Source organism: Acipenser ruthenus, chromosome 28 (genome assembly GCF_902713425.1).
Source record: "Acipenser ruthenus chromosome 28, fAciRut3.2 maternal haplotype, whole genome shotgun sequence".
Taxonomy (NCBI): Eukaryota; Metazoa; Chordata; class Actinopteri; order Acipenseriformes; family Acipenseridae; genus Acipenser; species Acipenser ruthenus.
This window is the reverse complement of record NC_081216.1, coordinates 23671457-24248172: the sequence shown is the minus strand read 5'-3', so window position 1 is coordinate 24248172 and position 576716 is coordinate 23671457. Positions and strand designations below refer to the sequence as shown.

Here is a 576716-nt window from a genome sequence, read left to right as displayed (position 1 = left end):
CTTACATTTGTAATGTTGGTACATCAGCACCTATTTTAACAAGAGAACATGGCTTTTGGCTATATTAGACAATGGTTGTGTTGCAATAGATGTTTTTGCACTATATATACACAATTGTATCTGAAAAGGGTTAGGGTTAAGGTTAGATTGTGCACTAAAATTAAAAGTACATTTTATACTACCAGACTGCAATTACTTCATGGTCTTCCTGTACTGGATAATTCTTTAAGTATCTAGATATTGTCATAATATATTAACTATATATATATATATATATATATATATATATATATATATATATATATATATATATATATTCAGTGCTATAAGTTCAGTACTATTTATTTAATAAACATTATTAATAATTAATCACATTTTCGGTGGGGCTGCATTCATTATTATTATGTTGCAATTTTACTGCCTAGAATTTTTTCATGAAGTCAATTACTGCATGACGATCTCACCATGTAATACACTAATATAGTCCAAGGTTACACACATCAAAGTTAAACAACAACCATGTCAGAGTTCTGGAAAAATTGAAATCAGACACTATGTTAAATCCAGGGTACGAACCTTAAACTCAGATATTTCATGTTTAAGACCTAAACTGCACCTCTCTTTGTAAGCATGTATGAAAATGTGTGCCTCTCAGTTCTAAAGCAGGCAAATAATATCACTGGTTTAAAGGGTAACCTTTGGGGTATTCGTTCTTCCTGGTCAGACAGAGTTAAAACCCTTCGGACATTGTCTAGCCTTTCAATGTATTCTCCTAATAGGGACATTTTAAACACATATGAGAGGTATCACCTGCCACGACCACCACCCCCACACTCTTACTTATATTCTCCCTCTCGCTCGGTCTCTATCTGTCTCTCACTATTCTTAAATTCCTTTTCACACAATTCCATCTTTTTGGAGCACTACTCCTGTGCAGGGAGCTATGCTGTGAAGTTGCCACAGTCTCCTGAATGGCTAATCCCCTAACACTGGGAGCGCATTGTGCCGGGCAGCTGATGTAGGGAAGAGCTAAGGAATGCCGGAGCCTGGGGAATGAGGGACTTAGAGAATAAGAGGGGGTAGCAGAAAAGGAAGGGAAAAAGGAACTGAGAAGAAAAAGAAGTCAAACCCACAAATAGGGGCGGATGAAAAAGGGGATTAGGCGACAATATCCGACTGCACTGAGGGGTCAGGAGAATTAAGACTCAGAGCAGCTTGCTTGGTGTGCGGAGGGATAAAAGGGGCCCAACTCTGAATGGGCGCAGTTCAAGTGCAGATGCTTTGGGGAGGCTGCTCCCAAATGCTTTAGAGAGCCAAGCATCACTTTCATGTCGGGATGCACATTGTTGGAGAGCTTCATAGAAACGTGCATTGGTAATAGGCCACAGGCAGAATACTCTTGTTCCATTGAGATTATTGTTGGGAGGTGGGGGGAGGGGGGTCTCAGCTCTCTCCTATTAATCCCACGAGCTGTCCACTAAAAAGGCTCCAGTATCATAAGGTCGCTGGCATGCTGCAGCTGCAAATGTTTCAGACAAAAAAGCTTTAGTAAATTAGCTCTTCGTTGTTTTTATGCCTCTAACGAGGGAATGAGGAATCTCCGGATGTCCAATGGCTTGTGCTGCTACTTGTTCCGTGCTCAGTTCTAAATAAGAATTACGAAAGTTATTTTTTTACTTAATTATTCTTTGATTATTTCTTGTTCTTCTAGCTGGGTTGAAAGGGTGTAAAGTAGTTCCCTTTTCTATGTGAAAGCAACAACTACTTTGTAATTCTTTGGCAGCTCAGAGAAAAGCAGACCCCACACCACTGAAAAATACAAGTTGTTTAGAGTTGCCTGTAACAGCAGAGAGCTGTAAGAAGCTATCAACCAGTAACTGAGGGTTTGTACAAAAGTGTCAAAAAGCATTACCATTACCTGTTGATCTCAGGAGTGTTTGATAAGAAGGAAAGGTAAAGTTAATTTGAAAGTGAGTTAGCTAGCGTTTGAAACATGAGAATGAACTCCAAACCTTCTTGTTTTATCAGTACGAAAATCTATTTACTTAATCAAAACAGGCTTGGCCAAGGAACATTTTAAATGTCAAAAGTTTTGAATTGAATTGAATGTAGTTTTTTTTTTTACAGGTGTCTATATAAACACATTTTGCCGTATCAAGTTTATTTTGTGTTATAAATTAGTTTGTTATTATTACTTTTTTATTTTTTAATTCCATAGACAGAAACTTACAAGTTTTTACTGCCCACATGTCACTTACAAAGCATGGTTTGAAACTTCTTAATTAAGTTAATATACACAGTAAAATAAGATAAAGAAAAAACTATTAGAGTCCATTCTTCCTTTACCTGTGTGCTGTGGATACTCTGGATGCAGCATCTGTGATGCAAATGAATTCTCAAAAAGTACCTGAATTGCACATTAACACTAGTTTTGTGTGTGTGTGTGTGTGCTAAGTGTGGCACAGTAGCGTATTTACATTATCACAAAGCACTGCCATTGTGTGGAAATTTGTAACTTAACATAGGTATTGGTCAGGAGCTATAAAGCAAAATACTTTGTGTATGTGTGTGCGTGTGTGTGTGTGTGTGAGTGTGTGTGTGAGTTGACTGTTGGTCTGTTGTCACAGGGCCTGGCCCCTAGGTGCACACTGTATTGAACAGCCTTTCCAGCTCAAAAAAATCATTTGTTGGACAGAGCAGTCTTCCTTCCTCATAGGCTGCAGAGTTCAGAGACAAAGAAATAACTAAATATAGCCTTTCCCGTGAATCCATCGCCCATCCTTAAACACCCCTCCACAAAAGGAAGATACGGCTCGCTGTTTTTATAGCACACTGCATTTGAGTAAATATTCTTAACACAGAAGTGTTTGTACCCAAGGTCAACTTTGCAGAAGTTGATAAGAGGATACCAGGACGTGACTGGATTGTACCGACTAAAGACGATGGCCAAAACCTTTTCCGAGCCAAGACTGTCTGACTCCAGGACACTAAATTACACGTCAATTGTAAAGGATCAAAGATCTGGGAGCACTTCTTTGTTTTAACGCCCCTGTTTCAGTTTCACTGTTGCAAAATATTGCAATATAGATTTCAGGTCACACTTTACATTAAGGGTCTCTAGTTACTTAGTAAATACATGTGTATCTACACATAATTACAATGTTATTATGCAAAGTTACAATGTACTTATGTGTAAATCTTTTTGCACGATATAATCCTAATCCTAACCATAACCCGATTTCTAACCCTAAACCTAACCCTAACACATTACTATGCATAATAAAATTTAATTATGTGTAAGTACACCTGTATTGACTAAGTAACTACTATGCAAATACACAGTAATTAGAGATGATGACTGTACAGTGTTACCAGATTTAAACTAATTATTTACAGTATTAATCTAGCTTGTCATTCAAGCCAAACACTGAAACAACAAAACAGTGTAGGCTTCCAGAAACATCTTCACCTGCAAACACAACAAAGAACCTCCTGTTCCTCTTTATAGCGATGGAAACAAAACCCTGGTGTATTACAACACATGACACATTTCATGTCTTTTGCTTTCTCTCTTCGTAAGCTTACAATACAATGTTTTGTCTTGCAATGGTTTGTTCCTTGTTTTCCTTTTCAGAATGCAATTTCATAACATGTGGTAGAAACAGGAGATGAGGGTCAAAGGTCAGACTTCCTTTTCTCGGTTACGCAATTTTTAATAAAACTAAGTTTGATCCAAGGCTCTGAGCGTCATTCACAAAGCAGTATAATAACATGGATTGGACATATGGTGTTTACATACATGTGTATTCTTCATAAGACAATAAGACATACAGTATATTGCATGTTACAGCTTTAACAATTTAGAAACTCCATTCCACCCCATCCGTTAAAAAAGTATGCAAACAGTTTGGTTGAATGCGGTTCCACAGTTTCCAAATGAGTCCCAGCAAACAACAGCTTCATTAACAGCATCTCGCCACACATTGTAGCCTTGTGGCCAAACAGATGGGGGGAAAAAACACATCCTCCCAGAGCAAAGGAAGACGGTCTCTGTGGTAGTCTTCTGTGTCAATCACTCAAACTGTGGGTGGGAATGCCATCTCTGATCAGCCCCTCAATCTTCATCAACATGTTCAGTTTCTGAGGATATTGCGGCATCTAGTCCCTCAGCCACATCCCCTCTCCAGTGCACTGCAGAGTCACGCATCAGCACCAAAGTCAACCGGCTTGTTAGGGTAAAATGCTAGGGTTTTATTCAGAGTATATCCACCTTGCCCAGTTCAGTTTACATAGGTTTGCTTCAAACATATTCTCTACATTCATTCATACAGTCTTAGTAATGAAAAGGTATTAGAAAATGTTTTATCATGCAATTTTGATGAGATTATAATAGGAGTAAAGTACCCTGAAGGAGCAAAAACACTGTCATGGTACTGTGCTACTGTAAGGGATTTTCAGTGTATTGGTTCATAAAATACCAACCAAATGTCTCAACCGAATGGGACAATGGTAGCACAACACCCATGTGCTACCATTAAAATTCTTATTGTGGCAATATATTTACTGGTGATGTATTAAAAAAGCCACAACTGTCTAAACCCACACCAATATGACTGTGTCCTGTGAACTGCAGATTGGACGTTTCCTTTTACATTGCCAGTATCAAATCAGACTCAATTCAAGTCTGAAAAGGATCTAGGAAGCCAAAGCTAAAACACCTTGCTTCCTGGGGGCTTCATTCAAATAGCTGCGCTGCTACTTTTTGGATGATCATTTATTATCCAAATAAAATAAAATAAATGATGCTTTTCAAATGTGCCTTGCCAGACCATACCTCATTGTTTCCAGATTATTCAGAAGAAGGCAGACAGGAAACCTCCAGATGTAAAGCGACCAAATGACTCAAATTGGCCGAACCTTTATTAGGGCACAAGTTAGGCTGTCGTTTGGTTGCTGCATGATTGTAATTTCTAAGGAAAACTATTACTTGGGGGGGGGGGGGGGGGGTAGTTCGAAAACTATGAGGACTTTGTTGCACAATGCAGTTACAGTTCAGCTCTTGGCATGATTTATTCACTAGAACTAGGACTCGCACAATGTTATCTTTAGATATTATAGCTTCATTTGTTTTCATCTGTTTGATAAATGTTACATTCTGTAGTTGACACACACTGCTGCTTAGGTATAAACTTATGTGATTAGTTACTTGATTGAATGCCTTTTTGATTACAACTACTTCCCTGATGCTATTCATTATGAATCCTGCTGCAAGGCTTGTAAAGACAGGTAATGGAAAATTTGCGATTCCATAGAACAAGGATAAAAGAAAAAGGTTAGTCTGTACGAGTTTTAAAAAATGTATCTTAAACATTTTACCCTTACCCGAAATGACTGGAAAAAATGTGCTGAAGATCCTAGGACTGTGTTTTTCCTTGTTGCAAATGTTTGACAGTTTTGGAATGGTTGTAATTTAATACCTGAGGGGAACTTTCCTAGTCCTTCTCCTCAATTAAGATAATAAAACCACCAGAGGTTGATTTAATATGGCACAGATTTTTTTTAAATTTATGTTTTTAGAAAAAGAGTACAAAATACAAACTATTTAGTAGGCTACTACTGCAGCTAGTGGATGATCATATAAAGACAGTGCTAAATTCCAGGCAATTCAGGAACAGGCAGCTGCTGGTAATATTCTTTGCCAGTCAGGTAGCCGGAAGCAGTTTCATTCAGAAAACCCTAAAATCACGTCCCTCAGAAGATGTTTTTAATTTGTTTTCCTGTATTGATCAACTTCTGTTTTGCACGTGCTTAGAGGTCAGTATGATAACACAAGTCTATATCTAGCTCACATCCTAATCATTACCAGAAAGCACACTCAAACAAACAGGATGAACCAGGCATTATCCCCTGGCCTAGAGGAGCCACCCCCCACTGTGTGCAAGACACTGTCAGCCTGCACGCTTGTCTTACCCAGGGTCTCTTGTGCAAGGTAACTTCTACTAATCATCAATGACTGTTCTCGTGTATCTTATATGCCTTTCACCATTTACTGTGCCATTGCAACACAGGTCTTCTTGGACACATAGCCAAATAGACCTACCTCCAAGATATCCCACTCCTTATGGCATAGCTAAAACACTGGCTTTGAATGGTGCGCATGCTGAACGATGCTGAAAGACATTAGTCTCAGCACCATACAAATGGAAACATCTGCCTGGGAGTCAGCATTCTCTTGAGCAGGGTATGTTTTGTACTGTTTCATTAGCTTAGTCATCAGTGACGAAGATTTTGAAGGCCCTCAATTATTAATTTGCTGCAGTAAAACTAAAATGCATTTGTGGAAGCTACTATTGCAAAACTGATAAATCGCAGTTCTAATTTGGTATGCATAATCTCACCTGAGGCAAGTGTGAATCAGACCAGCCCAGCATTATTGTGGGCTCATTAGCCTTGGCTCAGGGATTCCAAAACTTGCACAGCCAAAAAGCAGGTACTCATTTAAGACATACTGCACCTCATAAAAACATACCACATCACAGCAATTCTGTTTTTACTTTTTGACATTATTTTTATATGTTTAAACTGGTTTCTGTGCTTTTTTACTTTTATCATAGTAATGCACAGTCTTTATAAAGACCTTGGCATTGGCTAGTGTATTATTTAAAAAAAAAAAAAAAAAAAAAAAAAAGTAGAGAATATTAAAATTGAAAAGACGTTGGAGAGTGAAACTGGAAGGGAAAAATACCCAGAACGAGGGGGATTAAAGCCAAGTTTGTTATGCTAATTACCTTATTAAGTGATTTAGTCCTTGAGTTCTCTTCCACTTGTTTTAGGCATCCCAAACATTTTAAGGCACAGACTGGCTCTTTCCCGACCAGCTGCACACACTTGGAATCCTCCACATCTCCGAATCAGCTCTCATCAATGCAGCCTTTGGCTTAACTAACAGTGAAACACTCACCAGTGTTCAGGCCAGTTAACACACACAAGGCTCCATTCTCATGTCTTAACTGCACACACAACTGCATTGTTAAAGATGTTAATGGAGTTGAATTATAAGGCTTTCAGGATGTGTTCTGTTATGCTTTGTGTGACACATTTTACATTCAGGTTACCCAAACCCTATTCTTAAAAGACATTTACTCCAAATCGCCATTATTTTTGTCTGAAAAACCAAATACAATTGTAAAATGTATAAGAAACAGCTTTAAACTTTTCCCAAGCCCCAAAATTAAATGTCTGAATTGTTGGGGTTTTTTTCTCATTTGGTAGCTGCTAATGCCATTTTGAAGAAAATACCTTTGATAATCTAGCCCTCTGTGTATGCTATGAGTACAGCTTTCATCCACATACTGTACTGAATACCAATCACCAAGGGAGATCGCAGGATCATGCTATTAGTGCAAATATAGAACAATATTTGTTTGGATTAGATTAGCACAGACAAAAAAACACATGTTAAACAATAAAGCTGAAGTTGAGTGCTTAAGTAAAGGCTCCTTCATTGAATACACTGGAAGGCGACACAGCTCAAGAGATTGGAATCCAAGCGGGTCTATGTGTGCCATTAGGATCGAGCTCCCGCATGCTACAGAGCACTCTTAGTTAACTAAACAGCAGGGTATGCCTTTTGTTTCGTTTTTTTTTTTAATAAAATGGAATCTATAAATCATGCTTTCTCATGCAGGAATAGTCTTCAGAAGGTGCTGAGGATCCAGGAGTCTTAGGGCACATTGACCCATGAAATGAGACAAAACAGTAGTTTTTGCTTGAAGATGGAATTTCCCTTTCCCATATGAAAAATAAAAGGAACGTGACTCTTGGAAGAACTAGAGTACCTCCCCCCTTCCCTCCACTGTAAATTAGACCTTCAAAGTATTCGCTATTTTATTTTATGCACAATTGCGCATGTATGTGCCTGCATGATCAGCCCTGCTGATACCATGAGTAATGTTGCTGCTGACCCATCTTTTCTGCCAAATGCTTTCACTTTGTGAGACTGATTGAGCTTGCACTGTATTATTCCCACATTGTTCCGTTTTGCAATACCACAGCAAAAAGTTACGAACAGCAGTGGCTTTTTCCAATCAAGCCATGGCACCTATTTGAACTTAAAAACCTGTAAGAAGCAAGAAATCCACCCATTTACTAAATTAGAGTTTTGTTTGGAATTTTGTGGAACATACTAGCATGCACATGACACACACCCACAAACTAAAATTAGAATGATGTTGTAAAATAGTAATAATACTCTTTTACATGTACACTGTACAGTATATCTTAATATATTGTACATCTTGCTTGTTTCAACCAAATGAGCAAGATGGGCCGAATGGCCTCCTCTCATTTGTAAACTTTCTTATGTTCTTATGTTCTTATATAAAGAAGAAAGTTTGTCTGTCTGTCTGTTCCTTTATGCATTCGGACCCCGCAGGAGTCAGTGCAAGCAAACTTTGCATGGCCTCCTCTTTCATTTAGGAGAAGGCTATGTTTGGATCAAAGGGCTATGTTTGGATCCAATATTTTGACCCCTGGGGTACTTTATCTAGTAACCCCATTGCTGTATCTCTACAGTAGCCATGTTTCTCAAATGAAAGAAACTTACAAAACCAAAAAATAATAATAATAAAAAGAACAAAAATTGAAAAAAATTGAAAATGGCAAAAAACAAACAAAAAAAAAAGTTAAAAAAAAGGGAAAGGGGTCCGCATTGTGTGACACCCAAGATCGGTAACTTATAGGAAACCATACGGCTACCATTCCCCAATTTGTCATGCATGAAATATTGAAATATTGAATTTCCCCGGGCAACGTCGGGTACTTCAGCTAGTAGTATATTAAAGAGCTTTGCAAAGTTCCTGACAGAACAATGCACAGACTGCAGTAGTCAAGTGCAGCTGCTTTTATGTAATCTGTAGGCCTACATGCATATTGTATGGACAATACAGGACCTTAATTTTGGTAAACACTTTACATAAAGTGACACTAATTACACTGTAATTACACAGCAGTAATACAATAATTACACGTGTGTTGCATAGTTACAATGCAACAAAAATGTTTCCCTGTTTATGTACTATGCAACCACTGATACAATTGCTCTGCAGTCAATGGCACTTAATGTAAAGTGTTTCCTTGATTTTATTCATGCCGATTTGAATTTTAGTGTCAGGTGTGATGCTGTTTTGGGAATTTTTACCTAATGGCTACTGCAAGCCAGACTAAGACCACCAGGTGTCCAAGGCAGTCTCACTGTGCCACCAATCATTTGAGTGGAGTTCTCCTCTCCCTTTCTCGCCAGCCCATGCTGATCATCAATAAAGCACCCGTGCCAAGCACATGAATATTGATGGACCTTCAAACAGGGTTTTTTTATAACAACTGATTACATAGCATTGTCGATGACAAACTGCTCATGGGACACCTGCAGTGATCCTGAAGTGCAAAAAGACTTTTTTTTTGCAGATTCCCAACCTTTTTAGAAATGCTCCTCTCTACCACAATACATCAACTGGTTAAAGACATTGCTTGGCTGTCACTGAAAGATTTACTTTAGATTTATAGGCCCTGTGAACTTCAATGCAGCTTGTTTGTTTCAAAGAAGGATACAAACTCTACAGGAACTAGATAGGACTTGTGTGGGTGTAGTCTGGTATGAAAATGAATGGCTCCCTAGCACACCTACCCTGCATTCACAGGCAGGTAACCTTCACTCTGTGTGGGTGCGTCTCTTCAACCATTAACATTTATTGTTACAAATAGGGATTTTGACAAAGGTTAACCCACAGTGGGTTAGCAAACCAAAGAACATAGACGAAAAGCAGCATGATACCTCTATTACCTCCAGTTTAACATTCAGCTGTAAAGGCTACACGGCTTTGCAAACCATTTCTTCATTTTTCACCACTCATTTGCAGCACTTGTTTAGAACAAGAATTGTTACTTGAAGTGTTTTGTTTTTCCCCATATTTCCCCAACAAATGTACGGGCAAACATTTAATTAGAGCAAAGCATTATTTAATTTAGCCCCATTCATGCACTTACAAGAAACTTAACATCAATGGAAGCAGTCACACATGCATGTTTAATTTTTGTTTTTATTACTGTTTAACAAAACATGTTATATTAACATAACAGTTATTATAGTGACACATCAAGTAGTTATACATGTTGGATCTGTATTATGGTTTACTACTGTATATGTATAAAGAAGTTTCTCATACAATACAACAATTGTAGCAATTAAGCATTAAACTTAGTGACACAGTATAACATGCTCAACTAATTATCAACCCAATTCAGTCAAAACAAATGCAGTATTTAGAAGTTAATGAATAATGTTTCTTTTTATGAATGGACATGTCAGATGTAGCTGCTGGGAACGATTAGTCAACTTTACAAGGAAATTATACAATATTCTTATCACATCCGATTCCCCCTTAAAAAGCTTTATATAACTATTATAGGATTTACTGTAAAGGGTGTGGAAAAAAGTGCAGGTATTCATATCCAGAGCCGGGTGGAGCAGCTGTGGTTTAGTCTTTTTTTTTTTATCCTACACGTAAACATAAAAAATATTGAGACAATCTGAGTTACAATAAATACATACTTTTAAAACGTATACATATCGATACACGATACATTTTTTAATACAAAATAAGCCTTAAAAAATAACGGATACAATATAACCAATTAGAAGCTGAAAATCCTGACAGCTTTGTACCCTCTGCAGGTATCACGACGTCATGTACTGTAATACTTTTATTATTATTATTTATTTCTTAGCTGACGCCCTTATCCAGGGCGACTTACAATTGTTACAAGATATTACATTATTTTTACATACAATTACCCATTAATACAGTTGGGTTTTTACTGGAGCAATCTAGGTAAAGTACCTTGCTCAAGGGTACAGCAGCAGTGTCCCCACCAAGGATTGAACCCACGACCCTCCGGTCAAGAGTCCAGAGCCCTAACCACTACTCCACACTGCTGCCCTAATACACTATAACACAAGTTAAACCTTAAGTATTAAGAAGTATTACACTATGCAGTAACTACTGTAGAGAGGGAGCTTTTAAGATATACAAAAAAAAGGGATGATGTTATAAACAAATTGTATAAAAAAAAAACAGTGCTATGAAGAAATGATACAAAAAGATCTAAGTCAAACAATGCACAATAGGGGCTAAAATACCACTCTAATATTTAATGTATCAGGCACTACTCTTTAAAACATCATGTTCTTGACTTGTCCATTTTTATCTCCATAGTTTTCTCTGAAATCATCCCCATACTTTCTATACCCTGGGTACTCACCTACAACAGGACCTGCCCATGCTACATTAATAGCCTTGGATTAGAACATATATCCCTGTTTTTCATGTACTGTATGTATGGTTTTAGTTATTACTTCTAATAAAAATCTGGAGACAAAAATCAGGTGTTTGCTAGATTTAGTTTTATTACTATTGCTCTGACAACAGGTCAAACTTAATAGGTTAATCAATCATATGCATTGATAGAAATGAATACAATACTTAAGCTAAAGTACATTCCTAGCTATTTAAGTTAAAATAAAAACTACTTTCACTTCCCTGTTCCAATCACTGTCTGCCCAATTCCCAGCTAAATCTGACAAAAGTATAACGATTTGTTTTGCTATTATATCATAAAATGATATGCAAAACTGTAATACCCAGGAATAATAGGCTGTACTTTGCCCCACTGAATTAACTATAAACAGTAGTTAAAGTTATACATTTTTTCCAATGTATTTCAGAACAGTATACAAGTAGACATCACATTTTTTTTAACCCCTGCCATTGTAGTTTCGGCACAATAAATAAAATGGCAAAAGCGTTACTATGGTTTACGTTGGCCTTTTTGTAGATGTGCACGTAAGTGAAAACTCAAATTTAACATAAATAATCACTTCAAAAAATAAATGTAGAAAAGGGGATATTGTACCAAAAAAAAAAATCACCATTTTGGTTTTCATTTATTACTGTCCTGAAAATACGATTGCAGTAAAACAAAACGTCGTCACTATACGTAACATTTACCTTGCAAGCTGGGCCTGTTTGGAAAGTGTGAAGCATTTGTACCTGCATCTGTATCTTCTGATTCTGATTTGTCAAATCGAAAGCAACACTTTACTTTGTAGATCCTGCTTTTTATGTGAATCCCGGTGATAATTATTTCTAATATTTATCAATTATGAAAATAATATTACCCCATGCTGCTGTTTTCACGTCACACTGCTGAAGTCTTCTCCAGTTGATCAACCAATGAGCACTGACACAAAGCAAAATGGGCGGAAATGCATGACGCATGCTAAAATTCAATCTGCTCAGAATGAAACCTCAGTCAATCAACATGCAGTTATTATACTGGGAGTGATGCTGTCCAATAGCAGCTAACAGAAACAGAAGCAGTATGAGGAATCAAAATGCAAGCAGCATGGACTGTGCTGAATGAAATCTGGATAGCAGTGCCGATTGAGATAAGGTTGAAGAGAGCAGTTGAAAAGCAGATTAAATAAGTCCCGGTACTGAGTATCGGTGAGTACCAGCAGAATTGCTCGCCTGGTGTGGATCTTATCTTAAATGATCTTCAAAACAAAAGCTTTAACCCTATCAGAGTCATATACTCCCTGCTAATAAAGCTCTCAAATATGAGTTTCAGCAATAATAAATGTTGTTACTGCTTTTAAGCTGGCCTGGAGCACATCCTGAAAAGAAAAGTCAAATCCATATTTTTCCATGTCTAGGCATAGGTGTTCCCAGTCCTGGAGGATCCTCCACTCCAGGTTAAATAGGTCTGATTAAAGGATTAGGAACTTTGAGATCTGATGAATAATTGGTTCAATTTAAGAAGTAAAGGCATGGTTTGGATCAAAGTTTTGAATAGGAAGGGCCTAGGTTGCCTACAACACATATAGACGTCACCAAAAAAATAAAATAATAAAATAAATACTGAAGGTTATGTTTCCACACATCCTTTTATAACATTTACTGGTGTCTTTCAGTAACGACTGGCCATTCTCTCCGAAACCTTCTTGTTCTTTGTACCCCCCATTCATAATTTCACTTCCTCTCTTACAGACATAACTACACTAGAGGGCAAGACCCCTGGAAAAGAGCCTTTTCACGGGGTGGACCACCTGTTCCTTATTTGAAAATATCATCACTCCCATATTTTAGCTGACTTCTTTCATGTTTTACCCACCCAAAACTCACAGCAGCCCATTCTGACAAGTTCGTGTTTTCCCAGCAGCTTTGTCACAATACCGACATTATGCTGACCCTGACCTTGCTGGTTGACCTGGGCACTGAGGTACATCTGTTCCTAATTGGCGTTCCTGTCAGGTGGCCACCATGCTTTCAAACCAAACTGAGTTTGGAATGTATGGTTTTAAAATGATGGCAGCCAGACAAGTTCAAAGGCAAGCAAATGGCAAAGCTCTTAGTGTAACAGAAACCTGTCAGCCTGCTTCTGTCACTTCCATCTCCGTTCCCTGGGTAATCCAAAATCACCAACATTTAAACTGAATTTAATGAAAGTTTTTTGTTTTTGTTTTTTAACAAAGCATGGATACCCTAATGGTAAGGTTAGGTATTTTACGCTCATGTTTAGAAAAATCTGCAGCCCCTAAACAATCATCAGGAATCCTCATTAGTATCTGTGATGTCTCTTGCTATTAAACCTCTGTCACCAGAGATCCATTGAATAAGGGAGCATGTGAATGGATGATTTTAAGTGACAAAGAAAAACATGTTGTGTAGGTATCTGGAATCCTGGGTGTATGCTGCAAAACCATGTTCAGATTAACAGTTTCAAAGACTCATTAATGCAGAACTTGCTGGGGGCAGTTGGGTGGACAAAGCAATCAGATAATTGGCTTTTTCTATTTAACCGAGGTTTCAACCCTGAATCAACTGCCTGTGTAATGGCATATAATGACACCCACGTGAGTTTCAGCAGGATGCTGTTTATAAACTGTAGTTGTTTTCTTATGGGAGTCACTCTTATTATCTTTTTAATGCTTGCTCATGCCACTAAATACACTAAGTTGTTATAATTTAATAAGACAATTAGTAGCAACACAATGCTACAATTTATTTTAAAAATGAAACAATTAATTTTTTGTTAACACTTTATATTAATGTGCTGCTTATTAATATTGTATAAATATATAATAGATACCTAATAACAATGTTATGGAGTGTTAATACAGCATTATAGATAGATTATAACCATGCAATAGCTATAGATGGAATTACGTTTAAACATCCCAAAGTAGAATAGGTGATAAGAAACTGTCCCCTTTATAAAACTGTAATTCTGTCAATGGCTATTGCATGGTTATAAACCATCTACAATGTTTTATTAACACTCTATAACATAGTTATTAAGTATATATTATATATTTATAACATGTTTATAAAACATTAAGAAACACCTTAATATAAAGTGTTACCATTTTTTAATTACCCTGTATTTACACATGTAGTTTGTATTTGCAATGTAATTACTATGTTATCACACGTGTAATTACAATGTAGTTAGAAACACATAATGAGGGGCTCCCGAGTGGCGCATCTGGTAAAAGCACTCTGCTTGGAGTGCAGGGTGGTAGCGATGAGTTGAGCCTAATAATAATTGGCCATTCCAAATTGGGAGAAAATAATAAAAATAATTGGCAACTAACTTTAAAATTTTAAAAAAGAAACACATAATGGAAGATACTACTTAACAGTACATAAAGCCTCTCTCCATATGCAGCATATTCTATCTCTTACAGTCTCTTTAACCCATCCCATTTTTACTCATGAAAACCAAAAATATATCTTTGGTTTGCCTCTGCTTAATTGCACCACTACATTTACTGCTGGAGTACAAGGGTGATTGTATGTCCCCCAAAATATTTCACTGATAGTCATTGTTGTCTAGACCTATAAAGCGACATGTGAAAGACCCCTGCTTCAAAGAATAGACACATTTTTCCAGAAACACCAGGTGTGACAGCACATTCATGTTTTTTGGTATTTTACATTTTGGTGGATTTGCTGTGGAAAATAGCTTGGATATTTTATCCCCACCAATGTAACCCTTTTGGCACAGGCAAATGGAGTTTAGTGTTTAAGTCTGTAGCCGTCTCTGCAAAGCAGTGTGCTGTTTGTTTCTGCACATTGTTAAGGCTTGAATACATTACGTAAGTGCCCCACACTCATGGCATTTGAGCTATGAATTGCTGCAGCAGATGGCAAGAGCTCATTCAGCAGAACGCGATGCCAACATTCCAGGTCAGATGCCCCCAGATTTAAACAAAGGGACCAGGAAGTGAAATGAATGTCCTTCCAGCACAGATCTGTGTTGCATGCTGAGGCTTTACTTCACAACCAAAGCTATCAATCACAGACACTTGATGGTGTCCAAATCACTTTGCAGTTGCCTCTATTTGCAGTTTCCATGTGCCCAGCTCATAACAATCCACATGATTTTTTTTAAACATTTACTTTAGTTTTAAGATTTTTCAGCTGTTAGTGTTATATATATTACAATTTAATTGTGACACATATATATTTTTGAACAATGATGTAAGACTCTGTAAACAATATATTTCTAACAAATGTCAACTTTTGAATGCATATAATTGGCATGCGCCTTTTGATTACAGAGGCTGACAAAATTATGATACAGAGATCAGGGGCAATGAGTATGTAAAATATTGCACTAAAGGTGAGCTGCAGCCTTAGTTTCCCGCATTGTAAGAATGGGTAACTAACCAACGCTCTTGTCAATTGAGGTCAATGCCAATTGGAAAACTAAGTGTGAAATCTTCTGTTTATGTTTCAAGTGCAACAAAGCTTTACACTCTAAAAGACAGATCGATCTTATATTCCCAGTCTGTTTTTATCGTGCAGGGTGAAAGCTTGCCTGTGCCTGTGTGATAAACTATGACTTATCAGAACAGCTCTCAAAATATTAGAAGTATTTAGAGGGGAGTTCTAACAGAATGCAGGGCTGTTTAGTATGTCACTTTTCTTATAATTTAATATATATATTTTTTTTGGTTACCCTCAAGACTTAAATTTTGCTGGAAAACTATTTAAAGCCTTTGAATGTCAATAAGTATGTTACAGTGCTATGCAGGTGGCAACCTGCTGATGTTTTATGAATACACATTAATAATACCTAAGAATATGGAATATGGCAAAAATGTGACAGCCTACATTATGTCTTAAAAGAAAAACTATCTAAACTAAAAAAAAGGGCACAGGTGTTGACATAAATTCCAAACCTACAAAAGGATGTTACAGTCCGTTCCCCCACACCTTGAAAGTAATTACTCTTAGTTGAAGCAACACCAGTCAAAAATCAGGCAACAGAGACAGAAGATTGCAGTTTTAGAAGCTTTGGGCTACTGGGGGTCAACATTATTTGTAATTCTCTTCCATATCTATGGCAAAGAGTGAATCCACTTATGAGTTACACTCCACAATTAATAGCCCAGTTGCCATTCTGTCATTTTTTCTGTCATCGTTGTCTGTGTTGCGTGTTTTTATTCCAGGTTTGCTAAGTGCTTGTCCGTGTTTGTTTACATTCCAATTGTTTATGTTCTGTGAGTAATTCTGCAAATTATGATTCTTATTTTTAGTTTTAGTTTTGGGGGGGGGGGGGGGGGGGGGATTATGCTCAGATAAAAAAAGAAAATGGTGTCAAATCCTTGCAGGTGTGACATTATATAAAGGCTAAGAATGCATTGCTGTACTAACTTCTACTTGCACTGTCCTGAAGTTGAGGGGCTTTACGTATCGGAGTAATTTGGATTTTACCTGAGCAGGATGGCATTTAGTCTGAAAGTGATCCTACTCTGCACTCTTCTGCAGGAGCTGCCGTGGATCCATCCCCACAAGCCAGAGCTGCAATCCCAATGCCTCCCTTAACAGCCTATTCATCAGTCACACAACGCTGGACACACTGCCTGCCTTTCATCTTGCAAGTTTCTTCCAGTTATTAATACCAAGAGGAAATCCCATGACTGTGCCTCATGGGCCACGACTGACCTGACAAATCCTTCTGATACACACACGGCCAATTTGTCCCAGTACAGCTGTCTGCCTGCACAAAGCGGTGCCTGTTAGATAAGGAAGTGCCAGCTGGAGCGAGTGCCCCCCACCCCCCCTCATTACTGCATGCCACTCTTCTTGCCAAGTGGGCAGCTGCCGGCATGGGTGGCAGCAAGAGAGAGCCATTTTGGCCACTCTACAACCTAACCGACAAATACAGGTTTGCTGCTCTTTGTTATACAGGGTTTTACTTCATTTTGTGGGCAGATTATGGGGGGTTAGGGCAGGACATTATTGTGCAGCATATCGGAATGAACATCTCAGTATGACTATCGCATTCAATAATTGCAACTTTCATGATCACGTACAGTATGCCACACAGTGCTTTCCTCCTGAGATATGGTATCTACTCTTGAAAGCAATGGTTATTATAGATTTAATTGCAATTGACTATTTCAACCCACCCAACCAAATCCAGTGTGGGTAGTTTATGTAACTCTTAAGAATTCATGCACTTTGATAGAAACACCCCCATAATGTCAGTCTCCCATGAAAGATTTGGTTATCTTCATAAATTTTTAATCCACCAAACCAGTAAAGACCTTTGTTTTTAAAGTTCAGTAACCATGATAACCCAACAATGCTTGAATGCTGATGGTATCTGAAATAGGGAGGACAGAATTTCTCTGAAGCAGGCCCTAAACCTTGAATGAATGAGGACTGACCAGAACTGTATACCTTAAGCATGTTTGTGAACAGCTAAACTTTGTGTTTCGCATATTCATATTCTTCATAGTATTATAGTATATCATTTATATTACCATCTATTCTAGCCTGTATTCACAATGTAATCCACACAAAGAAATTTCAATTAGTATGGATGAAATGCATTACTTTAACCAACAGGCAGTAAATGAGGCACTGTGTATAAAATATTTGTAAACCGGTACCTTCTGGTATTCCAGACTGCTGCTGTTGAAATATTGGCAAATTGTACAATCTGAGGGCAAACATTTAACCAGCTGTTCCCTGGAGCCTCCTGGCATCGGTCTAGTGGGGAAGCTGGCATCCCTTCTTCACCCACTCCCTCAGCTGAGGTTGCTTCTTGGGTGGCAAATGTGAGATGCAAAGGCGGGAGTAAGAAAATTTGTAAACACAGATGCAAATTAGAAAGGCCCAAACCACTATGCGCCAGAGAAAACTAATCCATCTAAGAATGTTTGAAATAAAGGCTAAGCCCCCTACCCCACCCCCCTCTAATGTAAACACAAATATTTTGTATGGTTAAACAGTGCCAAAATAGAAAGGAACCGGGAATGCACCCTCACAACACTAAAACAGTGGGTAACTAAGTTATTGGCACTTGTAAAATCTGTGGACGCTGTGTGCCATTCGATGACAAATTTACAACCAGTTTACAAACAGCGAGTAGTGTCTCTGCTCTAGTCCTCGAGGGCCATTCTAGTCTAGGTCTTTGTTCCTTCAACAGGTTTGAATAAATACAACTGGAATAAAGACTAGGATAGAAATAGACCTCAGGCTGTTGAGATGGATGTATTTTCTTAAATGTGCCACATATATGTAGTTTTTCTGGACTGAAGAAGATTGTGTATCAAAGTGCAAGTAGAAGCATAGCATTAGTGGCTCTCTATTGGTTGTGCCTTTTTTTAATAACCCCCCATGTACCCTCATATTGAATTCCAGTGATACGAAGGGTTCTGACACACACATCAGACAGAAGGCAACAAGCAGCAGAGAGCAAGGTCTTACACTGCAGGTCCAATCATTGCTCATTAACGTAAAATGGTAACATGGGCCCTTTGCAGGGCTTAAGCTTTTATTCACAATTCTTTGTAACGTAATAATTACGACAACGCAAAGAAAGAATTATAATTTCAACCACTCTGCTTTATTCGTGGCTTACTGTAAAACCTAATTGCTCTGCAAAGGCTATAATTAAAGAGGAACCATCCTCTTCAAATCCTAACACATCCTGTAAACAAGTGTTAATAACATTTAAAAAATAAAGATGAAAAAGACATTGTGCATTTTAGCAGCTCTCCTCCTAATAAACTGTAGTCATACATCTCAAAAACAGAGTAAGCAATTATAATATTCTTCACGAAAGTACCTGAAGCCTACTGTATTTTCTAAAAAAACGTATCATCTGTCAAGCTTTTATTTTAGTGCTTTGAATTTCACATTTCACATTTCAATAGTAAAGGAAAGTAAAGCTCATAATTGAAGGTTTGCTTCTGTAAATTACAGTGGTCCCGTGCAGTAAAAAGTGGAATTTAAACTATTTACAGTGAATATCTACATCAATCATGTGGTATTATATACATCCAAAACCAACATGAAGCACAGGTATCCCATGGTCCCCTTAAATAATGACTTGTGTGTACCGCCTGCTAGAAATTACCAGGTATACACACTTCTCTGAAACGCCTTAGTTTGTTTCAGTCTGCTTTAAAATGAAGCCTCATACAATATGTTTGCCATGGATCATGGGAAAGTTGTTAGACACTTTACAACCTGGGCTGGGGATTTAAATAACATACAATTACATAACACTATGACAAATTCCAATAATACCAATCAAAGTATGATGAATTGACATACTGTACATTGTTAAATGCTAGTCCAGCTACGATGTACTGGATGTTAAGTAAGTAAATTAGCTGTACTGTCTTTCAATTTCAAACCAGTTTGGTTAGTAAGGCATAAACCTGACCAGGGAATCAGCTGTTTATCTCATTTGGTTTGGCTGTTAAAGAACAGAAAAAATAAACACTAAGCATGGCCAAGATTTTAACAAAGAAGGAAGTCCTTTCAAAAGCCTTATTAATAGTAATAACAATAGCAAAATATATTTAAAAGCCTTATGGAAAGTAACTGATATTACTGTTATCGTTTGATGGCTATAATTCATTATTGAAATATATACAATTATATATATATATATTATATTTACCAGTACTACTTCTGACAGGCTTTGTAACATAATACCTTAACTGATCAGGTTTCAGGATCTGTGGATGTTTAACTTTTGAGGAATGCATTACTAAGAACATGACAAACCTTGTGAAAATGTTTACTTTAGGCCTTCTATCCTGACCGTACATTTGCATAAGTTTGCATATATTTGTTTGAGATTTGCATAATACCCTCCAGCGTGCTTTATAGACACTTAACTATCTTAACAAGTGGAGCTTAGTGCCACAGAACTTCCCTTTAATCAGAGGTCTTCTTCGGTTTGTTTTTATATCAACCATCTGGTGAGGAAGTTAGCTAGATTCAATTCATTGTTTGTCATCAAGGTTTGCAATCATTCCTTTTGTGTTCCACTCTTGAAAAGCTGGACGGATTTTGTTTTTTTCACCACACAAGATGCACCAGTATTGTATTCCTTTCAGGTCTCCATGGGGTTATTGTAAAGATATAATGCTAACAAAAGCAAAAGTAATCACACACTTGGTTATTTTACCTGCCCCTTTGGAAATGTTTTAAGAATTAAAAAGATTTAACATCTATACACATGGCAAGCCATGAGATGCCCAAATTGGATAGTAATTTGAGAGATTCTTAACTGTACTGTAAACTATTGGCCATAAATATGGTCCCATGTATACGGGTGTACCATAATGGTGTATCATTCTCTATTGTTACATGCCAAATATCGAATTGTGTTCTTTTGCCAGAGTACAATGATTTTCAATGATTTTCAACATAAAGAAACAGCCTTAATGTTAGCAAACTTTTTTTGGTTTTCCTTTTTATTGTTATTGTTATTTTAATGTTTAGTTATATGCTGTAGTACTAATATGGGTTCCATGTTTGATGGCACCGTTTGAGGTCAAAGCAAAGTTTTACTTACTGCAATGTTTAAAAAGATTTAAACACCAATTTGTTACAGCGCCAAACTGTGTCATTATGTACAGTGAGGCTATCATACAACTATATCATGGGAAACATTCTGAAATGTTACTGTAGCATTTCAATTTCACTTCATCCTAATTTACCAAGGATATATGAACCTGAGGAATTCCTTTCTTAATAAATTACATTTGATGAAATTAAAGCTAACAGCTACTTTGACCCATTTAACAACTTTAAACTATTCAGGGAATGTCTAATTTCTACAGCTTTTACAACAGCCACTCAAATGGACCATTTAATCTTCCTATTATAATCTGAAAACAGTGACTATCCCTGAAGTCCGATAATCCTTCTCCCTGGTCACATTCGTTACGGCGTGTTAGAGGTTTAAGTCTCTAAAAGAGCAACTTGGTATGGATATGAAATATCAGAGTTCTCTTTACAAATAGATTCATCTAGCTGTTTAGTTTCCCTTTCTATTCTTTTTTTCTGTTTCAGACACCTGCCTATGGTGACTATTAAACACAGAAGTTTAAAGCACCCCTGTGACCTCAATATAGCTCTTAGAATCATGTCTAACATCTAAGTACGTCTGGTACACCAAAGTGTAACCAAAAAGCTGACCCCCTGCAACACTCTGCCCCTTGTGGATGTAATACCACTAATAGAATACACTATTTAGGGGTCAATAGTGGTTAGTTATTTAATACATATAGGCTAACGTTAGGGTTGGGGCAAGTGTCCAGGTTATAAAAAAATACTTTTTAGTAAATGCTGGAAGTTGATGTGTGATACACAACAATTCTAAAACTAATACAAAACTGCATACAAGCACCTAGAAAAATGTGTGAGTTGCTTATTTCTGGTTTGGTAACTTTGCTTGTGTTGTTTGGTTACACATCTAAGGATTGTATGACGGTTATATAATATAATGATAACATACTATTTAGTTAAAATATGCTTAAGCGAGAACTAGAAATTGATTGAAGGCATCAAAATAATATTTCTTCAGTGTCTTTGTAGAAACAAAGCCTGAGTCTTTTCTGTGGGTTGGTTAAGACAACACATCATAAATCATCCCCAGTATCTATACAGGTCCTTTGTGGATTCATGTTAAACCCCCAAATGTTCTCTAAGACAAGATCACACTCCTCTGTCTCATCCAAAGGATGACAGGCTTGTCAAAACCACTAGGGTATTGGTAGATTTAGCAAACCAAGGTGTGGAAATATGACCTGCAAGTGGCAAATCCCACAACTGTATGCCCTGTTCTTACTTGAAAACCATAGCAGAGACAATGAGGCAGAAGGTGGCAATGACAATGTTATCAGTTACTGCTTACCTGCTTTATACCAGCAGTTTTACAACACAACCCTCCTCACACTTTCAGTCAATTTTTTTTGATCAATTACTCTTATCTACTGTTAGTTGCTTTCAGTTTCTTTTTCAGTCAAGAGATAATGAATGAGTACATGTGGCTTTGACCTTGGCCAGCACTTTAGAAATGACTGGCGGCTACATGAAAGAAAAACAGCAACTTGGCTTCCTTCCCACATTGAGCAAGCATACTGACATTAATATTGAAAAACAATGAAGTTAAACTTTAATTCATTCTTTTCTAAAACTGTTTGTTGGCTGAATCAAAGGTTACAGAATGTGTTGATGCATTTTTCTTTATGTTAACTGAGAAAGTGTTGTCTGGTTAGGAGACCCAAGTAAAAATCATCCATACCCCAGCCAAAATGCCACGAAGACATAATTAAAACAGAAGCTTAATAAAAAAAAGATACATTATTTCATACATAATGTCTATGTTTTGCATGTCTTACTTTTTTGACAGTATAAAAAGAATGGGATTCATAAGAAAACCAACAAAGGATGCAGGGGTAAGATAAGCGATCATTTCTGTAACTTTTTACATTTCCTTTTATAATTGTTATTGACTGAAAGCACTCAATTATCAAAGTAAGAAGTGTCATAGTGTAAACAACCTGCTTCAAAATAAATCTATTGCTCTCTGCTCAACTTTGATTGCACTTTATTAAGTTTGATTGGTTGTTAGCTTTATTTGTTGCCATGTTGCAACGACAAGGACAATGTCTATACACCTTATCTCAAGAGTTCTTATCCAGGATAAATAAAGATTGATTGATACATTTCTAGAAATCAGTAACTTCAAGCTTAGGGTGGTCATCGACTAATTAGTCAGGGGAAGACTACAGGATCTGCAGTCAGAGGTCCCAACTGTTTTCTTTTTTTATGAACCCTCAAAGCTATGTGGGAAAATGATAAGGGAAGTGTTTGGTTAAAAAAAAAACTGAATTAGAACAGTCTGCTTTCGGCAGTTTTCAATTTCGATAAAGGTTCCCCATTTTAGTCAGTTTTGTCAATGTCTCTCTGGTTTGTTCCTGTTCAGAAGTTCATGTGGTTTCCTGACTGAGCATTACGGTAAGACAGCATTTATATCCCAGCCCCTTTTTCTGAATGGACAAGAAGAGGCTTGCTGTTGTCAACCAGACACCAACCGCATCTAAACTGTCAACCTTTGATAACCTTTCTCTTATAAAAAAGAACATTCACTTGTAATCAAATGTCTTTGTCATTGCATGAATTCAGTCGAATAACAGAAGCACAGAGACATCAGTGCAGCACCAGGGCATCAGGGCAGCAGTGTGGAGTAGTGGTTAGGGCTCTGGACTCTTGACCAGAGGGTTGTGGGTTCAATCCCAGGTGGGGGACACTGCTTCTGTACCCTTGAGCAAGGTACTTTACCTAGATTGCTCCAGTAAAAACCCAACTGTATAAATGAGTAATTGAATGTAAAAATTAATGTGTAAAAAAATAATCTAATTGTATGTAAAAATAATGTGATATCTTGTAACAATTGTAAGTCGCCCTAGATAAGGGCGTCTGCTAAGCAATAAAATAATAATAATGAACTGATTGTCTACTTATGAACCAATAGAACACGTTGATAAAGTCTTGTGGCTGAACCAGCTTACCTCCTCTTAGATCTGCAGTGTCATTCAATATTTTTTTTTTTAAATATTAAGACAGCAGCTGTTTTTTTGTATTGGAAAAATACATTTAGTATTTGGAAATGTCAATTATTTAGTGAAAATAACTTACCAAATGATCTACAATAATAATGTGGTGTCACTAAACTGAACTGTTTGGCAGTGGAAGCACAATGGCAGTGGCAATAAGCCCCTGGTAGAATGGTACTACAATACAATAAAATATACTTTTTGTTACATACATTGCAATATATTTCTACCTTGACAATGACATAGTAGCATTTGGTACAGGGTCATATATATTCAAAATCCATTGGTTTGCCGTTGCTGGTAATGATGGCTTCTGTTTTTTGTGTGGGGAGATGGGGGTAAACTGAAGTTTTTTCAAAATACATTATCTGGTAACATCTGCTTTTTTGCAAAGAATGTTTAAAGTGATGGTATCCTTGAATGAACTAAGAACTTCACCCAGGGCCTGATATTTACACTTGATATTTACACAAATCACCCAGAATCTGAAATTCAGATCTGGACCCTCAATATTGACCAGTCAAGATGGTGGCTTAGCTTTAAGTTACGTTTGACCAGCATTGGTGCAGCGGTTGTGTAAGTAAGTTGGTACACTTTGAGTAATATTTACTAAGCTTTGTGTAGACACAGACAAGTTAAAAAAATGTATACAGTCTTTATACAAGAAGAAAATTGTTCCTTTTAATTCACGTGTTTGAAATGAAAAATGTACAAATGCATTCAGAATTTCTTTGTTCACTAATTTCCAATTATACTTTTAACATAATGTGTGCATCTTTCATTTTGGAAAACCTATGAAGTGATGTTAATAAATAATAGGTAAGATTTACTAAAATTATGTTGTTAGTTCTATTTACAGTAAATGCTACCAATGGGGCTTTTCAATGGTTGTGAGACAATTGGCCTTTTACTGCTTTATACAATAACATGCTGACAATGTGGATGAGAATATGCATGATTTGCAATCTTAGATCAAAATGAACCAAGCCTCAATTTTGCATGTTTTAATTTGAATCCTAGGACAATTGCTGCTGGCCCAATTTAAACTCATTGCCATGATTGGTCTTGTTGGTATACTGAGGCAAGTTTCACACACCCCAACAGACTCTAAACCTTTTGGCTAGGCTTCAAGTGATAGGAATAATAAACTACTACTGCGTAGTTATGAGGGTGCATTAGATATGCTTTTATTGAATAAGTCTAGTGAGCAAATACAGAAATCACAAAAAAAGATGTTAATGAAAAATAGCATAACAGTGCAATGAAACCTTTTGGAGGGTAGTGTTCAAACCACATTGGTTGTGTTAAAAGTCAGCTGAAAGCAAAATTTCTGGCGTTCTTCTGAATCTTACTTTATTTTCGAAAGTAAGATTCAGTATATCGCCCACACATGTGTTCTTGAAATGCCCATCATTGAGAAACTGCAAATACAGAAAGCAGGATTCAACACCAAAGTGCGTTAATCTCCTTAATAAAAACTTAATGGCTTACATGTCTGTCTGGCTACATTTGTTCATAGAACAAATGACTCATAATGTGCTGGAGATATCCTGGTGATACTAAAGGCTTACTACTTGCCTTAAAAACAAAAGTCCCACATCTTTGAGATTTTGCAGAGCACATACTGTAATCCTACATTTAACAAGTGTCATTGGATATACCAATACCTGTAAGTATTAAGTCAGTATGGCTGAGTTTATATCTTTAGTAACAGTATACTGCAGTATAGAGACCTATACATTTGTCAACAAGCATTATAACACATTTCAGTTTTTAAGTCTCAAAGATGTGTTTCTGACCAGTAAATCCACCCTCTGCAGGAGCAGAAACCATGATGGAGAAAGATGAATCTATAGGCTACAGTTTTACATTTTTTAAAGCGCTGGCTTCACATCTGTACTCACCATCGTTTGTACTACCTACCTTATTCAGTGGACATTAGCCTGGCTTCACAGCAACAGACGATAGCATAATGGGTGTCAGTTAACCCTAGACTATGCCGATGGGTGTAGCTGTGGAGTCAGGTCCAACTAAGAGCCATTCATTTAAATATTAGTGTCCATGTGGAATAAATAAGACACCGTTCTGTCAGTGTGATTGACAATTTTAACGGGTACTTACATTACAATCAGAAACAAACACAACCTCATATGTTTTCTAGCTGGTGTGAAACCTGGAATATGGCATGTTGCTGGAGGCAATTCTCATTGATTCTGCCAGGTTGGAATCTTTTGTCAGCCTGGGAACTAGTAAGAAAGTTTTTTTTTTTTTTTACATATGTTTGTTATACTAAATAAACTCTATATACTTCATTTCTTTCAGGTTATGCTTAGAATTTCAAACAGTTCTAAAGGACATTCAGAGTTGGATGATGAAATGAAATCTACACTGAACAAAAATATAAATGCAACATGCAACAATTTCAAAGATTTTACTGAGTTACAGTTCATATAGGAAATCAGTCAATTGAAATAAATTCATTCGGCCCTAATCTATGGATTTGACATGACTGGGAATACAGATATGCATCTGCTGGTCACAGATACCTTAAAAAAAAAAAGTAGGGGCGTGGATCAGAAAACCAGTCAGTATCTGGTGTGACCACCATTTGCCTCATGCAGCGCGACACATCTCCTTCACATAGAGTTGATCAGGCTGTTGATTGTGGCCTGTGGAATGTTGTCCCACTCCTCTTCAATGGCTGTGCGAAGTTGCTGGATATTGGCGAGAACTGGAACACGCTGTCATACACGTCAATCCAGAGCATCCCAAACATGTTCAATGGGTGACATGTCTGGTGAGTATGCAGGCCATGGAAGAACTGGGACATTTTCAGCTTCCAGCAATTGTTTACAGATCCTTGCGACATGGGGCCGTGCATTATCATGCTGAAACATGAGGTGATGGCGGCGGATGAATGGCACAACAATGGGCCTCAGGATCTCGTCACAGTATCTGTGTGCATTCACACTGCCATCGATAAAATGCAATTGTGTTCGTTGTCCGTAGCTTATGCCTGCCCATACCATTGTACTTTACTTGAACAAAAGTTATTGTATTTCTTGCTCTTATTGTATTACTTGTATTGTAACGCTTGAAATGTTTTTGCTTACGATTGTAAGTCGCCCTGGATAAGGGCGTCTGCTAAGAAATAAATAATAAATAATAATAATAATAATAATAATAGTAACCATAACCGCACCGCCACCATGGGGCACTCTGTTCACAACGTTGACATCAGCAAACCGCTCGCCCACATGACGCCATACACGCTGTCTGCCATCTGCCCGGTACAGTTGAAACCGGGATTCATACGTGAAGAGCACACTTCTCCAGCGTGCCAGTGGCCATCAAAGGTGAGCATTTGTCCACTGAAGTCGGTTACGACGCCGAACTGCAGTCAGGTCAAGACCCTGGTGAGGACGACGAGCACGCAGATGAGCTTCCCTGAGACGATTTCTGACAGTTTGTGCAGAAATTCTTCGGTTGTGCAAACCCACAGTTTCATCAGCTGTCCGAGTGGCTGTCTCAGACGATCCCGCAGGTGAAGAAGCCGGATGTGGAGGTCCTGGGCTGGCGTGGTTACACATGGTCTGCGGTTGTGAGGCCGGTTTGACGTACTGCCAAATTCTCTAAAACGATGTTGGAGGCGGCTTATGGTAGAGAAATGAACATTCAATTCTCTGGCAACAGCTCTGGTGGACATTCCTGCAGTCAGCATGCCAATTGCACACTCCCTCAAAACTTGAGACATCTGTGGCATTGTGTTGTATGACAAAACTGCACATTTTTTAGTGGCCTTTTATTGTCCCCAGCACAAGGTGCACCTGTGTAATGATCATGCTGTTTAATCAGCTTCCTGATATGCCACACCTGTCAGGTGGATGGATTATCTTGGCAAAGGAGAAATGCTCACTAACAGGGATGTAAACAAATTTGTGCACAAAATTTGAGAGAAATAAGCTTTTTGTGCGGATGGAAAATTTCTGGGATCTTTTATTTCAGCTCATGAAACATGGGACCAACACTTTACATTTATATTTATATTTTTGTTCAGTGTAAATTAAAATACAGCCTTGGGTGGGATTGACACAATAAAAATGGTTTGAACCTTCAGGAAACGTCCAATTGTTTTTATTTGCAGAGTCAAAGTACATCTGGATGAGTTTACAAAATTTTCTGTGACTGGTTATGACTTTATGATATCCTTATGCCACTTGTTTTCTTTTTTCTTTTTTTTGTCTTTGTTAGTAATGGTTACAACTGTTATTTTAACAGTGAATGGTCCCTTATTTATCTTAGTCAAAATAAATCTGCTTTTGCATGTTGGTATAGGGTTTGGTGCAGTATTAGGGGTGTTGGTCCAAAGGAATAGTCAGGATATGGTATTTCTAGTTTAGTGGTTCATTTGTGAATTTATATATGAACCATTTAAAACAAGTGGGAATTGTCAGTGCTTTTGTGTTTTTTCTTTCGGAGGTGAAAGTGTTGCAATGTTACAAAGACGCCTTCATGATAAAACAACTTTAAATTTCAAGAGAAGAAGTTCTGCAATTTTCTCTGCATTTCTCTGAACGCTGCGTGACATTGCAACATGCTGTAATCGTGCAAGAATATGACAGATTGCAAGATTGCAGTCACACTGACATCTGCACTGCAGTGCATTCCAGGAAGCAAAGACAATATTAATGTTAACCCAAAATCATTTCTCCTGCTTCATTTTCTGTAGGACACACACATGTACAGGATATTGCACTGAAGCCTGGAAGACCAAGAATAAAAAATATTCAGGGTTCTCCTTTTCTGCAGGTAGGGATATGATAACATCTATCTCACTGGTCCACACCATAGGGGTCAGATCTTTTTTTTCTCCTTATCTGTCTTAAGTATGTTGGTATATGGAGCTCTAGACATCTATTGAAAGGGTAAGAATGGGAAGTGCACTTATATAGTTTATTATCAACGAAGAGCGGCACAGTACATTTCAGTCATTAGGTGGCGCTGTGCATGCTAATATATAGGGCTGAGAGCTGTGGATGACAGAAAACAAGAAGCTTAACAGAAGTAAACAATTATTATTTTTTAAATCCTACATGCAACTGTACTGCACTCTTCCCGTCCCCATTGACTAAATTGTAGACTCCCTGTTTACTTTTTGATTTGTAAGACCACAAACATCCGCAAACACCACCACACTCACAGCAGCTACGATGACTGATGCATATCTAATACCATACAAGTTACTCACAAATCACTATATGAACAGCACACTGGAATCCACGTTACTAATGAAATAAATATATAATTGAATTGGGCACTGTGTGTTGCCTTTCCATTTCCTTGGACTTTTTAAGCACCCTCCCTTCATGAATCAGACCCTTTAACAAAGCAGACCATTCAAAGACATATGTTCTACCATTGCCCTTTAAGACTGTTTCCTTATTTACACAAGCACCTTGTCAAAATCCAGTAAAGTCTTGTTGTACTACATTGCTCCTTTCTTGAAATGGTCCCAAAGTATGCTAGCACCCTGGAAAATATGTTTCCCTTTTTTTGTTTTTTTTTAATGTCTGTATTTTAGGGCCAACACTTTTCTATATTTTTTTGAAAGCGTTACGGAAATGTGGTTTATCAGACACACACACACACACATACAGTTGATTAGATTATATAGGGTTTGACAGCTGGCAAGATCTAATGTAATAGAACATATTTGTTTAATCAGATCATAAACATTTGAATACATTTTTGTAAATTTAATATCTTTATATGGTGCCTTTCATAGTGGACTACCATCCATCACAAAGTGCTTTACAGAGGTAGGCTGTGAACTGTGCATTATATGCAGAGTCACTTACAATAGGATATTGATTTAATTGGTTTTTTAGTAATGCCTACAGAATTTATGTTTTGTAATATGGCATTCTGGTATTTAACTGGTTCAGTCAGTATTGTTAAACTCGAGTTTGAAAGAAAACAGTAAAAAAAAAAAAGGACAGAGGGACAGATGACGCAGTTAGCTTGTAGCTACAGCAAATGCAGTACACCTGGTTGTAGGCACACCTGAATAATGTAGCTATATTATAGACCATACAGATATGCTTTAAAATCATACAGAGTCAGAAATACAGACATACATAAGAAATAGGAGAGTTGTAACTGCATAAAAATTTAAGAAGATATAAGTCGTAGTTAAACTGAAGACTGTTTGTATGAAGCTGTATGGCGTTGTTGTTGTTGAACATATTGCTGAACAATGGAAGAATTATCCACCCGTTTGACTGCCATGGATGTAAGTAAATAAAACATATTGTTTCTGAAGTTTGAAAAGTCTATATGCCTGGAATTATTCTATATGAAATAAGAAGTTGAACTAATATGCGAAGCACAGTAACTGGATGATGCTTCGTAATGTATAAGCAACCTAGACTACAAACTCTGAAGCGGTACATTTGTTTATTAAGAAGCCACCGCACATTCCATATTTTATTCCTTTGTCCTGGTGATGAATTTCAAGCTTGTAACACATCTTCATGTGTTACAAGTACTGCTTGTACCAAAATCTCCACTTCCATATTGGCAAATTTCAGTGTTTGCTTCCGAGCATCCTCAAACCATGACTAGTACCAGGCTGAGGTCTCTGTGTGCCATTCATTTTCTTTTGGAATGTGTGGCCTACACATGCAGGGTTGACCCAAATCCGCTATTTATTGTGAGAGGTGTGTAATTCTTGTGAGAGGTGGGTATTTAAATTGTTTGATTGCGGAATCGCCTGTTTCACCTAATTATTATAAAATAGGTCATTATTTTGACGCTGAGTGCGGCTGTACTGAACACGCACATTACATGGCTTTTTGCGGTCGGTTTTTCCCCTTTATAAATTTGGGCCTCAGTGTTATGGTTTTAAATGAGGTACTCTTTGTAGTAGTTTGTCACTGAGTGATGATGACATTGTCAGTATGTGAAGGAGAAATTGTGTGATGTCACAGGCTTCAAAAGCTACTCGGGTACTCATTAAAGTTGGCCTCTTGCTTTCACAAGTTCTCTTTCAAAAGCCTATAACAAATAGTTAAAGGTTCAGGGAATGATTATGTTACATATTCCACAACTGTGTTTCATTTTGTCATTATTGCTGTATGAAAGATGTGATTGCTGTGCCCTCAGTAAGAATTATTTTTCCAGGAAGGGGACCACACATGTATGGTAGCTGTCTCCATTAAAAATTCCTGTACTATAATGTATTATTGAATGTAAGTGTCCATACAATAAGATATAAGCAGCAAAAAGAGCAGCCTGTCGTCACGCTTGTTTTGATTCCATATGTTCGGGTTTATAAAGAAATCAGAACTACTAGGGACTGAATGTCACAACCTTTTATATAACCCCCCTAGACTTGGGTAACTATATACTGTAACACTATATTATTTCTCTGTCATGATCATAAACAGTAAGCCATTATCCTTCCTTTCTCAGTTGCTGCATTTCCTTCTACTTCATTACGTACTGTATACTGGAGGTAAAAAAAATAAAGTAAAAAAACATCTACGGGATTGAGAATGACAGAGAACACAAGTAATGGGATAATAAACAGGAAAGAAATTAAACAAGAAAATATAGAGGATAGTATGAAGCATTTTGAAAAATGAGACCAAATGATTGCACCTTTTTCTTTATTTAGTGTTTTATTTGATCTATTTATTTCTTGTTAAACCTACACATGCGGTTGAGTATTTCATATAGGCAGGGAGGCTATAAATAACAATACCAACCCCTTTGGGATTTTATGTGTGAATGGGCAATCGTCACTGCAGTACTTAGTGAACAGTATCCTCTATTTATTTGTGGTTTCATTTGTATATAACCAAAAAAGCCAAGCCTGGCTACTAAGAACAAACATTCGGTAGCTCAGTTAACAGGCCTTTCCAACTGTTAGGAATGTGGTTTCTTGCCTCTGGCAATGGAACTCATTCTGTCCACCCCATGTCACGCCCCATCTTAAAAAAAATAAAAAAGCTTGACAAGGCTGCTTAGTTTCAATAGACTATTCCAACCACAAGCCATGCACACATTGGCTGAGAGACCACCTAAGATCAACTGGTGCCCTTTGATGCACATTTAGAATAACTTCCGGATACTTTAGTTTGGGCAAAATCTGACTTCAGGCTCCAGAGGTCAAAGGTCGCAGCACAAAGGCCAGCCCTTGATTAGCATTCACCTTTCTAATCTAGGTTCATCATGTCACAGTCTTGGGGCCCGTGGAAGGAGCTAAGGGAAAAAGAAGAAGAAGAAAAAAAAAACTAAAAATAAACAATATGGAACACAAATGCAGCCAAGTCTTAAAAGCAACCACAGGAGTTTTTATTTATTTATTTATTTTTTTGCCTGGAGCTGCAAATGTCATGAAACAATTACTGAGGCGGGAGACTTCAAAGGTTAACTGAGAGCAGCAGATTTATTTTTCGATCAAGCACAGGGATTTTTTTCTCAATGAAATTGCTGTCAAGCTTCCTGATTTACTCATTGTATTCCCTGAAAGCCCCTTCACCCCTCTGTACTCTGTAAACCTGACCAATCCCTAACCTTAAGCTGCAAATATTTTTGTCATGAATCGGGTTGTGAGTCATACTGATGACAGTCCTGCAGTTACTTTCACTTACAGATGTACAGTATCATTCCTTTTCACAGATACTTTTATAACATACTGCACCTCACCACTGAATATGAAAACAAATAGGTTTTGTTAGCCCTGAGGGATTTTCTGTGAGAAACTACTGCTGGCCGTTTTCTATGAGACACCTGATAAATAGTTTAGCTAATGAATTATACTTATAATAACCACGTTAAAGGCACAGGCAACTCATATAAAATGAATAGTGTAAAGTATAGCAGTGGCCAAAACAGTAGCTTATTATAGTATTTGTCAATGACAATGCTAGTTACTATAGACTTAGTCAATTTAAAATGTAATGCCTTATAGAACAATGCAGCCTACCAATTAGGTCCAAGCCCAGGTTTCGAACCCCACCTCTACCACTAATTCACATTGTATGAAATAAATGATCCTTGAAGATATAATATCTTAAATCCATGGATGTTTTGTCGACACATATAAGGGTTGTGGAACCTGAGATTTAAAGTAAATCAGCAAATTTGCCAGCTTAAGACTCATGGCCTAAAATCATTCTAGGCCATTTTGTCTAAAGACAATAAGAGCTGATATCTCTGCTTGGCTTCATTCTCCAAGTCTAATTGAATGGAATCTTGTCAATGGATTAAATGTTGTTGCATCTACTTGCTTTGCAACAGGATGCAGTTTTTGGTAGTGTATAGTTTATCCCAAATAAATTAAATAAATACTGTAAACGCCGACATTACTTAGCTTGTTGACACACATTTTTTTTCTAGTTGTGTGGAACAATGCAAACGTTATGGGTTTGGTTAAAGTTTTAGGGAAACAAAAAGAGATGATTTTGTATTTCTACCAACACTTACAAACACCCTGATATGCGACAGGCTCAATGGCTATTTTGAAGAGAAAATTGTTCCACTGCCAGACATGATAGGCATAGCTATTGGGAAGTCAGCGGTGGCGTAAGAATAAAACCGAGTCATGTCGAATCAGTGGTCACTGGAATGGTATCTCAGCCAACTGCTGTGGTAAAGGAGGAAACAGCCCAACCGCAACTGCCTTTGTGCTTGTTTGAGCTGTTTGAGTTTTCAGAAACCACAAAAACCTCCTCTACAAACTCCACAGCTCATTGGAGTTTGTGGAAGGAGGGATAGCCTCACTGTATATACAGCAGCCCGAACAAAGGGCATCCTTGCTAACTGTGCTTCAGAGACAGTGCGCAGCAATGTGCTCAGAATGCCACCGCACAGCACGGAGTCTGGTGAACAGAACTTGTGTCTAACAGATGTAACCAGTCCTGGTGTTAGGGGACAGCTCCTTAGAGTGGTGACCCAAAACCGTGATATTATTAACATTATTTTTTAATCCAGAAGAACTACTCATGCACACAAAAAACATACACTTTAATACAACCACACTTGGGATAACATCTGTTTTATAGAGGATAGCATTGAGCGGTAATTTCGCAATTTGATAGTAAGGTTAGGAAGAAGTTAAAGGTTTGGGGTAAAATTGTGATGTAAGGGTAGTATAAGGTTTACGTGTACTGTAGATGCTCCTGGAATCACGGATGTTCCTGCACTATTTGCCTCTGTACATATCTACAACAATATCTGTTTTACACATAAGTGTACATTATATATCTGAAAGTCACAGTTGCTCTGACTAAAGACTTCTATTCAAGGAGCCATTCTTGAGGTTGTATCACAGTGTCACTTAGTAGTTTAATGATTGGTGTATGCAATACCTAATTGCAAGGCAAATAACCAACTTGATCCATAGTAACAAAATATGTAGACTAGAATAAACTGGCATGTATTTTTTGGCATATATACTAATCTAATGCCAAGCCTGTATAACAAATTCATCTTTAATACAATAAAAACACTGATGCCAAATATACTATGTATAATACCGTTAAACAATGTGAAGTCTCAATGTACTATTATTACTGATTCGCTTTCCTATATATTTAATTGGTTAGCTCTTAGATCCTAATATCCATTGTCATATTGGGTGTAGATCCTGAAGGATTTTAATTAGGATTAGCAGTGGTCAGTACCTGAATGGGTCTGGAAGACCTATAATGAATACCAGGTGTTTGGCTAGAGCTTGATGGAGGATGCTCCCAGCAAGCATGGTATTAGCTTGCACAGTGCTGCTGAAGGTGCTTCCAGTAAGACATAAACCAAACTCCTGTTTACTGTCTGGACATCTTGAAATACTAACTTGAAGAATATCATGGGTGTTAACCTTAGCGCCCTTACTAATTACAATGCAGTTCACAAATATAGGACAGCCGAAAATTCCCCTAGCCTGACTATTTTCATATTTTATTTTAAACCCACCACTACAGCCAGGTATTGTTTTTCAGTATATATGATTTGCTGAAATATGTTTTATGACAATATCCAGAAAAAAGGGACACAAAACTGGTTCCTCATCCCTGGTTAGTTAATAAAGATCTCATCTCCAGATACTGTGTAAAATATCTGAATGCACTAGAAGCAAAGGAAATGAAATGTAAATACAGAAGTGAGAAGTAAAACTTTTTTTTTTGGGGGGGGGGGGGGGGGGGCTGATTAACCCGTGGGAATCAGCCTCTGATCTAACCCATTGGTTTATAGTACATCTTATCTGGAGATGTGGTTGCTGGTGGGCGGATTATGTTCAAGTCATTTAAGAGTCTTCTTCATGGTTTGTTGGCATGCAGGTCACCATAACCTTTCATTCTTTGATCGTTGAACTTGCAAACTTGGGAACTGATGAATAACTAATGTCAGGATGTTTTAACCATTGTAGCATTTTAAAGCAGCAAAATTCTTCTTCTTCTTCTTCCTCTGCTTCTTCTTCTTCTTCCTCTGCTTCTTCTTCTGCTTCTTCTTCTTCTTCTTCTTCTTCTTCTTCTTCTTCTTCTTCTTAGCCCTTAATCTATATAGCAATTTATTATAGCTGTTACATTGTTTTTTTTAAAAAATTTTCACCACAAACTCTAATGGGATTTTTATATTGCATGCAGTGCCTCCCCTTGGCCGAGTGTTGTAAATTAAAAGAAAATTAAAATGGAGCTCGAATCTGAATTATTTTGTCTCAATACTGTCCCAATACTGGACTGTAATGTATATGAAATGAAATACTAGATATATTTTTGTTGACTACTTGTATGTAATGTGTAAAAAGCTACAACAACCCAATTGATTCATGGGTTCAGGCAATGTAAAGCTGGTTTCACATAACCTGATTAGCACTAGTCTTGGACGTCCTTACCTAAAGTAACATTCGGTAGTCCAAGAAACTAGTCACTAGACAACTGAAGTGAGTGGAGGCTGACAAAAATGACCCAGCAGTCGAACAAACTTGTATCAAGTGAATGATTACAAGCGCATACCCCTTCTGTCTGTCAGGAAAGCAGCACAAAGAGAATTATCAGCCATCCAACATTTGAATCCACACTCATCCTGACTTAGTAAGAGATTCTGAAATGTTAGGCTTAGGGTTTAAGATAGGCACACAACATTACGCTGATAAAAATGTAACTGTTCCATGGGGTGTATCTTAGCTATGCAGTATGCAGTGGTAATCATTACATGCACACCCCTGACTCGTCAAATAATAAGCATCGTATTTTATAGCATACTCCCGCCTTCCATCTCTTGAAATCTGTATGCACCAATGTGCCTTCGTTCAGGCTGCTGAATGCCTAGAGCCTGAATACTGAAGCAGACAGATAGCACATGGGTTTCCAGGAAGTTTATGTATGAGCATTAAACAGCATAGTGTGTGGGCTCTGGAGTCTTTGTTACAAATTCCTGCCTCATGAGAACCCAGTGCAGCAACAAACCAAAAAAAGAAATCTAAAAATTCAACAAATACCTGCTATAGCTTTACGCTTGCCCTGCATTCATCAGAGTAAAGTTCTCATTACAACAGATTCAAGTATTCAATATATACATGTATTATTATTATTATTATTATTATTATTATTATTATTATTATTATTATTATTATTATTATTATTATTATTATTATTGTGATATAGCAGATCCCAATATAAATACATTATATCTGATTAATTATTATTTCAGTAGTATTATCCTTTTTTCTGAAACACTGTTCAGTGCTAAAGAGTACAGACTTTTAAATAAATAAATTAAATAATCCCTATTTCAAAGGAAAGGGAGTTTCCATTCACGTACACAATATTATTAGACTTCATACCCTAGTAGCTAGTTTCAAGAAAGCTGAGAACTATTATTACATCACTTCACACTGACATGGTGTTTAAACATTTTTGTCCTTTGAAAGAAAGCTGCTCCTTAAAGCTATTTCTATATTACTGCATTAATCAAAGGTGGATTACTGTAGGTTTGTTTTGAATGGGAGAAAGTCAAAAAAAACAACTGAGTTCAAACTCGCAATTTCTATTTGTGATTGAGAACTAATCAAGAGATCTTTGTCACTCGCAACTCGACCTAGTTTGCCAAATGTTCCCTTATTAGTTCCTCTTTCTTTTCAACACATATGTCATGCAGTATGGAAGGACAGGCCCTTTGGATATTTACAATAGCTACAATGGATCAATCATTTTAATCTTGAGGTATCTCTTCTCCTCTTACATCCTTTTCCACTTTGCCGCTGTGGCAGATCTGTACCAAATGCGCCACCTAGAGGAATACTCTGTTTGTGCGACACATATTGAGAGAGAATCGGAATTGGTCTGCTTTGGTAAATATCTGGTCACTTTCAAAACAAAATTCAGTAGAGTCTGTTACCCATAGGAGGTTACCAATGTACAATACACCTTTTTAAATTGATAAAAAAAAAAACAGATTAGTATGTGCGTATTTATCTACTTTTTACTTGGAAACAGGACTTACCCAAGTACATTTACTATTGTTGAATAAAAATAATGAATAAATAAATAAATAAATAAATAAATAAGATGATGGTTGATCTATTCAAGATCACTACTGAGGTACTACTGAACTTGCCTCATTTTTCAGTCTTGTGATCAAGCATATAAAATAAAGACACACAAAAGGTCTGAGAGATGTTTGCACAGGTCATAGGACTTCCCAGGATCACAGCAACTTTTCTTGTGAAGGTACTGTTGTGTATAATCTATATGGTGTCTATTAAAATATATTGCATGAGCCGAGAGCCAAGGAAGAAATCCATTCACCTATTAATATGCCGCAAGTACAAAGTGTCTACCGGCTAATAAAAAAAAAAAAATCTTTGCATCTTTATGACTTGAACATTTCAACCCATTTAAGTGAAATAGACCTGTCAGAAAAGGTCATGTTTATTGCACCTATCATTCACAAAGATTATAAAAAAGGTATTACTCTGAGCCTATGATAGTTTAACAATTGAAAAGTTAAATCTCAATTAGGAATCCAAAACCACAATAATTTAGCAATCCTGCTGGACAGTTTCATTATTACAATAAAGTCAAAAATCTGAATGACGCCCACTGAACTACTGATTCATTTACATAGCAGTCTCATTTGTGACACTGAATGAGCATAATATGGCAACAATCCTGTCTTCTGCTTGTGACTGTTGTTAAATAATCCATGAAATGAATAACTGCAACAGCTAACACGTCCAAACACAGACATGCATTGCATGCATATTAGGGTTGAGGACATTTCTGTTCTCCGTGCAACAGCTGTATAATCAGCAGTGATCCTCTGATGTAATTCTTAGCCTATCATAAGAGTTTCTCTTTTCAGATGTGTAGGGCAGTGCTGACAATGTTACTGTTCACCACAACCCTGGACACAATTTTTAACCCTTTCATATAAGCAGGAATGTTGGAAAATCCATGATCTCGGTGCTCCTTTAGGCAATTTCTGCAGGAAAGCATTGTGAAAAAAAGTCTATAGATTTGCTGTGCATCCCATTGAAAATTAACTTTTTTAATAAATTATTTAAGGATCCTTCAAAACTATTTAAAGAAATATAGTCACAAGTCATGCATGTTCTCCATAGTTCTATAAATACAAGTACAATCCTAATTTAAACAGCTGTCCTCTAAATAAACTAGGATTAATCTCAATATCAGCAGCCTAACCCAGATAATTGAATGAAAGCTTGGTGGCTACACTTTATGACTTCCTTGAAGCTCCGTTTCCAGTGGTTAAATTGCTAAGTTGTTTTATAGGAGTCATAGATCTTTTCTTAAGGGTTGCGTTAACAATCTGCCTCTCAGTGATTGTGAAAGCGAGTATTTCAAGCCCATTTCCTAATATCCTGCCCTTCATTGATAACACCCATCTGAAAAACATGTTTGCCAGACCATCAGTATTCAGTACTTTAGTTTTCCAGATATGTAAAAAGACACTGCTAGCAATAAAGAATGAAACCAGCATAGGTATTTTACATTTATAAATATGTGTTGTAATAATAATAAATTGCTAGTCATATTTTAGGAACTTGAGGTAGGGGTACTAAGTGCTTTAGGATAGGAAAAACGATTTCATCTTTTTTGTCTTCGATTAAAAGTTTTTTTATGCATAACAAAATGTGATTTTTACACGCCTCCTTGCTCATAAACACCATTTGTCATTTTGACACTGGAGATTAGAGTCTATGGATGCACATTGCTAACCTAGCTGAAAAAGCCCTGGCATGCTGAGAAAGTGATATTTAAATGTGACCACTAGAGGTGAGTTTTGGTCAAGTAGCACTTAAAATGGCAATGGGTCTAACTCTGGAGACTTTTTAAATACTGAAGGAAGAAGACATTTCACCCCTGGCTAGGTGGACTGCAGGAATGTGGTTTGCTTTTTTTTTTTTTTTTACACCCAAACAGTAGTCCTAGTAAGAATCAGAAAGAAATGTTTGCAGTTTTCTCATCCTTTAACTTGCTTAATAGAATTGCTGTTTAAAAGAATCAGACAGTTGTTGGAATCGATTATTGCATTTCCTTTGCTTTTGATCCAATACAAAACCTGTATTACTTCATTGATCCACTTTATAAAAAAGAAAAGTTAACTGACAATGGTAACAGCGCAGTTTAGGAGCTGTAGACACTTATTGAGGATGATTTGTGTATTGCACAATGCTTAATACAGGGCCAGCAAAAGCTTCAATGTGCTAGAATACCAAGGCTACTGTATTTTAATTAAAAAAAAGAACTAAATAAGAAACAACTGTGAGCACCTACTTCTTAACATATATATATATATATATATATATATATATATATATATATATATATATATATATATAGAGCCAACCTCAGGTTTTGTCCTGTATTTATTTCTCAAGCATTAGCAAGCAAATAAAAAAAGGACATATATTTTTTCAATGTCACACAAATGTGTTGAATACATTGAGAAGCCATTAAAGGAAGTGATTTTTTCCCCCTGAAAACCAATATATTTTATAACAAGTGGAAACTCTTACAAGTTGGTTTATGGGTTTCCATAGATCCCCACAGACAAGCAGTTTCCACACGTAACATGTTTAAGCAGAGACACAAGTCTAGTTAATTTACTATTTATTGCTGCCTGCCATAATGTAACACAGTCTTTCCTGATAGAGATTAAGCACTCGGAAAGGGGGAGGCTGAGATGCGCTGCAATTGGCCCTTCACGTGATTATGGGATATTTGTACTTCCGGATTTGCTTGCTGTTCAGTCTGTCACTCAGCAGGAGGTCATGGCCATGGAAGGCTATCAAACTTTTTCACATTGTTATGAAGAAGATAAATTAACCAGCAGGGCCCCCACTGGTGTGTGAGTTTCTGCACGGTTCCTGCCATCCACCCACAATAAAGCAAATGCTCTGTGGTCTCAACACACAAAAGGGAGGTGAAATTTATACTCTTCATGGGGCTATGAAAGAAGCACGAAGAACGCCAGTGCCTTGCAATCTCGCAAGAATCTTATAATCTGCATTTTGTATTTGTATCCTTGTATCAATCACTATTCACTGTTGCTGCTTTTAAAAAAAATTGTCAAGGTTGTGATTTAGAGGAACTGATAGGATTTTCTTTCAGTTTCAGACTAAGATTTCCTTTCAACAGAATGCCACTTCTTTCCCGTGTTCTGGCAATATTTTTCCTACGCATGCCACTCTTAAAACCTTTAAATAAGTGGGATATACTGAATAAAACATATAGGAATATAAGAACTGGGTGCCCTGTGGTCACAGCTTATAGCTCTCACAGTGACAGGCATCCAACTTTCTTCCATTGTCAATAAGTGTTAGTGAAACCATCAAATGAAACGTAAAGAATTCACTGAAACAAGAATATGTTCTACAAGGCCTGTCGCGAGCTAAGGAATTGCACTGCATACAGTTTGAACATTGCTACCCTTTAAATGCTTACAGCAATATAAGAAAGAAATAAAACCAGGGAAGTCATAAATTGGTAACTGATACAGATTGAACCTTAACCTGGCAACCCCCAATGTAAAGGATTTCAGACAACCCTACATCCCCCCCTACACACACACACACACACACTCAAAGGCCAAATCCTTTCGACGCCAGTGTTCTGAGGTATATTTTTCAATGAAACAAAAAAAAAGGTTATTTTTATCTGGTTATCAGAAGGCAACAATGAAACATGCACTTTGGACTCATATTGATATTAGTCTATGTATAAAAATCTGTCTTTTGCACTTCTTGGTGTCCCACATTGTTTGAACAGTGGCTCCAGCTGTATTTGAGTTCAGGCGGCGCTGGCAATAAATATTTGTGAATGGATGCTCTAGATTTTGCTATCGCCTAATGCGGCAACACAACCAGCCATTCATGCATTCCATTTTCTTGACACAAAACATGAGGGTGTGTGACTTGCTTCTGAGTGCTAGTTGCTGCTGGAACCTTAAGTGCTGGCCTCCTGAACAGTTATGTTATTGGGTCTGGCAGATGCCTAGCACTGTTTAATACAACATGATTAATTCCTGCACCTGGCGACAATCAGTAAAACTATAGCTGATTAACTCTTGCCAATGTTAATTGGCATGCAATAATCTGGCACATGACTACCAACATAAATATTATATTACTTATAGAAAAACAGCATACTACGAATGCCAATCAGTGCTTACTAGGAACATTTTAAAGGTTAGCAGAACAACTTAACAACAGCTGCTATCAACTTTGACTCCAAAGTTTGATCAAATCACCCTGTAACAGTTAACAAGTATTTCCTGAAATTCAAAGGAAATCTTGGTGCTTTACTTTGGATTTTCAGGATAAGACTTTTTCTCCCTGCTGTAAAGCCTGGATGATTTGGGGGGGGGGGGGGGGGTTAAAGAAGGCTGTTGTAAAACCTGTAAACATTTACTTTACAGGTTCTGTTGAAGTGTAAACATAAGGATATTTAAAATGGCATTACTAAGCAGTTAAACTGCAGAGCCGGTAGTTCTTTTTTTGGTTTCCCAGACATCCTGAAGCATTAATCTTCCGAGTGGTCTCCTGTCAAAGAGTTCAATGTGGCAGTTCCGAAAAATTGAATTGCATTATTGTCCCCTCAGCCAAGCTCATAGCAAGCCTCTGTGACCACTCCACATTTAACCTTTGACCCGGAAGGACAATATTAACTCTCTTCTAATTGTCTGAGTCCCCTGACTTCCCCAGCAGATTCCGTGAGAACATTCCAAGTGGTTGCCATGTTATACTGAGTTTTATTGCGGACCTCATACACTTCCTACGTGTCTTGATCTATTGCCTTAAGAGCTCACAGTTACTCCTGTGTTTCCAGTATGTGGCCCACCCAGTTTTGTCACTTCCTAATGTCTCCATGTCTGCTTCATTGCACTGCAACTACCTTCAGGCATGCATGGCTACTAGTATGAATCCAAATGTGTCCTTGCTTCAGGCGAGCTCATCCATGTAGCTGGATAGCTGGTACTGTATTTGCATCTTGACGGCCTAACGGTCATTTTTTTTTCTAAAAGGTAAAATAAAACGTGCACAAAAGTGCACTCAAATTGTTTACAGTATTCCTTACTTTAAAATATTCTGAGTTTGCTATTCTTCATAGACAACTGTGCACATTCTGTCCTTGTTTATCTAACCACAGTATTTTTTTTCTTTTCTCTTTTTGACAGGTGGAGTTACTAGAACTCTGTAAAGGTTATTGCACTCATTATCACAAAGGTAAGTAACAGTTTGCAATATGTGTTTGCACTCTATGTATTGTGGCAACCGCAACGTACAAAGGTAAATTTAAGCAGTATTGTGTGGGTGGCTCACTATCAGGCTTTTTTTTTGCCAACCTCCTCCTGTGTAAAAGTGTAAAAGTGTAAAACTGCTTCTAAAATATCTGGATTATTTTTTAATAATGGAGCATGCAACCCTGGACTTCTGTCAGTTTTGGTTATTCTGACCAACTCTGTGTGTCTCATAAGACGGGCATCATATGCATGATTGTTAATACTGTCTGTGTCTCTATTTCTGTGTCAACTGTCTTTAGACAATGAGGGACAAATTCAGATCGTTTTGATGTGTGGTGCAGATAGTCAATAGGGTGTGGCCGTCCGATTTAACAGAGAACCCCCCAATAATCAGTATAATATGTGATATCGCCTATGATGGCTGACTTATAGGACACCCTGCAGAGAACTACTATTGGAATGACCTTACAATCAGCTCTTTGTTACTGTATTTGCATTGGTCAAAAGAGCTCCCTTATCTCTGAAGGGTCAACATGTAGCATGAAGACCCTGCCCTGCCACTTAAGGAAACAGGTGTGTTCCACAGGATTATTGTGCTTCATTAACCTTTCAGCAGGGGCAACATCAAGCCAAATGGAGCACACAGGAACAATGGAACACACCTACTATTGACATGATTACTACAATTTAAACTGCAGGACCATTAACCAAAGTATGGGTCAACTGTGCACTTTTTCACATACACGCACACACGCACGCACGCACGCACACACACACACTATGCTTCTGATGTTTGTAGGTAATAAAAGCTGTGCCAAAGGGCTTGACAATAGGATTGTGTGAGAAACAAGATTGTCAGAATCGAGCTTCTCTTACAGCATGAGGAGGGGGAGTACAAAATATATTTGCATGTAGTAGATCTCTGAATTTATTTCATGTGATACTGTACAGGCAGGTCATTCATGGAAAAGGGACCTCCATCCTATTAAACTGAAACCTAGTTAAATAAATTAATACATACATACATATTCGATAAGGCATACATCTATTCCACCAGAAATCATTTCAAATGAACCTCCAACCAATCAGTAGCCTTACCCCGACTGCAGGAAAACATTCATATTCTATTGCTTGTCCATATTGCTTAGATCAGTACACTGCATGGTATGTACTCTACAGTACATATATGACTAATTCACAGACCCAGGTTTGCACTAATCTTGCCTAAGGTAACATTTGGAAGTCCATGATCCGTGCTAATCAGGGTCTGTAACAATCAGCCAGTAGCATTGTATTATTATTATTATTATTATTTATTTCTTAGGAGACGCCCTTATCCAGGGCGACTTACAATTGTTACAAGATATCACATTGTACATTATTTCACATTATACAGATATCACATTATTTTACATACAATTACCCATTTATACAGTTGGGTGTTTACTGGAGCAATCTAGGTAAAGTACCTTGCTCAAGGGTACAACAGCAGTGTCCCCTACTGGGGATTGAACCCACAACCCTCCGGTCAAGAGTCCAGAGCCCTAACCACTACTCCACACTGCTGCCCTAATAGGGTTACATGGTGTTATTACATGGTGTTCATTAAAGAGTAATACAGACTGTTGACAATATTATATTTAATACAGATAAATGATACTGTACTGAATGTTTGTTTTCGCCACTAATAGCATAGTAATGATTTACATCTTTACAATATATTTTTTAACCCAAACTGACTAGGACAATACTTTGCTTTGTTTATTATTTGTCTAATGTAACCTTTGATCATCTACCAATCATCCACCCAATCAACCCCCACCATTTTTTCGTATGTGTGCCAGTTCAGACAATGTACAGTCCAACCCTGACAAACAAGACTAATTTTCTTGTGTTGTTCTGCTCACTCTAGTAAATGAATGACATTTTACAACCAAGTGGCACATGTGTGGTTAATTATTGTATCAAAGTGACCTCTGAAAGCATTTTTTTTTAAATCTTCAAAGGCATCAATGTAGATAACCTAATCTTAACATTGGACATATATCTGAGACAGACAGATATTTCTGCTTGCGAAAGTCATCAGGCGTGCCGAATGGCGGGTAAAGACCCGGCACTTATAGAACAACAAATCATAAACAACATGGCCCCATACAGCCAATCAGGTTCTGTATGATTTAAGAATGGAATTGTAATATTTCGTCACCTTTCAGTCACATATTTCTAGCTGTCTTTTTATGTTTTAAATAAACTACAAAAGTCTTCAAATATTCAACTTACATGTGGAATACTGTATACGCACACAATTGCAATGGCAGTATTATGGTGTATACCCACCAGTGTGGGCAGCAGTGTGGAGTAGTGGGGCAGCAGTGTGGAGTAGTGGTTAGGGCTCTGGACTCTTGACCGGAGGGTCGTGGGTTCAATCCCCGGTGGGGACACTGCTGCTGTACCCTTGAGCAAGGTACTTTACCTAGATTGCTCCAGTAAAAACCCAACTGTATAAATGGGTAATTGTATGTAAAAAAAAATAATGTGATATCTTGTAATCATTGTAAGTCGCCCTGGATAAGGGCGTCTGCTAAGAAATAAATAATAATAATAATACCCACCCCTACTCTGTATCTATTCACTGTTTATTAACATAAAACTGAATTTCAATAAATGGGTAATTGCATATCAATTATATGCTTTTGTTTTACACCAGTCATTATTTGTTTGTTTATTTAGCAGACCCCTTTATCCAAGGTGACTTACAGAGACTAGGGTGTGTGAACATCTCACCCGAAAGATGGAGCACAAGGAGGTTAAGTGACTTGCTCAGGGTCACACAATGAGTCAGTGGCTGAGGTGGGATTTGAACCGGAGACCTTCTGGTTACAAGCCCTTTTCTTTAACCACTGGACCACACATGTGGCCTCACACACCATATCCCTTTTCACTGTGACAAAAACAAAAGGGAACTTACATTCAAACTAGCCAAAAGCAGTATCTCTCATACAAGCAAAACAAACTGGGAAAAGGAACATTTTGAACTGCATATAACTGCCCTTGTAAAGAGGCTAAAAAAGTGCATGAGTAAATTCCTGACCTTGGATGATTGTTTAGAATGTATGATTCATTTATTTTTTATATTAAAAACACATTAACACTTTCCTTTATGACTCATACAGGAATTCAAACAATGAAACACAAAATTGTTTATGAATAGATGATTGGTCATTTCTGCTTTATACACAAATAAGACCTCTTTAAAAAGCTGCTGTTTGTTCGCTTGTTCTCCAAACCCATTTCCACACTGGTTTATGCAGAAAACACAAATAAAAACGCAGTTTAAAAAAAGCAGTAAAAAAAAAGCAGTAAAAAAAAAAAAACAACATGACAGTGACTGCATGCACTATTCATTTTGTTATTGCGATATAAAATGTGGTAGAAAAGCTCCATTAGCTTCCCGTTCGAACACCACGCTTCTATACACTGTTATACATACTAGTTATCAAAGCTTATTACTTTATACTTTATTTGTTTATTTAGCAGATGCCTTTATCCAAGGCGACTTACAGAGACTAAGCACCTTTAAGGAGCTGTAAGAGTTTATTAAAAGCTGAATTTAAACTCTTGTTTTTCTGACTGATCAAAGAGGAACTGTTGTGCAATCACAATGAAGCGCCCTGGTTGCAATACTGACTCAGTGGGTTTTGGAGAGCTGATGAATCAGCGGTTTTTAGACTGTATCTGCTTGTGCTGTCACCGCTGGTGTGAACTGTTTTTTCAGAGAGTCATGCTGTAGATCAGTGATCAAGAATGCCTTATAAGCTAACAATTTCACAGCTAAGGGCAATCTCCATAAGGTTTTAAAATATGTTTTTTCTACCTGTCTTTAGTTTTATTACTTGCTTCATATTACTTTGTTTGTACTGTATGTGTTTGTGATTACTGTGTAATTGTGCCGATGCCTTGACTGGGTCTCTTTTGGAATAGAGATATTACTTAATGGGAAATTTTCTGGTTTAATAAAGGTTAAATAAATAAAAAAAAATAGATACATACTAAGTAGTTACTAAGTAGTTACTAATAATGGAACTTATTTTGGTTTTTAAACTATTAAGAGGATAGTTGGGTGGAAGAGATTACATTATCTTCAGCAATAATCTATGACTTACCTGGGCTCTAAAGAAGTAGTTACTAGTTTTATTCCAAATTAATAATTAATAATGCTCATGGTCGAAGCTGGCGCCCCTCTGGAAACATACAACATATAAAGCACTGTGACTACAAGTATCATCCAAAACTTCTGTCTGATTATTTTTCCCACAGAACATGCATCAAGAGAGTAATCTAAAGGTTAAATACTTGGCACCACTCTGTGCCCCTACAGTTAATACTATGCCAAAACACAGAAAAGTACCTATCTCTCCTCTGGCCCAGCTAATTGTGAAACCTGCTTTGCCCTTGTTTGCTCAGCAAAGAATTCACAGAGCAGGTGAGAAAGAAGCAGCTTGGTGATGTGGAAAAGCTGTAAATAAAATAAAATTAAGAAACAAGCAGTGAGAAATTCCTGTGGTCAATGATTGAAAGTCCATTGGCGACTGTGGTTTACTCCTAACAATGCAAAGTCTGTCAACAGCAAATTGTGTGGAGATTTAAGTAAAAGAGGCCATGAAATCTTGATTCTTTTTATAAGACATGACATACTCTGCAGTAAGACTTTTATATAGGTATATCCTTCTGCTGCTTCTTGACATAGTTTAATGTAAGATATCCAAGAGCAATCCCCACTAAAACAAGGTTTGTAAATTAACTTTTAATTGTAATACCCCTGGCCACAGCTTACCAATGGGCAAATCCATTAGGAACAATACAATTCCAACAGGAAATATTTTTTACCAAGCCAGTGTAACAGAGCAGAGACTGGGCGCGGACCGCAACCGAGCATCTTAACAACAATGCAAAAGAGCCGGGCTTATCTCACCGACAGGGAATAGCATCACACAAAACTGCCTGTTACACCAGGTATATTTAACCCTATGACCCTTTGTAGTTTGTGTCATGCTTTGAGTTTACATCCTCCTCCCCAACCCACATCTCATGTACAGGCCGCTTAGGGGGGTTGGCAGTCCAACGGCTTACAAGTGCTGGCAGATAGATGTCAATCAAATGCATTAAATGTAAGATCATCAGTGGCAGATGCATCAACAACACACCACAATGGTATTGTTTCCACACACTAGGTATTTTCCGGTGTTTTTCTTTTTTCTTTTTTTTTTTTAAATGACTTATGATTTTTGATTGTTTTGTATTAGTATGATTTTTGCACCTAATTGATTTTCTTTTTTTTACATTGTGACTGTTCACATTTATTATTTTGTGTTGTGTGATACTTGTTTGGATTGCGTTTGGACATGGGATTAGTGGGATAAGTGGTATACAGCTGAAGGCGTTGGGGGTGCTAATTGTCAGCTTTCCCCTTGGGTGTAGTAACTGAGCGCACCTGAAGGAGATCAATTGTATGAGACCTAAATATATATATATAGACCTAAACTCAAAAAGAAAAAGGACGGAGGAAGGAGCAGGAAAGTATTGGCCGTTGTGAATCAGGAATCAGGAATCTGGAATCTGGGACCCAGCGGAAGCAGGTGATTCCTTGGATGTGCAGTGCGCCAGTTGAAAAAAAAAGAACTAAAGAAAGCTGGGTGAAGTACAGTGCTGAGAGCGAAAAGAAAACATATTGCTGATTGCATGGCCCTTTGGATGGCTAAGTACACTACAGGGACCCGCCCAGAAGATTTGGGGCAGATGACGGAGAGAGGACGCGTTGCCGAGGAGACAGGAGCCGGCTGCACTAGCGATTATCCCCAAGGCTGACCCTGCTCTGGACTGAGATAGGTATTGCTGTTTCTGCCAGTCTAGCTGGGCGGGAGCACATTAAGGCTGTGCGATAAAATTCAAAGTGCTCAGGGTTCAGAATTACTGTCCAGAGTTTGGGTGAATGGGGAATTTGGAAAGGATGTGCTTGTGCAGGGATAGTTTGGGCTGTGTGTTTTCTGTTTCTCTCTCTCTCTCTCTCTCTCTCTCTCTCTCTGGAGGGTGCAGTAGCACAAAGATCGAGGCAGGGCTACGGTTCAGGGTGCAGTGACTGAGAGGAGGGGCGTGTCTAAATACTGAGTGCAGTTCCTGCGCTCGTTTCTACCCTATCAGAGTGGCGTTTTGAACCTGGACTGATTGAGTGGGACTGTTTTATAGGGTTTAGTGAACTGCATCCATTTTTTTTTTGTATTCTGTTTCTCTACTGTCCCAGACCTTATATTTTATTGTTGTTTGATTGTCTGATTATGGTGATAATGATTTACAACTGAAGTTGTGAGGCAGGAGTGATTTTAGTGCGTACTATTAAATTGATAAAAAATAAACTTCTGTATTTTTTGTACTTACCTGGTCTGGATGCTTTTGTCCCTCGGATTGTGGTCCTTGGTGGTATCCTGGAATATAAAATTACTTGTGCATATGTGAAGGGAAAATCAAGTATACTCACTGACAGGAGCAGAAGAGCCAAAGAATCCAGATCCTGGAGAAGCAAACCCACTGTGGAGGAGAAACCTCTGGGGTTCTGCTGTGAGGTTTATAAAAAAGAATCCAATATAGATTCAGTTTCATGTGCCAAACTGATAATGAGCATTATGTTGAGAACTGAAGATTAAACCTAAATGCCTAAATCGTTTTGTGATATCGCTTAAACCCAACTTGACTGCATATTGAAATTAACTGATTTAGATCAAATGCAGATTAGTTCTAGCAAACCTGCATGGTCATTGTAAATACAGAGTACATTCTGTTCTGAATAGTATTGATAGATATCTTGAACACCAACAGATTTTATCATCAATGTAATATAAAACATAACATATGGGCTACAGTGCATTCCGAGAAAATATTTCATCTCGGGGTTCTGCACCGTTTCATAAACCACTCGAGCTTCGCTCTTGTGGTTAATGATGTCACATAACCCCTACATTAAATATTTTCTCGTAGATCAAATACACTGTCATCCGGCTTGCTTGCTACTTTCTACAGGAAGACATAGATGACCTCGAAAGAAGTCATTCACTTCCAGTGCAGCTGAATATAAAAATTGGAATTTAGAGAGTCCTCTGAAATTATTATTATTATTATTATTATTATTATTATTATTATTATTATTATTATTATTATTATTATTATTATTTATTTCTTAGCAGACGCCCTTATCCAGGGTGACTTACAATCGTAAGCAAATACATTTCAAGTGTTACAATAAGAGCAAGAAAATGAACTCAAAGACAGATAAAAGAACTTGGACCTCAAAGGAAGCTAGACCAGACAGGACAAATGCTCCCCTGTTAGTAAATGATCTTCTATATGCTATGAAGATAGGAATTGAACCAGTGTTCTTAATCTATCAAACACACTACGGAAACAGCCCTATTAACCCAGATACCCCTAACCATCTGACATGACCACTCACAGAAATTCTTCGACACCCTTTATTTAGACATTACTTGTTAGTTTTTTTACCATTAAGTTTTTTTAAAAAAATGGCCTTTGACAAATTACATTCCTTGCTAAATTCAATATGGCCCTTTACTTTTCCTCTTAACCAGAAAAGATAAAGTACTTGACCATGGGATTTTAAACAAAGGTTATTATTCATTTTTTGTTGTCAAAAGCCATTTTAATTTTCCTGCACAAATATAATAGGTTTCCATGGGAGGATCTAAAGAAACATCCTGTCAATTCTTAAGAAGGGCTGCAACGTTGTTTTTGAGATACATTGTTTAAATTATGTTCTTGTGGCTTCACTCAATGAACTCACCATAGTCCAATGTTCCTTTGTTTCTACTTGTGAGAGCCACTCTGCCTGGTAGAAATCCCAGAAATTAACAGACTCAATGACCCACTATAGTAATAATTAAAACAGTATCCCTGATCGTAATCAAGCAGAATATCAAACACAATAGCAAATCAACCATCAACATCATATTAACTAATATATTAATATCACCATACTGTCCCAATCAAGTTTCTACCAACCATTCTCACTAAAGCTGCATTTTCATGTTAAAAAATTGCTTATTTCACAGCATTTCACGGTCTAAAAAAATGAATTTCAAGATATTTCACGATTAAACAATATTTATTACAGCAGAAAAAAATAGCGTTGTCACATTTTTCTCTAGTTATTATACAACAAATGTTCCTAAATATTTAAAATCTTGCCTGAAAAATAGTAAATACTAAATTGTAAAATATTTCGCTTTTTTTATGTTTACCCTTTAAAGACATTCTATTTTCACCATCAGTGAATTATCAAACAAAATGAAAAAACATAAATAAATATAAAAATAACATTAGACACGTGAAATGTCCCCTTCTTGTACTGAACAGAGCGATCTTTAGCAGAAATATTTCCGATCTTTGATGCAGCTGGTGTCTTTTTCGTTGAAGCTCTATGCAGTGCAGTGTAACAGGTAGTGCAGAAATGGGAATTTTCACCAGGAACTACATATTACACGGCAATGGGTAATTCTCACGGTAATCTGTGATAACTGTAAAAAAAAATAATGAATTGTTACTCACAACACAATGTTCTAGAATAATAGCTTTCAATATTTGCTTATTTGCACTCATATAAGCAAATATTTACAATCAGTTTTAACTGCTCTTAGTCAAACTCACTCTTACTCATAATTTACTGATATTTTATAATGTGATAACTTGAAATGTGATATTTTATAATGTGATACTTTGCACTGTGATATTTTGTAACAATTGTAAGTCGCCCTGGATAAGGACATCTGCTAAGAAATAAATAATAATAATAACACTGTACAACAACACTATAGAGAATAATAGGTGACAGGCAGTGTGCAATGATGGAGAATTACAGAAACAAGACCTGGGCAGTTTGTTTTGGTGAAACCATTCCACCTTCTTGCCATGGAACCTGTTGCGCTTGTTCAACAGATCCAAAAACCTGTTCCTTTTCATACCAAACAAGTGGAACGCCAACACGTTCAGAAAGCATACTGGCAAAGAACTGTCGTGTCAGTGGAGGAATAAACCAATCTCTCTCTGTTACTGATTGGTGGAGCCATCCGACAGGTTTAATAGGGTTAAGAAATATGCTCTGGTGGCAGTGACAAGGTGGCTTTGTTTCCATAATGTTGGTCAAAGGCAGTGATGTAAATTAATACTAAATTTTGAATGCTGTAATGGTGCTACGAAAACCATAATACCAGTTCCTAAGGGGGGGTTCTATATCTGATGTATTATATCATTGAGGTTCATGTACAGTTAGTGAACTGAAGCACCACATCCTTCAGCAAAGTACATGTTTTTTTTTTTAAAGTGCTCAGAAACAATGTCTTGTAAGAGTTTCACTGAAGGCAGGTGTTTGCAATTCCAGTATCTGGAGGAAATGCCAAAGATAAAGCACTTGTTGAGAAGTGATCATTGTGACTAAATGGAGAATAAATCCCTTCTTTTATCATCTACCAGCCAAGCCCTTTCTATTTAAGTCCCTCGGTCCAATATTGACTGTAGGATTAGTTTTAACAATACAACCACTCCTGTTCCAGTGAGGAGGGATTGTAGTAATACTGTATTCCCTCTTATAACTGTATTTTGCCTGCTTTGTCTTACCCTAGGATTACATTTTAATTATGACGTTTTTAGCAATTTTATTGAATTTGTGTTTTTTTTTCCTACCCCTTCCTTTACTCTTTCAACATTTATATTTAGAATCAACCATGACAGTTGGTCTATTATTCCCAGAGGCCGCTATCATGAGGAGAATAATGTTTATTTTGGAATAAACTCCACAAATACATTGCTGATTAATGCTATTCTTTTACTACACAAAGGCAACTCAAAAGTGTCATAGAAAAATGTCACATATTATTCTCAGCAACAGAAGAAATAACAAAAGAGTGCTTTTGAGCAAGTTGACCTTGTTGTACATGTTAATGCAGCATGTGTTGCTTAGTGCAGTAAGACACCTGAATATCATTTGAATCAAAATACAGGCTGGCTAAACTAGGACTAAACAAAATTAGTAGGATTCTGGAGGGCAATGTCACTCCACACTAAATTTGAGCAAATAAACCTAAAATATTTATGAAGAACATGTTTTTCTTTCTGAACAATACAATCTGGCTTTCCGGTCCTATATATAGAGGATTAGTGGTGCTTCTAATATAGATACCCTTTTTAAAATGCTTAATCCCTTTCAAACCACAATGTTATGGGGACTACAATAACCAAGCCAATCCATATTTGATTTGTCATTAACCCTTAATTAAAACCCTATCCCATGCTATGCATAGCCGTAGTATGGAAGCTATGTGCCCTAATGCGCCACGTTTGGCCTCCAAGGTGCAACATTTGGAAGGTGAAATGGAATGTTCTGCTTTGGTTATTCTAGAACATGGCAACCTATACACTATCACAGTTTAATTAAAATGATACACCTAGCAGTTAAACATCCAGAGGATTTTTTTCCTAGGAATGTTAAACAATATTTTTTGTTCAGGTATATATCATAGCACATTCTGCATTTCAGAATTCCCCTTCACACACAAATGCACACAGATTGTTAAACATAAAAGTTTTTTAATTGAGCTAGGAGATAATTATTTCCTCCATTTCAAACAACAAGGTTAGCATTCCTGAGTTAGTACCATAAACACATTAATATTTTTTGCCGTTCAGGTTTAAGGGGACCTTCGCCAAATACCAGCAATACTTATGTAGTATGGTGTGTGCAGGATATCATGAGCCAGTGGCTTTGAAAGAAACTTTGATAAGACCTGCAAGGGTATGCTAACTGGTCTCAGCTGGATTTTTGAACATTCAAAGCAAACATTAGTCTTGTTAGATGTTCAGGACTGATGGTGGTGTTGCTTTTTCAGGAAATAGTGGTTCTTCTGGGTTTCTCAAATGTCATTTTGCTTTCATTTTCTTGTGAAAATAAGTCTTGTTATGCTTCCGTAAAGTAAAAGCATTTGGATGTGGTGTATGTCATTTTTTGATTAATCAGGGCCCATTTACAAACCTTTTTTTTTTTATTAAATTAAAAAACAGATAATACCTCTAGTTTCTTTTCAAAGTACATACTCACCTAAAATAATACATACTCACCTAAAATAATATGTAGTTTAATATTTGTTGTGACTCTAAAAAAAAAAATACATGTCCTTGACTTTTTTTTTTTTTAATAAATTGTAATTCAGTGTTTGAATTTTTTTTTTTTACCCTGTTTTTAATACCGAACATACAGGGAAATGTCCCCCTCACATTGCAGTACTAAATCTTTTGTTTCATAATAATTTATTGGTATAATCATGAGTCAGTATAGTCAGTATAATTGGAAGAAAAATGGGATTGGATCTGGGATCACTGGAGATGGTGTTTTACTATGAGGATCTGGATCAGGATCCACTGATCTGTAATGTAATCCGATCCTGGAGCTGCACACACCTGAACTAGGGAAATTGACCAATGAGAAGTGAACATACGTGTTTAACATACGTGTTTAATAATTTAAAGACCCCAGCTGACAAATTTGAATACAGCCTGAGATCACAGAAATGTTGGGGAAAAATGGCAAACAGATGGACAAAGAGAGAGGAGGATGCACTACATGGCTGTATCCAAGACACAGCAAAATGGTTTAAGTTTGTAATTCAGCATAGCTCATGTTTACTAATGTTATCACACTGAGGTTTCTGTCTACTTACAGTTTAACTTTTCATTTTAAATTGAAACAGTAAACTTAAAACAGCAAAATGACCTTTGTGCAAATAAATAGACATCAATAAAAACTGAATACATTACCAAATAACTTTTTACACAATTATTATACCAAATTAATCACAAATATATTGCTGATTCTAAATGATTTTGCGTGTTTAAATACATAGCAAAGACTCTCGCATCTCTTAGCAAAGACTCTCGCATCTCTAGCTCTAGAGCTCAACGCTGCCTCAGTGATCTGATCCTGGATCCAGGCTCCGATCTGAGCGGAGCTTCAGTGCTCTTCGAAGACATGCCATGGCTTTGTAATTCCATGACTCAGAAGCGACTGAATAATATAGCTGTTTTCCACACTCGTGACAACATTGTGCCAACAATGTAGTGTTTTGAATGATTGCTGCAGGAATGTCTTTGGATCTTTTAATTAGACACGGAAGGGATGCAATGTTTTGTTATACTTGTTTGTAACATATTTTATTATTTCAGATAATCTTTATGCATGCACCAGCTACAGAAACTGCCCCCCCCCCCCCCCCCCGCCCCAACACACTTTTGAAACCAAAATGACACCACAGATACAGAATGTGGTAATACAGTCAAAAGGAAACTATTTAATGTTTCACTTTTATTTGTAATGTGTCTATATGAGGGATGGGCTTCCTCCCCTGTTAGTTTGTTAGTGTGTTTCCTCTGAGCTTTAGGAAGGGTGTCTGACCTCTGTGCCTCTGGAATTTACTGTGTTTTATTTGTTATTCAGTTATTCAAAAAATGCTGAGTTTGGGAGTCGGTAACATTCTGAACAAACACTCAAAATCTGAATATTTTTTTTCTTGTATAAATGTTACATGCAGTTAAAAACGTGGCTCTTTTCAATAAATAATGAATCTTTTAATTGTTGGTATAATATGAATAAATGTTAATTCAGTTGAGCTAGATTTCATATAGAATTTTTTTTTTTAATTCTCCAACCAAAACTTTATTTATTTATTTATTTATTTATTTATTCTTCATGACAAATTTTACACCTTTTCCGATTAAAGAACAATCAAACGAATTAATTCACAAAGCAGCATTTATTTGAAGTGAAACCTGTAAAATGGGAACATCTGTTTAAACTTATAACACATTTATCTTCAAGCGGCTTACCAGATACGAGAGCACACAATACCAAACTCCCCTCCACCATGGCCCTTTAAAAAAGGCTGAGAGGCCATTTCAACATCCCGTTTATTCAATACAAGGCAATAACTGCCAATTACATCCAATTGCATTGCGGTTTTGTATTGCTCACACCACCTGCCAGGCTGAGACCATCAAGCTCACTTCACTTCAATTAAAGCCAGTGATTATGTCTACTGTGACACACTGACATCCTCATGAGGTGCAGTGCTCTGAGATATGACTCAGTGCCTGTGAAATGAGTTAGGTTTCAAAAGCACACTCCCCTATAGTGTGTGTTACCACAGGTTTACAACGCTTATAGCCATTGTCGGGGATTACACCAGGGGTCTCAGGTCTTCAATCACACTTCAACTGTAAGATAAATACAAGGTGTTATAGTATTCTTGTTTTTCCTTGAAAAAAAAGAAAGGGTCTGTATGTATTAAATATCAACAGCAGTTTGTAAAGCATATACTGTACTGTACTTTGTTTGTCAAGTAGTTTTTCTTTATGTTATTATTATACACTAGTTCTAACCATGATAAGAACTGTCTGTACATGTTTATCAGTTTGTTAAATTGAGTAAAATAAATTGCATCGAGATAATTTTGCTGGTGCACACTTATAAATACAAGCAGGGGTTTACATTAACCTTATTGTGAACATTTAAACACATAAATAAACTTGCAAGTATATGACATAATACAGCTATTTAAAACAATATATGTGTACAATACAATGTCTGTGCCATATGTAGTATACATTGTAATGTATATAGCCTACACAATAATATATACACAATGATTTGTAAATAATTCAAGTGTACCATGTTGAATGGGACATAATCCATTGTATACAATGTATGTGCAAAAGATGATAAGAAATTATCTTTATGATTGACTTCCCATTGACTCAACAGTTAACAATCTGATAAATGGTGTTACAAATGCACAGGTGGTTGGTGAAACTCTCAGGAAGCATTTAATAAATAATCAATTCAACACTGTAATTAAAACTGTATACAGAATATACACTGCAGGCTTTCTTAAGCACTTCACAAATAAAGGAAGTTTACTTTTTGTCCCCGCCTAACATATATAATACAAAAGGGCAACATTTAAAACTTGTATTGGCTTTCTCTATTGCAACTAAAGTTTGTTTGGTTGTGAAGGTAAACGTTGCACCATGTGAATGCTGATTAAACAAAGCTATGTTTCTCAATGAAAGGGTGCCTATTTTGAAGCAAAACCAAAAGCTTTGAAGTAAAAGCAATAAATAAATATTTATAGTCCAAAGTGTAGCGCTGGTGATGCTCAAAAGTGTTTCTTCAATAACTTTACAATATATATATATATATATATATATATATATATATATATATATATATATATATATATATATTCTCAGTGGGATCTTTAAATCAGGTTAAATAAAAAATAAAATTGTTGAACATGAATTTTAGTTAAAGTTTTACAGTTATTTATTTTGTCTATATTTAGTGAACGCTTTTAGTCTCCTGATACAGCACTTTCCTTGAAATTACCTATTGAAATGCATACAATTCAATCAAACCCCAATGTGTAGATGCAGCCCTCCAAAAAAAAACAGCTGTATGCTACTCAAACAATATAAAACAAACAGATATTACTGAACAATGGTTATCTGTTGGTGGCAAAGCCCTGGCCCTAAATAAGGGCTGTCAAAATAATTAGAACGTGGTCTAAAAGGAACAATTCTTTGTCTCCATCTGAGGGATAAAAGGTTGTCCCCGGCTGCAACCAGGGCTCAATGAAATGTAGTTGCTGTGTTAAAGCATTGATTCAGACCAGACTAAGCCAAGGTATAAGAAATAAGAGACCAGGACAAAAACAAATTTGCCCATTTTCTTCATATTACTCATCTGTACAACTAGTTAAACATTGCGGGTGACAGCTATCTTTACCTTAGGTTGCAAAGTCACCATCTTAACGTAGTTAAAAAGACAGTTCTGCTGAGCCTCATTTGCTTTTGTCATACTCGTTCAACCCCTGACTCCATTAACATATGGCTTTTGGTGAGAAGACAAACTTTCTATCTACTTTTAAAGGCAATTATGAGTAGCTGAGCTGTGAGTTAGTAAACTCAGTTGAGGCAATCTTGTGCTTCAGTGGCCAAAGTAGAATAAATTGAGTTTAAACCACATTTTAGTCCAGTGCAAGGGAACAAACAACATAAAGTGTTTTGAGGTTTGCATCTTGTGAACACCAGACTTTTGCTGACCTTATCACACATCCTTGATGTAAACCCCCAGACTTGTATCCCCAAGCAAGATTGGGGCTCACACAGCATTTCCTTGTGTGCAGATATTAGCTCAAACTCTTTCCTATCCCTAGTGTGCAATATACTAGCGATATATCAAGCGCCTTTCATAATATATACTGTACATACCCATTCATTTAAGTTTCGTTTTCACCAAAGGGTAGGGCATTCTGCAGAATGTAAATATTGGACAGTTCTATACATACAGAAGTTTTATCAGACAAGTTATTTGCCTCCAAAATAAAAAGATTTTTCATCTTAACGTTGGCTTTATTATCACAATTTGTCAAGGGTGTTTAAAACACTTAAATTGTGCTGAACAGTACTTTTCTCTTACGCAACTACAGTGTATCAGTTGACTTTTAAAAATAAAATACTAATATCACATATATTCACATACACCTAATTACCTCAGTTCCGGTGTCACACGAAATTAGTAGATCGGGCAAAAAAGTAGATATCGCCTTAACTGCCCATGCACAAATTTCTGAATTCAAAGGTATGGTTCGTTGAGGGTTCAATAAAGATTTCAGAACTGAAATATCATAACTCTATGTTTGGACCAGAATGGCATATCAGGAACAAACCTTTTAACTTCTTCAGTTTCCTAGATAACCTTTCCAAGTGCAGCATGTGTGCGTGTGCCTCTCATTAACTGCATACACGGCTGCCTTGCATCTGTTGCTCTGAAACAAGTTTGGGTAATTTTAACAAAATCTGTGTAAAAACCTGTTCCTTCTCCTTGGCTTCCCTCGACCGGGCACTACCTTGTTCATTTCCCATCTGCTACTCTCACTGTGGCACACTCTGCTTCCCACCTACTGTGCCCAAACTACATAAACATATACAAGCTCCAGCTTTGATTTTCTTTGTCAGGGTTAACTGTATGACGGGATTGACATTTGCTCAGACATAAAGAAGTCCTTGTAACTTTACTTGAGCATTTCCCAGGCTCGTTTGTTCTTGTGCATGTCGCTTGTTTACTAACACTTGTCAATGGCATCCACCCGTTGCTCCTGACATAAAAGTGGATGTCTTTGTTTATTCTTTGTGATACCCTTCTGCAAAGGCTGTTGTCCGCCAATGGGTCCTGCACTAGACAGCACCATGTTTAAAAGAGGTTTAGACAAGTCTCCATGAACAGCTGACATTTAACTTGTATTTATTATACAGAGAATAAATGTGGTAATGTTAAGTCTATGCACTAGCCAAGTGGTTTGGGACTTGTTGAATTTAAGCTGAAGCGGTTGTGCAGACAAATTTGATTTCACGGGCTAAACCCTTTTACTCTTGAAGGTATAACTGTTAATAATGTTTTTTTTTTTTTTTTTAAATCATAGCCTTAAAACACTGACTTGACCTATATGCGAAGGCACACAGTCAGTCATAGGGACAGTACAACATAATTTTTTTTTTTGATAAATTTAGTCGTTGCCAATAATTTTTTATTATTTTCTCCCCAATTTGGAAATGACCAATTATTTTTAGGCTCAGCTCACCGCTACCACCCCTTACACTGTTAAGTCTCTTGGTTCAAGTTTATGTTTAGCTATAGCTCCCGTAATCTTTAATACAAACTCAATTATTTCCATTTACAAAGAGTTTGGTTCACTCTTCAAGATTTCAGTATTTTTACTGCAAAAGTTACTTGACTCCTTTGTAATCTAGCAGAATAATGTTTTCCCCCCCATAAAAAAAAAAAACTTTTTAGACTGTAAGTCCTCCATTATAGAGAAAACTGAAGGATGAGGAATAAATGTGTCTCTCTCCCCCCAGAAAATGACTTGCACCACAAACGACAATGACAAGGACATTTTTGATACAGCATTACAATCAAATCAGGCTTTGTGCTAACTAAGGTTTGATGCATGAATACAACAATGCATTAAAAATGCACACTCGTTTTTGATCATGCAAGATAATATTAACATACACATTGTTCGAAGAGCACTGGTTAAACCCAGACAACGCTCAGTACGTGTGTCTTGTGTCTCACATTTGTGTTTGGCTTAACATTGAAGAAACCCTGCCAAAGGCACCCCAGTGAGACACAAAACTAACTGCCATGGATAAACCAAGGAGAAAATAGAAAAGTCACCTCTGGGCTTAACTTTGCGCTGAATGGTGAATGAAACCCCATTAAGAATGGATCAGGCACACATGATTACTTTACATTAGCTGCCCCTGCTCTGGCAAAACTATAATAAATTAAATATATGAATTAGATTAAAACTAATTTATATGGTTCGATGATTACGTATTTGACTAGGGGGTGGTTTCTCCTTTCAAAAATACAACTACGTTTCCAATTACAAACATCCTTCCAGAATAAACAACCAAACAGCTAGCTGTAATTGATAGTGTTTAATGATGTACCATGCTGTTTTATCTTGCTCTTTTTAATTAAAAGGTTCATAAACAAAATGTTCCTGTAATCACTAGGGTATTTTTTCTTGCATTATTGTGACTCACAACATATTCCTTACAAATATGACTGACTTGGAGACATCCTGCTATTAAAATAAATCATCAGCCCAAAAATGTATACAATGAGTATTTTGTTTTTTTCTCTTTGAGCATATGTTGTACTCCAAATGAAATCTAGCTATATTTGAAAATTGACTTACAAGACTTTCTTAACGTGAGATGACCAGTTCTTGCATTGGTGGTTTCAAAAGATAAAGCTTATGGTATTTCATTTTTTTTCCTTTAATTTATGTCCAACGCTTGTGGAAGCGACCTGCAGGTGAGGCTATTAAAGTTGCCTTGCTGAGTGTTCCATCAGCTGTTGCCTCTTAGGACATATTCAGAAACAGGTGTGCATGACTGGCGATGGTGTGTTCATTCTACTAGTCACCCATTCACAGTACAGGAAAGAGAAAAGATTTGATGTAATTGCATTATACAGGTTTACTTGACACATGTGTGGTCAATATACTGCATGTGGCTGGTTGTCTCCTAAAGAAAAATTAAAATTAAATTAGTAATTTTATCTTATAATTTGTAAGCCCAGTAGTACACATTATATATGTTTTATAAGAAGTGTTGTCATCTGTTTATGTAAGGCTTTATTATATATATATCATTTATACTGCTGCTTCTTCATTAACATTTCTTGCAACATTTTATCTTAAACTTTCAGCTGTTATATTGGAAGATGGTCCTTTCACCTGGTATTGCTTGTTTGGGTGCACAACATGCAGCGAATTTTACAACTCCTTCAATCTGATTTTTTCATTTAATTTTTAGAATATGGTTAACAAGAAGTTTGAATACATATATATATATATATATATATATATATATATATATATATATATATATATATATAGTACTGTGCAAAAGTTTTAGGCAGGTGTGAAAAAATGCTGTAAAGTAAGAATGCTTTCAAAAATAGACATGTTAATAGTTTATATTTATCAATTAACAAAATGCAAAGTGAGTGAACAGAAGAAAAATCTACATCAAATAAATATTTGGTGTGACCACCCTTTGCCTTCAAAACAGCATCAATTCTTCTAGGTACACTTGCACACAGTTTTTGAAGGAACTCGGCAGGTAGGTTGGCCCAAACATCTTGGAGAACTAACCACAGTTCTTCTGTGGATTTAGGCAGCCTCAGTTGCTTCTCTCTCTTCATGTAATCCCAGACAGACTCGATGATGTTGAGATCAGGGCTCTGTGGGGGTCATACCATCACTTCCAGGACTCCTTGTTCTTCTTTACGCTGAAGATAGTTCTTAATGACTTTCGCTGTACGTTTGGGGTCGTTGTCATGCTGCACAATAAATTTGGGGCCAATCAGATGCCTCCCTGATGGTATTGCATGATGGATAAGTATCTGCCTGTACTTCTCAGCATTGAGGAGACCATTAATTCTGTCCAAATCCCCAACTCCATTTGCAGAAATGCAGCCCCAAACTTGCAAGGAACCTCCACCATGCTTCACTGTTGCCTGCAGACACTCATTCGTCTACCGCTCTCCAGCCCTTCGGCGAACAAACTGCCTTCTGCTACAGCCAAATATTTCAAATTTTGACTCATCAGTCCAGAGCACCTGCTGCCATTTTTCTGCACCCCAGTTCCTGTGTTTTCGTGCATAGTTGAGTCGCTTGGCCTTGTTTCCACGTCGGAGGTATGGCTTTTTGGCCGCAAGTCTTCCATGAAGGCCACTTCTGACCAGACTTCTCCGGACAGTAGATGGGTGTACCAGGGTCCCACTGTTTTCTGCCAATTCTGAGCTGATGGCACTGCTGGACATCTTCCGATTGCGAACGGAAGTAAGCATGATGTGTCTTTCATCTGCTGCAGTAAGTTTCCTTGGCCGACCACTGCGTCTACGGTCCTCAACGTTGCCCGTTTCTTTGTACTTCTTCAAAAGAGCTTGGACAGCACATCTGGAAACCCCTGTCTGCCTTGAAATTTCTGCCTGGGAGAGACCTTGCTGATGCAGTATAACTACCTTGTGTCTTGTTGCTGTGCTCAGTCTTGTCGTGGTGTATGACTTTTGACAGTAAACTGTCTTCAGCAACCTCACCTTGTTAGCTGAGTTTGGCTGTTCCTCACCCAGTTTTATTCCTCCTACACAGCTGTTTCTGTTTCAGTTAATGATTGTGTTTCAACCTACATATTGAATTGATGATCATTAGCACCTGTTTGGTATAATTGTTTAATCATACACCTGACTATATGCCTACAAAATCCCTGACTTTGTGCAAGTGTACCTAGAAGAATTGATGCTGTTTTGAAGGCAAAGGGTGGTCACACCAAATATGGATTTGATTTAGATTTTTCTTCTGTTCACTCACTTTGCATTTAGTTAATTGTTAAATATAATCTATTAACATGTCTATTTTTTAAAGCATTCTTACTTTACAGCATTTTTTCACACCTGCCTAAAACTTTTGCACAGTACTGTATATATATATATATATATATATATATATATATATATATATATATATATATATATATATATATATATATGCATTATAAGGAATAGGACACGTTAGATGATAAAAATTATACATGAGCAAAGGGAAGAAGTCAAGTAGACTGTCACTCTGGTTCAGGTGGTTCCACAAGTATTACAAGCATGTTAATAAATAAGGCAGCTTTATTTTCATATTTGAACTAACAAAGCATCAAACCACAGAAAAGTGATCTGAACTTTCTGCCTAGCTGCGCATTTTGCAATTCAATGTGCTGTCTCTTGTTCTCACTGTAACTGTGAAGAGGCGACTGTTCAACACATGAAGTGAACCAGCCAAAGAAAAAGCAAAAAGATACTTTTCAGACACTTAACCTTTAATAAAAATGTGCCTTTAGTGTAATCAAAGAAAAAAAGAGAGATAAAAGCCAAGAACTTTCCTTCAGTATTCATGCCTCTGTTTTTGATACAAAGCCTTTTTGAACAAATCCTCCCAGTAGAAGAACTTCTATTTTATTTTTAACAGATTGAGAAGACAGATGAATGCATTGTATTGTGGGTGATATATTCCCATATGAACGTAGTTTTTATTTGATTTGACCATTTCTGAATTGGAGACACGTGTAGATGTATAAAATAGCAACGGGTGGCCACTTCAAACAATTCTTGTTGTTCCCCTGAGATTTCAGGGGCTGGCAAATAAGAAAGAAAACCCTCATAACAAAAGCAGTTGACATATATTCAAGGCCCCTTTTTTTTCGTTCAAACATACTTTATTTTTGTACAGCTGTGGGCGAGACGCGGATGAACTAACTAATGAATGTTTCATATATATGTAGAGAACAAGGTCGTAATGTTCGGGATAATGGCCTCTATTGAAGTCTGTTTTTTCGGGCCACTGGGTACGGAGTGAGCTGAGTGCAGAAACATGGAGCGGGGCCAGTGACCCCCACTGTTGTCTGTCATATCTATTGAAAAGCAAACTTGTCAAATATGACATGAAGGTCAAGGAGGGTAGGCGGGGGGGGGGGGGGGGGGGGCGGGGGAGGGGGGTGGGGGGAACAAGACAGCGTTCACCAGGCGAAGCTGTTCATAATTCTAAACTTTCCTGGTGTCTGTTCTGTTGTAATAAAGGGCCTTGTCCACTTTGGGAAACAATAGAGGAATAACATGGCATGTTCAGCTTTTTTTAACCCTTTTGGTACTGAGAAAGAACAGGAATAGACATACAGTACTTACAGATCCCTGTAGATAATCTAATGCTTGTGATCCAAGTTTAAATTGAATTGCATTTGAATTTTTGTAACCCAATGATGAATATACATTTGTCATTTTATGTCGTAATCCTAAGAATTTACACTTGCATTTTTTGTATTGTCTTTGCATATTTACTGTGATCTGTAAACTGCTTAATAAACTGTATTAAGAATATAAATGCTTACATATGTATATTTACACATTTGCAGATTCTACTTGTCTGTGTTAAAACTATACATTTATCTTGTTGTATTAACAAAAAATACAGCATCTTGAATTGATGAGTCTGCAGCCAAGTGTAAGGAGCTCTCTCTGGTAGCTGACTGAGTTGAATAATATAAAGACATGTTTAGCAAATGAGGCCTGGCTCTTTTTAGCTTAGCAGGCATTACATTGTCCTTCTGGAGATCAGAGCTTGATTCCCACGATGGATCAGTTGATTGGCCCTGGATGTGAGTAACACTCCTATTTCGAATTGGACAAAATAGGTTTGCAACGCGAGTTGAAAGCCTGAACTGTCCCAGACTGTCCGAGTGCACATGCAGTCATATGGTAACCCTAAGAATTGTGTATTGTGAAAGGTCCATGGATTCTTGCTAATCTCCTGCCTCAATAATGCTCAAAGAGAACACTTGCTCCAGTCACTTTTCCAACTTCTTGCAAGACCATGGACCTACTCCACTGTGACCAGCTGGTTAAAAACCAATAGCCGTATGATAAATTAGCACCTTTACCATCGGAAGTCCTGTAATTAAATTGCCACTAGTATAGTACACATCTAAGTAAAGTATATTTCCATCAATTCCCATACTGTCTTGTTATTTGATCACTGTTCTAGAAACATCAGAACAGTGTTCACTGGCTTTTACTCATGGCATATTCTCATTCCCAGAGTAAAAAACTAAACTAAAACAACAAAACTGGAGTAATCCACATATGCATTCGATGGTAATGGCCCCTCGTTTTATTCTGGCATACAAATGGAAAGCTCTGTTGCTTCACCACTATGAGACCTTGCCATGGTCTTGGTGCATCTTGTCACAGTTGAAGGGACATAGCTCTCAAGGGGTTAATACTTACAGACTTCTGTCCAGACGGCCAGTTAGATGGGGTCAGCCCTTTTGCTACTGTCACATCACTGAGCTCTGCACTGTAATGGGCCTGAACAAAGTGACACAGACTCATCGGAGGCCATTGTCTGGCTGCATGGACCTTGAAACAAAAGCAGCACCTGCCGGATCACTGCCCTCCCCAGTAAATGTAATAACGGCCCGTTCTCGTGCCACACGCCTGGCACAAGGCACCCGTTGTTAATATTACACGCCCCGCCCACGTTCCTCCCCATCCCCTTGGGGGCCCATGGCAGCAGCGGGTGGTTTTACATCTGTTCCGACTCGTATGCGCCAAAAGAGTCCAAATCCCTTGATAACTTGCATGTACGACCAGGGCAAACTGTCCCTGTTGTTACAGACCGAGCTATATGATAGTATGTATTGTTCGGAGGGCAATCTGCCACTAATGCACTCTTGTGTCCATATTCTTTGTGAAGAACAAGACTGTCAATGTTACGCTTTTGCAAGCATGCAAGTGACAGTTCAGAGAGCCACTGCCAACTGATACAGCATTTGTAGAATAACATATGGCTTGGGATTTGACATCCGCACTTAAAAGAAGAAATAATTGGGATTTTTAAGGTGATTTCTAACATGATTGTCCGCTTTAACATCACAAATTAACATTGACAGTGAGTTAAAGTAAAACCAGGTTCATAAATAAGTTAGGGCCGCTATGAAATCTGTTTTATTATTTTCTGATTTCGGTTTTTACCATTTAAAAAAAATTAATTAAGTTGATTTAATTGAACTTATGTACACCACAGGCAAAGGGAACAACACAAAAGTGTTAATCTACATACAGGCTTCTATTTTTTTTCCATTCGGTTTGAGTTCGTCTGCACTGGAATACCGGTAAGAGTAATTTTTTATTTAATTGTATTAAAAAAAGTAGTATTGTTAACTTTAAAAACGGGTTGTCACTCCAGCAAAACAAATTATTGTTTTTTTTTGTTTCTATGTATTAGTCATCAGTCATTACAGTAAAAAAAAAAAAAATTTATAAAAAAAAAAAAAAATACCTACAACTGACTGACTTACTTGCAACTTTAGCCTTAGTTTTAAATTTCTAAGCCTTTTAGTTGAGGATTTTCCATTTGTAAAAGTTATTTTTGATATTTTGAAAGGCTGTTACTGTATTTGTGAGGTAGAGTGAAAAAAAAACACAGTACGTTGCGTCTCGTCTTAAGTTACCATAGCAACAACTTGCAACGTTTTTTTTTTTTTGGTTTTCTTTAGCCAAGACTCCCTGCCCTATACTTTATTGTGCGTGTACAATTAAAGTTTCGCATTTTCCCTTCAAATATGTAATATCAGACGTAATGCTCTACTGCCAAATGACCTGTTCGTATTAGCAATTTCAATTTTTAGTTATGGCTTCCCTTCAGAGTTTTTCAGTATAATCTAGCTTGGCAAATTTAGTCTTAATCAGCCGATCAAATGCGTTATGCTACATTTCACATTTGACCCCTTCACAAGACAAGCACCAAAATACATATAGTGTGTTTCTTACCACTGATGCGATGCAAAACGAAACGAACCAATTTCAATCCTCACTCCTACATTAACAGCACATACAACTGCTTACAGCTGTGCTTTGGAGGGTCGTTCCTCCAATTAAAACCCGTGCTCAAATCACCCGATCTAGTGGGAGTACTGTGTTTCAGACAGACAGGAGTTCATCATCGGAGGCAAAGCTCCTCTGGTAAAATAATAATAAAAAAAAAAACTCTGGTCTCCTCCAATTAAAACCCGTGCTCAGATCACGCGATCTGCCACTGCTAACACTGTGTTTAATGGGAGAAGGAAGGCTTGCCTCCCTTTGTAAAAAACAAACAAACAAACAAAAAAACGCTCCTCCAGGACCAGAACACCATCTGGCACAGCTAGTAATGTAAGTGTGTGTCTCTCAGCAGCCAGAATTGCTGTTCATTTAGGAATGTTGAATCTACATTTAGGTTAAATTCTTAAATTTAAGCCAATAATTGTATTTTATTTTATTTTAAATTATTATATTATAATGCTATATATATATATATATTTGTTTATTTTTTTTTCCTTTGAAAAGATGAGGAGGCTCTTGCCTCCTCCAAGGAGCCTCCAGTGGTTTCCACTCCTTTGCACTAAAGAATACCTTCTTATCTCCAATAAGGGTGCAAGGTCAAGGGACTGAATCCGATTCAAAGCCATCACAGATAAACTGCAGGGAATTCATTCCGCACAGCACTACTGTAACACATGTGAAGCCAGCACAGGCATGCATCTGCTTTTACAGACATATAATAAAAAACAGAAGGGGGTGAAAAATCAACTGAATTTAATTGAACTAAAATGGGCTGTAAGAAACCATATCCTTAAAAATACAGTCCTTGAAGTTTTGTGAATAGAGTCCATTAAAAAAAAAAAGTTGGCATTTATTTATAACATAAATGGAACGTGATTTATGAGACACAAGTTGACCTTTATTTTTTCTTTTACCAACCTATTTTCTTCCTTTCAGTACAAAAGCTGAAGGATGAAAATATCAGACCTGTTTAATATGATAGCTTAGTCAGGGAGGATTTCCGGCATGTAGACATTTCATAATCATGTTGAGGCAGCGGCAAAGCTTCTACTTTCATTAGTTCAGTTTACATAGCTTACCATATCATATATTAACCGAGTGAGTCAGAGAATGGGCGCCTCAAAACAAACCGACAGAGTGAGAAACAAAGACTAACCACTGTGTTTAAATAAGAACAAAGTGCTTTTAAGACCATTCTGCTGTGCATGCAGCATTAAAGGCATACCTCACAAATGATGTTGAAATCCTGATTCTATACAGATTGCAACATAAAAAAAAAAATGCTTTACCTTGAGGGCAAGAGTATTTTCAATTTCACTTCTCATCTTTCTTGTTTGGCATATGTATTTTTGACAGCAATTATTATTATTATTATTATTATTATTATTATTATTATTATTATTATTATTATTATTATTTAACCCACCCTCAATATTTTCAGCCTCATGTATATGTGTATATATTTTTTTATATATACATATAGATATACACTACCCTGTACTTTATATTTTGAATCCAGGTGCATTTCTTTGCCTGCATGAATTGATGTACACAACAGAAATACAGCACATAGGGACCAGGAGACTGAGGGAGATAAAGAGAGAAAAACGCTGTGGTAATTTGTTCGTCAGTGCCGCCTATTGGTTAGTCTTTGAATTGGCATCCAAATGCATCCTGCGCTGTGCTCCCAGCCACAGTCTAAGCCTGTCTACAAGCATGCAGTACCAATAAAATATGTGTCATTAAAATGAGAATAAAATATTATTTATGACAGTAGTATTTTACCTGTAATGGTTGGGAACACTTAAAAAAAAACCATATGATTGATGCAGTATGCCTCAGACAGAGAGGTTTGGACCAGTTTTGGCGAGGTTCATAGTTTAGGGTTAGAATTTGGGTATTGTCATATTTTTTGCTATGCCATTAAAGAAACATAATGTTTTTTTTTTCTCGTTTTTTTTTTTGTTCTTTTTTTAATGTTTGTAAGGCTTTGTATTCTTAACCTGTATGTGAAAGTTTTACAAAAAAGCTAAATGTTCCTTTGTTCTCGTCATGGTGCATCGGGATATTCCTTACTTCTAGTTGCTGGTGATGAGGTCACAGGCAGGTCACTCAAGGTTGTAGATTTTAGCCAATCAGATTGCAAGTTTTCAGGTCGCTGAGAGTACTGTATTGTTCATCAGCAGTAAAAAGAAAAGTACCGGAACTTCTTGTTTAATTTTTAGTTTCACTTTTATTAAGCCATTAGCCAAACAATGTCTGAGGTACTGTTAATCAAGATTGCGCAAAATAGAAAACAAAACATTTGTAATGCAATGTTTACTGGCACCCATATAGTTTTGCTCATATGTCTAAGAATATTTTCCCACTAAATAAATACATTTTTCAACCCCTAAATGTGTTTGGCTGAGGGAGGGGTGTGTCTAGGGTGCAGTATACTACGGGCTGGCTGCCATTTGAAGTTGCATGTAATACTTCCAGTACTGGTAACTAAAAAAAGATCCTTTCTCAAACTGTCCCACCATTATATCTATCCTTATAAAAGTTTACCACTGTATTTTTTGCAGTTTCAAATCCTTTCCTGCAACACATTTGAATCTAACATTAGCCTCATTGGAGCCATTGGGACAGAGAGGACTGTTAGGGTTCCAGCTTTACTCTGAAACATCAATACCAGCAGTGTATATGTGTAAGATTTGAGGCACTTTGGAGTACATTAGCAGTTGTTGATTAATTAAGAATAACCAACTGCACTAGCTGGTCATCAACAATAACTTTCAGGTGCCCAGAACCAAAAGCTTCTACTTTCACAAAAGCAAAATGAGATCAATGCCTACTTACTCTTCCAGTGTGTAGAGGAGGGCTTTGTTTATGGTGTGTTTGGTTTCAAGACTAGTGCAAGGCTTTTTATTCATCAATGGGCAAATTAGAACATGCTCTGCAAACAATCAATTTGTTTGTTTTATTTATTTACATAAAACCAAAACCAAAAAAAACGAAACCATGATAGATACAATTGTGATTAGGCATTAATTAATTTGATGTGGTCCATCAGGTATGTATTCACAGTTTTGACATTGGAATCAGTTTAAAGATATAGTAACATTTATTGATGATGTTTAGATTTTAATTTGGCTTTTGATTGGGTTAAATGGGTAGCTTCAAATGTAATAAAAAAAAATGTTAAGGAGAAATCAAATCTACATTTTGCAACCATGTGTGAACATTTCAGAGGTCACGTTTCTGTTAAGAAAACATCAGGGGGGAAGCTAATGGAAGGGGGGGTGGAAGGGTCAATTACAACTGTAATTATTTCCTCTCTCTCTCAGTCTTATGTAACAGAGAGCTACATTTATTTTAGTTGTTAGTCGGGGGAGACTGCTTTTTTATCCCCCCTGCGTGCCAGTCGAAGTGGACTGAAGGTTATGGAGCTCACTATATCAAATAGCAATCTTATTAGCATGTGGCTTTACTCTTTACAAATAACAGGAAGTTAACTTGAAAGTCAAGACAAATATTGTTTGCTCTCCTTCCATCTGCTGAAAAATCAGTCCACGTCCTCTTTTTGGCTGAGATAATGGCGCTAAGAGATATTTTTAGAGGGTCAACTCAGGCAATAGCTGGTATCAGCACTGCGATCACATTGGTTCCTGGAAGGTAAAGACTGAAACCATATGGTAACAAAAAATAAATCCTAATGTTTACATTGCCAATGTACAGCGACGTCCAAAAGTTTTACATCATCTAGAATTTTATGATTGCGATTTAAAAAAAAAAAAAAAGATATTTTATTTAACATCATGTAATCAAAGTAACTAACGCAAAAGTCTACCGGAAGTCTGCCATAATAGTAGTTAGATTTCGTATATGGAAAACTACAAAGCGGTGTGTAATTCAATATGTTAATGTAACATTATTCAACAGGTTTCATTCAACTTTTTGAAGCAAAATGAGTTAATTCTATAGGGTGATGCAAAACTTTTGGCCACAGCTGTACAGTTAAATCATGTGTGCATCCATCATCATTACTTGAGAATTAAAACCTGTTTTCTTTAACAGGGTAAAGGAAAGCATTAAAGGGTGCTGTCTGTTTTGCAGTAAATTAGTAAAGAAAAAAGTCTGCAGTTGTATTGTACAGTACCTGCAATTTAATTGTATAATAATGATGACAGCTACAGTGTTTCCAAATCCAATCACATTACAAGGCTGGTCATTCATGACAATTCCATCTTGACTGTGCTTTACCATATTGTGGTAAATATAGCCTATCAAAGTGCAAATGCTTTCTCCCAAACTGCTATATCAGGTCAGCCTGGACCTAGCTGCAAGGGAACTGAACATGTTTTGCCCTTGTTTTGATATGGTCAGAGTTAGTTGTTGTGTAGGTTTTAGACTGGTCATGCTGCTTCAAGAAAATAAAAATGTCAAGTCACTTTCTTTCACTGTCAGATTTTACTTTTAAATTAATCTAATTACTGCAAATCGGTTTTGGTATAGTATGGTCATCAGAATCTCATTTTGATAGTAGCGTGCTCTAATATTTACTGTATCTTCAGAGAAACAATGCACATGCATGCTGTATGACTGGCCCTTGAAACTGGACTCACTAGCTCCCTCTGGGTAATAAAAGTGGAACTGCAGTAGACACTAGGGTTCCCCATTTATGTACGGAAGGCTCTGTCTGTCCAAACAAATAACAATAGGCCAAACCTTTGACAGCCTTTTACACACTTTACATTAGGTACAATTTTTATTGCAACCACAGGAGTGTTATTCACCTGTTACACTGTTCTACCCTAGAGTATAACATTTGAATGTTTCCATTCCAGTCGATGTGTGTTCTTCATTCCTCAAGAATGCTATTTCTCAGAAGTGAATGGAACAGAAACATAAACATACCTCTCTGACTCGTTCTGGAGGCTGAACAGGAATGTCAAACAGTACCCTGCTCTGTGTCATTGATATTTGCAGCCCTGTGGGGTCATTATTGGTGTCCAAGGCTCTTAACAGCGAGCCTGGCCACTCCACTGATGTATTGCTTCTTCCTCTTATTTTCTTTCCTCAAAATCACTAACATGTTACAGCTGGTAGATGCTCGGCATTGGCCAGTGCTCATGGTGTGGTCCTACACATCATTTAGGAGAGAAAGCTGAGCTCAATTAACATAGCACACAAGCACATTTCTGACCAAACCAAACTTGGAGACCTGCCAATCTGGGTTTATTGGAAGACATCCACCCAAGTACTGACCAGGAGTGTTGGGCCTGGTTAGTAAGGTACTCCAATGTTTACTAGTAAGTAGTGCTGGTTGCTCAGTTAAAGGAACTCATTTTCAAAACGTAACTGCCATTGCAGAAACTGTCCATGAGAGATTTTAAACTGAGGCTGATACAGATGTACTGCAGAAACAATGTAATTATGTCCTTTATTACATTGTCGCCTACTATATATATATATATATATATATATATATATATATATATATATATATATATATATAATCAATTGGCAAAATATTTAACCTTGTTCAATCAATAGGGAAAAATAATATATTAGCATGAAAGATGTATTCCATACTCTAACACATATTCAATATATACTGTAATTTGTTCTATTCAATAAAGGACCATACTGTTTCATGTGGGAAATTCTCAAAGAAATATTAGTGTTGACCTTAATCAATAAAGTATCACAATTGAATATTTCCAGATACAATCAAATTCATATATTTTTACTTTTTACTTTCCTTATGTGCACTGGGTGTGTGCAACAAAAATGCCACGGTCACCAAAATATGCATTTAGCTTTAGGAAGTTACATCATAAGCAACCTATCCTGTTCATGTTTGCAAGTTTTTAAATTCCTTTTTGCATCACAGTACAATGCACTTTTCATGTGGGAAAATTATAGCATGACTACTGTCAAATGAAACACCAGACGTAGGAATTTTATTTGCAAAGCTTCTGTGTTTTTTGTGTCGAGCACCATTCAAAACACATTTTAACCTCAAGTCAACGAAGAGAGGAAACAAAAATAGATCATCAAAATTCCACTTATTGTAAAAACTCTCCTGGTTTAAAAGAAGTCATAAGATACTGAAAAAGAAGGGAAATAAACACAGTTTTATAGTTTTCCCCTGGAGTAATAAGTCACTACCACTGGTGGTCCTCTGCTGCAGAATGACCCATTAGTTTTATAGCTGTTGTTAAAAGCCCTAGCATCTTGATTGACTATGAGCTTAACCTTCACATGCATATTCACTCCATCACCAAGGCTTTCTATTAGCACTTTCATTACCGCGAGGCTAGACTAGTGCCCTCTTGAATGGGCTCCCAAAAACTCTCATGACATGGATAAAACACAAATAAAAAAAAACTGTGTGTTAGGTTATCCAATTGATTTATAACAAAAAAGTAATGCTTTATTATAACTGACTCTTTTGTGTTTATTAACTACATATAATAAAAAAATTGCCAAATAAAACAAAATGTTATCAAATACGTTTTCAAAGTAATTGTGTAAGCAAAGGTATTTTTGTTTCTGAAATATAATAAGCTTCCATGTGTTCCATGGAAGATTGACTGTAGTTTTAATGAGTTGGTGCTTTATTCAAAACTCTAGGGAAAGAGAGGTTTATGCTTTGGGGAATCTACTGGTGCTTTATCTTTAGTAAGGCCACCATGGGGAGTACCAGAACCCAAATTCCATGGGTATCTCTTTCTCATTCTGGGACAGGTCTAATTGGTCCTTGTCCCTGACAATCCAGAGCGGGTCTAGGTTATGAGTCCAGCCCAGGAAAGAGCTATCAATCCCTGTGCTTACTCCTTTACCTACAACCATTTGCACTGACCATAAGTGGCATTGGAACTCCTAATCTTAGCCTAGAAGGGATCATCTTTCAAAGAGACACAACATTCATTAGACCCCCCTCCTTCATCCCCCTATTCATTGACTAATTCAATTCTTTTATTCCCCAGCTGTCTGCAGTCAGATTTCACACTCATGTCCCTAATGCCTGTTGCTTCAACGTATTTCAGCCATGTTAATGAAAAAAAATGAAAACAAATGACAAGGTAATTTGTTGTCTCTGAAAGTATTGGTAAATGGGGCTTCTAAAGCAACATTCTGAATCATTGACGTAATTAATTGCAATAACATTTTAGAACAAAACCACGAATACAGACGAGCCCGGCTCTTTTGTATTATGGTTAAGATGCTCGCTTGCGACATGCGGGGTCTCCGGTTTGAGCCCCGCCTTTGCCATTGGTACACAACAGATCTGCCTTTATTGTTGAGCGAAAGCAAAAACTGTCAAAGAGTGAATTAGGCAACGTCCCTAGTCAGAGTCAAAGACAACAAGTCCTGACAGGCCGCAATCCTAACTAGGCTGAGAGAGTCCCAATTCTATAGCGTCCTGTTTATCGGTTTGCTTCTGATGGAAACAAACAAGGCTGATTTTAAATTCAGCTCTGTACCAGTGACAGCGTGGAATAAGGCATTGTTGTTATGTAAACTGCTGTGTGTGCTTAAAATTGTTAAGTAAAAAAATCACATTCCAGAGATGGCCTGGATTTATGACTCCTGCCCTGTAGCAACCTATTAATCTCGGTGTTGTATCCCTGTCTTATATAATGGCCAACAGCAAAAAAATAGCACATTTTCTAGCAAGTCCTGCAGGGTTAGAATGTTACACTGACCCTTATGATTCCACAGGAGACTGTGAGCTGTACAGGCTGGTCACCCTCCCAACATTGTCCCTTGTCTGTGGAGCTGGGAAAAACTTTACACATCAAAGGCTAGACGGACACCCACATTCTTTCAGGTGTAGTCACTACTTTCAGACATGCCAGACACAAAAGTATTTAGTATTTATTTGGCATTTGGGAAAAGCAGCAGAGATAGCAAAGGCCTTTCAAAGAGGGATGCTGTTCTGTATACAATCTGTCCATTTCTGTATATCCATCTCCATTCCTGTATCCATGTAACTTATTTTCACATTTTATTTATATAAATATATATATATATATATATATATATACAAATTCAAGGACCCAGCACCATAAAATGATTTATAATGTTGATTTCAAATTGAACAGGAAGGTTTAACTGATGCAAGATAACTTTGTTAGGTCATCATCGACAACCTATTGTTAAATGGTACCTTTTAAGTTACTCCAGGGTTCAGGAGCAGAGGTTTCAGTGGTCATCTTACGCATATGAATATGCATCAGGGCAGAAAGTCTTGATGCTGATAGGTGGGATCGATATTTGTTTTTTATAATTTGTTGACATGTGAAAAACCACGCTCACAAACAGCACTGCTTAATGGCAGTGTCAGAGACAACAATAATAGTTTATGAATGTTTAAGTAGGAGCCCAGATTGCTGGTTATTACAATTTTTCAACAAATCATCACACATTCTCTGTTTATTTCTATAGCCTACCACCAAATTCCAGCAAAAAACAAAACACTTCTTCACTTTATTAGTATTGCTGAACACGTGACGGCACAACGGTATTTATAGAACGATATAATTGAGGGAAAAAAATATTTGAAGTAAAATGCTTAAGTAAATGTATTTTTTTAAACTCACATTTAAATGTAATGGCTCTTAAACATCAACACTTCCTCTCATCTGCGTTCAGTTTAGGAAGTGAAGCGTCAGTGAACTTCCACAACGCCACTCCTCGTAACTACACCCCTCTTCTCTGAATGGACAGCTAAATCGAAATCCCTGCTATAATTGGTTGTTTCAAGTGTTCATTATAAGAAAATGATTGATGTTATGAACTAGGTGATTCCACCTATCATTCTCCATTTGTTTTTTTGTTTTTATATAAATTCTTGAAGCAATTTTAGTGAATTGGGACCCTCCAGCCTTAAGAGAAATATGGGGACTGGTATTTAATTATTGCCAGCGATAATAAGCTCAGTTACCCGGAAATTGTTGACAGATCCCAGAGACCTTGAGACTCAATAGAAAATCGGGATGTTAGGCATGTGTGGGTCACAGCCAGATAATATGCTTGACCTTGCAAGCATGAGCACCCTCTCTGCCTATATGAAAAATGCTTTCCTGTTAAAAATGTGCTGACGGTACGCATTTGCATTTTTTTTATTGGTGCGCATGCGTACCTGCATACCAGTTATGTGAACCCCTGGTTATAAACAATCAATAACACATCTATGAATGCATTAGAAAGAATGAAAACAGTTATTAATAATTAATTAATGAAGTAAGGTGTCCTTCATCATTTGAAATCAAATAAACTGTTATTCCTTGTTGATAAACATTAAAATCTTCCGTAACACATTTCTAGATGTTTTAAAACTGGATCTACAGGGTAGTGTGACTGGATGTTTGATGGCAGCTGTGTGGGTGGTTACCTGAAATGTAACGCTCTTCCTGTGAGTGTTCTGAAGAGGTTACAAAAGGGTCATACAAGCTGATAAAGTGGTCAAGAAAGGTGTTCAATCGGCTTCTTAGAACAATAAATTGTCAAAACATATATCTCAAAACATTGTGAAACGTATTCTTTTATTTTATTTGTTTGGCTCCTTTTCATGTCTCATACTTCGTGTGTTGACAATCCAGGCCCTGGGAATCCTACTGGGGTAACATCTTCAACGCCTCAGTTAAAAACACCTACACCCCCACCCTCGCCCTTTTGTATAGCAGAGAAAGAATGGGACTGAACCTGCACAGGTGAAGCCAAAGTAGGCTGAGAATGTTTAAACTCATTGTTGTTTCAGTCCCCAACTTGGAGTTGGTATATATGTAAAGGAGTCTAATTTCCATGCTGTATCCTACTATCTTTTTAAGAAAGCGGGGTACATTTTACTGTACAGATAATACCTGTCATTTAAAGATTTGTAGCAGGGCCACAGTGTAAGCTTCACCTCAGCTAATCAGGTTAAAGCCAGAATCTTGCTTCTCTGCTGATACCTTTCTTTTACATTTTCCCCAAACTCAGCTCATACTCTGATTACAACTTTGTCAAAAAACACATCTGTCACCCTGTCGGCAAACAAACAGAGTGTCTAAACTGGCCCTGTGATCAGAAGAGGTCAGAGGAAGCCAGTCAGCCCTGGGGCACACAATGATCACTGACACTGCTTTGAGTGATGTCTCCGGTACGTAGCCCTCAGTGTATTTATAAATAAACAAACCGGTAGTTCATGCATAATTACAAGACAGATGTATTGCTTCCATTTTTTCTTTTCTTTTTTTTTTGTTTCAGTAAAAATAAATAAAAAATCTATTTTTGATCTCAGAGCCATTGCAATAATTAACCTCGTACATTTCCTGGGAAGGGCTCAATGAAAAAGCCATCAACAAAATATTCACAAAGTACTGTAAAATAGTTTTCAAGAATGGTATTGCATTATAGTGATATGACAAAAAAAACCTGGTCCGAGTTGAATGCTTTGCTATAAGGAATTTATTTAATTGGACAGGTATTAGCATCGCTGGTGAGATCCAAGATGATACATGAAGCAGATCATGTATACATATTTTTATAGTGCCTGTCAGCATAATTGTAGGCTCATGAATGTATATTTTTTTAGGCAAGGCATGTCTGATATAATGAGTTATGCCCCCTCTGGAGCTGCACTGTAAGTTAAGCAGACACCCCCTGTTACCCTTTTCAAATCAGTCTTGTGATAAGAATGCTTGTGCTGAATGACCAAACTGCAGCAGCTACAGTATCTTTTTTTTGTCCTGGGGAAATATTTTTGGCCAACTTGTGATCAATAAAAGCACTGAGGAAGGACCATAAAAAGAATCGTGTTAAAATAATTATGACCAGCAAAACCATCAAGGCGCCTGTTGCCATGTTTAATTCGAGAATGATGCAGCAATGTGGAATAAAAAAAAAAACTGTTACACTCCAGGCCCTAATTATGAAACAGGCTTTTCTTTTCTTCCCTGTCTTCCACAGCCTGCCAGTGCAATGTAACCCAGTAATTCTCTTAGCATTCCGAGCGCCGTGATCTCACCAGCATGTGATCCCAGCGATACAGCTGACAGATCTGGGCTGTGTACAGTACTATTGAGTTGAGAAGCTCCATGTGCTATTCAGGGAGAGCTAACGCACTCTTCCATTAACAATAACAGCTTTGTCAAAGAAACTTCAGAAGAAACAAAGTCCATAAACCCGGCCCCAGTTTGTGAAGTGTGCCTCTCTCTTTTTTTTATTCTTCCTTCTTCTTTTTCTTCTCCAGCGTTGACGTAATCCCAAAACCTCCACAGCAGCAGCTGCTGAGCGAAACCGGGCCACTCTTCTCCTCTCTCTCGCTCCCTCTCTCTCTCTTTCTTTTCTTTTTTTTCAGAAGCACGCAAGCGGTTTGCAGCGGGGAAAAGACAATTAAGGTCTTTCTTTCTACCAATTAGGTATCACTTCAAATCCCCTTTGCTGTCCTGTCACCATAGGCATGAACTCCTGGATTATCGAAGGATTAGAAGGCAAAAAATGAAGTTTGTTTTTTATTCTATTGGTATAGGGAGCATATTAGTGTGTTGAAATCTGGTAAAAAAAAAAATAGAAATGAGTTTAATCTATAAAGTAAGATCAAACAGTATTGCACAGAATGTCTAACCAAACTAAAATCTCTAATATTATGCATTGATACCTGGGTAATATAAGTTAAATCACAATGCCCTCCAATGTAAATCTGCTTCGGGCTGTGGCTAGTGTAGTGTTGCTACTGTAATTAACTCTATATAATACAGCATAATTACACAGGTACTGTGCATACTGTATTTGCATGTTAATACACTGTCCTTGCACTGTACTGGAATAGCATTTATGTTGGTTTGGTCAATTTCACATTTATGTCCTATAAGTATGCCTAAGCTAGTAACGCTTGTTGTTATTATCATCTTACTAAATACATGACTACAAGACATATTATAATTCATGTAAACCTCCACTTAAATTCAGAATATGCACATCTGAACTCAATTTCATACAATAAAGAAAGTCTTTTAAATGTACAATATCAAAATTCATAGCGACCCTCCCAAAGCAGCAAACCTGTTAGATGTGTAGGCACTGAGGTTATTTGAATTTCTCTGTGACTGGAACCAGTGGTACCTCTTGTACCAGTCGTTCTTGGCGTAATTGGTCCCATAAGTAGCTGGAGGGTTTAGTGATAGCAATGTTTATCTTAATAAAAGGCATGGCATAATTGTCCTTTGATTTGCTTAAAGTTCCGGTGCTGCTACAAGTGTACTAAGGCACTTTTTAACTCAAGTTATAGAGATGTTGTCCAAATCATATCTCTTAAATGTTATCATTATTCATATATACAAGGTTGACCTGAAACAATATTACCGTATTTTTAGGTTTACATTTCCACACAATAAAGCTTAGCAAGTTGGCATTCACTTATTGAATCCTCTCTATTTAGACATGGTATCCTTTCTTGAGGGCAACATATAGGGAAAAAATAGAACCATTTTGGCATGTTGTTTTAAAGATGCATCAAGTCCTGTTTATAAGGAAACCCAAAAGAACATGCAATTAATGATGTTAAAGGTAATTACATTAGCTCCTTCACCTTTAAGAGGATTCATGTACATTCTATTGCATGGCAAATACAGCATGTGATTCTCCCCGAGGTGTGTGAGGGTGATACTAAGCTTTGTCTGAACAGGCTGCATGTTAATGGGGTGCGGTCACTAATCACCAGTCTGGTATGGTAATATAAGCAAGACACAAATCAATGAGATCCAGAGAGAAGAGGCAAGCCATTACTCACTAGAACAAATGTGAGGTTGCAAGGTAAGCAAACAAGACGAGAAGGGCTCTTGTCAGACAGATATGAGACTGAACTGAGATATGACATTTGGTACCGTTGATAACAAAAAAGAACCAGAGGGGATGTGAAGAGGACTCTTTTAATGAAGTTTTTGCTCCGCATCATCAAGAGCTACCTGCGGCTGGAGGGAATCTCATTAACAGCAGAATAGGAAGTCACAAGGTATTGTTTTTCAAGAATCACTGTCATCATTTAGCAGCGCTGCGCCACTCTCTCCGTTAGACATGTGAACACTTATTGAGTAATGCATGAAGGCACATTGCACTGATTTTTGGTCCAACATCTGCTCTACTTTATGCAGGCGATTGACCATAAGAATTTGAAAAGGTGGGACAATATATAATTATATTTCATTAGCTGTCTGCAAAGGTTATACATACGAATGGTATTTACCACCCTTACCTGTGTTTTAGCATGATTCCACTATGCTATCACTATACTTTACTATGCCCATACCATACCGCGTAAAAGTTTTAGAATCAGCAAAACCAAACTGTACAGGGCGCTTCGTAATTCCAGAAAAAGAAACGTGTGACCTTTCAACTCTGTATGGTTAAAATGTACGATTAGAACGATTACAAGGAGAATCCCATGGCATTGGTAACTTGAAATGTTAAAATCAAATCCAGAACATGAAGCAGAAGATCTGGAAACAATAAGCAGAGGAGCTACAATGTGGAATTCTAGTCCTCTTGAACCTCACTTTGAGGACCAATGCAAAACACTGTTTGTTATTTTTCAGTCATGGAAGAGCATCAATATTCAGGGAAGCGATGTCATAAACATTCAAATATGGGATGGCATGCAAATCTAAACCAGGTTCCCATAATTCCAAACAGACTGGACCACACACACACACAACTATATATGCATTATTGTCTAGTACAGGATTATCCTTACCAACGAGACAATGTGATTACAATTGACATCCTGGACAAAGGAGGGGTGTGAAGTCATTATACACTCTTCATAATTAAGTCCCTGCATTATTTCAGATACACTTCACCCTCATTATAAATATTTGCATCGTAGGGCCTGCTCTTATATACAGCTACTATAGCTTTGTTCCTTATAACAATAACTCACATTGAGGAAAAAATGCCACACACTGATCATAATGTGTTTCCTTGGCTCTCCGGGACAATGGATGACAAGTGTATTGTAGGGTTCTTTTTTTCTTGGGTTTTGGATAATGCCATGTCTAGGCCAAATAACATCTTCAGTTCATAAAGCCATGCAGTTTATCTGTGTTACTTTTTTCTATAGTTTAATGCAATGGAGAGTCCCTGTACCATACAGCTCCAGTACATATCTTTAGATTCACTGGGCAGGTATTTTAATTAAGGAAAACACTTCAAATCTTCACATTTATACCATTTATATAAATAATGAAGAAAAAAAAACATAAAGATATCACCGCAAAAAATACATTGAATTAATGATCTCAACTATCAAGTATTTGTTTTTATCTCCTTTCAGAAAAAAAGGGAAATGTCACTTTGACATTTTTGGGTTGATTTTCTAGAACACCAACTGGCTTCATTCTAGATTGAGCTTCCTTAAATACAATGAATGTTATAAAAATGTTCCATGTGACTCTGGTAGCAAAAGAGACTACAGTCAGTGCAATAACAACCTAGAGGCCAGTTTTCCATCCAAGGTCACACAGTTGCCCTGCTGGCCTCTTAGGAAGCCTGCATGTTTGGTAATGGCAAACAGGGTAAGGTTTATAAGTTCCATTGAATGGAAACCATTTCACGTGAATATACCATTTGCTGAAATTAAAATTGAACTTTGCAAATACAGATATAAAAACAACAAGCATTGAATACTGAAAGTACATATTCCAGCTTTCTAAAGTTTTTTAATAGTCATTTCATTTTAAATATTTTATGCCCTCCTGCCCAAATGCATACACTAACAAAAAGAGTACTATCAGTCAGTACACAGTTGTTGTTTTTTTTTTTTAAGGAAAAATCTGCATTCGGACAGCGTAGCAGCAAAGCAAGGCAGGGACTCAGTTAGAGGGGAAGAAGCACAAATAGCTGGCGCCACCGGCTGCCGAGTCCAACATGCCTGATAAAGATTTACTGCCAGAGAGGGGGGAAGCAGTCCACAGGCCCATTGGAGCTCTGAATACAGAGCTGTTCAGGGCAGATTTCATGGCTGGCTGATCACAGGCTGTCAGGCCAACCCTCACGACAGCTGCAAGGCCCGCTGGCTTGGAAACACAAAGGCAGCATAGCACAGCACACAAGAATAGTTGACAGGTTGTTGTTAACGATGGCAACTGTGTGAGGTATGTGTGCTGGGGTGCTAAATACTGGCAGTGTTAATCAGGCAGACAAAAAAAATGTTCTTCCTTCCCCTATGGGCAGTGTGCGGGTAATTTCTTTAAGATGTTTTTCCCTCCCTTTCCTTTCCTTTCCTTTCTCGCTTTTTTTTTCTTTAAAGTTCCAGCTGTAAAGTTACCCTAAAGTACATCATAGAGTGCAAAAGCAGATCCTTGAGAAAGTTGGCCATACGGGACTTAGTTTGCGCGTGCAAAAGTGGTTATGGTCTGAATATTGTTAAGCTACCCAAACCCTGATCTAGATCTCTTCCTTATGCAACAGGCAATTGCTAATGTAGGGAATGAGGGGTCTTTTTATTTTAGTAAGTTGACCCCACTTAGGAGGCTGTAATATTCTTTGAGCAACATTTATTTTATAGACATGTGCAGGTATTATCCTTGGTAGACCTCCATGTCTTGTTTATGTGCTCCCTTTCCAAGACCTCTTTAAAAGAGACATGCTAGGGTGTTTGGAAATACTGTATTTAAATGTCTCAGCTGTGCAGTGATGCATTTTGAAAATTAAAACCCAGGTGGCCTTGCATACACAAGGGATGTGTTTCACTAGCCTCTGTGAGGGGCACACAGAACAATACCTGGACCCAAACTCAGAGTGCTTTGGGCCCCCGTCCCACTTCATCCACTTTTGGCACTGAGGACTGTAAAACTGACAGGTGTTAACATAGTTACATCATGAGAAAATTCTCATGCAAGTCACTTTTTCCCCACTCACACAGCTAATGTGTATTCCTAACTGAGTCACTTACTGTCTTCTGTCAGTGGATATCAGCAGCACAGAGACTGCACTGTACATGGTACAAGAACTCAGGTCACCAGCAATTCAGTATTGCAGCACTCTTCCATTCTGTAGAGGCTGTACCCTTGTCCAGGGCTCATCTGGGCTATGATCTGTCCTAGATCTTTTCATATAAAAACCAGGCACGTATACCATGTATGAAGAATAAGTGTACCAGTCTGTTTTTTCTGTTGTGTTAATGCTATGAAAAAAATATCTACATATCCTAATTGTATAGTCACAAGTTTGAGACCATAAATTGCTACTATCTTCAAGGTTGTTAAGTGATTCTACCACAAGTATTGTATATGCAGCTATTATTATATTTACAGTGTTGTGTACCTAAGTACACTTACAATATTCTACTTCCTTGTCCACCCTTAGAACGCATTAAGCTTAAATGAAGTGGTTCATTCTTAACAACTCAAAATGAGAAAGGATAATGAAGAACTTGGCATTTTAAGCTGAGATTACTATAGTAGTTTATTAGCCTTTATTATGTGGCTTCAGCTAACAAAGTGTTGCTGGACCTTTTTAATTGTATCATAACAGCATCAGATATTGACCAATACCAGGAAACATGCATTGCCATCAACATTAAAAATATGTTTGTTCTATCACATGCCAGTCCCTAATAGACTGACCACAACTGGTCATCTCTCAAAGGCTCACATGGTTTTCTTTAGAAAGTTTATGAATGATCTAAACCTCTCATGACCAGGGCTGAACTAGCCTGAAGGAAGCCAAATGTGATTAAGATTTTATTGCAAACCAGTTATTTTTTTTTATCAAATCTGGGTCAAGCGGTTATCACATATGAAACAAACCCGAGCATAAAGCATGAAAATTACATTTTGATTGCTTTGTATTTGTCTCTGTAATCTGTAGACATAGCACATGCTTGTTTTCCGGACAGGAAGGTGATACACCCTAAGCATGCAATCTGTTAGGCAACTAGGTCTGTGTTCCTGAACTTCGAGTTAAATGTACAGTATTTTGCTGAGATGCATGCTATTTTTTTAAGTGCCTCTATAGTTCTCAGGAGATCCCTCATGACTAGGAAACTAACATTGATGGTTATATTACATACTTTAATAGCCATGTAATTACAATTGAACAAAATCCAGATTTCCAACTACATTATTAAGTGTATATTGAATTCCAATGAAGGAACCATTAAAGAGCAAGTGGCTTCAAATATCATTCTAATTGCTTTTTTACATTTCCCTTGCTTTGTTAATAAAGAGTAGGCGGGGCTGGTAGAGTTGAAAAGTCATCCAGATCTGTTTAACACACAATAGTGCTGAATTCAGAAATACTAAAAGAAACTTAATACATTCAATGACAAACGTTTTGACTAGAAGTCTTTTGCCATGTTTTTTTTTTTTGTCACAACATGGTCTGAATGGAATAAGGAAGGCTGCTTGGTGCCAGCAATTAGGATTCTCCAGATAAACTCAGAGCAGTTGAAGGATTAGAAAAGGGCAGATTTAATGAAAAATGATCATAACTACAGTGCCTTGCGAAAGTATTCGGCCCCCTTGAACTTTGCGACCTTTTGCCACATTTCAGGCTTCAAACATAAAGATATGAAACTGTAATTTTTTGTGAAGAATCAACAACAAGTGGGACACAATCATGAAGTGGAACAAAATTTATTGGATATTTCAAACTTTTTTAACAAATAAAAAACTGAAAAATTGGGCGTGCAAAATTATTCAGCCCCCTTAAGTTAATACTTTGTAGCGCCACCTTTTGCTGCAATTACAGCTGTAAGTCGCTTGGGGTATGTCTCTATCAGTTTTGCACATCGAGAGACTGAAATTTTTGCCCATTCCTCCTTGCAAAACAGCTCGAGCTCAGTGAGGTTGGATGGAGAGCATTTGTGAACAGCAGTTTTCAGTTCTTTCCACAGATTCTCGATTGGATTCAGGTCTGGACTTTGACTTGGCCATTCTAACACCTGGATATGTTTATTTGTGAACCATTCCATTGTAGATTTTGCTTTATGTTTTGGATCATTGTCTTGTTGGAAGACAAATCTCCGTCCCAGTCTCAGGTCTTTTGCAGACTCCATCAGGTTTTCTTCCAGAATGGTCCTGTATTTGGCTCCATCCATCTTCCCATCAATTTTAACCATCTTCCCTGTCCCTGCTGAAGAAAAGCAGGCCCAAACCATGATGCTGCCACCACCATGTTTGACAGTGGGGATGGTGTGTTCAGGGTGATGAGCTGTGTTGCTTTTACGCCAAACATAACGTTTTGCATTGTTGCCAAAAAGTTCGATTTTGGTTTCATCTGACCAGAGCACCTTCTTCCACATGTTTGGTGTGTCTCCCAGGTGGCTTGTGGCAAACTGTAAACGACACTTTTTATGGATATCTTTAAGAAATGGCTTTCTTCTTGCCACTCTTCCATAAAGGCCAGATTTGTGCAGTATACGACTGATTGTTGTCTCCCACCTCAGCTGTAGATCTCTGCAGTTCATCCAGAGTGATCATGGGCCTCTTGGCTGCATCTCTGATCAGTCTTCTCCTTGTATGAGCTGAAAGTTTAGAGGGACGGCCAGGTCTTGGTAGATTTGCAGTGGTCTGATACTCCTTCCATTTCAATATTATCGCTTGCACAGTGCTCCTTGGGATGTTTAAAGCTTGGGAAATCTTTTTGTATCCAAATCCGGCTTTAAACTTCTCCACAACAGTATCTCGGACCTGCCTGGTGTGTTCCTTGTTCTTCATGATGCTCTCTGCGCTTTAAACGGACCTCTGAGACTATCACAGTGCAGGTGCATTTATACGGAGACTTGATTACACACAGGTGGATTCTATTTATCATCATTAGTCATTTAGGTCAACATTGGATCATTCAGAGATCCTCACTGAACTTCTGGAGAGAGTTTGCTGCACTGAAAATAAAGGGGCTGAATAATTTTGCACGCCCAATTTTTCAGTTTTTTATTTGTTAAAAAAGTTTGAAATATCCAATAAATTTCGTTCCACTTCATGATTGTGTCCCACTTGTTGTTGATTCTTCACAAAAAATTACAGTTTCATATCTTTATGTTTGAAGCCTGAAATGTGGCAAAAGGTCGCGAAGTTCAAGGGGGCCGAATACTTTCGCAAGGCACTGTATATCAGAGCAACATAATCCATAATCCTTCAGAATACATGCAAACACCCTTAACATACCGGTAGTAAGTGGAATAAAACAAAAGCTGTGTCATCTTTAATGAATAATACATTCATATATTCTTGCTATTGAACCCTGTATCTGTTCATGATAAAGCTGTCCCTCTTCAGAAGGAATTTGTGTTGGATTTGGGGTTTGTCATTAAGTAGTTACTAAGTAAATACATTGTTGTTAATAGAATTTAATGAATTATAAGATTTACCCATCTTTCAACCTACCAATCCCATGCCATCTCTTTGTAAATGCAATGTGAAAGTCATGCAAATAGTACCCTTTAACCAAACAAGTAGTGAAAGAGGCAAGGGAGTGTGTAATTAGTTTCAAAAAAATTCCAGTGCAAATATCGCTTGTGCCATGACGCTTAGCTCAATTTTCCTCCAAACACAACAGATCAAGGCAGGCCATGTGCCAGTTTGTATGTTAATCTAGGGAACGCGACGAGTCGTCTCACACTGATTGCAATGAAAGGAAAGTTCCCAAGCTCTGAATAGATCACACCATTAAGAGTACATGCTTGGTAGATCAATGCATGCTAATCATGCCTTAAGGACACATTAAAGTGTGTGAAATTGTGCGGCACTTACAGATTACGGAGTGGTTGTTTTTTGGGGGGTGATTTCAGCTGACTACAGGAGGTTGCCCCAGCTGAGACACGGTTCTGTGAGCATCTTAACCTTGAACTTGTCCCAGGCTTTCACCTGAGGGGGCGGATTTAAGCTCTTGGCTTGTGCTGACGTTACAAGGCCAGCCCTAACTGATATACTGTGTACAGTAATCAAACCGTAATGGTTCCTCAAGATGAGTTGCTGGCAGTTCACCGATGGGTGAGCATTACAAAAACAACGAAGCAGGAGTAGCTGGGAAGCAGAAGTGATATATAAGATTTTATTTTAGATAGAAGATGATGATCAGCTACATCAGCCCCTATGCAAGTTTACCATGGTATGTAAAAGGATAACAAAGTGTAGTGAAGCATACGGAAACCTGGTAAAGAATACAGAAGTATTCCTAAGAGAGGCTGTCGGTTTGCACTTGGTCTTTTATTTTCCTCACAAATAGATCTACTTCTACAGATAACATATATCCTTGCCTGGGTGTTCAATTAGAATATGTTCAGGTAACCAGTAATATTAAAAGTTGTTTCATATGCTATTTGATTTATTTGTTCTGTGTTTCGATTGTCTTTTTGGTTTGCATTCATCGGAGGGGTGAAAGTCCATTTTGTCACATGGTTTGAATGGAACCAGGTAGTCTGCTCAATCCAAGTTAGTTTGAATCTTAAAGACTCATACAAGTAAAGACATCTATAGAGAAACTGACAATATTGGAAACAGCATAAAAAGGTAAGCAATACAACGACATTGGAATCTACTGAACCTTTGAAGTCAAGGAAAAACCTGAAGGGTTTTTGCATGTCGCTGAAATGCCATGTAGCATATAAAATGGCATTCTTTTTTATTGGGGGGGTGGGGGGGAGTGAATTAATAGCAATATGATTAGTGAAAGTCATGTGACAGGGAAGGTATGCTGGATTCTCTCCAAAACTGAGAGGTTAAAAAAACAAGCAGGTGAACGAGTTCCTTTGGCCAAAACTGGGCACATTGTCCCGGTGCTGTGGGAAACTCACAATACTTCCTTCACGAGCGATTACGAGGAAATTTAAGATGCCATATCAGTGACTCTTCTCACTTGTTGCATGAGCAGAAATATGTAAGCCTGCATTCCAACTCAGAACATGAAATCCGGTCTCCTTGCCCAGGTATTATCTCTTAAGGATGACTAGTGAATGTTTCTCTAATGGTTGAGAAAGGGTTCAGGAGGTGTTTTTCATGAATGGAAATATTTTATAAGCATAATAATAATAACCTCTTGCATGACAATTGACACTTACTGCACCGTTGCTATATATATATATATATATATATATATATATATATATATATATATATATATATATATATATATATATATACAGTCAGCTATCGCCAAAAGTTTTGCATCACCCTATAGAATGAACTAATCTTGACTTCATATAAAGTCGAATGAAACCTGCTGAATAATGTTGCGTATTGAATTACATACCGCTTTGTAGTTTTCCATATACTTATCGAAAAACTGGCAAAAATTGAAAAATGTGACATTTTCGAAATCTAAAGCTGCATCCACACTGGACAGCGTGATGCGAGCAATCCGAGCAAAGTCGCCGAATGTCAATCCACACCAGACGCGACTTGGAAACGAACCAAAAGACTGGAAATAAATACATGACCCCGCCCATGCATTCCTATTGGACATACTAGAGATAGTGCCATTAGTACTAAGCCATCTGCTATTTCAGGAATATTCCACTGCCATCTAGTGGAGGCAGTGCATCTTGACAGCTAAAAGCAGTCTTGCTTCATCGTGGAATAATGTTTTTCAGGTAATTGCAGACAGTTGAAGACAGCAGCTGGAAGTTCCTGAAATGCCAACATTGACCCGGCCCCTTTGAAACACTCCCTTCACCTCCCTACCTCTGCCTCTCGCTCTGTCTCTTTCAGCTGTAAGCAAACCACACAGGCTCTAATGCTTTAATCTCTCCGCCAACAAGGCCAAGTGATAGCAGTAAACTTTATCAGTGTTTCCGACCACAAAACACTTATTGTACTTGGGCTCCAAGTTAATTTTTACTGGAAACAGACTGATTCAGAGGACATTTGTTACAGATAATCTCCCCCCCAAGTACTTTGAACTGCTGGTATTCCGACAAAATCAGTTGACAGTGCATTAGAGCGTTTGATGAATACATACTGTAAGACATGCTATATCTGTGGAGCTTTTTTCAGATCAGTAGATGAAGGACACAGTAACATTGTTATAATGCAACTATACAGTACAACTAGCAACCATGTACGTTAGCAGTAATGGACATTGTGAATGTGAGTTTACAGTATATAAAAAAATCATAAAATGTATGTTAAGAAATACATATACTATATATTATAAATCTGTTATTTACACTTATATCCACAATTTATATCCACATTTTATGTTAAAAAATACCAAATCAACCAAAACTATGTAACTTTAGATACATTTAAGTGATATAATAACTATGAATATGCATATGACTATGATTATTTTTAATTGTCTTACTTTGCTTTTAGTTCCTAGCGAGTGATTAACAGGGCAGGAGCAAACTGGTTTGAACAATCAAGTCATCTTTGTTACCTATTCAAGCCTGCATTCAGCAGCACAGAAGGTAACCCTTTTTTAGCCAGAGGATAATAAGTGATTCTGTAGCAAGTTAAACACAGGTCATTCAAGAAATAATTAGCTACTGCCCTGGGGCTGGGGCTAACAGTGTGCTAACGTAGCACAGCATGCGTCTCACTGTTCTGTATGCAGCCCAGATAGAGGTACAGACAAACCGTTATCAGCAGGTGATTTAGCATGTGAAATACAGTATGTAGCGGGCAGATTCATTTGTTTTTATGGGTTTGTGGTAAAAAATAGTATACTTTCTTTCCATACATTATTAAAATACTAAAAAGTTACTACAGTAGACAAGCGTTTTGGCTTGTGCCTTTTTCGGTGTACTGGAGAAGAAACTTGCCAAAATGTTTGTGTGCTTGACTTTTACTTAAGCCCCTTTCACACTGGCACTCCTGCCTGGGTCCGTACCCAGGTCCTGGCTACCTGGGTCACAATCCTGCGTAGTGTGAAACCACGTACCTGGGTCAGACCTGGGTTAACCCGGGTCCTAGTGACCCACTTCAGGATGTGGGTGCCCACACTTTAACCTGGGTTGAGCGACACAAAATGCTTGACTACTGTTCGTGAGCCGATGCAATAACAAACAGCCATGCCTGCGGGAAGGTTTCACTTCCGCAAGGAATGTTTCTGTTTTTTCTGTTTAGCCATATTTTTGTTGTTTGAGACACAGCATGAGCCAGATTGCAGCAGGGGTGTAGAAACATTTGCTCTAACTAAAAATTTGGCAGACAGTTCACTTGCAATAGTACCAGGTATTAATTATGCCTTTATAATCCCAGATCTGAAGACATAGACCCCATTCAGCCGAGATAAGTGAATAGCAACGGAGTGCAATCAACCAATCAGATTGTAGAATTAATACCGAACAGTTTATTAAAGATACACCCACTGACAAGCACACAGCTGCGTGTATATTGTTTAAAAACCAGACGATTATACTAACTTTTGCACCTGCCTTGATATGATTTTATATTATAGTCAACTCTTTAATAATGTTTTGACAATATGGTCATTTAGACTTAATTTGCACTCCCTTCAGATTAAGATATTTGTACAGGGAAGATGTGTGGATATATAAAATGAAATAACCAACAAGCCAATCACTTACAGTATGCCTGTTTGGTGGCATTATCTTGTGTACTGTCTCACAATGTGAACATGGTGTATCTAACACTGGCACATCGATTACCTCTGTTATGCACCTAATGGAATATTAGACACCCTGTTTCAAAATCTGCCATTCCACTGACTGACTCAATACTCTGTCTGTGGTCCGCCAGTATAAAACAGAATAGAATCAAGTGGTACATAAACAGATTAAGATGAAAATGAATTGAAATCAGACTTTAAAAAAAACACCGGAATCATGCACTTAAAGATGACTGATTGTATTACTTGTATTGTAACACTTGAATGTATTTGTATTTGCTTGCGATTGTAAGTCGCCCTGGATAAGGGCGTCTGCTAAGAAATAAATAATAATAATAATAATAATAATAATAATAATAATAATAATAATCTATTTGGACTAAAGTGGGATCAAGCAATAGCTGGAGTTTAGCAGATGACTTGGGAGAAGGTTGAAACTCTGCTGAACTTTATGATCCCTCTCCAATGTGCACCTTACACTTCAGAAAACAAAACCAAGAAAGGCAGAACAAACAGGCTGGGCCCTAATAAGGTTAGACAGCCCACCTGGCAGCCAGGTGTTGTGGATTCTGCATGCCTGGGTTATGGATTAACAGCCAGTATCAGACACCTAAAGCCTGCTGTACACACCTTTACAAGGCAACGGTAGGGCCTGGGGACAGGTGCAATCTTTCTTTTTGCTGAGGCAGGCAAAGAGCTCCGATTGAATTACTCTGTAAAGAAAGGGTTAGTTTGGCTCGGAAACTTAATTACAGCGAGGATTGAAGGCAGTTTCTTGCACAGGGTGATGGAGTTAAGAGGACAATCCACCATTCTTTACAGCCTTCTGTTGGCCACTTTGATGTGAAGCTGTATTGTCTGAGTTCAACACCTTTTTCTTTTCTTCTTTTTCTCCCTCCCCTACAAAAAAAAGGATCTCCCCTTTATTAAGTAAGCAATAATTGTTTTTCTGCTCCTTTTCAACCAGAACCTTTAATTATCTGGGTCGCAGGAAATCAAATCCTTATATTTTCAGTTGAAATTTAAGATTGGATCAGGGGATGGTTTCAAAAAGGCAGAAGGCCACTTAATGACATCTTCGGCCTAACTGCGAGAATTTGAACTTTTGAGGGCAGGTATCATTACTGCTTTTGCGGGCAATTGAGTTAAGTTTTTGGGGCCTGTCCAAAAGTTTGGGACAACGCAGGACATGGAGATAAAGGTATACGCTTCTCAGGGTTTGGGGTTTTCGTGAACCTCGAGAATTGAATACGAAGCACTAGTGACCCCTAATGGTCACAGAGAGTTCTTGAATATCCCACCCAATGGAGAACTGTAGCACCACTGTGTCAGTTAACAGGATCTTGAAATACATTAAAGTGTATAAATATGTATCTTTATCACCTTAAATATGTCAACACAGTCCCCATTTATAGAAGTCTGAGAACTAAACCAGTACATAGAAAATGTAACCAGGCTATGATACTCACCTGTATTGTATTGTGGTGAAGATTCCAGAGATGAAACACTTATTTTCTTCTTTTGTCAGTATTAAATAAATCATTACTGAATCGGTTTCTGTTAATTACAACTCTATGTCGAATTGCTGTTTCATTTCCTCTAGGATATGCAGCCAAGACATTGGGGTTAAAAGCACAAAGGCGAATTCCAGATACTAGAGGCAAAATCCCCTCAAAATCCAGAAATGTATTTTTGTCATTCTAAAAATAATATGCAATTAGTGCATGGGCTAAACCTTGAGAGGTGATAGCTTTTGTGAGTAAGGGCAGTGAATATATTATTAGACTAAACACACCTTGGGATGATATCCCAGCAGCTGGTTCTCAACTAGAAAAACACTTATCAGTACAACAGACAGAGATAACGCAGCTATCGATGGAGTTTGTTAAAGAAACGACTCTGTAATAAAGATGGTTAGCCGACAGGAGAATGTGCACAGCTGCTTGGTGACCAGTTCGGGCTGCAATAACTCCGAGCAGGTGACAGGACAGGCATGCCTTCGCACAGACACAGACAGACGGGCGCAGGTATTTCAGGGGCTAGCTGACCTCCATCAACCTTGAGTATTACAAAGAGGCTTGTTATTAAAAGAACTGATAACGGTTAAATGAGAAAACAGTCAAGTACCGACAGGGCAAAACAAAGAAATGTTCTTTCAAAGCTATCAAAAATATTTTGCTTAAATGACACCTAATGGACTAACTCAGAAAACAGACGAGGCTTGATCATTGCAATTTCTGTGTAATGCACAGGACATCAGCGAGATATGTCACAGGTTAAGGATAACACTTACAATGGAATGACCGTAACTTTAGGCATTGGTAATTTTATTTTTCAGGTTTGATTTTTTCATTTCCCTTTAAGCTTGTTAGACCTTAAAATTCAAAGCACACACTGAGCAATTGTACTAAATGTGAATAAATCCCCAATTCTGGAAGGATGATCCCGAGTACAACTAAACTGGAAAGGTCACACAACCACAATACATGAAAATGATTAAATACAGGAATTTGGAACTAATATAATGTTCATGTTGGAAAGTGTTACCAAAAAACTCCTTGAGACTAACTAATTCAAGAATGACCTGGGGGATATTACAGACAGAATGAGAATCAGGACAGATTCAAACGGTTACATTCCCCTCATGCCACATACCAACATTTTGGATAAAGGGGGTTCTGCTGTATTGCAAAAACTCTCCTGGAAACCATGAGTCTCATACAAATCAACATGCCTTCACTTATGAAGTGCTTATAGCAGATAAGCACTTCATAGGGATGCATTGTTTTTTCAGCTGTGCAGGAACGTGTTTAACACTTTGTTAGAGCAACTGACTTAAACAGCCTGAAAAATAAGGTCCATTTATCTAGTGGGAGCAAGCACAACAGATGGAGGCAGGTTTCACAATGACATTCTACTTCAAATCAATTCTCACATCTCTAACTGCACTTGCAAAAGTACCAGGCCATGTTTCTTTAATTTAAATTTTATATATATATATATATATATATATATATATATATATATATATATATATATAGTTTTAAAAATGCAATTCAAAATCTCTCAATCAATGATGGTGTGGGTTACTCCATTGATGCATGGTCTCTACTTTAAAACAATTTTGTTTTTTTTTGTTTTTAGTATCTCTTGTGACAGCATAAGAAGTATCCAGAAGATAAAAGAATACAGTTTAGTGCCACTGTAGCCCAGAAAGCATGGCCTGTTTACCCGATCTGTTGAGTAAAACAAATGAGAGCCTGCTTGTTATTTTATACAGGCCCCTGTGTAAATATCTTGTGGGGCTTTGCTGTGTACCCAACCTCAGAGTTAAGACTTCCCCTTTTGAACTTACACACTTAGTGACACAGTCAATACAGAGGGACTTCCTTCTTGGGATCGACAGGGGGTCAGTGGATTTGAACCTGGATCTCCTGCTGCTGCCAGGTTATACACCACACCTATGTGTACGTCACAATAGAAAATCAGCCCCATTTCCAAAGCAGTGTTCATTGGGCAAGATAGGAGCCGTGTTGTGTGCAAATAAGTGCCCTTCAGTGTTGTGTGATTTAACAACATACTACAAAACTACTGTTCTCCATTATGGACCGAATTAAATCATCTAGGACAGGGGTGGCCAAAGTTAGCCCTTCCACTCCTGGCCTTTGTTCCAATTAAATCTTCATTATATCATTTTACCCGTTAAACTTGAAGTGGAACTGCCCTCCTGGACTCTCTCCCATGAATGGACACCCATGATCTAGGACCACGCTGTTTTCTTCTCATATAACCATTGCGAATCCATTCATACATTTCTTAATCAGGTTGTTGTATTGTATTTCTCACGTAAAGCCAAAGATAGCCTCATCATCAATACTACTTGTGCAGCATGGCACAAATACTATGCAATACAATATAAAAGTAAAGCACACAAGATATTTTATAGAACATATTTAACATGCACTGTATGTTCACCAGCAGATTACAATCAATAAACAGAATGACAGCATGTTTATTTACTTTTTATTAAATAGCACCTTTCTGAGACTATAGTTCAACATTCAACAAATATGATAATACATAAAGCTGCAAATCAAATTGTATAAAAGTGAATTCTTCAAAAAGGTACAAACATGTGATATGCAACAGTGGGCACTTGACTTACAATAGATTTAAAGTTAACAATTTTAAAGAATAATAAACGTTAATAAACCACTGCATATATGACAGCCAATTGCAGCTTACTTTTGAGATTTGAGACAAAAGGAGAACACAATTACAATGGGGATTGGAAAAACATACTTGTGATGCAAGTCAAATGATTTAAAAACATCCACAATTTTAAACTCTGAATCATAAGAGGTCACAAGATGAGTTACTAAGTAGTTCTGTATTTTCTCGAGGGAAATAACGAAAGAAAACCACTAGCTATCACAAAGTCTTTGCAGTTGTTATTTAGCATGCTGTGAAGAATACAGGGTACTTCCCAGGTTCCTATACCAAAAATGTTTTGTGAAGGTATTACAACGTGTGGTCTAATTGTGATACATCTACAAAACCTGCCCAGAGTAATGGCTATGCTTAAAGTCCTGTAGCTAGTCAAGGTAAATCAGGTAGGTGCAAACCCAGTGGCAAGAGAACATCAGCTAGATGTGTGTGCGTGTGCGTGTGCATGTGCATGTGCGTGTGTGCGTGCGCTCTGGTTCAATACAAATATTGTGGGGCCTATTAAAATTTTAACTCACAAGTTATTTAAAATATTCAAAGTCTGTTTGTACAACCTGTAGTATATAATGATATGTGCAGCGCATTTCAAAACAAAACAGCTTTACAGGTCTATTTGAAATACCAGTAGAATGAGAAAGAAAATTTATTTATTATTCTTTAACTAATTACAGAAATACCACATTCTGTCAGCAGAAGGAGACAAAGCCACTGCACAGCCACACTGCCAGCAATACATTCAGGGCTGCGCAATTCCGTTCCTCTGGTTCTTTGTTCCACCTGTACCACACATTGCTTAATTTAACCTCCTTGCAGGTCTTAATGAGTTCATTATAGAATGATACCTATAAAACACAAGGGCCAGATTTGTGCACCGCTGACATGGGGTAAAGTTTTAGTGGCACAGACATTGGTAAACCTGTTAAAGAATGGCAACAAACTCAAACGTATATCACAGGAGTAGCATCTGAAAACCTGATGTTTCCTGGTCATTTTTCTATTGAGTGTTATGGATAATAATACTTATAAGAGAGAAGACCACCACAGTAATAACAGTTTTTAAAAAGGCACACAGTCGAAAGCCACAGATATTTTCAGACAACAAAATTAAAATGAAAAAAGTGCATTTTAGTGTTAGAAACATCAGCAACATCCACCAGGTGCATTTGTATAGAGTGCAAGGTTCTCGTCTCATCCCTATTCTGCAGATTCAACCCACTCAATTTGAGAACTTTGTGCAAGAAGAACTACACCCTCTTCTCAAAGCTTTAACACAATTTAAAACAGCGGGCGCATCTTAAATCCTTCAAAAGGGGACAGAACAAACCTAGCTGCACAAACGTACAACCTTGATCTATCAATGCTGCTTTTATGATTCAACAGAAGAACTCTATACACAGGGATTCAGCAGAGTGGTTTCTGTAGACAAGTGGCACAGTTAATGGTAGCTAGACTACAAGTGTGCTTCACCATTATAGTCTATATAGTTAAATCCATATACTGTACCTGTAGTTAACTAGCATGCATCTAGAATATTTCAGGAGTCAGTACAGATTCTATAACCGGGTTATTCAAAAATCAATTATGTTTCTAAAAAATAATTAAAAAGAGGCTAAACTTTGTAAAATGATCCTCTTTTAAAAAATAAACAAATTTAAATACATTATTAAAATCAAATTTAAAAAAAAACAAAAAAAAAAAACACATACAGCTTAAAAATAGCCAAAATCAAATCAATAAAAATCATCATCAGCAATACTGAAAGAGACCCAGTTTGGGACACTGCTGGACTCTCTCAGTGTTACTGCGATCAACGCTTGATGTTCAAGTGAGGGTGCTGCTCCAGTTTTGAAAGAAGTTCCTCTTCTGTTGGTTCCTTTAGAAACTCTCTAAGGAAACAAAAACAACAACAACAGCAGCAAAAATGAACACACAAAAATGATTCACATTAACCAGACAGATACCAGAATTTATGGTCAACAATTCGAAACATTGCAACTTAAGTGAAATAAAAATGTTAGCAGAGGTTAGGTACAATCCAAGAAGCACTGGAGTAATATGTTGAGAAAGACAAGTGTGAGAAAGCAGCCTGGCAGCTGCGTTCTGAACAAGCTGAAGCCTTCTGAGTTTAGTGACAGGTATACCAACAAACAAGGAATTACAAAAACAAGACAAGAGGATACGAATGCATGCATGTATCAGCATCTCTGTATCCAGCACAGACATCAATATCAGAACAGAATGCTGTTCTGATAATAGAATTAAGATGGAAATCAAAGGCAAGCTTAGATCATAGTAGATTACCTGAACATCGACTGCACTGTCATCTGACACTCAGCTTGATCTTCATCGGAGATGGAACTGTGATGGATTCTATCCCACTTGTGGATGAAGTTCTGTTTCATTCACACACAAAAAAAAGAAATAGAGTTCAGTTCATTAAATCAGTAACAGGGATGGAAATAAGACTCTTATTGCATATCAGTTTCGCCCATGCCAGGTTTTAATACAAGCTTGATTATCCACAGTCCATAGGTAGCAAGCTCACGTGTGTCTTATTAAACTCATAGTAAAACCAGGAATGGATCAAACTGCTATGGAACGGCATGGAATTCATTTTGGAAACTGCTTTTTCAAATTTCGGTCTCCAAAATATAAAATTGCCATTTAATTGTTTTAAATCCCAACATCAACCAAAATTTCTCTTACCTCTAGAATTAAAGCAACAAACAGGTTGACCCACATGACAGAGGAGGTTAACCACCAGGCCACAAAGTACAGCTTTGACCACCTAGGGAAACAAACAAACAGTCTATTGAGTTACAGCTGGCCTTGAGACAAGCACAGGTAGAACATACACCCTCTATGATCAGAACTCGAACAGGTGACCAGAGGTGAACTAGATACCAGTCTCTTGAAGTGCCTTTCCTCCCATTCATCCGGCTTCTTATTCAAAAGGGGAAGTCTGTTCAGCATTTTTAGGTAGGAAGCGGGTCTGTTTGTACACAAGAGGAACCTGAACCGCTTTATACCTGTTTTGAAGACCTTATCTCATCACGACCACCATTTGATCGCAATGAGAAACAGAAGCCACCAAAATGCTAGCGATTCTATCAGATTTCTTTCCCAGCATTGTCTACTGCATCTATATGTAACTATGACTGTATAATGACCTCAGGATAACATATATAAATTGATCTCATGCTCCCATAAACCAGCAATAGAGAAATAACCAGCGAGTACAGCAGCAGTTAGACATTATTTACTACACGAAAGATAATAGTGTGAAACAAGCAAGCGAGCAAGTGAACACCTGCTTCAGACTTACGGGGTTGAGTATCTGGCAAACGCATCCATGAAGGCCTGCCAGTTGTTCACAACCATGATATTGTACAAAAGAACCAGAGCTGCCTAAACAGAAAGGAAACAAAGCAATTCATGTACTGGGACCATGGCATAGGTGCAGAAAGACTGCGCTACATTCATGTACTGGGACCATGGCATAGGTGCAGAAAGACTGCGCTACATTCATGTACTGGGACCATGGCATAGGTGCAGAAAGACTGCGCTACATTCTTTCACATGAGATGTTGCTTGTTCTCGAGACCACTGTACCACCACACTCTTCACAACGTATCCTGTGCGCACTGTTTTCGTAATGGCCACCAATACAGTGAACGCTTTGCTGGTGAGTGAGAGTGCCGCTGACACCAACGGTAATAGGTTTTTTTCAACAATATTGAGTGCTGGAAAGTGAATTGCCCTAAATGAGATTCTTCTATGGTCCTAACCTAACCCTAATGTTAAAGTAGGTGTGTCGGAATTAACCGTAAATCTGAAGCTCAGGACCTGAATTCTCTCAGCTGGCCCATCTTTCTATACCTATACCCACCTGGTTATCTAAACAACTTCCAGTTTGTGCAGCATTCTAAAAAAAAACTGTTTTATACGATCAGGGGATAAACTGGACTACAATGCATGGCTTAACATCAGAACTTGCCGCAAAGTCATCAAAGTTGTTTGGCCAGTACTCGAGCTGCTCGTAAGTGCCACATGTTGCAGTGTAGTTTACTGTAGTATTCGGGGCACTGGAGTTGACAACCGCACTGAAAGAAAGAAAGAAAGAAAGAAAGAAAGAAAGTGCTTTCATTTTACATCAAGAAAATGCATACAAACACATATCATATTTTAATACACTCAATATTCCTAGCCCCATGATGAATATGCTTGATTACTGCCATTGTGAATCAGCCTCTGTTGGGGTTGATGTACTGAAAACCATACAATCTGTTAAGTTTCGCCTTTCCCACTCCAAGTTCATGCCTGCCCAAGCGAAAGCATGTTGCTTCAGTCTGAGAATGAAACCGATTGCTGATTAGAAGGCTGGCTGAAGTAGCTCAAAGGCTCCACCTGGAGGTTCTTAAGCAGACAAGATGCAGGATTTCTTCATGCCTTCAAATGGCAGGTCTATACTGGCTGATTTTGCAGACCTTCATTAACACTAATCTTGGTCTATAATGTTATTTTACAAAAGGCAGTACAAGACTGTTAAATCGGGATCAATGCATTCAAGAGTTCATTTACATTGTTATTTTAATGCTATTTTTATCACGCACAGGGGTACTTTCTCTACATGCATCTCATTTAAACCAAATGCAGGAAATGTAAGTGAAAGCATGTACAAATCCGTACCAGTCACAGCCATATAGGACGAGACTTACCTCATATTCCCAGGAGCTGTAATAACACCTTCAAACAACATGATACCAAGCACTGCAAAGACGTAGTACACAACCTTCAAAGAAATTGCACAACAGCATATGAGCGATTATTTGAGTTTTTACCAATATTTGAATCTTCAGATTTTCTTCAAAAATTACAAAATTTAAAACAGGCATTCCTTTAAGACTATAGATTTCAACTGCCAACCAGTTTGAAGCTGGCTGTGTTATTATTTTATAATAAAAGAATTCAAAAGGTCTTACCACCAGGATTCCAGCAAAGGCTCTGAGATTCTTTACCAGGTCAAGCAGGGTGCTGGCCACCAAAGCCATCAGCTAAACGGGTAGGAATCAAACAGAAAACACCATTAAAAAAATTAAGATACAAACAACTCCAAATAGTACTCGTTCTCATACTGTACGATACCTGCTTCTGTTTATCACGATTCTTGGTCACTTATTAATATTGTGAATTTCCAAATGTGATCTACGACCTAGTGTTGTACCTCCTGTTTTCATCGATTGTGATCAATGTTGGGATATTTGCGGAACTGATCCCGGAGGTAGCAGCCAGTAATGGAAATAATTGTATTATAAAATAGTAATGGAAATAAATGTATCCAGGACCCATACAATACATTACAATGTAAATGTTTTTAGTGCCTTCCATTCAAGGATTGTAAATCTCTTTTCACTTGGACAGTAAAATGATATCCTCTCTCCCTCGAGGAAGATCCCATGTGCAGTGATACAAGTTTCTGATTCAGCAGCATATATTTTTATGGTGCAATCATTTCAGTGAAGGTATTAACAAATACATGCAGTGACCTTCATTCACCACTAGGTGGCAGCAGCTACTTTTTGGAGACAGCAGTTAAGGCGGACACCACTTGGTTCTGACAACAGTAAAATAAAAGTTTTATATATAAAATATGTACTGTAGATTAGATGACGAGGTCTTGTATCGTCTCCAAATGAATCTGCATTTATAGGCCAGTATATCCCCTTTGGTCACAATTTTTTAATTTCATTTTTAGACATTTTAAAACAGTTTGTGTGAACTCTATGGCGTTCAAGAAGTTACCCTGCCAAAACTTAGAAAAAAGCATTATTCATTATAAAATAAGATACAGAGATCGGAAACTTAACATGGTACAATTATACACGCAGTGACTAGAGGGAATAAAGTAGCTGCAAAAATTGCAGACAGCACAAACAGTTTTTGAGAATTTGGGGAAGATTCCAAACATTTCTGTGGACTGACATCGATTTTAAAAAAAGAAAGGCAGAAAGCTTAGAGGGGGGTAAGCAAAATATTGCACCCACACAAAAACCCTCAAAATCATCAAAAAACACTCGCTCAACTATATCACATAGACAAGAGACAATGAGACAGGAAGATAATGAACACAGACAGGTCAGTGTGTATATCAGTTAACAGAGAGACCTTGATGTTTGGGATAATCCGCAGGAATCTGAACACAATCAGCATGTTCACCAAACGGACCATCTCCCACAGAGACATAAATGCCTTCACATCTGGGTCCCTGAAAAACAAGACAGAGTTACTCTGCTTTCTACAGTGCTGAAAACGAAAGGGTTAGTCACCATTCTGAAGAAGGACACTGCTGTACATTCATTAGAAAGTTATATTTAATAAATCATGTAGAAATGTAGCATTTGTGCAGATGGTATGTGTTCTGTTGCGTGGTCTGAATGGTCTCATTCTGAATAGGGGAAAAATTGTGAGGCAATAAATATCCTCACCATCAAATACTGTAGAGTGGGCAAATTGTACTAAGCACTTCACAGCTTCATTGTGAATATATACAGTTATCCTGTATTTAATGTATTATGCATTGTTCCTCCATGCTATGAAAGGCGCTATATAAAATAAAGATTGCTTGATTGATACCTACCACCGAGGATGTGGGAAACTGTATGTAGCAAAAATGGTGATCTGCAGACACTGTGAAAAGAAAAAAAAGAATTGCATCTAACTAAATCCACAAATTCTATACGAGCTGTGCGTCTGTAAATACAAGTGTGTGTGTGCAGTAATCATCACCCGCAGGCACAGCGACTGTGTCAGTGATTATACTTTGATAGCCAGCTGCTTCTAGTTCTAGTTATTTTACATCATTTGAGTCATTTACGACTGGTTTCACAGCCCAGGACTAGCATAAATCTCGGACTACCTAATGTTTAACTAACAGTCCTTGATGACTGCAGATCATGGTCTGTGAAACAAACCATTAAACTCTCTAAATAATAACTAGGACACTGGCTGTTGCGGGACTATTTCGGACAAAATGAGCACTTACCAGTAAAACGACGGTCACAAATCCATCAAATATATTACTCCTGTGAGATACGTAGCCTTTGAACCCGAAAGCAAAAATCTTCAGTATCATTTCGAGCAGGTAGTACACAATGAAGAAGCAGTTAATCGCCTTCAACACAGAAAGAGATAAGTCAGATTATTTTATTAACACATAGAAGGGGTGGTACCAGAAAACAAAGCCATGTACATTCAGTACAGACTCCTGCAGAGCACTTGAAGCCAGAAATCAAATGCAAGGCTGAGCACAGAAAGCCAGAAAAAGTGAGAATATAGATACAAGTTAAAATGAAACCAAAAAAAAAACACAACAGAAGGTGGTAAAAAAAACTACTGGTTTGCTTTGTAGTCGTTGAAAATTGCATGGTAGCATGAACTTGTCCTTCATTTGAATTATATTACATTATGCCCTCAATGTAAAATACAGTCCAGAGAACAATGGATTTAGAGAAGGATGAATACGAGATACAAGAGTGCTTAGGTGAGGCCTGATGATCAAAAACAAACCATTTTTCCAACCAGTAACACTTACCCCCAGAAAGTAATCATAGCGTTCTGAAACGGCCTTATCTGCATCAATCACCAGAGCGGTCTGAAAAAGAAGATTACCACGCTTTCACAAACCAACGCCCTGTATAGCGATCCACCAGCAAACATCTGTGACCCAATATTTCATGGTTTTGAAAACCACACTTTTAAAATCATCTTTTCAATGACTCCCTGTTTTCCCCCGCAAGAGTAGGGTTACCGTATGACTATGTACCCTAGGACAGTTTGAGACAGTTCAGGCTTTTCAGCTCAAACCCCAAATGCATTCTGGGAAGTGCAGTCCTGCTGTGATGGTACCTGAGACAGGTAAAACGTACCAGAATGCATTGTGATGCGAACTGGCCCAAACTGTCCTAGTGTACATGGAGGCACATGGTAACCCTACCCAAGAGCAAGAAAGGGTTAAACAGTTTGTGTTGTTTACAATAAACTGTTGAAATACAAGGTTGAAAAACAGGTTTTAAAAATGACAGTTGCAGATAACACCTGTACAAGTTTCATAAGAGCCACTACAAACGAGAGAGGGCTGCTTACTGTAAATCCTTTTTACTAGTTACCTGATGTACATACATTTCTCTAGCTACATACATTACTCACATCTCATTTCTTTATGATTTTTTCCATCTACGATGAATATCCAACAAAATATCTACCCACCTCTCCCTTTGTGTAGGTGGAGCTCTACCCTGGTGGTACTCACACAAATACAGACCATATTCGCCAACGCGACAACATTCCCTGCAACACTGAAGTAATGATGGCTGAAGATGAACTGTAGTTTCTGCAGGAACACGTGCTGGTAATCTGGCTTTGGAGGGTACTGGGGAGGAAGGGTCAACAGCTTGAATTCATTCATTCAACGTCTAATTCACACCATCTCCCTCTCTATCACTGCATAACTGAAGCAGCTTCTAGTAAGCACTTAATTGGTCCAATTAAGTCATTTAGGGTACAGTTGGAACAAAACCCAGAAGGGACAGCGGCCCTCCAGCACCAGGGTTGAGTAGTCCAGACCTAATGTACTGTGTGTAGATTGTTTGCTAATATTGAAAATGTCTCCCACTTACCTGTTTGATTGTGTCCTTGTCGAGTTCATCAAAAAGTTTCTGAAACTGGTTGGCTGATATTGAACCATCAGTGCATTGCTGAGTTTTCTAAAAAAAAAAAAAAAAAATTTAAATAAATAAAATGTTTAAATGTCCAATGCATTTAGGTTTCTGACAGAGAAGCTGAAAGCTTTGAAGCAACTAAACAGAATTCAAGTAAACCATGTAGAATACCATAGTTATACTTTAGACATGCACACATGTGTTGGTATTATGTGACACGTGAACCAAAACTTGAGGAGTGGAATGCTGTTATAATGTTTCAATACAATGGCTGTGCACAGGAAATGAGGCGTACAGGAAATGCATTGATAAATGACTGCAGCAGATTCAATGAAGCCCACACCTGGATTATGGCTTCTTTGTAAAAAGGCTTGATATGCACCCCCTGCAGAATCTTCAAGACCATCTCAGTGTTGACAGTCTCCCTGCGGAAAGAACATCAACATAGATTTCTAACATGTATTCATATTTTCTTTTTTTTAAGGATTTAAGAGAACCAAAAGAATCAAGAAAAGTCCTACTTGTGGGTTGCGTTGCTGATCTTTAATATACAAGTGGAATACATTGCCTGAGTTATGATGCCCACCTTTTAGATTACAATTAAAACACAAACAGACGGGTGAGTAAAGTAGAGACAACAATCCCTTGATTGCTAGGTGTTGTTTTAGTCGGCCAGTAGAGGGAAGCTTGTCTCAAAACAAGGAGGGCTGTAGTTTCCCCAGGATAGACTGTGTCAATCGGAAAGTACTAGCGAGTTACTTAGGGAAAAGAAAGACGCAGGTCATCGCGTTGCCCATTAAGATGTGACAATATGTCACTGTGGTTGATCAGGAAAAAATAAATAAAAATAGATATTTAGGTATTTTAGCTTTCAAGACACAGATTTGACTTACACGTGCTCATTTATGCTCGCCATGGACTGGCCCTGACAACACATCACTTCAAACGCTGCCCTGATCCCCAAGCGCCTCCTTAGCAGGGACGTCTGAATAGAGATCTGGATTAAAAAAAAAACAAAAAAACAGTAAGCTTCATACGCACACGCACACACACACACGCACGTTCCCTCAATGGAGCTGGAATTTAAATCGGGACAGAAGATCACAGCTGATGGTATCATTTTAGTTTTCCACATCCCTAAGCTACCCTTCTTAATTATGCTGTGGTCTTTTTCCAGATTAACTAATAATAGACTGGGTGACTTGCTGGTCATCGCTGTATATTTAGAAGCAAATTTAAATGTCACTGAAGCACCAAAAGGCAGGAGTTTAGGATTGGGACAACATTGCAGCAATAGCAGCGGAAGCAGGCAGGGGCACTGTAACTGCAATACGTTTTCAGTTCCGTAAAACCATTAGTGTACACAGCCTGATGAGGCAAGTCCAGACAGCAGATATTACTAGTGAGGTGCTCTTATGGGGGTGGTCGTGCAAAACCAGGAATGCACAAAAAGCAAAAAGACACAACTCACCAGCAAATATCCCCTGAACTGATTGTAGATGATGGCAGTCAGCAAATTCATTAAAAAGTAGGTTCCTAAAAAAAAAAAAGGAACATTAAAAAAGAAACAATATTGGTATGTTGAGAAGAGGTGAATTCCAAATATAATATTAATGGTATGGCGTGTTTGTTTTTGCTTGGTTTTTTATTTGGTTTGTTTCTTAACGGCAGCTAAGAAAGGAAAAAGGAAGCATATTTAATGAAATAAGTATTCTTACAAAATGATAATCCACAGCAATTAAAAAAAAAATAATAATTAAAAACAAACTCCCACATATACACACACACAGAGCTGCATTTTGTGTTTGTACTTACCAAAACCACAGAAAAGAATGAAGAAGATGCAATAGAATCTGTTCTTTGAGTATGCAGGGATCATCACTGTTTGCAAAATAAATAAATAATTTAAAAAAGCTCAAGTTATTTATAGGGCTCATCATTGTTACTTACTGTAACCAATTAATTTGATCATTACAGTACAAAAACAGTAACAGGCATTATATATACTGTGTGTATCCCCCAGGGAATGAATGATCATTCTGCATTATAGCCTTAACTAGCCTGGAAAATCAAGAGCCCTACTCATGCAAAAGTAAGCAATACCTAGAATAAAAAGAGGCTTACCATCTGGATTATTTGCCGTTGTCAGGAGCACCAGTAATGAAGTAAGTGAATCGGGTAGGTTTCTGAAGTAAGCCTGCCATTCTGCATTCCCATTAGAATCCTGGAAACAAAAAAAATATTGCTGAGCAAGGGCATTATTCAAAAAGAAAACATACATAGAAGCACTGTCCACCGACTGCTGTAGTACCCTTAAATGTCCACTAGGTGTCCTAAATAAACAGTTTTATATTGTGAATAAAATTAAAGCTGTATTCAGTTTGACCATTTTCCCCTTCCCTGTAATTACCTCTTCTGATGTAAGGTGTAAAGGTTAAAAATAAAACATGTAATAACATATTTTTTGTACATTTTTCAACAACATAAGTATTAACTGTATTACCTTTCCCCGGGCAAACAACAGCATGCCAAACATTGTAAAAAGACACAGATGGACTGCCAACAGCAACATCACACTGCAGACAAAGAGGGTAAAAAATAAATAAAATCACAGCATTAATACACTTTCTATTTGAAAGATGAAGTAGCAGTTTGCACATCAGTAGGACTGCGCAGTAACAAGTCTGAACACAGGACTTCTATTTCTCAATAAAAAGTACTCGGATGGTTTCCAGAAAATAAAAATCACAGGTGAACTACGGTGTTGGATTAAAGCCAGTATTAACTATGAACTATTAATATTGTCACGGATGTAGTTCAATAATTAACAGGCAAGAAAGGGACAATATAAAAGAAAAACATGGGTGTGTTGATGCCAACAAAATTTAATGAGACCTTTTAACAGATGACTCAACTTGAGCAGAAACAGTCTACAGTCTTTACTATAATACACCAAAAATCTGTTCTCTCAACACGATGCTGTCGTTTGAAGGATTCTATACAACAAACCTTATTATTTCAGGAAGGGATCTTTTAATGCATTTTAAAGTCTTCTTCATTAGTGACGAGTTTTGAAGGAGAAAGAAAGGTCGAAGGAGTCTTCGAACTCTTAAAGCCTTAGACAAAAAAAAAAAATGAAAGAAAAAGAAAAACCAGTGATGAAAATCCCATTTAATTGAAGTCATTTTCTGTATCTTCTGCCACACATTTTCCTCAGACAGGCTGCTTGGAATTCCATTATCAAAGGCTATCTGAAGATTCAGAGTCTTGTCTGTTGAGCACCAGGGTTGGGGTTAATTTCGGTTAAATTCCAATTTAAAATCAATTCCAATTCTAAATTCCCCATTCCCTTTCAATCGATTCCAACACATTAGTGATCAAAATTGCAATTAGCAGTATTCTGTTTAAACAAGCTTCTCACGCTGGCAACAAATTATTTAAATTGAAGTCCCTATTAGTCAATTAAACTGGCTTCAAATGGAAGCAGTTGAACAAGCACAACAATTAATAATGTCTCTAAAACATCAATAAAGTAACAGATTTTAAAAAGGAATTGGAATTGAAAAACAACCCTGGTGAACACTGCTGCAGAGGATATTAATGCTATTATAAAAAGAGAACAGGTGCTTTTGCACTGAGGACCTTTTTAAATATGCTGTTTAAAAAATAAAGAAAAGATTCTAAAGCCCCATTAGTTTAAGAGGCATCTACCTTATGCCCGCTTTACTCTGAATCTGTTTGACTGAGACCATCAATGAGGTTCATGTTCTGTTTAATTAAACAAAAAAACTGGTCTGTAAGGGAATCCAAATACAACAGCAAACAAACCCTTTCTTCCTGTATAGTACTGTTCATATTTGAAACACCCATAAACACCAGTGCACTGTGTAGACAAAGTGTCTTGTGATTGCAGCTTCAGGTAACTGTACACACAATATTGCACATAGAATAGGCAACCTTAGCCAACTCAGTCAGAGAAATAATCATCTGTCCAGGTCCTAAATCATTGATTCATTTCATTATACCTAATCTTGATTGTGTCACCTATTCAGGACTCCTTTATAAATAAGCCTTCGGTCTCAATGGCATCCTGATTAAATAAATAATGAACTACATTTTTAAAAACCTATTCCAGGAGTAGAATGGCCCTCTGGGATCACAGTTGCCTACCCCTGGAATACTTCATGAACGCTCTTGAAAATAAAACAAGTGGAAAAGCACCAACATTCTCCTCACCTCTTCACAGTGCAGACCGAGCGACACCATCCAGTCCAACATTGAAAATGCAATCACAAAGATATAGGCTATGAGCCATTTGTTCTTCCGAAACTCCTCCCAGCCAATTAAATAGCTCTAGAAACAGAAGCACCCTCATTAAAATACAGAAAGGAAAAAGGAATGCACCCAAAACAACTGGCTCTGGTTAAAAGGTTGTTTGGAACAATGTGATGATTGATGATTGGCAGAAGGTATTCCTTACGGGTAAGGCAGTACTGTGATTTCTAGCTCTATTACATAATCATTCAATCGAAATCCGATCTCCACCTACTTTTACAGCCACGTCAGCCACGAAGATAAGGAAACAGACCATTTCGATGCTCTCTGTCAGACCACACGGTGGCTCCCAGGGCGCCATGCGGTAGCGAACGTCTGATGTCACCGTCAAAGACGAAGGCTTTTCGATAAACGCCACGGCCAAAATGACAAAGATGGTAGCACCCAAACCCCTGTACCGCACGGATAAAACAAACTGTGAGATGATTTATCCTAACACAGCATCATCTCGAAACAACCATTCATATTTCGCAATCGGTCATGTTCTCACTCTTCAAGACGCCTTTGAACGTTGTACTAAAAACAGCATTCTCTGTTAACATTATTTTAAAGATGGCTGTAACAAAACATGTTATCAATTGGTAGATATTTTTGTATTTATACTGTCTTGCTCATATGTTTTCACTAATTATATTTTCATCTGTTTTGCATAAAGCAGTACTGGTATCAAAAACAATGCAACTATTAGGGTTCGAGATGATCAGTGAGGAAGAGAAAATGTTGCCATATTTATAAATCCACTGAATACAAAGACTTACCATTGGCAGATCTTGGAATAGTACCAGCGATAAAGTCTCAGTGATTTGGAATCCACTCGATGGTTTATTGATCGATACTGTTAAGGAATAAACAGCCATTTTTAAACAACAATAACTGTATCCACCAGGCAGAGTGGGATAACATTACGTATCCATATGATATGGAGTGACCTGTATTATTTTAAATAATAGTTGAAACTATAAGATCTGCATAAGCACTATTTCCTCTACAACATTTTCATCATATCATCATACCACTATCTGTAAAAAGGCAATCCCCTTTTTAGCACGTCCTTTTTTATATTATTATTCCTGGGCTTATTGAAAACACAGTTCCACGAAATAGCTGAATGTGCCAGCTGACTCAGTGGTGTGGTGACAAATAGGCTTAAATGAGGAAGCATGTGTCCTTATCCTGAAGGAGTACGCCACCTATACAGAAATAACAAATTAGAGCTACCAGAATCATAAAAACATAGATCACCTTGAAAAAATGGTTAAGTGTGACCTACAAATGGACAGGGTCAACTAGCAGTATTCAACCAATACTTCCATTGGTTGGCAAACAAATCTGTTTTTCAATACTGTCCCAAGTGAGTCCACCCTTATGGTCTATGACTATCCATTCTGGTTAAAATGTAGCATTATCACTTCACGTTTATATATGATCATTTAAGCTGACAGCACTAATTCACTTGTAAAAAATGATTAATTCGTCATAGAAGAAGAAATGTGAAAAATGTCTAAGGAAATAATGAATACAGAAAATCTGTGGAAAAGAAAACAAACCAACTTAACTGCAGTTTTCAAATTTCAGCCACCTGTTTAGTTTTATAACGTATTATTACTAATTTATCATTAACTCCTCAATAATACTACGTACTCATTTTTTAGTTGTTTTTTTTTACTCATGTTGCTATAACATGGCTCTCTCAAAATTGTACATTCAACAATGAGTGGACCAATAAATACTTATTTATCAGTAGTTAAGCAATACAATATGAAAAGGCGTTTTGAAACCAAACAAGAAGCTTTTGGAAATACATATCCACAGGGCACAGTAGTTAGTAGCTCAAAAGTAGAAGCGCTGATCTCATCTTAACAGTTATACTATTAATATGTCACATACATTTTAAAATGTTTGTAATGGTACTCTGTTAAATGTTCACACTGTTCTGTTATTAAAGTACTATTCATATGGTAAAATGTGCAAGTCTTGTTCAATACATGAACATTAAGTTATATAATATATTTATTATATTGCTAGAAAATGCGCAGAGTAAAATACTCTGGCCCGCCTACTCCTAACTTGTTTTCCAATCTGGCCCCCTTAAATTTAAAAACACTAGTTGAAGAGCCCTGCTCTGACTAAGGCAACTCTGTCTGTCCAGGGTATACGAGAAACACATGCAAGCAGCTTTACAGCATAAACCAGTCTGCGTTGTTGCACATGAAACTAGGAGACTAGTATCCTGAACATTGTATTTAATTTGGAATGTTATGAAAATTGTGCATTTTTGTAATAATGCCCCTCGTTTTCGACTATTCTGTATATTGTAATGGCAGCAATAAGCGGTTTTTTCAAAACACCTTTACTTGTTGACTGACCTTCAGTACACTGTTACTAGTGGACTGCTTTAAGAAAGATTTTCCTGAAAACTACAGTAGCTCAGGGACTTAAATGAAAAACATAATTCAACAGATTTTTACTGTAAAAATGTTATATTTTCAAATTCTGTTAATAAATTGGTAAAAACAGAATTGGACATTTTGAAAAACAGAATTTGCCATTCCCAGAATGAAAAACCAGGATCCCTATGCCATTACAGTTACAAATTACTGAATAATGTAATCAGATTACAGTAATGCATTGCTCTCCAACACTGTCCAGGGTACAGGACTACTTTGGCTGGGAATTCTCTTAACATGTCACATTTGTCCTGAAAGACTAAAACACAGACACTGAGTAGCATACCTGTACAGCATCTTCAATGAACACAGTAGCTTGCTGCATATAGAGGTCGCCATCATCTGTCAATTTCAAAACAGTCCTTGGTTAGAAGCTACAATGAGATTATCAGGTGGAGAAGATTTTTTTTTTTAAATGTATCAAGCCTCACTTCCCAACTCCAATATGGCAATTTTTTTTTTTAATTAAACAGGGGATCTGAAAATTGAAATAAAATAGAATGCATTTATCTTCCACGAGATGCACTATAAACATTCTAATAAAAGAATATGGAATGAAAATATGCAGTTTCTAGTTGAATAAAGAAATAAAATGCAATAAAGCCATTTGTGCAAAATGTAAGAACAGAAGGCCTCTAAAACGCATCCCGGCTTCAGTGTTAAGCTGTGGATCATATGGTCCTAATAGAGCACATTTTAAGGAGAGCCAATATAAGCTAAGAATAAAAGCCAGTTAAAGAAATCTAAAATCCTGTTCCAAGTGTTAAATGTGTCAGCTGTCTAATAACATTAAAACACAGCTGTGGAGAATTCACAGGGGTGAAAAAAAGCCACGGAACCAATTACCTGGCAGGTTAAAATACAAATTGGGCAACAAGATTAAGCAATTACTGAGCAATGAATGCAACACGAATGGGCATCGGCTAGAGGACCTCCTCTGGCCCATGGAAATAATACACGAACTGTGGAAACTCTTCTAGACATTCTCTCATTTCTGCTTGACCGTTCATTTTTCCTAAATGTCTCGCTATAAACAAAAGCTTCATATTGATGAGGGTCAGTGGAACAAAGACTCAGATGATGTGGCCTAAAGTTCCAATGACACGCTGCATCAAGCCAGTGCACCATATTGTGCAAGGGAACTCGAACTATGCCTCAGAAAGGAAGACAGACACCCACATGTGTTAGAAGGTTCGCAAGACTTTTAAATAAACTGGAGATTTAAACAATTATTACAAATGGTAGCATCTCAGAGGATATAGTGTATTATAAGTCTGATTGCTGTGGTGGCCACATCAGAGTTTTTTCATTGTTTAGAACAGTGGCTATAGAAGTTTGATGCAAATACCTATTGTTATATGTTGATATGACTGATCTGGTGATTTGGTGACTTATCAGTATGCTACAGTATTTAAATTACTTCGAAGGACTTTAACCAATCCATGGCGTCTCACAAATAAGCCTTTCATGTTTACAAATAGTTGTTTAAGTTTAAGCATTTATTAGTAATAAACCTAACAGATGGGTGAGCATGTTTCTGCTTTTGACAAACTCACAGATAGTGTACTCACTGTCTCCTCTATATTATTTTACAGGGTGGTAACGGCAAAAGCAATGGTTATTCTACAAGACACACGCCTTGCCATAATCTGGTAAGAAGATTACCAGTGACGCGTGCATGCTTAACACTGGCAAACATACAACACAAGTTTAAGCATGTGTAAAGTGGGAGTAAGGAGTCTGTCTTCAGTCATTTGTAAGACTTTACATTAATACAAATCTGAAATTACTGTGTTACACGAAATAGACAAAAAAAAAAAAAAAGTACAACCCTGACAATTAAGGAGTGTCAAAAAAAATACAGATTTCTCCATGGATAATGTGTTGAACGCCAGACAATTCCTCTTGTGTTTTGTTAAACTGTGCCCCCCTCCAGGTATATGCGTGTTTTATTGTATTTAATTATTTTTAAAACATAAATCACAGTGGCTTTTCCGAGGCTAAATAATTAAAAGGCACGCTTTGTTTTGTTGCAGTTTAGTTTCAGTTTCGACAGGGCACAGGGTTACCCTTTGCCGTGACGAATATCACTTTCACTTGAAACAGATACATTGCGGGGACATGACAGCACTGTTTTTTGTGTGTATGTGTGTGTTTTTTAAACCACCTTTGAGCACAAGACCTGCAGCATCGCTCGTTATTACTTTATTTTATTGCTGCAGTGCTACCGCAACAAACCAGGAAGACCGGTCCTATTGTTCACTGGCTAAAGTTTATCGTTACTGCCCATCCACATCCAGACAACTGAGGAAACACTTATTTCATGTATTACAATATCTTGGTTTTATATAAATTACAGCAGTTAAGGGTCACTTTAAAAATCTACACGTAACGCCGACGCTACATTTTTCATTGGACCTTAAACCGCTCATCAACTCAAGCTCACAGAGCTCAGCAGAACTGTTTTTTTTTTATTTTACGCTTAAGGGAATGCTGTTTATCAGCGCTTTAATTATATCCCATAGACGGTGTAACTCGATAGCGGCGCATAGCATAGCTAACGTACTTCTTACCTTGTTGTATCATGTTGCATGCTGCCGATTCTGTTGCGGTACGGGAAAATCTCCTTGACCTGAGAGTCCCCCCATAATAACCACTGTCGGGGTTGGAACATGAACTGGTATCCAGCCCGCGGCATGGTGATGTATTTTCCTGCGGTGACACTAACAGGGGATCCGTCTCCATTTATAAACGTTGCTGATCAATATGTAGTCAGAAGAGAGTTAACTTGGACCCAGCGTTCTTCTCCAGATACTAAACGTCTAGGCATTAAACCATTATCATGTTCTGTTTCACAAGTCCGGTGCTTCTTTCGTTGTGGAAAAAAAAGCACCATAAATATAAGAAGGAAATTAACTAAAACTACAAGTTTATTCCGACCGCAAGTTTTGCATAAATTATAGATGCATGTGTAGAGAAGGGGGAATACCCAAAAAAAATGAAAATCACCACCAACCCTCACCTTACTTCAGAGCTGTTTTGGCACCAAACTATCCAAAGCATTGAGAAACGGTGAAATGCGGCGGTCACGGGATGTGTAGTTTTAAAGCATTGCACTGTTTAGACTTGTTCACACGTCTGACGTAAAATGACTACATTTTCCAGTAAGCAATTCAGTAGAGTCATTGAGGAGGGAGGGACGCGTGGGAAAGGTTACAGTTTTGCGGTAGATAGAATATTGAAACATGCGAGGTTCACCTGTTGCAGGTTCTTAAAACTAAATAACAACAACAACAAGTTTTATATTCCGTTGTTTTTTCAGTCTGTTTAATTTATTTGTGTTTTATTCTTACATGATTTTACGAACATACTGTACTTTCATTTAATAAGGCTTGCCCTTTAATAGCAGTAATGGCTAGTATGATGGGTTTCTGTATTTATGCAAATTATTTTATCACCACTTGGAGGAAAGACACAAATTTGGTATAAGCATATTGTACTGTGAACCACTTAAAAGTGCTGTAAATATCACAAATCTGGCAATTTAACAGTTCTAGCAAACAAATATATATTTACATACATTATTATTATTATTATTATTATTATTATTATTATTATTTATTTCTTAGCAGACGCCCTTATCCAGGGCGACTTACAATCGTAAGCAAAAACATTTCAAGCGTTACAATACAAGTAATACAATAAGAGCAAGAAATACAATAACTTTTGTTCAAGTAAAGTACAAGTTTGACAAACCACAATTCAATAATACAGCAGGTAATAGTGATAGTTACATCAGGATATGATTAAATAGTGATAGTTACATCAGGATGTGATTAAATACAAAGTACTACAGGTTAAAAACTTGGCAGATTACAGTATTCTGAAGTACAGGATTAAATGCAGTAAAATAGGGGCTGATAAGAGCAAAATAAAGCACAATAAATAAAGCACATTTACATTTACAAAGATTGACATATATATATATATATATATATATATATATATATATATATATATATATATATATATGTTTACCTGACTGTAAATGTAAGTTATGGTGATCTGCTATTCTATTTCATATTACTCATAGCTCAGATGTTGACGATGTACTGTATAACCTCCTAGTGCTGCAATTATATTTTTGTCTACGTTCTCACATGGAGTGGAAGCAGGTTTAGTATCCTTGCGTTCTAAGATCCTTGGGTTCATACATACAGCTTAAACTATCTATTTAACAACTGCATCAAATTATATTTTAGAGGGGAAAAAAACTGTGGAACACAAGTGCTATCTTCTCTTTATTTTATTTTTTCTACATATATTTGACAATGTTGTTTGTTTTATATCTAGGCAACAGACCCGCACCTACAATAAAGAGAAAACCTGCATGACTCATAACTGTATTCATGAACCACTGTTCTTGTTGGTACGTGTTTGCCACAGAAAAAGTCGCAACCTTTTAAATTAATTAACAAAGCAATGTCCCAGTTTAGAAACCAGTGAAATATCCAGAGTTATTTGACACCTCTAAATAAGGTCCTAAGGTCAAATGACACATCCTTTCACATCAGCTAAAGTGCAAATTAGCCACGTGCCATGCAGAATATTAGCATTTATTTGAAATATAGCTCATAATGCCATAGTAAGTATTATCTCAAAACATCGCCATGGATTAAAACCGCAACAACTCAACATTTTTCGATGTCAGCAAAACACATCATAACTGCTTAGGTACTGAGGTTACCATTAAAACAATTGACTGATTTAAATAGAGGATTAATCGTCCATGCTATTTAAACTTTCTTATAAAATCTGAATCAGATTCATTGTACTGTGTATAGAAAGTGGAGTAGCTTGTTCAGTTCAGTTTTTTTCTCTTTCAATATTCCATAAAGAATATTCACACAGCTGAAATCTAAAGTTCCATTCCATTGTCAACAGAAAAATAGTACATAAATAATGGCTTTATTCAGTCCTGCACAAGACCGCTGAACTGGGGGCAGTGTAGGTTACCTAACAGCAGTGTTTAAGTTTGTTAGGGTGAATGCTAGTTTTTCTTTCTTGTGGTAATATGTTTGCCTTAAAGTTAACCTGTAATAAAGTGTGGAGCCCTTTGGGCAACACTTCCTACCCTGCAAGTCATTAACTACCATCAGAAAATGGATCACAGATTTATTTTAACCTGATTCATCAATATGAGGTCCCTAATCTCTGGTAAAGGACCTTGAATGTTATCTTTTCAACTATGTTTAATCACTGTTCCAAATCAATCCACCAGAAAATATATACATACTTCTTTGTAAATTCCTCGCAATATTGAAGGTAGTTTTAATAAACATTCTCGAATATAACTGTTTTAAGTCTGCTGTCAAACCAGCTTACTTTATATACTGTATATTACTTGCAACTTTACATTCTTGTATTTTAACATGTGTCCCGCTAAAGTCTTATGTCTGGAAAGGAAAGCACATTCAAAAAATGAGAAGAAAAAAAAATTAATAATACCATATGCATAGAACAAAACAGATAAGGACACATCTTCTTATGTTTTAAAAACAATGTTGCACTTTTAATCATTACATCCTTACCTACTTTATCAAACCACAATAAGATAAGTCCTGCAATGCTGACTCAGTGGCTTAAAATAACTCAGACTGACATGGTTTTATTTAGATGAATCTTGAAATATATATATATATATATATATATATATATATATATATATATATATATATATATATATATATATATATATATATATATATATATATATATATATATAAACACTCCAGGGTGTATAAGTTTGCTAAAGAAACCATTTTGTTTTATGGTGCTCACAATGTTTTTTTTTTTTTTTTTTAAATTGCCACCAGATAATTTTCAGGCAACTTTTTTTTATGACTATTTAGGACTATTGTAGCTCTACTTTCATGCCATTCTATTAAACCCTACAGTGGTATTTTTGTAGTTTTATCATGCTTTTCCCATTGTTATGCTATGCATTTACCATACTTTCCTGTGGATAAAACCGACCAGTAATGTTTTCCTTTATGAGCCAAACTTGATTCTAAACTGCAATTCCCTTCCCGGAAAAAAATATTAAGAATCTTTTGGAAAGGGTTAACATGAGTAAAACACAGTCAGGAATCCCACCACAGCACAAGTCTCAAGAAGCTTGCTGAGCTTTAGAAGAACTGTAGCATTACATGAGTGAGATGATGTCTTTATCTACTGTACCTTTGCAGTGGCTGACTTCACAAGGTCCACTCTGCTGTGATCTTTCCTGATCTCATGATGGCTTCCTGAGGAATTTGTGAATATCTCCACTCCATCAAGGCCCATGTCAATATGGGCACTGTAAACAACATGTGACACACAACCATCTGTAAAACCAGACGGAAAGGGAACCTCTTGTGGCAATTCGCAACAAGCAAGAAGCCTTTCCATGCATATGCAGGATCACATTTTACCAACAGAGGGCTCTGTATTTATGTCAATTGATTTCAACAAGACTAGGACTGTACAATTCCATATACCCAGGCGGATGACATCATAATATTAGCCTTTAAGCTTCACTCTTGTTATCAAAAAACATCAAAAAACATTGATGGCTTTATCAGAATTCTGAATATATATATATATATATATATATATATATATATATATATATATATATATATATATATATATATATATATATATATATATTAAACAGTCAAGATTTTATATGTGGTTACCACAGTACCAAGGGTTACATAGGTGCAGTAAAAGCTGTAGAGGAATTATTTATTTGTTTATTAGCAGACGCCCTTATCCAGGGCGACTTACAGTTGTTACAATGTATCACAGTACAAAGTATCACATTACACAATATCACCTTACAGAAAAGAGCAGTTATAAAGTACAGTAAAAAAAAAATTGTAGAAAATAAGATCAAATTCAGATAAGAGCAAAATAAAGAATGCAGTAATTACCTTAAGAGCGAATTCGGCTAAGAGCAGTTAAAGTTATGATAAAGATATTTTCTTATAAGAGTAAGATCCCATTACCACCCCTGCAGTGGCGGAGCAATAATAATAATAATAATAATAATAATAATAATGATGATAAACGGTTTCCTATGTGAGACAATTTCAGCAAATGTCTGTGCAGAATTGTGAATTTTGTAATAATTTCTGTGATCGCAGAATTGGGGAAATCCTGGTAGGATTGGTGATTAAACCTGTTCGTTTACGATTAAAAAACAGTGTAGTGTTGGATGTTAATAAGTACGCAAAATAAAATTAAAGTAGGTTACAAAAAAAACGTTCTTATTACATACTGTTTCATATATGCTAACATTCCGACAATTAAATATAGTTCAATATTGAACACTTGAGTTGGTATGTTTGATGTTTATAAATAAGGGTTAAATTAACCTTTGGGGAGAGGGGGCCACAATAAGGTCCTGCTGTGGGGCCCATCTTCCTCATCCTGCGCCACTGAACCCCTGCATGGATTTTAACTGTTAAAAAGGATCTTTGCATTCCACAGGAAGCGGCGCATTGGCTCTAGTGCTTCAGTGCGTTGGAGAGCACAAGTACTACCAGTACACCATATTTAGGACGTCTGATTTTCGTGTGAAGTCAGGTGGATTTTTTAAATATATAATCAAGAAATAATAAATATTCGGGTAGAAATCTGGTTTTATTGAGAAAGAAATAAACAAATGCAATGCAACAAAGCTGTCGTCAACAGTTTAAATCCCCAACGTATGTATATTTCCACACACTGGAGTATGCAAACTTCTCTCTCTCTCTCTCTCTCTCTCTCTCTCTCTCTCTCTATGCTGTTTTACAAAGAGAAACAAATGCTCTAAATGCTCATGGCTTAAACACACACTCATATAAATCGGTTAGGCTCAAAGATAGATTTTGTATTGCAGTTTCAGTTTTACTTTGAGATTCCCTCTTGGTAAAGTTGGGTCTGTATTGAAACCTCAGTACTATACAATGGGAGTCTTATCGTTATCTAAAACTTCTCTTTGCTCATTGAGAGACAAAGCAGATACACAGAAACCCAGGGGATTCCCTGCTGACAATCAGCAAATGCAAATCCACAGGGAAGCAAGCTGCTCAGAAAAGGCAAGGCAGGTTGTCTTGAGGTGAGGGGGAGGAAGATCAAAGAACACAAGAACACTGTCTACGGGATCCATATGAGTGCCCAAGATAACTGGAAGATTAAGAGTCAAATGGAACCCAGGGGGAGCCTGCGGGGGGCAGGCAGCAGTGCTAGTGATAATGCAAGGGAAATGCATGTGGGTGCATTTAACAATGAACCCATACAGTGATAGTAATGTGTGTATGTATGTATGTATGTATGTATGGATGTATGGATGTATGGATGTATGTATGTATGTATGTATGTATGTATGTATTATTATTATTATTATTATTATTATTATTATTATTATTATTATTATATGGCAATAAATACCAAATAACATCACTAATATTGGTGAGTTTTTTGTATTTGTTTCTGCAGAAGTCGCGTCTTCGCCGTGCCCAAAACAAATACTGTAGTATTATTTTTGCAAGTGTTTTAATACATGATGTTGTTTTATCACATAAACAGCACGCTGGCCTTGCCCTGTGAAATGTAGCAAATACCCACGGAGGCCGCTTATTGAAATTTCGATCAGACGCTCCTGGTTTGATGATAACCGACCAATCCGTTTCACAGCAGGGCTATGGTGCCTGCCCTAGCAGACAGATGATTGGTCAGATGTTCTGTGGTCATTAACATGCAGAGGACAGAGACAAGTCGATGTGTTTTGTAGCTGCATGCAGTGTTTTACTTATTACGGACGAACATCTGGCGAAGTAAGGAAGAGAGCAGTTAGTTTATTAGTAAAAAAAAAAAAAAAAATCATAAAGGTAAGACAATTAAACGTGATCTCTTAGGTGAGTCAGCTAATTAACGTTTTTGAATTAGTTTATTTTTTACGAACGAACGGTATGTTTTTTAAACAGTGCTGTTATGTCACCCGTGCATCTTTTTTTTTTTTTTTTTTTAACCTCAGCACAACCGGAGAACATTGAACATTTAATTTAAAGGATTAAACAATAGGGGGCTTGTAAATTGTGCACGGTTTGCTAAGATATATTTAGAAACTGACTAGTAGTAGTGCGTAGTACCTGGCCATTCACCATTCTATATTGACTTTGTATTTTTTTTTCTGTTCTGACTGCCTCAGTCGAACAGAAGGCTTAGTGCGTACAGTACAGGTTACAGCTGCACAAGACTAGGGTTTTATATTCAACAGCAAACCACGGAGACCACGGTATATTTGTTTGTTCAGTAATTCACTAGATATGCATTTACATGTTCGATTTAAACTATGCGAAGTTTTACAAAATTTTACAATTTGATAGAAGGAAACACAACTAAAAATACCTATGCTGTAATGTCGTTTTTATTACTGTAATACTGTAGATATTATTATTATTATTATTATTATTTATTTCTTAGCAGACGCCCTTATCCAGGGCGACTTACAATTGTTACAAGATATCACATTATACATTAACTGCAGGTTTGTTTTTCAAACCTGAGGTTTGTTTTTCAAACCTGAAAAACAAACCTCAGCAGAATGCCCGTTTGCTCCAACACAAATCCAACCAGCAATCGCGTTTTATTCTTAGTAGAAATAGCCATAGTTGGAATATTATTACTGCTATTATGGCTATTATGGAATTTGGTGCAATAAATACTATCTGTAAAATGATAAGACTTCAACAAGTTGTTGCTGAGTCTACAATTCTGGGTGCAAAGGTTTCCAAACCTGTAAATAAAGAAGATGATTCTCAAACCTTTCTCTTTTGTCCCAATTCCTAAACCAATACTTTTAGGAAACATGTATGGGCATGCAAAGCATTCCAGGACCAGAGATCAATCTGTGGTGTGTTAGGCAGTGCTTCTTTTGGATATCATAGTTCATGTCTAATCTGCGGACTATAAAGAGTGTGTCAAGCTCTTTTGAAGAAGGTGTTAGTCTAGGTGTACTGGTTAACCAGTAACCTCAAAAGTAAAGAATGACAATCTTAATTTACCCACCTCAGAACCAATAAATTAGTGCTTCAGCAGACCGTGCAATTAGATGCATCTCTATGGATCCTGCTTAAATATATTCAGATAAGATCTTGTGTCACTTTAAGGTCGGTCTTTTCGAGACCGGATTATTGTTTTAGAGGGTGTTTCCAGGGTGCCGTGTTTGAAGTGCAGTTTTAGAGTAATGCTGGCCTTTACAATGAAGTAGGGTTGGGATAGAACTTTCTATTGAATGGCGTCATAACCTTCGCAGGCCTTCAGAGAAAGCAACCGTACAGCTTTAAATAAAGCCCAGGCAACACATTCCAGAAGGACAGTTCTTGTCCTTTCTGTTTGTTTTCCTCTGGGTGTCGTCCAAGGTGGTTATTACCATGTGACCAAACGGTTTCAAAATCAAGGAACAACAAAGCTACTGTGTTGTGTATACCCAAGGCACCATAAACACTGTACCTCTCTTTCCTTACCATTTGTATTTTATTACACATTTATCATGCTTTATACGTACCTTAAATAACTGGCCTCTAGTTTCCTTGAAAACTCCCAGTGGATCCAGTTGTTTGTTACATTCAAGTTTTCACAGCTTTGATGCTAACAGACTGTCTGAACCTCACCTGTTTTCAGTCCCATTGTTCTTCTGGGCTTTGTGTAACATGTCAAAATCATCACTTACAGGAAGGAGCATGGACATTTGTTTCTGATTGAAGTCTGTCCTGATAGTAAATAACTATTTACTAAGGTGTCAAAACAGAGGTGTTACACTATTTGCATACTGTATCAGTACAAATGTACCACAGTTTTCTAGGTAGTTTCCATAGAGCAACAGTAACAGTAATGCTTTTCGTATAACCCTTTAACTGAGGTGCCTCACTACAGCATTAAAGTGTAAGAGAAGCACTGTGCTGTACAGTGCTGCTAAATCTGATGATTCATTGTTCATCTCCCTGTCTTATCATTGGAGTTGGTTAAGCAGTGTTATCTTATCCAGGACACTGAAATCTATTGCAGGCATGCAGTTGACGTAAGCAATCTTTTACTCCTGGTGAATTTAAAATTATTTATTTGACTATTCAAGGACAGTCTCTTATCAAGTTGCGATGTAATTGCCTTTAACTAGTAGTGTATGCTATGCACACTCAAAGTATATTATTGAGTGCAGTGGGTGGGTTTCTGATAATGTTTCTCAAGCTGGTTTATGTTGCTTTTTAATGCGTGTATTTACTGTTTATCGAGCCAATATTAACTTAAAGTTGGATCCTAGTTTCGGAATTCTTGCCCTGTGATTGGGTAGAGAAATTGCATTTATCAGTTGCTTATTGTAAAAGTTGCCCTTTGAAGCCATATTTTTGATACCTACAACGCAAACCATTTCTCTTCTGGTCCATCTTCAGCGGTAAATGGCTGCCTCCCAGTCATCAGGCACCACTAAACGGCGGAACAAGAATGTGTCAAACGGGGTCAGTGGCAGTGAGAAGGAGCAGCTAGGACAATGGGGCAGAGCCTGGTAAGAAAGCAGAGGTGCAACTGAATCCATCACTGCATCAAAGAACAGCATATTCCACATGTGCATTCTTATGTGATCAGTGAGATCCCACTCTGAATACCACAAGTAGAAGGGTGTGATACAAGTGTACTCCATTTCCAGATATCATATTTGTAACCATTTCATATAACGGTGTTGTATAGTAATTGTAGTAAGAATGATTACAAACACCATAATAGGCGCAGTTAAACTGAGAATGTACTTTTGCAAGACCAATTGCAAAAAGAAAGAAAGAAAAATGTGATATTTAGTGTACAGTAGCTTATACTTTTGGTTAGGAAGTGCAAAGATAAGGGGTTGCATATTGGGCATAGGAACTGTTAAATCATTTGCATGGGTTTATTTTTACAATCCTGCATAACAACCAGGAAACCAAATCATTTGAATAATCTATTGTGCTTTTGTTCTTGTAATCAACAACAAAAAAACATAGGGGAATGCTGTATCACTTATCTCTTACAGAGCAGACTGCTGTATTCAGATAGTCTTTAACCATTCATGCAGTTTTAGAATTAAAAACTATCATGCAAGTATTTAACCTACCTTTGCATTCAAATTTAAATCCTCGGTAGGATTGTTGGTCTTCAAATACTCTGCACAACTTCGCAATCATAGCAATAAAATAGAGCTTTTAAAGAAGCCTTTTTTAAAATGCCCTTGTACAGTGTAAGGTGCCTAGCTGAACCCTGTTTTTCTTTTTGCAGGGAGGTGGACTGGTTCTCGCTCATCAGCGTCATCTTGTTGCTGTGTTTTGCTCCCTTCATAGTGTTCTATTTTGTGATGGCCTGTGACCAGTATGACTGCTCTGTGACGGAGCCTGTAGCGGACTTGTACACAGGGAAATCCAGTCTAGCAGATATCTGGAATCGGGCGCCTTCCTTTACCTGGACCGCTGCAAAAATCTATGCCATCTGGGTTACCTTTCAGGTCGGCATCTCTGTCACATTGTCTTTTAACTCCTTATTAATCCTTCACCCCAGGGCTGGAAAAACATTCCTTAAAGCAGTTTTGTGAATCGAGCCCAATGTTGCATAACCCCAGTTCCTTTATAAGAAAGGATGATGTTGTTCACTTAATGCGTTCTGTTTTCTATATGGTATAAAGTCCTGTTAGGACTAGCCATAGTGCGACCATAGATTTGTCAGCTTGTAACAATGGCTATTCAGTGCAGTATGTGTATTGTATTCGTCTGCTGTGTGGATCCATTCAGCTCTAGACTGATGGGATTTTTAGGGAAAGCCTGTTTCTTTTAACCACCCTTCCCCCTTTTTCTTATTATTTTACTGCCACTAGTTCCACCCCCATCTCTACCGTTTTACACCTTGGTGTTTGTCGCCCCCTGTCAGTCATGTACGCATCCCGAAAACAGTGAATGAATTTACACTTTCACAGAGAGGGGTCAAAAACACCACCTTGAAAAATCTGAAAAACCATGCTGAAACATGTGTTGATTCGACTTAGTTTTGCCCCGACGAGTTAGGGAACGATAGTGAAGTTTTAAATATTTTTTAAAAAATGGTATATATACTAATTAATACATTATTCCTGTAGTGGGGACATTAACCACTGTTTTTACAGGCCCCTACTAGAGGTATTGGTGCTAATCGGGTATTGACTATATAATACACTTCATATGTATATTAAAATTAGTAAAAAAGACCAAATTAAAGAAAAGAGTATAACCAACAAATGAGTTAAGTATAAACAATAAATGAACTACAGCTCTGGCCAAAGGTTTTACATCACCTAGAATTTTAGGATTGAGACATAATAATAAAAAATGAAAATAAAAACTTAAGAAAAAAAACTATCTGAACATAATTTAGATCTTCCATTTAACATAAATTTATCTACAAAATGATGATCGCAAAAGTCTACCTGAAGCCATAATAGTAGTACAGTATTTCATGTTAGATTTCTAAAATGTCGTATTTATCCAATTGTCAATTTTTCGTTAAGTATATGGGAGAACTACAAAGCGGTACGTAATTCAGTATGTTAACCTAAACATTATTCAGCAGGTTTTAAAATTAGTGAATTCTATAGGCCATAGCTGTACACAAACAGTACCACGGTGGATCCATTGAGGAAGTATTTTATAGTTCATATACTCTGTCTGCTGCATGTTAATATTGCTTCTTTCCTCCCTCTCGACTCTCAGATTGTGCTGTACATGTGCCTTCCAGATTTGTGTCACAAGTTCCTGCCAGGATATGTGGGCGGGGTTCAGGAAGGCGCACGCACCCCAGCAGGTGAGGAGAGCACTATTCGGAGTCTAGTACAATACGTAGTAGTTGCTCCCATTGTCATACCAGTGATATCACTTATATGTTGTACCACAGTCTAAACTGTTCATATTCCAAAACTAATAATAAATGACACTGAGCAGTTAAAAAAAAAAAAAAATTGGTAATAGAGGTGCCTATTATGTTGCATTCTGCTACATGTGCTATTCATTTCTTTCAAAGGGATAGATATGTTAATGCATTATCATTTGGTTTGTTTTTTAAAATCAAACGTGCTGCCTGGTTGTGTTTTTTTTTTGACAGTTCTCTTTTTAATGTTTTTTTGTCTTGTAGGTACAGTAAATAACTACGAGATCAATGGCTTACAGTGCTGGATTGTAACTCACGCAGTCTGGTTTGCAAATGCCTACTACTTCAAATGGTTTTCCCCTACTATCATTTTTGATAACTGGATTCCACTGCTTTGGTGCGCCAATATCTTGGGCTATTCTGTCTCCACTTTTGCTTTTATTAAGGCATACTTGTTTCCCACAAATGCAAAAGACTGGTAAGTACTTTGAACTACAGCCTGACAATCTTTCAGTCCAAATGTAGTAACTGCAGTTCAGCCTTCACAGTCTGCCTCATTGCAAAATATAGACTGGCTTGGCTCCTTAACAGTGTTTCTTGCCAGTAGAAATCAATGGCCTTTGCTCTGCATTGCTTGTCAAATCCCTGCCACTTTGGTTAAGTAAGGAGAAAAGAAAATAAGTGTTGGATTCCTCATTTTATCTCAGTGGTTATTCCCGTGTAGTTTCTTGCAGTTTAGCAGAGACGTCTTTCAGTTTTGTCAGTGTGGGTTTAGTTTTAGTTCACATTTTGGATGCTTCTTTTATTACAGCTATAGTTTATACTAGACACCAGATAGACACAGTATGTGCAGAAGGACTTGCTCTTCTATGATTAATGCCAGGAATGAAATAAATGAAAATATCATTGGGGTTGAAGCTTCAGGAACTAGTAATATACAGTCTTGAAGGGAACCAATTTGTACTTGTTCTTAAATCTTTCAGTAAATTCACTGGGAACTTCTTCTACAATTACATGATGGGAGTGGAGTTTAATCCCAGAATTGGGAGCTGGTTCGATTTTAAGCTCTTCTTCAATGGACGTCCTGGAATCATAGCCTGGACCCTCATCAACCTCTCCTATGCAGCCAAGCAGCAGGAGCTCTACGGTCAGGTGACCAACTCCATGATCCTGGTCAATGTTCTCCAGGTAAGGGTTCAAACAAGTAGTTGGTACAAAATGTGCCTTTTAGGGATCAGTTTGATCCACGGTCTGGAATGTGCTAGCTTTCAAAAAAGAACAGGCGAATACCAGGAGAGCTAGCCTGTAGTTATAAGTGACAACTTTAAATTACCTTTATCCTTGAATTTAGCAGAAAATCACTGATATTCCCAGTGGTTTTCCATTTCTCACTACTAGAAGTCAATAATTGGCATGCCAATCTTTTGTTATTTGTTTATTTAGCAGACACCTTTATCCAAGGCGACTTACAGAGACTAGGGTGTGTGAACTATGCATCAGCTGCAGAGTCACTTACAATTACGTCCCACCCGAAAGACGGAGCACAAGGAGGTTAAGTGACTTGCTCAGGGTCACACAATGAGTCAGTGGCTGAGGTGGGATTTGAACCAGGGACCTCCTGGTTACAAACCCTTTTCTTTAACCACTGGAACACACAGCCTCCATCTTTTGCTCTTTCCATAAGCCCAGACAAACCAGGATTTCACTAAAATCATGTGAAAATAGCTGGGTTATTGCACAGGATTTATTGAATTTAAGACAGTGTTCTGCTAGATTGGACCACTCTGCTTGTGACAGTGGAAACGTTATGTGCTTATTGCGAGGGCTTTTCAAAATACTTTCAAATGTGTCGTAATGATTACGGTGCATACCCTAGTGAGCTGAGAATAGTCACCTTCTGTACATTACAGGGCAGACTAAGAACATTTTCATCAAATGCAGGCAGAGGCAATTATCTTTGAAAGGTAGACTAAAGATTTGCATTTATTAAAATGATTGCCAACAGTCTGCTTTTGTTCCTTTTGACAGGCTGTTTATGTGTTGGATTTCTTTTGGAATGAAGCCTGGTACCTGAAAACCATCGACATCTGCCATGATCATTTTGGGTGGTACCTCGGTTGGGGGGACTGTGTGTGGCTCCCCTTCCTCTACACGCTACAGGTATGTAACAGCTCTAGTGATCTTGATAGCCACAAAATCAGAGTTATTTATAGAGCATAATAAAAACAGGGTTAGGAGAACGTTGCTTTTGTACAGATCTCTACTGTATCAAGCAGATTACACTGTGAGGATATTAACTTTCAACATGGTTAGCTCCTCTGGTTGTGTCGTATGGAGAAGTTGGCGGCATTAGACATGGAATTAGAAAATCGAATACAATGTAAATAACATTTAGCCAAAAGAAAGCTTAGAAACAGCTACTGTATAGGGGACAATTAATAAATAAAGTAATTAAACTCAAATACTTTTGTAGACGTCAGAAAAATAAGGGAAAGGTGAAAAAAACATGCCGTTAAGCTATTTACTAAATACTTTCCCCCCCACCTCCACCCCCAGGGCCTGTACCTGGTCTACAATCCAGTCCAGCTTTCTACTGCTAATGTTGTTGGAGTCCTACTCTTGGGCCTCATTGGCTACTATATATTCAGGATGACCAACCATCAGAAGGACTTGTTTCGCCGCACTGACGGCAACTGCAAGATCTGGGGCAGGAAACCAGCGTACATCAAGTGCTCCTACAACTCTGCCGACGGCACGAAACACCAGAGCAAGCTCATGATCTCTGGCTTCTGGGGGGTTGCGCGCCATTTCAATTACACCGGTGACCTGATGGGGTCGCTGTCCTACTGCCTGGCCTGTGGTTTCAGCCACCTCCTTCCTTATTTCTACATCATCTACATGACAATCCTGCTGGTGCACCGCTGTATCCGTGATGAACACCGCTGCTCCAGCAAGTACGGCACGGACTGGAAGCGCTACACAGACGCAGTGCCCTGTCGGATTTTACCTGCCATTTTCTAGAATTCACATTTTACATCAGGGACTCCCATTGCATAGTGGTTTGATCCATTCCTGGTTTTACTATGAATTTAATCAGACACTCCTGAGCTTGTTGCCTGTACATGTGGCTAATCATGCTCGTGGCAAAACCTGGAATGGGTGATGCTGTGCAATTTGAGTCGTATTTCCATCCCTGTACATTACATTTATATTGGATAATGAAAAGAAACCTGTGGAATGCTGAAAGCTTGCAGATTTAAAAATGGATAAAAAAAACTAGGATGCTGCCAAATTTAGTTTGGTTTTTACATTGATAGTCACATCCTTTTAAAGAGGAATAGATTTAAAAACATAGTTTCTGTTTTTATTAACCAACAATGTATTTTTCATTCACAAATCAGACCTTTGTTTTCAAATGCAAAAATCACATTTACACTTTCAGAACCACGGGACCCTTTAAAAAAAAACCCTTCTCCTATGTTTGTTTTTCTAAACCTGTTTTTGTCAATAAAGTGCAGTAGTCATGAAACTGTTACTGGCTTCTTTAATAGTGTACAACAATTTCATGAATTTAAAAAAAACAAAAAAAAAAGTTAGATTATTCACAAAAACAGCTGCTGCACAACATGGTTTTTCAAAACTTTCTGAAGTGTTTCACAATTTCATGCTATGGTGTTTAACATGAAATTTTGTGTATATTTTTGTCATTAAAGTGTACGCTGAAATGGCCCTGTAGTGAACTACAGTTATTTATGTAATTCATAACACATCTGCAGTTTCAAGTAGCCTGTACAAATACTGGTACACTTTTGCAGGTGTTTCCGAGATATATATAGCTATATATATAATGAGCAGCAATTTACAGTCTTGATTTTAAGAAACTATGGTACCCAATTTCAATAAGTTTCAAAAATGATGTTTTTTTGTTTTTGTATTAAACCAATGACGTGTCTCATCAAAATGTTTTGACCTGCAGTATATTCTCCTTGGAGCCTCAACCTGTAAAATCTCAGAAGTTAAGAGCCTTGCATATAGCTGAAATGTACTCCACACACACATTTAATAACTATAGGATACAAAAATAAATAAGCAACACTCATCTCGTTATGAAAGGGCAAATTTATTTAAAGCACTCCCCCCTCCCCTCCCATATAGAAAAATATGTTTGTTTTAACCCAACGATAATAAATAGAAGGAGCCTGTAATTTCTCAGGCTCCTGAAATACAGTAGTACAATCAGTGACCAGATTCACAATACAGCAAAGGCACTCGCATTAACCAAACTCAGCACATTGGCAGGAAACAAGGTCTGGACGGTCTACAGGTACACTATTGGCTTGGTGTTCACAAGGTGTTGTAGTGTTCTATACCAGAGCTGGAGCTTGCTGGTCTCATACACAAGGAATAAAGGGTTACTGATTTCTGGAAATGGCAAAATCCCCCAAATATTCTGCATAGCTTTAATTCCGAACTCATGTATTTTATACCAAATCTGCAATGTCTCCCCCACCCCATTTCCAGAAACTGTTGCCCCTTGTGAAAATGGTACATGCAGTAGTGTTCTTGTATTCTCAACTATATCACAATCCATTTTCCTTGCCAAACATTTCTTGAATAAATGAAAATAACAGCGAATAGTACTTTCCATCATTACTGGACGTCTGCTAAGAAATAAATAATAATAATAATAATACTATGATTAAGACAGTTGGGGAGAGGGGGTGCATGAGAGTATTGCATGGTCTTTTTTCTTTTTTTCTGTTACAATTGTAACGAGTACATGTAGAAATTATGTAATGAGAGGTTTTTCTAATGAGATGCATTATAGACAAACATTACATACATACTTTTGTGCTCCTTGATATAATTTTTTTTTTGGGGGTGGGGGAGGGTCATACAGTTACTCCATCGGAATTTAAATAAGTCTTTTAAAAAAAATATATATATTGTGCAACATTACATTGTGCATGTGATTTTTGGCATTTTTAATAACCAAACAAACAGCATTTTCTTTTTTAATGAGTACTAAAATGGTCCTCCAGATACTTTAAAAACAATAAATACATACATTGTTTTTTAAAAAATCCATGCATGCACCAAATTGGCAAAGGCATATTGCTAAATAATGGTGGAGTGGTGGGTCTACACAAGGTTCACATATAATAACGCACAATCAGTTACACTTGCTCACTGCCATCATGCATCTCATTTTAGAAATTGAGTTTGAATCCTAAACTATCATTTTCAAATAATTCACAGAAGGATGGGGTTAAAAGTTCAGTAGGAAATACTTAATTTTGTGGATCATGCCCTTTAAAATGGCTTGAGAAATATGTGACCAGAACATGCATTAGAAAGCAGCATAAAATATTATGTAATGGAACCAGCCACTTTTTAAAAGCTTCTGTAACTGTAGCCTTTCATTCATTCTTCTCTCCCCATAGTCCAAGAATTTGAGTGCTCATTTATTTCTATCACTGTCCCTGAGATGTGGAACAGTGTTAATAAGGTGAGTATTCTATTTATTTTAGATCTGGTCCCAGTTTTCACAACTATAATAAAAACTGGACTTGGGAGCATCATAATAAAATCTTAGTAGCGTTGTCTTGAAAAGTATTATTCATATTATTAGTATTATTTATTCTTTCAAGTTTCAGCCTAATTTATGAATTTTAGGAATTGAGATTAAATAACACATTGTAGGTGTCTATGGTCCAGTGGTTAAAGAAACAGACTTGTAACCAGGAGGTCCCCGGTTCAAATCCCAGCTTTTGCAAATTGTGTGACCCTGAGCAAGTCACTTAACCTCCTTGTGCTCCGTCTTTCGGGTGAGACGTAGTTGTAAGTGACTCTGCAGCTGATGCATAGTTCACATAGCCTAGTTTCTGTAAGTCACCTTGGATAAAGGTGTCTGCTAAATAAACAAATAATAATAATTGTCAAAATCAACTACTATTAACTTTAATCTGTAGTGCTGCAAGGTCAATGTCTATATTGAACTGACCCCAAAATGAGTGCAAATTTGACTATGGATAGAAGACAAGACATACCTGCAGATGTTTGGTTTCTTAATGTGGCATGTACTGAACAAAGATGGATGACACAGTAGTATCTCCTGTGTACACTCTAAACCATTTTGGCCTCTTCCTTTGTGAACACCTATGGTAAACTACAGAAATAAAGATGGGTACTGATCTTCCTTTGAAAACAACAAAATGTAAAAATAAAATAAAAAAAGTTACGAAATTATGAAAGTAACAATATACTGTAATCAAAATGTATACATCATTATTTTCTGAAATTGTGTACATCTAATAACAAAATATTTTAAATAATTTAAGTAGCAAAATAATAATAATAATAATAATAATAATAATAATAATAATAATAATAATAATAATAATAATAATAAGGCTAAATGTTTATCCAACATTTTTTTTTTCATTCCATTTTTAAAGAATCACGGGTACCTGTTGATTAAAAGTTTCTTGCTCCAAAGCAGGTCAAAATAACATCGAGGTGTTATACATCTTCATCGATCTCGGTCAACAATGTTGTGTATAGTGTCTAATTTTCATTAAAGTTTGGTGCCAGTAAAACTATATATATATATATATATATATATATATATATATATATATATATATATATATTTTAAAAAAATCACCCACTTGGACAGAATCATCTGCCCTCATTAAAAAAAATAAAAAAATTGTTCTTTAATTTTTAAAGCAATTCTTTAAAAAAAAAAAAAATCCCAGTTATTGAAATAACTTTGTTTTGACGAGCAAATGGTCCCCAAATTAAATCCCATTGCCCCCATTTTTTGTCTTTCTTTAACCTTTGTGTGTGCTGTATAAAGTTTGCAAAATTGCCAGGACCAATTTACAATAATAAAAATAGAAAAAAGCCTGGGAATAGCCATTTGTAATAGTTCTGTTGTACAAATATTGAAATTTCACCTCCCCCCCCCCCCCCCCCCCCCCCAACGTTAATCTTTTTGTGCATCCAGCGTAATACCCGCTTGAAACCCGCTATACAGTAGTGCTTTTCGGATGCAGTTGTGAATTTGCACTAGCTGTGAATTTGCACTCCCCTAGCTCTTCAGCAGGTACCAATTCCAGGATGGTATTGAGTTAGCAGAGGATAGGGGCAGATCTCCTACATGTTCCTTTCAGCAGTGAGATATTTCAGGGCTGCAGAGCCATACTTGCGGGATAGATCCTGGTGAAACTCATCCTTCAGGGTTTGCAGACAATTCCTGTAGCCGGAGCTGGATCTGAATTTGGAGATATCGAAGCTCGGGGCATGAGGCATGTGGATCACAAAGGCATTGGGCAACACCACCAGATCATACTCCTTTATGAAAAATCAGGGAGAAAAAAATGGACATCATCAAAAGTGTACAAACATGCATACTCAAGAGCCATACTATTCACTGTTATAATCGCTATGTCACAGCTAATGTTTTATAAAAAAAGACATATGCACACTTCCCTGAATCACCAAACCGCTATTCAGAAATTAGGAATGGGTCTGAAGCACTTTGGTTCTTGGGTATCTATTTACAGAGTAGATAAAAATAAAAATAAAACTTAACACTTCTCCTGCTGCAAAACACAATACTTAGCAAATTATAGCTGGTCTTGTTTTGATTAGAAACTTAGATATTGTTCAAGCATTTTAAAATGTCATTACTGCAATCAACTATAATTCAGGTTTTCCCAATCCTGGTCCTGGGGAGACCCCTATGTCTGCTGGTTTTCACTCCAACTGAGTAATCAATTACTTAATCAAACCCTTAATTGAACTAATAATGTGCTTAATTAATTCATTCATTCATTCATTAATTAGACCTTTTTAATTGTTCTCAACTCCTAAAAAGTTGCCAATTTCAAGTTACTTATAAAATTGTATAGTTAACTGGAAATCTCCAACTGTTTAAAAACTGAAAACAATTAAAAAGGTCTAATTAAGCTGATCTCAGTCAATCTTGGTATCATATTTAAGTGATACAATTACTGCATCCATCTCATTTAAGTTTGTTTTATTACTGATGATGCTATCATCATCATCATCATCATCATCATCATCATCATCATCATCATCATCTATAGTTGTATATTTATTTACAATCCAGCATTGTTGTTAAATTGTTTGAAACAACTGCTAAATCACAATGGAGTCAGTTTATTACTCACCTTACTGCATTTACAATTACCAGTTTCCTTACTCATAAACTGATGTTTTTCATTTCCATTTAAATAATAATAAAATTTATATTTTATTAATAACTTGAAAATTGCCTAAATAAAACAAAACAAACATTCACAGAGTAATGGTTATAGCCTCCATAATTGTAAATATTTTGTTTAAAAATAAATGTGGTTATTTAAATAAAACAAAAGCTACAATGTTAACAGGTCTGCAATCGGAAGCTATCCAACAGCACTGGTTACAGTACCGTACTTTGCTTTATTTCATGGGTTTGCAGCGATCCTGAACTTCTAAAGGAGTACTCTGTCGAAACTGACAGGTTTCATTTGTTGTATTTGTTGTTGTTGTTGTTTGTACATAAGAACTACTAGAAAGTGTATTTTGAGAAGTGAACGCATGTTTAGCATGCAGATTGTTGAGCAGACTAGATGCACTTCTGTGATACTGGAACTCACTTTGACAGTAAATACAAGTAACCTTCTTTCTATCCAAAGAACAGTGAGAAAGTTTTAAAAAAATAAACGGCCCATTCACAACTCCTTCAGTTTGAGTGCTTTGTCACATAATGCGGTTCCGTGATTAATTTTATATTCAAACGATGACTACAGTCATTCAGTCCTGGCATGCGCTAAAATGGTGCCGCAGGAAATGAATTACGGTGTGCTAAGAGGGATAAGACAGGAGTGTAATTAACGTGCGTTAAAAAAAATAATCTCCCCAAAAAATTAGAGCATTAAATCTCAAAAGTTAACTGTGATTAATTGACAGCCCTATCTATCTATCTATCTATCTGTTTCTTTTTTCTCTCACCTGTGCATCGAGTTCCATGATGTGGGATACTTTGTTCCAGCCAAAACCAACGAACCTCTGATCGTATTCCGGACAGTCACGCCTCACTACAACGTAAGGCTCAAAGTCTGACTCCCACTCTACTTTATAGGGGGTGGTTGCTGTTCTCCACTTGGCATAGTCAGTTGGGGCATGGCCCTTGGTCCACACGTGGTACCTGAAAGCAAAATAGGAGGATATAAATAATCACAATCATTTGGTTTTAAATGCAAAATGTTAAGTTTCAAACCCAGGGGCTGAGGCGTGTAATGAGTATGCACCAACCTGAAAGTATAGAGGGTCCCCATGTCCAGCATGGAGAGAAGCTCTGCTTTGGATTTGGGGAAAGAGAGGCGATATCGCAGGGTTTCAAAAGCTGGGACGATCAGGGCTTTCTTTGTGTGGGCCATGTCCAGCTGGATTATGGATTTTCTGTGGAGGAGGAAAAAAATAAACAAATTTGAGGCAAATTGTTTAATATAAAAGACCAAAAAAAAAAAATTGTATTTTTCAAATAGGATTTACATTACCTAGCAGATAGCATTTATATATAAAATGTACTAAAACGCAGTGCAGAGAAACTAGAATTTTAGATTTCGCAAAGACATTTCACAGACCAGGAAAGGGATTTATTGGATAGAAAATATAGTTATCTTCCAAAAATACCATTACAGCTTTATAAATATATTTTGAAATATCATAAAATCTACTTTATTTGTTTCAGTTAGCAGAGAATGAATGCAGGGTCAGTGATATGAAATCACCAGGCGAGAACGGGCGCAGAACAGTTTAAAGACCTTATAAAAGCGCACAAAGGCTGGCAAATTCAAGGACAGTACTGATACAAAAGACAGGCAACCATTTAGTTTGCTGACAGTAATGTGGAAACTATTCCTTTAACCTTGATCGCTGAATAATTCAGGGTTGAGAAAGCTTTATATTCACACACCACCAATATAATTCTGGACCTATAGTTAATAGGATTTAATAAAGCAAAAACTAAAAAAAACTTCTCTCTAAGGTACAAATGAGCGTTAGAAAATGTCACGAATCACCTCAGTCAATTAGATTCCCAGCAGAGTTTCAATCCACAGCTACGGCTAGATAATGAAAAGCTGTTCAAATGTACACCGGCTCACCTGAGGTAATCGTAGAGGTCGTACATTGGCAGGAAGTCCACGTCTGCCAGAAAGACGTAGGGAGTGTTGGCGTTTCTCAGCGCGATGTTCCTCAGCAGGTTGACAGGGTAGAACTGGCCCTCCTTGTAGACGACGTGGTAGCCGACGTTCTTGCGGCTCTTCAGCACCTCCGAGGCCTGGGCATAGCGCAGGAACTGCTGAGCCTCGGCATCTGACATGTACAGGGCCAAGCTGATGGGCCCTTGCCAGTGCTTGCAGATGGCTTCCAACATCTGTAACCTGGAAAACAAAGCGGGTGGTGGTGGTAGGTGGGGTAATGCAGCTAGTTAGGAAAAAGAGCAGGAGTTATTATCCACTTTCAGCGCATTTTTACATGGTGGCATTTTTAAAATAAATGGCTGCAGATTTATTTCAATTAGGACTAGCCAAAGTCTTTCGAAAAGGTTAACACTCTGTGCCACAAAGTGCCATTAAAGGCATTAACCTCAGCCTGAATGAGTTATTTATTTTTGGCAACTAGTAATATGCAAATTAAGTTGCTCAATATTGGAGTTTCCCCCCCCTACCTGTCCATGGAGAGCTGTGCCACCAACGTGACGTCGGCCCCGCCCTGCGTCTCGGTGTATTCGTACTGCAGGAAGTAGAGGTGAACCCGGTGCATGGTGATCCTCTCCCGGCGGAAATCATAACACTGGTCATCCTCGTCCAGCTCCTCCAGGGCTCCCTGTAACTGTAGCACAGGAAGGGGGCGAGTGAGGGGACCAGAGCTGGACAAGACCGTCGATGGGAAGCGTGTTGTCCCAGCGAGACCAGAGCTATCTGAATGCCTAACATTTGGCAAGTTATTAGAGGGGAGACTGGCATTCTGCGAGCGGAAATCAAATCAGCAATTACACCATTGCAGACAGCATTGTCATCTTGCTGCGAGAGAGTGGGTTAGGTTGAAGCAGCAGTTACAAATATCGATGCCCGTCTCGGCTCCCTGGAAACAAACTGCACTAACCTGTTGGCCGAAAATGAGAAATTCTGAGCAAAAATGGATGGCCTGGAGAATCGTTCGAGGTGGGATTCAGGATTCTAGAGGGCATGGAGAAGGGTAACTCCGACTGAGTTTATGTCCCAATTCTTCTTGGAAGTCCTTGCCCTGCTGGGCCTGGAATCCCCACCCTCTCTGGAAAGGGCCCATCGCATAGCTGGAGCAAAGCCAGGGAGGGTGAGCTTTCGAGAGCCATGAGCTTAAAGGTCCACAGGTTCCAGGTAAAGGAGCGGATTCTCTGTTTGGCGAGGCAACAGGATAAACTCACTTTCCGAGAGCTCACATTTTCCCAGACTTCAACGTGGATATCATAAAACGGAGAGCCGCATATAACGACATGAAAAATCATCTGAGGGCCGCTGGGGTACAGCACGGTCTGCTTTATCCGGCCCAACTGCATGTATCCTTCAACGGGACAGACCAGGTATTCCTAACACCACAAGCGGCAGAGACATTCTTTGCAAAGGAAATCCAACCACAGCTTTACAAATAGCTACGTCTTTACCAATATTTGATGGAACTAAAAGTTCACAAAAAAGAGCTGTGAATGATCTGTTTAGAGGTGTGTTTAATGTTCTATCTATATACACAACCCCGTTATGTACGTGTGTGTGTGTGTGTGTGTAATATATATATATATATATATATATAGAGAGAGAGAGAGAGAGAGTAAATATGGACTGGAGAGGAGAGCTATAGTAGCAATTTATTGACCTGAGGGAAGACTATTTTTACTAACAGGAGGCATTGTACCCTAGAGGTAATAATAGTCTTCCCGATGAAATCAGTCAAGAAAATAAGTGAGGCAAGGTTGGATAGTAAATATGACTTCATATATTTTGTTTAAATATAGCTCTTGCACCATACGGAAATAAATATTGACTTACATATTGTGTGTAAATATAGCTGACACAGCATAAGTAAATAAATAAATAACAGAAAATGTTTTTGAAGTTCATACCGCATAGTTAGCAAAGTTTTTCTTCGTCTGGTTTGCCAACTACTGCATAATCCAGTTTATACTCCGCCTGTCATATCTGTCTCACCTTAATGCTCCCTGTGCTGGGCTGGCTGGGGCAGCCGAAGAGTTCTCTCCGGAGCAGATTCCCGTCGTACTCCAGGAAGGTCAGATACAGGTTCCTGAAGAACTCCACGTGCTTGTTCTTCACGCGCAGCTTCTTAGGAGAGTTCCAGTGGATCACCTGAAAGGACGGATGCCATCTTACACAGCAGTAACAACAGCAGCAGGTCATCTTTACAATAGAACAGACATGGCAACAAGACTCCTACTGCATAGCAGTTTCACCCATTCCAGGTTTTACTATGAACTAGATTAGCTGCAATGTATAGGTAACAAGCTGAGGTGTGTCTTGTTAGTAAAACCAGGAAAGGATCAAACTGCTGTGCAATAACCACGATTAAGGGGGTTTAAAGTTTTGGAGGGATCCTGGTTGAACAAAAATATGGGTAATTAATCCCCTGAGGGCCAGGATTGAATGCTTTAATTAATGCTTTAAATAAATAATAATTTTAAATAATAAAAAAAAAAAAAATATACACCCCTATCACTGCATCCCACTAGTGCACTGTGAACAATAAGTATTGTATATCATTGCCATTCAGCCACAGCAATGCTTTGTGATGCAATGTGGTTTGTTGGAGCGCTGGGTGAAGAGAGCCTTACCTTGAGGTCTGACACCTCTGTGTAGCACTGCTCCGAGCGGGTGTGGTCAGACAGCTGCACATTCCAGAAACAGGGCAGCTGGTGAACCAGGACTGGGTTCTGCTTGATAACAGCATTGAAAATATCCTGCAAGCAACACGTACACTACGTTACTGCCAACAGAAACACCCAGCCACACTAGCTCTTTGAAATAGCTATACTCTACTGTGCCTAAAAACTGATCAATACAGAAAATAAATCTCTTGTAGTGCCCCTGATAAAGTAAAAGTACTGCACATATACATACAATGTATCTACTGTACAGAGTGTATATACTGGTTTAACTCTTATAAAAACCTTTGTTCTCAAGTTCTGCCAACAATTTTTGCCCATACATGTTTATTGTAATAATCATCATTTTGAATTGTATCCCCTGGGGGTGTTGACTAGAGCGTGTATATAAGTGTGTGTGAATCAGAGAAAGCCCTGTGAATTAGCGCCCTCTGGTGTTTGCAGGGTGTCACTGACCTGGTCAGCCAGTGACGTGGAGAGCATGCTCATCAGCTCCTGCTCTGCAGTCAGTCTCCACATCTGCTCCCAGCCAATCCGGCGCAGCCTTTCCAGCAACAGCAGGATCACACCTGAACCAATGAGGAGAGAGAGAGAGCAGAAGCAGCCTATTAGCACCTACAGCTGCTACATCTCCTACAGTCTTCAATGCTCTTGTAAAAATGTTATACATTTCACATAGTAGCAAGACTATGTTTTTGGACTTATAGGGAATACATGGTGCTGTGAGGAATGCTTACCTGTATTAAACCCCCTCCCTAGAGCCGGCCAGGGCTTGTGATTCTTCCAGAGGTTTCCCAGGTACCAGTCACTTTGGTTTTCTACCAGGCCAATGGCCTGTTTGTCTAACGCAATGAAACAAGCAATTAGGCTACTGTATAGCCAAAAGTTTTGCATCCCCCTATAGAATGAACCATAGGCGTAATTTACACGGGGGACATGTCCCCCTCACTTTTTCATTGTTTCAGATAGAACAATCTTTATGCACGCATCAGCTACAGAAACTGCCCCACCCCCCCACTTTTGAAACCAGAGTTACACCACTGGAATGAACTAATTTTGCTTCATAAAGTCAAATGAAACCTGCTCAATAATGTTATGTTAATATATTGAATTACATACCACTTTAGTTTTTCCATATATTTAACGAAAAATGTGACATTTGGAAATATTATTATTTGTTTATTTTGCAGATGCCTTTACCCAAGGCGACTTACAGAGACTAGGGTGTGTGAACTATGCATCAGCTGCAGAGTCACTTACAATTACGTCTCACCCGAAAGACGGAGCACAAGGAGGTTAAGTGACTTGCTCAGGGTCACACAATGAGTCAGTGGCTGAGGTGGGATTTGAACCAGGGACCTCCTGGTTACAAGCCCGTTTCTTTAACCACTGGACCACACAGCCTCCTTATAACATGAAATACTATTATTATGGCTTCCGGTAGACTTTTGCAATATCATTTTGTAGTTTCTTTGATTACATGATGTTAAATAAAATTATGTTCATATATATATATATATATATATATATATATATATATATATATATATATATATATATATATATATATATATACACACACACACAGTATATATATATATATATATATATATATATATATATATATATATATATATATATACACACACACACAGTATATATATATATATATATATATATATATATATATATATATATATATATATATTATATGTCTCCATTCTATAATTCTAGGTGGTGCTGTGGTGACCCTTCCGGCCGTAGCTGTATAAGCTTGTGTGCAATTTTCTATTCAAATTCAAAAAATATCTTAAATTGCAAAGGACAACAACTTTGTGCAGGTTCCCTTTGGTTTGCTTTGTACTTTGACCGTAACTATGTGCAGATTTGTGAAGGAGAAATAAAGGGTTAAAAAGAAAAAAATGTTTTTTTTTTATACCTGTGAATTTTCTAAAGATGGTCCACAGCTCTGCAATGTCAGTGGCAAAGGTGATGTCTGTATCCAGGACGATGACCTTTGTGAGGTCAGAGGGTAGTGCCTTGGTCAAGGTTAGTTTCATCAGTCCATATATCCCTGAGTAATGCTTATTGGGAATCCAGGCAACTTCAGACTAGAAGAGAATAAAGCATGTTCAAATGTACTTACGTTATATGCTTGACTTTTTAGGCCATGCACTTGCAGGTCACTCTTTATTAACTTACCGTTTCTTTAATTATAAACTTCAGGGTACTTAAGAAGCTCCACTTTACTTTTTATGAGTGGTTACCTGATGCCTTCCTAATCCATTAAGGGTCTTCTTACATATAGCAGATGGGACATGTGCAAGTTAACAGAAAAGTGCTGCTCAATCTGGGATGGACCACCCTCTCCTTACAACAACAAGCTCAATCCAGGTTATCAGCAGAAACTGCTTACACGTAATAACTTCCATTAGGTTATGTCTAGGATGACATTGTCTGCTGACATCAATGGCTGTCCAATCACAGTCCTGAAGGGCCATTCCACTCCAGGTTTAAAATGAGATATTTAACTACTTCAGGGTCTGGATGGGGGATTGATTAGTTCAATTAAACAATTCAGAGCAGGGTTGGAACAAAGACCAGGAGCAGAAGGGCCAACTTTTGCCACCAATATAAAAATACATATATGGCGGCACCAGCCAACGCATTTATCTACTTGACTAATTCCTCTGCCATGAGAACTAAAATTCCCCAAGCAGCAAATTATTTATAAGACAGCCATACATGTTTAACATGAACACTCAAACATGATTCATGCACACGGCTCTTTTGTGTAAACAGTTAACGTACACAGTTTACACAGGGTATGGGGAGAAATGAGGAGAGCCTTGAGCTGGAACAGCAGATGGAATGACAGTTCTGCAGTTACTAAGATTGCATAGTCTGAGTCATCATGCAACTATTACTAATCTATTTATCCTAGCGAGCCCCTGCTCTAATGCACTATATACTAACAGCAGCCCAACGCAACAATCCTTTTGTCTCAAAACTGTTGCCCTTCACATTTACTGCACAAGGGCCTGACAGCAACATTTTACACAACCTCTGGGATACTCAATGCATTTTAATGTAATAAATCTAAGATAACCTTTATTCTTTATTATTAAGGCAGCTATAGTCTTTGCCGTTCACATTGGCCTCAATTATCAACCCGGGATTTTTAATACTTCATGCCTGCAAGACAGCTGTTAAATTGTGCTATTAGTGTAGATAAAGTCATTTCAAACTTTGTTTCTGATGAGCATTCAAATTGGGAAAGGTGATGTGGGGAACAAGAGGAGGCATGTCCTATTCCATGCAGGGGCAAGCAAGAGGCTCACGTAGATCCAAAACAAATTGCTACCTTGAGTTTATCTGCATCGTAGAAGCTGACTTGCACAGAAGGTACCATCCAGGACTGAAAGAGAGAGCTGAGGATCTCATGAGCTACTGCATCTGTGATGAAATGGAAATGCAGGGGATTCTTCCTGTTCAAAAAACAAAATGATTCATGGTCAGAAAAACAGATTAGACAGTACCCTTTTGTCTAATTCAAAACAAAACTGTATTGTATGGTATTTTAAATTTTTTTGTTTTGTTTTAAATACTTTTAAACTGCTTAAGGAAATCTTCCAAAGCAGAAACTAAAGCTAAAAATTAGAAACGATGGATTTAGAAAACATTAGGCAACCTTCAGCATTCACAGCTCTGAAAAAAAGCCTGCCTTGCTGACATTCACAGAGAATGTGATGCCTGTCTCTTGGTGACTGCAGCCTATTTCTGAATTGAAATGTCAAGCTGACCTGCAAATGAGTCACTTTTCCTTGAGCAATCTCTCTCTCCCCGTTGCCAAATAAAGAATACAGGGAACAACTGGGAACAACCAAGGTGACATTGTTTAGAGGCTGCCGTGGATATGGATTGTATGTCTAAGAAGGCAGAACCACACACGCGGTGTGGCAGTTTGTACCAAGCCAGGACTAAGACCCTTACCTGTGAAACAGGATGGACTTCACAAGGGTCACCACGTCACGGCTGGCATTGTGGCCGGCACACACGCATGCAACATGGAGGAGCTGAAAACACAGCAACAACAACAGACAGGAGTTACAATCCTGGGTGGGTGAGTAGTGGATTGGATTGGCAAAAAAACACCCTTCCTCAAACTCAAATCCAACCTTGGCAACCATTGGCGCAATCAATTGAATCTGTTTGAGGAGAAATGCATTCAGGTCATCCTGTCCCACTGAAATCATCAGCTTAACTGTGAAGTGTATTGGTTTGTAATTCTCTTGTACATCCACTAGATGGAGTAAGGCCCTAAAGAGCTACAGATTATGTAGTTTATCCTTGCAGATAGCTTTTTAAAAGAACTGCTTTATTTTTTGTATGTATCGACAGGCAATCACACTACCTATTATTCTGGCTTGGCACTGGACAGGCAGCTGTCCACACAAGTTGAAAGGTTCATCTTTACACTGCTCACCTCACACTTTTCCACCATGGGCCATTTCACACAGTCCGTGCGATTGCCCCGTTCCTCTGCGGTGTTCTCCCCGTCCTCCATGCCCGTGTCTGCGGACGCTGCCCACTGCTGGTTGCCGTAGTTCCCGTCCTGATTGCTGCTCTTGGATTGGCTGATCTGAAGGCGCAGTTGGCGGTTCTCTTCCTCCACTTCCCGGACGCGTGCATCGAGGACGCCGTGGTCCAGGTAGCGCTCTGACTGCTCACCCAAACACGGGGACAGCAACAGGGACCAGCTGTCTGCAAGACCATCACAAATACAACGTCACTGCAAGTTAGATATCCACATTTACATTGCTTTATCTGATTTAAGCTCTTTGTATAATGGGGAGTCAAGCCCCTTACGGCTATTCTAAAATTAGCTGGACTAGGATTGAAAAAAAAAAAAAAAACTGAATTCACTCAGCCATATTACAGACAGCATCGCTCTTAAATAAATAAATCATACAGAAACCATGGGTTGTACCAGACTTACACACAAACAGGCTTTCATATGTTGAGGCATGCCTGCAAGCATCACCATCCTTTTAAAACTCTTTGTCAAGATAGAAGACTTGGTGCAATCAGGGGTTGTGACATACTATTATAAAATACAAACTAGCATAAATAAAAAATCATGCATTTGCATTTCAGCACATTGAGTTCAAAAGATCCTTGGCTTGCATCAGGCTCTGCAAATGTAGAATTCTCATCTTATCAGTTGCTGTACAGAATACACAGTGTTGTGATTATGTTTATTGTTAATCTATTGTTGTAGATTTGCCCGTGCTTGTCAATAACACAGCATTCATTTTATAACACATAGGCCTGTATTTGCCTACCTGATTTTTTTTTTTTTGTATTGTAGGTGAGGGTCATAAAATTCTAATGTGTAATATTTTTCAGTTTGAAGTACGCCTCTTGCGATGAGTGTTGCATTGTGAGTGAGCTAATGGGAGACATGTGCCCTGTGCTATGGTGATGGACAAGCCTCTTTCTAAAAGACAGACAGGTATGGAGATTACAATTAAACCAAAGTAACCACTAACAGGAAGCCTGCGTCTGGATTGCAGTGGATATTGCACATTCATTCCCACATGTAAAAAGGTCAAACCTTTAATCACCCAATTAAAACGCTTGTGAATATCCTCCAGTAAATGGTATAAATGTCATACCTGGAGGTAGGCAATATATCATATTCAAGGACAAAATCAATCAATCTCTATATACAGAATGTAACATACGGTGTAACAGGATGTAACATACAGTGTTCCAGATAGTATTCTATCTGTGTGCTTTTGCACATTAAATCAATATGCTGGATAGTGGTTTGTACGCTCAGTCCACAAACACAAAACATCAGACAGGATGCGATCAATGCCTATAAACTTGTGAACAAAAACTCCATAGGCAGCTGGGGACCTGGTCCCGCCAAAATGTAACATCATGTTTGCTCCTTTTGTCCTTGATTGTTTTCTTAAAACTAAAGTGTTTCTGTTTTCCAACAACATAACAGTCCTTTTCGCTTCGTTTTTTTTTAGACACAAAAGCATCTGTTACAACATGAAAACAACACACCACCCGGAGCGCAACACAAACACAGCGGCGAGGGAGCTGCTTTCATTCCTCTGCTGAAATCCTAAATTAAATGAAGGAGCACATGAAATAAAAAAAATGACAGGAAAGCAACGCATTTTTCTGTTGCTTATTAAATGCATTCTGCTTTTCCGATCGCTGGTAAGCAACGTCAGATGAAGCAAACCCCAGGATAGCAGTGTCCTGTACGATCATCAGGTCTGTGCATTAGGTCCAGTCAAATAAGAAAGAACAATCCCTGTCTATGCAATCCTCACACGCTCTGTTTTACAGGCCTTTTCCGCAGACACACAAGCCCAATGATCCAGGTTCTCAACGTGACTCACTGTGAGCTGTGATTGTGCCTTCTCTGCAGCCTAGAGTTACAATTTACTTCTGCACTGCCTCAAGACCAAGAACGCTTTAAAAACGACAAGTTGTCAAATATTTCTGTAGCAAGCTATTTATCTCAGCTGATGGCAGCAAGGGCACTGAGCATTGCAACTCTAACTGCTGAAGTGATTTAACACTCTGGTAAGGGGTTTAAACAGGGTTTCCTGGTTCTAATGTCAGAGCTCTAACAAGCGCCTAGACCGATCTGTGTCCAGCTGTTCTTCTGGATTTAATAATAGATACACATACAAGTTCTCAAAGGGGTTGGTTATGCTTTTTAGTCTGTATGTAGGCTGACCGGAACGACTTCTTGAAGGATAGCAGTTCATCATAAGTGCTTTACTTTTACAGTAAATAATAAAACCGTTTCCATATCTCTACTGTGTATGTTTTGTAAGCTCTGTTGTGTGTGTGTGTTTTTTATTATTATCCATGGTTTTTAGCCTGATAGTTTTTGAATCATACTCACTCTCTAAATTGCCCACAAACAGGTACAGCCAAGTAATAAGGACAACAAAAGTCACTGTGGCAACCAAGAGCTTCAGCTTCCCACGGCAAGGGCAGGACATTGTAGGAAAGTGGGCTTCAAAAAGGACAGGAAGGAGTTCAGGTGGGGTTCAATCCCACTCCAGCTAACTGCAGCATTCTATCATCTGGAAAGAAAAAAAAAAAAGAGTGGAATGAAATCGATCAAACGTTGCTTTACTATCATTATTATTATTATCATTATTCAAAACATAATCCATAAAAAATTTTTTTTAAAAAACAAAAAACAGCAAATGCTTAATCATTTCAAAATTATATATATATATATATATATATATATATATATATATATATATATATATATATATATATTACAATCAGATGCAATGGAACACAATACAAAACACACATTTATTTATTCAGCACTTTTCAAGACAAGAATCTCAAGGTGTTCCTGCACCTATTGCATGCCACTGGATTACAATAATATAAATGGCATCCTGCTCTCAATCATCTTAGGTCCAGAATGGCTAAAGGCTCCTGCACCCATAAGCTGGTGGAAATCAACCAACCTGAACTGAGCCTGTCCCTGCAACGTACATTTTACAGAACCTCAGTATTTAGTTGATGCCTTGAGATTGTGCAGTTGCCATATTATTCAATCATAAGATATATACTATATGGGTATTACAAGAAACCTGCATTAGGAGGGATACACTACATAAAGCTATTGATAAAAACACACCGTTTGTCCAAAAAGGTTGAACCTTGAATCTGTACAGACCCCCAAAACCAGGTCTAAATAACAAAGATGTCAACAGCCTGAGATGTAGGAATCTCTAACTGCCACATTAATGAAGTCTGCTGTGGCGCAGTATTCAGATAAGAACCGTCAGGAGAGGCTTGTTAATTTAAACTCGCAAGAGGCTGATTTAAAGTCACGGTTAGCAGCAGTGGGGCTAAACCAAGAGGAAGGCATTGCACTTAAGAAATAAAATATTAGGAACAAAGTGCACATAAAAGGTAAGGCTTGGCATTAAGGGTATTAAAGGCTTCTCTGAATTGCCGGGGAACAAGCATGACGCGCCTTTGAATGAAAACAATGAGATGCCACCGGCTCCCATTGTGGCTGCTCCAATAACCTTCTGTCTCATTTCATTCAAACAATTAAAGAAGTCGATTCCAGAAAGCTGTTGGTTAAATTGCTGGAAAAAACGTGCCGTGATTGTGTTTACTCTTCTACTCGCTCGGCTTTCTCTATCACAACTAATAGGGGACCTCTAAGTCCTGCTCCCTCTTTGCTCCAACAAGTCACATCTGGTTTATAGCGATGTGGCGCGCGGAGACCAGGCAATTAGAACGTGTCATTTACCATCATGTAGCAGTCTTCCTGCTTTCCCGGCTTTGTACTCATTTATTCACTAAGAGAGAGACAGCTTGGTGCAATAACAGGGTATCTGTGTCATAAGCACTTGACATTGCTTTTATTTGTGATAAACTAACCTCCCCCCCCCCCCCCCCCTCCAAATTGTGCACAATGTCTCTCAGAGGTCTTAAGATAGATGCAGCCACAGTTTTCTATTAAGCAGTAACCCTGCCACGACAAATATAGAAGGACCTTCACTGCAGTCGCCCTTTTAGAAGTAGAAGTCAGGCTGAGAGATTGGAAAGAGGCTACATCAATAAAAAGGGCTCAGTTTAAAGGGTGCCCACAGGATGTCATCTAGTGGATAAAAGCACTCCTATAAACCAAAAAAAAGCAATACAAGGTTAGTTTCACATTATGTTGGCATTGTAGGATTATACCCGAAGCAGTCAAGAATCACTGACCTATAACCGAGAAGGAGATACACTGCATGTGGCTCAACCACAAGGATTAAATATTAACTGACTGCTGAAACAGTCCATTCAAGTATTAGTGCACCTGTAACAATTTCAATCCAACCTCAAATGCTTTTGATCCCAGGTTCAAATCTGGCCTGGGGCTTACAGGGATGGAAATAAGACTCCCCATTGTTTAATAAGGCAGTAGCCAGGTCTTCTGGTCTTGTCCTTCACGGTCTGCAACTTCACAAGGAAAAAATGACAACCTCAGCAAACATATAGAATATGAGGTACCTTTAGCTGGAATTCATCCCCACAACCACAATGTAATGCATGCATATTTTGACAAAGACAATGCAAATGCCTGGCAGGCAGTTATTCTTCAATGCAGTTATTTATAAGAAATAAATAATTTCCTAGCCTTAAACCGAGATCCCATTTAAAACGAGGATCCATCAGAAAGGAAGTCTTCAATGTTATTCTTTTCCATGATGATGATGATGATGATCATGATGATCATGATGATCATGATGATGATGATAATGATCATGATGATTACTCTTAGCTTTCTTATTAGCCTGGTCCAAACTTTGAAATAACTGCATCTTGAGCCAGTGTGCCCGGTGAATTGTCACTTCTATGCTATGGCTGTGTGGGGACTATTCCTGAAGAGTTATGGCTGCTCTCAGCCTGGTTTTTAAGATGACATCACTTTTTACAGTATTATGCGGCTGATCTGATCAAATTCCCATTATTATTATTATTATTATTATTATTACACTGCTTTCTTCCCCTCAAAAGAAAACGCCAACTCCAATTCCATTTTCAGAGATTGCAGATGTAAATCGCAGTGCCCTATAGACTCTCTGCATAAACACATTACTTCAATCTACTCTGGCAGGCACTACAATTCAGCACACATACACAGTAGAAAAGTACTAAATAAACAATGCCTTTTAGAAGATACTGAACAATTTGCCATTTTAGTTTTTCTAGTCTCCATCGGTTTAGATTTTTTTCTCTTATTTTGATTCCTCAATTCTTATAACAAATATCAAACCTCAAGTATATAGAAGTCTGGATCTAGATTTAAGAATATTAACCTTTGAAAATCTGCATGACCAATATCAGCGGTGTAAAATTGATATTCTTTGTAACTTTGCGCCCATGTGAAAATCAATATCTCAGATTACACTAATTGGGTAACCTGACTCTCAGAATGATTTATTATATCTTGCCACGTCAGAGAGGTCAACTAGCTTCTTAAACATTACCTAAAATGCGCAACTGGAGCTGGGGGTGCCATGAGCAATTACTGAAGATTGTTTGGGCTCTGCCTGTCATTGCTGCTTTGTAATGTAGTGTACCTCTGCATTGCAGCACTAATTCAGTCCCTGTCTGACTCTCTTAAAAAGTTCTGCCCAGGCAACAGTTTTTATAGCAGGAATTCACCTCTGCCTGCATTTCTCAAAAGTGGAGTTAATTTGCTGAATATTAACTTCCCTGCAATAACCTGATATGATCCCTATGTTCCCAGTTATTTTTTTACTTCAGTTTGATTAATTACATTGAATTTTCCATCCGTGAACAATTGGTTGCTCTGCATGCAACAGTGTAATATGGTTTTGAATTTGGGATTTTGAAAGATTTTTAATACTGGTATGTGAAATCACCACTAGGTACTGGACTCCAGTAAACTAAACGTTATCTCAGTGGGTTACATTTAAATCAGCCTTTAGAAATAAATGGGGGATGGACACGGCTGCTCAAGTGCAGTTAGTATAGCTAATGGTAGCCTGAAACCATTCCTATGAAAAAAGCCTCCTGTATTTAAAAACCATGATAAAAGTGAATGGATCCTTGCTCCTGTGCCAGCACTTGTTAAAACGTAGTTGATTTTTCTTGGCTCCGAATTTGATCCATTTAGTACCATGCAATCAGATATGTTTACTGCAGAGCTGGATTCCAATTTAAATGAACTGCTAGTATGGCACCAGAAATAACTCCATACGTTTTTTTTTGTTTTTTTTTTAAAGTAGCCTCCCTAAAAGCTCTTGATAATAAATTATGGTAAGGTTCCAATAATGACTTCACAAATCTAAATGTCAATCAATCTGGCATTCTTTCTTGCTACAAATTCCCCACACAAGATAACAAAAACACACAAGAGAGACGGGGTCTTATTGTCAAGGCTTTTCCTCCACTCTCTCACTAACTGCTAGTATTTCAACTGAGAATCAAACCACTTAATGGTTCCTTGCATATTACAGTAGAGCCTATAATATCCGGTCCAGTAAGATGCGATCCCCTTTATTAACCGATGGGCCTCTGGCATGTGCTGTTCATACATGCTGCTACCAACTGAACGGTACAGAGGGAAACTGATCAAGGCACATTTTATTAAGGGTCTAAAACAGTCAATTCCAAACTCCATTTCAATCTCGGGATAACATGCACTTTCGGTTTGAAAAAAAGAAAAAAAAACAAAAAACTGTAGGATTACTTTGGCATGGACTGAAAAATCATGGTAAGAACTGGTTTTAGAACGCTGTTTTGTAAATTGCCAAATACTGTAGTCAGTGTTTTGCCATCATTTTCATCGATTTTCTTTGTATAGAGTATGTACAGTACTGTACTTTGGTATTTTACACACAGTGAATTTGTTCATTTATAATGCCCCAACATTAATGAAGCAACTACAACATAGTATAACGAATTACTCTGAGATGATATTTTCACATAGCTGAAGGACAATTGCATCGGCTATGGCAGGTTCCACTGTACTATTAAGTAAAATCCCAAATGACTGGTTTATCTGGAATTATAAACAAAAGTAAAACATCAACTTAAAAGTAGAACTGCAGTGATCCCACTTCGTAATTACTAGTCCTATGAGGAACTGTTGCAATTATCCATCCTCAACCCAGCAGACCTCATATTCACTGACATGTTATTATTTTACGGAATCACTCTTTCCAGGCCTATGCAGGTGGCTAATTAGAATTGCATTCCCTAGCTCACTCTGGTAGGCCTACGTGAGGAATGATAATGCTTGCACAACAGCAGTCATCATTCCAGATACACATTTTAGTGCTGACAAGGCATGAAAACAGTTCACAAACACATTTCTCTCGGATATGTTGCTAGCAGTACCTTATCCTTATGATTTATTGGTTGGGTGTTACGCTGCATTTTTCCCCACTTTACCGCCAGTCAAAAACAGCTTTACTTCCAAAAACGGGAGGAGGGTTATATAAACAATAGCGTTTTTGTTTTCCAAGTTGAGCGGTAATTCTATGTTTTCTAATATTTTCTAATATACCGTGCACAGAATTGTTCCAGACGAGATCTGCAGAGGTTCCGATTACAAATGAGAAAAATAACTGCTATTTTGACAGAAATATTTTATGTGCCAAAACAAGGCTGAAGCCGATACAAGTGGACGGTTTGCCGGAAAACACTTTTTATTGTCCATACAAAACTGGTCTTATGAGTAAATAAAACAGGCAACCTCTCTGTAATGCAGATAATATTAAAATCATGAATTATTGATCATTATAAAGAATATGAGGGATCGTTTTTTAACGAGGGATCGTCTTGGTTTTAACGTTGGATACCTTATGTTTCACAGCATTATTCCACTTCAAGCTGTGAATTATCTTTAAAGCATGCCTTCTCCTCTGAACTTGTGCATCGCTCTGCTCCAAAAGATGCACGAATAAGAGTAGTAATCTATGACCAAACGCTCATCATTTTGAACCAAGAAGTCATGGCTTTGACCTTCACGTAGAGTAGATGCGATCGTTCATCTAGTCATACAGTGTGCAAATTTATTCGAACACCTCAAGATTTATTTCCTTTATATGCCTACTTGTATGAAAACCTTTGGGTGCGAGATTTTCAATTTTCAGTCAGTAAATCAGTGATATAGAAACAATAGGCACTCGTGTGACAATTTTCCACTTTTTTTTTTTTTTTTTTTTTACAGTGGTTTGATTTCATATGCGCAACAAATCAAAACCACAGAAGCAAAGGGGTGTTCCAATAAATGTGAACACTGCTGTAGTTCAGAAAAAGAAGACGCGATTGATCCTGTAGCTCAGGAATAAATGTCTCACAAACAATTGCCATACACATCAAGCACATGCTCTCTTTAGTCCTGCAGTGGGAGGCGGTCCATGCCCTTCAAGGCATAAACCTGCTACAAGGAAAACACTGTAAATGTTGTAGCCTTTATTTTAAAGGTTTCGTTTTTTTTTTGTTTTGTTTTTTTGTGCATTGCTGTTGTAAACAAATAGATATTACCTTGTTACAAATGTGTTAAATCAGCCGAGAAGATTTTTCTGATTAAAAATAAATCAACCCTACACATTATTTCTTATTAAGAAAGTCTCTCATAAACTGGGCTGGGATAATGAAGGCTTCCTCATCAAACCCCTGGCGATGCCTTTCAACTCCAGCACAGCTGGAGACCACGGGACACAAACTTCAGATATTGTTTCACCGAGATCTGGTTAAAAGATCGGTTTCAATTTGAAATGCCGATGGAAGAAAATAAAAAAATGAATTAATTATGTGAATACAGCTCTTATAAATTCCTTGATGCGACTGCTTTTGATTAATTGGACTGTTTTAAATGTTTCACGGTTTCTAATGAGTAGCTGCTGCAAGGGTTTATTGTAATACAACTATACAGGACAATCTAACTGTTAATCTAACTGTCTTGAACAGACAAACAAATAAATAAAATGTCCACACGGACAAGGGTTTTTAAGATGGGAATTTTGCCTACAAAAGTGACGGCCAACATGACACATTTACAAGCTGTTTCACCTTAAATGGAGCTGCAGAAGGACATATTTGCTGGAATGAACTTGTCTTCTGCCACATTCTTATTCATCTATGTGAGCTCCATCTTTAAAACAGTATGTTTAGCATTATGGAGATGTGAGGAATATTAAAAAGATGACATTGTTTAAAAGGTGGGAAAAAGTAAAAAAAAAAATACCTTAAATATTTGCAGAATTGTATCTCCACAGGATTTGATACAAAATAAGTAGACAAGATCATTTCTACAAATGTACCCCATGGGAGTCCGACTTAAGGTAAAAATAAATAAATAAAATAAAATAAACTCTAACAACAAATATATCATTTTTGTCCGTCGCTTGTTGGCATCTTTTAAAACTTTTTGTCCTTTCAGGTCTTGCCTGAGGACAAAAAGGTAGGAGGATGAAGATATTCCATTATAAATGGTGTACTTTGTAAGCTATGGCTCCTTTCACCACAGCTTTCAAAAACACACATGGTATGTCTAGATCACAGAAAGTGTTGGAATGGAAAATGTAGTATCTGTGGAGTCAGGAAAGCCTGTACACCTCCCATGAAGAGAAGCCAAAGAGAGAGCCGTAGAAGTCTTTACTGTAAAGCATGGATCTTACAGTTCTGCCTCAATAGTTCTACAGTACTCCACAGCGATTCCTTTTCTGCTGAATTAGTTTAGCGAGTTGTGTAACTTTCACGTCTTTTTGACAAAATAAAAAAGGCCTGGAATTAATCCTAATACTGTACTTGCATTTTGTTTTTTGTTTTGTTTTTGCAGTTTGTTTAAAGTTTATCCATCTACAGTGGAAAATGGATATCAATACAAAATATAATTACATTGTGATAACTGGGTAACTACCAAATGTCCCTGCTCTTAACTACTGTGTAAATTACATGGAAATGGTTTATGAGGAACACCTTGTGGAACAATTGTTAGAGTGAAACGTTTCAATGTCTAAACAGAGAAGCACAATTGCGTTTCCTCTCTCATCTCAAACGAGCCTTCTCAAAGGTATTCAGAATCACATGACCCATAAAACAAGGCCTGGCCCTGAATCCCAAGTGCATACTGTTCCCTGCCTGGGCGAAGAGCAGCCATGTGCAAGCTGTTCTTTAATTCTCATTTTACAAGGTCACTAAAAGGGTACAGTTGAGTAACAAAATGTTTACCATTCTCTACACGTTTCCCAAAACAGGTTCATTGATTTAAACTGGACCACATTTACCCGACACGGGCAAATGGTTAAGCCAATTTGAAAGAAGCTCGACTGGAGCAATACTGCATCTGCATGTTTTCTTGTCTGTTATATGATTTCGATATTATTTCATGTTTCCTTGAAACTTCCACGCAAATCCACGAATTAAAAAAAAACAAAAAAAACACACACAACACAAAAAAATCCCACAAAAACACAGTGGTATTAGTGGCACCCCATTTTTCTACTCAAGCTGTTTTTGTTATTTGCTTGTAGTATATATTTGGATTTGGAAATTCAAGACAATGCTACAGTATATATGCAAGGTTCGAGGATACAGCAGTTTATCCACGGTTTGGTATTTGAAATATCTGCAATGCATCTCATCCACAGGATGGAGCACAAGGAGGTTAAGTGACTTGCTCAGGGTCACACAGTGAGTCAGTCAGTGGCAGAGGTAGGATTTGAACCGGTGACCTTCTGGTTACAAGCCCTGGACTTTAACTACTGGACCACACTGTTCTAAAGCGGAACAGTGTCAGTGGAACTCAGGAACAGTGCCAGTGGAATTCAGGAACAGTGCCAGTAGAACTCAGGAACAGTGCCAGTGGAATTCAGGAACAGATACAATATCTGGAACCATTCATTCAGTAGGAAAAGCAGCAACTGAAACTTTGTAAAGGTTTCCTCTCACCTTAGAATCTGCATCCCTTTTTTTCCTCTAACTAAGCAGTGTATATGATGTGATCAATCCTGTTTCATCCGTTTTCAATGGCGGGTAACACAGATTCTGTCATCCTTATTGTTTTTTTTAAAATTGAAAATGAAATCACACTGCTTTTTGAAATTGGTTTCATCATGGTGTCAAGGATTTTGTTTTCCAGTAACGAATGTGAAGTGCTTTGTTATTTAGCCTTTTGCTAGTTACGCTCCTCACAGCACTTGGTTTAATCAGGTGGGATTATTGATTTATTTTTTGCATTGCTGTGGAGTGCTATAAACGAGTTGCTTTCTGAAACAATTTTTTCTATTGAAAATAATTGCTTTAGTTGAGAATATAATGCATCTCACCTCCATAGAACTAATGTTTCCAAACCCTGCTTCAATGGCCTACTTCCACTTCACCTGTGAAGCATGCATTGTCGGTGATCAGGAAATCCAAAGCTTGCGTGAATGGCACGGTCTTCCTCTTAAGCCATGATGCTTAATGGCTCACTAATCCTTAACTAAACACAGCACAAAACCAAGAGGAAAAACATCTGCAAACTCCCTAGAGGTAGTCTGCTAGATTAAAAACTGTATCTTGCTGTGATCTATAGTCTCATATAACCTTAATTCAGAGTGTTTGACCAGAATTTACTTTTGCTGAACAATTGAGAGGACACATAAAAAGCACCAAGCTGTTAAAAACGGACTGTACTTTTTTAGTCTTTTTTTTTTTTAGATAACCTTCTGCTTTTCTAGAAGTACAGCTTTAGAGAGAAATAGTATACCCTCCGAGCAGGTTTGAGCATGCCTGTGTTTACAGTACAGCTGCCTGTAGTTAAATTACGAGTTTTGACGAGTTAAAGAAAAAAAAAAAACCAGACAGACAGAAAGAAACATCAATTAGTAGGAAAGGTCTTTGTTTGTAAAAAAAGAAAAAAATCAAATTTACTCATTATGTTAATCACATTTGTCATGCATGCTAAAATATGTATCCGTGTTTATAAATTATCAATAAACATATTCTCCAAAATGGAATAAAAAAAAAGAAAACTGCAGATCCAGTAAATAAAGGTCAAAACCATTACTACTGTCTTTTTCCTTTTTAGCAATTTTATATCAGAGACGCTATGGTAATACGGAAAGTATGGTTTTATGCAGTCATTAAAAGCGACTATGATGGGGGAAATAAATAAACCATGAAATCCAAACAATGCCGTCCCAATAAAAATGTCACTGGCAATATTGTACTGAAATGTTGAAGTAAATAATTTCCTAATAGGTTGTTTTTGCCCACCCCAATGGGCTTAGCCAAGCGTTTCATAAAAAAACACTAAAACTGAAGCTGCCAGATGAAGACAGAAGCAGCAGACAATTTCCATAAAATCTCAAATAAATCTGCAAATCTATAAAAAGTGCAGTACATGTGCTCATTAAAAATGCACAAGGAATCGCTGTGTTATCATTATGCAGTCTGTAGGCATGTTTTAAACTGACCCTACAAATGAAGGACTCGGAATGAATGCATGTATTATGAATCGGAGGATTGTTAAGAGCAATCTGAACTGTAAAACTCCACAGCAGCTCTTAATGAAGCCTGTTAGGGTAGCACAAGATCACTTTAGGTCTTATAAAATACTGACGTTTTGAAATTGAAAAAAAACACGCATGAGAACCAATGGTCAGCCCACCTTTCCCACAGAGTAACTATTCAGTGGAGTTACCTACATATTTTAAACACACTATAAAAAGGTGAAATCCAAAGCCATTGCAAAACAAAACAAAAATAATGAAAAAGCTCTGCTATCGATGCATTTACTTTACATACACCTTTATTTTTCACAACCCTTTGAACTTCCCTACCTGTGCATGTCCTGTTAAAGAATAAACTCTTCTCTGCAGTTTCTTCAAATCAAGTCCTGACTCTCAGGTGTGTCGCACTGTTCTATCACACACACGCATACACGCACACACACGTCCAATCAGCACTTCCACTCTCCCTTTATCCCTCGCTCTCTCCCCCTCCTTCTTTGTTCTTTCAAAACCACTTTTCCTCAATAAAGTAACTTGCAGTTTCTTAACCTTTAGCTTCACTCTTCCTGACAAGAAAACGTTCAACTCCCCCTCGAACACAATGGCTCAATAAGCACACCCTTTTCCATGACTCGGATTTCAGGACTTTCTTTCCCTCTCCCTCTCCCTCTTCTTGCAGACCTGTGCTTTGCTGCTTTAGGGAGGGGTGTGGAATTTTGGACATGATCATCCATCCAAGTTGTGAAGGTCACCTGGCTGGGTTTTATATACTGTACTTGTTAGGAATGTTCAGATTAAATGTGCTCAGCCATGAGAGGCCTTAAAAACAATTGATGTGTACGTATGGGATTCAGCAGTGTCGCCTATCAGCAACTTTTTTATTGAATAAATGCTACCTACATTTAGGTAAGTGGGGGGAACTCATCTAGAGAAGCTGGAGTAAATTGCATGGCTACTGCCATTATTCCTAGGGATACCAGACCCCATAGTATTTCAAAAGCAGCATTACATTCTTCAGCTGCACAGTGCGTGGTACAAAACCAAAACAGTCTGTAAAATCCTTGGTTACCTTAGCAACCCACTTCCTGAAGGAGTTATGATCCCCTTTCCATAGCTGGCCCCCAGAGTCAGGGGCTGGAGTTACTTCAAACTCAGGAAACCTGCAGAGGGTTTTGCAAATAGTAACGCATGTTATTCTTATTTGTTTACTTAGCACCTTTATCCAAGGCGACGCACAGAGACTAGGGTGTGTGAAATATGCATCAGCTGCAGAATCACTTACAACAATGTCTCACCCGAAAGACGGAGCACAAGGAGGTTAAGTGACTTGCTCAGGGTCACACAATGAGTCAGTGGCTGAGGTGGGATTTGAACCGGGGACCTCCTGGTTACAAGCCAGATTCTTTAACCACTGGACCACAATGCTTTTCAGTCATGGAACAAAACATTAGGACATAATGTACTTTTACTGCATTAAACACATGAATGTCCAGGGTATTGTAACCAAGCCACAGGCAGACCAACCCACAGAACAACAAAACCTTTCATGCAAGGTATAAAACAGGGTAATGATGACAGTATATTATTAAGTACTATAGAGCAATTTTACACGGTAGCATGTGTTGAAGTTTTCAGAGCAGTGTTGAAAGGCTGTACTCCACAGTGAGAAGCACTGCAAGTCTAGCTTACTAGAAAACAGCATAATTGTGAAGCAATGGCTCCCTACTAATTCGTAATACACTGGTGGGTGGTACTCCTCAGTCAAGAACAGGCATTTCTGGAGCACAGGCTACCATTTAGCATCATATTCCATTCCTGGGGCACAAGCCATTCATACAACAAGTACACTACCACCAGTTGTTGTGAAGCAGTATTTCACTTAGTTTTCATTGTATTTTATCATCCATTTACACACCACAAAAAATGCAGGAAAATCATAAATATGTAAATGGAGAACAATAGAAAAGAAAATTGGCAGGGGTATATGGCAAAATGCCTGATACGTTCAAAATAGCTTTTGTTTTTGCAAGACTGACAAATTACCCTGAAGGCAAACTTACTAACCTACTCCCTAGTCGATGTAAATATTGTTTTCCATTTTTAAACACCTTTCTTAGTCTTTTACTTTTTATTGAGAAGACTCGCCTGGTAGCATTTTAATTTGAAAGTTATTAAAAAAACTTCTGATACGACTTTATCATTCAAGTGAGCAAATTAATGAGCGCATCATTTAAAAAGAAATGCCTTGTAACTGGTGATCACAATCTTTCTGATTATAAGGCTTACCCAGCCAACGGTTATTAGTAAAGGATCATTAATGAAGCAAGCAGGTTATGAATTATCTGATGGGTCAGATGGCTGAGTGGATGACTAAACACAGACATCTTCAATTCAACTGCTTTCGCTAAAATCACAGGTCTAACAACGCCACTCGACCCGATAATAGGCTGTCATACAAGTGTCAGCACAAAGAACACGGTCAGCATGTTTAAGAGGGAAGAGAGCAGGAAAGAGCCACAAACCCAGCTAGTTTGGGATAGGTATAGTTTTTCATCACTAGTATTAAATCAACAAGGTCTGCAGACACAGAAGCCAATATCCAATACTTGACTGTATGTGGATTACACTGGGAGCTTCCGCTTTGCTAACTTATCTGGTCTCACTCTTTCTAAAACCTACTAGTTATTGTTTTTTCATATCGTTATGTTATTATTTCTGTCATGGGCAGGGGGAGGCAACAAACAAAGCAATTACTTTTCAATTTTGCACAGAACTCCCACTTTGATTAATGCAACATAATGGTTACACTCAATCATTTTTCATCCCCCAAGGGACATAAATTCTTCATGGTGTGAAATTGCTCTCTTATTATTACAATAGCTGGACAATAGACGCACAGAGTTGTAACATTGCCATTTTAGCTGACATTACAGGGAAAGTGGTTAAAACGGGACCATTTGCCATTCGTTACAAGCAAGAGGAGCTCACTTAAAAAACAGCAGCAGCTCAGTGTTTACTTCAACACCACAGACCTGAGATACAGTACAAGACACAAACTATTTAATTAGTTATGCTCGGGTATTTTTTCAGTAAAGTTACTTTGTTCTAAATCAGTTGATAAGAGTTAGTTTTTGACTGCAACTGCTTGAGTCAGATTGGTCATTGAGAGATGGGTAGCAGTGCTGTGCTGTCAATGGGAACCTTTGTGACGTCCCTGTATACCAAAATATGGACAGCGTTCTCTATAAATCGCAGGATATATTAGGATATACTCCTATTGAAAGCCAGTCAGTGGCAGAGTTTTCTCTTTTAGTATAATAAATAATACAAATTGTGAAAAATGAAAAAAGATAATGTTGCTGTCTGACATTACAAACAATCAGATACAATTTAAATATTATATATTTAATATAATATATATATATATATATATATATATATATATATATATATATATATATATATATATATATATATATATATATATATAAAATATACATTATTTTTTTCAAAGAAGTCATTACAATGAATCCTGGCACACATTTCTGCAGCATTTCAAATAGCATTTTAACTCATGTAATAAAGTCTTTCTTACTTGTCCAAATAAATTAGCATTGCCGAGATGACTAAATGCATGCAGGCAGATTCCAATTAGATTTAATGCATTTTAAAAAGGAAGGTAATTTATTTTATAAGATGTTACCCTTTTCGTTGCAAAGAGTCAAAGAGCAGCTCAAACAAAATTAATTTGCATGGTAAATAACTCTGAGGATATTGAAAGTGCTTAGTGTTTTTTCATGATAAGCACAATTTGCAGAAGTAAAAGAACGTTTATTCACCCCTTTCTTCCTGTCATTGACTTGAAAGACACTGCTGAGGTGAAATGACATAAGAAAGTGCAAGAGTAATGGACTTCCTGTAACTAAGGTAGGCAAACACAGTTTTCTCTAGCCTATTTATAGAAGCCCAACTGAACAATAATAATTAATTAACACAAAATGCTGAAGCAATGCTTTCTGTGTTAAGGATGTTAAAGGCCTCACAGTGCCTCAAGAACACATTTGTTTCATGTGTAAAACCAGCGTTTGTCAGAGCAATTAAATCACACGAACAATTCAAAAGCTCGGACTTTCCAGTGAGCGAACCGAGGGCTGGTGGTGGTGCTGTGCCTTGAGGCATTTTACATAACGAAGAACACAAACCAAAAGGAGTTTAAAAGCTCGTCAGCTATGCAAAGTGATTCAAAACTCATTCAATTTGAAATGTTGAAGGAAAGAGAGAGAGAGAGAGAGAGAGAGAGAGAGAGAGAGAGAGAGAGAGAGAGAGAGAGAGAGAGAGAGAGAGGGGGAGAATACTTTCATAAAAAAATGCTGGGCAAACACTATGCACATGTGAATTAGATGATTCATTGCCTTTGCCTAAACTCTTCATTATATCTTACTCTGAAAAAAGTACATTAATAAAATTAGATTTTAGAGACTACTGTAGACAGAAATCAGTGGCATTGGTTTGAAACTCATTTAAAAAGCCATTTCGAGACAGACGAAAGAGATGGATTAAAACCTACACCACGGATGGACCCCTACTAATATGCAAAATGAAAAAAGCAAGCCATCACATTTTAACAAACGGATACATTATTGGCTTTTGATTTTTATATACATTTGTGTAACTTGAACGGCTATATATACTGTATATATATAATTTTTTTTCAGACTCGTAGCAAGTGGGGATCTCTGCAGGGGGTTGGAGTTATTCCTGGAAACTCCCAGGCAGGACTGCATGCAGATACCTCTGGAAATGCACCCATGGGATAACCGATTTCTACATATTCATATTATCTTATCACTTTGTCCACTCTAGCTTTGTTGGGCAGTTTTGTTGATTACCAAACAGACTCATCAGTTCACATGTATTTCCATGTGCAGGGATGGAAATAAGACTCCCATTGCATAGCAGTTTGATCCGTTGCTGCTTTTACTTTGTTTAAGAAGACACATCTGGGCTTGTCACCTTGTGGCTACTCAAGCACATAGTAAAACCTGGAATGGTTGAAACTGCTATGGAATAGGAGTCCTATTTCCACCCCTGATGTGCAGTTAAATCTGTCTCTGTCTGAAAGCAAACACTAATAGGTAGGTGTTCTTTTCAATATCTCTGTTCCTTTGTACTGGGCAGCATCTAAATAAGATGTTAATGGCTTCTACCGCAACTGGTCAGGTCTCCTTTCCAGCAGTTCTTGAAGGGAGTGTTTAATAAATATCATTTCAGATTTTTTATTTTTTATTTTTTTTATTTTTTTACATTCTCCTTGCAACACAATATATCAGATACATTCAGAGCAGTTTGCCAGTGGAAATGGGACAAATATTCCATTGCTCAATGCACCAGAGAATTTCAACTCGGGCTGCCTTTTAATGCGCAATTGCATGCAGTTATCAGTTCACAAGTACCTTACCTCAATACCAGCAACTGAGCATTAGATAAGCCTAGGTAGGGCTTGAGGAAGACAGTGTGTACTATAAAAACATAGATTGAAGACATTTTATAATTACTTACTAGTCCTTTCCTGAAACCCTGTCTATAAATGCATCTCTGAGATCCAACAGCTAAGCAGGTGCTGGAACAAACGGTCCTCCTCACCTTCCAGCCTATTGGGAAAAAAAAACAAACAAAAAAAAACAAACAGATTAGCCAGTCACACATTATGACAAACTTCATGAAGTCTTTTTTGCAGTGTTGTTATCCACATTGCACATCTCCTGAACCCTTACCTGGTTTGAATTATATAGCACAGCCATCATTTAACACAGATTCCATGAGGCACCGCACCTTTTAATTTACCTGCATTCCTGGATATATCTCCCTGCCCTCAAGGAGGGGTCTCCAGTCTATTACGGTTCTTGTAACAAAGTGCCTATTGTTGAGTGAGCCAATCTCTCAGCAGGGATGTGTGCCTCTGGCGGCAAAAAGCAAGCCTCTGACAGTTTAGTCTTCAAGACACATTGTTGTCAGCAGGTTAGGCACAGCCAGGGGGGCTTTAATAGTCGAGATAAAAGTACCTGATAGTTTGCGGTTTCTGCCTTATGACAAGCCATCTTATGCTATCCGGAAAACAAGCTACACAAATGCTCATAGTATAAGAGCCTGAAATGCTTTCTGCTGTACCTACGGCATTAAAAACTAAAACAAAAACAAACAAACAAAAAAAAAAACACATTAGGCCATTGATGCACCTTCCCAAGTCATTAACGTTAATTGTTTTATGTACTTTTCAACTTGCAGTTAATGCTTCATAAGCATGTGTCAGACAAACAGAAAACTGGCATTTCAGCTGCAGTTTGAGTGCATTATGAACACAGGTTTCAAAAGGAATCAAATGTTTAATGGATTCCATTTAATAAAAAGCTTTGCCATGAATAGAATCATATGAAGTTGTACTAAACACCCTCAATTTAACCCACGATTCCTGACATTCCTATTTGCCTTTTTAGTGCTCTTTTTTGCATATTTTGACATAAAGCATTTAGCATTTGAGCCCAGAGGCAATTAAAACTGACCTTTCGGAAAAGCCATTAAAAAAAGAACAAAAAACAAACAAACTAAACAAAATAAAAAAAAAACAGGGAATTAAACATGAAAATGGGGAATCAATACCAAAACCATTAAATGTGTAACAGCTCTCTCTAAAAAACATTACCAATGTGCAGCTTATGAAGTAAAAAAAAAAAACGTGTATTTATTCAACGCCCCTTCTATAAATGGGACGAATGGATGTAACAAAAGGTTCTGGCCACTGAAACAGATGGATTTTTATTTTTCCTAACAATATTTAAAAGCTATTGATTGAAACATTGTTTAAAAGGGCAAAGTGGGAACTCAGATAAAATAGAACTGAGGTTAGGAAATATTGAGTTATTTCTTACAGCCAGATTCTGGGACTAAGAGGAGCCATAAAGCCCCTGAGCAGCAGGCATGCTGGGTTTGTTTAAACCTTGACCCAGTTATTGATGAATATAGATGGCTGGCTGGGTCCCGAGACATAAAAGAAACTGATGATAAGACCTTTAACTCCAATTTTTAAAATCACATCATCAGGGAATTTCCTGCGCAAGAGGACTATATGGTTTAGAACTTAAACCTTCACCTGCTGAAATCAAAATAAAAGTTTTTAAATTCATATGGTCTCTCAATGTCAATGTTTTTTGCAACACAAGGCTAAGGTAGCATTTGTTGCTGCTATAGAAGTCCAAAGGGAAAATGCCCTGGTGTCACATGTTGCATAGACTGCATAATGAAGTTGAAATAGGCTCAAGACCTTTTCAAATCGATGCAGGCTTGATCTGAAAAGCAGGCACAGTGACATACAGGCATTAACTGTTTAACCCTTTCCATGTCACCAACAATGAGTGGGGGGGGGGGGAACACACAACCAAATGGTACCTACATCCAACTTCCTAATGAACAGCTGCTAAAGAAAATGCTTGATCGCTTAACCACAGGATCTTATGGCATCTTAAACTTGTATGATGCGCCACCTGCTTGGCATAGCCTCGATGTTGGATACACAGAGAAATGCCCAAAGTCAAAACCACAGGATTACAAACATGCAGTATCAAGATCTAGAATGCTCATCTTCATACTCAAAGCCTCACGTCTACCCTTACTGTCGTGTACACCTTCTCATTGTGTTCAAGTCCCTGGCAGACTGACGGAGCCAGGTGTAGCCGCAGAGTTGCAGCAAGGTTAAAGTCTCCATTGTATATTAACATTCACATTCTAGGAAGTCCGACCACAACACATTTGCAATATGGAGGCACAGCAGGTCAATGATCTCCTGTGTCTATCCAAGCTCTGTGGAGACTCAATAGATTTAAAATTGGAGCGTTATGGATCCATAGTGGTTCATTTATTTCTGCTAAGGATCACAGGGCTCAGCTCAACCGGCCCTTAACATTGGGTTGCACCAGAGAGTAGCATTCCCATAACTTGGGCCAGCTCCTCCATGTTAAAATGTCATCTCCAGCTTTATTATGCCGTGTTTAATGTGAATAGACTTTCTGGAGAAAATACTGTTTGACAGCATGTTTACCTGGATGTTTTGAGGACAATAGGGACATTTCTACTATATTTAGCATCCATGATGCAAGATTTCAGTTTGGTTTCACAGATCCTGATTACCTTCTGTTACCATCCAAGTTCAACATTAGGGTCTGTTTGTAAGTTTACTGTATTGTAATCTTTTGCTCAGTAATACATTCCATAATTTGTTTACCACACAGGTTTTATTAAGAGTCGTGTTCCCAATGAATACATCTAGAAGTTAATGCAATAATGTATGCTTTGCCCTGAAGCACTTCACAACAGATTAGCTGTTGGGCAGTCAGAGGCTGGGTTGATGATGTCGCGGTTTCTGCAGGAAGGTGGTCCTGAGGGGGAAATCTGCTCTCCACTGCCACATTTATAAAATGATTGTTTAATGAAGTTTAATGAAGTTAGGCTCAACAACTTTTCAATCGATGCAGGCTTGATTTGAAAGCGGACACAGTGGTGCATAGCCGTCAACGGTTTAACCCTTTCCACGTCGCTAACAATACTTGAACTCATCTATTAGATTAGAACTCTATTATTAAGTGACAAATACCTTTTTAAGGGTAGCCTGTGCATTTGTTATTGGGAAGGGTATATTAAATGACTGGAAAATGAACACGAATTGGCATCTTCTTGCAAGCATTGACAACCCACTTAAAAAGACAATGCAGTATTTTTTGCAGTACAATGAGCAAAGGCAACAAAAGCCATACTGCTATTCTTATTATCGCAATGTACTGATTGTGTTTGATCAGAGTATTAATAGGATGAAGCAACAGAAAGCCACTAAACCCAGCTTTCTTATCTGCAGTCTAGTTTTATTATTTGGATTAAAGCGACGTCGGCTGGAACACAGGACTCTGGCTCATGTGATGTTGCCCGAGTGCTTTATTTGGCTATTGATATCATTATCTAATATAATCAAATCAATCTAATCCAAGCTGCTCCTGAAATGGAAAGCAATACAAGTATGCTCAATAAAGCAATTTAAAAACAAACCAAAAGAGTGACTTGGAGGTGCTGACACTGCTATGAAGTAGAATTACTACATTAACAGCTTCAAAATGCATGTTCTGTAATACACGACTTGCAATCTAAATTTGAAATCATATTATATGGTGCCGCAGATGTAATTGGAGAAATGTAAGTAGTAGGATAGATAAGAGATTAAATTGATCAAATAAAAGCACCAATTCAAAATCGCGACAGAGCTGTTGAGCGACTTCCCAAAAAGCCCAGGTTTTTGAGCACCTAGTTTATATAACAAGCAAGGAGAAATCTACTGTAAATAAAAAACATCGAAAAAGATGCAACATATGGATACCCCTTCCACACAGACGAGTTATGGCATTTTGGTCTGTGAGAACTGCCTATACCGTCACAGAGCCGTCATATTTTATGCCGTATCTGAACCACCTCGCGAGGTGGATCTGTCTTAACTCCTGTGTGAAACGCTACGCTGGCACTGAAGCGCTACAGTGGGCTTAGATTGAAAGTCAACATCCCACATGACTGCATGTATAACGGACATGTTGGGTATTTCTGTCGTTGGTGTTACATGCTTTTTAAAGGATTATGACGGTATTGTACCGGCATAGACTGTGCAATTGTGACTGTTGGGTTTTGGATGACCCTTTGCACTTTACTAACCCCTGGCTCTTACTTATTGGTTTGCTCCATTTGGCAGGGAGTGACCATACTTCATAAATTCTCTGACAGACATGCATTCCTTTCACCATGCATGACAAAAGCAGCAACTTACAATGAATTGTTTATGAGAAAACAAAAAGAGAAGCACTTGAGCAGTTACTGTACATATCCCCGTCGGTTAAGATTTTTTTAAGTTACATTTTTAGAAATGTTTTAACTATTTGTGTGAACTCTGTGGAATGAGAGGTTGCCCTGTTAAAACTTAAAAGAAAAAAAACATTACGCATTATAAAATAGATAGGAAAAACTTAACATGGTACAATTATACATGCAGTGACTGAAGGGGAGATGGTATGCAACCTCCTTACCAAGAGCAAACTGAAAATGCCTCATGGCAAATAATTCAAAAATGTAATTATTATGATTACACACATCCAAATCAAAACTGAACTTGGATATTAAGACAAACTGTAACGAAGCACAGCAGTAATTTATTGATCTCTCCAAACGCTTGTGCCACGATTTATTCTCTCTCTCATTTCAGTATATTTATTTGCCAACCAGAGCATTAAAAAAGGAACCGTGTCCCCTTTCCAGGGCGTTCAGACATGGCTTATTAGTAAATTGATTAGGTTTCTGTTTCATGGAGCTGTCATTTAACTTGAGCATGCAGAAAGGGATTAAGGCAGGCGAATAGAATTGCTAAATGTGTTTGTTTGGGTTTTTTTTTTGTTTTTTTTAAAGCAGACACAGGGTTCCTAAGAAATAAAACAGCATCACATTTGGAAGCTGACTGCACAGTAAAAACAGCTCAGCGGGTTTTGTTTACATGTGCAATAATGGCAATGCAGGGCCCCTCAGCATGAAAAATGTATACAAGCTATACCTGTAATACTGACTAAAACCATTCCCCTCTGGTGTGGAACTGTTGTTTAATTCAAGCTTTCTTAAAGCTCAATTCCCTTATATACCATTAGATTTCGAGTCCTGACTTTAATGTACCCATTGGCTTTATTATCAACCAATAATTCTTACTGAGCAGATTTATTTATTATTAACTTTTATATGACATAAGAACATCAATCTGATAATACTCTTACCCCACTGTCTCAATTTCAAATGTATATAGATATTAACAAGCATTCATGAAGCAAACAATAATTCGTACTTGCACAACCATGAAATTAATCATGATTCAGCACATACTTTAAAATGCCACTAATACAAGCAAGCACTGAATATATCCTAATTAGATGCTTACTTCAAAATGAAGGCAATAAGAAATGTTACATACATAGTTCATTTGGACTTACTGATGACTTCACCAGAGTTATTTCACAGATACTTCCTGTACCGTCTCACACATCAAGCCCCATAACAACATTCAAACATTCACAACAGTAGAAATCGCCTCTTACGCTCTTTTCAGGCCTTTATTAATATTTGTTCTCGAGTGCTTTTCTCTCAGCCCTGCAGGTAAATTACATCTTGCCCCAATGGCTAAATTAGATCTGCGCAATAGCACCATTATCCATTACCCACTCCATTAAAAAAAGATATATTCTGTAATAACTGCCTGTTAGAGTAAATGATTATACTGGCTTCCCTGGAATGCCCAGCCATAATGGCAAGGAGCGAAGAGTTTTATTATTTTGCTTTTAAAGATAAATAGGTCTCCCGCTTAACATTTTGAAAGAGTGCTGAAACACTTAAAGAAATAATAAAAGAGCCAATATATTCCAACTTCAGCTAATGTTTGCAGCCTACAGGAATAACCAGATGTTACTCCAACACCAGCCAGAAATTGGCTACCGCTTCCAAAATCAGTGCACCGAATACTCCTCCTACGAGTCAGAGAAGAACATCTGCTCCAGCACTTCAATAACCCGCACCCCCCACCCACCACCCACCATACATTATTGCTGCTGAAGCAATACGACTTAATACCTCAATATCGAGCAGCTCTGTTGAACCGCATCAGAATATTTTTCAAAGCACAGCTTGTCATTGTGATGAGCGAAAGGTTCTATTCCTTAGCATCCTCTGCAAGCTTCTTCTAGCCAGGCAATCACAAGTGCTTTTTTGATGCTTTCTGAGCAATTTTGTTCTTCGCTGTTCGCACTTATACTTGTCATTCTATTGTGTTCAAAGAGGCTTTAAAAAATCATGTTAGAGGAGGGTAGAGATATCTGGAAAACAAGCTTTCCTCAATTACATTTTCTCAGATTAACCTCTTGGTCCATCAGGAGCTAATATCATCAGCATGAAATCAAATCCTTCTGCATAAAAAAAGACGTTGCCAGAGACTGCTACCAGATAGGGGTGATGAAAGGCTTCATAATATGAAGTGCATTAGAACAGCAATAACCAAGAACACTGGCCTCTGAGCCATCTCGCCAAGACTTCGAAAATTGAATTCCTTTTGTTTGTTCTTGAACTCCCTTTTGTGACACTGTACTCAGAACCCTATCTTTCTTCATTTAAGTATCTGTAAATGTACTTGCTATAACATAGATTTGCCCCTGTATTTTATAATATGGGGGAATTGATTTTTCCTGTAATTTACAATAACCTGACAGGCTTTATATGTAAATACACATACAAGCCAGTCTGGTTAAGCATCTTAGGACCCCAACAAACAGCAGCTAATCTGCGTTACTGTAACAACAGGTAAGGACCCTACGATGGGAGGCACGACACCCAGTAAATGGGCAAGCAATTAGTCTTATAAGAAATGACTTGCAATTAAAGCCACTATCTTAGGTTACATGTACATTACTTGACTAATGCAAGACAGCAATTATGCCTGTAATTTAAAACCATGGTTAATAATAATAATAGTCCTAATGGAGTCAGGGGATTTGGATGTGTTGTGGAAAAACATGTGTTTTCCTTCATTAAACAAAGATCACTGTAAAAAATGGCCTTAGGACAGAATACAGTAAAGTAGGGAAGAATTGTACCTGTGCTACTGCCAGTTTAGGCATTATGCAGATTAACCACTATATTTGAAACTGGAGTTATTTTTAGCTACTGGAAATTGCACCTTTAGTTACACTGTCCCATATGGCTCATACTCCTTACTGTATCCTCCTTGCCAAGTCAGACTTCATTTACTTTTTCACTCGCCTTCCTTAAATGTGCAGAAGGAATACAAGTTCTAAAGCGGGCTAAAAGATGCATTTATATTTAAGTTCGGGTTTAATTCCTAGTTTCGCTGGAGTAACCTATAAAGTACCACTGTGATTAGACAATGAATATACAGAGTTACAGTCCTCCCCCTTTGTATTAGTGCTAGTAATGGCATTATAGGGCAAATAGGAGCCATGACCGTAGCGCCCCATAACTTTTTCTGCAGTATAAACGAGGAACACAGCATTTGCACCTCTCAGATATATCTAAACGTGTCTTTAGATAGTACCAGTATTCTGCAAGCATTTAGAAGACTTGATCAGGGCACAGTAAATGCCTTATAGGGGTATCATCAATTGATCTAAACAGCAGATGTAAATGCCACCACTGACACAATTAAAAATGTGTACCAAGAAAATCTGCCTCTTTGGTGCATTTCTGTCCGGAAGAAGACATTTATTTAGTTATTTAAAAGGACACACTTTGAGATCCGCCACCATTTTGATCAATTAAAGAGACCCCTGTAATTATGAACTAATATATGATTATGAGTGTTAGTTATCTTAGTTACATTACTAGCTTTGTTTTATTTTTTTGTATTTCAGCACATAATGAATACCACTTTGTCATTTATTACTCTAGAAAATTGTAGAAAATGCATTATGAAAGAATAAAAAGATGATCTCAGCTAGTAAATCCAGAAAAGGAAGAGTGTTTATGCATTGGCAGGCACGATTTCATAGCACTTACATGGTAGTGTCATGCAAGCAGTGAAGACAAGACCAGCAATACAATTCAGCTGTTCGACCTTAAATCTCCCAATTGACATCTGACACCATCGTGTAAAAATAGTAAATAAAGGGTGCTACTACAGAATTACTGACTTTAAAAGCATCAGTGTAAGCAGGATGTTAACAGGGAACTGTCCTTGAGCAAGCCCACATAAACTTGTTGGTAAGCTATGGTCTGCAGGATTTAAAAGAAAAGCAAAATCTGAGAAAAGCTCCCAGGAGAGAGACAGAGAAGAGAAGAGAAACAGTGAGTGATACAGGTAGAATGTGCAGACACTTCATAACTTGTCTTTGGCTTGGCCCGTTTGAATCCATTACCAATAGTACTCAGCAGTGCTACATTTACACTGAAGGCAGCACTAGCTGAAACGTTTGTCTACCTGATGACCAATGGAACAGATTTAAAAGAATCACTTTTCACATTACAAGAAGGAGAATCTGTACATCCCCATATAACACCCAAACGCTCAAGATTTATATGCACTTTCAGGCAATGACAATAGCTTCTCCTTTTCTTTTCTGGGTCTTCATATTCCTACTTCCTCTCTGCGAGTCCTCCAACTTGTTTCTTTTCCTTTAAGTACAAAGCTATAAAAAAAAATCTATGGTGCTGGATGGGAAATTCAATTTCCCAGCGAGCTATATTAAGTGGTGGAGGTTTGTAAAGCATCTAACCTCTTCCTGTATTCAGTGTACTTCTCCTCAATGATTAACATAGCAGCCCAGATTTAAATAGTTTACCTGATATAGGAGCCCATTGAAAACTCTTCACTTCCTGTTAAGAGCAGCTCAGCTTGTAACAGTGTTGAATATTAAAAACAAGTGGTTTCTGGCTAAACTAGACAAAAACATTTATCTTCAAGCTGTTTACAGCAACAACAAAACACTACATTACAAGCCCCAGTCATCACCATTATCTATGCATATCGCAATGTTCTTTTTGTTCTGAAAATAATTGCCACCCCCCCAAATGAATAATTAAGTTTCACTGCAGATCACTCAAGTACTCAGTTTCCCTCTGAGGAATAAATGGTTACACAGTTAAAGAACCAGTGACCACAATGGCCAGAGTTGTCTAACTAACACACTAATCAAACCAGCAAGAGACAACTGAACTGGTTCCGTTATCTCAGTATGTGGCTTTACAAACATTGTAGGGTCTAAACTGAGCACTTTCTAAGCTAAAAGGACATGCACATAAAAAACAAAAAGACAAACAGCTTCTTGAACACCTCACCTTTTTAAACAGAAGCTGTCACGTTTCAGATCTCTGTTACCACAGTTACCAAATACTCGCAAATATCCAGTCAAATCAAATCCAAGACTGAAGAATGCTTACAATAAAACTAATCTGAGTATAGCAGAGAAGCTGCAACTTGATCCAATGCGGAAACATTGACAGACCATTTTTCTGTGAAAGGTCAGTTTCGAAGTTTCTTCTGGTTACAATGAATATCCAGGAATCCAAACTGAAAGCAAACCGAAAGCAAACCGAAAATCCTGAATATATCAAAAATAATGTTATAAATAACATTTAAAAAAAAAAAAAAAGTCTCACTGGCAAACTAGCAGAGCACTCCTCTTCTGCGAGGTTCTCCCAGGAGCTTGCTCAGCAAACTAGGAGAGACAGCTGGGATCATCAGGCAGTTATAAGCGAGGGCTGAAGGGACTGCTTCTCATGACAGCTGCCTTTATAGCATCAGCGTAGAGAGACTGGATTCCGTCTGCAAACCCAACCTAGGCTGCAGCCACAATTCAAGGGTCATCACCTCCCTCCGTTTCCCTGCCCCTGTCCCCCACCCCCTCCCTCTCCATATACACACACACACACACCCACCAATACCTCCCCCCATTCACTTAATCCTCTGTATTTCACAGTTAACAGTGTCAGCAACACTTGAGGGCTGAAACAATGCTTGAAGCAAACTCAGCCTCTCAAGCTCTCAGAGTATTGGTCATCTTTAATTACATTTTAAAACCAAACACGATTAGCCTGCCTGACTATCATCACACAGCTAAAATGCAGTCTCGGCTCTCTGGGGAATGGGCTCCCTCCCCCGTATAGGGGATTCCCAATGGTAATTAAAGTTAATTCTTTGAATATTTTATTTGCCAGGTAATAGCAGAAAATTGACTTTCTATCTATCTATACACGTCCCTATAAGCCATTAAGCCATTTAGGCCAGAATAACAGATATATAATAATGAATGGGCTTATCCAATGATAGTCATGCAAGGGTAAGAAACACATTTCACCCTTAAATAATGCAGCCCCTTTTCACATAAAATACAGTACCATCCTCTCTAATAAGTCGACTACAGCTACAAAAGGAGGATAATCCCTGCAAAATGCCAACATAATTCAGGACAGAAAATCATCAGCATGCATCTCATATCACAATGTCAGTTCATCTCCCAAACATAAACCAATATCAAAGAAAAGATTAATCTTGACAAGTACATCTCTGTCCATCAGAGTTGTACCTGATGCATACATAAACACATATGTGCAGTATGCCAATTATATCCGTTTTGAATTATTCATGTTTAAATCTAATATATTATTTCACACCATGCCACACTTATGCAACACGTAGGGATATATTGTATGTCAGAAAGAAAAAAACACAAAAGAATAAAGCTGTGTGATTCATTTGAAATGCAACAATAGAATAGCACTGTAATTTAGGCAGCTCATCAGGCCTTCTTAATTGGCAAGCAGAATATCGGCATATCACAAATGAGGCTGTTCATGATTTCACAGACTGAAGTCTGGTTTTATTGTTGCCAGTCTCCCGAGTGCAGCTGTTCCATACGGATTGTCGCATTAGAGACCCTGCAAGATGCAGTTACCTGAAAGTAACCGAGGATAGCATGAGGAAGTAAGGCAGCGCCTGAAGAATAAATCTGCCTTTTTTTTTTTTTTTTGACGTGCTTGCACTCAAGATCATGGCTCTCCTCAGTGTGGGGGCACTAGCCTGCACTAAAACCAGGCCTGCCTTTCTCCTTGGCTCATTTCGGTTTCTTTTATAGACCAGTCAGAAGAAAAAGAACTCAAAACAACCAGACGGAGCTCTCCATCGACAAAAAAAGTTTTCTTTCTTTTTTTGTTTTTCTTTTTACGGTAAGCTTCATTATTGGAAGAGGAAAAACAAACAACACACACACACGCCAGTTGGCAGCCTCATAACCCACCCACAGGCTGTGAAAATGGTTGTTTGCTAACATTCGTAAGTTAAGAAGCTTCTGATCTCTGGAAAATCACCCCATGTGTTGCTGAAAGGGAACACAGTGCTTGGTTACTGGCCTCTGTCTCTTTCCATAGTTTCTAAGAGAACCACCACGGAAATAATAACTAGCAAATAGAAAGAAGCAATTTGTTGCAGTGTTAAAAGGTGACCAACGACTTGCTAGGCTGACCACCCTGTCATATCATCCACAGACAGCGTGGAGACAAACAAGCCAGAAAGCCGAGCTCCATCCTAAATTGTGCATCATCGATTGTCACCTTTATCTAAATTGGATCTAAATATGGTAGCGGGCCTTTTGCTATCTATAGCTGAATCATAATCTTAATTCTGTACATGTTAAGAAATGCTACCTATTTCCATGCCTTCAAAAGAATATCTTCAACAAATCGAGGCAACATTTTGCCAATCGAAGCAACTCCAGTGCCGTGGATGTGACAGTTTAGGTGGAAATCTCAAATTAGATCTATCCTAAAAATAAAAAGGAGAAGAGATACAGACACTTGCATCTTTAGTTAAGATTCTGAAAACGTGCAGCACTCTGATCAGCACAGCCCAGCGTGGGACTGTGGGCACTGTGCTGTCAGCGGTGCCATCCTTCAGAAGAGGCAGGAATGCTCGGAGGGTATTGAGGAGCAGGAGCACAGACGTCCCAGAATAAGTGTGTAATTACACGGAAATTGCCTTGGGCTATTGTTTCGTTACATTGTAACACCATGGACTTAGTTAGTTAGTTACATTACATGGTAACTACATTACATAGTAAGTGTGTAATTATACAGAAACAGACACTTGTTATTACACAGGGAATAGGTTTAATCATATTGAAATGTATTTTTGAACATCTACCATGAAAATATAGTGCCATTGTTAAGATGAGCAGTACCACTCCACTCTGCTGGATGTGAACCTCCACTAGTAAAAACACACTGCTGCAATACTGGAAGATTACATATTTATTCATGTGCTGCAATCTAAAGTCCTACCAAAAAGATACATGATAATTGTATAAAAAGTAACAAGAGCCCTCATTTTTACAACCACCCACTCAAGCACTTTGAGGACATTTGGTTAGACATCACAATATCATGTTACGTGATGAGATGGCTAAAGGAGTCCAGAGAATACAAAGCAGCAGATGGATCTGACAACAGTGGCATATGGCAGTGAATCTTCAGATGGAAACTGACCACATAGGCTTTACTAATTTATAAAAGGAGAAGCCCGAAACATGTAAATAGATTTGAACGTCACATAATAGTCATACAGATAGTGTTGCTTAACATACCAGTGTAGGCTCAGAACAGATGAATGTACAATGTGCATGAATAATCTGTAACTAGCACAGGCAGCTACGGGTCAAACACAATATCAGATTTTTTAAATTTTGCTTTTGAATATATCTGTACCATTAACTTATTTCATGTTAGAAATTATGAACCTCATATGTAGTGTGTAGGGTTTCTGTTAAGAGGACGAAGGGATGTATATTACACAATAAGAGCACCCTACACAAAAATGGATCTTGAAATACTATTAAAACAAAAAGTGGTGTGATTTTATTTCTTTTTTTACTTAAAAATTGTGTTGTATGCTCAGTGCACTAGATGAGTACAAGAAGTGCTGGAAGTTTGATAAATGCATAACAGAATTCTTATATGTGGCTTATAAAGCATACTGAATGCACATACCAGAGACCCTTTTCCAAATGTTTCAAGTAGTCTATAATTTATTAACTAACAAGACTTGAAAACACCCCTAATGCATACAATGAAACCAGTGTCGTCATGCTGGCAAATGGACTGAACACTTGATTTGTGGCTGTCCAAGACAGGCGACTGTTCAAGGTGGTTCTGTCACTCAGTTTTAGTCGTTCAGATGACTGTAAATACTGGTTTTATTGCACTTAGATAAATTGCATGGGTTCCAATGCATTTTTATTTACGTGACACACAGTCCTTTGAGCTGTCAGTCACTTAATGTGCTTCAATAGAAGAACAACTATTTTTGATGTAATGTTTTTTTGATGTAAATGTAAAATTGTTCAAGGTGTTACAGTGCCACTTTTGATTGCTAAACACGTTTTAAATGAATGTCATATTTGAGTTAAGGATTGTTATACAGTGTATAAAACAGACAGTATATTACTTATGTACAGTAACCATTATGAAGTCAAGGCGGGTCATTGCGGTGCTGTGGTATGAACCGCTAGTCTTCCTAAAAAAAAAAAAAAAAGGTTAAAACCACCTTGTTCTACTATGTACTCCTGCACAGCAGACATAAAACCAGCCTCACAATGGTGCACAGAGATGCCAAGGGCCAGACAGGCATATATAATAACAGCCCCCATCTTGCATTACTTCAGGGCAGGGTGAACCAGACAGACAGAGGCACTACAAAACATTGGCAGGCTGCAATGAGAACCTCTTGATTTTTCTCATGAGAAATTACAGAGTTTCCAATTTCCAAAACAAGTGATTACATTCAAATTGTGTACCGAGAGGCTTATTCCGGGAGATTGAAACTGCTCCACACAAAGCAGAATCTTTGCTGCTTTTATTCAGATGGTCACTCAGTCAACAGGTACTGCGGTATACTAGTTGTACTTAAAATGTGCATTAGGCCAATTACTCAGCTACGAAATTGGAAATGGAGGTGTGTGCAAGCAGACGCAGGGTGTGGCTGAACGAACCCAACCAAGGCTCGGGTGTGTTGTGAGGCACAAAGCAAGCGTCTTCATCCAAGGTGCTGCCAAGTGCCGTGCACAATATTATACAGGCAGTTCCCTTCCATTACCGCAGATCTTAAATGCATTATCGTTTTCATATCCATTATTCATCTGGGTTTCATGGGAGGCAGAAAGACAAAAAGGAATTAAGGAATTACATTCTCGGTAAATGACAGTTCCTTCCTCCTGTCTTTCCGTTTCTAATGGTTAACAAGATCAATTTTCAAAAACCAATTAAAGAGAAATCAATTTAATATTTATAGGGTACTAAAATCCAATGTTTTACAATTGCAGTATTTTCAGATAAGAGGTATGCGGGTGGTTTTTTGCATTTTGGTTTGCTCTGAACGATGGGTGGAAATCCAATTAGCATTTGAATTAGTTTCACCTTAATTGCAAACTAAGTAGAGGAGGTGTGAGACCTGCCTTGGATTGGAAACGACTCGTGAAACACTACAGACCTACAACCAAACTCAAAACGTTTCTCTTTAAGGCCACACGAGTTGAAAATAGTTATAATTAACACAATATGTGAGAAATGCTTCCCCCATCTCAGTCTACTGTCTGCATGTCTTTACCTCACATCAAGATCTGGGCTGGGAGAAGAGGGAGAGATCAGAATTATAAAAATACAAATCTAATACTTTTCAATTTGCATGTTATTTAGCAAAATCTGAGTTTTACGAAAATGCATTCAATTCAAAGGAATTACAACTGGGGCCTTGTCATTTGAATCTCTTTTTTTTTTTTTTAAACCGACATGGCCAAATGAATCAATCTCACCAATTTGGAAAACATCAGCCTACTTCAAACATTATTATTTTTACAGTCCCTACAAAATCAAATTAAAAACCCAGTTTTAAAAAAAATAATAATAAATTTACAGAGTTTACACATTCCAAAGTAATATTTTTATCTGGATTTTTGGATCGTCTTGTTTTGACTCCAGCAATCGTCAGTATTGCAATTACTAGTTGGGAGTCCACAGCTCCAGTGGTCACTACTAAAGTGTGGATATCTTAAATGGTCCTGTTATGAGGAATGTGCACATGTTGATTTTACAAGCATTAACCATTAACACCGCAGAGGTGAAAATGGTGCTTGTTACAGCAGGTCAAATATGTAAGAAAAAAGCAGAAAATCCTTGTTAAAAAACAAACAAACACTCACAAACGACAGTTACAGGCATTGAACTTTGCTTAGGCACCAATATAATAGCACACGTTATCTTACATCAAATATTAGGATGCCCTTTGCCCATTGAGAAGTCTGTATATTTAAAAATCCTACCAATTCTTCTGCTGCCCAAGACAACGCAAAGCAGCCCTGTATTCATGGGATCACAGAATGAACCCAGACTGTCTCCCCATTAGAGCAACAGCTGCTCCAATCTATTTCTACAAGGCTCTCCCTACCCATATGGCTGGCAAGAGCAGATGAGCACTGCAACGTCCCACACTGAGAGAGAGTCGTGTTGCACGTTCTGTTGTCTGTGCTGCCGAATTAAGACATCAAAAATTATCAAAACGCTTTACAATGTTTTCTCCAGTCCAGTACACTAGGGGCATTGTTCTTGGCCTGTAACCTTTTATCTTTTCTTTCGGTGCCATGAAGCGGATAAAGTATAGAGCAGGATATTGCAAACCTTGAACAGCTAGTCCTCTGCTAACTGGGTCAGAATATTTCCATCCACCAGTCCATCAATCAATTATTGCACACTTTGTTTCGTCTAAGCTTATTTAAATGTAATCTTGTTTTCTGACCAGCCACAGTAGATCTAACAACCCACGCAGGGCCAAGAACTACAGCACTGGGTGCAGACCCCGGTTTTATAAGACGTCTACAGTGTGGGGATCCTAATAGCATTCTCTTACAGTGCAGTTCTATTTGTTTTAGCTAGTTCAGTTACTAGGAATTCGTAATGGGCAACTCTTCTCACAGTCTAAACTGAGTTGAACAACTGGCCAAGTAAAACAGAAAGAACTTATTTTGTGAATTTATTTACCGTGCTTTCCTGTGTTTGCATTTTTATGTTTCATTCTTAACTAAAAGAAACGTATACAATTCTATGACAAATAAAATCTTGAATGAGATCTTGCTGCAATCTTCTGGCTCCCTTTTGTTTACCCCAGAACGCTACAATATTATATATATATATATATATATATAGTAAATATGGACTGGAGAGGGGTGCTATAGTGGAAAATTATTGATGTCATATTTGTTTACATCGTCGAGTCAGAAAACAGTGACAGTGATGTATTAATCACCATTTTAGTGTTTGGAGCATCCTTCTTTTGTAGTATGTTTTGTAATTCATTTTCTGTTAAATCACAGAATCGATTTTCAGCCATTTTCTCTTGTGAGTGCAGGGGAGAAGGGCGTTACTTTGAAAAGGGGCGGGACTGACAGTGATGTGAACCTATCACATGACAAACGGAGACTATTGCCCAGTGACGTAAGTATGTCAGGGCAAAAGTTAAATCTACTTTTGCTCCGATGATGAGGTTTTAACCAATCACAGGCCAGGATTTCCAACCACTGATTCATATATATTTATATATCATTAAAGCATACTGTATATATCCATTTGGCATATTTTCTTTTGTTTAATAACTCATTAAAACAAGTAACTGAGACATTAATAGTGTAATTAAAATTACACTCCAACTAATGTGCATGACTGAATGTGTAATTACATTTCAAACAAAAGCACTTAAAGTAAAACAGTAGCAAGCAGGTTGCCAAGCAGATCTCAAATGGAATTTCAGGGGCAAAACACGAACCACAAATGCATAAATCAGTACTTATAAATGGCTTCATTGTCATTTCCCTTCCCTTACAGTAGAATACATGTTTTTATGGTATTTGAGATTTGCATTAAAAGCCCTTAAAAATGTTGCAATACACATTTCTCACAGTTTCAGGTGTACCACACCAACTGAGAAAAGTTGACGTAACCTGAAGTTTGACAGGCCTAAAATACAGATAAATAAACAAGGCACACGATTCCCCAGTACAGACTAAAACTAGAAAAGAACAGTTGTCTGTATCCTTAAAACAGCAGATCAGCCTGTCCTCATCCATACAGTAATACACATGTATTCAAGAGATTTGACCTTTTGCTTGGTCTTTTTTGTCAATACAATACAATACAGATCTCTTAAGTGATAGGACTTGAAAGACTAGTTCCCCAATACTGGTGCATTGTAAACTGTGGTTAAGGTATTCTATATTTTGGTTTATATTCTCCACCAATTTGTTGATGGGGCCAAAAATATATGAAGTTTCTGCTTACTGGAAAATGTAAATAGATAAATGGGAATAGGAAAGATGTGATAAATCATATTACGTGCACATGATACTGCTAACATTACCGTTATGCTAAATCTAAGCCAAGTAAAATTAAGCTTGCAAACCAAACAATAGCATATCACTTAGCCAGCATGTATGCCCAGGCAGCATGTAGGCAGAGTCTGTATATAAATGGGACCAACTCCCATTATACAGATTTGTCTCAAGAATCTAAGCTAACAAATGGAACTGATGATCCCTAATTAAAATGTCCAACTCTTAACCTCCACCCCCACCACAAATGTTCCATCTAAAATTGTTATTCTGTGTCATTTACTAAGGGCTAGCTGCCTTAGGGTCTCCTTCCAAGAGAAGGATTCAAACCACTGGAGACCACCTTTATACAAGTTGTCTACATTTACTTCAAATTGGATTTTGTACACACCAGTATCTACTGAAGATATCAGAAAACCATGCACACCTCTGGTATGTGTTGTGCAGAATAAAGGACGTTCTTGGTATACTTATAGTTGTTATTGTTATGGTGTTAGGTTTCTCAGTGGATGTGCCAACACGTTTCCCTCTGAGGTTATGGGTTCAAATGTTGCCTGGGGACTAGGGCTTGGTAGACCCACCAACACCGCAGCATTGACTGGGCTGGCAACTGAATCAATGAGATTGATCAAACCAAGTTACAGCTCTGTATATAAAACTTCATCATCTTCAGTCTTAATACTCCAACTACAAAAACAAAATGTTCCCAATAGCATCGTTTATCGAAATGCAAATGTTTTTTTGGCAGGGAGGAATTTAACCCTCTCCCTGCTCACAATATATATATATATATATATATATATATATATATATATATATATATATATATATATATATATATATATTATATATAACATATTTCAATGGCTCAGTTTAAGCAGTCAGCTTATTGTAGTTATGCATTAGGTGTAACAAATGGGTCCAGTCCAAATTTATTTTTCACTGTTCTGTTTTGCGACTCTCCTAGAGAAACTGCAGTTACTGTATAGCTTCAATATACTGGAGACAGATATACAGCTCCCACAAGCCAAGTAGCTTAGTTATAGGCAATTCTCTGCTCAGCTGCATATTTTGATAAGCATCAGTGGAAAAAATGTAAGCGTGCAGGTGGCTCCACTAAACTATTTTACCTGAAAGCCCACTCATGTACAATAAAATTGGGAACAAACAATATACAGTATATATTATTTGAGAATCAAATTCAATGTGCTTTTCAGAACCAGCAGTTCACATTTGGGATAACCAAAGGTAGCAATAATAATAATAATAATAATAATAATAATAATAATAATAATAATAATAATAATAATAATAGCAACAACAACATTTCAATGAAGATACAAAACATATTTGAATACAAATATAATTCAATATAAAAAAACACAAGAAATGAAGATTTCCCAATGTTTTGTTGATGTAAAAATAAACAATGGCTTGATTTTAAAATGAGATAAAAAGAATATTCTAAATAGCAGTATGATAACCTGCGGAAGGACGCTTTTACATTTATTGATGTTAAGTGCTGTCCCTAGTTTCAAAGCCACCGCATTAAACCTATAAGATGATAAGTCAGAAAGGCAGCAACAAACTTTAAAAGGCCAGCAATTGTACTCCATCAAAAGGGACACTCAGGATCAGAGAGAGCGAGAGAACTCTTACAGGCCTTCATGCCATCTGCTGTACAATTCCAGCAAATCCACACATCAAAAGAAAAAGGGTAGGAGCTATTGTTGGGAGCAATTGTGCAGCTGCAAAAGTATATCAAAAAATAAAAAATAAAAGACAGGTCGAACTACAGATCATGGAATGGGAAAATGCATGTCATCCAAAACCTTCATAGTGGTGCTCTATATGAAGTTGTACTGAAAGAAACTTATTCAACTCCATGCCAATGTTTCAAAACTTTTGTCTCTTCCTTGTAGGATAGAACTTTAATGAATATAGGGCTAGCTTAAAGCTCTGGTTGGTAGAGACACAAAGGGAAGCATATTCAATTAATATGTATGGGGGTGGGAACAAGTGCAGGTAGATTTCAGTGATTTACCCCATTAGCCAAGTGAAACACTGTATTGCCTATATATGGTTATATGACATGACCCTGGGGTGAAGTGTCACGTGGGTACGCTGTGTAACCAGACAGAGCTGAAGCCATCCACTGATTCCAATAGTCAAGACTATGCAAACAGCATTACAGGAAATACAAAATCATACAGTACAGGGAGATCAAACTTAAGCAAAGAAACTAGATTCAATAGTGATCACAAAGCAACCAGTTTCAACAGAATCACCGTTAGATTCCAAATGGAACGAAATGCAAAAATACGTCGGTGCATTTATAAGCTCTTCAGGTTTATAGTGGTTACAGAATACTCCCCCACCCCACCCCAATTGATTTGTATCAGGAGTACTGCGTGCAGTATCTGGAAGTAGTCATTTGAATGCTCTAGTATCTGCTTAAACTACTTCAGGAATGCATTTACAAAACCATTATGCCAGGATTACTGCAACTGCTTCTTGATATATTATATTACAAATGCTTCTTTTAATCTTATGTAAACCCTGAATGACTTTTGTTCCTAATTGATGTCTTACCTCTTGAAATGGACCAAGGGACCAAAAATGAAAATGGAGTACAGATTCACTTTACATCTCCCTAAAAGGCTTGCAAGCTAACTGATACATTTCTTGTACCCAAAATCACATAAAGAAAGTGAAATCAATAATAACTGACAAGCCTCTATTGAAAAGCCCTTGGAGAAATTAACAAGACAAACCTGCTATAAGAAACACTTCAGAGTCCACCTAATCAGGGTTTATTGCTGAAGAAAAGACAAATACAAAGTTGTAATTGCTTAGGAGTTTTTCAACATCACAAGGATATCATGCTTGTTTAATTAATGATGAGGGTCACCTCTCAATCTGAAGCATCTGTCATAGTGAAGATGCATTTGTCAAAATACCCTGTGAACTCAGAAGTTACATGCATTATTCACTGGTTGCTTTTGTGTAAGTAATGGATTTTATTTTTAAAAAGTTACCTGCACACAGAGTTTGAATAATCTGAAGAAGGCAAATGCTCTGGGGATCAGAATTATCCAAGCAGGGCTCAAAAAGGCAGACAATCAATATGACGATGATACGAGTCACAATTAATGAGGTGTATGCAGGAGTTCTACTAAGAACCACAAGAATGGTCATCAGAATCTAACACATGTCAGGGGAGGCTTGGACGAAATCATTAAGGAAGAAAGCAGTACAGGTGCTACTTATTAATGCTAGCCAGAGTCCCTGGAGTATCACACCGCAGAGACTGAAAGGAATAACTTAGCCAATCCTGTCAGGCTGGTTGAAGAGAGAATACAAAACAAGGTAAAGAAATTACAGATTCATCTGAAGAAGATCAGTAGCCGAATACACTGGGGAGTTGACAGAACACGTACCGTAATTTACAAAATATAACAAGCAACCTAAACAAACGCACTATAGCATACCATATAGAATGTTATAACCCGAGTATGCTGCAGAATACATTTATAATAAAAAAGTACTGTACACACACTAGCTAATGTAAAGGACTGAATTCATGGAATGCCCCTGACAGTACGCCCCCCCCCCCTTTTTCACAGAGCTCTGCTGTACCATAACGGAGACCTGTGCAGCCATCCACTTGCAGGAGACTGAGAGCTGTGCAGAGAATTAGTATTCTTAAAACCCTGCTCGCAGTGACATTTGAAAGCTGCTGAAACCCAACCCACACAAAACAGCCCCTGGTTTTGAATCAAAGTTGCAACCGGCGGCTGCCTGGAGGTTCAGAATACTATATAATACCTTTGATCATTTGGTTGGGAATTCGATACGAGGGAATACATCTGTAGAGCACTCCCATTGCAGGAACCGTCTGCACCAAAGCTGCTTACTTATCTGCTGCTTTCAGATCTCTTACAGCAGAGGGTTAGTAATAATAGTCTGAAATCTGAAACTAAAATATGCATTTTCCATGTTCCTCTTTTACAGTTAAACCCATGCAAAAATCCTACTGGTTTTAAAATAATGATTTAACTTTTTAAAACAGTTGGTCTGGTGATTGGTATTGTTTTTACACATGGTTAACATATGGTAGAACCATCTAAAATACTAATCTGCCTGAGCAAGATGGTTCCAGTGTCAGAGGAACGCACACATGACTATGTATTAAAAAGGCGCTGTATTCACTTGAGTGGAAACTACTCTGTGCATAGCGATAACAAGGCCTGGCATCTGGAATCAGGAAGCACAATGTTTATTTAGGAGTGTTGCTCTTCCAGTGTGATATTCTGCCTGTTACATCAAGATGAATCCACAGAAAACAGCAGAACAAATAATTACCTGCTGGTGTGAAAGACACAAACTGCTGTAAAAGTGGGTGCAGAGGGATGCAACGTTTCACAGCTGGAGTCGAGATCCAGGTGTGGATGGAGCTCAGTAATTGCACTCGCACTAATTAAGCAAATTAACCTGAGCTATAATTATTAAAAGTTGTCTGTACTTTTTTTTTTTTTTATCAAATTATCAAATTATTTTACCCCCAATCTCCTCACCGATTTAGAATTCCCAATTACTTTTTCCCCTCACTGCAGCGAATCCCCACACAGCTCAGGAGAACTGAAGTTTCAGTGGGTGTCCTCCGACCCAACACTGAGCCAGCTTCCTCTTTTACACACAGGAACTCGAGAGTTGATGTCAGCGAGCTATCAGCCTCTGGAGGACAAAGCCAAGGTCAATGCAATGCTCCCCCCAGAATCCCCAGCGAAGACCGGCAACGTGGCAAAGCCAGGACCCAAACCTGCACGCCTTTGACTGTATGACTCACCCTGCACACCACATGTCTGATCTTTAACTCTAATATGACCTCCAATGAAATCTTATTGCGGTTATTAAATTGATCTGCAGTGCATACCTTTAATTTGTATTTTGGAAACCAGATTTACTAATAGTTTGTGCTACTACTATTACTTCCTTACTACAGCTCTGCTCTTTGTTCCAACTCACCGTGTTTAGCCCAAACAAGGTAGTTGGTAACATACGGTACATCCTCTGCCCCAGCTGTAGATACATCTAGTTTCTGAGTAGCCATTATCTCAATGGTAGATGCCCTCTAAAAGCTAACAGGACTTTTGAATCTTGCTGTGAGCGGTAACATAAAATGTCAAGTGTCAAGGAACCCAAGTGATCAAAACCTAAAAAATACATTAAAAAAAAAAAAAAAAGAATGTTTTAAAGAATGTTGCCTGCAGGTCATGGCCGCTCTGTGTGACGACATTGACAGACAGGCCGGTCCCTTCATAGACACACAGGTTCAGTTTTAAGTGATCTGTACTTGAGTTTTGAGTGATCTGTACTGTGCTCCAATAGCCCATGCCAAGACAGACAATACCAGAGAGCTGCCAGGAGCTTCCTCGGGGCACTGCCTACAGATGCCTTTGATCAAAGTTTGCTGCATGGCTGCTGGGTGGAGCATGCTGCAGTATAATTCCCCAGAGCCCCAGACTTAACAACCAAGAACTTAAGAAACTAAACGTCATCCATAATTCAGATTCCAGACTGAATGATTCAGAGAGTCAACATCAATCTTGGAACACAGACACCTCCACTTCAATTGGCTTCCTATGGGCTTCACCTCCAGTCCTGCCCCCTTCATATATTTTTTAATCTGTAACCTCCCAGTGGTGAAAATAAAACCTTTCAGAAAGAAGATAAATAAAAAGACTGCGGGGTAGATGTACTAAGATGGGCCTTTCGCAGTGCAAACATACCACAATTTGCGTTTTCATTGTAACAATTCGCAAAGTATAAATTTTGCCACCAAGAGAAAAAAAATATGTTAATGAACAGAGCCGCAATATACTAATTTAAATATGTGTTGCATCCTCTAGTGAGATCTCTAGCATTGCAAGAGTCGTGCAAGATGTTTTCGAATAAATAATGAAAGGCAATTTAATTCCATCAGATTCTATAGTGGGGCCCCCACCTTCACCTCCAAATAAAAAATGTGTTTCTATCAAAAAGCTTTTCATAATCATACAGTAGTAGCTCGCTAAACTAACACTACTGAAATAACACTACTGTGGTTTTGGGTAGGCTACACTATGTAAAAATATAGATCTGTACAGTAGGCCTATATAGTATACAGTACAATAGTAAAATCAAATGAATACCTAGCGCACTTTCTTTTTACTTTAGCCTGTAGTCTACTGGTAACACAAAATAAATCATGCTGCTGCATTGTACACATTAATGTACAATGCAAATAAAATATTACTTTGAATTGAAACTAAATGATTTCAGCATTTTGATATTATTATTATTATTTTTTTTAGTACTTAGTAGCCTAGACTATTAACACACAATAGATCATGGTGCCGCATTGACAAGTTATGATACTTACAAGAGGACGGTCAATTCTCGTAAATATGAATTTCAAGGGACCAGCAACAAATTTTGCATTATACCACTAATTAGTTTATCATGAGTAGCATATAAGCCAAATGTATACCGTCAGTTTTTATTTAAGTTAGTCAGTGGTGCAGTGCTAAATTGTGCAGAATTACAAACCACCTGCACATTAACAGAATAGGCGTGTTTCCTATTCCTATACAGACGCTCAGAAGGAGCTGGAGGGGTTTGCGGCATATCATACAAATATATTTCCAAGGCTTGTAAGTACGCCCTGCTTTTAGGGATCGACGCTAAATCTTAACATGGTTCGTTTCCACCAGATAGCAGATAAGGAACTCAAATCTCTTTTACATTCCTAAGCAGAATATACACTATTCAGATTGATAATGCAGCCACTCAATGCAGTATTATATGGAACACAAAAGAAGCTACTCGTTACATAGCATTATCCCTCTCTTGGGCACTGTAAACTTAAAATGGCATTAAGGAGTAGCACATGAACTATTTATTGAGAATAAAGGTGGCAGTTAATGAGAATATAATAAGATGATTCTATGGGAGGTGATTGATTGTGTACAGAGGGCTTTCAAGGGCACACAAAGAAGCCATATTCACAGCAGAATTATTTAAAATGGAAGAAAATTGAGAGCAGAGAGACTATCAGATTAGAGTCTGGACCCTGGGGGGGAGGGTCAATAATTTTTTTCCCCTTATAGCATGTGGCTTTTGTCTGTTAACAGAGCCTCCCGAGTCTTGCAGTATGACTTGGGATCAACGTCACATTCCTGGATCAATCAGACACCTTCAATTGAGAAGGATATGTTCAACTGTGGAACTGTTCCTTGATCCTGATCTTGAATTCAGCAATGATCTTGCCTGGAAAGTTGTCCTGCTACACGTAATTAGAACAAGCCGAGAGATTTGCCTACAGGGGGTGCATGCCGAATAACTGTATAGCAGAAAAAGGTTTCCAAATGTGTTGCCAGCCTGTCTGGCTAAAAAAAAAAATTTCTAAAAACAAAATCAGATTGGACATATGACATCAAATCCACTGTGAGTCGCCTAAATCCTTCCAAACCAGACATTCCGACCTCTGTCCCTTGTAGTGGCAATGCCTGCAAACTGATTACACTGGAAGAGCAGGAGTCTTCCCTGGAGTCTGGCAGAGAGCAGTCCTCTGGGTCACTGTGTGCTCTGCTCAGTGGTGTGAGCACAGCTATATATCTCAGTAGAGATTGGCAGTCTAACGATAACTTTGGGGGGCAAGGTACGTGGCACAGAGAGCTGGTCCACTATCCTACCACCTCTGGAGGGCCGTATCAGATTCACTAAAACAATGACTTCGGCCTTTTATAAGGGACAAATTATTGCTGTGAAATACACTTCTACTGTATAGTATACAGTATGATACTATAGATTAACAAAAAAGGCAATCTCTGTAAAATAAGTTTTTTGAATGCTTTAGTAAATTATCCAGTACTATTTTGCTCCAATAACGATACAGATAACTAGCTCCAATATTGAATTCATCTTAGGTTAACAAATCGTATCATCTCATCCCACAGATTGCCTCCTGGATGGTGGAAGAGAAATGCACAGAAACGCAGATTTGACAGTACTGATGAATCTCTCACTGTGCTTTCCATGCAGTTCTTGAGCATCAAAGAAAAACAAACCGTCTGCATTCATCAAGGAGCATGCATCTCGTTTTAATCTGCTGACCTTTATCCAACAAATTGGTCTGTATTGAGGCATCTGTACAGGAGCCGTATTCTCAATATGTATCTGTTTGTGTTGACTTCGTTCGTGAAGAAGTGTCAAGGTAATGAACAGAGTTCAATACTCACGACGAGGACAAATCAAACAATTACGCTTCTTGCCTTATTTTCAAGGCTGATTCATAGCTAGGAAAGTAACTGTACAATACTTTTTCTAAGCCTAACAGATGGAACCACAAGTGGTTCATTTCACTAAACACTTCCAGCTCCAAGGATGCTGCTAGCAAATATTAATCCTAGCAGTCTGTTTTCCAAAATAAAAAAATTCTAGGATAGTTTTGCATGACTAGAAGTGGATTGTGCAATAATCTAAAAATCAAACAAGGCGACACACAGATCCCTTCTCATTCCTCATCCATTATATGGCAGCAGCACTGAAACTGACCACTGTGTGCAAAGCCCCTGACATAATTACAGCCACATCTTAGGCCATTTCCACTTTATTCACAGCTTGACATGGCCAGGTGGCAACCCTTAAGAGCCAACTACAAATTAACTCGAAATTACAACAATTGAGGGATTCTCCGAGTCAAAAGCAATCAGTAATGGCAAATCAGACAGTTTAAAGAGGAGCCCCTCTATTCTTTGTATCAGATCTTAATAGGGGGAAGACTGGGATTAGAGATAAATAGCATCTTTACACAATTAAAAGATGGCAGGGGTGATGAAATGATTATCTTCGTCAAACTAGCAAGATGGTGGTATATAAAAGCAACTCAATGTTTAATCAAAACAGCTGGAATACCTAAAACACCGGTTCTTTACGTGAACACAAAAATTGAACGAAGCTCTGCTTGGAGACAAAAATGGGGTGCAGGGGAGGGAGGGGTAGCTGACTTGGAGATTAACGATAGGATTAACACTGCAAGATGTTACTCCGATTTCTGAGTCTGCTAATTGAAAGTGAACAGCCGCGTCATTTGGATAATGAAATAAACACGACTGCAATATTTGCCGATGCAAAGAGGAAAACGTTGTTTTCGCAGATTAGAAGCGGAAGCCAATTCTCTCGCATCCACATTGAGAGCCGATTCGGAGTCAATGCTAAGAGCTTATTGCTGTGAAGTGTGACACCCTCTTGCACTGTGTCTCGAGAAGGACTGGGAGGAGGAGGGAGCGATTTTCTATAGGGCAGCTTTGAGGTCACCTTTCTAGTTAACGAGAAAGGCAAGCGGAACAGAGAAAGCTTCCTGTACTCAAGTCAGCGTTCACTACAGATCCAGCAGTGGACACGATACAAGGACTTGGGCGGAACCTGTCTGCACTTCATCTCTGCTTTCTTGATTACATGACTTTATGTTACTGTAAAGCACCTCGTGGCTCTATACAAATATGTGTGGTAGATCTGTACAAAATCAGTGGTCAGTTTCATGAGGCAAGATCATCCAGACAGTACCTTTTAGGTTAGGTACAAAATCCAGATAACGTGAATATAACAGTTGTAAATTGAACAGTGGCTGTCAGAAGGAATTTTTTTATGAGTAAACCGTTGTCAATCTCATACAAGGGTGAAGTGGCTTAAACATTGAAATCAACCACTGTATACGTTTGTTAATGATTTAGAATTTTCCAGCACAAGGAAGGAGGATGCACTTCATGGTGCCTTGACAGGAAAAGAAAAAAAAAAAAAAAAGCTTGTCACTGTAAAGGATCCGGCATGGTTTTCACCCCTGGGAAAAGGACAGAGGCCAAGTAATTAATGAAAAGCAATTTTCCTGTGTTGTCAACCCCTACCTTGATGAGCAATTACAGGGAGGAAAGTCAGTCGTAAAGATGTTTTAAATTGCAGTGGGGAAATAGATGCATTCTATAGAACTACAAGCAATCCACCCATCTCACACAGGACATGATCCACTTATGATCAAAGGAGTAATTAGCCATGATGACTCTGTGAAATCAACTGCGACATCATGGAATAAAGTTGATGCATGGAATTAAGAACCAGTGGCACCTACAGCTTGATTGTGCCAGCTGTTCCTATATGGCCTATCCAAGATGATTGTCTTGGGATAAATGCTGGATGCAGGTGGCTATTTTAAGCACAAGCAGTGTGGTGTAGTGTATTATTATTAATTTATTTGGCAGATGCCTTTATCCAACTCACAGGTGTTACAGGGCAGTACAGGGTTACAATGAAAGAGTAATATTTAAAAAATACAGTATATATTACATATAATACTACTAAAATACAATATGAAATAGGATGCAACCAGTTAGGATTATAGCAAGTTATATCTACAATGACATATTAGTAGTGTAATAGTGCATTAGCTGATGATCCAGTAATGTGGTGTGTAGGTCAGACAAGTCCAGTTCATAGCAGGAGGAATGTGACAGATAAAGAAATGAACTGTTGGAATCTAATTTCTATATATTCATGCTTTATAAAATGTCATGGTGAAAGCGATCCACAGCAATCAGTTAGTTAAGGTACTGCCCAGTCTTTAATTTCCTCATTCCATAACCGCCCGGAAAAGGCTGAAGTTAAAAATAGAAACCATTTAGGTTTAGGCACCCATATAAATACAGCCAGTTTGAAATGCTGCAGTGAAAGACAAAGTGAAGCGAAGTGAAACTTTTGTCATTTAAAAGACTAAAAGGATGGATAAGCAACACCTGTTGAGCTTACTGCAGCTCTTCAAAGTCTAGTCAGTTTAAAAATGGCCTTGCATGCTTCTTTGCTTTCAGAACTCCATCAAAGAGCTGTGTTGTGAAGGTTTCTGCATTAGTAAAGCAATTACTATATGCGTAGGCACCTGTGCACTGATGCCTCGATTATTTGGAGTTTAAAAAAAAGACATAGCATATAGATATAGCATACCCAAGTGCCATTCCAGAGACACAAATCAATGCTTTTTAAAACTCACACTTGCGCTCCAAGCAATTGTGGTCAGAGAGCTCAAAGAAAATAAAAAGAAAAACAAATTGACATTCAATCTGTACAGACATTGCTTTAATTTAAAAATTGCCACATTTCATCCCTTCCGAGTTCAAATTGTTTCTTGAAACAACCTTCAATTAATTTCAAATTTAGTCAAACGCTTTGAAAGACAGACAGTAAATTGCATTGGTTCGTCGCTGTGAACATTTCATGCAGTCTGGAACAAAATACAATCGTCAGTGCGGGTAGAATTCCATTTGTCAGAGCCCATTCCTTAACTCTGTCCATGTACTAATTTCTATCTGCCCCTTTCCACCACTATTTCGACTCTCAGTGTGAGTGAGCTTTTATGTTAAAACAATCCTAGACAAAAAATCAGAAAATACCGTTTACAGCAGTTATTCTATAGAGGTAAGTAGGCAGTTTTATTTAAATGGCCACTTTTACATGCATTTCTCCATGTGCAGTAGCAATGGCTCAATTACGTCATGTATGAATTTAGCATTTCATAACTATGATTACTTGGCTATCCCATAAGCACAGAGCTTAAAAAGTGGTTGATACATACAGTACATATATACATGCAGTACATACATACATACAATAGAACACAGTCTGGCTAATGAGTCTTGCAATCATTCCTGACATAACAGACTGTAAACCTAACATGGCTATTTATCACACTGCATGTCTGTACCTGTCCCAAATGCAACTGTTAAGTCATCAAACAGTTCATCAATACTGAGAAAACTACTTAATAGGAGACATTACAACTCTGGTCGCCCTGTGTACACATTTATGCTTACAAGAGAGAGGTTAGCAAGGGGCTGGTTATCCTACAAGGTTTGAAACCTAAAAAGTGAGGATTCTCTCCTATAAAAGGATCCTTTTTTTGTCATTCCTTTTGGTTCCACCTGACAAAATAGGTACAGTTCTAAAAACTGACCCTGAACACAAGTATCCTAGCAACCCCTACCAACAGTTACCGTGGTGACAAACCTATCAGTCTAAGCTGACGGATTTAAATCGGGAACGACAGAGGCCAGAACAGGGTTACTGCTGCCATTCAAATATTAAACACCTGTCGCTTACAAAGCTCAGATCTGTAAAGATCTAGGAGAGATGAAAGGGTTCTTCCTGCCTATGGGATAATGCACACAGAAACAGATGTGGTGCATAGTTACAACAAGCAGTATACATATTCCAACTGTAAACTGATTTACAGGACAATCTGTCTTTTTAAAATGCAGTCTGTTTCCTATACAGATGGAGCATTAATAGCACATGTGGCCGTTGTCTCCAATACAATCAACTGCCTTCCATGTGGTTTGGAAAGACTAATGCATCTCAATGCAGGGTCCATGGGCACCATCTTAAATCAAGAGTAAAACCCCTCTAAAGAAGCCAATACAAGTTAATGTCATCAGAAGTCAGTGTTCTTGCCCTAACCGAGCTACTTGATAAGAAGTCACAGAGAACCAAGGGGCTAGCTGACCCTCATTATACTAAGGGAACACTTCACACAATTTGGTCTCAGTCGCAAGTGTCGATATAAATCCAAAAGAAAATGTCAGTCTTCTGAAGTTTGCTCCACATAAATATGACAGCTATGTTTGTATCACAACAACACAAGCTGGCATTCATTGTTTTCTGGTAGGGATCTCTGAGTTTGTTACAATACATTCCAAGAGATGACAGCAAGGCTCTTCTGCTTCTGCCTTGTGTGGGTGAAACATGTACTATCTTCTAATTAAAGCTACTGGTTCCTGTAAAATAATTAGCCAGGCTTCCAATAAAAAAGCATTTTCCAATTATCAAACCAAAAAACACTGGAAGATAAATGAATGGAATGAATTGGGCAATTTGTAATCATCCTGTGTCTAATTTTTTTGTGTTCGGTTTTATTTCCAATTTAGTTAACGCAATTCATCACATTATAAAAAGGTGTTCAATTAGATAATAAAGATATTTCTTTTTATTCATTATTAGAAGGAAATTACATTTTGTGTTTATTCATGAGTGTTGGGTAGATTTCTTTAAATGTGTTAACACACCTTATCCGTACTCTGATTGGTTGTCAAAAACAAATAACCTGCTTTCAAAGTGACTGAGTAAATTGAATGATGTGCACGAGATGACCAAATGAGCCATTGTTTAAATTCTATTCTATTTTCCATTAAAAAAACAACATCGCTCTCAAGTGATCACAGGGTTTTTCATTTATTCACGATGTGGATCCATCTAGGATTTGGTATTCAATCCTCCGAGTCATACCTAAATCCTCACCAGAACCAAAAATAAACCAATACGCCACACTGTCTTTAAAATGACTTTATCAGCTTCTTCTCACATTTTCAATATCTTCCTCATCTATGAAGTTGATGAATGGGTGATTCATTCTTGACCAGCAGACACCGTCGCATTAGACATTCCATAAAGAATTCAAATCAGGTTAACTTAAACGCAACAGCCCTGTACTGCTAGATTATTGCAACATGTTTTTGGTGCAACAACACACCACAAAGCATCAGATCAGGATTATAAAAATAAAAAAATTAAAAAAACAGGTTTCCCTTGACTGAGAAGCAAGACTGTCTGGAAAGCCTTGACTCTGGGTTATACAAACCCTTTCACTGCAACCATTAGATCAAACTGCTTGCAAATGGCAAAAAGTAACCTGGGACGCAGCAGTGCCAGGGCTTCACTAACCTCTTTGAGTATCTAAGTCAAGCCCTCAAGAGACCGCAGAACAGCAAGAGCAGATTGAAGCACAAACGGTTATCCATCACCAGCCATCAGCCCCCTGCCCCAGCGGTATCATACAGATAAATGAGCAGACTAGAAGCATCACAAACCCCTTCTCAGAAGCCTCCCAAAGAAATACAATTTCAAAATGTTTTATTACTGAAGGGGAGGACGGTGATAGGACTTCTTACAGAGAGGGTTTTGGTCGTTGTTTGACTGCAATGATCTGTCATCATGAATAAATCATAGGCAGTCTCTGATTTTATAAAGCACATTGAAGTTAAATTTTGTACACTGTCCCCCCTTCCCACCCACAAAATGTAAGAAGTCTTCCAAGAAAAGCCCTGTGACGCCACGTCCCTTTAATAGATTTGAATTAACCCAAAAATAATGAACAAAATTAACATAAAGTAGATTGTTCAGGGGTTTAAAAAAAGGAATTAATTTGAAAAAAAAAAATGTGCTGGTGTTAATCTGGTAGTTTATTACATTCTGAATTGTCACATTCACAGCAAGTATGTCGAAACTTAATTCTTTAGGATTGAAACCCATACACATTGGCTTAAATGAACTTTCTACTATACCGTTGTACAGTGAAACATAGGGACGCAGAAAGTTCATACAGCATTAGAACAAAATAGCTCCAGTTTCCATTATTCCCCTAAAAATATATTTTTATGAAACATCATATTAACTTACTCTTATATGAAAACGATCCCCCCCCCCCCCCCAATTGCAATTAACACAAACAAATGAAAATTATCGTTTCCCACCACCTAAAATACAAAGTACACATTAGCTTTGATGAATTAAGCCAAGCTGTATAATGCCATCAAGTTAAGACAATAAGCCATTAAAATACCCAGTGCTTTGAACCACAAAACAAAGAAAAGCTGCCACTTAACATTCAGAAAAGACATTGGAATTGAAATGCTGCAGATCTGGGTGGAAGAAGCCAGGCGAGGATTGGGGTACCTGTTTGTAAATTGCTGTACCTGTTTGTAAACATGAAAGGAATGAAATGCTGGAGAGTTTTTAATGCAGTGAGGCAGGACTGAATCAATAACACGCTGTTAGAAATGGACCTGAGAGAATTGAGTCTGCTTAAGAAACATTCGGAAAGCAGCTCTTCACAGACTACTGAGGGAGGGGAAGAGTACAGTACAGACAATACAGCACAATTAAAAAAGAAAGCCTCTTAGTTTTTTTTTCAATCATTTGTTTTTCAGGTAGTCCTCATCTGACATCTGTCCACGGGTATGAAAACACTGTAACATCATAATAAAACAAATACATAGCACAAATGATGAATCAATTTTGAACATTCTGTGTAAAGAGAACAAAAGGACCTCTGAACCCCTTAAGGTACTCAAAGAACTGAGCAGTTGTTCAAACAGTCTCTTCCTAAAATATATTTCAGAGCGAAACTGACAATTTGGATGACCAGATCCAACCAGTCAATACATTTTAAACCATGTTCATGCGCCTCATTGGAAAAATAAGAAAGTTGGCATCATTTTTATTCTTGGGACAAACATGTCCCTTGTACCTTAAAGGGTTAGAATTGGATGATGTATAACGGGGGTTACAAAGAAGGAGGGGTTGCTATCAATCCTGTGTAACTGACTGTGTGTGTGTGTGTGTGTGTGTTGTAGGTGTGTGCTTGCTTGTCTATGCTTCTGGGGGGGTGCCTAATGCAAATGTATCATGTTTAGAAGAACATGAGAAACAACACTAATGTAAGATGATAAAAAGTAAGACTGTAAAAGGATTTAGAAACAGACAAATCTATATCTATGTTTTTTCCTCTCTAAAGGCGGTTCTACAATGGAGACGAGCAATGCAAGAGAATAATTTCGAATTGACTCGAATATATTGGTGCGTGTACACCACCCGTGAGCCATGTGAGCGGTCATCACGGGCGACTGGAGTGAAATGGACCAATCAGAAGCAATGTCAGTAACATCAGTAAAGTTGATTCAGGAAGTGCAGCAGCATCCTGTGCTCTACGATTTTTCATTAAAATTCATACCAAGACAACAGTAATGCAGCAGCACTGCGTCTATCAATGTTCATGTTTGTAGATCTGGGGTATCTGAGGTAGGTACAGCAATTTTGTACAAGGGGAGTGGGGGGGGGGGGGGGGGGGGGGGGGGGGGGGGGGGGGGAGAGAGAAGTACAGTGTCACGTGACAGTATCCGCTAAAATAATTGCTTTTGATCAAAATTTGCTCGCATCGCTCGTGTCCAGTGTAGAACCAGCTTAAATCGTGACATTTAGCTGTTTTTAGTTTTTTTTGAGGTTTGAGGTTCTCGTACATCAGGCTTTCCCTATGTGCATGTGCATGCATTTGAGCACGAGTGAGTAACTGTTAAATAAAAGAACACTTTCAGTTCATTCAGCACTACTCCCCTCGAAGCCTCACACCATGAATATGTTGGAGCATGTTGAGGCAATAACATTTTGCTCTGGTTTATTGTCCTCATTATCACAAAGGATTCGTCTGTACCGTGTGACAAAAACACCTTGTAAAACCAGCAAGCAACTAAGAGCAATTAGAGAAGCGTGACGGGCCATGGCTCACCAGTCCTGGCTGAGATGACTTAATGAAAGGGGGAGATCTCGGGGAGCTGAAAAAGGTCTACTGCTGGTCAAGTGGGACAAAAGTATGATCAACGTACTGGCACGCCGAGACCATTCCCAAAGCTGCTGAAACATACATTACGATCTCGCACCTCCAATATTAGATGACCATAAGGAGATCATTTATCTTGGAGTGCTGCCCTTTTCAACATGCAAGACAAGAATGGGGAGTAAAGCAAAGGTATTTTAACTCCTTGACCCATTTGTTTGAAAACGCACGTCACAGGAAGGTACAGTATATGTACTGTTGTGGTTGTATTTTAACTTACTGCTATTTTTTGTATTGCTGTCTTGCCAGGATCACCTTGCAAAAGATTACAGTCTTAGGGGAATATTTTTTTCTGTTAAAACAAATACATAATACTTTATTATCATTATCATTATTATTACCTACTTAGAAGTTACTGTTCTCATCTCCAACATTAGAGTAGAAAAAGGTATTAAAGGAAGGTCAAGTTGGCACTAATTCTGACTTGGCTGGGAAGTCTTTTATTTGGAGCCCTGTGTCTGGGAAATTGATAGGACTGGTAATAGCACAATACTCATCAATAACAAAGTCAATGGATTTGTGGAGTGTAGAAATTAAGATAAAGATATTACTATGGGCTGCCATGTGATCTTTTCAAAAAGTAAAATAAATAAATAAATAAAAATCAGTCAGAAGGGAAAGCGAGTTGAAACAGGCCAAACAAATCGAATTTACATTTTTATGAAGTAAACACGTCCATATTTAGCACATATCATTCTACATAAAGCAAACATACTCAATAAACAAACAACTCCCACATGGCTGAATATTTAAGTGCACGATACAGCGACTGGCTACAATATAGTTATACATTTCCACAGGGATTTTTGGACAGCCGCAAAAATTCATTAGCTTCTTTCCATCAAAGTGATACTTTGTATTTTTTTTTCTCTTTTCAGAAGGTATTAAAAGACATCAATAGAGTAAATTATTAATGGAAGGTTTGCACAACATAATAGCTTCAACCCCCCCACCCCAGTTAAATTAGACACAAGGATGGAAAAAAAATATTTTGACAGAACAGAAAATTAGCTATCACAGTGTTCTTAATCCTTAGAGATTTCAATTCTGCGGTTTGCTTCAAATGTGCTATAGCTTATTAAAAAAACAGACATAATCCCTTCCAACTGCCTAAATTAAAAAAAAAAATGAAAGGATGTGTGTGTCTGGGGGCGTGAAGTCGACGAACAATTTGAAATTAAAAGGAGAAGTGAAATAATGTTTAAATTATATCACAAAACATATTGCAATATCATCTGTGACCAACATTATTAATAACAAATGAACTTCACTGCATAGGTCCCAAGTTTCATCAACTGGAATTCTAGACAATGATTCATCTGAACTAAATTATTAAAATTACATTTCGAAATCAATAAAACAAAAACAACAACCATCACAACATTGGTTCATTTAAAAGGATCTAATTTGCAACTTGAGTTAAGAACCCATCAATGAATGGAGTGTACATACAATCATATACTGACAATGACAAACTTCAGTGATCAAAAATATATAAGTTTTATGACTGTCACGGGTCAGCAGGTTTTAGTGTCAATTTGTGGGTCTGACCCGTGAAATGCAGGTCACTTGTGTGATCTGCACCAGAAAGAACTTGAAATCAGCTTTCTAACTATGTACAATCAATCACACCTGGCTTTATTCCATCAAAAGGTCACTTTGGTTAGAGCCTTGGTTAAGAGACCGGGTTAAATATATTACAAATATGTTCACCTCTTATCTCGCTACAATTCCAAACTGGTGCTTTTAATTCCATCAGCATTCCGGAACCCACGTTGCACAAAAGGTATTTGTTGTAGAACTCCCTCAAGTATCAATATTTCTCTGAATGCATACTTCTTTACAGTTTGATTAAACACTGTGATTGAGGTAACTGATTCCATCAGAGTGATACCCAGCTTTCTGCAGACAAACTCCAACAGTAAGTTGTATCAACACAGACCCGGTTCAAACAGGTTTGATTATCGGTAAAAAATAAACTATGCAATGATCGTATATTCAATCTCATTCCAGCTGTTGAGGTTTTAAGTACAGTAACACACACTTACACTCGTGACCTTTGAAGGAAAAAGATGAGGTAAACACACACACACACACACACACATGCACCATCCATACCAGGAATGAGCTTCATTTACATTGCAAGGCTCTTGAGAAATGTTTTAATACTGAAATCAATATCCATCTATCTGCTCAATCTATTTAATTAAATAAATAAATAAATAAATAAATAAATAAAAACAGTAAATTAGGGATACAAAATTTCGGGCAAGCTCTTTGCACCATTTAAACAAAGGACACAGCTCAATGGCTTTTTATTTAATCAACACAATTCTGTGAGAGTACATGTCCTGAAAACAAATATTCTAAAATAATGAAATCCATTTAGTATGGCTTTCTGCAAGTTTTTGTTTTGTTTGTAAATATGCTGTCAACAAAGACCGGAGAAAGACATTTATCAATCAGAGGACCCGAAGCTCTCATATGGAAATTGAGTTGTGATCAATATCGCCTTCAGCTGGAATTGAACAAGTGAGAGACTCCCAAGCCAATCCACAAAGCTACTGTACATACTGCAGTGGCATTTTTACGAAAACAGCCAAGTCCTTAAACTTAAAGATAGCAGTCAGATCTGGTGAATATGCACATTATAAACAGATATGGGCAGCAACAACAATAAATAATTGAGAATTTCTTCTGCAGCGCAGTGTGTTAACAATAATAGATTACACTGCCGACAACAGACTCAAATCCAGACGCAGCCCTCTATGGAACCTGAGAAATTAGCAAGCTGTGTGACAAATCTATTTCTCATTCTTGTAAAAACGCTAATAAAACGGACGAGACATCATTTATTATTATGCTATTTATTCTTCAAGTTTTTTTTTTTTCCTTCTTCAAATTAATACCGTATCAGTTTTTTTTTTTCACCTCAGTCTCCTTTTTGTGCAAAGGGGAAAAAGTATCTATTTTAAAGTAATGAGTTACTCTGTAGGGCAGAAGTCTCCAACCCTGGGCCCGGAGAGCCCCAAATCCTCGGGTTTTATAGGTGTCTATATCATCAATGGCCAAAGATCTGGAACACCTGTTAATCTGGACTAATTAAGCCAATAATTGGTGCAATTAAGTAACCGAGAGCGCAGTTGAAATGCAAACCAGAAGACCCAGTAGCTCTCCAGGACCAGGGTTGGAGACCCCTGCTGTAGGGGATATATCCAGCATACTCAAGGTATAAATCACTTCGATGTAAATCACCTCATGTAAATTCCCTTATTTTCCAGGATGTGTTGCACTCTGTTATACCGTCTTCCACCAGCAGGTGGCAGTCAAGGTGACTGCCATACAACTTAGTCGAATTCGCTCTTAAAAAGTAATTATATACTTTCTTTATTTTGCTCTTATTTGAATTTGATCTTATTTTGTAATGACTTTACTGTACTTTATAACTGCTCTTATCTGCAATGTGATATTGTGTAATGTGATATTTTGTAATGTAATACATTGTATTGGGATATTTTGTAACAACTGTAAGTCGCCCTGGATAAAGGCGTCTACTAAGATATCACACAGGTCACACATAACTTGGACCCTCTTATAGTTCCCAGCATTCAAATCAGTGGGTTGGTTCTGAATATCCAGTAGCTACTGTACCACTTAAGGAATGCATATATCCATATACTGTAGCTCTCCAACCCTGTACAGCCAGCCCAGATACAGAGACATGTTCACGCTCCACCCTACAGTACACGCAGGCTTACAGCACCAGCCAAAGCAACGCAAACCACCATCATAAGATTCCCTTTTTGTTGCTGCTGTTTTGTTTGCACATATCACCAAAAGATCTCCTTGGCTAAACAAGCATAACAGTGTACTGCAAATATACAAACTATATCCAGGGGCGCTATATGTGTGTGTGTGTGTGTGTGTGTTTTTATATTTTTTTTTTTGCACCGCTGTAAAAAGCCTCTCTCAGAGGCGAATACAGGCACATCGCCATGGCTTTAAAATTTAAACTTGGCATTCACATTCACTCCCCATCTCCAGCCAGGCTATGATGAGATCACCCCATCTAACATGTCATAATCCCTAATCCTGTTCAACCGTTGCCTTCACTGTAATAATTCTCTGTCAGTGCCCATGCTGTTCAGTGGAGTTGGGGCGAAGGATAAGCAGCGTTTCCCATGCTGGGTTTGAAAGGGCTGAAGCTGCCAGAGGCGTACATCCCCACTCCAGCAGAACCTGTGGGGCCAAGCAGCAAATCAGTCAACCCGCAGCATCCTTCCTCTAAACCAATCAGGATTCACCTGGCCTACGAACAGGGGGTCCAAGCCATTGTTTAGCGGTCTACGCAAAAATAATATACTTTTGCCACAACACTCCAGTTTACAGAATTTCCACTGGAGTATTTAATAGGTGCAGGGTGCTCATTCAGTTTTAAAAATAGCTTTTGGCTTCAGGTTGTCATTTTAGGAGCTGTGTCACTGAAGAAGAATTCAGCATGCCTGCCTGGTAAAAGAGGAGACTGAATGTCATAGCAAGGAGTAATGCAGCAGCAGACAGCAGAAAGACACATGATCCTATGAGAGCCACCACTTTTACTAAACAAGAAGGCTATATAATAATATTTGTAGTGATTTTATAAGGTTCAAGTTTCTGTTTTCCAGTGCACAGTTTCTAAAAGTGCACCACAGCTAATAATACTGCAACATTTGAGCTGGAGAGAGGTAATGAATGCCAAGGGTGAAAGGTCAACTAGAAAGTGCTGTGTGTCACTTTTCCCGAAGTTTTAGTGCAAGTTTTTATGCCTGTCCAGACTCTCTAAGATGTCTCTTGTCTGTCACTCCGATAAGGTGCAGTGAATTTAAAACCAACTGTTACTGGATTAAAGTTTGCTTCTGCACGGTGCATTCTAATGTCACCTCTCCTGTCTTCAGTAAGACAAATCCCACTTAATTGTAATTATTAGTCTGCACTTTGGCCTTTCCAGAAACCTGCTATTTTAGGTTGTTTCATTGCAGCTGACTTTCTTTATAGAAAACAAACCTGAGCTGCACATACTGAATGAAACAGAGACAAGCTTGAAACAGCCAACTCCTTATAATATACCAATTCAATTTTATTAATTTGACAGAGCCATTAGCAAGATGCAGCATCTTGAAAATAATCCTATTCTCTGATTGCTTGTGATGCCTGGCCTCTTTGAACTAATTTGCACTCTAAAGAAAATTTTAATGTTGCTAGGCAACTGTCAAGAACGGGAAAAACCAACCAATTAAAACTTTCAAAATTGAAGCTAGACACCCTCTTTGCTGGTGTACATACAACATAAATGCTCACAACAGAAATAGCCAGTTTACATATCAGACATAACAATAATAGATGCATCATTTACATACCTAAATTACTTGCAACGTTTTTAAGCACCTTCATGTATTTTGCATATAGTGTTGGTAGCATATGATTCATTGCACACAAAGTCATATCCCCGGAGGTTATTATTTGCACCTTATTAAAAAGGTGTAGCAACACTTGTGTAAATGACTTATTTAGGGAGACACGCAATCCAATTTAGTAGATGGATCCTAGTAAACCAGTAAAGGAGCAGGGAGTGCTCTTTACCAATCTTGGACTACAACCCTCTTCGTGATGAGCACCACACATGTATCATTGCTACATTGCTCTAAGGTAGTCCCTATGTGTAACACTGTAAACTAGTTTAAATTAAATAATCTTCCTGTGTTAAAATCAGCCCTTTCAGAACTGCAGAGTGCAAAGAGCTCAGCAGTATGTGTTTGCATCGATCTGGTCATAATTTGAGTGATAAACCGTTATGCATGGACAATCCTGGATTCGATTGATTATTGGCATGCAAGCAGGGATCAAAATGATCTATTAATGAAAAAAAAAACTTTTGTCCTCCAAGTATGTGCAGTGATAAACAGAATTGATTCCCTATAAGCAGTTTCCACATTGTGTTTAAAGCAACATAGCAGGTCAATAGTCTTTCAATTTTGACATCAGAGTTACTTCTGCACTCCGTAACTGTTGGCAATCTGTTGTCGTGCGTCAGGCCTTGCTTGAGTATATTAGTGCGCCTCATCATTGACTCAATTAGAAAGCATTTTTCATCAGTGTGATTGATGGCGCTACTATTAAATGTTTCTGCAACAGTTTGCAAGACAAGACATGCACATTTCAGATAATGCCTCCTTCAGTGTTCAGGTAAGTTTGTCATCCGTAACTTTAATGTATCTTTTCCATTCACCACGCTAATGTACATCTTTATTCAAATGAACGTCCCATATGCGGCTTACAATCAATACATTTGGGATCTATAGTTTATTTTGATTAATTCATTTAAATTGTGCTCAGCCTGTGATGTCCCCAACGAGTCATTTACTGAAGATCCAACGAAGGAACTAGCTGGCTTCTCTTTGCCTCGAAGACACTGGACTGCACTGAACAACACATGGAAGGTTCAGCTGCAGTACCTCAATAAGTGGGGAATTAAGGAGTGGCCTAAATGCCTACAGTAATTGCAATCCACCACTCACATCACCAATCACTGCCTAATACATGCTTTTGCAGGCGGTACACACCCATTTGTAAAACTCCCAAGTAATCAAATCCCAACCAATAAAACAAGATCTTGTTCAGTTTAATCAAAGTTCAATAAGCAGGGTGTCTGTTAAACAACAACACCACCATTCTTTATTAGGAAAGCAAGGATTGAAATCCGTTTACACCGACTGCTTCTCCAGTAATGCGAGTTTGTTTTGGCATTGTTTGTTCTCCACAAGTGCTGTGAATGGCAATGGTTAGATAGTGGATGTTTTCAGTTCCACACACGCAGTATATACACCCTGATCAAAATCATAATCTTAAAGTAGTTTATTCAGCAGCAGTCCATATCTGTTTTCAAAGTGTCAAGGTGCGAAGGGAAATCGCAGATTACAATTTCACGGTTGTAAAACCCGATCTCCCATGGGAAAGGGGGTTGTCTCTCCTCCTCTATCATACAGCTATATATATAAAAAAAGACACCTGCTACAGTCAGTTAAAAATGATTAAAAACCTGGAGACAATACCAGAGCCACTTAAGGTGCATAATCACAAATGTTGGAAGAAACCTCTATATAAAAATTCACTTCTGTGATACTATAACATATGATAAATTATATGCATTTACATATAACTTTCAATTGTAAGTCGCCCTGGATAAGGGCGTCTGCTAAGAAATATATAATAATAATAATAATGTAAAATATATGCAGAACCTATGCAAGTATTTGTACTACGAATGGTACAATACAAAACCAGTACAGTTCCAACTGTGCTTTTTTCCTGGATTATTGATCATGATGCTAAGCATTTGCACTACAGTTAGGCTGACCCATATGAACGCAATGATTATGACAGCACAGTGATCCTTTAGAAAAGATATTAAACATCCAGCACATGAAAAAATAAGGTCAGTCTTGGCTTCCATATCTCAGGAGCTGATTTCTGGCAAATTTAAAACTGAGGCACACTAAAATGGGCAAACACAGACCCATATGAGAATAATCTACACACACACACACACACACACACACACACACACAATTACTACCCTTCAACACTAATGAGGTTAATGTATGTGGTTGCTGTCACCAGGTTTTATTCCAGAAATAGAATTTACTTTTAAAATGTGTTGTTTTTCACCTTTGTCTCCATTAAATCTAAAAGCAACTACATTAAAGTGAATATCCATGTAACTGCAACCCACAGTAGTATTCATTTATTTAAAAAAATCAGCCTCCCAAGACAGAGATCTCATTGTCAGTTGACAGTCAGGTATTTATTTATCAACTAATCCATTAACATTCTTCCAAGTTTCGATTAGCAATACAAAACACGAATCAGAAAACACATTACGGCTACTTTCTTTACAGTTCCAGTTATTGTATCCTTTTCTTCCATTTGCACACTGCAACCATCTTAAAAGAACAACTTCAATCTCCTTGCATTTTCTTTGTCTACAAAACTTTCTGGAAAATAAGATCCACTCTAAATGCTTCCCGCATCACAGCACCCTGAACAGACATAACAATATACTAAGCAGCCCAAGTGGAATAACATCGTATCCAGGCTGACTTCACAGTGTTCTTGATGAAGACATAACAGACTTGGGTTCTTCTGCAGATAAGCAAGCACTTCACAGCAGGGACCCTATACATGTCTATTCCTTCTTGCAAGAGGAACCAAGGCCAGCCACCTGAACACAAATTAAGCCTATGTGCGGATTTCAACCACAGATCTCAAACTACGATAGCTCTGGTGCATTCTTCCTTATTGATCTCCAGTCCTATATGCTCAATTCACATTTTAATTTCCAGCATTAGCTTCTTCAGTTACAGCATGCACATTCCAGACTCTCTATAATCTCTGAGCCAGCTGGCACAGTATGCATGCAGGGAGGCAAGCTGGGAGGCAGGCTGACATGTCATGCTCATGACAGTAATCCCATGTCATCAAATCAGCTGCCCAAATATAAACAAGGCGTAAACATGTTGACATGCCAGCAGTAGTCCATCACTCTTGCTTTTGACTTCATCATATTCATTCCTTTTAAGGCAATTTTTAATTATTATTATTATTATTATTATTATTATACACCTTTATCCAAGGTGACTTACAGAGACTAGGGTGTATGAACTATGCATCAGCTGCTCAGTCACTTACAACAAGGTCTCACCTCACAAGGCGGTTAATGACTTGCTCAGGGTCACACAATGAGTCAGTGGTTGAGCCAGGATTTGAACCGGGGACCTCCTTGTTATAAGCCCTTTTCTTTAACCACTGGATCACACAGCCTCCTTTTTTATTTGTAATCTCTTCAATTTGAGCTGTTGTTTCTCTTCTCATCCAGAAAACTCTCAAATCCAAGCCCACTTTGACAAGTTTGATTTCTGCATTCTGTTTCTGTAGTCCCTTGAATTTTCGTACTGCTTTTTCATTGATTGAAAAAGGTCCAGGAGGTCATTTTTTGTGATTAATGTCACAATCCATAAACTGACAACAGCACAGTTTTCTGCAGTACACATTTGCAAGATTACACATGAATCAGGAACTGAAATATGTTTTATAGTAATATGTCAAACAGGGGTTACTGATTTTCACTACTACTGTACACATTACCAGAGGAGTTAGTAACCAGATTACTGGGCATGTACAGCAAAATGAAATAAAAATAAAACAGTTGCGTTAAAGACAACATTTGAAAAGGATCTCGGATATTTTCTGTTTGAACATTGGGATCTTATTGCTGTCGAGTGGCTGTAAGTATTTTACCTCCTGTCCTCCGAAGAGGGAGTTCACGATCGCAAAGGAGCGGAATGAAATGAACATTTATTAATTATATTACTATATGCCCCACTTTTGAAACCCAAGTTACACCACTGATAGAAGATAAATAAAAAAGGGGAGAAAAGGAAAAAGGGAAAACAAGGAAATAATGCATCTGAAGGTGAGAGAAACTTGGAGAGATGAACAAAATCATATAAAAACCCATCAATATTTATTTTTTCCCATGCTGCTTTATACTATCCTAAAAGCAACTCTGTCTGAGTACTTAAGGAGATACAATAATGTGCTCTTTGAAGCAGACCACCTTCCATACCCAAATGCCATTAAAAAAAGACCAGAAACCAGATTATAAACAAGTGATCTTTAAGAAAAGCGTTTCCAATTTTCCGCTGCAAAAGACTTAAAAGCTTCAGTCAAGGTTAATTTTCATACCCAGTAGTAAACACATAATTTTAAGTGAACTCAAATCATAATCATTGAAATGTCATATTCAAATCCATTCATACGTAACATTAAATATTTCTTTTCTATTAGGATTTAAAAGAGAGAGTATTTACTGCAGCCTAGAACATTAAATCCCACCTTCATTTGCTCTTTAGCAGCAATGGCATACAGTAACACAGTACCATTAATCTCATCAGCAAGAGATTACATTTTAAAACCGTTTCATTTTGTTGGCTAATGTAGCAATACACCATTAATGCTATCCTTACTAATTTGTTGCTTCATTTTTTTTAATATTCTTGACATAGACATATGACGAGACAGCTAATTCAAGCAAGCTACAAAAAACAAAATAAATGACTATGGCTTCTACCTTCTTCAGATAGCATGATAGAGATAGCTACAGTAGGTAGACAGTGTAACCGTTCAACTCTGTTGGATATATGCGGAACAGTTAGATGAGGCTAGTGCAACAGGCAGTGTTGTGTGATACACTGCCATTACGGATTCTGTCCTGTCTCTTGTCAGAGAGACGGGCTCAGCTCTTTTGCATTGTGGTTAAGACGCTCGCTTGTGGTTTTCATGGGGGTCGCCAGTTCGCACCCAGTCTCCAGCCCGGTCACACCAGCAGTGTTTTAAGGCAGCATTGTCCCAGGATTTGAATGGAATACGGAAAGCTGTTGAGTCCTGACTCTTCGGATACTCCGGAGAAGCTCACAGCAAGCTGAAGGTCAGGTAAAGGCAGGCTTAGACCAAAGTATATATAAAAAATAAACAATATTGGAGCAACAGAACTGCATACCACTCGGAATGATTGCAAAGACCATTAAATAGAATGGGAGGGCAAAAAAAAAGGAATTAAAATGGCAATTTAAGCTACTTGGGTTTTCTATCCGTTAAATCACAGTAGACCATGTGCTGTATACTGCATCCCCAGGTGCCTACAGTATTACTTGGATAGTTGCCAAGTCATATTCACATGTGCCGTGCAAGTATACCAGTATAAGCACCACTGCTTAAGGGCTGTTTTACTGGTACAGTTATTATATTTAAAAGACTAATTTTCTTCTATTCTGTGTTTTTTTGTTTTGAGTTTTGAAACATTCAGTACTAAACGAGATGGTGAAAAGTATTTTATATTGGGCACTGAAGAGAGAGACGCTGTATACAGTACACTGTAGACACACACACACACTCCCACGCTTTCATGCATTTGATTTTTACCGCCTACACAGTAAGAACAGCCATATGTTAGACTCTTGCTTACTCGCTTGCATATTGGAGTACCATACCATAAGGTGAGAATTACATTCGCAAATTAAAAAAATAAAACGAGATATTTTTTACCATAAAAATAATAACTGTCATTGTTTCAGCATACATCCTAACTGATAATGTATGCACATACACCAACTGATAAAAGTGTGTATTTTCCATTATGTTTTTGTACAACGAAAGTGATTACTTGCACAATCCAGTTTATCATAATGGATTAGTGTGGTCTTTTTTTATTTATTTTTTATTCAGTTTTATACAGTTCTTACTGACAGGGCATCTTGGGGTGTGTTTTATTAAAATATGTATAGATCTTTCTGTTGTGAGAATATAATGTTCATGAGGAGTTTCATAGCAGTCTGGTGTTCCTGTCTCACACTGCTTTCTGCACTGCTGCAGATGTAATTCTTGGGTTGACAGCTGGATTGACAGGTCCCAGTCATATATCTTTAGATCTTGAATATGTCTTAACAGATATACGCCAGCTGTACAAACAGACTGTGGGCTGAATGACCTTATAATAAACATGTGCTTTTACAAACACTGCACATTGTATTGGACTGCACAAAAGAAACAAAATACATCTAGGATAGTAAGTAAACAGGCTCACAAAGAGGCAATAAATAACATAGGCATGCCTGTACTATTTGCATCAATATAAATGTGCATTGGTATTTTTGCTGCATTTCTGACTTCTTACATAGATTGAGTCTTAAAAATCTGTTCTGGCCCATCAATCAAAGACAGTTCTTTAATGCCTCTATTTGCATGTAATCTGAAGGGCTGAATGTACTCGTATGGAAGCCGACATGTACACCCAGACAAAAACTGAAAGGAAACCTTTTTCAGTTCAAAAAACCACTAGATCATAAGGGTTATTACTGGACATTGCACTTGTAAAACACCCAAAGCAAAGCCAGTCAGGGGGATACAACCAGTCAAACTACAGTAGTGTGCACATGTATTTGAACATCTAATTTTCCAAGATTTTCAGGTACAGTGGATTGATTTCATATGCACAACAATTCAAATCAACAAAAGCAATGGGGTGTTCTAATACATTCGCACAGTACTGTAATTGTGGGAGAAAGTAGAGAGGTTTAAAAATAGCAAGGTCTGGAGCAGCCCCCTTAAAATAGCAATATGTGTCAGGTAATCAATAGGCAATACAAGCCAATACAAATGCAGTCATGCAAAATCTAAATCCGATAATATTTTTACTGCATCTATTAGAAGATCTGATTTCCTGGGCCTTAACACTGTGCAACTCTCCTGTGCATTTGTCTAGAATGTCACACAATCCATCCAAGGTTGAGATACTCATTTACTGTAAACTGGAAGGAAATATGAAGAAGAAATAAAGACACAAGCATACACATTAAGAACAGCCACATGATTTTGTAATATCGTATTCACAGGGGTACAGTATTATTGACTTGAAGCAGTCCAGATCACTGTGTTTTATCTTAAAAACAATATTCTTGTAAGATAAACTTTTTTTTTTAGGTCACTACAAAAATTGCTTACCTCTACATGCATACTGTAACTCTGTAACTCTGAAATCAAGCTATCCCACCCCCCCTGGTAATAACTCTCATTCTTGTTGATACCCTATATTTGGGGGCGGTGACCAGAGTGAATTCAATGCATGTATTAGGGGACGCTGCACGTTCATCTTGCATGAATTCCCCCAGATTAATACGGGACATGGGTGTCTCTCAATAAGTCTGAAGTTGGCCATTCATTACAGCAGAGAAAACTGGAGACAATAAATCAAGGCAAATGGAGGTGCCTTCCCCCAGGAGACTTCTCTTAGCGGCAGTCAAAGTGTGCGGATAGCACTTGGGGCTGCCTGTTCACCAGAAAGAAACACCTTTTAAAAAGCACAGCCTCAATAAATCCACAGTAATGAAGGAAGCCCTCGCAATTGACAAAAAGCTTTTATTCACGGTGCAGTCAGTGCTAGTTTGTGATTTATATTGGTCTCCTTTACAGACAAACGGGACAGCAGTTAATTTAAAAAAGGCTTGACGTAAACATCTAACTAGGATAAATACTGATGATATCAATGTTATTAGTCTGGGTGTTTCAAAAGTCCTCGCCCCTACTCGTTGTGTTGTTTCTTCTGTCACAGTGAGTACCCCCCATGCCATATTCCAGTACAGGACCTCCCTATCCGTCAAGCTACAGAAATACATGGGCACATGGCACAGTTAGCAAGCAGCCTACTTGCCTGATTATGCCAGCAGTGGCAGCTGAGAATGTCATGTATTTCCCAGGGAAGCAGACTGTCTTATTGAAATGTTAATATGGCTTATACAGTGAGAACGGGGTCAGATAACTCCACACACGCAAACAACTGTCCTGCTATACTGGATCCAGTCCAGATTAGGAGAAAATACAGAAGGCGGCTGAAGTCTGGCACAAATACCGTAAAATAACCTCCGCCAGGTGAAAATATATTTTTCATGATTTTCCGTTTCATTGTTTCTCTTTCCTCCACAGGTAGGAATTGAAGGTCATACTTTCATCATTCACACATACCTTGCTGAGATGTGTTGATATTTCTATATACTTTTTTAAAATCTCCCCTATATTATCACTTAGTACTGGTAAGGAAATGCTTGCAACTAGTTAAGAAAGGGTCATATAACCACCATTCCAATAAAAGCAGCTAGGATACATTATGTCAAAAAATCCACTACAGTACAAAGTAAAACAGAAACGTAGACCTAATTTTATGTATTACGCATTTAAATTGTATTGCTTTTTTACTGTCACATTTAATTATTCTTTAGCCTGTACTATGTTCAAGAGAGAGAGAAAGAGCTCTGTTCAGTCCTTGAAATTACCATGGGATGATAAATGTAATCTTTCATTTACATTTTAAAAAATCAAATAAAATCCATTGCATGCTAAGGAATGAAAGTCTAAATCCAACTAGTATGAATAAGTCTTCTCATTCTCTGCAATTGCCACAGTTAATGAAATTTCTGCACCAGAGAGAAGACCATTGTCCGGGGCTAAGCTTGGTTGTGTTGCTGTCGTGTTCAGGGAGGACAAGAGTATAAATAAATAAATAAATAAATAAATAGGGGCATGTTCTTTTCATCAACACTAGTGACGGTTTTCAATCGGAGATAGATACGCACTTGAGGATTATAATAAATACATTCAGATAACCATTTCAGACAAGAGGAAAAAAATGCACTAATTAAAATGCTATGCCGTGTCAGCAAAAGCAGGAGGATATGTGAGTTAAAAAAAAAAAATATATATATATATATATATACAGGGTTTAAAAACCTGAGGTGCAATTAAGGAATATGGACCTGGGTGTAAGGAGATACAATGACAGAGAGGCACATTAGACTGGAAGCAGAGTGTAATTTATCCTGTTTGTTGCTTGATTAAAACGCATCCTACTGTGCCCCACAGGAACCACTAAAGGGAAGCAAAAGACATGAAGAGCGGGATGCTAGCGCAAGTAATAAAGGCCATGTGGCACAAAAATCGGAAAAGGCAGAAAACATTGACCTGCACAATATCCTCTCGACACCTGTAATCAACCCCTAAAAAAATGACTGATAATATACAAGGTTATTGGCCTTAATCCTCCTGCCCTTTTCCATACATTTACCCAACCTAATGGAACTCTATCGCCCTGGTGCTGGGCATGTTCTCCTGGTATAACCCTGGTGCCTTGGTTACTCTGGAAGTCTGAACGATTGCCAGTTTACTTAAGCATTATTGTGGATCAAGTCCACCCAGGAATGCTTGCAATCACCATTCCAAAACGGTTTGAGCTGCATGACAAAGAAGTCTTGGTACACCAAGCTCTGAGCCAGATCAAAGGCTCAGATACTGATTAGAAGTAAGATTGTCACATCATTAACAGGTTTCATGTTTACAGGAACTGACAGAAAAATACATTCTGCGGCCTAAAAATGACAGTGAAAAGAGACAGAAAAAGAAAAAAGAAATGTTTGAAAGCAATAACAAAATTACAAAAAGTTCCTAATAAAACAGGATTTCAAATTATCAGGAAATGCTGTCGAAAATAGAACTACATATTGTATTTTACCTTTACTGAAACAGCAACATTGCAGACACCCGCGCAACACGCGCCATGCTGCTTTGATCGCCCATCACTCTGGTAAACAACAACCACCACTTCAAAAATGAGCTTTGTAGAGGCACCTCGACAGACTGCCAAAAACTCACATGGAGATTGCCATCATTGCACAGTCAAAACACTTGATATCCTTCAATGCGGGCACCGACTGTACATCCAAGATGCAGATCCAATCTGTTCTGCGATTGTGATCAACATCCAAGTGCATTAGTGTAAGGTTTTAAAATTAGGTAAACTTGGAATTAACTACTTTGGTGAAGGCATAAGGAGGAAGCTTCAGATTTTAACAATGAATACCATTTTTTTGTTCCAAAATACCAAACATTACATTCTACATTGAACGGTACTGTTTAGATACAATACTCCCACTAGCATTAAGGCAGGTTACCTTACACTGGAGAGAGCCTTAGACGCTACATCGATGTTCTTAATGATCTGGAGGTATTGGGAGCTTCTCTCGACTGAGTACAGTATACCCTAGTTGGCTCGTAGCTTACACGACTACAGTGTGTTTCTGTTATCTTACTAGTTATAGTTGTGAGCAATATAAATAAATTATTCGGGAGTACTCCACTCTAACTAACTACAAACTACTCTTTTTTACAAGGTTACTGTGGTTAATTGCTTATTATATATTCCTGCACATGCCTTATCATTCAACATTCTAGGCCTAAGGCCAAGCGGAGTTGCCTTAGCAACTCTACTTATACCAAAGGCCTCCAGCAAACTGTTTTTTTCAGCTATTTACACTCTAATTATTAACATTTCCCTACATGAATATAAAAAATGACACAGTAGTGTACTGACCCTTGTGCTTTACTGCATGCCTCATCATTTTACAGACTGATGCCCAACACTGTACCATGGCAGACCTCGGCAGAACAAACAAGCGAATAGCATCAAGGAATATAAGGTTATGAAATAGCAGTGGGCAGAGGGCTATGGACAGTTTGCTGTTTTATCAGTGACGTGCGCAAGTTTGAAGGTATATCATTACTGCGACCGTGTTGATGCGCAGGTTATTCTTAAGCACAGCCAATGTAACAAATAGTACTAATTGCTTTGCAAAAAAAAACCAGAAAAAACATAAATGATCAACATTAGTTTCCCTGACAGCTCTTGGTTTAATTTCTTTATAATATGGCTTGTTGTGAAATCTACGTATCCATTATTCATTTGCAATTACTCTGTATTGAAGTAGAGCCCTGTCTAATGAGCAGGATGTGTTGCACACAATGCCTGTTACAGACCAATTAATTAGGAACAAGAGTTATCAACTATATCAAGGTTGTTAGCATCTCCATACAAATGCGTTTTGGATGAGGTAGGTTATTGTTCATGTGACACACAGTAGACATTAAAAGAAAGGATACTTTATTCTTGGATAACTAAGCAGCATTTGCCTAATTGCAACAGACATCATTTTAACTTCATCAAGGCGTTATGAATACACAGACATTGATTTACATTTGGTAGGTTTTCTTACAGTAAGTATTGTCGATTACAAATAATTTAATAGTAATTTAATAAAGCTATGCAGAATGCAATGCTGGTAACGGCTATACAGAAATGTCACTTCAGCATAGTAATGCACTTGTGTGACCCTTTAATTAAAAGTGTAGGCAGCCTTCTTAATTACCAGCCTATGAACTAATACAAGGGAAAGGGAGTAACTAAAAGAAAGAAAAAAGCACATTCATTCGCATAAAGCAAGTTGGGTGAAAAATAAAATCAAAACAAAAACAAAATCTTCCTCTGGCTACAGTCAAGTTTCATACAGTATTTGACATTTAAAAGCAGCCATTTAAAATCATTATGGGTCTCATCTAAATTAAATAGAGGACTCGGTTTCTTCTACAGCACAGTACTTCTCTTCCTTAATGGCTTCAAATTGAGTCATTTTTTTATCAAAAGAAGCACACCTACCAATTGTGTTCGAATGCTCACAATGCAAATTCCAAATGCACTGAACTCAAGCAGGATCCCCAGGGTAAGTTAACTATGTTAACTTTCTGTCTGGGGAAAAAAAAAAGAAAAGTAAAGTTTAGATGAACAGAAAAGGAATTAATGGATTCAGTTGTTTACTGGAAGGAAAGTCAGATAAGGAGATGCTGGTGGAATAAAAAGAAGAGAAATGGTTCCTATGATGAAATTCAACAGCTCCACACAGCATTTGCCACATTTCTAAGCGTTACTTTAATAACTGTTGGGTGTTTTTTATACAGATGATATCACACTCCATTCAGCATTTTTTCCCTGCAATTCCAATTTCTAAGTCAGTCGGAGAAGACAGGCTTCCCTCTGCACAGAATAATGATTACAGATTAAAAATAAATAAATAAATAAAATCCTGACAAGCTTAATAGGAACTGTAATGCCAATTCTGCTGCCTACGTAATGACTGCGCATTAAGCATCAACATTTAAACAATGCTGTGCTATGCACAGCGCAGTTTAGCATTCCACAGCACAGCTGTACAAGTGCAGTGTCCACATCTGTGTTTCTGCCTGCCATCCAAAACAAAAACATATTTATTTCACTTCAGAATCTTGTGCCATATCTTTCAGTGGCAGGAGCTAAAACCGTGTACTGTATCCCTCAACAGACAACCACAAACGATTTGAAGGCTTACAGAGACTGCACTTGTAAAAACTAAAGTAACCTTACTTTGCTTAGAATGGCATGAACTGGCAGAGCAAGCCCACTGCTCGTCTGATTAACCCTGTCCACCCCTGGAAAGTGCAGACCTATTAAGCCAGTTGGCTAAATACACCCACAAGGGTCATTTTAGGAGCGGCTGTGCACAGTACAATGCTATAGCAGTTCTCTTATTGCCAGATGACACACACACACACAAACAAAGAAGATGAGGAGGAGTTGTGGTTGTTGCAGGATGCTTTGCACAGTACAGGCCTTTATTTTTTGTATAAAAAAAGGTGCTTCTTGAAAAGCTCTAAATAATTTACTGAACGACAATACATTCCTACCTACTTTCACAGGAAGTGTTTGGTTTTGATCTGTCAACAGCTTGTCACCTCCAGCATTTAGCTCAGAACTTGGCTTCTAATAGTTATGGTAAAGGACTGGTAAAAATATATATTTCAGGTTATCAACACTTCATCTTCAAACCGCCACTTAAATGAGATATGAACAGTTGGAGCAATTGGTGTAAATATTGAGATTATGACAGTAACTCATGGGTAGGGCTGTATTTTTTTCACAGTAAAAAATTGCTTACTTCACTGCATTTCCCGGTTTAAAAACGCTGTTGTCACATTCAAAATTGATCATTTTCTCTAGAGTTATTATACAACAAATGTTCTGAAATATTTAAATGCTTACTTGAAAAGCCAGTAAATTCGAAAATTGTACAATTTTTTTGTTTGTTTTAATGTCCACCTTTTAAAAAGACAAAAAATAACTGGAAGCAAACTAAACTGGCTGCCAGGTTCCTAAATGCAGTGTAACAGGTAGTGTGTCAATAAGGCAAATGTTTGCTGTATTTATTTATAAAGTTATAAATAAAATATACATATTTACACTGTTCTTTCAGAAATGTTCATGGGGGAACTACATACTACATGACATTAGGTACATTTCACTGAAATTGTGAATGGACACAGATAGTCCTGTTGAGGCAAAGTTAATGATGGGTCCCTTAGAGCTTTATGGATAAGAACTAGGTTTTATAAAATCGAGTACAACTTAGCCTGGAATGCACAGTGCCCTTGATTAAACAGGGCACTGCTGGCCCAGGGAGAGCGAGTGGCCCATTTGCTATAATTGGGGTTTTAGACAAATGATTGTTTCAGGCAACTATTCTGTGAGTCCCATCTTTACTGTCCAAATATAGCTAAATATATATTTTTTTGTTAGAACAGTGACAAACTGCTATGCTGCATCTTCTGGAGGATTTAAGACAGATTCAAACAATTCCCTTTTAACCAAATCCGTTCCCTTAAAACAGAGCACTGAGCGAGGACTGTTAAAGTATATCATTGCTGTTCTGTGTATATACATACTTTTCATAGTAGATGTTTCTGAAAGCCGTTTTGAGGAGCCTGTTTTGCTGCAGTCTGAACGGCTGCAATCTAAATATTTTTTTCTTTCTTGACCAGCCCTTTTGAAAGATTATTGCTGCAACAGTAGAGACTTCTGCTGATTTTCACATGCTTTAAAAACTAGTAGGAAGGCTGGTGCAAGACATACAGTGGGCAGTCAGAAAATTGTCATCTTCGTAACTGGGTGGACCCACTCTGCAGCTTCAAAGCCTTTTTTAAAAACCAGGCAGGACATTAGATTTTAAATGCAATGCCTCCATCTAAGTGATGGAAATAAGACTCCCATTCCTGGTTTTACTACGAGTTTAATAAGACACACCCCAGCTTGTAAACTATACACAGGGTAATTAAGCTCATAGTAAAACCTTGAATGGGTGAAACTGCTATGCAACTTATTACCATCCCTGGTAAAGCACACTCCGTTCCTCATTTTACCAGGGCCTCATTCTAGACTTGCCAAGCATTCCACCAGACCATTCAAAGTGAAAATACCACCTGCTGCAAAAAGCTCTGCCAACAACCATGACACATGGAGGAGGTATGGGGAAATTGAAAACCAAAGCGTCAAGAATATGACAGTTGCTATGCAGTTATTAGATATCAGCCTTTGAGACGGAGGTGTGTGTTGAAGAAAATGCAGTTGAAGATCATTAGGGAAGGTTCTGGAAACAGAAACATCTCATTAGTACAATCTCAAAAGCACAGATAAGCAAAGCCTTCACCTTTGCTGCAGGCAGAAGTAACACATCGATTTAATCAGGGTTTTAACTATATTACCAAGTCAAGAATATCCCCCCTCCCCCTTAATTCACACTCACAGGTGTATCCATAAATTATCTGCAAGGCATTTGCTTTAATGTAGACATATCCAGGGCCAATTAAAAAGGGCTTTTAGTTTAAGACTGGACTAGTTTTCCTTTCTGAAAGAATCAGAACAGAAGTTCCACCAGAGCAGCAGTTTTACAGCTGCCAAAGAAAACATGAAGATACAGCAAAATAGTTTTAGGAGAGCATCAAGCACTGCTGGAGATCCTGGGCCCAAGTTAGCAAATACAAAGGGAAAATTAGCCGTTCCATATTGTCATGGGTATATTCAGTGGTATATTCCAAAGGTACCGGAACACTAAAATAAAACTAAAATATAGGATTTTCTTAAACATTTTAGTTGTATACTGAACTTCTAGTAACACATAATAGGCAATGCATTTATCGAATAATCTAATAAGTAGCCCCTTCACTGTATGCCATTCTGGGAAGAGCTTTTTTTTGTGTTTGTGACCACAGTCGTAGGTGATGCACTGTCGCTGTCGTCTTCGTCTGCATTTAAAGCCTTCTTAAAAGAAGCAGTTCGTAATAGAAGAAGTTCCTAATGCTCCTAACGCACCCAGGGGACTAATGACTGAATCAGACGGTTGTGCGGCAGACGCGAGTCATGTGACTACACCACTGGGTGTATCTCAATATACACAAGTCTTATCAAAATTTATTGGGCTTGCCAGTAGTCTGATGTGGATGACTAACCCAATAACACAAAATTAAAGGACCAAATTCCAAAGCAAATAAAACAAGTGTAACTCTACAAACAAAACCACATTTTGGAAGGAGCGGTTCAATTGCAGTTCGGACTAGTGTCTTGCTCATTTTAATATGTTCAATAAAAATATGTTTGCCTTTGCACTTGCTTCAAATTAAACCACCTTGTAGACAGCATACAGTAAAATTGGAATTCTCTGCAGCCAGAGGCGAGGCATGCTGCATTCATGTGCTTTTTTTTTTATCAATCAAGAAGGTGGCCATATGCAACAATGAGCTGCTGAATGAAAACAATGTGCATGCTATCATGACACTAGACACACTTCCCCCACTGATCTAAAACATACCATTAATACAATAATGTATAAACCCATGTTATTTTATTACTATGTGATTGGTGGAGGGGGAGGGGGGCATATCTGGGAATTCAAAAACTCAATAAGGCTGATGAGTGACTTGCATCCTAACCCTTTAAAAAGTTAATTTAAATTCTATTTTTTTTATTCAAACTGTGGGTCTTGTTCCAAAAACTGTTTGTAAAGGACATCCTGTAGAGCAGGCAGGGTTGAACTGAAAAGGGGCTAGAAAAATACTGCTGTGAAGACTATTCGGGCTACAAATCAGTAAGAATAAAGAACGACCAATACATACTGTAGTATTCACATGCACAGTGAGCAGCAGATCTCTTGATTTTATTTTTATTATTATATTTGGGATTAGCGTCTTTGCAAAGGATATGCCCATGTCTTGAAAGAGTCAAGTAAATACACATTGTGGAATGCATATGTATACATTTTTTTTATTATTGTTAGTCATCTGTTCTGTACAAAATGCTAATGGGTTTCTCCGAGGGACTACAGATAGAACATTTGTTTAAAATAGAGTCCATTTGAAGCGCACCATTAAACTCTTGTTTCTCAGCCATTAGAATCAGTGTTTCATTACTACTACGGGCTATAATCATTTGAATGTTTATCGAAGCCCCCGAAAGGAAGAGGCTGTCCTTAAATCCGTGAAAGACTGGTTCTTACTAACATGTGTAAAGGATTACTACCTTCCATATTATACACCCTCTTCAATGGGTGAAGCTAAGCATAATAGGCAGTGCTGTAGGCAACAGTCACTTTTAAATTGCAACATCCTTTTGCAAATGAAATATAAAAATAAAAATGACAGAATCAACTTCATAAATATTTCTGCACTCAGACTCTGGGGAATCACTTACTTATGTCACCAGAGAAACGCTGAAAGGAATAAGAAATTATTTATGTATTCTTATCTTTTATACGGGCTCTGTTGTTCCCAGGGACACGTCAAAGACATTTTACAATATAAACATCTGATTTAATATTAGTATATAATATACATCCTATTCATTGTTGGGGTCCTTCAAAAAATGGGGACCCTTATGTGCCGACTGTGTCTGTCTCACTGTACAAGGAGAGCACAATAACTGTCTTGATTTTCACCAGACACTCCTACAGCCTCCTATAGATGTATCCGAATGCATTTGGCTATAATCTGTGTGGTTATTACACGAGAAGGATACTGTACTGTGTGTGTGTGTGAACTGGTTTAAAAGTTAACAATGCTGTGGGTTACTATAGCTGGTAATTCACTGAAAGACGTTAGACCAGCTTATGAACACTTTCTTTAATTATTTATTTTTCATTTGTATATTTTGTTGATATGAACTTTAAAATTTCAAAAAACAGATCTGACCGTGATAAGCATTCATATTTAAAAAAATAAATATAACATAAAATAAAACATTACAAAAGAGCTGCTGTGTAAAAGACCACAAAGAGGATTGTTAAGAACAGTCTTGTAAAAGGTTTGGCGAAGGTTTGAAGAAGATTTTCCTTGAAAGCACCAATAATTCTAACCTTTCCGAAATAACTGTATTTGTTAAACCATTACAATTTGTCCAGATCACTCTGCAATACAGTACAATGCAGAATTCCTCTCCTGTGATTATAAAAACAATGAACAGCAGAAAACTAAGCATCTAAATGCCTATTTTCATCTCTCCAAATTTCCCCCCAAGGTTATTTTTCTTTGGCAATTTTTGCTGCTAATTAAAGCTGAAGATTGAAATTAGACAGGTTGTTACATTTCGATAGGATAAATCGGGCTATTACAATACACAGGCACACCAATACCCCGTTTGGAGAGCCACTCAATGAAAATATAACTTGTCAGTTTGCTAATTTGTACTTATTAGCAAGTCTTGCGAAAGAAAAGGCGAGTTCGGGTGTGTAATTAAACTGGACACATTAGGTAACTGTGGTAACCTGTAGAGGAAGTTCAACCCTAGGCAATAGAATAGACTTCAGCACAAAGTAGAGTAGCTACTACAGTATATCTCTATACAGTATAACCAGCATTAATTAAATCTCCCATTGCGGCATGCTTTATTGAAAACTAACAAACTATTTATTTGTGGGCAGTCTCTGAGCAAGACTAAGCCTGGTGCAAATTTGTGTAATAAGGCCATTGTGCATTGGTAATTTCTTTAAACCCAGAGATGCTGAGTTTGTCAAAGATTTACAATTCAAAATCTCAAATAAACTCAGAACACAGACTCCTCCTTGCTAAGGCTTGCTTCGAGGCTCCAATGTAAAATATGCTGATGTGACATTAGAATGTGCGCAGAAAGAGTAAGAAATGCGGATTAAAAGGATACATCGAGGGTGCTTAACAGATTCAGAGGCTAGAAAAGTATTCCTTTAAATATAGAGAGAACTTGTGGTTAATTTTTGCATGTTCGGCTGACCCAGGATTCTCCCACAAGCGCTGGATAATTAACTGCAAGAGAACAAACGCAATGCCATTATGTCCCAATAGTTTTTTGTCCATTCTAAAGGAACCAAGCTGGAATTTTCAATAAATTCATAGATTGACTATATTAGAATCTCATTTACTGTCCAGATTTAGTTATTTATCCAGCCCAGAAAAAACTACTGCGTGCCAGCAGTGATAGACACAGCCCTCACACCCCTCCTCGAATATCAGTCAATAAATAGTGATGAGTACAAGCTCAATTAATTACTTTATTTAGATAACTAAACATGAACAACCAGGTTGTGGTTTGGTTTATTGAATTACCCATTTACCCCAAGTGAAATTAACACCTTCCACCCCCCATCCCTCCCCAGTTTCATTGATAATAATATCCACATGAAACAATAAGAATACTAGAATATGGCCAGACAAATCAATATTCCACCACAATACCAGAGGACTGCTAAGAATGAGACTTCATTAAAAAAAAAAGGCTACCAACGTATCAAGTTGGAAAATTAATCAAATTTCGCAATGTAGTTGGGCACCTCCAATATCTGAACACTTAACACTTATCCAATGGAGCAATACTGTAGAATAGGATATTACATTATATTTTATTCAGACAAACTTTCCCATAGTATGAGATAGCCACGGTAAGAAAAGAGAACAATTTTGCTAAGTTCTTGTAAATGGAAAGATGAAGAAACGGTCTCAGCCCCTAAGGCTGTGTGCACCATTCAAAATGCTTTTTTGTTAAATGAATTTGTTAAATCACAACCGTTATCAATCCCACCGTGGCCTGCACGGACCGTAGGCTTCTTTCCAGAGCGCAGAGTCACGTCTGGGAAGATTAATACGGAACCGGTGAACCATCCGCCTCCTCCTACACTGTATGAGAACAGAACACAAGTTAAGACAAATTCCTGGCCACTTCATTTGAGAATTATTTCAGAAATATTTGTCAAAACATTCTGGTTATGTCAGCTTTACTTTAGAGTAGTAAGCAGTTCTTTAACATCAGAGTTAATTGCTTACAGAAGTGGACAGTAAATTGCAACACCATGCTGCACTGGTCAAGTACAGGCTATTTTAGTTTAAAAACAGCAGCTTTGTTAGAAGGTCGTTATCATGAATTTACTTCAGCGGCCACAAACAACCCCAAATGTTCCTATGATCCGTCTCGTTCAAGGACAGATATTTGTCATTAGTAGTCAGAATGGATAAGCAGCAATAAACACTGAACAGTGAATTCAAGGTTTAAGATGTATACTGTAGGCAAGGCGAAGCAAGAAGATCCTGAATTACATGAATATTTGTTTACAGACATTGACATGTACTTTATAACAGGAGTCAGTGGCAGAAAAAAAGAAAACTGGTATCTTGGTGAAGATCAGAATCCTTCACAATATCTCATTGTCGAGCACATGCATTTATGACAGGGGATAGTGTCTGTGAATCTTATTCTGGCTCTTTACAAAATTGGTATTATTTATTAAACTATGGACAGCAATATTTTGTAGAGAAAACTGTAATACAAGAAGTATAGATTAATACATAGAGATGGGTCTCTTCCAGTTAATTCTGCACATAATGCATTTTATTCTCCTCTCACACAATGAGTTCACAGTCCGCTCGATATATTCATGAATAGAAACTTTATTCTATTGAAATTGCAGTTTGTATTTCCATAATTGCTTATGGTTAGCTCATTGGTATTAAATATATAATAGTGAAGAATAGAAGTTTTGCTCTATACTGAGGACATTTCTGACAGTCCAATACAATCATTATCATTAATTGTTTCTGATATTTGAGAGTCCGTGACATGTCCCATGCGATATTAAAATGTCTCAAAAGCTGAATTCTTTCAAGTCCTGCTCTGCTGGACACAAGACATCTTAGAATTAGTCAACCATCGTTCAGATAATATCAGATATTATTCAACAAAATCCCAAACCTCATCTGAGGAGGTGTCACCTGGATGTGATCAACAGCTGGGTTTAGAATTGTGTTTGACGCTGACAATTTGTTTTCCAATAATGGGAAAGCACACTATTGTATCAGAAATCGGTGTACATCATTCAACAATACATGGCCTGTGTATATACTGAAAGATCAGTTCTTTCCTTCCATAGGCTTCATGAGATAAACACCCTTTCATTCACAGGCAATTCATCTGTGCCAAACTTTGCAATGGGTTATGCACCAGATGACAATACTTCTGATGTAATAATGTATCTGTTTTCCTAATATGGTGCCAAGATAAACAATACAACACAGCAGATTCTGCTCTTCTGTTTTTTGCCCAATTATTCTTATGTTTGAGAGTCATGCATTTCTGATTAAGGCCAACAACAGACTGCCCACTGCTGATCAAAAGGAGTATACTTGCTATTAGACATTATAAGTATGTGGTCAGTATTCGGCTTTGTAAAATTGTAAAAATAAAATAAAAATTAGGGTCAGTATGTACCCAGAGTTCAAATAACTGGCAGCAGTAATGCAACCATTAGGGTTGGCATGCAGGGGCGGAATGACTCAAAGTTTAGAAGATGCCAACTTCTTAATAAGCTTGCCCACCAGTGATCTACTTTATGCGAGAGAGAGCGAACCAACTGTACAGGACCGCTTGAACAGAAAGCCATCCAAAAAACAAACACAAAAAAGTCCTTTCAGTTAAATACAATCTCCCACAGTTAAACAAGGAATAGACGGGAGCAGAATATATTCCATGACACTGCAGAATACACTGAATACATATATAAATCACCTTCAGTCACAAGCTGGCCCTGGTCTAAAATGTGACACATTTAAAGTCATCCTTTTATTTACCTTTCCTTTGAAGGAAGCTGAATACAAGAATTGGAAGAACTATTAAACTATGCACTTTGAAAAGCTGATCCAACAGAAATTAGCACCGAGAGTATTAATTGGAAAACAAATGCACCAGATGAATGCATTTCTATATGGTTCAAAAGAACAGAGTGCCCCAAATGCAACGGTTAAGGAGTTTTGAAAAAAATAAGCTTTTTTTTTTTTTTTTTTTACCAAGTCTCTGGAGAACAACGCAAAATAAACAAACGTTTCTTCTCATTCTTCTCCAGCTTTGCCGCATGTCTTATCTTTGAGACAGCATTTCATTATCTGAAATATGCCTGTTCCACCTATTGCAGCTGTGCTGTCACTGTTCAAACAACCACGAAGGGACGGGGGGGTCTTTAAAGTACTCCTCCAACTGGCACATACTTGGGAAATATTCCATTCATTGAGAATTAGAAGATGAAGGCACAATTAAAAGCTAGCAAGGTTCATCCAAGTGCCAACAATTGCTTGTGTCCCCCCCATGCTGTATTCTTCCAATAAAGCTTGTTTTTTATGTTCAATCCACTTAGACCACAGAGAAACGTTGTTATGCCGTCATTTTAATACCAAAAGTCAACAAGCGGAGCGAAGTTTTTTTGCTTTGCATACTGTCTAAAAGTATTCAAAAACCAGGGTTGGGGTCAATACCTGTTTTTCAATTCCAATTCCAATTCCAATTCCAATTCCAATTCCAATTCCAATTCCATCACAGGAATTGGAATTTATATTTTAGAACTATAACTGTTGCGATTGTTCGACTGCTTTCATTTAAGCCAATTTAATGAACTAACAATGACTTCAATTGAAACAATTTGTTGCCACTGTGAAAATGTGTGAAATGTGCCACATATTAACAGAATCGTGCTAATTGCAAATTGATCAACGAGGTGTTGGAATCGAATTGGAAGTGGGAATTGATTTTAAAAAAGGAAATCGGAATTGACCCCAACCCTGTTCAAAATAAACTTTCACTAGGTTGTCTTTCATTACTTTTTATATTTTATTTAAAAAGCAGGATTTATGTATTTTGTTTTGTTTTTTTTCTCAAATTTGAAGAAGTTGTCTACTGGACACATCATGGCATGTCATCTATCAACAGTAACAAATTATTCTGCTATTTCAAAATCCTCTAGTGCTCTTTGCTGACTCGGAACTCTATCCAACATCTGCCCGGAAGCAAACGGAAAATATTTCTATTAACACAATTGAAAAAAAAAAAAGGAAAAGGTAAAACTTAAATCCAATTTCAGAAGGTGCATCAGAAATTACATTTTTGGTTTCGTTTTTTAAGAGACATTTAGACGTTTTCATCAATTTGTTTAAACAAAAACTCAAAAACAGGCTGCCAAAAGAATGAATCACTATCTCAAGTGCTGATATTCATCAGCGTCTTCTGCACTGCAACAGATAATTGATGAGCCAGATCAAGGCTGCCTTCATTGGAAGATGCACAGGCTGAGCTTGATCCCACAGATCTGCTTTAAGCAGAACAGCCAAAGTTGAAACGTGAAGATCAAATTTAATTCACTCGTGTACACTTGGCATCTTTCAAGCATAGTAGATTAAATTAGTTCACACTTGCTTGCAGACGTTTGGTGAAAGCCAACAATATGTCTTTTTATTTTGCAGACACCTGATAAAATAACACATCTGCCTGAATATCAAGGCTCTGAAGTACCCTCTAGCTGTAAATAGAGAGGTTAGATTTCTCCTTCATGCTTGAGATTTTGTGAATGCAGATGAGGGCTGTGATAATTTGAACATTTTCATTAAAATTGGATCCTCTGCTGTGTTGAATCACTGAAGTAAAATAAACACAGGTCTTGTCACTGGGTTTAGAATCATATGCTCACGTGCTTTGTTCATGTGTTTGGCTGAGAGTTCACATTTTTATTAGGGTTAAAACATTATGGATGTTTATACCCTTAATTGTCATTCATATCATTATTTGCAATTCCTGAAAAGACAATTAAAGGATTAAATTGTTAATTATTGGTTCATTAATGGTACCAGTTTGAAATGAAGAACCTCAACATTGTAGAATGAATGCTCTTCCTGTGCCAAAAGCATTACATCAGTTTTGAAATGCACACACACTTCAAATGACAGCGATTACTTTACCATTGCTCCTGAAGTTTATAGGATAGAAATATTCTGCTCCAATAATTCTCCATTCCTGTGAATGTTATGTAAAGATTATATTTAGAAGTCTGGATTCCTAAGGTTTGGGTTGGCAGGTGCCCACCTGTCACATGCTATGGTGAGGTCCCAAGATAAGGTAGGGTTGACAATATATGCAGTACACCTTTATGTGTCAAAGTAATTAAAGAATGCAGCACCAATGCATCATGGGGTACCTTCCATGGTAAGGTCTGTTAGCATTGCTTCTTCAGGAACATTGGGGGATGTTTTATACAGCTGGGCTTTCGTTAGTGACCCGAGGCCAAGGCAATGGATTGTCCATGGAACACAACTGTTAAACCAAAAAGGCAATACTTACCAAACAATTTACAAACACCAATGAAGCTACAGTTTTTTTGGGCATTGCCGTTTGAGAGATGATTAGCTCTATTTGCCCTCCTCAGATGGTAATGCATCCTAATCCTTGTTCAATTAACACAGTAGTATTGAACTAACCAATCTGGTCAGTCTTTTTAATCATAAAAGCGACTCAATTTAGACAACATTATGTCAGTTGACCCCTCAGCTCAGCATTAAAAGCTAGTGCAGTGCAAGTTGCAGTTTATTGCCAGTTTTTTTTTATTTGTTATAATCTGACCCCCTTTGCAGAGTTCAATAGTACATTTTATCATGGGTTTTAACAAAGTAATTGACCTATGGTTAATTACATAATGGCTCACATATTACGCACTCAATTCACCTGCTATTTGTTGATTTACTTTTAATAAGGTTAAAGAAGACATTTACTCAGCGTTGGGAATAGATTATCATGCCCACTTCAAACTCTGACAAGTCTTTGCTGCATATGTAATGTCTCGGACTACTGCAGCTAACTGCTCACCCTCTTATCCTACTTCTGAATTAAATGAGGAGTCATGTGCATGAAGGCCATTCCCAACTTTGAGCCAGAAAAAAATGAGGGGAGAAAAATAAATAAATAATGCAAACAACCATGCTTGTCAGTTGGGCAGTCTTCTCACTCTACCTTTTTTCATTAAAGTAAGCTCTCGTCTACTTTAGATAGCATACCAAACCAATGCAAGGAGACAGCCACAGCTTGGGGCTCTGCCATACATTGTGATGAACAAAATCTCAGCAAGGTTTATGTGGGGAAAAAACCAAAAAACCAAAAATATCTATTTACATAGATAAGTGCAGTTTTCAAAATAAGACATAAAGGCTTTAACACCTTAACAACAGTACCTAAACCTGCGTTTAGTTTTTTTTTTTTTTTTGTCAAGCTATAAAATGGCAATCTGCAAAAAAAATTGCTTTATGTAACGTAGTGTCAGAAACACAGCATTTCTGATACATAGCACAGACAGTGCTTCTTGTGAAAATAAATAAATGAAATGCTATTTCCCAAACATTATACTTTATATAATTGTATTACAGTATTCATGCATTCAGGTGTTCAGCTGGCTGAGCCATCAGGTAGTGGACTCCCACGCCCCCCCCCCCCCCCCAATCTCCTAATTCTGCTGAACACACACCTGTGTTTGCTGCTCTAATTAGTGTTACTTCGTTAGATCTAATTACATCTCAGAGGGTCGGCAATGTTGGAATCACTCAGTATCTGGATGGGCGACCCCAAGAAGTGCAGTCAGCAGGGGGGGCGCTCTTCAGCCAGGGCGAGAGTGCAGCCAAACAGACATTAATACCTTCCTATTTTTCAGTACATAAAGGCTACGGTTCCACTGGCCAATGCTTCTGTGCTCGGCTGGGTTCTTACCAGAGCATGGTGCTCACGAGCCGATAAAGAACAGAAATCATTTCAACCAGCAGTAAGGCACAGACTTGTAATTAATTAGATAAATGTGCAATGCTCATGGCGAGTGTTATTATGTCATCGCTAGCAAATGCATTACTAGACTGATAAATAAATGATTCCTAATTATATATATATATATATATATATATATATATATATATATATATATATATATATATGGCTACGAGATACTGTAGCGAGAGACAGAGAATTGGAAACAGTCAATATGCGGATGCATACTCTACATGCATGCAATTGTTGTACAAAGCTCTAGAAAAAATAGTATCATCAGATGATAGGCAAAATTAATTCAAACCTCCACACTATGGACTGTTCACCAGTCTACAACCCTCTCCCCACTACCGCAATAGCAGAAAAGCTTTTAACATTTTACAGGAACATCCCCTCCACCCTAGAACTGACTGCTGCAAACAGTAGCTTCTGTACCCATCCATCAGCCCAATGCACTAGACTTACTGCTGATCATTCTTATTATATTGTTAACTGAAGGACTCCTGCTCCTTCACACTGATGGGATATACATGGGGAGAGCCAGGGAGGAGATTCACAGTCCATTACAGCTCCAATACACTCATATTTATGGCCTTTAAAATATTGTTGATTCATGACAACATGAACCAGAGGAGAAAATTATCCAATTATATTGTCATTTCATATTGATTTGCAATTCTCTGTCCTTTCCGGCACTCCCCCCTTTTTTTTTTTTTTTTGCAGGAATGTCTACTGCATCCTTTTGCAAGATATTTCTTCAAGGCATTAGTCTAGCAAGAATGTCCTTTTTGTTTTCTGTTTAAACCAAGGGCCACCATTAACCAACCATCTTGAACAATTATAAAAGATGTGCTGGTACTGTCATCATACCTGGGTGTGAATCACTTCAAGGGATCTGTGAGACTGGAAGAAAGGCTACCTGTACAGTGAAGTGGCGATGGTGGCTCCAGGCCAATACTCAACTTACACTCTTGGCATTTAAAAAGGAGACCACATCTACTGACTAACTTCACCAGTATCAGTATACCATTTCATACACTCCAGTGCCACAATGATTACGAAATAGCATCCAAGCTACTGAAAGTTTTTTTTTTTTTTAGTAAGCAAGTAAAAATAAAAGCAAAACACAGCAGTCCTTGGTATTCTTTTACCACTCTCCAGATATTTCTCTTTAACAAAGGAACAGTCAATAATCGTTTTTGTAACTTGGCATGAAGCAGACTACAGCATTATGATCACCAGCACAAAAGCACGCAAGTGGCCATCTCAGCCTTTATGATATCCAAGACCACTTAAAGTAAAAATGATTCTCTCCTTCAAATGGGTTATAAGAATAACGGACCTTTACAAACCGCAGATCTAAGTGCTTGTTGACAAGAGAATATGGTGCTGAACAATTTAATTTAAAAAAAAGGGTTGTTCATGTTTAAAAATACAGTCTAAATTTAGGTGCTATTCTGAGAAAAATAACCCAGACAACTCTAACCATGTCTGTTCTGTATGCAAGAGGTAGGCTGATGTAACATTAAAACTGTGCTCCTTATTAAGTCTACAGCCGTAAACCATCTCTTTTTAATGTACAAACTCAACGGTGAAAATGAACAGAGGCAAACAGCTGTGTCTACTGTATAAGAAAAAAAATCTGTTTTTACCAAATCACCTGAGCTGCTTTTATTTTTTTTAAAAAAAAACATTCTTTAAAAAGGCTTATAGACTTCAATTTTCCAAAGGGAGCCGTTGTCTTTTTAAATGAAATCCTGCAAGTTATTACTTATTCCGCTCTCATAATGTGAATTTAAAAAACGTTAATACTTTAATCTCCTACTTTGTGGGCAAAAAGTAATTGAACACAACGATTTCCTCTGCCTTGTTGCTGAAAATTAAAATAATCTCTTATTGCATTCTCATTTCAGAGGAGGGAGGAGGGATGTTAATAAAGCACACCAAGAGGGTGGCATTCCTGCGAGGGAAAGGATGTGACAAGAGCCAGAAAATGTGATCAAAAACGAGGGAGAAAAAGAAATCAAGCACTGTAATTTGCACACATTTAAACCCCGATTCCAATCAGACAGAATAATTGGTTCATGTGGCATCCTCCCCTCACAGGCGTCACCTGGGGATGCAGCTAGAGAATGCTCCAAGGATCTGTTACACGGAACCAGGGGTCATTCTATAGGCTGCAATAAACCACCTAATAATACAATGCTACAGCTATTGGAACACTGCTGGCTTCTGAAACCAAGCTGAAGACACACAACAGTGTGAAGCAGTCTGCAAGCTCAGCCAAGTTCCCTATAGCCTGATCCCATGGGTGCTATAGATGAAATGCAGCAGCATCTGTACTACAGATATCGCAGAATGCAATGTCACCTGTGCCATAGCTACCATGGCAAATGGTTTTCACTGTAGACAACGTATTACTCGGGTTGCTGCTGTACACCATTTTGAGTGTGAATGCAATGGGTGCTACACAGTACCTTTCTTACTGAGGCATCATTCAGTTTTCCTGTACTGCCGATAACACTTTTAACAACTCTTATTGTACAATAGATAGAAAGTTTAACCCAATTTGATTTCACATTTACAGTACAGGTGGCACAGTGGTCAGAACACTTGCAAGAAAAGTTACAAATCCGGTTCCTTGTAGATGAGAGATTGTTTTGCACCTTCAAAAACATTAACGTCCATTGGAAGTTCTTCCAGCTTTAGCACATATGCACACCTCCACTTGATCTCTATCCAGGGTCTTATTTGAATCCCTCCCAATGTATCAGAAGCTGAAGCAAAACATCACAGATACAAATAAAAGGTTAAGAGATTCTCAGTGAGTCAATATACATTTATGTGACTACAACCACCTCAATGTGTATATAATAATATTATTATTATTATTATTATTATTATTATTATTATTATTATTATTATTATTAATAATAAATGCAATCAGAAGCAAAACTGTGGCATGTGCACAATATAAAGTGAAATACTAGCACAGAAAGCATATCAGAATTACAAAATCATATTTCAAAAGAGATTTGTCAAATAATTTGTAATATTATCTGGATGAATTATTAAGCAGTGGTTAATACTGTAGGTCCTCAACTCAATTTATTTTCTTTTCTCTCTTTGAGAAAGGGAATCTACCTTTACACAGTTTAATAGCAGATTTTCCAGAATGGGGGTGGGAGGTTTCCAGTATTTTATTTCATCAGCAGCAGCAGCTTTACATTACGATTTGCTTCTCTTACTACTGCACTTGTAGCAATGCAGGCGGTAAAGGTTTAATACACTATTATTATTATTATTATTATTATTATTATTATTATTATTATGGTCCATCAACACCACTATTACAAATAAGTGAAGTTATGTATTTGTTATGCGAATGTTTATAAAAGCATTTCAATCCCACTGTTCATTACATTTGTAAATCCTCCAGTTTTTTTTTTTGCTTCTTGTTCAACCTTATTAACAAAAAGAGATTTTCCTTATTCAACAGACAGATTTGCCAGTAATGACTGCAATCTTCCCAAGGGAGGTTGGATGGTTTAGATAAATGACATGCAGAAAAAAAAAAAAGAGTTTTCAGAACAAGCACTTCCCTGCGACATAGCCGATTGGATGATAATAATGACATGACTACATCCAAGGAGAGAATGATCACAGGGTTGCTACTCAATTGAAAGCGTAATTGAAAAATTACTTTCTTGAAAGATCAGAGTATGTAACAATTATACCTAAATAATGAAATGTAAGTCTAATGGTATTGACCAAGGGTAGAAAAAGGTTGCACTCATTGATCTGAGTGTGGAGAGGCTGATACAGTTAATGGGGCTCATTTCTTTTGTTTGATGCATACTGCACACATCTTATTGATTCACAGCACACTATAGACATAGACATCTATTAACCTGGTTACCAGATGGGTCACTTTAGTTTCACTGCATTTTCAAAAAAATCATTTTATTGCACAGCATCATTCCTACAGTTTTTTTTTTTATTTATTTATTTAGTGGTCGCCAATTATTTTTATTGTTTTCTCCCCAATTTAGTAATGTCCAATTATTTTTAGCCTCAGCCCACCGCTACCACCCCTGCGCTGACTCAGGAGGGGTGAAAACGAACACACGCTGTCCTCCGAAGCGTATGCCGTCAGCCGCCCGCTTCTTTACACACTGCAGCCTCACCATGCAGCCACCCAGAGCTACAGTGTCGGAGGACAACGCAGCCCTGGGCAGCTTACAGGCAAGCCCGCAGGCGCCTGGCCAGACCACAGGGGTCGCTGGTGCACGGTGAGGCGAGGACACCCTGGCCGACCTAGCCCTCCCTCCTCCCGGGCGGCGCCCCAGTTGAGTGCCACCCCCTGGGAGTTCCTGTCCACGGTCGGCAAAGGAATGCCTGGACTCGAACCGGCGATGTCCAGACTATAGGGCAGATCCTGTACTCCACGCAGAGCGCCTTTCCTGGATGTGCCACTCGGGAGCCCCCCCGCGTACAGTTATTTTGAACGTAGATATAGTGGGATTGTTTTGCAGCAATGTCGCTGTGGTCATGACTGTGCCAAATATGATTTTAAAGCAGGCCTTTGTAGACGATACTCTGAAGAAATTGACATTTTATTTAGCCAAAAGGGAAAAGAAACAGGAACCAGCACCTTATAAAACAAGACACGATTAAACTTGCTTGCTATTGTGTGAAGTAACGACGCTAAATTAATTTTGCCTGGACCAAAATTTATAGCCTTGCAGAATAAAAACAATCTACTGCTTTTCAACAGAAGCATCTAGTAATTTCAGTTGTGCTGCAGCAGCTGGCTGTCGAGCTGCTAACAGCAAATCTGTTTTTTTATTTATGTCGCCTTCCAGCTTTCAGTTGTCAATATTAGGTTTGCAAAGATCCTCTTGGGCTGGAGCTGGGTACTGTGCAAACAATGCAGTGCTCACAAGGACAGCCGACACTAAGAAGCAGCGGGATAGACTATCGGCTTGCCTTGGCCTTTAATCAACCTAGCAGTGAATGAGCATCTACCCGATGTAAAATAACCTGTTCAGAAACAGTTTAGCAATAATCTTTGTACACGGTGTTGGGGCATTGTATGGCATCCAAAAAAAGTGAGTTGACTGGTATTGCCTGCTACAAAAAGTACTCTGCTGGAGTTGTGTTGAAACATTCTGATAACAGCTCAAAATAACAGCACTGACACTGTGTGCTCTTTACTGTCCATATCGCTATTTAAATCAACATCCAGTTCATCCCAGGGAAACTTGAATGGGTCTAAGAATAGACGTCACCTTCAGTTCTTCACAAGTCACAGAAGCATTTCCTTCACACTTATACCCAGCCTGACGCCACGCAAAGTGCATTTCCTGCACTAGGAAAAAAAGAAAAGAAAAGCCAAGTAATGAGGTAGATATGAAATATTTTACAGTTTTACTAACACCAGTTAGACAGTACTCCATTATTTAAAGCAGTGCATATACAATTAAGGGGAATGTCAGTCAGAACACCCCCAAAGGCACCAGTGGTGTCAAATGCTATTGCTTGTATTGTGGCAGAGACCTCCTGCTACCAAATCACACCACTTGTTTTTTGCAGATTAATTCCCTAGTAAGTTTCATTAGAGTTTCTCTGAAGATTGGGCACCCTTATGCATGTTGTTTATCCTTGGATGCAAAACAGTACCATTTTTTTTTTTTAAAAGAAAAAAATTCCATTTACAAGTAAATGATCAAAACTGAGAGGCTTAGAGTGCTTAAAAGGCCATGAATAGCAGCATTTGGTTTTAATATAAATTAAATCAGTAGCATTTTTTTTCTGTACAAAAAATAGTTCCCTATATTAGTCCTTTCAGTTTATTTAAATGCACATAACAGGTCTCACAGGGATTTTGTAGTTACAGTACAATACCTTTCAGGACAGTGAAATCAATGTGACCTCCATGTGCAAATGCCACCCCATCCATAACACTGCAAAATGCCGAACTTCTTTTGAAAAAAAAAAAAAAAAGGGCCACAGGAATAATAAATGGCAGTGTCAGGTGCAAAGGAAAAATAGGACTCCTGATGTAATAGACCTAAACCGAAACTGCATAGTTTAGTCCCCTGACAAAAGATACAAGCCTGATCTAAAAGCAATTCAGAAAAGGCACACGGTTTAAAGCACATGGGACCACAGCAGCAGAAAAAGTCTAAGCTTACTTGTTTGCAGAAAAAAAATTTAAAAAATTACCTCCAACAATCAGAAAATCAATCATTCTTAATGCAAGGCCCCTTGTGGCTTGGGATTGTGTCATAAAAATGCTGGGTCCAAATCTGTATTACAAACCTTCAGTCTCAGATCAGACCTTAATGCTTCAGAATCAAAGCCACAGTTGATAAAATGCCCCATCACACTACGTAAGATTTTTTTTATGTCGCTAAAAAGATTACTCAAATTCAAAACAATTAGATTTTTTTTTAATCTTCAGTCAAACCATCTCATTTATTTGAGCGTTTTGCAGATGGGAGTTTTAGATTTAGAAACTAGACAACACAGACCTGACTTGGTGAAAGGTATGCATTGCAGAAGCACGTTACATCTCTTTCAGCCCAGGTAAGGCAATTAGAAACAGGCGCTTGCGTTGCAAAAAAGAGCTCATAAGCAGCATGTGAGAAGCCATTTATCCTCTGCCACTGTAATGCATTTCATTTATTTGAAAATCTTTGAAAGTAGCTGAGGGGTAAATCATTATTTATTTATTTTCAGGGCAGATTAGTATGTTGAACCCAGAGTCATGTTAATGTAAAATATGAATTTCACAGGTCACTTAGACCTGGCTGGTGTTGTCCCTGAACAGCACATCATTATGCTAATCCAGGTACAGTGCATCTCTCTCCTGTCAGAGAATTAAAAGAGTCTCTGCTGTACATCATCTCAACAATACAGCAGTGCTTTGACAATGTGAGTTTGCATCCAGATATTGCGAGACAAGCATACATGTCAGCTCTCCCAGTTTCATCAGAACAATAGCCAATCTCTTGTGATTCCCCAGTAGCGAGGCTGAGACATCTGCTCCAGCTATTACAGGATCTCTCTGCTACTATTACTGTAGCATAACTTTTCACAAATCACAATGCACCTTCACTTCCTGGCGTCTTTTCAGCTTCTACGATGCATTTTTTTTTTTTTTTTAAGACATGTTATTTCCCCAGTACTGAAGCACTAATTCAATAGACTGTCAATAGTACATAGTACATCTCATCCTTATATTTGTCATTTCTGCCAATGAACCCTATCAGATCCAGATCAGTTAAACATATACTGAAACACTTTCTTTTTTTTGTGCTTCATTAATAATTGGTCTATTATCACAAGGGCTACTGGCACACAGCAGCCCTTGTGATACACTTGAGTTTAGGGATGCATAATATTACTGAAGGGTTATGCTTGTTTTAAATCATTTTTGACATGTTATAAGACTGGCAGAAAATATATTACACAAATTATATATTTAACAATCACTAAATCTTACTGAGTTTGGGGTAAAGCAATATAAATAGAGCTCACTTTCTTTGGAATAAAACCTTTTCTTTGTTTTATTGTCTTAAACCCAAATAACTACAAAAAGATACATTTTTATTCATGGGCACACTGGTGTGGTTTATTTCCTAATGTTTCTTTGTTTTGAAATGGCTACATCGTGTTACTATAGTTTGTTTATTTTAAATACTGTTGGGAAACTGGAGGAAGAGAATGAAAGGCTTTGAGCAACAGTGCTGAAACTAAAACCGAGACACCACTGGAACAAGAGAGATGCATAGCATAGCAATGCTGGATTAGAAACGCCAGGTTTTTTTTTTCATTCAATATCCAACATTTAGAGAAAAAGGAATTTTGAGCACCATTTTCATGGCTTTAAATTGCTTCCCTGTAACTACAGTCATCTCCAGTTATTCACCACTGCATTTGTTTATCTAATCCTCCTTAACCCAGCTATTTAATTCAGCTACTGTCAGCCTGCCCAGGAACTATGAGCAGTTTTCAAAGTGCAGATACCAAAAGAATCGCTAATGCTTTTCTAGAGGGTTTCTTGTCGTTCTTGTTCAGTCATATATAGAATAATATAATTATTATTATTATTATTTATTAATAATAATAATAATAATAATAATAATAATAATAATAATAATAATAGCAGCACACACTTGCCCTGACTTCTCTTTGATCAAGCATGACACTTCTCACTTACCTACTAGACAGTTTCAAATTTCTCTAGGTTCTAATAATCATCGCTGCTTATCAAGTGTTTCTTTTGCGATAAGGAATTTTGGTAACTCAGGAAACCAGAATGTCCAAGCATTGAATTTCAAAAGTATTTGTTCAGAAAGGGCTTACAGCAGGTGAGTGTTTTTTTGTAAAGGCTTGCAGGAGTCCAATCAATTGAGCTAAACCTGAGGTTTGCAAGCCAGCGCACTTGATGGCCATAAAGTGTAGCCTCCAACACTATAACTGACTCTACTCTTTATTTTAATATGACTGGCCCATTGAATTTATCATACAGTGAAGCAGTGGGAGGACTCGGAAAGCAAGCCCAAACCATGACAACAGCAATGTAATGGGCTGAATGAAAGCTGCACAGCCGTTACCAACACCAACGAAAGGCAGAGTGGCTGTAAGGGAAAGGGGTTACTGATGGGTCTGGTGGTCGCATTTCAGAAACACAGATTTAAAACAGTGGCAGATCATTCAATTAGGACCATGGAGTTTTGTATATTTTTACAAAATGACTTGCATGCACACTTTCATATTCTTGACCTTGGTACAGAAAGGGCCTTCTGCTAACAATCCACACAGTGATAATATTTCAATCCACTGCTCTAAAATAATAACACTTGATCTCCCCCTGTTGAAACTCTCGTTTACATACTTGAGTAATAAGATTGCCTCTACCCTTCTGTTCATTGTAAAAGTAAGTGGCTAAATCACTGGTAGCTTAAATCACTACAGTACTGCTGAGGAGACACGATTCACCACATAAGCACCCAACTAAGGCAACAAGATTCGGGCTCCCGAGTGGCGCATCCAGTAAAGGCGCTCCTCGCAGGATGTGCCCTATAGCCTGGAGATCGCAGGTTCGAGTCCAGGCTATGTCACAGCTGACCGTGACCGAGAGTTCCTAGGGGGCGGCGCACAATTGGCTGAGCACTGCCCGGGTAGGGAGGGCTTAGGTCGGCAGGGGAATCCACGGCTCACCGCGCATCAGCGACCCCTGTGGCCGATAGGGCGCCTGTGGCTCTGCAGCGGAGCCGCCAGATCTGTGTTGTCCTCCGGCACTATAGGTCTGGTGGCATTGCTGTGGATCTGCAGTGCGAAAAATGACGGCTTGGAAGGAGCACGTTTCGGAGGACGCGTTTTCAAGCCTCCGTTTCCCGAGTCGGCGGGGGGGTTGCGAGCGGTGAGCCGGGGATACAGATACTAATTGGGCATGCTAAACTGGGGTGAAAACCGGGGTAAAATAATTGGCGACGACTAAAAATTAAAAAAAAAAAAAAAAAAAAAAAAAAGGCAACAAGATTCTAGTACTACCAGAAAGGATGATGGGGGCGCTGTATCTTGTTTAATTCCTACTGCATTAACTGAAGCATGAAGAGGGTCTGCCATCCCTAACATGCAGATTTTCAAGAATCTTGTTGTCGCTGCTTACTATGTTTCCTTACTCTGTATCCCTCTCCTTCCACCTCCACAGCAATAGGACAGAGATGTCAATTTTGCAGCCTCGACTGTACCTGCTATAGCGAGTCTAAGCTACCCTATAAAGTTTTGATCTTGCTCATCAATCTAGAGAATAGACCAACTTCTACCTCTATAGTGATGCAAAGAGAGTTTAGTCTGCAAAGGTGATTCATACTGTTCTTGTTTAAAGTCTGATAACTGAGCCATATTGTTTATTGAATTACACTTTCCATATTAACCTCAGCAAAGTGGCCATAAGCAATGCTCGATTGCATGACAAATGCAATTTCAAAAATCAGCCAAAAATCCCCAGATAGCAACATATTTTGCTTGGTGCTTGTAGATCTCATTAACATCTATCCAAACATATCTTTGAGCAATTTTTTGGAGTCCCCCACGCAAGTTATTACGGCTTAAACTTGGTACAAATAGCAAAAATTCAAATTTCAAGGGGGTTTAATGACCAGTGGTGGGACTTGAAACCAAAAGTTTTTCACAGAATTTGGAAGACCGGTTCCTAAGGTTCTTACAGTAATACTTACATTTTAGGACCCACATCCCCTACATGGTAAAGGGTTAGGCTGAAGTTCGAATAAAACTCGTCAATTACCCCTCATCTAGCAATTTGCCAGAAGTGAGTAGGGGGCTCCCAGTATTTATTTCTGAAAAGCCCTGTTCAATACGAGTAGAACAAGGTGCTTCACATGATGGTAGCATCTAAATTGGACCCAGGGTGATTTTTCTGGTCAAGGTCCCTTTCTCACTTTAGGTTGACCTTTGCAAGGTCACAGGTCGAAAGGGAATTTTTAAAAAAATAATGGCTATCATTTCTGAACTCAGCGTGTCTGAAAATCCCCAAATGAACTTTTCTAGGAAAATCTGAGACAGACGGGCAACGGCATTGGTTGAGTTGGCATGGAATGTACGTATTCCATACTGTTAAAATCAAACCTCTTATATAAAATATTGTTGTTCTGCTTTCTTCATATCCTTTAGACATCTTCCCAACAGGTATCAATTTTAACTTTAAAAAGAAGCTTGAGGGAAGATCATACATAAGTTGATAATGCATTTTCATCTTCGGACTATATACAATCCAGTGTTCTTTGGCCCAAATATGTTATGTTTTACATTCCCACAAGGAAGGAAACTTGGCTTAACATATCTGCATTATAAGGTCAAACAGAGGATGATGTTGGATGGCAATGTAGAGAATCAGGCTACAATTAATTCCACATGTAGTGGGGGGTAGTTTACACAGTAATGATACTTTACTGGCAAATCACTAACCAGCCCTGGTAGCACATTAGCCTAGCTAGTAGGTCTTTTATAAAGAGCTGTCGATCTGCAGCCACACTGTACTGGAATGCCTGCAACAACCATTGCTTTACCCACCCACCCCAAAATGCTTTTTATGCAATTGAGATTTTTTTTTTTATCAATTCCAATTCAAGCAATCCAATTCAAGCAATCTAAATATATATATATATATATATATATATATATATATAGGTTTAGAAAGATTTTTTTTTTTTTAGAACAAAGCAAGGTATAATTTTTAAAAGCAATGTAAAATACATCATTGGTTTAAAATATACTACCAAAATATTACGGTAGTTATAACCATAGACAAACCTGAGCAGTTAAAATTCTCTAAACGAAACTTACTGGAGATGTATGGGAATTTCTCTCTTTTTTTTTTTTGGAGATTCTTTTGTTAACCAAACAGGTCAGATAAGAGACTTTTACCATGAATCCTAGTCATATACTTAGATATACCATAATTTCTCACGCTTGCCGTTGTGCGACAAATAGTTTATTAAAGTGCTTTGCTTTTACTAAATTGATTAGCCGTATTTGTAATCACGAGGGACATGTTTATTTAATGCAGGGTCAGAGTGCATTTTGGCAATTATAATGTGTTCCTCTGGGGTTCGGTGGAATGTCACGTTTTCTGTACCAATAAATTAAATTAAATGACTGCATGTTCTCGTAACACACAAGCGCTTCGGGCAGAAGGATTTATGAAATAAAAAAAACTGGTTGTTGGAAGTTGTTGTATAATGAATACAAACTGTAAGCTGCTGAAAGGCAACATAAATAGAAGATAATAAGCCACATATATATAATTTCAATAAACTGTAACACGCCCCCAAAAAGAAAAGGAAACAAAAATCATAAAATGCTAATAAACGTATATTACGCAAAATAATCTACGAGCACTTCTAAGATATTATTATAATTAGCAACATATATGTGTGTGGCTAATATTCACACCGGCACCGGTGAAGGAGTATATAGGTTATGCAAAAATGAAGAACGGAGTTTGCTGAACCACTGCGCTGTATATGTTCTGAATAATCCACTCACCACAAAAACACTCTTACAGCTCTAGAACCTAAACTAAAACTAAAACTAAAAATCGGAACTAATCGCGCAGCTCCCTCTATTTGTTTGAAATTGGTACCGTATTCCGTGACCCGTTTACTGTTTGAGCCTGCAATCGGTAAGTTTATTTGGGTCTGTATGTAGCTATAAACCATCAATATATGCAGACCTTCAGTATCCTTTCCTTTGCAGGAGAGTACAATTGAAACTGTTGTTAAACTATCATGACAACTTCAATATTGTTTAGTTTAAGCTAGACTGCTTTTTTATTTTATATTTAACATTAAGTGCAAACGTAAAATAGTTTACTGCACGCAGTAATCTCTGCTAAAATAAACAATATATTAATAGATGTAGGATTTAAAATATAAACATCATTATTAATACATTTAAAAAGTTAACAAAGACAAATAGCAGTCTTATTCTCCTCCGTGTCATGCAAAAGCCTTTTCTTAACTTCAGTTTATGCGTGCACAAGAGAATAAGACATTTTTCTTTGATTGTTAACTTTATATATATATATATATATATATATATATATATATATATATATATATATATATATATATATATATATATATAAAATTACACACACACATAAACTAATACAAAAATAACCACTTGCATTTGATTTACTGCTGTCCAACAGAAATGTCACTGAATCACAGTCGCAGCACGATCAGACAGTCAGTCAATATTAAACTAAATATACAAGTTTGTGATTTTTCTAGACTGATTAATATGCCACGTACCTTAAATCCTTTGCAGATAACTTAAATATCTGTAAAATTCCAGTGTACCACAGTTTAAATTCCCAGTTTCAATAGGCTTGTCTCTTCACAAGCTGCTTCAACCTTCCACTCCGTCTGTTCTGCAATTGATTCACCTAACCTGTTTTATCCTGCGTCCATCGATTGCACCGGTTATCGATACATGTGTAGACAAACAGCAGCTGCTGTGTTTCACGCAGCTAATGCTGGCCACGTTGTAGAACACCGGTATATACAGGTCTTCGTCAGCACTCAAAAAAAAGGGAAAAGTAAACCTGTACATTAAATGAAACATAGCAACACGCCCACAAACACACAGGTGATGTCAAACCATGACGGTATATTCAACTAAGGGGGATTTGCAAACATTGAACAATGGCAAGTAATGGATAAGCATTCAGTTATAAAGATGTAATGCAATTTTAGTCTCAGATTTTAATCTCCCAAAACAATATTGCACACTCTCCTTCAATAGGCATCATGTGTATAATTGTACCTGCTCGGTCGTGTCTTATCTTTTACATGTCTTCCGTAGCTATTGCTTTATTTATTGGTAAATGTATAAATAGCACATTGCTTCATAACTGAAAGAAGTGTCACATTTATACTAAAAGGCTCACTCTAGAAATAATGTGGCAGATCAACAGGAGGTCCGTATCTTCCTGTGAATCATGTTTTAAAATGTTTTATTATAACAGCTTTATTATTGTGGAGATGGCTTGCACTGCTGTGAAGTATATTACAGATGTATAATATGCTTCTGTCTCACACGCAGTTCAATATTATACCTTCCATAATAGTTTTTACATCAGTGCCCAATTCCTCTGATCAGTAATACAGAGAACAAAATATGTATTCAATCTCAAAACGTTTCCTAAATTGAAAAGCTAGGCAGAAATTGATAGGGAATGGGGAGTAGCATGTCTTATATTAAAATTACAGTACTCCAGAGCTTGGAGAGGAACTGTGCATTATACATCCCATACCGCATAACATTATGGGCAAGGGGCTTATAGTCACTCATCTGTAAAGAGTAAGCAAATAGAAGACTTACTGAAACACCCAATCCAAATGCACAGAGAATACGGATAGATTAGCAGATCCAGAGAAAACATTCAGAAAAACCCTATTGAGGTGGCATTAAAATCAGTTGGTTGTTGAACCCCATTGCCATTTTGGTAAAATTCTGTATAATCCTATTAAAAAATATGATATTAATAAAAAATTCTAAATTATGTTACCATGTTTATTATTATTATTATTATTATTATTATTATTATTATTATTATTATTATTATTATTATTATTATTATTATTAGTAGTAGTAGTAGTAGTAGTTGTAGTAGTATATTGTTATTATTATTATTACTATTGATAAGACCTTTTTTAAAAATTCAATTGTTTATCAATCCTACCTGTTTCTCTATATAATATCAATTACAGAGTGCAGAGAGTGTAAATTACTACATTGTAACAGTTTAGGTGTGTTTGCCTTTCACAATATGTAACAAATTGCACCTTGAAGTACAAATAACTCTTTGATATTTAAGAGCATTAGTCCTGTAAAATGTTACCGTCATTTCATTGTTGTGTAAAAGTACCATTAAACGAACGTAGTAGCTGTAAACCTGTCCTGGGTAAGCATCAAGAAACCAATAAACTGACTGCAGCATAATCAAGTAAATCACAGATTAGTATGGTACAAATCATGGTTTGGGTTTTGGCAGTAAATGCAATTCAAAGGTGTTGTAAACTGCAGGCATACTATCCTAATTTGTCTTTATTCTTATATTTTTATAATCTTTGTTACTCTATTACTAAGTTTTCTTAATTTTTTTAGATAACTCAGTGTCAAGGTGCTTTCAGTTCAGGAGCTTCTTTTGTATTCTAGTTGCCTGCCATAGATATAACCTAGGATAGATCAGCCAGTATCTTTACAGAAGTAAGCAGCAGCACCATCTAGTGCACGGCTGTGTATTGCCAGCAAAAATTATATCTAAAGTAAACATGTTTCCAAGTAGCAGACCACTAGATGGCGCTGAATATTATACCAATACTTTGGCTGAGCACAATATTTGAGTAATAATAAGAATCATTCAGCATAACTGCAAACATTATATTAAAAAAAAGGTAAGGAGATATTAAATAAACATAACTTAGAAAATGTAATTTGGACCTACTTAGTCTTCTACTTTCTACAGGAGTTGACACTTATTTTTGCTGGTCACCAATCCACGCTGTTAACATTTTAGCACCTCCCTTGTAGTGGATTGATCTTCTTTGCTAGTTTTTATTACAAATGATGGTTATGCTTACTCTAGGCATTCATGTCCGATTCTTGCACTTCTTATTTACTCAAGAGTGCAGATCAGGTCATCTGTTAAAACTCCACTGATCCCACGGCAAAGGTTAGGGGTTTATACATTTTGAATTCTTGCAGATTATCCCAGATTCCTGAAAAATAATTGACCCGAATAGAATAAACCAATACTAGGCAGCCCATGTTGAGGCCGATTCAAGTGGTCATGTAACAGGTGGCATGCTCTAGAGACTCTGCAACAAGGAGTTTAATAGAGATTATTAGATTTGAGTGAATCTGATATTGAATATCAGAAAGACTTTAAAGCTTTAGCAATTTAACTATTCTTTTTCAAATTATTATTACTAATTGCACTGTTGTCTGCTTAGACTTTGTAATAATATAGCAAACCAATAAGAAACTTTTTGGGGAAATCATATATCCTGAACTATTCCACCATTCCCGTATTGAAATCCTAAGTAATTACATTTTTGGACACTACCAAGATGGCGTAATGGTGGTGCTTGTCTCTTTAAGAAAGTAGTGGCTGCACGACAGGAAGCACAATGTTTTGTTTCAGGAAGTGCTTGTAGTCGAGGAAGTGGTACTTCATTTGTTTTGGTTTATGACTGGCTGCCACTATGTCTGTACATTGCAGGGAAAAACTGCTTCTTTTATACCGACGGTACCAAAGCTATGTTACAAAAAACCCAGCAGCCACGGCTCAGCTCGAAAGCACTGTCAGGACACTGTCTTACCTCATCGCCGGTAAGACTGAGAGACTTGCAGTTAGTTCAGTGTAGTCAGTATTCCTGGTGCATACTAACAGAAACTGAAACTAAATAATAATGCCACTGTTAAGAAATCAACTAATATGCACATAAACGTGCTGTGTATTAGCTTGTACCAGTACTGCAATAAATATTTCTATTTTTACCTGGAGGTCTTGAAAGCTTGCGATTAATTATTGTTTAGTTAGTCCAACAGAAGGTATATCACCTCTCCTTCACTCTGTCTATGATTTTGCAGTAAGTTATATACAAATTGCCGACATTTGCAGTCTGCAGCATGTAGCATAATTGCAGATTTGCAGTCACGTTTACTTGTAAACAGTACTATTCCTGATTGTGCTAGTATTTTTTAACATTTTTTGCCTGACTCGTTACATAAATACACCTTTTTATCAATAGAATATATAAAATAGGAAAAATACGACACTTGGTTTTGCTGCAATGATGACGCTATTTCCGTAAAATTATGAAGATTTTAACTGCTGACAAAAGGCAGTATACTCTTTATACCGTTTATATGCAAACCTTATGTATGTTATCTAGTAATAATGACAGTTGTGGTTTATTGCGAATATGACGTTCTTCCTCACATTAAGCAGCGTCTCAACTACAGAGTGAAAATTGCATGACTGTCAGCAGTTACTGAATTGTTCTATTAAAGTTAATGCTTTCTATTTATGCAGGGCGGTTTGCTGATTCCCATGAACTCTCAGAACTAGGTAAGGCATGCAGCAAACAACCCTGGATTTGTGTGCAAGCGGTAATAACAGTTTGTTCAACTCTAAAATAATTCAAAGCTGATCAAAACTATTTTTTTTCCTCCTTCAGTGTATTCGGCCTCCAACTTGCTAGTGCTGTTGAACGATGGAATATTGCGGAAAGGACTGTGTAGAAGCCAGCCTATGGTAAGCATACATAACCAGATGTCTTAACTGATTTTACAATGCTCTCAGATTCACTCAACCAGTCAAGCGCAGTGATACAGCTACATTTATAATTACTCAATCTCAAAAGCTCTCATTAACGGGGACTGGCATTCAAGCTACGCACATGTGATCTAGTGTATGAAACAAAAAAGTATATTTAAAAATAACCGATAGTGTACATATCTGCATCTCAGTAAGGTAAATCCACACAAAAAGCAGCGTTTAAATTAAGTTCATAATGTAATAAATCTATGCCCTATGTATCCTAAACAAACAATACTGCCCTCTAGTTCTTGAAGTTGCCTATGAGTAGGGGTTTGGAGTTTCTTTAAGAAATACATTTAAATTTCTTTTTTTTTATTGGTTAATAACTTATTTTGTTATAGTATTTTTGGTAGGTTTTGGTCAGGTTTTATCTGGTAAAAATAAAATCCTAAAATCAGCCAAAGAAACAGCTATAAATGTACACGCGTATAATAGAATTACAATCATATTTCTTTATGATAGTGCGTTTAGATTAGAAATCAGTTCCTAGTTGTGGGATTGGCAAGAGTCTGCTGTATATGCTGAGTTTAATAGTTGATGACCTGTGTAATTCCTGATCGGTGTCTGTTCTGTTGTCAGTCTCTATCCCAGGAGAAGCTCCTGACGTGGCTCACTGTGCTGGAATATGTGGAGGTCTTCACTGAGATGGGGGCTGCGAAGCTCTATGGAGAACGGTGTCGCTGGGTGGTCATCATCCTCATTCAGCTTGCAAAGTAAGGGCCTGGATTTCTCAAGGCAACTTATACTGAAGCTGTTATAGCAGCTAACGCAAACCATTCAATAAATCCTAACAATTGTGCAGCTTCCTTGCTTTTCAAACCTCTCTGGAAGTCTGTACTGTTGCACTACCTAGGCCATTTCACCCCAGCAGTATCTTTAGGTTCAAAGCGTGTTACTGGCTGCAAAGCATGTCAGTCAATAGGGCAAGCAGCTGATTGGTAAATGACAGCAGAGAAGTCATTGAAGGGGTTGAGACCATTTGAAACTCCAACTAGCTGATAGCCTCCCCCTGTATCCTGTCATAAATTGAACATACATTTCTTGCTAGTTATGTTTCTTTGAAATCTGCACATGGTAGACTATGTAGGGAAAAGCAGTGTAGGGCGGTAAGTTCTATGAAATTTGTTTATCTGACAAATCTTAAGTTTCGATCTCTAATTCAGGAATGAAAAGTCCAACATGTTAAATTAATCTGCTCTACCACTTTATCCCTCTCTTCCGGGGAAAGGTTTTTTGCTTTTTCGCCAGTCTGTTTAAGTAGAACACTTAATACAAATAAGTGGTTAAAGGAAGGTTTAAAACCGCAAAGCATAAATTTAAAATAAATTAAACTGCTTCAATCGATTTTTTTCCCCTTGAGCATCCAAAAGGCTTTGTTCTCCGACCCTTTGAAGCAGACTTGGTTTTTCCCCAAAGCTGGAGTCAGGAGACAGAACTTCAGCACACAAAAGCAGAGCTGACAACCTGCTGCCTGTGACGTTTGATATCTTAAAGTTTACCTTCGCAGAACTCGTTAGCGTTTCTAACAGCACTCTTGGGGTTTTACTTTTTCTGCAAAGCTGAGGAATAAAATCATGTTTCCATTCATGTAAAATGAAAACAAAAAAAGAATTCTAGGATGATTAGGTAATTAATTTTCTTAATATATTTTACCAAGTGGTCCTGAATTATGATTTATTCATTTTTAGTGATGTCCTGAAGCAGGCAAAGCAGCTTGCATAACTTATACATATATAACATGTCATTTCCTAAAACCTTTTTCATTCATTTTTGCAACCCAACCTAAAGCTGTCCTTAATGTGAAGTATGGTAATAAAACAAAGTCTTTACATAACTGCTTCTCAGTGCAAATACCATGGTGTGTGATCAGAATGATGGATAGTGATTTTAAACCATTATAACAAGTAAAAATAAGTCTGGCTATTAGCCATGGCAAGGTAGGCAGTACTGTACAAAATGTATGAACTTGCCAGCTTGAATCGCTTAACGAGAGCTTAGAGAGTTTGATGGAGCCCGTGAAGTCTGTACTAATGAGAGGCTGCTAGATAGTGTTTGTTTCCTTTCCCAGGGCAGTCCTGCGGATCCTTCTGCTGTTTTGGTACAAAGCTGGAATCCAGACATCTCCTCCCATCAGTCCTCTTGACAGAGAGATGCATCTCGGCTGCAAAGGTAAGAAAATACACAAGCAAACGCATGTATTCTTTTAAGGTCTGTATTATTTCAATTCTGTGTCTAACTGAATTCTTTACATGAATAAAATAAAGCATCATTACAGTTTTATACTGTGTATGTATGTGTGTGTGTGTGTATGTATATACATAGATAGAAATTTAGATACAAATGTTGTTTTAAAGCTATTTAAGAGTGAAATGGAGTTCAAATAATATGCTTTTATTAATATTTGTATGTATTTTTCTCAATTTGCATCACAGACACTGTGAATAATAATGTGCCTTATTAGCAGTCATTGTACAGTACATATTTAATATATGAATCACTGAAGAAAAGAAGCGAGGCAAGGATAGTAAATACGACTTTATGTTTTGTTTAAATATAACTGATACAGTATAAGTAAATAAATAAATAACAGAAAATGTTTTTGAAGTTCATGCCGCATGAACTTCAAAAACATATATATCCTGGATGAGGTACAGTCTGTGAATGTCTTTATTTGAATTGTCTTATAATTGTACTCCTGAACAGAAGATGAAGATGAAGATGAAGCCCTGTCTGAGGGGCCAGCTTTCGTTGGGCAGCGCTCTGGAAGGGTCATGAGGTCGCTCAGTAGCAGTGAGTTTTACCAAGTTCTTTAAATTGCCATCAGGGGGGTTTAAAGGTTACTTGGAAGGTGCTTTCTGTGTCTTCTGTATGCAGAAGGACCGAAATGTTGTCTTTAAATGTAATGTTTCTCAGTTTCTTGAAGGCAGCGACAGCCAATAGAAAAACATGTGCTTCAGTGTGTAGTAATAGTTGTCGTTTCTGGGGATCCCTTAAAGATGTCATTTTGTTTGCTTTCTGTCTCTTTCTCACAGCCCCATCTTTCCAATCCAGGCACTGGGGTGCACCTCAGCATGATAACCCACCCAGGAGGCCAGAGGAAGAACTTCTCCAGCACCCTACCCCACTCGGACTACAAGAGACCATTGCAGAGTCCTTGTTTATTGCACGCCCTCTTGTCCACTGTATCCGGCAGCAATCAATAGCCTCACTGACTGTTTATCGAGTGTTTCCTGGTTTGGTAGCAAAGTCATTTATCTGTGTCAGTCCGGTTTACTTTGCAAGCATTGCCAGATCATTCGCTTGCCATTTTCTGATCTTTAAAATGTGTTTTATTGCCGCGCATTTAGGATCATTTATTTCCTTCTTGCAAATTGCAGATGTAAATCGAAACCTATTCTCATCCCACATCTGCTCATCCTGGAGAATGTACCTTGTTCTTTCTTCCCATCTTTCATGGGAGTCGATTGTTATGGTATACAGATGGCAACATTAAAGCAAAGCCCTGGCGAAAACTCAAAACAAAAATTAAAAACATCTTTGAACTATAAATAAAGGTAGAGCAAATCTGGGTCAGGCAACTGTTGTCTCCACCATAATGGAATGGCTTATCATAATTGCTTGAAGTAGTCCCAGAGGACCTAGCAGACTGTCTCCTGAAAATTAACTAAAACTTGGACATCATCCAGCAAGCGAAGCCTGAAAAAAAACATCAAAAGGGTGAACGATTGGAATTGTGTGGATTTTAGAGTGATTTTTGTATTCAAATTGTACAATTTCGAACACGGTACAATAGTAGATATCTTAGTTAAAAGAATATAATGACATACAAAATGTTTTTCATCCTTAACCCACTCCCTCTCCAGTGCTTGGTCTTGGTGTTTGTGGAAGTAGATCCTGGAAGCCGTGGATCATTTCTGGGATCCTGGACATTACCAAGTAAACATACAGTATTTGATAGCTGGTGAATGTAAATATCACTATAGGGGTTTGAGGTCAATTGTAGATTATCTCATGCAGTCATTACTGATTGCTAGCTGGAAACATGATGGGGAAAGATACATCATGGCTTGCTTGTTTCTCGCCAGTTTGAGTTTAATGAACGACCCAAAGAGACTGAACCGACGAGAGCGGGCAGAGATGAGACGCAGAGCATTCCTCCTCCTCTACTACCTGCTGAGATCTCCCTTCTACGACAGATACTCTCAGTAAGACCATTACTAACACCTGACCAGCATCCCAGGGTTTGCTCTTCTGCTTTGACCTGCGTTTGGGGGCCGGGGGCCGGGGGCCGGGGGGGGGGGGGGGGCTGCACTCTTGTTCAAAACATATTAACCAAGGTTTTTTTAAACTTCTTCTCCGTAGGACAAGAATCATGTTTTTGCTGCGTTTATTGGCTGACTATGTGCCAGGAGTTGGGCTAGTAGCACGTAAGTAAAAATATTTATATTAAGTTTTAGGTATCGTTAATAACCAAAGAAGATTTACGGTCTGTTTTCTCAAAATACATTTTACCAAGGTAGCCCTACATAGTGTATGCTTTTTAGTATATGTTGATGTAGGTTTTCAGAACTAGTGCTCAGCTTATTCTGTTTTGGACTTTATGTTGCTGTTTAAATCTGTATATTTATTAGAAACTCTGAGCCATCTATTATTTTTTTCATTTAATGAATTAGGTCAATCTAACCTACTATTTTAGGCTTGCATTGCCAGTAATAATAAAAACGAAATCCCATCAACTTCTGCAAAGGAAAAAAAGATAGTACTGCTTTACATTAAAACAAATTGAAGTGGGTTATATATCTTTTCTGGATAATGTTTAGGTTTTATTCTGTTTTTATGCACACAGGTCCTCTGCTGGATTACTTACCTGTGTGGCAGAAAGTTTACTTTTACAACTGGGGGTGAATGGAGAACTGCAGGAATTGTGATCCATTACAAACCAGCTGTGGAAGCAGAAGGAAGAATGGGAGACTCATTGAAACCAGCAGTGCCAGTTTCAAAAAGATTGTTACAAGATCTGACATGAAGTGCCAGGTTTTTAAATGAATATAATTTAGGCTCAGACAACTCTTTTGTTAATTTTTCTAATTTAAGAAAAAAATTGGTGGTTGACCCTTTTAATTATTTTGGGTACTCCATCCTCATTATGACAGGATATCATTCAGAAATACATGTTAATAATCTGTCTCCTTTTTTCCAGTGCAGTGTGTTTCAAAAGTTGCACATGTGTTATTTTTTGAGGTTGTTGGATATTTGTTTTCCCAATGTTTGGATAGGCCTATTGTTTTAATGTCATGCCCCTCCAAGGGGATGAGACTGCCTTTCCCGTGGTGACCATGTTCTGCTCATTCTCTTTCTCGAACAATCTGACTCCCTTTTCAAGAGAAGGCAAATGAGAAAACTGCCCATTATATCAAATCCCAGAGGTACAGAGGGCGGAGTATTCGTGTGACTGTTGAGAGGCTTGGAGCAATACACTGTTACATTTTCTGTAAATATTCTGAATGACAAATGATTTTCTTATTGTTTTTATTGAGATGGATAATTTACCCTTTGCTTGAAGGCTAAAAAAAATAACAGGGATTGTTTTATATGCCACTGTTGTAGGCACAAATGAACCGTAGCGAAATTATTGGAGATGACTCTTCCAATAACTACTTTATCTGACAGCAGGAAGACATTTAGAAATGATGAGACATATCTAGTGTGTGGCTATAGGGGCCACCAGATTAATAAGAACCAGCTGGGAAATTGTTGAAATGTGATGGTTTTTCACTATGTGAAAACTGTATAATTATCTTTTGTTAATAAATCCTAAATCCAAAAAAATGAATGTATTCTTTAAATGTACATGCATGCTGAGAGTCTTGGGAGTATTAAAAAATCACATGTAATTCTCTGTATGTAAATTTATTTGATATATCCTGTAATTTACTGCAACTTTCTTTGACAAGGAAGCTAATGTGCTTTCAAGAAAAAAAAGTTTGCCTTTTAATTGTTGTTGTCAGGTTTATTTTTGTATGAGATTGGGGGTTGAGAAACAGTTGAATGTGTTTAGAGTGGGTAATGTTCAGTTCTACAGTGCCACTTACAGTAGATTTTAATATCCAAGGTTTTATTCATTCAAATCCATTCTATTGTCATTGGCCTTTAAAACTTGATTGCTTGATTGATTATTTTAGTTTTTATTGCAGTTACTCAAATATTGTGTTATTTTGACCTTTTGATATTTCTGCGTTGAGGTGCTTTGATCAGCAATAAGCAAATGTAGTAGTATATATTTCGTTTTGCTTCATATTGTGCCTTTTTGAATTTCCCTGGCCTTTTTTTTTGTTTGTTTTACCTACTGGACCTGCAGTTCAGAACAAAGATGAGACTAAAAAGAAAACTGCAAAATTTAAAAAAAGTTGCCAAACTGCACGAACAGGCTGGTGCAGGTGTCTGCGTAGCCTTGAGCTTGGCATATAACAATCCATTTGTCATTATTACCCAACTACAGTTTATTCAATACGTTTAGATATTGGACCTAATACTTCCAGGAGGCAGCTAGTGAACAATACCCACTACATCATGATGATATTAACAGGCTGGGAGAGGTGAACAAAAATATGCTGGAAAACAAGGGGATTGTTAAATGCCTTCTGTGCCATGTGTAAAATGGCTGACTAGCCCCAGGGTGGGAAAGATATATGTAAGACCTCATTTGAAGTACCTGCCAACTGCAAGAATGAGAGCCACTTACAATCTTATTTTCTCAGCAGCTGCACAAGTAATAGGGTTTGGGATTTAAATTAGGCTCTGTCCAGCTGAGCCAATATGTGAAGACCTACCAAAAATGATCTCATTAGTCACTAAAATAGCTCTCTTCAAGAAGTCTGTGTGTGTGTGTGTGTCTGTGTATTGGTCCAAAACTGCAGATCTGCAATTACATAACTAAATTAGTAAAAAATGTCACTTACAATAAAACGTTTTCTGCTTCACTTTGTTATAATTGTAATTATATAGCATGTTAAGGCTTTTGTAAAATGTAAATCAATGGATACAGAGGATAAGTGGAATCCATCTATTACTTCTATGAAACTAAGAAATGAGTTTTCAGAAAACTACCAGACTTTTAGTGGGAACCTTGCTGGCACCAATAGAAGTGTTACAAAGAGTTACAGGATCAGCTACTGTAAATGCTAACAAAATGTGGTACTTGTAATTTAATACATTAAAAAATTAAAGCAATCCTAGTAATGGAAAACTAAAAACAAATAAAACTGAGCTGCACTGGTGTATTTTTATACAGGGGTAGAAACTTCCACTAGTCCTGTATCAGTCCTGGGTTTCAGAACTCCCCTTGTTTGGGAAAAATATTTGAAATCAGCCCCTGATCACACTTGAATAAGTTCTCAAGAAGCATTTCATAAACTTTGCCAGAACTGGTGAGCTTGAAGAAATTTTTCTGTATGCTAGATTTTCTCCAATGTGCTAATGGTACTTAATACGAATGGTTTTCATGTATAAGTATGAGATAAGGAAGAATTAATTTATTTTTTATCAGAGTTCCACAGTAGGCAGAATATACAGTATGCTTCCTGTGTTTACAGTGCAAAGTGATCACACAAACACAATATCAGCTTTCCATGAATACACTGGAAATGTTATTCTGATTTGTCTCCACCAGGGGGCTCAAAAGTCTGGTTTTTGAGTGGACTACTACAATCCAATATACTGTGCAGGGGTCTCCAACCCTGGTCCTGGAGGGCTGGGGTCCCTCCTGGTTTTTGTTCCAACTGTACCCTAAATTATTTAATTGGACCAATTAAGTGCTTATTAGAAGCTTAACTGGTCCAATTAATTTAGGGTACAGTTAGAACAAAAGCTGGGGGGGAAACTAGCCTTCCAGGACCAGGGTTGGAAACCCTTACTGTAGATAGAAGGAAGAGGTATTCTGTGCTCAAGCTTCTAATATATGGGTACCATATTTACTGGTCAAGCCTGCTAAATATACGTATACTGAGCATCAAAAGAAACGTATCACTTATATTTGCATAAAATTCACTAGATGTGATCAAAAAATGACAAACTGTTTTAGAGCAGGTGCAGTGACTTTTATTGTGCTGATTAACAATCACAAAGATGCTGCAAAATGATCTGTCGATCTTGGGCAGTGACTCTTGGTCTCCCAGTTCGTGGCCTGTCATTGGCAGAGTGTGTCTGGTTATACCGTCTCGCCAGGTTTGAAATTGCTGGCTGTGAGCACGCAAGACGGCGAGCCACAGTACGTCATTTTCTTTATTGCTTTTATACAAGCTTGCAATGCAACAGCTGAAATCACTCCATATCCAGTGTCCAATCAACTGTCTCTCTAATTAGGTGATTAAGTGCATATGCTTCAGTCATAGTCACTCAAGTGTGTCATGGTCAGGGAATTAATGATCGAGTGATTAAAAAGAAACCAAAAACATTGTCAATATCCAACATTTATATACCTTTTTTTTTCTTTTTTTCAAAAATAAATGTTATAATAGTGATACGTTTCTTTTGATGCTCAGTATATGTAAACACATAGTAAAATCCATTGTGAAATGTTAGGTTGTATGTACCATGTATAATCTACAGTGAAATTATATGGCTATGCTGCACCTTCACTGTAACAATGATTCTTGCTTGCAGTGAAAATGCTCGATGAATGGCAGAAGTCCCCAACGGACACAGCACTGCTATCATATACTTTCTCTGTCACAAAGTACTATTGTCCAGCATCCTGCAAATTCTAGGAGGAAAATGGATTTTACTCCTACACTTGGATCAACTGATCAGGTAAGATTTATCAGACAGATGCTGCAAAACTGTCATCGTGGGAATTAAAATAAAAGTCTGGAGGCACCTGTTCCAATACTGTTAAATCTCTCAAGACTTTATATATTTAGAAATTATTAAAAGTTAAGCAAGTGTTTACCTTTTACTTAACGTTTTCTGTCATTCCAAGGAAAGCTCCACAGAGTATGCTAACAAGGAACAAGTGTGCAGAAGGATGTAAGCATAAAGTTATTAAGCCTTCTCATATTAAGTCACTAAACTGAACACCTATTGTTCTCTTGCAAGTACTTCTGGGGGACAGCAGTGCATATATATACAAAAGTTACCTATAATCCTAGACTACAGTAGGCTAAAAACATAGGAATCTATAGAAAAGATTGAGTGGCAGTTATTTTACAATATACAGTGTGACAAACAAAATGTCAAAAATGGATAATATAAAATCTGACATGTATTTTATGCCAGTCCTATACTTTAAAATATGCTCTCCTGCATTGTTATGCTTTGTATGGATGTAAAAGGGAATGTACCAACACTTCTTACAATAAATCAAAATGTGTTTACTGGCTTCATTTAATGAGTTTTAGCTTCCCTAAATATATGCATGCAAATAAAAAACACAGCATTGGAACAGATTTACATTTTTATTGACACTTTAAGCAATGGTTTGTACATGCCACCTATAATAAATGTATTTGTTTGGGAGAAAACCTTTTTTCAAAATCACACTGGGTCAGTGTCAGGCAGGGCAATATAACCATCACTACAAAGTAGGGCTAAAACATAGTTATGTATCATCCCCGAGGAAGGAAGTTATCTTTGCAAAGTGGCAAATATATTAACACATTTAAACCTCTCCAGTCCTTGGCAAGAAAGAATGGAAGCCTATATTTTAATTAAAAACAAAATGTAGATGATGTTTAGGACAAGGAATATATATATATATATATTATATATATATATATATATATATATATAAAGAATATTCTACTATTGCTAATAAACAACTGAAATCTCTCATCAGATTGTACTTCGAGTTACTACTACAACAACACTTGACACTGCCAGTACAATTGTTAAATGACATCAGGCAGTCGAATGGCTTCATAAAGTCCTCAGCATTTCATTTGGCACCCTCAGCTGTTCCACTCAGAGGGTTTTTACTATTTAACTTGTGTAACTGGGAAAACACTCAAAAAAAGACATGCTTGGTTTTTCAAAGCCAGAACTTGCTTCCTGTTAACACTTTTGAATACTTACAAATGACAAGTGATAGAAAAGCATCACTTTAAATTTGTTTAGCCCTTCTGGACTGGGAGCCCAAACAATTGAAATATTGCATATATATGATGGAACAGGTGAGACATGATAGCCAATACAAAACTGTGAGAATAAAGGGGTATCCAGTTTTGTACTGGTGTTTATTACACTTTTTGCCAATGTTCAGGTATTCTATGAAGGATATAACACACTAACACAAACAAATTGCTTTTTAACCAAGGCATTATACATGCTCAAGTTCCTGACAAAAACTCAACAGGGTATACATGTATCTGATTTGTTTGTGTGTGTTTAAGCACACACCCACAGTTAACTATTCTGTTCCAAAATGTTAAGGGCATAAAAGATGAAACATTAAGCTAGTACATATATCTTGGATGCCATGGTACAAGCATGGTGAATAGCACAGCATTAAAAAGGTATGATTTTTAACCTATTAAAGGAATTACGGCCTCATCTTTGGCAATCCATTGCAGGTTCTTTAAGTAACTTGTATCTCTTTAAAAAGCAGTGGTTAAAAGGTTTTACTGAATACTTCAACAGGACTCACAGGTTATATAGGAGGGTTCCTCAATTTCAGCAGCGAAATAAAAATGTAATCCTGCCCAGTTAGACTGCATTTTGCTCCTGTCAACACTCCAAGATATTTGACATTTCCTGATCGCCACCGCAGCGTTAGTTGGTTTATTAGACTGTCGTTGTGAACTTTGCTTTTGTTTGAAGGATTTCAGGTTTATCCTTCTGTTAATTCTGCACTGACAAAAGAGGTGGCTAGTTTTGTATCATGGAATAGACATTAAACCAACTGCAACTGAAGGGGTATACAGGATAGAAAAAGGTTAAACTAAATCAGAATGGACCTGGGTGTTCCAACCAGAATATATATTTTTATATGATTATGTACCAGTTGTTCATGTTATAAATTAATTAATGAAACAATAAGGTTGTTTGCAATATTATCCTTAAATCAATATTGATAAAAGTTGCCAAACAGTTTAATAAAAAAAGATATGTAACTTTTACACTCAATGGTTATTTAACTACTGTACTAAACTATTCCTCTTATTAGTACAGCAACAAAATAGCACTATTGTACAGTACTTCAAACCATATTATAAAAAGAACCATGATTTAAAAATAAAGCCTTTTTAGAATCTCATTTCAAATCATCAGGATTTAAAAACAAAAACCTTAACACTATTTTCATTGCAGATAAATATGGTAGAAATGTAAATAGTTATCACCAATAACACAAGTCCTTATTTGGGCAGTGAGAGGGTTATCACAGTATTTTGAGGCAAAAACAATCCTAGGACAAATACTTGTCTTAACTCAATGTTATATTTTAGGCATCTTTACAATTTTTGTAAATTACACACAAAAGGTGTTCGCAGAGATCAAATTACTTTAAGAATTTTGTTTTAATAAATAATTTTTCAGCATATGACCAGCAGCTATTGTTTCCCCGTCAATTTATATATTTTTTTTTATTAAAACAAACCATCAGCCAGGTTTAAACAATACTAAGAAAAAAAAAAACTAGTGAACAGTGTGTCTGGTTCTTCTGTATGTTCAGATTCTGAAGTCTCATTTTTTCAGTAAGAGCTGTAACGATCCTAAAATAAAAGTTAAGGTTTGTAAATAATCTGTGCAGGAGGTGGTAATCGCATAATGCCATTCATTCAACATTGTGTATTGTACTAAAACGTGAGACAACTAGACATATTATAGTGGGTCAACATACTCACCTGAATTGTATTCATCACCCCATTAGCAAGTACTGCCATTTTTCCTGCAACTGTCTTCACACCCTGTTTAAACTGGGCAATATCAGGGCCAGTTGGAAGAACGCTATCATAAGATGAAGCCCCTTTAAAAAAAACGAAAAAAAAAACCTTGATTAACTGTTCTGTAATGACTATCCACTCAATGTTCAATATCAAATTTTTCTACACTAACCTGCAGAAGACCCATCGCTCCCATCCCCAAACAGATCTGCAGAACTAATGGAAGAATTTCCAGATAACCGCTCCAAACGAGTCTTTGCCTCGTACTGTAAATGCAAAAACGCAGGTCATTATTTACAGATTCATTCATGTTGATGTGTGGTTCAAAACATAACAGATTTTTTTTCCCCACTTTGTTTTCTAGCGAGGAGTGAATACTGTTATACTTATAAATAGAACTAAAAAAACGTGTTAAAAAGTACCCTAAAGTCACTGTAAATTAGTTAATGTAGTTTAGTTAAGGTTTACCTCTGCATCACTCTCTCTCCCAAAGAACATGTCAGATGAGATGGCTTTAGCATTGGCAAACTTTTGACGTGCCTCGCTTGACTCCACAACGGTAACATTGCCATCTGGCTTTCGTCTGCTTGGCAGCCTGCATAAAAAATATCGTATGTAACAAAGAATGATATCACCTTCAGACATTGACAAAACATCCCAGATTACCCTCCCATTTTCCATAAATTCCTACCTTTCCCCAATTGGCTGAATACTAGAAATAGTGACTTCAGCCTCCTTTGGCTCTTCCTTGTCAAGACCCCAAGAGGAGAAAGAGGAGGTGGAATCAGAATCCCATCGTGAACCAAAGTCATCCCCCGAAGAGAACGGGTTATCCTTATACCTGATGGAAGATGGAATTGCAATATAAAAACAGTGCCAATAAAGGAAAGGTGTATTTACTTTGAATGCAACAGAACGATTATTAGATCTGTGTCGCATCTACAATTTGGACTATCTCTTAACAAATCAGATTTATGAGACAGAGAAAGCAGTATGTTAAGTCTACCAGCTCTTACTTTGGAGGTCCAGCTGTAAATCCTGGTTCATCAAACATATCCAGCTTAGAGCGAGTGGACTTGGCTGCAACTGGGGTCTCCTGCTCAATTACTTGCATCTCTGACAGCACCGAATGAGACACCGCACTTAAAATGAATACAAAACAAAATGTCATCTGTGAGGGAAATTAAATTCAGGATCCCACAAGGGATTGTTAAAAAAAAAAAAAAGAAATCCTAGCAATATAATGTGAACAATTAAACACAGGCTACTCTTTACACAATACTCTTTAAATACAAGTACTTCTCATATAGCCTTCTAAAGTCATTTGCATGCATGCAAGCATCTCAGAGAGAAAGTGACACTAATTCCATATGGGTCACCTGAAGTGTGTGTCCCTGGGGTCATAGACAGGTTATTAAATATTTCTCATTCCGCTTACTTAAAATGACAGTGGCTCTGTTCCAGGAATGCAAATCCTCAACACGCAGCAGCTCTTTTCATTACCTTCTGGTTCCAAATCCCATTCCAAGCCTCTCAGCCTGTTCTCTTTTTTTTCCTTCCAAACTCTGGATTTTCTTATCTTCCTTTTTCCTGTCGATCTGTAGCTCCTGGTAGGCTAGACGCATTGAAGCAACACTAGGACCAAAAAAAAGTGCTTTAAAATCAACATGAATCATATGCACTACTCAGTCTATTTTGGCTTATGTTGGAGATAATCCTAAAGAATCTTAGACATGCTGTACACACATTTACCCAAATTATCTCTCTGGACATTTACAGTAAAATGACTTACATTGACTCTTCAGCCTGCTTCTTGGTCTCGCTGGCCTGCTGCTCTCTCAGCTTCTCTGCTACCTGTGCCTGTCGTTCTATCTCGCTGAAGCTCTGGCTGCTTACTTTCTGAGCACCCAGTCCTTTTTTAGCACCCAGCTAAAAAGGGGTAAAGAAAAGCCATTCAAATTCTTATTGCAAAACTGCTGCAAAAGCCAATGTGTTCTATAGAGAACAACCTTCATTATATTATACTATTTATTTACCGGTATTAAATCTGAAGATTTAACTGAAGCTTGCAACTCAATTTAAAAAAAAAAACAAAAAAAACACAGGCGTGAAACTAAGGACTCTAAATCCACTGTTTTTGGAGTTTTCTGCTGCCATCCTCCCACACACACCTTTTTTCATGGAGTCTCAAGTCACTGTATAACTTCAGTATTTAGATATTTTATTATAGCTAGTAATTCAAGGAAAACATACATACATAAATAAATAAAATGTGTATATATATATAATTTCCCCCCACATACCCCTTTTTTTGCTGCAACAGGCTTTTTCTTTCCAATGATCGAAGGCTTCACTTCTAAAACAAAAAAGCAAACAGTTTTAGAATACATAGGTCACAACTAATCCACGATTTAGGGGTTTAAACTACTTGTATTTCATTATATATATATATATATATATATATATATATATATATATACACACACACACACACACACACACACACTCGACCTCTCAAAAATTGACAGCGACAGGTATGGAGAAGGTGGCTGACCACATCTTAGGCTCAATTAAACACATTACAGTGAATATAAACAGTGCAATGTACTGCTTTTATAAACACACTATGGTTCATGCAACATGGCAGCGATACCGCAAACCCTGAGGATTTTCACATAACGACCTTCCCTTCAATCTTGTTTGAGAATCACCAAAGATGCCGAAACATGAAGCAGAGTCTAAACTGGAGCAACGCAAGTCTACCCTAGTTTGCATTCATAAATTTCAATATCAAAATTATTATAAAGTGGCTTGTTTCCCAGTTTGTGTAAATCCTAAGGAACTTTTCATTTTATTATTTTAAATTACAGGGTTATTTATACAAGTTAACACAAGTGGGTGGACAACATTTGCCATCCATAAGATAGGCTTGTTTGGCGAGTATGTGTAGATAAGGAAAAGCTAAGCAGTGTTGGTTTATATTCTAATATTTACAAAAGCCAATCAGAAAAGTAAACATGCCAAGGCTCTAGCCAACAGCAAGTTGTTAGCAACACCACACCTTTAATCACCTTTAGAAGGCAGAGGTTCATCTGATGCCAAACACATCGAATCCTCTACAGGACATAATAAACAGTTCATTAAAATCAGGGGGTGGACCATTAAAGTCTATATAAAACATGCTACTGTCGACAGCAAAACAGATGTAATCACACTAAGGGCTTTGAGTTGATTCTGTAAGAGCTAACAGGAGTCATCCACCAATAATAAAGGGCAAACTCAAGTCCCAGTCAAAGTTGAGTTGGCTGTTGACAAGAACAGTATAAACTGGCATAATGTGATTATTGCCAAACGTTTAAAGATCCAGTGTTATAAATTATAACACTACACATCATGATGCATGGTTACAACAAGACTATTAATCTTGCTTTTATATGCACTCATCATATATATTTTAATTTATGCAAAACAAATCCACTTACCAATTGTTGCTTTGGGAGATGTGCTAAGCCCTTCAATGCTGGGACCTTGTTCGGGTTCTGATGAATGAAAAAATATAAATTACACTGATAATATATAGACTGTCTCCTCCAATATTTTTAAAACCTGGTGAAAAAAACAAAACATACGATTGTTCAAGATTTCTTCCTGTTTTGGGAGTTCTTCTGCAACCAGCTGGCTCCCTGCGGAATTCTGATCTGTTAATGTAGAGGCCATATCCCAGCTGCTGGAAGGCTAAAAATAAGATTTAAAAAAAAAAAAAAAAAGAGAGTAATAAAAAACATTAAAGCAAAAACAAGCACTTAGTTCATTATTATATAACCATTGTGGATAATTATATCTGTGGCATATCCCACACGTGGAACCAATTAAGAAATGCATCCATGGATTAGCTTCAAAATAAAATTAATTCACTTACTGATAAAATAATGGGTATATTCCCCAGTAGAAACTGCATCTTTTGTTCAGCAACAACCCATAGGATGTAGATTAGGGCTACAGTAACGGTCACTGTTTGTAAAACTAGTTTTAAAATTCCTGGGGTTCTAATAACAAATATTATAAATACCTGAGTGTGTTCTGCAAAGAAGTCTTTGTCTTTATTTCCAGGACTTTGCACTTGTGTACCACCTGGACTGTCAATCCATAGCTTAAAAAAAATTAAAACAAAAACAATGATGTACCAAGAAACCAGGACAATAATATTCAGGTCACAAGGGAAAGAAAAGCTGCACAGCTCTTTGTTGATTTTGTGTTAACATTTTTAAATTAACATTCTCTCCAATGGATACTTACATCAGTTCCATACTTTGAGAGTGCCGTGTTTGCTAGCTGCCTGATCTTCTCACGGTACATATGTGCGGCTTTGCTGTTGTACTTGGCATTTGTGTCTTTAGTTGTGCAGCCATGCTGCCGGAAAAAGGCAGCCTAAAAGTCAAAACGTGACATAATGAGTACTGTACAGTGGCAGTGGCAATGATCATGTGTTGCTCAAAAATGTTTCCTGAAAATGTACACAGTCTGGAATGAAAAGATCAGCCCACTCACATAATGAAATGACTGAACAGATATCACAAACTTTCATGAAACCTTTATAGAAGTGTATGCAATAACCTTCAAGAGATTGGATTATTGCCCTTACCGCATTTGCATTGCCTCCAACCTGCATACATCTCAACTGAAACCAATTCCAATTAGAATCCAGCTCTGTAGATCTAAAAAAAAGAGGGAGAAAATAAACAAAAAAACAAAACGATCAAAAATAGAAAGACTGAGAGGAATTCTTTCAAAAGTATCACTAACAATAATGCAATTAAATTTTGACATACGCTTATCTTTGCAATAGGTATGTTCAAAACTACCTGATAAAACTGAGATGCACTCCCAATGAGCGGTGGATCCCAGAGCAGTCAATACACAAGAATACGCCATAGGTTATACTGGCCCAACTTGGATTCTTAGCAGCACAATCAAAACAGGACTAAAACACAGAAAAAAAATAATATGTAAAAGTTAATACAATATGTAGGGAATGTAATATTTTCTAATATTGCACACAATGCTAGCACAACCACCAAGCCAGTACAGGTTTTTTTGATTAAAGTATAACTTTACTGATCTGTAGGATGCAAACATATTTAAAAAAATACTATTTATAATTATGCCATATTGACAGGCACAGCTATCTGATGAAAGTTTACGCATTGCTAGAGGCAAAAGAGAACATTCCTTGGAAGAAAATTGTAGATAGTAGGATAATAGTAGTATAGCAAAGGTAGCAACAAACGCTGACGATCACAATGAAACACTGAATCCAGTACAAAGCAGGTTCATATGTGAGAATGTGAACTGGCAAGGTAATGATCTGCACATCACTTCTCAAGTAGGTGTACTAGAACACAGACCAACATCATGTCATGGCTGCCACGGCAGTAACAATGAAAAAATATCCACGAAATTGAAAGGGTACTATTCATGCACTCAATTCAGTCTTCTGATGTCGATTAGCTTACCATAACGAATAAATGTTATACAACTTTAGAAATAATGCGTACAAACGTTTAAAACATATATACATATATGTATATATATATATATATATATAGATATATATACACACACATATACATATATATATATACATATACATATATATATATATATATATATATATACACACACATATACATATATATATATACATATACATATATATATATATATATACACACACACATACATATATATATATAATGTATGTATTTATATATATATATATATATATATATATATATATATATATATATATATATATATATATAAATATATATATATATATATATATAGAATACAGACAATATCAACAGTGGACTGGGTAAATGGTTCCACTTACATATGAACAAGAACACAATGCGTTTATCACAAGCCAAAGCCAGAAATCCATTATTTTTCTGGTATGTTTTGGCTGGTCAACAAATTAGCTATATAACACAGAGCAAATTACTATGTTTGTTTATTCTTCTTTGGCGTCTTGCAGAACAAATGACACAAACACAGTTAATATGAACTTGTATTAAACAACTTAATTAATAACCCACAGAGATGTAAAACGGTGTTGCAATAACGCTTAGTTGTTTTTATCAGTCACGACAATGAATCACAACGATCAGCTCGCCAACACACCATTACAGCTATATCTGCCCGAGTAACTGTATTCATATTCGTCCAAGGTATACAAAGATGCAAGTCTTATATTTAAATGCAAACACTGTAAAAAGGGAAAAACATACACAAAATTGTCACAGCTGTGGGCCCTGTGATAGCAGTAGTACTACCTGTTAATAGAAATCGACCGTCTTACCAACCAAATTAACATCGGGCCATTGTCTTAACTTTATAAACTCGTCCAACTTAATTTAAAAACCCGTTGATATGCAGCTCGCTTTATACACCTGTTATTTTTAAATTATTTGAATCACCTTATTTGTCTGAATAGCTCTGAGTCGTTTGAAAATTGTTAAAATTTCGTTCTTATCCGGCTCCGACGCCATCTTGCTACCTTTCCGCACAACCACTCTCCGAACTACGGGTGGCAGACTGGCTCAAATCGTATGCGCGAGCTCCACCCCGTTCATGAGGCACGTTCCAAGACACAAGGTGGCTGCGTGTTTCCTCAGCTTTAATTAGCAGAATGAATTAAACCTCATCATGCCATGTGCATTTGAACATTCATATGCAGTGTCAAAACCTCAGGACAAGTCTAAGACATCATATCCCCTTCCTTGTTATTTCAGTACACAAAGCACATTTCTGAGTGGTGACTTAACATGGAAAAACATTACATTTGAATCCCAGGCAGAGACATCTTTCAGAAGGAGCCATTGTTCCATTAGGTTATTAAATGCGTGTTGTGCCCTAACCCTAATCCTAACCCTAACATTTCGGATCTACCCCTCCAATATCAACTTTTCAAGCCTACTACCTTTCAAAACTATGTACCATAGAGTTGCCAATATCAATAGAAATTGAACTCTCAAAAGGAGTAAAGGTCACAGCTTTAAACACCCGATACCTGAAACATACCCCCTGTATCTCTTATTGATGTGCACCCAATGCAAGGAGTGGGAAGTCTGATGCTTTAACCTGTGCAGCATACAGAACTGTGGTGCTTATAGACACTTTCTTCCTTTGTGAATATAATTACTAGCTTTTACAGAACCACTCATTTTTATTTTAAAATGGCCTTTACGGTGACAAAAAAAGATGAGAAATAGGTTGTGGGGTTCATTTCCTGTTTTACCTTACTGGGTATTGCTGGTGTTTAACTTTTGTATAACATTACCCCGCAGCTGTTTTCCCTAATATACCCTAATCTACAAAAAGAAATTAAATCACTTTGCTCTGTTGTTATTATTTATTTATTTATTTATTTATTAGCAGACACCCTTATCCAGGGTTGACTTACAGTTATTACAAAATATCACAGTGCAAAGTATCACATTACAGAATATCATATACAATTGAGCCGTACAATAAAACCAACAGAAAATAAAATCAAATTCAAATAAGAGCAAAGTAAAGAATGCAGTAAATCATTACATTTAAGAGCGAGTTCGCCTGAGAGCAGCTAACTTATAGTAAAGTCCATTAAGAGCACATAGTAAGTACGATAAATGGATAAGAACAATTTCAAATAAGAGCAATTACCAAAAACGTGAATTTGGATATCTAAGAGTAAAATCAAGTACAAGATGCAGTTATCACTTTATTGTAAGATCCGGCCCTCTGATACCAGTGAATGTGGTTCTCTACCCCAGGGGTGGTGTATGTTATATATGTAATAACCCACTTATTAGCATTACTGGATGCAATAAAAATCTGTGAAATAAGGTCAGAAAAATATTTTAGGGTGGTAACATTAATATCTGGCATAGTTTAGACTATTAAAATAGCCCCCCTAGTTCGTTTCTCTTTACAGGATATAGAACTGTTCTTTATCTGTAAAATATAAATTGATAAAAAAAAATTAATTCACAAAGGCAGCTGGGCATTAATGTCCAATCCTATGCAGAGTATGTTGGAATTGTCTATTTTTTAAAAATATATATATTATTATTATTTATACAATAGAACTACATGAGAAAAGAAAAACCACAGGCTTCACTTTTAGAGACAGAATTAGTGCTTTTTTCATCTTTTCGTTAGATTTTTTGATTCTGGTTCTCTTGAAAATTGCTTACTTGACTCAGCTGTGTAGCTGTGGGATAAGGGCGTCTGCTAAGAAATAATAATAATAATAATAATAATAATAACATGTATTAAGAAAAAAAAGAATAATTTCAAAGGCCACCTTTTCCACAGGAAGGCTGAAACTTCTTGTAACCTATACTGTTCAGAATCAGCAGGTGGTGCTGTTGCCTTAATGCTTCAATTCCAGCAGGTAAACGAGAATGCTGATTTCGAAGAGGGCGTATTTCCCACTGTGAAAATCATATGCTTTCTGCCCTTTGCTTTTACTAAACCAAATATTGCAAAGTTCTAATAACATTTATAAATTCATTAGCCAACGTTTTGTTTTCCAAACTCATAGTATATATTGCTAAAACAAATTATATGAAGCTGAATGTAGGATATGTAAACTGTAAAAACTTGAAAAAGGCTGGAAGCATATTTATCAGCAGCTGTAAGGCTGAAATCTCTTCTTGTTTTTGCTCTAAACACACAGAGAAGGATATATTCTCTCATGCTTTCTTGGCTGCAGCAGCTATCCCCATTTGAACAATAAACACTCCGATTAATCCCATGCAAGCTTCAGCATTTCAAAAAAAACACAGCTACAAGTCAGTAAATTCTCCTAGTGAGAAGCCAATAAATCAGAACTTTGCCTAGGGCAGGTTTGCTTGTGTGCACTCGTCATGAAGCATGTTTGAAATATTTTTAATCTGCATTTTTGGGGCTACAGATGATTTACCAGAATAAAAACTTGAAGATAACAAGACGTCTGTTTGAGTATACGTGTGGGAAGCAGTTGGAATTTCTGAGCGCTGCAGTGAACTTTTTATTTACCATTGCTTTCTTCATCCCTATTGCACTTGACACCCAAACTATTCACTTCAGTCGAAATGAAACTTTGTATTGATGAGCAATGAGCTTATTGCCATCATTCGGATCTCTTTGCTATGGATGTACTGCACTTATTAATAACAATATAAAATAGTTACACTCAGACTAGACTACTGATTCTAGTACAGCCGAGGACATTGTAATAGGAATCAGGTTTATTTACATCTCTTATGAAAGATGAAAAGTGATGTCATCTTTAGCATAGCAACTAGAAAACCGCTATTCATGACCTTGACTGCTTTTTATACTGTACATAACTACGTGGCACTGCTGCCTTGATTAAAATGTTATATACAGTATGATAGTGATGACTATACATTTGTTGTATGCAAGCCATGTTGAAAAGTGAAATAAATATCTCTATATACATAAAACAGCAATACAAAGAAATCTTGTTTCCCAGAGTAGACCGAATGGCATTATATTTATCATAGTCATTGAATAACACAATCCTGAGCCAACCAATCGGAAAAGGGTTTTATTTGTGGTTTCTCAGCTGGTGCTAACGCATCCTGATCCACACCAATAGGCTGGGCTCTGTACCCAGCATCCTGGATAATGCGGAGCGAGGGGTGCGGGCACAGTGGTCTTCAACACGGATGAAATAACAATGAATTGGAACCAATTGTTCAGAATCAACCACACAGCTTCCATCGAATGTTTATTTGTTCTTCCTTTCAAAAATGTACAAAGATTAGCTCATTAGCAGTTACAGTAGTGTTGTATTCGCACCCGGATTTACAGCAGTTTCCCCCCCCCCCCCCCACTCCAATTTCAAAATTAATTGGTGAATCAATTAAATGACAAAAATCAGTTTTAAAACATTTGGAGTCTGAATATATGCAGTAGAGTTTTTTTCCTGGTTTCCTGTAATCTTGATTCTTGTTAAAATGCAGCTGAACACTATAAATAAAACATATTTAAACAGTTCTGGCATCAAACACTTATTTATTTAACTTCAAAAAGCAAGTTCAGGCACAAAATAAAATTCTCTCAAAATCAGCAACTGTATTGAATACTTTGTATTTCTTCCCCAAGAGTGTAGCGATGCGGACAGTTGAATCAAGATCTGAAGCCCCCGTATCCCAGTCCAAAACTCTCACTTAAAAGCTACATTTAAGCAAGCACTGAACACTGTGCCGAATGGCAGGAACAACTTCCGTATAGCAGCACTGACTGCTGTAGTGTCAAGAATCCAACCTTTAGGTACAGCAATATGAGACGAAACAGTATATTAAACTAATTACTTGGTACAGTACTATGGGATGAAGCCAGAGCAACACCACTTGAACATTCTCCATGTAAAAGCCTGTTCAGTAGGGAATCCAGAGAATCCAGTTTTAAATATTTAACAAGCATGAAAGGATAGCGCACCAGTCTGCCTTTCAATTGTTTTATTAGCAAACAAAATCTACATTACTATAACGTGTTAGAAAAAAAAAACATTTGTCCCCTCTCTATACTTGTGAATATATTTATGAATAACTTTGCCCCCCAACATTGTGTGTAATTTATATATAAATTTATATTTATATATATATATATATATATATATTTATATATATATATATATATATATATATATATATATATATAAAATCAGTAAAAAGCAATAGAAACTATAGATAATAAGTGGGGTTTTTGATTTCTGAGATTCAAAATGAATATCGGACTGTTTTCTTTGTCAAAGAGGTTGTAATTAGACTTCCGAACCCTGAATCTGCCAACTTCCAAGAACGAGTGTGCATTGACAGGAAGGACTTGGAGCAGCTTCAGTACAGACTCAATTGGACTTACTAAAGGCACTGAACTTCAAATATATAAAAATACAGAAAAGTGGCTGCAAATCCAAGCTAGTATTATTCAGTGATGCAACATCCTTGAGAAGTGTCCCGTTTCACAGTGGAATTATCTGGATTTATTTAGTTTTGCATTCAATAGGTTTGTATAATTCACAAAACTTCAACCATATGACCTGGAACTAGCTTCAGGGTTGGGAGTCGAAATCCCCTCCGACTCAAAGATCAGTTATTGTCTCTCGGTCTCTCATTGGCCTCGATATGAACAGCTGCAGGACGTCAGGAACTGGTCATCATGACCCGATCAGCTCAACATAGTTAGCAGGATAAAGTCCAACTTGTCCGCTTTCAAGCTGACCTTTGCACCAGCCCTGCTCATCCTCTTCCCCAATCTTCATTAACTTTTCACCTTCCAGACAGAAAGGGAGACTTGTTACCACAGCAACCAAAGAGATGAAACAAAACCGTTCACAGAATACACACACTGTATAGTTAGAGAACGGTTTCCCCCTCCCCTTTGAATAGCAAACTCATTATAGTGTTACTTCATGTTGCAGTACCCGGTGCTTGCATTGAATTCACTGGGGTTTCTTATGACTGCCAAGGCTTTGGGATGACAACATCTTAAGAAGCCTACTGCTCAACAGTAGCCAAAGCTAATCATGTTATCAAAGACTCAGGCCTGCAGAAACCCACATTGAAGCCAATATTCCAAAGATACTGGGAATTAATTAGTGTAGAGGGAAAAACTGGGACCCTGCTATGATTTAAAACACTTACCTTTCTCAAGTATCATGTTATGACTCAAACACTAAGGCTTTATGAAAGCTGGAGTTATTTACACCCCAGTGTCTATATGAACTACTTTCCGAACAAGAAGTTCATGTCATACCTTCTTTCTAAATCCCAACTCTTAATTTCCCCTGCCTTATGCAGGCATGGTGCTTTCACGGTGGCACCAGCAGTGCATATTGTACTGCTGAATGCATTCCTAGAATCTGAAATGTTTAAGTGTTAATCTTAATTTTGGATCAACAGATTAAATTGGCTTTCACAGTCTGTAAAATTAAATGTACAGAAAAAAACTTTCCAAACTAGATCAATAGTCACAGGTGTTTTTGGTTTGTAGAATGATACATGTAACTGTTACCCAAACTGATAGTATAAATGACCCTTAATTGAATAGTTTTCTAATTTCCTCCAAGTACAAAAATCAGTACTCATCAGTTATTGCTGCCAAGTAAAATGTAATAACTGCCACGTTAACGTATTAAGCTCTTTGTCAATAACATCTTTGTTAAGCAGTATATTGTATGATTGATCAGAGGTCATAAATCGCTGTTGATGTTATCTGCACAAAAATAGCCAGGTTACTCAACTGAAGACATACTGCATGCATGTTAAACCTCAGATTTCAGCATGGCCCAGTAATTGTCAGAGGAATGTGTTGGATCATTCACACAACTTTGTTAATTAATACATTTAAGAATATTATTCATTTTAATATTTTGAAACACACGACCTACAGTAGAGGCATTGTTTTAATGATCTAAAACAGAGGTGGAGCTTAATACTACCTTCCCCAATTTCACTGCATTTTCATTGGATGTAGGAAGGCTAATGAGTGGATCAATACATCACCCCTAGTTGAAACCAGCAGTAGGATTAATAGTTAAAAAGGGCAACAGTATTTAAATCCGCCGCTGTTTTAAATCATTATCATTAAAATAGACCCACGAACATTAAAAACTACAATGAATCAGTTTGTCCAAAAGAAGAAAAATATGAGCTTGGGAACAGTATCTCTGGTATGTAAACCTTACCATATACTGTAAACCAACATTGGGACAAAGTAGCGGCTAATAATACCTAGAATACAAGGTTCTGGCATCACGGATTTAACCCATTAAATACCAAACTACTTTATTTGAAGAAATCAGAACACAAGCTGATACATTACATTTAGAGTTAACAAAAATTAGAGTAAGTTATCATAACAAGACAATTAAAAGAGAAAATTTAAACAGGTAGATGGCAGTTAAATGAGAAGGCAATTAATTACAAATGAGGACAAATGACACTTCAGAGTGAAGGACCCCCCCCCCCCCCCAAAAAAAAAAAAACACAACTTTTAGCTTAAGGCTTTTAAAATGAATTTAAGTTTCACAGTATTTTACAGGGGACTTTCATAATGTTAACGTGTCTTCTGCTTCTTATTATTGCAGTTTCACACGCTTTTATCAAATTGTGAATACATGTGTGGACTTACAGCTATGGCCTAACATTTTCCATCACGTAGAATTTTAGGATTGAGGAAAATACACAATAAACTACAAAATGATATCGCCCAAGGTTCTACTGGAAACCATAATAGCAGTATAGTATTTCATGTTAGATTTTGTCGGTCTATGGAAAACTACAAAGGTATGTAAATCATTATGTTAATGTAACATTATTCAGCAGGTTTCTACGGGGGGGGGGGGGGGGGGGTTGGTGAAAGCTTCTATAAAACAAAGCCACCAAGGAGGCACACCCTTACTGATTGCAGGGCTCCTCCTTTGAGTGACTTAACGGTTCACTGAGGTCCACATGCAAGACGTCCTAAATAATATTAACATTGCAAGACAGTCTGGTGCCTCTGTAGCATTAACAAGCATTAGTGGATTAATACCTGCTTTAAAGCTCAGCTCATCTGCCTCTTGCCCCATGTAATCATACAACGCTTTTACTTGCACCCCCGGTACCTTCACGTCCTCCTCCACACCGTTGGTGCCGATGTATTTTTTGGGGCTTTCTTCATCGGACCAGTCCGAGGAGTAATCTTTGGTGCTTCTAGAGGAAGAGGAGGACAGTCAGCAACAAGCAGTTTAGTTCAAATGAAGGACGAGGCCAAGGGAGTGCGGAACGGATTTAACATGGACCGAAAACGCATATTAAAAATGAAAAAGAAAGTACTTTAGCAATGAAACCCTCCTCTGTATGCATCATTTACAAGAAAAGCTGAAGAATGTTGACCGTTTGGACCAGGCGTCATGGATAAGAATTTCCTTTACTTTTACTCAGATTGAATACATTTTATAACATGAATGTACGTTGATAATGCAATTCCAGCTTTAAATTTAAAAGGGATAGAAGAACTCCAGACAGCGTGATTTCCCTCCTTTCCCAGCAGACAGATGAGAGCAGGTGAAGTCCCCACTACCAAGATGGTGATGATTGGTTCAGGTTGCGAGATCAGATTGTGTAGTCAGTCAAATAATGGAATGATATTTACTAACGTTTGTTCGGGTTGATCTGATAAGCTCTCACAGTAACGGTTAGCATCATCCTCTACATTAGACCTGTGGATTTAAAACATCAGACACAAGCATGAAGCCCTAGTACTGTACGAGACAAAGAAACAAATAATAAATGCCTGCCATTAATTCTACACTAAATCATTTAAGTTACCTTAGAAACACCTAACTATTCACAAGAATGCTCAAAGCTAATGATGAAGTGAGCTCTTGGTTGACTTTTGAAGTAAAAATGTTTAGTATGTTGAGATGTTCACTCAGGTACCCACAGGCCCAGTGAATCTGCACAATTAGCCTGAAGGGAGCAAATGTAATTAACAAAAACAAGTACCGACTTAAGTCTTGCTATGTACTCCCTTTACAGACACGAAGCCTATACAGACTGTACACATGTGAGAAGACACTGCTTAGTAAGCTGTCGCGAACACACCCACACACACCGCTCTGCTCCAGTTACCTGTTCAGCTCCTGTGCTGTCTGTGTGACCTCCTCTCCAGCGGGTACAATGTTGGTCAGAGTCACAACATCCTCTGCTTTGCTGTTCCTTTCCTTCCGACTGATCGATCGGGTTGCCTCGGGAGACCACTCCTGTCAAGAGTGCAGACGAGTCAGAGGTGGCACGCTGGGTCAATGCCTGGAGCCATGGGTTAGACTATGCCGATGTGCAAATGTGAAATATCCCAGCTGGTTTCACAGACCCAGATTAGCAGGCATTGACATACTCAATGTTCATTTATGTAAGGTAGTCCAATCAGACTGTGAAACTAGCCTTTGGTGTTTTCATCTTGGCTCAAAATGGTTAGTAGTGCACCACATGACTGCACCAACGGGGGTCAGTTATGCAGAAAAACCCAGGTAAGCAGTCAGAGCTCAGAGGTACAGGGGCGCAGGCTTTACCTCAAACTGTGGCCAGTTCATGTTCATGCCCGGTCCGTGTGTGCTTCTCCACCACTTCAGATCCTCCTGGTCACTGGCTGCCACAATGGTCTGGTTCAGGTCTCGGTACAGGGAGTGGAAGCTGAAATCAGAGAGCAACTTTAACATTCAATTTGTAGTCACTTTGGTTCGATTACAGAGATTTATTGACTAGTATTCAAAAGATATTAATACCACTGAAGCTGCTTTACATGAAGTGGGGTATTCAGCACTCCACCAACCAAACAAAGCATCCTTGCCAGCCATTTCACTGCTTTCCTCCGCTTTTACTTCAACACTTGTGCTTATTGACAGACAGATGCAACCCACAGCCAAGCATTTATTATAGAAAAGGGGATTTTTTATGTAATAAATAAAAAATAGCAATTCTTCTTTCTCCTCTTAAGGCCCCCCATCTTGCCTTCTTGCCTCAATTCTTTAATGGAGTGATCACAGCAGAGAAAAGATAAGACATTGAGAATAAAAATTCCTCAGATATCTTTTGCACTCTTCTATAAAAATTGAAAGGTCGTCTATATACAGATAATACCAGGCATGGCATGTCACACCCAACGATTTCAGTTTGCTATTTAAGGAATGGAGCATGAAGCAGGGGTAAACATTGACTACCTTGTGTGTGTTGACTCCACAGTTCTATAACAGGTCTAATAGAAAAAATAGAGAAGGCAGGCCTGAAGAATAAATAAAGGTCCATTCTGTTGTCTTTCAACTTCAACAAAAGAGGAAGTTAAAATGTTTGCCTTCTATTAAAAAGCTTATAAAGGAGTTCACAGGCTACTTTGAGTAGCCAATAATAGATTACACAGCTATTTTTATTACCCTGGTAATATATAGTAGCACAGATAAAATACCTGCATTTGTTTTCCCAGAACGGCATTATTAACTGGAATAGATCAGAGGAGATGCAAACATAGGTCTTGAATTACCTGTCCTTGCTGGAGAGGTCAAGGTGGTGGTGAACATCCATAAGGACCTCTTTGAAGAATTGCAGCCGTTTCTTCTCCGCCTCCTGGGTGAGCTCAAAGATCTGGTCCATGTCCTCCATGTATCGTGGGTTGTACCTGTTGATCTCCTCCAGAGCCTTGTCATACCTCTCCTTGGTCTAGAACAAATGGGTCACCAGATCAGGGACGATGTCAGCATATTTTAAAAGACGTGCATATTTTACATTCGTGAAACTCCCGTGTGCCACCAAACACACCCTGGGTGTATGACGTTTGAAGCAAACAAAAAGTTTGTCAGCACTGTAGCCATGGCGCAGCCTGAAGAAAAACTGCAGCGTTACTGTACCTGCTTCCCAACCCAACCAAGAAAAGGTCCCTCTCCTCTCACAGTCTGGACTGCAGCAGGGATCATAGGACTTGGAAACCAGGAGCAAGAAGTCAGGAAAGAAGATACTATATCAGGGGTGTCCAATCCCAGTACTGCAGGCCCATTCAACTCCAGGTTTAACAGGTACAATGAGATAACTACTTCATGTTCTGGACAGAGAGTTAATTGGTTCAATGAAAGAACTTAGAACAGGTCTGCAACAAAGACCAGGGCTAGAAGGCCATCTTTGGCCACTCCTGTACTATATAGCAAAAGGAAAGGCAGAAAATAATTATATGGTAGGACTTTCATACAGAACACTGCTAAGGCTTCCAGGGATTGTAGCCTCTATAAAGCAATGCACAATGTTTACTTTGGGCGCAGTATAAATTGGAACGCTATTGAGAGAGTAAAGCAGGTAGTAATTTGCAGAGACTCCTACAGTATATGAAATGAGCAGCACATGGGCGGAGACCCACCTTCTCAGCTTCCTGGGTGCACTTCTCCACCCGGTCCTGCAGCTTGCGCACCTGCTCCTGGGACACGGAGGAGTCTGCCTTGGCGTGGGTCTCGCGGGTCAGTGCAGTGCGCTCCTCTTTCCGGGCCTGGTGGTAGCTCTTCTTTGCAGCCTCGACCTAGGAATGAGTTTGTCATTTATTATTATTTTTATTAGTAATACTTGGTCACCAAGCAAAAAAACTGAAATAAGAATCCATCCGACTCACATCCTTCAGTTTTTTGACCCAGGGTTTCTGTGCTTTACGGAAGCTGTCCTCTGCCTCCTTGGTCTCCTTGAAGCCCCCAATCATCTGCTTGTGGTAGGCGTCCTTCTGCCAGTTGCGTACCTTCTCGCTGTCCTCCACAGCCAGGTGGCTCTTCAGCTCCGTGTGGATGTCACTGAGCCGGTCTGCAGCATTCATGAAGGCATGCCAGGCCTTCTCCAGCGTGCCGTACTGCGGCCCTGAAACAGGAGAGAGGTGATGGGTGGCAGAGCGGGTCAGTGCCAGGGGCTTTCTCTCCAGAGGCCTCTGCTTCACAGAAATGAGATTGGTGATCCCAACTTCAGGGTAGAATTGTTTATTTTCTTTTTTTTAGCTTGAGGGAAACCGAGCTAAAACATTTGTGTACTAAAATAACTCTTTCAAATCACCCAGAACTTTGTGTATTTCTAGTTACTATAACCGTTGGTGTTAAAATGTCTTAAATAATAATAATAATAATAATAATAATAATAAATTCTCCAGCTCACATCCAGAGTAAATAACACATCATACAAACGACAGTACGAATGCCAGTAACAGGAAGGGATTTGTTTTCTGTGCTATTGGCTAACGCATAACTTTTTGCGAATGCTACACTTTGTACTCTGCTCCCCACCTTTCTCAATGATGCTCCTCCACTTCTTGGACCAGTCAGTCAGCTGCAGGGCGTAGCTCTTCTCGATTTTCGCTCGCTCCTGGAAACAGCTGACCAGCTCATTACACAGCTTGTAGCCGTCATCGATCCGCTTCACTGTCCTTTTGTAATTCCCTGGCTGATTGAGAGAGGAGAGAGAAAGAAAGAGATCAGAGCTTCATTTACACGCTTGACATAGTACATAATGTTCCATCAAATTCACACTTACCCAAGTTCTGTAAAGCACTTGTAAAACTACACGAGACAACATCGGCTGCTCTTCTAAGCATTGTTAATCTTTAAACTTTAGAATTCATTTCTCATGTTCTGTAAGCCTTGCCATTTAGAAATTCCTAATTTCAGTAGTGTGTTTTCTCCCAGATCCAAATCAGTATGTATAGTTTTACATGCATGCAGTTTGTAAATCATGTTTAGGGGCCCATTTTCAGAAAATGAGGGCTGCAAACAGCAATGTATTTTATAAACATTACGCTGAAAGCAAAAACAAAAAAATAAGCATGTTTATACCAGTATCGTTATTATGTAATATATACACAGTGACTTCTAGTTAGTATGCAAACAAGCTAGTTATGTAAACTGCATACATATTCTTTTTTTCAATCAAGTGTCAGTTCAGAAGCTATGTGTTACTTGTTTCTGAAGCCTTGGTAAGATCAATGCTTTTGTCAGGCATTGTTTACACAGAATTAGACAATAATTTAAGCAGGTGCATAATTTGTAATGTGCTGTGCTTACACATGAAAGAGAAGCTCCTGCAAGGGAAGTGGGAATAGGTTACAAAACAGGCTGATTTCAAGTCTAGAGGGGATCACATTTAAAAAGCTCTGTTTTATTGTGCGAATGGAGACTAGCAAGTCTCCATCTGCAGTGCGAAGGGCCTCTTTTAGGCACTTTGGATCAAACCCAAGCTCTGTCACCTCACTGTGCGTCAACGCTGGTATACAAGGCCTGTCTGCAACTTCCTTACCTCCCAGAAACTCTCTCCAGTGTCAGCCTGCTCCAGGTCTCCCTCGTACGACATCACGGGGGTGTCCTTACAGCACAGAATGTTTGCAATTTTTACTGGATCTAAACAAAGAGAGACGATATAGGAGTTTAGAGCAATGAAAACAGTTTAGCAGCGCCACACAGTAGGACTAACACGCTGATCCTGGTAGAGACCAAACACTGCATAGATTACTTTTTTTTTTTCTTATCAAATGTATTTACTTTCAGCAGTATTTCACAATAAATAGGTTTTTAGTGGTGACATTCTGTTTTCACTGTACAGACTCCCACTGCACAGCTCTGCACCAAAACAGGGATTGTTTGGGTCAGAAAGTCTCAGTGCTGAATCCTGCATATATAAAGAGATTTGGGGTACTCCATCTACCAACAGCACGGAGTGGAGATCTACACAGCAGCCGTCGAAAAAACAAAGCAAGAACATAAAACTCATATAAGTTTATATTATTTTATACAGTATATACCCTTCCACAACTTACCAAGATCTGCTTAACCAAAGGAATTCAAACAATAGTTTGTTGTGTTATGGATCCCATAGGCATTCCCTGAGATGCTAGTTCTGAGTTAACACTGTCCCACTACTGCTTTGCTGCAGGACAAAAACATTCTGTTCTTATCAGAGTAAAACAGCCAAGGCACAATCACAGAGCTGGTAGGTTTGAAAAGAGATGAATATTTTAGTTATAGGTCAGGAGAGATGGGTTTATATAACTGACTGGGCACAGTTCTCACAAGAAAAACTGGTTTCTTACAGAATAACTCCCTGTGTTGAGTTTAGTGCGTGCTATACACATGTGTTTCAAATAAACAGTTTGAGAAGGATTTCTTAACATCTGTGTTTTGTTCCATCTTATAAAAAGAGCTTTTAAAATTATTTTATTGCAGGACTTGAGATATATGCGATGGCAACTGCACTGTACAATGAAGAACATCAATAACGTTTCCATTTTCTCATTACACTGCAAGACTGCCCTTGAAAGAACATAGGAAAGAATGCTGCACAAGATATTTCTCACAAACATTCTAAATAGGGCCGTCTATAAAATTAGCCTCTTGATCAGTTACTGCCAATTGAAATGCAGCATGCCGTAACGAACACTGAAACACAGAGAGTGGTGAACTGCAACCGTTTTGTGACCTTCAGTGTCAAAACCAAGCAGTTCACCAGCGGGCTAAAGGTACATCTCAGCATTAGACGAGGATCTCCTGCTTTTCCTTTGAGTTTCAGTTCCCACAGTAATGAGTTGGTGGCACTTGTTAAACCCCACTAAAAGAAAAGAAGCCTCAATACTTAGCTGGTTGTGGAGGACTGCCATAAACAACAGAAATAAACAGCAGGACGAGGCAATAGATGGAAAAGTCTGTACTGCACTATGGTCCTAGATTTCCCTGTGCTAGCTGCTGAATCCATCTCGTCAGTGCCTTCAGCGACTTCGGGCTCATGCTAAATGTTTTCTGCCAATGATTTATTAAGGTCTGTTTTCATGATCTAAACGCCACTGCCTGAAGCTCATAATATCACACACGCCTCTTTCTGCTCTCATTTCTCTGGTATTTAATTATGTGAATAGAAGGGTCAACACATTTCATTTATATGGTTAACAGGGTGCTGTATTTAGATCCTGGAGGTGTGGGATGCCTTTAGGAGACTAGTCTGTGCAAAACCAGGGCTCTGAGTGTTGAGTGCTTAAGGTGAAAGCTTTTTCCATTAAGAATTATAATACTGTATGTCAGTAATGAAATGTGGGGATTGAGAACACTTCAAATAAAAAAAGCTTGGAAGGCAATGTTGGTAGCACACTATCCTTTGGGCTAACAGTTAAGGATTCTGCCTGGGAAACCATGTGTGTGTGTTCAGCCTTAACCCATTATGTGCTATTGACCTCATTTGAGATTTTTTTGGAGGATTTTTAAATGGCATCTGCCTGTTATTAAAATGTTTTCTTCAACTATATTGTTATAATAACTTACTCTAACTTTAACATCAAAAGTTAAGTCTAACTGTTAATTCTGTAAATATAGCCCTTTAGATGCTTTTATGATGCCTCAATATAAAATAAGAAACTGAAACCTAATAATTATCAATTTATTGGTGTTTTCATACCCACATTGATGATAAAGCTTCATTTTTTTGTGTCGAGTTTCATAACCGGTGTGAAATTTTACTTGTCTGATTATGGGCACGTCTAACTTGACTGTCCTCAAACTAGGATGCAGCAGCGTGTGGCCAAAACAAAGAATAATGATTTAGAATGTATCAAATTACATAAATACAGCTTGCGTTGCGATTTATTCTAAAGTTAAAATGACATCTACACTATCTATCTATCTAGATTACTCTACAGTAGGCCATTATAGGGACCAATACGTCTGCTGAACTTCCATGCTTACCCTAACGCATGTCTATCTCGATGACGCTTCTCAGTGGGACATAGCGGCCACTACAAACATCATTGTGGGTTTATATAGAACAGTGCCTCTGAAAGGCATTACAGTTTAATTTAACTGAACTGTCCTTGCTGGGGTTAGTTTGCAATAGAAGCCATAATAAATCTTATATTGTTTATTCAGCCTAAGCCAACTAATACAACACTACACCTGTTTGCCACATCACAAATGCGTGTCTGTTACTAACTTTTACATTCTAATGTCTGCAGTGCAGGAAATGAGAAAGACGTCTTCCCAGCGTTTATTAACTTAGGAAACCGTAGCATTATGTCCCAGTACTTAGCAAGTGTTCTGAATAATCTGGAGGAGTGCAATTCTCTTCTTTTTTTAAATCATATCCACTCGCCACAATGAAACAACATCCAGGATAAATCATGCATACTGCAGATGACTTCAATTAAAACAATGGCAACCAAGGCAGAGAGACAAGATGACTTGCAATGGATTATGTTTGTATTGAATCAATATATTACTACCCTTTTTGCATTCTTCATCTAATGATGCCTGCAATTTTCTCCAAGCTATAAAGGTTATATGATCCCATCAATACAGTACAGTAGATGCAAAGAAAGATACTGCATCAATTCCAATGAAATCAGTCTAAGCCCATCATACCATACATTCCGAAGAACTCAATCTACTGGGGAAAAGTAACCTCACCTTTGTTGCCAGTTTATAATCAATTAGTTAGAATGCCTAGTACTACAAAACCATTAATCAAGAATTATTATTATTATTATTATTATTATTTTATTTCTTAGCCGACGCCCTTATCCAGGGCGACTTACAATTGTTACAAGATATCACATTATACATATATCACATTATTTTTACATACAATTACCCATTTATACAGTTGGGTTTTTACTGGAGCAAATCGAGGTAAAGTACCTTGCTCAAGGGTACAACAGCAGTGTCCCCCACTGGGGATTGAACCCACAACCTTCCGGTCAAGAGTCCAGAGCCCTAACCACTACTCCACACTGCTGTTGAATGTTTAGATGTACTTTATAACCAATTCCTGGTTCTTTTATCATTAACTCCACTGCCTTAACCAGACTTGGTTCCAGGTTACTTAACAGCGGTGAGTGGTGCAGAATATCTCAAGTTTAGAAATTTCAAACATTCAAAGTGTTTTTAACAACACCCTATTTAAAAAAAAAATCGATTATAAAACATGCACAGCCGGGTATTCTAAACTAATTGAAATCCCATGATGCCAGGCTTTAATCCTTCTCCTGGCCAGATTTAGACTGGGCTGGCAGGGCAGGAAGGCCAGATTCTTGGGACTGTGCCAGCTTATCACCCCCATGCGTATAAAGACAAGGCATGAACCTCCCCCTCCACTCCAGTCTCAACAATGAAATCCTCTTTACACAGTGCTTCCCTCAGAATATCCAGAAGAAGCCTGTCCAGGGTTACAATGCACTCTCGTTTCCTTGAGATACTGCTGCAGTATAAAACGCCCTCATCCATTACTCATAAACAAACATTTTATTTATTAAAACATACTGAACAAACATGCCCTGTATGTCAATACATACAGTAAGCAACGATTACTGGCACACTGATTACACTGCCCGATTAGTAATGTATGAGCCACTTTTATTGAGTGGCTGTCCAGCAAAGCACAGCGCTCTGACAAACTCATTAACACAGTCATTCTGCGCTGTCTTTTTATTAAAGCGTGTGTAAAAGCCGCATAAAAGGATTGCTTGTCTCTCAGTTCACTTTCTTGTTTTAGTTTACTGTGTTGCTTATTTTTCAGGATGTTCTTTTATTGTCATCGGGAACATGTACCTCAATGCAGCAGTATCTGCAGCGCTATGCATCCTCTGCTTCATCTGACCCACTTTTGCCATTTGGCTTTTTTTTACACTTCTAAACATTTGTTTTCTTTTGAATATTCATAAACTGATTAACGTTTTCTCAACATTCTTGATCCACTAAAAATATTATGTTTTCATGTAAGTATTTCAATTTTGTTTTTGATCAAGCTAGTAGTTACCACGCCAGGCAACTGACACAATAATCAGACTTTGAACGACCAACAGAATCAGATGATAATGTGTTTGTGAACAGAGAACCAATGTGCGATGTTTGAAAGTTATTTGATCTAAACCTGCTGTGTCCTACGATACAGTGTAGGGCTGATTATTACAATGTCGGTCAAAATAAAACAGCATTTTAACCAAAATATTGTGTATTTCCTAAAAAATAGTACCGAATACAGAAGCAGCTGTCTTTTCTTTCTTATATTCTCTATATTTCCAATGGATACCCCCCAGCACTGTTGATAACAGATATTGTTCAACACAAAATAATTATTGAGTGAATCTATTCATGACTACGATGCAAAGATCACATGCATTAGTAACCCTTTGGGTATCTATGGGGCAGCAGTGTGGAGTAGTGGTTAGGGCTCTGGTCTTTTGACTGGAGGGTCGTGGGTTCAATCCCAGGTGGGGGACACTGCTGTACCCTTGAGCAAGGTACTTTACCTAGATTGTTCCAGCAAAAAACCCAACTGTATAAATGGGTAATTGTATGTAAAAATAATGTGTAAAAATAATGACACTGTATGTAAAAATAACAATTATAAGTCACCCGGGATAAGGGCATCTGCTAAGAAATAAATAATAATAATAAAAAAAAATCTATCTACTACATGTGATGCCTCTCACAATCCACCAAATCAACCAACAGTGGCACATTTTGAGGGATGCACCAAAGAAACCAAAATTACTGCTTCGGACATCTGTTTGGCAGCATGCCACATTCTTCAAAGAGGGAGGCTATGAACAGGGTTAAAGACTCACCATCTTCCTTTAAATATGTGTGTTTTAGTGCACTACAGAATATTCAAGAATCAAGCCCCATGAGCTAACTGGTTGTCCCATGGACACCCTCAGTCAAGCACGGAGATGCAGCAGTGATTTTTTTTGTTAATACCAGTTACAAAAACAAAACCATTGAGGCTTACCGGTATCCTGCATTATCACTGCTTTACTGGATCTAGTGTTTCTGCAACTTTATTGTTACATATTTATATCAAATGGTGTCTTTTCACTGCCAACTGCTTGCAAGATCTAGCAGTGTGAAATGTAGTGCAAACGTCAGAGTAGATTGTGCAAGGCTTTCTTTTTTAGTCAACACAACACAAATCAATGAGATGTTAAATGATGACATTTCCGTTTGAGTCTTCGCTTCTTGAAATCACCTACTGCAGGCAGTTCTAGGATATCTGAAATGCTCCATGTGGGAACATCTTGGACAGAGTTTTATAACTGCAGTGGAGTCCATTCCAGATACAGTCTTCATAAACACGCTGCTCTAACGCCTCAGACTGAAAGAATGCAAGGAACATCACCAGCTCAGTCCAATGGTTTGAACGTCCCCTTGTAATGAGGTACTCTGTTTTTAAAGCCATAAAAAGAGGTGAAGATGGACGTGGTTGTTTGGTTTAGTTAAAAGCATTGTGATTTGCTAAACATCCAACTCCCACAAAGGTAATAATTAGCTAGTCTTAACTTGCATGCAGCAGGTTGAACAGCTAGAACAACTGCTAAACATATGACACCGCCTTATCAGCGGTGACTCATAAACAGACATTATAAGAAAGTAATAACAATATCATGAATGACATGACCTCTTCCGCTCGCTTTAGTAAACACCTGTTTCCACAGCAACACGCAATGAAGGGTGTCAAACTTAGCTTATCTGAAGGGTTTCCAAAGTCATGAAATTCTTTTTTTTAAAAGAAAAAAAATAAATAAAAGCTGGACATTAAAGTTATGCAAGACACCGTCTCTCCGATTAGGAAGTCTTCAGGAATGAGAAACTCTTCAAATATACAGCATCACACAGAGAGAAGCCTGTGCTAAATCCTCAAATAATTCCACTCCTAATGCTGCCCTTACTTTCGAAAACTGTTGAAACCCAGCACAAATCAATTGAAAGCCATATATTCCTGCATTTAAAAAAATAATAAAATACAAGTTAAAAAGACATACCCCAGAGGCAGTAAAATCAGTTGGAATTCCAGCAGTTCTGTGGGGATCCTGGATTGAGTTCAGCTCTCAGCTTGTCCTAGAACAGGAGCAAACAGAAATTATTAGCTGCAGTACAGTGAACCAGGGAAGTCTGTCACTGGGAGTACAGCATGGCAATGCCTCGGCTCTTCTTGAACACACGGGGTGAAAGACATGCGCCGTGGGTTAATATCAGCATAACAGTCAGAGAAGTGGCACATTCCAAAGGCCAGAGTGAAATGCCACAAGTCGAAGCCTCGGAAAAGTCCTAATGAGAAAGCTGCAAAACGAAAACAGCAAGCTGCAAGCTGGGGCAAAGAATGTTCCTACAACAGGGAGTGCCATCGTCATACACCAAACAAACATTATTCAATGGTGAGAAGTTCAAATAAAATCCAGTATTAGACCAGACTAATCTCACTGATCGGAAATGTACTGTACATATTTATAAGCATTTTCCATTTTACAGCAGAATAGAGTACAAGAGCTGAAGTGGGTAAGCAGTTTCACATTCTTCTAACTTCTAATCTAAGAGCAGGGCAGAGGCTACCAAAGAGTACACTGATCTCTACCTCATAATGCAATTTAACAAAACATAAGAAAACTTAAGAACATTACGAGAAGAGGTCGTTCGGCCCATCTATGCTTGTCCGGATCCTAGTGCTGATTGATCTCAAAACTTGAGTCTTAAATGATCCAAGTAAACCAAAATAAAAAAAATGTAGACTACAAGAAAATATGCATTAAAAATCTAACCGGAAATGTGTACTATCTTGTTTGTATATGCTGGATGTCCGAATAAACCAGGAAACCAGCGTGTTTAGGGCTTTGTGGTTTAATAAACACTGAAATTCAATTAGAGAGACGGTGAGTGTACAATGGACGGATGATCTCAGCATGACCAGCTGGAAATTTGAACTTAACTCAAGTTGTGCTTTCGCATCACTTGTTGTTAGAAGATATAGATCATGCGATAAAATCTAATTATGCGACACACAAAGAAGTCTACTGCAGCTGCAAATTACAGCAAGCCCTGTTGAATCTCTAGACCTCTCTGCAAGCCCTGCAGTCAATAAACACAATCAATTAACCTGTCAGCCCAGTGCTTCATCAGCACACCCCTGGAACACAAGGCGGTACCAGCATTATTACGACAAAAACACACACACTGAGAATCTGCTTTCTACGCTAATGCACTAGATTCACGTGTCCAAACCAGCTTGGCATGGGCAACCAAGATGACACAAACTAGTGTAAAAGCCTTTTTCAACCAGTTCTATACCCCCACTTAAGATATGCATGAATATTGCCAGCTTTTGCTAGGAAGGAAAATATACATTTTACAAGGGGTTTTTTAAAGTATCAGGATATCAGGGTACATATTCTGAAGAAATCAAGAAAGCAAGAGCAAACTTCTTTCTTTCCAGAACAGTTTACAAAAGGCATACGAGAGAGTGAAAGCTAAAGCTAATCCTGTCAACAACTTGGCATCACAGTGATTAAACTCAGTTGCAGCCCAGGAACATATGATGTCCATTTATGAAAGGGGTTTTTCAGACTAGAAAACTGTTTGTTTAAAAATTGAAGTAGAAGAATGATAATACTGAGCATAGAACAAACAAAAAATAGCATCCACTCCTTTTATTCTCCATGCCAACTGGAATGGCTGCGTCCCCTGTGAGCCATTCAGCAAGCTGGACTGATTCTCGGTGTGTATAATTTCCGTGTAGCAGCTACCTCCGTCAAAGGGTCCTCTGTTTCATCACTGTGCAGCTCACTATACTGAGCTCACGACAGCTCGCTGTTTCTAAATTCCCTTGGTAGGCATGGGAACAAAGAGGCACTTGTTTCACACCCATTTCTTTCAATCGTAATGCGAGACAAAAAGAAAATGGCACACAGTTTCTTTAGCTCATGCAAGGATGGACCAGGCTATCAGATACAATATAGAAAGCACAGCTCAAAAAGACAAATTAAATAAGAAATTATTTGGACTATGGATGCACAGTATGAAACACCAAGCAGAAGCTTGTTTTATTATGTTTCTCTTCTATGGAAAACCCTGAGGAATGGCTAGCTGTACAGTGCTTGCCTTATGAAACCAATGCTGAATAGGAAGAGGATCGTGAAAATGACGTGGCAGAAAACAAAACAATATAATTTCCCCTGTCCTCCTAGATAACGAACTTCCACTATAGTGACCTGAGACAAGCAGGAATTTAAAACATTTCACATGCTCATCAAATGGTATGCAACAGTACAAAGGTCAATAGCATTATCCTACTAGAAAAGCAAAAGGCATTTGCCATACTGCTTGTACCTTAAAGTCAAAAGTAACTTGCTGTATAATACAGTCTTGCAATCACTCTCCCTGGTTATTGGTTCTTTTCATCCAATATTGAGATCATAGTAGTTTTTGAAAGCAGCCAACAGAGTTTAAAGACCAGCGTTTCAGACAGAGTTTCAAAGAAGTTAGACCCACACAAGGGGAAAAGTGGAATTACCCAGAGCAGAACAATTAGAGCACATGCAAACAACCTCTTGTAGCTCCCAGGAGGTTTAAATTCCATCTTTAACACAATCAGGTTAAACCAGATTGCAGTTCCAACTGGCAGTATACTCTCCAACAAAACATGATCCCTGCACCAGTGAGTGCTTAAAAAAAAACAATGAAAAGAATTCAAAACAAGCTGCAGATAAAGTAACCAGCCATGTCCTTCTCAGAACACAAACAATGCAAATGGGTTAGTTTTATATTTTGTGTTGAGGAAATAATACGTTCAGATGTTTCCCCCTCAGGGAAAGGCTTAATCTTAACAATACCAAAGAATAACGGCATCTTCTATACACATTTTAGCAGAGATGCTAAGTTACCTTGCAAATGCCTGCAAACTTGTTTTATGACTCAAGTATAATGGAGGATTGTGTATTTCACTCACTGACTCACTGTGTGACCCTGAGCTAGTCACTTAACCTCCTTGTGCGCCGGTCTTTCAGGTGAGACGTTGTTGTAAGTGACTCTGCAGATGATGCATAGTTCACACACCTTAGTCTCTGTAAGTCACCTTGGATAAAGGCATCTGCTAAATAAACAAATAATAATGAAGAGGGCCACCCAAAAACCCAAGATTGAGCTTAGGTTAAAAAACATTCCAATTCATAGTCTGCCACATTTTGTTTAAGGGGAGCACAACCAGCTGTTGCTATCTCTAACTCTAAAGCAGGAAGCGGTGCCCGACAGGGTGCAAGAATCACTGACTGGAAAGAGGGTTCCTTCAAAAGAACAAGGAGTGTATCAATCACAGTGCAAATCTGCAAAGACAAGCCCCGTTTATGATACACTCCACCATGCATTTCACCAAGAGCCTTTAATTGCACTGTGTGTGCAAAGGCTATATTAAAGCCAACCGAACATTGTTATTATTCTAACTGCTACTCAGCCAAGCAGAAATCAGACAACTACCGGTATCTATTGGGTATAGATAATATTTACCTGTATATTACTTCAACAGTAGGCTATAAGGTTATTATTACCCTTCTTTGTAATAATGACACCAACCCAATCATACACGCTACCAAGTAATAGAAATGAATACCAACCCTAAGTCCTATCTCTGCTGCCAAAACAACATGGATCCCCGCCTGCTTCGCTGGCTCTATTGGCACAGGAAAGTTGCCTAACCAGCAAGTCATTTCACAACATAAAATGTTTCAAGGGCATTCTGTTTTCAAATGGAGCAGCCTTGAAAGGTAAAAAGGGGTGATGTTAGAATTCTGAGAACGCACCAATCAGCACACAGTACAAATCTCTACTCTTGTTTACAATTCATGCAAGTGCATCAGAAATGTCAGCGTTGTTTGATTTGCTTAAGGAAACTGCACGGGAACAGCATTACAAATGACAAACTGTGAGCACAAGGCTTTAGTGCGATTCATTAAGGGTTTGTGTTGCCTTGTGTACAAAAAAACTGCTTAGAGGCAGGTTGATACAATAGAATTGATTTTTTTTTTGGGGGGGGGGGGGAAGATAATGTATTAAACATGTATTGTGTATTGTAGTGGGAATAGGGAGTAGGGATTGGGGAGTAGGGAGGGAGGGCAAGTACTGTTGGGGAGGTATTCAATCGTTAGCTAAACAATGATATAACCACATGGATGTTTCAAATACACAAATCCCCACTGCCCATTTGTATGTTCACTCCTCTGTCAGATATATAGTTTAAAACTGGTCTACCATATGGCGAGACGTTTGAATATTTAATTATATCCAGGGCTCGCCTACATCTCTCTTCGTTGAAAGGATATGAAATACAGCACTGTTTTGTATAGGCTACTACGCTGCAACCAGCAGACCCGCCGTCTCCTGTGAGGTCACAAATCCTCATTTACAAGTTTAGCGATCCCATTGTAGGATAATGTTCACGACTGCATGAAACAGGGGCCCCACAAAAGGACAGCAGCACCCCACAGTACGCATTCCGAATTAGCGTAAAGGAGCACGTGAACATGCAAATATATCACTTCCACCAATAGGGTTCCATTAAACCAAACGTTATCAAAGTCTTATTTGCATTACATCAAAATTGAAAGGGTGCACATATAAGCGTTTTGTCTTTATTTTTAAGTTAAAATGCATGTTTATTTTGAGTTCAGAAAACGTTCATATAATCAAATATTATTCGTTATTCCAGGTTTTAAAGATTTTGGTAAGTCATCATACACTGGCGCCTGATGATCTTTCATTCAATTGTGATGTGCTTGTCAGTGCAAAGTTTAAGTTTAAATTTGCCTTTGCTGCATCGAAAAAATGAAAGTGTGCATGCTAATGCAATAATTGCAAAGACAACATAATGGCCCAAATATGTTTTTGCCTACTTTATGTTATCCATTGTATTCTACACTTAAGCCAGTTTGCGGACAGACAGTAAGCTTTACGGTAATTAAAAATTGCTGTCCGATTTAGGCGTTACCAGTGAATAAAAATGAAGTTTGTCAATCTTTCCCGAAGGCATGTTTGCAATTATTACTTCAAAACAACGCATACGTTTCTCATTAGCTGCACAGCATCGTTTTTATTGTGGCTTAATGTTGTCTAGCAGACCCACAAAGGGTTGCAATGTTACAGTAATATGCGGCAAAACTCCACAGAAACGACCCAAATGAGTATCAGTTACATTGAACAAGAAGTCTAACCTTGCTGCAGAAAACTAGCGCTACATGTTGCTTACCTGTTGCTGCTGCTTCAGTTCTCTTCTATAGAAAAAAAAAAACACCCGTTTCACAAAACCATGCTATAAGCACCTAATCCCAGTCCTTCCTGTACAAGTATCCAGTATACAAATCTCTTTCTTTTCTTTTTGTTCCTTACAGTTTTTTTTGTTAATGCCCGTCTTCTTTCATCCGAGCTGGAAATTTCTCACTGAAGCTGTGAGTGTATAGTTACAACAGGAAAGAACTCAGGCACCTCCCTGGCACTGACAAGCGACGCTGAATGGAGGACTGGCCTAACTTTCAGCGCGATAAGCTGCTTCAAACAAGGATTCGGGACGCATACCCGCGTTTAAGAGACAAATAAAAATATTTATATATATAAATCAATAAAAGTTGCTCTTTCAGGCAGGATAATAGACAGCTTGCGTTGTCTGGAAGGGGCTTTTTTGTAACTGAATCCACTTGCGCACCTCTATCCATTGATCCAATTACCGGGGTTAACCCGTTCGGGACTGAAATGGATTTTATTTACACACACAAATCAACCCCACATTATTTACATGCATTAGATGCATATGTCGAATGCTATGTTAAGTTAGTATTCAATCATTGTAATTTATTGCAATGCATTCACAATGTTGGTTGTTTTTGACAGGTTTATGGTACCGCAGGCTGCCTTACAGTAAAGGGGTCTCATTGCGATACTTCAGAACAATAGTTTTTGAATTTCAATTTGCTATATTAAGCTAGACCATAATCCATCGGCAGTCTTCTGCTCACTTTCTCATGACAAGCAGAATTCCAGGATTTAAGATCGGTACGGGTCGATTGTACGGTACGGTATTTTGGACAGTAGTACTTTTACAATGCAAGAGTACGTATATAATACATTACTGCTACAATATAATTACCCACATGCAGTGAGTGTGTACTGCAGGGTTTTCTGGTTAGGGACCACCTACGACTGCTGGCTTGTTGGTCAATCCCGTGCAATGAAAAATCACTGTCAGTATACACTCTTGTAAGGAAATAAAATCAAACGCGTCTTTTCTCCCAAATCAGCACAGGCTTTGTTAGAATGTACCACTAGGTTGAGAGAGATCCATTTCAGACGTGAAATAAAAAGGTGTACAACAAAAAAAAAAAGTTAGCAAGGATAATAACAATCACAAACAGAAATATAAATTAAATGGACATATGATGCTGTTGATTCACCCATGTGCCAGTGTGGGTAAAAAACAAAACAAAAAAAAAAAAAAAAACATATTTTGAATCAGCAATGCTGCACTGCCATCTGCTGGACAAACCTATGCGGCACATTTCTGTAATTATGAAACGTCCGGTCAGGGACATAATCACAACATCCTCGTGTGTCAGGGTGCTGAAAGAGTCGAACATCGCTCCATTCAAATTATTATTGAGCTGTAAGAACAATTACACACCCATAAGAAGAGGATTTAGGTCAGCGTGGGTATGTATGTACGTTGTTTAGAGAGTGGTTGTATGCTATATTTACAGAACGCCGTGGGACAGTACGTCAGGCATGCAGTAGGCTTCTGAATTGATATTTGCACATAATAATAATAATAATAATAATAATAATAATAATAATAATAATAGTGATGATAATTAAATTATTACTTGCTGTGAGCGTTGTATGAAAGTTAGTTGTAGCAGAAAAAGCCAATGCAAAGTTGCATACTGACAGAGCAAAGCGTTTGCATTTTGCAGTGAATAATCTTGTCGAGAAATGGCTAAGAAATTGCTACTCGCTGTAGTATCTGAACCCGAGTGCAAGAAAGAGAGGACCGCTCCAGGAAGGAGAAAAAAGCAGGGACTCTGCCCAGAGGAATCGAGCTCTAAAAAATTGAAGGTGAATAAAACGACAAGGTCACCCGGGAAAGCAGGTAGTCAATGTTTTACTCTGAAGTCACTTATCAGCTCATTTAAGACTGCTGTTAATGTGCTTTTTTTGTTTGTTGTGGATAGATTGTCTTGAAAAGCAAATATACTATGTACGCTATTAGTGCAATTGAAGTCATCATTTCAAGTAATTAAGTGTGTAAGTCTATAACTTTGTGTCTATAGCTATGTACCATGGTGGTACCGAGTCAAAGCAAAAACCTTATAACACTTATTTCTTGATGGCTCTAATCAAGTGCAGTGGCATCAATTGATGATTGCTTGTATTGCCTTTACATACAGTAGGTAGGAATGCCCTCAAGGGATCATGTTTATTTCTTTCAGTTACAAGACCTAGCTACCAAACCACTCCAGGATGCGCAGTCTGCCCAAACAGCCAAACAGAGAAGCATATGAGAAGTTTATAGAAAGGGGGTATGTTCTTTGAATTAAAAAAAATAAATAAAAACACTGCCCCCGATATTATATAGAGGATAAGAAGGTTAGACTCTTGTCCCTTTTTTTATGTGTGAATGTTTTAAGCCCAGTTGCAATTAGTTTTGTGTGTGATCTAATGAGCCTGCACTGTGTGTGTGTGTGTGTGTGTGTGTGTTGCAGAAAGGAGCAGGAGATCTTATTGGGGGGATGAAGTTCAGTCCTGCCAACCCATCCCAAGTCTACACCGCATCTGGCGACAGCACTCTGAGCCTGCAGGAATTTGGTGGTAGAACAGCTCAGATATTCTCAAACACTTCAGACTGCAGGCACGATCACCATAACGTTTGGTGAGAAAATGTTAACCCTGCTGTTGTCGGAAAGATATTTTGGCGTGATCAAACAGTGAAGGGTAGTTGCATTAAAAAAAAATAATATTCACTTACAGAATGTGTAAAAAAATATATATATATAAATAAATAAATATATATATATATATATCATCTTAATATTCTTTCACTGACTTGCATTTCTTTCTAGTGTGTCTTCATCAGTTTGTTTGCCTCCCCCTGTTACAGTTTGTGGTACTGCAACCTTGACGTCTCCGCAAGCAGACAGGTGGTGGTGACGGGAGACAACGTGGGAAACGCCATCCTCCTGAGCACAGATGGGAAAGAGGTGAGGTAGCAGCGTCAGATAGAGGGAACGCAGCCATCTGGCAGGCAGGGTTCCAAACAGTCAACTGTTACACTGTAGTTGCACTTGTATGTGGGGGTGGGGGGGAGAAAAAGGTAAAATAACTTGTGTTGGTTTCTGCACAATCACGTCTGTTCATCTTACAGACATGTAGGTATGCTGATTGTTAATGTATGTTTTTGTTTTCTCCCAATTTTCAATATGCAGGCAGTCTGGAACATAAGCTGAAATTCCCAATCATGGACATTAATTCTTCCATTTTCACAATTAAAATAGAGATATCATTCGTTGCAAATTTATTTATTTAAATTTTAAAATTGCGATTCACAAGCATGAAGTTAAAACAAAAACCCAAACCATATACCTGTCCAAAAGAAATAAGATAATACAATAATAATAATTAAACCCTGTTTCCTCTTACACATGCAGGGTTGAAAACACCTGAACGATTTAGCAAAACCTTTTTTGTGCAACCCATCTGTGTGAGTGTGTGGCACTAAACTCCCAAGAATAAACTGAAAGCTGTCGGTCTAGATGTTCTGGTTTCTGCTTTCTTTGGCATGGCCAATTCATTGTATTAGTTAGCAAATGCAATTCAATGTTTCCTTACCATACTGTTCTGCTTTATTAGCAAAAAAAAACCAGATAGTGCTGTTGAAGTTATTAACCCTAGCATACCAAAAGCAGCCCCAACTGTAAATATGGAATGCCAATACATTCAATAAATTAACTCACATTCCTGTATTTAAAAAATAAATTAAGTTTCTAAGGAATCAAATTGATATTAGCACGTGTTACTATAGCAACAGAAATGCATCTTTCAAGTACGATGCACTTCCCTTCCAATTAATCATGGGTTAGCTTCCCACAAGCATCATTTTGTGTATGAATGGATGGACGGATGGGGTGGGACTGTGTTGACAATGACTATACCCAGGGTCCTGCACACTAATATCCGATTCTTCATTCAGTTCCATGTATGGGCCATGTTGAAACCACCATTATCATTCATAAATCGATTTGGGCACTAATCACTACCAAACTCACTGGGAAACAAACTCCTGTCAAGGTCCGTGTTTTTCTCAACAGTAGCTACTGTCAAAGTCTTAGACTGGAATGAGCATTATTGTAAATGGAGAGGAAGGAGGTAGCAACAGAAGGTTAGAAGCACAGTCTTAGGAAAAAAACAAAAACAAAGCAGCATGTTAAATTGAGCACACAATGTGTTCTTCTCCAAAAGGTCTAGTCTAGACAATCATTGCATTAAAAATTACCTTTTTTTTTTTTTTTTTTTTTTTTTTTAAAACACAAATTCAATGCCACAGTAAGGATCTAGAGCATTAGCGGCTCCCAAATAATTCAGTCCATGTGTTTGTCCTGCGACTATATATTAAGCATCCCTTTCTACCCTGAGTCAACAGACATAAATGCTCATTGTGGCACCAAGAAAGTGGAATTCTGAATTTTTTTTTCTTTTAAACTTTGTGATTGCTCAGTAACTTGTCTCAGCTCCCCTTCATTATGTCCTGGGAGAATTAAAAGTCATCCTCGCTGTCTGACAGTTGTTCTTTTCTGAGAAGTGCGAGTGATTGTCAGGATTGGTCTTCACCCTCGTTTAAGACGTGGCGATACCCGCCTGCCTGAGATTTCTGCCGGCATAGAACAGTCAGCATGAGCAGAATCAGCAAGAAGAGCAAGCAGCCGCAAACCGCAAGACCTACGATCACTTCTGTTGAAAGAGAGAAAGAACATTGTCAAATCCTTTGATGTCAGTCTACAGAAAGAAAACTTCTTGTATAGTCAGGTCGGTCAACAAAGAGGAAACTTCATTGGGTCATTGGTTCCAGTGTTCTCTTCTAGAATAACAGGGTTTGTTCCTAATGTTACATTCAGTGATTTGGGGATAAGTGGGGAATATATACTGGCGTACACCGTGAGTTTTATAATGTAGAAATAATCATAATCTATTTAAAATCAAGCCAAAAATATTGTACTACTTTGTAGTACCTGTGTCCTGGTGTGTGCTGCCGATCTGACATTCCTTTGCCCAGTCGTCTGGAATGACGGACTTCGTGATCCTAATAAAATCCTCAAGTGGACAGTCCTGGGTACAGTTTGCCAGTTTCACAGGGTACGGATCTTTCCCGGTTTCGTTCCGATAGAACATCCCTACTGTGAAGGCCCTGAAAACAGAAAACAAACAAATGGCACTTTTTAACTCCAGTGTGTCTTATGCTTAACTTGCTCTTTAATTCCTTAAGTACTAAGCATGTTTCAAGTGGTTACCTCCCCAATAATACAAACGTTTTGGGTGGAATTATCTTTCCTAGGCCTGTATACAGGTCTTCAGTATTGAAAGAGTAAAATTCACACACACAAGCGACTAGGGGATTCTAGAAGCTCTGAAAACACAGAAGTGAAGTGCCGAGAGAGTGCAACAGCGAAGATGTTAAGCAGCTGATTCATCAGATCCTTCTGTCGACTCGTTTTGTTTCTATTTCACTTCAAACTGGTTTTATAAAATCACTGGAATCAACTTACAGCAATTATATTTTAATTCCAGGACTTTTAGTTAACGTTTTAGTACAATTGCAACTAATTGCTCCTAGATAGCCGGAGGAAACATGAGCAAATGAGCAATAAAAGCCCCAAATTGTTTTATAATGAGCGTTTAACAGGGATGTGCAGGAAAGTCAGAGGTGAACACCAAGTGAATTTATAGAAATCTCATAAAAGAGCTGCTAAGAAATAACCTACTGTGACATGGAGTTTCTGCATGTTTCCCGAGCCAATACAAGAGAACAAATGAAGACATTAGCATATTTTATTTCAGCATTGATTGTATTTCAATGCAAGGACTGTTCCATAACTTTGACTCTTCAAAACAGGCATTTCATTAATTATATAATCAAAGTGTTTAAACCTGCATTTATTTAAAGTGCACTTTTGAAAGGAGAAAAAACAAATACAAAAATTGGACAACAGAATAACAAGTAGCCAGATTTCCAGTCCGTATCTCTCGGTACTGTGTACAGATGGCTGCTGCATACTTCAATCGTGCAACAGTCCCCAAGATGCAGAGAAGACTGGTCGCCAGAGTTTATCCAATGCAGCTGATGCAGCAAGACTGAAATGTGAACCAGCCTTTACCCTTACATAGCAAACATGCGTTGAGCACATCTGGAACTGCTTGTACACTTACCCATGATCATCTTGGTACAGCTCAAAGATGTGGCAAGAAGCATAGGGGGCCTGTTTGCCATTGTAAACGTCTAGCGCCAGCTGCAAAGCCACAATGGTAGTGTCGTGCTATAAAAAAAAAAAAAGCAGGAGTCATTCAAACAAGCCCTTCCCTCTTTCACAGCTTGCTACTCCATCTACTCCCTGGGCAGTCACTTCCAGGGTGACCATTGGCAGTCAAAGGTTCTCGAGTTGCAAAGGGGAAGCCGTTTATTGCATTGTAAAATTAAAAAAAATGCCTTTAAAAAACGGACTCACCGCCGAGTAGACCATCAGCTTCAGGGGATCAGTGGAGGAGGTACTGGAAGCTTGTGAGATATTTTTTACAATATGCCCGAGAAGAACACCTATTTGAAATGAAGACATGAAGTAGCTTAATCGTTTCATGTACGGGTGTATTGTGTATGTGATATTTTATATATATAAAACCAAAAAAAATAAATAAATCAGCTATGCCTGACTGACCAAATGAAACCTTGAGCCTTCCTATGCAATATCCAGCAGCTGCTTTTCATTAAAGTAACCCTATATGAAGCACAGGCCTGTGTGCAAATCCCTCTGTTCTCACCTCCTTGGAGACGGGCCTTCTGCTCTCTCTTATAGATCCCGAACATGAACTCAAAGCTGAAGTCCTTTAGCTTCTTTAACTTCTGCATCACCTCCAGAGTTGCCCAAGGAGGCAGTGTCATATTATGACATTGCTGGAAAATATAATAATATAATTATATATAATATATATATATATATATATATATATATATATATATATATATATATATATATATATATATATATATATATATATATATATATATAGACACACACACACACACACACACACACACACACACACACACACACACACACACTATATTAGGGATGGATGAATACAGCGGACACATTTCAATTGAAAGCTGGTGAAACTTTTAAATCACAAAATTAGGTTGTGCTGTGTGTATAATCTCCAAAGTGCTTTCAATTAAAAACAAATTGTCGCCTTTTAATCTGTAGACAGGTGAGTTTCGTGTGGCCAATGCAGATCCACATTATAACACGTAAGCATAACAATAGTGTGTAACATTGTCAGGTAGGATTTTTAAAAAATCCCTCTTGTTACAAATCTTCGATCTATTGATGCTGAGGATTTAAACATTTTAAACTGAGATGAGTCAACACATACATGATGATAATTGGCCAGTTAAATGCTGACAATTCCCTTTGAATCGAAAGCACGCTGCAGAACCTTATGACATCATTTAAGAGCGTCTCCATGTTCAAAAAATGAAATGTCGGTTTGTTTTTTTTTTAAATTTTTTTTTTAAACCCTACATGAAGTTACACACTATTGTTATGCTTACGTGTTTATAATGTGGCTCTGCATCGGCCACGTGAAACTCACCTGTCTACAGATTAAAAGGCGATAATTTGTTTTTAATTGAAAGCATTTTGGAGATTATACACACTGTGTGATTTAAAAGTTTAACCAGCTTTCAATTGTGTTAGTTCAGGTGAGACCTTAAAGGAAAATTATTTGGAACCGCTGTATTCATCCCATTCATAATATATATAGATATAGATATTAAGTTAATAAAGTAAGGATGGTGGAGTAGTAAAGACAGAACGAGAATAATGACATGATCATTTATATGCAAAACATTTATTAATAAACCACAACCAAAACTGTGCTGGCATTCAGTTTTAGATGCCATTGCTGGGTACAGTAGTCTCAGTGAATGACAAAAACATTTGCAAATAGAATGGAAGCTCAAACAGTAGGAACAGTAGACTCACCTCACAAAACAGAGTATCGTAGACGCTCCAGATTGACTGTACAGATACATCCTTCAATCCAGTTTCATTGGCCACCATTTCCAAAAATTTCTGAACAAAAAACAAGTTATTAAATGTGAAAAGCTATAAACAGAGTAAATGTGGTCTTCCTATACTCAAAACAAACATGCTTATTTTATATAGCAACAATGCACACGTATTTTTATCACAGTACTGCAACAGGTAAAAAAAAAAAAAAATTTTATATATATATATATATATATATATATATAATATATAAACTGTCCTGTGTCAATTTGAACAATTTTCAACTCAATAAAAACTTCAATCTGATTTTCAGTAACCAGCCACCTACAATATTATTCTTCGTCATGTTCACAAATGTCTCCGTTTTCTTAGTCTCGTTCATCAGGAGATCATAACGAGGACAGTTTGGCAATGGGAACCTCAGCAACTGAAACAGACATTTGGTTAAATAGTACACCCATCTTTTAACAATATACATTAGGGCTGCAACGAAGGGTACATTTTGACCTTCGAAGGTTTGGAACCCATTACCGAAAGGAAGGTTCAAACCTTCGATGGCACTAATTTGCATAACGTACTGGTGACGTCACCATAGCTACTTCTTTATATTTGATTGAAAATCCTATTATTTTACAGGTAAGCCATATACATTGAATAAAACATTCATATGTATTTTAAAAACACAGATCATGTTTATAATTTAAATAAAAATAAAAATGCACGTTGTTTATTTACACGTAATTGATGCTGCTTGCGAGTAAGCTTGCATTGCAGCAGCACGAACTACAGCGGACTGAGGCAAAACAAACTTAATTTAACAGTCACCGTTCCAAGCAGGTTATCAGTCAGTCACATTTTACTACTACTAAAAATATTATTAATAATTCAAATTTAGTGTTAGCGTATATTTTGTATGTTTCAAACATATTCTACCAAGCATTTCTCTTACCCTGTCTTGTACACTATTCTGTACATATTTTACTGAAGCACTACAACCGCTATAGGATCGCCCCAGTGCTTTGGATAATATACCCTGCTATAAAGTTGCTACGTATAACAATTTGGTTGGATTTTAATACAACAACTTTTGTTTAAGTAATATGCATTATACAAATAAAAAGATTGAATTGTGCATGCAAGTGACATTTAATGTGAGATTTATGGTATTCACACATTGTCAAACGATTTCTGTTGACAGAAAAAAAAAAAAACACCCACATAGTGCGTGAATGGCGTCTGAAGGTTTAAAACAATCTTCGAATTCCTGGCTAGCGAATGAACCTTCGAAGCTTCTAATACAGCCCTAATACATTCACATCTATTTTATTCGTCTCTGAAAATTTGCCTGTGCTTCAATATAGGGCCTTGTGTGTTATTTCAGGAATCTATGAACACGGGCACGGGTGTAGAGAAAATACCCAGGGTCTTTACCATGTCTTCAGTGTCCGGGACAGTGTGGACTGGAATGGGTTGCCAGGTGATGTTTGGGTTGAAGACCTCACTGCCATTGGGAGGGTACAGTCCTGCCAGGTTGGCCTCAGCGCTCATCAACGTCCTGTCATAATCTGTGCTGCGAACCGAGATCTGGGTGGGACAGGAGAACACAATTACTATTGTCCTCAGGTTCTTCAGCACTTCAATAGCAGGTATTTCCAGCCTAGGTCATCACTGCAGGAGTTACCTCTCTCCGAATGTAGGTTTCATTAAGAAACCCCCGGTAACGTCTTCTCAGAGTCTGTCCCAGCTCGAAATGTTGCCTCATCCCCACCTGAACAATACAAGAGAAACACAGGACCTTAACTGGAACATCCTGTCAGTTCTTTCATCCAGGGGTGTCCAATCACAGTCCTGGAAGGCCATTCCACTCCAGGTTTAACAGTTAAAATGAGATATTTAACTACTTCAGGGTCTGGATGGAGGTTGGATTGGTTCAATTAAACAATTTAGAACAGGGTTGGAACAAAGACCAGGAGCAACTTTTGCCACCCCTGGTTTATACCAATGCCTAAGCACAATCATGTACAGTATGTAATATCTGATCAAAATAATTCAAATGCAAGTCTAGGAGACAAGCTAGAGAGAACAAAGCAGCGGGTTAAGCCATATAAAAGAGATTATATACAAAAAGGCACATTAAACAAGACCTACAGTATCCAGGGTGTTTATAGTGTATATTGTTTTATTATCAGGGATTGTGCCATGACTTACTTGGGTGAGCTGCCCAAAGCCCTGAGGCCAGGCACTCTCCTGGTGGGGATCAGTGGGAAAGGTTCTGACAGGAGACCGGTCACCATGACGATAAAGCTGAAACAAACAGACAAATCACTACAGCTAACCACAATCAGGGTCAAGGGTCAGAACAAACTGGCCCTTATACAGGAGTGCACGTGTACTGCAGCATGTTCTGCAATGACTAAGCAATCCAACCCAGACCTGGCTAGGCCAGCTTTGAGGAACAAACAGGGCTGCTCCTACTTTCTTTTGCTCATTAAATGTTAAGGTCAACAGATTTCAAGTTCCATTCTTACTCATCAGATACATTTCTTTATCTTTATTAATACATTTCCATTTTATTTATTTATTTATTTATTTTTTTAAAGCAGAAATGCAACAGCACAAAATAGCACATTCAAAACGGAGCACCATGGAACAGTGCTGTACCTCAAGGCTAGTAATGTACAGCATCACATACTGCATTAACTATTAGGAGATCTACAGTTAAGGTTTTAAGAGGAAGCAATACCAGTTGCTCAACAGGACAGAACATCAGAACTTGTGCAATCACATGTCATGAAGAAAATGACTATTTTATGTGGTTTCTGTAGGGATGTTGCATGTGACAGGGCTCACACAGTTTATAAGGATGATAGATAGTTTTGTTACCAAATCACAGTTTTCAGGCTATTTAAGTCCATTCACGTAGAGTGCAATTACCTTTCGATAAATGTCCAATACTGTGACTCCCTCTCCGATTCTTTATCCCACCACTAATAAACAGATTTAGAAATCAAACAGTCATGTTAAACCTAAAAAAGAGGCTGCTACACAGAAGGGCAACAATCCCTTTAAAAGCTTTAATATGACACTACATTCATTGAAATTAGATCAGATAAAGCAGCAATTCATTGCTCCATGTCATTTCCCTCACATTTGTGGCACAGAAGTGCTCTATGTCTGCTTAAGGCAACCGATGTGTGATTCACAGTAGTCAGTATTAAAGGAGATTTATCACTTTACAAATTAGGACCACTTCAAAGCCAGTTTCTGAATGTCTTTCCCTTAAGAAACTGTAAACAGTACCCGGTGACTATTTAATTTATGCTGAGAGAAACGTAGTGTTTGGTAATCACTGTGGCTTCCTGTTGCTGTGAATTACTTTCTGGTTGAATGTACTGGTGGATTCTATAACCTTAACAAAACCCATGAAGGGCAATCCTTACAATAAAAAGCAGTTTATATGAATAAGGGTTGGGATTACCATGAATGGATGATTTCTGTATTGTTGTGCATGTCAAGTCAATACTGCACAAAATACTGTATAACTTTCCATTTGGATTCCTGCGACTCTTGCAAAGTGCATTGCATAAAAAAAACAGCAATGCCTGCCAAGAAATGACCTGGGTAATCACTGGATATCATCACCACCAATATAGGCATACTGTACTGTATAGATTTTCTTATCACTCCCACCCCACGGTTTCAATGTTTGCATTGCAAAACTGCACAAGCTACCTTTGTCAGACCACTGAACAGTTTTGTTAAACAAGTATTCTTAACCTAGAAAATGCCAGTCTATTGTTTCACAGACAGGATCTTCCAGATAAGAATACAGCTCTTTGTTTCAACAAAGTACTGTTCCTATTAAGCATTTGATATGCATGTTAAAAGCTGCATTATACTGTTCTTCATCCTGCATTGTTTTCAAAACACATGGAAAAAACTCAAGTGCCATTGTTCAACCCTGCACACTGTCATATCCAGCAGAGCGAGTGTCACACGATAGCACTGTATTTACATATTGCTTTGAGTGGTTAGTTACAATATTTCCATGCAGTCTTTCCAGATCTATACCCACTGTCAATTGGGTTTGGAAATATGCATTCTCTTTTTCGTTTACTGACACTACAGAACACAGGAGTGATTAAAAGTAGGCTCTGCTGTACAGTAAGATGATGTTAAATCACTTGTGGGAACACCAAAGCAGCTGGATCTTTGCCTCAAAAGAAAAAGAGGAATAATTCAATTGTAAGGATAGAGGTGAAACTACTGTACAAGAAACAGACAAAGCCATAATATCCATATGTAATGTAATTTTTCTAGTTTAATCTTTGGACATACTATATAGTACGCCTTGTAGCCGCTCCGCTTTACAATATCAAAGCCTGAAAGTGTTTAGATATTTATAAATGTCAAAGTCTGAGTGTGTTTAGAGATTTACGGCAGGATATACAGTAGTAGCTTTCCTCACACTCTATACCAATATTTTCAATGGCCCATTTCTCTTGAAGCTAATGCTCAGTGATGTGTTTCTGTGTTTTGATCATGTCAGAATATGTTGAGAAAACAAACACTTCCAGTGCTGGAGTGAAGATAAAACATTCAGAAGGGACAGGGCATATGATGAGGTTGAACACCGCAATACTGTTCCCCTGGCAGCCTGTCCATTTGATAGAATCCTTCAGGAACACACAGTATGAATACTTTGGAAGACAGCTACAAATAGTACACATTTAACATTTCAAACCCATTACGTTGTTTTCCTTTGACACATGTATAATTATCCTTACTTTCCAACCTTCATCTCCTATCAACACAATGATTAGGGCTACTGATTTTTCACAATCGCGGAATTAGGCATGGGGAACAGAATTGGCATTTTGGGAATGGAATTCTGCTTTGCAACTGCATCTTAAAAAAAAAAAAAGTGTGCAAACCATCTTTTACAACTGTTATTCTCCTATAAAAAATAATGGATTGCTTTGAAAACGACCTACCCAGAAGCCCAGCGATGACGCTTGTAAAAACGTTTTTACTTGTGTTGCTATAACATGGCTCTCTCAAAATTGTACATTCAAGAATGAGTGGACCAATAAATACTTATTTATTTTACCAACTGTACCAAACGCAAAGCCAATGTGTTTATTGTGCAATTAATGTGTGTCAGTATTTAAGCAATACAATATGAAAAGGCGTTTTGAAACCAAACAAGAAGCTTTTGGAAATACATATCCAGAGGGCACAGTAGTTAGTAGCTCAAAAGTAGAAGTGCTGATCTCTTCTTAACAGTTATACTATTAATATGTCACATACATTTTAAAATGTCTGTAATGGTACTCTGTTAAATGTTCACACTGTTCTATTATTAAAGTACTATTCATATGGTAAAATGTGTAAGTCTTGTTCAATATATGAACATTAAGTTATAATATATTTATTATATTGCTTAAAAATGTGCAGAGTAAAATACTCTGGCCCGCCTACTCCTAACTTGTTTTCCAATCTGGCCCCCTTAAATTTAAAAACACTAGTTGAAGAGTCCTGCTCTAACTATGGCAACTCTGTCTGTCCAGGGTATACGAGAAACACATGCAAGCAGCTTTACAGCATAAACCAGTCTGCGTTGTTGCACATGAAACTAGGAGAGAAGTATCCTGAACATTGTATTTAATTTGGAATTTTATGAAAATTGTGCATTTTTGTAATAATGCCCCTCGTTTTCGACTATTCTGCATATTGTAATGCCAGCAATAAGCTGTTTTTTCAAAACACCTTTATTTGTTGACTGACCTTCAGTACATTGTTACTAGTGGACTGCTTTAAGAAAGATTTTCCTGAAAACTACAGTAGCTCAGGGACTTAAATGAAAAAAAAAAAAAATCAATAAATATTTACTGTAAAAATATGAATTATGTTCAAATTCTGTTGTTAATTCTTAATAAATGTGTAAATTGAATTTGTCATTTTGAAAAAATGGAATTGGTCATTTTGAAAAACGGAATTTGCCATTCCCAGAATAGAAAATCAGGAGCCCTAAATGATATCCACTTGTGACAAGCTTTAAATTGTTGTTACCAGAAACAAGTTGTTTTTAGCCCATGACAACCACAGTCAAGTACAAACTGGCCAAGCAAGATATGTATTTATATTTTTCAAGACAAAGGCCCCAACTGTTAAATTGAAGGCAGCCAATTAACCTTGACCTGACTGATACATTAGTTTTAAAAGGCCAGCACATGATAGAAAGTGTGCATGACACTGTTTCTCTACACCATCCAGCTGTGAAATAACAAATTACTGTAGCTTTGCCATTCATTATATTTAAGTTCTATGCATCAGTGGTATGCTAATGTTTCATAAATACACTGTCCAGTGTGCATTTATGGAAACCTGTTCTCTTTCTGTTTGAGGCCTGTTTAGCTTCACTAAATGTTCCATATTTTAAAATGAGAACTAGCCAGTATAACCAAGATACCAAGGAAGTGTCTGGATGAAGAATGCATTCCTCTTGAAATATGCAGCCCTGACATTAAAGCACCTGCCAAACAATAGTCTATTATTAGATCTGAAACTGAACTGCCACAGATATTCAGTTTTGTATAATTCAGAATAACAGCATGGCAGGGATGCTAGAAGGCTGTGCACACTCTATACATAACTGCGTGCTAATACTGTATTGCACCCAAAGCTTGTGTAATTAATTCTAATTTTATTTATATTTATATATATATATATATATATATATATATATATATATATATATATATATATATATAATTAATCTGGTATATATATAACATTTTTTTTCATGCAAATAAGTTATTCAGTAATTTAAACAGGTTTATCAATACATATCAGTTTGTATTTACAACACATACGTCATATGTTACTTCGTCTTGTACTCAGCTTAAAGGAGTTTTAACATGAATCAAGTAAACAGTTGTTTTCAATTGTCATAATATAGATATTTGCTCGTTGACAAAGTATGCAAATTCAAGCAGGGACGGTGGCTAGCTACGTAAAACGCATATACTTCTCTTTGATGGTGAAACAAAACATACGTAAAGTTAGGAAATTATATTAAAGGCATCTGGGTTTCTACACTGTACAGTGCATACCCTAATCAATGTATCTGAGATTGCGATCTAGTGTCCACCCTTCCACTATTGACATACAAAAACTATAATCACCATCTAAAATGCTAACAGCGACTTACCAACGTGACAAATTTCAACTGCTTTTCCCCGGCCGCTGTACTTAAAATGGCTAATATTACAAATAAAAACAGAAAAAACGGTCTGGAACAGAACAACTGAAATGGTATTCCAGGCGCCATTGTCAAACACCAATCCGGAAGACTGTATTGCCTTGGACTTGTGGGAGGGGGGATTTAAAAAACCTACCGGAAGAACGTCAAACGAATACCTCGATGACGACACAATTGTGCCGCATTTGTTGTAGTGGCAATGGAATACGTCATGTTTCAGGTTAACCAGCTTTTTGCATACATTTTTCTTTTTTTACATACAAATACATCAAGAATTTGAATATTCTTAAATTGTGTTGTAAATATGTTTTCATATCAGTAATTGTGTCAAATTTTGTATATCAAAATGATATATATCTATATATATATATCAAAATGATATATATATATATATATATATATATATATATATATATATATATATATATATAGACACACATACACACACACACACACATACATCAACAACTCATTACCTTACTGATATATTATACAATGATATGATTACTGATAATATAATTGCTGATATTTTTATAGTGGAATTAAATGAATATGAGACTCCCCTTATAAAAGTTTACCAAAGCATTTGAGGTGTAACATCAACAGAGAAATTATGGTAAGCATACCAGATCAGTACTGCAAATCCCAGAGGTATGATTAAGCAAATAACAAATAAATTAAAAAAAACAAACATGGCATGGTAAACTCCAAACAATAATGACTAAGTTATCGTCCATGTTTACAGTTTTATAATAACATGTACATGTCAACCTTCGAAAATAAAATTATAATCAACAACAGAACAAACTCTTCAGAACCACACTGATACCCAGACGGACCTCGCTTTCTCATCCGTGTTTTCTGCTCTCGATTAAGCAACGCAACCCAAGCCACTCGGCGCTCTGTTTTTACTGTCTGCCTATTTGAATGTATTCAGTGCTGTGTTTCCACAAGCTGTAACCTTAATGTTTTTTTTAAGAAAATCGTTTTAAAAATCGTCAAGGGAGACGATATTAATATAATTGATATACATAACATTAACCCCTTTCGAGCCAATTATTTTATCTAGGAGGATTTCCAGGTATCCTGCGTCTTGCAGAAATTACAGAAAAAAAGGTAGGCCGTGGCCTTTGGGTGTGTTGATAATATTTCATTAAATATTTTAAAAATGCATTCCTGGTAAATAATGTGTTTTGTACATACCGGGTACGACAGTGTATTGTTGACTGTTACAAGTTTAATGTATCTTTTGTTTAATATTCGGTTTATGGGAAGTATGTGTATTTTTGGATTTATTTTTGTGTTGACGTTGAAGTTTTTTTTGTTTGTTTTTTAAGAATCAACTGATCGTCAACTATTGTTTGTATGAAGTTTACATAAGCCTGGTATTAGCATTTACGTAAATCGCAGGTTTAATGATAAATGTTTTTGTTAATACATGTAATGTTTGTGTTCGACCAGTTGAAAAAGGTATGTAATACACACATTATTTTTCAAAACCTGCTGTATTTTACTAAGCCTTCGTATTTAATTCCAGTTTGGCCTGTCAGCTAAATATTTACACAAGACCGCGTTTAATCATTTGTTTCTTAACATTATTACTATTATTGTTATTATTATTTTGAACACCGTCTTTGGTTTATTTCCACTTATATTAAAACGAATGGCTAAAGTTTACATTGGCGTACTGCAGGGCTAACCCCGACAGTTGGTGAAATTGATCAAAAGAGCATCCATCTTACTTCTGGCAACACATTTTGGCCTTTGTTATTCGGTATATAAGGTGTACTATATAAGTTTGCAGATGTTAATCTTTTATATGGATTTTTTGTTGAAGGAACTATTTTCTAACAACTATCCATATGTTTCTAGGGAATAGTTATCAAAAGCAGATAATCGTCAGTAACTGGAAATTTAAAAAAGGTATTGATTGCCCACTCACTTCGTGACACAACTTTTAGTACAACCAGCAATTTTAAAGGGTTGTCTGCAGACTGGAGAGTTGAATTGATGAATCAGATCATTGTATTGCCACTGATGGGCAAGCACCTGTATCATTTTTTTTTGATGCATAGCTGTTTGCAAAACAGTGGTCACAATAAAATCATATGAGAGAGAGAGTAATAATAGAAGGGCTTCAGTGAGTTACAGGAAAATAATTTTATCCAGGGTTTCTGTGACGTCATGAATTACGAGACAGAAAGTCGAGTAATTTATAAACCGTCACAGACCCCGAGATGGAATTGTTTTCCTGTAACTCACTGAAGCCCCTCTATTCTATATATAGATAGGTAGATGTGCTGCAGTAAACAGCACCAAGACCATTCAAGCCCTCAACTCATTGGCTTCATTTGACTGTATTCAAAGGGAAATATTTCTGATCATACTGGATTTAGTATGTTGTTTTAACGTATGGACTTTAAAATTGCCCTCCAGAAATGTTCCAGTCACATGGTGTTATACTAAAGATTATTTTACATTTGTATCTGCCGATCAGTGGTGTCTGGGTGAGTTTAGCTTAGCCGACATTGCATAATAGTTTTCTATGCAAAAATAAGATTACTTAATTTCCATACTGCTTTTAGCAGCAGTCAGGCTTGTTATTAATTAGAAGGACCTGACATCTTGAACTCTCTTTAAAAATGTTATCCTTTAAACTGTCTCTTGTATTGCTCATTGACTATTTAGATGTTGTTTACAGTACACGGATACGATTTTCTTTTTTAAATGACCATGCTTGTAGACAGACAGAAGTTTTAAATTTAAGTTGCAATATTATCTAATAACGATAAAATTAAAAGGTTGGTCAAAGAGTAACGTTTCTGGAACATTATATAATGTTAACTCTGAATGGTTTATTATACCAAAACCCCCATTGTTTTACTGCATATCCAGAACAATGCTATTGGCACAGTAGGTACAGTACAGTGAGTGGCATTAAGGATTTGCCTTTGAGTCAACAGGACACAGTCTTGAATCTTGGCAAAGGCAGAAGAACATGATCAGTCTGCAGACGCCTTGGCATGGTGCAGAGGAGATGGGAATACTTTTTTTTTCATCTGCTCTGATCACACTTTCCTTGCTGGCTAAAGCTTTTTAATCCCGGGACGTGACTTAATAAAGTTTCTAAAAGTCAAGTCCCCGTTGTCGTATATTGCTGATAGCAGCTACACCTATAATTTTTCCTAGTGCAAAAAGCCACACAACACGATGAGAGGTAGCAACGGAACAATTCTAAATATATCCCAGTCCGTGGCTCCATTTCTACACCCCAGTTACAGGGCATTAGGACCTGGTTCATCAAGCAGTCTCCTCCAAATGAAAAAAAAAATGTGTGATCCACGCAATCACTTCAGCAGCTTCTTCTGAGATCTTGACGTGTTTTATTTTTTTTTATTTTTTGACCTCAATACCAGTCGCAGACAGGCTTTATCACGGCTAGGTTTCCAACCACAGGCTTCGTATTCTGGCTGGCTCCCTGCTGTCAATAATGCCCTGAATTGCCCACTAACCAAATGTTGGTGTTATGCCGATGTGCTTGGCAGTCATTTTTTTTTTGTCAACAGATGTTTTGCTTATAGGCAAGACCGTTTTGGACACTCTTGGAAAGAAGCAGTGCTGTACTATAACAGTGCTTGGCCTAAAAAGGAATTATGTTCAGTGTCCAGAAAAAATGTCTGTGTCTAAACGTGCAAATATTGTCATTGGCTCTGCTATTTAAAACAGACTTCCAGCATTTGTGTGGAACAATTTACTAACAGCTTGCATATGTAAATGTATTACGGCTGCTTCCTCTACTATCATGATTAGCTTAATCTGCTGTGATTCTTGGATGTACAGTACATTGTTTGTATACTTACTGTAGAAGATTATAGTATATTTGCACTGTTTAAGTCGAGAATAGAAAGAGTAACACACTTTCAAAGCCACGTGTGTTATATTGTTACATTATTGATTGAGCTATTTAAATGGGACCTTTTGGTAGCCTTGTTGGTTTCTGTTGTTGTGTTGCCAGGGATACTACAGTACAGAATGATTAGCTTAGATTTAGGCACTTGATGAACTGATATCTTGGCAGTGTTCTGTCTTTCACATGTTAGAGCCACAGCCTACAGCTTTTTGTGGGGGGGAAAAAAGAGTTTGGAAAGAAATCTGCCATTTTATATCTCTGTGTTTCCTAAAATGAAAGGCAGAGATTGCATTTTCCCCGCTTTAACATTACAGTAGGTAAGAAGAGGAGCTTTTAAATGATGCTGGTAAAATCAAAGTCAGACTTTGTCCCAAAATTGTTGAACTGCAGTCAAATGATTACCTGTCCCCGTGATTGCCCAATATATCACACTGCAAGCTTGGGAAAAGTACATTTAAAAGGGAAATACAAATTCCTACATTCCTTAAAGGAAATTGATTGCTTTACTGTGTAAAGGATGTAGTCACTAAAGACTTTACAGTCCAGAAACACACCTCTTATTAAATTTAGCAAATAACAAGGCAGAATTAGTAAAGAAACAATTGGGAGGATTAATTCTGCGTTTACATTAAAAGGTGCGCTATTTAAATTACAATCGGGTAATAGACAGCACTGAACCTGTGTAGAGCAACAAGTCAGTCAACAGTACACTTTTTTTTTTTATATCTGTGTTTCATATTTTATCTTGGTTATTGTAATGCCATGATTACTCTCACATGACATTGCTTGACTTTTACTAAACTGTTTCATATTGGTTATTGTTATTGTAATGCCAGCAATAAGATAAATAGGTCTTTTCAAACCCCCTTCATTTGTAGACAGGCTTCTAAAGGTAAATATACACTTAAAATTCTATATAATGTATATGCAGTAATCCATCACGTATCTGCCCTAACTGTTTATCCGTCATGATCAACCTCTTCAGCAGTGTTAGCTTATTATTGAACAGAGACGATTAGTTCAGATATTGTAGATCCTACCAAAGTTTTCATACAATGTTGTATGTGCTCCATGCGCTGCCATTGCAGGTTTGCGATGTTAAAACGTTAGTTGCTTATTTAGGGTTTCTTTGTATAGAAAATGCTTACTAGGGCTGTCGGTATACATCAAAATGCAATATAAAGAGTGAGTGTATGTAGCTATGGTTTAAAAAAATGCTGACACCTGCATAGCATTTAAACATTCATAAAAATGTATCAAAAGTACATCCCTAATTGTGTGTGTGTGTATATATATATATATATATATATATATATATATATATATATATATTATTGATAACCCATGGGATTGATCTCTTTCATATTTAATTTCTTTCTAGCTTCATATGAGCCCTGTCCTGTGGGATTCTGTATGGCCTGTTTTTAGCTGGCCAGACTACCTGATCCGTAGCCCAGGTCCTGAGGCTGGCGTGGGGGTCCTCCGTTGGCTATGAAGGTCATCCATCAGAAGAACTCTGTGCAGATCCTGTCTGGACGAGAGCGTGGTGCCCAAGGCTTTGGGTCTCAGCGCCTGCTGCAGCAACTCGTGGAGGATAAAACCCGATGGATGAAATGGGAGAGTCAGGTAAGAGCAGAGATGCCAATAGCTACGATTTGGCCGTAGCAGCTGCTATTTTGGAGGTTCTGATACAGTGCTACATCGAAGGGGTATAATATTATGATTTTTACTAAATAAATAAATTATGGATACTCCCATCATTGGGGTGATGGACAAATGAAATGTTGTTCATTAAAAAAGGCTCCGTACCTAGTCATGGGTCATGCTTTTTTATGTTTAGTCTTGTTTGGGTGCATACGCTGATTGATTGAGTTTTCTGTTTTGTTTGAACAGAAAGTGGAATTGCCAGACAGCCCTCGCTCAACCTTCCTCTTGGCTTTCAGCCCGGACAGGTAAGCATTACTATTCAAATATACACCGTGGGCCATGGTAGGTGTGAATTTGAATTTACTGAACCATGACTTCTGTCTTTAGGACCTTAATGGCTTCCACCCATGTGAATCATAATATCTACATCACTGAGGTGAAGACAGGGAAATGCATTCACTCACTGGTGGGGCACCGTCGCACCCCCTGGTGTGTGACCTTTCACCCCATCATATCGGGGCTTGTGGCGTCCGGGTGCCTGGATGGAGAGGTCCGCATTTGGGATTTACATGTGAGTATCCTCCTTTATTTTATATTGCGCAAAGCTTTCCCATTGGGCCTGTAAATTGCTTGCCAATTTTTATTAAAAAGCAATCATAAGTTACATTTTTATGCTGTTTTTCAGTTCATTGCACAGAAGGCAGTAGCTGCAATGACTTACTTCAGCAGGCCTTTCCATATTTCAGTTTAAGAACTGTTGTGCTGATTGTGGTGTATCTTTTTTCTTTAGCCTCAATCGCTAACAGCTGTCGAGTCATTCTAGAACTTTAATTTTTGGCTTGCTAAAGAGCCGTACAGTATGTGCTATTAAACTTAACATTAATTTCTTTCTGGAAAGCAAAAGAAGAAGGACAGATCCTAGACGCTTTTATCAGTTGGTTTTATTAATGCTTCTTTTTGTTGCTGTTTTTTCCCTGCCCTATTCCTTTCTCCCAGGGTGGTAGCGAGAGCTGGTTCACAGAGAGCAATGTGGCAATAGCATCCCTGGCCTTTCATCCCACAGCACAGCTCCTGCTCATTGCCACAAACAATGAGATTCATTTTTGGGACTGGAGCCGGCGGGAACCTTTTGCGGTGGTGAAAACCGCCAGTGAAATGGAGCGAGTCAGGTCAGGAACTAATAGAGAGGGCTAGCAGACAAGTATGTAGAGTGGGACCGCTCTTAAGGGGTTGTTTCAGTGCAGACCTCCAATAAAAAGGGGACTAGGAAACGGCTTCACACATGTCACATTGATTTTGATAAAAATGTAACATTCATAATGAACACCATTATAGGGCATTTAGTCTTTACAGCACATTTTTCTGTGTTTTTGGAATGCTTATTTTACAAAATGTAGTCCTGAAATTGGAAAGTGTTTTGAAATTTGTTGAAGAGCTATTGGGCTTGCATGTGATGTATCTGGCACTGCCATTTGCTGACACGGGGATTAGCTGCTCAGACATTATTCATAAAAAAAAATAAAATAAGGGACCTATATCTTTGATGTGAATCGCAGTGTGATGCTGTTTGACAAATTGCATTCATAGGGCTACTGATTTTTTGGATTAGCCATTTTTGAAAAACGGAATTTGCTGTTTCCATGAATGGAAAATCAGTAGCCATACATTCAAATCAACTGCGGCTTCCTGTTCATTGTTTACATTTCTACCAACATGTTTTTTGTTCATAGGTATTATATCTTGGATAGCAACATACATTTTAGCCTGGCTTACTGTGCAGCATCCACTAAACAGTATATACTGTACCTCTAGTAATGCTTAGTGACAGTGTTATTGCAGACCACATCATATTAAACAAAGGATTTCACCTAGATGGCTTACAGTAGCTAGAAACCTAAATGTTGCAGTGTGTTAAGTGTTCAGATGACCCAGAACACTTTATTAACAATAACCTAGGTATGTGTGATAGTTAGCCAGTGGAATGCTTACGGCTTTTTATTACGAGAAAACTAGATTGGTTTTATGTTTTATTTTATTACTATTTCAGGTTGGTGAGGTTTGATCCATTGGGCCACAATCTTCTGACAGCGATTGTGAATCCTTCAAACCAACAGGTAAACATCCCCAGTTATTCAATATTCTTCAATTCATCACAGTATTATTAGTATAGTTGTACTACATGAAAGAAAGTGCATATTTTATACATCTATAAAGTGTACTTGAACTGTGCTGTGAACCTAGGAAAACATCAGGTAGTTAAGTATCCTATTAAAATGGGGTATTATCAAAATGTTTGATTCCTGTTGACGTGAGACTTATTGTTGTCAGAATGATGATGACTCGGAGATCCCTATGGACAGTGTTGAGATGCCCCACTTAAGGCAGCGCTCGTTCCTGCAGTCCCAGCCTGTGCGTCGGACCCCCCTTCTTCACAACTTCCTCCACATGCTGTCATCGCGGACCTCGGGGACGCAGGCAGGGGAGCAGAGCCAGAGTGAGGACAGCGGCGTAGCCCCGAGCCTGCCCTCCGGAGAGGGCAGCCGCTACACTTCCGTCAGGGACCGGCCAGCCTACCAGGGCTGCGTCCAGCACTTGGGAATGGTCTGCTTCTGCAGCCGCTGCTCCGTGGTCCGTCCGTCCTCTTCCTCCCCACTACAGAGCGAGGACACTGCCCCCTCGGCTTCCTCCGACCTCTCTGCAGCCTCCACCTTCTCCTCGGCCCGGACGGAGCCTCGCCTCCCTCCTGAGCGGCCCGCAGGCCAGCACGAGCAGCGGGCGAGCGAGCGACCCTCCGCCTTCATCACTGTGCACGGCAGCACAGCCGGCAACTCCCTCCGGAATCTCTCCTCCGGGCCTGGACGCAGGGGACTCTTAGGGCTGGCGTCTAACCAACCCATGGGTCACCAGCAACTGAACAGAGACCCTTCGGGGCGATTGACTGGCACCGACTGTACCGGGAGCATGTTAAACATCCGGACAGAATCTGGGGGTGGTGCAGGGGGCAGTGGCAGCGGCAGTGGCGGTGGCGGCATGCCCCCACCGAGGACTAGCGCCTCCTCTGTCAGCTTGCTCTCCGTGCTGAGGCAGCAGGAAGGGAGTTCCCAAGCTCCCGTCTACACCTCAGCCACGGAAGGGAGAGGGTTTCCTGGGTCAAGCAACAGAGGCTCGGCCGGGGTGGGAGGAGAGGGAACCCAGAGCAGCCAGGCTTCCATCCGCAACGTCCTACAGTGCAACCTGAGCCGCTACTTCATGGAGTATGACCGCATGCAGGATATGGACCAGGGAATGAGCCAGGGGGAGGCCAGCCAGTCTCAGCAAACACAGGAGCTGCTCAACAACAATATTGACCCTGACAGACCAGGGCCTTCCCATTACCAACCTCCCCACAGCAGCGAAAACAACTCCAACTTGTCCCGGGGGCATCTGAACAGGTGCCGGGCTTGCCATAACTTATTGACCTTTAACCACGACACCCAGCGGTGGGAGAGGACTGGCCAAGCTGCCCCTTCGGCCACTGAGGAAAGCACTTCTTGGCAACCTCCAAACCCGCCCTTTGAGGGTTTAGGACAAGGGGTGAGCCAGCCGCAGACTCCTGAGAGGAGAGACAGCGCTGGGGGCCCCGATCCGAGCAGTGGAGCCCCCAGCAATGAGAGCAGCTTCCCCAGGCAAGGCTCTTCCAATCCACAAGCAGAGCAGACAGTAGGACTGGTGTACAACCAGGAAATTGGACAGTGGGAACGAGTTTACGGTCAATCCGCTTCGAGCCGAACCGGGAATGTATCACAAGAGGCCTTAAACCAAGAAATGCCTGAAGAGAATTCGGATGAAGATTCTCTTAGGAGGTAAGGAATAAACGGCTCTCTTACAGGGTTTTATCTTTTAGCGGATCTACTGGAGGGGAAGTAGTAGTATATTGCTGGTCTGCGTTGTGACATTTCGTACATTCTATTCAGAGCATGTTTATAAAATATGAATTGGACCATTTGTAAAGTACAGCTCAGATCGTTTGCACTTGCATTCATGTTTTAATACAAGAGCAGTGCTGTATTAAAATACAACAAATGGTAAACACAGAGCTGTGTGGAGCTACATAACACACAATTACTTATTCATCATTGCAAAAATAATGTTTTTTTTATACATGTCTTATCATGGAACATAACTTCTAATCAATGTCTGGGCATGTTTTTTAAGAAAGCAAAGCGTATCAGTTCTTGACGATTACAGCAGAACCATATTCTAAATGGATTTTTCCTCGCGTTCTGCAGTGTGCCAGGTTTTTAATTACTTTATTTGGTGTTGATTGCTTTTTGACCTCTTGTGGTGTACCGAGGTCATTGCACTATGGGAAATCAGACCTACAGTTGTTGCATATTCCAGGAAGTGAAAGTGGGGTGGCAGGCTTACATTTATTTCTTCATAAAGTGGTACACTATTGCACACTTCTAGAAAACATTCAGTGTAGCTCAGTGTTTATGTACAGTAGATGATGTCCTTTATTTGAGAGTAAAACTTCTTGAAACGATGTCCTGGTATTACATAGAACAAGTGACTATTTTGCATGCGTCTTCAACATTAGTCTCCTCCATTCACAGTTTTAGAGTTCATACACACTGTCGGTTTAATTAACAGTCTTGAATCAATCAAGCAGTTTTGGTTTTGACCTTTTCATTAAATCTCTTTCCATTAACACTTGTAAAAATGTAAAAGTCATCCAGCCTCTAAATGTGCTGGGGAAAAGGTTAAGTGTGGCAGGGAGAATGTTTTTAGTGCACGCAGGTCAAGTTTAACAGCGGGTACTGTGTTAGTGGCAACGTCACCTGACACCACTTCATACAAGACCTCCTAGGGATGTCTAAACTCTAAAACGTTGAATAATATGCTAGACGGCATATAACCGTTCACGTGACAGATTTCACCAAACGTATAACACGATTTTAAAAGGAAGTTAATTCAGAGAACTTTTAAGTAAAGTGCGTATATATGTAATTTGTCTACAGAAGAGGATTATTTAAATAAATAAATAAAAAGGATTTCCCGTTTGTGGCACTGATCCTTGAACAGTAGCATTAATATAACGTTGTCTTGGAATCTGTGCATTCTGATTCTGTAACATATGTTTTTTTTTAGTATTCCATGCAGGGGAGCCGCTATAAGATTGTTAACTTTATTAAAAATGTGTGCGGATGAATCTACCGATTTTAATCTACCAATTTTAATCTACCAGTTAATCAACTAATGCCCATAAATTAACAGATCAAAAATTTGAATGGAGTGACAGCCCAAATTTCAATATATACTTTGGGGTGTGTGTGTGTGTTTTTTTTTTTCTTTTGTAGTTTAAGTCTTTGCAATGTTAAAACATTATTTACTTATTGAGGGTTTTATTTGTTTAGAAATGACTAACCAGGGCTGTTTGTATGCAGGTAGGGTTTAAACGCTGACACCTGCATAGCATTTAAAAAGCACATCCCTAATACCTCTGCCCAAAAACACACACAACATTCTTTAAATATGTATGTCAGTTTAGTTGAATGAAGGGGATAATCCTTCAATGGTGACAGTGAAGGATATTAAACAGCAATGATTGTAATTACTTACTGGACACATTTAAGTCAAAGGTGTCTGGGATTGTTTTGTGTATTGTTAAATAATGTAATCTTTGTTGAATGACCCAGCTGAGTTCACAAATGACTTTATTCAGCTATTGTAAAGGAACTTTAAATGGTGATTGTTTAATGGATAACAACCTTTATTTTATCCATTTGACTGGATAGTGTAGTAGAATACACTGTAGGCACTGATTCAAATAATTAAAAAAATGTCAGTGTGACTGCTCGTCACCTTTTTGATTTTCTGCTTGGATGTGCTGTACTGCATACAGTACTTATCATCAGAGGGCAGTATTGTACTAAGATATGAGAGAAAACAATTCCACCATTGCCTCCTCGCTTGCATTATTATTTTTCGTTGCTTAAGATTATGTGCGCTCCAGCTGATTGTTTGATATTGCTGTAGTGGGGTGCACATGGTAGAATCCCAGCTGTGATGGTAATATCTTGATTCTGATCATTAAAATAGAAACATATTGTTTCTTTCTTAGGAATAAGGAGTCTGTCAACCTGACAACCTTAATCTTATCTCTATTTCAAAATGTCAAAAGGGCAGCTTTTTCTGTATTCATTAGGTCACTGTTTGCTGCTGTATAAGGTATTAAAACTGTAGATTGTGTGCAAATGTTGCACAATTAGCCTAGCATTACAAAAACGTGTTGTGATCACGTCAGATCTGTTGAGGTTTTTAGTTTAAAATGTCTTTTAGTCTTTCAGCTTCAAGCACTGTTTGTTTGTTTTCTTCATATGTATGCTGTACAGTGCATCATTAAGGGTGATACTTCTGTCTTTTCCCAGCTTTCTCAGCTTGCTCTTAGATACTGTTTCAAAGGCAGTATTGTGAGCTGTGTTGCAGGTCTGAAAATATAAAGTCCTTCGGTTCTGCTGCCAATTACCTGTGAAAAACTAGACCGACCAGATCACCTTGCAACGATATCGGGGTCTTCCAGGGTGTAGGCACATCTTTCCTATTCTTTCAGAGATACCAACTACGGCTTATATTTTGTGTTGAGACGTTTCAATAAAACTGTGGATGGAAATGACAGCAAAACCAATTAAAAAAGATATGACCCAACAGCCAGAAGTTCAAAGAAGAATATACAAAAATGTATACATTATTAAACGAAGTAATGAAGTGTATTTACACAACAGAAGATAACGAAAGTGATATAATTAAAGTATTTTTAATTTGAACAGTGACGTGAACCACAGATTGAATGGCAAAAATAGGTAGGTATCTCAGAGCATTGTAACCCTGCCAGACTGCCTACTGTAGTCTAAATTGCCTATGTGGTGCAAAGATTAACCAATGTTTTGTATTTTTTATTTTTGTATGTAGCAACCCCCCGAACCCCCCCCGCACACACACTTTTTCTTACATAGGTGCTAGGGATATCTCTGTGCTTTACCAGTCATAAAACTGACCAGTAGAAGTTACTAGTACTGTAGATGTGAATTGCCAGAGATTCATTAATTAAGCTAAGTTATTTCCTCTTGAGTAAGATCCATTAAAAACAGTGAATGTACAGATACAGACCTACATTCACACATGCTATAAAGCCAATACATTTTCTCTTGTGTTGCTGCAATGCAATCACAGCGACAGTAAACATACTCTATTCACAGACTAGCTACTGTATGCATTCCTTTTTTGCCAAGGCATGCAGGCACAGCAATGCATGGAGATTCAACAAGGCTCTGCTGAGGACATTGTTTTGTCTTTATATTCAAGCAGAACTTGTTTGCAGACAGGATTTTTATACAGTTTGTGTTTGAAGTTGGCAGTCTGTGGCCAGTGAGCTGTCTAAAGGATCTTTAATTAATCAGGGAATTGAAAGTCATTTTTATACTGTAACTAGTGAAGACAGCCATGTATTTACAGCATATTTTATATATTTTTCATGGGGTTATGTATTGCATTCGTGGATTATTCATGTGATGGCTGTACAAATCAAACCGCCTATATTTTTAGTTTAAGCTCTACTGACCCTAATAATGAGGGAAAAGTATGACAAATAGAGAGACTGGCAACAGAACTACTGGCAGCTATCCTTATGCGGGTTTTGTTATGTATTTGTGAAATGGAGTGCCATTTAGTAATTGACATTACAATAAACTACCAGGCTCAAGAGAAAGAACAGAAATGCTTTTTTCTTTTACTAATACCTTTTTATTACAGTACGTTTTTTAATGCATCCCATGGCAGTGCTGCTGTCATAACGCCATGCCATTTGAAAGAATGATTGCCGTTGACAGACACATTTTATGATTGCACTGGAAACTGCCGCAATGAAATGATTTTTTCTCTCGTTGTGTTTCCATTACATGCTAATCCTAGGTGTTTGTGTTTTGAAAGGGCTGGGGAACAAGCAATGATTATGTGGTATTCCTCAGTGCGGAGCTGGGGTGCACAGATCAAGCTTGATATGAATCACTTCTGATCAGACAGATTTTCAACACATCTTTGCACCTGTCTTTTGAATAGCTTTTGTTAGTCAGTTGCTTGCATAGAATGAATCTGCGTGGGTCTCAAACAAGCGATATCCACGTGGATTGAAAAAAACACAATATAAAGATGACCTTATTCATATCAAATCAAGTTGGCTTTTTTGATTGGAAATGCATATCTGTTTAAACAGTTAAAGGCTTAAAAAAAGGTTTACTGCATAGATGTAGAGCTCTAATAAAGCTATAGTTCCGTAATAAACAACTTTTGAATACAGAAGTAATTTTAATAAAATAATTCATAAGAATTGTGCTCATTTAACAATGCATATGCAAATGCTGCTTCCAGCCACATCTAGTGGCTGTTGAATAACAGTGATCCGGATTTTGTTATCCTATATTTTGTGATTGGGGGGGGGGACTGGGGACAACTTTGTAATCGTAATTATTTGTTATTTGGATAAATGTAATCCAGCAGTGACATTTTCTGAGAAACCAAAAACAGTCCAGATTAAAGTAATTTCTATTACAAAATCCGGATCACTGTTATCCAAATTACAACATTTTTGAAGAATCTGCCCCTGTACATTCTGTATGAGATTACTCGGATCTGCCAGTGTTAACTTCTCTAGAGTTTCAGTTTTTATTAACTTTTGAATGTTCCAAATGTTTGCTGAATCAATTATTCTTGTGAGACAGCATGTGAAAAGACAGTGATGCGTTTAAATTAAATGTTATCTGCTCTCTGTGAATTTTCATCAAATGATTTCAATTTCTGTGGTTTGTTCGGCTTAATCTTAAAATCATTAATTGTGCTGTAATTGCAAAGGGATTTGGCGAGAGTTAATAAATCCATTTTACCGTTCATTTTTGTAACTTTGTCACTGTAGCAGTGTAAAGAGCTACAGCGCCATGTAGTATAACCTTTCACGTCCATAACCACAAGAGCAATCATTTGTCCTGTCCAATGGTGTTGCAGTATACTTAGGGTACTACGGGTTTGAACAAAATCCTACAATGGAATGAGGTGATGCCAGTGTCATCCTTGTACTGGAAACTACTTCACAGTGCTAAAAATCAACCCCATCATTGCAGCAAAAAAAGCATACAATTAATTCAAGGTATAGAAGGTAAAAAAAGAATACCCTGCAGTGCATGTTTTATTTCTTCTTGCAGTACATGACAGGACGCTGTCTACTTTTTGCTTGCTTTCTTCACTGCAAAAATGTATTTAATACAGTAGCTAAAATCTATCCGAATCCTGGGGGGCAGTAACGAAGCAAGCTTTCGATCTCTTTACCTACTGTGGACACATGCATCTACCACCAACTACCAGTATTAAAAGCACTGTTGAAAGTTTTATATAAGTAAGAATTAAGAAACATTCCTAAACATATTTAAGAGGATCTTTATTACACAGCTGTGCCGCCTCTTTAACTAAAAGAACACTTCTACTGCCCTGTGTCTGTAAGTGTGACTCAATGTGGAAATGAAGTAAGCGCTGGATCATTTAATGGGCTATTGCACAGACTCCAACACCATTCACATTGCTACATTTTGCTTACATTGCCGTATTTAATAGCTGAACCAATGTCCTTGATGGAATTTTAATGAGGTATTTTAATTACGAAAAGATGGTTAAAAAGAATTGGCTCTGTTGAGCAGGGAAAAAAAAAAAAGATTCATGTTGAAGCCCAGAAACTTTGGAATTATATAAAGTTAGTAACTGTGACTTTGCATTTAAGTGCTTCATTTGTTTTTTTATGTGTATAATTGTATATATAATATATTATATATATACACACACACACACACAAATACAAATGAAACACTATATGGACTGGAGAGGAGGAAACGTAGAGAAGACTATTGTTACTGACAGGGGGCTATAATGCCTGAAGCTGCAGGCTGAGATAGCACTACACATAGCATGGTAGAAATAGCTAGGTAGAATGATGTTGTTTTAACTAAATACCATATTCCTTAGAATTTAAGACGTAGCCCATAAATCTGCATTTACAAAGATACAACCTCAATTACGCATATGGAGGCAGTTTGCGGTCGTCTGCTATCACACAGAGCATTACAGTCATGTGCTGCTTCTCATTTCCAGTCGTGATTACTCGCACCTGTTTTTCTCCCAATTTTCTGAACTGTGGTATTGCTTGGCATGTTGAAAAATACGGAGGTCTGATCAGCATTTCCGATCTGTCCAAGCTGGTACTGTTTGTTAGAACGCTGAAATTGTAAAAGCTTCTCATTGCTGCTTGTGTATTTGGGCAGTGACGTTTTTTTTTTTTATTTATTCCCCCCCCCAGAAGATTATATTGATGACTTTGTACTTTAGCAAGAACACCATTATAATTGCTGATCAGTTAAATTTCACTGACTTCATTAATGTCATTTGAAATGATGCCCTTCCAAGACCATTCTCATTTGGGACACTATAACAGAAGTTTAGTGTCAGAACTGGAAACCCCTGGGGATCATTTTGGTTGTGAATGAATGTGATACAAACTGAAACTATGCCCTTTAGTTACAGTGGCTTCTGCTGTTATCTGCTCCAGTGTGAGCAGTTCTTTGTTCCTTGCATTTCAAACCAAAAGCGATTTGGTGTAAAAACCTACAGTATTTTTGCAGTTTTAGCTTGCATTTCCTCTGTACTGTACTATGCATTTACCATAGTATTCCCTGGTTTGCGATGCTTAATATGCTTTACCATACCTCACTGCTCTTTACAATGCTTACATATACTTTACCATGCTTTCACTAAGATTTATTACACAATGCTATGCCTTTACTATGGGATAAACTTTTATAAGGGAATAAGTAAATATTTTCAGAATGCAGTGGGAAAACATAGTTTAACAATTGGGTTTACAACCACATTTTATTTAAGTTTTCCTGTAAGCAACAGGACAGTAAGTTTAGCAACACTTTTTTTTTTTTAATCACTCACCCAACTTTACCTGTTTAAATATTTCTCATCATTATTCTAATTTTTTATTGACTGTTTCATGGGTATATTTTTTAATAATCGCCTCACCAAAGGCACAGTGAAACAGAAAGCCCTTGTAGTTCCATGCTGCACCTGTTTAATTTTTAATTGTTCCTCTGGGATAGCTTGTGGGCTGTGACCAGCAGATGGGTCCTTGTTATATTTTATTACCTATAGCAGATTTAATATTGGAGGTCATCTATGAACGCAACTGTAATCTTCAACTGCCATTAGGCTGACAAGTTATTTTGGTTACTGATGATGGACTTGATCTGACCTTGACGTGCTTTATTATGGGCTGCCTGGAAAGTTCTTTAAAATTTTGGTCAACCTTGAAGAGTTGTTAAAGTAACTTTAAGGGATTCTATTTTTATTTTATTTTATTAATTTTTTTTGCAGTTAGGTTTTTGCAGGCGTTCAATAGATTTTACTGAATAAGTAAATTCAAGCAACTATCTCTTTTAAAGATAGACTTCTCCAGTGCATAAATACAGTACATGCTGCAGGCGAATCATTCTAAGATATAACATTTATTTGCAGGAGCTGTTTAGAATAAATCGCCTTTACCCAGAATGAGTTTACAGGGTGTGTTGCCTCTAACCCTTGTGTTGTGATGGGTTGACTTTTTTTTAAGTAAAGATTCAGTATAATTTACAACCTTGTTCTGTATTCTTGTGGAATAGCTAACATGTTGAGAGACTGACCATTATGGGAACATTTCCAGTGTATTTGTGCTGTTTACTATTGCATGTCGCCTGTCTATAAGCAGTGCAACATTAATCACATTTTTAACTTTGAATTGAATGTTCTGCAAGCCTGGGTGATACTGTGATTTAATGCTGTAGTCTTAAAACGAGTTTGTTGGATATTGCTGGGCAAACTGTTATGGGATTAGAGAAATACATCATCTTAAAGAGCTTTAACCATAAAAGACATAAGGCACATTTTTGTTTAGCTGTTCTGGCACTTTTTTTTTTTTTTTAAACTAATAAAGCAAAGAACAAGGAGCTTTATTGAATACCTTCTTATTGTTAGTTTGAGAGGCAAAAACAAACAAAAATTCTATTTGCATCTTAGCATTTCTGTTTTGAAGAAAAAAAACCTTCAATTTGAAAATACTCTGGTTCATTGGGGGCTACTGTGTAAAACATGTGGTACTCTTTGGAGAATAGAAGATCAGAGGCTTAATCAATACAGGTCAATACAAAAGTCCTCTTGTGAATACATTTCCTCTGTCCTAATGTAGTCTGACTTTCAGGACTTGTGAGGTACACAATGTAAAGGATGGGATGCAAGCATCATTTTGGTAAACAGCTCCTTGCTTTGCACAGCTCTGGTTAAATGCCAAAAAAAAAAGTTTGCTTTTAAACAGATTGCTGCTTACACAGTCTGCATACTTTTGGGGTTTGCTTTTAAAATGTAAGCAGGAAAAGAATGGTATTCTGCTATTGCCGTTCCAGTATAAATAACACAGTACAGTTCCGTCGAGGTGGTTATACAACCTGCAGTACACTTGTTCCCTTCTCGGATTGTGCAGGAAAAAGATTTTGGCTACCTCCCTGAATCAGAAAATAAAAGTTGCTATTGTGTTTAAAATTGGAACACTGTTCACATCAGTGTCAGGTGCTTGAGCATGAAGCGTAAAACCAATTTCCACAGTGCAAGATTTTACTGTTAATGGAATTAAGCTCACTGCCTCAAACAGTCAGAGCTCTCTGGAGCAGAGAATATTATGTCTTGGGGATTTCAGAGACATTGTTTGAATGTCGGGGGGGGGGATAATTTAATGAGGAGAGACGCAATAGAACATGAAATCATTAAATAAAAAAATACAAAAAACCTACACATACTGTAGTAGTTTACCCCACAAAAAGGTATAACGCTCTTGTATTCAGGCAATCCTTTGAGTTCTTGGTGATTTGAAAGTAGGTTGTGAAAACATAAAATGTCAATTTTGAAGAAACTATGTATGGAAACGTTATATGAGATGCTTTCTAAAAACGTTTTAGAAAGTAGCTTGAAGAGCTTAGCCCTTAATGGATAGTATTTTTTATTCAAGTTGAAATGTCTTCAAAGTTTCTACAGAATTGTTTGAAAGCACATGTTCCCTGGGGTCATGATTGCAGTGCTCTGTCCTAAACCCTTACTGCAACTGAATGGGATGTGATTTATGGGGAAACATTGCTAACAAATGTGTAGCCTACAATGCGTATACAATGTTAAATGTTGCTTAAAACAAATTTGGCATACATACAGTACAAGAAATGTGAGTTTGTTTCTGGGGCCTGCATACAGCATCTCTAAATGTTCACATCATGCAGCATACTGCAGTACAGAACTGTTTTAATACAGGTTGCCATGGTAATTCAAACACTAGGTGTGTGAGTTGTCCAATCCACTGTTTTATTAATCCTCAGAACCAAGTGAGTAAATCGGCTTAATCTTTGATGAATTGGGTTTGCACGGTTAGCAAGGATGGATGGGCTGCTGAAGTTTCACTATTCTGTGGGTGACAGTTATGCCAATTAGGCACAAACAGAGCAATGGTTGAGTTAACAGGATAGGCGTGAATGGGAGTTGATCAACCCAGAGTTTAATAGAGTGGGTGATGTTTAAAAAGGGATGAAAGGAGAAGCCTAGCTTGATAAACTGTGCTTGAGAGTAACACGCTTTATAGTGCATGTGCACATACCGCACTGTGTACATATGATTTTACAAATTGAAAAATGTCGCTTGTATACTACATGAAGTGTGTGTCCCATTAAAAGCTGAAATATTGTAACTTGTTTCATACGAGTAGCACATGCAGTGTATGCATTATTACCGGTTTCTTAATCGGTTTAAAATGATGGATACATAATGTATTCTAAACACCATCTTGGCACATCGCACGGCTTGTTTGATAATGCATGAAGGTTGTTTGCCTGTTCTCCATCACATGTGGTTAATACATCATCAACCACAAATGGAAGAAACGTCATCCTATTTTGGTCCATTTTGAGCTGGAATGACCCAATTTTTTGCAGTCGGTGAAAAAGCCTGATATAAAAATGTTCACCGGGCTGTTGAACATATATTCTTTATTTTAGAGACATCTTATAAAATAACATTTTGGCTCCCTTTTCTAGGAGGCTGTTGGAGTCCTCTCTTATTTCCCTGTCTCAATATGACATGTCGGGATCTCGTGATCACCCCATTTATCCCGACCCCGCTAGGTGAGTATTGGTCTTGAACAAAGTACATACTTTTCTTTAGCGCCGATAAAATAAAATCCTTTGATGGGATTTTAGAAAGTCTTATGCTCATAGCTTCAGTTCCAGTTTCACTTGATACATTGATGAGCAAAGCAGTCAGCGTGCCTGCACTGGTTTTATGAGTGTGTTGGAGTTTTTAAACAAAAGGGATAATGGAAGAGTAGACCATTGGTGTTTCTGGTGAAATTCTGTCATGGAACAGGCCTTAACTACTATAGGAAAGCAGTCCCGTTCTGAATTGACCATGATTCTGTGGTTCATTTGGTGCTTCTAGTTTGACAGTCAGATGTTCCTTACCTGGATCGTAACCGCAAACCCATAACCATGCCAAGATAAAATTGTTAGTTTTTGAGTAGCGATCTCTGTAACGAAACTTAGTTTCCCACTTCTGTTCGGTATTACAGCATCCACCTGATGCGATCTAATTTTGAACCGAACTCGAAACTTCCCCCTGAGGTTTAGCACTTTTTAAGCCTGTTTTGAAGGCATAGTGTGGACAGGGCCATATTTATCATACAGTATAGGTTCAACATGCAATAAGATTGTAACCTTTAATTGGGGTGTTTTTTTTCCCTGCTTTGGGGCCCTGTCATCTTAACACTGTAGACAGTCGTACTGTGTGTTCTTGTACAAATCATTTTCTGTAAAATTGTGCTGTGTTGATAACAATTGCAAAATACCAATGTCCCCAGACGGTGAAGTCTCCCATCTTGAAGTTAATTGCTGCATTATGGCAGCAGTATGGGTCCTGATCTTCTTTTCTTCAGGAAGTACAGGGGTGTTTTTTATGAGGCTGCTCGGTTATAGTTTTAATGAGAAAGAGCTAAGCTTTTGCCATCTGATATGTCATTTAAGACTTTGCAGTGAACCCACACCTACACTCAGCAGATGTGGAACACAGTGACATTTGGGAGGTGATGCATTCTGTCTCCAAGGAATACAGCTTAATTATGCAGCCATATCTTCTGTAATACTTACAGAGATTATAACAGAGGTTTTCCACTTTAATTGTTGTTTGGTTTTAGCATCATGGGGAACAGAGGTTTATTTCTGGTAATGCTGTTTGCTAAAATGACAGTAGTCTTTCTCTATGTCTCAATTCCCTGTGTACACAGAACCTACTGTTAATATTTACCTGTTTTACCTATTACATTGGATAAATAAACCCAAGAGGGATACATTCTAATCAGACAATTATTACTAAAACTAATATCTATAATAAGTTTGTTATGAGAAAGTAGAAGATCTCGGAGAACAGATTGTGTAGATAGCTTGCAACGGTCAACCCCACACTTGAGAATTTATTTTTTTATTTAATTTTTTTTTAAAAAAAGAGGTTGTTTGCATTTTATCCTGTAGAAGCCAATCAAAAGTGTTGCTAATGAAAATCAAGTTTAGCTTACAAACATGCTTCTGTATCTAATTGTTTTAACAATATAGGTGGAAAAACATTGTATTCCTCCAATTTACACAAAAGTGTGTATCAAAGGAGCCTGGTACTCAGAATATGCAATCTCAACATTGCCACTGATCTCTGTGCCAGGGCTGCATCTGTTTGTTAAATCAGCATTGCAGCAGTTTTTTTCTGCTGTTGAGTGTGATAAGTACTGTAACCACAGAGGTGCTCCACAATGTGTTATGTACGGATTCACAGCTGATCAACACTGGCCCTTTGACGTAAGCAGACAAATATCAATGGCTTCCAGTTGTTTCCCAGTAAAGGTTAAAGTCAGTTGATACCCAGCATTAAAGTGCTGATTACCGACCCTCTCTGTTGATTCCCCTGAAGCTGGCTTGTATCCATTTAGCTTCTCTTGTGTTCAAGTGATGTAGTCTCGTAGCCTGCCCTTTGCAGTGTTTGTAGGAGTAAGGATAGCTGATTGATGGCTTTAAGAAAACACACACACACACTGAATTATTGTGGGATAGATGTCTCCCATGATCATGTCAAATCGATCATACAGTAGTTCTTCGTGCCCTATTGTTCAGTTCTTGTTATTACCAGAGATATGATACATCACCTTTTATCTTTTATTTTTTAAGCAAGTTACAATTTTTTTAAACCTTGTTTTTCAACTTGATTTATATTAAAAACATTTGATGGCATTTATCAAAGAGCATGGGGTTTGAATCCATCCATCTCACCCTCTACCACCAACTTCCATTATACTTGAAGTGAGATCAACAAGTTTGTAAAATCTAAAGTTATAAGCACCAAGGTTTTAGGGGTTCTGGGTTCTGTGCTGGCTTTCTATCAGGTTTCTGTATCAGAGTATTTGAGGACTCCTGGGATATTGTTAAACAAATTCTCACCATGAACCTAACTTGCTTACCTAGAGAACCCTGAGTCCCACTCTTTCTCTTTGGTATTATATATTAATGGGGTTGCTAGAAAGCGGTTAAATGGCTGCTTTGTTTGACTCAGTCACATGAGGTGTGCGGGTTGGCAGTAATTGCATGGAGCTCTCCAGAAAGGCGGATGGGGCTGTCAGAAGGGTTGCTCCTTTTTGCTTAATTGCATTTTCTGATATGATGGGGATGTGGCAGCGTCCTGACACATTAGAACCTGGTGTTTGGGATTTAACAGACCCCATAGCTATTAGTAAGAGCCGCAGACATTGTCAGCCATCACAGCAGTATATTTACCTTTGTTTTCTACGTTTCCTCATTGAATACACCACAGCCTCCTTTTGAATTTTCATGTGGAGTAGAGCTTTATAAAAAGACAGGGATAAACATGTACAGTATCCTGTGCTTTGTTTGTTGCATCCATGGAGAAGAGAAACTATTGTCGTGTTTAAGAACTATACCACTGGCTCTGTTCAAGACCTGCCTTGCTTCTGTACATATTTTAGATTCAAAGCAACTTGGTGCTGTGCCCATTATAACATACCATGTCCTGAAACCGTTAGGTTTTGGTTTAACAGTAAATCCACCTTTTTCTTTATTTCCCATTTTTGTTTTACGGTACCTTTTTAAATCTTCATTGATTTTCCCCCCAGACAGACACTGACACTTGTTTGGTTAGAGCTGTGGGTTCACCGTTCAATAGCTTTCCCCTTATTGACCCAACACCATATCAGCTCAATGCAGTCAGCTCAATGCCTTGGGTACTTCACAAAAAAAAAAATAAAGCAGCTTTTTTGTAAAAGCAAGTGAAGAGATTTGTCTTGTCTCCGTCTGATTTCAACCCACTTGAAAACTCTATGTGCTTTTTCCCTTTGGCTTTGCTGGAATATGATCTGCACCAGACACTCTGGGAAGCTTTCTAGTCATCAGATCCCCAAAACAGAGCATATAACTCTGTACAGCAGGTACTGTAGGTTTTCTACAGTCTGTGGGCAGTGGGTGGTTTATTCCCCATTATTTGTGGAGCATCTACAGTACAGGAGTTGCACAGGGTGGTCTGAATTCCCCTCACCTACCGGTACATCTCACATCCCACAGCCAAACATTATGCACCCTACCCTACCCCAAAGCCAACCTACACAAAGCTGTGTCTGCTTGCATATTACCCAGAACTTTATATATATACACATATACACACACACACACATACACCACCCACTCGATATATTGTGGGTGTCGGGGTTCAATATAAATCCGCTATATATCGAGGGCTGCCATATAGCAAGAGACCCATAGAAAAACAAATAGGCTAACAAATACTGTACAACCACTCCCTTGTTTTAGGGTCCAGTATAAATCCTCTACGCAACCCGCTTTTTCTCATTTTTCATGTAAAAAGCAGCACACTGTTTTAATTTGTACAGCGCAGGGTAATTGCTTCTCATCAACTTCAGTCTCTCATTAATTTCATGAGTCTTTCTCCTCTTTCTCAAATGCACAAACCCCGCTGCACTGAAATTCCCAACACAGGAGGCTTGTTGCTAGGGAGCTGATGTCAGTGTCCCATGACTTTTGCTAGTGCATTGCTGCCACAAGTGAACACCTCGTTGGATAAAATAAAAACTGCTTCAGCAAGTAGATATTTAATTTGCTTTGTGTTATTGTGTAATACGTGTGTATATGATAACAGTACGATATTAATGCTTTGTTTATATAATATACATATATAAAATCTAATAGCCAGGGAAGTGAGTGTACATGCATGAGATTGATTCACTCTGTTTTGTTTCAGGTTATCTCCAGCTGCATATTATGCCCAGAGGATGATCCAGTACCTTTCCCGGCGAGACAGCATCCGCCAACGCTCGCTGCGCTACCAGCAGAACCGACTACGGCCCTCACCCGACAGTCCGCCTGCCAACCCCTCCCAGTCCATGGAGAACAACGAGGTCGACTTTGAGGAGTTTGAGTACGTCACTGTGCCTTGTGATAACAGGCTTTTAACATATTCACTGTCACTTATTGCTAGACATACTATGCTTTTTTTCTAGAAGTCATTTTTATATTGAAATATATAATTGTATTTATATACCACTAAAGTTTTTAAAACAAATGATCAATAATCACAGTGTTCTAGTTGTTAGCAAAACAAAATCATTTTTAGGTTCAGACTGCGAATATCCATTCTGGTACATACAGTTCACCTTTTAAATTCATTTTTTTTCTTCTACGTTTACATGAATGCATTTGAGAGGAATCTTTTGAATTTGTTTTTTAAGAATAATTCTTATTAATGACTCTGATTCCTTATCAGTCTTTGTCAGGGATAACAGCAATCTTGCAACTTGGTTCATATCTAATAGCAAAGCCAGGACAGAGTTTAAAGTGCTGTAATTTCTGTGCTGTCAATTCATCTAGAGGAGATACAGTTGCCTGGTGGATTGCCACATATTTCGGATTAAGTGAGACATGCAGATACTTCACATATTTAATCTGGTTAGGAGAGAGTCTCTCTCTATGATTTGTATCTGCCTCTGAAGGGCTCCACAGTTAATTTGTAGTCCTGGTCAATAGAAAAATTCACATCAGGAAAAACAGTTGCCCTGGATTCATGGAAACTTATAGTAGCACTAAAAAATGAATTGTGAATTGATAGCTGTCTGCTAGTTCTAGCTGTTCTTGGAGGGGTAGATGTGAGGAGGACTTTTGGGCCTTGCTGGCATGTCAATTGAAGGGTAAAGTGGAGTTTAAAATTTACCTCTTGTCTGAGATTTTAATTATTATGTAATGGATTCTGTGCGCCCTCCAACTAGCTTTGCTAATTTTGCTAATGTATTTCATTTTATTAGAAAATGTAAGAAACAACAGCTGGTGTGTGAAATTTAATAAACCTGTAACATTTTACCATTCAACATCCCCCCCCCCCCCCATCTTCCTCATCAAGCTTAATTAATTATTCAAAGGCCTGGTGACTTAGAAAAATAACGCAACATAGTCAACGCTGTGAAAACAGAGGCTGAAGTTATACAAGCTTGGAAAGAGCAGTTGGTTATCAAAATGTATCCCAAGGATTCCTGTGAATTTAAAACAGACACTTTTTCAGGAACAGTGACTTAAAACCTGGTTCTAGGAGTTGTATCAAACCCCAAGTCGCACCTGTTGTGCCATGCAGTGGGCTGAAACCTAGTCTCCTGAAACCAAGTTCCAAGCCACAAACAGGTTTTGGTATTGTCAACTTAACAGAATGGGGGGGGGGGGGGGGTGAATGAAATGTGGTAATGTTCTCTTGTCTGGTTTGATTTAGCTGGGACATGGTAACACCTGCTGATGCAAGTGTATTTGAACCAGATCATTTGAAGAGTGATGCATTTAAAATCACTGTATAAATAGGTATTTGATATATTAAAGCACTTTGTAATTGGGTTATTGCACAGTTGGGCAACAATCCCCTGTGACTTGTGGCAGTGTAATTGAAATTCACTCCCTAAAGGGAACTGGAGTGGAGTGGTTCTCCATTCATCATCCTGCCTTTCTGCAGAGAGGGAAATGTGAAATTAGTATTTCCCAGACTTGGTAGAGAATGGGCCCCAGGTTTTGTCCTATTACAGAGTGGCCAATTGATTCTGTATCATAATTCATGTCAATTTACGAGGATAACCTACAAACAAATTCATGCAGCATTATTTTTATTTTTTTTTTTTTTATTATTATTATTTTTTTAACAGCAGAGACCTACAGTAAATAGTGGCTAGTACGACACAAAAATAAATGGAGTGTGCAATTACAGCTGATGAAACAAACTCGTGCATAATGCAGTGCACTTGAGGTAAAGATCCCCTGAAGGTGTCTCAATGTCTTAAATGAGAGCAAAGACCCATGATTTGTTTCTGATATTTATGAGTTATGAATGCTTCAAATGGGAGCTTCAGTGTTTGTATGCTTCCCTCTTCACCGCTGGGGAGTCTTTTCAGAAGTAATTATTTAAGACATGGTTAAGAAGTGACGCAAATGATGACATCAGTTGAGAATCATACAGACCACATGCTAAACTGGTTACAAAATAAATATTAGGAACATTTAGAAGTACAGTATTCCTTTCAGCCAATCTTTGCTGTTGCATTTTATGTCAGTTTTATATTTCCTTTACTTTTCAGTTGGCAGCAGTTTCTAACTTTGTTGAACAAACAGTAAAAAAATGCAGATTAGGTGATACTGGTTAGAAAGTAGAGCACACTGCAGAGACAAATAGCCTTATGAAGGGCATAATCACTTTTTAGAATATGCACACTTTGACCTCATTAATATTGATTTATTGCTACTCATTTATCATAGATGTTCCAGTATTTCTGTGACCTGAATTCAAATTTTAAAATGGTATTGTACTTTGGAGTAATATTAGACATGCAGGTGGTGTCTTTACATTATCTTGACACAAGTTTAATTGTCTAAAGTACTTTTTTAATGCAGGCTGCTAAAATACAGCATGTATTTTCTCTCTCATTTTCTTTTCAAGAACACAACCCTGCAAAAGCATGTGCTTTTAAATGTATTTTGCCAATGGACAGTTAACAGAAATGATATAAATTTAGTCAAGACTCGAATAAAAAGAGAAATGATAACCATTCAAAATAAGCAGTCAAGAGTAGATCTCGGAGAGACTGAAGGATTTAATTCATCATTTACTGATTGTACATGTCTACTTTACACCTTTTTCTGAATACCTCAAAACAACAAACTTTTTTAAAAAGATTAATTTTGTTGTTTTATGTTTGTTTCAACTGCCACTATTATCCATTATGACAGTCACGGACCTGGATAACAAAGATGAAATTGGCCTTAATTTATAAACACCCAGAAGAACATAGTTAGTAACTTCCCCTGCCCTGACTGTGTAAATGCAAAATGAGATCAGTTGGATGCAAGCAGATAGCAGTTTAAAGGGTACGCAAGGATCTTTCTATTTTATGTTACATGTTCCCATGTGTTGCTACAACTGTTTCCGTAAGGTGTGTGTGTGAATTATTTTTTTATTTTTTTACATTTTGACCACTTTTTTTAAACTTTTAATTGCATTCCCTGCCTCAAGTTGGCTTCCCATGGTCCTACATGGACCTCTCAGAACTACATTTCCCATCATCCTCCTGCTCACTGGTAAATCCATCTGTTACATATGTGAGCAGGAGGATGATGGGGAAATGCATGTAAATGCAATTTAAAAGTTTAAAAAAGTGGTCAGAATATTTAAAAAAATAAATAAAGCAAAGGGACACATTCTGCTTTTGGCATCTTGGGGAAAGAAATTTAAATATACAGGTGTATTTTTAATAAACCTGAACACAAAACTTCGTCAATGGTGTTTGTTTTTTTTTTGTTTGTTTGTTTTTTTTGGGTCAATCTTTGCAGCTTTTTAATTCTGAGATAGTGAACATTTTCTCGCTTTAGGTCAAGGAATACATTGCTCTGACAGTAAAATAAATCACCCCTTCTACAGTCTCCACCAAGCTTTTGTTTTTATTGAGTTTTGTTTAATTGGCGTGAAGACACTCGATTTTATTGCAAGTTTTTGTAGTCTTTTGGGTATGCTTTGTGTGTGGTAGGGGGCCTGATAGGATGCGATACAAGAAACAAATCTGTTGACCAAACCCAGTGGCAAATAAGCCTCCAAATCCTTCATCCCATTTTGCCGCTGGGATTGGTCAATAGATTTGTTTCTTGTATCGCATCCTGGCATATTTAAACCTGCAGATAATGCATTTATTAGTATCACATTAGCTGACCTAAAACTGCAATGCATGTCAACCTAATGTTAAATTTAGAATTTTGGTACTTCAAATTATGATACTTTCTTTGCAACTGTATATGATCTGTGGGGGGTATAAAAAAAACGATCCTATTACAATAAAGATTCTATTTAAAAAAAAAATAGAAGCTGCTAAAAAAAAAATGCATAACCTCTACCACACAGTATTGAGAACATCTCCTGGATTATTAATTTTTTTCCCTCTACTTCAATAATATAAAGCAGTTATCAGGTTGTATTAAGAGTCATCCACTTGGTTTAGTAATTACTTCTGTTGTGAAAATGACGCCCAATGTCTAAACAATAATCGATTTGCCCAATTATTACTGATTTTTTATTCTCTGTACCTTTTTCTTAAGAGCATTTGTTATTGTTTGTCACTGTCGTAGATCATGACCTCTGTACTAAAGCCATGTCAATTGACCTTTCACAACCCTGTGGTATGGTTGATCAGATGCTTTTTCATATGTGTTTGTGAAGTGATTTAAGTCTTCGAGCCCATTATGTTACAATGGCATTGTCAGTTGCTTCCTTCAATGCTTTGACTGTTAGTTTATTCAGCTAAGGATGTTACTTTTGCATTGCTAAAAAAAAAAGTTTTGGCTTGTTCTCTCCATAAATAACTTTATGGTACAAATTAATTTCTAAGCATATTTAACTTTTACTCTGCGCAACTCAAATAATTTATGATGTCCTAAGTTTAAAAACACTACCACGAGTTCCATTATCTTTTGCTTGCAAATTCCACCGCAACGAAAATCTGAGGGCTTTTGTGAAATTGAGAAGTTCAGCATCCTGTTAAAAGATAAAGTAGAGATCAGATAAGAGATCTTCCAAGTTTGGGCATCATGATGTTGCCCCATTGTGTTAAACAGGGCCAATACTTATTGTTCTGAAGTACAACATTTTTACAAAAGGGCAGCATTTCCAAAGAGATGGATGATTGGGTTAACCCTTTGCTTTGTTCCGGCTGTAGGGATAATGGAGAGCGAGCCAGACACAGAGCGCCACGGAACGCCCGGATGTCTGCCCCCTCACTGGGGCGCTTTGTTCCTCGGTAAGCATGCTTGTTTTCATTTACAGTGGACAGCCAGGAATGCTCACTGCATTAGAGACCTGTACCTGTGATTAAATTATTTGCTTCATTGATGGCGGCCTTCAGGTCGCTGTTGACTTTTTAGAGAAATACAAAAAAAAAAATCAAAAGAAATAAGTACACTGCTATTAAGAAAATACTTAAAAACAAAAAAAGTGCTGTCTTTATAACTAAATTACTAAACTGCTTTCAGCCAGATTAATTCTTTGTCGCTGGTACTTGTTTGTATGTCTAAAATCTGTTTCTATTTTCTAGGCGTTTCTTGTTACCAGAGTATCTTCCATATCCTGGGATTTTCCATGAAAGGGGACAGCCTGGCTTGGCAACTCACTCCTCCGTTAACAGGGTCCTAGCAGGTAGAGTCACGACTGAGTGAAAAATGTTTTGTCACTTTATTCCTCATAAGAGGAGCCATTTACATGTAGAAGGGCCTTATGTACGTTATATACATCGTGTCAGTATTGCATTAGTAAAACAGCGTCCACCTATGAGAACTTAGCTTTTGTCAAAATATTTAACAGGAACTTGCATAAAGCAAAATACAAATGAGGAAGAGTATTTATTTAAAAAGTGCTATAAATACCTGAGAGCAACCAGTGTCTGTTAGCAGCACCTCCCTGTCTGCTGTGCCTCCCAAACAGCTGTTGGTCAGGCCGCAATGCCATACTCCCAGCTTCCTATTTGCTCTGGCTCCAAGCAGCAGCTTTTCTAATTATAAACGGTACTGTCTGTTTGTGTAAATCTGCAATGGGGCTGAATGCTGTTCTCGGCAGACTGTAGATTGGTTTGTGTCAGGTTTAAGATTCTTTCGAAATTCTAATGCTCGCAATCTAAATGGAAATTCAAGCCACAATGACCAATTTATTGCTCTCCACCCGCACAGGAAGTGGGGATAGGAGAATTAAAAGCACAGAGGAGATATTCGAAGTGCAATTTATTTTATTGCTTCTGAAATCGCTCATGCCGAACACAATGTGCCTCTAAAAGGTGGCCCTTGGCTTGTGGTGGTTTGATATATCACGATGCTTTACTGAAGAACAGTCCATCAATGGATTTGATTTTCAAGAGGTGTTTTCAACTTGATCCACATGGAGAAGATCAACAGTGGTGGTGGATTGATGAGAAGTGACTGTTTGTTTTTAAGGCCATTTAAAAACCTTTCCCTTTTGTTTTCTAGCTAGTCTACCATTCACGTGTGTCTACCTGTGTCAGTAACGCATGTTGGACACCTTGCTCCAAATCCAGTTCCTTTTAAATGTATACACTGTACAGTAAAATAAGAAATTGAGATCCTTGACCCTCCTGTAGTTACAATCTGCTGCCATTAAACATGTTTTTAAACACTGCATAGCGAGTCTGACAGTACCGACTTGAATAATAACCTGTGTGATGCACTTTTGAGTAATGCATTGTTTTGGATGAAAAGAGAAGAAATAGAAGAGTGCTTTGCAAGAAGTTTGTATAGCTGGTCAATTGACCTCTGTTCAATACAATGCACAATAAATAAGGAAGAAATAGACTTTTAAGATTGATTTTTTTTTTTTTTTTTTTTGACTGTATTCACTGTACAGTGTGTTTTAAATTTAGATTTTAAGTTATAATAACTGAGATGATTTTGAGAAATAAACCCGGGGTACTTTAAACTACATATGTCTCAAACAGGTAGCCCGATATTTTAGCAACCCTAGTGATAATCTGCAGTTTTGTAGGAGTTAAATATAATGGATACTAGTGTGTTCCAAGCCCTTAACCAGGATTGTTGTTTTATATTGTCCTGCAGGGGGCAGCTGTCGTCTATTAACGGCAAGCTATTGAAAAAGTTCAGGTTTCAAACTAAATCCGACAGCATGCTTTAGCACCTTTTAAATATTATAATCAATGTTGGTTATTAAATCTTATCTGTTTTTAAGTGTTTTGGCCTTGCAACTAAGTAAATGACCTAAAAGCAATGAAATGTAATTATCTGGCAATGGAATGAAAAGGGATTAGGTCAAAGAGAGAACCCAGCATCAGGATGCACAGTGATTTCTGCAAAATCAAGAAAATTGACAATGGCAGTAATGGTATCGTTAGGATAATTATCTGTCACAGTTAATAATGGGTTGGTAATGAGGCGCCTCAACAATGTTGTCTCTTAAAGCTGGAGAGCACAGAGTCACAGCAGATGGGTCTTTGGTTTGAAATCGATGTGAAATTGATCAGTTAATGCTTCCTTTAAAGGGCAGAAAGTGACATTCACATTTGACTCATGTTTAAGATAGTTGCTTAGAGATCAAGAAGCCTTGAAATAGCAACCTTGTATTCTTGTTATCAAATGAACATTAGAATCCTGCTTTGGTGTTTTTCATTTCACACTAAAGCTTTGTTCATATGGTAATATCTGCCGTACTTTGCTCAGCTAAGTTAATGTTCCACTGTTGCATGCCTGCTGGGAAGCATGTGTGAAAGGTTACCGTGTGTTTTTCTGTGCCAGGCTGGGCGAGGTAGGAGAAGGTCTATGTGCCTGTCAGGATCTGGGTTGGCTGTAATGGTTGTCCCTCCTGGAATCCCACTTCAGGTCCAGACACTGCTTTCACCTGCCAGCATGTTATCCTGAATTGCCAGCCAGCGTTTCACTGCCAATTGAGAATTAATAAAAAAAAAACCATCATGCCTCTATACCGATATTTTTTTTTTTTTTGAGGTTTGTTTTCTGCTTGTGATGCCTTTTAAGTTGTTTTTGTATTGAAGGGATGCGTACAGTATCTTCAGATGTAATGAAACACAAGTCTGTGCATGTATCAATTTAACTGCTAGTAATTATTTTTTTATCCCGTTTCGTATATACACAGAAATCGTGATTAACGCAAAGTGCAACATTTGCCCGATGTCTACCAGATACTGTGTTTTTAGTACTGTTTTGTTTGATGTACTGATGCATTTTTCAGACAGAAGAGATTAATCACAGTTGATTGCACCTCATACTTGATTAACTAGGCTCTTTACTAGATCTCATAACCTTATTTTTTTCAAGCTTTTAGCAGGTTATGGTTGAGCATGCCCAGTTTAATTAGTGTCGCAGATATGACTGACTCATTTTAATGGAGTACAATCTATAGACAAAATTTACGGTAATAATTGTCGCGGAAAGCATAAATGAATTTGTTCCATAGTCACTGCTTGAGTGAAGATTTTTACACAATCCATTTTCGGCTACAATGCAGTGTTTAAATTGTATTTGAGTAAAGGTTTCCGAAACAACTCTTTAGAGGTGTTTGCAGCTTTTAGAAAATACAGTATATCAGCACACCAGCATTAAAAACATGTGTGACAAAGAGGACCATTGTTCCCAACATTGCAAGAAAAAAAACCGGAGCAGATCTAATGTTTAAAATACATTACTAGCTAAAAGTTTTCTGGAGACCATACTTGTAAATAGTTTAGTTTGCTTGTTGTAAACCGATGACCCCAAAGGTTAAAACCCCTGGAGAAGTTCCAACACACATTCTCTGACTGTTAAATCTTTGTCTTGAACTGCAGTAAGCCAAACAGTAAATGTAGCCACTGGAGACAAATCTGAGCAAAATTGTCTGTACAGAGACCCGCAGCATGGTGGGTAGTGTGACTGAGATTGACTGTTTTCAGCAGAATGTCTCGCTGCTGGGCTGGCTTTTTAACTTGCTGTTATCCATTGTAGTAACGGCAGAGCATGAGCAGCTTTTCTTCGCCTACACATGTACTGTCTGATCTGGAGCATGAACAGAGGTCCTTCCATGCCCACACTAATTGTTTCTGTTGATTGAAAAACACTCCGTAATTTCTCTAGGACTTTTACCAACCTGTGGCTGGGTACAGTATCAGGGCATGAAGTTAAGGTCATGAAGGGCAAGGCAATGTTGCCTTCGTCGGGTGTGAGGATTCAGGGGCACCAAGGCAGTTCTAGGGGGCAAAAAAAACAAAACATAAATCCAACCCAAGGGCACCAAGGCGATTTTTCATACTCATTCATAAAACAACAAAAAAGAAATACAGAGAGCCTATTATGTTGATGAAATTGTAATTCAAACAAACACATATCAATGTTTTCAGTGTTGTTGACGGGGACACATTTTTGTGCACCCATTGCTTACCTGAACATTAGGTAAATCCTAGAACACTTCACTGCCGATTTAGACAGATCTTCTTCCTTATTTTTTTTTTAAACGTTTATGAGTTGGCACAGAGCTCACAGACGGAAAAATCACATTGTTGCACTGCCAAAAAATATCTGAAAGCGCCATCATGTTGAGCTCAGTCTAACATAACAGTGCCCCCTCCCTCTGTTTACCAGTCATTAACCAATGGGTACAGTACGTCTTTCTTGTGGCTTAGTGCTGGTAGGTGCACAGTAAAAAGAATGGCAACAATAATGCATTATAATGAATTGTTTTCTCGCAGGACGAGATTAGACAGAATTAAATTGAATTGTGACAGAACGGGCCTGCTGACGCTGAGCAGGTTTGTGAATGGGTTGTAGATCAGATGTGCTGGTGCTGAGGGACACCGGCGGCAATGACGGACGGGCTTACAGGCAACTTTTGGCTGTAGGACAGCGTGTGTTAGTCTTCTCCGCTCCCAGGTCAGCACAGGGGTGGTAGCGGTGAGCTCAGCCTAAAAATAATTGGATATGCCAAATTGGGAGAAAATAATAAAATAATTGGCGATTTTACTAAATTAAAAAAAAAGATGATTTGGTAGAGTGCAGTGCATCTTTTGAAGGGACTTCTCAGGTTTGGGGAATTCGTTATTTCCTCTTTATTAGCCTCAGAATGGGACAATTCTAGGATCAGATCATGCTTGTGTAATGAAGAAAGCCTAATGGAAAATCCATTAGTCTGCTCATTGTCCTACAGATATTATTATAGACCTGGTTTTATCTCTGCATTCCCCCTCGGCTAATGTTTGGTTGTCTTGATTTTAACGCAATACAATATTACTTTGGGGTAGACTCAGCCTCACTTAGCTTGGATGGAAGCAAGAAACATACCCACCTATCCTTTTTCTGTGCTTTTCATAAAAGCCTAAAGGGGGTCTTTTCTGACTTTTCAGAGCATGAAACTTGCATTAAATGGAGCAACTCTTTGACAGCAGCCAAATGACTGCCTTCGAGGCACAGACTGCATGTATGTGTCCCAGCATCTATTAAGGGTTCATTCTAAAACTGCCAACTGCAACATTTTGGCTTTTTTTTGCAAAACTAATTATTAAACTTCTACTAATGAGGGTTACCTAACCGGTGCCTCCCCTAGTTTGATTGAATGATTTGAAAATATAATCTCAAAAAACCGATGCATTTGTCATTTAGTCTTGAAGCGCTCTGTACTGTAGTATACAAATGAACTGGTTCATGTATCTGAAAATGACCTGCAACAAGAAGCCTGGACGCTGCAGGGGTTTCCAATATACTGTCCAGCCACTATATCTACCCAATTAACAAGTCGTACTGTCTGTTGCACTGACAGCACAGCTCTCCAGAGTTCCAGAGGTCACCCAAGTCAATTGCTTTTATGTTGCCTGTTTTTAAATAATTGTCATTTTCATATTCTACCATTATATTGTCTATGTCTCTTGGAATCTTAGAGGGGAAGGTGGCACAAGTGTGTGTGTCTATATATATATATATATATATATATATATATATATGTGTGTGTGTGTGTGTGTGTGTATATATATATAATTTGAAAACTACCCGTAATGTAATGTCATTTTGACAGCTCTTGAGAAACTCATTGGAATAAGGCTCTAAAATGGTATTCAGAACTGTATCGTGCCCCGTAGCACTTTAAAGTATAGTTGTGCTTTTAATGCTTAAGATAAGGGGAGACAGCCTTTGCAGATCTTTTAATGAAGTCACTGGTTCATGTATTTGTCGGCACTAAGCAATTGAATTCAATCCTATTGCTATTAATATGTCTACTTAAAATTGCAAAAGCCTTGCATACATGTTTGCATTATTTTAATTGGTTTGGGCTTTGCTGATAAATGGTGCTCTTTTGACTCGAATATCAAAAGCTGTGTCTTTTGAGATGGCCAAACTTGATGCCTCCCACTTAGTCATACAGTCATTTTAAAATGCAGAGCCATTCAACTTGTTTGTCTTTTTGTTCACTGCAAATTGTATTTTATTTCTGCAATAATCCTGCTCCCTGGCAGCTTCCTTACAACAAATAAGGGACATGTTTTCCATGTACTTTGCATTGCTTCAGCTCTAGCATATACGGCTATTTCAATATACATGTATTGGCATCATTTTAGAACCTTATTCCAATGAGTTTCTCAAGAGCTGTTAAAATGACATTATATTATGGGTAGTTTTGAAATGCCCATGCTACTGTGTGTCATTACCTTACAGTTCACTGAAGATCAGATCAAATGATGCATGTTAGTGTGTTTGGATGACACTGTTCATTCAAAATGTGTGCCATAATGAATACGAATGAAGAGGATTGTGCATCTTTTGAATGCTTTCATTTTGTTCACCTTTTAACCTAGGATTTCACCTTTTAACCTGACATTTGCATTGATATGAAGGCTAGGTATTGTATGTAGTTTTCTGTAGATGTCATAAATCAGAAATATGCTGACTAGCTAAAATGACCACATGGTTTCAGTGTGAAGCCAAATCAGTCAAAGGCATTGACAGACACATCAGCTATACTACCGAGTGACACATGCATGACACATTTTTCTGCTTGTCAGTCATACATGGAAGGTAAACAAATGAAGCCCTGATGAGAGGGAAGTAACGGATTTCAGTAAATGGGTCTATTTTCTAAACTACATTTTCACATTGTTTTGTGCAGACAGAGACACACACACACATTTTTATAATTAACTTTGAAGCATTCTGAAACAGTGTGATAACACATCATTGCTACCTATTAAAACCAAAACTAAATCCAGGTGAAAATAAATTGGACGCCAGTGAACAGTGGAAGAGATGACAGAAGTAGTGTCGCCGTTGTCACGCTCTTAAACCGATGTGACAAGTTGAAATGTATCTCTTCTTGTTGCCGATGCTCATTTGAATGCTTCTTCTATGAGATTGGCTGGTTTGTGTACATCAACACGGCATGGATGACAAGGAAAGGAGGACGTGATGGTGACTGTCCTGTTTCACTTAACAGGCTAAAATAGTGGCACACAACTGTACCTCCCCTTAGTCTTAATATTAATATTATTTATTCAGTGCATATCCAGCCTAAAGCAGGACATTGTGCTGTAGTTGCAAAAAAATGCCTTCATTGTAAATAAGCTACTTTATTTCAAAATATATAGACTTACTGCATATTTCCAAGTGTTCTGCAGGCAGACATTGTGAATACATTTCAAGCTGACGAATGGTTTGCATGAGGTCAGATAATAATATGTGTCATTAACACTTTGAATTTTACAGTAACAGGTAAATGAAATCAGTTCAACAGTTGGAAAAGTTATTTCTCCTAAAATATGAATTCCAATTCATTCAAATTGGAATTGGGAATGGATTTTAAAAACAGAATTGGAACTGAAAAACAGGAATTCACCCCAAGCCTGTTCCAGAGTGGAAGGAAGGTGTCCTCCTCTAGTGTGACAAGGAAATCCTTTTGTTTCTGGCAGTGAGAGAACTTGCATGCTGTAGCTTTATGGCTCATTGTTGGATGGAGAGCAGATTTGGCAGGCACTTGCTCTAGGGAGGCTGCAATATCTATCTCTCTCCCAAGGCTGTCTGGAGAACGAGGGAATTGCTTGGGAAATGGGATTAAGTTTATAAAGGACTCAATACCAGTTAAAAGAAGCCAGGAAAAAACAGAACTAAAAGTAAATCTGTTGCTAATCCCAAGAGGACTTGACAGTACCTGAGCAAAAAACCAACTCGTTTTCATCATGCAGCAACACCTTTAGTAAATTGGAGATTACTGTAATCCTTTACTGTGTGAAATATGCTGTAAAACATTATTTCATAAATGCTAATTTAAAATGAAAAAAACCCTTCGCTTTCTCCTTTTCCTTGTGGGTATGGAATAAATAAAAACCCTCGCTGTGTTAGGAATCCATGCAACATGCTGTTTCTTCACACTGTCTGATAAATGTGTGCATTCCTACAACTTGCAGACTGGAGGCTAAATGCTCATGCACGGTTGTTGGGAATGGACGTCGGAGGGTGATTCCTCCGAGAGCCTTGGCTTCAAGTTTCTGACATGACGCAGTGGCTGTGCACTTGATGAGAGTCGGAGAGAGAGGTGAGATGGGAGTCTGTTTGTTTTTAGGAGCCGCTACAGTGTGTCCATCTCCTAGCAGCCACTCTGTCACGCTGCCTAGCGGCGTGTGGAGAACCGCTTTTCAATCTGTCAGAGAAACCTGGCCATTCAAGAAATAGAAAAAAAAAAACGAGCACCTGTCAAAAAAACATACTTGATGCCATCGCTTTGGACACTAAGCCTCGTCTGAACAAATTCTTTTTTTTTAACCCTCCATCCTGTATTTGTTTGTTGAATGAGTTAGACCTTCTCTGATTTTTATTTCTATAGGTAGATTCTCTTTCTATAGCCGTGTTCAGACTTGTATCGGTACGATATGGGTAAAATGTGTTTCGGTTTAGAATTTACTGATACAATACCACTTTCTGTCTCAACTCTCTTTTCAACAGCAATACAATACCGACACTGTTGCATTATACCTGTCCACATTTTAAGCTGGTTTATATTGATAGACTTATATCAAAGATATTCTATTACTCCAAGATACTCCACGCTGCTGATTGTCTCTGGAGACGTTGGTCTCGCTGCGCGCAAAGGGTTATGGGATATAAAGAGGTCGGGAGAATTTTTTCCACTGTCATTCTGTGATTCTGTGATTCTGTATTTTGTCATTAAAAGGGTAAATAAATATTCTAAGCTCTGTATATTAATATGGAAACAGACTAAAGGTTACAGTATGAATTGCTGAGCCAGTGGCTGTTTTCAAGCTTCAGTTATGACTCAGGCTTATTTTAAACTCAACCTTGACCTTACCCATTCTTTGGCTGCTTAAACATTTTCTGTATTCACAAGTGACAAGCTGTCAGGTGTTGCCCAGAATTTCTTTCCTTGTTTTGTAATAATGAAAGTCTTATCCATTTACATGGCTGGGAAGATAGCAAAAAAGAAAATAATATAATCCCACATAATCCTTCAAACTGTGCTTTCTGAAATGTTTTATAAAATGTCATCTTATTGGCATAGCTAATAACGGTGCATTCCGTCTTTTCTCTTCAATAGAGTTATGAATTGTTATCATTTACTTAGTTGAATATATTAATTTAATGGAAAAAAGTTTACATTTATTTGCAGTTCCGCTTTATTCCACTGTTATGGTAGACTGTCTTCTGGTGGCTCAAGAAGATTGTTTTCTTTAATTCGCTTTTAAGGGGGGCTTCTGTTAATTTCAACATGCAAAGTATGTTCAGATACCAGTGTTTGTACATGTAAAGCTCTTGTTGATGCATCCATTACAGATGATTTGTTGTTGAAAGGGTTCTGGAAATGTAGTATGACTCTGTACTAGACTACATGCACTGATATATGACTTTAACATAATAGGCATGACCTACACTGTGTAGTTTAAGAAGAAATACAATTGGATAATGTACAGTATAGAAGAGTAAAGGAAAATAAAGGATAGACTCAATACCATGATGCCTGGAGGTTCAAATAGAAAGGAATAGTAGATTGTTACATCATTAGCCATGTAATAAAGGACATCACAATCACATTAATAGATTGAAATAGAAATAATGTTACGGCTGTTAGGGCTCCTTGTAGTTTCTTTGAATCCGAGAGACCGGGTAGCCCGAGTTCAGAGAGTAGAGCAGGTGGGCAGAGATCCAGAGATTGTTTAAATTTCCCGCCGTATGCTCCGATTGGCTAGTTCATGTCTGGATGGATGGATGACGATGTTTGTGTCTGCAGTCCACTTATGCCCTCGGGGGCGGGTACTACTGCATCACAAGCTCTGATGTGCAGCTTTGATATATCTTATTCAGGTTATCAGAGTCTTTTAGGATAAATACCCATTAGGTAATGGTTACATTTCTATTTTAAGGAACCAGGGTTATGATAATATCCTAATGTTACCATGGCATCAGAAGCCTAGATGTACCACCACTGTTTGTTTTCAAACACACTTTCCATGGCCGAAGGTATATTAAACATAATGAAACATTGGGAAGTTGGCTCTTTTGAGCAAAAACATAAACATTTATTAAACTGTCTACTGATCAGGGAAACAGCTAAATAACTAGTGGATAGTACTCAATGATTTTAATTCTAATTTTGTGTTTTAATACACAAGGCTCTATCTGGTTGAACATGCTGTGAGCTTTGACTCCCTGCTAGGCAATTTGATTGTTTTAAACAGGTAATTGCTATAAAGTTACAGTATATGAGCAAGTTCTAGAAGTCAAATTAGCACATTAACAGGCCACTTCACGCTTGTCACAAAACCATAATATTTAGAAAATTCTTTAATCACAAAGTGGGCTATTAAGACATAATTGCGTTACACATCTATCAGTTTCTGTTTAATTTTGGGGTTGCTCCTTCACTGTGAACGTGTTTATCATTCAAATAAATCAACGGCAGTGGCAGTGTTGTGTGAAAAGGTAAGATGACAATGTGCATGATGTCCTAAAGAAATTGTTATTTTTGTTAATTTTTAATATGACCCATTGTGTTAGCAGCAGGAGTTGGCAGTGCATAATCTTCTATAGGGAGCGTGAGCGATGTGCAACATTAAGCATTAAAGCAGAGAGAAGCACAACAAAATGATTAATTACTGGTAATGTGTTTTGGAGTGTTACATTTTGGAGCGCTGCATGAAGAAATCTATTCCTTGGGAACACTCTAGATATGTAGTGATGCAAATGGTCTTTTAAAATTGTGTAAATCCCTATTTTAAACTAAATATACATTCAACATAATTTGTTTACAGCAGGGAATGGGTACAGAAGCAATATTATTTCTTTCACCTCCGTGTGAGTGGTGTATATTATTCTGAACAAGATGAGGAACTAAAACAAATGCATTTTGTTTAAAAACCCATTTTTACTTTTCCTATTTTCTTTTTAATCCAGGCAATAAAATATGCTTGTTTTTCTGCCTAGAAGAACATTTGCCATATACTGAACACATGAGAAGTTAGGTGAAAGTGCTATAATATTCGGCAGATTCTGCTGTTTGAGCAGCGACAGTATGGTTTAGAGGGCTTTGTTCGCTTGAGCATTGAAACAAAAATTGTGTTTATTTAAATGATTTCTACTATGGCTGTTAGAGATGGTTTGTGTATTTTAGGGATATAAATAAGATTCCCAATTGCATAGCAGTTTGATCTATTCCTAGTTTTACTATGAGTTGATAGAACACACCTGAGCTTGTTACTTGTTAATGGGTGAAACTGCTATGCAGTAGGAGTCTTACTTCCACCAACTGGCATTAATTATAGATGTTTGACACCAAGGAGAAATCTGATTTAATGGCAGTTTTAGACCTGCATCTTCAGTTCTCAGCTCATTAACGGCATTACATTGAGATCTGACAGACCACGCCATGCTTCACAAGCAGATTGAAAATGTATTTTTTTTTACACCTGCTTTAAATGTACAATACTTGCAAAAGCACAATTACCAGATCTAGTGAATTCTAAAATATAAAAGGCCACTGACCTTTTGCAATGCTATATTTATGTATTCCGTTGGTTTTGCTTATTCCGTCCTGGTATTGAGGTTGCTTTTTAATGTTGTACTGCAGCTTGTGCCCTCTGTACCTGCTACTGATCAGCAAAATGATGTATCTCATTACAGTTTTCTTGGGGAAAATAGTCTATGGGGGATTAAAAGCAGACAGTGTTTTAATCTAGATCTTGGTTCAATAAAAGGTACTTTTTTTTTCTGTGTGCAGTTTTAAATACAGACCCATGCATTCAAAGTCTTATGTGTTTCTGCCTTATCCATAAGTGTTATTCTCTAACAGGCTATTGGAAGATAAGTGCTTGAGTGTTCGTTGTTTTCATTGGCTTAAACCACAGTCTCTTTCTTTCTAGGTGCTGTGATTGGAGATGGGCAGTCGGCAGTGGCCAGTAACATTGCAAATACAACTTACCGGCTCCAGTGGTGGGACTTCACCAAATTCGACCTTCCAGAAATTAGCAATGGTAAAAAAAGATTTCTTTTTTTTATTTTGCAAAAGATCTGTTCATTTTTAAAGCACCGAGGACTGCTTATATAAAGTCAGTGCTTCTATAAGGAGGCGATGCAAGCTCTTTTATAATTGGTATATTTTCAGAAGGGTAATTATTCACTGATTTCACAATTTAAACACTGCAATCTAGTAGTCGTGATTTTTATTCAAATATTGAATTGTTTTGCATAGAAAACCTAAAGGTGAAGGACATAACACAAAGGATCGGAAGTGTTGATATAAAGTGGTGTAGCTGTGGGATATTTCCTTCAATAAACTCTGAGGTTCAGTCAAGGCTCAGTGTGGTGAAACTTTTTACCTTTTTTTATTAGGCAAGCAACCCAGAGGATGAAATTCCAGATGTTTTGATCTCCCTGCTTTTTTTTTATTCTGGCAATCGGTTACAAAAATCCATCTCCTTCAAAATAGCAGTATGTCCGTCCAATTCAAATGTTACAAGCAGCCTCAGCTCAAATGAATTGTAGACCATAACCCTAAAGTAGTCTCTTCAGAGGTACTTTTTATAGGCTTATCTACGTAGCACGTTTTTTCAATTATTATTATTATTATCTATCGGAATTGCACAATCCACATCAAATTGTAGCTTAAAAAACAAATTTGAAATGCCCATCATGTCTTCGGTGAAGGGACTTAGAATAGCATATGAAACAAGGGTTAACAGCCTTCTACTTATCTAATACCTCCTTAAATAAAGCTTATAAATATATATATATATATATATATATATATATATATATATATATATATATATATATATATATATATATATATCTCAGTGCGCTTCATTTAGTTTTATACAGTGTTAATGCACACCTCTGTTATTACATTTGTATTTTAAAATGAAATGATACGCAACTCAACTATCTGTTAATCATCTTACTTGTGGTAGCATTCTGTGCTTGCAGTTATGCCTGCTTTTTTATTTTGAATAGCAGCACATTTCTGTGATTTGTAAATTGTAAGTGGGTATCGATTTAGTATGTAGTATAGCTCACTGGAGACTATTTTAAAGTGTAAATTGCCGTGTCCCAGTATTTTGTTTTTGCATACCTAATTAGAGAACATCATCCGCTCCCTTTAAACAGGTTGGTAATGAAGGTCTCATAGGAACTCGAAATTAAATATTGAAACATCTTACCATTGATTTTGAAAATACAAAATGGTTCAGAATGTGAGGGGAAGAAGTCAATAAGAAGGATACTTCGATTTCCTCCCAGTCATCATAGGTTGAAAACCACTGATCCTGGAGAATCTGAACAGCGTACCGTACTGTAACGTATTACTTGTTTCCTTAGAGAAGTGTAATGGATTTTACTCTCCTACAATTTAACAGCATGGTAACTCATTTTTCACCAACATGTAGATCTTCAGTATTGATCAATCCCTGTCAGTTCCTGGGAGTTTAGGGCAGTTCCTATATGGAGTTTACATCATCTCAAATTAATCTGAAATATACTGTTTTTTAAATTGATAGATTTTTCTAAATCTCTTGCCAAGGGTAGTTTTCAATAAAAAGACAATCTAAGATATGTGTATTTTATGCTAGTTTTTAAATGTAAAGCAATATTTTAGAATGAGAATTGCAGGGTCGCTACAGCTGTTCTGGTACAGGGTTTGTTTTCAATGGCAAATATCCGAGGACACTTGATGATATGCAAGAATGCAAGGATCATTTCTATGCAAGATAATTCTTTGTCCTGGCTTATTGTATTCATTACATGCAAATCTGAATTAACTAAGCGTTTATAAAAAATATATATATGTATCTTTTTGTCTAATAATGCGTGCGTGTGGTTCAGTCGCTATTTGTTTTATTCTGTACTTGAACCGCATGAAAGTTTTTTGGGACATTTGTGTTATATTGGAGAAATAACAATCCACATTACCATTCACGTCAGTAGCTTGTTTTTATTGGCTGTCAGCTGAGGAGTTTATCAGGATGCTGCCTACTCACCGTCCCAGATTTTGATTTAGGGTAAACTTTGTAAAGGACAGAATTAGCAGTTCACAGCCACAGAATGTTATTTGAGAACATAGCATTCTGAATTTATTTTTCCAGAACCAGCCACACCCATTGCAATTACAAAGAAGGATTGCAGGAGACTAAAGCTGGAATCTTAAGCCAATGCAATAAATGGTTGATTAACCACTGTCTGTTTTTGGATCAGAAGGTAAACTGTCTTGCATATTTTTTATATGCCCCCATCACTTCGGTTTCATAGCAGAGATCAGACTTTGGGGCACCAGACACTGCAACTTCCAAGCCGCTGTGTTATATTTTCATGGCATTTCCACCCCTGTTAAAATCTCTTGTCTGTGCCGTGGGTTAACTGAAATATGGAGCCACAATTACATTTAAAGTGCCTCAAGGAAAGATTGCATTGGATTGTAAAAAAAAAAAAAAAAAAGTATGCATGCTAACCCTGTCAGAGGTAAGCTGGTTATGTTTTCGAGCTGGCATGTGACAGTGGTGGGTACAAGAGATTTCTTGCCAATAATAAGAAAGCACCCTCCCCACCTGCAACCCCTTCTTAATATCAAACCAGGAACTAACTTGAGGCCTTACAAAACAAGCTCTAATGGCAGTGTTACATTTTTATGTTCATGACATTTCCACAGTACTTTTAAGCTCTTTTCCTGAGCCTCTGGTGTTTTTATAACAATTGCAAGCCAAAGGTTGCATTGAACAACCCTAGGGAGACTCCCACCAGGTAGTAGGATGGTAATATGTACAATGCCACATGCTCACCGCTGCCAGGAGGTGTACGTTTTCTGTACTACAACTTGCACATTTGTGTGTTTTGAATTTAATTATATAGGTGTGGGGGGGTGGGGGTGTCGTGATAGCTTTACCCGTGGAAGAGCAGTTACAAGAAGTGCCCAAGGGGCTGGCCTGAGTAAAGCGGCTTGGCTGACTGCTGGGCTGAAAGCAATATCAGCAGGCACCGGTTAGGAGAAAGTGTGGAATAGCCTCTCATCCCGCAGAGCAGGTATCATCTCAGACAGGAGGCTCAGGATAGAAATGATAACACAAAACATTTAAACACAAGGGTGCTGTTCCTTGAGCTGGCACCAATTAAAGTGAAACAGCGGCCGTCTGTTCAAGCTGCTGCTACAAACAGGCAACACAAAAATCCCCTTAATCAACCAGTGCACACTCCTCACTCCGAGCAGTAACTTTTGCATGATTGAAAACACTGAGAGATCAATTTGTAAGAAGTTTGGACTGCAGAAAATAAACAAACTAGAATATAATCTCAGGGATTTAAGTGATGTGGTGATGGACCTTATTTCTCTTGAGACTTTACTACCATATGCATCCATTACTTGATGATCTAATCATTGAAAGAAAACGCCAATGCGATTCATAAAAAGCATATTGACTGTATCGGTCTGCCTTTGGGAAATTTCCCCAAAATATTATGAAATGTATTTTGGGGAGTGGGGGAAAAAATTCCCAAACTGTTAAGAAAAAAAAAAAAAAAAAGTTTTTTTTTCTGATGCCATTAACAAGCTTAAGGAGTCCTAGGGTAAAAAAAAGTTAGAGGGAACTTTTATCAAGCTAGCTTCCTATACCAAATTGGTAATAGATAGGTTAGAATGCTGTGTTTGTGCTGAGTTTAATAAACATTTAGACTGGACAACCTTTCTGTGAGCAGCATATGAGATTACGAAGAATCTCAGTGATTGCACCTCCAGTTTTTACAAGATTTTTGAGAATTTTCAGAGGCTGACCTGCATGGCTAATGATACCCAGTCGAGACATAAGCCCATTAATTAATCAATTTAACCATTTATTTCATTCATTAAAAATCAATTGCTTAACAACTTTATCATTCTCTGTTGAGAAGTGTTGCAAAAAAGTATGTATCATTAGCACATGACCACCTACCTTGTTTGCAAATTCTAAACCGTTCTGTTTCATTTCATTCTGCCCTTTAATCAAAGATCCAACAGGCATACCGCTTACTTTTGCCCTTTTTATTGTTGTAACAAATGCATCAATAAACTGTTGCTACAGTATATTCTCTGGCTGTGCAACTCCCACAGGATGTACCAACAAATCATTGCTGTACGTAATTAACAGAGCCTTGCTCTAATCTTTCTGGAAATCAATACACTCTACTGGGATTTAATTTGAAATACGTGTTTCTGAGCAAGTAACCTGAATATTTTAAGGTGAACAGTATTATGTCCCGTGAGATTTGTTACAGTGAGCGATGTACCTGCTCAGTAATTCCACAGTGTTCATTAGAAAAGTAATATTTTAAACTGGTTCTCTGTCTTTCTCTAATAATTCGAACTCTCACAGATGTCCATTGGAAAATACTACATATTTATTCTGCCTTTTTAGGCACTTTTTAGAACATGAGCTGGAGGCACTTACAAACAAGAGAAATGTAATCAAATCAATTCCAGCTACACAATAAAAAATGATTGAGTTACACCTGCAAAAAATTCTGTTGTTGAAGGCTAAAATGTTTCATAGTCATTTTGGAATAACTAGTAACATGCATGACTGATCATGGTTGCAGAACGCTGTTTTATACTCACTCACTCACTCACTCACTGTGGTTGCGCTTCGAAGCCGCAACTGCTCTCCAAACATGCTTGTCTCGGGACGGCGTGAAGACGGCTTGCCCCTCTTTTGCTTGCCATGTTGAGGACAGTACAGAGCGTATCTACAAGGAATGCTGTCCCTGTTCATCCTGAATGCGTGACCGAGCCGCCTTGGTTGTCTCTCCTTCACTGGGTTAGATGGTGGTGGTTTCCCCACCTTCTTGAACACAACGTTATGTAATCGGCCTGTACTCTTGATCTTCAGCATGTAACTGTAGCAGTTGGCTGCGACTGCACATCACTTTTGGTAAAACCCAAGTCTCGCAGCCATAGAGTAGAATGGTAAGGCAAGTGGTGTGGAATATTTTCAGCTTTAGGTCCAGGAGTAGTTCTTCAGATCTCTGAAGCTGCTTCATACGCCAGAAAGTGTGTACTACCATATAAAACAAACTCCTGTGTAATACTTGTGTACCTTATATATAACATCTAACCTGTATTTAGCCACCATGAATCCTCCCCAAGTTTGTGTTTTATACAAAATATGTCAGTAGTTCTGGAGATATCACATGGTGGACCAGCAACATGAGGAGAATACACGTTTTCCTTGCTGTGATCAGCTTTTTGTGTCTGTTTTGAATACTTTAATAAACAAACAATCTTCCCCGATTGTCAAGAGCTCTTTTGTAGCATATAATAGCTTTTAAATACCTGTTAATCCATAATTCATAGTTTTTGCATTCTTCTAAAAACTTCTGTTTTTGTTAAAATGGGCAATTACTTTCAAACCCCACAAAAGATGCACAGATGGTGCAGTGTACAATTGGCAGTTTCACTACTCGTGCGGTTTCAGGGAAGGCATATTTCTGTGAATTAGAAAAATGAAAATGACCTGGGAGAATAAGCTCTTATGAACAGTGGGAGTTACGGTTGTTGAATAGATTCATCCTGAAACGTCTACATTTACATATTACTGCGGCAGAGGGAACGGCTACTTTGCTGATGCTTAACAAGTCATAGGTTCCAAATCAATTATGTAAAGAGCAAGGTTCTTTTAGTTATGCAGTTTGGAAAGGTCCTGGTGGAAAATGGGGTTAAAAGACAATTATTTCACAGAAGAGTGGCCTTGCAAAAGCTACTGCATCTCAAGTAATGAAAGCTCAATAGAGTGTATCGAATTGTGAAACCCATTTCTTGGCAGTGGATCTGTCTGATAGCCTAGTTTTCTTATTCCTTTTGTGAATACGGATGTGTAAAAGAAGGTGCCCCATAAACCTTTTCTCTGCAGTGCTGAATCTTGAGTTTCGTGAATTTTTTTTACGTTCCCACATTTTAACATGGTTTTCACTCTTTCCCTTTTCATGCAGCCTCCAATAATGTTTTGGTCCAGAACTGTAAGATATACAACGATGCCAGCTGTGACATTTCTGCTGACGGGCAGCTGCTGGCAGTGTTCATTCCCAGTAGCCAGAGAGGTTTTCCAGACGAAGGCATCCTAGCGGTTTACTCTCTGGCACCACACAACCTCGGAGAGATGCTGTACACCAAGAGATTTGGTGAGTTCGCAGCACACAAACAGGGCAAGTATTGAGACTGGGCTTTAGAAGAGTAGAAGGCTAACAAGACACAGAGTGCCAAGCACTTTGCTGTTATATATATATATATATATATATATATATATATATATATATATATATATATATATATATATATATATATATATATATATATATATATATAAGAAAAAACTGGAGTTAACAAGCTACGTTAGGCTTTCAAGCTAAATGTTATCGGTTCCCTGGATCAGAATGTGCAGGTGTTAAATTCAGCCTTTAAAGCTGTAATATAAGTGAGCCTTCTGTTTTTAACTGTAAAAGAAACATTGCATTCTGCTTATGATAACGGTACGTTTCATCTGCAAACTTCTGTTATAGAATATTCTGCCCCTAGAGAGCAAAATACTCATGTTAACCAAACCTTTGTCTATTGTCTAAAAGCCTCCCTTAGCCTCTAGTATAAGGACAATTTGAAACTGGGAGCAGTAATAATAAATCACAGAAAGTGTAGATATGTTTAACACCATGGTAACATAATCCAGTTGCCTGTAGCAGATTAGTATATCAACCAGTGGCACTTTAGTAAGATATTCCAAACCCTTTGTTTTAGGTAGAGCAAGGGCTAACCATTCGCTAGTTTATCTGTGTACGGGTCTGATTGGTGGATAAGAGAACAAGCCTGCGGGCACAGAAACCTGAAACCAAACAGAAAAGAACACACTTTAGTCAGAAGTTTAAAAGGAGCTGGGAGCCTCTACTCAGTTGGCTTTGTTTAGTGCACTCTTGGGCTTTGAAATTAAGTTCTGAAATTAAGTTTTTCATGTTATTATGCCTTAGCAAAATGCAGATGGTTGACTGTGGCAATTAAAAGAAATCTGCTGCAGCACCACAGGCACGGGAAGCAGAGCTTTTCTTTTTTTGCATTTCCAACAATCCCAAGGGACAATTGCTTTAAGCTGTAAAATAATGAGGATTAAAAAGCTCCAAACTGGTGTCATTTCATATGAATATATTACATGTTTTTGATTGGCACATGTGTTTCAAAATCTGCAAGCTCTGATGAAGATGATGTGAGGTCTAAAGCACATACAATGTGAGCGTTGTCGTCTCCAAAGACCAGTTACGATGTGCAATTGCATTTGCCTCGGTAGTGTATGGCTGAAGCACTAACCTAAACGCCTATCAATTTCAACATTTAACTATTAATTTCCTCTATTAATCCATTCACCAATCTTGAGAACCCTCATGCACCACTGCCTAATAGCTAAACCTGATTGGATGTGTGGGACCTTTTATAGCTAATGAAGACGTTGTGATAATAATACTTATTGGTGGAAAAACAAAATATGAGTAAGATGGGAACTAGTCTTCAAGGTGAGGCTGCCTCTGATTTTAATTGATGGTGGTTATTTTATAGCTCACTAAGCTTGGACTTATTTTCCTGTTAAGTTTTTTGGTGCATTTGTAAAATTGTAACAGTGATTACTACATTATTTCAGGTCCAAATGCTATCTCGGTGAGCCTGTCCCCTATGGGGCGCTATGTGATGGTGGGGTTGGCGTCTAGGAGGATTCTCCTGCACCCCTCCACGGAGCACATGGTCGCACAGGTGTTCCGGCTGCAGCACCCCCACGGTGGAGAGACCTCTATGAGGGTAAGTAGAACGAGATCAGGGCTAGCTATCTGTATACTCCTCACTGTAGTCGAGAGCCCCCTAAAAAAAAGCTAGAGACAGGTTGATAATGATACCAGCCCTGGAATACACTTTATACACAATGGTTGATCTGAACAGTGGTGAATCTAAAAATCAACCATCTAACAGTGCAAGCTAGTCTCTTTTAGTGTATTTCTGGCTGACAAATAAATACGTAAAAAGCCAGATTTAGTCATTTAAAGGACAGTGTTATTTAGATCCACCACTGTTTAGATCAGTTAGATTGACCCCAAGGTAAGTGTCAAAAAGTAGTGTGTATTCTAACATTGTTTACACATCTATTCCCGTTGACTTCAGGCATTATTGACCCACAGTTTCATTTTATAGTTTCAATTTCAGACACAAGCATATTCTCACCTCTCTCCCAGGAACTTGGCATGCAGGGACACTATTGCTTTCAGGAGTAGAATACTAATAATTCAGCCTTCAAGCACCTTTTTAACTTGGGAAGAAAAACAGAAATCGAAACATGGGCTTCCCTGTGTGCTTGTTATATTGATAAAAAGTGTGATATCTCAAATAGTTTTTTGGAAAAGTATCCAAGTGATGTGGCAGTTCACAGCAAAGTGCAGCATTCACTGTTTGAATTGGTTGCATTATTGCTGTATGTGTTGTCTTGCTAAACTGAATTTAAGGAATACATTTGACTGTGTAAAGGCTTTGTGATATAACAAGCGTAATTAGGGTAGAGCCGGCAATGCGTTCTTATCTGCTGTTAGCCGACTAATTGCTTGCTAAAAGAAAATGATTCCTCCAGAAATTAACTGAGCAAAATGTAGCCCTCTTTGCAATTTCATTTTAGGCGCATGTATGTGTTTTAAAATAGTGTTGGTTCTTGAGTTTTTATTGTTGAATCGTTTGCAGTAAATGCATCGTGCAGATCAAAAAATAAAACTCTGCAAACTCCAGTCTCATAAACAAGATGTCTAACAAGGCCCTTTTTTTAATTATAAATAAATTGAATTATTTGTCAGTGATGCTGACAATGTCTAACAAGCCATATATGAGCAAGAGTAGGCTTTGCTTTTGAAAGCATTTAAAATTGTATTACCTATTCATATTGCTCTTTTTATACTTCTCAATTTGAAATGGAATGTGCCTGGAGCCATCATTTTCTATTAAAACAAACAGTAGATATCTAATCAGAATATTTCTGTAAGGAGGAACCCTGCATAGCCGCAATGGGTACATTTTAAAAATGCCTTCTACTTTTATACACACAATGTTTTTTAAAACTAAGCTGAATTTTGTTAATCTGTGCAGCTTCTGTTAATACCATTAAGAATTTTTTTTTTTTTTTTGGCTCCGTATTCTCTTTAAATCTCTGACCAAAGATAGACCTTCTGACAACTTCCCTGCACCCCGAAGGCTTGATGAAATTGATATTTTATTCCCTTTGTTTCCCAAACAAAAGTAAATCTCAAAATTTCAAGGTAAAAATGTCACAGTTGTGAAGCCAAGTTGACACAATGCCTTTGATCTTCAACAGACAACCCCCCACCCCCCCAAAAAAAACCCCTGATATTTACTGATCCAGTGCTCTTACTCTTTGGAGACTGGTTCTGGACCGGTTGCATGGGAACAGGACTAAAACTGCCCCTTCTTAACCTGCTCCTCATTAGTTTTGTTCAATTGTAATGCTATTGTATGAGATGCAGTTTTTTGCCCCCAAGCAGTTCTTGTGAAGGGAATTTGACCATGATACACCATTTCGGTCAGAAGACCTGGAGAAGAAGAAGACCACCATTGCAGTCAGAAACCTGGAGTTCCTTGCTATGTGCCGTCCACATTAACCTCTTGTTGAAGTACGATATATCCTATAGAGAGTGTGGTGAGAGACCTGTTCTGTACCTGACAGATCTCATCATTGAATCCTACAGTACGGTAGGACAGGTTAACTAGTCTGGCTCTATTTTCTGGACCTCTGTCTTGGGACTGCTGGGACTGAAACTGGTCCTTGGCTTACTGCACAGAATCCCCCAAATCATTTCTTTTTGTTAACTTTACAATTCAGAAAGTTCCAAAGCTGGCTGTTTTAATAGAGGGATTGCAGCTGTTTTTATACAGGACCTCAGGATTAGATATAGAAATACCTAATTTGTTTAGTTAATAGTATTGCACTATGAAAACAGAATTATAGATTGCCGTTTCGTGTAATAGGCCCAATTTGCAGACTGATAGTCTTTAACAGTAACCTAAGTTACTAAGCAGCTTTGTTTGCATAAAGATCACATCTGTGTTGAGTTGTTTTGTTTTTCCTCTTAGTACACATTATTTGGTATAGTGTTATCATAACCTTATCACTGTACGTTCACCAAGCCCCAAGCCATCGGACACTGCCACCACAAGATATTGACGTTTACTATATCCTAACTTCTCAAATTTGTTTTCACTCATTTTGATAAAACATATACATACTGGATTTACTTCAATTTAAATCGGTAAACTATAATACTAATTATGAATGGATGTTGGATACAGAGACCATTGGTCTGTCACTTGTGACTATCAATCCAAATACCATGAATTGTTAAAGCAATTAAAGATCTGGTTGGAACAAAGTCCTGGATCAGAATGGCCTGAAAGTGACAGATGTCCAGTGACCAATCCTCTTTAGTTCTTAATTGTTCAATTGAACTAATTGTACTGACATCTGACCCTAAAGCACTTAATTGTACCTATTAAACCTGGTGTAGAGCGGCCCTCACAGGAGTTTCCCATGCCTGCTCTAAATGAAGGAGCAGACTGCTTTCAGACCTGGTAATCGCAAAGTGATTTGTATTGATGCTTTTTAAACAGTAACTTAAATGTCACTCACTTAGGTACATTTGCAACTGATTAAGTCTGGTATTCAGAATCTGACCTTGGGCAATGCCTAATGTGTTAAACCTGCTGACTACTGTACTTGCATATGCTCATTCATCTACAGATATACGAAAGAGATGGATTTTTAAAATGGGTTGTGTTTGTTCCGTATTAAATTAAATTTATATCTTTTAAAAGCTGTGTCTGTGGATCACCTTTGTCTGACTGGTTTGGCAGCAATACAGAAATGCTCCAAACAGCTTCCGGCAGGCAGCTTTCCTGTTTTAATAGCTTATCTCTCACTAACACTGCAGCATTTCTGCACAGGCAGGCAGTAAGACATCTATTGTTGTACAAGCTGATGTGTAACAGGCATTTCTTTGTCAGAATTGTTTTATTTTTTTCCACTGTCATGTCATATTTTCAATTCAGCAAAACTTGATCTTGATATAAATGGTATAGAATATATTCTAGAGGTCAGAGGATTGTCTTTGGCTACTGTGACCCAGGTTGTCTCCAAAGATAGACATACAAAAATAAAACGGACAACTGTCAGTTTATAGCAATTATTATATTGTATGTGAGCAGTCATTTTATTCCAGTCCTCATTCTCTTGTCTGCAGTTTTTAAAACTGACTAATTTCAGTTCTTAAAACTACAGACAAGGCAGTAGCATAATTGCTATAAATCCTTTTTCTAAGTAAATACACCTTGTCTAGGGTGTAGCCTGTTGTATTAGAGTTGTCATGTCATATGAAGTTGGACCATAAGAACGGCAAAGCTTCTTGTACTATTTTATTATTTAATATAATATTATTTAATGTAATAAAAACCACTCTGCATTACAGACTCTAATGGGTTAGTAGATTAGCAAATGTTGGGTTTAAAAGAAAACTGATCTTTAATGGATTTAAACTAAACTTCTTCAGACGGACGGGAGCCATAAGTCAGAATTAAATTCCCTTTAAAGACATACAATTACTGGTATGCAAAACACTGAGCATTTAGGATGGTGGACTTGGTTTTAGTAAATGCAAACACTGATGTTAGAAGTTGCCAGTCGGCTGAAGCTTTAATACTCGCAAAACCATTGATCTGTTAAAGATTCCTCCCCAAGTGAGTCTACGTTCAGGTTCCTATTAGCTGCTGATTTATAGATTTGATTTCTCTCCTGCCATTGCCAGATAATTCTTGGCTCTCACAGCATTTCATTTTTCATTTATCTCTTTTTCTTTTCACTTAACCGGGAAGTGAACTATGACGGAAAGAGTTCTTAACCACATCCATTTAATTTAGCAGTGAGCTGCAGGGAGAGAGGTTTTCCTTCTGTTTTGTGTGTGTGTCTGTGTGTGTGTGTGTGTGTGTGTTTTATTGAGTAGACATTACAGATGTACTGCAGCCCTTTTCTAATTAAACTTTCTAGGTGTTCCCTCGCCAGGGATTCACAATTTGTACTGTAAAACAAGGATATGAAGCATACACTTTTGCACTTGGCTCACTGGACAATTGGATGGGAATGTGATTATATATATATATATTTTTTTTTTTTCTTTTTTTTAAAAATGTAGTCGTTGCCAATTAGTTTTTATTATTTTCTCCCCAATTTGAAATGCCCAATTATTTTATTATGCTCAGCTCACCGCTACCACCCCTGCGCTGACTCGGGAGGAGCGAAGATGAACACACGCTGTCCTCCGAAGCGTGTGCCGTCAGCCGCCCGCTTCTTTACACACTGCGAACTCACCGTGCAGCCGCCTCAGAGCCACAGCGTCGGAGGACAACGCAGCTCTGGGCAGCTCACAGGCAAGCCCGCAGGCGCCCGGCCAGACTACAGGGGTCGCTGGTGCGCGGTGAGCCGAGGACACCCTGGCTGACCTAACCCTCCCTCCCCCCGGGCGACGCTCTGCCAATTGAGCGCCGCCCCCTGGAAGCTCCCGTCCACGGTCGGCTGTGGAATAGCCTGGACTCGAACCCGCGACGTCCAGGCTATAGAGCGCATCCTGCACTCTAGCGAGTGCTTTTACTGGATGCACCACTCGGGAGCCCCCTATATATATATATATATATATATATATATATATATATATATATATATATATATATATATATATATATAATATATATATATATATATATTTATTTATTTATTTATTTATTTATTGTTGTGCTCTTGTTAAAAAAATTAAAAAATTTAAAAAAATGTTTCCATGTGTTTTACCAACAGAGAGTCTTTAATGTCCTTTACCCGATGCCAGCAGACCAGAGAAGACACGTCAGTATAAACTCTGCTCGTTGGTTGCCAGAACCAGGTTTGGGCCTTGCCTACGGGACAAACAAAGGGGACCTGGTGATCTGCAGGCCGGTGTAAGTTCTTTAAGCTATCGGTCACTACAGGAATGTGAAGGAAGAGCCAGGAAAGGATCCATGATTTATATAGTAGAGAACAGGGACAGTGCCAGAACATCTCAAAGGCTGTTGATCTGCCTTTAACCGCTGGGTTGGATTGCATGTTGTCACACAGTATAAAGTTGAATCAGTCGAAGAAGGCTTCTGCAGAGCACGGCTGCAACATAACAAAAATAACCAGAGCGTGACATGCTTCCAGAGTTTGTGAGCCAGTTTCATTGAACAATGTATTGTGTGCTATCATTCTAATTCTGCTAGAGTTACTAGTGAAAGATTCAATCCAAATAATGGCTGAATGTGTTGTCATTGTGTCATGTATGGTACTTTTCATGCTTGGTTTGCACTACTACAGGAATTTAATTGTAAATAGCGAAATTACCATTGACATTACAAAGAACGCATCTAAGGAATTGGATCTTTGAACTAAAACAGTGAGGCACAAGGTGCGCTGTCCTAATGACGTTGAGTGTTACTGCATTAAGGCCTCAGCACTGTCGTCTACCATTCATCTCAAGGAGTCTAGAAATCTTCCTGCTCATTAGCTGGTGCCTTCACTCAATCTTATCTGTATCTCCACTTACATTTGTTTTGAAAGTTATTTTTTTTATTGTTTTTGTAATATATAAAAAATTGATTTATTTTACTTTGTTCTCGTGACCTGATTCTGACAGATAACTAAACTGAGTGAAACTGGAAACGTTTATCGGAATTGCGTTAACGGCATGATAACTATCGTTAAAAATAATAATAATAAACATGGTTTTACTCAACTTAAATTCAGTTCTTGTCTTTTTTTTTGGTATTTGATGGTTACTGGTACTTAAAAGAAATACCCATTGTGCTTTGCAGTGTTCTTGTCTGCAAGAATTTCCTTGTTTCTTTTAGTCCACATTTCAGTTTGTGTTTTTTATATTTGTTTGTTTAAAGATGTGTTCTGTGAAAAACAATATCATATAGCAAAAAATGTTCTGCAGCCACCAGTGCTCACATGCTCCAATTTTTGTTAAATAAAATGCATTAAAGCAGGAAAAACACCGGGAGCGTTTCTAACCAAAAGCATTGTGTAAAAACGAATGCTGTCTTTAGGCTGCATGAAGAATAGTCAATCATTGGAACACAACTTTGCAGTTTTGGGACAGGCATTGAAATATGATTTGGTTACTTTTGGGTAGAATTTTTTTTACCTTGAAGTGAATGATTGCCAGCCAAACAACTGTTGAGTTTTATTGAAAACCATTTTAATTTATAATTTTAATAAGAAATATTTCTGTGGTCATTTGTTCAAATAATTTAATTCAGATAATATAAATGTAGCTCACTGAAGGGGTGATCAGCATTTCCAAAAAAGTCATCTTTGGTATCATATCATTCTAAAAAGAAATATAAAAATCCTGAATACAAACTGTGAATGCAAAACATTTAGTTTAATTTGTAAACACAAATTAAAACTAATTGGAACCAAAGTATTGTATTACATTTGATATGTTTTATCCTTGTTTATATTTATTCTATCTTGAGACCAGAAGAGATATGGATTGATTCAGCTGCTTGTCTTTGCTAATGAGAGAACAAAGTTTAGCAAGAATCAATGGGATTTGTTTTCAGCTCTAATGCATCTACTGGTTGTAATCTTTCCAACCCCTGTTGTTGTGGCGTCATTAGCTAACATTTTCCATCAATCACAATGTGATTCGTTAATGAGTCTTCTCTTCCCTGCCACCCCCAGCCCCTCTGTGCTCAAACCCACCCTTCTGTCTTCGCTCTGAGCTGCTAGTTGAATTGAATTATCCTCCAAACTGGAAATAGCTGCACATTCTGACGCTCCGTAGAAACTTTTCCTGTGATTTGTTGTTGTTTGTTAACGTGTGTCTTCCTTATGCAATTCCTTATGGCTCCGGGAATCCGAGGGAGCCCATAATAATACATTTATACAAACGTGTTTTGGTTTGAGACTGTTTAGATGCTATTCATTTCTGCATCACAGTAAATATATAAACTAGGATATGTTGTAGATAACCTCTCCACTAAAACATCTGCAGTAAAAATGCATAGGATTTGTACTTCATTATAATAGATGTGGGCACCAAAGCTAAAATAATATAAACATGCACATAAAGTATGTACAAATCTAATCTTTTACCTCTCCTTAAACTGACAAGTGAAAAATGAATCTGATTTGCGAATGATGAACCTGAAAGACAACACTGAATCAGTAAAACCGAAAGCCAGACTAGAGCCTTTCCCTTAGATTGATCGTTTTGACCTTCTTTGCTCTTCCTGTCTTTATTTTTGCACTGTTTTATTTTATTAATGATGACCAGTATGTTTGAGAAGGCTTAAAGCAGGGGTGGAAATTAGACTCCCGTTGTATAGCAGTTTGACACATTCAAGTTAAATAAGACACCTGCACAACAAAATGTATGTTAAGAAAGGGGGGGGCAGTTTTGCGCACCACTGCCCTAGATCGGTAAAAAGCTTTTTGTGCTTTTTAATGAAAATAAAGTATTTAAAAAAAGAAAATATATTGATGAAAACAGACTTCTGCTGTTCATGGTTTGTGCCAAAGCTAATACCTGCAATTTGCAGAAGTTGTTTTTTGCTTCATTTCCTCAGCACATTTGTATTGAGTTTTTTTAATAGAATACAGGATTTCAATGAGTATTTTGTTTTTTGTCGAGTCCTCATTATAGGAATCTGAGACGTCGTGCTGGGTAGTAATGGACACCTGTGCATAACTTAGTCTCTTGAATTCAACAGTGAATTCACTTTGTGATCTGCCAGTCAAATGCTAATTTATCTCCAGACATCTTATTCTGAGATGGAAAAACTGGATATTGATGATGCATAACTTGAATGTACCAGCATTATTTGAATCTAAATGGGTTTTCATTATTATTATTATTATTAATAATAATAATAATAATAATAATAATAATAATAATAATAATAATAATAATAATAATAATAATAATAATAATAAAAAGTCCCTCTGCTTTTGGCTGATGGTGTTTAAGCTGATTAAAGCTGATTTAAAATGTGTTCAAAGGATCAATAGTCATAACAAACTCTGGTCAGGTTTGGAGTCAATTCCTGTATTTCAATTCCTTTATAACCATTCACATTCCCTTAATCAATTCCAACACATCATTGATCAAAATTGAAATTAGCAATATTCTGTTAAAATGAGCTTCTCACAGTAGTCTTAACTAATTACTTAAAAAAAAAAAAAAAAAAAAAAAAAAAAGCTTTGAAATCACAGAGTTCAATAATAGAATGCCTTTGGCTTAAGAATTATAGGGAAGGATGTTACTCCCACTGCTCGCCGGAGAAATCCTCTCATTGAAGCAAGGTTCTCAATCAGGCTTTAAAGAGCTTTATAAAAACAAATCAGCGAATTTGTCTGGTTTGTTAGGATGGAAAAAATGGGAAGGAAAAATCCATTGATCCCCGTTTCAATAGGTAGGTGTTTAAATCACAAATCCACCATTCGGTGCCTCTTTAAGATGCTGGAGAGGTCAGGGTTGGGGGGGGGAGTCACTGAACATTCTAGATGTGCAGGTATACTCCACATTCTGTCAATACTGTACCATTTCAGGAGCGTTGCAAACTTCATGTTGTTAAAGCATCACTGGAAGGAACTATCAAACATGTACTGTCCATTATTGATCAGTTCAGCCAGGGCTTTTCCAGATTATGGAAGGGATACCAGTATAAAATGTACTTTGCCCGGAAACTACCGCATTCCTTCGAATTTAAGACACACCTTTTAAACCATTTTTTTGCTTCTCAAAAATAGCCTGCATCTTACATTTGAGTACAGTATAGTGATGCATGTTTTAAAATCGCCAACAAAAGACATGACTACCCGAGTACACAAACAGCAATGTGATTGACTGCCGAGAAAAGATGAACAAAAACGTCGCTGTCCAAATACACAAGCAGCAATGTGACTTACTGCTGAGAAAAGACGAACCAAAACGTTCCTGCCTGATCTCGAATCATCCATGACATAGAGGCAGCCATTTTCAAAAGAAGCGTCATTAGTTTCCTCAGGAATTCGAAGAGAAACTTTTACAATTTCAGCGTTTCTAACAAATAATACCAGCTTGGACAGATCGTTAATGCTGATCAGACCCCCGTATTTTTCAACATGCCAAGCAATATCACAGTTCACAAATTGGGAGAAAAACAGGTGTCAGTAATCACGACTGGAAATGAGAAGCAGCACATAACTGTAATGCTCTGTGTGATAGCAGACGGCCACAAACTGCCTCCATATGCGTAATTGAGGTTGTATCTTTGTAACTGCATATTTATTTGATTTTCTGAAGGAATACGGTATCCAGATCTGATCAAGTCTTCTAAAGACGGATCATTCTTTTGCGCCTAATCTGTGTAGCATCTGCAGGAATTGTAACACATGCAGGATGCTCTGGTTTCAATAGTGATGAATTTCAAACTCAAAACTGGAAACTACCCGCGTTGCTGCCCTTGCTTTGATGTATTGGAAAAATAATATTTGAACCCGGAGCTGTCCTGGAAGACTGCATTAGCAAGCTGAATAAAGTTGAAGGTGCAAGAATACACTATGTTCTTTTGTGATAATCAGGTTCCACGTAGGTCAGTCATTTCACAGCTGCTGATCTGTTAATCTTTAATCTATAATCCTGGGAATTTAGAAAGCTGTGCTTGGGATAACTGAATTGCAATTAACTTTTAACCTTATGTTGGTGCCCAGAATCATGTGGCAGTATTAAGAGGTATAATCTTATGATGGGTCGAACGCATGACCATTGTGAAAATAAGGTACTTTCCCCATTTTCTTAAAAGCCAAACCTTTCATAATTGCTGCTATTTAAGTAGGGGGGCTTTTTGAAAACCAGTATCAGATTCAAAAGAAAGCACTCTGGTCAAATGAAAGTAAATGAGTAAATGTTGAGAATTGATTGTCGCAACTGTTCAAGTCAGTAGAACACTATACACTTATAACACTGTTGCCACTGTTTGTAGTTAGTGTATATAGAAATTGGCTTCCCTCTTGTCCTTATTAATCCGTGTTAAATGCCTGTTCATTTATAACTTGCATTTTGAAGTTAGATGCCACTGAAGAGTGAAACGTTAATATGAAACCAGTTTGATTACAGAAAACTCTATTGCAATATCAACTTTTGACCTTACTAAATTAGTTATGCCTTAAAATAAAGCCAGCAGGTCTGTATTATGACCGTTTCTAAAACCTTGATAAAAAAATACAAGCATGCAATGCTAATACGCATGATTTAGCACAATGTGGCACTAATAGATAGGGATGCTATTTGGAACCATACCATTGTTGTCTTACCTGCTGAGCTCTTGTGTTTGGGGATGGAATTGAATTAAGTATGGCTAATGAAATATGTCCATACATTTTACAATTGTGCTTTTTTTTTTTTTTTTGGAACTCCTGCCGTCTTGGCACCTCCCAATCTCTTTATCTTCTCACTATCCAATCCACTGCTTTGCCTAATCACTAACATGGTAAGGAGCAAACATTGAAGCCTTTCACCATCCACAGTGACTACTTGCCTTTTCTCAGCTCTGTATGTTTGTTTCACAGTGATACACAAAATATTGAAAGATATGAGGTCAGGATGTTACTTAGTCCTGCTGATTTCCCCACATTTCCAATCCAACTGGACTAAACTGTAGAATTCAGAGTTGTTTGCCTTTAACAAAATCAAATAAATCAAGGACTTGAAATGAATGGTAACTTTATAAAGAGGGTGGCTTTGGGCGAGAAGTCACTCCTTTTTTTTTTTGTATTTTTCTTCTCTCCTAAAGTCACCGTGCAGTGATTTTTCTTTCATTTATTTGATCCTGCTGACTGCAGATCACAAGTAGGCAATCAGTTGCATTATTTATTTATTTATTCCTTTTTGAAAGATAATTTCCTGATGACAACCCCACGGGGTTTGTCATTTGAATGGCGCCCTGAGGACAGCCCCGGGGTCTAAAAAAAAAAAAAAAAAATACATTCCTCTCCAAAGCTGAACATTTTCTATGAGTACGGTTTTAACTTTAAAAACACTCAGCTGCAAATCTCCGGAAAAGAGAGAGAAATCTATGTATTTCTTGTTGTATTTTTATGGTCATCATATCATATATCAGGGTTTTAAGGGTTGCAGTCCCATGATGATTTTAAGTGACATGTATACGTACAAGTTTGAGTAAGTACTATAAAAACTGCAGTTTGCCACAAAAATTATATGAATTATCTGCTAATCTAGTTTCTTAGATAAACTGGCTTTACTGTGCAGTCTTCAAGAGGGGGGGTTAAAAAATATTAGTTTTTATCCAAAAGGAAATATTAAATCTTAACTCCTCATAATATGCATTTAAATCACTTATTCCTCAGTCCAATTAAATCTAATTTCATTTAATGAAAAACTCCTTTTTGAGCTTTACTTTTTCATCTAATTGGAGACTGATCAATAAAGCCGAGAGTATAGCAGTAGCATCCTGGGGCAGCAGTCAGAGTGCATCTCCATCCTTTCATTTTGTACTCCCTATCTAATTTCTCCATGCAAGAGATTTGGAATTAGAGGGACCTTTAAGCTCATGTATACTGTGAATTCAATTGATCACTAATTAGTGACAGGTTGGATCTGGTCATCCAAACTGTCAGTTTCCTTCTTGCGATACTTGTCACCCTCAAATGTATTTTAAGAAGAAACCATTTGAACAACCGCTTAATTCCTTGTGTACCTTAAGGGGTCAAATACTGTTCTGAGGAACACAGTCCTTGCAACGCGGAGAGGATAAGAACACAACTTTTGGTTTGATTACACATTTTGATGGGGCTCGTTTTTGTACAGTGGATGCCCTCTTAAACGTCACGGTTTTAAAGATTATCATTAATTATTTCCTCTCCCTCTTTATCTTAAGGGCATCCAACTCTGGTGCAGAGTATTTCTGGGACCAGCTGAACGAGGCAAACTTCACCGTCAACAACAACAATGGCAGCAGCAACCGCAGCACAGAGAGGCCAGGGTAAGAACGCTAGACATTGCTACTGTAACTTAGCATGCCTGCAGACACTCTTGTATCACAAGTACAGGTTTCCATTATTGAACCATTTTAATTCTCAGATTTATCGAAATTTCGATATGTACGATATTTAATACCAGATTCTGCCGGTTTGAACGATCGCCCTAACCCAACTTTTTGCTGTCAGTCAAATTTTAATCATTAATTTCTGGTTTTTAATAACCGTGCGCAAATAATGCCTGAGGGGAAATATCGCGACTCACATGAATAGAAAAAAATTGCCTAGAAGTAGTTGCTCTGTGCATTGAATGATTCAGGGTTCGGGTTATCTTCGGTTGAGATGACGAAGACGTGGAGATCGGCAGTTTCGGATCAGATGAAACAAGCTCTGCGGTTGATTTTGTGTTGTGTTTTCACACTTGACACTACAATTTCTTACTTGCAGAGATTATGTAAAGCTCTTTATTTTAGTGGACCAAAAATATCACATGTTTGTATATATTTTAAATGTAGCGACTTTTAGCGTTTTTCACCCACAAATATATTTTTCATGATGTGGGTTTGCACTGGACACTGCAGCTTTGAAGTTTAATGTTTCTTTTCTGAAAAGATTTTAAATGACAAAACCGCGGACATACTGCAGCAGCTTTTAATTGCATTTCACCAGTCATTAAATATGTTAACTGCACTTCTTGATTCTTTAGCGTGACTGTGTGCAGTGCTCTACCTTTTTGAATTTTAAGCATGCCCCCTGGGCGTTGACTCAGCAGAATCCATAATTTTTGGCAGTAATGGCAGTAAGAAAGATAGCCGTTTCCTGTTGTTTTCTCTGTATGTTTGATGCAGCATGCGTTGCACTTACCGCTTTGGAATATTACAATATATAGAAACTTCTGCTGGTCAAAATGACAGACCTGCCTGGTACTTCTAGATTATTTTATGTAACACACACTTGTAGTGCTGTCCTGACATGTGTCTGTGTTCTTTCAATACAGGACCAGTAGGGCTAACTGGAGATCAGATAGGGATATGGGTTTGATGAATGCAATTGGTCTACAGCCTCGGCATCCCGCCCCCTCGGTGACATCACAAGGCACGCAAACCCCCATCCTGCAGTTACAGAATGCTGAGACCCAGACCGACAGAGACCTGCAGGAACCAAGCACCTCTACAACTGCCAATGGTAATCCCAGGTTGTAACTTTAAACACCAGGTCTGTGAAGACAAAGAACATGACCTCCATAAGCCATTTATCCTCGACCTGCACTGCAGCTGTTCCACATGGAACAAGCAGTGTATGTTAAAAGAAGTGAACAGCTAGCTACCCAGCACTATATGCAGTAGATAACTGCGCACTGCCCATCTTTAACATTATTTGCTCAGTCAGCTATTAAAATCTGCAGTATCTGAATCTACGAGTCACCGTAGAGCATCATTATTATTATTATTATTATTATTATTATTATTATTTGTTTATTTGGCAGACGCCTTTATCCAAGGCGACTTTCAGACACTAGGGTGTGTGAACTATGCATCAGCTGCAGTCATTTACAACAAAGTCTTACTCGAAAAACGGAGCACAAGTAGGCTAAGTGACTTGCTCAAGGTCACACAGTGAGTTAGTGATTGAACCGGGACCCTTTAACTACCAGATAGGTTATTTGCTTTCTGGTACTGTAGAGGAGTCAGGGAGAGAATGTATGTATTGTGTTGTATTTTTGGCACAATGCTGAAAGGAAGGGGTCCATTTTAAAGCCCCATATACTGTACAGTACCCCCATTGTGAATGTAATATGTTTTCCAATGTACTTCGAAGATGCGTGTTAATACAGTGGTACCACTGTTCAAAAATGGAAATCCTCCTTGGGGCAATTCAACAGACATTAAGTTATATTTTGTCTTATCTTCTCATAATTCTGAATTAGCCTAGGAATATGATACTGGCTGGCCATGTGCACTGTAGAGGAAATGTTCCTCTCTTTCAGATGTAACTGAGATACGGATGAAGTATTATAGCATCTCCTTAAAAAGAGAGAGAGGGAGAGTGAGAGAGAGGACAAGCCCTAAGATGTATGGTAATGCAGTTTTATGATGAAGCGTGTGAAAATTCCATTTTGTATAGCTCATTCTAGTAAACGCTTTAGCACACTGTGCTCTTGCCTTACACATTAATAAAGATATACCATGTTCCAAAGAGCTTCATATCCCATTCAACATTCTAACCAGGAGATGAATGAATTAGCCCGCCAGCACACTTCAGAATCTAGTCAGAACCATTGCCTTTCCAGTGCATGCTTTCTTTTTGGTTTTACAGAAATGGAAAACAATATTCTCTAATAAGGAATATGTAAGAAGATGTTGTACGGCCAGTTTGAACTGGTAATAAGTTTTCAGTCTGCAAGGTGGACAAATGTGACTGTACATAAGGAAAGAAAGAATGTGCAGTTGCTACTGCAGGTTTTCACTATTCTCAGACACTGCCAATATAAATCCCTGTGCAATTCACAACAGATGTAGTACTGTAATAGTCTGCTTTTACTTCTTAACCCAGCGTTCTTGCTGGGAGAGTGATATTTAATACAAGGTGACTCGGGGGAAATATGGAACATGACATTGCTAAGAAATGTGTCATTAAGCACACCAGTGCACTGTGAAGACAGTATGATTCGCACTGGGTACAGTAAGCCTAGCTCTGTCATTCCTGTAGGTGTAATATCAAGGTGGATTTATTATATTGCCAAACATGAGGTTCTTTCTGCAGGAGCTAAATAGCAGGTCTATATTGATTGCTTTTCATTAAGTGCACATTGTTGCAATCATTCTTTTAATTTAATGAGCCAATAAAGGTCTCTGTTAAGACGTACATATCAAAGTATGTTGTTTGTGTGTTTCATTAAAACAAAGAACCATGATAATCCTTGCATTTGTAAAAAAAAAATTTTTTAAAAAAGTAATTACAGTGACTTACCTGTCTTTATAACATGAAATTAATGTAACAATCTTTAAATTGTACTGGATTGTGAAAACATTGTTAAGCAGGCTTGGCATCATTGCTGCAGTTTACATCTTCTGCTAATAAACCATCGATTTCATCACCTAATGTTGCAGTTACTCAAATTGACTTGATAAACCGTGACATCATTTGTATCATCCTAAAGACTTGCTTTATAAGTAGCTTTTCCCTGCTTTTTTATTACTGACTGTTCAAAGCAGCAGCAGTTTTCAGTAGTCCTATTTTGAACATGGGAAGTATTGTGACCTTTTTAGCAGATCGACTAAACCTGTGACATTTACTTCAATGCACCCTGTCTCGGTTTTGTACTGAAAGTGTGAAGTCAAATACCCACCAGGATCTGTGTGTGAAGCAAACTGTTAGGAAAAAAAAAAAAAAGCTTCCCCATATCTGATGACATTGTTGTCTAGACTTCTGACAGTCGGATTAAAATACCTGCTAGGCTCTTCCTTGATAAACTAGTCTCGTAGGGACAGTGTTTCTGCTTAGTCATTTTCTAATCAACTTGGGTTATTGCAGACGTGCCAACAACAATATATTTGCTAAACAATCAGATTGGACATGGGCAATTAGGATTCTGCTTATGATCAACTGAGCATGAACTGGGATTGGCATGTTGTGGTTTGCCGATCGATGTATCTAGGGAACAGTTTCTCATGAGGAGTCCGGTTTAGTATTCTTTGTTAAATCCTTGTTCAGGTATTAGCTCAACAGTTTTGTTTGGAAAGTCCGTCTTGGTTCCTCCCAGTCTGCTCAACTCTATTAACCCTTTCAGTCCTTATCTTAGCGTGGTACAGTATGTTAACACATGCTGTGGGAAGTCACGTTGCAACCTCACAGGACTCCTAGGTCCCAGTCTGTGGTAGTGTACAAATATATGTAAAAAATGTATACTGAATAAAGGAGTTCCTTTTTTAATTATAACTTCATTTTGACAAAAATAATTCAGGACTGAACACCAGCAATCTGCGTTGGTTTATGTTGGGCTGCCGAGAATCTGGACACCCCTTTGGAAAGGTATATTGGTCAGCCTTGCTGGAAGGAGGGACCAAAGGGGAAGGTGTTTCACCTACTGTACCACTGCAGATGAGGCTTGCCTATGTTTTTTTCAATGCATGTGTCAAGGTGTTGCTTCTTTATTGGATTGTCCTGGATAAATAAATAAAAAAAGACGAAGTTGTCAAATTCCCCTTGTTAGTATAGTTTTATATGGGCAATTTAAACCATACGGGGGGGGGGGGGGGGGGGGTTAAATATTCTGTTCTGCAAAAATTCATTCTTCAACATAATGAGAACTTAGATACAAAATATATAAATGAGAACTTGAGGTAATCAGTTAAGATAAATGGCAAGTACATCCACACAGTGCATGGAGTATATTTAAGCCAAGTCATCTTCCTTTTGAATGATACATTTTGTGTGTGTGTGTTTTCTCTCCAACATTTACAGACTGAATTGCACTCTTAATGCTAGAGTGCTAGCTAATCTTCTCTATGTTTTATATGGAAACCTCACTCTGATAGAATAGTGATTTCCACAGGCAGCAGCCAGGCTTCTCCACTCCTTAATCTTTCAATCCGCCATTGAAGTGTAACAGTAAATTAGATGGGGTTGACCAGTATCCATTTGTATCAAAGAGGCAATGAAATCGGACTCACCTTTCACACAATGGCTGGTGTGCAGTTCCATGTACATGACATGTGTTTTAATGGCTCATAAACAATCCAGGTTACCTTCAAGAGGAGTATTGAAAACCTCTTTAAAACAATAGTGTGATTACACTACTGAGCCATGAGCTTCTAAAAGTGAAGGTCTTGTTAATATAATAATATTCATAGCTTTAAACCCTCATAGATTCCGAGGGAGCACTAAAGTAAACTACTAGACACAGAATTGAGTCGATTAGTGTTGCATAGCAAAAATAGTTTGAGATACATATTTCTTATCCAGCAGTCATTGTTTTAGAAGATCATATATATATATATATATATATATATATATATATATATATATATATATATATATATATATATATATATATATATATATATATATATTAAATGAACAAATATAGGTCATTAAAAACCAAAGCTCTGTACTTTATTGTCCTAGTTCAGGACAGCTGAGCTCTATGCAATCGATACACAACCCTTTCACATTCCTGGGCCTTTCGGACAGCTGAGCTCTACACAATCGATACACAACCCTTAACATTCCTGGGCCTTTCGGACAGCTGAACTCTACACAATCGATACACAACCCTTAACATTCCTGGGCCTTTCAGACAGCTGAACTCTACACTATCGATACACATCCCTTTCACATTCCTGGGCCTTTCTTACCCTTGCTGCTCTACACTCATTGGCATACTGGAATGCTCATCAGTATGAGTTGTGGTTGTGATTTTCATCAGAAAGGCTCCCATGGGCAGGGGCAACCAGAACTCATTTAGCTTTCTCCCCAGATAGACATCACACAAAAATGATACTCACTGTATGCCACAGCAGTTTAATGTTCTAACAGTAATAACAGGAATGTTAGCACAGCCTGTGCTATGAATATTGGAACAGTGCACTCAGATGTTCAGATGTTGACATTGGGCTGTCTGGACTAGCCTAGAGTGATTAAGCTGCTCTGATGTGAGGTCATCAAGGGGATGCAGTCAAATTAATTTTCCTTCAGCCTGTAATACAATCCAGATTCCTGTAATGTAACTGGATGTGTTCGAACACCACCTTAATTGTGTTGAACTAGGAGATACTGCTATTATGCTGTTTGAATGCAGTTCCACTTAAAATGAACAATTCACCCTCAAGTACAGAAAGGTGTTTGGTATGTGTTATGTGTTAGGCTAGTGGTGGTTTGAGCTTTAGCAATGCTATGTAAATTTAGACATTCAACAAATGTGCAGCAGGTGAACAGAAGGTGTTTGTAACTAGTAAGAAGAAAACGTTGCTCCAAGTAGACCGCAAGTCTAGCTACAGTACTGTTTTAAATGTCCAAGGGTCGGTCTGAATGCTGTTTGGAGCACAACATGCAGACCTGCTGCTGAAGGGGAAACTATACAGCATGCAGGGTTGTGTGAAACTGTATTTTACTTTGCATGCTACCTTGACTTTCAGTGGAAAGGTTTTGACGTGTGCAATGACAGAGTCGAATAACAGCACTATTTATTGTAAATTTGTTTCTTTCTGATCTAGGTGAACATGGGTAGATTGTGTCATTTTTAAAAGGAATTGAATTGCTTTAGTAACAGTTTGTTGTGGTGAGGTACTGAATTTTTAAAATAGTTTAAAATATATATATATATATACAGTGCCTTGCAAAAGTATTCAGACCGCTGACTGGAATTTGCCAGAAAGCATGAGAGTGACCCAGCTGCGATGTGGGAAAAGGTTTTGTGGTCAGATGAGACCAAGATAGAGACTTTTGGCCAAAACTCAAAGTGCTATGTGTGGCGCAAACCTAACACTGCCCATGCCTCAAGACACACCATCCCTACAGTGAAGTATGGTGGTGGCAGCAGCATGCTGTGGGGATGCTTCTCATCAGCAGGGACTGGGCATCTTGTTAAAATTGAAGGAAGAATGGATGGAGCAAAATACAGGGAAATACTGCAAGAGAACCTGCTTCAGTCCGTCAAAAACCAACAACCTGGAGCAAATCTGCCAAGAAGAATGGGCCAAAATCACTCTGACATTGTGTGCAAAGCTGGTACATACTTACCCCAAAAGACTTAAAGCTGTTATTGCAGTGAAAGGTGGCTCTACCAAATATTAATGTGTGGGGGTTGAATACTTATGCAAGCAAGATATTTCAGTTTTTTTTTTCTTAAAAATATTTCCCAACATAAAACCAATGTCACCTAACAATAATTGATTTTGAGTTTCAGTGTTTTAAAATAAAATATCAAACAGAACGAAATTTCAATGTAACATTTGTAATTCAGTAATATGAGAGAATTGGTCAGAGGTCTGAATACTTTTGCAAGGCACCGTATATATATAATTATGCAATATGAGTTAGCTTGGCATGCCATTCAAGCACCCATTAATTATTGGATGGAAATGTTGACGTTCTTTCTAATAGTAAAAAGTATTGTAAAAGTCTTCAGTAAGCTCTCCTGCTTTTCTGCGGGGGAGTGGATCGGCTATGTAAGCAGGCAGGTTTGAGAGCTGTGGTCCCCCGACACTCCATGACTGGCACACCATCCAATTACTCCTCTCTCATGGCTCTGTCTTCTCAAGTTAACTTCCAAGAACCTATTGATGTTTTCCGAATGGGTGACTTAGATGATTTTTTTGTTTTTTTTGTCAATTTGTCAATTTTCCAGTGCCCTATAGAACGGAATATAAGTGTGTGTTGGAGGTGGTTGCTTTTGGTGTGTGCCTTTTCTAGAAACAAAATCGTGTTTTGGTTACAGTCAGCCCTAGCGGTCAATTACAATTGTAATTGTGCAATTCCTAATTAATTGCAATAGCAAAATAATTGTAGTTGAACCTTGGCACACCTGCATAATTTATAATTGTATTACACCGTTATATTATACCATATAATTGGTCAATTACAATTCAGTTGTGCATTTATTTGTCATTCAATCATTAATATCGTATTTTCAGCTACTTTTGGTGACCCCATTTGTTTGAAAATAATTAGTTTTTGTAGCTGTGATTATTACTGGGTTATTTAGAATAAATAGTGAGCATGTTGTTTGTTACTTTTTAGTGTAATTGTAATCATAATTGTAATAGTAATTTGTAATAGTGATTTAATCGTTGACTTGCATTACATCGGGAGAAAAAAAAAACACATGCTGTTGATTTGGAATATTGAATAAGGAAAAACATATGTATTTATATGTATTATTCCCGTATTTGCCTTTTCTTGTATTGCTGTATATGCGGGGAAACCTCTTTTAACAGTTCAGCTTGGCAAATAATATTAAATATAAAAAATTCCATTATAGTCTCAAATGACTTTTATTGAAGTCTCAGACTGTACTAGCACTGACGCAGGCACACTATGGGAAGGGGGACAGACACAATGGAACTGTCTAAGTAGTGTAGGTGTATGAGCAGTGAGACACAACGGGAACAAAAGCAGTGTTACTGTGTATTCAACATTGTATTTAATTGGGAGTTCAAATATTCATAGCATTGAACTTTATGTACTGGAGCCTTATACATCCTCTACAATATACTGCCGCTTGGGAGTTAAGCCAAGATTCACTGAGCTCAGAATTGAGGCCTGGAAGAGTTGGGGGTTCAAGTTGGTGGATGGTCAAGAGCATAGCATCAGCCTGGTTTGGGGGTGCTGTGTGAAATGAGTTGATGTGGACAGGTATCCACATCACAAACAAACCTCACCACAGTTTGTATTAATTGTCATTGTTGCTGGCAGTCTATCAGAATGGACAAGTTTTGATGGGCAGAGTCACATGATTAATGTACCTGCTCTGTGAATTGAGGACTATCTACTTTAATACATACAGTGGACCAGTCTTTTAAAAATGTATTTGTGTGTGTCTAATAGAGAGAGAGAAAGAGAGAGAGAGATTAATATTCAATGGAATACACTTCTCAAAGGCATTTCTATCAAAGGCAGATTTAATACATACAATATATATTTGATTTAAATTATTTGGGCCACTTCTGGATACAGTGTTAGCAGGAGTGCTCTTGCTAGCGGCACAGTTATGCTAAGCTTTCATCACTGCAGCTCCTAAAAAAAAAAAAAAAAAAAAAAAACCCTGCCCAGCCAGAATGATATGATGGAATTTTATTTTCTTTAGCAGTCCCTGGACCACAGGAGGACTCAGCCCCCAGCACCAGTACAGATATGACCACTGAGAACTTGAATCAGGACAGTGGCACCGCTGAGGCATCGTCAGAAGCAGGCACCAGTGCTGCTAACTCCGGTAACTCTCTACAGGAGATTGTACTGTTACAGCTGGAGAATCTATAGCCTAGTCATGTGCTGCAGCCGGAATAAGAAAAAAAGAAACAAGGCCCCCCCTTTTTTTTTTTTTTTTTTTAAAGTGCCTGTAAGGAAACAAATTTGATGTGTCTGCAAATGAGTGTGCACAATACCAGTGGCTATGTTAGGAAGTTTCCATTTATTGATTCCAATATTCATAGGCATTTTTTGTTAGACCCAACAATATGTTGCAGCTGGTTATAAACTGAAATTGGATCATGATCATTTAGCTAATGTTCTGAAATTAGCTCAGGTAAGAAGATGGTCTCTCATCAGGAAAGGATTCAGGTAGCTTGTTCTCACTCGCACTCTCACCTCTCTCATCTGCCTGTCTTGTATATCTTACCTAACTGCTTGTGTGTGAAGCTGAACTTTGTAAACTCTGCTTACACTCTGTTTTCCTAATAATATCTAAACACTGGCAATTTATTGGCATGAGTTTAAAATGTTCCAGATACAGAACATACACAAGATAAAATGTGCCCCAGTTTATCAATTCTTTGACTTGTGGAGAAAAACCTCTTTCTGTTAATAACAGCATACCTTACAGCTGTGCTGTGCACAGTGTTCTCTTCTCAAGTATGCTGACAGTATTTGTTTGACCTTTGTTTGACCCCTACATGCCAAAGACATGGAGGAACAGGTCCTATGAATTAATGACATGGTGACCTTGGCCTACATTCCCTTTGAATACTGTTCTGTTGTTTTGGATATTCTACACATCAGAACACCCAGGGTGGAGATTAAATATGAATGTCATGCATGCAAAGTTTAATGGGTATTGCTTTGGTTAACACAGTTTGAGATGGATTTGCTTTCCTCAGAAAGGAGCTAGCTGTTCTTTCAGCTTTGCCAGTCAATATCAAGCAAAATGAAAGGATGTCTGTGTATCAGTGTTTTGTTGCATGTGTTATGTAAAGCCAAGAAATTGCAGAAAAATGCTGCTTTGTTAAAGTCTGGATTGTGATCAGTGGAGAAGTGGGGATTTAAACTGCTCCATTTGAAGAAAGCTGCGGCATTGATCATGTCACTTACAGTTGCTGTTATCGCTCTGCAGAAGTTTGCCCATTGCTCACATATGACAAGTGTGTGTTAGATGCACCCAGACCATTTCATAGATGTGTCAAACCATCCAAGACTCTCTCTAAGCATGAGAATCCGTATTCCCCTGGTGGTGTACCGTATGAATGAACAGGATTATAAAAGTGGAAACTGTAACTATAGGAGATATACATGTATTGTGAAATCGGTCTTGTTGATTTTTATTTCGGTGGCAGAATCAGGCTGTAAAACAAACTAAAAGAGACTTTATTTTAAAGTCTTGATGGCTTCAATTGCGTTTACTTAACTCCATGAACAGATCATATCCGTGCAGTCACAGCCATTGAAACAGATTTCAGTTTTTACTTGGTCTAGGTGAGTAGAGCTCTTGGTCACTGGACAAGGTATTAATTATTAGCTGTTTGTGTATTACTGAAGATTAATTGTTTAAGCATACCCCTCTGACCTTTCTGCTCAGGTTCCCCCAAATGAACAATACACGATATGGTAGACCTAACTAAATTAGAAACTAGTTAACTTGGTCCCAATTCATCCTCTTTGCTTGAAGACATTTCCCACCTGAAAGGTATGGAGACATGCAGTATTCTCATTATGACAGGCAATTATTATCATTGCTTAACCTATAGATATATATAGTGTGTGTTTTTAAACAGAGAGGAAAACAACAGCATTGTTACTGCAGCCTTTACTGTTAAGAGTTCTTCATGACATTGAAGTGACACGCTGTGCACACAGATTAGTTGTCAAGTACACTGGTGTCCAATGCATCAACTTTTGTGTAGAGTGAAAATGATCAACTTAGACCTCCTGGGGTAATTGGCAAAGAGCTCTTGGTAACTCGTCTCTCTGGTAGTTTAAAAAGGAATGAATAAGCAGAGGGAACAGACCTTCCTTTTGCTCAGCATAATTCCATGTGGTGTGCTGTGGCCCTGAGATGTAAACTGAGGGTTTTACACCCCTGGTGTGCATTTATTCCAGCATGAAGAACATCTTGTGATTTACTTGTTTTTAACAACAGCTTACAAAAACAACAACTCGTCTAAACAAAATATTGTTGTGTGTGAATTATTTCTCTGTAGGTCCAGCAGACCAGTCTATCCATAAACTGGACAGAAGTTCAGTTATTTTTATTCTGAACTCTTTCTTTCCCCCAATATGCCCTCACTGTCACAGACAAACAGCTAAGTCTGTTTTTTAAATGTTTTTTAACCAATAAAGTATTTTTTGATCTGTGAGTTGCAGGATTTCCTTTACTTAATGTTGGTATTGCTTTTGACCCTAAGCACCACACTTGACCTCTGTGATGTAGCGCCAGTTTAACAGACAATACATCTCTGTTAAGTAAACATCGTCCACTTTATATTATCTGAAGGCCAATGCTGATCCTGAAAGCAGATCTGGATCAAAAGCAGGCAGACATACAATAGAACCAGACAGTATGTGTTTTGATGTACTTGTGTACACTATAAGGAAATGTACCCTTTGTCAGACGAGAATGGATGAAAGCCATTGCTTTGCTGCTTTTTTTTTTTTTGTGTGTGCCACCTACCTTGTTTATGGGGTATATATTTTTTTTTTTTCGACGGGCTAGTATCTTGGGAAAGCCAAACAACTGAACTCGCTGCGCCCTCAAGAAATCTATTGCTATTCTTGCATATTCTGCCAAGGCATGTTTGTTTAATGTTGAACATGAACAGACTGTTCTTTGCAGTGCTTGGTCACCTTGTGTGAAAAGCACTGATGTCCTACCCTTATTGATGCTCTTTTAATCCGGGTGCTCCTGTAGGTGGTTGAAGATTGTTTTTAGTGTTTTCCAACACACGCGGAAATAAACTGTCAGTTCAGTTAATGACTCCATGAAGAGGGAACACAATTACCCTGCAATATCCTTTCCTTGATTACATCAATGAATTTTCATCAACAAAGTTTTGAACGCAATCTATTCTATATTATGATGCTCTTCCATCTTCAGTTGCAGGTTTCCAGTCATTTGTTTGTATTGGTAGTAGTTTTGTACAGTACAAGTACATTACATAGCAATACTAAAACAGAAAATGTGGTTTGATTGATTTTCTGCAGTATAATGTTTTAGCCATATCAATATTTAATTTTGAGAGAAATAATAGCCATATAAATGTAGACTATAGAAATAAATTACACTGTAAAGGGCTGGTATTGATTGTTTCAGGGCTTTTGTTATCTTTTCCTTTCCTAAAATCAATTTTGGATTTAGGTGGAACTCACTGTATGTTGTCAAGCGGTTTGAGTTCTGTTTTAGAATTCTCAATTATAAAACAGTTAAAATCATTAAGACAGATTTAATCAGGTTTTTTTTTCATTTCAAAGAAATTCGCTAAAAACGTTTAGCAAGGGGAACAGGAAAGGACGAATGTGGATTTAAAGTCTGAAATATTCTCTCAATGTGAAACTACTGCTTTCCTGAAGTGTTAGCAATATGTATAGAAGTGTAGAGTAGTGTTGTGGATGTGCTTTCTACACCTCGTCCCTCCTGCCTCGCTGGTTACACCACGCCTGAGTTCTTTTCTAGTTTGTGTCATTTCAGAATAGCTGGAATCCATCAATTTACTACTTTCCACTAGCACTTTTATTTTTTATCAAAGCACCATAAAAAAAAACCCACAAAATTGTTTTCATTTTTATTTTATAAAAGGTACAGTAATTGTACTTGGTTACAAACAAAACCCAGAATACTGCAATTACAAAACTAAATCCAGTTGTATTCCCAAAGCCCTGACAGCAATGTAGTAAAGCTGTGCACCATTTTTTTTTTTTAAATTTAAATCTTTTTATACTTTTTTTTTTTTTAACATTCAGTATTAACTGCAATTCATTATTATACTACAATTGCTTTTTAACAAGAGTGAAAGGCACTGACGGTGAATTAAAGCAGCTTGTAACCTCTCCCGATCTTCTCCCCTTGTCCTGCAGGTGAGAGCTCGGAGTACAGCTCCGGGGAGGACGCCCTATCCCGGATCCGCCGGCTCATTGCGGAGGGGGGGATGACGGCCGTTGTGCAGCGCGAGCAGAGCACCACCATGGCATCCATGGGGGGGTTTGGCAACAACATCATTGTGAGCCACAGGATCCACCGTGGCTCCCAGACCGGGGCCGACTCGGCAGGGGCCAGGGGAGCCCGAGAAGGCAGAGACTCTTCCCCACCCGGCCCCTCCACCTCCACCTCCACCCCCTCTCCGCATAGCACCATCACCATCACAGATCCTGTCAGGAGCCGCTGCCGCATCCTTGCTCACACTTTGCAATTGACTAACGAGCCAGACGGCTCCAGGAACGCTCTGCCGGCTTCTGAAGAAAGGGCCCCCTCCCCACAGTTTGCTAACATCTTCTCATCTGAAGGAGCAAGCACTTCCAGGAATGAACCCGGTGCCCTCATGGACACAGACGATGTTTTTGAGAACAGCTACCCAGATAACGAAGGCCTCCACACTACTTCTGCCGCAAACAATAACAACAACAGCAGCAGCAGCTACACAGAGGATCCCTACAGTCGATAAGGGTTCATAAACATGCTGGGTCTTTATTGTGTGAGAACACAGGGATATAGACTGATGCCAGCTAACTGACTGGCAGCTGGCAGATATATGGATCAACTGGAGCAGAGATACAGTACAAAGGAATGTGTTTGTTTTTTAATCTGGTGTTACATGTCCTCCTTCAGTCTTTAAACTCTTCTTTTCATAGGGACTCCAATCCTAAAGCAACCATGCCAACTCTTGAAGTACCTAGGTATTTATTCAGTTCCTGTTGTTTTTTGTTTTTTTTTACTTACATTTGCACTTGCAATATTTAGCTTCCTATGTACTAACAATAACAAATTGGTACTATGATCATTCCATACCCGTACTTGAATACTAGAATGCTAGCTTTGTTTTGAAAAAGGTTGCTACACGCAAAGTACAGTGTATGTATGATGGTTACTAAGGTGCTGTCTAAATACCTAGATCATTGAATAGGGTTTCATGTGTACAGTAGTCAGTGCTACTTGATGAGAAAAGCATTATTATTAATTTTATTTTGTTGATTTAATGTAAAAAGTGCCAGCCCATCAGCTGTCTGTGATCTGTCAATTATGTTTTCCAATGTGAAAATCTGCTCTAATTTGAGCATGAGCTTAGTTGTATAACATGTAAATCTGTTTGTAATTAAGAAAAAAAAAAACATGTTCATAAGCAGACTGCTTCTTGGCAGTTTTATTCGCCCTGTTCTAGGACTAGGCTGTGGAAAGAACTAAGGGATTTGTAGTCATCTGAGTACAACTCTTGAGGAATGGAATTCAGAAAGACTACAGCTCCCAGAGTTCCTTTCTCTGTTGTAGATCCAGGGTTTGAGTAAAAGAAAAAACAAGAGAGGAAGCCACTTTCCTTAAGAGTAACTTTGTGCTGTTAATCACCGTGACTATTCAGTGGAGGATTACTGCTCCTACAGTGATATGGAAAGACACTTTACAGCTTGACTGGCTAGTGCTGCGTTGCATTAGAAAATACAGAACACTGGTTATGTAATAGCTGCATGGTTTTCTTTCTTGGAGCCTTGAGAATAGCCCCATTTTATTTTATTATTTTTATTTTGTTTTACTTGCCCCAGGCATGAGCTCAATTGATGCCAACCCCCACCCCGCCTGCCTAGCCACTAGAATTTTCAAAATAAAAGTGGCATTCAAGTCACCCTCTGTTTCTTCTAGCTGAGCATTTGCACTCAACACATTTGGAAATCAGCCAATCAGAGATCATCGTTGGCAGTCTTTCTTCCTATTCCCAGCTGACTGCAGATCAAACTTGGCATTGCAAGCACCAACCACTAGTTTGGAGAAACTTGAGATTTGAACCTTTGTTGAATGTGCATGTTACCACTAGGGTAACACAATGAAAAACAGCTCCAGACAGACAGGGGAGGGCTAGGTTGAAGGTGTTGAGATTAACTAGGCGACCTCTTATGATATAACTTGAAACAAGCAATCAGCCCACAACTACACCTTTACAGAGCTGCTCATGAAGACCTTCGCATTGGTGGTCTAGAGCAGCTTTCTGAGGGGAAGCTTATATGCTTTGATTTTGTCATAGAACATAGGATTAATACCTGTTGATTTTTTTAATATATTTATTATGATAGCTTGTTATCACAAACCCAGTTTGTTCCTCAAACTGGAGGAGAGCGACCCTCTTAGATCTGTTGCACCATAGCTAAGGCTGTATTTTTTTCATAGATTTCATGATTTCCGTGACATTTACCCATTGCCATGTAATATGTAGTTACCCGTGAAAAAAGCCAATTTCTGAAAGAATACAGCAAATGTTTGCCTTGTTGACGCATTACCTGTTACATTTAGGAACCTGGCAGCCAGTTTAGTTTGCTTCTGGTAAATGATTGAAAACACTGCACAGAGCTGCATGATTTCTTAAAGATCAAAGATCAGACATATTTCTGCTGAAGATCGCTTGGTCCAGTACAAGTTCATAGGTCTGTTGTTATTTTTACATTTATTTATTTCTTTCTTTTCATAATTCACTAATGATGAAAATAGAATGTCTTTAAGAGGTGGACATAAAACAAAAAAAATATTCTACAATTTAGTATTTACTGTTTTTCTGGAAACCATTTTAATATGTAGGAACATTGGTTGTATAATAATGCTAAAGAAAATTATCCATTGTTAATGTGACAACACTATTTTTTTTTTTTTCCTGCTTTAATAAATATTATGTTTTATCGTAAAATATATTGAAATACCAATTTTTTTGGCTGCAAAATGCAATGAATCCAGCCATTTTTTACAGTGAAAAAAATACAGCCCTAACCATAGCTCTTTAGCAGGTAACTGGTGCCCTAAGTCTGTGCTGCAATTGGGTTTGCCTACCTCGTGTTGCCATCAGCGGCCATATACTTGAAGCATGCCTCTCACTAATTTCCAGAAAAATGTGATACCGTGGTTAGAAGCTAGGTCCCTTACAAGTGAAAGCACTTCCTTGGTGCCATTTTAGAAAGGACTGCTTATCAAGTATGAGTGGTATAGATTTGTTTGATGGAAAGTGTTATAAAAAAAAAAAAAATGTATTCTATTTATTTAAAAAAAAAAACACCATTGAAGATTTATTTGACCTTTCGTCATAGTAACTAAATATCTGTGTAAAATCAGAATGAAGGAGCTGCACTATAATTGGAATGCATCTGGCTACACCTTCGAACTGTAGTTTTAGCAACATTTCCAAAAAGAAAGACCAGGAATTGAAAGAATTCTTAAATGTGGCAGATGGTACAGTATTTTGAAGAGCATGTGAATTGTTAAGCTTTCTTATGACTTTTAAAAAGCACTCTGGCTATTGATTTTTTATGTTTTAGTGTTTTGGTCTGAGCAGCTCAATCAACCAGGACAGCAAGTTTAATTATATATATATATATATATATATATATATACTAATTATAATTATTGTTACAGAATGACAGCCTCTAGAATAGGGGTGTCCAATCCCTGTCCTGGAGGGGCATTCCATTCCAGGTTTAACAGGTGAAATTATGTAATCAACTACTTGAGGTTCTGGATGGAGGTTTAATTGGTTCAATTGAACCATTTAGAACCCACTGCTGCTGTAGAACAAAACACAGAGAACATGATCTGACCTGCTGATTATTTTCTAAAACCTAAAAGCGTCCTTTTCCTGCTGAAGAATTTGAGTACTGAGGCTGCCAATGGACACAGTTATGTTGTGCCTTGATGGTTGTGTAAAATATGAAGGTCTTGCTGAAGGAATACATCTAGCAAACGATTAGAACCATTAATACAGTACAGTTTGTGTTTAAAGCGATTGTTGGCGAAGCCTTCCTTGCAGTTGAATGTATATGAATCACATGATCTAGTAAAGGTTTTGGTCTACTCTAAACATATTTTGGCTTGAAAGGGGAGTGATATCGGTATGAGGTTTTATCTGGATCGTCAGGTTATTATTATTTTTTTTATATGTACTATTTTAGAAGAAAAATGGTCAAAGTGCTACTAAGTGCTGTGGGAACACCAAAGATCCTCATCATCATCATCATCATAATAATAATAATAATAATAATAATAATAATAAATGGAAAACTTGAATGTCTGGCTTTGATTATTTGGGTGTCCATGCAAGTTCTCTTTCAGGGTTCATAACAATTGGGTTTCTAAACAATCCTCCTACATTTTGAGGATTTATAGTAAAGCTGGAGACACACTCCGTACTGTTCATGTAACCCACTGTTTATTCCAATTCAGTAAAATTCAGCTCTCCAAAATGTTATTTTTGGACTGTAGTCACTGTCAACCAGTGCTTGCTCATTTAGAACCAAGCTATTTGAAATCAAAATAATGACTGATTAGCACAATCGGTACAAGTTGTGTATTTTAAAAACGGACAATTCGCAATACTATTCTGTAAATGTTTAATGAATTTAACTTAGACAGGATGGTGTTGATGCAAACCAAACAAGATACAGTTTTGGAAGTAATCCTTATATTTTTTGCTTTTCCATGCAAGTGAGATTGCACAGTGGGCTAATTCACTGGCATGCTGTGCTGTTATCCTTGGAGTACTGGGTTCCAATTCAGCTGATTCCTTCCTTTATTTTCAAAGAGGTGGGTAATTTACCCTATTGTCAGTGTGAAATGCAGCTGTCCTGTGGGAGCTGGTGGTGCAGTGGGATAATCCCATGGCCTTCGCTCCCTAAAGACAGCAGTTCAATTCCAGCTCCTGGAGGAGAGCTCCTGAGGTAAGTAATGGTGTTGGTTGGTTATTCAGTTTTCATTCTATTATTGAGTACACACATTAATAATATTTTAAAAGAGACTCGTCCCCAGTCCCACAAGACGGATCAGCACAGCATGCTTGTGCATTAGCCCACTGCACTGCACTACCTGTCTTCTTGTGACAGTCTAGAAATCTAATCTTGTATATGAAACAAACTTCCCTTTTCAGAGCACACACTTATGAAGTTGAGAATCATGGATCTTATTGCACAATTGCATGCCTCTGAAGAGAGGAGGGATTATCAAACCCAAACCTATTACACAGCCGGTCAATGAGGTAAATATCAGGGTAAATGGTATGATTGTTAATATATATAGTAATCTGTTTTTCATATTGTGTTCCTGGTCAAGCTGTGGAATCTGAAGCTGTGCAGCAGAAATAATTGCACTTCTAGCAGGGTTGTCTTTTTGCAATGTTTCTTAGTGCTGAAACAGTGAAGGTTGGATGTTGTTCTTGCCATTCCATTGAAGTAAACTTTCATAGTCCCAAATACTGTACAATTTCTACTTTTAATTAATTATTACTGATGAAACAACATGAGTGGCAACCCTTCTTAAATAGGCAAAGTCAGCACTGCTGTTTAGGTGTCAATAGGCCTTCGCCTTCTCAGCAACCACTCGGGCGCTGGTGACCAAGGCAGGAAAATGACCTTGATTTATTTGGCTTTCCTCACATTGAGAACGTCCTCACTTTGCAAAGCTGGCACGAAGCACATTTGGTGCGTGAGAGTCATTACATTTATTATCTGAGGAGTATGTGTGTCTAATTTGGTAAACACAAACATGTGTTTCCCTTTCAGAATAAATGGGGCATACTGTATGATTTATTGAAGCCATACACTTTAATAATCAGCCTGTAGGCTTTTAAAATTAACAGGCATGCAATATTAATCCCCTCACAATGCTGCTCCATACGAGTGGAATACATTACAAGACTAATTTAGTTTGTAATGCAGCTAAGCCCTCAGTGTCAGTGTGTTTTTTGTCCTCTGCATAGCCGACGTGTGACGGTATTACTGAGATCTGGCTCAGTCAGGTATGAAACATAGAATAAACCTCAGTGAAATGCTCATGGGTCCTTTCATGCTTATTACCTGGGCTGACTGGCATGAATAGAATGTAGGCATTTGCTTGCTTGCTTGTTTTTTTTTTTTTTACTATTCTTGTCTGCCTGGCACCTGATATACTCACAACTGCAATAAAAAATTGTATGGAGCGGTTGCTTTGAAAATCTATGTCAAGGGGTAGGCAACTGGACCTGGCCTAGCCCTGTTCTGAGTGGAAGGGTGTGTGGGTATGTATTCCAGTCCATAGCATGCCAAAGCCAGCTCGATGAAGAGACCCTGCTGTGCCTAGACTTTACCACTGATAAAGGATTACAGTGAAGTTGTCATTTCAGGTTATTCAAGAGAGCCAAAACAGCCCTGATGAAATCTCATTTACCACTCCGCTCCAGAACATACCAGCAGTGATTTAAGCCTAATCAGATCAGCCTTTAACAGCATAATTTACTTAGAGAGTAACAGTGTCTAATGGATACTTTCCCACCAATGAGCAAAAAAACTGAAAGAAATGTCAAAAAGACATATTTGAAACAACCCTGAGACTGACTGGTTATTATCATTAGTTTTGCAGCAGCAGGCAGTAAGCAGGTTTGACATGAGATATGGAACCTGGTAATTCAATTGGTGCATGGGATTATGTTCTTTACAAAATAACATTTTTAGAAATTGCAACCGAACCTAAAACAAAAAGCATCACATGAAATAGTCTACATTCATCTCACTCACTTCAAATTGTCCTGCCATTCATTCTCCCAATAAAGACAGAAAAGAAACCTTCAGTGTACATCAACTCAGACCCTGTGGCTTCTCTCTCTGCTTTAGTCTCAATTTTTCACCTCCTGTTTGTAAAACTTGAGTTTTGATGCATGTGGACATGCAGCCAATTCAGCTTTTGTACTTTTAACTTCAAAACTGTACAATTACTTTTTCTAAGTGGGTCATACTGCAGTAACCCATGTCATTCTCCTCAGAATACTATTGCATCAAGAAAGACAGCCTTTCAAGTGGTGCAGGCTTTTACTTCCAAACTTCCTGTACTAAAATCTGAACTCCCATTACCGGTACATGAAATGATCAATTAGTGACACAATGTAAGCTCCTGAACATATCTGCAAAATAGTCAGAATCATCTCAAATGTCTGAGCGTTCATTGTCAGTGTCACAGGACAGCATCACGTCCGATGATGTTACCGGAGAGAAAGACAGAAAGCTGCAGCTTTACACCCAAAGCATACTTGAATTAAAAAACACAGGAACAAAATAAACACGGAACAAGGGCCAAAATAAAAGGTTCACACAAAACAAAACAAAACAGTACAATACAATACAGACTGGGCATTTGCCTTCACTACACTCCACAAACCCAGTTACCCCCCCCCCCCCCCCCTTAACTCCCTCTCCCCCACACAAAGGATTGTGTCTTCCTTATATACAGATGGCCACACCCCAGTTGGCACTCAGTTATCTAATTGGAGAATGGCTACACCTGTGTTTGTTGGCAGGGACAGAATTAACCACATCCCTACCAACCATACATTCATTTACATAAGCAGAACATTTCTATGGGTACATACAGTGTATGAAAATACCACCTAGAATTGGACAGGAATCAAACCTTTAGCACATAGCGAGGATGGCAGTGCAACAACAGGCATTACAAATCCATGAACCAAAATAAAAGCAAAAAAAATACCTTAGAATTCAATTTTATTGGATTACATTTTCTTGGCCTGGAGCATTGGCACGAGAGAGGCAGCCAGTGAACCAGTGGGAGAGAATAGCATTGGTTTATAGTGGTGCATAGTGAGAAGGGATGGCTGGTGGAATACAAGGCTGTCGTTATAACGAGACAGGAATGTACATGTTTGCATGCTCACATGTTTATACCCGATATTGCCCCAATCATGAACAAATACAAATCTATTGAAGTATGTGTTATTATAAAATGGCATCGATGTTGATATATCATTTTCTCCTATGGGATAAGCCTGTTTTATTTACACATTAAGTACATTGTAACTATGCATAATAACATTGTAATTATGTGCAAGTACACATGTATTTAAGTAACTACAATGTAAATACACAGTAATTAGAGACACAATGTAAAGTGTTACTAATATATTTTAAGGATTATTATAAAAGCAATTTCACATCCTTCTTAAATATTTATCTTAATGGAACGGATGTCATCGTATATTAAACATATGGTGACCATAATGAATTACAATAAATTATGTGGACTGGCAATATAAGGCTTAATAGCACAGATGTCTAAATATTCTGTCAAGACCCTAATATTGTATCTGGAATACAGTATATCATTTTTATTGCTGTTCATTTGGGAACTGGGTATTATGAAAAGCAAGCAATAACAGCTGCAATAATGCATCACAAGTATGGCACAAACTTTTCCCTATTATAACGGATTCCTATTACTAGTCTCAATCCTGTGGTGTACGTGGCGCTACGATACCCCTTTTAAGAACAAGACATACTTATATTATTTTACTGAATTAAGTGCATCTCGCATGTAAAGGAATACGTCATGATATCTTCTAGACAGGCGTGCACATCGCCCTGTTAATGTGACCAACGATGGTGTTCATATTCAGTTAAATATAATGCATTATTAGCCCTGCTGGTTGTGTAAAGCTTGTGCAGTTTCTCATAGCTGATCAATAATGGCACAGAACCACATGGTCCTGATACTGTGTACAGTATTCTGGGGTTGGCCCATGTTGGAGCTGTAGACTAGCAGGGCAACTGAAGTGGCCAACACATGCCTCTAACAGAAACAATACAATATCTCTGCAACCAGAGGCACAGCATACGCGTTGAAAACTGTTCATGCGGTAAACCCTACCTGTTGTATTCTTACAATCCGATAGCAGTTACTAACATTTTGGGGGGGGGGGGGGGGGGTTGCTATTTTAAAAAGGTTATGATTAGGTTGGGAGGTCCAGGGGAACTTGGCTCCAGTTGAATTTACAATGTGCTAAAAAGGGGGTTACGTTGTAATAAGTGAGTAATTGCCAATAGCTCCTGCACTATGCGTAGAAACAGAAGACGTTTAAATCGAGAAAGGCAGGGTATTGTTTTGCTGCAGAGCCTGAAGGATGAAGATATTACTGTAGAGCTCTCCAGCACAATCTGGGTCCGATATTGTTAGCAGGAAGCTAATTTGCCTGTTGGGTTGCCAGAAAGTGACATTGCATTAATCCAAACATTTGGCATCTGTCCCAGAATGTTTAATTATGAATACATTTCAGTGGCGTAAAACAAATGAAAGTGAAACAGGGAAAGCCTATAGAACACAGTAAAGTAGTGCATATAGACCAGTTGTTATTTCGAACCGTGAACCAGGATCTATTTTCCTATTTGGGTTTGAAGTTTTTTTTTACTGTTTAAAGGCCAAGTGTGATTGAATTGTAAGAGACCTTGTCATTTCATGCAATTCATTTAAACACCGAAAATAACCTCAAAAGGTACACCCTGAAACTCCAGGTATTTCAAGATAGGTACCCGCCAGACTTTCTAGTTCACTGCATTTTGAGAAACACTATACAAACTTATATACCCGGTATGTAAGCTTGGAAACTATGGTGACTGTTGCTGTGTGTGATGAAAGGAATTGAAAAGGAATACAGAATAGACATCATAGTTGATTAACATAATTTAGATATTTTATTTAACATCATGTAATCAAAGAAACTACAAAATGAGATCGTAAAAAAGTCATAACATTATTTCATGTTAGATTTCAAAGTTTTAATTTTATTTTTGTCATTTTTTTGTTGAGCATATGGGAAACTACAAAGTGGAAGCCTTCAATATTCTAATGTAACATTATTCAGCAGGTTTGATCAACTTTATGAAGCAAAATTAATTAATTCTATAGGGTGATGCAAAACTTTTGGCAATAGCTATAGATTAGAGATACTTTTGTGGTTGGTTCAGTACCATAGCACTGTGTATCGCTGTGTTGTAAATACTTAAAACATGCCCTTTTATAAATACATATTTGCTTCATTCTCCGCTCTGATGATCTGCACTGAACAGAAGACAGCATTTTACTACCTCGTTACAGCAGTAAACTACCTCATTAGTTTAATATTGCAGCCGGTTTACTCCAGTAGGTTAAAGTACATGGTTATAAACAACTTTCTTTGTATTAGATGTGTAGGAAGGGGGAGGGAAAGGAATACAGAAAATAATAATGGGTAGAATTTGTCCAGACCATAGCTTAGTGATTCGCTACACCCTTTTCTTTTTGAGCAGCAATTATACAAGCAATTACCTGGGAGCCCTCAAAAGCATTGAACTGCAAATTACATTTACTGCACAGCCTCTGCTATCTATTATGCAAATCTTTTAAAGCAGCATATTTCATAACACAGAAATTAACAACTCTACTTTAAAAAAATCAATAAACAAAACTTGCCACTTTGCATACTTTCTTCTATAGTAGCAATTCCTCCAGAGAACAATGAAACCAGAATGCAATGGCATCTGATACCATGACCTTTCTTAACATGAGCACAGTTTTAATGCCGTCGGCTTTTATTGGCATTTCAATCATTTTTACAATGAGTAATGTTTGGTTCTGTAAAAAGACAATTGATCATCTATACAGGCACTAATGACATTTACAGCGATGTATTTAGGTAATGACATTTGCTGTTTGGCATTTATTATGATTAAGAACACAGTTAATTGTGCTTGCAGGGTATGTATACCATTATACAACATGGAGGTTTTTTATTGCTTTATTTTATGACACAAATTACAGTCATGTAGTATTAAATATTTTACAGAATTACTTTGTTTTTAACAATCTTTTTTTTTTTTGCAAAAAATGTGCCTTAATCAGCTAATAATTTCATTTTCCTTGTCAGGGTATGAATACTTTTGAATTAGCATTTTTGGAGTTTTGCCAAAACAAAATTGCTGAAATAAATAACTGTAGACATCTATTTCTTGTAACTTTTTTTCCTCATCCATAAAAGCAAAACTTTTGCTACAAAAGATTTTTCCAAAAATTCTTTGTTTAAGAAATTTCTAGAAATTATAAATTTCCACTGGGTTATGTAACCCTTTGACTAATATATATTAGTGTATGACATACTGTACTCTTTATTGTGAATTTCCTAGAAACAGTCCCTTTTCAAATACATTGCTTCCACATGCATACAGTACTCATTATAAAACTATGTGAACCATATTGTTTGACTGCAGTGGTGAATGAATTTAATAGAACTGGGAGCCAGAGTTTAGTTGATTTATGTCAAAAGATAGCCTTCCAACAAAAGCCTTTAATGAGGGTTCAGTGCATTACTGCTATTGGAATATAAATCACTACACTGCAACAACCCTGTAAGCAACAAGGGGACCTCCTTACAATGTTAAATGAGCTATTATCCAGTATTTCATTTGTATGGTATTAGGAATGAATGGGCATGGAAGTCCCTCTGAATACGACTCTATTGAACTGCATGACAAACGTAATAAAACCCCAACAAAATGACCCAAGGTGATCCGTGCATGGTGTGGGTTTGTTGGTGATGAGGTTGGCCACAATTACTCAGACCTGGGGCAATTCAAATCATTGCTGATGGTAGAGGTTTGGTTGGTTTATTAGTTAATGTTCTCTAAGAAACACACACACACACACACACACACAGACTAGAACAATCCCATTTCACTGTCCTGATATGACAAGGTGCCATACTAGAATCGTCTAATGAGTCAACCTTAATTGCACATACAAACACACACTCTGTAAATAAATCCCCAGGTGTGAGGTTTTTAATAAAAGCTCAATCACTATTTATGGTAAACTATTTCACATTCCTGGACACATCCAGAATAGCCTGCTCCTGAGTTAGTCTGCTGGCTAATTGCGTACAAGGCTATAGGTCACAATACAAAATACAAAACTAAACCTAGTTGTTCAGCGTCCTAAACTAAAATGAAATGATCCTGTACCTGCCATACTGATCATTTGTGGCTGCAGTTTAATACTGACATCATTGATTTTTGTAAAAATATGACCTAATTGTGTAAGATGAGTATTTACAAAAAACATACCTGGTGATGTGGTAATCCATTTAAAATACATACTTGCTCCACATTTGCTAATTTTATTCCATTAACTTTTTTCTTTTTCACCAAAACATGGGCTAATTTGGTTTAATTTAGCAACTTCCTACAATGTCAACATTCTGCCTCCCTAAAGAAATGTAGCATCTGGCCAGGGAAATTCACCCAAAATCCATTACATTATAATGAGTCATGTTTTACTTCAGTAGCTTGATTCCCAATCCATTCAAATTCAGTATGTTCAGACAAACAAACAAACAAACAAACACGCAAGTTTAGTACTGTGCAACTAAAGAGGTAGTTTTTAAATCTCTCAGCACTGTACATATACCGAGTAATATTTGACATTAAGTGTTACCCTGTATTCAATTACAGTGATTTTACATGTGGTTACACTGTAATTACATTGTAAATACACAACTACATGTGTAAATACAGTGTAATTACAATAAACCGATTTTTCGTTTTGTAATAAACATTTTTCAGTCTGTAACTAACCTTGTTGTTGTATTGCAACATATTTGCTGTGTTACTACAGTGCATTTGCTGTGTAACCCTCTAATGCAATCACAGCCAACGCTTATTTGAGACATCACAATTATGATCATCCCCTCTGGTAAGCAACAGAAAATCCATCGCCTTATTCCTGAATACATGTTAACATCATGTATTAATTCCCTTCACTGATATATTAGGAGTTGACGCTGAATCCTGCATAGATCAAAGTTCTATGTGCATCCACATCCTTTCAAACTGTATCCACAGCAAGCCTGCAGGGAAATCAAGAACACAATCTGTACAGAGAACATAGAATATGCTGCATTTCTTCTGCACCATTGGTGCAAAACAAGGATTTTTTGGCTATGCTAATCTTCAGGTTTCTTGTATCACACAACCCCAACCTCTTGTGTTGATTCTTACCAGGTTAAATGTCAAGGCTTAAAATCATTAAGGATCAGACTGCTCCAGGAATGTGGTTTATTAAACCTTATAAAAAAGGAAAATGGACTGGAAGAAAGAAGGGGCTCCTGAGTGCGAAGCATGTGGGGAGTTGGGGCACGGCTGCGAGGGGTGCCCTCGCTTCAGGCCGGCCTAATTTCAGGCTGAAAGGCGAGCAGGGAAGCGGTCTCCAGCTATCACTGCTGGAGTGCCCTGCAGAATATGCTTGACTCTTGTGTACAGTACATGTAAATATGTTTCCCTGCTTCCCCCATCAAACAGCCTTGCGTAACTCACAGTACCATACTTTTGATATCAATAAAAAGACTTGAAAGTTTGATGGAATTATGTAAATACATGTTGAAACGTATTTGTTGTCTATCTGAATGAGCTGGTTCCTGGATCTATTGTAGATTCCCACATTAGGACTATTTTCAAGTAAGTCCATAGTGTGGACATTTTGTAAAGTAATATGAAAGAAAAAGTTGACAAACGTTTTTCAAGAAGCTTTGCTGGAACATTTCTTAACGTTCAACTTTCGTTTTCTGACATCCCCTTTTTTTAAACCCGCAGTTCCTCTTTGAGTCTCTAGGGGTGCTATCTTACTTCTGACACCATGTGTGAACAGGACAGTGTCACTGGCAAGGCTGTTACTCCCAGGAAGGAGACCCAGAGACAGAAGCTGCAAGTTTAAGTGCTAGTAATCAAGCAAACAAAACACAGGAACAAAACACGAGGCACGGTGGACAAAACAAACAGTTAAACAAAACAAACCATTTGAAATACACCTTGTGGTTTCAAGCCAAGCCGTCGCTTCCAATGACACACAGCACTTTACTGCCCTAAACACCACTGCCATACACCAACTGACCAACAGACATCCACTCTACTCTCACCTTCTCCACCATTAACACTGTTTTTATAGCCTGTGATCATCACTTATTCAATGTACGGCTCCAGCCACATTCCCACATGTTTCTGCAGGGAGGAATGTAACTCCCTCCCTGCCAACCCAATATTCCCCACACACCTGTGCACCGGCAGGGCTTTCATCCTGCCACGCGGCCCCTTAAAGTGAAACATTTAAATATCCTTGGCACTGTCCATTCTGTCTCCTCCCCGGGGACATCAGTCCTTGTGGAGTGGAAGTAGAAGTGGAATGCTGGCAGTTTCTCCCCTCCCCTCCCCATCTAGCTTGCAAAATGTGACAGTCACTTTTTTCACTGTATAGACTGGCAGCCAGTCTATTGATGTCTAGCTTCAGTCAACACATCTGACAACAATTTGAATACTTAAAAAAGCACAATTGCAACCACTGCTGTTTGTTACATTGGGCCAAACCCCTTATTACATTTGAGAATGCTCCTTCAACTCAGTTTAAGAGCAAAAGGAAAATGCAAAACAGGTGTAACTAGTGTGATTATCAAACCTTATAAAATTAAAATTAGCTAGCACAGTGGAAAATATAGTCCATTGAGACTAGATAGTTGTAAATTCCTTTAGAACTCAATAAGCTTGGGGTCTGTCCAGCATATTACACATGTGCTAAAGGTTTTGAACTGACATTGTTGGATTGATTTTGGCCTCCTCGAGAGCCAGTTCTACCATTAAAATGAACAGTTAGATGCCTTTTCTTTGGCTTCAGAAGCCAGTGTAGTTTTATCAAATTAGACCTGCACTTCTGACCCGATTAGCTGATGTTTGATCATACCAAATGAAATTACTGCAGAAATCAAATGAGTTATTTCCACAGATGCCGTCTCGTCTATCTCATCAGTATCTCTGCATCTTGTGATCTGTATATACAAATGAATGCACGGTACAGCATGATCATTTGCAATTTATATATATATTTTTTTAATATACAGCTCTGGAAAAAATTAAGAGACCACTGCAAAATTATCAGTTTCTCTGGTTTTACTATTTATAGGTATGTGTTTGGAGAAAATGAACATTTTTGTTTTATTCTATAAACTACTGACAACATTTCTCCCAAATTCCAAATAAAAATATTGTCATTTAGAGCATTTATTTGCAGAAAATGACAACTGGTCAAAATAACAAAAAAGATGCAGTGTTGTCAGACCTCGAATAATGCAAAGAAAATAAGTTCATATTCATTTTTAAACAACACAATACTAATGTTTTAACTTAGGAAGAGTTCAGAAACCAATATTTGGTGGAATAACCCTGATTTTCAAGCACAGCTTTTATGCGTCTTGGCATGCTCTCCACCAGTCTTTCACATTGATGTTGGGTGACTTTATGCCACTCCTGGCGCAAAAATTCAAGCAGCTCGGCTTTGTTTGATGGCTTGTGACCATCCATCTTCCTCTTGATCACATTCCAGAGGTTTTCAATGGGGTTCAGGTCTGGAGATTGGGCTGGCCATGACAGGGTCTTGATCTGGTGGTCCTCCATCCACTCCTTGATTGACCTGGCTGTGTGGCATGGAGCATTGTCCTGCTGGAAAAACCAGTCCTCAGAGTTGGGGAACATTGTCAGAGCAGAAGGAAGCAAGTTTTCTTCCAGGACAACCTTGAATATGAACTTATTTTCTTTGCATTATTCGAGGTCTGACAACACTGCATCTTTTTTGTTATTTTGACCAGTTGTCATTTTCTGCAAATAAATGCTCTAAATGACAATATTTTTATTTGGAATTTGGGAGAAATGTTGTCAGTAGTTTATAGAATAAAACAAAAATGTTCATTTTCCCCAAACACATACCTATAAATAGTAAAACCAGAGAAACTGATAATTTTGCAGTGGTCTCTTAATTTTTTCCAGAGCTGTATATTTTCTTTTTCTGCAATAAATTTTTTATAAAGATTGTAATATGCTCCATAACTCTGATATGCTCAATAGTAAGTCTAGTCACTATTGGATAAGAAGTTCTCTAGATACAGTTTGTTAAACATGTAAGTGTGACAGACAGACTACCATATTCTGATATTAGAATAACCTATATAGAGGGTCCTTAGCCAATTCCACCACATTTGGAAAGCCTTTGCTCAACATGATCGCTGGGATGATTCATATATCTGATTCACTGTTACACAGCCATTAATTCAAAACAATAAAACTACCAGCTCAGCCTACAAACAATTTAGTTTCTTGTACTCCATAGAGCAAATTACTTTTTTTGGATTAGCATAGCAAAGCGCTATGCAATTTGAGGATAGCTATGTGGCTTTTCTTAATTTTGGTATGAATGCATTCCATTCTTAAATCAGCATTTTTAGCTTAACAAAAGTAAATCTTGTTTATGTGTATTGGATATAAACCAATAATTGGCTATCAATTGAATACCATTAAAAGTCTTTCCTACATACATATACATCCTTACCTATATTCTGGCTGATGAAGGGAGGAGAGCTGAACCCGGTGCTGCTATGTTAGTAAATCAGTAATAAAGAATATTAAGACAAAGAATAAACAAACAATCTGTGGCCTTTCAAGAAATTCAGGTTGAGACTTTTTTTCAAATATCCCTTCCCTGGTTTCCTGAACCGTGATTTCATTTTATTTGTTCAGATTTGACATTTCCTGTGAAAACACTTGATTTAACCTTCAGCAAACACAAAATAGATCAGAAAAGTGTGGGAGTTCTATCTGTAACACATTCTTGTATGAAGTATTAACTCTCAAGTTTTACGATTTATAAGTCAGACATGAAGAAAGGCAGGATTGATAAATGTATAAATTTACATGTGACTGCATCCTGTAATAAATAACAGTATAAACAAACACAATACAGGATTCCAGCATTTAGCAGCGCAGGGGTGTCCAATCGCGGTCCAGAGCACCATTCCACTCCGGATTTAAAATGTATATATATTTATAACTACTTGGGGTCTGGATGGAGGTTTAATTGATTCAATTAAACAAATTCGAACAGGGTTGGAACAAAGACCAGGAGTAGAAGGGCCAGCTTTGGCCACCTCTGTCCTTAGCTCACATAACTTTAATAAGTTAAACCTTTGTTGACAGGGATGTCTTATTAACAGAAACACTATATTGAGTTTGAATTATATTCCCATGCAATATCGTCGTCTTAACATTCACCTCTGACTCATGGCAACAAATCCTGTATTGTATTTTACCGCTTAGAGTTTCATAAGTAGGTGGCATTTACCTGCAAATAATGTTCCAATTCAAACATCAATCAAATGAAGCAGCACTTCAGCCCAGCTTTTTACACTACTTGATGCTTGCAGATTAATTCATCGGATGAGATTATTAAATGAAATCAATAAAAGACCCCAACAAAAACAAAAAAGAACATTCAGGCCTGTTATGAACACCACTTTAACATCGAACAAGCAACACCCCTTATTCGCCAGCTCGGTCTTCAAATGAGACGTTAAAGCAGTCTGTTAGATCTACTGCGCCAAGCTTTGGGGGCAAACTTTGTACTCACTTCAAAGTGTGTTCCTATTTCTTAATAAATATATTTACATCAAATGAAATGAAAGTGCTGTACACAGGTGGTGCAGCTCCAGTCTTTGGTTTCTCCACTCCGCAGAGTCTCGGAGGAAGAAAATCCACAAGCACGATCAAGACCTCCGACCTCGCCACATTCTCCTCACGAGCCTGAATTCGATGTCAGAGCCTCAAAGCACAGGCAGGACAGGCTTCAGAAGAATAAAGACCGTCTGAACAAAGGTGGATTGATGTACGAGTTCAAAGGCTACGTGCCAACCAGCAGACAGGATGAACTTTGTAATGTGACGGATTTCCAGATCGTATTGCAGTCAGAGTTTTACTAAATGAAGGGCTTAGCGGATGGCAAAGACTAAAGTGGATACTTTTAATTACCACAAAATCAGTAAGTCGCAACTGCAAGCCTGTTTTTTTTTTTTTTTTTTTTTTTTATATAACACTCCCCGCTTGGCTGCATTCCAAATGTAATCAGTTGCAGGAGACGGTCCAGCTCCTACATGCATCTGTTTTAATTACAACGGAATCTTTGGCGCTGCCATATGGTTCCCATCCTTTGAAATGAAATTAAATAAAATAAGTAATCAAGGACTAACAAAACTTTATACCAGATGTCTTGCTATACATCAAAATGTAGCCTTTTATTATTTTAATAAAATATTTTTTTAAAAACTTGAACTGCGGATTAGAATGTCAAAATCATGCATGACTGAGTAATACCGAGGGCCCTTTACTTAGATAAATACAGGGAGGCTGTGGCTAGTTATTCAGCCAGCTGCTGGATATTCAATGGACTTGTACTTCTCCAGAACTAAGAGATTTTGCACGCAGTTGATTCAGGACAGTGTTTTTTTTTTTCATTTTTAATAAATAAATATAAATTTTGAAAACACAATGGACTTTTTTTTTTAACCACGTGGGAGACAATATTAACTGAAACTCAAATTACAACTCAGCCTGGTGTACCTGCTCGATCCCTACTGCACCTTTTCCTCTACCATGGGGATTTTAACAATCTCTTGAATCCAAATCTCCAGTACCCCTGTCGCTTGCCATGTTAACCAGTCTCACAGCCTCCACGTCTCCGGTTCCCACGTGGTTCAGTTGAACTGTATAATATTAAATTAGTACCTTTGTTTAACCATTATCAAAAAGTGATTTAGTACCACATTATTATTATTATTATATTCTATTCTATTTTAAGGAAACTCCCTTGCGCCAGTGTAAGCAGATAAAGGCATGACCCTTGATCGTTTGTCATTATTGCCTAAGTGCGGTATATTTAATCATCAAATCAAAAAAATCTCTAGCTTGTACAACTCTATAAACTCAATGTCAGAGCCCTCAGTACAGCTAACACACACCGTACAGAAGCAGAATTATTTGAGATCCACATTTTTAATACATGCTTTTGTCGTGGCTGCTCTAACAAATAAAGAACTCTGCAAGAGCAACCAATGCACTGATCAGCTACAGGATGGGTCTCTGTCCCGGTCTCTTATTCCCTGGTATAGCAGGAATGAGAGTCTGGGTTACATTTTCATTCGCATTGGTCAAGACTGCATTTGCCACCAGCTGATGATCGAACTATCACAGAGAAACCTTGCAGAGCGAGGACCGGACGTCCATTCCTGAAATTGTGCTGATTCATCTAAAGAAATTGAATTAAAGCAAGAAAGAATAAAAAAGCCACTACCAGCCCCTCGGGTATCTAATTTAATGAAGAATTATGATCTTGTGAGGGAAGAGCACAGCAAGCGGCTGTCCTACAGCAAAAGAATTGGGCAAAGCTAGACATTTAGAAGGCATGACTTACTGGTAATACGTTTTTAATAAGTCTTATCCCCCTGTATGGTTATTAAAGTAGACATGATGTACAGCACAGATATCCTAATTCAACAGGTTAAGTGAGGGGCTGACACATCCATTCTTCATGTACCGATATGGGCACTGCGGCAAGTACATATAGTGAACTCCCTTCTCTAGGATACTACTGAGTACGCTTCAGTTTGAACCACAGCTTTTCAAGAAATGCAAGGATAGTGTGGCAGAGAGGCAGTGTTAACTCCATTCCCCTGCACTGCTCTGTGTGCAGGCACTTACTTAAATACAGTATAATGCCTTTTATTTCCATAGCACACAGGGGGCAAAATGAATGAGGTGAAGCCTCTATGACTGGAAATTTAACTTCAAAATGTTGCAATTGTGGCACACATTTTTATAGTGAAATCCCAACCTTAAATTAAACATGAAATACAGTTTTTGGTAACACTTCATATTATGTGTCTCTAATTACAGTGTATTTACGTAGTAGTTACTTCGTAAATAGAAACAACAAATAATTACATTGTTATTATGCATAGTTACAATGTACCTAATGTGTAATTTTTTTTTTTGCATGATATAACCCTAACCCTTTTCTGATACAATTGTGTACTTACATATATCATGCAAAAAGATTTACATAATAAGTACATTGTAACTATGCATAATAACATTATGTGTAAGTACACATGTATTTACTATGCAACTACAATATAAAATACACAGTAATTAATTAGAGACACAGTAAAACTAACTGTATTTAATGTTGCATCTCACAATAGCATGCAGAATACCCTGCCCGATGGAGTTGGTTAGAAACTCATACAGAACTGTACCCACTGTCTGCAAGGGGGTATCCACACCAGACCCTGAACTATTAAAACATTCTGAATTGCTTTCCTTAGCTTGAGATTCAAAGCGGGACTTTCTAACCTCAAGGAATGTCTGCTAAGTATGGAGGATGTTGCTTTGAATGATACTTTGCGTGTTTTAAATTAAAAAGCCATATCAATTATGTTAACTTTGCTTGTTTTTCCAGAGAGGAACAAAGTTTAATTCCATCTATAAATTACAATAACTCTCTGCTGCATTTTGGTGTTTCAGAGATTTGCAGGGTTATGAAACTGTGCATAATAGCAAACTAGTCATTTGTGTTTGTGTTTGCCAGACTTTCATTTTTTAGCCACTCCAGTCATTAATGGTTATATAACCTAATTAGACACATATGTCTTCATTAGAAATTCAAATAATGCACATGTTGTGGGAACCAAGTACATTTCCAGATGAAAACACATACGAGATCACAAGACAAGTCTTTGATCTTTGTATTAATGGTTCAGATTCACCACAATGATGAGAAGCTTTGATTCTGCAGTCAACTTGCATGGCAGTCGGGCTGACAGTGATTTTCATGTCCGACAGAAATCAAAGAAAACAAATGCAATTCAGCAGGTCACAATAACAGCAGACCTGACGGATTCTCATGTGAAATGAAAGAAGACCAAGGGACCCTTTTAGACGATAGAGAAGGTCTACTGTGTATCCTAACAGTGTGGGAGTCAGTCTACAGATTATTTTTTATAATAAAGAAAAAATAACAGGAACACGAAGTTTAGCCAAAATGACACCTTATATGCACAGTAATAAATCATTAAAACGTACACAACCTTATTGTGATAAAAATACCAGTAAGTGTTGGCATTTAATAATTGCAAGCAGTTAGCCTATAAGAATAGCTACACCATAATAAAAATGCAACCCTAGAGTTAGTAATACATTTAGACATAAGTCTTTGTCACATATTATGTGTAGCATAATTGCAAATATCAGTTATGGGGAACTGGGAAGAAATTCTCTTTTTTTATTTTTGCTGTAATTGTGATCAGCCAAAAGCCTTCTATTAATTTGGAATTCAAGGGCATGCTACATGAACTAAGAGAGTGTTTAATCGAACAAGCTTCCATTTATAAAAAGACTCTTCATAAATATGTATGGCGTTTCTCAGTCGTAACAACTGGAATTCTTAGATTTGATTGCAATCTGGTAATTGAAAACGCACTGATTCAATGGGGAAATGCACACTTCATATCTGATTATAACTGCTGGCTGATGCCTGAAGAATTAAGACTCCCTTCTGTATTTGCTTTGTACAGTACATATATCCAAATCTCACAGCTAAATGAAACTGGCATACTCTACTATTCCAGCGAGGAACACTGGGGACTATGCTGCTTTCCATTTCCAGGCTGTATTCCCTCATCCAGTATAAAAAAAGAAAAGGCATGTTTGATAGCTTAACAGACAGGGATTTTGAATTATTAAAAATAATACACGGCACTTAAATAGTGTAACTTCAAAACGAGATGCAGCACAGGTGCTGTATTGTTATGACATCACTGATTAGCCAAGGATATCTGCTCTTTCCTCAGTGGTGCAATGCAAAGTGAACTCTGTTTTCTAAAGACAGACACAGGATTTTTCTGCACCCGATGCAGTCAAGCATGATCCACGATTGGGAATATAAAAGCAGAAAACTGACGCAGACACTTCTGAAATGCAATTGCAAGATCCTCAGCATGAATATGATTACTGGCACCCTGAGGGCAAACCCCTCATTGTATGATCTGTGTGCAATGCCCATAAAGATCACAGTACAGAAATGTCAGCCTGTCTACCACTGATTGGTTCTGCATGCTGTTCTTTAACAAGTGATTGGTGGGTACGCTACTGTACACAAATGATTATTGAAAACTGTAATGCATGCTTATTAATGGTAGGACCAGACAATGTGATGCTGTAAAACGTTTAACTAAAGCATTATAAGAAACATTGCTTTGCAACGCAATTCACTTTGATTGAAATATATTGTAAATAAAGTGTTCCCTTGCTAATAAATCATTAACAAATGTACTATTGTATATTAAAAAGATGTTTCAAGATATCCGTAATGTGTGACCCCAAATCCAATGCTTTTTATTTGGATACTTCGATATCAGACTAATAGCAAGCCCAGGATTTTTGACAAGTTTCATTAAGTCTTGGGTGACTGACTGGTCTAACTCCGGATCAGCCAATGTTATTTGCAATCTCGATTTATTTTTCACCTAGTTTCTACCTTTAATCCAGGGCTATTCAATGGATCTAAATAATAAAATATATTTAAATAAAAATACAAATACAAATGTGATCATTTAAAAGTGGGCTGGTGTGAAACTATACATTTTATAACAGTGCATGCGTGTTTCTTCTGTGTATTGTGGTATGAAGTAGGTATTATCTTCTATCCTCGCTGTCAACCACAAGCTTGAAGTTTTCACAGTTAGTGCATTTCAGCACTGGTTTAAATTACACAAGAAACAACCCTGTGTTTCTCAGAGGGGATACCAAATAAACGCTTACAAAGATTTCCGCTGGACTCTGGCAATTATACATGGGGTGTTCTTATACATGGGGTGTTCTTATACATGGGGTGTTCTTATACTTGGGGTGTTCTTATACATGGGGTGTTCTTATACATGGGGTGTTCTTTGGAACAATACATGAGCCGGCAGAGTAACTAATCGATACTGTTTTCTACCTTTAGTAACATGATGCTCCTTAATTAAATGGAATGCTGCATAGTGCAAAGTCCTCTTGATTTGTAAAATCCCAGGATTTAGATACATTTTTTGCTCAATATAAACCCTTTTCTGATACAATTGTGTACTTACATATATCGTGCAGAGATGTACACATTAAGTATATTATAACTGTGTATAATAACATTGTAATTATGTGTAAGTACACATGTATTTAATAAGTAACTACTATGCAAATACACAGTAATTAGAGACACTTAATATAAAGTGTTAGCCTTGTGTTTATTCTGTCTTTGTTGTTCTTCTGGTTTATTCTCAGCTGCCAAGAAGATACACTTGGAGAGTGACATTTCCATCGCTGTGGTGAGTGACAGAAGATAAACTGAAAGAGCGTCTGGGTAAAGATGACTCCAGAGGCCGCTGCACCCTGCCACCTCACACCAGACAAATAACTAATGATAGCGTGTCGAAAATGCCAGTCCTTTCCAATTAGACATGCAGTGTTCATGTGTTAATATTGTACTGCAGCAACACACAGTATAGATACAGTATTGGAAATTGTTGCATATTTTCTAATTGCCTTTTTTTTTTTAAATATGCATTGAACTGTATAACACAGCCCTTTAAATCCCCTTAAGGTTGTCCGGTAATTTATAATGTTTGTTTCTGCAATCCACACCTCCAAAAGAACACTCTGTAATCATTTAGGATTAGTGGTAAAGAAACAAAATGTTAGGAAACCATGGCATCTTAACTGCACTAAATCCTGGCAGCACGTGCTGACAACAGTTCCATATTTTTAATAAGGTTCTCATTTGTACATCGAAATGTCCTGGGAACATTACAAGTTATTGAAATGCCCATATCCAGTGTACAAATTCTTTAAATTAAATCCTGGTTCTGAAATAATAAAAAAAAACGATATACATACTTTATACATGTTTTCCGTGATTATGGATGTAATAAGACTCCAAAATGAACACTTTTAACACATATGTTTGTATATGAAATTATGATTTTATAGTGGGGTAAGTTGGCTCTAACCATATACCTATGTGAATTTGATATTCTAAATGTTTAAATGTGAAAATAGGGTATTGGCCAAGAGGAATCTATCATTTTGTATTTTTTTTTTAATCCAGTCATTAGTGTCAAAGAGTTCAATACCATATAAGTCAGTATGCGTGCAACTAAATGTGTGATACTTTGACGACGACTGACTGATGAGCATTAAGTTTTGACAAGTACTTGTTGCATTTAAATTATTTGCAAGAAAGCAAAACAATAATATTTGAAATTCAAGCAATGCAATTTACATAAAACTGTATTTGTTACACATGTTTCAGCTTGATAGCAAAAGTATTACCATCTGCCCCTTGGGTACAATATGTCTGTAAACTTCAGCAATATTTTCAGATATATATTCATTTATTCATGTCTGTATAATGTGCCTGAATGCAATAATTTGCATTAATTAAGTCAGGGTCATTTCACCTCACCGAATTGAAGAAAGTTTGAAAGCGTTTAGTTAATTAAGGTATTTTAAATTATACAAAAGGAGGTTTACCTTTAATGAAGCCCTTTCCTTGACAATATAATGCCAGCAATTGGCTGCAGTAAAGAAACAAGCAAACAAAACAAAAAAACTATGCTTTTCAGACCCTATTGAATTTCACTAGATACTGTATTGTTGCATGTTGTATGTCTGTTTCAACTGACTCTTGCATCGATCATTCACAGAACTTTTTGAACACTAAATAAAACTGTTTCTAAGTAACACGTTCAGGTATAAGGCACATCCATAACTACAAGCGAGTAACTTCTCCGATGCAAAAGTGTAGTTACAGTATATATTTCTACATGGTACTGTAGCTAACATTGGAACCTCTTACACAGTATACATTGTAGCACCAATTACTAAGTGGTTACCTAATTACATTAAATAGTCCATTAATACACTAGTGCTAGCTAAATAACAACAACATGGACATGAAATATGTACACTGTACTATAACTGAAAGTGTTACTCTTTTGTCAGATATTGTATTAAGCCATTTATTACAATGATTAATCTTACAGTCTGGGTGCTGACACTGGTAAACAATGGCCAGAAAGAATGCCACATCAGCATATGGTGATGAGCTGGGGCAATTCTCTCAAAGTTATTTTCTTTGCTTTCTGCAATATTAAAAAAAAAAAAAAACATTGCTATAGTCTTTGGGTAATTTCATGAGTCCCTCAAAATTCTACTGTTGTGACCATGGTTAAAGCACAGCAGAGTGCAGCGAGACAGAGAAAGCCTGGTGAAGAAACATACTTCCTATTTGATCAGGAGAAAACATGGCTTAAGAGGTCTGTAACGCCTTGATTCTGAAGCCATTTGTGGTTTAAGGGACTGACCTCAGAAAAGTGCGACATTTACTGTAAATTGATCATTTTAAAATAAAGCAACAAAAAACAAAAGCCAAGTTGTTTGGTGTGGTTTCCCAGTGGCTTACCATACAACATTGATCTCCAATGGTCAGCAATGGATCTTCGAGTGCGGGGACAGTACCAAAGTGAATCAAATAGAGTAAATAGAGTCTTACTGGGTTTTTTTATAAGCAGATGACTTTAGTCAACCCTGCTGTTTGCACATAGCAATGGAACTTCAGGTTGTCACCTCTTTCCTGATTAATGAAATAGAAAAAGTACTGATTATAAGAATTCTGCTGAGCTGAAGAACCATATTATGCTACACTAGCAATCTGCCCTGGCAGCTTAGGCCGGGTGGTTCATTCTGCAGAAAGGGACAAAGAAAAGAGTATCAAGGGGGCCTCAGGACAAGCTTGTTAGAATACTTTTTATAACCCGAAGATGATTAGATATAAAACGCAGCATAAATATTGAACAATAACCCATCGTGTAAACTTCACAGTGGATTATTTTGATTTGATTGTTTTATTAGTAAGGATGCTTTATTAGGAATTAAGACTTTAATTTCCTCAAGAACTCAAATTAAAAAGCAGTACAAGTGTCCTCATAAGCTGGAATTCCAAATGAGCAACACATTTGAAAGGAAGGATAAGAGACAGTGCTTTTAAAGCTATTTTATATTAGCAATAGCACAGCTTCCCCCTTTGAAGATGTTTTGTTCTTTTTTCCTCATATAGGTAGACTTTTCAACCATTTTTAACTGCTGCTACCTGATACCTGATGTATTCCCTTCCTGTGCTGTAGGTAATGTGGCAGCTGCATGAGCCTGAATCCATGTACAGTACAGTATTAAAGAGTTCATTACCTCTCTCTGGAGCACAGGCAGGTCACTACATACCATAGACTTGGGAAGCTTAACTGCCAATCTGGCATTACACCAACATGAAGAGATCTCAGGCAAGTTATTCAGGATTGTGGATTGATTACATTCACTGTCCAAATCAGGGGGTTCTTTCTTAAATAGAGACACCTATGAACACTAATTAGAATGTCTTAAGTGGTGCCACGATGTTCTGATGTTCGTGGAGGAAACAAGATAACCTCCTGTTCATTTTACCCTAACCAAGCAGAGCAGAACAGAGAAGACTGTCGGACTGAAAGCAAATTAGTATAAAACTACAGGGTATTTCAAGTTTCAACACCCAGATACACTTCCATCCATACCATAGCTAAATGCTTTTTCCCCCCCCCAACAAAACTTATCAAGCAAATCACCATCAACATTGCTCCTAATACAATAAATACCTTTTATTTCCTTAATGACATAATGTCGAAGATATTCTAACATTGATCATAACAGTCTGAGGTTATGTTGATGACGTAACTGAAAATAACAGAAAATCAAGAAACCCAGCAACATTTTTAAAAGGAAACACATTGATGTGAACCATAACTCAATGCTTAAGGAACCCATACATCTCAATACACTTTGAAAGTACATTTGGGTGATATGATTACATGCTTTTCAGGCTGCAGCGAGCAAAACGATGATAAAATATAAATACATTTCCATAGCACTCAATCGTTCTAATGATAAGCCACACAACTTGGATCCCCTCCCTATTTAGTAATAAAGTTACAGTAATAAAACGAGAAGAGGATTGTCCAGCGTTTTAAGAGACAACTGCAGTAATAAACTCCCCCTTACATCTATGCAGTGGGGGTGTGATTTCATCTGCAAAACCAGCTGAGATTTTGCTCTAAAATGATTCCTTTCCCAAAACCTCTCTCACTGACACATCTCATTTCCCGTTGCTATGACACTGTTAGGGAATCGTTGCCAAAGGGAGATCGGAATAGTCTGAGAAATTGGGAAAAAGCCTCGGATACAGAGCTAAAGAAATGAAGATATTGGGATTAATTTAGTGTTTCTGGCGTTTGTCTATTTTTGTAACAATTTAATTGGTTTAAAAGCAAACAAGATTATCCATAAACTAATGTTAACATAAAATAAATATAAAAAGATAATTTCTACAAAAGCTGCCGGGAAGCACTGTCGCTGCTGATTGCTTGTTTCTACGCGCTTTGAAAAGGGAGTCTCGTCTTCCAGAATATCACTTACAATGTGCGCCATCAAAAATAAAAATAAAGTTTCTGAAGAAAATGATTTCAGCAAGCTAAAACGCCACACGAACACTTGTCATGTGACACTTTCTATATTGGCTTGCTAGCTTGCAATTAGTTGCTGGTCCGCGGCGGTGCGGCACTGAGCGCTGGTTTAACATGTTACAGGTGTTATACACTGAGCGCTGGTTTATCATGTTACAGGTGTTATACACTTTATTCTTTATTCTCCGAAGACAAATTAAAAGGCTGTCACTGTAACAAACTATATAACTCACTGGAGGCGCCAAGCAGACGCAGTCTAAAGTTACAAGCCAAGTATCCCCCCACTGACAGCTTATTAGATGCTCCCGTTTAATAACGATGATGGTGGGTTACCATGGGAACAAATCTGGTTTTCCACCAATTTGAATTTTCAGTTTTATTGAAATTACTATACGTTTACTACGCTTAATAAAGACATCTCCATCTTATATGCATAAAGTACAGGTACCATTACAAACAGACAAAACGTTTAACAGTAGCTGTCAGACTAAAACACTCGGAATACTGAGGGTCTATACATTAGTTACAATACATCGCGTCTAAACAAATTGCAACTATAGTATTTTAATAAATAAATCTACATAAATAAATAAATAAATAAATAAATAAATAAATAAAATAGGAACTCGCTGTAACTGAAAACAAAAAGTGTTCTTCCAGTACACAACAAAACCTCTTCCACTTTAGCGAGTCGAAAATATTGTCAGTGCTGAAACAGTCCTCTTGGTAGGAGCTGTCCACTCCTGCCTGGTGCTGAATTCATCACTCCGGGATTCGGTATTCCAATAGCTTAGGTTTTAATGAACGACCCAAAAATGGTTAAGACTGCATGAGCGTTATTTTTTTAATTATGAGTAGTTATGAAAATTAGATGCTGTACACATATGAGAGAATGTTTTGAGGATATGTCAGCAATTTTATTATTACCGGTATCTGTAGTACTTCAGGCAGTATGCGAGAGATGATTACTCTTCCAGTGCGCGTTTTTACTTTATTGTTTTACAATCCCTTCTGTTTATTCTCTTGCTTATGTGTAGGTACACGTTGTTTCTTTACTTACTGTAGCGCACTGTATACGATTGTTATTGGTATCAATAGTTCAATTTGAAAGACAACATTGTTTTGTCAAACTTGGAACATATTTTGCAGAGTTATTGCTCAATTGAAAGCATCCCAACACTGGGTAGAAGAGTCGCTGTCCAGGACCAGTAATTACATACATATATCTTTCCCAACAGCAACCAATATGCCACTCTATTTGAAAATAACTGACTGTGATTAGGGTTTCCTCACATCAAGCGCATGTTTTCAGAACCGCTTCAGAAGGCGTGGTAATCATTTAAGCAGAAAAAAATTAAATAATAAAAATATCTACCCAAACTCGACCCGATAATAATATAACATTTATATAACGAAACATATCTTACCCATTTTATGATTACACGGTTAAATGACTGGACAATGTATTGATTCGAGAAAGCATTATGAAACTATATATTTAACCCCCTGTGGACCATTACTTTGACAGCACAGAGGCAATCGTGTGTGTGTGTGTGTGTGTGTGTGTGTGTGTGTGTGTGCGAGCGCGGAGGGGGGAGGGGGGAGGGGGGAGGGGGGGGGGGGGGGGTTGGTTAGGTTTATATTACATCACTCTCACAAGGCTGCTTCGGATCCTAGCAGATGTGGGATCTATTCTAGCGCGGTGTAAAGGTAGTTGGCACTTCGGTTGTCTAGTCAGGCTGCTAAGTAACTTGCACTGCTCAATCTTATAGGAGAATAAAATAAAAGAAACAAAACCAAAATCAAAGGAATTAATTATTCTTCAAATTAAAACTCTCTCTGCTCCCCCACCCCCCCCCAAAAAAAATGAAGACATCCTTTTTTCTATTGGCTTGAATTATAACTTTTAGTTTGTTTAGTTAAACAGGAAATTCTGCTTGTTAAAACAACTGGAAAACAAAGATGCAATATGAGTTGCAGTAACCTTACTGGAGCAGACGGGTTAGCATCTAGGAATTTATCCGGTAAGTTTGCTTTTTTTCAGTCTGATAATCAATTTAAGATTAAATTTGGTGTTTTGAAAAATATCACTTTGACATGCAAATGGTTACACTGAATGAATGGAAATGTATTTTAAAACAAGATTAATAATAAACACCTCGTATGTTTTTTTTATTATTATTATTATTATTATTATTATTATTATTATTGTATATTGTAGTAAAACATGTTATTGTGTATACAGTGTATTACTAATCTCTGTCGATTATTTAACAACTATAATGTTCACTGGTTCTAATCTGTCTGTGCGTTTGTTTTAAACGCAAACATAATGCACCATATATGTAAACGGCTAAACAAATAAAAAAATATGTTTTATTAGCACAAAAGACATCTTACTTTGCAATAATTAACTTTCGGGGATAATTCGCTGTGTTACATTAAGCAAAGACTGCGTCGCTTTGCTGATTTACACACATTGCTATGACCATTTTAAATACATTTCATTTCAGATGGTATTTAGGGGAACAAATAAATATAACACAGTGGGTTCAATAGAAACAAATGGCTCCTTATGATTCCGTCTATATGAATTTAGGTACCCTTGGATGTTACTTATACTTATTTCATATGAACAGATATGAAATGATCGGAACCAGAATCAACACAACGACACAAGAAATAACACTCTAATTTTGACAGTATATCTATTTTCTGTTAAGACCGATTAGGTGTCCTTGTAGTCGTTTTCTTTGTGTGTGGGGGGGGTCCCCACTTTAAGCGAGTATGTGTGTGGGGGGGGGGGGGGTCCCCACTTTAAGCGAGTATGTGTGGAATCTCAAAGCTTTACACTTGCCTAGATTATAGCACGATTTCGTGGTCTGAAATGAAGATGCGCACAGATTAGCGCTGATGAAATGACAATCTTAACACCTGTATTAAATAGTCAAACATGTAAACCCATAAACAAAAAACATACTACAGTCCAAAGACACCATAGTTTTCGAGAACATATCATGGTATGTACTGCAGTATTGTATGGGAACTAATAATACAAACAAATACGTTCAGTAGAATCTCTAGTTAGAATGGGAGAATTGGGGGTTCCAAATATGAAGTGTGGAACCATAAATGATTCTAATCAGCAAATATTAATTTCATTTGGTTCTTTTTGCTTTTCTGTTTGTATAACTAGCAGAAAACCAATAGGAACCCACATGGTTCACCCCTGGTCGCGCTTTTCTATAGTGCAGGATGGTTTTCAGAAAGTGGAAACAGAATATCTGTCACAAAACAGCTTGACAGCTGTATTTAGGTCGCCAAATCACTGCTTGTGTGTTGAAAATGTTGGTTAAGTACTGTTTGTGTGTGATCATAAATCATGCGAGACCGCTACTTTGTTTTTGGTGTTACTATGTTAGGTCCTACAATGCATTTAAAATGGGTACATCACGCAGACCCAGTACCAAAACCTTAAGATTGGTAAATAAAGTCTCCAGACAAGTATTGACCGAAACGGGGACTGTGGTGGGGGTTAATAGAACATGTGACAAGAATCTATTTTAACAACCAAACACTGGCAAAATCCAAAAAGCAGCTCCCAGCCAGTACGTTTATACAAGCCAGCGCCTACATAGTGTACAGGTGTCTAGATGGGGTGGACCATTATAACCCAAACTCAACAGTCCAAAAACAAGCCCATATATTCAGAGATCTGCCAACCCTGCAAAGCAATAAAAGCATACTGGCGATCTTCACCAGTTATCACCCATGTAAAATGATACCTGCACTTTCCAGAATATTCCTGATAAATTAGGGAAACACAAACAAAATGGGTTAAATTAGGATGACACAAAAACGGCACAGACGTTGTTTGGTTCTTTGTTTGTTGCGGTTTGTGTAATCCGATTTATTTGTCATTACCCCAAACATAAATTACAATGTAGGGTATGGTGAATTATATACCTTTTGATTAATAAACTGATGCCAAAAAACGTAAGCTTTTCCCCCCTTATGAGCGTATTCCACATCTAGAATATTCTCAACAAATCAACATATATGCATCCACGACTTTGGTAACTCTATGGTAACGAATTGGGTGCGTCGCTTGTTATTATACCAATCAATCCACTTCACACTCATAATTATATGCAATGGGAGGATGCTCAAAAACCTGATAAGAAGCGAGATTGAGAGTGTTACTTTTTTCTCACCAAAAAAACGGAAGGGCGACAAATGATACAATTCCACAGCAGTATAATGTCGATAGAATTCGTGAGACGGTGGAAATTTTAGGATTTAATACAGTATCAAAAGCATTTCATGTGAATACAGAATACAGCAGACGTATCAGGAAACCTGATTAAATCAAAAATCACCTGATTAAATGCCCACCATTAAGAATAACAAATTACGGAAATATATTTATTTTGGTGAACTACTGTTGTATAACAGGAGTACTTCTCTTGCTCGTCTTAGGTCACACTGATGTTACGAAATCGAAATTAAAGTTTTAGTTTACTGAAAACCCAAGCGGCACAAATGCGCCCGTTCTCAGATGTAACTTAATGGAACGCCATGCATGCGACACCTGTGTCTTAAACCAGCTGGACACATTTCTCCCAAGGAAGACAGCTAATAATCAGAGAAAGCTAAACCGAAACTGACATGAAAGCATTCAAGTTTCACCCAGGGAAAACATAGAAGGATGGAAAAAAAGTAGTTGACTGAAATACCTTTTAACTTATTAGGAGTATGTCAACCCCGGTGCCAGCAGTCATCACGGGACATCCCCAAAGATATCTCATGTCGTTTAAAAATGTTTCCTGTGTGTTCTTTATAGAACCACTTTACTTTAGGGTCTACATAATGGGTTCAATGGGAAAGCCATTCGGGTTCCATACAATGATGCTGTATATGAGACCTCTATTCAGAACTGCATTCAAACGGGATTGTGTTACTCGTGTAGAAGCACGCCAGGGTTCTTCACAAGCGATCTGAGCCATGGGGTTTAATGTATAATGGATGGAGATTTAGTCCCAAGAGTCCAGGAACCTCCAGAATCTTGATATCAGAGCTGCGTGCAGTCTCTTGAGAGAGCAGTGGTCTCAACAATGATATGCTCCAGACTTCAAAAAAATAACATAGCATTCCAGAAACAAACTGCAAAGCATCCTCCTGAATGTCCAGGTGTCATAAAGACAACTGGCAATTAGTGCAAACTGTAAATGTAATGTAAGACTGGAGGCAGAATTGCATGGCTTTAACATCAACCTTGGGTTATATCTCTAAAAGATGGTTCCTGTCTGGTGATACTAGATAAAAAATAAAAAAAAAACAGCAGTGTAGTGGACCAAAAACCAAGCCTTGTGGGACTCATAGCAACTGATCTAGCATCCACCTGCAGTAAAACTGAACTGACTGGGAGCAAAATCACCACAGTGTTGGCTTAGAGACGACACACAGGTGTTGTTACATTAGTTGTCCATTTACTTTGAAACAGATTCTACTGTCTTCTGAATTTTGGTTTTCATTACATAATGGCCCATCCGTTTCTTAGGTGGCAATGTATGTTATCTAATAACTCTGCAAATAAGCAGCATGTCTATAGTTATATCTATCTATTTACAGACTTCATTGGTTCAGAGAATCAATGCACCGTACACTGTATGCACACACACACATTTACTAACAAAGGGCCTGTGGTGCGTTTTAGATCAAATGACTGTTTAAAACAGAATAAATCAGTCATTTTATGGATTATCTATCATGCCTATCTTCATCCCCTATTCCCAAGGTCCATTAATGATAAGTCCTGTACTCTAAATGCCTCTTGTCTGCAGGCAGGTTTACTTTATTACCATAGTAATGGAGGGCTGCCCATTAACTGACCACAGAGGGACATTGCTGGAGTGTTTAGCGTGTCCCTAAAGAACCACGTCATTGCTTTATTTATAACCCTACAAGTGCGTGTGTTGGAAATTAAAGACCCCAAGGGAGAACAGTGAATGCTAGGCTGGCCTTGCTAAATAGAGTTCAAGCATCTGCAGAGAAATACAGTTGCATCAAAAAGTGTTCATGCAGTTCAAAATCTGTGACAAACTGTATCTGAAGGGCTCCATGGCATGTTCAAAATAAGCAATTTAGTTTACGCACTGTTTTAATATCAATGAGTACTTTTCAGAATACTCCATTTAATGAGTGGCATTCAGTTTCAGCTCAGACACCTTTATTCACTTACTATAGCCCCAAATACAATATGCAGCATTGCATAAAAAGAACTATAAATAGGACGGCTCTGTTTTCTTCCCCTTTTCACAGCTGTGCCCTTCTCACACTCTCTGAAAATAAATCCATTGTTAGTGTTTAGAGCCAAAGCCAGCCTTTAGCTATAATTTGCACTCAGATAGTCATCCAAAAGGTGAAGCTTGCCTGTGGCCCATGTAAAGTAATAATGGTTAAAACAGCTGATTCATGCAAGTTTCCATCAGGGTCTTCATATCTGAAGAGACAGTTGGTAGAACGGAGAAACCTTGTTCAACAAGTTAATGCAACACTACGAAATATTGCAACTCATCTCTGGTTTTCAAGCTGCACATCTGCACACCCTCCAGCATACATCTCCATCCTGTCTCAGCAGTAACTCAATTTGTAAAAGTATGTCACATTGAATTCCTCTGCATTAGCCTGTCACAGACGTTTAAGGTTTGGGGAAAAAAAACTTACATATTCATAGCCTTCAGGCGAGTACAAATCCCTTTGCAGTGTGATGAAGTACACTATACCAATAAAATAAAGTTTTATGAAGAAATTGGTTTTTAAAGCTTTTATTTTCCTTTGGTATTTAATCTGCTGCAATGTAGTTTTAAACCTGCAGGGGTCACTATACGCCTCTGTTCCAAGAGTGACCCCTTTTAGCTTGAAATGTATAGTGAGATATACAGTTTTAAAAAAGAATAATAATGAAATAAATAAAAGTATTATCTTGGCCCGTAGTTCAAATATCAGATTGGCAGGGACTTTGCACAGTATGCTGCTGTTACACATCCCAGAACAGACTTGTAAAGTTGTTTCCGTTCTTTACTACAGTGTCTGTTTTGAATACTGTAAAGGATGTTAAAAGGCCAGTAATGCAATAATACACTGCACGGTTGTGACTGATCCCCTGGCTATGCACTTTGCCCAGACTTTGAACCTCTGAATGAGTGACTGCAGGGGCCCTCCTTTTGCCATTGAGTTGACAAGGAAGCAGATATACAATAAGCATCTCTCTGAAAATGGCTTCAGGCTGTGCAAGATATGATTAAATGTAAAAAAAAAAAAAAAAGGAAAAGGGAGGACACATTTCTAGAAGAGAAAAGGCAGGATTTGTACATACAGAATCTCGCAATTAAAGAACTGCAAAGGGAGGAGAGGGTGTTGAATTTTCATTTTCAACAGGGAAATTTAAGCTTGAAAAGAGAAAAGAAAAGACTGGTCCCTTGGGCTCCTTCCTAAATTGGATCTGCTGTCAGCAATGGAGCAAGCATTTTTAATTGATGCAGCCAGTTCTACCTCAAATATTATTCATAATAATAATTTAAACTACCATGCTACTAATACCACAGGCTTGTTAGTCGGATTGCTAATTGCAACAAGACATGATCAAGGGCAGTGAAGTCAATTGATAGCTCTGGAATCCAGTGTGTGCTTTGATTATCTAGACAGTCATTAGCCATGTCTGATCATTCACTCCGGGCTCATATTAATAGGCATTAGTCATTTTCATTTATAGGCATTTCAAAAGTAAGCAAGTAGGTGCCTGGCAAGGGGGATACCCCCTTCCCCCTTGAAAACATCAAACCCCTTTTTAAAGAATGACGTAAATGAGTTTGACATCTTCATTATTGTCTGTTTAATTATGTATCAAAGCTTATGCATTACACGCCTTCCTTGGAGATGGTAGTATTAAGAACATGTAAAGGATAGAGGACCCATAATATTTTCTATAAAAAGAATTAGACAGAAACCAAGGCAGTAACAAAAAAGTTCCTTCCTCAATAGTGTGCACAGTGGGTTACTGTATATAACTGTCTCCTCCCCATCCCAGCCTCACGTGTGTTACAGTTAATGTTATTCCCTTTGAAAATGGAATATGCAAACAGATTCAGGGAAGGGTCTGAGAAACCAAATGTGTGTGTATCCGATCATGGAAAAGCAGCTTTTAAATCCATTCAAGCTTAAAAGAATTCTGCTTGAATTCTGTCTCGTTATCATTTTATAAGCTCCTTCAGTATGGAGATTGCAGTTTTACGCTGGTTTGAGACTTTGCATAGAAGATTTATAGCTACAGTACATTGGATATACAAAATGTTCGAATCCAGGCTATGTCATTGCCGACTGTGACCGGGGGTTCCTAGGGGCCGCAGCGCAATTGGCTGAGCGCCTCCCGGGTAGGAAGGGATTAGGTTGGCAGAGCAATCCACGGTTCACCGTGCACCAGTGACCCCTGTCGCTGATGGGGCACCTGCAGTGGAGCCATTCAGATCCGTGTTGTCCTCCGGTATTATAGGTCTGGCGGTTTCGCCATGGATCCGCAGTGCGAAAAATGATGGATTGGCAGGAACACGTTTCAGAGGATGCGTGTTTCAGCCTCCATCCGAATCGCCGGGGGGTTTGCAGCGGTGAACCAGGATAAAAAAAATAATAATTGGGCATTTCAAATTGGGGAGAAAACCGGGGTAATAAATAAATAAAATAAAGAAAGAAGAAAAAGAAAAAAGTTTAAATGGTTGCTTCCTGGTACCAGATTGGCCATTGTAGTACAGCCATTGGAGTACAAATGTCCCACAGCACATGATGTGAATAGGTACCAGGAAACACTAGAGCAAACACTTAGTCAATCTCGGAAGTAGCACTGCAGTTTACAATGGAATGTTACATGGTTCCTTATTTAATTCAGTAGAATTACTTTAAATGTTGGCAACAAGCTAATTATGATCCACTGCTACCTATGTTGAAATGTAATAAATGACACTAAAATATCCATGAAATATTCCATTCTTTAAGTCACAGTTCCGGTATTTCACGTGTGTTCGTATGTCCTTTCATCTCTGTTTTGAAAGGCCTTTCCTTTGTTTCCTTCACTTTAGGCTCCATGTACAACCTCTCTGGCCAAGCCCTGCAGGTCCGGATGGAGAACATCACTTGTGGTGACAACAGCAGCAGCAGCAGCAGCGGTACGTCCAACTCCACAGACCAGGAGCAATGGGGGAGCCCCTACAAGACTGTGGAACTCGTCTTCATTGCCATAGTGACCGGGTCTCTAAGCCTTGTCACTGTGGTGGGCAATATCTTAGTGATGTTATCCATCAAGGTCAACCGGCAGCTCCAGACAGTCAACAATTATTTCTTGTTCAGCTTAGCTTGCGCCGACCTGATTATTGGAGCTTTCTCAATGAACCTGTACACTGTGTACATTATAAAGGGATACTGGCCACTAGGGGCGCTGGTGTGTGATCTCTGGCTTGCTCTGGATTATGTGGTCAGCAACGCCTCAGTGATGAACCTGTTGATCATCAGTTTCGATCGTTATTTCTGTGTCACTAAGCCACTGACGTATCCGGCCAGAAGGACAACCAAGATGGCAGGACTAATGATTGCTGCTGCATGGATCCTCTCCTTTATCCTCTGGGCGCCCGCTATTTTATTTTGGCAGTTCATAGTCGGGCAGCGTACCGTCCCTGACAGGGAGTGTTACATTCAGTTCCTCTCCAACCCCGCCGTGACCTTTGGGACGGCGATCGCTGCTTTCTATCTGCCGGTGGTGATCATGACAGTCTTGTATATCCACGTCTCGCTGGCCAGCAGGAGCCGAGTCAGGAGACACAAACCGGAAGTGCGGAAAGAGAAAAAAGCAAAGCCAACTAATTTTTTCAAAAGCCACATCAAACAGAACAACAACAACTCCTCGAAGCTGAATACAGAGGCCGGCGCAGCAGACACAGTAAAGAACGGAAAGGTGGAAGAGTCTGTGTCCACAAAGGTGGAGTTTATGGTCCACCCAGAGGGGAAGGAGAGCTCCAATGACTCCAGCACAGCTAGCATTGCTCCAAAAGGCACAAAAGACAAAACCAACAGTGAGATCATCCCTGGCAGGCAAAGCACCAAACCCATACGAATGAACCCTGGTTCCAAATGGTCCAAGATTCAGATTGTCACCAAACAAACAGGAAACGAGTGTGTCACTGCCATCGAGATTGTAGCAGGGGCGGCTGGCTCCACGAACAACTCTGTGCCCGAGAACCGTCAGGGCACCGTGGCTAGGAAGTTTGCCAACATTGCCAGGAACCAAGTCCGAAAAAAGCGGCAGATGGCAGCCAGAGAGAAGAAAGTAACCAGAACCATCTTTGCCATCCTTCTGGCTTTCATTGTAACATGGACTCCTTACAACGTAATGGTGCTAATCAACACTTTTTGCCAATCGTGCGTCCCTGACACTGTTTGGGTTATTGGGTACTGGCTGTGTTATGTCAACAGTACCATCAATCCAGCATGCTATGCCCTTTGCAATGCTACTTTCAAAAAGACCTTTAAAAAACTACTCATGTGTCAGTACAAGAATATTGGTTCAAGGTAAACCAGAGGACAGTTACACCTTTTCATGTGACATTAAAGCTTTTGGTGGAATCCACAGTTGCTTGTGGATTAAATCCCAATGTATGCTTTAGAGATACATTGTGAACATTTTCCACCTGTAACTTTAAGGGTGCTTTTGGCTAAAAGAAGGCACTTTTTCAACTGTGACCTACCGCTGGAAACGGACAAGTTAAATATCAAGCAAGTTGCTCTTTTTGGTGCTGCAGATATAATGCATGTCTGTCAGTATAAGATGGACCTCCGAGGCACAGGCTGAGATCTACACTACAGAGTTGGAAATGATGTCTAATTGGCATGTTAAAAACTTAATATGGAACAACGCCTTTCAGCTGTAACAATTAAATCAATAAATAAAATTAGACATGCCTGACAAACTTTAAATCTGACAATGGAAGAAAAAAAAATGAAATCCATATTCCCCTAAAATGATACATGTTCTTGTTGACTCTTACAAAAACACATGTTAAAGTCTACTACTGAGTAGTCATAATCCACTCATCAAGGGTCTTCTATCCTTAGGGAATATCCTTAGTAAATCATTGACTGATTTTATTCTCAAGAGAAAAAGAAACAGAAGGCATTACATGCATCATACAAAGCAAATACTCTGCAGATATAAAATACAAAATCCCTACCAATTACAGTCAATGCAAATCTCCAGAGGCAGACCAAGACAAATAATATATTTTAAAACAAGTTGCCCATCTTGGTCTCCAAGCATGCAGACCGATTCAATTGATCTTCAGTCTGCATCGTGTTGGGGACACTGATGTTCTTCCAAAATCCCCTCTTGTTTCAGAAGATGAACAAACACTACTGAATTGTGGAATAACCCAAGGTGTTGAAAGATAATATCTCGATCAAACCCTAATAATTATCACTGATTCTGCCCAAACCTCCATTTTTTAAAAATAATTTTCCAATAAGGAGGGACGTGCAAACCACCAGACCTAATGGACTCTAAGATTCCAGTTCAAGTTCAAAACAAAATGACAAGTGTAAACTTCTCATTTTCAAAAGATGCTTAAAATTGACCTTAAACAAATCTTTCACAAATTCTCTGTGAATTACCTTGACGCTGGTAGATTTAAGAATGGATTGGGATCCTATACTCCAAAAGTTTTCCTTCTGTTTTGTAAACCAGCAGTCAGCATGACAACACCACGGGTTTCACGGCTCTGAATCTTTATATTTTCCTTAGCCACCCAAACAAAGGTATGTAAATACAGGAACAATAGGAGCATTTCAGGACCTTCATACACATAAAAATGATTACAAGTTTGCCAGTGTACTAGTGTCTGGATGTTTGTACTTCTCCCATCCTTGTGTTTTTTGGAACTGATTTCAAAGTGATATTCCTTTACAACAGTGGTGCACAACTCAGTCCTGGAGGGCCAGTGTCCCTGGAGGTTTTTATTCCAACTGCACCTTAAATTACTTTATTGGACCTTATTAGAAGCTTAATTGGTCCAATTAACTAATTTAGGGCATGGTTAGAACAAAAACCAGGAGGGACACCGGCCCTCCATGACCTGAGTTGTGCACCACTGCTTTACAAGTTAAAATATAAAGTTGTCTTGGATGCAAAAAAAAAAAACTGGGACCTTTTTGTCAATAGTAGAGATCTTCAGCAAAGAAGCTTTGATAAATGTACTGTGATCACTGTTGGCCTTTTTTTACTGTCATTTTATGACCTGAACTGGATTCTTTGCCATTGGTCCATCATGTAGGATTCCCAGCAAATATGTCATTGCTTTACACATGTGCAGTGGATTTACCAGACTGGGAGTTGTCAAGATTGTAGTTGAAGTACAATGTGCTTCAATTTGTTATTTGCCATCCTTAATAATCCCAGGTACCGTACACCACAGAACACGCATCTCTGAAAGAATTCTAGTAAACCTAGTGCACAAAAGAACCAATCAAAGCCTGGCAATGTGGCCGGTGATATAATGCAGTTGTTCCCCTCAATTACAATAAATATTTTTTCCTTTTGCTGTTCTCCAGACTAGGAACCAATAAGATCACAGAACAAAAAAAAGGAAAAACTTTCGCCAAGAGAAAAATTCAGTGCGTTGCTCCAGCTATAAATGAAATTGCTGTTAGTGGGTTTTGTAGATATTGTATTGCAACGTACCGATTAACTGGCAGTTGTCCGAATACAGCACTTTTCAGGTAATTTGAACGTGTGTACACAAGCTGTCAGCGAGGAATGCTAGCAGATTATTGCCAGCATCAGATTACTGCTTTCTGCTTTAGCCTCTATACTGTATCACTGTCAGTGGTGGCTTCATGTTGCTTTATTACCATCCTGCTAAGGATCATCATTCAGTGTACAATCTGTTTTCTGAAAATGCCACTTTTCTGTTTTTAAATGATTTGGAACAATGAATACAATTATTTCAATGAAATATCTGAAAACTGTGAACATGACTTTGGTACTACTATTTAGAAAACAAAGTGTGCTTAAAATTACTCTAAACAAGTAGAAGGAAAAAACAGCAAGAGACAGCACATATATGAGAAGTCTGAGCTTTTAATTGAAATAAATGTAAGGTTTTGTTTTAAGAAGAAACCATCATACTTTAACTACCCTTATAAAAGTTTACCACAGTATTCCTGCACGGTATGTTTGCAATTTTACTATGCATGTACCATAGTTTACCATGTTTTTTAATATGCTTTACCAAACCTTGCTATTCTTTACAATGCTTATCTATGCTTTACCGTGCATTCACTATGCTTTATAACACTTTGCTATGCTTTAGTAAACTTTTATAAGGGTATAAAGAGCAGAGACAATACTAATTTGGTCAGTCTTCATCCGAATTTGATCCATAACCTGAAAACAGATATGTACAAAAAACATTACTTTATAGATGAATATTTCTATGAATTTGCACAATTTATGGTCATAGTTTACTTATGGCAAAGCATCCTATCCTTTTTGAGTTAAAGCTCATATTTCACTTTATGGTGATGCATTTGTTACAGCTTTGTAATCTTAAATGTAATGCCACAGATACCGCTATGTAAATATTGTATGTCAAATAATAATAATAATTATATATATGATCAGTATACTGTTACAATGTATTTGCAGCAATCTTTGATTAATTTGTGTTACCTGTCAATTGTTACATACCATTTACAATACACACATTTTTAAATGGTATTTCTCGTCTCTTTTTTTAAGCAACCAATGAATATTTGTAAAAAATGGATTACAATCATCAGAAGTAGAAAACAATAGTTACTAACATAACACCACAGATTAGTCAAAACGTATGTTTACCTATACTGTACTTCAAAACCCTAAAGTACAGATTTCATGATTGAGCAATTAGCCATAGATGGTGTAAGTATAGCTCCATTAAAATAATGCACAGAAACCAAATCAATACTTGACAAACAAAATCGTTTGGCAGCTCGGTTTTCTTTACACAAAGTGGTGTCAGTCATTCCAGCATTAACAGGGAGAGCTGCCACTCAGAGGCAGTACTCCCAGGATCTCCGAGCTGTTGAAACCCCAGAGAAGACAGAAATGCCAATACATCATACAACAATAAGCGCTCTCAATTTGAAGCCTGGGCAATTCAGCAGCGGTGCTATCTTTTCTTTCCAGGTGACTTTGGGATTTGAAAGGAAGGGCAGACACAACCCAAAAGGAACTGTCATGATGTCCTTATTACTGCATCCCCTAGTGCACTTGTGTCAGCGCTGGTCGATGCATTTTGTTCTGAATACTGCACTCCAGCACACAACAGCTCCCCCCCCGTCCCCCAAATATTTTCTCCCGGTTCGGATCCGCCACTCCCCATCAAACAACAACAAATAATCTTTTTTTTTTTTTTTGCACTTAAAAAAGGCTTATTCACTTCAGCGACTTATGCGCCCTCATTTTACTTTTGTTAGTTAGAAATAATAATTAAAACCAAAGCACACAAGCAGGATCTGTTCTGCAAGATGCACACAGCGTTACAATGCATTTCTCCAGCACCCTCAGTGAGGTCCTGCAGAGAAACACTGCAAGCATGAACAGTGTGGAGTACCAAGATCAAGAAAGAGAGAGCGAGAGAGAGAGAGAGAGAGAGAGAGAGAGAGAGAGAGAGCACGCTTCTGGTGTAATTTCGTATGTCTCTCCTTTAAGGGAAACTATTTACAGAGGTGAACTGCAAATTATCCATACTCTATTTAAAAATATATATACATTAAAACAAACGAGATATAATTGGATGTAATCAGTTTCTTATACATAGGATGCAATTGGAATGAATATGACTTTGCTCTATCTTCTATTTATTTTAGGAATTAAACACAGAGGTGCAATCACAATTCTGGGTATTCTCTATGTGAGGTTTCAGATAGGGCACCAGGGTAATTATTCAATTAATGCATGTTTAGTAATCCTTTAAAAAGTTCAAGCAACACAATCCCAGAGAAGAACAAGAAACATGAAACAAACAAGAATCCTCAACAAATTCAGCTAGTAAGAAAAACAAACCAAACAAATCTTTGGCACATCCACTTAATATCTGCTAAAGACACTACCTTACCCAGTCCAAGCAGTGCCACTCCTGCAGCACACCAAAGGAAACCGTTATCAGAGTATGATCCAGAACTTCCAGCAGTATCTCTCATCACTTTGCTGGCCGGTCTCTCTCGACACAAAACACCTGGCTCCCATTCACTTACTCTTACACCCTTAATTGATCCATCAGCTATGTAATTAACACCTGCTACAGGGAAACCATTACCATTACCAATTAAAATAAAAAAACAAAAAACTCAGAAGGGTTCAAGTCACAAGGTCTACTGACTGATGCTGGGTGCTTGTAGTTTTCATTTTCCTTCTTGATTTTGTAATTATTTGGAAGAGATTACAGTTTGAATTCGGGTCATGGCCAGTGGTTCTTCCTGCAGCTTTCTTAGCACATTCCAATCCAGTACCTTGTGCAAACCGGGTTTTCAGTTTATTTCAACACCTAGGTTTAATTTAGTTCAGTTGGAACAAAGCACCAAGCTGCTCAGTTAAGTAACAACATTGTTTTAACAAGGGGTTAGATTTTCAACCTGCCCTTATTGTGTACTTTATGATAAAAAAATAAATAAAATCCTAATTCTAAAAATAAATGTATGATAGTTTAATGAGAGAAGGGAAAATGTAATGGGTGCAATAGCAGAAAAATGTAGTGCAGTCTAGATATCAGACCTTACTAAATGAAATAAGGCAAGCACAGTGGATAAGGGTCAGAGCCCTGGATTTAACCAATTAGAGTTAACCAATACCTTATTCACAATATTGAAATACCATCTGGTGAGATTGTGAATGAAGAGAGTGGCATGTTGATCTCTCAATTGGAAGTGTCTGCAGTGTGAAGATACATCAGCTGACCATTACTTTGAAAGGGTTGAAGAAAACAAGCTTTCGACAACATTTAAAAAGAATTTTTTATTGGAAAAAAAAATTATAGCCTAAACTTTTTTTTTTCTACACCCCCCCCCCCCCGCCCCCCTGCCGGGGCAAACAGCAAAAATGCGCGGGTTGTATACACTACTAGCATTGTATAGGTTTTCAGCAAAGAGTTTCAAAGAAAAAAAAAAAAAAACTTCTCCTTTAAAAAAAAAACAAAAAAAAAAAAAAAAAAAAAAAACACTACCTAATTGCACACAAACTTAAATTATAACAACTTTCCAATAATGGCTGGAAGTGAATAACCCAAACACTATTTCTGTAAAAATCATAAAAATTAAAACAAACAGCCTACTTGCTCAGTCTTCTAGGAAGTACCATATTTTATATAACTGTCCACCGAGTTGCTGGATAATCTTATTAACCACCAATCCATTTCTCCCCCCCCCCACCCTCCCCCCAAATTCTTGTTTGTAAAGGAAGCATGATAAAAAAAATTAAAATATGCTATCAGTTACATTTTTCCCCTATGTGTTTAACATACAAGACAGTCTACAAAAACTGATAAAACAAAAACACAAAGTACTGTACAATTAAAAAAAGGAACTGGTCTTGTCTACACTTTTTTTTTTTTTTTTTTTAAAAAGGAGGCAGGTCTATAATACCAGTTACACAATGCCAGTTGTCCAGAAATGCTGGCAAAGAGGGAGGTGGAAGCAAGATTGTGCTGTAGCGTGGAGCCTGGAGCTGAGAGAAGATGGAATTATTGCGTGTACATCGCCGAGACATCTTTAGTTCTCTTTTCCCTTCCCCTTTTTGTCTGTTAGGGACAGAAATAAACAGGAGGACACATTTTAGAAAACAGTCACAACATTTTATTTTGAGAGAGAGCAAGCCATTAGCAAGTAGACTAAGCCCTCTTTCTCCCTTATTTATATGACAAATAAGCAGATTAGATGTAAGAAAACACAAATTAAAAAACACAGCTGACAAGTGTAGTACTAAAATCATATATGAAAAATAAACTTAACCATAAACACAAACCTTTACTTAAATTGTTTAATTGTGGGAGTCATTACAAGAAAATAAACAGATCTTGTTTCTTTCAAAAACCGAAAACATGCATTGTGCCAGGTGCGACATCAGCATAAGCTCATCTGCAATGAGATGAAGTTAAGAAAAACAAGGAGAACAGACCTTTGGACTTTGACTTGGTCTTGGGGGAGCAAGGCGTGGACACTTGAATGGTCGGCAGGCACTCAGCATTGTACATTGCCTTTTTGAGGATACCAGAACGATTCTTCACACCCGTGACAGTGTCACACTCCTCCCACCTTCCAAACTTGTACTTGCAGTCAGCTGGAAGTACAAGTAGATAACTCAGAGTAGATAACTCATTGCCACGAGCTCAATACTCCTGTACACCATCAGCCCTTTTTTCACTCCAAAACAAGGAATTCCCTTTGATATTGCTTATACGGAAACAGCTGATATTCTCCACTTACCCCCGAAGTCCTTCTTCCAGTTGCAGGGAACTCTGCACTTGAGTTTCTTGGTCTCCTCTTGGCAGGTGCCCTGTCGAGAGCCAGCTCCGCAGTCCCTACGGTTTGGCACACAAGGGCCCCACACCCACTCACTGCAGTCAGAACCGCCCTTGCCCTTTCCCTTATCTGCAGGGAATCAGAAGAGATGTCTCAGTAAATACCTGTATTGCACTAGACCCTTGAAATACAAGCTCCTTTTGGGAAGAGGACAGGGGCATAGTATGCCAACATGGAGGTCAACATCGCTTTCTAGAATCTCAGTACTCCCGAGGACAGTTTAAAATGGATACAGGGATTGTATTCTATATGCTCAATTTTCTGCTTTTTTCTTCAATTTTTGGGGGAGGTTATATAAATTGCATTCTGGGTCTCTTGTGCATGCACCCATGAAAATGAAGCTTGAAATCAAATCGAAAAACACATGACCAGGTTTTGTTTTTTTATGCACGATTGCTTCTCTCAGAGAGTTTAAACAGCTCTGGACTATCAAGCAGACTGAAATGCTGACAGACTACATGCAGGTATTGAATAGTCAGGAGGCACTAATGACCTCTTGAAGACCACTTAGTTTGAACAGCTAGAAAGTCACACCTTTAAAAAGGGTTAACCTCCTACATCAACTCCTCACAGGATTTAAAATGTGGCAAGTATTCAAAGTCTTGATTCATTTGTTGGAGTAAATGCAAACATTGAAATTTAAGGGTCAGAAATATAAGCTTTCAAACTGGAAGCTAATGCATAGTAGATACATGCAATGCCTTTCAAGTCCTTTTTATCTAAACCAAAATTCAAAAGGAATGGCACTATTAAGACACTCCGGTGTTCCACCTGAGGTTCAGATGGAACACAAAACTATGCACTGTCACTCACCTTCATTATTTTTCCCAGCTTCTGAGGTCACTGCCATCAGAACCACCAGTAGGACAACAACCAATGAGAAGAGACCACGCATTCTGAGAGGGAAGATAGTAGAACACAGGTAAAAACACATGTATTGAAAGAGTTAACATTATGGGTATATTTTCCCTTTACAAAATCTAAGGCTAGTCTATGCTTCACAGCTCTTGAAATCTGGAATTGGAGAGCTGTATTTTACAATCCTGGGAAAAGTGTTGCATTAAAATAGTCTTGAGAGTTTCTATTTAAATATATTTAGTCTGCAACAGAATTTATTAGCAGATAGGTTTCTGTTTATTTATTATATATAATACCAACAGATGCCTTATTGGAAAATGTTCCAGTAACCTTTACAATTATAATTATATACAAGAGTCTTCTGGTTTTAATGAACAGTAATTACCTGGTACCCTTAAGAGCTGACATCAGGAGCTTTTTCTTTGTTCATCAATAATATCACACATGCCTAAAGTTGTCAAGATCCTTTATCAGAAAGCTTTGTATATATCTAATCTAACATGACTTTTTCTGTACCAGTTTCAAGCATACTCTATTAGAGACTTCCATCACTTCCAAAACAATGCCCCCCAACCATTCTAAATGTCTGATCTGTTTCACAAGGTATGCGCGTATTTAATCCTAAACTGTCTCCTCAGGGGTGGTGAATTCCTTCAGGTCCTTGTTGAAACATATCAATTGAAGAATGATGTAGCTTCAGGTCACCTTTGAAAGAAAATGCCAAAGCACACCATAAGGGTTTTCTATCTCGACCAAACCTCATGACACTACAGTAGTTGCTGGGTTTTCAAAATTAGAGAAATTTGCTTCATTGATTAAATTACACATGGGAGTTCTGGTTATGTCATTCCTTATCAAAACGGGATCACCAACAAAGAAGAACGGAGGTGTATATATTCTAAATCGTACCAGAACTCTTCATGAAGTCACTACAGGGCTACCAAAACACACACATTGATAGCGGTTCCACTTGAATCCATTTTTCACAGCATTCCCCTGAAATGTATTTATACATGGAATATGGTATTGAAGGATTCCATTAAAACAAGTTCCAAACACCATGTGACAACCACGACCAGGGGTTATTCAAATCAATAAAGACGCAGGAAAACAAAAGGATTGATTTTTCCATCCACATTAGCACTTCATGCCCATGAGCCAAGCTCCAAAAAAGGCAATTTGAATCAATTCAATTTGGGAGCAGCACCAGTATGGAGCTTATAAGGAGAGAAGAAAAAAAGGGATGCAAAACATTGAACTAACATTCAGGTTGATCTTTACATTATCAACTAATAAAGTGATCTGAACAGATGGGATGTTATCCAGGATATGTAAAATATCTACCTGTAGTACATTACTCCATTACATAGTTTACACATACAAACCAGTATCTGCAAGTCAATGGCCTTTCCCCTAGGGCTATCACACCTATGTACCAATGCTAACACATGTTAAGTAACTAGGGACGCCAACAATTTGTATTCAACCGAAACCAAACAAGGTTCTTATTACAGAAAGGTCACTTGAGAAGATTAGCAAAATCTGCAATGTGAGTAATCACTGTGCTAATCCAGGTCTTATTCTCATTTGAAACAAACAAACTGCAGACAAACAAGAACTGTGGCCCAGTGACCAAAAGCAGTGCTCTTAACAGACAAGGTCTGCCTTTGGTTATTTTTGAGGAGGCATTAAAATGAGACAACCCATCCATGGATAGGGTATAACTGAGAAAGGATTCCCATCTCCTGGTTAATGGAAGTATCTTGTTGAGAATTGTTATTAAAATGGTCTGGTACTGTTTATTCTGAATTGACTAGTATTGTTATCACAGGAGTTATACAGCCTGTAGTAAGTCTCATCTGAGTTTATAGAACTTCAATTCATCAAGGTAGGAAAATATCCAGGGAACGCTTCAACAAGTTAATTAACATGAGGGTAGTATGCAAGTAGAATGCTTTCCCCCTACTTAACCGTTTTCTCAGAACAGGTCACATCATGTGCACAAGTTGAGATGTTAAATTATTTCAGGTTGGTTTACTACATTTCCCCTAAGTAGTACCCATTTATTGAACTCCAACAGTAGCAGCACTCAGGAGTCCTCATCTTTATTTCCGACCAAATGCGTGTCAAATTAAAAAATTGAGACGACGAAAAGAAAGAGTCCAATCTAAACACCCTCTAAATTACCCAACATTTTTCTAAACATTATTAACTGCCAGCAACCCAGTGGAGCATGACGAAACACTCCAACTCCATAAACCTTTTTCCACTGTTGAAAATTACAGATGCGTCACTCTTCTTTAAAAGTATAGCTCTCATACGTTTTTGTTTAGTGTTTTTTTTTCCACACCAGCTAACAGTTTTAGTAACATTCTTCTCCCAGTCATAAAAGTGGAGGGCTTCTCTAGGCAACTCCTTTGTCCCAGTAAAAACATTCTGCTCAGCAGGCTTCACATCACACACACCAGGCCCACCAGGGTTGAGGCCTAGTGGGTTCTAAGAATCCTTTCAGACCCTGTTCGAGCTACAGATTCTGAAGTTAAAATGGGGCCTTTTTTTCCCTAACTTCCCTTTATTTCTTTTTTAAAAAAAAACATACAACAGAGAACTCATGCTGTGCTTTAGAACTTCTTTCTTCCAAGTGTTCTGCTGAAAGTAAACTCGTTTGTATATTTAGACAAAAACCTCTAAAGATTTGGGGACATTTAATCCTTCTTTTGTAAAACGTAGAGTACATTTTGAAAACTTCCTGTGGTGCGTCTGCCATTATTGTCCTCACAAACCCTCTATTCACATAGTAGATTCAACAAAAACAAAACTATATATTGTTTTCCTCTTTAACAGTAAATATTAGAAAAGTTTCAAACTCAAATCTCTTCGGAAATCATCATAACTGGGTAACAGAAAATGGAGGCGCAAAACAAATAAGCCTTTATTTCATTTAACATTTTGTAAATATTTAATGCCCAAAACGCATTTAGGTTTTTTTAAACCATGATAACATTATATATTTTTGGAGGATTTCCAATACAAATGCTTCATACTGTTATTTAGCTAACCAATGTGTTACTTTGCAGGAAAGGTTTGGCTCACTAACAGCACTCCTCCTCAGTTTGGTTTTACTTGTATTACCCTACAGTTTTATTATGCAGCCAATTAAATAAATCTCAAAATGGATATCCATTAAATGGCAACAATACTATACACTTCAATATTAATTGAAGTTCTCTCGTAAAACCCTCCAGAATCCCAGAAGTAAAATGAACCCTTTCAACACCCACAGCTGGTTTCCCTATATCCAGATTAGCACTAACCTTGAACACTCGTTCCAAAGGAGGCATTATTATAGGTAATCCAGGAGAAGTGTGAATCAAGGTCTGTGGAACCAGACATAAGTGAATATTCAGAAAGACAACCCAAAGAAAGTTAGCAGAACAAAACAGATCATCTTCCACTTGACAAAACATGCCTAGCCTGCAATAGCACCCTTGCCTCTACACAGGTCTGCAGTGGAATTTCTTATTCACATAGAACATTGCTCATCTTCCCAGTTTCCCAGAAAACCATTGACCAAGGAAGAAAAGCACTACCCACTGAGAAGAGGACAGAGGAAGCCTTTAGGCAGGGGATTCATTGACAGTTCACTGCACAAAGGTGTGTTCAAGACTGTCTGCAGCAATAATTCTTCAAAAACAGTAGCAAACAGTACTAAATACAAAGTGTGGTCTTTATCATTAATGGTTTCCTTTTAAAAGTCGGTTACTTTTTTGATATGGTACAGTTAACATACCCATGAAAGTTACCGACTGGGGGAAAAAAGCCTTTGCAAAAAACGCTGTAAATAAAAAGAAACATCTGCTTCCTGTAAAACATCTAAGGAAATAATTGACAAGTGGTTCAATAAATCTGTTATAAATATAACGAGTCATATTCAAAGGTAACTTGGTCATTATGTTTTGATAACAGTCAGCCAAGCACACACACGTTTTGCCAGTGGTGGCACCAGCTGTGAACTTATCCTGGCACTGCAATGTTCCAGATCGTCTAACTGGCATGTGTATCTCAAACACTCATGAAAGGTCAGCTAGCTCAATGCCCACCCGTAACAGCTCAGTTCAGTGTCAGCTGCCAATGTGACTGGCACCTTTCGAACTCTCGTTGTTCTAACATTCTGAGGCACAGTCTCCCAGCCCTATGTTATTGTGTTAATTCCTGCATGAGGACAAACTGGGTCAAGAGTGTGGGTCATTTACTTATCCACTGGCCTTCTGACTACAAGGGACTGTGACATTGCCAACTACTGACAGCAGCTCAGTGAACCCCAGTCAACTAGTATTAGGAGAGAGAACACTTGGAATCAAGACAGTTAGGAGGGGGAAATTCTTCCTGATTTATTTACACTCTGGAGTTAATCCGACCTCACCATTCAGAAAGATGTAAATCAACTTGGATCACTCTAAAAATGCTTGCAAACAGCATTTCATTAAAAGAAAGACGTACGATATATGCAGATGAGTAAAAAAGTGTTTACGTAGACATTTAGATGGAAGATTGTTATTTTTCATAAAATGTCCATCGTAGTAAAACTGTGCAGCACTTAATGTCATGGATTTACCTTTGTATCAAGGTTTCTGCATTTGTATTTATTCGAGTTCCAAATTTAGATTAAATGATTTTAAAAAAAAAAAAGACAGCAGTAACAGCAAAAATCAGGGAATGTATTCACGGCCGCAGAAAAACAAATGCATGCTGTCAAGCATTCAAAAAAGCATTGGCAGCAACCACCAATGAAAAGTCAAAGCATCCAAAAGAGTAAAAGGGATTTCAATAGCCAAATGTTTTGATACAGGAACAAAATGTGGCATTTAGTACAAAGCCACACAGACAGCTGTTCTTCAAAAGCATCCTGAACTGCTTGTATAGATAGCTGCACAGTAAATGCACTCCTGCTGCTTTTGGAAATGTTTACTGTAGGTGGCCAAATGCTAGGTTGGGAGGTACTTTGCTTTAACCATACATGCAGCCACCCAATTTCCTTTCTTGTTCTAATTATGAAAATAAATCCATATGCAAGTGGCTGGATAACTGCATAACACAAAGTCTTAAATTGTCTTGTCTCGCAGACCCTGTTCAGCACTTAGTCTTGGACATCATTACCAGTGCCTACAGTAAAGGAATATTAGCGATTATTTTCTTCAATGGTTTTTTACCATGTATGGTTGCATCATAAAGACCGAACTGTATTGTAAATCAGTAACTCACTTAATACACTTGTCTTAATCTGAACATAAAATAATAAAGCTTTAGTTTCAGCGATGGCTCAGATGTTATTGTAGCAAAAGGTGCTCAACAGAAGGGGGGGGGGGGGGGGGGGGGACATGTGCTCTAGAGCCCTTTTCTTTGTCACATTGTGATCCTAGTGACTCAGTTCATTTAGAGAAGGGTGCAAAGTGTTTAAAACACACAATCTGTTCATGTGTACTCAATCTCTCTCTCTCTCTTAATGGAACTGAGATCATAGTGAATCAGAGCACTATCCCTCTGCAGAGTGCTTACATTGGTAATGTTTGGTTTGCTTAGCAGGATTAGACCTGACATATGAAATGTCATGCATTGCACTGGCAACCTTAACATAAATTGTGTATTTAATACAATGCCATTTTTTTTTTTTTTTTTTTTTTTTTTAAATCTTAACCTCAGGATTTTTTCACTCTATACCGCATTAACACTCCAGCTAACCCATTCCCTACTTGTACAAACCCCTATGCTCACAAGCATGCCAAGTTTAAATGTTTTATTTATTTCTTTATTTTAAAAAGAAATCCCCACTACATGTCTACAACGGCTAAAACATTAGTCTCTTGTGTTTAATGTTACATACATTGGTTAGTAGTATCTCTTCAGTAAACAACCATAAACACAGACTGTATCAAAAGCATGCCATCTACGAATTCGCCTCAGTCATGGAATATTCTGTATCTGAACGCCTTTGTCTTCGGTTTACATTGTTAACTCAAGGGCTGTATCGTGAACTTTCCTATTATGAAAAACAAAAAGAGCAGCTACAGCAGCAGCAGCAGATCCGAGCACATGTTTGTGAGTGGGTGCGTCATGAATATGAACCCAGCATGTTCCCGTTGTTCTCAATCAGTTGCTCGCAGGGTATGAATCCCCTCCCCCATTGTTAACCAAACAAAGAACAATGCGCACGATGTGTAAACATATTTGTGTTTAAACTGTCTAATGTTTTCAATGGCAACAAAAGGGAAAGCGTGTATAGCAAACATTCACAAAAGCGCTCCCTTAAATAACCTCCCGTACCAACCTCAAAACTAAACCAACTGGAGTACACCTGGAATAAACAGGCTTTGTGACAATTTATAAAAACAAAATATATCCAATGAATCTCACCTAGATAGACCTCCCGCCGCACCACCAAGTGGAAGTACCTAGTGTATTTAAATATGCACTAAACACGCAGGGTGCAGTTTTTGCCGTCTACATGAAACCAGTTCAACTATGCTTGTTTTAGTCCTCCCTAGAGGACTTCCGTGCCTGGACCAGTTCTCCTTCTTTAAAACAATGTATGCAAACGCAGTTTTGTATGCTGCTCCCCAGGCTACCTGTAGACGGTAAGGTTGGACACACAAAACAACCCGGACTCGCAATTGATGCAGTGCCAACCATTTAGCGTATATATTAAATAAATAAAAAAATGTAGAGCATGTATATTCAAAACACCAAACCCCGAGCCGTTTTAGTTTGATCAATTCCTTCGATTTATACTGAGGCTTTTTTTCTGCTCCGTCACTTGCACTTTCACAGACCGTCTAGTTTCGGTTGACCCATGACACACTGTAGAAGTAGTCCTCTCTGCCTTCAACCAGAACAAAATAGAATTCATGTTGTTTTTTTTCTTTTACGTTAAATCAAAAATGTTTACTGATACTGTAATTTCCAAATCAATTATTAAAAGCCCCTCTGGTTGTCCACGTCGCAACTGATAGTGCAGAATATTTTTCATAAACAATGTTGCAGTCTGAACAGTTTTGTTAAAGTTTACTGCATGTAAAGTTTTCCACTTTACCAGCATTACCAGAATAAACGAGTATAACATGTTTCACACTATGTTTGACCATGTTATACCGTAAAAGGTAGGCTACTATCTGCCGTCTTACTGTTCTATAGTTTGTATTAATCGTAAAACTTTCGCTTGTAGTTTCCCGAGTCTCTCCTAAAACCTAAAGTCCCCGCGCAGTTATTAACTTACAAAAAAAGTTTATGTTCACTGAACGATTTATATATTATTCAGTAGCTATATAAAATGTCAAACACTTATTTTCCTGCGCACTTTATGTACAGTAAAAAGGAATTTGTATTTGCATGATGTTCCTTAGACAATACAAACTTACACAATGCTGCTAAAATTATTGTGTACCATGTCCAAAGAAACAGAATGCATAACGGCAGACACCAACAGTTTTTTTTTTAAATAAATAACTTTTTTAAACTGCAGATTACGTTGAATTAATCGAACAAAACGTATTCGGCAAAGTATGTATTGAAACACACATCATATAAAGAAACCGCAATATCCTTATTTTATTATGTTTTATTGTCACTAATATATATAGATGGGCAGCAGTGTGAAGTAGTGGTTAGGGCTCTGGACTCTTGACCGGAGGGTCGTGGATTCAATCCCCGTGGAGGACACTGCTGCTGTACCCTTGAGCAAGGTACTTTACCTAGATTGCGCCAGTTAAAAAACACCCAGCTGTATAAATGGGTAATTGTATGTAAAAATAATGTGTAAAAAATAATGTAATTAAATGTAAAAAATAATGTGATATCTTGTAACAATTGTAAGTCTGCTAAGAAATATATATATATATATTACCAGATATTCAATACTGAAAGTTATCACCCATGAAAATGTTATTTAAAATGTTTACTTACTTGGTTTAGTTCTCGTTTCTTTACGGCACTTGTAACTTTTCCTCAGTCTCTCGTGCTGTAGCAAACGCTCCTCCTAGAGTCACTAGCTTTTTCAGACTTGCTTTTCTCTTATCTATCAGCAGCTCTTTGTTTCTCAAAACTAGTTTGAGCTGGTCACATATGGATACCATTTAAATTAACTACCCAGTGACATCATCCCCCACGTGACAAAAAAAACCACTTTTAAAGCACTTGCTGTCAATAACCACTTCTACTTATACTGTTTTCAATAACCACTTCTACTTATTCTCTGTTTATTGGTTTGAGATCCATCACTTAGAAACAAAACATCAGGACTTATGTGGCTGTGTTTGTTTATTTGTTTGTTTGTTTGTTTGTTTTTGATATTTTCCATTAAGAGTAGACGATTGACTGTGCCCTGTATCTGTTGATGCTGAGAAGGTTTATTAAAGTCATCTGGGGCTAACTGTATCAGCCCTGCAGCAAAATGAATGGTGGAAAACTATTGTACTTGCAAATTTGAAAAGAATACACATCTTTTACTTACTGTTTGACTCTTGGATAGCCTGCAACAGTTGGTTCATGATACATATTGTATATGGTTATTTTGAAGGGAGATTTCTGTCTGGTGTAACATAACTGCACTGTGTGCAGTCTTCTGTTCCCAATCGAGAAGTTCAGAACGTCACGCGAGTTATGCTGTCTGTCAGCTGCTAACAAACAAAGCAAGTTCAATCAAGCCAGCGTACTTTGACCGGCTTGTCATGAACTGTAGGACAACCACAAGAGCCTGTGAAACGCGTCTCTTTTGAATGTAAAACAAGTGCTGAGCTTTCGTTAAAGGCAAACCACATGTGCCATTATACAAGACATTTTTGAAAATGTCAAAATGCAAAGTCATTTGGACGTATTATGATGACCTATGCGGTGCAGGTACTGTAAACGCGAGTCACGCTTTTCATTTGATCACATTAACAAGATATAGTCTCTCTCTCTCTCTCTCTCTCTCTCTCTCTCTCTCTCTCTCTCTCTCTCTCTCTCTCTCTCTCTCTCTCTCTCTCTCATGCCTGCTCTCCACTGACTGCTGCATGCTTAGAACACAATACGTTTAACTTGCAGCATAACAGAAGAGAGGCTGTCCAGTCACTGCACTGACAGAAGAGAGGCTGTCTGGCCACTGCACTGACAGAAGAGAGTAAAAGGAAGTGTCTACTGTTGTAATGTGATGGAGGCTGTAGCACCCTTGCTTCCCTTGATGTTCCCTAAATCTAAATGGAAAGAAGTGGCTAACCACATTGACACAACATTATGGAAAATGCAGCCCAGTTGCTTAACCATAGTCCAGTATTATCTAGTCTAGTCCCAGCAGAGTGATGACCCGTGTTTACCCCTGCAACAGAAACTCGGGGAGCAAAATTTCAGAATAGTATTCAGTTACTCATCATGATAATATGATTATTTTTCTATTACTAATTGATAACAGGTATTCAATTTAGGGTTGAGTGGTTTTGTTTACAACAGGTGTTCAAAAAAGATAAAGGCTTCCAAACTAGTTAAACAAATACAGGGATAGAACAAATACACACAGATAGAGACACAGCAGAATCAATAGCAGACTGGAGAATTACCATAAAAAGACAGGTGGAACTAATACTGCACAGTAGTGTCCCACAAAATATTATCGCTTTGGTAGCATCAAACCACTGGCTCAAACCATTGACGCTGCCCTTGAGCAACCATTGCCTGTTAAAGGAGACTCATTTTACAAAGTGGTCTAATCAGGTGGTCTATGTACAGGCCTTCAGTGACAGTCTGATATCCCCTTCAGTCACTGAGTGTATAATTGTACCACGTTAAGTTTCTTAACTATATATCTGTTTTAAAATGTCTATAAATTAAAAAAAAATCATAACCATAGAAGATATAACTACTACTGTATATTATATTATATTATATTATATTATATTATATTATATTATATTATATTATATTATATTATAGATCATGAAAATTAGTTTGAGGCCAATAGAGAATAAGCAGCAAAACAAATACCACCTGTGAACATGCTGTGGTCTGTGTTTGAATGTTTTATGTTAGAGAAATGGTGCTCATGTTAGGAATGTAATGCTTAACATTTATACGCTTCAGATTCAGGGCCTTTATGATCCAAGGTAGCTTGGTCAGGGTTGTAAGAAGCCATCTCTTCTCATGATGCTTTAATGAAATAAAAAGCTTGCTCTTTACCACGCGCATGAGCGTGTTCAGAGAAACTGATAATTACCAGTGTAGCTCATGCTGTAATTTGCTGTGATTATGGGTCCCTGCCACTGTTCGAAGGTTTGCACTTTCAGTAAATATTATAATAGCTGGGTACAGATGTTTTTGTATTTACAGTAATTATGTTCTGGTCCCTTTCATTAACTTCCTCCTACACAGCAGTTTACCAAATACATGCATAAATACGTGACATTTAATGTCCAACAAGTCCTAGACTTTGTATACTCCACAGCTGCTCATCAGGCAAGTCATAATGTTTAGAAACCACACTGAGAATGAAGTATCTAGTAAGAAACTCCAGCTCGGTTGATGTCATGAATGGGGTTTGTCTGCACAGCAGTTTGATCCATTCCTGGTTTTGCTAAGAGTTTATTAAGACACACCTGAGCTTGTTACCTATACACTGTGGCTAATCAAGCTTAGTAGTAAAACCTGGAATGGGCGAAACTGCTATTCAATCAGAGTCTTATTTTCATTCCTGTGTTATATTGAATTGAGCCTGTGGGTTTTAAAATGCTAGCTAGTGCGCTTAAAAAAACAGAATCCAATAAATAAAAGGTCATAGGGTGAATGTAGCATTCATCAAATCATGATGAAAGTGACCCCAATGACGCCATATCAAATTCAATTATGTTTCATGATCACACATTTGTTTTGTCTGCCCTTGGTAACACAAACCTCCCTGTTACAAAAAAAATAAAAGTGTTGTTTCTTTGTCCTGGTTGTATGACTATGTTCTCAGGTGTAATCCTTTCTAATTAGATAATCATTTCTGTAAATTACTGCTAAGCAGCGCTGTTTGTCATTAGTACCCTCCAACTTCCCCTTGGCAATGTCTTTATCGCAGCAACACTCATTATGTTTGGCAATAGGTCTCATATCAGAAATTAGTCATGCTGATCCTGAGCAGACAGCAAATAAAGATGCCATCAACACTGGAACCCAAAATTCCACACTTATGACAAAACCATATCCTCTAGCTCACCTTCCAAGGTAGGTTGTCATAACTTTATTTGGAGACATGCTTTGCTACCTGAGCAGCAGTACAACAGTCAAGGTGTTCCAACCTACAGCAAATAAACAAACAAACAAACAAACAAACAAACAAACAAACAAACAAACAAAAATGTTTTCGGAGTTGGCAGCATCGAGTTGGAAAGTGGAAAAGTGCCATTGTGGTGACATCACTGATGATATCGTTCTTGAGATACCAATAAGGTAATGTATGCATGACGATATGTATTTCTTTGACAGTTTTTAGTAGAAATAATATCCTTCGGCTCTAGTTTGTAATAATAGTTATAATTGACCAAATACACTTTATCAAGTAAATGCCTAATGATCGCTTAATAAAACGAACATCTTGGACCATTCATTAAATTGTACCATGGTCCTGGTCTTGAGGAATAACTCAAATCTTTTGGCTTTCTGTCAGACAAGCAAAGAGTTGTGTTGAATATCAATTTCTACACCACGTTGTTAACCTTTACTATATTTAGCAACAAAGGGTTTGACCTTTGGACTGGGACAATTAATGACACCAGACCATCAGCCATTATCAAACCAGCATTTCCGACTGCTAGGAGGGCTGTCATTAGGAAACTTCAATATGATTCTCCCAAACTTTGCACCGTTTGTTACATTCACTTATATGGGTTAAGGTCCTCCATTTCACATAAGAGCTTGCTGTAATTATGAACAAACGAGTGTTGTCAATTGTCAGACCTGTGCAGTACCTTTCGAGGTTCAGTGCTTTTTCATTTCTGCCAGGAGATTGACCTAAAAACAAAATTCGGAGGAAACGTTGCCTGTCGTGACTCTGACAGTCCTTTGTGCCGGTGCGCTGTGAAATTGTATTTAATATGCAGCTGCACTTCCCATGTTCTCAATAAGTCACATATGAGTAATATATACAGGACTATGCTTTTTGTCAGGTAGGCAGTGATTAAAGGGGTATTAACGACTGGCTTCCTCTGTGCATGAATGAGGCTTTGTAAACACAATTAAACACTTTGATCTTCTTGCGCATTGATAAAAGTCAGTGGGTAGATTCTGGGGATATCACTGATGTTTCATCACCAGCATGTAGGATCCTGTTTTTGTGCTTCAAGAACAGGGCCCATTCACAAAAATTTTTCATGTGTTCTGTTTTTTTTCAAATGACTGTAAATTTAATGTTCACAAAGCTGTTGCCTTGCCAATCTGGTTTTATTTGTTAAATATGTATAACGCAGTCATCACTCAAGTATAATGTGGGATGTAATAAAACAACACGTGTGCTGTGTTTTTCCTTCCCATTCTACAGTAGTTGTAAATTGCTTGTCAAGTAGGTGTAACCGGCACTGTTGTGCGACACACTGCTGTTATGGATTGTCGTCCCCGTCGGTGAGTTGAGGTTAAAAACTAAAACCACTGATGCAGACGAGCCTCTGTATTTCGTTGGAATAGAGGGTAAACTGGACAATTCCTGTTTTGTATTCCTTGAATCTCGATCAAAAAGTACTGCCGTGAAATACCTCCTCCTGGACCACATTAATAAAGCATTCCACTGCAAACTTCCTCAGAGAAACGACTTCCTGAGTTTGCATTGTGATTTAGAGCCATGCTTTTGTCATTGTTTGGGGTCATATAGTCAGGGTTTGTGAAGATAGCTGAAATCAGTGAATATGGACCATATAGCTGCTGAATAAAACTCTGAGTGATGTATCCAGGGAGGCAGGTATAAAGCCATGCCCCTTTCAAGGCCTATTCTCCCAATCCCCTCCTTCCCCACTTCACTGCCTCTCAGAATGGGGCAGTCATGTATGAGGCATTGTTCCTCGGCCACTAACACCCTCTATAAAATCCCACAGCCTGGAAAGTTTACATGGGGGTCAAGTGGAGCAGGGACGTTTCTCTCTACCACTTAAGAGGCTGCTACAGTCTGTGTCATTAAAAAAGCTTTCTAAAGATTTAGCTGTGGAGTAGGTGCCTGGGTTGTACTTTCCAGGGTGATTTATCATCATGCTTCTCATCAGAGTAGTTTGTACAGTAGTTATACACACATACAGGAATTTGAAAATAAATGAATGCTGATTTTGCACATTGAATGCCCCAGAGGGATTGGAGAAGTATTTGCTTTTCCCTATTCATATGTATTTATTTTGTATTCATTCCTGTACAACAAAGCTCCTAACATGAAAGGCAGTACAGGTATTATGACAGGCACTTTTAAAGCAGTTTTGGAATGAGAGAACCTGGTAGCCTAAATTTCCGGGAGATTATAAAGCATGTACATAGGTATAAACGCTGTCCTTAATGCAAGGGCTTCACAACCAAGGTAATTACAACATTACTTGTGTACTGCATGGTCTATCAAGCAATTTCAGATGTCACCTTTCCCTTGGCTCTGTGTGATGCTTGTAATCTCCGAGTAGATCTGGGTTCTCTCGATCTATTTATCACTCTTTACCTGGCAGGAGCTTGGTTTGCTTCGGATTCTTAAGGTTATCTTCTTAGAAGATTTAAGCTGTAGAAGAACAACACAGAGGCAAACCTTGCTCAGAGGGGGCAGTATTCATTTCTGATCTGCCTCCAATCTGCTTGCACTGGGTCATTTGATTGAACACAAGTACTTGTTCGAATCAATGCTCATCTCTGGGTCCTTATGTTAGCCAATAACTATGAACTCTACTTGACCTTCCTCCTATGGGCTAAACTTTTCCCCCCTTCAAAGCCTGACTCAAGAGAAATATTTGTTTTTAATAGTCAAAGATGACAGAAGCCTGCAGGCTCCAATAGGACACAAACATAGGTCGTCTTGACATGATCAGCATATTGAGGGAATGCTCAGTCTTGTTATACTTGACTATATCTTTGTCAAGCTCATTCGAAGTGTCATTGCACTGATCACTACAAATGCAAACAAGTGGAGAGTTAAGGAAGACAAACATAAGTGTTCTTTATCTTGTCCAGTTTATTGTGCATCTTTAAACTATTCTTGCTGTCAAGGGTGTGATGCTTGCATTTTAATATGCATTCAACTTCAGCATAATTCCTTTGCTGATTGAACATCTGCATGCAGGAGGTGGTCCCGATTGTGAAATTAATGATTTAATTAATTTTGCAGACCCTATATTCAATTGAGGATAAAATGAGGTGACATAAATGCATTTTTAGATAGTTTTGTGCATAGCTTTGGTTTTATTAAATGATAACTGTAATTTAACATCCCAGTAGGGTATAGGTCTATAGATGGAGAAAGGGAAGAAAATACATTTCACTGCAAAGAGAAGTAGCTAGAAAAGAAATGAAAGTGCGTTTGGATCAGATCTCAATGGGGTCAGTGGAGCTTGACAGTACAAAGGAGCTCCCAGGGATGAGGCACTTTCTGTATTTGCAGCTATTAATAAGATGGCATTTGAAAACACTGCAAGATATTCAGTATTTCCTTCATTACATTTCATCATCTTTAAAAATCACAGGAGGTTATTGTTTTAGCTTTATGCAGCAGGGAATGTCAACGTTCATTCATTTCATATTCTACACAGGAATTGTCTCATGCTGCCAAAAAAAAAAGTGAATAAGTGTTTTTTCTGCATAATTTCCCCTGTGTCTCCCCAAGCATTGTTTTGCAAATGCATTAAAATGTTGATATTGCTTTACTCAGCTAGGTTCACTGTCCTAAAACTGAACTCTGAATTTTTTAGCGCAATGACTAAAATGTAATTAGAGTATGCAAGGAGTTTAATTTTAGTTCCATGTTTAGATTTTAGTCCATCTTTAATTTCCTTTTTAAAATCAAATAATTACAATATCAGAGGTAAGCCTGATTTAGTTATACATTTTAATGACATCACTTCCTTCCTGCAATATAATAACATCATCGTATAGATTTCTATAAAACCACCTCATACCACTTTACAAGAACTAGTCTATAATGGAAATTTCAAGAAGGAGTAAGTCAGGGACATGCATTGATCTGGAATACCACAATCAGGATGTGTGCTGGAGGCACTCGCTGACTGACTGCCAACAACTAAGAGCCCAGAATGAAGTCTTAAGCTTTAAGGCCAGATAAATAAGTAACAGTGACAAGATCTCCGAGATGTGACTGGAGCAATGGTCTCTACCCAGTCTGATTTACTTAGTGCATTGAAAGATAAACCCTGGATGTCTTAAGCAATGCAAATGGTGAGCAAACAACTCACTTTAAAAAAAAAAAAAAAAGTAATAGAAATAGACAATGTCACCCGTCTTGAAAACACACATGAAAAATTCAACGTCCTACAAAAAAAAAAAAAAAGTAAAATCTGTATGTATGGCATGGCATCAAGAAGAATCAGAAATGACCCAATTAAATTAACCTTAAGCTGGGGAAAAAGCTTTTTTGAAAAATGCAAATCCATGTTTTTAAGAAGAGTGGATGTCCACTTCGGTTTCGATTCATCACTGATGAGGTGTGAATCAAATAAAAAGACAATCGAATCCACGTTTGTTTATTGCACAAATTTATATTTTCCCCAAAAAACACTTTTTCCAGGGACATGCCAATTGAATCTGGACCAATGTACTGTATGGGAAGCTTTGGAAATATTATTAAATGGTGAAATAAGCAACACATATGAAGAATATCACTTTGAACCTGAAGAACCTTATTCTTTTTAATTTACATTAACAGCAGGTTGACAGGTTGGTCTATGGTAAAAACTAAAAAATACCAAAAAAGTGTGGCAACCAGTCTTAGGTTTTCTGTATTTCTGCAGCCAGCGTTAAATAATAAACAAGCAAATATGTTATTCAATTAAAAAAAAAAAACACTTTATAAAGTTTTTAAAATATTTATTTTTCAAGCATACAGTAACAAAACGAGCCCATAGAACAAACATATATTTGAATTTTTTTTTTACACCTCTCACCAGTCTAATTTTGGTCACTATTTATATAGGTACAAAAAAAATTTCCTACACAAATGAGGAACATGTATCCCACAAATACAAATGATGATAACTTTCTTATTTTTGCAACGAGGTGTATGAAACAAGGTTTAAAATTTACCGACAGGTTGGATCTGGTCATCTAAATTGTCTGTTTTTTTGGTGATACTTGAGTCACTCTCAAAATCTATTTTAAGAAGAAACCATTTGAACAACCACTCAGTTCCTTGTGCACCTTAAGGCAGGGGTGTCAACCTCAGCTCCTGGAGGGCCGCAGTGTCTTCTGGCTTTCGTTCCACCTGAGCTCCCAGTTATTTAATTGGTCTAATTATTTGATTAATTGAACAGCTTTAACACTTCTCTCCAGGCCTCAGAATGTTTCATAGGCAGTGTACCTTGAATCAAGTGTATTTTTAAAACCATCAACTGTAAAGACCCTGAAAAAAACATTAAACACGTCCATAAGTTAATTGAGAGCTTAAGTTGGTTTGAAAACCAGAAGACGCTGCGGCCCTCGAGGACTGGAGTTTGACACCCCTGCCTTAAGGGGTTAAAGGGGGGAAAATAATATATCACAGCTCTTCTCACGTTTGTACAGTAGTATCTAACTGGGTATTAAAGGGAACACAGCACTTACAATAGCACCTCTTGGTGGACTTCACACCTTGTACCCCCAACTCTGTGGTGCAAGTTCATCTGGCATATGTTCATGTTTTCTAAGGTATAGAGATCCTGCAGATGTGTGCACAGTTAAACATTGATTGAAGTACCCCAGGGTAGAACTAATGAAAAAAATAGGAGAGGGTGACAGCGTTGATTTTTTTTTTCAGTCTATTATTTATTGATAGATTTGGTTTGTTTTTGTAAATTCACCAAAGTAATGCTGCCATTACCAGATTAGCCTTAACAGAATAATTTAGGTATTTTAATGGTATAATGTTTTGGGTCTGGGAGTAACTTACCCTCTAATTTTAACACTGAGAGGGTAAAATGTATTTTTAGGGGGTGAAATGCAACATTACCTTAAAGTCAGGAGTAATCTCGATAAATACTGTACAATCTTTAATGGTAATGGAGTAGGCATTAAAAAAGAGCCTTCCATTTCAACTACAATGTTACAGTACAACCACGCGTGTGTTCTACAAGGTTCTATATCGGCTCAGTGCATTTTTCGAGGTAACACACTGACTGCAAATTAATTACTTTACTTCTATTTTAACATTTAATTGTTATTCAGTGAACATGTTAACTTCAATATAAAGCCATATAGGTAAATAAAATAAGGAAATGCATTAACATGTTATATAACAGTTTGTTTAATGTTATATGCACCTTTTGTTTGTGGTTGCCTGCAAGGATGGTTGTAGTTGAATTTGTAGCTGGACTGGGGTGTTTATGCTTCAACCTGTAGAGCTTTGAATTGTTCTTATTCTTACTGTGATTGGCTGCAAAGACAACAGGGCTAGCCAGAGGTTGGATAATGTTTGTTGGGTCGGTTTTTGTTCTGTAGTTTTTCCTAGTAACTGAAGACATTGCATTCTGGGAGGTGTAGTGGAAGTTTTAGGGGGATGCAGGTACACAGCTTAACTAGACCACTGCGTGTGAGTCTTGACACCAGTTTTTTTTTTAAAAAGTGCATTGTGTCCTGTAGTACTTCCAGGACTGTTGCCTTGTTCTAGAGGTAGGGCAGAGGAGTCACAAGAGTAGAAGTGCCAAATGCCTGGTTGTCCATTATGAGCTCTTCAGCACTTAATATCACAGATGCTAAAACTGTGCTCAAAGCAAAAAAGTAACAGGGCTGATGAATAACTACTGTGCATTAATCTACTGTTGGCTAGTGTTAAAACCCATATAGCAGACTGTCTGCATGCAGATATTGTTAATCATGCATTTAAATATATATATATTTTGATAACATTTTAGGCTAGGGGGGTTGTAAATCAATCTTCATTAACTTTAGACTACTTATTAAGACTGAACGATGCAACATCCTAGTGACTGATAATACAATTCCATATGCAATAAACACAATTTTTAAATCGTGCACTTGAAATTGGGATTGGTGAAATTGGTTGCAGACTTAAAAACGAAGTTCAAAATGTGTGCTGTGCGTCAAGATCTTCATGAGAACAAAGAGCTCAAAAGCTCTTGAAGGAAAATCTGCAAAAACTTATTGGAAAGTTTTGTGACAAATCTTGAACAGCTGGCAGTAATTGGCTGCTGATTCTGCAGTCTTATGTCAGAGGGGTTCAGACTTGTTTCCCTATAGAAGTGCATTGGCCAGACACTGATTGAGATGACTGTATTCTCACGTTCCTCATTACACCTGCCTGCTTTTCTCACATATCCTGCACACACACACCAATGGTATTCAAATCCCACGTCAGATTCAAAATTAAAATATTAGACCCTACTCAACAAGTTTTAACAATAGCGAGCATATTATACGACAAGGAGTTTTTTATATTTTCCTTTAGAACAACAGTGCCGCACACTAATGCAGTATGAAGGCAATTTGCTTTTACTAGTACGTGGTAATAGCACTTGCCATTTAATCAAAAAATTACCAGACGGGAATATGTCAAATAAATCCAAGCCAGGGATAATGATGAAAGAAAATGTAAATGCATGAGGCTGAAAGGTCAGGCACAGGATCCAAGCCAAGAGACAGTATGGTTGTGCCCAGTTGCTGCGGTAAGCTTTTAATAACATTTCTGTCATTCCCTAAAAACATAATTTAAAAAAACTATATAAAGACCTTGCTATTACAGTAAAGCAATCTGTAACAACTGTTAGCATCCTGTTATCCTGTTTTTAGATTGCATGGCTATATATTACATATGCTAAAAGTCAATGAATAACAATATAGGTATGCACAAATTGCTAGGTTCCTATCAAAACATAGGCTTCCCAAGATGAAGACCTTCGAATACCCAGGATTTATAATTCAACTAAATAATAAAATGCACGTTATTATTACAACTCTGATCAAGACTACACTTTTCATATTTCTATTACTGATACAGACTTGTTTACATTCTTTCCATAGGAGACTTCACACAAGTTAAACTCTTTCGCTACAGAGATATTTAACTTCATAGATAAATAAAAAACGATCTGCCTTATCTGAGCCGAGTTATGAAAGAAACCTAATTTTGAAGCACAATCCATGCGTCCCTTCCAATCACTACGGACCAGCCCACAAAGACGGATTTTGACGGCTTCCAGTCATGTTTCTGCTTCTTTCTCTCTTTTTTTTTTTTTTCTAAGGGGATCAGGTGTTTCCCTAACCACATTCCTACCTGTGGTTTGGATCCAAATGAACACCACACTGTGAGGTTGAAATGGTATTTTCTTTAAAAAGGTGATGCAGTTTCCAGTCTCTTAAATAACATTACTTTAACATGTACAATTTACAGTAATAATGCCATCATCAAATGAACGGTGCACCAACCAAACCCTTCCCCAATCTCAAGAAAGCAGTTACTAAAGCAAATGAGGTCACACACATACTAAAAACCTTGCATGAACCAAAGAGCATAAAAACATGGTTAGGTAGGTAAAGCTTTTTTTTTTTCCATTACAGCTAGTAAATATTCAGATTTAAATAATTACAGTTTAGCAAGTATAAATATTCAACAGTTACAATATTTCCCAACTGGAAACTGTACATCCATATACAAACAGCTGATTTAAATCCCATAGTATACAGGACCCCACAACTCTAACTCCTAAGGTCACATATAAGTCTGTTACATTCAGTGTGAATGCCTACTACTTAAATTACAGTTTGTTTGTTTAGTTTTTTTTACTAAAATATTTTAAATGACCAAACAAATACAATACAATGCTATTCTACTTTAGAGGACATTATGCTACTGAATGAATTTAGTAAATCCTACCTTGAATGTTTTCTACATGCTCAATTGAAAACATATATTGGAATTTGCATTGATTAATTCTGATTTCTTGGTGTCCTGGGAATCATGCATGTCACATAATTACATGACTTAGGAGACACAGCGGTTGGAAGATTATTGTAATCCAATCGCTGTGTCTCCTATGGGTCGCATGATTATCTGATTATCTGGAAAATATTCAGCAAGCTCCAAATGAGCATATAGATGTTGAAACATAACCAGTTCAAATACAGATTCCCCAGTTATTCTAAGGTATGATTTATTAAATTAGTTTACTATCTAGATGCCCTTTAATGCAACACATTATTATTAGGAGAGGAGTTGATAGTCAGATAGCTGATTTTGATTAGACCCTTGTACAAATGGGTCATCCCTAAGTACTAAATAACAAATCAAAATGCCATTTTGGTAAACAAACAGTAAACAAACAGTAAATTGTTAGGGAAAAAAAAAACGAACTCTGGAAAAAAATATAAAATGTACATTTTTTTATGATACAAATTCTGCTCAACATCACAAAACATAAATTCACAAAAAGTCAAATAGTTTTTATACAGCTATGCATTATATAAATACCTATTAACTCCACACTGTTATAAGAAATATGCTTTGACTAAAATTCACCATGTAAAAATACAAACATTTAGCAAAAACACACACACTTCAAGGCATTCAGAGCAGCAAAGGTAAAAGAACTGGCTTCATATGGATGTAAAGCTACTGAAATAACAAGTATACAGTCCCAGATATTTTATATCGGAAGCCAAAAGGAAAATGAGTTTTTGCTGGATAGTACAGTATGAAAGAATGCAGCTCAATATAACAGCTTCACTTTCTTAAAAATGTAAATTGTACAGTGATAATAGAAAAAAACAAAAAGAATCTTTCAGTGTAAACCGTCCCTCCTAGTGTGGAACCGGCTCTAACCAACATATTTTGAGTAAACAAGACATCCAGGAAATCAGTAAAACGTCACTTTTAAACTGTCTTGAAGCAGTCAATATAAAGAGGACTAGACAGCCCCTCCCCCTCCAGTTGATGCTTACTACAGAAACACAGGCCTATTGTAAACATCATTCCAGCTTTGTGAAAATCCTACCTCACAAAATTAAATAAAATTAGCTCAAAAATAGTGACCAATAAGTTCATTGTTTGTAATTCATCTTCTGATTTTCCAAATGAATGTGGCTGTGCAGTTTAAACCTGATAAAAATCAATTGAAAACCACCCTGTATCTGAATCGTTGGAGCTAAACTCTTGCTGTAGGAATGCAATGTATGAACGGGTGAGAGAGGCCACGTGTTTCTTCTCCCTTCTTTGTCCCAGATTCTATTTGTTTGGTTCCGGATTGCTTGGCACTTCAACAAATCACACAGCCGTTTCCTGGTCCTCCCGCTGGATCATCTGGTAATGTTGCCGATTTTCCAGGTACGCTGCCAGCTCCAGGTCATTGGATTTCTCTGCCCGGTGTTTCGGAGTGTCACCCTGCGTGAACAAAGAAAGAGGGGGTTTCAGGCAACTGGATTCAACACAGTACTGAGTTTAGTAGCAAATCAGAAATACTTAAGACTAAATCACTACAGGTCTGTCTTATTCACTAGAAGCAAGTTATTTGGAGAAACCTACTTAGCTACTGGAGAACTGTGTGAGTATTTGGTTGTAACATACATGTGTGCTGAAAGCAACGACCTTGCAACACAATTAAAAGCATCCACGACGTTTCAGAACACATACATGCCTCTTAAAAGGCGAGTGATCTATAAAGATATTCTGTACAATAGTTTATGCCATTTAGTTGCACCGTATCCAAAGAGTTCACTAAAGCAGCAAACACAGGCAATTCTGTTGTAGAATGGGGTCCCTTTTTTTATATTACTCACCCACTCTCAATCCAAGCCATAATGCAGCAACTATGTATGTGCCATTAGTTATATACATGCACTTCATCTCTGGATCACTAGAGACATGTGAGCTGGTTGTTTGAGTTCCTAAGCTCCAGTCTCCTGGTTGGGGATGAAAGCTAATGCAGTAAGCTTGCTGTGCTCTCCCACTCCCCCACCTCCTATTCCTTTCACAAACACCAAATGCTGTTTAAAAAAAAAACATCAGATTGCGTTTACAGTACCCTGTTCTATTAACATGAACAAATTTTGTTGGATGTTTTTTTTTTCTTCTTCAGAACAGTGCCTGTTCAGGTGTCATGTTATCTTTTCACCATATGGCTGTGCTCAGCGTGAACACTTTTTTTACTTTCCCTAGAGAAAAAACATTGCTTGATTGTGAAGGCAGGATGGGACAACAGCAATGAAGACAGGCACACCGGTTGTGATTATTGTACACTAGAGTACAATGGCTTTGGTCCGTTTTCATGAAGCATTGTGTGAACACCACCCTGGTTAAAGTAGTGCTGAGCTACTTCAGCAGGTAAACTAGAGGATCCCTACAGGTCTAGTACAGCCTAGCATAAGTCTGAATAGATCATATTAGGTTATTGCAATCTGGGCTTTCTTTATTAAAATCCTAGATGCTTGTTAATGCTTGATTTCAACTGGAAAGGTTCTTTCCAATGCGGCTGATTCCCTAGCCAGCTCTTTTCAGCTTTCGTTCTTTCTCTCAACAGTTTCTCAGGTTTTTAATTGGTTCTGGTTGCCAGCTGGACTGTGTCCACTAATGAGCTCTGTCACTTCATAAAAACAAAATCTGTTAGCGGCACTCAATTGCTGCTCTCTCACTGCCAGCAAACCTTACAGCCTATTCTTAGTGCAGGGGCTGGCGATGTTATCTGTTGCCCTATTTTCCCCCGCAAAACAAAAACAGAAAAAAGAATGGAACCTGTTCACTTTACCTTTGGTGCATAACAGGGCATATGAATTTAGGTTTGCAACAGCGCTATGAGAGTGGTCATGAAGTGATGTTAATTTACATGTTGCTACTGTTTGTTTTAATGGTAGCAGTAATGCAGTATAGTGCTAATCATCGGGAGATGTTTAATGTTTATAGTGTATAAACATGCAGAGTATATATTGAAAGGCACAATAGTTTTAAATCAGTCTGGCTTAAATCTGTCATTCTGCAGAAGTCTTATTAGGTCAGCAATGACTCATTTTCCCTAACACAGAGTGACACTCAAGCCCCATAATCACAGCCTAATCACTTAACCCTTGTACAATTCTGATACATTTCCACCCTTGAGGGTCTATGCAGTTCATATCAAGGTTGCAAAAATGTCGAAAAAGAATAACCAACAAATTAACCGGTAGGTATCACTTGAGGTTACCCTACAAAGATAGCGTCTTAACTGTTAAGCAACTCTCAACAGCTGTTATTTGGATTTGTTTTATATATATTAAAAAAATAAAAAATAAAACTAACAACTCTACTCTTGAGGTACCTATCTATTAAAAAAAAAACTTTTTTTTTTTGAGAAACAGGAGAAACATTTTTTCCAGGCCCCAGTTTGATAAGAAAATGTGTTAAATGATACTTTTAAAATCTACTTGCCAGTGGCTTTCCACCACATTTCTTAACACCAGATTAAAACACGTCTGTCCTTTACTGGCAGCTAGAGACAAAACACAACTAAAAAACATACCTGAAATGGAATTCCAATATAATGTTTTTGCTGCATTCTGAATGATTTTGTCTTTAAAACTGGAATGTATTTTTTTGAAAGCGGCCCAGTTTTGAACGTGTCTCATTGTCGTATTGCTGCTCAGAGCTGACACTGCTGGGGGTGTAGATACTGAGTGCTGGGGAAGCACTAACTCAGCAAAATATTTCCATGATCCACTTTACTAAGTCTGGTGAGCAATTTCTTACATCGCTCTGTGTACTCAATGATTGCATTATGCCCTGATCAAGCAGGTATAAAAGAAAAAAAAAACTCTTCTGCTTCCAAAATACACAAGTGTCAGCTTTTTGGCATCTTGAGGCATTAAAACCAGCTCTACTAAAAAGATCAGACTGATGCTACTAGGTAAAGAATATTTCACAGCAAATAGGAACACTCAAACAAAATGCACCACTAATCATTTACGGTAGAGGTGCAAATCTGAGCGATTGTGTTTCAGCTTTGATATGGCACACCAGGGCAACAGATCACTTTCAAAACAAGACAATCCACATGCCTTTATGTAACTTTTTTTTAAACAGCATTTTTATTTCTTTATTTTAATTTTTTTTTTAAGTAGATGAAAAAAAGTGCCAAAGCATCACATATATGCAAATGAAGACCTGCACAGGGATCCCCTGGACCTGTTGCTCTTCTGTTGTTGCTGAAGGAATTCTAATGAAAATGCTCCCTCGCTCCCTTGATAATCTGCACTGTTGTGTATTTTTCTGGATTGTGAGCATCTGCTTTAATGGTTCCTGTTAGCATTAGGTTAAAACTACCAAAAGAAATGTGTTATTCTGTTATATCAAGGACAGATTCTACTTTCGTCTATGTTATTTATATCTTTCTCTCTAATCCTCCTAGTGCTAAACTTAATCAATCCACTACTGTGCATTCCTTTCCTGGGGATATAATGATGAATCCAGGAGCCACCACCTGCACTTGACATATGAGACAGATTGGGCTGCACCTCAGATAAAGGTAACAGTTTCAGGGGATAATGTTACATAAGAAAGTTTACAAACAAGGAGGAGGCCATTCGGCCTATCTTGTTCGTTTGGATGTTAATAGCTTAATGATCCCAGAATCTCATCAAGCAGCTTCTTGAAGGATCCCAGGGTGTTTGCTTCAACAACATTACTGGGGAGTTGGTTCCACACTCCCACAATTCTCTGTTCTGAATGCCCCTTTATCTAATCTCCATTTGTGACCCCTGGTCATTGTTTCTTTTTTCAGGTCGAAAAAGTCCCTTGGGTCAACATTGTCATGCTTTCCATTAAACAAACTCTGTCTGATGAGGACCTGTGTCATTTGTTAAATGTTGAAATGGTTGAAAGCAAGACTAAAGTACTTTAAGCAATTTGAAGTGGAAGGGTCTGTATGAATCAGAATGTACAATCAGTTCTCATTTAATGGAGGTAAATGTGTATAGAATACTTGCAGCTTTTCAAATCAAAGCAATTTTTTTTTGTCTTTCCTAAACACCTAGTTCATTCAATAAACTTGTGATGGCATGCTGTACTGTAAATGTTAACAGTATATCAGGATTGTGTTTAACAGGGCTGGGCAAATCTTAGTGCCCCAATTCAGAGGAAAGCCAAATACCTTTGACCAACTCCTGTTACTGTAGATAAGCAACATAATTCCTTGTTTTACAGGCCACATCAGGCATGGAAAGATCATACAAAAATATAAACATATGAAAAATACACTAATCCCAGTATTTACACGCAGAAGACCTTTCAGTAAAGTTCACACAGCCTTCAGCCTCTCACCCTTCAGGATCTTGACAGGAGCTCAGTTGCTAATCTAGCTTGGGGGGATGGAATGTAAAGACCTGCTGCCGCACATTCTGAAACTGACTAACTTCTGGGAAAATCTTATCTCTGTCTGTCTGTCTGTCCCCAAAAACACACTGACTAATCATCATGCAGTACAGCAAGTGCTCTATTGCAAACCATGCTAATTAACATTACCACAAAAATCCTAACCCATGCCCTTTTCACAATAAAGAGCGATAAGATTACCCAAAATGAATTGAATTGTAAATTGGGGGGGGGGGGGGGGGGGGGGGTACTGACACAATTCTGCTGACCCTGCTCATTCTCAGGTTCCATCTGTCTGGTATGCTGCCACTTGAAGAGGCAAACCAAGGGACTTGCCACAGGTGTTTTTTTGTTTTTGTGTGCTTCTTGCGTTTTATTATAGGTTATAGTTATACAAAGACTAAAATACCAACGCAAACACTAACAAAAATGGTAAGTTCAGAACTGCCAAGCATTGCCAATTCCTTTTATTGAAAACAGTTTAGTTTTAACCTCCTGTTGATTGATACAAGAGTACCTTTTAAAAACTGGGACCTAAGAGAAGCAGCTGTATCTGTGGACTAGCTCCAGAGAGAATAGTACGACTAGAAGGAGAGGGTGTTTTCCGTGCACCTGAGCTGACACGACATGGAAACTCTTAGTTTCTTACAAGACATTCTGAGTTATCAATAAGTGCATGCCACATTTACAGCTCACTGACTTCAATTGACAACGGAATATAAACTTATAGCTCCTCGGTTCCAAACTATGTTCCAGAAATAAACATTCAAAACCCAGACGCCGGTCTCTGGGAACACAAAGCACAGAAGGCTTTCTCAAGCTTTCTACTTTTATAATTTCATGCTCATTTACAAAATCCTTCTCGCCGCTCAAGTGAGAGATCGCTGAGAAGGCAATGAATGCAAATTTCTCCAGAGCCATTTCAGCTGTTAATATAAAAAATTTTAAAAAAAGAGAGAGATTTGGAATGTCTGTTGACACTTGCTTTGTAACAGATGACTAATCCCCCACCCACCCATCCACTCACATCCCCTAGTGCTGAAGAGAAACACAGTTGGCCTGTTTCACAGGGCTGTATGGTTCTTATCAGGCACGTGGGAGGTAAAACCAAATGGATCCCTGATAGGGAGGTTCGGTTTCTAACATCTAATGCATGCGCAGATAACATTACTTGTCTGTTATAAAGCTTGACACCATGAAACACCACTCAGTCAGTCCCGGCAGATTGCCAGTAATGCAGCACACGAGACGATCAATATGGTGTGACAACAAAAAGGGTGCAAATCTGTGCAGACTAGTCCTGATGTTATGATCATACTTTTCCCCGATTAGGCTGGCCTGCCTGCAAAGCCACACTGGCATCTTCAGTTCCCTTTCATGTAGTGGATGTAGGCATTGTTTCAACAACATTTCATTTCAGCCTGATTTTCAGCTGTTGAAAAGCTAATAACAGACCTCAGGCCCTCGACTCCAGATGTTGCTCGTCTGTTTACCCTGAGAAAGAAATTCGAGACTGGAAAGATATTCCAGTTGATTCTCTACCACTTAATTTCCCATCCATCTTGGGATGTAATTTCCTGAGATTGGGGATGTGGATGGGGATGGGGATTGGGATTGTGGGGCCGGGTTTTAACATACATCATCTTGTGCTTGTAGCGTCTTTGTGTGCTCACGCCTGTGCTTGCTTATGTATGTCTATTGTTATATGTTGGGTATAATGTTTTGCATTACAAATCTTCACAAGTAAATGGGGGAAATGATTACGAAGAGGTTTGCTTTACACAATTATGGCATGTTCATGGGGAGGTTATTTTGTTAATGCTTTTGCTATGCTACAGGTCAGTGATTGTAGTGTAGGCTGCACATGTTTCCAGACATGCTCCAAAGACTGGGTGGTAATTTATTTTACGATAAGGATGAGCCACCGGAGAAGGATGATCTGATCCACCCTAATCCCACAGCATCTCAGTTTACGTCCTTCAGGATTTGAACCTGTCATCAACGCTTTCCTATCTTATAGACATTCAGATGTATACATAAACAAACGAATCCCAGGCATGTTCTGTAACTGTAGATACTTGGAATAAGTGGGTACCCAAATTAATGGTAAGCACTATAACCCATGCCTCACAAGTCTACAAAACAATAAAACAACATTTGTCTTTTGTTTGTGCATGATTCATAGTCCTTGGTTTGAGATCATGTATTTTGCTGAAAGAGGTTTTTTTTTTTTTTTTTTTAAAAGAGTTTAAGCAGTGTCTGGCAGAATGTTTGTATTCTCTAGAGTTACTTGGACACAGTCCCCCTGGCCCTGAACTTTAGCAGGATGAGTCAAAATGCCCTGCAGTGAATTACCTTGATGACACAGAAGATAGTAAGAGAATGACACTCCTTTTTACTTATTAAAAACACATGTCAACATACAGCATACAAAAGATTTGTATTAATTTGCTTGCTGTGTATACGATTACATTAATACCTAACCTGGCCCAATACCATTTATGAATGCCAACCTTTCCTTTTCAGTGTGGAATACACCTAGCATTGTTCACTTAGCTGCTTAAAAAGCTGCTACAGCACCTCACCAGACACTAATCTACTAAAGTACTGTGAAAGCTGTTATTACCTGCAGATCTGTTTTCATTAGCGATGCCCCGGCTTCCACGAGGTAGTGGCAGATCGATCTCTGGTGCAGGGAGGCTGCTTTATGTAATGCTGTCTCACCACTGAAACAGAGAATTACAGAGCCGTGAATATAACTCAATACTGGGACCCGAGACTGCCTTAATACTCAATACTGGTCTCAGCCCTGTACCTTGGCTTGAGGAGACTGTGTTTAAGAGCAGCACAGACTTGAATGCTTTGCCTTCATGCACTGTAAATGCCCAACAGTTTCAAACAATCGTCTAGAAAACAGGTTCCAAATGATCCAGTGGAAATGGATTTGCGATTGATTTTAGCCTATGTAAACAAAGTTATATTTAAAATGGCTGACCAGAAGCACAGTTCTGACCCATAACTTTGCGATAAACATTTTTGAAGTTCTTTTTTTAAATCTGCTTTAAAACCCCAAAACTTGCTATGCAACAAATTAGCCCCTTGAGAAGCACTTCATACTTCTACAATATACATTTCAAGCTAACTCTGCCTTGACACACTGGAAGCCTTTAAATAACTAGACGGGTTGCTTGTCTCTCAGTAGGAGGCAGCATACAGTCTTCAGTTGGTTTGATGAGCACACCCCCACGTGGACCCCAGTCAGCAGCTAAATTCAGCATTCCCGCTGGCGAGGGCTCGCTGTGTTTGCAGGCTTAATAAACCAACTAAAACTTTACAAGCTCCAAAAAAAAAAAAAAAAAAAAAAAACAGAATCCCTCTTACCTCACTTTCTCTGTGAGATCCAAAATCTCTGGAGGAGCTGAGGAAGAAACAAAGAAACATGAATAATACCTCAAACAATTCTAGTTGATAAAAGTTTGAATACATTAGAACAGTAGAAAATGCACAGTCAGTCATTCTCAGGGATACATGTATCCCTATGCATTTCCCAATTAATAAGGTAATTTATCATTTTCTCAGTTAAACAAAATTGTCTTGTGTACCCTGAGGAGCCTGAATCCAATACAATCAGAAGATTCAATAAAAATAAAATAAATAAATAAAAAAACTTGCAAAGCAAAATGCCTCATGCATGGGTGTTAATGACAATTGTACAGTGAACTATAATACAACATGTATTTGCAGAACTGGCTTGAATAAAAACATATTTAACCTGGACAACTGTTATTATTTGATGTGATCTGTGGTGTCAGTTTCAGAGTGATTTATATAGCCTTGAGTCTTTATCTCTCCTAAATACCAGGGTCTGATAAGGCATAAGGCTAAGAAAACTAATAGAAAAAAATAGATTTTTTATAATTGACCAGGGGTGTTGTCTGTCACTGCTAGTGTATTAGCTGGACTCAACATATTCCCAGGGCATGTTCTTTAACTTACAGGGAGAAGGAAATACATGTTCACGCTCTGAACTGCGCTGCATGCAGAATCCGGCAGGGCAACCCATTCAAACATGTGTTTGATTTTCAAACAAATGACCCTTGTTAAAGTTCAGTGTGGATTATCATGATAAAGCAAAAGCAGGCCTTGTAAAGCACGGTGAAGCACATTAGTAGATGCGAGGGTGGGAAAACAGGATTAACTGCAGAATTACAGAGCTAATTTAGTAGGGTAAATAAGGAAGACTGCTGGAGGAAATAACATTAGGAAAAGCAATGTTCTGTAATGCTTTAAGAGTCTTGATAAACAGAATAATGTATTGCTGTAACAGTACTACCCCAGGAGCACTTTTACTTGCATTAGACAAATGGGAACATATTCAGAAATAACACAACGATAACAAATGCGATAGTAGCTTCTAAACTCTAGAGGGTTAAATTATAACGCAGACGAGGAGCGCTAAATTATATTGATGTTTTCATAATGCAATTATTACAGCTTGTTTGTTTTAACTTGGGTCTCATGTTAAAACTAGAAAACAGCACCTAATCCTAATTGAATCAATTTGTAATGTTTTCCAGCCCATTTGTTCAGAACAGAAACAGTGCCGGAGAAGGAATACTATTATTATTATTATTATTATTATTTATTTCTTAGCAGACGCCCTTATCCAGGGCGACTTACAATTGTTACAAGATATCACATTATTTTTACATACAATTACCCATTTATACAGTTGGGTTTTTACTGGAGCAATTTAGGTAAAGTACCTTGCTCAAGGGTACAGCAGCAGTGTCCCCTACCAGGGATTGAACCCACAACCCTCCAGTCAAGAGTCCAGAGCCCTAACCACTACGCCACACTGCTGCCTTACTGAATACTACGTTCCCTCCAGTCAGACTCACTGGTATTCTTATGTATATTTGTGCACATTCTTCAGGGTATTGAACTAATTCCTATCCACTCTCTTACCATTGTCAATGATGTATCTGACAATCTCCTTACTGCCAACACTAACAGCATGGTGGAGGAGCGTCCAGCCCGTGGAATCTTGCACCATTAGGTCACCTCCCAACTTGTGCAGCTCTCGAAACTGAGGGGGAAAAAATGTTATTCATTTCTTCCATGAAAAAACACACCATTCTTTCACCCCCTTGCATTTAGCTGCAGAATCCACTTGTTACTTACCTTCTGAAGGTCGGTGCTCTTCACAGCTTCTATTAGTGCCTCGGCTGACACTAAAGATAAAAAAAATAAAAACATGTATAAAAATATATGGGATGACATTTCAGACTGGACGTCAGTCCAAAAAAATATGTCACAGGATAAAATTAGGATGTTTTTGAAGGTTTTTTTTGTACTTCTGGAGCATGAAAACATTTTATACATTTGACAGAGCATATGAAAAACCCAACATTTGTCATAATTTTTCTCAACAAATCTCAAAGGAGGGTGTCAAAAGCAAACCATTTAATAATAAAACATCAAAGTGGGACTTAACATTTTTGTTAATATAAAAGCGGTCTTACACTTTGACTTAGTCATTGGCAGTTTGCTGAATGTTTGGAGCTAGCGATCTGCTTTCGCAATAGATAAGGAGTGTGTGGATTTAAACCTATATCCAAAAGGGATATAGCCATCAAAGTTATATCTACAGACATATTCAATTTCAAGTGTTTGCACTATCAGTTTGGGCCCTTTATTACCTTTGTCTGTGTTACACACTGCAGTCTTCTCAGGCCTGGAAAAAAAAGAAAGTTACATTTATAAAAACATGTTCCAGTTAAGTTTAACTGTGTGCTGTATTTACAGATAACAGTAAAATAAAAACTCAATTTCCTTTTAATAGAGAAACCAGATTAAAGATTCATATGCAATAGCTCATTTGACACAGCAGTGTTCATTTCTATTTTCTGTATTGATTATTCTTCTGCTGCCCACTTCTCCTGCTGCTGCTGCTTCTCCTTCAGCACATGCTGACTGCTCGAAACAAAGAACCAAATACTTGTAACATGGTCTGTGGTTAACTTTCTTTTTTTTCGCTTATTCCCTTAGTTTATTTCATTTCCTATTTTGCTGTGGCAACTGATTTGAAAAAAAAAACCCACATATGCTACAAGCCAAATCATTCTCGTTTTTTTTCCCCATTTTTATCTATGTTATAACAAATAACAAGTACACGGGTATATACAATGGTGGAAGCATGGCCTTAGACAGGAACACCAGTGTTTAGTTAGACCAGCCACCCGTATATTTTATTTTTATAAGCCTAAGCAGTCGTACGTATTTGGAATTGCAAGTAAAATGACGCCCTGTGATGCATGACACTGCATCAAATCACCTGCGAATCAGAGCCAAGACAAAGCAGAATCTTCTGACAGGAGTCTGATTGCCATCCCTGTACATAGGTACTGTTAGAATAGGTATATTTCAGCAATTGAACAGACCCCTAAGTCTGCCACTGTACCCTAATACTGACTTCTACTGAAAAGATAAAAGAGAAAACTACAAAATGAAACACTATTCGTTTAAATCTTCCACAGAGGCAACTGTGCTTTGCTCCACAGTGACACCTTGTGGTAGTGGTTGGAATTAAACAGCCACAGGTCCCTCAGTAATGCTGGTCTCACCACCAGATCATTAACACTAGAACCGCCACGGCAGTCATTTTTACGGTTTGAGGTTTTCAAATTGAAATTACTCTGCATGTCTGAAAGTTATGCGGTTGTCCGTTTATGACTTTTCATAAATACATGTATTAAATACCCTGACAGCGTTTGAAAGGCAGGATCACGAAAATAAGGAAGTTATAATCCCGCCCACCTAGAACCGCCAAAGCAGTCATTTTGACTGCCTTTGAAATGTTTTTATTTTGAATATAACCTACATATACACACAAGCCTGTTGTTAACTCTTCTGGACCTGGCAGCCATCAATTCCTTTGTTTTGTACAAGGAATGCACAGAGGAAAATATCAGTAGGAGAGATTTCATCTTGAAGCTAGCCACAGCGCTTCGGCAGAAACATTTCGATCTGAAAACTGCAAAGCAGCAGGCTGCAGCAGCTCAACCTGGATTCAGTGCTGCACTGAGTGAACATGCAAGAGAAAACATATGTTACTTTCATTTTAAATGAAAAAATAATGTTGTTTTTACAGTTTTGTATGTACATACACCTGTTTACGCACTAGTTTCTTTTGAAATGTTTATTTTATTACAGTTTTTTCATTTTTTGAAGTAGTGCTTTACATGTAGCAAGCTAGAAAATAAACCCTTTTATGTTTAATTGTTCATTTAAATACAGCGTTGTTTGATAGGTCTTTTGGAGTTGTATCCAATAGTTTGCCTTTCATTTTAATATTGATGTTTTTTATAATGTACCATCATAATGACTGCCGGCGGGAGTTTTAGGTACGAGTATAACCGCGGGGTTCTAGTGTTAAAGCAAACCCTGCACTTTCTTTGGCAGTTTTCTTGCAGTTAATGATCAGGAGTTGCTTTCTCTGCCTGCATCTCAACTGTTTTGCTCATTAGATGTGGAGACTGACAGTTCTTGACCAGCATCTGAATCCGTGCACAGTGTTCATTTTCTCACCCCAATGCCTTGTGTTAAGATAGCAGCTGGTTTCACAGGATCAAAGAAAATCCACAGGAAACTCAACTGTAACAACATCCTTTAAAACCTGGGGACCTAAAACTTCCAGGCAACTCTTTTAGCTATTGACGGATCTCAAGACACGCCACACTGCTCCCTCAATTAATCAATCAATCTTTATTTTATATAGCGCCTTTCATAGTGGACCACCATCACAAAGTGCTTTACAAGATAACAACAAGAAAATCCATAAAAACAACACGAAAATCCATAATACTTTAAATACAGTGGAAAGTGCATAATACATGATAGTACTAAGCTTTTTGTCTTTTTTGCCGTACTAATTCCACTGCCAGATCACCCCTCTAAAACTGATTACAAACCTCATTGTATAAGCCAATCAGACCCACAGTTCAACCGTTATTGTCTGCATCAAGTGTCATTGTTCTTTCTACAGTATTAATACAAATGGGATTCTAATTTTAAGAACTCAAACAGCATACTGAAATTGTTGCTTGGGCAAATGTAGCTTTATGTGGGTTTATCCTTTTGTCTCAGAGAGAGAGAGAGAGAGAGAGAGAGATATATAGAGATAGAGATAGAGATAGAGAGAGAGAGAGAGAGAGAGAGAGAGAGAGAGAGAGAGAGGGCCTGGCTCTTTAAACACAAGTCACTAGAAGAAACAGAATGGTCTTCTGATTACCAAAAGAATTCTGACGCAGTTCTGACGCAGCTTCAGAAAGTTACATTTTCTCTGAAGTGCATTGTGTCACTTTGCTGATTAGAAAAGTGACAATGGGAGGAAAGAAGCGACACTCGTGATGACACAAAAGACTCAGACAGGGATCAGAATCAATTGAGGAAGAAGAAAAAACCAAGACGACAATAGAAAGTCAGAGTGCGGTATCTTGCAAGTTAACAGACGTCGCAGCAGAATGATCAGTTTCATTTAACACTAAATCGTCTCCCTTCGGTGAGATCAAACTGTTTAATAACTGCTCGTGGGAGTGTCATTTTCAAACTGTAAATGGAACAGCAGCCGTTCTCCTTTGGGTCTATTTCAATGAGCTGATCAGCAGATCTCAATACCGCGGTTCTGTCACTGTGAACAGCTCTTTCCTCAGTACCTTTACTCTATTTAGTGATACCAGTAGATCACAGCTGGGTGGTCAATGATATTTATAGTTAAAGGGTGGAGGTGTTTAGACCTATCACTGTTTAGATGATTAAAACAAAAAAAAAGCATTGAAACAAGCTACTCTCTGGCCCATAGGGGGGTCAGTACAATATTACTAGTATGGACCTGTGTAAATTGCTGCTGATACACACAGTAAGAAAAGCACAAGCCTATGGCTTCTTTAGTTGGCATAAACAGAGTTTGCAGTTACACACAAGCGCTTACCCAAGCAAAGAGGATGGGGTCATACAGGGAAAGAGCTTCCCATTCCTATGAGATCACAGACTGCACTGTGTTCTATAAAGAATACTATGATATGATTTCTAGGGGAATTACGCAAGCTGAGTGTGTTATACACAGGGAGCAAGATATATTGCTAGAATTACGGTATCGGAGTGCCCTGTACAAGTGTTTTTCTTTTGTGGTTTGCAAAATAAAATATGTACGCCGTACTACATGCACCCAAAGAACATGAATGACAGCCAGTACTCGGGAGTGTGTTCTATGGGGCTAAAAAACAAAACAAAAGAAGAAAAGAAAATCTGTCGTGAAAAACAATGCTGCAAAATGCTGTGCCAAATGTGTCCAATAAAACCCAAGTTTCCAGGCTGAAGTGATTTTTGTATTACTTTTCTGCACTGTTTATTGCTGCCTCATTCGTCAGTGGCACCACAAGCTCTGCAGACTTGCCGGTTTCTACACACCCTGCTGAAGCTGTCATCTTCATTTTGATTTCCTCACTGATTTAGGGAAACAGCCCTCCCAGCGCCTGTCTAAACTTTCTCTTGGATCTCTCTGGTATCCCTTTTTTATTATAACAAACTACCGAGCCTGGCTATCAATCTTTATTTTGTAACATGCAAGTATTTCACTTGTCCCTCTCTGAAACGCTCCTTTGTGCTGTCTTGTTGAGATGAGACAATTGGAACATTCCTCTCTTGCCTAACCAATCCAACCGACACAGCTTCACAAAAATACATTCTTAGAGCATTCACAGAGAAAAACAAACATTCATCTGTTAAACCAAAGGAAGATTCTACAATAATCTCAAGGAAAAACAAACAAACAAACAATTAAACAAATCTGTTAATCTGATTATTGCCCTGTTTCACCCTATAGGGCAGTGCTACTGACTGAGTAGAGGAAATGGAATAATTTATCTCTAAAATAGCACCTTTGATGTGATGTTTTTGAAACAAATAGATTATGCACGTAACTTAAACTGTCTACATTTAATTGCTATCTCAAAACGGTAGATATGCATGCAGTCTGCCCAGGCTTGTCTAATTCAGTTCTTTATAGCCAAATTGACGATCGTAAAGAAAATCTCACTTTTTAACCTTTTCTTTCTGCAGTCTTGTGAGGAAGAGCACACACTCAATCCCTCCTTTTCCTTGCAGCTGAGTGTACTATTTAGATACCTGGGACCAGACTAGACATGATCCCTGGAAGTAACAGTAAAAAGGGCAGTGTTGTGACTGAAATAACAGTAATTGCGCTAAACCAGGAATGTCTCATACTCTGCACTGTAATGGGAGTCTTAGTTCCCTCCTTTACTGTGCAAATACACTATGTAGCTAAACTGAGATACCAGAATAGATGAACCAAAAATATATAGCATCCTTAGCCTTGAGAAGTGACTGCTGTGCATTCTCCATGTCTCTAGTTCTAGTCTCTCACCTGATTGATGGTTTGAAATCGGCTGCAGTCGTCTTGGAACGATGAACACTCACATTTATTGGACCCGTCCTAAAAAAAAAAATACAAATACATTCCTGGCATGGAAAGAGATGTAAAGACACAAAGGCACCCACACAGTCACAAAGACATCTAGTTATACCGCGAGCATTTTGTGGAAAATATCTGTTGATCAGTTATTTTTTATCATGAGCTCAGGAAGAGAAAAAAAAACAACCTTTTTGAAATATGAAAAAGTGACAGTCAGGTTTCCTGCCAGCTTAATTTGTAACTAAATGTATTGTCTTGTATTGCATATGCTGACAAGACACACATGAAAATGAGAGAGCTGCACGTCGGGGGAAATATGGAATTAACATACGGACTGGCTTTGAAAACATAATCGTTATAAACTTTCCTTATGAGATGTCACCGAGATCAGTAAAAGATGAGCTGTACTTATTAAGGATTTGAGATCTGCAGTACTCTAACACTATCTAAGGATCTTTTACATTTCTTTTTTACGATATCGCAAGCTGTGCTTACCAAAGTAGAGTGGGGAGGGGGGACTAGAACCTTGGATGTGATGAAAAGGTTATTACTGTATGTGGCACGATCAGAGAAGTAATCCATAGGAGAGAATCTCAGAGCTTTCTACATAATTCTGTTGCATAATGCCTCATTATGCACAATACCGTCAGGCAATCGTCCTAGTGGAAGAAATGCAAGACATGGAAACTAATGTGCATATGCTCTTGATCTAATATTTCTACACTGCCGTAGAACCGAACGGGATGTAAACGTAATTATACGATTATAATGGCAGTTAGAAACTTATTTTATAATATTGTAGAGTGCACAGGGGAAGACAGAAGCAGGACTGGTAGGTTACGTGATCACACACAAAGATATACGCTCCTTGCAAAGGAGCCGACTCTTTTGTACAGCTGTATCGGCGATATACTTTAGTGCGAAAGGTCCCGGGTTCATACCCGCCCTCTGCCTGTGTGTGGACTGCCTCGCCCTGTGTGTGGACTGCCTCGCCCCGTGTGTGGACTGCCTCGCCCCGTGTGTGGACTGCCTCGCCCTGTGTGATGCGCCTGCCTGCAGGAATTGAGGTTCACTACAATATGTTTTGGTTTACAACTGCGAGTAATAGATCAAGTTCCCTTACAGTTATGTTTATAATATGCAATTTGTCAGTGATATTACAAGGTCCCTTACAACAGGTCCTTCAGCCCAGTTTCAGATGATACAGTCCACATTCTATCCAAGGTTTTCAGCTGAAGCCCTCCATCTACAATTAGCAATGCCCTGGGCTATACTGCACTGTAAAACCACCGATTCCACACACGTGATAAGCACCTTGGCTAGTTTATTTGGCCAGTTTGTACACTGACATTGAGGCATGCAGACCGAGTTGCACGAACAGAAGCTGTGATTGGCTGCAATACCGTGGCAGCCTTGGCAACACTGGAATTGTAGCTAAAGTGCAAAGCACTAAGAAAACAAGCTTGTTTCCCTCGATTCCTCTGTCCTCTTTTTCTTGAATCCTCTCACCTGCTGAGGGGCGGCTTTGTGGACCTCAGAGACTCGCTGTGGGCCAGCGCCTCGGCAACCGAACTGTCGCTAGAAATACGCTTCCGCTGGGAGGCCTTTTGTAACTCCAGGATCCTGCGGGAGGGGTAAGCGAGGCAGTGAGAGGCATAGAAAACAAAGCTGGCTCACTGGGGTGGCTCAGATAACAAAAATCTGCACTGCGGAGAGAATATTTTGAACAGTATTATTATTGTAAATTTTTTTATTGTTATTCTTCACCTAGGATTGGGATCGCGGAGATCTTTTTTTTTTTAAAAAGGCTGGATTTAGTTTATATCTAAGCACCTGCTAATACAGCCCTGAACTGTACCAGTGGACGAGGACTCAGTCCTGGACTCGCATTTTGGACCAGGATCCAGTTCTTAGAATTAGCATTATGTGGCTACCCTCCAGCTCTACACTAGTAGGGCAGGATGTGGGCAACCAAACAAATCCAGCATGCCAGGGCTACTTGGGCTAGACTCCATATTTCACGGTCTGTCGCTATACATTATATCATATAATACATTAATTCTGCAATTTCGTTTTTAATACTAACGAGCTGAGAGACTTTTAAAAATCTTTTTCCATTTGTAAAAAAAAAAAGTATATAAAATAAAAAAAAAAGGAAATCTGAATTATTATGGGGAAAACTGTTTTTTCATGAATTGATACACTTCCACAGTTTGCTCTGCATTTGCCACAATTTGTTTTGCAGGGCATGTAAATTCCAAATGAAGCTTCCAAGAATGATGTACGGCACCTTCTTCACATCGTGCCCAGGAGAGACCTTACAGCACTGCCGCCTTTTCACTTTTTTAGAGAGGTTTATCAATCTTTATAACATGCAAAAAAACCACAGAGAGGGCTAAAGCAACACTCCTGCAATTATGAGCCTTAGGCCTGGTAGTATATTCATTTACTGGAGAAAAGTTTTGCTTTATTCTGTCTTATTCACCAGCTGACAATTCGAGTTTAGTATTGTAAGAGTAATACACAAGATAGGACAAACTTGATAAGCAAGTGTTTGGCAATGCTGTGAAAAACAGTTGGGGTAGAATATACAGTTTACTTCTGTCATGCTGTCTTTTCAAAGCTCTTTGAAATCAGATCAGTAGGACTAAAGAATCTTTGATAAAGAATCACAGCGGTTCCCTTGTTTCAAACGGCCCTGACAACTTCATCTGTTCCACTGTCTTAAGCAGTTTTCCTTACACCTAGGCAGCCGAGGCTGGCACCCTTAAAAACTGACACAGAGAGAAAGGATGCGCGAAGGCGAGAAGTATTTGAGCGTCGATAAATTTGGAGCTAAAACAGAGAATAAAAAAATGGTTAAAAGAGAACCAGGGCTCCGGTGAAAACCAGGGCTATCCAAGGCTGGAAACTGCCTCTTCCCTGCCTGCCCTGCTGCCTCCACATCCTTTTCATTCCTGATTTCATCAGTGCAACTCTCAGCTCAAAGCCCTGCTGTTTTCAGTTTCCATGCTCGGTCTTTGATTATCATTTTTTTTTTTTTTCCTTTTCTCCTCATCTCATACAGACCTGTTTTGCAATTCAAATCACTATAATCTCGGCTATAAATACAGAAACTAATGATTGTAATTATTGGTTCGGGGAGAGAGCTGTCTGTTTTGTTTTTTCCACTCACCGGTTTTAAGGGTGTAAGACTTTCCACATATGCTCAAGCAGGTGAGATGATTCTGAAGGTAGTGTTTTCAGAAATAAATAAGTGTGATTGGGCAGACAGGTGTGGAGTAAGAAGAGGTGGTTGCAGAGACACAAGGGAGAGCAGAGACAAGTACCTCTTTTTGACAGGAAAGGGGAAGCCAGAGTGAGAGGAGAAGAGAGACTTCTTCTGGCGCCGAGCCAAGGCCTCGCTGTCCGAGTGCGGGCTGGTCGGGCTGGCGAGGGTGGGGGGAGAGGTGTTGGAGGAGGGAGGGAAGGAGGGAGAAAGAAAAGAAAAGAAGAGAGAACAGAAGAAAGTCAGGAAGGAAAAAAAAGACAACCTGCAACAGAAATTACTAAGACAGAATCGTGTGATGGCTTGATTGGGACATTTCTCTGCTTTAAACATTGTTAACCTTGTCATCGGCTCGCAAGTTTGTCAAATGTGTGCAGTTGAACTTTTCAGGTTTTAATACGGTTTTGTGACACTGAAAATGACTGATTCCAACTGTCAGATTCTATAGTAATTATAACAAATAGAATGGTCGGCACCCATCGCATTTGCAGCAGATATTGATGTTCACCCTGGGAGAAATTGAGGTTACATATCTTTGTCCCGGGTTCATTTGAGCTCCCTGCCCTTTTACCTCCCTTATATCTGTTCTCTTTCTGTATTTCAATAACACTGAAAAAGGAACAGCTTTCAACTTGTCTATAGAACCATCAGCAACATAAAAGAAAGTAAATACGAAACCCCTAATGAGTCTAATCTTGCAACGTCAAGCAAAACAGGAAAGAGTCTTCCTTATCTGCTCTGATAACAGGACGCAAGTGGAGGTGTTAGCTGCACATAACAGAGAAACTGGGCTGCCTATCTGCAATTTGCCCAGCAGAGTGCCAGTATCTTGCACGTAACCCCTCTAGCTCCCATTTATTAGTTCACAAACCTATACTGTCAGAGAGGATTAAAAATAAAAGCTGGTAATCAGACCAAAAAAAAAAAAAAAAGATTAAAATTTTAGTCCTGAGTTTCTGAGAAGTGATGGCTGTCAGTGGGGGCAAATCTCTGAAACAGGGTGAAGAGAGTTGACAGAAGGTATTTGCAGGAATGCAGACACAAACTACAATGTAAGACTTGCAGGGTTTTAGAACAGATGAGCTAATTGATTCTGACAAGGGGAGGAGGCGGCATTGCTCCGCTGCCTTAACCAACCAGGGGCTCCAGTCACCCCCCCCACCCCCCCCTCCCCAACACCGCCTGGTAGGTCACATGCAAACTGACAGAAGAATGTTTTTTTTTTTTTTTTTTTGTATTTCAGCATTCTTTGGTTCTGAATGTTCTGTCTGGAAACATGAGATCGAGACAGTAGCTGTTTGAACCTATCTATTCACAGACCAGGTATAATTCTGCATCTGTCTTGTTAGATGTGTCAGGCATAGGGTTGCCAACTGTCCAGTTTTCTAGTACACAGAAAACCGGACACGTATTGTCTGTTAACACTCAGTGCCAACGTCACCTAAAGATGACCACAGGCTCTGTGCCAGTGGTGCACATTTGTGACAGACTGCTGTGCCTTTAATCGTCAATTGCTGTTGCTAAAACAACAAACGAGCTGGACAAATAGATGTCACCAAGATGAGCAGCTCAATTTCAGCTTTTGATAAAAAAAAAACTGAAAATTGGCAACCCTAGTCAGGCAGCTAATAGAGACTATTACCTCTGTCTGTAGCTACAAGTTATTGCTGCTAGGAACCACTGTATTTTTTAAACTTTAACACAATAGGTTGAAATAAAGCATGTGTAAAGTTAAAATACGACAGGATATTGAGTTTTGATCTCTGAATATTATTGCTGTGAGCTCTTACCTTGGGACGGGGGAGGAGGGCGGAGATGAAGAGGATGATGGGAAGGCGAACTGCTGTGCCCCAGGGCCAGAGAACTGCCCTGAAGAATCAACCAGGTCTGGCATTCCCGGAGACGTGCCAACGGTCTCTGTGATGACCAGCTCCGGGTCCAGGATAAACAGCTCATCCTGAGAGATCTCTGTAACGTAGTTTAAATGTTCCTGGAACAACCAAAAACAGCACACAACTTTGTAAACAATAACAGATATAGGTGAGAATGCAGAAATGACATTACTATCAAAAGCACTCACCTGTGCACGGTCTATTCGATAAAACCGATCCGCTGTGGTGGCTACAAAAAGAAAGAAGAAAAGGAGTTTAAAAGTACTGTGTTGCATCGCTTTCCTTTATCATAGCTTCCAAATGCATGGATTCAGGAGTAGATCAGTGGCATTGGTTTCTAATGTGTAACAGCATATTCAGTGCATAGTGGAAGATCTGTACGCTTTCTCGATGGGCAGCAGTAGGGAAGATTGTAACTGTTGAGTTAATACAGAACACATTGCCTACTTTATTTTCAACGCAAGGAACAGCTAACAAAATGTAGCCCATATCATCACCTAATTGCAAAGGCTTAGTCATACTGTGTGGATTATTATGAAAATTCTGCTTAATGTGACAAAAAGACAACATCAAATGAAACATGATAAGGCAGAATATTTGTTAATTGGTATTTGGCATCTGGAAGACATTAGCAGGTGGTATTTGATATTAGTCATCACTGCACAGTGCTGCAAGTCATATACCATATCTGGACTTGGTCCCCAACGCAATTAAAACGGCAGTATATTGTATTAAGTTTTGCCTGATTAATATATTGCACAGGCTTGATTGTTACTGAGCCTTAGGATGTAAAACAAGGCTTACTTTTGTTTGATATTTTTCAGACCAGCTACAGTATTTCCTAACTCAAGAAATGGTAATATGCTTTGGTAACATTCCTGCTTAATAAACGCAATGACAGAAATTCCAAGATACTTGTTTTAGATTTCTATCTTAATAAAACTATTCTGACCTATTGATCCATTAACTCTGAATCAAACTAGGAGCAAAAGCCAGTTCTCAATCTAAAATTATATATATTATATAAATAAAAAATAAAAAAAGGAATGCCAATACAACATGGGGAATGTTTTACAAAATGACAGTGTGTATTCTAATGAATATATAATCTAAACTATTTTCTATACCTACACAAAGAGTGTGTCGCCTCTCACTACCCCTCAATGCAAGTGCTGTAAAAATCTCAATCTGTGTGCTGCCGTGTTCAGAACAGAGCGCAGGTGTACAGTTTTGGAAAGTAAACAGGCTGCCCTGGTTTACATTGCGGATTTCAGTGAACACAAATTGCCTAATGTTGATAGATATATGACGAAAGGAGAGGAGAGTGTTATTTTTAGTTGATCAAACTAGTGACCCCTGTATCTAACAAACATACACAGGTGCTGAACAGTACAAAACCCACCACACCAGCTTAGGCTGGGAACATGATTCATGGGAGCTAGTTCTTCATATATAGTTTAAGGTAAAAATAAAACTTATTTTAAATGCTTTATTTTCTAACTAAATTTGTTTTTGTTTTTTAAATTACATTAAAACACGCTGTGCAAACCTGTCTTCACTTAAATAACTGGTAAATAAATATATAAATATATTACTTCCCACCACATAAAACATATTTATAGCCCAAAGGAAAATCTTACCCTGACAAATGGGAAATGGCACCAAGAAAAGACTTTCAACTTCAATTTGTTTACTGACATTTAAAAAGCAAATGTTGGAAAAGCGCTTGCTTAGTGTATACATGCTGCAGATGAAAACAATTAGGCTCTCTTTCATTTCTGCAAAAAACATCGTCCTTCAGGGACCAGAGCCACGTTTTCCACTCAGCGATGGTCAAAGCTTCCGACAGATCTGAGGGATCTGGGGATGCATTTCAATTGAACCCCCTCCCCCCCAGTTATTTTTAATTGCTTGCTGTTTTAACTCTGAAGATTAATTTCTTCCAATGAAATGACTTCCATGTTGCCCACAGGATGTAGAACTGTGCAGATATGTCCATTGCAGCCAGGCAACATTCACTACACTGACTGTGCCATGATCTCATTCAGCCTGAACAACACATTGTGGTACATTTGAATGCCAACTCATCGCTGCAACCCACTTATCCATTAGGAGGACTAAAGATCAACAGGCGACCTCCGTCAACAGGCGACCACTCTCAAGCCACACCTCTTTTCACCTGCCGTACCTCAGCTAACTAATGTTGCCATGGTATTAAACCCTGGAGGCGAGGCCTAGCCTGGCTGATCTCTGCCGGTCTTCCTCGGGCGCTCCACCAGTAGGGGGCGCTGGAGAATGATGTTTACAATCCCCAGACGAGTTACCTACCCAACCCACGAGTAAGACTCGATCCATGAAAATTCTGGTGCATCTTCCACAAGCTGCATAGCCATACAATCCCTACAGGCCAGGCAATTCACATTGGAAGTTAGCCTGCTGAGTGCTGTACATCCACTCCTTTCCTTTTCTGTGCTGTGCACTTGTGTCAAAGTGCCACTACACATTCCAGACACATATGGCAGCTAAAAACACATTTAATCCCGTATTTCACGGGATTAAATTGCAATCCCTCATCAATGGGGACCCTTTCAATAATCTCAATGAGATACATATCTGGGAACGTTAGCCCGAGAGGAACGTCTCTCTGGATATGTCCGGCTGTATGTTTCAGGTTAGACCAGTAAGCACTGGCAGCAGCAAGGCACTCACATCAGGCATTTAGAGAACAGAGCATTCATTTCTCCTCCACATGTCAGTGTCACGAGTTTAAAGGTGATAAATGAAGCACTGTATTATTAGTGTGTGTGTGTGGGGGGGGGGGGGGGGTAAATGAAACACATCATTATAAATATGTGTTCCATTTCTTAGATCTTGCCAGCTGGAATTTTCAGCAGGGTTGGTCACACAAGCTTCCAAAGGCTTTCAAAACACGTCATGCTGCTTCCATGGAAGTTCTAGAAAGCAATGCTGGTTATTGTCCCCTCCAGCAGGAAAGGAGTCTGGCATGAAGCGGAAATCCAGACAAAAAACAAAACACAACGAGAACCCCATGTCCTCACCATGCTGCTGAACATTGATCACTATGATTAAAACTGTTATTGCAGAAACTGAATGGAGTTTCTAACATATTATTTAAAAAGAAAACACACACACACAAAGTACAGTTGAAGAGAAAGAGAAACTGCAATGAATTCTGGGTCCACCAATATATTATCTGGGTCCAATATAATATTTTTGCAAGTCTTCGAACCCTAGCTTTTTTTGTATGCCCTCAGACCATGAAATGTTCTATCTAGATCTATAATAATTCTAAGACGATTTTTAAATTCAGCTAAACATAATTTCTTTAGCCTGAGGCCCCTATATGGAGAGGGCAGCTGACAAAGCATTGCCTGAATTTCATACATTTCATGTTTTATTTTTACATATATTACAACTCATGAAAGAAAACACATAAAACCAGAAATGCTGTAGCTTTAACATGACCCCAAAGTCCCTTTACTCTATTTGTTGAATGCCTAAACATTGTTTTAATACAGTGCTATATTGCAACGTCTTAATCCTTCTTGGAATTTCTAACTGACCTGATAGATGACCTTAAAAGAACTCCACGGTGTGTATTTTTGTAAGGTTTAAAATCCATGAATTTTAATAAAGTGCATGATAGCCTCATATTAGGACTAGGAGATAGTGTGTTACCTTTGTTGCATGATGACCTCATTGGAGGAAGCAATTTGTTCCCACATATAAAAGCAGTGGAAAATATATTTGTGTGTCTGAAACTATTTTTTTTTTTTTTTAGCTATTATCAATAATTCAAAAAAACCAAAACATCCTCAGCTGCATGAATTTTCATTAACACACACACACACGCACACATTGAGAGACGCACACACACACTGAGAGAGACACACACACACACACACACACACACACTGTTAGAAAGGCTTTCCCACCAATCAGTACTCACAGTCCAGGAAACACCATTTTGGAGACAGTTTCTGAGAGGACAGAGTCTTTGATTTTGAACCGTCGCCCTCCTGCAAAGCACAAGAACAAAGCAAGCAGGTCAACGGCAGCATCCCTTTTGACTACGCAGAGATCACACAGACTTAATCCCTTTTACAATCAGCCAGAAGCACATCAAAACCTATTTACAAAAAAATCGCAATTACACATTAAACAACATCGACCTCATTTCCCAGTTGAATTACCAAGATCATTAATTCATGTTTAACTCCACTCTGAACATGTACTGGTCACCTTTTGTGTCCCACGTAGGCATATTTCGGTAAATTATTTTTAGGGTCTTTTGAAGTTAATATTCACTTTGTATCCTCTCTAAAGCCTTTCAATGTGCTCCAAGATTCCTAATCCTGCACAGTTGTTCAGCATGGGGGGCAGCACAGGCCATGCCTATAGATTTCCTCTCAACCTTGTTACCCTGGATTCATTTCTTTGAATCATTCTCTTTTCGAGTGTCACCACTAGATAATCACAATCCCCCCCCTGTTTTAAACCATGTGCCAATTCAACCGAATCGTCTGTGAGCCAGATCAAGTTGCAGACTAGCACTTGAGGTGCTATCTGCGTACAGGGTTCTTAGAAAGAAAAGGCGATTTAGGGTACATTAAATCTTAAAATGACAGTTCTATGAAGTAAGCAATCATGCATGGACATCACACAGGGGAACCGTTACTGCATGCACATTTATACTTCACAAAAATCACAAGAACCAGTCCGTGCTCGCCTCACTAATCCTATCAGCTCATGCATTTCACAGCACAGTATACTCAAGGTACATGCATTCAAGGGAACAAGACAAAAATCTCTTTGCAGGTCTTTACGTTCTAGCGTCAGGTAAAGCAGTCTAAACTTGGGGAGGTTTAACTGGATTTCAGCCGGAATCGCATGAATGTCTGTCCAAGCTCAGCCAAGGTATGACTGCACAGGTATGATGGATGTAAAAACAGGCAGAGGGATTTAGTATGGAATTGCAAAGGCTGCCACTTCAGTTCACCTTAAATATTCTTGACAATAAGATAAGCTTACCGTTGTTGCACTAAAACACGAAATGTGAGAATGAAATCGGATTAATAAATTGCTGGGGAATGTGTGGAGCAAGCATTCTTGGTGATGTATATTTCTACAGCTCTGTTACCCAAGACCTATCCTGGATCAAGAGAATTTCTTTCTTTTTTTCTGGCTTGTTCCTTGCACTAATGCCCACAAGTACAAACCTGCAGGACAAGGCGCTGGAAAGAGGGGTGAAATGAGACGAAATCCTGTGGGAAAAACACTTGGTTTAAGAGAACCACATACAAGACCTTCAGAGGTGGATTTAAATAGACTATGAGTGGGTTTCCATGCATTTCTAGACACAAACTATATATACTCTATGTTACATGCATACCACCATCATAAGGAAGCTTATTGGGCTGTATGCCAGTAAGGCTAGTCAGGATAAACTATATCTGAAAAAGTGTACTTTCAATTTGACATACAAAGACAAAAACAGTAGAAGGATTGGAATGAGAAAACAATATAATAATCAGATTGCAGAGGTACAGACAGTACAGACAGGGTCCCTTAATTGTGCACAGATTTCATGCACTATTTAATGTATACATAAAAAAATAATAATATCAAAAAATAAAAAAAATAAATATGAAGGCATTGTGGCAACAATCCAGGCTTGTTTTTACATTCGAGGGCCAGCAAATGGTACCAGCTCAGCTCAAACTGCACCGACAGGGCCTGCAGAGGCACGTCACGAAAGGGAAAGTTGATCTTGTTTGTCTAACATCAGGACTCAAAGATACTGTACTTCAGGAAAGGGCACCGTTCTTCTTACCTCCTGTAACCTCTCGATGTGGGATCGGCACATCTCCAAATCACTGTCTCCCGGGATGACGATAATACCCACTGGGATTGCTGCAAATCAACGTTATACATACCTTTATTACATAGTTTATTTTCTTTTTTAAAAAGCCTTAAAAAATATATTTTACTACAGAAGGCTCGGATAGATCCATGGCTTCCTTTCCCCACAGGGTAAAGAGTTTCTACAGCCATGTCATAAATGCCAATGTCAGATTGCCACTAGGATGCAGACTATATGTGGGAAATTTTATGGGGGCTAAAACTTTTAAACCAAAAAATATACACAAAAAGAAGAAACTTTAGGAGAGGGAGTCCTTCAAAACCATGGCAGTCTGTTACCAAACACAATTTTCAAAGTGTAGATTCTGGTCCTGAAATGGTTAAACATCCTGGGGTTGGTCCGCCCCCATCCCCCACCTCCTCCCAAAAAAAAAAAAAAAAAAAAAAAAAAAAAAAGGTGGTCACAGAAATCTGGAGTAATACACACAATTTTCAGTACATCCATAAAGAGCATAAACTTCAGTTATTTTGCCTACAGAAGAATGCGTGCGCTTCTTAAACTGTCTCCGTGTCCACAACTTTATCAGTAATGCCTATCTGAATATTATTGAAAAATAACGAATCGATATCCTGTGAACTGTACAAGTTCCCAGAAAGAAATCAAAATGGTGCATATTCAATTTCCGTTGGGAAGTAAAAGGTTAATTGCGTTGTGCAATCATAGTCTGCGTTCTCCAGAAATAGGTTTTATAAGACAGCCATAAACTATTGTTATAAAAGTACAGCATCTCCACCACAGAAGCCATGCACCTTGGATGTTTTTGTCTAACTTTGTTTTCCTAATTTAAAAAAATAAAAATGATTTGTGTTTATGAGCTTAGAGAACAGACAACGGTAAGAGTTGGACTCTGAAGACAGACTTAGTAAAAAATTAAGGGACAGACATTGGGACTGGCTTGGTAAAGTCTCTCAGTACCACTGGAGAGTAGAATGCCATTGGCTGTCTGTGACCTCAGAACCCAGCAGGCAATGTTGCTTAGCAACATACAAGTGTACCAAATAGCCTGTCTCAGTATCACTGCACTTTCATTTGAAGATGAGCCTTGACAAAAACACCTCAGATGGTTGTAAGTACAAACTGCTTTAAGGGACGCTTTTCATAATATTGGTGCCTATCAAACATGTAGCCTTGGTTCATGCCAAGCTAAATTTTCAAACACAAATGGAGCTTCACTTCAGTATCATAGTGAACCAAACTGGAAAACCAAACTGATTCTGTTCAATCTATTGAGTAAGTAAAATATGCAGGATCTCTTCGAACTGCCTGCTGGTATGAGCAGAACAATGGCCTCCAGGGATCCACATTAACAGGAGTCTCGTTGCCAGCGGCACCCTGTATTTCAGTACAGATTGCCTGGCTATCACTAGGCCTTAGAGAGACTTGAATGAAAGCAAAAGTTCACACATAATTCATTCTGGCTTTGGGGTCAGATGAACAATTTCCAGATTTTCAAGCACTTTATTTTCTGAATGCAGAGCAACAGTTTCTGTTCTGTGTATGCCAACGTTCTGTTTCATTTGATTTCCCTTGCGTCAACTTGGCAGCTATTTTATTTTAATGTATCTTATGTATTTGTATATGAAGTTGCCAGACTACTAATAATTTGTAGAGAAGTGGAATAATAAATGTCAGTGAGCTGTGGCTGTTTTTTTAAAGCTGCTTTTTTACAAAGCAGTAATGGATACTGCATTTTTATAAACAGCCACGCAATTACCTGAAATGCTCCCGTCATAAACAACAGAACTGCCAACATTAGGACACAGAATTTCTACCTCCTATTATCAATAAATGCATTAATACAAGCTCATTTTTTCTAACAAACTGAAGGAAAGAAAGCCTGGCAGAGCCAGCAGAGAAAAGCCAATTGTTTGACAGGTATCATGCACTAATCATCTATTTGGAAGGCAGATGGATATGAAGCAGTGTCTAATTTTAGCAGTCACTTTCTCAGGGGGGAGTGTCTGAATACTAATTTGCAGTCTGAAATGTCAGATCCCATTATCTAAACTGTATCCAGAGGAAGAAAGGGAGAAAAGCCAAGAGTCACAATGCACAACAAGACATCGCTACAAAACAAACAAACAAAAAAACACTATTGGTATTCCAAATGAATATAATACGGAAAAAACATGCTTTTTAAAATAAACAACTACTTTGTATACTGAACCAACTTTATGAATAACAAGCCTAATTATTATTTGATTTTATTTTTTATAAAAGATGCAGGCTATACATTTCAAAATCACAGCATTGATATTATGCGTTGATAGCTTCTGTTATTCCACTGCTAACAGTTGTTGGTATGTAAAAAAAAGTGCCTCTTACTTTTCTCCAAATCAGAAGGCTAAGTAATAGGATTTTAAGCAAAAATGGCAACACATACAAAGTGATGGCAGCACTGCTCACTTAGCCTGGAATTTCAATGATGTTTCTACAGTAAATAAAAAAAAAAAAACGTAAACTCTATACAAAATGTGGAGAAATCTAATATACTAAAAAGAACCAACTAACATTTGAGGGTATGGGGGGGGGGGTACATTGTGTAAACACCCTATTAAAAGTAGATTTTACTAACAATCTTGAATGCGACTTCTTGCTGTTGCCGACACCTAGTGGATACCTTTAAAACAGCAGTGATCTTGTCAAGAGAATATAGTTGCAGAACGAAGGCTCCCACAGCATAGCACTCGCAGGGAGCTCACACAGGGTAGTGCTGCGTGTTCATTCACCCTCGCCGCTACCACGTGACGATAAACAGGGTATGGGAGGAGGAGAACACTGACCATAGTGATTACCCTGTGAGAATTAATTGCCGATCCACAGCCAATACCCCACGAACCTTAGGTTTAGGTTATTGTTATGAAATAAACGTAAATTCATCACGCAGCACTACCCTATGTGAGCTACCCTGCGAGAGCTACCCTGCGAGAGCTACGCTGTGGGAGCCTTCATTCTGCAGCAATACCCCTCTCCATCTTGTTGCAAATGAAAGCAGCTGTGAACTCAAGGAAAGTGTATTCAAAATTGTGCAGATATCTGCTATACACTGTATTTAATCACTGGCTTAAGACTGCATAGATGCCACTATACTGTAAATGCTGACTTGACAAGCATAAACAGACTACTGTACAGGCATGTTAAGAAGGCAATACATATAAAAGGCTATAGTTGATTTATTTGATGTTTATTAATGCAATGATTAACAGTGAAATAAGATCTGACACAGGATAAATCTCACAAGATAACACGATAGCAATGTTATCAAGACATATTAACCTGCTAACTAAACTGAACCAGCGTCCTCATCTGTGGTTTATTGACTCACTGGCCAATGCATTAGTTTCTGAAGACTTTTCATTGCACAGTATTGACCAGCCTCAGTCAATAAACCTCAGAGTGCATTCTGGCTCTCTAATGTATACCAGATTAATCAATTTAAGCACCACACCACTTGAAGAAGCATGGGCAATTACCAAGCACAATGGAATGATTTTGTAATAAACTAACGCCAATGTCAAAATGGGCTCTGCTTTACATTATGGTTTGTAAATCACTTTATTGAGCTCTGCTAGAGAAGGACCATAGGGTTTAACAAATGCCTTACCCCATCTACATTTCGCTTATTTGTCATGGACTGCAGACTGGTTTGTATAAAAACCATTGATTAATTCAGTTTTCCAATAATGCCAAAAATAGATCAGGCTTCATAGCCACAAGTCAGTTTGCCTACTGAAGGAATGAGTTAGAAAAGCACTTGATCATCACTACTGTGCTTTTTCTATACCGTGTGTTGGCTAACTTTTCTAGACGCTGCATTTATTTTTGTATTTATTTTTGACTCTCTGCACTTGCATTTGATGAATGTTTAGTGATTTACAGCACAGCTGGTGGCATTATCAGTAATCTCAAAGTAGCATGGGCCCGAATCATTAAGTGTTTGCTTAAATGGAAATAAATTAATAAATAAACGAGCTTCTATATTCAACGTATCAGTTGTTACTTGTTATCTCTGTAACAGTGAAACTTTGCATGGTAAATGCTTAGTGCAATCTCCCCAGTCCCGTGTCAGAAATACAACTCAAAAGGGGATATTCGTAACCTCTTACTGCAAAAGCAGTAGCAGCTAGAGCGTGTCTCTCTGGCTGGCTATAAACAAGCAGCTTTCAGGGGAGGTACTGCTGGGGTCACATGGTGATAATGTAAACAAACCGAGCAGTGAACACTTCTACATGTCGAAACAGAAGTGATGGCACGCTAAACTGAACCGCTGGCGGAATCGGACTTTAAAACCAAATCGAATGCCCTTTAAAAACATAAAACAAACAGACACTGACCTACACTGTTCTGGTTCTTTTAGCGAACCGATGGACCAGAACTCTAAAAGCTGGGACACAGATGGAAAGTCTCAAAGCTGCAAGTATCAATTAGTGACGATTTAGAGCAGTCTTCTCATTATGCACTTTCATGTACAGCAGGCCTGGCCAGCATTGCTAGTACACATCCTGCATGATAATTGAACAGCTGTTTGGATGGAGTAGTTTTTGAACACAGCAGTGTGAGCCAGACTCCAAGCCTAGAAGGGACACTGAAGGTGCAGCAGCAGAGGTAGCAGCTAAGCACCATATAAAATCAACCTTTTCAGTAATCATCCGTCTCTCCCTCCCTATTTATTTATTCTATAATCAATAAGTCAAAAGCTGGATTCTTTCGGGAAACCAAATCAGCAGCTGTGAATAATAGAAAGGAACATGTTATAATATGTATACTTACAGGCCTCTTTGAGTTTCTCTTTGTCGTAATGCAAGGCTTCGTAGTCATGCATGCTGATCCGATTCACTCGGATCCGTAACCTCTCTGGGACTGGCTGCTGGCTGCAGGGACAGACACCAGGATCACAGTGAGACACACGGGAAGAATTTGAAGGCACTGCTCCATTTTACAGGAAATGGCTAAGCATGGGTAATGGTTGCAATTTAACCAGCATGGCACCCTCTCCATTGAATACTTCATGCTGTTTACAATTCTGGAACAATTAGATCTGTGAACATAATTGTATGCAGCAATTGTATTTAGTCTCCCAGCATTGTTAAATCACCTGTCCTTATCTCACATAATCTATTCTCTTTACTGGTGTACTGCACAAAGAAAACCAAGTAAGTGCAGCAAACTATATTAACAATCTGGTGAACAATGCATGAGCTAAATCTAGACATAACGTATCTATCTTCAGAAAAAATACACACTTATCAGCATGAATAAGCTTCACTAAGATATAGATTACAAACCACGGGCATGAAACAGAACAGCCGTAATCACCGACAGCACAAATAAGTAGCAAAGCATGTACTGAGATGTAGCGGGCCAGTCAACGTGTAAATTGAGGATTTTTTTTTTTTCACTTGTTAAAGAGCTTTCCTTCCTGACCTTTAAGAAGACGGTCTTACAGAAGTAGTTTTTCACACTCAGATGTGCAATTGCAATTTGAACTTCTCCAGTCGCACGCGCTAATCAGGAACGACGTGCACAAGTTACAGTGCTTTGATTCTTTCCATGGTAGCCATTTAAAAGTTGTGGGGAATTGAAGTTGCTTTCATTCTTACTGTTAGCATGCGTTTAAAGTGTGGCAGGAAAGAGTTCATGAAATGATTGCAAGTACAAAACTAGGATTGAGATGCAGATGTGCTGCTGTTATGTGGGCAGTGTCTGCGGCTATCAGGGAAGGAATGCTTTATTGCCTGGGAAAGGGGAAATAAAATGAGCAGAACTGACCTCAACCACACATGGTGCAAGCAGGAGTTGTCTGGTCAAAATGTTGCCGACAGAGATAAGCCAGAAATTAGCTTTGTACGTAAAGGGGTGTAGAGACGGTATAAAACAGCAGGCACTTGAGAGGTGTCTTTGAGAAGCATACCAGTGTCCACTCCTGGCGACTGACCATCCCTGTGCCGTCTCCCAGAAAATTAAGTAACTGATCACTGCTTAATTTGTTTATAACTAGGTGCTACATTATTGTGTCTAATACTAATGTTTAAGCAATATGTGTGAAACACTTGATTATTGGAATCAATGAAGGAAACTTGTTAAATTCTGCTTAAATCCTTGTTGCGTTTGCCTCTTCACACACAAATACATATATAATTACCAAGCATTCCGTTTTCCAGATTTTACTGGGACAAAGCCTATTTAGCCAGCTGCAATACTTTATACAGTATCTGAAGAGAGACACAAGTTTACTTCCTGTGTATCAGGTATTATTATTTGTTTATTTAGCAGACGCCTTTATCCAAGGCGATTTACAGAGACTAATCTCTAATTAGCTTAATTAAACACAGAGAGCATCTATTATTAAAACATCACTCTTCTGTCCTACAGCCATCTTGCTCTATTCCGGCTATAGACGCTAAGCACAGTAGAAATGACAACAACCCTCAACTGGTTCACAAGGCTATCTTGGTTGATTTCCCCCCCATTAAAATTAGGCGAGCCATTATTACGAGGAGATTATCATGTAATTACTTGCTCGTTAATTTTCGGTAATTGTCAGTAATTTGCTTTCGCTCTGACAAAAACCTGCTAATTTTACTTTCCCATATAAAAGAGCTCAAAAAGGGTTTTACTTAATCTGAACATTAAAAATCTAGTATCTTCTGGTTATGTGCTGTCCACTATAGGAATAGTGTAAACAGTTTTCCTTCCCCCCCACCCCCACCCCCACCCATTGCTTCAAACTCAAACACAGAATCCTCTTAGATTTTACGGCACCCCCAGCTATGAGGTAACTTGCACTAAAGTGTTATATGGGCGCTATCTTCATTAAAATACTTCTAGCTGCTCAGGATGCATGTATGTATCTAGATTGGAACAATTGTTTACATTTATCCACCAAATTTGCCATTAATGTAAAGCATTCAACACAGCTCTCTATTGCATGCAGTAACACTCACTCGTTGAGTAAGGGGATGGAGGTTCGTCTCTTGGTCTTCTGTACCATGTTGGCCTGGTTTCTTAGGGAGATGCGAATGATCGATGGGGACAGTTTGCAGGGCTCCCCATCCACCTGCATGGGTATGGACTTGTATGTGGTCAGGGTAACCTCTTGGCACTGATTCAGTCTCTCCCCATGACCTCCCACCTGCAAAGCAGCCTGAAAATAACGACAAGAAGAATTATTTAAAAACTTTAGACAGGGAAATCTCATGACACTTGGAGCCAGCATTTATAGCTTTTTTTTTTTTTTTTTTTTTTTTTTTTTTTTTTTAAAGTCAAATATAATTACATTTCTAATGTTACAAAACTGGTAGCAAACCAATTGCACACACTTTCCAGTCCCTAGATTAACTTGATGGGTTGCCAGTTTTTCTTTCATCCAAAAAGTATGAGACTGCACTTTGGCATAAAGACCTTGGTAAATGTGTCCCACAAGATATAGAAAGATACACGCCAAGGCAAAAGTACGAGCAGAATGTACGAGTCTTAAGACTACAATTTCCACAGTTCAGTCTTCTGAGACTCTGCAGCGCCTGGCAATTTTATTTAACCAAATTTCAAAGACTTCAACGGATGATAAATGGGGCTTTAAAATGGCCTACCAGAGATGTCATGGTGAAGCCAATAACTTCAATGCACCCGTCATCGAGTCGCTGAGGTTCAAAGTCATGGTGTTCACTGGGGTTACCCCAGGGCATTGTACCAGCACAATACCTATTACAGAGAAAAGCAAAACAGAGGTTATAATACAAGCAGTCCATTCAATTTATAATAGAACAGTAGCGCCTTCCTAGATCTGGGAACCTCAGTTTACTGTTTTTTTAATCAATGTAGGAAAGTTAATAAGTGGGTCTATAAGTCATTCCTGGGGAGAAAACCCAAGCTGGGTCAATATCAGTTAAACAGCTGTGGTGTTTAGAGCATTAAAATAGAATATATTTGGAATTGTTAATATATATGAGAGAGAGAGAGAGAGAGAGAGAGAGAGAGAGAGAGAGAGAGAGAGAGAGAGAGAGAGAGAGAGAGAGAGAGAGAGAGAGAGAGAAGAAAGAGAGAGAGAGATAGAGAGAGAGAGATCGATCATATTACATATATATATATATACCTATATATCTATATCTATATATATTCAGATTAGGTATTTGATCATGCCTCATCTAGTGATTGTTTTATGTGTTTGAAACTTCATCATCCAAAATCAGTAATAGCAATTTGAATACAAAAAGACACCTTGAAATGTTTTACACACAGCACATAACACAGAATCCTGAAATGGACGTTTGGTTTCTAATGCTGCTATCAGCATGCATTTCGTTATGATAGCTTGGTTTGTATAATAGGTCAGTGCGGACTGAGGTCAGAGAGTCTACTGTACAGTGTTTTAAAACATCAAACAAATAAAAAAAAAAATAAAGGTTGTAATAATTTGGAGCGCTACATTTGCTTTTATCAAGTGTTGCATTTGGAATTTGATGCTGCATATTATATGTTTAAAAAGCCTTCAGCGCCCCATCATTAGTTCTGCCTGGATAAGGCATGTCATTTAGGATGGTCTTACCTTGGAATGTTAAGAAACACTAAACACTGCAGTTTCAGATCCTGGATCTTTGATGTGAGATCTGTGCCATCACACTAACGAACCGAAAACAGAGCAGAGAAACACGAGTGAGTTAAACGGCTTTGAACTGCCTGTTAAAGGTGCTGCACATCACTCGAAGGACTCCTTTGAAGATACACGGGCCAATGAAGTGGCACTGCAGCGAGGTAAAGCCAGTTCCAAGCGCTGTGATACACTAAAGAAGAAGCAGACAGCTAAACACAGTGCTTGTTCTCTGCCAAAGAGTTTTCCCCCCGTTACGGTGAAACATGAGTAAAGCGTCAATTTACTAGAGGTTAACTTTATCGGTTTTACATGGCCTCTGTCGCAGTCGGATAGAAAGGAAGTGAGCTTATTTTCGGTCCCTCCCCTGATATTTACCCCGAAAAGCCTTAATTATTTACCCTGATTTCCTGAAAATGAAATATAAGGGATGTGGCTGGGAGGGGTCAGAGACAAACCTGAAGAAGTTCTTTAAAAAGAAGCTTGACCCGATTCAAACCCCAACTTTGGTAGAATTTCTATTCTTTCCAGGTTTAACCCTGTGTGTTAAATAGCTTGGTATTGGTGTAGTTAAGACGTTAAGATTTCATCGAAGCTGGCCTTGGTTTGTGTTTTAATACTCACCACCACTTTGATGTGCTTCGCTAAATCTTTGGAGCTACCCATCAGGAAATCTGAAAGCGCAGTCTGAGAAAAAAAAAAAAAAAAAAACAGCAGAAATACAATCTGTTATATAGCATTCTTGAATCTGCTGCAATATGTGCTTTTGATCATAGCTTTGAGAAGACAAACTCACCCCAGCGTAAAACATTTTATTTCTAAACCGGCTGTTAAATTTCTCAGGATTGGCTTCTAGAAGGAAATGAAAAGCAACATTTCAGATTGCATCACACAACTAAAACTCGGTATTTCTCTAATCCGGTCAGTGCATACCTGCACACGTACAGATATGCAGCACTCAGTTACACAGAGCAGAACGCACCTCTGGGGATGCTGAGAATGCCATCCAAAAGGATCTTCCACCAGGAAATGTAAAAAAAGAATTACATTGGCATGGCAATGCACTATATTCAGTGCTGGTCCACATAATGTACAAAGAAGCCGATTACTTATTACTGGAGCAGAAGACTGCAAACCCCATCAAATAGTAAGGGATACGTAAAAACAAAACAAGGACATCAGGTCAGCATGCAGCTACCGACACCAACAATGAGGTACAGAACCCACAAGCAGGTGAGAAGCTGAAGCATGTGTGGAAGCTGCTGTAAATCAAGGCCAGTGAATGGAGCGATCAGTCGAAGAGTAAAAGTTTTATAGAGTACAGTACCCCTGGATTCGTGAAACTCCAAGGTGACATGAGCGTCAAAGCCAAGGCTGAAGTAGTTATTGAAGACATCCAGGGGAAGCTGGAAACAAACACAAAACAGAATGAAGACTGACCCCAAACTTTCTGAAATGTTCCAGAGATTTCTTCTAGGGTGTGAAATTTTACACCGTGACTAAACCCCTGCCATGAACCACATAATCTGTAAGCAAGTCTATTAAAAAAAACAATCTAAATGTAAATATCACTCTGGCAGCAGCAACATATGTTAACGGTTTGTCATTGGCTGCATTAGATAGATTTTTTTTTTCTGATGGCACTATGATAAGGAAGGGGGATGGAAGTTACATTTCACCTTCAGGCTGACAGAAACACCCTATTGTTTCTCTGTATGAACAGCCTCTGTGAGCTTCACAGAGTACATGAGGTGCAAATGTATTGAAAAGGTATAAATCATCAATATCGATAATGCATGTCCCATGCATTTAAATAAGTGGTCAATTAGCACATTTCTGCATCGCTAGTTCTTTTAAAACAAATGACATTCATTTATACCACATCACACCCTCCTGCCCTCTCCTACCACCTCCATCAAAAGCAGGGTATTAAACGAGGTGTACTCCAGTGCTGCAGACCCAGGGAGTCAACTGCATGTCAAAACCTGTGATATTTTCCCTTTCACCTTGCCTAATCAGCTCCAGCCCTTACCCTGCCACTGTAAAAATAGGAGCAGAAAACCTCATCATCTATTGCCAGAGAGGCTGTAATGGAATACTGTCAGACTGGGGATGGGGGGACAAGCACAGCCAATCCATCGGTCCCTGATTCCCAGAGAGACATTTCTGCTGCATTCATGTCTAAAATTATTATACAGAACTACGACAAATCATTAGGATTGGTTTTAACTGTTACCAGTTACCACAGTGGCAGAAGGCAACAATCACTCGGAACTTTGCATTGAAAAGCCCCATCTCACAACTCAAATATGAAGCATTTACTGCCATTAATCTATTGCCTGTTCAGATTTCAGTTTCAGTTGCGGACACCCTTTCAAATAAACAGACTTGTCTTTATCACTGAAGAATTCTACAGGTGTGCATTGACTAGCACATCAGGTATTGTTTGCTGAAGGGAAAGCCTCAGGGGGCTACAGTGGATTCTGGACTGACCTTGTCAATGCTAGCGTCGTCCTTGTCGTCTGGATTTGTCTCCAAGTTTGGCTCCACGATCAGGTTCCAGCGATCAAGCTGAACGACATTTCCGTCCTCCACATGGGAAAGGATCTTGGAAACGGGCTCGTCTGTATACCCCTGTGGCCAGAACACAATTAATCCATGGGCATTCTTTACACACAAAAAATAAAAGTTACTTTTTATATGTATTCTTAAAAAAAAAGTGAATCTTTAATAAAATAATTAAAATCTCAAAAATGAAACATTTCCATAAAATAATGAACAGATTTCAATTTTAATTTAAAAAAACGGTCTTATTTGGAGCTTTATGTTTTGAAAACTAAATTTTAACACTAAATTGCAGTTAAGCTTCTGCAGTTTCTGATATTTTCATTTAAAACGCACGTTTCAATCAATGCTTGTAATCAGATAAGTACACAGATTAGTACAGCTCCCTAGCATACTCCATGACTCCATAGCCTCCTATACCAGGTACAAGATCAATTGGATGTGAAAAGTTTCTGTAAGCTGGCATTTTGAAGAGGAGTGTGGCTCTTCAGCAGACAGGTGTGCTTCCAGATAACGACACCCTGATAATGGCAAAGCATTGGAAGGGCTGTACTCACCCCACCCCAGTTCAAAGTCCTGGCCAGGTCATTTCCAGTGCCCAGAGGAAGAACAGCTACAGCAGGCTGAGGATTTAACTGCAGCTGATCCAGAATAGAGAGGATCCACCCCACCTGCAAGACAAGATTGACGTTTAAATGGAGAAAGTCTTCTGAGAAGTGGGTCGCTGAAGGGTGGTTTAACAAAGAGGTCTCTCTTTAAAACCCACATGTGTTCTATTATCACCACAACTGCCACTGCCACCGCATGGCTGCTCGTCTTTGATGAAGCCATCCAATCTTTTTTTTTTTTTTCTTTGTGAGCAGCTAACTTCCCCAGGAACATTTCACAGCGACAAGGAAAAAAGAGTGTACACTCAAAGGCATGCATCGCACATCACATCTGTATTAAACTACCGGTATTTTATTTTGAGCTTATCAAGTTAAAGAACATATCTTCTTTGCTTTACTGAACATTTCTTTCCAAAACCATACACTTAGACAACAGTTCTAGCTGCATTGGCTTTTACAAATTTGTTGTATTAATTTAAATTTAAAAAGAAAAGTATTAAACAGTGCTGCTTCATCAATTACAATGCAAAAAAAACCTAAAAACTAAACAGTGCAACATTTAATAACCAGTAAACAAAACATTTCAGTGTTGCATACGGTGCAGTCAAATTGCATTAAATTTCCAGCTGTACAAATACATACATTTTTTGTTTTGTTAATCAGAACCAAACTATACACATACTTTACAAGTGTACCAGTGCGTTGCACTGACATGTAAAACAAGTTACAGTATGTACTAAAGTCATTCAAAGTACTCTATTCGGGCCATAAACACTTTCCTCCTATCAGCTCGTTTTTCTTTGGACATTTTAAGCGTGTCTTTGTTTCGTCTGCAGTCACGTGCTGTTGGGATTTTGCAAATTCAACAACGTGCAATTTCAAACCTGTTGAGTAGCATTTGCTTTTTTTTTTTCTTACTGTCCTACTTTATCCAGTCTCAAAGTCACCTGCATTAATATAGCACTGCAGTTACAACGAACGGGAATAAGGAAATTCATAGGGACTGACAGCTATTGTGTTAACACTAAGTGAAGCAATATAGCTGTGAATTATGTGACATAATTCATGTTCAATGTTTGATCAAAATGTGAAACTGTTAATGTGAAATGCTAAGGTTATTAAGTCACAGGAATAATAAAGCTAGGATGGCTGCACATTACTGTGAAATAAATGATGAAGTCTTCCCTGCTACCTGACACACACTCTCTATAATAAATCATAAAAAACCTCTGGGGCATGATGTGAATAGGTATGGCAATGCATAGCCTGGTAGATACATATGGTAGCATGAAAGTGTGTTGTGAATACTTCCATACCGTTTACAATGGGAGGAATGATTACAGCAGGTTATATACACATATATACACACATATACACAGTAGTGTGCAAATGTATTAGAAATGTGTCATTTATATCCTTTATACACCTACCTGCATGAAAACCTCTGGGTTTGAGAACTTACAATTGAAAATGGAGCTGTGTAGTACGGATTTAGCTGCCAACAGCTATCAAGCACATTTGAATCCACTTAGTTCCTCAATGTGTTTTTAGTGCTAGTGCCTAATGGGCAAACGAATAAGAAATGCTTCATCACAGGAACAGCCAGCAACACTTTCTCTTGGTCGTCAAAGCATCCAATTCATTCAAGATGTTAAAATAGAGATGAATATAAGCAAGCGCTAGACTAACAGTTGTGAACATAAACCGCAATGCAACTCAGAGAACAACAGTTTGCACTGAAATCAAAAGAAATGACCGCACTATACACAAGATCCTTCAGATCTTAAATGCAGGCATTATACTTCAGAAGTCAATTGAGCTATGCCATTCACCACCTGTATCAAAACCATTTCAAAGATGCACATTGATGATGCCTTCTTGCTAGCCCTGATGAACTACATTTAATTGTTTTTGCTTCAAAACCACATCTTGCAGACATAGATCCGCTGGTCCACCATCCATCCTGATAATCAGCACAAAACAAACAACAGTCAGTCTATACCAGAGACATTGCAGGTGGATACTGAAAAAGGTTACTGTACAATGCACCATTATCCTAGTCATGTCTGTCTAAAGCTTGCATTTCCAAGTCCCTCAGATTCACTGCCACTAAGAGGATTGGTACATTTCCCTTCAGCTAAGAAAAGTTCAATTCATTTGGAGTGGGAGAGCCGGGCGGTGTAATGTTAACTGTGCTGTTGTAAGTGATGGAAAGGGCATAAACACTTGTTTATAGTTTGCAACAAGGGCTGCAGTTACGGCGCAGTTATATTATAAGAGGACAGTTAGAGAAGCTTTAGTGTGTGTTTTCAAGGTCAGGTAATGCATAGCTAATGGCAAAAAATAAGCACCTCTATGACAACTGCAACAGTGTGCTTCAGCTTCAGCTTCAGCTTCAGCTTTTGAACAGCTCTATTAGTTCAGTCAAACTGTCATTTTAAAGTATAATTAGAATAGAGATCATTTGGAGGTGTTTCATCAGTCCCATTAAAACACCTGTAGTCAAGTCATTTCAAGTCCCCAAGTCTCAAAGACAGATGCAGTATAATTGAAAGTACTTACAGTGCCGTCACCTCCACAGGCCAGTATACGCAGGTTGTGAACTTTACGGTACATCTCTAACCTTGAAGAAAATCGGTGACAAAAATAACATTTTAGAAAAATGGATGGATGCTGTTTTTTCAGGTTCTTTCACAAAGCCGTACAGAGTAATTCAAGCTCGTCTCACGTGGAATATATATTTTTTTGTGAATTGTTTCACAGGGATGACTTACCCTTCTTTGGGTCCCCCTTGACTGAGGTCAAACACTTGTCGGGGATTGAGGTACCACATAAAGGACTGGATTATCTTTGCTCCCTAGAAGAAAAAAATAAATACCCATACAGTGAGAGAGAGGCGGTATAGATCTGGTTCAAACGAAATACAGTATCACCACTAAATGGTAGGACTCAAGTAGTAACGGGGTCTATGTTATTGCATCTAAACAGTGCCAATACTGAACATCACCACATCGTCAGTACAAGTCTGCAGTACAATTTTGAAATATGGACTTTTTGCTCACTATTTGTCAACAACAGGGTTCAACAATACCATTGTTCGGATCACTAAAACACACTCCTGTAAAATGTAACGTAATTAACTTTCTTTTTTTTTTTTTTAATTTGGAGGACTACGCTGAATTAGTCGGATAAAGACTTCGATTTCTCATCCCCCACCTGATTGCCCCCACTTTTTGGGTTCACAAACACCAGCAGCGGTTTCATCAGCGGAGACGGGACTGGTTTCACCATGAACGGCTTCCATCGCCCCTCCTGGACAAAAATAAGTAAACAAAAAAACACACAAATGGATTTAGCATCTTTTAAAAAACAAGCACATGCCAAACACTTTTGTGTTAACACAATGTGCTGAGAAAGAGGTGTAGCTGATGAGCAATGATTTGTATTGCATATCATCCATGTTAATACAGTCAAAAGAATAGAAACATTACTATTTCGAGATTAAGGCCCTCTACTGAAAACAGGGACTTGATGCCATCTGGTGACATTTAGTAAAATATCACCAGGAACAACATGTAGAGAATGAAGTAGAAAGAATATTCTCTACAGGGTAGGATAATAGACGAGCGATAATCTTGTGTCAGGGAAAGGAGTTTTAACCATGACTAAAATTTTATTCTCTTACCTTTTGTTAGCACCAGGAACATCACTGATTTTCTTACACCAGATATTTTTTGTTATTTGCTTGTTTTTTGTGGCTATACAGATGTTTCACTTTCTACACTACAAATTAAGGAAGTTTGCTTCTACAGTACATGCAGGTCTCTATTCAACACCTGTGCAGTTGGACACATGGACGTTACCTTTGTAAAAAGACTACAGCACAGACAGTGATCAGGTACCATCCAAACACAATATGACAATGTAGAAAACAAGGAACAAAGAAAGATCTTCAGAACAATGAAAGGACGGGCAGCAATAATGTTTCTAGCCCTATTAGGAGGTAGGTGATTGTACGAAAAAAAGGTATTGCCCGGTCAAGAAAAGCCAGCTGTGAGAACAGCAGTGAACTGTACTAAAGGTTACCTAATACCATTGTCTACAGCAATGGTGCTTGACTCTCCAGGGCTGATTGCGCACAGCTCTGTAATAGTTTCATTCCTGGGACAATCATCTGGGAGATGTCATTTGGGAGAGAAAGCACTTTAGGGGTCAACCGGCTTCTTAAAAGACTCTGCTGTAACAGAGGCTGGTTAGCTATACAGCCTTTCGCTGTGTACTGCAGGCTTTTCTTTTTATAGACCAGCGTTATAAAATGGTCACTGTTTCAAGAAGGAAGCCATTGCTGCTTTTTTAAAAAATGCCAATTCACGGCTTTGTTATGAAGTCACACTATTCTGCTCGTTGGAAACGGCCGAGACGTTCTGCATTACAATGATACGGTGCGCAGCGATTCTGGGTTTATGCATCATTCTCCTGTTGCAGCTTCCGTTCTCTACAGGCAGAGAAGTCTCACCTCCGCTCCCTTCTTACTGGATTTGCGTTTGAAGGACGTGCGCTTCTTCTTCTTGCTGGCTTTTAGTGAGGTCTGAAAAGAAAAGGTCATTCTGAGGAGATGTACAGTAATCGTCAGAATAAAAATAACAAGGAACAAGAAAAACTTTCAGAAGAGAACACTTTAATACCACAAGGATTCTATAAACAAGACAGTACAAAGCAATTGGACTATACAGACTGACTTTAATCCCAGGTAACCATTACATACATTACTGAAAGGAAGTGGACCTTCCAAACATTCTTACAATTGGTTCTAGGATTCTAGTGGTTTTATTTCTGTTTTACTAAAGATTCAAAACTGCACACCCCTACATATAAACTGTTTTACAAATTCAAAATCAGGTTAACTACCTTGGTTTTGCAAATAAACCTCAACGGCTTTGGTAAACGGGGTACATTGACTCACAAACTACTGCGTTAGTAAAACAAACCAAAAAAAAGGGGTCAATATCTCGATCACACCGAAGAAGGTCTATGAAGGCTGCACATGTGCCACCGCAGAAGTGCACTGACTCACAGGTGGGCCATTACTGCCCCCTAGTGGTTATACAACGTAACGTCAGTAAGAGGAGATACAGACATGTCCTTCACCTGCACCACCAGCTGCTGTTACATCTATGGATTGTTTTAATTGCTTAGCACTCACCACACACTGCCAATCATGCTTTCATGTATTATTTACCAAAATTTCATTCGAAAATTTAAAACGTGGGCTGAATACAAAAAAAAAAAAAAACGAGAAAACTCCAGGTCAAATGCAAACGCGTTGCGACCACAGGCTTTCCTCACTCCTCTGTGAGACAAACCACACCTAGAGGATTCAATACAATGAACACGGATTATTCAATTATTAGTTATGTTAATCAATCTATTAGCAACATCAATACAATCACCATGGTAAGAAAAGCCGAGTATTCAGCTCTTGTTTTGAATTTTCTAACAAAATGAATTTTTTGTCAATAAAACATGAAAGCATGATTGCTCGCATTTGGTGAGTGCTTGGCAATTTTCTCCTTTTCTTGTTGCTATATCCTGTGGCTTTTGCACCCCCCCAAAAAAAACTTGACATCGGATTTTGACAGCGTGTTCTGTCTTTTAACTTATTTTAACGGTTTGCAATGGTTTACCTGGGCCCGTCTGACCCGAATGATCCAGGTGGGAGGGACTATGACAGCAGCGTGGGCCCCAAGGGAGCACGGCTCCTCAATCTGCTGCAGCATAAAACACGTCACCTTGTTGTGATACTGGACACGAGAGAGGGGGACAGACAGACAGACAGACAATCAGCATGGTTCACTCCATTCAATAGCAATAAATCGAAGAAGAAGAAGGACTACTGCTACTACTACTAATAGGCTACAACACTACAATGTGATTAGAATATACAGTGTAATTACTAACAAGATACTGATGAAAAATCTTTAGAACATACACATTTTTTTTTAAAAATTCCCAAGAATGGTCATCAATATTGTATTATTCCTTGTTAATGATAGAGAGGGATACGTTTCTTCTGGTTAGGATTGCTAAAAGCTCCGTGACCACACTGCTGATATCAGAAGAGTAATATCATTTTTTTTATTTTTTATTAAAATGATTTAAAAGGAGTTTAAAATAAAATGACAACTTACTGCTTGCTTACACCAGGAACAGCTGATAGCCACGATTTCTTTACTATGAAATGCAAACTTCTGTTGAAAACCCTAACAGAACAAATGGAAACAAAATCTTTAAAAATGTATATTAGAACATGAATGTGATTGTAAAAAAAATAAATAAATAATAATAATTACTAAGTGTCTGAAAATATTTCTGCATGAACTGTGAACACCAATGCATTTTGGTTAGGATGCGCTTGTTTGGTCTTTTTCACAATACAAATGAGGGACCTACCGTGATATGTCTTTCACATTCAGCAAAACATTTAAAACAAAACATTTGGATTCTATGACAAGTTCAGAAGGCATTTTTTTGTTTGTTTTGTTTTTGCAGTGTAAAGCTGAGGGAACGCAAATAAACTGCACGGCACACCAGGGGAGACTTTACAGCGTTTGATACAGCAATGTTGCCTCAAACTAGGTTTTCCGGTGGTCTCCTAGAACCAGGGTTCAAGCCACTGCTCCTGAAAAAGCGGCTTTGTGTTCCCTCAGCTTAAGACTAATCAATACTCTAAAAGTCACATTTGAATTGCGAATTCAGATCCGAGTTATACTACTGGTTTTCCTGTTTATTGTAGTTGCTATATAAAATGGCAATAGTTGTCACCTTTCCACACTGCCGGCACTTCCCCTCCTGCCTCCTTCTGTGAACCCAGTGGTGTCGGACGAACGTGGGCTACAGAGAGAATACAAAGCAAAGTCTCACACCTAGACTGGCACTGCACTGCCGATGGCATACTGTCATACTCGGTACCTGTGACTGAGAAACAAACATATTGCTCCAGGAGACGGAGCTTGCCTCCTAAATCCTAAACACGTTACTGACACCCGGACTAGAATACCATTTAAACGATAGCGCATCTAAAGCCATGGGAGTCCTAGAAAGCAATTCAAACAAAATTGACTGAACTGAGCCACAGTGGCTATCCCTTTGATTCCCTGCAGTGTTCCGGAACAGCAGCCCTTCTTTTTTGCATTTACAGTATGTCCGCATTTCAAAGGTACCTTGAAAACCAGCATCAGCAGATACATTTATGCACTCAGGGTGGTGTTGCTCAATGCAAAACTAGCATCACCGGGTCCTTTCAGCATTTTTTAATCAAAGGGTTAAATCCAGACCTAAGCTTGGGGTCAAGAAGGTCTTTAGCGGCTACATAGTGTATAAACCTCACAGGTGACACAACACAGTGAGGTGTGTAGGAGCCCAGGTGCATGCAGTGCAGTAATACAGACTTGCAAACTATGTAAGGTGGGGAAGGTGAAGTCATGTACATACATGCCTGTGCATGGCTATGGCTGCAATCACAGCTCCATGCACACCGTATTAATGTATTAGGTACAAAAACTATTACTGTATGAACTGGAATAGTGAGAAATAGTCAAGTCTTCAAAATAAGATCCAAATGAGGCCACTCCATTCACAAACCTAATCTATAAAGGTTTATTTTTGTTACAAAAGTAAAAATGTACTTTCATTTCACTGTTAGCATTTACATTTGCAAGAAAAATGTGGAGGTTACAGATTATCAGCACAGGTTTAAAATATGAGGTAGCCATTTGTATAGAAAAGTGCATGGGTGAATGTGTTTGATTCAAATCAAATTGTGGTAGCATTGAGAAGTTGGAAGATTTTTATTTTACAGAATCATGAATGACAGCAGTCTTTTCTGGTGTCTATTTTGTGTGCAGTGTAAGTGTTTTTGTGTGTCTAGGGACAGGCTCCCCACGAAGGTGAAATCAGTACCTTAGCCCGGGTCATGCATGCAGATGCCATGCGGTTAGCCGTCAACATGATGCCCAGAAAGGGAGTGGCTTTTTTAGGAAGTCTTCGGCCACATGTGGGCTGGTGAGAGCGAGGGGCGGATGGAGGGTAAAAGGAAATTGCAGGAAATGAAGGACAGCCAGGAAAAAAGAAACAAGAGCGAGAAAACATGAAAAATGCAAACGAAAAAGGACACAAAAAAGAGAAAAAGAAGATACGGCTATAGATGGTAGGGTTGATCAAAGATAATGGAGTTAAACAAGGAACAGAGGATGTACAGTATGACCAGCTGATGGAACAAATAGACAACAGCTAGTCGGGTAGGAAATGTGCTGTATTGGATTTGAGAATGAAACTAGCCATGTCAGTGTTTATCACTAAAATGATAAGCCCTACATGTTTTGCCTTTCCTTTTGAACCAGCTTATTAGTACTTCCCTCTTATCATTAAACAATAATACTTCCATGCGTCATACAATCATGTTCGGAACAATTACTTAATAATCTGTTCATAACGAGACCAACTGGTCTTAAAAAAAAAGAAATTACCTCTCTGACATTCCTTGACCCAGACTCCCTGAATGAAGGTTTACACCTAAAGTTTATCTAGAAAAAAACAAAAGAGAATAAATAAAAACAGCAGAGGTTAATACAACTGATTAATGAATTCCAGCAAGAAAGAAAAAATAACATACATTGTAATTCTAAAACTCAAGCTTCTTCCCCGTAGGTAAGACCAAATCAGAAAACAATAGTTTGGATACCCAAAGGATCATTAAATCTGAAATCAAATGTACCACCACAAGCTTGTATGTCATTCACCCTGTTATCAATAGGAAAGACCATGAAGAGGGGTTAAAGAGAATGTGTACAGCTATGGCCAAAAGTTTAGCATCACCTAGAATTTTAGGATTGAGACATAATTAAAAATAATAATAATACAAAATGAGAATTACAAAAAAGTCTACCGGAAGCCATAATAGTAGTACAGTATTTCATGTTAGATTTCTAAATATTTTGTGTCCATTTTTCATTAAGTATATGGAAAACTACAAAGTGGTATGTAATTCAATATGTTAAAGTAACAGGGCAGCAGTGTGGAGTAGTGGTTAGGGCTCTGGACTCTGGACCGGAGGGTCGTGGATTCAATCCCCGGTGGGGGGACACTGCTGCTGTACCCTGGAGCTAGGTACTTTACCTAGATTGCTCCAGTAAAAACCCAACTGTATAAATGGGTAATTGTATGTAAAAATAATGTGATATCTTGTAACAATTCTAAGTCGCCCTGGATAAGGGCGTCTGCTAAGAAATAAATAATAATAAAAACATTATACAGCAGGTTTCATTCAACTTTATGAAGCAAAATTTGTTCATTCTATAGGGTGATGCAAAACTTTTGGCTGTAGAAATAAAATCAGATCCTAGTGACTCCTCTTCCCATCACCCCACCAACAGTCCTCCTTCCCACTCCATGAAGCGCTGATCAAAGTGACCGTGTCTCCTTTTCAGAAGGCCATCTGCTAACTAGGTTAATAGAGGTGCCGAGGTAAGGAAAGAGGTCAGTCATGCACATGCAACCCTTGTCATCAGTTTTAGAGACAGACAAGTAGGTATTCACGATTTGAACCCAGGCCACCAGGGGTGAAAGGCTGTCTATCATATTGACTCCAATATCAGTTAAAAAGGTAGACACTGTCACTTAAAATTAATTCAGGTTAGCATAAGATGTGTATTTTATATGATCAGAAAATAATTCCTCTGGTTGATCGTTTTTTGTGTTTGAGAGACACCATCAATGCTTATTTTGCAGACAAATCAGCATGCTAAGGAGAGGGGTGGTTGAAACAGGGCAAGATTCCTCCCAGGTAAGAACAGACAGGAATTATGATGGATTTGGGAATCCTCACTCTAAACCCAGTGTCTTTCATAGCCATCGTGTCAGGAAGACTGTCAAGCTCTGGCAGAGAATCTGCAAAGGAGAACTGGGAAATGGAGTAAAAATAGTGAACAACTTTTTCAAACGAAGGGCTATTACAAACAAGGATGTTTTCTGGTTTTCCAGGGGCTGTCAGTAATAATTGTCGTCACGCACTTACTTTTTCTAGCTGCTCGATACATGGGGTGTGGACCACTATCTTGCACGCTGCACACTTCTTCCGAGGTACTGATTTTTGCTGTATAAGGAAAAAGACAAAACAAAACACCAGTTAGTTTTTTAAACATTTTTCATAACACAAATTAATGAGATGATAATGAGATTTTAAATGGATGCATGCAAACAGACAACCTCAATACATCCCCAGATTTTGACACTCATTAATTTGTGCTAAAGAATTACCTTAGTAAGTTTACAATTGGACAAGCAGCTTACTAGACGATCAGATGCACAGATAGCCTCCATTTACCCCCAGATTATGCTACGCTCAAGAACTTGTGCTAAAAACTCTTGAATCAAACCAAATTGAAAAGGAAATCTGGAAAGTCTTCAAAAGCAAAGTGAAATTAACGCTAAACAGTTACACCACTAGAGGGCAGACTATCCTCATATTTTTAGATAAACCTTTAACTTGGAAGCAAGCTCTCTGTCCACTAGAGGGAATCCTTATCTTAACCTAAGATCCCAGATAACAAGGGGAAGCAATTCTCCAAAACTGTGAATGTTACCAGCATGACCTCACTCTCTTCGGAATATCATGCAGCATTCAGAAAATGACAACAACTAGAGTTTCAGAACTCTCACAACTTGAAAGAAAACAGATTTTTTGGTTTACAGGCAGATGACTATGCCTTTTCTAACACCAATTATGTTTGACTTCAATTAAACAAACTGTCTGAAATTACCATTTCCCCCAAACAGCTGAGACCAATGTCTAGAGGTTTCAAATAATAAAATATGCAAATAATAATGCCTTTATATTCCAATTTAGACATGGAAAACAGGATAGCCCTTAGGGTTCTCTGTGTATGTTTTTCAATGATAGTAACACCTTGATTCTCCGAACTGTGATTTCTTTCAGACAGCCCCCCGGTAACCTGTCCTGTTGTGTGTATTGCTCTTCTGCCTCCTTGCCATACTAAATCTGTAGTATAACTGACAGATTTAGGTTATATATCTAAAAAAAAATGTATATATATATATATATATATATATATATATATATATATATATATATATATATATATATATATATATATATATATATATATATATATTATATACACACACACACACACACACACACATATATATTTTATATATATATATATATATATATATATATATATATATATATATATGTTGACTGAGAAAACCATATGAACAAGTTTATAGTAATAATTTCATTATCCAAACAAACTGATTTTATACACACACCCTGGGACCCGGTTATTTTGGAGAGCAGAGGCTATACTGTATACACAACTGAATGACCTGCATCAAATAATGTTTTTAAGTTCTGTGACACATTGGTGGGCAAATGGTTAAACCATTACTTAAACCAAAACTTTAAAAAAAAACTGCAAAAAAAAGGTGAAAGAACTAAAAAGCATAAACAACTGGAAAATTAAAAAATGAGGAAACCCATTCAAAATACCAATCCAAAACAGATTCATCGCTCATTTTATGAAAAACCTGACAGACGAAAATAAACGTGAACTAAAATTTAAACCTGAACTTTGGTGTTAAACTGAAAATGAAATGAGACGAGGATTATGAGTAAGCACAGCGGTCTGGTGGTGTGTGCTAGGGACCGGAAACCAAACGATTCTCTTTTAAAATGGCAAATGGGAACTTGTGTGACACGGGGGAGGCAGGGGAAGCCCCCTTTTGCATCAACAGCATTGATGCAGAGGGCTCTGCCATGTAAAGAATTTCAGGCTCAGGGGGGACATGCCTCTCTATTGGTCGATAACAGCAACCCTTATAAAAGCTTCCCCATAGTAAAAGCATAGCAAAGTGTAATAAAGCACAGTGAAAGCATGCTAAAAGCATTGTAATAGAATATCAAGGCATGGCAAGGCATATTAATAAACCAGGGTAAAACTAGGCATAGTATGGCCAAGGGAAAACTGCAAAAAACACCATGGTTAACTTTTATAAGGGAATGAAATAGTACTCAATTAGGCAAGACTGTGACAATTTAAAACAAAAGGGGGGGTGTTGCTGGGAGTGCTTTGGCAGGAGTATGTCAAGGTGGGGGAGGGGGGGTTGAGGGGCTGTTGATGCACAGTACAGTTCCAGCTGATCTTCTAACACACGCTTGTATGTTGCACAGGTGGAGTAATGGACGTGGGCCTCACCAGTGCCTTTGCAATGCAGTTCTGTTCTCCAACATAACAGAAATCCCCAGAAACGTTGGTCTCGAACCAGATGTGCTCTCCATACAGCGCATTCTCCTGGAAAACAAAACCAAAAGTGGCGAATTAGGCAAAGAGACTAACGAGGAGGCCGTCTTTGCAAGCTGCAACACCATTCTGTAACCTGCAGCAGATTCAAACTCACAGAGGCGCAAGCCACCTGCTGAGCTACCTACACCACAACACCCTGCAGAGATCTCTTATTCAAGCACTGACCAGCAAACACACGTTTGCTTGCCATATAATTCATATATAACAAAATAAAGGGCCTTGACTATGAATAACAGTTACATATGAAAAAAACTAATTCTAGAACAAGTGTATCCTGATTGTATACTCAGCTGAATTTCGTATTTAGTTATTTTATATATATATTCTTCTGAATAAGATCTAGGTCACATCTGTGATCATATTTTTCAACAGCAATGCTCAGGGGTAAAATCATCTTTTGTTTGTGAAGTAAACCCAGCGATCAAGCACTAATGGAACTTCCAGTTTGCACAGGAGCCCAGGAAACTGCAGGAAAACAATTCTGATTATATTTCAAAGTTTTAGAATTTGTTTTTGTTTTTGTTTTTGCATTTTACAGCTCTTGGATGTTTCCGTCACAAGTTCTCATTTTCCAATGAAGATACTGGCTTTGTCATATAACTAAACGCCCTGATTGGATATTCATATACAACAGAGAAATGAAAAAACAAACAAACAAACAAACAAACAAACAAGTAGCTGATGTAGTCATATATTATAAGTGAGTTTGAACTGTAAAAATTACAAGTCCCATATGGCAGTGGCACTATAAAAAGAAAGCTAGACCCTCTCTCAAATAGCAGATCTAATCTATGAGGTAGTGAATGTTTCCTGCTCAGATCAGATAAACCATGATTATCACAAAGATACATTTTAAATGGTAAAGCTGTACACTAACATGGATAGACATTACAGAAAAACTGTGAAATAACCCTCTTATTATTTCAACTCAACTCTCAACTATAAACAGATCAATAGAAAGCATGTGCAATGGCCTGTGTTGATTGGCTGTGGTTTACATTAATGTAATGTTCTGGATAAGTGTTATTGCAATGCATTATTATTATTATTATTATTATTATTATTATTATTATTATTATTATTATTATTAAAATTAGTCATTTAGCAGACGCTTTTATCCAAAGAGACTTACAGAGACTAGGGGGTGAACTATACATCAACAACTGCTGCCTAGTCACTTGCAATAGGACCTCGGTTATGTCTCGTCCGAAAGACGGAGCACAAGGAGGTTAAGTGACTTGCTGAGAGTCACATACAGTGAGGTCAGAGGAGCGGGGATTCGAACCAGGGACCGCCCTTTTCTTTACCAACTGGATCACTCTAATGTGATGAAAACACAGTTCGTATTGTGCTACAGTGCAAACACCTATTGTACGTGAAGCTGCAGTGTGGGCAGACTGCTACTGTACAGGATTTACTCACACTCCAGTCCACAGTACTTCGGATCTCTCTCTCTGGATCACTCTTCACTGTAGCAGAAGCGCAGGGCTGCGCAACCAAATGCTGAAGTCCCGATTTAGCAATCGCTTTCCTGAAACAACAGAGGATCTCTTTTTAATATATTCCCTAAAAATCTTCAGCAGAAAGGGCAAGCAGCTCAAAACACATGGGCCAAGTGGCTAATTAAATAGAAAATGAGCTTACCCTCTCCTAATTTTGCAATTCTTTTAGAAGGTTACAGTGAAAAAAAAACATTAACAATCTTATTTCAGTTTGAATTGAGAGAGGGCAGTAAGTCAGTGATCCATAAACAGATTGGCTATGATAAGCAGAGGTTGCATACGTGGATGAAACAGAAGCATTTTATTGGACTACCCAAAATGTATGGCATGCCACTTGTTACTAGGGCATTAATGGCTTATCCTTTCACCAATATAAATGATACCTCCTGCTTCTCTGTTCTCCCTAAATCACATGGCTAAAGCACTCAATCTTTAACCCCTACCCGACCCTCTAATCTGTCTGGTAGTGGCGCTGTGCTGTGCGCAGCTGGTTTAATAATCAATGAAGCTGGTGACTCGCACAGCAAGCAGGAAAGGCAGAACAGTACAGTAGCTGCAGCCACTTCATATTTGTTTGTTGCAACACAGCACTGCATCTACTTCTGAACCTTGGCAAGAAAAGATTTTAAGAGTGCATAAAATGACGTTTGTCTGAGTTCTTATTTGTAGCCTATTTCATGAATGTGCAGCACTGCATGGAAATGGGGTAGGGTCGACATGTTTTCAATTGATCACTTAACAACGCTGCCTGTGTGCGGTTGAGAAGAGCCGTCTCAACCGCTGGCAGAGAGATCTCTACAGGTGTACAGAAGTTTGTTCTCTCCACTGCACCACAGGCATCTTTGTAACTGTGGAGTGTCGCCTCAGGCATTCTAATGACTGCACTGCCAAGCGTTCTATCACTATCACTACAAAACACTAAGAGTTTATCATTATCACTAAGAGTTTAACTAACCATGCCACTTGTGTGGTGCAGCCTGTCAATACTAGGGTCCCAACATTGTTTCACTCAGCTTAGTAAGATTAACAAATTAACAAAGGTTAGAAGAAAACGTAACTCTTTTTATATTTCATTTTCCTCATTAGTTAAATGTCTGTTTTTTCTTTTACGTCACAATTGTGTGCCACACAAATTCCAAACACTATTACAGTACAGCATGCCTGGTATAAAACAGTATGTTACATGGAAACATCTTTTAATTAATTAATTGAACATCTGCTAATGAGGAATCTGCGTTACACAGAGTACAAGGCTATTCACAATGAATTGCTTTTTATGCCAACTATAGTAAGAATAGTAGAAAGGGTTTTTTTTTTTTTCAACAGATGGTTTCTAATTCTCCGTGCTAATTACATTTCAGGACTAAATGTTCCATAGTCCTGTTTTGTATACCCTCTCAGATGCAGCACAGCACCCAAACCAAAAAAGGGCAAATCATCTGGTTAGAACACGTGGCGAGCCGTATTCAAGCCCTGTTTGTGCACCCAAGGCAAGATGTACATTTCTTGCAAGCATATTACAGTTTCCATTAAAGGAGATTCATTTTAGAATGGAGGTGTTTTAGTTTGAGTTTTAGTTCAATTTTAGTCATTTGTTGCCACTGTGAGACGCTCGTATTAACACAATACAGCTGATTGCAATTTTGATCAATGTGTTGGCATTGATTAAACAGGGAATGGGAATTGGAAATGGAATTGAAAAAACGTCATGTCCATTAGCCAGTGATGGTACTAAAATGATTAACAGTGCCCAAAGAGTTTGACATTAGTTGCTACATTCTTAGCTTTGCTGTGAAGTAGCAGTGAACAGCTATTTATTTTGAAAGTGGTTGTAGGAATTGGCCATGCACTGTACATCACAATAAGAAGACACTATCAAGGTTTATATTTTAAAGTTGAGAGTTTTTAAAATTCCAATTGAAACAAGAATCTCAAGTACATCTGTTGTGCACAGCTACATGCAGACCCCACTTGGTAGCACATACTAGAGACAAGCTGAACTGTTTATGTCTTACCGAGACAGTGGGTTGGTTATAAGGAACAGAACCTAGTGACCGTATTTTCTTTAAGCTTTGCTCTGTGCAGCAACGTTATGGTGTGTTCAGTATGGCTGCGAGGACTTAAATGTACCACGACCCTGATGAAAGTAATGGTCTACATACGATAGAAACCCACTCCATGTTTCATGTCTGGGATCGTAGTAGCAGCCTTGTAGCAGGCTGAGGGAGCTCCTTCTGGTGCTGTGCCTCCAGCATGGAGAGCAGTTCCTGTAGAGGGACACGGACGCTCGCCGGGCCGCCACTGAACTGCGTCTGCTGGGCAAGGGAACACCCCGCCCAGGCCAGGGGCTGCCCGCTTTGGAAACAGCCGAGATCCTGCGGCCGCCCAATGTTAATGACCCGTTGGAGCAGCGTCCCTGACTGGTCCTTCGGTATTTTCCATAAAGCCCGTAAGAAGTCGTTCCGTAGAACAAGGCTTCGGCAGGCAGTAGGTGCGAAGAGTTCCGTCTAAGACACCTAGGGGCCCGGATCAGGGGTTTGGAGTTTCCAAAAGAATGACACACATCTGGAGCTTCTGGCCAGGCGACGGCAGAGTCTTCAAACTCTCGATCGGAGTCTGATCTTTCACTCCAGCTGTCATGAAACGCCGAGCGCTCACTGTCGTCGTCGCAGTCCGATCCACAGCTGGAGCACGGGCTGTCTCCTTCCGAGTCCGAGCGGGACGGCTCCTCCCGCCGCACCCTCACATGCCCCTCTCCAGCCGGCGCAGAGCTGCTATCACCCTCCTCCGTCATCTGGATAAGGCTGGCCAGCAGCATGGAGGGCCCCAGGAGGTGCCTGTCGATGGTCCGCAGCCTAACGCCTCGTTTCCTCCGCACGGCGAAGCGCGGGTTGAGGCACGGGGTGGTGGTGCTGGACCTGCGCCTGGCTGAGCGCTCCTTGAGCAGCCTGCTCCCCCCCGGACAATGGTTGGCTGCCCCCAGAGGAAGGCCCTGGATCTGGACGCTGGAGCGCCGCCGCTGCATCAGATTGGCTGAGGGAAGTCCAGCGCTCGACCGCCGCCTGGCTTTGCTGCTGGGCACGGCCACGCTGGGGCGCCTGTGCCTGCAGTAGTTTGTGACATTAACGCAAGAAGCCATATTTTTCTTCTTAAAGTGTCGGCGGAAAAAGGTATCCATTTCTCTGGTAGAAGCAGCCCGGGCTGGGTTTTAAATACTGTGATATCTGTTAATGCAGAAAGCAGTCAGTCAGCTAAGAGCTCAAAAGGAGTTTAAAACAGTTCTTATAATGAATTCAGTTTACCTTAACAGGAAAACATGAAAGTTTGAATATATAGACTGAATAACAAAAAGAATTCCCAATCCAAATGGATATCTGCCGAAATGAAGAATCACAACACAGTGCCGTTGCAACTGTAATCTTTAATTAAAAGGAAGTAAAAAAAAAATTATAATCGTCTGACATCTGATAAAATGGACAGATATAGATGTTTAAACATCTAAAATACAGAGATCTGAGTTGCCTGGTCATTCTGTTGTTGAATTGAATTTAGTAAAAAAAAATAATAATTAAACACTCGATCTCTCACCCTAGTATGAATGAAAATATATGAACTGGTTACTTAACATAACTAAGAAGACAGTCTGAAAACTCTGAGGGCTCCCTGAGGCCCTTATTTAGGTCACACGAGCCCAACGAGTCATTTAGCATGTGCATTTTTTATTAGAGCTGTGCTACCGTTACAATGACACAGAGGACTAGAATCTCACACCTTGAATAGCCAGTCCACAGCTCATTACGAAGCAACCCAAGCATGTCTTTCTAAACCACAGTGAGCAGCCCTCTCTGCTTCTTCGCCTTTTTTAAAAGGTCATTTATGTAACAACAAACTGAGTGGCTGGGGAAAAAACCTTTTGTTGTCAGGTAACTTTAAAAAAGATCAGATAATTCAAAACTGGTACAGTGTGAGCTTAAAAAACAAAAATGTCAAGAATAAATGAATGATAGCTACATACCGATTACGAGAAAATTATTTATATAGGGGTGTGTGTTTGACAAATATGTACAGATAATGTAGTAAATGGTTTCAGCATTTAAAATTGCATACAAATGTAGCCTGAGCTTTATGGGGAAACTCACCTATCATCCGCCTGCCTTTAATGAACTTCGTCATATAAATATATATAAAATAATAAATATATTAGTAATTGGAACAGGCCCCTTCTATGAATCCAGTCCAGTTCATTAATGTTGTTAGAATCACAAATTTGCAATTAGATTCTCATCACAGAGAACAGAGCTGTATTGTACTGTGCATCCGGTATAGCTGATACTTAATATGCTACCATGCTGCACAAACCAGCAAAACACTTACATTTAGCACTATTGAAACGGGCTGAGGAAGCATCGCTTTTGGAGAATGACAAGATGAGTATCGGTAAGCACTGCTTATTAAAGCACTCCCAGAGAGCCTGAAACCACAGGTAACTAGGCAGTCTTTGATAACCTCCAACTAGCTATGTTACCAGAAGCTAAACCCAAACCTTCACCCCTTCCTGACTGCTTTAAAGCAAAGAGCGCTGGGTAACGTTACATGATAAAATGAATAAAGTGAAGATGTAGCTGTAGTGCTCAGACATTCAAATCCTACAGTCATATTCAGAAACCGCATTGTGTGGAACTGGCACATATAGGCACTTCTTATATACTGCACAGACAGAAGTGCCAAATACTGTACTTCTCAATCACAAAGGACTTTTTTGTATAACTTGTATATTTAAATAAAAATATGCAAACATGTGCAAGACCTGCAATAGTTGGTGTCCCATGCATTTGTTTTAGGGTAGAACAGGGATTGTCAAGCAAGCCATTGGGTGCAATGCAATTATTATTATTATTATTATTTATTTCTTAGCTGACACCCTTATCCAGGGCGACTTACAATTGTTACAAGATATCACATTATTTTTACATACAATTACCCATTTATACAGTTGGGTTTTTACTGGAGCAATCTAGGTAAAGTGCCTTGCTCAAGGGTACAGCAGCAGTGTCCCCACCGGGGATTGAACCCACGACCCTCCGGTCATGAGTCCAGAGCCCTAACCACTACTCCACACTGCTGCCTGTAGATGCACACTGTCTAGCCTGTGTTTGCCCAGCAGTGAACCAGCGGTACCAGCTCCTAATTGGTAAAGCGGTCAGGTTTGGCACTAGCAAATATACCCCCTGTGTGCACCGTAACCACAGAAACGAGCATTTCCTAACTGTGCCATGTAAAAACTTATATTTGAGGCCAGTTGGAGCTGACAACAGCAGAGCTCTTCTGTAGAGGCCACACAAAATTTGCCTGGATTTAAATACAAAATAAACTGTCCCTGGAGGCTTTGATGTGATTGGTAATTTATTCTTTTAGAACAAAAAATACCAACAAACATTCAATTTCCTCACACACACAAAAAAGCAGAGCCAAAAGCTGTGCATAAAGAGAAACACAAAACAGGTCCCCAGTTTACACCTTCCCCTGGCATACAAACAGAATGCATTGCTTAATAATAGTGCAGGTAGAAAAAGGACAGGGCTACATGTGACAAAAGAGAAAGACATTAAAAGAATAATTCAATTTCAATGGGAGAAAAACTACATATGTATGCCACTGCATGCTTTATAGTATATATAGAAACTGGTATATAAAGTGCATATAAATCTGACTTGGTTTAAAAAATCTCTTGGTAATAATACAAAACAGTACAAATGACTAAGGCAGCTGTACCCCAGGTCACGTTTACTTCCTGTATGGGGCCAATGCCCAGGAAATGATCCATGGAGTCTTTCTAAAGTTTCATTACCCTGTACGTGCCGAGGACACCAGGGAACCAAAAAAACTGTTAACCAACAGCCAAGTCAAAAAATACCTTAATTATTTTGCTCCACTTTAACATGTTAGGAATGACTCACAGAAGAAAACGCAGTTACATTGCAACTTATTCTAGCAGAAACAAAGGCAATGTGTGACCTGATGTGGCAAGTGAACAACCTTTAATTCTTTTTTTCTTTTTTTATTTCCCCCTGTGTGTGTGTTTGTTGTGCTCGTTTATAGTATATACAGGTTCTTAAAATACATTTTGAACGTAAAACGTTGTTTTATAGAGAACTTTCAATGCTGTAGGATTTCCTCTCTAGGGCCTCCAAAACAGGAGAATGCAATACAGGCCAGATAATTGCAATTACAGCAGAATTGTTTTCTGAAATTGCAATTACAATTATGCTGCAGTAATTACAAATATAATTACAGTTACACTAAAAAAAGTAATGAACAACTGTACACATTAACATGTGTGTATTCTAAATAACCAAGCAATAATCTCAGGTACAAATACAGAAACATACTATAGAACTTATTTTTTTCAAACAAATAGGGTCACCATGTGTATATATACACTGTACACATACATACTATATATATATATATATATATATATATATATATATATATATATATATATATATTATATATATATATATATTATATATATATATATATATATTTTATATATATATATATATATATATATATATATATATATATATATATATATATATATATATATTATATTAACACAGCAGGAAGAGGGTTAAAATCCTCCATGCATAAAACATGTGTTAATTGTTTAATCATAATTTGATTATTGTTTAATTATCCCCTGCACCTGGCTATCATTGTAAATTAGAGCCAGGTGCAGGGTATTTAAAGAGAGCAGCCATATGTTAATATGGTTATAATTATGGCTCAGCATTACTGGTTTATGGCAGGGAAGAACAATCATCCTAAATATGAGGCGATGTATACGGTCTACAAATATGGAATTCTGCCATGGCGAAGGACAGACCATGTTTTATTGTCAAAAAAAGACAGCAAATCCAAACCTCCACTGCCAAACAAACTAGAGCGGACAGAGACGAACAGCAGATACAGCAGTGATAAACAAGGCGCCACGCTGGTCATCCTGAAAGCATGGGAGAAAGACAAACTGCACTGGTTAGTCACAATCCTTAGAGGTCACTAATGCTTGGGTGCAAGCCAACTGTTACAGCCATTAGACATCCTTCAACAATATTTCCCAGTTATTTTCAAAGAACTGCTTTTTTATGTTAATTTGAATCCTAATTTAGTGTTTAGTGCAAATCGATTGCAAGGTCCCTATTTTTTTAAATTAAAATCCAAGGTCTGTTTTCTTCCATACCAGACCTCCGTCTGGTCTACATACATAGCAGTACATACTTCACAAACTGCAGCAGCATTGTATACAATAACACGTTATTAAACCATGCCTGTTTACTACACTCTACCAGAGTAAAATAATCCACTGTTTTAGTGCTGTAGGAAACAGTGGATTATTTAAATTCACACCATTGACTTGAAAAAGCAAGTGCAAAAAAAGCAAAAGATGCATCATGAATCAATAACTGTCCACATTGTGTTCATCACAAAATTGCAACATGCAAAGCAGCAGCTTTTTTCCCCCTTTATAATAAAAGGCTGTTCTCTTTTCCTTCTAACTATTTAAAGTCGGTATTAGGAACATATTCTGAAAGAAGAACTGGTGCATGGTGGTTGTAACATAACCCACTCACATTGTCCAGTAGACATGCCCACATTTTCAGTTTTAGCTGATGTAATAGTGTTGTTTGATAGCAGATACTGCATGCTAAAACGGATTACAATCTAACACTAAATCATTGTGTCATATACCGCAACCTAAACTTTTTCAACAGCTGTGTACAGAGGATTAGAAATCATAGCGCTGGTTGACTGTAAAACAGTTACGAAAACCTTCACTCTCTGGAGTATAAAATGAATCCTACCAAAAATACTTGCTCTATGAACTGAACAAACCTGCCTCAAAAAACTTGGGTTGCTCTTAAAATGTGTCATATTGGGGGCTCCCGATTGGCGCATTCGGTAAAGGCGCTCCGCTTGGAGTGCAGGATGCGCCCTATAGTCTGGACGTCGCCGGTTCGAGTCCAGGCTATTCCACTGCCGACCGAGGACGGGAGCTCCCAGGGGGCGGCACACAATTGGCCGAGCGGCACCTGGGGAGAAGGCTTAGGTTGGCCAGGGTGTCCTCGGCTCACCGCGCACCAGCGACCACTGTAGTCTGGCTGGGTGCCTGCGGGCTTGCCTGTAAGCTGCCCAGGGCTGCGTTGTCCTCCGACGCTGTAGCTCTGGGCAGGCTGCATGGCAGGCCTGCAGAGTGAAAAGAAGCAGTCGGCTGACGGCACACACTTCGGAGGGCAGTGTGTGTTTGTCTTTGCCGCTCCTGAGTCACAGGGGTGGTAGCGGTGGTCTAAATACAATTGGGCATTTCAAATTGGGAGAAAAACGGCGTAAAAATTAATTGCCGACTACTAAATAAAAAATAAGTGTGTCATATTGTTTCTGCCCTGCAACTTTATGTTCCATTTCTATATCAGCTGAGGTCCAGATTCCATATTCTGTGTTAATTTCCTAAGGATTCTCAATCATTATTGTCTATGCTTCAGAATTACCATTTAAAATATAAATTAGGCATTTCATGTATCACAGTGTGATCTCTGCTGCTATGAATAATTTACCAACCTTCGCTCCCCTTGGCAGTCACAATAAGAATACTCGCTGTGTTTCCGCTCCATATGGGCCTGCTGTGGAACGAAATCCTTTGACAACCAAACCAAAACAAACAGGACTCGTCTGAACAGCAGAAGAGGAAATGCATATTCCCACTGATCATTTAGATTGATGTTTAGCTAAACGATATGAATATGGTGAACAGTGAGCTGTTTATATATTTTTAAATGATATTCCCACCCGAAGACAAGTGCAAAAATGGGCACAAATAGTTTATTCTTGAGCGATTTGCAAACGCTGTCCTAACGTGACTTGTTGATTAAACAGGGAAGCAATTTATTATGAACTTGTTATTAGGTATGAGTTAACTTAACAACACGATGGTACTATATCTATTGGATAACACAATGTAAATATTAACCCCCCCCCCCCGTATTTACTGTACATAGTATATAACTATATATGAAATGTATTGTTGTTTACGACTAAGTATGCCTTGGATAAGGGCGTCTGCTAAGAAATAAATAATAATAATAATAATAATAATAATAATAATAATAATAATAATAATAATAATAATAATAATCTGCTGCTTTAGAATGTAACAAATAGAAAAGCAAAATGATGCTGCTGCCTGGAAATACGTGTCTGAACAAAGAACTACAGTATATAGAATTAAACAGAAGCAGCGCAGCCCCTACTTTAAGAGCCTCAATAATTGCTAGCTTTAGAGCTGTTTGGGTTTTTTTTAAAGATTTAAAAAAAAAATAATAATTTAAACTTGAAAGTTTTTAATTCTGTATTAAATATGAAGTAATTTATTAACTAGGTCATTTATCAACATTTTATCAAGTATTGCACAGATTGTGTTTGCATGCATACCTACCACAAAAGACCACATGCATGACTGTCATTAGAATTCAGAGGGTCTCATTTCAAAAGGCACTTGTTTAAATACATATTAAATTAAAAAAAAGGATTATAAAAGGTTTCAAACAATTTATATTGAAGAGAGAAATCTAACTAATGCCATAGTACTAATCCACACTTGCTCTGTCACTTCACTGAAAAGATCTATGAAATAAAACCCCCACAGCTTGCAAGCAGGCAACTCCAACATGTACAGTAAATACTGAAGAAGATGGACCGCCATGTCTGAGCCAGATTCTATAGTCCAACTTCCAAAGATTAGAGCTAATTTTCTGCTTTTTATTTGCGGTCATGTGTTTGTGTTATACAGCAGCACAGATATATTGTACTGTTTATAATGTATGTCACACTCCCACCGGCTGACTATACATAGTGCATGCTTTCTTTTTGTCCTTTTCTTTTACAGTGCATTTAAATGGCATGCTCTTTTGCTCTTGAAGTTAAACTGGGCAGGGACCCGGGATCAATGACCCTGGATACCCCTGACATACCACTTCAGTATCAGAGCACATGGGAAAAGTTCAACCCGAGGGCAAACAAGTCGAATCTGATCAGCTAATGGACGTGGTTCAGGAATATCATTTAAGGCCTGTTGTGATCTGCTGCAAAGCACTGAATACAATGCGGACCCGGCTTACTGCACTGACCTACTGTATTAAACATGGACACCTCCTCCCTGCCACTCAACTGACACACCCTCAAATCTGACCTTAAAATGAACATGCAACTAAAACTCCCACATGTGCAAATTTGCAGTTAGCAAAACACAGTAAATGCCAATTCCTTAAGACTGGAGGCGTTTTACATAAGAACTATTTTCACAATGTTATTTCAATGTTGCCAGAGACAAATTCAAGAAATCTAAAGCCAATTTTCACAAAATCATTTACCTCAGTTTATTTTGTAAAAATAAATAACTAGCTCAGTGATCTCAAAAACATGTGGCAAACAAGCAGCTGAAAAGTAGTATGAGAAATCAACCAATCATTGTAAATGATAATTTTTTTTTTTTAATTCAGTAAATATTATCATATGTATAGATCTTGTGCACAAAAGATACAGAGCTGAACAAACAACCCTTTATGTTTAATAGTACTTCCTGAGTACAATATCAGTTTCTGTAATTATAAGTCAATATGTGGTGTGGGAGGAACCTTATATTCCGAAATCCTTTTTTTTTTTACATATGCTGCACCTTCCATCTAAAAGAGGGATCAACTGCATACCAGGAAGCAGACAAATCCCTGTCCTTAACATCATTCAGAGACTGGATTAAAATGAACCGATCCGCCTGCCCACCCCTCCCACTCCCTCACTGATCCAGAGCATAGTCTCTGAATGAAATCACCCTTTTCACAATTGACCTTTCAGTTGTTCTAGCAATTCTGATTACAGCTTCAGATCTTTTAAGTTTGTTTTTGGTTAAATGCAGCAACTCTGAGTTGGGTTAAAATGCAAGCAGTCTATACAGAGTATTTATCTCCACATAAGGCAGTGTCATCATCCAATTCGAGGGAAATGATCCTAAGGGATATAGTACAGATGGCTGTGGATTACAAATGTGCGAAAACTGCAGTAGAATGTCTTTTACACAGCATGGTAGCTCACAAACAAAAATTTAAAAAGCAGATGATCCAGCCAGGATACAGTACAGTACTTTTCCATTGTCTAACCAATAATCTGAGGAACACAGCAACACTTTGGTACTGTAATAAAATAACACAAAATCAATATCGGCTGGCAGTTTCCAGTGTCTAGCACCATTGCTCAATTGATGTTGAGATTCCACTTTCACATGAAGTATGTCAGTCACTCTAAAGATTTGGAAAAACTTGACCTTAGCCGACATTGAAGCTGTTAAGTACAAGAACAAATGAAACATAGGGCTGAGCACACTCCGATTTCAACCAGTCTGCCATGATCCAAGTCCACTCTTGACAAGTTTGATTCTTTCTTAGGAGGGTTGGGGCACATGACTGGTGCACATTCTAAAAGAAGATCACAGAACTACAGCAGCATTTTGAAACGTGCACAGCAGCGTTCCCTCGAAGGCTGAAATGCGCGCATTTTCTGCTGTAACTGGCAACAAGCTTTCGCACTCAGTTTACTAACTTTCACAAGTTATCGTAAATATCAACCTCAATCGAGACTCCAGCCTCGAGCTAAACCTATTATTTTGAGACCATTCTTACAAAGCATTAACATAAGCATATTTGTCACTTGAGTGCAGAGCTTGCTCAGGCACCAGCGAATCTACTGGTACAGGGGGGGCGAAGCAGGCATCTGGCGATTCTGCCTCTATGGAGAGTGCTGCTCATGAACTTCACAGTTTTTAACTCGTCGTATAATTGAATACTAAAATCAGTGACGCACAATCTTCCTGCATTATTTAGAAGTATAAATACTCAGGTAAACATAAATAAAAATCACAATACTCGGTTTGACGGTTTTTGTTTTATTTCCCTTTTAAAAAATGAACATTTCATAAATCATCTCAAGGGTTTTGAAACTGGTCAAAATGTAATCAGCACATTAGTCAAAAATACACAAGTGTATAGTAATTAAAGAAGACATACCATGTCCATTATTTATTTATTTATTTTTTTTGTGAGTTTATTCATCATGCGACTTCACTCCATGTCTCTGCTGAAACTCAACATGGAGGCTGCACCAACGAAGAAAATAAAAAGCAATGTTTCAGGAAGACAGAGCTAAAAGAAATCTGACTATCTATATGAGGATGGTGCGACAGTATTCTTAAAGTTTTGCTGTAATTCGCATGATCATGTTACGAGTCAATTAAATAGCACAATGCCAATGGCAAAGCACTACATTCTATGCTGAAAAACTGAGACTTAGGTACTGTGCTCAAGGCAGAGCTTTCCTGAAGTAAGCAAGCTAAATTAATTGCGTATTTCATTATTGTTTAGTTTATTTCTTTCCACGCTACCTGCCTTTAGTGAAACTATAATTAGCCATTTTAAACCATGACCGTTTCTTAATTGAATAATATTTTCTGACAACGAAGAAATGAGCTCAAAACTATTTTTCTAGCTATACAATCCTTAAAGGAAATCGATCACTTCAGTGTGTAAAGGACGTAGTCACTACACTACACACCGTTGGTTTCATAAAGACATTCTGTCTGGAGACACGCCTTCTGTTAAATCTTGCAAATAACTGCAGAATTAGGAAAGAAACAATTGAGAGGATTAATTATACGTTTACATTAAAAAGGGGGCGCTATTTAAATTACAATTGGGTAATACACAGCAGTGGACCTGTTTTAGAGCAACGAGTCAGTCAACACGCCTTTATCAGGGTTTCATATTTTATCCTGGTGATTATAATGCCAGCAAAACTCTACACTTAATTTGTGGATTACTGTACATAGGATTACTCTCACATGACATCGCTGGACTGTTATTAAACTGTTTCATATATTTTATTGTTATTGTAAATGTCAGCAATAAGCTAAACAGGTCTTTTCAAAACACCTTTATTTGTAGACTGTGTTAGTGGAAGACTGTAAATGTGATTTTCACAACTGTGCTGGACATTTGGTTTTCTGAACTGTTGTAATATAATTCTGAGGTTTTCCTGCTGATTTTAATGCCAGCGATGAGCCGTGATGTCTATAAACATTATGACAGGTTTGAAGTGTCTTCAGGCGCTTTACTTACTATTACAGCAACAAGTCTGATTGAAAAAAAAAAAATGAATGGTGGTAATATTTATTAAATTTACTTACTTTAACTACCAACATTATATTTATGTTCAAATGCCATATTTAATTATTAATATGTTGATAAAAAGTGGGAACAAATGAAACTGGCCATTTTTGAAAAACGGAATTTGGTATTCCCAAGAATGTAACAATTAGTAGCCCTAAAGATGGTTACAATTGAAGGCAGTGCAGATGCCAGTGTTTCATGCAGTAGTATAAAACAGTGTTATGCAGGCCTCCAGTTAAGCATGCAGTCTATATCTACGATAACAACCAACAGGGCTGCATAGGATCAGAGGATGATTCAAAATCAGAGGCAGAGCCACAATAAATGTCTGGTTTAAATTTAAAGTAAATTGTAAAATTGTTGAGATACTTGTGTTGGAATATTGTTTCAAAATTGTATAATGCAACAAAAATATATTAAAAGGGTTAATACGCGGCCAAAGGCGTTCTCACTGATAATTGACCCTCTCAGTCAAAAGGGCAAGTTTCTCAGTATCTAAAAAAGCTTAGAGGGAACGCTGGTGCTTAGAAGGAACGCTGGTGCACATGTATGAAGGGTGGCTCTATGGGTCACCAAATTCTCCTCCTGTCGTTTAGAAAAACAACCCGACTTGGCTGCCACTGCGTTTTCTGATCAACTGCAACACTTGAAGGACCAGCCCACACAGGCAGCTTGGCATCATTTTAAAGACATTGCAATCCAACATACACATTGGTCACCAGATGCATGGTCTGATTCACTGTCAAATCTCAACAACCTTACCCACTGCATGCCTACATCCTAAAATGGTCAAAAAATGGTCTTGCATCAGTGTTCTTTATGTGCAGTACAGTAAACCGGGCCCTTTTATTATAAATCTATTAAAACCTATAGAGCAGTAAATCACATGTCTAGGGGGATCCCAAGTGACAGATGAAATAGATAAAACCATAAGCAACTCTTGTATATATCAGTCTAACGCAATTGCACCTACAAAGTTATTACTAACCACACGATAATTACGCCTGAACCAAAAATAAAAACCCAGTTCATATTTTCAAATCCACAAGCTGCCGTAAATGTAAATCAGACATGGTGTTTTATATTCACTCAGCCAATTTAGCTGTCGTTATTTAGACTGTAAAAGGTACAGTGAAATACATTTGGTATTATTTAATCAAAGTACAACTACAAGTTACGGACCTTCATTTTGACAGTGTTATTATTCAAGTTAATGGGAACTCTTTTTGATACAAACTCGTTAAGCCAATCCGATATACACAGGTCACCCGAGGACCTACAATTACTGCAAGCAAACATTTTTGTTTCCCAAGCGAATTTTATTTTATACAGTATACGGCAGCATGAAATGTAATTGCATATTTTTAGTAAGCTTTGGGTGGCACATACTGTCATTATTTTGTAGCATGCATGTCAAAGTACATATGGTACATTTCAAAAGTGATGTGTTAGTTTCTCTGTGTGACAGTTAGTGTTCATGATTGATAAACTACTGCAAGGGCCAAATTCACTGAGCATTTTATTTTTTGAACAAGGACAAAATGTGTTTTTGCTACAGCACGATCAGTACTCACCTTGCCAAAAACACGATAAGTAAACAGTACTACTTTCTTGTGTATAATTCTATACTGGCCAGTAATTAGCACAGCCCATTTTACTTTTACACTAACGCAAAATTAAGCACAAAAAAGATAAATAAATGAAACAAAACATTTAAATCCATAAGTATTTCAATAAAACCACTGTTAACACTGCTTGTGTCAAATACAATTATAACTAATTACTGTGCTCATTAGTAATAATGATGTGGGTTGTGCACAATGGATTTCCTTTAGGTATAGGTGATGCTGACACACAGCTGCCTATTTCCTTTAAAACACGATTTAGCAAATCAATTTGTCTCCAGTGTCAACGTTAAAATTGTCCTGGATTCATTGAGCTTTGTCTTAGAAATGTTTACCATGGTAAAATGATATTAAAAGCACAGTGAAAGCATGGTAAAGCACAGGGAGGTTATGGTATATCAGTGGTCAAAACGACAGTAAACTAAAGTCTGTGTCTTTGTTAGACATGCAAGTAGAGCAGGCAGCTGGACTGTTATCCTGCTTCATCAAAGCAAAGCTAAATGTTTAGTAATCTTGGATCAACTCTGAGCACCACTTCTCTGTGAAGTATATATCCAGGAACTGAACCATATTCATGCAAATACCAGAAGCAGTAAAAGGGCAAATTCCAGAAAACATTTCTACAGTGCATTTAACCTTGCAGAGAAGTTATTTTTATATACTGCAAAAAAGAAATAGGTTTGCCTTTGTGTTTATACACTTCAGGGTGACATAAAGTGTATTGCAAGATTGAGACTGTTGACATTTGCCATATGGGAAGTGACAGCAGTGATGTTATCATGAGACACCAATAAATATCAGCCGTCGAGTGTTGATCTATCTTCGAGCTTTAAAAACAACAACTACTTAAATATAAAAATGTACCACAGGAACTTAACTTCTGATTTCAGCTTAGGAACTTTAAATATTTGCTTGCAGTTCTTTTCTCCAAATAAGACTGACCTTACTTCAGTGACATACTGCACTGTATTGTACATACACCATTGCAAACTGGCATAAAGAAATACATAAAAAGTTATAGATTTTTTTTCATATCTGAAACTTTACAGTCCAATTTGAGGTCTACAAACACAGCGATAAATGCATATGCATTCAATATACTACTTCTTGAAAAAAACAACAACAAAAAAGACAAATAAAATGTTTACAACCTGATAGCTGAAGAGGCATAAAATGAAGGAAATATCATCCAGTCTTTTGTCTGTGATATAAATTCCGGTTTGATTCAAAGAACGAATATAAAACCAAGTTGTTAACAGGAGTTCAGACTGATAAGGTTAGAGATATGCTGTGGTCGTCCTAGAGTAGCGGACATACTCCAGAGAGAGAGGGAGAGACATAGAGAGAGAGAGAGAGACAGAGAGAGCGCGAGAGAGAGGGGGGGGGGGGCAGCACGAGTATTAAAATACCTCTCTATCCGTGTACTTCCTATAAGCCAGAGAGCTTTCTCTCTCACACACGCACACAGGCATATAGTGCACTCACTGGCTCAGTCAAAACTGAGCGAGGCAAGCTAACCAGCAGATTAACTTTGCCCTTAAAACAGTTTCTACATCAACCACACTTACCACTGACCCACACACCGAAACCCTGCCCAGAAAGAAGAACATTTCTCTGCACAGAAGAAGTAAAGAATATTCACATTAAAATGATAAAGTGTGGGAGGTACTGTACTGTACAGGGACTCCCGTTTCTTTCCTCTTGTTTAAATGAAATTATTCTTCAGACAGTTTAAATAGGATTGCCAGATTCTGTTTATTGAAACAAAAGGTTGAATTAACGGTCAATGGCGACTGATGTTCTGTGTTGTTTATGGAAAAATACCAAGGGGCGATGAGACACGGACTAGAGATTGGAAACAACTGGACTTGCAATGCAGTTTGCTATAAAGCATGTCAGTGTGGACTATATACAGGATTTGTAAATTTACAAATCTGATTAATTTGCAGTTAGTGCATGCAGACAGTAAATTGTACAAACACTAGCCTGTACTTTAAAGTATCTATATTTCGTGATGTTATTATTCTTTTATTTATAACTTAAAATCCATTGGAGGCCTAGCCACTCCAAACTACAGTGAAAACACGCTGGCAACACTAGGACATGACCAAGAGGTGTAATATAAATGGGCACCTTTTTACACATTTTAGAAGACTCTAGTTTTATAAACAGGTGTAGCGGGTGATTAAACGGGGGACATCTACAGTATATGCTGTACACAGTGGTTAGCCACATGGTATGTTTACCTATCAAAAGTCCTACTTCCTTTGTTACCACAGGTTTGTTGTGTTGTGTGCTTAACGGCCACATTCACATGTATTTGCTTCCCCTTCAACAGGCGACCTATTTTATCTTTGTCATTGACCCACACACTGACACACTGATACAGTACAGATCTGTTGCCAGGCTGTTTTTTTCCCCCAAGTATTGGCAAATTAATTTGAATGAGCGTGTTGGAGTGGTAGAGAGGTGGAGCGGCGGGGGTTAATTATTCAGTGCTGACAGAGAAACAGAAACAGAAATAGAAAAAGAAGCAGGCAATTGTAAATTCGGTACCAGGGTGCCCAGCTTTTTAGAAAGTGGTGTGCCGGGCAGTCTTCATGGGCAATACCAGAGTGACTGGTGGAACAGCCACAGCATCCTACCCTATTAACAGTGAATTTCTACTTTTACCAAGCTTCAAAGTAAGCTAGACTGAGCCCAGTCGGCAAAGGCCGGACCACACTAAATAAGTCAGGAGCTGGGCTATTGTAATGTTTATGATATCTCAAGGCACCAAGGCCCGTGCATGGCGTCCATGCATGGATTAGTTTACTTCTAAGGAATATACAGCCAAAGACATTTTAATGAGCACATTTCAAACTGATGCCAGTTTCCTGGAAGTTTTTTAAGTTAACATGCGATCAGGTTTCTAACCACATCTGTTTATTTTTCTTGAACTTATATTTGAACATATCGAGAGAGAGAGAGAGAGAGAGAGAGAGAGAGAGAGAGAGAGAGAGAGAGAGAGAGAGAAAGAAAGAAAGAAAGAAAGAAAGAAAGAAAGAGAGAGTTACTAACTTCACTGAACACTTAAAAGCTGACATGGAATCTACAGTTATTTTAATCCTATACCTTTTTTTTTTTTTTTTAAGTTAGGATTTTTTAAATATTTTTTTCTGGAAAATAAACACCTAACAGTTTGAAACCACAGGGTCTAAATACCACCAGTCAGTAATGCTGTGTAAATCCTGCTGGTGTCCCTTCCAGGTTTTACAATTTCAATACATCTCACATGAGCTTGTTAACTATACACTTGAAGCACACATTAAAACCTGGAATGGGTGAAACTGCCCGAGTCTTATTTCCATCCCTGGCCCTGCATGTTAATGTTCACACTGTGTTCAGGTAGTTATCCTTTACAAGTCATGCATGGAAACCTTGAGGGGGGAAAAAAAAGTTAATAAGAACAGTTGAGTACACCACGTCACCATGAAACATTACTAAGTCATCCATTCCATGTCAGTATGTTATTAGCCTTTAGACTTTTAGTCATTCAACAGCAAAGCCAGCTGGGGGGCAAGTGTTGCTGAACTGTAATACGCCTTCTTGTGGTTGACTCGATGCTAAAGGCGCTTCTTCAACACAGATAGGTGGGTGCAGCTCTTGACTCATCCCACAGAGTGAAAAGGTTGCCTCTCAGTCATAGACGCTTAATAAAACGAATACTGTAGGCTGTCAGGACTGTCGCGCTGGGTTTCTGCGATGGAAAGCGCTGTACATTATCTTTGTTTGTAGCTTCTTTGGTGCTGAGCTCTTTAAAACAAGTGTGTGATTTCTCTGGATGGCAGTTTTGTCCTTCTGCCGCTGTTCATTGTGATCACATTGGGATGAGGATCATTACACTCAACAGGGATTCACACTCACAGTGTGTCCATGTATAGCCTCAGCATGATGGTGTGCTAATGAGCCAAGCCACTGCTGGGGCTGTTTGAATAGTAGATCCAGAATTGCAGGAACAGTCAGAGAAAAAGCACCATAACAAGGAGGGGCTTATTATGGGAACCATTAAACCCATCAGACGAAGCAAGTCCATTATATAACCCCAACCCTACATCCAAACCGACGACTTGATTTCTGTAAAGTCACATTTGGACAAAACAGTTTGGGCTGGTTCCTTCCATCAAAGCCCAGGCTTGCTCATAGGTTTTACTTTGAAATCTTAGACCTGGCAATTCAGATGTTACATGGTAGACATGCCCAGCCATGTAGACAAGGTTCTGTGGATGCTTTCCTTCTCAGTATGACAGAATAATTCTAATATTGCTCGTGGACCGCCCAGGTTATTTTACTCGAAAGTCTACGTTGTGCTTATTTTTCGTATAGAGAATATGAATGCAAAGGGAAAGGTTGGAGGATCTGTCCTAATCCCTTCATAAAGAGTCTCCTGGCATGCAGATGATCCTGATAATATCCAGGAGTTTACAAGCAGCGCCTCCTGATCACCACCCTCCATCTATGCAAAACCAGCTTGTTACTTGGGACCGATTTCACAATCCAGAACGGCCCCAGCTTTTCTAATGTGCAGCATCTTTCATTTGAAAGGTCAACACGTTACGCAACTAAAGTGCTCTGTTTCAAAGGCGTCCAGGAGAAGGTACGTCTCAACTGGAGAATTGTTTTTCTTTGCATTGCTCTATTTTTAGAAGTATGAGACCTCGTTTCCTGTAATGCTACTTAAGAGGTGGGTGTGATGAGACATGGGGTTTTGTTTGCACGTTTTTAAACACATGAAGTTTACCTTTTGTGAATTGTACCAGTAATTCTCAGACCGCTTTGTGTACTGGGGACTGACCATTTTGTATCCCTGATCCAGTAATACATTGAGACATACATACATAACCATGCTTCCATGTTGAGTGGATAGAGCATGTCAAAATTTGACCCATTTTACTCTCTTTATTCTGATCCAAAAATGGATTACCGAAAAGCACGTTTACTCCGGAGTTTTTTTTTTATGAAGTCTATACAAAGTGAACCATGAGCACTCTCATTGTGCAAGCACAGCAGGCGCTATACTCATAATTATTTCCAGTTTCTTCAGCCTCTTCTAGCACAAACATGAAAGACAACAGCTAATGTACTAGCGCCTAACATTCTATTAACATTTCAAGGATCTTTAGTTAATAAAGCACCACTTTTCAAAATATTTACAGAAGGTTTCACTTCTGAGAATACATATGGTAATACGCCTTTTGAACCTTGCCCATTCACCACACAGCTATTGTGACTAAATAAATAAATACATACAAATATCAAGGGTTGAAAGCATGCTTCTAATTGCTAAGCCTTCGTTGAGGTTTCTAGCGCTCTCCTGATGCGTTACCATGGAGTGTCGCCTTATAAACAAGTCCCTGTTACAAAACAAGTGCTCTCATTAAAAGTTCCCTTTTTAATTTAAATATCCTTTCTGCTTAATTATTCTCGTGCTCGCTAGGGGAAATGAACTGACAAGCTAAACAGCTGGCAGAATGCTAATGGAAAGACAGGGTTCACTAAAAGGGTCCTTTTTTATTATTATTAGTGTTTGTTTCTTCGTGATTGTTTTGTAGCTGGAACATGTTTTTTCTCTTTTGTTAGTAGAAATGTCAAAACAGACACTATCAGGGCTGGGGTGAATTCCTGTTTGCTTACGATTGTAAGTCGCCCTGGATAAGGGCGTCTGCTAAGAAATAAATAATAATAATAATAATAATTTTAAAATCAAGGAATGTATATTTTAGACACATAATACTTCTTGTGATTGTTCAACTGCCTTCATTTAAAGTCAATTTAATTGACTAACAGGGACTTCAGTTTAAGTAGTTTGTTGCCACTGTGAAAAGCCCATTTTAGCAGAATGCTGCTGATTGCAATTACGATCAAGGTTGGAATTGGTTAAAAGGGAATAAGAATTGGAATTGGGAATTGAAATTGAAAAGGACCAATGAAAATAAATCTGAAACATTAACAAATCTTCACAGCAACTTTTTACATTACATTGTCCATTAAAAGCTCATGCCTGTGTATTCTGGGGTCCCAGTACAAATTGCTGCTCGATTGCTGCTCGTAACTCCTTTAAAGAAACCTGCAGATCAAACCCTTTATGGTATTGTATCCTGTTAACAATATTACAATACTCTAAATGAATATTCCCACATTAGTGCATATTAGGAACGTGTATACAGGCATAGATTGCAATGTTGGGTATGGGAATATCACCATCACCTGAGACTCCTCCTGGTTTGAATTTTCATTAAAATGACTCTAGACGAGTGTTATCCATTATAATTTGGGGATTTATAATGTTTAATATACAGTATGCATCTTGACATCTCCCTTGTTTGTTTGTAGCAGTGAATTACCAATGATATCTGGTTTCAAAACAAGCTGCCTCTTTCCAGGTGGAACTTATCCCCAACAAAGAGAGGTTCACATTCCTGATTTTATGTACGTCACAGATAGTTTTCAAAGGTTATTAGCCTTTTGGTTACTCGAAATAGACTCCTGATTGAAGCCAGATCAGATCTCTTTCCAAGCAACAGTTATTTTAATGCATGCAATAGTACTTTGTACTCCAAATTAGCTAGTGTATTTAGTTGATCTTCACTGTGCCTTAATTAAAACAAGCAAAGCATTTTAAAAATGCACCAATAGCTATTGCTATCGTATGATGGTAATAGAACAGGTTTTGGAAGTTTTCTTTATGTAAATGTCTGTACTGTACTTATCGATCGCTGGCTGATGTATTAAAGGGGATTCTCCCACTGTATTTTATAGATTATACTCAAATCAGTTCATAGCAGCCACATTCTTTTTTTTTTTCTTTCTTCTAAATGCTGTAACAGGAAAACTAAATCATTGTGCCACAGATAACTGGTTTTTAATCTATGAAAATGAAGGCGCCATATAGTGATAACTGGAGATAAACTGCTTTGTTGTTTGCTCTTCTAGATCTTTAATATGTCTTCAGTGTCTGAACATTTTTTTTTATACCTGAACAATTCAGTGTGCCTTTGAGTTTCCCTGACTTGCAGAACCATGCATGGGAATGAGAGTTAGAACCGAGCTGGCTGCAGTGCAGTGTTTTGATGCGTGTCACTGTATTTGCATGCTGAAGGGAAAAACTGGATTATTTATTGTTCTGTAAATGTTTGCAGAACTAAAATGAAGTTCCTCTGCATTCCATAACCTTAAACTGTGCAGACCAAGATCATACAGATCTTTAACTGAAGTAATCTATTGAAACATATTTACAATGGTATAAAGTGAACTGCTTGTCATCAGTGGACAACATTTAACTGAACTTCAACTCATTATTTATAATGAAGCAAACAGCTGTACAAAGAAAATGATTTAGACACTGCGAGAGGTGTCTGAGGAGAATAAAACAATGCAGCTGTAAAAAGAAAGAAACGTCAGTAAGATATAAGATTCTTGCAAGTTGTAAACTGTTGAAACTGGTGTTACTTAAGCTGAGGGAACACAAAGTGACTTTGTGGCTTGGAACTTGGTTTCAGGAGACTGGGTTTCAGCCCACTGCATGGCACACCAGGGGAGACTCAAACTAGGTCTTCGTTTCCTGGATCCAGGTTTCAAGCCGCTGTTCCTGAAAAAGTAGTTGCGTGTTGCCTCATAAAAAAAAATTAAAAAATACTAAAAAGATTGCTTAAAGATGAGTCATCTTACACAAACCCCAAAGGGCACCGAGACCTTTACAGTCAGATTAGAAGGGAGCAAGGATCCAAAATCAGCAAGGAGCAAAATATCAGCAGTTACTGAGTCACAGCTCAGGGTCTTTCTGAAACACAAGCAGTTTCTTTTCAAAGCCCACACACAACAAGAAACATAAAGCAAGGTGCGATTGGTGGGTGTATCTATCGTCATATCAACTGGCATCAGCTTACAGCCATGTAATGACAACCACATCACTTCTTAATATTTGTTTCTAATGCTTCGTTTATTAACAAAGCATTCCCAAAGTAACTGTGCATTTTTTATTTATTTATTTATTTATTTATTTATTTACTAAAAATTCAAATGTATTTTCCATAAAATCAGCCGAGAGGAATGTTTTACTGGGGAAATCGAATCAGTCAATCAATCAATCAATCAAAACCTTTATTTATCCAGATTAGTCAACTGAGAAAAATGATCATTTACAATGACGAAGTGGAATCAAAATACAATGCCTGTCAGCTAAGTTTGTTAGGGTTTAGGTTTAAGCAGAATGGCTCAGTTTTAAAAATGTTCCCTCAAATTTGATATACAATGGGCTCTTTATTATTATTATTTGTATTGTTTTAAGTGTCTGGGTAGTATACATAATCCTCTTTTCTACTAGAAAATACTGAATGGTATTCAAATACAAGTCAGACCCAACCAGGAACAAGAGGTGTTTATCTGCGGTAACTAAGGGCAACAAAATAAAAATACAAGCAATAAAAATAACCCCTTTCAAATCAATGTCCTTAGGGAAGGGGTCTCCAATCCTGGTCCTAGAGGGCCGGTGTCCCTCCTGGTTTTTGTTCCAACTGTACCCTAAATTACTTAGTTGGACCAACTTTTTGGTGAGCTGGCTCGTGAATATGTGATGGCAGAAGCTTAATTGGTCCAATTAATTAATTTAGTGTACAATTCGAATAAAAACCATGAGGGACACAGGCCCTCCAGGACCCATGAAAATAAATATGCAACGGGGGTGCCCTCTAGTGGGCGATGTCTGCCATCACATATTCACAAGGCAGCTCATGACAAGTTCCCCAAAAAGTTGTGCAAATAAAAACCAAACAAAATTAATCCTGCCTATATTGACAGAATGCCAAACAGAAACTTGCCCAGGTAATATATACCATTATTTTGACACAATTAGCAAATCCACCATTACGCAGAGGACAGGGGGAATTACACTGCAGTTATCTGTTTGGTAACAGTCCGAAAAAAAATAGCAAAGAACAAAGCAAACCCGACTATCTTTCCAAGCAAAGGTAAGAAAACAAAGTTAAAATTGCTCTTTTCCTTTGCTACCATTGACTGCTGTTTTCAACCGAGAGGGACAAACAAGAAGCACAGTTTAAATGATCAAACCTTCAGAAGCCTCTCAAGAAATATCTGTGCTCTTCACATTGTGCAGCAGATATATTACAGGCAAATCCAAAATGCAGCTATTCCATACATGAGGCCAAATGCATACAGAATTACAATGGACAATTATTTTTAAAATTGCACATTGCAGTACATGACAACCAGGCATGGCTAAATCAACAGCTTTTTTGACAGGGTGTCTAAGAAAGAATAACGGCCAAAAGGTGCAGCAAAGGCCATGCAGCTTTGTTCAGGGAATCGCAGTGAAGGAGTAGGAAAGGTTAGCCCCTTTGGGGGGTGTGTTACAGTGCTGCTGTTAGTGTGAACAAGGGAAGCAGGGTGCCGGGGGTCTGGAGAGCAGCCCCCTCCTCCCAAAGGGAAGTGGTGCAACAGGGGCGCTCGTGCTGCTCCTGCTGCCGTGGCTCTTACTGCATTACTACTCCTATGCGCTAGCCAAGAGAAACGGATATACTTATAGACTGCCGGCCTATGTTTAATCTTCCGGGATCCATGGTGGCTGCAGGGAATGCTGGTGAAACACGGAATGGCGCCTTTAGGAGGGAGGTGGAGTCTGAAGGGAGAGAGAATTAACAGGAAGGGTTTTCAAGTTACAAGAACAAACATAAATACAGTAAATCAAGTATGATATTTTAATAAATAGTGACAAATACAATGTGTATGTTCTCTGCTCCAGCTGCACATCCATGAGTGGATATCAGTATTCTAAATGCATCACGGTTTAATGGAGTAGAATCATTTGGACATTACTGTATGTATCCCCTTGGTTCTCAGTCTGTCCGTTTCCCTGTTTCCACACCACCTACACTAACTGTGTACACAAATATCTGTCGTTCAAAGCTTTGAATACTGAATATTCCAGCTGATTTAAAAGCATGTTTAATACTTCACTCTAAACGAGACTGTATCTATCTACCCTGGTGTATTTTATTACATATACATTTTATTTTTGTGTGACCACATTACTGTCAATCTTTTACTTCTGCACATTCAATAAAAGCAAGGTGCACACATCGCTCCCTGTCAACTCTGCCATCTGGTGGCACAACCCATGTAAGTGCAACAGGATTGAAAAAGCAACACAAAGTTTTAACCAGCACTCCACATGGGTCGGAGGACAACTGGAGTCGGACTTTGTATCAATCATGTACCATTCTTCATTAGCGCTCACCCATACTTGACTACATTATAATGCACCAGTCTGTCCTACAGCAGGTATATACCAATGTATGTGGCTCTTCCTGAGCTATACCAGAGATGAAGGGGTATTTATAACCCTAACAGCTCCAAGTAGTAAGAGCAGCATGCCTTGGCTGACAGGGTAAGCTAGTGGTAGGACCTGGCCACTTTATTAGGACTTGTCCATTATAAACCGTGCTGGTAAATCATCATGTGTTCTAATCATAGCCCTGACACAGCGTGGCACAGACTCCACAAGTTGCTGAAAGGCGTCTCAAGGAATGTTAAGGAGATTCACAATGTAATTGTCTTTTCCTCTCTGGCCGTCACTGACTGTTTGTGTTCACAGCTGTCTCCCACGGGGTCACTTTGCTCTTTCTTCCCCTCTTGATGATTGGTGTACCTGTCCTTGCTACTCTGGCTACTACTCAAAGTGTCCCCGCTGTCATTCTTCTTTCGGATGCTGTTAGACCTTTGCCTTACGTGACGACACAAGCGAGGGGACGACGCAGAAATGACTGTGTCTGAAATAACAGTACAAACAAAAAAAAAAAAAAAAAAACAACAACTACCAAAGCCCCTGAACTAATGCAGTATTGACAGTCTGGATTAATATAGAGGCTTGACATTAGCATGTGCTGTATCAGCTCTATAAATAACCCCAGTTCCCTCTGGGTTGGTAAAAGTGCTATAACCAGAATCTATAGATAGTAACACATTACACAACTCGTTCCACACTTCTTATATATAGCGTGCTAGAGATGAGGTCTTTACAAAAAAACAACAACAGACCCAAAATATATATATGTGTATAAATAAATATACCCGTTTTGAAAGCAGTATTATTATCAGTGTTCAAACCAGGGAAGTGGGAGGACTTTGAAAGTCTCAGTTATTAGAGTGGGGGAAGCTGCTTTTTCTTTCAATTAGCGTGTACAGCTTTCTCAATTTATCTTTCTAACGTGGCCTAAGAAAAAGCAAACAAGGAGTGACAGGACAGGGTACATTAGTGTCAAGACATAGATGGAGGAATCCTGTGTATTTTGGGGATGTGGTATTGCTAACTGAAATAGAAGAATGTATTACACCCGTATCATATTTTAGTGTGCAGTTTAGTGTGATTGCATGGGACACAGCAGCTTCAGGCAGACCTGGGGTCAATAACAGGTATAGGGTCTGGTAATAGGTTTGACAAACACAAGCTTTTATGATCTGGCTCAAAAGGAACACTCCTACAGAGTTCCATCATACTTCCTGCTCATTAAAACAGTTATAAGATGGTAAAAAAAAAAACGCAGTCAAATCAAGTCAACATCCTATTTAAATCAGCCGTCCGTAACCCGTGTCAAATGCCATGCTTTACATTTCTAAGCTCACATAGCATTTAAAATTTTATGTAAAAAAAGAGAAAGATTTTATTGTTGTTTTTAAAATTGATTTGCAGTTTTAGCCAGAGACCACAAGATGGCATATGGTATCAGTGACTGAGATGCTTTCCCCATGACTGTTGCTGAATAGTTGCATACAACTCTCACACAGCTTTAACCTGTCTGGTGGCCACGTGACCACATTCAACAGGATACGCTACATGACAGACTAGGGGATAGGGGATTTTCACATTTGACTTGCATTCTTTAATTCCAACCAGTCAGTGCAAGTAATTAACAGCTATAACATTATATTACATGTTACACAGAGAAACTGCTACAGTAGATATAGAGATGCTAATTTCTGAACCTGTAAAGGACGCTGTCTTGTAAACTGTACAGCCCACAGTTAGCGTATTTTGTTCTTAGATTCATTTTCCGGTGAAATGGACAGTTGCAGTTAGTTTATTTTCACTTTCTGTCTGTCCTAACCCAGATTTTAAAGACCATCGCCCCTGCCACCATACTGTGAGTGTTCACCAGAGCTACAGTACCTGCCTGCAGCAGTTTCGGGGTTTACAATGTAGCCATAGACTCCTCGATACCTAGTGCTGCAAGTATGATTGGCAGCAGGTGGCCGGTGAATGACAGACAATCTCATGTTCTGCACAGTGTGGAAAGAAGCTTAATTTGGCTTGCCATTTACTGATTATAATGGACCATCAAATCAACTGGACCATTTGAGCATGATTCAGTGCTGCTTAGCAGCGATGCATGTGAATTGCCAAAGGTTAAGTATACGTAAGTGATAATTGTAAACTCCCTTGTGTGCAATATAGCCTTAGTTATCTACATTCTGCCGACAGCAACTGAATCAATTCGTCTAAATTATTTTGTTTAATGGTTAGATTAGGGATGTTTCCACAGCCAGCACTTCAGCGAAACAGCTTGGATAAAACACAGGCTTCTTCCTCACACATGCATTAACCTAATTAGATTGTTTGGAAATGTGTCGTCTCAAGCTGAACCAACACTATGGATGAAGAAAAAGTACAGGAGTTTGTGCCAGAATAAGAAACATACTTGCAAACCACGCTGTCTCCGCTAAATTTATTGCAGCGTGCAGCCGCCAACTTGTGTTAAGGTAATGCAGCGAATTGTTTTTAATTTTGCTACAAGCCTCAACAAGGACAACGGCCTCTTCAGATGAATGCAAGCCACTTCTATTGCCTATAGTAATGAACCCAAATGCCACAGCACCTGATTAGTGCAGGGGTTCAGATCTGAATGAAAACAGGAAAAATCTGGTAGCATCTCGATTGCTTCTGATTTCAATAGAAAGGACATTACCATTGACGAGAATTAATTATGGTACATAAAGGAAACCATCGCAAGTGCTTGTCATTGCCAGCATAAAATCCCTGGAAAACAGACCCTGCTTTTCCACACGATCGATTAATAAAATGCCTTCTTTGAAATCGAAGATGCTACTTAAAGCAAACTAAAATGTAGATGATCTAAAGGTATCCCTTCAAAAAAAACCGACTACTAATCTTTAAAATCAGCAACTGGATTCCGTTCCGAGCTCTGGCAGCAGATCAAAAGCCTTGGCTGCTTACTGAAGTCCGTTCCATGGGACTGGAACTGTTGGGGCTTTTTCACAGCTAAACCCGCAAGAAACTGACAATGACTTCAAGGCTTTTGTTTTGTGATCGTGAGGATATAACGAAAACCCAGAGGATATCCTCCCATACAGGTGGACACACACAAAAGGTTGGTGGTTTGCTAGATACCACTTCGCTGAAACCTCCACTATGCTACATGCATGCACTAACTGGAAAAAGTTGGTTTCTTACTGTAAATCACAAGGACAGCTGTCATGCACAGGCCACATCACTGTAGATAGCACAGAAAAAAAGGATCCCTTATTAAACGTGTTGAGTGGCTGCTTATCCACACGAGCCCTGTTTCAGCACTGACCTTCTGCAACATGCAGTAAGCCCTGGCCTCTCCTAGCCCCAGTCCAACTGGTGGCATCTGCCTGTGACATTAATTACAGAGCCTCGTCTACCAGATGCAGCATCCGAAACGCTGTGCTCAAGATCAATGCAAATTTGCCCACGTTGACCTTTCACTGTAGCTTTCCACGTTACCGACGAAAACAACGTAGAGACTGCAATTTGTGGCTGTCCGCTACTGTGGCACTCCCCTGGCCTGATGCACTGTGCTGCCGTTCCAAACAGAAATGTGATCTGTCATTTCAACAGAATGCATACAGGAGAGGCCAACAGTGTAAAATGACAGGAAATATCTTCCTGCCTTCCTAAGCAAAAATCAAATGGATGTGATTGTGCTAATCAGCATTTCCTAAGCCTTTCCCCACTGCCTTAATTCCCTCTGCATTCCTCCATTTACAGTACAATAGCTCCACACTGCCCCCCTGCGTCTGGCAACAGGTTTTCACAGGAGGAGCAGGTTCCTGAGCGATAACACCACCTGAGGGAGGTGTACAAATATAATGACTCTGCTTTTACAAAGAGACCAGTGGCATTATATTTGTACACCTGAGGGAGGTGTACAGATATAATGACTCTGCTTTTACAATGAGACCAGTGGCACGCAATCCATTTTAACAAATGAAGTCCCTTGAATGTGTCCAGTGCTAGAGATCAGTACATTCCTGTGCTGGAAATAGGACTCCCATTGCACAGCAGGGAGAGCCATCCCAGGTATTCCTGAGTCTGTTCCAGTACCTCAGCAGTGTGGCTGATTAAACACCTCGAATGGACCCACTCCTGCATTCAGGTGTTCCATGGATGACATTCACATTCTAAACATTCCAGCTGGAAGCCGTAAGACTGCTTTGAATCATTTGTTTACCCTGGAACATCTCACCCTGCCAGATGCAAAGAAGAAGCCACTCATTTGCAGATGACCTGCGTTCGCATTGCTCTGCATTTGCAAAGCAGGACTATACAAACCAGTCCTATTCAAATCAGCCTTTCAAAAGCAGGTTTCATAATTAAAAAAACAAACAAAAAAAAAAGAAACAACTGTGTCGACAGGACAGGACCAGTGGAGTACTTTACTAATGGTCTCTCATTCTCGTTAGTGTCTTCAGAATAGAACGCTCACAAGCATTTTAGTAGCCACGGTCACAATATGATTTATTCATGTTTATATGAAAAAGTTCTCTCTTATTATTTTGTTTATTTATCAGATGCCTTTATCCAGGGCGACTTACAGAGGCTAGGGTGTGTGAACTATGCATCAGCTGCAGAGTCACTTACAACAACATCTCACCCGAAAGACGGAGCACAAAGAGGTTAAGTGACTTCACACAATGTGTCAGTGGCTGGGGTGGGATTTGAACCGGGGACCTCCCGATTACAAGCCCTTTTCTTTAACCACTGGACCACACAGCCTCTTAAAAATGATCAGCCTAGAATATCCCAACTGTGATGCAACATCTAATTTCCAGTAACTATATTGCAACTATGCAGAACAACATTGTAATTATGTGCAAGTACACATATATTTACCAACTACTATGTATACACAGTAATTAAAAGACATTTGATGTAAAGTGTCACTGAGGAGTCATTTGTTTTCTAGTACACTACGAAATCAAGCAGGCCACCATGGTACAGTGTGTAGATTTTGAAGATTTAGTGTCATTTCTTTTATACCCGAGTTCCAGATTAGCACAGCCCTGCCCTGTAAGAGAAGATACCCACAATTAATTTATTAGCTTTTAGTTCCTGAAGTCAGGCACTGGAGAGTACAAAGTGTTTCTTCCTTGTGTTCGAGGTTCATTCAGCCCACACTGCAGTCTCAGTTCTGCCCGCAGTCCGTGTTTCACGTCCACAAAACTGATTGCAGCGCCACACAGTATACATAATGATAAGCAGGGCTTTACCATAAGCGGAAGCCAGTCCCAGCTACTGTCATTCATCCTTATTGCTTGAGTTTTAAAGCAAAGACAATGAAAAAAAAAACAACAGCAAAGGCCTTTTACAGTCCATCTTTTAAAAAAAAAAAAAATTTATTAAAAGAACAATAAATCCTGAGGAAAGCTTTTGCTGAAGTGAACTTGCACTCGAGAGGAGAGCGCGTGGGACTACGGCGAATAACAGACCGTGGACCCAAAGCTAAAATAAAACCAAAAAGAATCCAGAGCACACCTTCATTTTCAGGACCCATACTAATATATCCTTTCAACTATTTAAGATGGACAACAAGTTACGGAGACCACTCACAAATAATTAATTATTATCTTTGTAAGGGGTAAGAAACAACTAATACAATGCAGGTACGATGGAAGCAAATGTGCAGTTTTAAAAGCACATACAGGGCAGTATTTTCATTTCATTAATTAGCGTCTGGATTCATAATTAAACGTGTATCACGTCTTTAAGCGCCTATCAACCTGAAAGCTTGACACATTTTCAACGTTTTAATATCAGTAGCAGAACCCCATGAGCAATTTAGACGGTACATACAGTAGTAAGCAACAATATTACGTTGACTCTCATTTTTCACGCGTTACCCCATGCAAACACACCAACAGAACAAAACCTTGTATGTTCTGCTTTCTCAAATTCTAATTTGTTTTAAAAGGTAAGACACCACTGAGAGCACACTTCCCCTCTCGCCAGTAAAGAGAACACTGTTCCTGCTCCACACACCCACGCCCCATTAAAATGCACCGCATTCAACTCTGCCACCCCCGGCTTTCTAGATCCTGTCTTCAAAACAAGACACGAAACTCTACAGGGACTGTCCCGGACAAAGCAGGACATCTGGTCAATTTTTCTTCTGGCTGAAGTAGCCATCTCAAGCAAAACTTGTGACATAATGAAGGCCGCAAACACAAAAAGGATAGGCTGTCCAACTATGTTACACATTTAAAAGAACAAAACAAAAAAAAATAAATAGCCTGCCAAAATGAGTCATTGATAATCTCACAGGATATGTGCACATTCCCAGAATGATGTGCTACACACAGTTATTGAAATGTCAATGGGCTAAGGGGCAGTTACTGGATACTCTATGCAAGCCAACATGCCACAGAACTTGAGTCCGGCTTTTGATTGGAAGATTTCACCAAGCTGTGATAAACCAATTCCTTTCTTCCTTAACTGCCACATAAAGTACCATTTGAATTTCACAAGTTTTCAAAAATATATTTGAATAACAGATAACTTGCATCTTCCTTTACGAAGAGGTTTCGGATGACAGATCGCAGGCTTGTGGTTTATGACGCCTCATAAAACCCGGGCCTTTTCAATGTCTGATAATGAGCTACATGTCACCTATTAGTGTATCCAGCATATAATCAGAGGATGTGCTGAAGAGAAGGGTGATGAGGAGAGAAAAAACCATACGCAGTTTCACTTAATACATTTCTACACTGGCATCTCTCATTCGTCATTCTACAAGACAACTTTTCCCTAACATTTCAGTTAAGTTCGTCATTCAATTACGTTTAGATTATTACTGACATAGAAAACAATTGCACCTCCAAGTTTAAATACGCACAGCCAACAAAAATGAACAATGAAAGACAACTCGGCAATCGCGCACAGCAAACCACAATATCAAGAAATCTGTCATCTGACATCTATGTCACACATGCAAGCTGCTGTCTGTTAGCATATGCAGAATTTGCATATCACTGATGTCACAGGGGTGTCAGATGCTTTGTTGAGATGAAAGCTTTTGATAACATAACTGATAACCTTATTGTCACAGGAAAAAGATACATCTTTCGTTTCAGAAGGGACATGCAGTAGCTGAGCTTCAACAAAGCAGTGCAACCCCAGGCACTTTATATCTTCCCAGAAAGCTAACATCCAGGGGAAAGGTAGAAGCATACAGCATGTTTTAACCTGTGATTGGCCTGTAGGCAGCCACGAGAAATAGATGCAACAGGATGGCGATATCTGTTATACCTGCTGGTGGGCCAAATGATTCCAGGTTAAAAACGGTAAGAACAAAACTGTAAATGTAGGCAAACTGGCCCATTCCCTCCTTATGTTGTTGAGCGGTTTTCAGCCATGACTGTTCATTGCATCCCTGTGGCATATTAATGCATATGATTTATAAGATCTTTAGTCATCATTTAGACCTAGGTGATAATGAGAAGCCAGCCCATCCCAGCCCGTGCCACAGTGTCAGTGATGGATTCCTCATCGTTACCTTTTCAAATGGAAAAAATCTAACGGTATTCATTGCAACTGAAATGGAATCAATGACAAGGCATGGGTCATGTGCAGAGGCGACTGCAATCTGAGGGGGTGCACTTTTTCCAGAGGAAATTAAAGAAAAATGCATCATGTGGTTCTTTTGTGACCGGATTTAACAAGAACTAAGAGATCTGGAGTATGGAAACGGGAGGGAAGGTGCTTCGAAACTTCAGAATAATCTTAGTTGATGTTTCAAGGCAAAAGGACACTATATAAAATGAAACGCAGACAAAAACTACCTTCGTTTCTGAGACACGTAAATTAAGGAATCAAGAGGAAATCCTCTTCTTCTGCATGCCCTGTCTGGGTTCATTTCTATAATGGACCTAATAGGAAATGACCCCAAATACCTGACAAACTATTGTTAAAACTCTTAATTAAAACATTCTCTTTGTTTTGTTTTTAAAACTAAAATGTCAACCATGGCTCATTAATTAAGTAGTCTTCGTTGTGCTTTCATCCATCTACTGTACAGTATTTACTATATGCATTTGTTTTATAAACAGATGTCTGGTGCAGTCTGACACAGCATAAATAAAATCCTACTTTAAAATTTCTAGGTACAGTAGGTCTGTCCAAGACAGAAGGGGTTAAACCAAAGGCATTTATCCTGACCGTCCTGAGAGGGAACAAGAGCATTGTTTTCTTTTCATATTTAACCCTGTTTAGCTCATTTGCTTAGAGCTGGCAATGATAACCGCATTTGGGAACACAAACAGGCTGTCGAAGGCATTCCTTTTTTGTTTGCTGGTTTCCTTCCTAGACAGTCACATCATTCCATACTAAAAAGCAGACATGAGAATTATTTTGCACGGGCAAGGAACGATAAGAGAGCAATGTGCAATCTTCTATGGTACTGTACAGTGTAAACACATTCCTTGTTTATTATTCGTGACTACTCAGTGACTGTGTTGTTTGCTAATGCATTGCTTTTAACAAGCATGACAGAGGCTTGCATCCTCCAGCACAGCTGTACGTTCAGAATCAGATCTGTCAGTAGCATGAAATATTTGATCAGTTTGATATACAGCACATCCACTGTACAGCATTTACATGTAGACACATAGGTGTAATTTACACAGAGAAATCTCCCCCTCACGTTGCAGCAGTACTAAAACTTTGATTTCTTCTCAGTAATGTATTTGTTTAATCACTAGTCAGTATAGCGTCTCCACAAGAACCCAGTGGAGACAACAATCAAATGGCAAGCACCACCACCTCCCTCTGACATGTGACTGGGTCACATCACTGTCAGTCCCGCCCCTTTTCAAAGAAACGCCCTCCACCTCCACTCCTAACAAAAGAAAATGGCTGAATAAAAAAACAGCAATTCTGTAACTTAACAAAAAGGAATTACAAAACATACTAAAAAAAAAGAAAAATCTTTGATAACTATGCGGTATGAACTTCAAAAACATTTTCTGTTATTTATTTATGTTATTTACTTATGCTGTATATTTCAACAAAATACTGTTAAAGCCATAAATATTTGCGACCAGGATATTTGGCGAATCACACCCATAAAACCTATTTTGCTCCAGAAATGTTAGCGCCCTGTTGCACTGGTAGTAGTATATTATATGTACAGCACCAAGATATTCATGCCAAAAATGTTTACGTATTTTTTTTTCATACGCATAATAAAAGGCTTTCAAATATTTACTATCCAACCTTGCCTTTCTTATTATTTTGACTGACTCATATATTAAACATGTACTGCAGACTCAGATCATAGTGGAAAATTAAATGACTATTGTTACCTCCTGAAGCTTCGGGCATTATAGCCCCCTGTCGGCAACAAGAGTCTTCCCTCGGGGCATTTAATTTTCCACTATGGCCCTCCTCTCCAGTCCATATATATATATATTAAAACGTAATGTTAAAACGTGTGACAGATAAGACAGTTGGACGGACAGACCTCCACACTCCCGGAGATAATCTGTGCTGAAAAAAGGACCAGCGGATTTCATCATAATTGGAGAAGCGTTCTTTTGCTACTGTATGCAAAACTCTAAAAACGACAAGCAGAAAACCAGTGAGACAGACACTGAGACTCCATATTCCCCATGATTATGAAACATAAAATAAAATAATAAAGATCCTTAGCTAGTTTGACGAGAACTGGACAATTGGCTCTCAAGTGGCAAAGTAATCACAAGTGAGCAGCTCTGTATTCATCTCTTTTTTTATTGGATATTATCAGTAAAACCGATAAGGTCTAATTTGTGTGCTTTTGTGTAATTTTGTAGTGTACAATCATGGTCATTTTGAGACATGGTAATCTATTCCTCATCACATATTGTATAAACAGCCTTAAGAACAGAGGACTTACTTTGGGTCCATGGTGATGCCTAGTATCCGTCTGGTCCACTTCACTCTCCTGACTCGTTTAATCCTTTGATGTTCTTGGTAAGTAGGACAGCAGCGCAGGTCTCTACATTTCCAAAGGTCTCTTAACAGTTCAGTGACAGTTGTCCAGAAGAATGCGGTTTGGCATTTCTTCCTCTTTCTCTTTAAAGCGAGTTTATGTTCAAGCCTTACAGCAAGGTCTTTGTTCTTGACCTAGATCTAGATATGTAAAACATTGCACCGGTATTTATGAGTTTTACGTGCGATACTGTGAATATAGCTGCAGCATAGACCAATGGCGATTATAACCTGCCTAAATGGTACTAGCAACATTAAAAACAGACCTCAAAAAGTCTGAAGGCTTTTTGGTTCAACAAAATAGAGGCTTGAACCTTTTTTTTTATTTTTTTTTTTTTTTTTTTTTTTTTTTTAACAGTTGTGTGAGTGGGTGGTATAGTCAGATCTACACTAAGATTTATCAATAACGTTTTTTTGATAAAGAGCCTGGGCACAATTCCCCAAGACATTTATGTTTGTCCTCTCTCTCATCAAACCCAAAGCACACATCTCCTTCCACATCATTTAACAATATGTTTGTAATATATAATGATGACAAACATTTTAAACTTCCATCTAAGCTACTGATGCTCAGAAATAATAGCAGAAGTCACTGTAGATCTTGTTTAGTCATTTCCCTCACTAAAAATCGGATTATTAGAAGCCACCAGATATCAAAGTGGGCAGCTTCCTTTTATAATCTCGATATCTTTAGACACTGGCTTTGGGTTCAGTTGTCAGCAATATCTCAAACTATGACATTAACCTGCTGTTCAGAACCATTAGGTTCATGCTTACAGTAGGTCTGTGGGTGTGTGCGAGCTATGAACTGTAAAACGCTGTAGTGTATAAGGAATATCCCACCGGAGACAGGTAGAAATATATTTCAGCACCACTTCCAGAAATAACCATCAGGGGGTGCTGCAGTGTACAAAATACAATCTGTCAACTTGCTGACCATTGAGGGTGCTGTATTGGAATCAAACATATAATTAAAAGTGTGGTAACCCTTTAAATAATGGCCGCAAAATCATTCTGACTGAAAACAACAGGAACACCACCTGATGCACTTCCTCTGAATTCTGAAGTAATTCATTTTAATTGAATTACCAGTATTCAGGCCATGTTCCTTTGTATCAAACAATGTTGCTCACATGTATAAGGCATGCATTCATACCCTCTTACTCACCCACCAGGGGATTGTGAGAAGTGTTCCTTCATGCATGAATCATTTGTTACACAGGAACAGTTTGTCAATTCACATGAATTAACAGGAATTAAGATATTCAGGTGTCATTCAGTCAGAATGCATTAGGAATTTGCAGCTATTATTTTAAAGTGATACAAAAACTGTTAAATTAGCAATTGTGGTTTGAGAAATAGATACTGGTTTAAAAATTAAGTATTTTCTCCTATAAGTAAATTTGCTAAATCACTAAGCTTAAACTCAGGAAGAATTCAAAACAGACAAAAACTGAAACAAAAACTACAAGCCCCTACAATACAGTATATGTTGATGAGGGCGCTGTTTATACAGTAAATCAATTTAAATGGATTCCTCGTTCCTAAGGTCTAGAATAGGTTTGGCACATTCTGATTCTAGAACTGCTTCTGCTTGGAATTCATTGCCTGTTCATGTGAAGACCTTCAGTAGTAGGTTTTGAGTTTTATAGGAGGTATTATTTGACCCAAGAGTGTGATTGTTTTTAATGACTTTGTTCTTTATATATATATATATATATATATATATATATATATATATATATATATATATATATATGTACAGTATCTTGGTAATGTCTGTAATGTTTGAAATACGGCACGCTGTTCTCTTTAGGACTCCTTTGAAACAAGATGTTCTTCTCAATGGGTTTTTCATGATAAAATATTTTAAATAAAATTCAAAAAATCTATTTATGGATTTAAACAAAAAAAAAAAAAACAGGGAGGTAGAAATCCCAATTCACTGCTTCCTTCAATGATTCAGTTTCTGTTAACACCGTTCATTACTGGTACAGTACATGCTATCTGTGCTTACTAGAGTGCCAGGCAATATCTAGCCATAAACTTCCAGGCATAGATACTGTTACAGTGCCACCAGAATGACATCAGTGGTGCGAGTTACCTCATACCTCATGGCTACATCATTATCATTAATGCTGGCCACTGCAAGAGCAACAAGCATGCTTTGTAACTGGGCAGTGCCCACTGCCAGCAGGTTCAAAACACAGCATTTCTTCAGCACCACCAGGAGAATTAAATGCCAACACCTTTGGCTTCAGTACCGTGCTTCAGAAGATCACATACAAAAGTACCTTTTCTAGATATAAAGCCAACATGCTTATTAATATTACTAGCTACTATTAGCACTCACTTTCAACATTGCAATTACTTCGCGCTGAAAGAGTTGTGATATGATCAGCTTGAAAGAGGTTGTGTCAGCAATGCTTATGGGGGAATTAGGTGTCACTTTTAGCAATATCGACGGGCTGGTACCCCGTCTCTGCCAAAAAGTGCTGCAAAAAGATGTATGTGTGCAAGGCAGATGGAATCTCAGTGTTACAATGTTAAGTAAAAAGTCAGAAAGCTGCCAACTGATCTGCGCCCCATTACACACCACGCAGAGATACTGGCAGATGGAGGACCACGGGTTACCTGCTGTCAAATACGCTTTCAGTCTCCGCAAAACCACCTCAAACACACACACAGTCTGTCTGATTTTATTCACCTTTTCTCTTTTCAGCCACCACTGCTGGTCAGGTCCTTGTTAAAAGCCAACAGAAGAAAGACACCTTTCCCAACCACTCCAGTATTGTTTAAAAAAATATGTATCTATATATTATATATATATATGAACCCTGACATTCACTCTCATCACAAGGACAACCGAGCTTGTGCGAGAAGCCAGTCTCAGCTCTTTTTTGCTCGAATATTGCGGTCTATAATATTGTAACAATTTATTTCCCAGGACGCCGTCCGAGACATCCTTATCTGTACAGGGTTACACACAAGAGAAACAAATCTGCGCCTCAAGATAAATATTCATATTGGTCGATGTGGAAAGTGTCAAGCTTGCGGTACTACTGTGGTTCATGCAGAATGCTTGGATTGGGAAGTTGTGGTTTACAGTATCACAGCGCAATGGAGCAGCGGATATCTCGAAGATTTCTACCAACATGGTGCTCCATCTCGCATTCTAAGATCTCAGAAGCTAAGCAAAGTTGGGCCTGGACAATAGCAGGGTGTAAGGCCAGTGTATTAAGCGATGTTGGTGCCACTGCTTTGTGCTTCAGCAACCACAATAAAACTCTTCAAAGTGGGAAGATCAAATTACTCTTGCAGAGATGCACCCAGTTTGGTTAAACAGAATATTCACTATCAAAGTATTACTCCTCAGAACTAGAGTGCAGCAAATCCCCATATTAATTACAAATGGGGAAAGAAAACGCACTAAAGGGTAATTGGCTCTTCCTTAGAATTTGTTTATAGACACAACAGCTTAGAACCATTATCTGTGCTCACGGGGAACATAATCCAAGCTAATCTGCTGAGTCATAAAACGTCACTCTCATTTGTTTAACTGGGAAAAAACCCTCAAGACAGACAGAGGCTTAATATTTCATTGGACCCTTTCAGCACCAGCAGAGACTGCAGCTGGTTGCTTATACTGTACGTTGGCATACTAGGCTCTCATAGGTTTGCAAAGGAAACTCTTCTTTGTTTGAGTACATTGTAAGTATGCATAAATGATACTGTAATTATGTGTAAGTGCACATGTATTGTAAAAACAAAGTAATTAGGAGACACTTAATGTAAAGTGTTACCATATAATCTTATAGTTGTAACTCATAAAAGGACATAAAAACGATAGCCCATGTCGATTTGACCGAGAAAAGCAAACAAAAACCAATCTGGCAGATTAACAAATACAAACGCTGCCAGAGATCCAGTGTGGTCATTTGTGAGATAAAGCATTCACTATTACAAACTCTTCAGGCAATTTCAAACCACTGTCATTTAATAAGAGAGGTTTTTAACCTTATAATTTCGACTGTTGGACCTGCAGCAGAGGTTATGTAGGGAACAGGGACCAAAGACTCCCTTATACAACAGAGTGCAGCCTGAATACACCACAATGAGACATGGCCTTCAAGATCCTCAGAGATGGGCAGCGGAAGCCTCAATAGCATTGAGGCAGCATTTCAGCAGGTGGACGCATTCGACAGCAGCCCAATTAAAGCAAGCCATCTGTGTTCACGTTAGCCGTGTATACAGGCACCACCCGGTGTACAGAACAACTTACATTTGTACAGAAAAATCTTAAACCCTGTAGAACGCAACTGCTTAAGCTTCTTATCGACCCACAGTTTGCTGTCTGCAAAAAAAAAATGTATTAAAACAAATACAAAAGCTGTAGGTAGCTTTTGCTGACCAAAATCTTTTAAGGAATCGATAAAGAACTGCGTGTTGTTCAATAGCCTTTGGAAATACTAAACCATGTTCCACATATTTTCACAGAAGAAACATGGTTTGACAATTCAGCTAGCCTGTTGAAATGTTTGTGTACTTGCAGGAATATATATACACACACTGTTTTTTATATTCCCTTTTAATAGCGGTAATTCATATCGAAAATACATTATAGAACAGTGCATTCCATACAATCTAGCATCGCTGTCAGTCTCTACCGGAGAGCAGCCAGTTTGGATGGCAGAGAGTGTGGTCATGTCAGGTGGCTCCACTACCAAGCCTGGCTAGAACCGTTCCTGACCACAACCACATGCCACAAAAGGAAAGAAGATTCTATGACTATTGTTATATCCAGGATCAGAGGTAGTCAGCTCCAGTCCTGGAGGGCTATTCCATTCCAGGTTTAACAGGTATCCTTCTTAGGCTGAATTGATTCAATTTGACAGTAAAGGACATGGCTGGAACAACACTGCCAACCCCCTGTTCAAGATCAGTTTATTAAACAGGATAATCTTTTAAAACAATAAGGCATGATGCACCTTGTTAAAATACAAAGCATACCAGGATGCAATGGTATATATGCAATAAGCTTAGGCTAAAGAATAAAGGATTTAGTAAAGGGGCTGACCTTTCACCTCTAAAAATCAATGAATAACCGCAGAGTGTTTTTCAACCACATCAGATCAGAGTGCAAGGCTTCCATGAATCAAGGTCAGTAATGCGTTACTAAGTGGAGGTGGTTACATTTTTGAGCAATACCATTAGGCATAATTAAAGCACATTAGCTTTAGGCCATTGCTGATGTTTTATGCTTTTCAGTAATTCAGTACAGTCTGTGCGGTGGATTTGCTGCCTGCAGCGCATTTATTTCTAAGTGAATGTAACGGATGCAGACGTTTAATGCATTAGTGCTCTGGAGCATGGGTTTGGTACACCTGGGGAGAAGTACTAGAGCTCCAGTAAAAGCACAGGCTCATTTGAAACAAACATTCGAATATACAGGACCACAGACACTGCCTGGCCATTTCATTAGGACCCATCTTCTCGATCGGATTTGGCCCCACCCCCCGGTGTGAGGCATCCTGGTCTAGCCTTGGTCCCTTCATTCCTCTGGAAGGTTGAACGAATGCTCATTGCTGTCATTTACTTAAGCATCGTTGTGGATCGAGTCCATCAACTCTGACGGTGATGGCTACTGTGAAGATGATGATGCACCCATCCGTCATGCCAGAATTGTGTAGGAATGGTTCGAGGAGCATGGCACAGACTCCAGGGATCTTCCATGTCTTCCTACCTCTCTGCAGCAATTATGTGATAAACACCCCTCGAGACAACAGCCCCCTGTGGAGTCTATGTGCCCTGCTGTGTCAAGGCTGTGATCAGGACAAATGGTGTCCCAAAAGTTGACAGGCAGTTTATGCAAGAAGTAGCAATGATGCTCTCCACCAGGCTTTGTAAGGCTTCAGGAAAATAACAGAACTTGCATTTAGCTCTGATTTTAAGATAATTATACTGTACATTATTCAGGATGTCAGACAGCTGGAAGTATTTCAATAGTAGATTTTGAAAAACAGATGTTCACCAACCAGGAGAAGAGTGTAAAAAAAAAAAAGGTCCTCCAGTTAGTTCTAAAAATAAAGAGCTGTAAAAGTAGGTTGTAGTTCAAAGGCAATTCAATTTCGATTAAAATCTGTAAACTCAATGTCAGCTCCACATGCAGTTTAATGCATCTCTGCCGGATGTATCAACTGAAAACACATCTTATTGTTCATGGGGACTTCCATTCACCTGATTTACAGTGGAGACTTGTTTTTGGGAGGTACAAGGGTTAGGGTTGGAGAATTTAGCGAGGACATAGTTTTGTTTACCGGTATTGTTATTTAACTAAAGGGCATGGGGACTACATGCTCGTCCTTATACAATGATTATCTTACCAGCTGGATAGCACTAACCTTACCAAGTAGACAGGGCCTGGGCTAAGCGCTTCAACGCTTGTGCAGCAACATTGTCGCCACAAGATGTACAGTATTGGGAGAACCACGTGTGTCCTCTGTCCCATGTGGAAACAGGGTAACATAACTCTGGTCACGCATTAAACAACATCATTAAATAAAATGCGATACTCAATGCATCCTGGAGTGTATAATTTGACCATGCAATGTATTTTTTTTTTTTTTTTTTGCCCCATTGCCAAAGCAGGTGTCTGTAAACCAGGCGGTAATAAATCAGGATTGGTTGAATAAACACGCGCACGCACGCACGCACGCACGCACACACACACTAACAGGATGCCTCACATTTTATGAAAACGAACAAAGCATTTTCTAGACAGGCCGATCTACAGTTTAGGCGATTTGATACAATGTCCTGGTGCCTAGGTATTGAACAACGTTCTACTTTCTGGTTGAACAGCATTTGTTTTATAACATAATTGATTATCTGAACAATATTTTTAGTAACAACACTCTCAAAGCTACAGGCTAAAGCTTGTTGTTAAAAGTAGATACTTTAAACTGATTTTTAACTAGACATTGCCCACATTATGCAAATTCTAATTCCAATGAAAACTGTCCAATTCTCCATCAAGAAGTGCAAGTGTAGGATTAGGTAGTAAGTGTAGCAAGCTGGTATTAAAACCAGGAATGGGTGAAACTGCCGTGCAATAGGAGTCTTATTTCCATCCCTGTCTGTTTTTCTACTTGATCATTTTTTTTTTTTTTTTTTTTTTTTTTTACTGTGGATGTCAAAATTCAGCCACAGAAACTGAAGTCCCACCTACACTGTTTTTCACAGCAAATACAATAAGCCACCAACATACAGTTAAGTGTTCCTGACTCTTCTGACTGTCATTATGATGCACTGACTCCACAGCTTGTACTGTGTGTATGTATGAAAGATCATGTGACCTGTTCTGTTGTAGGGATGGGTGTGGCCTGGTGTTTCGGACCACAGTCGTCAGATTCCCTCTTTTGTCAAACCAGATATAAAGAAGTACGCCGTAGAATAAATGTGGGTGTGGGTGTAACATAGGCCACATCGCCCACATGTGCAGCAAGACCACAGAAATAAGCTCTTCATTTAGAATTTGCCCGCAGTAATAAGTATACACCCTTAGAAAAGTTTTCCATAGTAAAAGTATAGCAAACAATGCACAATGAAAGCATGCTAAACATTGTAAAGCCCAGAGAGGCATGGTAAAGCAATTTTTAAAACATAGCAAACCATGGTAAACTATGGTAAATGCATAGTATAACCATTTGGGGGGGGGGGGGGGGGGGGGGGGGGGGGGGGGGGGGAGGATACTGTGCAAATTGACTGTGGTACACTTGTACAATGGCAGTAATGACTGTAAACTTTTAAAAAAGACAAGGAACTGGAAACTGCTCAACTTGAATAAAGCTTGTTTTTAACCAAATTGTCAACGACTTGTCAAGATGTCAATTTGGTAAAAAAAAAAATGAATATTTATTTAAAGGTTATGGTTGGGGAAACTGTTCTATATTTACTGTATGTTAAATAAACCAACATCAGCCTTTCAATTATATAAAATGTCCCTTTAAATCATAAAAATAGACTACACATGCACATATAGGACCAAGCTTCTAGCTATACCCCACATGTGGTGCTAATATCATAACAAATTCAACACACTCGCAAAGTATTTTTGTAATGAAATGCTGGTGCTTGCATCCTCTGACTTTTTTTTTTTTTATAGATATATAATAAACCCCAAGGACAAGACAGCTACAGTAGGACCAATCCTTCAGGGCAATGAATTTGCCATACAGCACATCAGTGACTCACATCTTAAAAAAGCAGCCCTTGAGGCCAACAGACACATCGTGCCCCAGACATGCTTGCCTTTCACTTTATATTTATCAGGCTCTGAGCTGAATACACTACAGCCAAGGCCTGGTACAGTAGTTTAATTTGAAAATCCTACAAAACTCATCCTAATGCATACACTGAATCTACAGCTATGGCCAAAAGTTTTGCATCACCTAGAATTTTAGGATTAAGACATCATAAAAATAAAAATAAAAATAAACAATGTGAACATAATTTAGATCTTTTATTTAACATTGTGTAATCAATGAATATAAATTATAAATTGCAAGTCTACCAGAAGCCATAATACTGCACTATTTCATGTCAGATTTCGAAATGTCACTTTAATTTTTGTCTGTTTTTTTTTAGGTAAGTATATGGAAAACTACAAAGCGGTATGTAATTCAATATCTTAACATAACATTATTTATGAAGCAAAATGTGTAAATTTTACAGGATGATGCAAAACTTTTGGCCATAGCTATATGTTTGCATTTACTGCAAGGTGCTACTGTTCAATGTACTGTATACAGCTTTTACTGTAGCAACCTACAGCACTAGTACAGACATCTGGAACTATATTAAAAACAATGAGCTGCTGAGAGGCCAGAAAATGTGTGAGAAACAGCGATTGCACTTAATGCGTTCTTCATACGAGATGTGCGTGCGAAAAGGATAATGCACAAAGGTTGTTTTGGTTGTGTGGGCTTATCTTTTTAGAAATCCGTTTGAAATGTGGTTACATAGGCTAAAGCTTGCTCTTAATTGTTATAATGATGCTGATTGGACAAAAAAAAATAAAAAAATAATAAATCATGAAATATTTTCTTAAAGGTGTCCTTGCATCCTGTTGGACCAAAATTCTCATTGCATACAGTGTTGTTTCATGTGTTTCGCTCTCTCTCTCTCATTTATCTATCTCTCTATCTTTCTATGAAATCAGTCTAGTTATGGAGGAAAAATGTTATCCTAGTTTTAAATCTCTCCTGGAAACTGGAAGGGCAAGTAGTAGCAGAGATATGCACATTTAAAAAAAAAAAGTCAGAAACTAGATTAAAACAGATAATAACCAATGGATACTGCAGCTTTAAAATGTCAGAAACCACCTTGCCCTTGATCACTGCGCTGTACCAAGTATTCCTATTTCTGTATGTGAAGTTAGTGCCAGGACTGAAATCCATGAAGAATCCACAGCAAATTGCCCCACATAATGCGATAGCTTTATACAAATGATACCAAAGGCTATATCAGTATTGAGGAAGGGCATAGGATCACAGAGACTGATCACCCATACCTCATGCCTACAAGTGTTTATGCAGCCAGATTGGGTACCTCTCACTGTAGTTTATTATTGAGTTGTACCAACAAACGCTTCTGGGTCCCGGCACACTTCATTTGGTCTCTTCAGTGGCAGGATGTAACCTGTTCCGATTATTCACGGGTATAGCGCTGCCTCAATACAAACAGCCAGTTGTTGAATATACACTATAATAGTAATTGTAAGTATCTTCTTACCTAATCCATCTAGTCAAGCCAACATTGCCTCACCTAGTAGCTTAGGTACAGTACAGTTTGCAAATAAATACATTTTAAAAAACATTATTATTTTAAAATATATATATATTTTTTTTTAAACAAGCAATAATGCTTTTTTTCTTTTATTGTCAGCATTTGTTTTGTTTTTTTCACAGATTGCATTATTGCTAAACTGTCTAGGCTTTGGTTACAGGTTAACTTTGAGGGCCATGCCGAGTAAATATTACACACTTTTCATGCCCTTCCCTGTTCCACGCTTAGTTTTCATGAAACCAAAAGTTGCCTCACTGATTCGTTTGATCTATCATGGCATTTAATGTGTACATGAATGGGGTAACAGTGAAATACCAGTCTGTTCGTTTCAAAGACCTGAAGACTGACTGAGGAGCATGGAAATAAAATCAGGCCAGTTTAGAAAAGGTTTCAAATTCTTAGTGGGACACAAAACAATGCTTGGGTCTAATTTCCTGAACATTTTTCACTGCTTTTTTTTTTTTTTTCAATTTTAACATTCATTTTGCATAGTAATGCTAAAAAAAAACGTAGAAAATGATTTCACTTCAAAGTCTTTCTAGTGGTTTTCATTCTTTCAGGATGACGTCCAGTCGTAAAGCTTAGCAAATAATTGTCTCACTTTAAGCTTTGTGTGTCCCCCCAGGCCACCACATACAATTGTACACAATTGTCCATTCATACTCAAGAGCATTCAAAATGTTGTATGTTATATATATTAAGGAAACATGATGCTTCTATTTAGACTGCATGCTCCTACAGAACACACACACACACACACACTGACTGCACACTTTAAACAGAATATCTGTGTCACTTAATATATTTCAGGTGAACACAACTGAGCTCGTTTCATACAAATCTGTTTCTCCATGGAGACATACAAAGAGCATGCCCTTATTCTTTGTACCAGAAAGAATGTGTAGTTGCAATGCAGTTACCAGAGTACTGTAGAGCACATATTGAGAGACATGAAGAAATGCTGTTTCCCCACTGATCCCCTGGATGTTTCAGATTGCCAGGGCTGAGTGATATACAGTAAAAGCAGTACCCAAACAATCATTATCAAGAGTGTCCTACGTACAGAAGCTTCTTAATATTCTACTCATTCACTTATTGCTGGTAGTGCACCATGAATGCCACATTATCCCATGAAAGTGTCCTGGTTATAATGAAAGATGAACACTGTTGTGACCAGTACCAGGCACTGAAACTAGGGGTGTCAGTATTACAAGGATGGAAATAAAACTCCTATTGTAATGCAATTCTATACATTCCTGGTTTTACTGTGAGTATCAAAATATTCTTAGTTACACTTTTGCACTGTATTGTTATGTACCATATATAAACAATTAAATAAACAACACACCTACATTCTGTGAGCCCATTCCAATACTGTACCAGCACGATATAAAACGCACTGGGAGGGTAATCAGATGGAGCAGCAGTTATTTGAAATACCCTGTTACACCCAAAGCCGACCACAAATGTTACATTTTCTTTCCTTGTAGGTCAGAGTTGGTATTCTGTATTATTTGTAATATTTTCTGTAACTTGGATATAGAAATATGGCAACAACGATCCAATCTAACTTAATAACCCAGGGACTAAGTGTTCTAAGCAAGCTTTTTTTTTTTGCACAGGCAGGCAGGCTTCACTTCCTTTGGGAATATCTGTTCCTTATTTTTTGGAGGCTTTAAGTTTAATTCAGCAATTAATTTGAACCCCTCACAGTTTGTTAGTTATGATATTTATCAATTGCAGTTTTGCGTGCCAGCTTCCAAACCTGTTTTCATTCACAACTATATCATTCTTTGACAGTGTATCAAAACTTCCTGCAACCAAAAATAATAAATCAGTTTCCTAGTAGTAAGGAATTCCTCAGTTCAACTGACAAAAAAGTCTACAGCATTCTCTGTGTACTCCTGAAAGTCTACAGCATTCTCTGTGTACTCCTGAAAGTCTACAGCATTCTCTGTGTACTCCTGAAAGTCTACAGCATTCTCTGTGTACTCCTGAAAGTCTACAGCATTCTCTGTGTACTCCTGAAAGTCTACAGCATTCTCTGTGTACTCCTGAAAGTCTACAGCATTCTCTGTGTACTCCTGAAAGTTCCCAGAGCTTTGGTACACATGCTTAAAATACTAGCGAGACAGTAGTATTTAAGCAAGCGTGGGCTTAGCCTGCGAATGAGATTAATTAGATCATAGTGGTTAGAGGATTATCAAAAGATAGCTTCCTGACATCAGCAATCTGCACTTTCTCTTCAGAACATCTGACCACACAGAACAAAACATCCCCTCTACAAATTCACATTTTATTTGTATACTGTACTTCTAGTAAAACTGATTCTGACATTTTCCTAAGTTATGAGAAGGATCATCTCCGCAGCAAACGTCTGCTTTGCAAAGTAAAACTGCAACTCGGGTTCCAGGCAGCTATCACTTACACCAATAAACTTCCAGACTGACTGGGCGCTGAAACATGTACTGGGGATCACAAACACAAAGCATGGCAGATCATCTTTCAAATTTGGTTCGTTTAAGCTCCACCAGTGCTTGACATTTTTAACTGATACAGAACAGGCAAGGGGCACTTTTGCCCAGAGTTTATTCTATTGCCACTGACGGACAGACACCTTGGTCCCATATTTCTGTGCGACAGCTGGAACAGCACGAATATAAGCAAGGAAGAGTCCATGTAGACCTCTAATCAAGCCCTATCACTTCACCCTCACCTTCGTCCATCCAGTTATTGCCCAGTGCTTGGAAACAAGGTGAGAGTGTGTGTGTCTGTGTGCGCTCTGCGAGTGTCACTTACCTCCTTCCAAAGAATCTGATCCCGGTGAAGGTTTTGGTGCTGTGGCGGCGAGCGATGGTCACTTTTTCGCTCTCTGTAAAGGAGGGCAGGTCAGAGTTGGAGGAAGAAGCCGAGATCGAGGTCACTGCTTCCTCCAAGTCCTTCAGGTTTTCACTGCTTGCTCCCTGTTCTTTTCGTGGCTGCTGTTGCTGCTGATCCATTTCCCCCCCAGTTGTATTATTCTTATGAAAATATTGTTCTCATTAAAAAAAAAGTATTTTTCATATAGTCCTCATTTGGAATGTGTAACAGTTTCACTATTTACAGTATATAAATCCAGTGCAGTATTGCAATATTAAAACAAATAGTTAGCTAGTTATTTTCCTCATTTTGTCTATATGCATCTTCAAACCAAAAAACTGATTTTCCATTCTGTAGAATAAAATACATCCAGAGATACTGTATCCTGCATTCCAGTCCCCAGGCACCACCAGGAAGTTAAAGACTCAGCATTGAGACTAAACTTCTGTATCCCATACCCAGTGCTTCAGTTGTGCTGCAGGGCTCGGGACTCGGGGCTCAGGGCTCAGGGGAGCAATGCCTGCTGCAGGCTCTCCCTCCTTTATCTCATGTTATTCTGTTGCACTGCTTTCCTTTTTATTTTGCCTTCTCCGTGCTGGAATGCCAAAGTCTTCATGTCATGCTCCCTGGCTCTCTTTCTATATAGGATTGCAACAATCCAGGAAGTGTCAAATAGACATGTAGCACACACAGGACCCAAACATAGGTGCCTTTAAATCTGCCTTTTCTGTGTGTGAATATGTGTCTCTCTCTCTCTCTGATTCCACAGATTAGCCAAGGGCAAAAAAAGGTTTTAGTTCCATCTGCTGGCCAGACATGAAAATGCAAGCGGATTACCATTATTTTTGTTAAGTATGCAAACAGACTTGTGGAGTTGATGTATGGACGTGCCTGTTTTCTCAGTCACCTTGAACTGATCAGAGGGGTGTGTACCACGTTTCCCTAATGCACATTTAAATATCTGCTTCTGGGTTGGTCCCTGCTTCCTAATGTTTAGACAAGTTGCAGGTTTTAGGTGTTGTCTGTGAGATCGTGTTTTAAAGAAGTATCACGATTGCATCCATACAAAATGAACTAAATAAAATAAAATAAAATAAAATAATAAAAGAGCGGTTCGTTGAATAGTGGTCCATGTTTAATTCATCAGACCAGTGTGAAAAAGGATCGTGCAGGCAACTAGAACAGCTACCATAGGATCTGTGTTGACAGACGGGGTCTTAACCACTCTGACTGTACCTGTTGCTTTGTAAATGAAGAACACCCTTCAGCTGTTCTGTATTAACTGCTCTTTAGACAGCTTTTTTCTCTCTTTTTTTTCTTATTAGTCCCTCTGCAATCAACTCTCATCCCCCCCCCCCCCCTGAAATCTCATTTCTAACCAAAACAGGACATACATCTTCATGAATAATTAAAAAGAGCTAATTGTGCCGGAAACACACGAGGCAAGAAGAAATCAAGCTGCTCATAGTTCACACAGGCGCTACGGTTACCATTTAAGTGTTTTTCATCAGTCAATATTAATATATCATTTACAGTATTGAACTTTAGCAGATTTGTTTGTGTTGAAAAAATATATATATTCTGTGCATTTGTTTTCGTTTTGTTTCTCTATACATGTTCAGTTTTAACTCATGTTGTGTAATGATTTATTATATAGATTGTATATATGTATGTATGTATATATATATATATATATATATATATTTTTTTTTTTTTTGCGACTTTGTTATGTGGAATGTAATAAACGAGAACCAAAATGGTGAGTTTGTTCCCCTTCATTTCACAATGCCATTTCCACGTTTGTTTTATTTGAAGTGTTTAAAGTAAAATTTCAGTTTTTGTTTGCTTGTTCAGCTACAAAAAGTAAACCTCATGTTATTACTTTATGCAAACATGTCAATGGCTACTCTTTACCGTGAAGAAACGGCAATGGCAAGGAATAAAAAAAAAAAAGGAAAAAATAAATAAAATGTGGTGTCAACTTTATGTACTATTTATTTTGGGAATAAACAAATCAGCATTTAACTTGATCTGGCATCCTTTGTTTTGTAGTTAATTCACTGGGATAAAGTAAGGCCTATACAACGTATTCTTTACTGCTGGGATATTTTTCTACTTTAACGCTCCCCTGCCCCTGCTTCTATAATTCTCTGCCTGTGTTCTCAGCAATATAATGGCTTTTATTAGTTTCTGAAAACGAACGAATATCCAAACTAATATTTAAATTATGAGCAACTATCTGAACATGAAAATCCTGCGTTCATCCCAGCACTAATATATATTATATACATACATATATATATATATATATATATATATATATATATATATATATATATATATATATATATATATATATATTACACACACACACACACAGACAGTCTATTATAGTGTGTTACTTCAGTTGTAAAACCTAACCCTAAAACAAAATACATAGTCAGTAATAATGACACTTCTCCTTTAAATGGTGTTTATTTATTTATGTATTTATTTGTTTATTTAGCAGACACCTTTATCCAAGGCGACTTACAGAGACTAGGGTGTGTGAACTATGCATCAGCTGCAGAGTCACTTACAACTACGTCTCACCCGAAAGACAAAGCACAAGGAGGTTAAGTGACTTGCTCAGGGTCACACAGTGAGTCAGTGGCTGAGGTGGGATTTGAACCGGGGACCTTCTGGCTACAAGCCGGTTTCATTAACCACTGGACCACACAGCCTCCTGTGTTCTCGCACAGGCAACCTCAGTGTCTGTTTCTATATTTGCATTTCAGGTACTGCGGTTGCCATGGTTACTAGCTGTGCCCAGATTGGAGAATACCCCTGCAAAGACCTTTCGCAAATTACAGATTTCAAAACCAAGGTCATCCCAGGATTTTCTAAAGACTGCAGAAATTAAAACCGTAATAAAAAAAATTAAAAATAATTAAAACAATAGTATTAATAATAATAATAATAATAATAATAATAATAATAATAATAATAATAATAATAATAATAACATAATAACATTATTATTATTATTAATAATAATAATAAGAAGAAGAAGAAGAAGAATAATGGCAAAGAGGGTATCAACAAAACCTGTCTCTACGGACATTAAGAGAAGCTGGTTGTGTCTTCAGAAGCTACTGAAATGCAAGGCTTTATTAAGATTACTGTTCTGATGCTTATTTTTCCATGAAATTAGAGTGCAACATCAAGTAGAAATCTTTATTCCAGATAAAATCCCATGTGAATCATGACTGGATATTTTCCAGGAACAAGACGAACTCCACAGGTATATTTGGGATTCATTTTTGCCATATACCAATGTGGTGCACCAGCTACAACATATCATAGGTGATCTTTTAAAGTGAATGTAAAAAGCCGCCTCTTCCAAAACACAAACCACTTGTGTGCTGGGCACTATAAAACATTGTCAAGCACAGGCATTAGCCAGCTGAGATAACACTAGACTGGACATACACTGACAAGTGGAGTGCAGAAAGCTTGTGGACTGTGATACCTGTAACTACTCTCTGTTCTGAAATTGTGATTCTGTAGTGAGATTTTCTATTTAAGTTGCCACAGTTGCAGAGGGTGTCAGTCTATGAAACCATATGGTCGCATTATGTTTGTTCTCACTAGTGACCACACCTACAGCACAGCAACACACTGTTTACCCAGTCTATGAAATTGTATGGCACACGTGTAAGACGAAAGCAGACTAAGTGGCTCGAAGTGTGTTCTGGTGTTGTTAAGGATATCATATACATGCCACTACAAGGTACTTGAATTGGAAGGGTGGGGCTGCTGTGTGAGTTTGGCTTTTGTTGGCGATGCAGATGGAATCCATTCCCCAAAAGCCAATGAAAAAAAAAAAGGGGAGTAAGGAACAGAGAAATTACGAAACGGAGGGACTGTCTGAAGTAAGAATTGCCCGGCCAACCCTGCTCTAGGAATGTTGTTTATCCTGGTATTCCCTTATTTTATGCACCGTATTTTTGCAGTTTTCCCATGCTTTTCCCATGGTTATACTATGCCATAGTTTACCCTGGAGAGAACCCTGCAAAAAAGATTGGACCTGCATGTATGCTACAAGAGAGCGACAGCAAATTCAGGAACAAGCAAAACACACACACAAAAAAAAAAAAACCCTGCAACGCGTGTGGCAGAAAGCTGTGGCAGCCTTCAAAGCTACATTTAAAAATGGGAAATGATGTCATGAAGAGCAGAGGCACACAATTACAGTTTACCCACAAACCACGCACCATTTCCTGCTATTCTTGTGTTAACTGAAGCTACAGCAAGGTGCTTTTGTTTGTGTGTGTGAGTGAGTGAGACAGAGAGAAAGTCTGTGAGCCCTACACAGAAACTTCTGCGATCCACTGAGCTAGGGATGTGACATTCTGTTTGAATTCATTTAAGGGAGTCAACATATTTAAAACACAGTTACACTTTATGGAAACCTATTAGCAGCAGCTTCATTTCTAAATCTCCTGAGAGTGTCGTCTCATGAACAAAAATATAAATAATTTCTTAACATACAGTTCCTTGTTTGGTAGCAGAAATCCCAGCGGGCTATTTTTCAATGAATTAATTATTGGATTGATTGGTGTCCTCTATAAAGCCGTTTTTAATTGACAATCGCTGCCACACCTGATGAAGACGCGCTGTGTGTCAAAACGCATTGTGTTGTGTTTGTTTTATGTTTTGTTTAATTAAATAATAAAGCATTTTGTTTAATAATGCAAGAGGAATTTGAGGCATGTAATTATTGGCGGTCAAGTCTAAAAGACAAAGAGATTTTTGAGTGTGCGACCAACCGTGTCTTTACGAGGATCAGAGCAAAATATACACTATTATTAATCATTCACTTAGCAGACGCTTTTACCCAAAGCGTAATACAGAGACTAGGGGGTGAACTATACATCACAACTGCTGCTGCAGAGTCACTTACAATAGCACCTCGGTTTTACGTCTCATCCGAAGGACGGCGCACAAGGAGGTTCAGTGACTTGCTCAGGGTCACACACCGCGAGACAGTGGCCGAGCTGGGATTGAACCAGGAACCTCTGGGTAACAACCCCCTTTCTGACCACTCGACCACCAAGCCTACTATGGCTTATATGTCATTGCTGTTAACCATTTTTTTTGAAAAAATAAAATTAGGTAATGTACAGTATAGAAGAATAAAAGAAACTAAATGGATAAACAGACAGATTGTAGAACAGTAGATTGTTACATCATGAATGACATCACAATGACATTAAATTCAAAGAGAAATAAATGTGTAGTTACCATGGCTTCAAAAGCCTATAAATACCTCCAATGTTTGTTTTTATAACACACTTTCCCTTGACAAAGGCATGTTAAACATACTGAAACTTGGGAAGTTGGCTTTTTGAACTAAAACTTATATTTTATATAAATAAATACAAAAATCGAGAGGTGAGAGAGAGAATTTATATACAGTTTTTAATTTTTAGTTCTCTGTCAGCTCGAACACTTCCTTTCTAAGAATGTGGACTATTCCACCAATACCACTATACTAACACGTCCCAATACTGTTAATAATCAAAACAGAAATATTTTGTTCCGTTTGGCAACCATCCTCACTATGAACTAAACAAACGTCATTCATCCAATCTGAAATCATCTGAAATATGCTAAAGCACTGTTAAAACTAAGTCAGATTTAAATGGTGGTTCTAAACTTTCCCAGCAGGGGATTTTTCTCCCAAATTAAAGTCCAATTTACCAAAATATATGTAAAAAAAAAAAAATGTTGTCCTGTTCTCCTGTATACTCTGTAAAGGAGTCCCTTCTTGAATTACATAACTTAATTTTGCATTCTTCAGCTCAACAAAAATAATAATTCAGGACTGAGAGGGTTGAAGGCTGGTTACAGGTATTCCCTCCCCCTCCCCCAAGGACACACCCATGCATGCTTCACAGAATACAAAATAAAATGAAAACACATGAAGGTTGCTGTGGCAACTATATTTAAATAGCTCTATTGGAAAAAATGATTGCACATTGCAGGTCATAAAACACTGTCATCCCAAATTGAATACAACCTCAACATACGTTAAAGCAGGATGCACAGGGCAAGGTGCAGCTGATGGTGGAACCAGGCCGCTTGAAGCTTCTTTAAAAGATTGGAGCTCTACCTAGTGGCAGCCTTCTGTAATTGGTTCTTTATGCTGTAAATGGTGAGACCATTAAAAAGTGTAACACAAACATGGAAATCCATTTACACTAATGAGTCATAACTCACTTTTACAATACATTCCAAGGATACACAATTTACATTGAAAGCCCACAATAAGACAGCTCACCAGGCAGTAATGTACCCTGCACCTCACATTCAAGTATTACACAGTAAATGTAAAACTTGCATTCAAACCCATAAGCCTGTTAGTACGGCTAAAGGAGCCAGCTCCACCTAGTCGAATGTCACAATGACAATTCAGTAGTTCGGGACAAACACCAATCACAAAATGTTTTAGTACAAATATTTATTGTAGAGAATGCGGAGTATGCGATTTAACAGAAAAGTATGCTGTATATACACATTCATTTGGCATCAAACCTAACTTGGTTTGAGGGTTCGCTGCCTGGCCAACTGGACGAGGCTGAGACCCCCATTTGATAAAATATAAAAACTGTTAAGAAAGGAGGAGATGGGGAGGTGGTGGGTTACGATGAAATCAAAACACAACTGAGAGATAAGTGAAGCGGGTATTTATAGTGCTAACAATTTAAATTGGCTAATGTGTAAATTGAATGATTCAATTTGGTGACGCAGAGATTGGTGTCTGACCCTCCTCCCGAACTTTAATTATAAATTTCATAATGAGCATTCCGAGCACGTTCACCAAAACTGGATGAAATCCGTCTGAGCCCCTAAAACTGTCGACTGACACCAGGACATGTGCCGAGCACCACAGGGTAAGCGCAGTTAATCCTTCAGCCGTGAAACTGCAACGCGAGTCAATGAGGAATAATCAGAGTTCATCATGAAAGTGTGAAAGCAGCTTTGAGTTAGGAACCGTCTAAATAGATACAGTAACAGCCCCAGAGAGGAGGCGAGCAATAAAGGAAGCGGGGGACTATCTCAGGCCCTCGTCAGCCTTGGGACACCTGCACGGTCCTGCAGTTGCTGACAGAGAGGGAGATAAATCAAGAAGTCAATAACGTACATCAGATAAGCAACCGCTGCAAAATGCTGTAGGAATGTGGCTGATTAACCAAGTGGTGTCAGTGTATCTAGAGATGTAAGTTTGTGAGACAATCCAACGCCACTGTTCTTAATTACAGCCAGTAAACAATTAGAATGACTGATCAAGAGACCATCTAAAAAGCGGTCTTTATAGACAGATGGTCTTCAGAAGCAGACATTGGATACAGTTAATATAATATACTGGGATTCGTCAGTGATCATTATAGACACTATATGCAGAATTAGTTTTACTGTATAAAAAAAAAAATCCTGGGAGATCACATTTTTTAGTGGAGTAGTGGTTAGGGCTCTGGACTCTTGACCGGGGGGTCGTGGGTTCAATCCCAGGTGGGGGACACTGCTGCTGTACCCTTGAGCAAGGTACTTTACCTAGATTGCTCCAGTAAAAACCCAACTGTATAAATGGGTAATTGTATGTAAAAATAATGTGTAAAAAAATAATGTAATTGTATGTAAAAATAATGTGATACCTTGTAACAATTCTAAGTCGCCCTGGATAAGGGCGTCTGCTAAGAAATAAATAATAATATTATTATTATTATTATTATTATTATTATTATTATTATTATTATTAATAATAATAATAATAATAATAAAACACACTGAAGCATTTTACACTGTACATGCATATTTTATACAGGAGGCGGATGCATCAAATTCAACGTGTAAAAAGCAACACCTGTCCTGCAGTGATAGAGGCAGCGAGGTCTGTACCAGACCATTTAAGGACTGTGTTATATTAAAAAAAGTCAAAAGGTCACAAGTTTAAAGAAGGAAACCAAGTTCTTCTCAAGTCTGTTAAGCAAGAGGTGCGAGTTCTGAAATACATTCAGCAGTTTGAAATGGAATTCGTCAAGTAGCATAAAAAAAGGTCATTATTAATGCTATTACAAGCTTGCTAGGCCAAATGGAAATGGATTCATCTTGTAATAAAATAATAACAATACTACAAATTATAAAATGCACTTTGTGGCTTGTACACAAGCCTTGTATGAATAACCAACTGAAATATTATCACGTTTTACATATTAAGCTGATGTTTCATTTTCACCAGCTATGCTCTGGTGGAAAACAATGAAAACGAATTAAACCACTAGAACATGCACCCATCACTCACACGCATTAGAAATATTCGGCACAGCCCTAAACTGTGAGACTTAAAATGTTGTATTACAGTGCATGCATTTGACTCCTGCACCACAATCCATTAACAGAGAGCATATTTGTCCCTCAAACAAAAAGAACAAATACTAGTGATGTTTACCTGAGTTTAAATTAAACCTGGTTGCTAACCTGTAAAAACAAAAACAGTGCAGCTCAGACACACCAAAATGCAAGTGAATCCACGTATGCATTTCCAACATGCACGGACTAATCATACTAATCAACTTCTGTGCTGATTCTGCAAGCGGGCCACCAGTCTGGAGTCAGACTGGTAGATGCCGGTACCTCTTATCCAGTTTTGCTGGTGGTGTCGGAGGGACGTTCCATTTCTTTTTCTTCCACATCTGTCAGCAGTTCCTCTCCCTGAGCCTTGCACTGGATACAAGGCTACTCCACTGACTGGGGCATGGCTTTCTGAGCCAAACCAGTAAGCACAACCAATTCTGCTGATTAGTTCTCTAACATTCAGACTGCTGAAAACACAAGTGGCTTCTTCTGTTAAAAGTACAGCTTCTTTTTCCAGTTCCTCTTTTTAGGACTTCCTTGTGGATTGTGACATGACCTGGTCAGCTGAAACACAATTTTCATAACATAAATGTGACTTCTGCTTTGCTGAAATATCGCAGGCACTAGAGTACTGCTTTACATTCCGGTGTTTTTATGCCCTGCCTTTTTCACATCACATGGGGATCATCTTGTGAAAGCCGCTAAGGACTCAGCATTGACTTGCATTTTTGTAACTTAAGCATGTCCGTGCAAATCTGTGGTATTGTGCTCTTTACACAGGACTAGGCCTAGCTAGAGGGACTCTGCCGACGGATTGAAAATAAATAAGACGTCAGTGGAAAATAAAAGCAGACACGCTGAAATCCAGACCACGATAAAAAAAAAGATTTGAAAAGCCTCAACACCACTGAATGTCTCATGTAAAAAAAAGCCAAGACAAATGTAGAGTATTGCCACTGCCAAAACTGCCACTGCTCAACAGTTGATGAAAGCGACATGCATGGACTGTGGATAAAAGCAGGTTTGTTCCTTTCCAAGGGGCACATTTAAAACTCCTGTAGAGTCTTTGCTCAACATAGTGTTGAAAGAACACAGGATGCTTTTAAGCAACCTTACTGCAATCATGATTGCATTTACTGAAAGCACTGTACTGCAATTGCATAAGTTTCGTGCAGTGATGTGAAAGTTGAACTTATCCAGCAGCATGCACTTTGGAATACAACACATTCCTCTTGGTTCATGGTTTTAAAAATCAATCCAATTTGCTGCTCTCTTCTTGATATAACTCTGGTTTCCTAACGCAAGCAGAGTTTAAATGCAGTTTAAATGCAGATCTTTGCTGTCTGTCATAAGACTTCCTCCGATTGTCACAGATTGGTCTGAATACAGATCGGGCTTTGTGATTATGCAGAGACACTGCCTGAGGCATTCCCTTAAGGAGACAGAGAGGCCCTCAATCTAATCCACATCTATTATTTAAATGATCATCAATATATAATTAATCCACACATTTGGTGAAAGTCACCTAAACTTCTTGAAACCTGGTCCCAGGGAACATTTAAGTCAACTTGGCTGTATCAAACCCCAAGTCTCCCCTGGTGTGCCATGCAGTGGCCTGAAACCTTGTCTCATGAAACCAAGCCACAAAAGAACCTCTGCACTAATTCCTGTTAAGACAGTGCATATCTGCATCCATCCGTCCCTCTACCTGATGAAGAGTTTGCACTGGATCGGTGTTGGTCATGTGGAGCTGGTAATAAACTCAATCATGCATCTAAATTGGCATTGCAGTGACTGCTCTCCATTTGCTGCACAGCTATCATCTCTGATTCACTGCCTGTCTGGCTCCTCATGTTTCATGCTTGATTGGCCCAAAACCACAGAACAAGTTTCTATACTTTGTGATTGCTTTTGGTAAGCAATACAGAGCAAGGCACATGGTCTAACTGACACAGAGACAGCCTCTTTTATGCTGTATTTTTCATCCAACTCACAAATACATAAACAGTCATTTAAAATTGGTTTTCAAAGGATGGTGGTACTCCATAAACAAGGGCATTCTGTCTTGATACAAGTTTGTTCGTGGCACTGGGGTTACACAGCATGTTACAGTTCACCATGTTCTTTCAACATACAAGTCATTGTGTCAAAAATAACTTACATTTGATCAATTCCAATACCCATGAGAAGATTAACAACAACTTCCCTTCGGAATTAGAAAGTATTTTGCACTGCTGCATTTTTTTTTCTTAAAATGCTTTTGAGCTATGATTGATTGATACCTTTTCCACAAGAGGGCACATTAACGTAAGTTGAATTTCCATCAGCCCAAACTACAGTACATCAGAGGCGTGGAGCTCTTTTGATGAACAGACCAGAAGCTAATTTAGACTTGAACAGAATAAAACAAGAATAAGAGCCAACCAGGAATAATGCATAGAAAAGATAGCAAGCGAGGTGATTTCAGGTTGCTCTGTGCTGTACTTTCTAAACTAGCTGTTACTGTGAGATCCATTGCAGGGATGGAAATAAGACTCCTGTTGCATAGCAGTGTGACCCATTCCAGGTTTTAACACAAGCTTGATTAGCCATAGTGTATAGGTAGCAAGCTCAGGTGTGTCTTGTTACATTCTTAGTAAAACCAGGTATGGATCACACCCCTATGCAATAGGAACCTTATTTCCATCCCTGTATTATCTCTGAAATGAAGTTGTTTTCCCACTACAAGCTTTGTAAACTTAGATGATGTGGATCTGCAAGCAGTGCAGAAAAAAAAAAAAACTACAGCAAACTTCACCAGGAAAGCATCTCGTGTGTGGCACGGAGGGGAGAGTGGTTTGCTTTTCCCAGTCAAATACATAGGACCCGGCTGCAGTGCCTGTTCATCTGCCTGCAGACTGCCAGTGACCTCCAATGAGTCATTCTATTAGCAGCCCTAAGTTCAATAAAGGGGCAGGTACTCAACAAGTGTTCCATCACCTTACATGTCAAATCTAGCCAATAACAACCTCCCACTTCAAAAGCAATTATTTGCCAGTCCCATTCGGTAACCTTACCGCCACTTTAAAAAAAGATTACAATCCAAAAATATTGCTTTATTTATTACCCTCGTGGTACGAACAGTCTTAATGTATTTATTTTAAAGCAAACCCCTCTTAAAACATCTCAATGATATAAAAATAATGTAGACATTCAAAACAGTACAGATTTGGGGCTAAAATCAATATTACACTTTGAATGTCATGTTTCATGATGAATACAAGTTTACGCCATTTAAATTTCATAAAAACTGTCAGCACAACTACATTTGAATTACTGACATGTACTACAATCTGTGTTCTGCACTACTTGATTTAAAAGCTTCAGTTCATTCCTGTATTGTAATATAAACCGTTTTTGTGTTCTGCGCTGCTCGATTACTGTAGGGACATTAACTATGTTCGATTTCTTTCCATCTGGACATACACTAGGTCAATACCAGCGATGTGATGACTCTCTACCCTTAGGACTTTGATCTGCTAGGGTTTTTTCTGTCTTGTTATGCAATAGGTTGAGGTTTTGGCTACTACAGTATTGTAGAATTACAGCATTGCAGCCTGACAATATGTTGAGTTTGCAGTGCCCAATAATCGATTTGTTTCCTTCTATGGACGTTCGGACATTCTGATCTTTCGAAGTTTCCATATTTCAATGTTACAATGTCTCTTTGGAAGCTTATAATTTGCGAACGACATATTGGTCATGTTTGGTTTTGATCTTTGTGCTATAAAAAAAAAAAAAAAAAAAAACACATCTTCAGAATGTATAACAAAGTTGTTTTCACAGTCTGTACTAAGCTAGAATAGGACAACTCTACAGAAACAAGATCATTTCGAAGACAAAGCACACGCAGCCTGTGTCAGTATTGACCTTTCGTTCTGCACTGGATCTGAATCACACAAACAGCTTGTATAGTGTTTCCTGTGGATGGATGTTGCAGCGAGCACTTTGGATAACGGGGCATACATAACCATATGGCAAAAAAAAAAAAAAAGATAAATTACAATACCAATGGGATCCATTGAAACTACTAGTGGAATAAGTGTGTGATGTACATGTGTTTTTCACAAGGAGATTTCAATGTACAGCCGTTACGGGAACCATGAGTAATTACACATTTATTACAATGTAAATACACAGCTGTTCAAGTTAGTGAACTGTAGTGTACCTGTTATAGCAAAGCATTCTCCCAAGACACGTACCCACTGGTTATTACAAGTTCAATTTGTGCATACATCAGCCTAATGTCAGGCAAACACCTTTTAGGTTGGTAATGTTTTCATCTTCTAAAAGGCCATGTCTTTGCCGTTTCAGTCATAGCAGCAGCACACAAGGCACTGTTTTTACTAGGCAAGTTCAGCGCTGCTAACAGAAGCCCTTGGTTAACACAGAACAAATGTAGTTTATTTAAAATCACCAATAAGTGAACGTTCATGAGGAAAAGACAAAAGATAAAATAAATCAGATGAGTGCGTACAAGGCACGTCTTTTTTTAAATCAGGACAGACGTTGGATTATCACATTACGTTCGATTGCCATGATGTTTTTGTTTTTCAGATCCGACTTTCCTTAAAATTAATAAAGCAATTAGAAGGGCTTGAATATTAGTAAAACTATATTAAATCGCTATTGAGAAAATCCCAGTCAAATCAAAAGGTAATGAGTGATTTAGATATATTATTAAACCAATAGATAGTGCTTACCATGGCTTAACATTTGTCCTTTCCCTTTCTTAAAATAGCAACCTTATTAAATGCTGGTTCTTCGCTTGCTTTTTTCAAGGCACAATATGTAGATTTTTTCAAATACAATGCTTCAGTACAGATTCACTTTATTGCAGTAAAACTACCGGAGTGATCCTCAGCTCAGAGCGAAAGCAACGTTTGATCACTGTGTTGTATTTTAAAATCTAGATAAAAGAAAAAAAAAGCAAGCAAAAGAACCAAGAGACATTCAGCACACAAAATAAAATAAAAAAGAGACCAAAAATATTGTTGCTTGCGCAAATTCAGCAAGAGAATGATTTTAAAGCTTTGGTTTGCCCATTTTAAAATGAAAACCAAGATAAATACTGTACCCAACAATACAGTTCTAGGAAACCAATACTGCTGTAAAGTGCAGTATTGCCAAATAATGACAGTAGCAGCAAGTGGAATACTGTCAGCCACGGCCCCTCTGGTGTAGTTGATTATTCAGCTTTATTTACATGTCCATTCAGGGCTGACACTCTGAATATTCTCCTGTTATTTACATTACAAATGAACCCTGTCGTGTGCATGACATTTATTTTTCATCGCCCTGCTGAATATGAACAATCAGCACATATAAATAAATAATCACCCCCCCTTATCGGTTGTTTTATTGAGGGAAACATGAACTGGACGATACAGAGCCGAGGAGTCCAATTAAAGCAACTACCAAGCATCAGAAATCTCGCTTGTATTATTTACCAAAGAACCAATATCCTTTTATTTAAAAAGGTCTAAAACTGGATGTGTACACAAGAGCTCTTGATGACAGAAGCGTCATTAACGTGGTGCTATTGGTACAGTTTTACAGTGCTCTGGGGTGCTTGGCAACTGCAGGACTGCAAGGCTAGAAATATAGAAGGGCTCCCCCTGCAGAGCAGTTTGAGCCATTCCAAGTTTTGTTTAAGAACAGGGTATTAGTAGCTTTACATACCAGCCTTTGTATGTCTTTCTACTGGAACAGGAAACAAAAAACAGGAACAGGAAAAAAAAATAAAAAAATACTTAACATACACATGAAATATGAGCTCAAATGGCAGTCCAATGATAGATACACACATGCATGGCATGTCCATTGACTGTTTATTAACATGAAACTCAACTAAATGGTCAATTGCATATTCATTAAATACTTATTTATGACACCCCAAATAAGGCGTCACCCAGATATTGAATTGCTTTATTAAAACTGTGTTTACACGGATTAACTCGTTAAAATGATTTGGAGAGATGCTCAGGGGACAGCAAGCTTTATAAACTAACTTCAGTGTCTTACACTTCTCCTCTGTGGTTATGATACTATCACAGTACTGTAAGAAATACATGCACAAACTAAAACAGGTGCATATGTTTCACATCTCCTGTTTATTTTGCTTTCCGGCTTTGCGCAGGCATCCACAGAGCCCCCTTATGTAGCTCTAATAACACCCTTGACATCGCTTAGCTCAGTGTAAAACGGATGTTTTGTGGGCTCATTAGCATAACCAATCTTGAAGAGCTGTATGTGTAAAATACATTCGGCAGGTTGGAATAGGCTTTGCCACACAGCCTACTATAATACACATGCTGCCTCTGCAAGACATATAGGAGAACTGACTGTTCTTGCTCTACAGGTAGACAAATGAAACCCTCTTCCTCTGCCAGCTGTGCACAGATCCTTGTTTTTGATTAAGTCCTGAGCTGAATTCTCCAGCCATGTAGACTGTTTATCAATAGGACTGTTGAGTTGGGTTGGGGTGGTGGGTGGTGTAGTTCTAAATCTGATGGTACAAGAACACCACTAATACATAGAATTTCTTCTTATACAAATTCACATTTTAGTATGCTGAACTTCTAGTAACACATCCAGTACAATAAGTAATGCATTTATCTAATTTCTTCAAGTCGTAGTTGATGCACTGTTGCTTGAAGTAGATTGTAATAGAAGTTCCTAGTGCTCTTTTCATTGCATCAAAGAAACTACTAACTGAATCAGACACACTAACCTCCCTTGGTTAGGCTGATCTTCCCAAGGCAGACTCTGCAGTTAAAGTAAATATAGGACATGCTTTAGTGCCTTCATGCAGCACATATTTATAGTTATCATATCGGATTTGCAACTCTGGGCTTTTAGAGGCATGCAATGTCAACATGGTCCTAGAAACCTGTGGCATGGAGACAATATGGGCTGGGATAGTCTCTGTGCCCAGCAACAACAAATGTGTAGCCAATTAGAAACTACATATTAAAGAGAGTCAGGGGAAAAATGTTCCTTTTAGTGTTTGTATTCAGGCGCTGTCATCTCATGACTCCAAGAACCGTCCTGCTTGCAATGGCTCTCCCTCCTTCTAGCTGGTAGAAATGTACTCCCTTACTTGTACCAAAAACAATTTGAAGTCATAGTGGAAATCATTAGAATTGAATGCAGCTTGCTATACTTGGGGCTAAGAGTGGCACCTGCTTTCATTGTTTTTGAAGGCTCACTATAGCTTGTACACCCTTCGTTTGAAGACACAATATTTATTTATTTATTTATTTATAGCTGCTACAGTTCAGGTGCCATGACAACGGTCAACTTCAGTTTTTCTTTTCAAACCTGTTGCATATTTCTTCAACTGAATGTATTCTCAGGGTCACTGGATATTTCGCAGGAAAAAAACAGCATGTGGACTTCCAGTACTGGTGCTAACGGCCAAATAAAGCAAACAAATATGCATGATGTAATCATTTTGCAGCATTAAGGTGGTGTGCCCAAACCGTTCAGCAGCAGTGGTGTAGTCGAGCTATATTAAACACTACCCGACCTTGGGATCCAGTACTATTTTCTATAGGCAGCAGTGGTGTCACTGAGCCAGAACTTGCATAATAGTCAAACTAAGTCACATGACTCGCGTCTGCCGCACAACCGTCTGATTCAGTCAGTAGTCCTCTGGATGCAATGAAAAGAGCATTAGAAACTACATCTATTACAAACTGATTATTTAAGAAGGCTTTAAACGCAGACAAAGACGACAGCAACAACAGTGCATCGACTACGACTGTGGACACGAACACAAAATGAAGCCACGGACACACGCACAGACACGTAAAGTAAAGCATTCTGACAAGATGGAGAAAGACACTTTGTGGAAATACTTGCAGAAATGAAATAAACGCATTACCTATTATAGGTGTTACTACAAGTTCAGTATACAAATAAAATATGAATTCGTACAATAATTCTTGTTTAAGAAAATTGATTTTTTCTGTACCTTCAGACTGAGGACCCGTGACGGCACACAAGTTCAGAATCTTCCACAATCAATATCGGCAGCGCAGAATGAGTACCTAATTTGTTCCACCAAAATGAAAGACATCAGATCAAAGGCAAAATAAAACGTACTCACACAGGAGGTACACACAATCATTAGCAAAAAAATCACAATGAAAAAAAATACTGCAACAAGTCATTCGAGAGCCCTCTGAAGACTACTTCAGAACAATATTACTGAGGCTTGCAGAGTCTTCCAGGTCATGAATGGCCATTACGGAGACAAGGAAGGACTGAAGAGAGAACGCTGTATTCAGTCCTTCCTTGTCTCATTAGAACCAGGCTCTTTGTGGTAACTGAAAGCCTAGGAGGAGGAATTACAGATCCCTTGTTTCACACTAGAAATTACAGTTGCTCTGGGTCAGTGCAGGTTTGCCATGTTGAGAGTGCCTTCCAATTCTCAATAGACGGTATTTGCTGAAGATGGCAGCCCTTCCAATTACCAGCCTGGAGTCTGAATGCCAGCAATGGATTGTAGAAGATGAAGTACTGTTTCCATGCTTCTGCCACTGTTCCTGTAATTATCAGTGGTGGCTGAACTTTGTTAGGTCTACAAGAAAACATAACCTTTATATGTGAAGCAGTTACAGAAGCTCAAAGCCTGACCCGGAATGCTGAAAGAGAAAACTTACAGAGTTTGAATATTGGGAAATAAAGGTAATATATGTGTAACATTATAATGAAACATTGTACTGATCGTTCAAATGAGCATCCAGAAGTGGTCTTTGTAGACAAAGTGTCTACGTATCCAAGTGAATATATCTAGTAAATCAATCAAAACCTTTATTTAACCAGATGAGTCAACTGAGAACAAATTCTGATTTATGACGACCAGCCAAGAGGCTCACAACACCACAGCGGACAACAATAAATAAGAAATAAAAAACACAAATCAACAAAAATATCTAGTAAATATATCTAGAGGGATTATTCACTGCACGCAGCTGTCCTGTGGATATTGACCCTTAGTATAGGTTAACATATATAGTGTATATACACACACACATTTGCATTTATATTGAAAACTAAATATATCCTATAGCTTTACCTGCCGAGTTACATACAATGTTTCATTGCACATGCTGGCTAACAATGGATGATTTGAGAAGCAGAGCACTTCATAACCGATTAAGTCTAACCTTTTAATTAATTTTTTCCAGAGGGCAACGTTCTAGTTTCAGTTAATTCAGAACACCAAGAAAACAATAACTTTGTGCCTATCTCTATGGATGTCTAGTAAAACTGGGTAATGCTGCAAGAATGATACGGCATATCTGTCCATTCAAAGGCAGCCTCTTAGCCCCCAATGATTCAGAGATATCAGGTAGAGAGAAGATCTCCGATCACGTAGTTTCCACTGCTATTATCCGTACACTTATCCAGCAGGCGCAGAGGTTTCAAGGGCTGTATCCGAGTGCATTTGAGCTTTATCTGTTATATGTGGTGCACTACTAGTTTTAAATTCTACCACTATCCAAAATAACAATGCAACAATAAATAAGAAATCATCAGACTTCAATGGCAAACCAGTGTGTATTATACTTGGCTTGCTGAACTGACGATTGAATTATGAAGTCACATAATATTTTATTCACAAATAAAATATTTCCAGTTGTCTACCAACACCAGATCATTCTGACCTCCTATTTACGGAGTAGAAGACCAACGACTATTGAGATTATTCCTTAATGCAGCAAGTCTTCATCTTAACATCGATAACTGTGTTCTGCACTTCATATACAGCAGTTTAAACAACTAATATGCTTCAGCATATAGGTGGTAAATATAACCTGGAGATAAAATTAATTTGCTCACTGAAGTCAGTAAATAGGAGAACGGTGTCATCTATTTAGTAGGGAGTTTGCAGGAAATTAAAAGTTCACTGTTATCAGCCACCTGTTAGCATTTCTAACACCTCTTCCAGCCAGCGGACCAGGATTAATGGACGTAGTTCAACTGAACATGTTTCTTGAACCAGAAAACAAGTACACAGTATTCTTAGAATTGTCTGAATGTGACAGAGACTTGGTTACTGTGCTGACAGGACTTCACAGGGGTCTGAGGTAGAAATTAGGAAAAGGTTCAGGATGGGCACCACCAACTCAGTTCAGGAAGAGCAGTCAACATACAGTGCCTTGCAAAAGTATTCAGACCCCTGACCAATTCTCTCATATTACTGAATTACAAATGGTACATTGAAATTTCGTTCTGTTTGATATTTTATGTTAAAACACTGAAACTACAAATCAATTATTGTAAGGTGACATTGGTTTTATGTTGGGAAATATTTTTAAGAAAAATAAAAAACTGAAATATCTTGCTTGCATAAGTATTCAACCCCTGTGCTGTGGAAGCTCCCAGTTTACACCGATGAAAGAAATTGCCCTAACGAGGACACAATTACCTTACCATTGGCCTCCACTTGTGAACCATTAAAGTTGCTGTCAATTTTCTGGATAAAAACCCCACTGTTGAAGGATCATTGGTCAGGCTGTGAATCTGAAGGAAAATGAAGACCAAAGAGCATTCTACAGAAGTTAGAGATAAAGTAATACAAATGCATAGATTAGGTAAAGGGTACAAAATAATATCCAAGTGTTTGGATATCCCAGTGAGCACAGTTCAATAATCAGGAAGTGGAAGCTGCATCACACCACCCAGGCACTGCCAAGAAAAGGCCATCCCTCAAAACTCAGCGCTCAAACAAGAAGGAGACTTGTGAGAGAAGCCACAGAGAGGCCAACAATCACTTTGAAGGAGCTACAGAGTTCAGTGGCTGGGAGTGGAGTAATGGTGCACCAGTCAATCATATCAAGAGCTCTGCATAACACTAGCCTGTATGGGAGGGTGGCAAGAAAGAAGCTGTTACTCAAAAAGTACCATCTGAAAGCACGTCTGGAGTTTGCCAGAAAGCATGAGAGTGACCCAGCTGCGATGTGGGAAAAGGTTTTGTGGTCAGATGAGACCAAGATAAAGCTTTTTGGCCAAAACTAAAAGCGCTATGTGTGGCGCAAACCTAACAATGCCCATGCCTCAAGACACACCATCCCTACAGTGAAGTATGGTGGTGGCAGCATCATGCTGTGGGGATGCTTCTCATCAGCACGGACTGGGCATCTTGTTAAAATTGAAGGAAGAATGGATGGAGCAAAATACAGGGAAATACTGCAAGAGAACCTGCTTCAGTCCGCTAAAAAACTGAAGCTTGGGAGGAAATTCACCTTTCAGCAGGACAATGATCCCAAGCACAAAGCCAAAGCAACATTGGAGTGGCTCAAGAACAAAAAGGTGAATGTCCTACAGTGGCCTAGTCAAAGTCCTGATCTCAATCCCATTGAGAATCTGTGGCACTATTTGAAAACTGCGGTCCACAAGCGTCGTCCAACCAACCTGAACAACCTGGAGCAAGAATGGGCCAAAATCACTCCGACACTGTGTGCAAAGCTGGTACATGCTTACCCCAAAAGACTTAAAGCTGTTATTGCAGCGAAAGGTGGCTCTACCAAATATTAATGTGTGGGGGTTGAATACTTATGCAAGCAAGATATTTCAGTTTTGTTTTTTTTCTTAAAAATATTACCCAACATAAAACCAGTGTCACCTTACAATAATTGATTTTGAGTTTCAGTGTTTTAAAATAAAATATCAAACAGAACGAAATTTCAATGTACCATTTGTAATTCAGTAATATGAGAGAATTGGTCAGGGGTCTGAATACTTTTGCAAGGCACTGTATTTTCTTTATACGTACTACCTATGTGTGTATGTGTAAAGCCTGAACTGTCCTTGTGTATCTGGAGTCATATGATAACCCTCCCACTTACAAAACTTAAGTAAAATACAAATGAATACATGCATTTATTGACTGAAAACCTTGCTTTAAACCTACTGCTTTGGAAAACTGAGTGTGAAGATGATGGGGAACATGAACCCAAGGAAAAACAGTAGATAACTGGGTTAACATAATAGGTTTCTGGTTAATTAGAAGACTTTCAAGACTGCTTTCCCTCCATTAGAGAGCTAATTAGATTGGGAAACAGTGTGCAAAAGCACACAGTCTTTTAAGAGCCAGATACAAATATTCAGACTACTGTGATGGGGTAAGAAGGCTCTGCACTAAGTGGGCTGGCACAGGTGGAGTGTTGCCAAAGAACAGTCACTGACCCCAGAGGTTTTAATATGATTATCTTCCTGTTAATGGGCCATGTGTTGCCGTTTTTGAGATGTTCGTATTTCCTGTTCTCTCACTGGTAAATCTGTGTTTATTTTCAGCCGATTAAAACCGCATGCGCTCCCAGACGTTTTATAATGTCATTAATTCGAGGAACAGGGAAGGGCAGCAAACAGTCTTAGCCGATTTTATATAGTAGCGAAACAAACCCCCATCTAAATCAGATCGATTTACATTTTACTAAGAATGCCATCATTTCAATTGGAATGATTTACAATACAAATGCGATCTTCTACATCTCGGAGTCCAGCTTTGCATTTTTTTTTTTTTTTTTTAAGCATTAATAACCTTTTACACTGTCCCCTTACACCAAACACAAAGAAAGAGTTTCAATTGCGTCAACATCCATTGGAAGCTCTACATGAATCCATAAAGGGCTCAAATACATCAATCATTATCAATGCGGAATGTGGAGTAGGAACGATTATATTCTACTATCCCAAGCTTATCATGGTTCAAATAGCTGTCACATAAGCCCTACCAACACAAGAGTCACACAGTTTTTACACAGAGGACATGGTTAGGTCCTTACAGAGTGTAGGCTGAATGTCTGGACAGTATGGGGGTCTTGGCATACCATTCATTGTATCATTGCTTAATGTTGGTTTCCCAGACAAAACTATATTTGGTCTGCCCTGTGGGGATTCTGAAGCTTGTAGAAAGCTCAATTTGAAGACCTAGTTTTAGACAGAGATGTACAATTTATTTTTCAAAGATTGGGAGCGCATAAAAGAGGACTAATTGACAGCACTGGGACAGCTAGGTCCTTCAGCGCTTCTGGCTTCCTCACACATGTTTCATCAATATGAGTTCACCCTGACATAGGGGAATAACTGTTCTGATTTGCTTAGCTTGGTAAGAAAACTCACTGCTTGCCTTTTGTGCTGTGCAGCATGTGGTGAATTGCATGAGAATAGTTTAGAAAGTCATTCAATGCGAAATTAAGGCCCCTAACATTCACTTGCGGTCAACCTTTTCTTCAGAGAATATTATTTGAGCCCTCTGAATGGATGAGAGGGTTTTTGAAAGCATTTACGATACAATTAGTAGCACATGTTAAGTGGTCTGCGGGCCATAACGAAGGCATAACCTTTTACACCATCCTGTTTTTCTTCTTCATTACACATCCATGACAACAGCTCATTTTAGAGTGAGGATGTTTATTCTTCTGGGTAATTACTCTTGCTCTGAGATGTTACTCTTAGAGAGATTTTTACAACGACGAAAATGTATTTGAAAATTCTGCGATATAAAAAAAAACACATGCAGATTTTTATCAGTACCTCAGAGATTGTTATTAATTTTGTATAGAAAAGAAAATTGTCATCATTTTGTTTTTTTTTTCTTCTGTGGCACTAATCAAAGCAAAGACTTTAGAGTGTAAGCCTTGACAAACATATTCATAATGGTACCAGTGTTGATGAGTCAAATGTGCACTTTTGTCACTGTTCAATCTGTTCAATATAATCATGTTCTACTAAATATCAGAGTTTGTCTTGATCTCCTGTAACTGAATTCATCTTGTTGCTATGAAGAGGTTTAAAGAAAGTAAGTGGAAGGCTCTTTTTCTGTGTGTTTCACTGCCTTCTTGGTGTCATTAGAAAATAACTTGGTTCCTTATGTTTTCACACGACTGTAAAACTAGCTTAATAGGATCAGTTCGCTTGTCCGATAAACCTCAGTCTACCATTTCAAAAACACACCCAGTTCGGTTTGAACCATACTGAATAAGCCAAACCACCCTAAGATTGCACTAAACCCCCAAAATGATCCAAATATGAGTGTCCTCAGCACCGAATGACTCTGCTTACTACCTAGGCAAAATCAAGCTATCGATTAGCAGTGTTTAAGCATACACCAGCTGTCAGTCTTCCAGTACCCAAGTAGATTAGGATATAGCTGTAGGAAACATTGTGCTAATGCCACTACTGTCAGTCCTTCCATGCACTGCTTTATTTGATTAATTCTGTATTTCTGAGCAGCAGTAGCACTTGGTAATAAAAGAAACAGCAATTTAGTGCTTCTTTTTGGTTCTGTAGAAGCAGGGCAATACCCTTACATTGCTTGATAACATACAGTGTTTGAAAAAAGCATCCACTGAATGGTAATAATCAACGCTCTGGTGTTCCTGCTCATGTGTTCCTGCTTATGGCTCAGCACATAATGCAACACTTTTTTTACAAACTTTTTTCATTTACACTTTTATCCAGAGTTCCTCGTCTTCAATATTTTCATTAACGGGTGTTGACCGCAAATGATTGCTACATGCTAGACACTATTCACTCTCCCTTCCTCAAAACCATTAGGGTGCTTTTGATAGCCATGAACTGATATAGTGTGCTTTAACCCAGTGCTCAACACAGTCCTTAACTCACTGGAAAATAAATCCGCAAGGTGTCACTTTCTATTGCTTTGTGATGGTGATCCACTATGAAAGGCGCTATATAAAATAAATATTGATTGATTGAATGATTGATTGATTCTGCTTTGTGAATGCCAACACCAAGGTGTGATCAGTATTACGATTGGGTTATTTATAGCTATATTCCTGATACATGGTATATCAGGTTTATATAACATATGGAACAATGTGTGGAAAAAGAAAGCATACATCTAAATCACATCAGAGAATGGCTTCGATCAAGCCCTGCATCTGCTTAGCAATGCCTTGCTCTGTAATTTAGAACAGTGCCATTTGCCCAGTCATTCTGTCGTTGGATTTGAATGAAAATGTGACCCAACTCTCACCACTTGTTGTATTAAGCATGGTGCAGCTGTGAAAGGTAGGAGGATTGTCTTTGTGCTTGATTAGTCAGCAGGTTCTTGCCCTTTTCTCCTCTGAATGCTCCCCCTAATAAACTTTCCATTTCCATATTTTACATTTATTTCTATTTATTTATTTGTGTTAATTTCCGTACATCGGTTCTCTGTGTTTTACTGTCTAATCCAGTTAACCAAGAGTAAAACATTTCTAGGCATAATATTCAACATGAGCGCAAAAACACTGACATGTTTGATGTGATTATGTGCAAAGAAAATGAGTTACACAGGGGGATACAGTACAGTGCAGGCAAATGCAGCTATTGGGAGTCGTCTTATATCCTGGCAGTGGAGTGGCAGCTGATGTTATAGCTGGTGGAAGGAAGATAAGTATTTGTAGACAATGTGAGGTCAAATACCAAGACCAAATCCATCCTCTCAAATCTGCTATCTACAATTTAGGAGTTCATGATTTAAAGCCCATTCACAGGAACTTCACATTCTACGAATCCGACAGAAACATGTAACAGAGTCATTTACCAATAAAGGGACACCAAGAATGGGCTTTCACAGTGATCAGATTTAATTATAGCTACTACACACATTGTGATCCAACTGGTTGGGCTGTGCTTCTCCAGTTGGGATAAATGTACTGCACTGTACTGTCAGTGTTTAACCCAAATACAGCACTTGCACTTCTGGAAATAGATTATATTCAGATGAAAATTTGGGCAATATCCCGAGAAGGCAAAAAAACACAATACAATGAAGTTGATTGCAGTTAAAAATAAAGTCACAAAAATACTGTGCACTCCAAATAGCAGATACTGTCGGTCTTCCAGGAACAAGCAAACCAGTTAGCTGCTAACAACGTTCCTGAAAAAGGAACAGATACAGCCAAGAGTTGACATTCTGAGCTGCTTTTCTTAACTGGTTTTTAGCATGGAGAAAATGATGTACAGTCCAGCCTACTCGAGTCTGAGGGAGACACATGCATTTCTTGACAAGATTACTGGGAAACAGACAAGTCATACAAATGTCACATCATATCAATATTATATTAGACAGGTATTATTGCACCTTTACATTAGATAGATGGATAGATATGTGTGTGTGTGTGAGCATTATGTACTGAAGCCTTACTACTGTAAAAATGTAACAAATTAACAAAAATTCAATTCATCTCAGGGGTCTGATGACGATTCATAAAGCAAACTTGTGGTGATAATCTAAAATTGAGAGCATCTAAACCATATGGATTAATGTGTTGTCTGACACCTTTTGTGTGCATTACTTCTATTCTCACTTCTGATTGGCTAGCTGTGGGAAAAGCTGATCTTCTATTGGTTACAAAGAAACCCAGAAATTGCTGCCAAGAGAGCCTCTGGCAACGCACAGACTTAATCTTTTAAAATTGAAGGTATTATTTATGTTTTTTGTAAATTAGCAAATAAGTGATGCTACTTTCTTAATGCATGAGCCTGCCATTTAAAAGTAAAGTTACAACCAGAGTCACTAAGGTATTAGCGGTTTAGAAAAAAATCATGTTGTGTAATTTATAAAATGATTTCTAAGTCAACTTTGTGGTCAAGCGTGAAGTTTACTGTTTAGAACAATTTCAAGACAAACTTTCCCTGGCCAAAAAAATGTAATTATTATTTTTTTTTCTTTCGATTTTAGTGTTGTTAACCTAGTTTGCTTTCCCGTATTCACATATTTTTTTAGGTTTAAAACTATATTAAAAAAAAAAATACTTTTTTTCCCCATTTGAACGTAAGTGATATTAGTTATTTACTGGACAAGCACAGTCCATCGATTTGTGAAACTTAAAACATGAAAATTGTCAAATATGTTTATAATGACAGAAATGAAATGATTATCTGTACAATATAGTATTATTATTTAAAAATAAAATAGCCTGTAAATCTCATGGCAATGTGTTTATGTATTAATTCATGTATGTATTTATTTTGGAGTGAGAGTAGTGCAGAGAAAGAATGTTGTCTTCCCAAAAACAAACAAACAAACAAACAAACAAACAAACAAACAGCCATCAGGGTAAGAAACCAGGATCCCCCTGCTGCAGCAAAGTTCCAATTTGCCATCATGGGACAAGAGGAAAAATAGCTGTAAAATGTTGTACACTGTTTAAAAAAAATAAAGTATATATTAAAAAAAACATATTTAGTCTTTGCCGAATTTGATGGAGCCTACTGTACTGTGTGCATTTTGGTAGAAAAACAGTACAAAATGCAGGCAAACTTGACAGTCCTTTAAAGATCTGGGGTTCAGCAGTTACAAAACTGAACGAACGTCATGAAAAATCAGAATTCCACAAAGCAGCAGTAACACAGTAAACTAAAACACCTGTGCATTAGGAGTTGGATTCAGCTTATAGAGAAAGAGTGGAAAAAAACAGGCAGAAGCTATTTTTATATTTGAATAACTCCCAAGTATTGCTTATTATAGTTGTACTCTTAGTATGTTACTTAAATGTGTTCCAAACTGCAATGAAAGGCACATGTTGTTATACATTTGTTGAGGTTAGGTCTGGTCACAGGGAACCTTTTGTGTATCTTGAAGAATGTATTGAACCCGTCAAGCGGCTAGAGCCGCCCCTGTTAATAACTGATTGATTGATTGATTGTGTTCACTGTTAAATAAAACCCAAATCCTACAAGTTATATTCTACTTGTTTGTGTGTTTTGTGCGACGGGGAGGGGGTGCAAGAAGATTTTTCTAGCATTTTGTCCCTTGGACAACAAGTTAGTTTCAAAAATTGCACGTTGTGATAAATCTCAGAATATTTAACTTGTTTTATGGGTGGAGGGTTGGCGTCTCTGCTTGAGAATTATATATATATATATATATATATATATATATATATATATGTGTGTGTGTGTGTGTGTGTGTGTGTGTGTTTGTTTGTAGGATTAGGCAATAGCACAAGAGCACGTAGACTGCAACACAATCGTCCATTTCACATGACACAAAACTTGACCAACAGCTTTATGCACTTCCGTATATGCAAATCCTTAGGTGGGTTTTTTTTTTAGTTACAGCTGTATTTGTAATTGTTTAGTATTGCACGGACGTTGAATGAGCTAAACCAAAATATCAATGAAATACATTTTAGAAAACACAGTACAATTTAACCTAAACAAAATAAATACTATCATTTTCGTATAGTAACTTAAGAATGTCCTAATGACCGCAAGCAATTGTTCAGCCAATATGTCTAGAAGAATTACTTAAGTCAGATATTGATCAAGTGACCCTGTGTGCTAAACCGTGCACATCTTGGTTAGCAAAAACACACGCTATGCTAACGCAATATGGCACCATTCCATTCGCTTATGTTTCCCTGCATTAAAAATACAGAATCCCGCGTCCTACCTGTACGACACCTGCTTCCTGATAGCTAAATGAAGAAACTGGTTCTCCATCTGCTTCTCTCGGTCTTCCTCCGTCCTCTGGTCAACTTCCATCGTCCCTGAACTCTTCTCGGTCCCCAGTGTGAGCCCAACTTGATCCGCTTCTGACAGAAACACATCCTCTTCCTCCGCTAGGTCTTCTAAATTCGGCGGCTCCACAATAATCATTGTCATGCTGTCCTGCGAGCTCGGGGCACCGCTGGCAGCGTTGTCTCCAAGGCAGCTCGCTGCTTCGGCCATGGAAATGCGATTATTATTACCGTAGCCGTGAACTTGTTTTAAAATATATTATTATAAAAAAATAAAAAAAAATCTCAAATAGAGCCTGATGCCTTCTTTCTTTCCGTGGCTTGCTTTGCAGTTAAACTAGTGCATGAGAAAGTTGGCAGATTAAATGCTAAAACAAGAAAAATCTGACATTCGAACAGCAGCAAATCTTAGTCAAAAAGCAGCGGTGCTCCGGTAGAATTTATAGCACCTATATATCAGCCAGGAGCTTGTCGTTTTTAATGCAACCGCTTCTATAAATTAATTGCAATATTAGGGTGTTTTCGTTTAAAGTATATCAGGTGACTCCTGGATGTTCCTCAAATGGTTTTCTGAGGTATGTCGGAGCAGGAAACGATTAAATCATGCAAAGTGTTTAAAAAAAAACAACGGGTGCACAATAACATGCGTGCATTCTCTTGACAACCTCAAAACGCTATAAAACTCTTTTTTAAATAAATACCGTTTCTTGTTCTTTTTTTGGTTTGTTTGTTTTTTCCGTAACAAACAAAAAGCGTAAATAATTATCCACAGTGTTCTTATATTCACGTTGCTGTCTTACTTCAGGTGAAGAAAACTGCGGTATTAGAACGGATAGTGCGAGCGTTGTGTGCCGGTGACCAAGCAGCAATACTGATTGCATCTAGAGGAGGATACAACAGGCAGGCAATGCTGCACTTTATTTACCACGTGGGTGTGTCTGCCTGTATACTTCTTTATCGGGGGTGGAACTGGCAAAACAGGTACCACTACCACTAGCATCGCTGTTGAAACGTTGTTAAGAGTTTCACAAAGGTGAACATAAAGTGTAAACTCTGGAATGCAAATGTACACATATGTTTCATTGCCTAGGTAAAGTTTATTTTTTGAAAACCACTCCACCGAGGGAGTGAACGGATTGACCCAGCTGGGTGCTGTAGCATTGATTGCTCTGTCAGCCAGAGCTCATGGGAACACTGTGAATTCTACCCACTAATTCTTTGCTGGAGAGAATGACATGTGTGAACTGATGCCATATTTGTGTGCTCAGTGCTGTGTGCCTCTGGTCCACTGTCTGCCAAGCCCTTTATTGCATTTGTTGCAGATTTATAAGCTGGCTCTCTAAAAGTAGACCTACTGCTTCTCCTCATCCCTCCCCCCTCTGGTTTACTTTTCTCAGCTCTGTATTTTCCATAAATGAAGCAGCACAGAATCCCTGCTCAACATAAGCCAGCTCAAAACCCCCACACCAGCAACGCACAAGATGTGAAACCTGATTGGCCGCTTCTAATCAGTGCTCGTTTTTTGTTTACTTGTTTGTTAATAATACAAAACTACAGAAGTCCACACAAGATAAATGTCAGAGCGTCGAAAAAGAGTGGATAGATTACCGCCAGAGGGAATTAGAAAAGGGACAGGACATTCCATCTGCTGCAGAAATCAAAGTGTCAAATGTATTGACTTACTGCATCCGAACCCACTGACAAACCACTCACACAAACCCCTTTCCCTACACCCCCTTCATGCTAATTACATCACAGACACTCCCTCTCTGTCCAGGTCAACTTATTACTGCATTAACTTATCATCAATCCTCATTATCCTCATTAATATTTAGGGAGTACAGTGCATGGGGTTATGGGGAGCACCAGTATTTGTGATGACTGTTGGGTATTCCCAGGACTAGTAGAAGCAGTTTATCCACTTATTGTTGCATAATCTCCCATAGCGATTCTCTTTTTGGCTGTAAAGTACAGGAACTATATTAAACTGCATGTATACATGGGCATGTATACTAAAAGATTGGCCTCTAAGACAATTAGAATGGATGCTACCCCTACCAATAAACAATTATCAATTGAGACTGATGATAAGGGGACTTAAACAGAATTTGACAGCTAAATTCCAGTATACAATAGAGGTGCCCACTTCAAGAGTGACTATACAGTATACAGTAGATGGTGTTTTTTTTGTTTTTTTTTGTGCCAGATTTCCTGTTGAAACACGATTAACCCACTTGTTTCTATTGGATATGATACCATATTTACAGAAAATTTATACATTGTTAGTTCCATTCTAGACTGGGATGATGTATTAATGAATTGATCACACAGAGAGGTGATCTTTTTGGAATGGGATTGAGGAGACACAGCCTCCCATTGCTATTTATTCACTCAGAACTGCCAAGAAGGATCAAGAGCACAAAGAGTTCCTGGTATCTGCAAACACTTTGTCCAGTCCTAATTAAATCTGGTCCTTTTAATTAACGAGCCAATATCACACAGTTTTAAGACTATATTGTCAATTCACTTGTGTTGCTTCCTGGCTTCCTGATCTCTACCAAATGACAGTTGATAGCAGCCAGCCGTGGTAGCATGGTAATATGCCAGCATACCCAGCAGGGGGGGTGGGTATCTGGAGCTGTGCTTCCTCAAAGAGACCTCAGTGTCAGCAAGTAAGGTGTGGGCTACAGCTGGATTGAGATGATTAAAGCCATGTCCACTGGGGACATGGCTGGCTAAGGATTGCCTAACTGAAATCAATAGTGATTATTATTATTATTATTATTATTATTATTATTATTATTATTATTATTATTATTATTATTATTATTATTTATTTCTTAGCAAACACCCTTATCCAGGGCGACTTAAAGTCGTAAACAAAAATACATTTCAAGAATCACAGTACAAGTATCAATACAATTAAGAGCAAGATAGGAGCTGATGTAACAAGCAGGGTTGTGTTATGCACAGATTCTGAGCTCTGGGGTGTGAGATAAGGTTCTCAATAACTGCTCGTGAAAACAGAACTGGTACTTCTGCATAGAGGTTAAGACACTCTCCTGAGGCGTGTGCGGAAATCGGTTTGAGAGCAGTGTAACATGCCGTTACTGATTCTGATGAGACAACGTTAAAAGCTCTGGCTTATTTGGGGATACTGCAATGTCCTTTGTATGGCTTTATGTTAGTCTTGTTATGATGATGAACCCTATTACTTAGGTGTCATCATTTGCAAAATGACATGTATTTGTGCTATTCATCTAAGGCTATCTTTGATAAACAAGCAGCCTGTATTTGGGTCACTTTTTAATTGCAGTGAATTCAAAGCAGGCCTGAGATCACAGGATTCACTCCTCATGGTGGGCCCTAGTTTGCATGCTACGGTTTGCGGTCATGTTGCTATCAACTCTTGACTGTTAAGAAACATTCACATTATAGCTTCATTTTAGATTAAAGATTTGCATGTAGAGAGAAAGTAACTGTATTTTATCAGTATTGTATAGCTGAAAGTAGGGCTGTGAGTCTGTAGACAATAGCTTGTGTTCCTACAGCTAAACAAAGTACATGGTCTGCTGTCCTATAAAGTACAATGCACTCAGGGCTAAACCACAGGAGAATAAATTAAACAGGATATCAATTAAATTACATTTAGTAAAACTGAACGGGATTGTTGGGACAGTATGTTCTGTCTTTGGGTAAATGGAACATTTTTTAAAGACTTGAATAAAGATACATTTGGCATAGTCTACACTGAGGAAGGCAGAACATGGTTGCTTGCTGAAGCTTTTCGTTCTTTTAAATAGATTGGAAGCAGTTGGGATGTATTCAGCTGCAGATATGATTACACACTCACATACCACGCAAGCCTCTTTTTTGGGGTGCATGGGAGAGGGGGAATGGAAATAGTGCCTTGCTGATGCCATGTACGATTAAACCCAAATGATTTCTCCAAACAGATTGCATAATGATGAATGACTTCCTCTGAGACAGAGGGTGAGGGAACATTATCAACTATCACTAAACGCAGGCGTGGCTTATACACGCTAATCATATTTCAGATGAGCATTTCGAGTTCAAAGGTAGGAGAAGTACAAGTACAAAGCACTCAAGTATGGAACCATTTGAGAAATATTGCCCCTAATTTAAAAAGTAGCCCTACCTATGTTGGATTAAGTAGAGTATCTAATGGGATTCATTTTTCAGGTCCTACCTCATTTATTATACGGTTTGCTCTCGAGGCAGTTTGAGTGGGAAGCATTCTGGGACACAGCTATTGTTCTGCTGAAACATTTGTTTAACAGGGTTACAATTCAAGATGCGGCTGTAAAATTTCCACAGGTGATGAGCTGTCTAAATCCAAGTAAGAGCTGGCCTAGTCTTGAGACTGTCCTCATCTGATCTGATTTCCTCTGCTTATTGTGTTCAATACTGTAAGGTGCCTCTATCCTCTCACTGCACTAATGCACCAAACAGGGTCAGGCATCTTACTTCAGCTAAACAGAGCAAGGGCATCAAACCAAGACCAGGGATGTACGGTAAAGCACAGGCAAGCATGGTGAATTACTGAGGTGGTAATGCATGGTAAAAAAAAGGGAAGCCAGATTATCTGACAAATTCAATTGCAATTGTATTGGGTAATATTCTCAAATCTTTTGGCACTATCAGTTAGTTTTACTCCATTATGCATTGTGGGGAAATAAAACTTGTTAGTTCTAACATTGCTGGTGCGGTTTTCTGTCACTTCAACATTTGCTCAAATTGAACCCTACAGTAAACTTTTTTTATTTTTATTTTTTTATTAGATATAGATATTAGATGATAGATACCTAAATGTTGTCCACATGTCAGAAAAATGTATTGCATTCCTCCCAAGGGCAGTGACATCGTGCTTCAGCAAGCAGGAAAAAAAAGTGTCCGATAAATGTTCTAGCAGAGGCAGTCAAACTGTAACAGTGGAGTGAGATGCACAGAGACAGAGACAGACACAGAGACAGAGACAGACACAGAGACAGAGACAGAGACAGAGACAGAGACAGACACAGACAGAGACAGAGACAGAGACTGAGACAGAGATAGAGACAGAGACAGAAACAGAGACAGAGACAGAGACAGAGACAGACACAGAGACAGAGACTCGTGTGGAAACTGTACCCTCAGTGATTCTTTATTTAGTTAAATAATCTCTTAGGTTAAACTTTGAATCTGAATAACTAATACACCCTCTGGAAAAGGTTTCATGAAACACAAACCTGATTTCATTATTCAAAATGGGCTTTAGAAGAACAGTCATTAACAAAACATTCCTTAAAACAATCTTCCAGTTTAGCGCATATGGTCCAGTAATTCATATTACACTGCCTTACAATGCATTCATTTGCTCCTGTTGTGTAATCTGTATACTCAGTCCTCCCAAACCTCATGTAATCACGACATTTGTTCATTTTAATAATGTTACCACGTACTGCTAAGTAGCATTATGTAACTCATTAAGGTTAAAAGCTCACACATCCCAGCAAAACAAAAGGGATATTTGAATGTCAATGTTATCATGAAGTTGATGTAGTGAACGAATCATTATTCCCTAAATTATGCAGTTTGTTCAGTATTGCAGCCCAATGGCTTTCTACAGCTGAACTATGATTGCTGTAGAGCTGTAATAATCAGGGATTTGTGTATTTTATTACCGGTACTTTTTTTATTGTGTTTTTTTTAGCCCGTTGGATGTTTTTGTGTAATTAAGGGTAATTGTGAAAATGGAAATTGGGATATAGAAAGAGATAACTCAGTTGCTGTTCCCATGGTAACCGTGGAACTTTGGGCATCTGTAGCAGGTATAGTTCCTGTTAAGACCAAGACTGTCAAGACAATCAAATCCATTTTAATTGGCTGCATCTTATTGAAAAAACTGTGGCTCTATTATCTCTCTCCCCCTCCCCCACCCACCCCACCGTGAATGCTAGGCTGACATTTCATTGAACTGTAACCTTGAAATGTGGAAAAACCATACAGTAAATGACCACTGATATTAAACTTAATTTATTTAAATGAGATTTGGTGTGACAGTTCTAGGGTTGAATTAAAATGTTTCTTTTTACACAGGTGTGTAGCTTACAGTCGGTGTCTACACAATAAAAAATGTAAAAGCTGAGCGTAGCTGCGTCACGATAAAGTAAAACGAATAATTTAGCAAGCATTCATATTTAACCACACTGTTGCAGGTTGTAAAATGGAAATATGTCTCTGAAAATCATATTGGACTTATAGGGCTTTTGCTCCAGTGTAAATGTTTTTAAAAATATTTCAATAAACATCTCTAGTTTTGTAACAGCAGTTTTATTTTCTTATAAAAACAAATACAAATAATTGCAGGCTTTACACATGATCAACATATTTAGAGTCTGTTTCATCAAGTGTAATCCTAATATTTATTTCACTGGATAAAACATGGTTTCACAGATCCTTAATAGCATTAGTCTTGGACTACCTAATGTTACCTTAGCTAAGGTAGTCAAGACTAGTGCTAATCTGGGTCTGTGGAGCTAGCTAGGTGTACCTGGAATAATTATTTGCTTAGACAGGATTTTATGTTCTCTTGTATGAATTGCACTGCAACTGTACAAGCACTAGGAGGCAGTTTTTCAATAAACACACGGAGCAGCATATTTACTGACTAAAGCTGCAATTTAGCCTCTAACATAATTCTCTGTAGGTAAACAATTACTCCTTGAAACCCCCCAGCACAGTTTCTCAAGCTTGTTAGCCAATGGAGACAGAGAAGGAAATGATTTTAATGAATACAGCTGATAGACTGAGCAGCGTAGCACCAGAAAGAGGATACAAAAGCAATTGATGGCTGGGATTTAAGATTCTTCTTGAAATATGTTACACAGTAGTCTGTGAGCCATCTACTGTATGTCAGCAAGTTATCAACACCCTGACTCATGATGCTTTTAGTTTAAAGCAAAGCTGATATGTGTTGTTAGTGAAATGTCAAATCGTAGTTAAACCTCTACATTTACACTACAGACAGCTGACAGGCAATATAGCAGTATTAATATAGCCGATATTTAATTGAAGTCCTTTTTATAAAGTCTGTTTCATGTTATTTCCTTACCATTCCTGGCTATTCATTCATACATGCCGTGATAACATACAGGGATAGTATGTATCTGTCCAACTGGCCTTTTTTAAATACAGAAAACAATATCCAAATAGTATTTGTTTTTTGCATATGTATTCTCAGTTGTTTTGAAACTTATAAAATCTGAATTAAAAGTTGATCGAATAGTGACCTTGGCAATGTAGGTCAGAGCTTACAAAAACGAATCTATCTGCATTTCCCTAATATTGAATTGCTTTGCTATGTATTGTCCTGTTCTGGGTGTCCATATAATTCAACACTGCTGCTTCTGCTAAGATCATAACATGCCATGCTTCTGATCTGTTCCAGCAAACACTGCTTCTGAAAAGACTCCTCATGCAGGACACCACCTGTAAGAAGCGCATTGGAAAATGTGCTGGTCTTGCGCCATCGAGTTGGAATGAGGAAAAAAAGGAACCTGCTTTTAACTGTGTTCCCCAGCTCATGAAGTGTGTAATTTTTAGTTTGTTTAACACCTGCTCGTTATATGAATGAATTCATTGATTAATGTGACTTGTTACTTGCCTGTAGTCAAAAACTAAGAAGAGTCTCTCCCAGACTGAAGGATAAAAGGTTATTATTATTCACCCATTTTTCATGGGAAACAGACTCCTAGATTAACGTTACTTATCGCCAGTTTGACTGAGCAGATTTCTTTGTTAGTGAGTGTACTTCTCTGCTTCACAGACTCAAGGTTTACAAGGGTTTTCTTTCAATATTAAGCAAAAAAAAACAGAAAAAAAAACAAGGTAATGTATGCTTGTCATAATTACATGCTTATATAAGCATAGCGCTGAAAACAGAATGTTAAAATCAGGTCAGACGAACACAAACCTCTAATTCTAACCTGATTTAATTGAAGCAAGGAAGTCAAATGTATATTTAATAACACATCTTACTCTTCTGAACACACAGATAGAATGGAGAAATCAATAAAGAAAAACTGGACTTTAAAAATGTGATTGATCTTATTTTGCTACAGACTAGAGATATCCTGTACAGAGAAAATGGGAGAATCACTGAATACTGATTGCAAACTGCTGTTAGGGTAGATAGACAGTGGAGAGAAATCTAAGAGAAAGACATTATTCCAAGACAAATCAGGCTGCCAGAAAAGTGTGATTTGATATTTTGACACAAATACCTGCCTTTAAGCCACTTTAAAATACTTTAAAATAACACAGCACTGTTTTTTTTTAATGTATTCTATCAATCAAAAAAAATAATTGGGGGAGTCTTGTTGTTCTCCACCCAACAAAAAAGATGCTGCATCTTAAATGATACCTTTTTGTTTTACTCCTGACAGAAAATATAGTCAGTTATCATGAGCAGTTTCAAACCCTAATGCATTGCTCTTGCTAACAATGCAGGGACTGAAAACTCCTTTCCTTGGCTTGAGGAAGTGTACATCCATTTCAAACTTGTATAATGGTTTCAGAACAGGTCTACATGGCTACGTGCCGCTGCTACAGGATAAATCCTCACCCCCCTGAGAAATATCCTAGGCTAATCTTCACCGCGTCAGGTCAATTCTCAACCCCAGGTCTGTGAAAGCTTTTTGAGATCTTTGCCTTTCTCGTGGCTTCTCAACTTGCACATAACTTTGACTTCATGCCCAGAAAGGTCAGTTTCATATTTGTAGACATAAGTAGTCTTCAGGTTACTGCGCCTTACATATATGTGTCCAACAGACGTAAAGCACAGGAGCACAAGTACCAATATAAAGATAAAAAGCAGGTGAAAATAGACTGTCGCGCTGGAGAAAAAAAACTCCAAAAAGCACCCGAAATTGGACTAAATACGGTACTTAATACATGATTTAGACAATATTTGAAGCATTGGAAACAATTCTGAAAAAAAGGGAAAATGGGAAACTATATGCATCGCATACAATTAATCGCAGCCAATACTAACTTTGTGTTTTCCATGTTCTGCTTGTGCTCAATTAACCTTGGTTATTTTGTCTACATCACAATGTATGTTTTCACTATGTGTTACAGTACATTGTCCTACTGCTGATTAGCCTAGATTAGTTATTGTATAAGGGAAATGATTATCCTCTTGTACTTTGTACAGAATACTGGGTGAGAGTTGAACTGGGCGAATGTTCACCCTCTCTGGAGAGAATACTGGGGTGAGAATTAGCCTGGGCTGAGGATAAGACTGTAACACCAGATGCTTGTTTCTGTTGAGGGTGACTGATGAATCTTTTTTTTTTTATTTATTGTTGGCATTTTCTGTGGGGACTGACACTGTGTGAGAAATGGTATGCCCACGTATCGAGTGCCAGAGTGCATGCCCTACCAGACAGCTTCACAGGAACACAGAACTGAGACTGAAGGGAAAACTGTGACCAGGTCTCAGAGAGTAGAGCCTGTCAGCTGTGTCTTCCATTAAAGGCCATGTCTTAAAAGTAGATAAGCAAGTGAAAAACAATACAGAGGCATGCATTAATCATTTACTCTACAGATTCACTTTGTAACAAACCCTCCTATTAATGTAAGCATATGATTGATAGGTAATTGTTGGTTAATTGGGTTTCAGTTTAAGAAATATTTAGTTTCATATGCAATTGCATCACTTGTCTTGCAGAATAATAAATGTTAAAAAATTTAAAAAATATATAGTACAGGGTGCTGTGTAAGATACAAGTCAGAGTGGCCAGTAAGCCCACTGGAGGCAAAGCCATTCGTGGGTAGACCTTCTGATTGCTTGTGGAGTGGATTTCAGCTTGAATTGTACAGATCCCAATACCATATGCTGCAGTCATGGCATCGTAGGACTCTTGAGCCAGTAGAGAGGACTAGAGACATCAAAAGCAGTCAAGATGGTTTCTCCCCCTCCCCTCCCCTCCATTTCCAGGTACTGTAAATCATTCC

General features: G+C 38.1%; 11 protein-coding genes and 1 long non-coding RNA gene across 39 annotated transcripts; 5 read left to right on the top strand and 7 right to left on the bottom strand.

Moving 5' to 3' along the window:
- Positions 1-94440: 94440 nt before the first annotated feature.
- On the bottom strand, positions 94441-113248 carry LOC117434461 (two pore channel protein 2-like). The gene is made up of 25 exons (XM_059003106.1): positions 112731-113248; positions 110444-110499; positions 108469-108545; positions 107925-108102; positions 107612-107728; positions 106385-106491; positions 105879-105951; positions 105500-105599; positions 105191-105256; positions 104847-104911; positions 104269-104372; positions 103719-103800; positions 103334-103420; positions 102967-103086; positions 102250-102309; positions 101701-101829; positions 101296-101345; positions 100824-100923; positions 99641-99712; positions 99377-99450; positions 98652-98761; positions 97984-98062; positions 97365-97446; positions 96960-97051; positions 94441-96544 (listed from the first exon to the last, which is right to left on the bottom strand). The coding sequence occupies exons 1-25, from the start codon at positions 112900-112902 to the stop codon at positions 96466-96468; spliced, it is 2331 nt and encodes a 776-aa protein (XP_058859089.1). The 5' UTR covers positions 112903-113248; the 3' UTR covers positions 94441-96465.
- Positions 113249-118920: 5672 nt separating this feature from the next.
- On the top strand, positions 118921-128065 carry LOC117435021 (7-dehydrocholesterol reductase-like). 2 transcript variants are annotated; one of them, XM_034057865.3, is made up of 8 exons: positions 118921-119075; positions 121638-121750; positions 122494-122716; positions 123951-124041; positions 124369-124582; positions 125088-125292; positions 126133-126264; positions 126661-128065. In XM_034057865.3, exons 2-8 carry the CDS (start codon positions 121644-121646, stop codon positions 127123-127125), a joined length of 1437 nt encoding a protein of 478 aa, XP_033913756.3. In that variant the 5' UTR covers positions 118921-119075; positions 121638-121643; the 3' UTR covers positions 127126-128065. The 2 variants fall into 2 exon arrangements, with proteins under 2 accessions (XP_033913756.3, XP_058859182.1); XM_059003199.1 differs by having other exon boundaries at positions 118921-119102.
- A 3010-nt stretch (positions 128066-131075) lies between these two features.
- On the bottom strand, positions 131076-237115 carry LOC117435020 (xylosyl- and glucuronyltransferase LARGE2s-like). 8 transcript variants are annotated; one of them, XM_034057859.3, is made up of 17 exons: positions 236878-237113; positions 210746-210835; positions 159658-159749; positions 144000-144183; positions 141546-141823; positions 141053-141135; positions 140424-140547; positions 138999-139170; positions 137797-137901; positions 137516-137628; positions 137009-137134; positions 136371-136526; positions 134855-135018; positions 134289-134567; positions 133435-133581; positions 133132-133327; positions 131076-131463 (listed from the first exon to the last, which is right to left on the bottom strand). In XM_034057859.3, exons 4-17 carry the CDS (start codon positions 144097-144099, stop codon positions 131266-131268), a joined length of 2241 nt encoding a protein of 746 aa, XP_033913750.2. In that variant the 5' UTR covers positions 144100-144183; positions 159658-159749; positions 210746-210835; positions 236878-237113; the 3' UTR covers positions 131076-131265. The 8 variants fall into 8 exon arrangements, with proteins under 8 accessions (XP_033913750.2, XP_058859179.1, XP_033913752.2 ...); XM_059003196.1 differs by having other exon boundaries at positions 210746-210831; XM_034057864.3 differs by having other exon boundaries at positions 131323-131665; positions 236878-237115.
- A 2649-nt stretch (positions 237116-239764) lies between these two features.
- LOC117434886 (peroxisomal membrane protein PEX16-like) lies at positions 239765-247936 on the top strand. The gene is made up of 11 exons (XM_034057566.3): positions 239765-239962; positions 240669-240704; positions 240814-240890; positions 241536-241669; positions 243025-243125; positions 243660-243746; positions 243989-244138; positions 244820-244892; positions 245042-245161; positions 245319-245383; positions 245803-247936. The coding sequence occupies exons 1-11, from the start codon at positions 239836-239838 to the stop codon at positions 245859-245861; spliced, it is 1029 nt and encodes a 342-aa protein (XP_033913457.3). The 5' UTR covers positions 239765-239835; the 3' UTR covers positions 245862-247936.
- On the bottom strand, positions 244470-259503 carry LOC117434884 (ADP-ribosylation factor GTPase-activating protein 2-like). 2 transcript variants are annotated; one of them, XM_034057565.3, is made up of 16 exons: positions 259312-259503; positions 257695-257813; positions 257475-257547; positions 257129-257260; positions 256902-256982; positions 256462-256567; positions 256315-256371; positions 255136-255188; positions 254625-254761; positions 254336-254467; positions 253849-253974; positions 253524-253673; positions 253301-253427; positions 253005-253098; positions 252794-252915; positions 244470-244652 (listed from the first exon to the last, which is right to left on the bottom strand). In XM_034057565.3, the coding sequence occupies exons 1-16, from the start codon at positions 259381-259383 to the stop codon at positions 244635-244637; spliced, it is 1599 nt and encodes a 532-aa protein (XP_033913456.2). In that variant the 5' UTR covers positions 259384-259503; the 3' UTR covers positions 244470-244634. The 2 variants fall into 2 exon arrangements, with proteins under 2 accessions (XP_033913456.2, XP_033913455.2); XM_034057564.3 differs by lacking the exon at positions 244470-244652 and adding an exon at positions 250390-252661 and having other exon boundaries at positions 259312-259502.
- Positions 259504-262818: 3315 nt separating this feature from the next.
- Positions 262819-286288, bottom strand: LOC117434899 (protein kinase C and casein kinase II substrate protein 3-like). 6 transcript variants are annotated; one of them, XM_034057610.3, is made up of 12 exons: positions 286270-286288; positions 278180-278255; positions 271681-271781; positions 270675-270831; positions 270023-270258; positions 269777-269932; positions 268913-269088; positions 267948-268068; positions 267508-267638; positions 267033-267095; positions 266426-266586; positions 262819-264163 (listed from the first exon to the last, which is right to left on the bottom strand). In XM_034057610.3, exons 3-12 carry the CDS (start codon positions 271732-271734, stop codon positions 264048-264050), a joined length of 1371 nt encoding a protein of 456 aa, XP_033913501.1. In that variant the 5' UTR covers positions 271735-271781; positions 278180-278255; positions 286270-286288; the 3' UTR covers positions 262819-264047. The 6 variants fall into 6 exon arrangements, with proteins under 6 accessions (XP_033913501.1, XP_058859334.1, XP_033913499.1 ...); XM_059003351.1 differs by lacking the exon at positions 286270-286288 and adding an exon at positions 283426-283855 and having other exon boundaries at positions 266499-266586; XM_034057608.3 differs by lacking the exon at positions 286270-286288 and adding an exon at positions 283426-283852.
- Positions 285131-286529, top strand: LOC117434902 (uncharacterized). Its single transcript, XR_004549104.3, has 4 exons — positions 285131-285315; positions 285656-285745; positions 285929-286095; positions 286324-286529. It is a non-coding gene; the product is annotated as an uncharacterized LOC117434902 (long non-coding RNA).
- Positions 286530-286725: 196 nt separating this feature from the next.
- Positions 286726-298883, bottom strand: LOC117434901 (lysosomal acid phosphatase-like). The gene is made up of 11 exons (XM_059003353.1): positions 298713-298883; positions 293708-293803; positions 293181-293267; positions 292931-293083; positions 291828-291926; positions 291473-291562; positions 290250-290382; positions 289940-290028; positions 289644-289750; positions 288449-288624; positions 286726-288170 (listed from the first exon to the last, which is right to left on the bottom strand). Exons 1-11 carry the CDS (start codon positions 298830-298832, stop codon positions 288034-288036), a joined length of 1287 nt encoding a protein of 428 aa, XP_058859336.1. The 5' UTR covers positions 298833-298883; the 3' UTR covers positions 286726-288033.
- A 680-nt stretch (positions 298884-299563) lies between these two features.
- LOC117435053 (activating molecule in BECN1-regulated autophagy protein 1-like) lies at positions 299564-377342 on the top strand. 4 transcript variants are annotated; one of them, XM_034057942.3, is made up of 19 exons: positions 299564-299879; positions 304055-304299; positions 304567-304625; positions 304708-304891; positions 305317-305489; positions 306368-306434; positions 306649-308162; positions 318504-318590; positions 322771-322947; positions 327755-327835; positions 328130-328230; positions 339950-340060; positions 346032-346220; positions 347720-347874; positions 352964-353103; positions 360070-360174; positions 361167-361354; positions 368979-369101; positions 373172-377342. In XM_034057942.3, the coding sequence occupies exons 2-19, from the start codon at positions 304165-304167 to the stop codon at positions 373753-373755; spliced, it is 4173 nt and encodes a 1390-aa protein (XP_033913833.3). In that variant the 5' UTR covers positions 299564-299879; positions 304055-304164; the 3' UTR covers positions 373756-377342. The 4 variants fall into 4 exon arrangements, with proteins under 4 accessions (XP_033913833.3, XP_033913832.3, XP_033913834.3 ...); XM_034057941.3 differs by having other exon boundaries at positions 368976-369101; XM_034057943.3 differs by lacking the exon at positions 318504-318590 and having other exon boundaries at positions 368976-369101.
- Positions 377343-402277: 24935 nt separating this feature from the next.
- On the top strand, positions 402278-414621 carry LOC117434803 (muscarinic acetylcholine receptor M4-like). Its single transcript, XM_034057464.3, has 2 exons — positions 402278-402587; positions 409695-414621. Exons 1-2 carry the CDS (start codon positions 402533-402535, stop codon positions 411179-411181), a joined length of 1542 nt encoding a protein of 513 aa, XP_033913355.1. The 5' UTR covers positions 402278-402532; the 3' UTR covers positions 411182-414621.
- A 2215-nt stretch (positions 414622-416836) lies between these two features.
- LOC117434597 (midkine-B-like) lies at positions 416837-427188 on the bottom strand. Its single transcript, XM_034057182.3, has 5 exons — positions 427030-427188; positions 419029-419111; positions 418120-418284; positions 417812-417973; positions 416837-417434 (listed from the first exon to the last, which is right to left on the bottom strand). The coding sequence occupies exons 2-5, from the start codon at positions 419108-419110 to the stop codon at positions 417406-417408; spliced, it is 438 nt and encodes a 145-aa protein (XP_033913073.1). The 5' UTR covers position 419111; positions 427030-427188; the 3' UTR covers positions 416837-417405.
- Positions 427189-439614: 12426 nt separating this feature from the next.
- Positions 439615-567595, bottom strand: LOC117434449 (diacylglycerol kinase zeta-like). Of its 11 annotated transcripts, none has more exons than XM_034057002.3 (36): positions 566630-567595; positions 516295-516393; positions 491745-491853; positions 490215-490310; positions 488012-488089; positions 487823-487897; positions 486465-486521; positions 484762-484830; positions 484128-484199; positions 483624-483740; positions 482456-482527; positions 481156-481251; positions 480714-480796; positions 480502-480562; positions 477889-478002; positions 477260-477400; positions 476094-476172; positions 475563-475618; positions 475391-475453; positions 474725-474798; positions 473769-473880; positions 473124-473323; positions 470950-471050; positions 466090-466169; positions 464206-464275; positions 460424-460464; positions 460134-460333; positions 458405-458503; positions 456585-456698; positions 455028-455096; positions 450283-450317; positions 449765-449814; positions 449549-449669; positions 447962-447998; positions 447207-447306; positions 439615-440626 (listed from the first exon to the last, which is right to left on the bottom strand). In XM_034057002.3, exons 1-36 carry the CDS (start codon positions 566905-566907, stop codon positions 440510-440512), a joined length of 3435 nt encoding a protein of 1144 aa, XP_033912893.3. In that variant the 5' UTR covers positions 566908-567595; the 3' UTR covers positions 439615-440509. The 11 variants fall into 11 exon arrangements, with proteins under 11 accessions (XP_033912893.3, XP_058859315.1, XP_033912894.3 ...); XM_059003332.1 differs by lacking the exon at positions 566630-567595 and adding an exon at positions 548446-548639; XM_034057003.3 differs by lacking the exon at positions 566630-567595 and adding an exon at positions 539707-540464.
- Positions 567596-576716: the final 9121 nt, after the last annotated feature.

What these genes read in the sequence shown, in the direction of transcription:
- LOC117434461 (XM_059003106.1), bottom strand. Translation starts at nt 112,902, where the DNA reads ATGGAGACGGATCCCCTGTTAGTGTCACCGCAGGAAAATACATCACCA. An exon ending in ATGCAACATGATACAACAAG is followed by an intron (nt 110,500 to 112,730) that starts GTAAGAAGTACG and finishes TGAAATTGACAG; the next exon opens with ATGATGGCGACCTCTATATG. An exon ending in GCTATGATTACTTTCTGGGG is followed by an intron (nt 101,830 to 102,249) that starts GTAAGTGTTACT and finishes TCTGTGTTGAAG; the next exon opens with GCGATTAACTGCTTCTTCAT.
- LOC117435021 (XM_034057865.3), top strand. Translation starts at nt 121,644, where the DNA reads ATGGCTGCCTCCCAGTCATCAGGCACCACTAAACGGCGGAACAAGAAT. An exon ending in AGGCGCACGCACCCCAGCAG is followed by an intron (nt 124,042 to 124,368) that starts GTGAGGAGAGCA and finishes TTTGTCTTGTAG; the next exon opens with GTACAGTAAATAACTACGAG. An exon ending in TCCTGGTCAATGTTCTCCAG is followed by an intron (nt 125,293 to 126,132) that starts GTAAGGGTTCAA and finishes TCCTTTTGACAG; the next exon opens with GCTGTTTATGTGTTGGATTT.
- LOC117435020 (XM_034057859.3), bottom strand. Translation starts at nt 144,099, where the DNA reads ATGTCCTGCCCTTGCCGTGGGAAGCTGAAGCTCTTGGTTGCCACAGTG. An exon ending in GGGACCCTCTATACTTTCAG is followed by an intron (nt 133,328 to 133,434) that starts GTTGGTGCATAC and finishes TTTTGCTTTCAG; the next exon opens with GTACCACGTGTGGACCAAGG. An exon ending in TCATGGAACTCGATGCACAG is followed by an intron (nt 131,464 to 133,131) that starts GTGAGAGAAAAA and finishes TTTTTCATAAAG; the next exon opens with GAGTATGATCTGGTGGTGTT.
- LOC117434886 (XM_034057566.3), top strand. Translation starts at nt 239,836, where the DNA reads ATGTCTGTACATTGCAGGGAAAAACTGCTTCTTTTATACCGACGGTAC. An exon ending in TGTGTAGAAGCCAGCCTATG is followed by an intron (nt 240,891 to 241,535) that starts GTAAGCATACAT and finishes TTCTGTTGTCAG; the next exon opens with TCTCTATCCCAGGAGAAGCT. An exon ending in AGGAGTTGGGCTAGTAGCAC is followed by an intron (nt 245,384 to 245,802) that starts GTAAGTAAAAAT and finishes TTATGCACACAG; the next exon opens with GTCCTCTGCTGGATTACTTA.
- LOC117434884 (XM_034057564.3), bottom strand. Translation starts at nt 259,383, where the DNA reads ATGGCGTCGGAGCCGGATAAGAACGAAATTTTAACAATTTTCAAACGA. An exon ending in TTGGAGGCAATGCAAATGCG is followed by an intron (nt 257,261 to 257,474) that starts GTAAGGGCAATA and finishes TTTGACTTTTAG; the next exon opens with GCTGCCTTTTTCCGGCAGCA. An exon ending in CTGTTGCAGCAAAAAAAGGG is followed by an intron (nt 254,762 to 255,135) that starts GTATGTGGGGGG and finishes ACCCCTTTTTAG; the next exon opens with CTGGGTGCTAAAAAAGGACT.
- LOC117434899 (XM_034057610.3), bottom strand. Translation starts at nt 271,734, where the DNA reads ATGTCGTACGAGGGAGACCTGGAGCAGGCTGACACTGGAGAGAGTTTC. An exon ending in GACCTCTCCAGCAAGGACAG is followed by an intron (nt 268,069 to 268,912) that starts GTAATTCAAGAC and finishes CTCTGATTTCAG; the next exon opens with CTTCCACTCCCTGTACCGAG. An exon ending in TGAGCTGAGCTTTAAAGCAG is followed by an intron (nt 264,164 to 266,425) that starts GTATTAATCCAC and finishes TCTGTCTGGAAG; the next exon opens with GTGAAAAGTTAATGAAGATT.
- LOC117434901 (XM_059003353.1), bottom strand. Translation starts at nt 298,832, where the DNA reads ATGGCGCCTGGAATACCATTTCAGTTGTTCTGTTCCAGACCGTTTTTT. An exon ending in GCTTTGGGCAGCTCACCCAA is followed by an intron (nt 293,268 to 293,707) that starts GTAAGTCATGGC and finishes TGTATTGTTCAG; the next exon opens with GTGGGGATGAGGCAACATTT. An exon ending in ACATGACGAAGAATAATATT is followed by an intron (nt 291,563 to 291,827) that starts GTAGGTGGCTGG and finishes TTTTTTGTTCAG; the next exon opens with AAATTTTTGGAAATGGTGGC.
- LOC117435053 (XM_034057941.3), top strand. Translation starts at nt 304,165, where the DNA reads ATGAAGGTCATCCATCAGAAGAACTCTGTGCAGATCCTGTCTGGACGA. An exon ending in ATTTATCCCGACCCCGCTAG is followed by an intron (nt 318,591 to 322,770) that starts GTGAGTATTGGT and finishes GTTTTGTTTCAG; the next exon opens with GTTATCTCCAGCTGCATATT. An exon ending in CGTTAACAGGGTCCTAGCAG is followed by an intron (nt 328,231 to 339,949) that starts GTAGAGTCACGA and finishes CTTTCTTTCTAG; the next exon opens with GTGCTGTGATTGGAGATGGG.
- LOC117434803 (XM_034057464.3), top strand. Translation starts at nt 402,533, where the DNA reads ATGAGTTGCAGTAACCTTACTGGAGCAGACGGGTTAGCATCTAGGAAT. An exon ending in AGCATCTAGGAATTTATCCG is followed by an intron (nt 402,588 to 409,694) that starts GTAAGTTTGCTT and finishes CCTTCACTTTAG; the next exon opens with GCTCCATGTACAACCTCTCT.
- LOC117434597 (XM_034057182.3), bottom strand. Translation starts at nt 419,110, where the DNA reads ATGCGTGGTCTCTTCTCATTGGTTGTTGTCCTACTGGTGGTTCTGATG. An exon ending in AGCTGGGAAAAATAATGAAG is followed by an intron (nt 418,285 to 419,028) that starts GTGAGTGACAGT and finishes GATTCCCTGCAG; the next exon opens with ATAAGGGAAAGGGCAAGGGC. An exon ending in CTGGAAGAAGGACTTCGGGG is followed by an intron (nt 417,974 to 418,119) that starts GTAAGTGGAGAA and finishes TTGTACTTCCAG; the next exon opens with CTGACTGCAAGTACAAGTTT.
- LOC117434449 (XM_034906756.2), bottom strand. Translation starts at nt 495,002, where the DNA reads ATGGATACCTTTTTCCGCCGACACTTTAAGAAGAAAAATATGGCTTCT. An exon ending in CAAGGGGGACCCAAAGAAGG is followed by an intron (nt 480,563 to 480,713) that starts GTAAGTCATCCC and finishes ATTTTCTTCAAG; the next exon opens with GTTAGAGATGTACCGTAAAG. An exon ending in GGAGTTTCACGAATCCAGGG is followed by an intron (nt 475,619 to 476,093) that starts GTACTGTACTCT and finishes ATTTCCTTCTAG; the next exon opens with AAGCCAATCCTGAGAAATTT.